The 525,827-nt window shown below is 45.8% G+C and overlaps 53 protein-coding genes, 2 long non-coding RNA genes, 1 other non-coding gene and 1 pseudogene across 72 annotated transcripts; 27 read left to right on the plus strand and 30 right to left on the minus strand.

The window, feature by feature from the left end:
- The first annotated feature begins 13,493 nt into the window (after nucleotides 1–13,493).
- Nucleotides 13,494–19,150, plus strand: LOC6595481 (serine/threonine-protein kinase kin-29). Its single transcript, XM_026988094.1, has 7 exons — nucleotides 13,494–13,994; nucleotides 17,265–17,364; nucleotides 17,426–17,543; nucleotides 17,602–17,758; nucleotides 17,824–17,932; nucleotides 17,998–18,240; nucleotides 18,300–19,150. The coding sequence occupies exons 3-7, from the start codon at nucleotides 17,488–17,490 to the stop codon at nucleotides 19,115–19,117; spliced, it is 1,383 nt and encodes a 460-aa protein (XP_026843895.1). The 5' UTR covers nucleotides 13,494–13,994; nucleotides 17,265–17,364; nucleotides 17,426–17,487; the 3' UTR covers nucleotides 19,118–19,150.
- An 811-nt stretch (nucleotides 19,151–19,961) lies between these two features.
- LOC6595480 (cysteine protease ATG4B) lies at nucleotides 19,962–22,369 on the minus strand. Its single transcript, XM_002020616.2, has 5 exons — nucleotides 21,870–22,369; nucleotides 21,466–21,808; nucleotides 21,316–21,395; nucleotides 20,707–21,252; nucleotides 19,962–20,508 (listed from the first exon to the last, which is right to left on the minus strand). Exons 1-5 carry the CDS (start codon nucleotides 22,051–22,053, stop codon nucleotides 20,432–20,434), a joined length of 1,230 nt encoding a protein of 409 aa, XP_002020652.1. The 5' UTR covers nucleotides 22,054–22,369; the 3' UTR covers nucleotides 19,962–20,431.
- A 437-nt stretch (nucleotides 22,370–22,806) lies between these two features.
- LOC6595479 (protein asteroid) lies at nucleotides 22,807–25,530 on the minus strand. The gene is made up of 2 exons (XM_026988417.1): nucleotides 24,528–25,530; nucleotides 22,807–24,471 (listed from the first exon to the last, which is right to left on the minus strand). The coding sequence occupies exons 1-2, from the start codon at nucleotides 25,494–25,496 to the stop codon at nucleotides 22,864–22,866; spliced, it is 2,577 nt and encodes an 858-aa protein (XP_026844218.1). The 5' UTR covers nucleotides 25,497–25,530; the 3' UTR covers nucleotides 22,807–22,863.
- Nucleotides 25,531–27,102: 1,572 nt separating this feature from the next.
- On the plus strand, nucleotides 27,103–59,551 carry LOC6595478 (protein Star). The gene is made up of 5 exons (XM_002020614.2): nucleotides 27,103–27,452; nucleotides 46,090–47,203; nucleotides 58,199–58,710; nucleotides 58,773–58,937; nucleotides 59,006–59,551. The coding sequence occupies exons 2-5, from the start codon at nucleotides 46,174–46,176 to the stop codon at nucleotides 59,231–59,233; spliced, it is 1,935 nt and encodes a 644-aa protein (XP_002020650.1). The 5' UTR covers nucleotides 27,103–27,452; nucleotides 46,090–46,173; the 3' UTR covers nucleotides 59,234–59,551.
- A 5,879-nt stretch (nucleotides 59,552–65,430) lies between these two features.
- LOC6595474 lies at nucleotides 65,431–107,806 on the plus strand. 2 transcript variants are annotated; one of them, XM_026988962.1, is made up of 11 exons: nucleotides 65,431–65,492; nucleotides 82,854–83,351; nucleotides 98,932–98,985; nucleotides 100,639–100,696; nucleotides 100,764–102,344; nucleotides 102,408–102,491; nucleotides 102,545–103,172; nucleotides 103,243–103,464; nucleotides 103,527–103,724; nucleotides 103,789–103,955; nucleotides 104,034–107,806. In XM_026988962.1, the coding sequence occupies exons 2-11, from the start codon at nucleotides 82,868–82,870 to the stop codon at nucleotides 104,530–104,532; spliced, it is 3,975 nt and encodes a 1,324-aa protein (XP_026844763.1). In that variant the 5' UTR covers nucleotides 65,431–65,492; nucleotides 82,854–82,867; the 3' UTR covers nucleotides 104,533–107,806. The 2 variants fall into 2 exon arrangements, with proteins under 2 accessions (XP_026844763.1, XP_026844762.1); XM_026988961.1 differs by lacking the exon at nucleotides 65,431–65,492 and adding an exon at nucleotides 71,054–71,275.
- Nucleotides 65,446–66,938, plus strand: LOC6595477 (annotated as a pseudogene).
- Nucleotides 76,664–77,788, minus strand: LOC6595476 (nascent polypeptide-associated complex subunit alpha). Its single transcript, XM_002020612.2, has 2 exons — nucleotides 77,668–77,788; nucleotides 76,664–77,607 (listed from the first exon to the last, which is right to left on the minus strand). Exon 2 carries the CDS (start codon nucleotides 77,589–77,591, stop codon nucleotides 76,746–76,748), a length of 846 nt encoding a protein of 281 aa, XP_002020648.1. The 5' UTR covers nucleotides 77,592–77,607; nucleotides 77,668–77,788; the 3' UTR covers nucleotides 76,664–76,745.
- On the plus strand, nucleotides 78,502–79,278 carry LOC6595475. The gene is made up of 2 exons (XM_002020611.2): nucleotides 78,502–78,637; nucleotides 78,700–79,278. The coding sequence occupies exons 1-2, from the start codon at nucleotides 78,551–78,553 to the stop codon at nucleotides 78,838–78,840; spliced, it is 228 nt and encodes a 75-aa protein (XP_002020647.1). The 5' UTR covers nucleotides 78,502–78,550; the 3' UTR covers nucleotides 78,841–79,278.
- A 14,104-nt stretch (nucleotides 107,807–121,910) lies between the features above and the next one.
- LOC6595473 (cytochrome b5 domain-containing protein 1) lies at nucleotides 121,911–122,762 on the plus strand. Its single transcript, XM_002020609.2, has 3 exons — nucleotides 121,911–122,058; nucleotides 122,126–122,491; nucleotides 122,547–122,762. The coding sequence occupies exons 1-3, from the start codon at nucleotides 121,912–121,914 to the stop codon at nucleotides 122,679–122,681; spliced, it is 648 nt and encodes a 215-aa protein (XP_002020645.1). The 5' UTR covers nucleotide 121,911; the 3' UTR covers nucleotides 122,682–122,762.
- A 19,670-nt stretch (nucleotides 122,763–142,432) lies between these two features.
- LOC6595471 (TNF receptor-associated factor 4) lies at nucleotides 142,433–151,786 on the plus strand. The gene is made up of 2 exons (XM_026988610.1): nucleotides 142,433–143,006; nucleotides 149,864–151,786. Exons 1-2 carry the CDS (start codon nucleotides 142,722–142,724, stop codon nucleotides 151,055–151,057), a joined length of 1,479 nt encoding a protein of 492 aa, XP_026844411.1. The 5' UTR covers nucleotides 142,433–142,721; the 3' UTR covers nucleotides 151,058–151,786.
- A 5-nt stretch (nucleotides 151,787–151,791) lies between these two features.
- On the minus strand, nucleotides 151,792–154,960 carry LOC6595555 (vacuolar protein sorting-associated protein 53 homolog). The gene is made up of 4 exons (XM_026988611.1): nucleotides 154,819–154,960; nucleotides 154,249–154,755; nucleotides 153,012–154,186; nucleotides 151,792–152,944 (listed from the first exon to the last, which is right to left on the minus strand). The coding sequence occupies exons 1-4, from the start codon at nucleotides 154,921–154,923 to the stop codon at nucleotides 152,038–152,040; spliced, it is 2,694 nt and encodes an 897-aa protein (XP_026844412.1). The 5' UTR covers nucleotides 154,924–154,960; the 3' UTR covers nucleotides 151,792–152,037.
- Nucleotides 154,961–163,070: 8,110 nt separating this feature from the next.
- LOC6595554 (probable DNA replication complex GINS protein PSF2) lies at nucleotides 163,071–163,835 on the minus strand. The gene is made up of 2 exons (XM_002020605.2): nucleotides 163,579–163,835; nucleotides 163,071–163,521 (listed from the first exon to the last, which is right to left on the minus strand). Exons 1-2 carry the CDS (start codon nucleotides 163,821–163,823, stop codon nucleotides 163,155–163,157), a joined length of 612 nt encoding a protein of 203 aa, XP_002020641.1. The 5' UTR covers nucleotides 163,824–163,835; the 3' UTR covers nucleotides 163,071–163,154.
- A 1,583-nt stretch (nucleotides 163,836–165,418) lies between these two features.
- LOC6595553 (alpha,alpha-trehalose-phosphate synthase [UDP-forming]) lies at nucleotides 165,419–169,873 on the plus strand. Of its 2 annotated transcripts, XM_026988967.1 has the most exons (6): nucleotides 165,424–165,504; nucleotides 165,874–166,043; nucleotides 167,264–167,804; nucleotides 167,874–168,766; nucleotides 168,827–169,448; nucleotides 169,527–169,873. In XM_026988967.1, the coding sequence occupies exons 2-6, from the start codon at nucleotides 165,910–165,912 to the stop codon at nucleotides 169,764–169,766; spliced, it is 2,430 nt and encodes an 809-aa protein (XP_026844768.1). In that variant the 5' UTR covers nucleotides 165,424–165,504; nucleotides 165,874–165,909; the 3' UTR covers nucleotides 169,767–169,873. The 2 variants fall into 2 exon arrangements, with proteins under 2 accessions (XP_002020640.1, XP_026844768.1); XM_002020604.2 differs by having other exon boundaries at nucleotides 165,419–166,043.
- LOC6595552 (protein YIPF6) lies at nucleotides 169,874–170,977 on the minus strand. Its single transcript, XM_002020603.2, has 5 exons — nucleotides 170,915–170,977; nucleotides 170,638–170,857; nucleotides 170,388–170,559; nucleotides 170,159–170,316; nucleotides 169,874–170,095 (listed from the first exon to the last, which is right to left on the minus strand). The coding sequence occupies exons 1-5, from the start codon at nucleotides 170,930–170,932 to the stop codon at nucleotides 169,983–169,985; spliced, it is 681 nt and encodes a 226-aa protein (XP_002020639.1). The 5' UTR covers nucleotides 170,933–170,977; the 3' UTR covers nucleotides 169,874–169,982.
- Nucleotides 170,978–171,804: 827 nt separating this feature from the next.
- LOC6595551 (E3 ubiquitin-protein ligase RNF8) lies at nucleotides 171,805–172,638 on the plus strand. Its single transcript, XM_002020602.2, has one exon. It carries the CDS (start codon nucleotides 171,805–171,807, stop codon nucleotides 172,582–172,584), a length of 780 nt encoding a protein of 259 aa, XP_002020638.1. The 3' UTR covers nucleotides 172,585–172,638.
- Nucleotides 172,639–173,429: 791 nt separating this feature from the next.
- On the plus strand, nucleotides 173,430–173,966 carry LOC6595550 (E3 ubiquitin-protein ligase rnf8-B). Its single transcript, XM_002020601.1, has one exon. It carries the CDS (start codon nucleotides 173,430–173,432, stop codon nucleotides 173,964–173,966), a length of 537 nt encoding a protein of 178 aa, XP_002020637.1.
- A 213-nt stretch (nucleotides 173,967–174,179) lies between these two features.
- On the plus strand, nucleotides 174,180–180,249 carry LOC6595549 (transmembrane protein 94). 2 transcript variants are annotated; one of them, XM_026988323.1, is made up of 9 exons: nucleotides 174,180–174,456; nucleotides 174,517–175,150; nucleotides 175,220–175,934; nucleotides 176,000–176,162; nucleotides 176,810–176,906; nucleotides 176,975–179,179; nucleotides 179,242–179,401; nucleotides 179,463–179,712; nucleotides 179,777–180,249. In XM_026988323.1, exons 1-9 carry the CDS (start codon nucleotides 174,293–174,295, stop codon nucleotides 179,847–179,849), a joined length of 4,461 nt encoding a protein of 1,486 aa, XP_026844124.1. In that variant the 5' UTR covers nucleotides 174,180–174,292; the 3' UTR covers nucleotides 179,850–180,249. The 2 variants fall into 2 exon arrangements, with proteins under 2 accessions (XP_026844124.1, XP_026844125.1); XM_026988324.1 differs by having other exon boundaries at nucleotides 176,000–176,117.
- A 269-nt stretch (nucleotides 180,250–180,518) lies between these two features.
- LOC6595548 (histone-lysine N-methyltransferase SETD1A) lies at nucleotides 180,519–183,234 on the plus strand. The gene is made up of 3 exons (XM_002020599.2): nucleotides 180,519–181,432; nucleotides 181,502–181,917; nucleotides 181,994–183,234. The coding sequence occupies exons 1-3, from the start codon at nucleotides 181,278–181,280 to the stop codon at nucleotides 183,211–183,213; spliced, it is 1,791 nt and encodes a 596-aa protein (XP_002020635.1). The 5' UTR covers nucleotides 180,519–181,277; the 3' UTR covers nucleotides 183,214–183,234.
- A 57-nt stretch (nucleotides 183,235–183,291) lies between these two features.
- Nucleotides 183,292–184,656, minus strand: LOC6595547. 3 transcript variants are annotated; one of them, XR_003408773.1, is made up of 4 exons: nucleotides 184,520–184,656; nucleotides 184,108–184,462; nucleotides 183,677–184,040; nucleotides 183,292–183,587 (listed from the first exon to the last, which is right to left on the minus strand). It is a non-coding gene; the product is annotated as an uncharacterized LOC6595547 (long non-coding RNA). The 3 variants fall into 3 exon arrangements; XR_003408772.1 differs by having other exon boundaries at nucleotides 183,292–183,600; XR_003408774.1 differs by having other exon boundaries at nucleotides 183,637–184,040.
- A 235-nt stretch (nucleotides 184,657–184,891) lies between these two features.
- Nucleotides 184,892–185,516, plus strand: LOC6595546 (thioredoxin-like protein 4A). Its single transcript, XM_002020597.2, has 2 exons — nucleotides 184,892–184,989; nucleotides 185,050–185,516. Exons 1-2 carry the CDS (start codon nucleotides 184,912–184,914, stop codon nucleotides 185,398–185,400), a joined length of 429 nt encoding a protein of 142 aa, XP_002020633.1. The 5' UTR covers nucleotides 184,892–184,911; the 3' UTR covers nucleotides 185,401–185,516.
- Nucleotides 185,517–187,258: 1,742 nt separating this feature from the next.
- On the minus strand, nucleotides 187,259–227,686 carry LOC6595545. The gene is made up of 4 exons (XM_026988924.1): nucleotides 227,671–227,686; nucleotides 190,647–191,408; nucleotides 190,264–190,586; nucleotides 187,259–190,197 (listed from the first exon to the last, which is right to left on the minus strand). Exons 2-4 carry the CDS (start codon nucleotides 191,389–191,391, stop codon nucleotides 188,131–188,133), a joined length of 3,135 nt encoding a protein of 1,044 aa, XP_026844725.1. The 5' UTR covers nucleotides 191,392–191,408; nucleotides 227,671–227,686; the 3' UTR covers nucleotides 187,259–188,130.
- On the minus strand, nucleotides 201,754–201,825 carry Trnaw-cca. Its single transcript has one exon. It is a non-coding gene; the product is annotated as a tRNA-Trp (tRNA).
- Nucleotides 222,147–222,808, plus strand: LOC113565787. Its single transcript, XM_026988925.1, has 3 exons — nucleotides 222,147–222,357; nucleotides 222,418–222,547; nucleotides 222,621–222,808. The coding sequence occupies exons 1-3, from the start codon at nucleotides 222,258–222,260 to the stop codon at nucleotides 222,736–222,738; spliced, it is 348 nt and encodes a 115-aa protein (XP_026844726.1). The 5' UTR covers nucleotides 222,147–222,257; the 3' UTR covers nucleotides 222,739–222,808.
- On the plus strand, nucleotides 222,994–224,076 carry LOC113565788. 2 transcript variants are annotated; one of them, XM_026988927.1, is made up of 5 exons: nucleotides 222,994–223,097; nucleotides 223,156–223,279; nucleotides 223,336–223,635; nucleotides 223,704–223,836; nucleotides 223,896–224,076. In XM_026988927.1, exons 1-3 carry the CDS (start codon nucleotides 222,998–223,000, stop codon nucleotides 223,436–223,438), a joined length of 327 nt encoding a protein of 108 aa, XP_026844728.1. In that variant the 5' UTR covers nucleotides 222,994–222,997; the 3' UTR covers nucleotides 223,439–223,635; nucleotides 223,704–223,836; nucleotides 223,896–224,076. The 2 variants fall into 2 exon arrangements, with proteins under 2 accessions (XP_026844728.1, XP_026844727.1); XM_026988926.1 differs by lacking the exons at nucleotides 222,994–223,097; nucleotides 223,156–223,279 and having other exon boundaries at nucleotides 223,441–223,635.
- On the plus strand, nucleotides 224,204–224,757 carry LOC6595542. The gene is made up of 3 exons (XM_026988928.1): nucleotides 224,204–224,317; nucleotides 224,386–224,518; nucleotides 224,579–224,757. The coding sequence occupies exons 1-3, from the start codon at nucleotides 224,215–224,217 to the stop codon at nucleotides 224,679–224,681; spliced, it is 339 nt and encodes a 112-aa protein (XP_026844729.1). The 5' UTR covers nucleotides 224,204–224,214; the 3' UTR covers nucleotides 224,682–224,757.
- Nucleotides 227,687–232,347: 4,661 nt separating the features above from the next.
- On the minus strand, nucleotides 232,348–232,958 carry LOC6595541. Its single transcript, XM_002020593.2, has 2 exons — nucleotides 232,726–232,958; nucleotides 232,348–232,663 (listed from the first exon to the last, which is right to left on the minus strand). The coding sequence occupies exons 1-2, from the start codon at nucleotides 232,941–232,943 to the stop codon at nucleotides 232,561–232,563; spliced, it is 321 nt and encodes a 106-aa protein (XP_002020629.1). The 5' UTR covers nucleotides 232,944–232,958; the 3' UTR covers nucleotides 232,348–232,560.
- Nucleotides 232,959–233,195: 237 nt separating this feature from the next.
- LOC113565730 lies at nucleotides 233,196–233,974 on the minus strand. The gene is made up of 3 exons (XR_003408749.1): nucleotides 233,909–233,974; nucleotides 233,402–233,843; nucleotides 233,196–233,344 (listed from the first exon to the last, which is right to left on the minus strand). It is a non-coding gene; the product is annotated as an uncharacterized LOC113565730 (long non-coding RNA).
- Nucleotides 233,975–234,332: 358 nt separating this feature from the next.
- Nucleotides 234,333–234,755, plus strand: LOC6595540 (protein FAM32A-like). The gene has a single exon (XM_002020592.2). The coding sequence runs from the start codon at nucleotides 234,352–234,354 to the stop codon at nucleotides 234,715–234,717; it is 366 nt and encodes a 121-aa protein (XP_002020628.1). The 5' UTR covers nucleotides 234,333–234,351; the 3' UTR covers nucleotides 234,718–234,755.
- Nucleotides 234,747–236,573, minus strand: LOC6595522. Its single transcript, XM_002020591.2, has 2 exons — nucleotides 236,399–236,573; nucleotides 234,747–236,333 (listed from the first exon to the last, which is right to left on the minus strand). Exons 1-2 carry the CDS (start codon nucleotides 236,540–236,542, stop codon nucleotides 235,011–235,013), a joined length of 1,467 nt encoding a protein of 488 aa, XP_002020627.1. The 5' UTR covers nucleotides 236,543–236,573; the 3' UTR covers nucleotides 234,747–235,010.
- Nucleotides 236,574–237,092: 519 nt separating this feature from the next.
- On the plus strand, nucleotides 237,093–239,117 carry LOC6595521 (probable elongator complex protein 3). The gene is made up of 4 exons (XM_002020590.2): nucleotides 237,093–237,166; nucleotides 237,230–237,471; nucleotides 237,532–238,397; nucleotides 238,453–239,117. The coding sequence occupies exons 1-4, from the start codon at nucleotides 237,145–237,147 to the stop codon at nucleotides 238,973–238,975; spliced, it is 1,653 nt and encodes a 550-aa protein (XP_002020626.1). The 5' UTR covers nucleotides 237,093–237,144; the 3' UTR covers nucleotides 238,976–239,117.
- LOC6595520 (solute carrier family 17 member 9) lies at nucleotides 238,987–240,928 on the minus strand. The gene is made up of 3 exons (XM_002020589.2): nucleotides 240,511–240,928; nucleotides 240,054–240,441; nucleotides 238,987–239,996 (listed from the first exon to the last, which is right to left on the minus strand). The coding sequence occupies exons 1-3, from the start codon at nucleotides 240,576–240,578 to the stop codon at nucleotides 239,136–239,138; spliced, it is 1,317 nt and encodes a 438-aa protein (XP_002020625.1). The 5' UTR covers nucleotides 240,579–240,928; the 3' UTR covers nucleotides 238,987–239,135.
- A 391-nt stretch (nucleotides 240,929–241,319) lies between these two features.
- On the plus strand, nucleotides 241,320–243,169 carry LOC6595519. The gene is made up of 2 exons (XM_002020588.2): nucleotides 241,320–241,857; nucleotides 241,913–243,169. The coding sequence occupies exons 1-2, from the start codon at nucleotides 241,383–241,385 to the stop codon at nucleotides 242,941–242,943; spliced, it is 1,506 nt and encodes a 501-aa protein (XP_002020624.1). The 5' UTR covers nucleotides 241,320–241,382; the 3' UTR covers nucleotides 242,944–243,169.
- A 61-nt stretch (nucleotides 243,170–243,230) lies between these two features.
- Nucleotides 243,231–246,479, minus strand: LOC6595517 (PHD finger protein 14). Its single transcript, XM_002020586.2, has 2 exons — nucleotides 244,229–246,479; nucleotides 243,231–244,166 (listed from the first exon to the last, which is right to left on the minus strand). Exons 1-2 carry the CDS (start codon nucleotides 246,429–246,431, stop codon nucleotides 243,352–243,354), a joined length of 3,018 nt encoding a protein of 1,005 aa, XP_002020622.2. The 5' UTR covers nucleotides 246,432–246,479; the 3' UTR covers nucleotides 243,231–243,351.
- A 1,040-nt stretch (nucleotides 246,480–247,519) lies between these two features.
- Nucleotides 247,520–248,807, minus strand: LOC6595514 (tRNA selenocysteine 1-associated protein 1). The gene is made up of 2 exons (XM_002020583.2): nucleotides 248,741–248,807; nucleotides 247,520–248,682 (listed from the first exon to the last, which is right to left on the minus strand). The coding sequence occupies exons 1-2, from the start codon at nucleotides 248,774–248,776 to the stop codon at nucleotides 247,699–247,701; spliced, it is 1,020 nt and encodes a 339-aa protein (XP_002020619.1). The 5' UTR covers nucleotides 248,777–248,807; the 3' UTR covers nucleotides 247,520–247,698.
- A 404-nt stretch (nucleotides 248,808–249,211) lies between these two features.
- Nucleotides 249,212–249,760, plus strand: LOC6595513 (NADH dehydrogenase [ubiquinone] 1 alpha subcomplex subunit 2). Its single transcript, XM_002020582.2, has 3 exons — nucleotides 249,212–249,353; nucleotides 249,417–249,523; nucleotides 249,584–249,760. Exons 1-3 carry the CDS (start codon nucleotides 249,256–249,258, stop codon nucleotides 249,664–249,666), a joined length of 288 nt encoding a protein of 95 aa, XP_002020618.1. The 5' UTR covers nucleotides 249,212–249,255; the 3' UTR covers nucleotides 249,667–249,760.
- Nucleotides 249,743–251,295, minus strand: LOC6595512 (probable pseudouridine-5'-phosphatase). 3 transcript variants are annotated; one of them, XM_026988179.1, is made up of 4 exons: nucleotides 251,237–251,295; nucleotides 250,923–251,053; nucleotides 250,647–250,865; nucleotides 249,743–250,260 (listed from the first exon to the last, which is right to left on the minus strand). In XM_026988179.1, exons 2-4 carry the CDS (start codon nucleotides 250,984–250,986, stop codon nucleotides 249,848–249,850), a joined length of 696 nt encoding a protein of 231 aa, XP_026843980.1. In that variant the 5' UTR covers nucleotides 250,987–251,053; nucleotides 251,237–251,295; the 3' UTR covers nucleotides 249,743–249,847. The 3 variants fall into 3 exon arrangements, with proteins under 3 accessions (XP_026843980.1, XP_026843979.1, XP_026843978.1); XM_026988178.1 differs by lacking the exon at nucleotides 250,647–250,865 and adding an exon at nucleotides 250,394–250,612 and having other exon boundaries at nucleotides 251,170–251,237; XM_026988177.1 differs by having other exon boundaries at nucleotides 251,170–251,237.
- A 237-nt stretch (nucleotides 251,296–251,532) lies between these two features.
- On the plus strand, nucleotides 251,533–251,879 carry LOC6595719 (splicing factor 3B subunit 5). The gene has a single exon (XM_002020580.2). It carries the CDS (start codon nucleotides 251,573–251,575, stop codon nucleotides 251,828–251,830), a length of 258 nt encoding a protein of 85 aa, XP_002020616.1. The 5' UTR covers nucleotides 251,533–251,572; the 3' UTR covers nucleotides 251,831–251,879.
- A 698-nt stretch (nucleotides 251,880–252,577) lies between these two features.
- On the minus strand, nucleotides 252,578–253,773 carry LOC6595510 (60S ribosomal protein L27a). Its single transcript, XM_002020579.2, has 4 exons — nucleotides 253,708–253,773; nucleotides 253,134–253,451; nucleotides 252,776–252,910; nucleotides 252,578–252,663 (listed from the first exon to the last, which is right to left on the minus strand). The coding sequence occupies exons 1-3, from the start codon at nucleotides 253,771–253,773 to the stop codon at nucleotides 252,782–252,784; spliced, it is 513 nt and encodes a 170-aa protein (XP_002020615.2). The 3' UTR covers nucleotides 252,578–252,663; nucleotides 252,776–252,781.
- Nucleotides 253,774–254,628: 855 nt separating this feature from the next.
- LOC6595509 (50S ribosomal protein L27) lies at nucleotides 254,629–255,220 on the minus strand. The gene is made up of 3 exons (XM_002020578.2): nucleotides 255,135–255,220; nucleotides 254,914–255,077; nucleotides 254,629–254,860 (listed from the first exon to the last, which is right to left on the minus strand). The coding sequence occupies exons 1-3, from the start codon at nucleotides 255,196–255,198 to the stop codon at nucleotides 254,657–254,659; spliced, it is 432 nt and encodes a 143-aa protein (XP_002020614.2). The 5' UTR covers nucleotides 255,199–255,220; the 3' UTR covers nucleotides 254,629–254,656.
- A 539-nt stretch (nucleotides 255,221–255,759) lies between these two features.
- On the plus strand, nucleotides 255,760–257,876 carry LOC6595508. Its single transcript, XM_002020577.2, has 2 exons — nucleotides 255,760–255,963; nucleotides 256,023–257,876. Exons 1-2 carry the CDS (start codon nucleotides 255,808–255,810, stop codon nucleotides 257,595–257,597), a joined length of 1,731 nt encoding a protein of 576 aa, XP_002020613.1. The 5' UTR covers nucleotides 255,760–255,807; the 3' UTR covers nucleotides 257,598–257,876.
- On the minus strand, nucleotides 257,866–259,042 carry LOC6595507. The gene is made up of 2 exons (XM_002020576.2): nucleotides 258,712–259,042; nucleotides 257,866–258,647 (listed from the first exon to the last, which is right to left on the minus strand). Exons 1-2 carry the CDS (start codon nucleotides 259,037–259,039, stop codon nucleotides 257,881–257,883), a joined length of 1,095 nt encoding a protein of 364 aa, XP_002020612.1. The 5' UTR covers nucleotides 259,040–259,042; the 3' UTR covers nucleotides 257,866–257,880.
- A 3,508-nt stretch (nucleotides 259,043–262,550) lies between these two features.
- LOC6595506 (trichohyalin) lies at nucleotides 262,551–265,141 on the minus strand. The gene is made up of 2 exons (XM_002020575.2): nucleotides 265,074–265,141; nucleotides 262,551–264,602 (listed from the first exon to the last, which is right to left on the minus strand). Exons 1-2 carry the CDS (start codon nucleotides 265,080–265,082, stop codon nucleotides 263,001–263,003), a joined length of 1,611 nt encoding a protein of 536 aa, XP_002020611.1. The 5' UTR covers nucleotides 265,083–265,141; the 3' UTR covers nucleotides 262,551–263,000.
- A 5,558-nt stretch (nucleotides 265,142–270,699) lies between these two features.
- LOC6595505 (odorant receptor 33c) lies at nucleotides 270,700–271,922 on the minus strand. Its single transcript, XM_002020574.1, has 2 exons — nucleotides 271,177–271,922; nucleotides 270,700–271,123 (listed from the first exon to the last, which is right to left on the minus strand). The coding sequence occupies exons 1-2, from the start codon at nucleotides 271,920–271,922 to the stop codon at nucleotides 270,700–270,702; spliced, it is 1,170 nt and encodes a 389-aa protein (XP_002020610.1).
- A 212-nt stretch (nucleotides 271,923–272,134) lies between these two features.
- On the minus strand, nucleotides 272,135–273,325 carry LOC6595504 (odorant receptor 33b). Its single transcript, XM_002020573.1, has 2 exons — nucleotides 272,598–273,325; nucleotides 272,135–272,549 (listed from the first exon to the last, which is right to left on the minus strand). The coding sequence occupies exons 1-2, from the start codon at nucleotides 273,323–273,325 to the stop codon at nucleotides 272,135–272,137; spliced, it is 1,143 nt and encodes a 380-aa protein (XP_002020609.1).
- A 2,675-nt stretch (nucleotides 273,326–276,000) lies between these two features.
- On the minus strand, nucleotides 276,001–277,192 carry LOC6595503 (odorant receptor 33a). Its single transcript, XM_002020572.1, has 2 exons — nucleotides 276,465–277,192; nucleotides 276,001–276,412 (listed from the first exon to the last, which is right to left on the minus strand). Exons 1-2 carry the CDS (start codon nucleotides 277,190–277,192, stop codon nucleotides 276,001–276,003), a joined length of 1,140 nt encoding a protein of 379 aa, XP_002020608.1.
- A 332-nt stretch (nucleotides 277,193–277,524) lies between these two features.
- On the minus strand, nucleotides 277,525–278,732 carry LOC6595502 (odorant receptor 33b). Its single transcript, XM_002020571.1, has 2 exons — nucleotides 278,005–278,732; nucleotides 277,525–277,939 (listed from the first exon to the last, which is right to left on the minus strand). The coding sequence occupies exons 1-2, from the start codon at nucleotides 278,730–278,732 to the stop codon at nucleotides 277,525–277,527; spliced, it is 1,143 nt and encodes a 380-aa protein (XP_002020607.1).
- An 8,826-nt stretch (nucleotides 278,733–287,558) lies between these two features.
- Nucleotides 287,559–402,888, plus strand: LOC6595489 (calcium/calmodulin-dependent 3',5'-cyclic nucleotide phosphodiesterase 1). 9 transcript variants are annotated; one of them, XM_026989020.1, is made up of 9 exons: nucleotides 287,559–287,572; nucleotides 305,046–305,084; nucleotides 381,790–382,041; nucleotides 384,136–384,688; nucleotides 384,767–384,880; nucleotides 387,253–387,888; nucleotides 400,026–400,275; nucleotides 400,437–401,538; nucleotides 402,117–402,888. In XM_026989020.1, exons 4-9 carry the CDS (start codon nucleotides 384,399–384,401, stop codon nucleotides 402,272–402,274), a joined length of 2,550 nt encoding a protein of 849 aa, XP_026844821.1. In that variant the 5' UTR covers nucleotides 287,559–287,572; nucleotides 305,046–305,084; nucleotides 381,790–382,041; nucleotides 384,136–384,398; the 3' UTR covers nucleotides 402,275–402,888. The 9 variants fall into 9 exon arrangements, with proteins under 9 accessions (XP_026844821.1, XP_026844822.1, XP_026844816.1 ...); XM_026989021.1 differs by lacking the exons at nucleotides 287,559–287,572; nucleotides 305,046–305,084 and adding exons at nucleotides 317,181–317,568; nucleotides 385,341–385,403 and having other exon boundaries at nucleotides 387,268–387,888; XM_026989014.1 differs by lacking the exons at nucleotides 287,559–287,572; nucleotides 305,046–305,084 and adding exons at nucleotides 341,121–341,215; nucleotides 358,273–358,946.
- LOC6595501 lies at nucleotides 297,808–298,347 on the plus strand. Its single transcript, XM_002020570.1, has one exon. The coding sequence runs from the start codon at nucleotides 297,808–297,810 to the stop codon at nucleotides 298,345–298,347; it is 540 nt and encodes a 179-aa protein (XP_002020606.1).
- On the minus strand, nucleotides 364,041–364,930 carry LOC113565814. The gene is made up of 2 exons (XM_026989023.1): nucleotides 364,636–364,930; nucleotides 364,041–364,569 (listed from the first exon to the last, which is right to left on the minus strand). The coding sequence occupies exons 1-2, from the start codon at nucleotides 364,638–364,640 to the stop codon at nucleotides 364,443–364,445; spliced, it is 132 nt and encodes a 43-aa protein (XP_026844824.1). The 5' UTR covers nucleotides 364,641–364,930; the 3' UTR covers nucleotides 364,041–364,442.
- On the minus strand, nucleotides 365,739–368,004 carry LOC6595497 (maltase 2). Its single transcript, XM_002020566.2, has 5 exons — nucleotides 366,655–368,004; nucleotides 366,443–366,593; nucleotides 366,188–366,383; nucleotides 365,997–366,137; nucleotides 365,739–365,919 (listed from the first exon to the last, which is right to left on the minus strand). Exons 1-5 carry the CDS (start codon nucleotides 367,870–367,872, stop codon nucleotides 365,853–365,855), a joined length of 1,773 nt encoding a protein of 590 aa, XP_002020602.2. The 5' UTR covers nucleotides 367,873–368,004; the 3' UTR covers nucleotides 365,739–365,852.
- Nucleotides 369,365–371,327, minus strand: LOC6595496 (maltase 1). Its single transcript, XM_002020565.2, has 3 exons — nucleotides 370,101–371,327; nucleotides 369,695–370,041; nucleotides 369,365–369,640 (listed from the first exon to the last, which is right to left on the minus strand). The coding sequence occupies exons 1-3, from the start codon at nucleotides 371,304–371,306 to the stop codon at nucleotides 369,424–369,426; spliced, it is 1,770 nt and encodes a 589-aa protein (XP_002020601.1). The 5' UTR covers nucleotides 371,307–371,327; the 3' UTR covers nucleotides 369,365–369,423.
- On the minus strand, nucleotides 375,632–376,144 carry LOC6595495. The gene has a single exon (XM_002020564.2). The coding sequence runs from the start codon at nucleotides 376,063–376,065 to the stop codon at nucleotides 375,841–375,843; it is 225 nt and encodes a 74-aa protein (XP_002020600.1). The 5' UTR covers nucleotides 376,066–376,144; the 3' UTR covers nucleotides 375,632–375,840.
- LOC6604575 (serine protease inhibitor Kazal-type 1) lies at nucleotides 378,991–379,380 on the plus strand. The gene has a single exon (XM_002029423.2). It carries the CDS (start codon nucleotides 379,046–379,048, stop codon nucleotides 379,301–379,303), a length of 258 nt encoding a protein of 85 aa, XP_002029459.1. The 5' UTR covers nucleotides 378,991–379,045; the 3' UTR covers nucleotides 379,304–379,380.
- Nucleotides 380,136–380,477, minus strand: LOC6595493 (turripeptide OL11-like). The gene has a single exon (XM_002020562.2). It carries the CDS (start codon nucleotides 380,430–380,432, stop codon nucleotides 380,217–380,219), a length of 216 nt encoding a protein of 71 aa, XP_002020598.1. The 5' UTR covers nucleotides 380,433–380,477; the 3' UTR covers nucleotides 380,136–380,216.
- LOC6595490 (polycomb protein esc) lies at nucleotides 388,622–390,257 on the plus strand. The gene is made up of 4 exons (XM_002020559.2): nucleotides 388,622–388,794; nucleotides 388,889–389,022; nucleotides 389,093–389,264; nucleotides 389,346–390,257. Exons 1-4 carry the CDS (start codon nucleotides 388,738–388,740, stop codon nucleotides 390,255–390,257), a joined length of 1,275 nt encoding a protein of 424 aa, XP_002020595.2. The 5' UTR covers nucleotides 388,622–388,737.
- Nucleotides 402,889–408,890: 6,002 nt separating the features above from the next.
- Nucleotides 408,891–412,009, plus strand: LOC6595488 (cyclin-Y-like protein 1). The gene is made up of 3 exons (XM_002020557.2): nucleotides 408,891–408,937; nucleotides 409,564–410,623; nucleotides 410,694–412,009. The coding sequence occupies exons 2-3, from the start codon at nucleotides 409,819–409,821 to the stop codon at nucleotides 411,074–411,076; spliced, it is 1,188 nt and encodes a 395-aa protein (XP_002020593.1). The 5' UTR covers nucleotides 408,891–408,937; nucleotides 409,564–409,818; the 3' UTR covers nucleotides 411,077–412,009.
- Nucleotides 412,010–455,663: 43,654 nt separating this feature from the next.
- On the minus strand, nucleotides 455,664–522,264 carry LOC6595453 (protein dachsous). Its single transcript, XM_002020553.2, has 10 exons — nucleotides 520,372–522,264; nucleotides 474,793–475,465; nucleotides 473,280–473,866; nucleotides 472,491–472,953; nucleotides 471,385–471,887; nucleotides 467,641–468,787; nucleotides 467,164–467,580; nucleotides 466,725–467,097; nucleotides 462,968–464,238; nucleotides 455,664–459,512 (listed from the first exon to the last, which is right to left on the minus strand). Exons 1-10 carry the CDS (start codon nucleotides 522,262–522,264, stop codon nucleotides 456,079–456,081), a joined length of 10,761 nt encoding a protein of 3,586 aa, XP_002020589.2. The 3' UTR covers nucleotides 455,664–456,078.
- Nucleotides 522,265–525,827: the final 3,563 nt, after the last annotated feature.

Raw genomic sequence — 525,827 nt, forward strand, 5'->3', positions numbered from 1 at the left:
ATATTCAATATTTGGCACGCACTCGAATCCTTGTAAGAGAAAGCCTGATCCTTGTGATTGAGATTCAGGCAATACCGACATGCTCACACGCACATATTCGTTATCTTATTGGACTCGTTCGTTAATCGTTAATCTTAAAAATTAATTACAGACTCCAACCTAAAGTAGATTAACAGCTCAAGTGTCTGGTTGGAACTTGGGACTGCTCTAGTCCTAAGCCTTATTTAATTGTGATCGAATATGCAAATTCTTTTAGTCTTTCAAAGTTTCACTAACTATTTCTCACTCCGTTGACAACCTTTAGTGTCCTTGACAAGTTCAGAGGAAACTTTCCGCCATTTGATAAGTAATTCAATAGAGTCCAACAAAGTTCGCTCACTAAAGGAGAGAGGGAGGGAGATAGGGCAGTTTCCCCCTCTATATGTATGTATTTACATCCTTCTACCTGTTACATTCACACAGACTTGATGTCGACCTTGTGCTCTCTGTTGGGTAAGCAATTTTTGTTATCAGTTTATTTTGAATTTTGTTTTTTGTTATTTTGTTGTGTTCAGGTTTCTTTCCATTCATGTCTATTCATTTGTTCACAGTATATACCATAAGTATATAAACTGGTATAAGTATATGTGTGTACTTTTCTTTTCTATTGGGAAACCATTTACATTCCTTCACAGAGCAATCAATTTTCCATGCTATCCTCTCCTTCATTTATCTATTCAATCAGAAAGTCGACCTCAGTCATTCAGTTTCTCGTCTCACCTCTCCCCCTTTCCTTCGTCCTCTCTTCTCTGAGAACTGAGAACATTTTAAGCTTGTGGAAGCTCCTTTACCTTGTATGCCCATGACCATGCCCAGGCCCAAGCCCAGCCGTGTCGTACCCCCAAAAAAAACTTGTTCAAAAATTCATTTTTCTCGATTGCAGAGCACTAGGGCTTTACTCTGTGTGTGTGTGTCTCTATAAGGGTGGTGTTACGTTTTGACTAGCAACTAAGAAACTCTTTATACCCTTTGATAATTGTATGGAATTGGAAATATATATTCTTGATTAGCAAAGAAAGTCGGTCTACGTATACTTATTCTTATATCTACCATGGAACAATCGGTAATGCACATCTTCCTCCAACTCCGATCCCTACATCATACAAAATCCTCTCAAGAATGATAGATCTTCCAGGGTATCAACAGTTTCTGCACCAAAATCTCGGCTTTCTATCATTCTAGTCATTTTTTGGTGCTTCCTCTTCTCCCATGCACCGTTTGCATTCCGTACCACGCTTTGCATGGCATTTCTTGTTGCTCTCCACCCCAGCCCCCCTCTTTTTCCCACTCCCACTAACCCTCTCTCCATTCCCAACGCTCTAGGTACTCCCACACTTACATCCACCGTTCGCTTGCTATTTTATTTGCTGATTTAATCGCGTCTTGAAGCTTCCTTCCTGTGACTGTTGCTGCTGACGTTGGCGGAGAGCTAAGACGCTGCCGCTCTCTGGGGGAGGGGGAGGGGCAGTGGCAGAGGCAGAGACACGAGCACATAGACCCATAATCAAATGTAATGTTCCGTGGGGCAAATCCCCATAGCCACAGGCCACGGGCCGTGCAACAGCTTGCCCCCAAGGAGGAAATGCTAGAAAGACAGATGGAAAGAGAGGGCGACTAGGGGTAAGAGATTGAGAGATTGAGCAGCAGCAGAAGAAGAAGAACAAAATGATTACGAAACTCAAGTGGCGAAAAAGTGGCCAAACGAGACTTGAGTCTCGAGTTTTGAGTCTTTGGGCCATAAAAACATTATATTTCTGTTATCGGCCACTCGGATTTGACGATTTTCTGCGAATTCGTCACTCTGTTTTTTTTTAAAAGAAATTTGTGCTGTATTATTTGAAGTACCCCCAGAACACATGTATAATATTCGTGTACCTTAAAAAGGTATGAGAAAATCTAGAGACAGGCAATCTTAACATCTAAAATTATGGTAATCCAGTCTGAAACAGTCCAAAGGCATTAGAGCCCGAATGGAGATTCCTCAGACACCACAAGATGTTTTCATTCAGACTTGATTCAATCAATGAAACTCAAAGAAGTACACTTATTTTATGCGAAAGAATCGAATCTGCTTCAGTTCGAGCCTCTCCTTCAATCAATCACTGAAAGTCTGAAAGAAATTCAGTTGTCAAATTAATAATTCAATTATTTAAATAAAGAAACAAATCGGAATACCTTTTACTCCAATTTGTAATCCAATCAGTTGCCAAACAATTTTTAAGAGCAATTATCGTTTTACTCATCAAATAATGACATTTATCGCAACAGTTTGTTATTTGTGTTTGTTTCTGGCATTTAGCCTTTTGCTTGAGCAAAAATACATTCATTAATCCAATTAAACAGATCAATAGTCGAACGCCGAACAGTTGCAGCAGCAGAAAGTGAACCATTGACCTTCCTTTGACTGCTTCGAATAGTAACAATATACAGAGATGGAATAATGCCAAAGTAAGAACATCTTAATCTTACCACCGACCCCTCGACCCACGGCTCGAATCGAGTTCTCTGCAAATTGAGTGAATTCGAGGCTGGTCAATGCCTGGTCCGACCCGGACCGGACCCGGGCCCAGCAACAACGGACAGTAGAAGTCTTTGCTCTTTCCCTTCCCTTTTCATTCTGTTTATTTATTTTCACTTTTCATGATTTCCACTTTTCTATTTGCCTGTCTGTCCCGAAAGACGGACAGACAGACAGAGAGGCGGACTATTGCTAGAGTGTATTACGTGTGCACAGACATATGGATGTAACTGTGTGTTCTCTCCGCGTGTCGTCAATGCGGGTGGCCACGGGGCGTATGCTTGATGTGGATGTGGATGGGGATGGGGATGTGGCTGTGGATGGAAATGTCGATGTAGATGGATAGATGCAGGGGTTTCCATGTGCCACGCGACATTCGACGACAAGTCAAGCGAATGTGTCAAACAGTAATAATCAGCTTCAAGGCAAAAGCATTGACAATGCCTCACTAACAGACAGAAGCAATAAACACAATACAGTGGGCCCTCTCAGAAGGGAAAAGGATCACCTTCTAACCTTCGTGTTGTTCCATCGAGGGCTTCCTCACTGTATACTCGTTCCACGTGTCGTATACGTTTCGTTTGTACCAGCTTTCACAGCCTTTGGCATTTGTGAGCATTAAACTCACATTATACTCTCTTATTGTATATGACGCTCTCGAATGCATCGAATTTTCCGACTGCCAAACTGCCGACTGCTGACAAGGGTTACCGGGTTCGACATAAGCCCACGGATTGCCCACAGATTGTCTCCGGGGCCAGTCGCCGCATTAACATCTGTACGTCAGCCTCGTCTGACGCTGTCGCTCTGACGCTGTCGACGTCGTCGTCGTCTCGGTGTCTCAGCGTCTCTTATCAAGCGAATTGAGCTTTCCATTCGCACGCAGCGAATAAATTTACGAAAAAACAGAAAAATAACAAGGCCTACGGCTGGGGATAAGCCGCAGCGGAAAATACTCTTCTTGGATTTATATATGGCTAGAATTTGAGAGTAATGAATTCTTTATTACTCCATTAGCAATGCTTATTGATGGACAAAGGCACAGAGACACGGCCAGATATTTACGGACGGACTGAATCACGGGGTGGATAGATTGACGTACATAAAAATGGAAAGGTTAATGGACAGATACGAGACAAATATTTACCTACATGAACAAAAACACTGATTGAATCCATATGTTGAAGGTAATTTCTAGGAGGGAAAACTTAGGGACAACACTCAGAGACATTCTGGCTAAAAAGACAGCAAGAACGGACAGATAGAGGGACATTAATAGGGATTAGACATAAGGACACACATATATATGATAAAATCTAAGCCTTCTAAGCCTGGCAAACCTCTTACTTGAGCTTTAGTACTCTTATTAAGTGTAGGGACGGCAAAGGCAAATATTTATATGCCTACATACTGGTAGAGTAGGTACATACTCGTATGTAGTGCACAGTATGGCTAGAGGGGCTCTAGAGGTTAGAGGGCGGGCCTATACTATGGGTGAGGGGAGGGGTAGCCAGAGGTATCGTCGACGATGTCGCGCGTTTGACTGCACTTAATGAAGTCTGTCCCGGACTGACTAAATTGACTTTATTGTTGTGCAAATAGGCAGGAGGCGAAGAGGGAGAGGGCTCCTCCACTACCATCCTCCTCCTTGTTAAGTATGTATTATAATAATACGAGTATATTTACATACTTAAGAGGGGGGTGGAGGAGTGGAGGAGCCTATGTGGAGGGCGGAGGCCTATGCAAACACTCATTGCCAGTGCGTGCCAGTGCGTCTGTCTGCTCTTTGTAGTTAAATGTTATAAATAAATAAAACATGGGCACTACCTCGCTACCATGCCCACCTCCCACCTCCCATCGCCCATCCAACACCCACTTTGCACGCTGTAAATGCGCTATAAATATTTCATGGCAACGCGCAACGCGCAACGCACACCGAGCCGTCATTTAAATAAATAATTTTCAATAAGGTTTAAATAAATTAAGTGCAAATTGAATTAAATGTGTGTTGGCTGCACTCGTGTGCTGTGCCGTTGTCGTGTGGCTTTTGTCGCTTTTGTCGCTGCAGCACGCAAGCAAAAACTGAGTTATTTCATGCCTTTTCATGTTTTTCCATTTACCGTTTTCCATTTTCCTCTTTTTTTTCCCCCATTTTCCATTTTGCCACTGCCACTCTATGCACTCTATGAAAATTCCATAGAAGAGGAGCCTGTGGGTGGGGGACTGTGTTAAGGCTTCAATTTGAAGTTTCAGCGTTTCAGGAAATTTCGTTTGTTTATTTTGGCTGGTTATTGAAATTTTCAATAAAAATATGAAAACTATTTTAATAAAAATGAAATGTTTATGCCTGGGAAGCCAAGCAAATATTTCAATATTTGTGAAGCGAGCATAAAACGTCGATTGAAATGTAGGACAATGTAAATATTTTAAATTTCATTGTGCATATGAAAGGTTCCTATAAATACGTGTATGTCAGGAGGAGCTTTACAATAAATTCTGGTTTAAATGTTTGTGCAACCAAGCAAATATTTGACTTGTCAAATTATTCAATTGAGAGAATGCACAGAATGGCGGAATACACATAACTTAAATACATTTTACTTGTTTGCGGTTTACATTTTTTATAAAACATGGAAATAGGGAAAACAATAATTATGTTTAATTTTTGTAGCCAATAAAAACAAACAACTAGAAAAGCCGCATAGCAGAATTAAATATAGGTCTATTATTCAGTGATAATTATTATTTTTATTAATTATAATTAATTATGGATAATTATGCAAAAAAACAAAATTAAACTACAAAATAATGGTTATTTTACGGCTTTTATTTGTATTCTAACTAATTGTGCAGTCTATGATTTTTTTAGCCAATAAAATCATCCACTTGGATTAGCCGCACAGCAGACATTTTTAATTTCTAACATTTTCCCTAAAAACCAAAATTTGGGGTTTTGTATAATATAAAATAAATATAATTAAAATAGGAAAAATAGTTTCTGGTCATTAACAATTTTTGGATTTAGTAAAGGGACCTTTCAGACAAATTTAAGAAAACTACATATGATTTGTTTTATCTTCATGAAAGCTTGATTTAAAATGGTATAGTTAACAGTGAGTCATTTCCTTCTGTTCTCATCAACTTTTATACACTAAAATGTTAAAAAAAAACCAATATTAGTAAGCAAATTTGTTTACCCTCCCCCGAGGGCTGTCACTTCGCTTCAGATCTGACTGTTCAGGTTTTATGTTGGAGCCCCCTAATCCCCAAGCATTTGATATTAACGTATTTTGGGCGACCATATCAGCTATCCGGCAATAACCCAACAATGTCAACGCACATCAGATAAGACCTCCTACCATTTGGATACATATATTTGTACACTCTTATCTGGGAGTAATAAATTACACGTATGGAAACGCCTTTTATGAATGAAATACATTCAGGGGACAAAAATAAATATATACTGTTATTATTCTGGTCTCATTGGTGGGGAAATGATAACCATTCATTGATCTGGAAGTTGTCAATGTAAATAAACATTCGGTAATTTTATTTATAAATAAATAAATATTATTACCTGAAACAGAACTCAGTAGGCACTCAATGTTCTGAGCATATTCCTTGATTATTCCAAAATCACTCTAAAGTGCAAGTCCCTGGTGCGGAACACATACATATGTATTTCAATTCCCACACTACAGAGTATTTTCTTCCTCAGAAATGTTTTAAACGCAGATGTTGTGTGGGTGATGTTCCGTGCAAATCCATCAATAAACGTTATAGAAATATATCATATCACATTTTGCACCATAAAACATTCTACCAATCCCCAAATACAGGACTTTGTGTGTAAACAAGCAGACAATTTGAAATGTTTGATTTAATAGCGACACATAAATTTTCCCTTTTTTGCGAGGATTATGATGAATCCTGACAGGGGGATATGGATACCACAAAAGGGTCTGCTGCCCCACGCATTTGTGGCAGGCGCAGTCATTAATCTTGAGCATTTCAAATGAATTTTCACACATTTACGGCCAGACAGACGTAGAGCCAGAGCCAGACGTAGGCCTCCGGAGCCCTTATCAGGAATCATAATCTATAATCCACAGTAACCCGTTACCTAAACACGTCACAGCACGGACACAGTCGGCCTGCTGTCCCGCTCTAACTTTTTACAGTAACGTCATTCACGCGTCAAGCGTGAGGAAAAAAGTTTGCCGAAATTGAAACACTTTTCGGGTGATGGCGAGCTGTGAGCGAGCTTTTAATTAATATTAATTTGTATTCCCTGACACTGACACTGTGACGTAATATGGGCGCTCGCCTCAGTGCGAAGGGAGGAGAGGGACAGCTGTTGACCCAACGAATCCATTTGAAAAGGTGACGGAGGTGAAACAACAAAATGATCAATGGACCCAATAACTCTCGTCAAAGCACCGCGTCACGGCAGCAGTGCGTGTAACTGTACACGAGCTTAGCTCTCTCAAAGTGACTTTGATTGAGGCTTTGGCCTCACTCCACTTGGAAGCTCTCATCTATGCTCTCTGTCGGCTCTCTGTCTGCATATGCTCTTTTTATGCACATTACACTGAACGTCCCAAGGGGTATATAAGCACTGCACATGGAGGGAAAGGTGGTTCGATGATTTGATGCAGGTCCAGTGGCAAATATCCAACTGGTTATCCTAGTACTTGCTGGCTTCCATCTTGGGGTACATTTCATGATCGTAGTGCTTGTTTTTCTTCTGAGAGCCCTGTCACACTCTTGCTAAAGGGTATCTGATAGTCTTGTAGCCGCAATTGTTTGCCTGTGGGCTTTTGGGTTGTTTTTTTTGATTGCTTTAAATTGCTTGAGCTGGCTTGACAATCGGCGCCGTTCGCCAGCCGCGTGTGTGTGGGTGTTGGTATGCGCCTTTTAATCGCCACAATAGATTTGACATTCAGTTAACAGAACCGTTGCCGTAACGTAGTAGAGCCCAGAGTGGAACCGAGTAATTTTCATTTGACTCATTGTCTGGGGATGCCACTTGACGGCGCTTAGTGGTGCGTGGCTCATAATTTACCTTTTTCAGCGGAAATTCCCACAAGGTGGTCTCCGTACCATTGCCATTCCCTTTGAGTTTCCCCCCTTTTTCGGAGAGTCCAAAAAGAACCGCACAAATTACATACACGTGTTGGAGGAAGACAGCAACAGAAGCAATTTACAAATTTACGACATTCCACACTCATTACACCTTACGGCTTTTTTTTGTGGTTCGGTTCTGTGGCCACGCCTCTAGTCCGGGCAGGGCAGGGCAGCGTACGTCCACGTACGCCCATGCGAAATTTCGCATACAACTTCCGCGCGACTTTTTGGGTTTTTATATGCAAATTTTCATTTCTTATTCTTACGTTTCTTACGTTTTCTTTTTTTGTACGTTTTCCATTCTGCCTTTTCTTGTATTGTTTTTGCTGGGAATTTTTCGACGTTGTCGTCGTTTATTCTTGACTTGGACTTGGGTTTCGGTTTGGAGCTGTCCGCAACGAAAAGCATAAAAAACAATGGACGAAAAGGTAGAAGCAGAAGAAATTTACTTTTCTTATCGGTTGCGTTGCCCGAGTAGAAGGTATGCACCTCTCCCTACCTGCACCCCTTGTGGACGTTCTTCGAAGTCCGAGTATTTGCATTATTGCTTTTGCCCCCCTCCACCCCACAGCTCCCCCCGAGCTCTGACTTTGGGGAATTACCTATAATGACGGGCACTTGCGGCTGGTGGATACGGATGGTAACAGTCTCTCCCGCTTATGGAGTGCTTCCTCTAAGCAGTAATTTCAAGATCATTAAACAGCTGAGCCCTGCCCAAATGGGAGAATCAAATCACATGGTACTATCTGCGTTGGTTGTGGGAGAGGTAGAGGAAGATGGCATAGATTGAGATACATTTACTGGGCAGTGGTACATCTCTGCAATTATTTAATCAAAAACTTTACATTGAACAACATTTAACTTTAATTCAATTTGTATGCCTTTGCGAATCAGAATAATTTTGCATTCTTTTAGTCTCATTATTTGCTCTCTCAGTCGAAACTTTTTCTCTTTTCAAGGAAAGAGAAGGAAAAAGTGCAGATTCAGTTTTCTCGCTCTCTTCTTTGGCAAACATTGTCTGTCCTCTCAACTTAACTTTCCACTCAGCCTCGGGACACTCTTCCTCCAACCAGCGCTACCCACTCCATGCACTCCTTTATTCCCACTTATTCTTATGACTCTTGTTCCCATTGTTGTGGGTCTGGTCGTTACCATACCCTAGCAGGAGGTACAACGATTAGGAGTACTCGTAGATGTTTGCCAGGCAGATCCGATCATATAAAGCCGATAGAACTGCGATTGAGGTACAAAGGATAGTTCTTAATGACCTTTAGTGATTCCCAAATAGTCCCTTTGGGGTATAGCGTCCATTGGCAGCATGGATTTGGTAGGGTATCAACAGTTTAGCGTTCCTTTGTCCTGTGTTCTCATTGTTGGTCTTGTAAGTAGCTCGAATTGAGGAAATGGTTGGGAAAATATGGCTAGAATGGAGGGAACGGGAATGGAGGGGGGTTCAAGTTGAAGGACATGACTAAATTTTGGGTGGTTGTTGTTGTTGCTGTTGCCTCTACTGTCGCTTTTGCTTTATGAAATTCAAATTGGAAATGAGAAAATGGTGGAAATGGGAATGTCTGAGGCAAACGAAGGAACGAACGGCAAGAATCCGTAATGACTTCTCCGGAGTCCAACTTTATGGAGCGTAAAAACTAATTAATTACACGTGCAAATTGTGATAAATTCCATTTTCTGTGTCACCACAACCCCCCCCTTTACCACACCCCCATTCAACCTAATTATTCCAAGTTTTTAGTGCAGTTCTGTGTGTTTCATAATTTCATTTACATACAAGTTTCAGTCTTTTTCACTTTTCCATGCAGATTTCCATCGATTTCTTCTTGTGGCACTCAGGGGTGGAGGGGGGTCGTAGGAGGAGGGGGGAATGTTGACCACAACAAGTGTCCTTGGGCCACTTTGCTGGTATCCACACAGCACTGCAGCACATCTCATTTTGGAGAATTTTCTATTTATATGCACTGGCCTCTAGCGGTCACAGCTGGTCATCTCCCTCTTTAGTGCCCCTCCCATATGCATGTCCCGCCCCCAGAGACCCCCCAGAGATTCCTCTACCAGATTAAAAATTCGGCATTTGTTGCGCTGTTTTTGTTGTTATTTTTAATCAGACGACATCCACGCATCTAATTCTGTTCTTAGTGATTCACGGGCGCCACGCTCACTTGGCTCTCTCTCACGGGGGCCTGCACTTTTCGAATTCGTTTTGAGCGCCAAGAGTGCCAAGTCCTTATAATTAATGTTTGCAATTGAACTTGACCCAAAAATGTGTGAATAATTCACAGTCGAGAGCAGATGCCAACGACTACTGGGGGCAAGCCCAGATACTATCCTAGTGGGAGGCAGGCGGCAGGAGGCAGGAGTCGGAGGCTGCCTGGGAGATTTCAAGTGAAATTGCTTTGGACTTGGGGCCAAGTCCTATGTTACGAAACTCGACACCATCTGTAGTGTCTGTAGTAATTTATACGAGGAACAAGAACAAGCCTGTAAATGGGTCAATGGGAATGCGTTGTAAATACTACGAGAATTTATGCGCTAACGGAATGAACAGCAGAAATGTGTTTTTTGCTTTTGCTGCAGGGAAGGGGTTTCTTGGGAAAAGTGTTTACTTTTAGAAAATCATGAGACGATTTATTGGTTTCTAGAAATGGTTTCAAAAATTAGCTAGGTGAAGGAAGGATGAGACAGAATAATTTCTACTATAAATATTTACATATTTATTAATATTTATTAAAGCCAACGACCGTATACAATTTTTAAATATTTTATACTATCTTTATGAATATTTGTATTAATTTAATTATGTGACAGAAAAGACAGTTTATTTATAGAGTAGATGTTTGGACTTTTGTTTAAACTGCTGTCACGTTTCAATTAACATACTAATGCCAATGCAAACGATTTTCTGTTAATTTATTCATAACATAGTCTGTCATGGAGCCGTGTTCCCTCTTCCATATCTGATTGATTTTTTGTTACATTTTGCTATTGACCACAAACTTAGTTCTGCCGTGGCATAATAATGTTATTCCCTTCCAATGAATTTTATCTGATTAACGAGTATTCCTCTGCTGTTTTGCCACTTAATCTCTCAAATTGCGTGTTTATTTAGTTAAAAATAGAGCTGATTTTCTTTGTTTTTATTATTGTTTGGCTTTCTTTTGTTACTTGGGAATTGTGATTTTGAATTTGCGCGTAAAAAGAATTGTTTTCTGTTTGACCAGGTTCTCTGGAAAATAATATAAATACAATGCAAATAAATTTTAAAGGATATATATATTTAATTTGCTAAAGAGACTGCCAATTCGCACTTCTGTTAGAATTCCCCGCTCAAGTCAACAGCCTGCTTTAAGACCCACAATTATCGCCCAACAATTGTTCAACTTTTGTTTGAAACTTTTCCTAGAAACATTTCGCGCACTCATTTTCCATAATACCCCTTTTTCTGCTCTTTATGCAAACATTTTTGACCTAGTTATGGGATTCCTTTCACTTTTTTTGCTGTCGAGCAAATGGATTCATCTTTGCAGAAAAATAAACTTGAAACGCTTTCGAGTGTGGAACTATCCCACTCCCGTTCCACTCTACCCTACGGCACTATATCTTCTCCCATTCCCTTTTCAGCCCTATACTCCGTCTTGTCCTTTCAGCCCTATACTCCGTCTCGTCTTTTCAGCACTATATCTTTCCTCGCCCCTCCAGCACTATATCCTCCTCATCCTCGTCTTGCCTCACTCTGGTATTCTGTTTCTGGTGCCATCACTCTCTCAAATTGCCAACTGCACAAAGTCGTCGCTTCTGTTCTCGTTTGATATCAGATGCATTCATGTTTAGTTTTGTAATTAAAACTGTAATTCTACTACAGTACGCACCCGCAGAGTGATGGAAGGGGGGGTGGAGTCATTAGCATGCAAATGTATGCCTGACTGAAAGGGGAACCAACTAAGGTAACCCCCAACTCGCACAGAAACAAGCAGCGAGCGAGAGCGAGCCTGTTTTTGTGAGATAAGTGAGAAAAAGTGTTGAAGAAAACCGTCATTGGGGATAGTTCCGCCAAAGAATACCCCTTACATGTACCAATCAAACACCATTATGCCAACGAAGATAGTAAATAACTTTTTGATGGAAACAGTGTCATGATTCGTCTCATTCTGCCTATAAAATTTATCTTATCACAAGGTGATATTCAGTAGATAATTGCTGTATGTCTTTCGAGAGATTGCTACCACCATTTCTGTATTTGAGGAGAATGACGGCGGAGGAACAAGCAAATAAGAAGATCTTTGCGGTATCTGGCAGTAGAAAACTCTTTTTAACAGCTGTAACCAACCCACCCGCAACTCCATCATGCTCTTCGACCTCACATGTATGGCGTATACAAATTTCATTGCATACTTTTCAGCGCCCGAACGAAATTGCGGCTGCCGCCTGCGGGGCACATCTGTGACAGCTGGCCCTGGCATGTGAATGTAAATGTGAATTTAATTGTGCTACCCACTCACGCACACACACACTCACACACACATGGACACGCAACCCACTCTAAGCCACAGCCGCAGCCGCACGAGGGAAAGGAGTGTTGCAGCTGTCAGTCAATCAGAAAGATGGCGTCGCCTGTCGCCGACTTGCCCTGAAAGTTGTGCCAAGCCAAGCTCCAAGAGGGGGACGGAGGGCTTTTATAATAATTTCAAATGTTTATAGTGCGAAATATACACACACATACACATACATACTCGTATATTTGATATGCACATGTATACTATATTTATATGCTGGCATAGAACTGGCATATCTCTATAACGCCTTGTCGCCTGCCCGTTGGCTGGGTTCAGGCTTAGTCGCTTTTGCCTTTTGCTTGCTTCCTTCCTGGGCAACTTCCTGTCACGCTTGAGGGCGGGCTGGCACAACCGATTGCTATATAAACATTGCCCCTATGCCAGCCAGCTACCTCTTTCTGCCGCTCTCTTCCCTGCCGTCGTCTTCTGCTATGTTTGCCATTTCAGTGTTTTATTGAAGACGACGTGCAGGAAATTTGAGCAACGCAGAACCCGAGCAGCCAGCAACCAAAAAAAAAATGGGAAAGAAAATCCATTTACGTAATTACTTGAACCTAAAGGATCCGCCAAAGGATGCGCGCAACGAGACCTTTTCCTTATTAAATTATTGAGGAATTGCTTAGTCGCTTATTGGAATCTGTTCTGCAACTAAGTCCCATCGATTATCCTGAAAGTTTTCTCATTTTCCCAGCCCTCCAGAGCCGTTAATTATATTTTACTTGGAATACATATTTTTGCACAAGGGATTGCCTCGCTCCTCGGGGCAGCAAAGTGAGTCGAACTTTGTTAAAATTAGCATAATTTATGGTCTTAGTCCTCTGGCATCTGCCAGCCCTTCGGGGGGTTATTAAGACCCGAAATTTATGATTTCTGGCCAGAGGAAAGGATCTTAAATCATTTTCCTTGTAATTTGTGATGCATCAATGAAGATTTCACACAAGTTTTCTTCTTTACAAAACAAACACACGGAAGGGACCACTAAACGAATCAATCCCCCACAATTGCTTAACTTTTGTTTAAACTTTTGCCAGAAACATTTCCGAGCAAGTAACACAATCCTCTTAGACGAGTATATCTGTTCAATTTGTATTTGTATCGCCTTCGGAAGGGCACCCACCAGCAATAATAGAAATCAACTTCGTGGAACTTTCTTCTCTTACCAAAGTTTTGTTTGCCATTGCAGGCGTGGCCCTTTGTGGAAAGCATTTAATAATGTAAGGCGATTCCGGCCCTAAGACTAGGACTGGCCATTCTGTAATTACACACGAGTTCAGCGAGCAACAGGAAGAGGGACAGACAGAGCTGGATTGGACGGCCAGGATATACCAGGAAAGGACTCAAGAGAAGCCCAGCCAGCGAAACGGCGTCCAACAAGTTGTCTCCAGGCTCAACAAGAACCCTCAAACGAACTTGGACTCAAACTCAAGCACAAACTCAAACACAGCTCGCTGTCCAGGGCGCTCTCTGACTGCCACCCGCCACCCAGAAGGGACCACACCCCCAACACCCCAACACCCCCACACAGAGGAGAAGCAAGCAGCAAAACGGCAGCCGTGGATACCAAAGCGCTGCGCAGTTCAGCCGCCACTGTGAAAGCGACATCGACGCCGTCGCTGGCACCGGCACCGGCACCGGCACCGTCGCAGGCACCGTCGCTGGCAATCTGTCAGCCGCCCCCACCCACACCGCCCTATCAGCGGCTAACCAAAGCGCTGCAATGCGATCCCCGCTGCGGACACGAGGTGAGTGCAATCTGAGGTGGGTGGGCGTGAGGCGGGAGTTAGTGGGCAGGGGCCAAGAGGGCACTAACAGGCGATTCTCTAGCAGCAAATTTGAGGTAAAGTAAACAACGTGTATCTGTATCTGTATCTGATAATTACCCACATACAACCTGTAACTTTTTTAACTAAGTGTGAAATGGGGGCAAATACTTGTACATTTCTAAGTGATTTTCAAAGAGCGATGGGGCTAAAAGGAAAAAGCTGCTTTTTTTCCCCTTTCTAAGGCGACAAAATTGGCTAAATTTCAGGAATTTTTTTAAAACAAAATAAACTATTCTGTACAAATTTGTTGGTGTTTTAATTTTAATTAAAAGAGGTGTTTTATTGAATTTTTTTTATTTGAAAAAATATTATGACGCCGCTCTCGGCAGGCGCGTTACCTTCCAATGCCTCCACGTGTGATCTGATATTAAATATTTATTAAAGATATAAATGATAATCAATTATATTTATTCATGCTTTGCGCAGCCAGGGCAGGGTCCCCAAAATTTCATTTGCTTTAATTTGAATAAATAAGTACAGTATTTGTTGTACAAATAGAGCCGTTTGCATTATACCCATATTTAATATTTGCGAAATGCAATCATAAAGATAAATATAAATACCCATAATTTGTAGGGGTTAAACAAATTTCGAAAATGGATAAATGTAGCACAAAATTCACAAAGTTTGACAAACAACATTATCATTCTACAAATCTTATAATTTCCGTTTAGTTCTAAAAGGAAGCCAAATTTGTGTAGTTCTCGGTTAAAGTTTATTTAGCAAAAAAATGTCTTTGGGACAATAAACATAATCGAAGTAGTATTTTCCTTAGAAAGATTACGGTTAATAATATAGCTACCCCTTGAAAGGATTTCTTCCTTAAGTAATGGTAAAATAGTCATTAATTTAAATGAAATCTAACTGCTGAAATCTCATATTCTTAAGTCCTATATCAACGCCCTCTCCTATTACGTCTCACCTTACCTTAAGGATCCTTAATCTCCCATTGTATGTGCATAGTAAACCATTTGACGCTCAACAACCCGCCATGAATTTATTCCGCATTTCTAAGCTTCCGCTGAACAAACAAATTTCCACTTGGCCCAGTTTCTGGTGTCAAAAGCATCTAAATTGGTAGGACACAAATTTCATCTTCACAAAGTGTCATGCCAGGCCACGGAACTTATTGTGCCAGATTAGCGTGTCCTTGCGGATGATGAATGGTCTGCTTGTTCATGCTACGAGTATAGGTAGGACACCATGCAACCTGTACAATGTACGATGTATGTGGCATGCGGCATGCGGCGACGGCGGCGGCACAAAAAGAGTTCACCTCTGACATGCTGACGTCACGGCAGCTCAGCTCCAGTGTAGGCCAGACCCGGTCCAGGTCCAGTTCCAGGCCATTGTCGCCTCTTGTGTGTGTTAGCTAATACACAAACCCTCTGCAGCAGCGCTGCAATTATGCGGAGGTTCAAGGCTAATTTGCTTGTGCCCCAATGGCTTTGAAAGGGGGGAGCGCGAGAGCCCGAGAAGAGAAGACTGTCTGTATGTGTGTGTGTGTGTGTGTGGGCTCATGCACCGTGGAATTAAGCTCTGTGGGGGGGGAGAGAGGGGGTGCGCGTTTGTATGTATGTGCTTTGTATGTGCGCGTGTGACCGAATGCAAGGCAGCCGCATTACGTATACGCCGCGTTTCGTTGCGTTTCGCCTTAATTAACGCCCACACACACACAAACCCCTCTCGATGGCTCAAAAGGTGGATTAAGCCAACCAGCCAAGAGCAGAAATAAAACAAGAAAAGCCTAAGCCTTAGATGCAGAGGCGTTTAATACTCTTAGAGAAAAATAGGTTCTAGGGAAACCACAAGGAGATTTGCATAAAATATCTCTTTTGAAAGTGAGATTTGTATGATTTTTTCGAGATATCTTTGAAAACAAGCCAAGCCCTGTTTTCCTTATGATATATACAGAAGGACCTTATATTTTCGACTCTGAAAGAGTATAATATGCCTGCAATAAGCAACAAGCAGCGGCAAGTGGAAGCCACGATAAGTGCAGCCACAGTTCAAATTACATTAACAAAAAAAAAAATTGTGCCCCCTTGACCTTGACTAATTGTGAGTCCAGCAACAAGGGCGAGGGCGAGTGCGAGGGCGAGGGCGAGGGCACAGGCACTTTTCGAAGACCACATTCAACGCACACTATAAATGGGGGCAGCACTCGTATAAGAATAAATTAGCGGCCAACAAGTTTCGGCCCGGAATATGGAGGCAGTCAATGTTAATTGTTACAACATGTGTACCCACCGCAAATAATCGCTGCATTCAATGGCCCAAGCTCAAGGCGGTCTTTAGTGGACTTTTGTCCCTGGTGGAAATCAAACAAGGAAATTGCTCATACTTTGAGTGCCTTTTGCACATGCAAATACTTGAAATTTAAGTTAAATGAATGCCAAAATGTATTCCAACAAAATACCAATTTATTATCCTTGCGGAAGTCTTAGGATCTCTTTGCTTTGTATGGTTTCAGCCCCTAGTGTTTGGGGTTAATGTGGGGTCAAAACAAAGCCAAAGACGAAACCAAAGACTCAAATGGAGTGTGGGAAAGACAAATTGTTTAACAATTGAATGGAAAACATATATTCACGTATATGAAAAGGCCAAGCCAACAATTCAACTTTGGTTTACTTTTGTGGTGGCAATGGGAAGCAGTATAAATTTGATTTAATTATATCCAAGCCAAGCCAAATGCAAGAACAAAATATGTGCGCTTGCTGTTAAGTAAAGATACTGAATATGGAATAATATATTGCTAGTTGTTTGCCCATAAGAGAATCTTGTATCTCTCGCATCCGTAAGTCTACGCACGGTCATCGGATCGTTCTGTATCTCAAATAGAAGAAGCGCAAGCCTGCAGATACTGTTCTGGAAAGCTTTGCTTTATTCGAATGAATGATGAATGGGCTCTATTCCGTGCTGTGGAGATTCAGAATCATAGAACCTGAGTGAAAAAAGTATTAAAAGCGTCAAACCCCAGCAGCCTAACCAGGTTGATTAATATAAAATGTATAAGAAACAAAAGTACTCAGATGTCTAGAGTATGTAGCAGAAATCAATGGAGACCTATTGTCCTGTTTAATATCATATAAGGACTAAAATAGGATTTTATGTGAAAATAGCAGATATAAATTTAAATATTTCTACCTTCCTAATTTTTGATTTTTGCCACTTGGTCTTCTCTTCCAGGTGACCATTGGCCGTCGCATTGGTCTGTACAGATTCTGTGGCGACATCGGTCGCGGCAATTTCTCAAAAGTCAAACTGGCCGTCCATCAGCTAACGCGTGGTAGGTTTCTATATTGGATTTCCATTGGTTTTATATTGACATCCTCCTATTCGATTGCCAGACAAGGTGGCCATTAAGGTGGTGGACCTGGATCGGGCTGGACTCGATGCCAAGGCGCTGCGGATGCTGTCCAGCGAGATAGCCACTCTCGAGTGTGTTCATCATCCGAACATCTTAAGGTGAGATCAAAAGCGTACCCTGTGTAATGGCAGTCCTTTAACCTTCCGTCTCTTGTAGGCTTTTCGAGGTGGTAGAGACTTTGGGACGTGTCTATCTGGTCACCGAGTGGATCCGCGGCGGAGAGCTCTACAACCACATCACCCAAGGCGGTCCCCTGAGGGAGATTCATGCGGCGCCTCTGTTCAAACAGCTCCTGCTGGCCGTCAAGCATATGGTAAGATCTAAAACCGAACCCCATCGAGATCCTTCGATAACTCTAGCCCTGAAATGCACTTACAGCACAGCCTTGGCTATGTGCATCGCGATATCAAGGCGGAGAATGTGCTGCTCCTGTCAGAGGATCGCCTGAAGCTGGCCGACTTTGGTTTCAGCACACAACTCATAAATGGTAAGCCATTGCCATTGCCATTGTTTTACCTGTTCTAAAATATCACCAATCGATCCCTCGTATAGGTGCCAATCAGAAGCTCGACACATTTTGCGGCTCACCGCCATATGCCGCCCCAGAGCTCTTCTCCGATGATCATTACATAGGCGCCCCCGTAGATGTCTGGGCCCTGGGCATTCTGTTGTACTTTATGGTCGTGGGGAATATGCCTTTTCGGGCCCCCACCATACCGGGCCTCAAGGCAGCCATTCTTAAGGGGGACTATCTGCTGCCGGGACAGCTCAGTTTGCCCTGCATAAGATTAATACGTAAGTGAGAGATTCTTGAGTGAAATGGAGAGTCCTCTATCTTTTGTACTCCCTTGCAGAGCGCGTTCTTATCCACATACCCGCCCAGCGGCCCACCATCGATGATATGCTGAACAGCCAGTTTGTGACTTGCCCCAAGCTGAGCGCCGACCTCATGCAGTACGAGATTAATCTGCACAGCAAGCCCGTCAAGCGATCCATCTTCTGGGTGCGCACCAAGTCGCACCGCCTGAGAAAGTCCGCCTCGCTGAGGGACCGATATGCGGAGGTGGTCAAGAAGCCGGCTATTAGCATGAACACGCGCCAGCAGGACGAGATGTTTGTGCAGAACTTTCTGCAGCCCATTGAGCTCGGGCACGAGCTGCTCCTGCAGGTGCCGAGCCAAGTCAAGGAGGCAACGGCCGAGCCGGCCAAGCGTCCTGGCAGGCGGTATCTACTCTGCGGAACGCTCAAGAAGAAGGTCACGCCCATGGAGACGGAGCCCGAGAAGCAGCTGTCCTGTTCGAATGGCAGCCAATGCCCCTCTGCCAAGATAAATCCCTGGAACGTCGAGGTGGCCGAGGACTGTCCCCTGTTCAAGAACTACGATGCAGAGACGGGCAGCTGCGTGATGCTGCCCACCGCCACCGAAGATCTCAGCCAGCTGGGGGCTCTAGAGTTCGAGGCGCGCCAGCTGCTGGCCGAGCTGGGTGTCTCCTCGGAGATGCTGCTCAATGCCCGCCAGAGTGGGCCCCGCTCGGACATCATTGGGGCCTATCGGATTGTGGTCAACCGGCTGCAGAAGCAATCGTGGCTGGCCCGCAAACACGTCGAGATGGCCCTGCACATTGAGCCCAAGGTGGAGAAGCGAATCGAGCGCTCTTGCTGTATACTCTAAGCAGGGTCATAAAACTGTTGAATGTTTATATTACTCACCTGGTTCTGGTCGATCTTGGGGTTCCGTTCCCCCAAAGAAAGGTAAACTTAGTTGTCCATAGCATACTTAGTGGGGCTACAGCAGATGATTGTCTAGGATTGATTGTTTTTTATATAAAAGAATGCTCAAAATGTCTCAGAGAGATGGCTGCTATCAGTCGAAAGCCTTGGGATCGGGAAGTTAGAGCTTTGTCACTTTTAAGACCAAATTTTACGATGCCAAAAGTTGAAATCGGAGTGTAGTGCCTCGTTGGAGTACCAGTTTCAGACAGCAATCATCTCTGACTCCTTCGCACATGTATCTTAGATCCGATCCCAATGGTCCTGCACTTGCCCAAAGAAGACACCCCTTAAGGCCAGCCACAATTACCCCTAGAGATGTATGCTATGGGTAAGCCTTTCTTTGGGTTGGGTTTCAGCCACAGGACCTGCCACAGGCCATGCCCAATTAGTGTCAATTTTGCCAGCTGCAAGAGTCGGTAGAAGTTTGTTGTTAATGTAGTCTCGTTTTTCCTTTGGTTCCCTCCTCATTAACCCAGCAGCATAGCGAGAAAGTTCCTTATTTCGAGTAGTTTGTGTTGTTTCAAACTGTTACAGCCGGAGGCGAATAGTGAAATTGATATATAAAAATATATATATATATATATACCTACATATAGTTATACCATACATATAGTCCAAGTATTATGTATTTAGTTGTTGGTCCATTTTTGAGCATACATATACAGGCGAATATACGAACATGAATATGAATATGAATACATCTATAAATATGAATATTGCGATCTTTGAAAACCCTCTCAATGTACAACGTTGCATAAAAATGTTTAATTGATCATCAAAAAGCATGAACAGTGTGTTTTTTGTGTATTGTCTCCCGTGGAGTCAATCTCGTACTCGTACAATAAAGCAGCATTATGAAAGAATCGTAATCGTACAAATCGGAAACATATTATAAACTAAGTCTCATCCAATCGCCAAGGTATATTCACACATACTATATATAATGTGAGGCTCTACCGCTCTCCTCAGCCATCAAACGTTTTAGGAGCAATCTCATTGGGCATTGGGCCTTGCCCCTTTATGAATACACCTTGCACTCTCTATCTAGCCTTATTTTATTGCATTTGCAGCATCCGCCGGGCTCTGCTCTCTGCCGCTCGCTATCGCTGTCGCTGCCTCTGTCGCTCCACTTTTGCTTATTGTTGTTGCTTTTGTTCTTTTTGGCGCAGGCGTCGCGTGGCAGAGCGAGAGAGCCAACTAACTGGGGCTTCTCTCAAACGACGGCTCTCTCACTGGGTTTGCTGCCGCTGCTGCTGGTGCCGGCAGCGTCGCCGTCTCTTACGCTCTCTTCTGTGGAGTGGAATGGAATTGATAAGACGTTGGTTTTGAGTGGAAATCGAGTGAGAATTTTATAGTAAGATGGAACAGATGGAACTCTTTCGAATTAAGAAAGAAATATTGTGTGCAGCAATCTCAGACGGACGCGACTGTTAAACCTAATCAAGATCTCGCCTCTCCATATTACCGATTACAACAACAAATACTCACCCACTATGGCAAACGAGTCCGAGTCTGAGGTGCCGGCCGGCCAGTCAATATCCGGCATGGTCGGCCATTCAATATCCTCCGCCGTGTCCCAGTCAACGGCGCGCGTCTGGCTAATCTCGAAGAGCGCCGGCGAGCACATGCCCAGCACCTCCTGGCGCAGTTTATCCAGTAGCTGCTGAAAGCTGTCACTGGTCTTGCACAGGAAGCAGACGGCCAGCGAGGGATCCATGGCGGAGAAGCTCAGGCGTGCCGCATGCTTCTGATGGTAGGTCTCGTCGTGTTCCTGTTCGCCTGAGGAGGTCTTCTGGCCGACCACGCCCGTCTTTTGCGTGGTGTGAGGATCCAGGTACAACACTTCGTCTTCGACGTATCCAAGGAAGTACAGAGCCTGATTTGGACGGCCGCCGATCATGCCACAGCTGCTGTCCAGCTCGAGACAGCGTTTCAAAGCTGGGATGTAGATGGGATTGATGTCGCTGATGCCCAGCCGCAGGGGGATGATAAGTAGAAGTGGCTTCCAGGCATCTCCTTCCAGGCAGAGTGAATCTACAAAGGAATAAGCGAGGAATAAGCATGGACTCCTTGGATTCCAGTTCAGCCATCACTCACAGACATCATCGAGGACCACAGTGCTGTCCATAGCCACATGGACCACCAGCGAACACCAGTCATCGAATAGCACCAGTTTTCTGAAAGTATCAGAGTAATCTCAGATTACAATCCCTCCTATATACGGATGGATATCTCTGCTCCACTTACTTGAGGATCTGTGCCACTGTATTGGGTCCCAGCCACTCGCCCACCGCCTTGTTCTGGGATTCACCCATAAGGGCGATCTGGTGTATGGAGTAGTAGCTCTTGCGGACATCTTCAAAGCGATTTACAATCTTGAGGTAGGTGGCATCCTGGCACTCGGGTGTCCAGAACCAATCGCGTCCCAAATGCAGGTCAATAAGGGCCTGAGCGAGGACCATCTGGCCGCAGCGCAGCATGCAGCCCCATCCCCTATCCGTGGTGAGCTGCACCTCACCTAAGGGCATGAAACCGTGGCGATAGGTACACCACAGTCGGGACTGTATATCCCTTCGGATGACTTCTAGTTCTGTGGAAAGGAATACACGATGATTGATGATTTGCCTCTAGTGTTGGCGTCCACCACTCACCCTGTATGGCATTGTATCGTCTGCCCAGCACCCAGACGTCAGTGTTCCGTTTGGGTATATCCTCTGGCTCGCCGCTGCCCACCGCCTGGCCTACGGCACTGGCCAGGACGCTGTCCGGACCCAGATAGGCCTCGAAGACGCTCTCCATGATTCGCGTTAGCTGATCGGCGAGGATAACCAGCATGGATGGAGGCGGAGTCCTAGATTCCCACCTTCGTCGCGGGCGTCGCCTTCCGTTTCGTTTCCGTTAATTGCCTGCCAATGACGTTTCGGTTTGTCTCTGGCTCTGCCTCTGCTCGGGCTCTGTTTCTGCCTCTGCCAGCTGCCTTTGTTTTGGCCTTTTATTGTCGCCTCCGCTGCGCCCTGCTCCAACACCCTGGGGGGGTCACAGCAAATGCATTTGTTGTTGGCAGTGTCTGGTGCTGATTACACCTTAAATTCGTATTTTCTGCTTCCACTATGTATTTTTTTTTAGAACTCGAATTGATTACAACGATAACAACAGCGGCGTCGCTGCGCTGCCACGACGAATGTGTTGACGTCGTACCGCGAAGTATTGGAAAACGTCATAAGGTTAACTAACAGTGCGCCTAACAGCACCAGCTGTGCTGTTCTTGAGTTCAAGGTATATTAGCCGAAAGGGGTGGGTTTGGCTTGCATGCGTTGCATTTTCTGGACCGTGTTGATGTTGTCCATACCCTCTTTTTTCCTCAGCAAGTTTGTAGCGGGCGGATTTGAATGTCGAGCAGGAAGCAACGCCACCTGAATAGCAGTAATATGATGGAGAATTATCTCAGTCCCAGTGATTCCTAAAAAGAGAAACCAGTGCAACAAACAATGGAGGTTCAGCAGAAGACAAAGCTCCGCCTGAATGGGGAACGATACTCCTCCATAGAAGAGTGCTGGAAAAGCGAGGCAACAGAAAATGACACAAGAATTCCTAAACAATTTAACGTTGATTTAATTAGCAAAAAAATGTACGTGCGCTCCTCAGTTAAGCAACTTTAAGCGCACAGAATTTGTTATTTAAATCGAAAAAATCATCCTCGGGCTCGGGATCCTCTACCGGCGCTCGTAGCATATCCGCATTGGGATCTGCTGTCTCTGTGGAGGCACTCGCTGCGGCTGCCTTTCTCGCCGCCTGACGCTCCTTTTTGAAGCGCTTCTTTTGCTGGACTTTGAGGGCGGCCTGATCCACCTCCGTCTGCTTCCAGGAGGGAATGAAATCCGCACACCAGTCAAAAAGATAGCAATAGAAGTCGAACATCAACTGGGAGTCGGAGAGCAGGTAGTGCTCCACGTGGTAACGCACATCCGGGCGATTCCTCAGAAGATCGTAGAGATTGTAGAGAAAAGCTCCGCAGTAGAGCTGGTTCATTCGAGGACTCGGCAGTGGGTGATCCAGAAGGGAATTCAGGCCGTTTAGTTGGTAGACCACCGCCTGGAACTCTGCGAAAGCATGGAGCACCGTTGTGGAGTATAGATCGAACTTCTTCTTGAAGATCTCCTGCATGTGAAAGTGGGGCAGGAGACGCTCCTGCACAAGGTAACAATCCGATTTGGGCACATGCGCCATCCTCTCAGGCACGGGCAGATCCAAGAGGGAGGGTTTCACACCCCTCTTGATGCCCTCGGCTGCTTCTTTGTCCCGCACGGCCCTCTCTTGCTTGAGGATCTTGCCGAAACGTCGATGAAAGGACTTGACCTCCCTCTCGGCGGGAATGGTCACATCTATGGTTCGCAGGACAACCAGACAGAGCAGCAAGGCATGGAGATGCAGCAGGTCGCAGTGCTCCGAGCGATGCAACCAGTAGACAATGGCCAGAAAGTACAGCCGCAGATCCTCCGGCAGTCTTTCCAGCTGCGCAAACAGTTGCTCCGTCTTGGCATGAGGCACTTTTGATTCGAACACCGCTCTCAGGTGCCGGGCATCCGGTGCGGAAGGCACAAAAGTATAGGCAAGCGGCTTCTCGATGGGCATCTTATGGTATCGCACATTGGTCACCCTCACAGCCCGCGTGAGGTATGTGTACTCAATGGGCAGGACGACACCCTCGCCATTCACGCGTGGCTCTGTCTTGGAGCCCTCCACATTATGGAGCAACGCAAACACATAGTTGAGAATGGGAAGAGCCAACTCGTTGGAGTCGTGGTGGGGAAAGTGCTCGATCTGTGGGTTATTGATGTACTTTCGCAGGTGCAGTAGGTCCACAAAGAAGCGGGATAGATGCCCCGGGTAGAGTTTGTCCAGGAACCATTGCGGGAACAGCAGGGTTTTATCTTCCACTTCTAGTTCGGGGCCGCCTTCCGGTTCCTCTTCATCTTCCTCGCTGTTTGATTTTGCTTCGTTTTCACCAGGAGCTGGCTTGTTTTCGTTCTCTTCCTGCTGCTCCCCCTCTTCCTCTGCTCCGTCTGCGTCGGAAGAGTCATCATCCAAGCCCAGAGGGTCTTCTTCGTCACTCTGTTCCTCCTCACTGACTGGCTCGAAGTAGGGGAAGGCATTCTCATAGTGATCCTCAAAGAAGTCGTACGCGTGGCACAACTCATTTGAGTACCCCTCAATGGCGGCGTTCACCTGTGCCACCAGCGAATCCCTTTGCGACTGCAGAAAATCAAAGATTATTAGAGAAATCTGAGGGATCAAGAGGAAAAACCAACCTTTTTCAGCCTGGAAAGGACCTTGGCCAAGGCGGACTCTGCTGTCTCCCCGCGCAGCCATTGGAGGGTTACCCGAATGCGTCGCTGCTGCTGCTTCAACTTCTTGCTGCGTCCCGCCTTGCCCATTCCTGCAGAAAAGAAGTTCCTAAAGGCAGAACGGGCTATATAATCGTTGCCCAAAAGGGCGGCGAACAGCGGCAGCTTTTCCGCACTGAGGGTGCCACGACCGCACAGATGCTCCACGCGATAGATGCAACAATCCAGATATTTGTAGGTCTTTCCAGGCTTCGCAGGAACCGTAGCCGGAGCAGGGGTCTGTATGCCGCCCAAAATTTTGTTGGCTTTTGTCCGCTTTTCCATGTGTTTCGCCTGGGCGCGACGCAAGTCCTGTGTATCCTTCGGCTTGGAGTGCTGCTTCACCTGCTTGGTCAGCACCTTGACGGTGAGCGTGATCAGGGGTATGTACTTGACGTTGTGGATGTAGAAGTCCGAGTCGTACGAGAGCACGGGGCAGTTGAGCTTCCTGGCCAAGGCCGCCAGTTCGTCATCCGCCTCGAATACGCAGCGCATGATGGGAACTCCACAGTCTTTAACGGCATCCACAAATACCTCCTTCAGGTGCAGCGGGAACAGGGTAATGGAGGCATTTGGATTGATCTTCTTGATGACGGAGATTTTGCCCCTCAGTCGCTTACCAACGGTTTGCAATTTGCGCTCCTCGTAGCCACCATCCATGAGCACATAGGGACGGATGCTGCACTCGTCCAGGACCTGAAAGAACTGCAACACAGCGCGATAGAAGTCATCGTAGTCCCCGCCAAAGGCCGAGTAGCAGCCGGTGACATCTTTGTACAGATTGCAGGCCAAATTATCCCCATCGATCACCAGGGCTGTGGAGTGCAGCTCGTACGGCTTCAGATAGATCTCAGCGCGCTGCGCTATATAGCTAGTAAGGCCGCGAACTCCCATAATTACCCCCTGCACTTGTTGTTTATTTTGTGTTTTTTTTTCTCCGCGTGTTTCACGGCAGTGCGACCGTTTCGTGGGTGATAAGAATTAAAGCCAAAAGGTGGCAAAAAATACCCAAAAATACCAGCTACCCACTATTTTATGAATATTTAAAAAAAAAACAGACCATTTAACCCATTAACCGCGAATATATCTTTAAATGAAGAAGTTTAGCACCGAACTTGTAAAAGATATCGCAACAAAACTTTTTTTAATCTACAAGTGTCGTAGGCTCCAAGCTGGGTATCGGGATCGAGACATTTATACAGAATATAAATCAGATGCATGGATAGACATGTTAATCTATAAGACATGTTAATCTGAGAAGAAGTTGTTAGTAATGTTTAAGATCAGCTTGGAAACAGAACTTTCATATTAATTGCAGAAAATAGGGTATACAAACGTCCATACCATCGGTTAAATGCAACAAGTGTTCAAAACCTAACCTCATGCTCACTTATATTTTATGCTTAGACCTTTCTCGTTTAAACCTTAATTTAGATGAAATCCACCAAAAGAGAGTACTTCAAGTTAGCATATCCTGTAGAAAATTGATTCATTAATCGGACAAAATAGTGGGTTCAAGCATGCGTGCCTTATTTAGCTAGTAATTTTCAACCGAATATCAAAATCGAAGAATATGATTTCTGACTTAACCCATTGTCGACCAGTGGGTATTATCATACTCCTTAAGAAAATAATTTAACTTGAAGTATTTTGCCGCAGTTAATGGGAAAGATATGGTGGATGAATCTACAGCAAGAATGTACAATCAGTATTATTTTCCACGAATTTATTCAATCTGCCGACTGTTTAAAAAGAGGGGGCACAAGTGGGTTAAGTTCCTGTGTCCATCGGTATATTTGCGGTATATTTGGAAAATTTGACGGTATATTTCAGACGGTACGTGGCGGGCACACTGCCGCACCAAATGTTCCGCAACGCGCAACATAACGAAAAAAATTTCATCGAGACTGCGCTGCCGACGAGTAAAAAATCATCAGCAATTTAAATACCAAATTAAAGATTGTGCCCTGTTTGAGCTTACTACGAAAACACACACACGAAAAATACCCGAAAAATATATTCAATGAAAGTGTGATTTGGAAACGCCGTTTAAAATTGTCGAGCGCGTGCATATATACGGGTTCCGTTGGTTGGTTTTTTCTGCTGCCTGTGCTACCACTTTACCTTTGCGTTTACCTTAACGCAGCAGCAGCAATACACTCATTTTGTTCGTGTTAATAACTTTTTGTGCGTCTTTGCTTTGTGGTCGCCATTCATTTCATATAGTATTATTTTTCTCTTGGATTTTTCTTCTTTCGGCCGAAACAACTACAACAACAACAGCAACAGAAGCAGCAGCAGCAGCAGTAGCAGAGAAACAGCAACAAGCAGACAACATGGATGAAAGAGCGAGCGCGAAGATCATCATATACTTACCGTAATCGTATCGTGAATGAATATCTTGTCTATGTGTGAGAGGCGTGCTCTACGTGTGCGTATGCGTATACGTGTGTGTTCGTGTGTGTGTGGGAAACCGACCCCCCAAAGCATTAAATAAATAATCGTGTGTGCAAATAAATGTTCCAAAAAATAAAAGAAATTGGCCAAAACGTAGCAAAGAAAAGTGTGAAAATTTATACCCGACTTGGATCAATCGACAATCGCCATTAAGTGCACAATCGTATGGAAAAGCTCTCTCACTGTAGGTCCGGTCCCTCTCTCTCAGTCACTCGGGAGTGTGTTCGTTCTCAGCGATCCGTTTACTGTTTCCCGTGAGTGCGCCTGTGTTCGTGTGCGTGTCTGTCCCGAAATTTGGAGCTGCCTCAACCTCGTCATTTGTTGGATACGGATCAGACTTACAGCTTCCATCAGGATCAGCATCAGCATCAGGATCAGGATCTTTTGCAAAAGGTACGTTATAGTGTAATAGAAATTGCATTCCCATTGGCCTGTTACCCAAGGCCATTTATTCCAGGAATGCCACACAGGGTTCGAGGCTTCTCTCTCACGTTTCCTGTCTTCCGCACATTTTCACACGTTTCGGTTTCTGCTTCTCTTCCTGCAATTGCAATTTTTCGTCGCTTTTCTTTTTTGATGATTCCCACGCCTTCCGGGGCCTGCCTTGGGCGCAGGTTTTCAGGTAGTCAAACCAAAAAAACCCCGAAAAACTCTCATTTCGTTGAAAGATTCCACTCTGTTGAATGCCACCGTAGGTGGCCCTAGCGATGGAGAAATCCAAAGAGAAAAGAATTGAAATGTTTTCTGGGACAGGAGGAGTAAATTAGACACACAGCAGCGAAAATTGAGTAAAATTAGCCACCCGCTGATTCCCGGGCCAAATCGCTGGAAAAATATGAAAATTGTATTCCGCACAAACTCACTGGATATGTGTACTTATGGATAAATCATCGTTATTATAATCTGAAACTGCAGCAGCGGCAATTTGGCATCAATTTGGATTAACCGCCAGGCGGTCGATGCTGATTTTGTAGGATATTATTGCTCCCATTTTTCCGAAACCCCATTATGTAATTTTCCCCAAGTGCTGTTGTGCTGCGAAATCAGGTTGATTGCAACACAGATAGGGTCGTGAAGAAGGAGGGGGGGAAAGTGCGACGACGACGATCTGGCGACCGCCGACAGTTGCCAGCAATTTCCGGCGCTTTTTTGGCAACTCGAAAAATTGGGCACAAAAGTTCATCCCAGGAGTTGAAATGGAAAAATGGGTTCACGGAAAGGGAGCAGGATAGGCGTCGCCGCAGAGTTCTATTCCGTCTATTCATATACCATTGTCCCCTTTTCCCCATTTCCCAAAGTGGTTTATAGTTTTCCTACAGCTGCTTTTGGCTGCGATTTTTATGGTTTTTAGTGCTAACCCTTGAAGAGAAGTCAGTGCAGAAGGTCGACGCATTGATACCTAAGGAAAGAAAATATCTTCAAACGCACTGTTGTAAAATATTCAGCCATCTTTAGTAAATGGAAAACTTGACTCCATTTAGCTTAAAATATAGAATATCATTTAGGAAAACCAGTTAATATATAGAAATGTCTGTCTGTTGCATACTAATTCGAAATGAATTGACACCCTTGATACCCTCTGATTGCTGGGTACCATAAAAAGAGTTTGAATTTCAAATAAAATCCACACACATCGGCGTGGAGGAGCAGCTGCTGCTGCCTTGCTGCATTTGTATGCGAGTGTGTGTGCGTGCGTGTGTGTGTTTATGTCTCAAATGACACTTGCGCCAACGTCGCTGCTGCTGCACAATATTTCTGTAGAATTTCATAGTAGGAAGTGCAGAACCACCAGCAGCAGCACCAGCAGCAATAACAACAACAACAACAACAACGCACTTGACGATTGTCCGGAGAGTGGTGGTGGTATTGTTGTCCCACTCTCACCTGCCCGCCAAGCGCAAGCAAATAGAGAGTTAGACAAAGAGAAATGTACTCGTGGTAGATGGATGCTCGCCAGCCCTAAGCCGTGTAGGTGTCCTACCTTGTAATACTCTCGTCGAGGGAGGGTATTATCGGTTCGATCGGTTGTTTGTAATGCCGAGAAGGAAGTCTTCTATCTACGAGGCTATCAAATGTCTCGCCTGTTTGCGATTTCCTTGGTTCTTACTTCAGTTATTTGGCTCAATTGTCCAGCAGTTGGCAATTATTCAATTGTCTTTGATTAAATGTGCAAATTTGTCTAATGTTCTCTCGCTCGCTCTTTCTTCTCTCTCTATGGAGTAGCGGATGTGGTCGCTTAAAGCTGCAACTAATTGCGATTATAATTTGTCACTGATCTCACTTTCTCAATTGTGATTTGTCTACAGTTGGACAGAGAGAGAGAGAGGGAGAGAGCGGGAGAGAGCAATTATGCGTCATTAAACATTACACACATGTGTATTTACCGTTGAATGGTACGTATCTAACGCCTGTCTGTAATAAAAAACCATTGCAACACTCGCCAACAAGAACCGAGAATAAGAAGGAACCTTTGGTTCTGCTTCTTGACCTACAAGCCAGCAGCGACTACGCGGGCAGCTCCCAGCATTTCCTGCCCATTTATATTTACTGTTAATTATTGTTTATTTTATATACATATCCATGCATATATGGTGTGAGAGAGAGGGTGGTGGTGCGGGGCACATTGGGCATTAGCTAATAAAAGCTTGCAAACAATATTCCAAATTTCCAAATTGTTTGAAATGCAGGCCCCAACTGGCAACAGACACCCACACACACACACACACACGCATACTTGAAAAACCAACAAATAAAGTAATTATTTCCTTTTCACAAGCTCCGAAATCGGAAAAACATAAAGAAACAGAGGGAAAACCGAAGAAGCCTCAAACCAAAAATAACATCCAAATACCCCCATACGCCACTGTGTCGGCGTCCACTTTTGTAGTTGTGTGCCGTTGTTGTTGTTGTTGCTGTTGCTGCGCTGCCTCTGGTCTCTGCTGCAGCGGATCCAACACGTGCAGGCGCAGGCAAAATATAGTGAGCGAGTGCAAGAGAGTAAAAGCAAGAGAGGAGTGGAAAGCGCGAGCGGAGGGAAGTAGACAAACGGTTTTGCATTAATCTCTTAATGCACACGACAGAGAGAGAACGAAGTTTTGCGAACCGAAGCTTGCAATACCCTTGCACAAGCAATATATGTACATATGTGTGTATATGATCTTATATTATACTTTGTTGACAGCAAAACCAACATACTCTCCGAAAGAGTAATATACAAACGGAACTCGATGTGATTGACAAGTTTCGTTTGCGCGAGTGTGCGTGTGTGTGAATGGAGTAAGTGGAGTGAGTAAATGAGTGAATGAGTGGAGTAGAATGCATTGTGAATGAACCGCACACCACCGCACTGCTTACGTATGTATTTCTATGATTGATTCATGCAAAATAGCTTTATTTATAGACCAATGAGATGACTAAATTGGCTGAAGGCACCTTTTCCATATCCGTTATGACCGGCCGTTGCTGCCACTCCTTTTATCTATATTTGGCCGCGGCCACGGCCTTGCCTACGCTCTACTTCGGCTATTCTTTACGTTATCGTGTGTCTGGACAGGCATTGATCATGTACCCTCGTTACCTTACCGATTGACAAACCGGAACCCTCTCCAGCAATATCATTCGCGTATATGTATCGGCGCTAGCGTTAGCTCTCCCTCCTCCTTGGCTCTCTCCTGTGTATCCGTCTGTGGTTGTGGGTGTGGGTGTGGGGGGCGACGGCATCGGCATCGGCTTGAGTTGTAATTTCGCGAGTCGTATATGTCTGTCTGCCTGTCTGTCCCTGTCTGCTGCCCATAAATCATGCGTTTTGCAGTCAAGTTTCTTTTATTTTTTCGCCTCTTTTTGCCTATTTATGCGACGCAGCGGCTACCGTGAGCGATGGCGCTTACGTCATGGGGGCAGGCTACCGTACATATTTGGCCATGTTTTACTGTTGTCAATTGGCCAAATGAGAGCCAGCATCAATGCAAAATATTGAAAGTAGGTAAAGAGTGTGGCACTGGCAGCAGCCGATTCCGATTGAGTCATCGTCCCCATATTTTCCACAGTTGTGAAATCGCACTCGCGTATCCATCAGATATGTACTACAAGATGCTCCACACATTTTTGTAATTAATAATCGGGGATAAACAGCTGGAGAGTAGAAATATCTATCTCAATCTCTCTGTCATCCGTTGCCCATTTGTTCCATTTCCTTCGGCTCCTGCGATTTTCATTGGAAATGCAATCTTTTTTTGGCCAACATTTTTCCATAATTCAATAAATTTATGTACAAACAGCCTTGTTAAACGGAAAATTATAACAACTCTTTCGTTCGCATCGATCGTCTCTTTATAAATCTCCTTTATATAGACATTCGACATTTGTTTTGATTTGCCTACGTTCTGAATAGCATATAAATCGTGCAGCATTCATGAATGGAATAATGAATGGGATGGGAAATGGGTAATTGGTTATTTTTTTGCATCTGCTTTTTTTCGTTCTTTCTTCCTTCGCTTTTTTTTCTGCGGTCTGCGGTCTGTGACGTCAGGGCGATTATAGAGTACTTTGTAGGCCTTTAATTTAAATAGTTTTTGTAATTCTTTGATGGGTTGAACGATGGAAACAGTAAGATGTAAGGAACGGAGAGCATTCCATGCGTTCCATTTGCAAATTTATCCTTTCGCTTATGGGAAATTTACAGAGCAAGCTTGTACGTCATTCGACGAATTTCCCCCATTGCAATAGGGATATAACGCTTATTCATCGACACAGATATTACAGACTTAGTGACTCAACTCTTGGGCCTCGTAACAAACAACCTCCCAAGTTCTTCCGAATGAATGCCCCATAAAGCCACTAGGTATGATTAACCGAAAATATCCATCCATTCTGCCGAAAAGCGAAACCCACTCATCATAGCAGCCAAACAGCTGACTAACCCACACTCTTGATCGATCCGTACAGTGCGATCGGGTACAGTGGGTGGTGCATACGGAGTAGATTACGAGTAGATCCAATATTTACACTACATTGATGGACATATATGTACCTCATACGAGTATCTACAATATGTTTACCTAGTTTTGTGTTTTGTGTTTTGTGTGCTTTGTGGGGAGAGGCGGCCTGGACTGAACCGAATGTTCTCTCTATAGGATCTTGCAGCTTATTTATTTATTTATTTATGTGTATAGATATTTTGTTGCTATTTATAACTGGCATACTAATTTGTAATTTGTTTAATGATTCACTTAACGCTCACTTTATGAAGTGTGGGAATTTGAAGACTCTAGAGGAGGCCCCTCTAGGCCCTGTCTACGCGTTTTGTATCGGGAATCCGTTGAGGAAAGAGCTTCACAGAGTGTTGACCCAACTAGTTATGGCTGATAAGATTATTTCCAAGAAGGCCATAAAGAATATTCCCCGAGGTACTAGCAGGATGGATCCGGAGTGGGAGTGGGAGGAGTCTCCCCCTCTGTCTCTGCCTCTGCCTCTGGTGCTGCCTCAATCAATCAGCATTACCTGCCGCTGGGCTTCCCATCTATTTCCGAATGTAAACAATGTCTCTGGGATCTCGAGGATCGCTCCCCCTCGCTCTCGGCCGCTGCTTCTGGAACATAAACAACTCATTTCAATGGACCATCAAACATTTATTCGCAATTACTGGATCCCAGTTTTATTTTGGCAGACCTTTTTCACGTTCCCAGACTCGGGATTTCTTATCAACGGATTACATCAAAATGTTTTGGGATGTGTCTCCCTCTCTCTCTCTCTCTGGCCAGCAGAACCAGTTTTCTTGAGGTTTCCTTTGCCACAAACCGAGTGAAAACCACAATAATAATTCCCATAATTATAACAATGCCCCACAACAAGAGATACAGATACAGAAATCCAACCAACGAAAAAAAAAGAAGATATCCAAGTGTCGCCGGCCCCAAAAAAAAACACAACCAAAAACCACAACAAAGCGAAAGACACGAAAAAAGAGAAGACCAAGAGAAGACGCGAGTAGAATCACAGTGCGGTTTGGACTTTGAAATACAAACTTTTGTGGTTACAAGACATTTTTCTAGACCACAGAGAACTGTCTCTGGCTCTGTCTCTGTCCCTGTCTCTGTCTGTCGCTCTGTATTTGTGTCTCTGTTATTTCTTTCGTTTTTCATGGGCAAAGCCAAAGAAGTTGTCAAAGCCAAAAGCGAGAAAAAACAGAAGGAAACAGGGCTGGGTAGGCTTTGGGGCAAGCAGCTTTAGATACCCTTTAGGGGGAGGGCCAAAGTTCTTTGGAAGTAATAAAATTCAAGCCTCAGAAGATTTGTATTTCATCCGATTGATCTTTGAGCTTTGGAAGTGTCTAGCGACCCAATCGACACCAAACCAAACCAAGAGCAGATCGCAGACAGATGCACTAACCGACCGAGGGGCACTGCTGCATGACACGCTACACGGTACTTGTATAACCCAGTCGGTCTCAAGAAGAATCTGTGGAAGGTTTTCAGATATGTAAAGATTTTTGGGTAAGCTTCTCCCAAATCAAGTGCTTGATCAGAACTAGAATACCCTCTAAAACGAGGGTACCCTTACCCCAATGAAAGAAAGACAAAGATACAGCGAAGAAGAAAGATACATGAGGAAGAAAAAGAAGGTGTGTTGTGTGTAGGAAATGATATGGATACAAAGCGACGCAAAGTCGGAAGAAGAAGTATTCCCCAACAACAAAAAAGAAGTTGACGAAGAAGTGTCGAGCGAGAGAGAGAGAGAGAGAGAGCGAGGAGGAAGAGGAGAAAGAGTCGCAGAAGCAGAGCAAAGTTTTCTTAGTTTTTGTTTTTGTTGTTGTTCGGTTTGCGGTGGTAAAACTTTAACAACTTCTTGAGAGAGTTTCAGAAGGGCGGAGGGAGGCGGGAGAGGGCGGCGGAAAATCAAGTTTCAGCCCAGAGATAAACAACAGAATGGAACAATCATACAATCATGCACATAAGTATGACAATGACAAAGCAGAATGGAAAGCATTACAAAAAAAAAATGTTGAACAAAGTTTTATGAAGGGAAATGTGCCGTTAGTAGAGTTTAAGCTCAATTAAAGTTCCATTCCAGCAGTCAGCAGGCAGCAGGCAGCACCACCATTCGCATGTCGCAGATGCGACAACGTTTACGCGTGACTGGCAAAAAAAAAACGCACAACAGTTGATTGAATCGCCGAAAAAACAGCTGATTTTGTATTTTCAGAACATGAATATATTTTTGTAGGAAAAATATCCAAAAACATCCCGTAAAAATTCACGAGTACCCCTTCGCTTATGGGAACATTGTAAAGCGAATCCCCACGAATCATTCGAATGTGGAACAGGGGGTTTGGTTTTAAACTACAATTAAAACACGTCGCCGTGGTCGTCGTTGTCGACCATTTTGGCTTTAACTTCCATTTCAATTACTGCCAACAAAAGAATGGTCTTGCCACTTGATGGCACTTGTCGGAGAAGGGGGGGAGGGGCGGGAGACGAGACGCTGCAGTTTCGTTTCGTTTCGCTCCAGAAAAAAAGGCCCCGTAAAAATGTGTCATGGCTGGCAGTTGAACTAAATTACTTTTTGGCTCGAAGCTTGCCGCCGACTCCGTCGCCGACTCTGCTCTCGACTCTCAATCATTGGACGTCGTCGTCGCACCTGATGAGTGTTGTGCTGTGCTGTGCTGTGCTGTGTGGCCCGTAATTTGTTGGCTTCCTGCTTCTGCAACAAGCCGCTGCACATGCACCGCTTGGCTACACTTTATTTTAGCCCTGCCCCGCCCCTCCCTCTCTCCCTCTCTCTCTATTCCTCTCTGCCGTTTGGGTTCAATGCGCCCCAGGTGCTTGGAGGCAGGCTCCTGCTGCCGCCTGCCACACGCAAAAATTGATAAAGCAAATCCATCATGTCCTTCGTTTTTATCCGTATTTTTCGGCAAATTAAGGTACCACCCGGTGTCTGACACGGCCCGAGGCAGGGTGGCGGCAGTCATGCCACTAATTACGCCCACCCACATCATCATCTTGACCAAAGTTGAATGCCTCCGATGACGACGCACGTGCCCTCACATGTTTCCCAAAGCAAAAAGGTTAGGAAAAACCTAAATGAGTGCAAAGACAGTGGAGAAAAAAGGGTTAGGATAGGGGCTTCGAATGAGGCAATACCCTGGGACTTTGTGTGATTTGTATATGGTTTTATGTGGGTAACATACTGGCCGTAACAAAGCCAAGATTCAAATGTGACATGGAAATCATCCAGAAGGTATCATTTATGATCCACTCAAACATCGATGGGAAGTCCTTTATCGAGACTCTGGTCGAGAACCAATATACCGATTTATGCACACGCAATGTATGTTGTTTTTCCAATTCTCGGACATTCTCGAGTCGAGCATCAATGTGCCGCATCATGGGAGAGCTGAGGGAGCAGTTGGCAAGAAGGACGTGTCCTGCTTTAGTCATAACCATGACTCTTTCCATTAGTCGTCCATTACACGGTATTTAAACGAAGTTTTGTTAGAGCATTTTTCCTCTCTGGCTTTCGGAGTTTTGTTTTCTTGCCTCTGCCTCCTCTGTGGCTGTGGCTGGGCTGCTCTGTCACTCTTTTGTAATCCGCACGTAAACCGTTTTACTTTTCCCAGCGAGACTTTTATGCGAATTTCATAGTTGTTTTAACCCTTTTCCTTAATGTTTCGCACACGTCAACCTACAAAAACACAAAAAACGCAGAAGAAAGGGGAAAAAATAATAAAAAGGCGCAGAAGAGGTTACAACCGAAGAGGTTACAAAAGCGTCAGAAAAGGTCACACACCTTGATTTCTTGTTGGTGGCTTGTTCCATTCCCGAAACGTTTCCCCCACTGCGAGGATTCCGGAATCGGAATCGGAATCCTGATTTGCCCAAAGGAGAGGATGAAAAACCAGTCCAGGACGACACCCTGTGCGCAGGTGCACCTCATCGTTTAACCCTTCTGCGTGCAGTGCGGCAGCGGCAGCGGCGGCGGTCCGCTTCAATTTCAATTTTGTAAATTGAGTTTATATTTCGATTTATTGACACGACAACCAGTCCTGACTCCTGACTCCCGACTCCCGACTCCTGACTTCAATTACGACTGTCCTGTCCTCTGTCCTCTGCCCTCTGCTCTCGCTCTTCTGCTCTCCCTCTCTCTTCTGTGCTTTGCACTTTGACTGACATTTATTACCATTTGTGCGCTGCTCTGGGTTTCCTGGCGCTTTTGCGATTTATGCAATGCGCAGAGCAATCGATGAACAACAATGGCGTCCCCCCAAGGTACAGTACAGCCAAGGGGCACAGGGTCTGCGTGTGAGTGTGTAAAGGGAAAGGATGAGTGGGAATTGTTTGGGTTTTGAGTGGAAATTGGTGTACTCTCTGTGAAGGGGAGAAGCTTTTTGAAGATTGAAGACTGATTTTTTGGTCAGAATATCATTCCAAATTAAAACCTACTTTTCAGAGAACAGTTCTTTGCACATAGATCCCTGAACACAAAGAAAGATTGATCATGAAACCCACTTCCTTCGTCCTGCTCATTTGAATTTTCCTCGGCTAAAAGCATTTCCTGGTAAATCCCTGGCATTATCTTTGAGCAATTCCTTTATTTGAAAAATCAAAAGAAAAATCTGAAATGTCATGCTGCACTCGTATTCAGGCAACAACGTGGCATGCCGCACCAGCAGCAGCGGCACCAGCGAACGTGTTGCAAACAAAAAGCAAAAGAAGTGCACATGCAAACACTGGCCTGGCCCCGGCCCAAAAACCATTCGGATCGCATCGCATCGGATCTTTTCATTTCCATTTGAGGGGAATTTTCCACTTGAGTTTTTCCTGTGTGGACCCATTCATGCATACCAAAGTCCCTCTTCCGTTTTTCGGTCCAAAAGAAAAAAAAGAGCGACATGTGTTTGAGATGTTGTGGAATGGAAGTGACTGGAAGGTGGAGGAGTAGGAGGAATGTGAAGAGTAAGGGGAGATTTCTGTTAAACATAATCTCAATTTTCATTTTTCACCTGCCGCCTGCCCGCATCCACTTACCGCTTCTCCCTCTTCCTCTCCCTCTCTCGCTGTCTGCCTGCCTGCTTGCTGCTTATCAGCGGCAAAACGGGCAACAATTTGTCTATTATCGGGTCTGGGCCAATTTTCGGTTTTCTTTCCATTATTCTCTGTCTTTCTCCTCGTTCTCTTGTTTCTCTTTTGCCGCTTGCCGGGGCTGCTGCTGCTGTGATAAATGTCCAGAGTCGGTAAATCCGCTCAAGCCTGATTAAGTGAATTATTATGCCAGCCTCGGCTCGGTTCCTCTCTCGGGATCTCTCTCTCTATCTCTCTGGAAGGCTACTCTCTTTGCCATTCGTCATGCATGTGCAGGCACACGAACAGCAGCAGCGCTGCAGCAGAAGCCACGCATCAACATCAACAGGAAAATGCAATGGCATCTATCGAGGCTTGGGATACCCTTGAATATGGATTGCCATAGAAAACATATATAACAGGAATTCCTCAAGCTTTGTTGAAATGTATTGAGATATGTCCCCTGGCATAAATATTCGCTTTTGATCAAGATTAGAATTCACTTTAAAGAATTGCAAGCGATTCCTTCAATCATTTCATAGAAAACAACATACCCTCCGCAGCAAGCATAACCAGAAGCAACGGCACTCATCAAATATTGTTTATGTTTCACACACGCACACACATTCGACTGGCGAGAGAGCGATGCGTTGCGATGCGATGCGATCCGAGCCTCTCCCGACACGCACATTGCACTCTTTCTAATCAGCCGAGCCATGAGCCGAGCGAGGGAGCGCTTGTTGCATTTGTACCTGCTTGACCTGCTGTTCCTTCGTGCTGCCTCTCCCTATCCCTCTCTCGCACTGTTGCTCTTGATCCATTTTCATTTCTATGCATTTTGTGCGTGATGCTCATTACGCATCTCTCTCACTCTTTTGCTTTTGGATTGTTTTTGTTTGCCGTCTCTGCCGCTGCTTCATTGAGCTTTGGTTGGCTGCAGTCACGTCAGCTGAAACAGAAGCGGCAGCTGCTGCCGCTGCTGGAGGAGGAGGAGGAACACCCTGGAAGTGTCTTGGAAGCAACGTGGAAGTGGGGAAGACGTGGAAGGGGGGGTACAAATTAATATAACGTTCTCTGATTCCATGGAAATGCGAGTACGCGCTAGCAATTGACGGTAGAGTAGAGATCATGTGAAGTAGATTATGGTCTTGAGTTTAATGGCGAAATTATCCAGAGAAATTGCATAATTATCAAGAGCCAGCATCTTGGCATCTGATTTAATTTGCAGTTAACTTGGAAAGAAAAACACATATGTAGCTCCCAGGTCCCTGGTGGGGGGCGGGTTTTGTGGAAATATGGAAAATGTTTATTGCTAGTTTCAGGAATATTTACGAAGGCCTTTTTCCCGGGAATATCTGAAAGTCCCCCCGGAAAGAAGAGTGCTTTGAATATCACTGAATCATCATAGATTGACGAAGGAATAATAATTCGGGAGGTATTCTTACCCAAAAATATCAATCATTCCTTGACCGGGTTCTTCTTCAGTTTATCAAAAAATTCACATCTGAAAAAGTTCTCATACTTTTCTGTACCTAAAAATAACCTCGAAAACAGTTTTTCTGTTTCCAATAAATTAGAATTTTAATTGGAAATGCATTTGAAATTTCTTCTCTAAACAAAATGTCATTGTGGGGATCTTGGACCAAAAACAAAAACAGAAGCAACTTGAACGAAATTAAGTTCTCAACAAAGTCATAACGAATGGAAGTCTATTGATGAACGAAAGGAATCAACGGATAGCAATCGATTGGTATCAGACCCCAGCAAATGGCGGCACAGCGCACACACAGAGAAAGTAAACAATCACGAGGCTGAGGCTGGGGCCGAGACTGTAATGCCGCGTAATTGGCCAACTAACTCCCACAATTTTATTGCCTTATTCTATGGATGGCCATAATGGCCATAAATTTGTGGGCTATCTGCGCCACTAGCAGTGGAACTTTAGCTGCATCCTGCCTCAACTTCTCGGAGATTGTGTGGCATGCAACCCCAGACACGTCAACTTCTCGTTAAGATAAGGCACAGCCCAAGGAGCCAGAGGTTCCTGCTTCGGGATGGAAATCAAAGTGGAAATTGTCGCATGCAATGCACTGTTTCGGGGTACGTTGACGTCTGGAGTCCTCGGCCTGTGGGATCCATGCCTGGGAGTCCTGCGCGCTTTTGGCACACGCCATCTGTCGTCCCTCGGGGGAACCCAACCAACTGCCAAATGCAGTGAAGCCTATCCTCTTGAGGCCTCCTGCTGCTACTTCTCTTCTTTTCCTCTTTTTTTGGTAATAAATTACCAACATGCAAAAGGCGAAATGCAGCAATAAAATAGCAGCAGTAGACACATTTGCCACGTTCTCCCCCGCCCCACAACTTTACCCTAGATTCGCGTCCCTGCTGCCGCTCTTTATTTGGCAACTTTCCAGCCCCAGCCCCGCATTTCCCCATTTTTGTTTTTGTTTTATGTGCTAATTTACTAGAACGACTTGCTGAAATAACTGTTGGTGGTTACAGGACGAAGGGCGGTGCCTCTGTGGCCGAAACTCCTACGAACCGACCGTCGCGACGGACGCCTTCGGCACAAACAATTAAAACGCCGGCGACGAGCGGACCGACCGATGGACGGACGTTTCTCCGATAAACAAGCCAAGATAAGGCGGCGACGACGACGACGACGACCACACAGGTCCCACCACACACCGAACCGAACCGACCCGACCCGAACCGAGGCGAAGCGACGAACCCATTCGCAGGTCTCTCAAGACTGCAGCAGCATATGCTACACATTTGGTCAACAGTTTTTTGTTGTTGCTTTTTTGTGTTACCAATAAATTTCCGAAATACTTACCTTCTTAGCGTTAACGTTAACGTTAACGGTTACCTGTGTGGCCGACACGAGAGGGCGAGGGGCGAGAGCGAGTGCATGGCAATTTTTTCATTAGCGCTTTCAGCAAAAGAGCTCTTCGGGGTAGCTGCCGGTCCTCTAAGTAGCCCTCCAGGAAGGTGTGTTCCCGTTGAAGGATGAAGGTCTTTGGTCTTTCGACTTTTCGGTGGCAAGCAATTGCTGCAATTCCTGCAATTGGGAAAATTTCAACAACTTTTTAGTGGTCTCTGCCACACAGTCACACAAGAGAGAGGGCAGGGGGAAGAGTTCCATAAGAACAATAATGGAAAATGGAAAATAATAATGAAATGGCGGGGGATTTAAACTGAATCTAAATTGAATATCTTTCAATTCTTTGGAGTATAAATAGAGTAGTAGAAATGTAGTAGGATAAGTAATCTTTTTTAAAGAAAATTCCATAGTAGAACCATAAATAGCCACCTAATTGGAGCTTTCACTGTGCTAAAGATCATTAAAATTAATAAGAAAGTAATCAGAAATGATTATTAATTAAATTATTAATTATAGTTATCACAGATCTCTAGATCTATTGATAAATGATCATTCAAGACCCCAAAAATAGATACGAAATGGAAAAATGGCCAAAAATAAAAACTGTTTCGCCATTTGGGATACATTATAATGGCTATAGCCTCTCTTTCTGGATATCTCTGGCAACCCTCGCTTTTTGGCAGTAATATCCCCAGCAACCCATCCAAAACCCATTTCGTAATCAACATCATCGCCTCTTCTTGGATCGCTCTTCATTCCAGAGTCCAAGACTCGAAGAGAATGTGGCAGCCGCAGAAGAAAAAAAAACGTAGAAGAATTCCTCCGTGCAACGTGCAACGTTCGTTGGGCTGTTGTTGTTGTTCGCTGGTTTTTTTAGAATTGCATTTTTATTGTCTGCCACTTTGTTGTTACCAATGTTGGTCGCCGCCTGCCGCCTGCCTCTGCCTCTGCCTCTGCTGCTGCCTGATGCCTTTTTGTATAAATAAACCATATGGTTAAAAGCGTAGCAGAATAATTCTACGAGCGCCTGGCCTGCCTCTTTTTTTTTGTGTTTTTGTTTGTGTTTTTGTTTTTGTTCTTCTTACTCGACTGCCCATCGTCTCATAGGCATCGTCTCTTGTCTCCCGTTGGCCATCATCGTCGTCCACATCGTGGTTCTGTTTCTCTGCTGCTCCTAACTTCTTTTTCTACTCTGGCTCTGTGGCTCTGTAGTTCTGTTGTAGCCGTGTGCTGGTTCGAGATGGGATGATGGAGTTATGCTTCAGTGCGTTTGTAAATGTTTTATCAAAATGTCTTGTGCCGTTCGCCGTTCCTTGCTATGCCCCATGCCACTCTTACAGAGGGTAGATGCAGGTATTTTGGTATTTCTGTACCATAAACTATATGAATTCCAACTGAATTTCATTATAAACCATGTCCTTGGGAATGATATGAGAACTTGGAGAGTTTGCGAGCCGTAAAAATGAACAAGAAAAGATCAGAAAAGGATCGCCTAGTCCTTGGAGGCCTCGTTGGGGAATAAAGATTCTCGGAATCAATATAAAACCATAAATTTGGACTCAGGACGCAGTCCGTACTAGGTCCATAGTTATGAAAAACATCGCCACTTTTCTGCTGTCTACATAGAAAAATCCCTTACCCTAGATTGTTGTTTTCTTTTCCTTTCATTAAGAGAGTATTTCCTTAAATAAGTCTCATCTGTGGGTCCTCCCATTCGATCAGTTTTCGTAGCTTAACAGGGTATCCCCATAGTCGCATCACTCTTGCCCGCATCATTCGTTAGAGCTTCCCTCTCTTTTTGTATTTGTTTTTGTTTTTCTGTTGTGTTGTTGTTACTTTTTGTTACATTTTCTACGTCCATCGCATTTTACGATCATTAACCGCAAAACATTATTGTGGCATGTTCTCGCTCGCTGCGCTGGTTCCTCCACTGCTGCCACACCACTTCTGCCACTCTGCCACTTTGCCACTTTGGCACTCGGTTTGCCTGCTGTCTTGGTTTGTGCCACCTCTGAGCTGTGCTCACCTTTCCTTTTGATTTTCCTGGAAATTGGCCTGCGCCACACAAATGTGCTGAAAATTGGCGGGGCCTGCACCTCCTCCTCCTCCTCCGTCGCCGCCCCAGCCCACGAGAAGACGCTGCCCATCCTCCAAAAATTGTGTTTGGTGACCTCTGAAGAGATGGCGCCGCCCTGGAGGTTCCTCTGCTGCTACCGATGATGATGATGGGGGATTAGGGATGGGGGGGATGCTGTTGCCAAGTGAACAATTTCCCAGACAGCAAGCAGACACAACAAAAAAAAAAGGGGGGAAGCAAAGGGGGCAGCAGCATCAATGAAAGCGCACACACAAGATATAGATACAGTGCCAGAAACAGATACATCCACATCTACATCTGCAGATATATAGATGCAAAGATACACATCCGTGCGGCTGTCGGCTTCCTCTGATTTTATATATATTTCTTTTTCTCTTTCTCTTTTTTTATAATCGATCGATTTCATGCGCTGTGCGACAAGCCGTAAATCACACGCCAGACACAGACGCATCCACAAGATACTTTATCTATAGCAGACCTCCTCCTCCCCACCATCTCCTCTGTCCGTGTCTTGTATTTCGATTTCATGGCGCTTTAGCGCGTACAGCGCACCACAAATCAAATGCCATCTCCAGCTAATTACTGAATCAAAATCACATTAAACTCTTCCCCAAACTTGGCCCCCGGTCGGGGGCTGGGGTCTCCTCTGCCGTCTTCTGTTGTCTTCTGCTGGAAATGCATCTTAATTGTTCCGAATGGTCTCCGACGGCGGCTTACAATTGTTGGCCATCATCAAATTTATTTGCCAGAAAGTGTAGAGAATGCGATTCAAAGTTTGAGCCACGTGGGAAACTTTTTTTGTTTTTGGGGGGAAGAAGGCTAGGGGAAGTGACCAGAATTGATATTCCAAGCAGAATATTTCCCATAAGCGAACGGATACATCCAGTGCTAATGCTAATGGAACTATGGAATGGAACAGCATTTAAAATAAAGCTTAGGAACTGTAATACACCTTTCCATTACTGCAGATTCGTAAAATGTACGAATATCCCCATAGAAATATTGCTGTAAAAATGTTCCATAAGCGAACGGATACATATACTGCCAGGGGAACTGTGGAATGGAACAGAAGATAGCCAAAATCTCTTCGGAATATGAAAAATGAATGTAAAATTGAAAGGAAAGCCATGGATGTGTAATACTGTGGTACTTCCGTGGAATATCTGTGCAAATGTTTCCATAAGCGAATGGATACTCTGTCAAATGGAGCTGCGTAATGGTTTAATTGGTTCTGAAGACTTTTTGCCTGAACTGAGAAATCTGTAAACCAAATTTAGATTTCATGTTTTTGTGTCAAAAAAAAAACATCTCCTAATTGGTTAATAGCTACCCTGGCATCAAAATGGATATCGATTAAATGGGATACAGCCCTGAGAAGGCAAGGCTTTGGCTGGCAACCCACATGCCTGCCACAAGTTGCAATTGCAACAAGAAGCAGCAGCAGCAGCAGCCGGCCTGAGTTATCTTTAAGAAGGGGTTCCATTTAGATGCCTCCTCCTTGCCTGGATGATCACATTCCAAGAACCATATCGTTTAAAGAACGCACTCGAAACGGGGTGGGGGAGGGGCACGAAGTATCATTAAAGCAACAGCAGCCGGGCATTTAATCACAGGTTCGTTCTCTCTGCTGCCTCAGCAGTCGCGGCTTTGCTGGGGATATGTTTCAATAAATTCCAAGCAAATCAAAACATACAAAACACATCCCAGCTCCAGTGGAAAGAGGGAGAGGGAGAGAGCGGGAGTGTTGCGGGGAATCGGAGAATCTGAGAACTGGGCGCACGCGTAATGGCTAATGAATGCGCGAATGCCTTGCGGCATCTCCCCACATAAGTCAATGTGCAACCCAGAGAAACACAGAGACGGAGACGGAGAGGGAGACGGAGTGGACTCCTCTCTCGTTGATGGTCAGCGATCTGTTGCTGCAGCCTTGCCCTTAGCGCAAAAGGAGCCCTGCCCAAGAGGCAGCAGCAGCAGCAGCGATATGGATGATATGGATGATGATATGCTGGAGTAGAAGGAGGGTAAGCCAGAAGACGTTATGGTTCATAAAGCAAAAACTACAGAAGGCAAAAAATTGCAAGGGAAATTGGATTTAGGCTCAAATGAAAGTGGGAATACTCTTTTCGGAATATGGAGTTGTATTTGGAAAAGTGAACTTTTGAACGATGAATAATGTCATTCTAGGGTTAATAGTTTAAGAATTCTTTCAGAATTCGAAATCTAAGTTCTAAATCCAAGTTTTTTTTTGAGCTAAATTTATAATTATTTTGTGTCCTTAGCATATTCGGATCGGATACTCATTTGGAGGATTTATTGTGAAAATTAGATTTAGATTCAAATCTTTAAAAAGTATAGCATTTTGGGTACCGCTTCCTTCAATATTTTAACGGTTTTTTTGGGCATGGAATAATACCATAAATGGAAATTTCTAGGTTCTATAACCTGTACGAAAGTTGTAGGGCTAAAAGATTCCTAAACGTTTTCCTAATTTATCCTTTATTCCGATCCTTTGTTGTACAAATTATAGTCTGCCGATCAGACATTCGACTACTTGTCGAATCTTTTCTATCTGTGCCTTTTGCTCTCTTTTCTCCACCGCAAATCTCTTGTTAATTTGTCAATGCCCTTTACGCAGGGGAAGGGCATGCCTTAAGACTGCGAGAGAGAGAGAGAGAGAGAGAGGGGACGAGACAGGCGGCAACAGCCGCCAAACATTGGGAGAAACATCTGCTGCGCTCTGCCGCTGTCGCTGCCGCTGCCGCTGCCAGGGTCTCTGCTGCCAGTTGATGAACTCGATTCCACTTGCTTGCCGTCTCGCTTGCACTTTTCAAAGCATGGCTTCTCTTCCCCCTCCCCTTCTACTACTTCTGCTTCGTTCGTCTGTTGCGCAGGCGCACAAGTACACACACACACACACACACGCTCGCACATGAAACGGCTGGCACTCACTCCCCCCTCCCTCCCGTGCTCTTCACTCAACGATCGGCTTGTTCCCTCTCTGGGATCTTCGCTCTCTTTCGTTCTTTGTGCATCGTCTACAATGTCTTTGATACCCTTCGCAGAGAGAGCGAGTGAGAGAGAGAGGGGAAGAACCGAAACCACTGTGAAACAATCAATCAAAAAACTGTCTTTTTGAAAGCAGTTTTCTTTGAACGTAAAATATTTGAATATTCCTCCACAATTCGAATCGAAAATCTATCAACTATTCGGTGTATCGTAGACCTCAAAGGGTATCAAATGGTTCGGTACGTTTGTGGTAATCCATTTATAATTCTCATGCCTCGCTGCAATGCATTTTTCACCCCGCTTTGGGCCCTGGCTCTACTCCACCTCACTCACTCCTTCCTCGTTCCGCGCTCCCTCTCTTTCGCTCTTGTGTTGTGTCTTTTTTAATTTGGTTCACAAAATACCTCGCGTTGTTGTTGAAATTCTTTAGCAATCATTCCGTCTTCTTCTCCTGCACTTCTGCCTCTCCGGAGAGTCTTATGTGTGTGTGTCTCCCTCTCTCTCGCTCTCTCTCTCTCTCTCTCTCTCTCTCTCTCTTTCTTTTGTCTGGCAGCAGTCTCTCGATTTTTGACAGGTGGTGGAGTTTTGTATTCAATTTCTTTTTGGAGCGACTTTTGCTCTTGGGTTCGTTTTTGGGTTCTGTTCTTCGGTTCTTCATCTTTTTCTTCTTCTTCTTTTTTTTTGCCTATTCATAAAAATGAAAATGTGTGGCAGGCAGACAGCACAAGGAGCAGAAGGTGGAGAAGGAGCGACAAGGGTGGGCAAGGGGGTTGGAGGGGGGTCTGAAAGAAGGACCAAAACGCAGACAAAAGATTGCCCCAGACAGCAGACATATGGAGCGAAGAGCAGAGCACCACAGATGAAGGATGCTGTGGGTCTTCCATGCTCGATTTTCGATTCTCGATTCTCATTCCTTAGTTCAATGCACTCTTTGAAATTAGTTTTTTGTTTCGAGACTAATTGGATTCTCTTTTCTCTCTCTTTCAGTTGAAACCCTGGCCAGGATGCGGCTCTAAGCGAGAAGGAGAAAATTCCCCCCGTCCCCCCCCCGAAGAGTAGAAACCAAAAGCGATGTCCAAGCAAGTGTTCTCGGCGCATCCAGCGCTGGCCGTGGAGCAGCTGCAGCAGGCAGAGCAGGAGGAGATCAGCAGCTGTAATCCTCACCAGCAGCAGCAGCACCAGCAGCGATCATCCACGGCGCCGCAGAGCAGGCGGCATGGCAAGGCCACGCCCAAAAAGTACACCATGAGCAGGAGCTGTGCAGGCGGAGGCGCCTCTAGCGCCCCTAGCACCACTGTCCATCAGCCTAAAACAACAACGATACCCGCCATCAGTAGTCCCCCGGAAGCGATCAGCAGAAAGACGCTGCCGGTTCGAACGAATTACGCGGCCGTCGATGACGACGACGACATCGAGTGCGAGGACGTGGACGAAGTGAACTTTGGGCAGCCCCGCGATCAGACCGAGACGGAGACGGAGACTAGACAACAAAACACCAAAGACTGCGGCACGGATGAGACGGATCACGTCCAGCAGCGGCACAAGCGGCATCCACACAGCAGCAGCAGCAACAGCAACAGTCGGCAACACCATCCGCAGCTGGAAGACGTTGGACGCGGAGCAGCAGCACCAGATGAGAGCGATCTGAGTAGCGTGATTAGCTCCCCGTCGGTCAGTACCGTGTCCTCGCCCCTGTCGACGCCCACGCGGCTGCCACAGGCACTGCAGCAGCAGCTCCATTGCTGCCAAAAGGTGTCCGGATCGGGGGCATGCATAGCCGGAGGAGCCACGCCAGCGGCAGCAGCTGGTGGCGAGTCCCGAGCGCGGACGCAACACCAGGGCCAGCACTCACACCGTCACCATCACAGTCAGCAGCACCACCATCACCACCACCATCATCATGCCAACGCCGCAGCGGGTTGTGCGGGCGGAGGAGGAGGTGGAGGAGGAGCTGCAGCAGCCAGTGGATCCTGCAACAAGAACAAGAAGCTCGATCCCCGGCTGAGTCCGTCGCCCTATCGCCAGCTATTGCCCATTGCACTGTGCCTGCTCTCGTTTGCGACAGTCTTTGCCACATTGATTGTCTACATGGACACGACAGGTGAGTGGCTCCACATCCATCCTCTAGGCAGATCTCCCCCTCCCCAGTACCCTCCCCCCTCCATCCATCCGCAAACCAGAGAACCTTCGCCCTAACTGTGTTTATATTTAAATTTGATATCTTTTGGCATATGCCTCTGGTGTGTTTTTTCTTTCTTTCTCTCGTTTTTTTTCCTATACCGGATGTAGGCTGTGTTTGTTCTGTCGATCCTTGGGATCCTTTGGGTTCCTTTCCCGGTAATGGGCACACTTTTGAGATTAGTTTACGCATCATCAACACTGTTCACTGTCCAATGTCCCTCTTCCCTTCCGATGATGCCATCTTTTGTCATAGATCGCTGCCAATCTCCTCTCTCCTCTCTCTTCCCGTTTGTTTTTTGTCGTGGGCGTGTGTTTAGTGGCAGCATTGTCTTGTGGCGCTGTGGCGCTTCCTGTCTGCAAAATCACTTGGCAACAGGCGCAGCTGTCGCTGTCCCCAAAACGTTGCCCCTGCCCTTCCAGAGACACGTGCTGCCTGCCACAAAGACAGCCGCCTCCACGTCGAAGGAATATCTAATTGCCATTCGATAGAGTGTGTGCTTTCAATGCTGGAAGGTCTGAAGTCTAGAGTGGAGTTGTAGAAACAGAACGCTTCCATATTATCACCCTAAGCAAAAAAGAATTCCACAAATGCGTGAAGGCAGATACAAACTGTATCTAAAGCTTCGATAAGACAAAAGCAGAAGATTATACGATTATGGGGGTGATATTTGTCTAGTATTTCCAGCAAAAGCCTTCCCTTGAATAAAGCGACAGAGAGACAACCTTGTCACTTATAGATCTGTAGATCTCTAGATCTCTAGATCTGTAAGTAAAAGATGACTCATCTCAGAGTCGTATCTGTCGTATCTTTTTAGTTAGCTAGATGGCCATCTATCCACATTACGAGTATTTCCAGATCACAGACAAAAACACACAATCTGTCGGATGAGGCAATTTCTTTTAATTCGCTAAAATACAGACGACAGTCGGCGGTCGTCCGTCGGTGCCAATGCCATGCGAGATACGAGATACGAGATACATCCCAAGCGGATCGAGTAGTACGAAAAAGTATGTACAAAATAAATTTGCTTAATGAAAGCGGAAAGCATTTTTACAAGCGAAAATTAGTAGTTGATTTTTTTTTTTTTGCATATGAAATGTGCTCTCTCAATGGATGGACCGTCGTGTGACTCATGCAGCCAAAAAACGAGTGACTAAGGGCCCAAAGAGGCCTAAGATACCCCGAAAGGCAGAGAAAATCAATGTCAGACCATTGATTGTTGTTGCAGCTGTTCAAAGTTCTTCGACTCCTCCTGCCCGGACTAGAGACATTTTAAAATTCCACTCAAGTGTTGGCAATTTTCTCTGTACTTCCTTCGGCAGGCCTGTCGCCTGCCTCCGGCTTCTTCCGTAGCGCCAACATTTCTTCGTTTTGTTTTGTTTTCTTTTCTTTTGTGTGGAATATTTTTGTCGGCACTGTCTGGAGAACTGGAGAATATGCAAATGCCATTCAAAGAATGGCAATTTTACAGTGCCATTTGTCAGCTGTGCCGCTCAGCTGATGGAAATGGAGGAGCTGGACGGCCGGAGTGTCGGGCAGTCTGTGGGCAAGTGCAACGGGGGAGGGTCTTCTCTTTACAAGGGTTCCATTTTCAAGTATTCTCCATCCAAAAGCAACTTTTCTTAATCTCAATTGTTCCATTCAAAGAGTTCAATTCTTAAAGTGTCTTTTATCAGTTTATATCGCTATAATCGTTCCATTTTCTTGATAAGATAAAATAAGATAAGATTGATAAACTCTAAGAATTGCTATAATTTAGATGCAAGAAAATACTTGGAATTCCACAAATTGAATGAGAGAAAACATTGACTCTTTTGAGTCCGAATTTCACTTTGTTCCAAACTTGAAAGTAGTATTCCATTGAAGGCCCGCCCTGTAATGGCCTATCTCTGGGACTTGCTTACCCGTATCGGTTATTACATGAGTTTGCCAGCACTCCATAGACCCTTGGAATGGTGAAATCTTAAGTCTTTGTTTGTCACCAGCGTTAACTCAATCAGTTGTGTGATGATTAACCGAGTGTTAACGAACCAAATGAGTGTCCCCCACATGCATTTGTTGCTCATTCGATAGGTATGCGTGACTACAGTTATTTGTTGCTTAAAGTAGAAATATTAAGAGTTTGTCCATGCCAATCGGTTCTTAAAAATTGCAGTCCACAAATTAGTTTTCCAGGCAAACGAACGATGTAGTTTGCAGGCATGTCGATGAGCCAACTGTTTTATGGTTCTGGTTCTGTTTCAATTTCTGGTAGTTGCATTTTTTCTGATGTGCAGCTCATTTCAAGTGACTCTTGTTTGAATTTCAGCAGACTGCAATAACGACATTCTTTGTCGATAGCACCAATCAGCACTTTCGGATGAGCGGCACATTCAGTATCTGGCTCGTACTCGAATGCGAGACGAAGGAATAACGAAAATAATACTTTGAAGAATCCCTCTCGATGACTTCTTCATAAATATATTCTTTATGTCTTTTTCATTCAGTTCCCCATGAAATTCGATATTAAAATGACCATTCCCAATGATTTCTTGTCATAAACGTAGACAGAAATGCAAAAATGTGGCTGGCTATTTTTCTGTTTTATTTTTTTGGTGAGGCATCATCAGATTGATATAAAACTGGTGCTACCCCGTGATGATGATTGCTGTGCTATAAATATGTCGTTTCATTTGCCGAAAGGGGTTATATATCATCCTCTTATTGGTCGATAATATACCATTCGTACTCCTCTTTTGTTTCCCATCAAAGTCGTCGCCACATCGACTAGACACACGACTGGGGGGGGGGAGAGCTGCCACTGGATCTGGACTTGGAGTTGGACTTGGAGTTGAAGTTGGGCGTGTCACATGTCCCAGACCCAGACCCAGACTCATTTTTATGGCTCATTGATGGCTCTATTAGGTTTATACGAGCGAACGGATTCATAAACAAAAATAATCGTAAATTAGCCAGGCATTCCTCCTCCTCCTTCAGCTGCTGGCTGCTTCTGGTGCTGCGGAACAAAAGCGACTGCTTATAAATTTAACACGTTCCAAGATTGGAGGGGACAAAGGTTGAGGGCGGCGAGCGGAGCTTTGTGGCAGGCCCAAAAATATTTCCCCAAATCATGCACTTGACACAGACGGAAACCCGAAAGAAAAATGATCCCAAAACCCCAAACCAAAGTAAAACGAAAATCCGTATCAAAGTGAAACGAAAAAACCCCGCAGCAAAATGCGCTTATTAAAATGACAAATTTGTCGGTGGTTCTGGAATGTGTGTCGGCTTCCGATCTCCGACCAAAAGTATTCCCCATCTCAAACTCCAACTCCATTCCCATTCCCATTTCCATTTCCCAAGCTGCCAAAAACCTTTTGGGCCCATGGATGACTCTTGAAAATCCCAAAAATTCCAGATCTCACAATTGGTTTTTCTTCAGACTTTTTGTGTGTGTTTTTTTTGTGCTGGCCTATGCGGTGTCTTCTCTTCTGTTTTGTTACACATGCCCTCGGCCGCTTTTCTACTTATTTTTCTGCCACCAAACCATTCTTTCGTTCACTTCTTTACTTCTTCAGAAACTGATGATGATGATGGTTAGAAGGGCCCCCAAAAAAACTACAATCCCTAGATTTGTTGTAAGCGTCACGTTTTGTGGACGGCGGACTGTTGATTGTTGCCATGACCCAAGCACTTTTGATGGTCTCTCTTTCTATCTCTCTCTGGGGAAAGATTCGGAATCGGAAATTGCATTTGATGTTTTGGCGGCAACATTAAATGCGATTGTGTTGTGCGATCCTTGATGGATAGTCTTGAAAAAGGATGAGCCTTTGGCTACCAAGAAGTTATGGAAATTATGGGAATATTCTTACACAATAAATGGTTAAAAATAATTATAATTGAAATAGAAATTAGGGGAATTACAACCGGATGTGGTTTAGAAATTAAAGAAAGAAATTCTTGAGAAAATCATTAATTCAATTTACGTTAAAAACTTAGACAAGTGAGGCTTGAAATGTTAAGCAGGTAATTAAATACAGTCTAAGAGCGGAAAAACGGTCCACCTCCCATCGAACTAACCGAGAGGCGATGCTGGATGACGTGCGACACGTGTGATCCAGGAATATAGTAGATTTACTATGAAATATGTTGCAAAAAATAAGGATCTGTAGAGAAGGAACGCATGAAACGGACTGGCCGAGAGGCGCTGCTGCATGACGTGCGATTGGGAATGATGGAATGAAATAATTGGACCCTCAAGCCTCAAATCGTGTCGATATCTGAACATAATCGGAACAAGGCAATCATGAATTGATTCTCGTGGAACCCTGGTTGTCCACCTCTTCCGCCTCTCTTAGGCGGAATGTCTGTCCACTCACAGAAGCTTTCACTGTATTTACTCGGGGTATTTGTTGTTTACGTTTCACTTTTGTTTTTTCTGTTTTTCGATTACATCCCCAGTGTCAAAAGTGGAGGCTAATGACACTGCAGCACCTGCAACCTCCCACCCCCTGGACAAGCAGCCAAAAGAAAAGCACGAGCCAAACAAGTGAAAAGCGGCAACGTTGCGTGGCATGAATGAATGATGGCAACGGCAACAGACCAACAGCCAACACCAACATCAGTGGTGCAGACATGGCAGCGAGCGGTGAACGGTGAAAGCCGCCGCCGCCGCCGTCAGCTAATCGATGACTAAGTAATCGCATGGCGTCGATAAGTAGGCTATGTTTGGATTATGACACAAAATGGTGCAAGCAGCGAAGGGGAGGCAGCGGCGGAGTGGCACAACCAGAAATCAGAATTATGTGCGGGGCGGCACGACACGTATTTGGGGTAGGAAAAAGGTATTGGGGCTATGCCTTACCGCCGTACGAGTACACGTGTATTTGACAGTTAAGATAAATGGTAATAAATTGATGGAATTCATGGAATTCGAATTGGGTGTTTCAAAGGATACGCGTACATTATGGGACTATGGAAAGATTTATGTACATAAATCATAGGAATATCAAAGGCATATAATAGAAAATCGATTTAGATAGAAGACATTTGAGAACTAGTCTCTAGGATTCCATTGGAATGGATATTTGAAGATGCGCATGCAAGGATTTTACCCGAAAAGACAGAAAAATTCAGAAGAACCGAAACTAAAGCCGATAAACATGTTTGTCCAATTCGAATTTCTTATTTCAACGAGTTTGATTCTTCTTTCCCAAGCGTTCCCCAGTGGAATGCCGCGTGATGCAGCAGCGCCTCTCGGTCGGGGAATTGCGCGTAGCCAGAGCGTATTTCTTGAAGTGCGTGACACCTCTTAAGATATTTAATTTCCAGTGCAATTTCTAGTAAATGGAAAACAGCGTTGACAGAATGCTCTGTTCAACGCCCCCCTTCTAAAAGTGGGGGCGTGGCTGTCTGTCAGGGGGCATTAATCATGTTAAGAAGGCATTATCTTTGCACTTGAAGGCGATTACATGGATGTCACATTGTCTGTCTGTCTGTCTGTCTCTCGGTTGCGGTTCCGTTGGTGACAATTTGCAAATTGCAACTTTAATTGAAATTCACACAAACACACATACACAGACACACACATACCACCACCACCACTACTACTAATGACTTAATTCCCGTTAAGCACGCAGCGACAGCGACAGTTGAGGTCGCGGACAAGCCCCTCATTTGGACTGCTTCTAAGCAGTTTTTACAACAACAACAACTACTACTATTACTACAACTACTACTACCCTCCCTTTTGCGACCCATCCACCGGATGTCATTCAGCCGCCACCGACCACCACCTACTCCTACTCTTCGTCTGGCCATGTGATTCATAATTTCGTGTGCAACATTGTGTTGCATGGGCCCCCCCTTTCGGCACGCCACTCTGAACATCAGAGAAAATCCACCCCCGCAGCGTCATCGCGTCGTCGTCTGCTGTGTCATGGTTCCCTGGCAGCGACTCTCCCCCTCTCACCCGCTATCGCAGATGGAGAATGGAGAATGGAGATCGGAGGAGGCCCCCGCCGCCAAAGCGCAGCGAGTGCTCAATTTGAAAAGCAAAGCTCAAATGGCATTATCACAGCATGCGCCAAGAGAGTGTACGAGCCACCAGAGCATGCCACAGCCACAGCCACAGCCACAGCCTTCTTGCGGGTTGGGTATAGGTCTGTGCCACCCGCATTTGGGTCTCGGGTTTTGCAACCCTCCCTTGCAATTGCGCAATTTCTTTTGCGTCGTCGTCGTCGTGTGTGTTCCCCATCGATAAGGTTAACGGCAAGGAAAACTGATGGAAAACTGCCCTCGAGGGCGATTTCGTTTAGAGATATTTCAATCAGGGCCCTGATAAATGGGAAAGAAACGTTTAACGCATTGAAAGAGGCTCAGTCGAGGGTTTACTCGTTAGTCAACACTGTTTTTGTGGGAAGGTACTTTAACCGCTGTTCCACTGCTCCAAATTTCCTATTCCTTTCGTTTGTTTCTGGTATGAAACGTGAAAGTATCAAGAATGTACCGAATTTATCGGTAAGATACGGCTTCGCAGAGAGTTCAAAAGGTTTTCTTTAATCACTGTTCCACTGTTGTTCCAAATCTCTGAAAAAACACATTGAATGTTCCCTTCTTTCAGAGCCTAAAACGTTTTATACTCTCTGATTTTCCAACAATAGATAGAACACGTCACCGTCACTCCTTTAACCTTTTTCTTCCAACAACAGGAAGGCACTTTTCTTGCGTTCTTGATAAAGTTGTTTCTCGTCCCGCCCCCCTGCCCCTGCCCTGCATTCAAAAGTGCAGTTTCACACTTGATCACGTGATGCAAAAGTTTACCCTGCATTGCCCTTTTGTATTTCGCCACTCTTTAATGGCCGGGCCTTGTGCCAGGCGGTGATTAAGATCCGACCCACATAGATTAGGCCCCCACACACACACACAGAGAGAGGGAAAGAGAGAAAGAGAAAGAGGGGGAGGCGGGAACACACTTGTGCTAATAAATCAGCGTTGTCGCTGGTTCTGTTCTGTTCTATTTGTTGGAACACAGAACACATCACCATTTACCAATATATAATCGCACAGTCGTACATCTGAGAACGACACAGAATGGAAATGGCCCATTTAGAATAGCGCCAAACGGGCAATTACCCGATAGACCCAGAGCCAAAAGCACCAAAGCGTTGAACAAATCAATAACACAACCAGGCAATAGGCACAATTCTTATTATACAATACAATTTAGTGTAGAAGGAGGACATCCCCCGCCCCCCGAAAGCAGGCACGCAACTCCAGGACCCCATCCGTAACCATTTTAATTCTCATTTCTGGCTCGTTTTTGGGCACGGGCTCTGGGATATTATACAACATTCGACTACGACGTTGTCGTAGAGCCCTCAAACAACAAAACAAACTGGTAACACATTTAACAACATCCAAGTTTCGGGTACTTTTATGCATATATTTACACTCGAAAAATGCACAAAAAAAAAAGAAGAAAAAGAAAATTAAAGCAAATGAGACTCATGTAAAGAGGTAAAGAGCGATCAATACCAATGTTCAACCACGAGTAGTGCTCGAATGCTTCGCTGCACAAACTTCCCATAATCGAACGGACACATTCGTTTCCTTGGTTCCTAAGGGAATTGTGGTATAGAAACGTTTTGCATCGAATTGCCTTTCAACTTACTCATTTTCAAGTCACTCCCAAAACTGAAACCCCATTTTCCCCCAGGTGTATCGTTATTTTTTCTGCCAGTGTATAATTATTTGTTGTTTAACAACTTTTATTCGTAATTGAAAATGTATAAAAGTTGTGTGGGTTTTACTTTGGCCAGAGTTCTGCGTTCCTGTTTCTTTATTTGCCTTTCCTTTTGTTGAATTATTGAATAGGGCAGGGCGTGTTGTATGCACCGGCGCGGTGGCAGGGAGGGCAGGGCAGGGCAACGGGAACGCGACGACTGCGCTACCCCTGGAATAATCTGAATAAGTCAGCGCCTCAGGACGACGATGACGACGACGACGACGACGAGGTCTCGGTTCAACTTAAAGTTTTAATGCCGCCACCGCCGCTTAACCGCAATTAAACGTTGTGTGTGTTTGCTCTGTGCCCCAGTCGTTTGTCGAGCCGCCATTGAATATAATTTTCGGGGCCCTGTCATTTGTCTTGCCTGCCACCCTGATGGCCCTGACGACCGACCGACCGACGAGGACCGGCGACCCCTTGTGCAAATTAGAAATGTCAGCTTTTGACACCAAAATTGCGCTGCCCTGCCGCCCCGAGGGCAGATTTTTGGGTACCCCCCGAGTTTCTTCAATTTCTTTTATCGGATTTACATGTGCCCTCGCATTTAACCGTTTTAAGCGGTTTTTATTGCACAGAACAGCTGCCGTCGGATCGCGGGGTGGGGGGGGAGCATTATATAATGTTTTGTTCCATTCCCGTTTTCATGGCATACCATTTTCGGGGCTGGCTCTCGAATTCCATGCTGGTTGTGGCAGACAAATGATTCAATAATTCTCTTGACTTCTAATGGCACCATAATACGTCGGAACCTGAGACGCGGACGCAGACGCAGACCCGCTATCAGATTTCCACACAACCCGTGACTAATAGTGGTATATATTTTCCTCGTTTTCTTACGGTTTTAGGCACACTTTCCCTACCAGTCCATTACGAAGGTTCGACGGTTCGGGGGCTGCGACTGGGACTGGGACTGGGACTGGGGCGTTAATTAGTCAAAGTTTTCACTTGGAAATTACTGAAATGTCTACTCCGTTCAGCTAAATTGTGGCCTGTTCGGCCCGTTCGTTCCTACCACTCGCTTATATGTGTACCATCTGTAGCTGTATCTGTATCTGTATCTGTATATCTATTATAATAAACTTTATGGCCATTTTGTGACCGAAACATAAAAAAAGTTTTAGTCGCAAAAATTTGCATGGCACATTTGGGCGTTGAATAGACAGCGAAAAATAAAAAAAAAAAATAAAATATAAAAAATATATGTATGTAAAACGGCTACGGTTTTTGGGTGAGGCGCTCTGCATAATGATGGGAATTCGCTTTTGACGAGACCCGAGACTGAGGACTGAGGGAAATATACGAGAATTATGGGGTTATTAGAAGTAGCCGAAATGGAAGATCGATTTGAGTGGATGTGCAGCCCACGCGGACAACTTTTTCTTGAAATTTATTGCAATATACTTTTTAGATTGAAAATGTGTCCCGTTTTGGAAAAGAATTTTTGTTAGTCTCAAGCCGGATGAAAATCTTAGAAGTAGAAACTACAGAGTCTTGTCCTTGTCCATAGACATAGATATCCTGCCAGAGAAAGCCGTTTAAAGATTTCTTGTTTCATTTCCACAAGTTCCAAATATCAGATGGACGGTTAAACGAAAGTTAAACTATTCCCAAAGAAAAACTTTCAAACCTTTCTTCATATGTTTTCCATTTCATTCCTCGTTTTTTTTTTGCTCCATTCCCCTTCATTCCTAACCTCATACCCTCGACGCTTTAATTGTTGGATAATTCGGGCATTGCGCCCACTTAACTCCTCCCTTCTTTTTTGGCCGCCTTGGCTGACCAAAACACACTCGTCAGGTGACTGCCACAAATTGCTGCAAGTACATTTCGTATATATTTTAATTTCTTTTGGCCGGCTTTTACGATTGCGCTGTTTCTTCGGCCGGAGGGCAGGCAAAACGAAACAAAAAGTGGAAATTGGCACAAGGAAAGTGTGAAAAGCAAATGAAACATAGTTTTTTTTTCTGCACGTGGAGTGTGTGGCAACTGAAACAAAACTATGGCAAATCGTTGACTTTTTGTTGCTATGGTTTATGGACGGACAGGTTGGGCCACAGGCCCCCAGTCGCCCAGTCCCCCAGGCCCTGTCATGAGTCGTCAAGTGGTAGGATAGAAACGAGGCAGGCCCGGTCATGTGCTAAATATCAAAGGCCGTGGGCCCATTATATTTTATGGGGCGGCACAGCAGCAGTGGCCAAGCCGGCGGGTGGGGGGGGGTGGTAGGCTGGCTTCGTTTCAAGGTGAGGTCGTGGCTGCCAAGTCGGATGTTTCCTCTCGACCTTCGATGGGGGCCTCCCACCTGTCACGCCCCACGCTTCACACTTTCACCTTTCAAGAAGTGTCTTGGCATTTAAGCTAACAATTTGGCAAGGCGCTGGGCTTTAGATCTGATTGCTTATACTTTAAGACGTTCTACTATTAAAGTGAACATTTCTGCTTGACTTACACCTGAATTCCATTTTGATTCGTGCCTAACGTTGAATGTTTTATTACTGCATTCCACTCTGTTCCTAACCTCACATTTATCAACCTTCAAACGTTGGACGCGTCGAAGCGTGCAACCAAATTCCTTGAATTTCTTCTCCTCAACAGCTGTTTTCGTTTCTAACCTCTTTCTTAGTCGTTCCATTCTATTTTGCTCCTAACCATGAATATTACTATTTCTCTCAATCAGCATCCTTTATTTCCCTGTGTTCACTTTCATATATTTGGTCCATTCCACGCTGTTCCTAGCCACGCACTCCTTCTATTAGAACAATTCACTCTCTCCTATCTCAAAATATCATGACACTTGGCCATATTTCTGCCAAGTACTTCCCCCAAGCCCTTGGCTTTACATCTCTTTGTAGTTGCAAGAGCATGTTCCTCCGATTGAAGTGCCCTCAATTTGCCGAAATGCAAATGTGGTGGTCAATGCGCTCCAATTGGCAGCGAAGCGTGGCCAAGTTGGTGCACAGCACGCCATGCCTCCCACTCCTACTCCACCTCCTCCTCCCACTCCTACTCCTCCTCCAGTGGTGCAACAGATTTTAATTAAATCCAATTACCGACCAACGAAGAAACAATATCAGCTCCTCCGACATGAAGCCTGGCCCATAACTAATCTTTCAATATCTCGTTTCTATCTTTTCTCCTCCGCCACACAGAGATCCGCCATCAGCAGTTCCGCCTTAGCATGTCGCGCGACTACGAGCTGAATGGCGTTGCGCAAGACGATCCCAAACTCATTGCATTCCTGCGCCATTTCGAAATGGGCAAATATATGGGCAAGCCATCGGTCAAGGCAGCTGCGGCGGCGGCACAGCCCAACACGGGACTGGGCGTTGGAGTACCACCAGCAGCAGCAGCAGCAGCAGCAGCAGCAGCTGGAGGATCCCTCAGTTCCTATGGCAACAGCAGCGGCAGCACAGCCGATCAGTTGGCCCACTATGTGGCCGATCTGTTGGGCGGAAAGATGGACGGAGCTGTGATCCAGTCGCTGAGCGGTCCGCTGGCCCATCTGATCACAGCGCCCTGGCTGAACGAGCATCTCAATTGGATGGGAGTGCTGGTGGAGCCGGACCCTCGCTGGTACTTCACGTTGCGCAACCAGAATGCGCAACGGGCGCGCATGCAGGTGGTGCAGGCATGTGTCTCTCCCAACACCTATCCCAAAGAGGTAAGCCCACGAAACTCGAAAGATAATGAAGATTTGAAGCCAACTATTTCGTTTGCGTTCAGATTACCATACACAACGAGGATGTGCGCATCAACAGTCTGCACGACGAGGAGACCTCGTGGTTCAATTCGCGTGTCAAATGCTTTCCGCTCTACACAATCATGCTGGCATGTGAGCGCACCGAATACGATTTGCTCAGTCTGGGCGTGCAGGGGCATGAGCTGGAGGTAAGTGAACCCGAAATAATTGTAACACTTTCACTAAACATCTCCTCTTTCTTTTTTGGGCTGTACAGATCTTGCAGACGCTGCCCTTTGACAAGGTGAAAATCCAAGTGATATCGATCCATCTGCTGGAGGATCACGAGGATGTGCACGACTATGTGCTGGACATAACCAGGTTCCTGGCGAGCAAATCCTACAAGCTGCAGCGTCGAATGGGACGCAACTACTTCTATCAGCGTCTGAATGTCGGTGCCACGCGTACGCGCAAGAAAGACATCCTCCTGCTAAAGACGCCCTAGACGCTCCTCAAGAAACGATCATCGACATCGATCCATCAACCCACGAACAACGACTTAGGGCCCGAATTGTTAGAGAAATCCGTGTAGAAGAGAAGTCCCGGCTAAACTTTATGTTCTAATGATAATTATTACAATACCGTACGCTACACTATATATACTATATACTATATATATATATATATATATACAGATATATACATGTTGAATATGATTATGTACACGCTAAAAAACATACATATATATACTGTATACCGATTATGATATGTAGGATTCTTAGTTTTTGTAAAACTCAAATCTCTCTTTATTCTTTCCGATTTCTTGATGTTATTATTTCATTTATTATTTTGTCGAAATTTGTTTATTACTATAAATATATATATATACCTTATACTATATATATATATATATGCATATATAACGTATTATGATTTGCTATAAGCTATGCTAAATGAATGTTAGGCCTAAGCCGTCGTGTGTGGCAGCCAGCAGCATGCCCAGCCCCAGCCCCAGCCCACTTTCGATGTATAAATTATAAATTGCAAGGGGCCCTGGTTCTGCTATTAGTCGTAGTCCTCCCTATAACACTATCCATCTATCTATACCCTTACCTATACCTATATGCAAGTCTATATGTTATATCGAATGCTTTATCTAGTAATCCCTAAGTGAACTACTACTAAGCGCCCGAAACGACGACGATCGATGAATGATGAATGATGAATGAGAAAAGCGCAGACTACACAACACAACATTTAAATTATATTAAATTATTGAACCAAAACGAAGCACATCCATACACACACACACACACACACACCAACACAACCATTGTACACACCAACAGACACACACACACACCACACACCACACACCACACAAACATAAGCGCAAGCGAATAAATATATAGAAAAAACTCATTTGCAAAAATCTGCTTTCAAACTCATCTCATACTCATAGTTAAAACATAAGAGAACCCACAAACACATAAAAATATTAAATTAAAGAGAATCGAAACTATAGGCAGCATTCATACATACACACACACACACATACACTCATGCACATTTTATATGTACTAGAAAATAAATCAATAACTAAATAAATAAATGTAAATGTAGCAACGATGCAACGATGATTAAATGTAAAAACCAATTCGTATTTCAATTACATTTTAGTAATTATGATGTATTATTATTTTTTATACATGAATGCACACTGAAATATATACAGAGAGAGAGAGAGTCAAATATGCTACGGTGTGAACTCGTTACACCTCGCCTTAAACCCCCCACACACACACACACCTCCAAGAAAGAAAGAGAAACTCCCATAAACAGAGACACAGACACGCACCACACACAGAAAGATTGACGTAGAGAATCAGTGCCTTCGACTTAGACTTGAATAAAAGAAACCAAAATCTAAGCATACTCATAGAAACTCAATTGAAATTGTTGTACATATAGGAGAGCACCACATAAATACATAAATACATAAACACATACTCGCAGCAGCAGTCCCCAGAACAAAACACTAACTAGTTGCCGTCTTGTTAAACTTGCCTTACCCCTACCCTTACCCGAATGGGAGGGAGGAGAGGATCCAGAGGATGGACGATCCAGCCCGAGAAGTCTTTAACCAAAACCAAACTCAAATCCGTCACAAATCGATCGCTATGCGAGATACGAATTAACAATAGACAAATACAAAACACAAACACACATCACACACCACACCCTTAAATTTTAAGTACAGTGCTAATGTCTGTTTTGTTTTTAAGACTAATTCTACAAATTTAGTTGTATCTTGTGTAAATTAGCGTTTAAACCAAATTTTAAGTAGGCTATTATGATAACTCCTTTTGATTTGGTCCTGTCCACCCCCCATGCCACATTGCATCACCCCCTATACCCACACAAACACACACATACACAAGAAAAAGGCTAACTCATTGCTAAGCTCGAGATCATCTAGAAATTGTATTTAAAGCGAGCGATAAACGTAAGAGAACAAAAACAATTTATAGTTAAAATACAAAATAAAGAGTACACAAAAATTATGAAAAATTCATCGACTTTTGGTTTTGACACATCAATCAATCAATCAATCCCCTTCAATCACTTTCAGTTCACATTTCAATCCATACCCATACCGAAATACTATGATATATCTATGGAATATACCCCAAAACAATTGTTTATCTTATGAAATTGACTTGAAAAAACTGTTGGAATACACAGAGATACGAGTACATATTCTAAACTACTAGCCTAAAGGAAAAACCGATCAAAATCGATCAAAACTGATCAAAACTGATCAAAACTGATCAAAACCGATCGAAATTGAATGCGAATGGAAATTTTGACTGCATCTTTGCCAGTAAACCTTATTCTATATATAGTTAGATATTTGCTAACAAATTGATTGAAAAAGCCGGCAAACTACTATGAAAAACCAACTAAAGAATACCAAACAAAATTTACACAAATTCAATGAATGAAATAAAGATTTACATAAAATGTAAAAAATACAAAATCAAGATTGTTTGATGTGGAGTTGTGGGGGTACATTTAAAATAGGACCTAAAGAGTTTCAAAAATCACAGAATTATGGGAAGGGGCCTCTGAGATTAAACCTGTATTCAAACTTTTGAAAGATCTTTAAACTTACAATTAAAATATTCTTGTAATAGGATAAATAGGTGTAAAGTAGCGCTGCAGTACCTCCATTTAGGAATGCGGCAGGTGATTAAGTACATTTCACTCATAACTTCGTTATTATAACAAAAAGTCTTATACGTAGTCTGCCCTATAAGTCTGTAGCCTAATGATTTGATTGGTTTTCAAAATATTCTCCAACATGCATCCGCTGAAACCAATCTTTAAAGCAATTTTTGCACTTATCTTAAACGATTGTTGTGTGGCCAAATGTAAAATTATGCTGTATCTGTATTGAATGTATCTTGGTCCATTTAATGCCCAAAGATGCATCTATCTCATGGTATGGCATATGACATAGCCAATAGCCAGTGGCCAATCCAACACAGCGAACCAAGTTGAATCCACATAAACAATCATAAGACAACATTTCAAACATATTCGAAAAACTCGAGGCAATCTTATAAATAGAAGAGGCGATTTTAACCTAGCGATTTTAACAGATTTGATTTTGCGTCGATTTCGATTCTGTCAGCTGTTTCCAGACCACTCGACTTACGAAACTATTTCTGATTGGGACTTGCTTGCAGTCCACAGTGTTCTATTCTTTGATAGCGTTTTATTTGTGATTTCTAAGTTATTCAATCAACTCAATAACTTGATTTCCTGCATATTTTCCAGGCCAACATTCCTTGTGAATAGTTGCCTTAGAAAATGGCTTCCACAATGGCTGCAGTCTCAAAGGCCAGGCAGGCAGGCAGGCCCTATGCCAATGCCAATGGACAACCTGTTGCAACGCTACCAACCCCACCGGAGAAGTCAAAGTGCAAAGCTCAACTTTTATAGTGACTGAGCGCTTAGCCTCGTAGTCCGGGGCGTAATCCCTCACCATCCGGGCGGAAGCAGAACGGAACTCATTAAAACGGCATTAGCATGCAGGTCGCTTTTTATGTCGAGTGATCAAATTAATATGCCATGAGGAGTGGCGGAGCCGAGAGTAATGCCCACCCACCCAACTGCTACGCCTCGGCATGTGGCACGGTCATTGTCTAGGCCTGGGGGTGGTGTTGTTGTGCAACGGGTTTTAGGGGACGGACTGACACTGCATTGGCGCCACCAGAAAAAAGGGTACCTGGGGGGTTGGGCGTGTGGGGATAGAGGTTATACGCCTCCGTTTGCCGCCTACGTCGGCAACAGGCTGTTGTTGCTGCTGCTGCTGCTGTTGCTGGTGCTGGTGGAGGAGCTTTTCTGTCCGAAATCCCCAGCCCACACACAAAAGGAAGACCAGCGCAGGCGCCTCGCTGACACACTAACACAAATGCAAGGGACAGGCGCAGTGTGTGGCACTAAAACGCTGGACTGTGTGGCGGAGCAGGGATTCCGTTCGGTTCTGGGCACGAAAGTGAAAGCTGCGACTTTCAAACTGTTGCGTCGTCCAGGCAGGGATTCGGGACTTCGAGCAAAATCAATAGCAATCAAGTTTTGGGCCAACAACCAAACAGCTGTCAAGCCAACCTACGTCAAAGGGAGACATTGTTGTTGCTCTGGAGAAGCTTTTGGAACTGACTGCGGTACAGTTTTCAGAGTACATTGGTGGCCACAGCCAGTTGGGAGCATTAAAATTGATTGAGCTGGAGGCTTGATGGGATATTTCCAAGAGAAAAGTTTTATATTTCCTATGCGTTGTGTGGGCTTAAGAAGGTGTCCTCACTTTTTCGGACACGACTGTATGACAAATGACATTTAAACTTCACACACACGCGCCCACATGGGTAAAGCTTTCAAAGCTTTTGCTTTAATAAGTAATGCGTGTGGTGTGCTTGCCCTAACCTACAGCACTCACACACACACACTAACAGTTACGAAAGCGAGGGAGGGAGGCAGGGATGGGAGGCCCTAAGCGAAATGCGTAGGAATTTGAATGCTTTTTGTTGTATGAATTGACTCTCACATATGGGCGAGTGCGCGTGTGTGTGTGTGTGCTTGTAACTGAAACTCCGAAGACCGCGACCGAGACACCGACACCGACAGAGACAGCGACACAGGCGACCGAGACCCCAACAGCCAAAGCTGCCTCCAAACGAACGGCTTTTTCAGTAGGACAGGCAGTCCTTCGGCTGACGGTCAAACGCGAGCGACAAGCAAGACAGTGGGAGCAAAGATATAACAGCAGTGGCAGCAGCAGCAGCAGCAACGAAACAGAATCGAATCCAACAGTGGCAGTGGAGCAGAGCGGCGGAGCAGTGTGTGCAAGAAAATCAAAAAAATTAAAATGTAAAGACCGCCCCCTACCGCCCCAACACAAAATGGTGTTATATACCAAAAACAGTTAATAATATTTAATGGAAAAGCCAAAAAGCAAACCGAACAAATATGGCGACATTCGAAAGAAAGCTTTTTGATTCCGTGACAAATTCCATTCCCTCCAGCGAAAAGTGTGCGCTGTGTGTGTGTTTTTCTTTATTATTTGGTGAAAAAAACGAAAATTTGACACTGAACTTCATTAAAAAGACTCTTACATATATGTATATCCGTGTTGGCTTGTGTGTGTGTGTGTGTGTGTGTGTGCGGACAAAAGCAGTGCCACAGACAGGATGCTATTTAAAGTGACAGCCCAGAAGCATGCTACAGAAAAACACCATATGCTGGGGACACCAGCCACCGTGCGATGCGATGTTCGTTGTTTTCGTTGCTTTTGTTGTGGGCGTCGTTCTTGAGCTCCTTTAAGATGTGACGGGCACAGCAGCATGCAGCTGGAGACCCCCTCTCCGACTTTCCCTCTCTTTCTATTCCTATTTTAACCGAAACGGTCAACTTTTGGTGTGTGTTCCATGTGTGCGTGTGTGTGTGTGTGTGTTGGCTTATTGCGTCGTTAGCCTGGCCCCCTGGCTTCTCCCTTGCCAGGACCCTATCACTACCCTTGTTCAGACGTAGGCGTGGAATAAATTTCTTTTGTTATAAAGCATAAAAAAATAAAATTCAAACATGTTGGCCATATCAACAGCGAGGCGGCAATTAGACGCCACCACACACACACACACACACACAAACAGTGCCTACAAATCGTACGTCATCCGTGCGCCTGCGAACACCTGCACTGTAGACCGCCCACACACACACACACACACACCCAGAGACACAGGGACCAGAACACCCACACAATCAAATGTTACCGGCGCTCTCGCAAGCTCTTCGACTGGCTCTCTTTTACACTCTCTCTCTCTCTCCAGAGCCACACACACTCTAATTCATGCTCTCTCCTAACGTAGTTTTCTTTCGGCTTTCTGCTGTCGTCAGTTGCTGACGTTATTTGTGCGTCAAACAGAAGTTTCCGGCCTGGCTATAAGAATCTTTCTCGAGCACAAATTGATCACAAGTTATTTATTTTTGTCTCGTGTTACGACTCTTTCCAGTACGTGTCCATTCATAAGCCCAAACAACCACCAAAAAAAATACGAGAGAGACAATATAGGAGAGTCCCCCAGGCCCCCAGAAATCGAGAAAACCCTTAAACATCCATCAAGAATTTGCATGTCTTCGTTCGTTTGCGCTGAAAATGAAATAAACAACTACATGAGCCACGCCATAAATGTCAAACTGAGGTAAGTTACTGCAAATTGCATGCATATCTGCCACATATAGTGTATATATCGTATAAAAGAGCGCCCTTTGGGCGAGCTGGCTAAGTGTTTTGACCTTTGGTATGCGTACAATATATGGCAACAGGTGCCGACTCTCCTCCTGTCTCCTGACTCCTGACTCTACCCTCGTTCTGTCCTGCAAAGGAAAGCAATTAACGGCGCGTGTTTCTCGATTACGAAAGTTCTTGAACCGTGTAATTCTAGACATTCAATTAGGTTCTAAACAAGGGATTAAATAAGTTCTGCCTGGAGTATCTTTCTGGGTGTGGGTTTATGGGTTTTTCTGCATTCTACGCTACAGATTACAAAAGCTTACATTATATATTAACTTATCGCTTATCTGATTAATTATAAGTCGTAACTTATTGGGACTTTAATTTAAGGAATCTGCATTAAGTCTTAAGCACTCTGCCGAGTATCATCACCAGACAGATTCTCGGTAAGTTTTTGCGGCACAGCAGCAGTAGCAGTTAGCACTGACCATGCTCAAATTGCAGCAGCAACCGCGTTTTAAAGCCCCAACTGTTTTCATTCCGATATTGGGCAAATTTTCAAGAGAAAAATGTCGAACGAGACAGCCACCACAAGCATACAGTCCAAGCATACCGTCTCCAAGGTCCAGGAGTACAAAGATACTCTGATCCAGATGACAGAGCTACTGGTGACCAGGCGCTTCCCGGAGATAATCGTGCAGCTGAACGAGCTGCTCACAACCCCCATGTTCAAGGAGCGCAATGTCGAAGAGATACATCAGGATGTTAACATACCGGTCCTGCCGCCAGATCTTGTACATAATCATAGCGATAGCAGTGATAGCGATAACGATGGCCATGGCGATGACCAACCGGAGAAGAAGCGTGCTCGCAACGATATTGTGGTGGGATGCCCAGTACTGGCGCTGCCAAGCGGCTCCGTGTCTTGCAACCAGTCGATCTGCGAGATAATCGACGTGGTCAAGCCCAAGATCCGCGCTCTGATAGAGCATGCCAATGTCTTGAAAATGTGGATATCGTTCATGATACCGAAAATCGAGGACGGCAACAACTTTGGCGTCTCCGTCCAGGAGGACACTCTCACCGAAATTCGAGCCGTCGAATCGGATGCGGCCACCTGGTTCATCCAGATCTCGGCCTACTTCCGCTCGCGTGCCAAGATCGTGTCGAGTCTGGCCAAACATCCGTACATCGAGGACTACCGACAAGCCGTCACCGAGCTGGACGAGCAGGAGTACCTCAATCTGTGGCTCGTGGTGTCCGAGGTTCGCAACCACTACTCCTCGCTTCACGATTTAGTCATCAAGAACTTGGAGAAGCTTAAGAGGCCACGCAACGCGAACACCGAGAGCTTGTACTAGATATATCGGGGATGTAACAACTAAAACTATAAGAGATCCTTCCAAAACATCCTTCCAATAACAATACAATTTAAAGTAAAGTTAAAAGTTAAAATTAATCCATTAATAATAATAATAATGTACGTCACGTGTCTATAATGTCTTGTGGCTAAATGTCTGCTTTTTTTTGTTATTAGATCGCTGCTAGAGCGAATTGAATGGCTGCAAAGAACTTAATCTGCAATGACAAGATACATCAATGTTTTTTTAAAGTTGTAAGATGTTTTAACGTAGACAAAACAAAACCGAATTCAACTATATTAAGAGGATTTTGGTTTGGAATAATATGATATTAAATTATTAATACAATTAATGATAAGTACTACTCCCAGTTGCTGGATATTTATCTATTCCATTTCAAATTTAAGTTTCCAAGACATTTGGTTGGAAAACTCGTAATTTTAATGACACATGATACAATTTTTTAATGAATCAAATGATATTGATTTCCTCAGAATAAGAATAATGACAGCACAGAAATTGATTTCCATGAAAACATTCATAAAGAATGTTGAAAGAAACCTTTTGTTGTGGAAGTTGTTTTTCCTAGAAATTGTTTCTTTATGATTCTCTCCCGAGACTGTTCGGTTCTAAAAAGTGGTTGAAATCCAAATTAAATGTTCTATAATTTCAAATACGAGTAGGGGTTCTTTATCTTTGTAATTTCTATCTGTTTTAGTGGATATGTATAAATGGATATGTATAAGTATATCTTGATGAAGTCCTCTACAGAAAGACGAAGCAGAAATTTGCTCTTCCTTTTCTGCCATAAAGCCATTGAAGATTATGGGTATATGGCCGTCCCAGTTCCCACAGAATTGTATCTGTGTACTTATTAAACTCAAAAATGGTGCATGTTTCCATGGTTGGCAATGGCTCGCCTCCACAAATACTCGTATCATGTCCTATAAATATTTTTGGCTGATAACGAATTTGTTTACATAAAAGTTTTGTATGATATATGTGTGTGTGGTATTGATAAGTTATCTTCACAGCGTTGTAAAAATATGATAAGAAGGATACACAATATATGAATCGACGAAAGCCGGAACCAGATTGTTTTCCCTGCTCTGAGCACCGCGGCATCCCTTTACGACTTTGTTTGTGGCAGGACACTGATGGCGTACCAGGGCGGACACGTCAGTTGTTGTCTGCAGGTGGCAGGACATGTAACTTGGACATAATTTGAGTCTGAATATCGTTGCCATTGACGTTGGCGATGACGATGATGGCGGGACGGAACGGGACGGTGCTGTGCGGCAGCCATGGCATGCCTGGAGCAGCATTCATTCATCAATCGGAGGCCTGCTGGGCGTGGGCTTTGTGTCAGCTCCATTGCGTTTGATTGAATGCTATTGACATTGCTGTGATGGGCCGTATGCAGCAGACAGCAGTCCGGGAGCAGCAGCAGCCGCGGCAGTAGGCACAGCAGCCACAAGTGCGTTAAATATAGCCTGGCCCGATCCGGGCCAGAGCAGGACCACTTCTCTGGCTATAAATGTCACACAAAAGCCCGCTGTTTGATTAAGAGCTGCGTAAACAACCGGAAGCGGTGTCAGCACAGAGGCGGATGGTGCTGGATGATGGGCGTGCAGGCGTGGACAATGGGCGGAGCCGCAGGAGGCGGTTCTGGTCTGATGGACAGCTACTAAAAATGAAACGAAAATATTTTCGCGTAAACATAAACAAGTCGCCATATAAAACTGAAATTCATAAGCGGACCAATACTCGTATAAAAGCGCGCTCCGGATCCCATCCTAAAAGCAGAACTTACGACGCCACTTTGGTGTAATATTAAGCAAACACAGATACACACAAACACTCACACACACGCTGAAACACTCAAACAGTGGGGCAGCTATGAATGCATGAATATAACATTATGTTTTGATGGCCTGTAAAAACAAAGTCTAGCGAATGCACAAATATTTCTATACTGTCCGGTCGATAGCCAAATACCCAAACAAGTTTCCGTTTTTGGGGGGCATACAAACAGCCAATGAATCCGGTCTTGTCTGGGAAATGGAGGCGAAAGTAGGCTAAAACTTAAGTGGATTTCATCCACCTAAACTTTAAGAAGAAAATGTTTAAGATGGTTTATGGAGGCTCAACGGATTCTCGTTTAACTTTAGCTGAAAATTGCATCAAATATTCTGCCCATCAGAAATTTAAGGTTTAAGTTTTTTAAGGTTTTCCTCTTAAATTTGTAAGGGACTAATATGAGTTTGCCTGTATATACATATAACTAATTGCCAACCTTTTTTCATTGTATAGGACGAGGGTTCTATATCAATCTTTGCTTCGATATTTTTCCTGTCCCTTTCCCTGTCTGCTACTGTCTTGATTTCGGGAGCAAGGAAATTCCTAAGGAAGGAAATAACTATGTTAATTTCTCGACAAAAATGTTTCTTTGCAACACAGAAAAAAGGAACGGCTATTCCGAGAACGTAAAAATTCCTATAAATTCACAAGAATATTCCATCAATGAAGGCTCTTGTCAAGACTTTTCTGTCTCTCTTGCTCTTTATGTTAATAATTATGATAATCATAATCATGGATATACATGGATAGTGCAATCATCATTTGGCATTCATTTATATAACTTTTAATTGCAAATAAGAGCTCTGTCCTTTCACGGAGCGCAGATTCCCGACTGCAAATCCACCTGAAACACGAATTAATTACCAGCTTAAGCCCTGTTTTCCCGGAAAGTCAATTCAACCCCATTCGACTGCTGTGGATGGGTGTTAAGGTGGGGTGTTGGACTAGGATCAGGGTACGGACAGCTACTGAATGCAATTAATTTGAAACTACACAAATATTAATCATAATTCCCATTGGCTGGAGGAATCCCCGTGCGATATCAGGCACGTAGGACCTAGCTCAACAAATACCCCCCACCCACAACACACGCCCATGAGGACACACACGCCTCGGAGCAAACACACACACATAATGACATCAGAGTAGGGTCCTGGTCCTGTAATGCCGTCATATGGACAAATGTCTGTATTACAAAAACCTCGACTACGACGAACGACGACCGACGACGACGACAATCCATTTACTTAATGAGATTGCAAGCGTTTTGGTGACATTGAAAACGCGTTTATTAGGGTTGCCCCCATTCCATGCAGACCCTTCTGCCAGCCTGAAGGGGTGTGCCAGGCGGCAGCAGCAGCAGCAGGGTGCAACATCCCCCAACCCAAGACGGGGGCATAACAAATGCTTATGTGAGCCAAGTTCATTCATAAAAGGAGCTGCGTCAGGCGTCAGGCCCACAACAGGAGGAGAAAGGCGGGCGAGGAGACAAGTGAACAAAAACAGGGAGAAAAGCACTGGGTACACCCAGAAAATGCTATAAATAGCCCAGGGAAGGCACACCAAGCGAGTGCGGGGGTATATCAAGTTATAAATTTTCGGAAAAATGAAGAAATCAGTGAAGTGGGAGAAAGTAGGGGGCAGGCAAGCAGCAGGGAGTATAGAAAGCTGGGAAGAGGGCGGGTGGGTGGCAGGACCCATTGTGGTTGGTCGTTTAAGCTTAGCTCAACAACTGACTTGGCACTTTCTAAAGAAGACAGCAAGTAGCCGTGCCGTAAAACGGAAAATGAAAGGAAATTTAGGCAAATACAATGTGCCTAGGAGGATGGTGGGATTGGGAGAAAGTTTGCGCTGTTGCTATTTTTGGACCCCAAGCCAGGGAGGGCTAAGGAGGGGAAAAGCCCAAGCAAGACAGAGACGGAGAAGTTTCGCAAATGCTCCACTCTACTCGCACAAGCACCGCCTCCACAGAAAGCTTCAGGTCGAAAGCTTTTTCGTGGGCGTCGCGTCGCCGCCGCTGTCGCTGCCAACGCAACAGGAGCGCTAGGCAACAGCAGCTGCTGGCGAAGCAACAGTGAAAGCTTTGAGCTTTTACCACTTCCCCAGGCCAGGCGCACTTTCCAAGCTGGAAAGCTGGAAAAGTCTTCGACTCGTCGTCGGTTCGCCGAAGCTCGTGCGTGGGCTTCGGAGCCTCGGGACCGCTGCCGCTGCTGCTGCGTGCTCTGCTCTGTCCGTTGCTACCTGATGCTCGGATGCGACTCGACTTTCGGTTCAGTTCAACCTGGGGAGCGCAGCGGAGTGAACGCTGGGCCGAGTGTTGAGCGGTTAAATAAGAAAAGTGCCTGAAAATCCCAGCTAGTGTTCTGCGCCAGCTACTTCATTGCCAGCGGACCAGAGAGTCTGCCCCGACGACTCTCTAGTGTGCCTGTGCCCGTCCTGTTCCTGCTCTAGTCCTGATAAGCAGCCCTTCGACCGTGTAAGCCTAACATATGGCAGCCAGCATCGATGCCAGCCCTCGGCTTTTCATATGGTGAGTGGAAATGGAAAAAGGAAAAGTAACAAGAAAAGTAAAGGGGGAAATATTAAATGCAAAACTTCTGCATCTGCAACTTTGTGACTGTATAATTTTTGGGGCATAAGAGCAGGGCCAAGAGTGGCCCTGAAAGTGTGCACATACTTTTTCAATTAAGTGTTTTTTAAACACAAATCCGACAGGCAGGGTTGCAGCGATGTAACGGTGATCAGCGTTGACAGCTGCGCCGCAAAGTAGGCAACTGTACTTACGATGCACTCAGGCAGAAGCGAAGCTGCCAACTCGATTCGATTCGGTTCCACAAACTCAATTATAAAATGTAAATGAATCTCATCTGGCCGTCCGGTCCCGTCTTGTGCCGTCCTCCATAGTTCATTAATTCTCTCGACTCGATGACAATTGGCATGTGTTGCACGATTTTAACAAATTATTATGAAATTGCGCAGCCAAATGAATACTAATTTGATTTGCAGCACTGTCGAAAACAACAATATAGCGCAGAAAGGCCAGTCCAGTTAGTGAAGAGAGAATATTATTTGTGACAAGCTGAAAATGAATTATCAATTTCCAGATAGATAGATAGATAGCCGCGACCGATAGATACAGATAGAAAATTGTGGGGAGTAGGCAGGGAGTAGATACAGATAGAACACAAATTTATCTACACGCACAAAAGCCGTTGGTGGGAGGGAGCATAAAGCCAAAGTGCAGCGCAACAGTATCGGGTATCCAGTACACCTCCGACCTGTAATTTTCATGGGATTTTCCTGGCGGCGAAACTGCGCAATTTGTTTTTCAAAGAATTCGAAAATTGATTCCACTTCCACCCTCCAGTCCCTCGCACCCGCACACGCCCACTGGGATGCACAATCAGGAGTCCGCATTAACAACATTATCAGTCGTGGCCTTCGCTGGAAAAACCCTCTGCTTCATTATCCTTGGGTCCGGGCTCCTGGCTCCTGCCTCCTACATCCTCATACACGACAGCTGCATTTATTAAGGGCCAACAGAATAAAAAATATGGCACATAAATGCCAGCAAACGGAAATGCTTATGGGCGGAGCAGAGTGAATACCCGAGCATGCAGCGGGGGCAATTTGTTGCAAACTCAAAGGGTTCGCTGGAAGTAAGCACGTAAGCAGCTTTGCAGCAGCTCCACAAAGGGGTCCAGGGTCCAGGGTCCACTGCAGTCTGTACCTTGCAAAATTCCTTGAGTACTCACATTTCCTGGGATGCTTATAATTGGTGGGCAAAATCACTGGGAAATGGTGTAAATGGCCAAAAGGAAAATCAATTTTCTACAAGTTTGCTCTAAGAAAATAATTCTTTCAAATAAGAGTTTATAGACCAGTATCTGGTTTCTGCATAACAATCGCAAGAGGCTCTTGGTAATTAAGAAAATAAATTTGATTTGCATTTCGGTGTAAAGAGATTTCAAGGAATTGTTCTCTTTTGAGCCTCAAATGTAATTCCATTGAAATCGATTCACAGAGGGTTAAATAAACTCAATTATAAAATGTAAATCAATCTCTTTCGACTGTTTTTTCATGCGAAATGGGAAATGCATTGCAATTATAATATACTGATGGGGATTTATAGAAAAAAATCATCAAATTCCGTTGTATGAAAAAGGGAATAATATACGTTCAAATGCACATGCAGAATACAAATTGTTTGTATGTATTATGAAGTAAGAGTAAGAGTAAGAAACTTATGGAATACTTTAAGAACACAAATACCGATTGTATTTATTACAATATCAAAGAAAATCTACTTGTTGCATACTGTCGTATTATATAAAACGAGTTGGTAAAGGTCCGCACCACCGCATGCTCTCTCGCTTTAATTGTGCACTCTCTGTTCAGAAAAGGTCCAGATATAATGGTTAGGAACGGGGCAGGAGACATGGACAAAGCAGACCGCGCACCTCCATCAATTTTTATTTCATTTGTCATGATGGGGGAAGAGACAGCGAGAGAGCATGCGGTGGTGCGGACCTTTACCAACTCGTTTTACATAATACGTAAGTTGACATGGCTATGTACTTGGCAATCGATGCTAATCAATAATAATCCACTAACACAAATTAATGAATATATAGTATATATTTTAAAGTTATAGTTATATTTGCTTTATATACGAGTATATCTATATACTTGAAACGAGAGTTCACTCTGAAATAATAATATATGTATTAATTCGATTAATTTCCGCTCATTTCTTGGCCACCCTGAAGTTTAGGCAACTGTTGATTAGGGAAAAACCATCCGAAATCAAATAATTTCCATTAGAATTTCGACTGAAATTACTAAAATACTTATAAGCGTTATTCCAAAATCTCTCTCATTGAATTCAGACCACTTAGGAGAATAATTATAAGCTGATCCTCCTAACTCGGCCAAATTGTGGAATTACCCGAGGCTGCCACTTTTGATAATTGTCCTGCCACACACAGCTGGAGCACCACTCCCGACCCCCTCCCGGACCCCCGCCCGCCCACACCCGAACCACTCCGACCCACTCCCCGCCCACTCCCGGACCACTCCCAACCCACTTTCAATTGCCGAATCCAGCTGGCAAGTTATCTAATTGCTTTTCACATTGTGTGTGTGTGTGTGTGTTCGAGAGAGTGTATGTGTGTGTGTGAGAGTCGGCGGAAATCCCCTTTCATGCTGTGTGGGCCCTAAAAAAAGCGAATTATGAATTGTGTATTTGCAGTCGTAGATGGGTTGAATGGTGCACATTGTGTAGGACGGAAACGGAGTCAGGATAAAAGCGATTTGTTATCCTTTAAGCGGGACCAAGCATGTCCCCCTGCCCCTGTGCCTCAATTACACAAAAGGATCTGAGGAAACTTGAGCCTGTCGAGGCCTTAAATCAACTGTGCCACCTGCCACTCCCACTCCGACCCCACTCCGACTCCCACTCCCACTTCGAGTAGACACACCTCCACTCAGGACCTTCGTTTTACGCGCTTTTGTATCAGTCCCGCTCTGTTTGCCACCGCTCGAGCTCGATATTCACAATAATGGAACCCTAAAGAGCTCTAAAGTGCAGGCAAACACCTGCCAGGGCCCTCTCGAATCCCTCTCGAGCCTGATCCAGAACCTAAGCCCAGAACCCATTCCAGCCGCACCAAAGGGCAAACACGCATCAAATCAAATGGCAAAAAGCTTGCAAACACTTCACTTCACTTCGGGCCAAAATATATCGGCGAATACCCAGAGGCAGTGGCAGAAAACCCACATTTAACCCGACAGATGGAAATGGATATGGAAAAGTCAGAAAGAAGAGGCAGTGGCACAGCCAGTGGGAACATGAAGCAAATACAGACTGCCACATCATCGGCGTCATGATTAGCTCAGCAGTCTATATACACAGGGAGCCCCAAAAACCTTATGTGATGAACTGTGCCAGAGGGGAAGAGCCACCGAAGCAGAAGAAAATCCAGAAGCCAAGAAGGAGACCCTAAGCCAAACAGCAAGCAGGTTTTCATACTCGGGCGCACAGCGGACCGACAGATGGCACGGGGCTGACGGGAGCGGACAGGCGTAAGGACAATGGTAAATCTTGCAGATTTTGGTCAAGAAAATACCCAACGAAATGTGAAACCCAAATCAACTTGAAAGTGAATAAAAACCACCAAAAAGGAATAACTTTGTAAGTAGTACAAGCACTAGGCAAGCCACCTCCACCGCCACAGCCGCCAGGAGGCTGCAAAGCGAATGAAAACTTTTTAAATGTTGCGCCTGGACACACCTTCACCGGAAGGAAAGGAAAAGGAGGCTGTGGCCCTCAAATAATCTCAGAAAAAATTGGACTAGCGACTGATGTATCTACGAATCCTAGATTTGTGGCAGGTCATTGGAAATCCCAATAAGGCAGAGCGGGAGTAGTAAGAGGAGAACGAAGCCCTGGCTGGGACAACAGCTTGAGACATTCTTGCAACAACTTCTGTGTTCCAGCTCCTGGTCAGTGCTCCAAGAGGCAAGCACTTTGGATTGGCCTCTAAATTGAACGGAGTGGCTGTTGGGGTTGGTAGTAAATTATATTGCCCCCCGCTGCCTTCTGCTTACTGTCAACTGATTTGTATTTCAGCGGTGTTTTCAATTCCGCTGATTAAAGACGACCCGAGAGCCCGAGAGCGGCCAACTTAATCAATTTCCGGCAGAACTGTTCCGTTCTGTACTGTCCCCCCTCGTTCTTCTTGAAACTGTGTGGGTGCCCTCCCACGGAGTGGAAACTCTGCCCCTCTCCTCAGAGCCTCCTGCCGACACGCGCGAGCATTTTCCAGTCATCCACTATAAAGCCAAGAAGCCAAGAATACAAAGTTTCTACTTTTCCGCTGAAAATTTTTGCGCAAATAGCAGAAAGAAAGAACGAAGCAGCAAAGGAGCGAAGAAGCGGAGCAGCACCACCCGTGCACGTGCCCAACCAACCCAGCTACTATACGGTCTGGTGAATCCCCACAATGCAAAACTAAAGCCTTTTTTACGGCTGCTGACGACAGCTGCAAATTAAATAAAATTAAGCCGAAAGTTAGAGCCAGCTATTTATTAAGTGGCTTTGCGTATTGTCTCTGCCAGGCTCTAACGGAGGCCCAGCAGAGCGACGGGAGTCCCCCCCCCCATTTTAATTGAACGAGTACCTACCGAGCATAGCTTATAGGGCCCCGGCCGTCACCAGCAGCACCAGTGTACCACTTGCCACATGCCACCTGGCAGCAGGAGCATCGTTCCTTTTGGAACGGTGAGTGCCCGCAAAGTAAAAATGCAATCATCGTCAAAAATGTGTCACAAAAACCCTTAAAGGAAGGATAAAGCTGCACAGAATGAACCTCCGGACCAGCATAGACTATGGCAAACAGCTGCAGCTAAGTGAAGAGTAAACTGAAATGCAGCGTCAGCGGTACAAAAGAATAAACTAAGCGATTACCTTTCCCCACAAAAAAATATGTAAAAATAGAAGGAAAATGCCAGACAACGATAGTAACTGCAGGCAGGTGAAAATTGGCAACAGTGCGGCCACGAACATGCATATGAGCGATGAAGTAATATTCTATGGTAAATGGATCATATGATGCAACAATATTTGACGACGAAGAAAAACGTACACATACAGGCACGCAGATCTAGAATGCCTGCGAATACGTGTGCACACATATGTACAATCAAATCTCAGTCGTCCGATGTCTCACGAGTGATGTCACAGACGCGCACTTCCCCGAAGCAAACGCGCATCGATGTAGAGCAAGATGCTGCTGCTTGTTCTGCACCCCAGTAAGGGTATGTGCAGGCGCGTGACAGCTTGCGGACGAAGCCGTGGACCCAAAGCAGATTCTCCAGGCCTGAAAAATGTGTAACCGAAACCAGAAAGAAGCACATGTACAAGATCATGAGATCATTTTTATTGTTGAATCAATCGTGAACTGTTAAATGAAATGATTAGTGGTTAAATGATTCGGCGCTTAGTTGCTGGCCAGGGTGAGGGCCATGATGGCGTTCACCACATCGTTCTCGTTATCCAGCAGGGCTTTGATGGCCTTGGTGCGCGAGCAGGTGGCCTGCATCTGGACCAGATCGATGTCCTTGTCGTCCAGTTCCATGAGAAGTTCCTCGTCGAACTCCGGCTCCTCCTGGTCGTTTTCCATAGCTTTAGCCCAGGCAAGGGCCTCCCGCTCGCTCTGATCGGCTGCGGTGGCGTTTTCGCGAAAGCGCTCGGCAGCCTGAGCGGTGGCCATCTGGGTGATGTCCTCGACTTTCACATCGCCGAAGCAAAGGTAAGAGTCGCCGACCTTGAAGACATCGGGCTGATCGATATAGAGCAAGATGTTCTTGTTCTTGCGCATCGTCACGCGGCTGACGTTCTCCACGGGCTTCAAGTCTAGCTTCGAGAGCAAACGGCGGGCCTTCTTCTCGCCACGCGACTGCCTATGTGCGCCGAGGGACATGGCCCCAGCTTGCGGGTCCAAACTGCCCACAGCATCAGTCACATCGTCATCAGAGTCCACCTCGTCATCAGACAAAGCCGTGCAAGCATGGTCCCCCAGCTGGGGGTATTTCTTGGTCATCTCCATCAGTTGCTGCATTGCTTCGTTGTAGTCCGGGTTTTTGCTCTTCTTTGAAGTGGAAGGGGCTTCTTCGTCCCGGCCAAAGGTAAGCGCTTTGTCCAGCCACATATCTTTTGTGGCAGCTTTAAAGGCAGCTTCACCGACATTGATAGCGGCCGTGGCAGCGGCGGTGGCAGAGGCCGTGGCTGCGGCGGTGGCAGCGGCGGTGGCAGCGGCCTTCTGATTCTTTTGCTTTTTTCCCATCTCGTCTTTCAATTTTCTGCAAAATTGAGAACTAAATCGAGACTTGTACGTGAACAGACCCACAAAATATACGCACTAGTTTTTTGGATTTTTTTTTGTGATGCCGTGACGACCAGTTGTTGTAGAAGAAAAAAGAATATGTGCTTCCGGAAGTTTGACAGCGTTGTCAGGGTTGTCAGGGCTGTCGAGTGTTTCGACACTGAACTGTAACTGAGAGAAAACTCCGCTGAACCGCAGCTGGAATGTTCTAGAAAACAAATAATGCAATGAGTGGGTAGATCTATAGAAATATATTCCGTTTAGCAGCTGAATATTTTGACAAATTATATTCCTGAAACCGGTTTTTGCTCAGGATTTCGCTCAAACCAGGGCTGCAGTGGTACTGCGCAAAGTGCTCAAAAGCGCAAACGCGGCCACACCAGCTGGTTGTTTACATTTTGTGATTTCCAACATGGCGATCGTCAACGTTTTTTTTTTGTTTATTTTTCGTTGTAGACATTTCTTTGTAAAAAAATCTGCGTCTTTCGCAATGAAGGATGAAGCAGGCCAATAAAAGTGGTAAAGATCAATATCGATTTAAAAATCAACTCTGTACAACACTAGTGTTGTGGTACGCTCATTCCTATTTTTTATTTCGCTCGTGCTTCTCTTTCTGTTGAGCCGCAAAGCTGATTTGAAAGCAATTATTGGATGAATGGCTGGTATCTCGAATAGTATTCAACAATAGCATTGTCTCAAGACCTTATAAATTAACTTAGAATCAAATACAGGCATCAGAAAAGCATAAACTCGGGAATCTTAGTAGGCCTTCTTTCAACTTTATTCTAGCCAAATTTCGTGTAGGTTTTGGGCAGTCAGGTCTCATAACGTTTTGGCTGTTCATTCCGTTCACATCAAATGTTTCCGACAACATTTATTTTGGTTCTGTAAAACAAAATTCTGAAACCAAACCATTCGAGATGCCTCTGAAGTGCATAGTCCAGTGCGTCCACAAGATAGCACACAACCTAATCGCAGCCCGGCCCGCAGTGACGATTACAAGCGGAGTAAGTCCTGATGTGAGGTCTGATTTGATCGAGTCCTCATGATCTGTGATCTGTCTTTGCAGGGCTGCCAGGTGCCCGCTAAGAATGGCCCTATAGCCAATATGATCTTCTTCGCGGCAATCGCCTGGCCGCTGTACGTGTGCCTCATGCAGGACGTAATCATCATGCTAAAGGAAATGACCAAGAAGATGACGCGCAAATAGTTGGAGCGTCGTTTATAGGGTGATCAAACACACGTCCATACAACACACGGGTCATTCCATTAACCAACTAATACTCAAGATTTTTCGTGCTCATATCGTGCACCGCCTGCTCCTGTTATGATGCCACCAGTTACCCAATTCCAGCATCTTTCACATTTTTAGGCCATTGCTGTTGCTCTGCTGCCCTGGCCGTTCCTTTGGGCTACAAAAAACTACACTGATCAAGTTAAGTTCTATAAGCGTTACTATAATCAAGCTCCTCTCCATAGAACCGAGGGTTGAGCGGTGGCAGAAGATCTTCAAAACCTTCTGCCACATACAGATACAAGAGTTCTTTTAACATTTTACAAAAACTTCGACCATTAAAAACTTACATAATACTGCTGCAAATGTAACCCGAAACCACAATTACTAAAATAAACTGTTGGTATTGCGTGATTTGTATTCTTGTTCTAATTCCCCACCTCGAGGCCATAAAAGACTGTCTTATCGAGGGATACAACTGGTTTGAAGATTATATTAGTACCTTTGATCTGCTCTTCTTTGCAAAAAATGTGCTGCAAGGCGCAAAAATAATCGAAAATCGTTCGAAAAGAACGGAAGTTTTTGCCACCACTAGGCCCCTATGCGCATCCCTAACGAATGTGGTGTGATGCAAATTAAAAACCAATCGGGTCGTCGCTTTAAAATCATTTTAGATAGAAGTTTAATACCTTAATAATTTGTGAACACAAGTTTGAATTTAATATGCATGAATGTGTTATGCGTTATTTAGCAAATGGAATGTTCAGTTGGCGAAAAACTTTCATCTGCAACCGACGGAAGAAACCGCACAGCAGCGCAATTTGTATTGCAGCATGGTAATAAAAGTTTTGCGTTAACAAATTTGCAATTGAAATTGAAATTGATGATTGAAAATCCGTAGTGCAGACGTGCCACGTGCCAGCTACGAAATTTCGGGCCTGACAAGGCCAATGGATGGAACTGGCGACGGAGTGTTAGCGGAAAAAGCGAAAGTGCAGCTGTCCCCGCGGCACGCCAGATCCTATCCGATCCCGGCGGGGTCTGAATTTGTATTTGGTTGGGAAAACACGTAGCTTGTCGCCGCGGGTGGCAAAAGCCAAACGGAAAACAGAGTGAAAATGAAAATGGAAATGGCATTGCCAAAGGAAGAGGAAAAGGAAAAGAAGCTGTGGTTTAATGTCCGGGGTCAAGCGGTGAGGCGGGGATGGGGTGCCGAGTGACCGTGCAACAAATGTACGTTTGAAGCCATTTTCATCCATTTTAATTGCAGCTGTGGCAGCAGGATTGTCTGCGGTTCTGGCCACCGAAAGTGCCGCACAAACAAGGAGCTCAGAGCCGTGCGGCGGCGCCCGTGGTCGCTGCCTGCTGCGGTTTTCGGAGGCACATTGCCAGCGGCAGGCCAGAGTCGTGTATGTGTGTGGAGAGTGGATCCCTAAAAGCCTGCCTGCCAGTTAACTATATTTAAGATAAAAGTGCCACACCCTATTAGCGGACCCATTCCGCACTTGTTGCAAGGTCCAGGGCCAGCAATCCGTTGCACATTGCATTCATATCCGATTCATATGTCTTTCCCCGAGATCTGGATGTCTCTGGCGCGGCTTAACCCTCGCTGATGCGTTTTTAATTGCTCGGTTCTTTTAATTAAAGTGTGAGGCGAAAAAGTCAGGCGCAACCCACCAACGACCAACGACCACTGGCCTTGCCCCTTCTCCTTCTCCTTCTCCTTTGGCAATAATTAAACTTTATCTTCGGGTCAGCTCCTAATTGAGTTGCATAAATTATGTAATGGGGAAGAGGGGAAAACAACTGGCAACTGGCGGATGATGCAACCGCCGCCCCTCCCCACTTGGCTAAGTGGCTTCCACCTTAATTGAATTCAAGAGGAGAGGCCATCTAATCAGATATTCGCTATTGCCAGTCATAAATTCATATCAGCCAGCCCACAGTATTGCCAGGAGTCCAAGGCAGGCCGAAGTCGGCTTTTAACTTTTCGGTCGATTCGATTCGATGTGGAAAACTTTTTGTCTTGGCTGGCACGTTCGTCCCATGATTAATTATCCCGCCCCATATGCTGCAGTGAGTGTCATCTGGGGCTCCGCCCCCCCTCTGTCCACTTTAGTCGAGGCTTAGTTTAGCTTTGTAGTTTGGTTTTCCTTTTTGTTTTTCCTGAGACGCGGCGCGACGGCCTGCGCATGAAAAATGAACCCAAGCCCACAGGCAGACAGGCTGGCAGGCTGGCAGGCAGGCATCAGCCAGTCCAAGGAGCAGAAGGCACCAAGGAGACATCAACACTGGGTCTGGGTCTTGGCCCGGAGACGGCGGGTCTGTCAAGGCAATAAAGTCCATTAGAGAAGCCGCTGGGTGCTGGCTGCTGGGTGCTGGCTGCTGGGAGCCAAGAATCTGTAACGCATTAATCATGCAAGTTTCAAGAAATGATTGAAATCATATTACAATATGATGGCCCCTGTTCCAGCCATGTTTCGACGGCGGCTGTTTGCCCATACATATATAAAAAGATGTTTCTGTAATTGAGATGTTAGCCAAGACATTTATATTGTACTTCGGAAACGATATACATATGTACACACGAGTATCTATCCTTCTTGTCTTGCCTGGCTTCTGTTGATGTTTAAGTTTCTGTTGAACTAAGAGCTAAAGTTCAAGGAAAGTAAAACAGAAAACTAGTAAAGATTCTTCACTAGCTGCTGCTTAAAGTGCATGAAAGAACTTACAGTAAAAGAACTTACAGAAACCATCTCTTAATCAAATTGTGACTAAATTTATCGCTTTTCCCTTAGTTTTTCCACAAGTTGTCTATTAAATTAGGAAAGTATCTTTTAGTATGGACTTAGTAGGGTGTATCCCTTAGTCACATGTCTTTTTCCTCCTTCTTGACAGGTTATTTCATTTGGTTTTCGTGTTGATATTGCTTTTGTCTTGGTCCATAATTTGACGGTTCTTTTTCGGGTTGGGGCTTAATCTGCCACATCGCTGCGGTCGAGCTGTTGATGAGCTGGAATCCCATTTTGGGGGGCGGTTTTTGCGGTTTGGAGCGAAATGAATGTCGGACCCCCATCTGAAATATGTCAACCTTGAGCATGGGGCTGAAGCGCTTATCGCCAAATGACCCCAGACGACGTCGACGACAGCCGAGCCTTGTCCTGAGCCACCCAACCGCATCCGAATCCGCACCGAACCACCTGCCCCACCGCAAACCTGAAGCCAGTGAAACGGCAAAGAAAATCAATTTCCTTTGCCTCCGGCTTCTGGAGGGGGGAAGAGGAGTCTGGGCCGAGCTGAAGTCTGACATTTATTACCATATAAGGAGCCAGGGACTATTCGGAGTATCCGCGGGCCAGGACCCATACAAAAGACGAACAACTAAAAAGCAGCAAACAGGAAACTGCAGCGCGACAAATGGCGCACACCCACACCAACAACAATAAGGAATCGCTCCACCCACTACCACCGCCACTCCCACTCCCGCTCCCACTCCCCCAAGCATTTTCCTTCCCTTTTAAGGTGCTCCGGCATTGTGTGCATATTGTGTGAAAATATGAAATATGGAAATGCCGGAAAGCGAAAAGTTGTCCCTGGCACAATAAAATGCAATTTCCCTCAAGAGGCAAACGGGGCGTGGCCATGCTGCGAATATACATTGCTAATTTCCGTTAACAACAAGGAGGAGCATTCTGTGTGTGTGTGTGTGTGCGGATTCCGCCCAGATCATATTCCACACCCCTCCAGAGCCAAGCGGGAGAGCAAGGCTATTAGCAGAAAATGTTTGCATACATTTTTGAAATTTTGTAAAGAAATATAAGGAGTTATGGGACAGAAAACAAGCGGTTTTTTCACTCAAAGAAAATAATTAGTTCTGATAGAAATTATAGATAGAAACCACGGTGTTTCCATCATGGGACTATTTTTTAGATATAAATTAACCCCTTATCTGGAGCCACAGATACTGATTTTCTCTATGGTTTTTCCAGGTGTGCCGATTATCATGGCAAGCAATGTAAAACAACAACAGCAAGATCAATGCACAACCAGTGAAGAGCCGACGCTACAGAGAGTACGATCAGTAGTCGAGGGTCGACCGTCTGGACCCGGAGGATGCCAAGATTGGCCTAAACAGCGATCCCAGCAGCAGCAGCAGCAATACCACCACCGCCAACAACAACAGCATCAGGGGCAGCATCAACGGCAGCCGCGCCAACACGAGCTACTGCATCATCCGCGTAAGCCGCTCCCGGCACTGACCGCCCGTGGCCGCCTGCTAGTCAGTGAGGGGGCTCGACGGCGGGAAGTGCGGGGCTGTGGCCGAGCTGGTGCCGAGGGTGGAGTCGGAGTTGGCGGCGGCGGTGGCCTGTTGTGCTGCAGCCTGGACGCACTGAAGCGGCCGGCCAAGCTGCTGCAGTTCGGCTTCCTGCTACTGATCCTACTCCTTGCCAGCCATGGAGATCTTGTCCAAGCGGAGGGCAATGTTGGTAAGTGCTCTCCAAAGTTAACCCATGACCTATCTCCATCGGAATATATTCCCCCATGGCCCTGCCACACATAAAGTGTTGTGTTAACTTTTTGCCCGCTTCTCCCATTGTGTGTTGCGGCAAAAACATTTACAAGTTTAATTAAAACTTTGACGCACAAAACAAGCACGCAACACAGCCTCCGTGCTCCGTGCTCCGTGCACCACCTCTGTGCAGCTTCCTGTGCCACCAGATTGTCCATATCCACGTGCCCCTCCATCTGTCCACATGTGCTCTGCAAATATATTTTTAACTCGTTTATCCAGCCCATGCATAATCCAATTGGTATCGCCAGGGACCAGTGACCAGGGACCAGGGAATGCGGCCCACACTCGGCCTTTGTCCATTTGCATGTGCATCTGCATGTGTGTGTGTGTGTTTGGGCGGCCAGGAAATGGCCTCTACGGCCGGAACTGGACCAAAAGCCAGCTAAACGAGTTACAGTTGCCAAACGAAATTATGAATGTGCAACAGGCCCGAGTCACTCTCCTCTTAGGCAATTATGTGTGGGTCAGGGGACTGGGGGGTATGATTTGGGTCCAGCTAGTGGTCTGTGAATAGTAGGTGGCCGATTAGTACTGTCAACCAATTGATTAGGACATCAATTTGTCTGATTTTTGAAGATTAAATTGAGTTTCCAGGGTTATAGGATTAGAAGGAGATTAGGTAGTGGATTTTCCATTGCCCTTGTTGATTGATAGATGATGAAAAGCAATATCCAAGTACACCTTGTAGGGACTGCTTGTATGACGAATTGAAATCTGAAGTCTTTGATTTGATTAAGAGTGTATTTTATCCAAATGATTTGCTTTTAGACACAAGTATTCAAGTTCTGCATGAATAGGTAACCGAATAGATTCGGTGGAATCGATTCTCTACATATCAGTACATCGAATCGCTCGCATAAAGCGGATTGAACGAAGCAGGCATCTTCCCCGCAACGGTTCAGATCCGAAAATTTCGGGTTTTTTTCTCGCTCACTCTCTATTTGGCTGTTATGTAGAAAGAATGAGCAAGGCAGTGCTTTGCGCTGCTATTCCAGTCACACTTCTATAAATCGTTCTATAAATACGAGAATCACAATATTGGTCTGCCACGGAGAGTTTTTCTTCTAATTTCATTGCTTTTTGTACTTAATTTTAATACATTTTAAGCGACATCGTTTTGGTTTCTGTTTCGCCCTTTTTCCTATTTGTTAGAGCTGCTCTCCTTTAATTTGAGAATCAGAAACTTTGATGAAAGACCACTGCTTTATCAATAAACAAACCCCCTCTTCCGAGCTTCGTTTGCTCTTTTAAGCCTCAAATTGTTCACCTTTTAAAAACGTTTTTGTCACCTGCCGAATGCACCGACCCGTACGAATAAAAACCAACCGAGCGTTAAAACCAATTGCATATTCGACTGCTCATGAATAAGATGAAATACTCATGCTAGTATATAAATGAATAAATACAATAATTTCATTGATTGCAAAATTGAATTTCCATATAAATACGGATATATGCATATCTGTTTTTTCCACATACCCGTAGTTTCCATATACACACGTTATCCCGCTGGCGTAATCGGATTGGGTGTGCTCTTTGGTTTCCATTTAAGTAATTTCCATATATTCAATTTTCGTAATTATTTCATCCACGCATAAATTATATTCCACCGCAAAATGTAAGATTTTGCCATCATGCCTCAAGTCGTGCTTTGGTTGAGCACTCGCCAGCTTATCATATTCATCTTTGCAACTTCCTTACGTATTCATGGCAGCAACTGGCGGTAACTGGTTTAAGCCCCACAAGGAGTGGGTGGTGCGAGCTGCCACAGGACTCACAGTTCGTATCCTGGTCAGGGTACAGCTGCACACCGATTCACTGCTCGTATCCTGGCCTGGAACAGCTTCGCAGCTTGTATCCTGGTCAGGCAGGGTACAGTCGCGCAGCTCGTATCCTGGCTTGAAAAACCCTCACAGCTCGTAACCAGGCCTCGTTGCACCCTCTCCCAGCTCGTTTCCGGATCCCGGGCAAGGTACAGCTTCCCGCTGCCATGACAACAACTAGTTGCTGCTGTGGCAACGCTGCCACTCCCACCAGCCACCAGCCACCAGGGGGCTGGTGCCCATGCAAATTTGCAGCTTTCGCTTCATGCACGTCAGCAATCATCCCACAGCCCACAGCCCACATGCAAAGTTAGGCACGGGGGTAGGCGGCTGGGTAGGGGGAGCTCTGCTCTGCACATCCATTTATGCACAGCCTTGCGCAAATATCAACAGGAGCTAGGTCCTGGGATTTATTGATTGCAACTGGTGCTGCTACGCCCACACGTCCTGAGTCCTGCGTCCTGCCTCCTGCCTCCTGCGTCCTGTGTCCTGCAGGGGCTCTCACTCATCCTGCAGGTGTCTGCAGCACAGACGAGCACAAGTATACACAAACTGGCAAACAGATAAATGTTCCGGCAGTGCAGATGACTGCTCCTGACAATGGGCGACATTGTTGTTGGCCGTGTCATGTATGTATAAATTAGCTGACGGGCGGGAGGCGCCACCAGCACAAGCAACATCATCATTAGCAGCAGCTGATGCTCCTCTCCGCTCCGCTCTAGTCCGCTCCGATGGTTGGCTGCTCCACACCGAACCATGGGTCCTGCTTGGGTCCCGGTCCTGGCCTGTTGTGCAACTTTTGATGGCAGCACAATAAAATTTAATTAACAGCTGCAGCACGAGGAGGAGCTGTCGCTGTCGCTGGAGTCCCTTGTGAGTGCGGTGGGCTCCCTGTTGCATGCAACAGTCTCACACATTGACCTTTGCCCGCCAGCGAGGCATGACAGGATCACAGAATGGCAAAAACAACTTCATTAAACTGACGTTCCAGGACAGGGCCACACCCATCGTAATGGTGGAAAGGAACTTTATCTGCCCGCCTCTGCTGCTGCTGTTGCCGTTGCCGTTGCTGTGTGCTGCATATCTATTAATTTCATTTGTAAAACAAATATTTGCACTCACCGACAGGCCAGCCCGAGGAAGAGAGGAGGAGGGAGAGACAGTAGAATTCTCATATTTTGCGCAGTATTTTCTGCATTTTCTGCAAATGAAAATCCCAATCTCGGTCATATGCAAAGCCTGAGGCAGAACCAGAGCCCGAACCCGCTTTGCCTTGCTTTTGCAGCGAATTGGTTTTTACATTTTCGCGCATTTTCACATTTTCAAATCAGACCCGAATGCATTATTAATTAGTTGGCTGTCGGACTGCTGAAAGGCCCCGGACATTGAAAACTTTTTAAATATATGCAGTGCGACGTGGACGCGGCCGAGTCCACGGCTAATGCAATTCCCATGTAGAGCCCCAGCCCCAGCCACGTTGCGTATACGCCATGGAGTTTTTCGACGCAGCTTTGGAATACATCATCGAAGCCACAATTGTGCATAGGTACTACCACCGAGTGTCTATGTAAATGTACAAAGGGTTAGGTTTAGGTTTAGGCTTAGGGGTGCTCTATACAATGGTGGAATGTTGGTTGTGGCTGCGATCCTAATACCCGCCAGAAAGGTCTAACCAATTCCGATTGCATTACTCGTAAGTGCATTTGCGGTGTGCAGCTTTCAGCGGGAATTATACCCATTCAACATGATAGATGCTGGCTCTTGAAATCCCCAAAAACCTAACGCCTTAAATTCAAAGTTCTGTGTACCTATCAACTGGTTTCTGGTTTTTCTGCTAGAAAAAACTTCCGATTCCTCAGAGAATGTGTCTCGAACAAAAAACAGACCGGAGGACTCAAATTTTTGTTTGTTTTTTTTTAATAATTCTTTTGGGACTTTGAACTTTGAAGCCCGAAAAATCTCTTCTACTCAAAAAATCTCTTTCTCTCTCTACACATCCTTGTTTTTTGCCACTTCCAATCCCTGAGATATATGCTGTTGATCTCCGGGCATCAAATCTAAACTGGCACAAGGCTCTTGCCATCCTAGTTGCAACTTCCAACTGTGTGTTTTTTTTTCTCTGCTTGCAACAAATAAGTTTTGCACAAGGCCCAAAGCATAATGGATGGATGACTGCGTTGAGTGGCGCAAATGATAGTTGGTTTTGGATGAAAGTTGGCATCCCCCCAGTCCACCCCCGGCGCCAGTCTCCAGTTGGGGAGAACTCTTATCGCGAATGTGAGCCGGAAAAATAATTGCTGTTCAGCAATTTGAGGCGCTTCTGCTTCAGGGTTTCCCTTTGATTCCAGCTCCTGCTTTTGGCTTTAATACGATGTCGGTACTGGCTGCTACTGCTTTCCCGACGGCAATTTAATTTATCAAATGGTGCGGGGCCCAGGCCATGCCCCCGCCCGTGCCCCTGCCCCTGCCCGGCAAACAACTTGCAACTAATGAAAATGCACTTAATTTGCGCCACGCTCAAGTCATTTGGAACAAATTGCTGTCTGTTTATAGGGCGGAGTGAGGGCTGCCAGTGGGGGGGTGTGGCACGACCTCCTCCCTGCATTGTTAACGTAAACATATTGCCGACATAATCGAAGAACAGCGAAAGGAGGACTCCTTCCTTGCACTCGAGTGCTTCCAAAAGTTTAGCAAGGGCGCTCGGCTGGGTGCCCTATTACTTTTCGGCTTGTCAACTGATTGCGCGCTCAATTCTCGAGCAAAATGTAACGAATGTACAGAGAAAACAGCAGAAAATACCGACTACCTCTGTAGCAGAATTCGAAACTTTTCTGCCATTCTGAAAGCGTTTTAAGCGCCGCAATTACAGCCAGAAAGAAGGCTCTAAGCGCATTCTGTGTCTATGTACCTTTAGGGCTCAAAACGCACTATGTATCCAAGTTTTTGTGTAGCTTAGGACGCACTCTGTATCTCTGTTCTCTCTCTCCCTCTCCCTCTGCCTTTCTCTCTGTGTGGCAGCTACTGTTGCATGTTGGTGCGTTTCCGTCCCCGTGCCATTAGGACGGGGAAAAAGATTTATGCCAGTTTTCAGTTTAAGTTTCTCTTGAGTGGATTTGACCAGGAAAAGTGGAAAAGCTTGCACTGTTGGATGGCAATTTGTTGCTTAATTTGTGGCAAATATTTCCCAGGAAATGTCTACTTGAAAAGAAGCAAATTTCTCAAATATCTGGAATAAATAAGAGAAAAATTTGTGGGCCACAAAGGAAAGCTTAAATTTGTATTTGCACAAATTCTTTGAGCTCTCACAAAGGTTCCAAGAATGGTTTTTGATCCTAAAAATAAATATAAAATTCTTTCATCTGCTTTGAACATTCGGATAATTTTAGTACCTATAAAATTTACACAAAATAAATGGGAAGTTCAATAGATATTGGAAACATGCAGCTGCCTCTTAAAATATAGTATTTTGTGTGCTGCTATAGATTTATGTCGGCTCTCTAATCCAGTCATGGCTACAATTTGTGGCCCCGTCTCTGTCGGATGTGGTGGCCATCGTGGAAATTCAATTATACAGCTATTGGAGCGCATGATGGCCAGGCAGCCAGTGGCTGCTGTCTTCCATCAATACTTGAGGCAAGTTAATTAAACTTTCCGTTCTGAAAGGCCTTCAATGGCTAGATGAAGATGTAATTAAGAGATAAAACTCAGACAATGGGGCACACACATCATCTCGTATGAGTACAGTATTCGAGATGTGTGCGGTTACGCCCACCTGTGCTGTCCCTGTCCCCACCCCTGCGCCTGCAATTCTCTGGAGCCGAAGGAGCAAGGTCCTCGGTCCATCCTTGCCAGCCAACTGTATCCCATTTAAAGATAAGCAATAGAGCAGAAATAAAGATATTGAATGGGCAATGAACCATTTCCAGACACGCCCACCACCCAACACCCACCAGCCCCTACCAAGGACCCGCCCGAGTGGCAGCAAAAATTGCAGATAATGACGAGAGCGAGAGAGAAAAGAGCAGCTGGGCGAATGACAAAAGCCTGGCTAATGAATAATAACCGTAATCATCGTTAAGATTCAGGCACATCAAAATATACAATAACCAAATAAATAATAGCAATAAAAGAGACAGACATAACGAATGGCCTCGACGAGGTGGTACCGAGCACAAATGGGGGAAATAATAATAAATTGAAGGGGGTTCCCAAATAAATGGTACATAATTGTGGCTACACAAATTAAGCAATGGAAATATTGATTATAAAAGAACAAATTGATTCCCATCTATTTGACTGAGAGTGGCAAATCTCAGAGGTTGAAATATTTGTGTTATTACGAATTAAATTGATTTTTACATAATCGTTTTACTTTGCTTTTAAGAAGGACCTTTTCCGTCTTATTACACAAGTCCTTACATTCCCCTCTCAATTTTTACATATTTGTCGGCTATTTTCTGTAATTTGTAATACAAAATATCATTAATTTGAACTATAATCCCCTATATTGCTACTTAAAATTCATGGGGATTCTCGTAAGCCTATTCTACGACACTTTTTAAACAAGTTTAATGGATATATTAGCCCTCCACCTCTGCCTCTTCCCGACCTCGAAACAGTCAGTCCCCGGATGCCCCGTGTGGGTAATGGGCATCGGAATCGCTGTCTGGCGGCGGGCATCGACATCTGAAGAGGCGACCGAATTGGCAGCGAGAGAGTGTCATAAAAATTAACGTGGCATCGTAAATATTTCGACATCGGGCTCAACAGAGTACCTACATACATGGCAAATGTTATATTTGAGTGAAAATATGCGTAAAATTGTTCGAAAGAACTCACACACACTCGAAAATGCAAAAAAAGAAAAACCTATAAAAGAAAAAGAGGAAAATGGAGAGGCAACTGGTTGCTATCCCCAACGCCACTCCTGCCCTCTGCCTGTTTTTTCCGGATTATTATTTCCTCATATGGAAAATGGGTGTGGCCCCCACCGCGTCGGCAGCCGCAAGGCAAATCCCAGCAATTACTTTGTTGGCACTTTGTTTTCGGGTCGGGTCTGGTCTGGTCTGGTCTGCCTTTTGAAGTTACAATGCCATTTTTGTGGCTTTTTATTCGGTCGCCATTGGCCGTGGCTTCCATTAGACCATTTTAAATGGAACAGAAACTAGCGGAAGCCATTCATATGTTGCGTAATGTATGTAAATGTATTTATTTGACACAGAAATGGGGGCAGGAGGGCGGCGAAACCTTTGCCAAAAGCAAATAAATGTTAATTTAATGTTAATATTGTTTACTTGGCCTGCAAGGTGTAACAAAGGCTGCTCCAAGGGCTCCAAGGAGGTTCGGTCTTCGGTGTTCGGTGTAGGGGTGTAGGCAAATAGGAAACCAAATGTCAGGCACGGGTGTGTGTGTGTGGGCGAGTGTGTATCTGTGAGAGTGCTTTGCTTGCGGCAAGTGTAAAAAACACAGATGCTTGGGCCAGGGCCCGGGCTGGGGCCAACAACAACAAAAAACATGTAAAATTCATTGAGCAAATGCCAGGAAACCAGCCCCCGAACAGAGCACAGAGCGTGGGCGGGGCAGCAGCTGCTCTGGGCGGGATAGGAGGGGGCTGGTGGGATGTGTGCTTACCCTCTCCAGGAATCGTAAGTCTCCAGAATGCCAGGACACCATGCCCCAGGACACCAGGGCCTAGGACATGTGTAGGCGTGCGGAAATTTAATAAGGACTGGATTTTTATGTGTTACGCATACGCAAATAAATAAGTTCCCCCATGCAGCCAGGCAGGAACACAAAATGTGTATTTATGTGTTTGGTATACAAGTATTTTGCCTGCTATAATCATGCTCCATTGGGCCTCCCCTAATTTGTTCTTAATACACACACACACACACACACACACATAGAACGGGCCATGTTGAGTGACCTTTTGAGCTAATGATTTGATTTATCGGCCCAGGCCAGGCCAGCGACAGAAAGGCACAAATTAATTTTCTCCACCTGCGTTGCATACTTTGCGGCCTGGGCTCGTAATTGATTCGAGCCTGGTCGAAAACAAATTAAGCTCGAAAATAAAACAATTAGAGCCGCTTAATGGCCAAACAACTGCGGACATTGTGCCTGCTCATATGGATTATTTAGATTAATATACTCCATTAAAAAAGGATGACATGTAACATTAAAATTGTGCATAAATTTAATGAATTTAAAAAGGGCGAGAGAATGGACGGTGGAGTATTTTAATTGTTTTTAAATGCTGTTTGAAATAAATTTGGCCATTCAATCCATCCCCAACTCAAATGAGGCTTGAAATAAAGAATGTGAATTTATAAAACATTTAAAAATGGTCCAAATCTGAGTTACTAAATGATTTCTACCTCATTTGCATTTGGTCATATTTTCAGCCACTAAAATTAGTCAAAAGCTAGATTTGGCGATACATAAATTAATGGATAAATAATGGGCTAATAAAAAAAGCACCTGCCACAATAGAAGCTCATACCCTCAACAATTAAAGCCTTTAAATATGAATGCATTTTTGTTATATTTTGTAACATCTTTAAATCCCCACAGGAGAGAGTTTTGATGGTTAAAAAAAGTTCTCTACGAGTATATCTAATGTTTTTATGGCAAATTAAACTTGATCCTAAAGAACAAAGTTCCAGCTTACTCAATTTATTCATGCTTAAATTTCCCCTCATATTCCTCGAGGTATAAGAACCTTCTGTAACACTTTGTTAGACATTTAGCCAAATGCCTGAACAACATTAAAAGGTCTCTCGGGGGAGCTTTGAAAAAAGGTACAAACTAAAACACACTGAAAAACTTTAAATGGTTTTCGGTTTCTGTTTGAACAAGGTGGAAGCACTCGAAAGTAGAGCGTCAAATGTTTGGCCAAAAGTATTCCGGCAGTTCAATGATAACACTTGGCCGGTTCCATCCGATTCTATCGGACACCCCCGGCCCACACCCAGTGTTTGAGCAAAAGTTTTCGAGCACTTTGCAGTTGTTTTCCTTCCTTGTGGACTCGACTTCGGTACGACAACGGCCATAATTTATGCAAAAAATCTAATGAATTTTTCATGCCCTGGGACACAACAAAATAGCACAAACAACAAGAGCACAAATTAATGAAAATTCATGAACGGTGGTGATGGGCAGCGCCTTTCCTTTCCTTGGGCCGGGGGCCCTGCCCTGCCCTCCATTAATGAGCGCAAATTAAAAGCTGCCTAAACATTCATGAAAATCAAGGCAGAAACGAAGGGCAGGGTGGTGCGAAAATGGTGAAAAATGTGTGCCCAAAATAATAAGCAATCAGGATCTGTGCGTATTCCTTTATGGTAGATTGGAAAAGTAATTGCACATTAAAGCCATCGAAGCGCGAAGTGACGACAACAAATGGGAAACTTATTTGCATTTAATTAAATCAATTTGGGCGCATCGTAAATTCGTTGGATCCCAGCCTTCTCAGACGCCCACAGCCATTGCCGCAGCCACGGCCTACGGCCGAAACCACTCCCACACCGATGATTGTGGGCGTTCAACAATTTATTTTATTTTCCCTGTCTGAATTTCGTATAAAGCCAATTGCTGGGGGGATTTGCATAGAGGGGGGCCCCGATTGATCCTGCTTATGCAAGGGATACCTATGCCTGCTATAAATGCAAGGTGGGTGCAGCAGTGGCGGAAGGGTATTAGCAGAGCCCTGCTTTGGGTTTGTTTGCTGACTGGCATCGACTGGCAAAATGCAATGTAAGCCTCAGGGGGTCTGGTCGGGTCTCCTCTTCGGAGGCAACCTCTGGCATTAGTACTACGCCCAGGGCACCTGCAATCAGGCATCATATTTGAAATTTTTTATTGCGATTTCGATTCAACTGCGTTTTCGATTGCGCAGCATCCGCCTTCGCCTCCGCCTCCGGATGCGTTTCCTACTGCAGCTTTTGCTTATCCCACGTTTCAATTTCAGTTTTGGGGCAGATTCGTTTGCAGAGGAAGTCCTTGCTGCAGGTCCATTCCAGGTCACTTTCGAAACGGAATTTCTAATAAATCGCACATAAAGAGCCAACCAAAGAGGGAGAGAGAGGGGGGGCAGGTGGTACTCTGTGAATGAATTCAAAATTGATGTGCAATGCGGACACCCGGATCCCGGACTCCGACTCCGACTCGGCTTTGGACTGGGGTTGGGGCTCAATTTGTTCCACAAAGGAGATGGAAAAATCTTTGCAGCTGCAGAGACATGGTAATTAGACGGGCGAAATTCGTTTGGAATTTCTGTTGGCCATGACGACAGGACATGCAGAGACAGTGGCTAATGAATGAATGAACGAATGAATGAGTGAATGAAGTGAGGTGAGGTGTAAGGGGGGTATGAACATAATAGAGAGCTGCCACTCTTCATTCTCTGTTTTTCCATTGGGATTTTCATATTGGATTTTCAGAGCTTTCAGAATTTTGTTTGTTAATTTTTCTGCTTAAGAAGAAAGAAGGAAAAATTAATTATGAATCTCTTCACTTATCCTCCTCTTATCCTTGCATTGTTCCTAGCTTTCTTTATACCTCCTCTTGGATTGTAGCCTTTTGAAAAGTACAGATTTGTTTCGGAGGCCACTTGACATTTATCCGAACAATGCTGACATCCAGCAGTTTGTTGTTTGATGAACCATCCCAGCAAATAAACAGCTTCGTTTGACTATAGTTGTGGAGCGACCACATGAGTCGGTCATATGTCCAGGACTCGCACTCATTTCTCTCCTTGTAGCTGCCGGTCTGCGCTTTTGTCAGGCTCTTTATCTTCCTCGTGCTGGCCCTAGCCCTGGCCAGAACTGGCACTCAATTTATTAGTGCTCTTTGGGAAGGAGCAAGCAGAAGGAAGAGACTCAAAGTGGCTGCCATAAAAAGTTTATATTTATGCTGGACGTTCATTTGGTGTCGAGAAAAGAGCGAGAAAGAGAGAGAGAGAGAGGGAGACAGAGAGATACCAGGGCCTCCTAATTGCGTGCCAAATTTGTGTGGGTCTCGGTGGGCGGGGAACGGGGATGGAGCTGGCAGTGGGCGGCGGGTCAGAGTGCGGGGGCCAAAAATATTTGTTTAGAAATGTGGCTAGATAAATCAACGAACCCGCACAGTGGGACAGACGAGGGAGACCACCTCCCGACTCCCGACCCCCATGAACGACGTCAAACGTGTTTAAAATTTATGAATAAAATGAGTTGGCATAAATCAAGGGGCCGGCGGCGGCACAGATACAGATACAGATAAAGATACAGCAACCCAAATGGAAAAAAACAAAAAAAAAACCTGCCCAGCAACATGTTGGAAAAGGAAGCTAGGATGTCCTGTGCTGTGCTGGCTGGGATGTCGCCAAAAGTAGGTGGAAGCTAGTTCCATTCCGAGTGGGGTGGAGGAGGCGGGGGAGGACGTGGAATGCTCCACTCAAAAGGAATGTGGCTGGTAAAAAGTTGGCGGCCCAGCAGCTCCTCAGTTGCTGTGAAATGCCGCCGCTTATTTACACTTAATAAAGCTGCCAAGCCAGCGACAACTTTTTGCAGCAGCTGCAACTAAGCTGCCATTGAAACACACACAGTTGCATGGGGCACACATTCTCCCGTCGTGGAGGCACTGCATCCACTAGAAGCCTTCTCCCTGGTGTTGTTTTGTTTGCTTTGAGCGACATAACGCGGCAGGTCACGGCGGGGCGCGGTGCGGTGCGGGGCATGTGTGGCAGAGCATTAAACGCTTTGCAAGTCAAGTAGGCGAAAGCGGCGGCAGGAGCAGGACTTTAATGCATAAACAGGCACCAAGGCTGCCTGGCACGGCCCTGCTTGCCGGGATATGGGAGAGACATGCCCGTCTCTGTCTCTGTCTCTGGCTCTGCCTTTTGTGTACTTGTTGTGCTGCCCTTTAACGAGAGCTGTGTGGAAGGAACACTTGCATCGTGTGGGCTTTGCCACAGGCCCTGTCTCCTTTCCCTTTCCTTGTCTTTGTCGTGATTAATGTCCTTTGTTATTATTTATTTTCTTTGTGCCTCCCGCCGCCTCTTTCTGACAGTTGTTTGCCCCAGAATTGACACGTACTGTCAACGCGTTCCATTGAATATTTGTGGCCCGAGGGGCGTCTGTAATGCGAGTGCTACAATGTCTTTCCTTTCATCCTTTAACGTATCCATTTTTTTAAATTTTAATAACTTTTTAAAAGATCCAAGATCAAAAGTTGAAACGAAATACGAGAATGTAATTTCTTAAATTTGTTGCTTCGTTTCCTAAAGAAACTTTGAACTTTTCAAAGATCAAGGGCTCTTCTGTGACCCAATTTTTGTTGTGACTTTGTTAAGCTTTAAATATAGCATTAAATCCTTGTAAATTTTCTTTTGGGAAAAGTTTTGTTTCTGTAGTACAAAAGCAATAAATAATATAATATTCTCGTACGAGTACGTTTGAACAGCTTCCATTTTTCCAATTAGAGCAGATTTTATCGCCATCCCAAGAGTGTATCTCATTCTCATACATTTAATATGTACGGGTATTCATTCATTTTATAGACTGCCAAACAAGCCACGCCACGAGCACAAGTATCTGGAGAATACCACTCGCATCGCACCACTCACCAAAACTGTCCCATAAAATGATTGTTTGCATGCTTTTCCGGGAAGGGATGTTGCTGTTGTTCCACCAGCTCCAGTGTGCACACACCACACACACACACGTAATCGTAATCGGAGTGTGGACATTCGTTACTGTCATTAAAGATGTCGGCGGGCCTTCGACGCCCGTTCGCCGAGCATTACACATACCACACGTTGTACACATAGAGACACGTGCCGTGTCGTGGCCGGCAGAACAACAACAAAATATGTTGTTATGAAATGAAAATCTGGGTTTCTTTAAAGAAAAAATGAAAACGAAAAAAGAATGCCTTGACCCAAAAGCAAACAGAAGCTGGACACCGCCTGGGATACCGTGCCGAGGCGAGGCGACATTCTCAGAATAAACAGCCGAGGAAAGATTCCATTCCAGAAGGTTCTCTCCTGCTTTTGCGGAGGAGCAGCAGCAGCTTCCTTTTAACTATGTGAAGCTGTGGACATCAATCAAAATACAGGGGCAACCACACAGGACTGGAGCAGGAGCAGGAGTGGCTGTGCGGTGCGTTTGGAATTTTCAATTTCGCTTGGAGGCGGAAAATTTATTAAATTGTTGCGTCGCTCTCTCCCCCTCTTCTCTGTCCCTCTCTGTTTGCCTCCTCAGCCTGTGGCATAATTTATGCTTAGAAAATGAAATACGATTTCCCGCACCGCACCGCACCGCCCCCACTGCCACCACTCTCTAGAGCCAAGGATTCAACCGCAAAACTTATCAATCAATCCAGACCACAATAGAACGATTGCCTCGACTGACATCAGAGATTTTGATTTGTTGACTGGCCAGACCGGCTCGATGAATGCATTTCCAGTTTGCAATTTCTTTTGCGGATCTCCCAGGTCCTCGCAAATCGAACGCTTCACCCGCATGATGTGCGGGGCAAATCGAATACTTCACTCTTGATGTGTGAGGGGGAAATGGCAGCCTCCATAAATAATAGGAGAGGAGAGAGCAGAGAGTAAAAAGAAATAGCCAGACAGACAGGCAGGCAGGCAGTCAGGCAGTCTGATAGTTGAACCGACAAGGATACTGTTGCCATAAAAGCTTTTAGCCTCGATTCGCATGTTTCAGCTGCTATTTTCATTGCACCTGGACCTGGACCTGAAACTGAAACTGGCCTGTGAGGGCGTCAAAATGGCCCACGAATGTGGCATGAATTGCGGATATTGCGCATACGACGTGCGGCCTTATCATCAGCCAGCCGTTGAGGCACAGGGAGAAACCGAAGAAGGCAACCAGAAAAAACAGGAAAACAATGCCCGTACTAGACCCTCGACATCGGCCATGAGGCCGCATATTTATGAGAATGGTCTAGGGAGACCCTTTCAGGCCCTGGATCCCAGGCCCTGATTGGTCTCTTAAAGCGTCATTGTTGACAGGATGTGGGGGGCTCACCTCACCTTTGCTGCACTCGCAATTAGACCGCGCACTTGCCACAAAATTGCCCTTGCCACTGGACTGGACTGGAGCACTCATTTAATTAGTTTCTATTTGCCGTTCCTCTTCTGGCAGGCAGGTCACGTCCCGAGCGGGTCTGGCCTATTGATAAATAGACAGATGGATGTTTTCCCCACATTTATTGACGGCTTTTCTAGAGTGCCCCAAGAGGGACACAAATGGAAGTTTATAGTACTTGCCCCGGACATGGAGTGCACTTCAATCTGTCGACTCGACAATGCTGAAAGGAGGAGAAGAATTCTATAGAATGCTCAACACTGTGTCACATGGCCAAACAATGTAGACACTTGACTGCTGACTGTTCCCCTGTGTTGGCCAAGAAATGTCTATGTATCCACTTGAGCGGCTCTTTTTCTCGCTTTCTGATGAATTCATTAGAATATTTACCACTCCCCTCGCTCATTGTTTGCCAGTTACCTAATTTTTGGGGCATTCAAAAAGGGTCCAGGTCCAGGTCCAGTTTCCAGCCATGTCCCATCGCACGTTGGGATTAATTTTCGCTGCTTTTTTTGTTGTTTTTTATTTTTAGTCGTGACTGCAATTATTCAGCAATTAAAAGGAAAACAGCGGTGGGAACGTGACCGTGGGTGGAAAATGAGAGGCGAAAGAGAGGGGGCGGGACGCTTTGTGGGTGGTGGCCAGCCAGCCTGGCCGAAATGAAATTACTTTGGCTTAATTAATGGCCAACGAATGTCGAAAATGCTGTCGCTGTCGCTGTCGTCAGCCCCAAAGTAAAAGCCAGGCAAAGACCACGAAAACTGTTGACAACAAAGTTCCAAAGTGACGCCATTGGGGCGTGGAGTGGAGTGGAGACGGAGTGGGGTGGGCTGGAATGGAGGAGTCTAAAGAGGCGGACGTGCGTTACACATGAGGAGGCCACTGGAGGAGGCAAATTTTTCAGTGGCAAATTCCTGGGAATCTGCTGCGATGCGGGTGTTGACGTCACACACAACGAGACAGCAGCAGCGAAGCAGCAGGACGACAGGCATTTGAGTAACGGCGAAGGATATTTTTCGGGGCATCCTTATAGCCTGCCTGGATGGCAGCTCCTGCTGCTGCCTCCCCTCCATGCCTCGGGGCTACGGAATTTGTAGTTGTCTTCGGAGGGAATGGCAGTTGTTGTAGATGTTGCTGCTGGTGCTGGTGCTCTGACGCGGCTAGGGCGTTGTGTTAGACATGTGCGACAAGCTCATAAAAAGCGTTTATTTAGCCAAGAGTCAAGCAAGCGGCACATGACACCAAGCAACGACAAAATGCCGAAGATGAGGAGGGGGCATTCAAGCCGAAGCTGAGGTGGAATGGGGCATGAGTGCCACGGTCTGGGGCGGATGGGGCATGAATGTTGGCACTGAATCGGACAAGACCTGTGCCTGGGGCTGGGTTTTTTGGTTTTTTTTTGGTCTGGGTCTGCTTAGCGTCGTAATGCTGATTTGGCTCTTACCACATCATTATGTCTCAACTGAAAGTCCCTTCTACCCACTGCCTCGACGCCTTTCTTTCACCATTTCACCCACACACCACCAAAGAACAACTCTTTCATGTGCTTTCTTTTCTCTCTTTTTTGTGCCTTTCTTTGCAGGCTGCCAGTTTGTTAGGACGCTATGCATACCGCGCTCCGAGGTCTGCTATGATGGTAAGTAAGCGATAAGACCAACACCAACACCCAGTTAAGATGGACTTAAGCCCCAGATTGTGGCTATCAGTGGGCATGTACAATGGCCTCAGCCTCAACTTCGTGGAAATTGAATTTCCCCCAACTAAAAGCGGATTAACAGGATAGTTTTCGGGGGCGGGCCGAATGGGAATGAACCTTTATACAGATACCAGAACATGCACTAAATACAGTTGGCATTAAGGATGTTAAATGAGGGCTAACGTTTCAGGTTGGGGTTTTTATGCGAGTGAATAAAAGTTATTCGCGGTACACGGGTTTTGTTAAACTAAAACTTTTTTGAATGAGCGAATAATAATACAAAAGTTATTACGCATATAAGAATTAAAAACATTTTAATTGAGAGTGAGGTACATGAGGCTATGAAATACAAGAGAAAAAAGCCCTGAGCCCTTCCCACAAATTAAATATTTAATTTAATTTATATTTCGTTCGAAGTGTATTCTATTTAATTTCACTAATTTTGTGTGGTGTTTCTTTTTACTATTCCACTTTTCCTTTCTTTCAGTGCAGTGGGTCAAATGTCTGAAATTCAAGGAACTTTATATTCCATATAAAGTCGCATAGAAACACACAGGGTTAGGGCTAGGGCTAGGGCTCTGGCCTCAATTGCTTTAAGTGCTGGAAACCCAAATACTTACAATGTCAGTTTTCACTGTCGATTTCCGCTGCCATTCGCAATCTCTTTGCACTGCCACTCCCATTACACTCCTGACTGGATGGCTGGATGGCTGTTGCCGAAATGCATCTCGAGACTCTAGCCATTTTGTGGGTCAATGTGCAAGGAGTGGGGAGTCCGATTCGAGCTAAATTTTAGCCCCGTGCATATTATTCGTATTTGCAGAGCTCTTCAATGCTCTGATGCCACAAAACGACACCAAGACAAAGTGTAAAAGTGTAAAAGGGTAGAATATCAGAGATGGGGGACTGCCAGCTGCGACGGCGAGTGTGTTGACTGCCAGTGCATTATCGAGAACACACTCAATTACTTATGTAAGCCGGATGTTTGGTGGGGAGGGCGGCAGCCCGAGAACAATTGGAAAAGCAGCTGCAGCAGGAAAACCCTGCGAAAAATGGCGAAAATTGCAGAGAAATGGTTGACCTGAATAGGGGGGATGGATAGGGTTAGGGGACGCGGACGTCCCACACATACGAGTACTCGCATGTGTGCGGACTGCAGTCACAGTCGCAGTCACAATCGCTGCAGTCACGGTTCCGCTCCGTCCCGTTTCGTCCGCAGGAGAAGCATTTACATTATGCAAATTACGCTCGAGACAAGCAAGCCACAAGGATACAGGGATACAAGGATATGCATTTAAATGGTCGTAAATCACAATGAAAACAAAAGGTGCTGATGGAGGGCGCTGCGGCAAAGGAAAACCGCCTGCAGCCTGCATCGTGCACCCTGCAGAGGGGTTCCATATCTCCATTGTTTTACCAGCGGAATTAATGCAGTTACACGCCCTATTAATATCGAGAATAAAGATGACAATCGCGTACTTCGGAATGTACAACATTTCCAATTGGTTTCCCATGGAGCTGCCATGTAGGAATGTAGGAAAACCCAGTGCAACAAATGATTTGAATGATCTTTCTTTGTTCTCGTTTTTCAAGACAATATCTTTGGCAAGTGCATCCCTACCACCGGCGTCGATGTTGAGGACATTGAGAAGTAAGCAACCGGTCTCCAGGCTTTCCAGTTAGCCAATTAACATCTTTTTGAACCCCCTGATTTATAGGACACCCCTCACTGAGGAACAGTCTCGTCTGCTGGCCACCATGCTGGAGGAGCTCCAGGGCGCCGGCTTAGGCTGGGACCATCCGTACGTGCAGTGCCGCATCCAGGGAGCGCTCTTCTCGCTGCAGCGCCAACAGCAGCTGCCTCCCAATCTGTGCGCGAACCTGGCGCCGGTCCCCCCGGAGTTTGGGGATCCGGCCAGCGCCATGGCCTATGTGCGGTTCACACCACCCGAGCCGGAGGCCGATGTCGAGTACTACGATCAGCCGAGTCCGAGTCAAGCGCAGTTCTATCCGAGGCTGCGAAAGAAGCAGGCTCCTAGCGCCGATGGGGATGATGGCTACCTGGACAGCATGCTGCAGCAGCAGCACCAGCGGCAGCTGCAGGACCGTCGGAGACTGCGTCACGATCCCCTGGAGCTCGAGCACTTTGGCAGCCCGGATGGACATGGGCATGGGCAGGGCGCTCAGCTGGAGACGCCGAGCATATTGGACGCCTTCTTGGACACCGAGCGGCAGCGCATGGAGCGCGAGCAGCAGTTGAGGCTGCAGGCCGAGCAGGATGCGGATCGGAAGGCGGAGCAACAGAACCGGCTGGAACTCTACCAGATACTGGCCGCGTCCGAGCCCGATCCGCAGCCCTATCAGCGCAAGCCTCAGCCCAATGCCATGGACCAGCTGGAGGCCATGGTCGAGCAGCAGCAGCAGAAGGAGAAGGAGCAGCGGGAACTGAAAGAGCAGCAGCAGGCCAAGGTCCCCGTCCCCGTCTACGTGCCCGAAGAGGTGAACGAGTCCAGCGAGCTCTACTTTCCGGATAACTTTACACCCTTCAAGCGGACCAGAGGGCGCGCACGACAATACGGCCCCGCAGTCCGCGCACCACTAGTGGGAGAGGAGGAACAGCCGAAGAGTTCCTTTTTCCGGGAGCTCGCCGAGGAGCAGGGCCTGGTCCAGGAGCCGCTGACTGTTCGGCATGGCGAGCTGGCAGCCGAAGCCGATCTCGCTCCCGAGCTGGCCAAGCGACGTCCGCCGGCCTTCAGTCAGCTGGATCCGAGCGACGTGAACTCCCAGGAGCAGGGCCTGGCTTTCGAGTCGAGTCTGCTGCGCAACTCCCTGACGCCGATCGAGGAGGAGGCTATGCTGGCTTCGAACAGCTACCCTCCGCGCGTCAACAACCAGCGGCTGTACACGGAGGGAGGACTCCTTCTCATGCCGCTGGCCGATGCAGGCATGGATCAAGATCCAGGCATGCAGTCTGACGATCCGCGGGCTCTGAAGAAAACGCTGCTGGCCAACATGCTGGGCTTTGCGCGGCACGAACGGCTGGACGTGAAAAAGCCGGGGCCTCAACTAGGCCCCCCGGCACCTGGCCCCGTGGATAACGTCGAAATGAGCAACCAACTGGAGACGGAGAAGGTGCACAAGGTGGATGGGAACAAGGAGGTGCTGCCCGCACACATCAAGGGCAGCGACGAGGACGAGGCATACAAGAAGAAGAAGGTCGTCATGGAGCAGCACTCAGCCGAGGATCATGCGCCGCACACCGTAGACACTGAATATGCTCATGTGTTCGTCAAGAACCCGTAAGTGGTGCTTGGTCCTTTACAATGGTGATCCTTTGATATAATCCTTTCTGTTTCTTGCAGGATCGACAGTTGGTACGATGGGCAGCGCATAATGAATGAGCTGGCGCAGATACTACACATGCAGGGATACTTTTCTTATTTAACGTGAGTTCCCTTGCTGCCCTTGAGTCCATATATTTCACTCCAATCTCCTTCAGCGTTCAACCACACGAAGTCAGCTTCCGGGTGAACTCAGACAATCCGGAGCGCAAGACGGCCGGCGATGTGGCACGCATCATCAACGAGAACCGGGGCGTCAAGAACAACATCCAGCGACGCGTCGGCTTCTACGTGCTGCATGCCGGGGTGGGTGACAAGGTCAAGGATCTGCAGGACCCGAGTGTTTCGGCCTCACGCATTGAACTGGACGAACAGGGTCCTGATGTCACCCACATCATGGCCTACATGTTCGCCGGAGCCGGGGCGGCTGCGGTGATCGTGATCTTTGTCACCCTGATCCTGATCAAGCGGCACGACCGAAAGCGCGACAAGCTGGGCGGCCTGCAGTCGGGCTTGGCCGGGGCGGAGACCTGCAGCAAGGACTACCAGGAGCTGTGCCGTGCCCGCATGGCTGGCAAGAGTGGCAGTGGCGGTGGCGGCGGTAGCTCAGTGGGTGGCGCAGCCGGAGGTGGTGGTAGCTCCACGGAACCCGCCCAGGGTGGACGCATCACATCGCTGAGCAAGGAGAACGAAGGCAGACCACCGTCCTCGCGCTCCAGCACCTCGTCCTGGAGCGAGGAGCCCGCCCTGACGAATATGGACATCTCTACTGGACACATGGTGCTGGTATGTTCTCGCCTGTCACCTGTCGCCTTTTGAAGAACTAAGACTTAAGCCGATTCTGTTCTGTCTGCAGTCTTACATGGAGGATCACTTGAGGAACAAGGGACGTCTGCAGCGTGAATGGGAGGCTTTGTGTCGATATGAGGCTGAGCCAAGTGCTCGAGAAGCTGCCTCCCAGTCGCAGTGCGTGGGTCTGAATCGGCCCGGAGCTCCCTTGCCGTACGATCACTCACGTGTTGTCCTCAATCATTTGGCCAATGCCGAGGGTCTAGACTATGTGAATGCATCGACGATTGTGAGTGATTCAGCCTCAACTTTTGCACATATATGTATGTCATATATTTATTCCGATTTCAGACCGATCATGATCCTCGGGCACCCGCTTATGTGGCTGCTCAGGGGCCACTACCATCGACCCTGGCACACTTCTGGCAAATGATCTGGGAACAGGGAGCCGTTGTGATTGTGGCTCTATGCCGACTGCAGGAGAACGGAGAGGTGGCATGTGCGCGCTACTGGCCGGAAGAAGGTGCCGAGGTCTATCACATCTATGAGGTGGGAGAAAACTGGAATCCTTAATCCCAATTACTAGTAATTGTTATTGCTATTGCTCCAATAGGTTCACCTAGTTAGCGAGCACATATGGTGTGACGATTACCTCGTACGTTCTTTCTACCTGAAGAATTTGCGCACAAGCGAGACCCGGACCGTCACCCAGTTCCACTTCCTTTCGTGGCCGCAAATGGGAGTTCCTGCTCAGGCCAAGGCACTGCTGGACTTTAGACGGTGGCTATTCCATTCCCATTCCCCCCTTTTCATCCATTTTCCACCGTTTTGAATCTTTTTCTTGAATTTATCTTTCAGCAAAGTGAACAAATCCTATCGAGGTCGTCGATCCTGTCCCATCGTGGTGCATGGCAGTGCCGGAGCTGGTCGAACCGGTGCCTACATCCTGCTGGACCTGGTGCTCGAACGAATGAACAAGGGTGCGCGTGAGATCGATATTGCCGCCACTCTGGAGCACTTGAGGGATCAGCGGGCCGGAGTGGTGGCCACGCGGCAGCAGTTTGAGTTCGTTCTGATGGCCGTCGCCGAGGAGGTGCACGCCATCCTCAAGGCCCTGCCGGCCAACACCTCGGGGGAGAAGCGAGAGCTGGACAAGGATCCTGTTGTGGGCACCGGCGCCGTGAACAACAGCAACGGCAGCCACACCAAGGAGCCGCTCAAGGAGGACAAGGCACAGGAGGCGGCCGAGGAGGAGGCGCCCACCAGTAGTGCGAAGGCCGCAGCAGCAGCCAAGGAGAAGGATAAGGAGAAGGAGCAACCCAAGGCGGCCGAGCAGAAGAAGCAGGCGAAGAAGTAGGTCAGCCGGATCCGGGATCGAGATCGGGATCAGGATCAGGATCAGGATCAGGATAGGATCGGGTTGGAAGGAACCTCAGGTTAAATGATTGTTGCAGCGTTTCGGGGGTCTTTTTTCGTTGTAGTTAGAACTTTGAACTTTGTGTTCCCTTAAGAGCGTATGATTTGGCGTGAGCATTTGGAAGGTTCGAAAAAGGCTAAACTTGGAGCGATAGGAGTTGGCCTTTTATTAAGCTGTTGTTTCTCAACGCACATCTATCGGTTATAGGTTCTAGATTATAGGTTATCTGTTATCCGTTACATGGTTCTTGAGTTAGCCACATTGCACCGCGTAAGCGCATGGAGCACGAGGGGGCGGTGCTTGCCCCCGCCGATACGCTGCTCCGGGGCGTGCACCAGCCCGTCACGACCGGGGTGCGTCCGGGGTGGGGAGAGAGCCGTTCGCTGGCCCCATGCGTGGTGCTAATCACTACCTAATTGCACCTATTAACATACATATATGTATATCTATATATAGATATATAAAGAAGAAGAAGAAATTATTTGATATATGCAAGAATATTTACAAGCATACATATACTTACGCATATTTGAATGTCTAGGTGTTAAGCATTGGATTCAATTACGGGGCATTTTACTTACAACTTTATTAACCACTTACTCTATTCGATATTTGATATTCGATGTGCTTGATCAAAAAACCCAGCTGAAAACAATCGAGCTAAATGGTATACATATGCCGCTAACAACAAGCCCCAAAACCATACACCCACACTGTACACTGTACACTGTACGTCACGGCAACACACAAAACACTTATCCCCCAAAAACACTGAACACTGACCCACAAACACGGAACACAACATACAGTCGAAACATACATACATATACCAGAAACATATATATACCTCCATATCCACGTGGATGTGGAGGAATGGAATGCAAAATTCGTACCTAACAAAGATCTATTTACAAAACAAACATGACGCAACAACATATTGATGTGTATGACAATTAATTATACAATGTTATATACTTACACTTACAAATATATATGTATACAATATATATTATATATTATTATTCATATACAATACGGTGAATGTCATTGTCTATCTAGCCAACTAATGAGTGTCTAATTGAATTGAATTACAAATTATAAATTAAATTGAATTGTATTGTATTGATTATTGTTTTACCACACCATGTGCAATGTATCAAGTACGTATATAAAGAGAATTATCAGTTTAAGAACGCTTCACTCTTTACCCCTCACACAGTTGAATGTACGTATCTATATATACAACACATATATATATATAATTATCCAACAGATATATGTACGATAATGTAACAAGTCGAGTAGGCACCGAGGAGCCCGGCGCCTCGTCTCCCGCTCCCACTCCCACTCCGTTTGGCGGACCAGTTTTCAATTCATGATATGATCTACTCTCATCAACTGGGGCAGCTAGAAGCTGGGCCGCAGATGGGGTGGTGTGGGGTGGCGACTCGCCGGGGCCTTGGGTGCGGTTAGGGAGTATGTGCCACATAACAAGCTTTTTGAAGACAGCAAGAAACCGTTAAGCCATTGGATTCCGCAACAAACTGATAAAAAAAAAAAAAAGAAAAAAACTAAAAAAAAAAATACAACAAAATTAAGAAACTTCTACTCGTATCATCACAAGAAACTCCCCACTCAGGCATGACCTTTGAACGATTCAAACGGACAAACAGTAAACGAACTAAGAGAATATATAACTGCTGCGACACACGGTATTATGCGGTCGATCAGCTGCATGACACGCTACACGAAACACCCCCAGGAATGGCCACAAAGATACAAGAAACCGGACCGATCAAATCAGACACAAATATCCGACTACGAGGCAAACGATCAGAAAAAAAATCACAAAAAAGACCAAAAAAATATACGAGTAAAACCAGCAGGAGATCCCGAAGAAGATACGCTGTTTAATGCAAATGCTGCGAATAAGCAACAGAAAAAATATTCAAAAAAATTATCGACTATCGATTAAATAAGAAAGTACCGTAATTAAAGAGTTTTATGTAGAAGTTGAACTAAAAAACTAAATGAAAAACGCGTTACAGTAGTTCCATGTACTAATTCAAGATAAGAAACAGAAACAAAACATTTCAACTAACTTTAAGCGAGAAGCAAAAGCAAAAACCAAAAATAACAGAGTTAAAGTTATAGTATATACAAGAATTATTATCTCGACGCAAACGTTTTTGTTGTTTACATATATCCTTTGTTTGAACTAAAACTAAAACTAGAACACAACTGACACTACACTACAAAATAAAAGCAAATGAGAAATCAATATTACAATAACTGTGGCAAGTCCGAACAACATCCAAGGGCTTGCAAAAGGCAAAATTATTAACGTGGTAGAAAAACAAAACAAAATATGACGAGATGTTGGGAGGAGAAATTATTACATTACAGATTACTGTTTTAGAGAAAAATATTTAGTAGTGAGTTTTTCGATTGATTTACGAGTACTTGAAGCAACGTTTTTTCAGAGTTAATTAAAATACGATACGACAATTTCAATTTAAAACGTCTTCGATGAATCAAATTAAATAAGTGTACTAAAACTTATCGTATTGTAGTCGAACACACGTAACGACAAAATTATTGATGTATATTTTAACATAACCATAAACATAACCATAATCTAAATATGTATTATCTTAAAGAAGGAAAACAGCAACCATGCGTAGAATATTGAACGGAACTTACACATAACACAAATAACAAATAACGTATAACATAATATAATTGAAAAAAAAACAACACTAATGTTTAAACGGATTTCTCCATTAACTATATACATATATGTATAACATTATATCGATGTGTAGTATCAATATGCCCAATATATAGGGCTTGTCTACACACAAACCCAAACCCAACAACAAACATTCCAAATCGAATCATTACCCAAAACTAGTTTCATTGATGGTGTAACATAGATATACAAAAACATTAACCAACTAACTCACTAACTATATTCGATAAGACGAAGGATGCGGACGAACGTATAGCTGAGACATCTATAGCAGATATCAGCCGAAATGATCTCCTCGTACAGAGGAGCACAAGTGTAGAAGCAAACAAACAAAAGAAACAAACAAAAGAAACAAACAATTAAGCCCCTGGAACTTGACCTTTTCTCGCCGCGGAGACAGAGTCGCTTTGTGGGCCACAGTAGAAAGATCTATAGGAAATGCGGGTGTTAGAGAATACAAACTTCAAACCAAACCAAACCATCGACCGACTGACCAGACGAACCCCAGAACGACAAACAGAAAATGGTTCGAGTTCCTAAACAAACGTAACCCAGACCCACAACAGCCGAACGGACGCCAGACCCAGGACCACGACAACGACAAGGACCAGGACCAGGACCAGGACAAGGACAAGGACCAGGACGGGCTGTAAATACGCACATCTTCGGACTCCGGACCGGCAGATACGGACGGACTACGACTACAACTCCGACTACGACTACGGTATAGATATACTGAAACGGAGCGCGACTCTTCGGACCGAATCGGACAGATCTTAGTCTTAGGCCTACACAATGAGATTCTACTCGTCAAACGGGATAGCTAATGGGGATTACGGGGTGAGTGGCAACAGCCCGGCCTGTTCTCCGCCGGAAGGAAAGATCAGGTAACGAACCAGGGGACTATTTGATAGCTTAGGCGGGAAGAGATACAGGACATTTAACATGACCGAAAGTACTTGCTAACTTGCCCACAAAAAAATGAGCGCAATTCTCTTAAAATCTCGATGTGCTTAATATATATATATATATATATTTACATATATTTTAAATCAGTTTGAGTTTGGTTAAAACGGAAGATAATATACAAATACAAATAAATACAAAATACAAAACACACAGAGGGCAACATTCGATCATAGCCGCCGATATCTCCAGCATATATATGGGATCATTGAGATCAGCATGCGTATAAGGCATGTTAAGCGATCCAACTAAATTAATTACCTACAAAAAAGACAAAAGAAGAGCAGGCTTTCATACATTTTTGGAAACACAACTAAACCAAAAGTGACAAAATATCTGATTAAGAGGGGCGATTAGCAGATAAGTGAAACATTTAACAATATCGATGTGTATACAATATGCTACAAACAAATATAGATATATATTCCGCAAAGTACATATATACTTAAAAATATATACCTACATATATTATCCATTTAGCCACTTGGCAATGATTGTGTTATTAAGCAAAACAAGAACAAAAGAAAAGCAAAGAAAGCAAAAAATACAATTGAGAAAATGCAACAAAAAAATGGTAAAATCCAGCAAAAAATTATGCTGGCTGAGGCCACTAAAATTAACATTAACTAAAACTGATGACATGATAAAATGATAAATTATATATACATACATATATATACTATAATACACACGAAAACGAAACAAAACACAACCCAAAAACATCCAAAACACACACAAGACAAGAGATCACACAATTCCATGACATGGAGCATACCTATTAAAGGTTTTTTGTGCAAAACTACATAATTAAACTATGCAATTTAAGTGTTTTAAACATAAACAAAAAACATATTATATGCAATTATTTATGAGAATTATATAACCGATATACATATATATATATATATGTATACATATATATATTTAAAGTACATATATTGATGCTATTAACCACTCTAAATTTATTGGGAGAACACACGGAACGATGACAAAACAAACAAAAAATGGTAAGAAGAAACCCCCAAAACAATACGAATGTATGTACATAGCGCCATTGTGTAATATGCGCTACAAATACAAATAAAAACTATGAACTAAAAGAAAAGAAAAGATGAATTTCGAATGTAAAACCATATATACAGATATATGAACCTATATAATGTGCTGCATGTGTAAATGATATAAATGTAAAGTAAACGATACCTACCCCACACAGAACAGAACAGAGCAAAACAACAGCAACGCTGAAGCTGATCTGTGGAAGGTACCGAGATGCAGAACAGACCCGGTAATAATTACGATTACTATTATAATAAAAAGCAAACAAAATAATAAAGAGACCCTCTTAAGAAACTACAAACAACAAACCCCGACAAGCCCGATGATCACAAAATCGAAGTCCATACAATGATATTTTGGTAACATTCCCCATTTCACTCACTGTGGAAGAAACCATAGTCTGTTTGTCTATTTAAGAGAACAATAAATTCGGGCGCTGCGGGCGCTCTAATTGAATATTTTTCCAAAACACACACAAAACGCACAGCAGCAGTAGCTGGCTCTAACAAATCACTGTAACAAAACACCACTTACCGCCTACACTACAGGGCCCCTGAAAAGGTATTGTAATACTTAATAATAATCTGTAGAGTTGAATAGCGCAATGCAATGCGAAATACTGATAATATCATACCCTGATAACCTGATAACCTGATAGCCTTTACCATAGTCCACCTAGAATACTTAGCACACTTGCACGCGCCCAAACTCGATTCCCACGATGTGCATGCTTACATAGAGACGTTTCTCAATTTTCTATTTTATTTGCCTACTAATTTTTACATTGTCCAATAGTCGCATGCATGCCTACACACCAACCACACTGAACTCTGGGCGACTCAAAAATCTCCCAAATCACACGTATCCACAAAATGAACACATCAGAACGGTATAGAAAATATGTGGCTTTGACCCCATATCCCCCACATATATAAGCTATACTACTCGTAATGATAATTGTAAATTGCAAAAAAAAAAAAGCAAAACTGCTCTGCAGGAAAAGCCAACACAAATCTTCGCAGGAAGGATCCAGATCTATAAAAGTGCTCAGCGCCTGATAGGCAAGTACGGCGACACTAATTTAATAAGATTATAATCACACACGCAGATGCTTTTGAGCTAATTAGCTCATGCAAAAACACATGCTAACTAACTATATACTAACCTAACATATATAGATAAATGCGAATGCAAAAAGCTACTTATGTTATTTGTTGGTTAGTTGCGAAAACAGCTCTTTTTCGGCCCACAAGTGGTGAAAATGACTCTATAGACAGGGTGCACGCGGTTATTGCAGAGAATCTTCTCTTGAGCGATCCACAGAAAGTGCACACGGTAAGCATATATTTTTCGATCTCATAGAGACGCAGAAAATATTAACCAGTACATACTCTTAAACAATACAATAACGTTAACCAATAGAATAGTGCACGCGGCTTATTTCAGTAGTTTCTTTTTATTAGCGATCCGATCCATAAAAGCGCATCAAATAATAGAGACAAACCATATGACCTTAACCAATCGAAATACATATAAAAAGGTAGAAGTAAATGTGCACGCGGTTTTTTCAGGCTAGAGAATTACGTGAAAGTGCACTAGTAAGCAGTTCGCTTCGGTCTGAGAACAGACTCTTAAAATATCCACAATATTTAAACATATAACCACAAGAATTTATTCAGAATCTAATCAATTTATTCAATATTATACATACTCAAATATATAATTAACATGTTTGCAAGCATTAACAAAAAAATCGTAAAAAAATTATAAAAGTAGAAAGAAAAAAACGTACAAAAAAATTATAAAAGTAGTGAGAAAAAAAACGTAAAAAAATGATTAAAGTAGAGAAAACTCAATTAACGAGAGTTTTATTTGATGCAAGAAAGAGAGGAGTGTTAACTGAAAATTTCCAATTAAATATAATGCACCTTTTTTGTTCAGTCAGTTTTCGGTCTACCGAACGAACCTACCCCAAGAACAACAAGACCCAGAGACCCACAGACCCAGAACCAGACCAACACCTTCGTAGAACTAGTATTAGTAGTAGCACCATTTTTTTCGCTTAGCTAAACTTCAACCCTCTTTGCGCCTGCCTTTTCCGCCTTTTCTTTTGCAGTATTTTTTGTCAACGCGCCACCCATTGCGGCGAGGTAGAAGAGTGGAGAGGGGAGGGAGGAACACCTAGAATAAAATCGGGGAACAGCCAATTTTATACGCCAGCTGCCGGCCGGCAGACCGGAGGTGGTTCGGTTTGGTGGTTCGGTGGCGTGTGTATACTGTGGGTACTGTGTGTGTGCCTCGCGTTTCGATTTCGATTTCATTCACTTTTTGGCACACACCACATCATCGTCGGTCTGGCTGTTTCTGTTCGCCTGGTAGAGATGTCGGAACATTTCTTTGAAATGCCGAAATGAAAGGCAAAAAGCCGCCGTGCAAACGCTTTGATGATTTTCCGCATGCCGACACTTCCACCACCACTCGGTGCCACTGCTGCTGCCACTTCCTCCATAGTCAGACAGCCAGGCCAGGCCAGCCAGCACAGCCAGCCAGCCAGCATTGACGATGACGACAAGGAACGGGAACGCTTTGATGACGCTCTTCTGACCGCTGGATGATGATGTTTGCTGGTGTTTGGCCATGGAAGGCATATCAATTTAGGGGAGTGGCATGCGTGACGCTTAACCGAACGAGATTATAGACTCGACGTCGACTCTTCTTCTCTGTTCCTGTTTTTGCCACTCAGGCGGCTGGGGCTGAGGCAGGGACTCTACTCTGGCAAAACCGCAGGCGCGGCACTCTCTTTGTTGTTCCAAGCGCTGGCTGATGGCTGCTGGCTGCTGGCTGGGCGTTGCCTAACAGTAACAGGAGCAGGAGCCGCAGCAGGAATAGCTTTCTGTTTTCTCTGTTGCATTCATATATCCATTAGAGGCATCAGCATCAGCACCGGCACCGGCACAGGCACCTCCTTGCGTAGCCTGGGGCATGCAGCATTCGGTAATTTGATTATAAATGTTGGCTACACATAACAGCATTGTGGGAGGCTTTACCATTGACTCCTCAATAAGCTGGGGAGTAGGACAAGTGCTTTTTAGGATTCATCAAAGCCTACCCAAAGGTGTGGTGGGGAAGAAATTGAAGAACTACAATATCGAAAATGTGCATAGTCGTCTGAATACGGTGATGGGGTGTTCAAAAATATAATTATATTTGTAGTGGTTTTTGGGTTAATATGATACATTTTGAATATGCAAAATAATTTGTGATTTTAATTATTAAAATCAGGAAAACCTCCCATTTTGAATATTTATTATTGTTCAAGTTTTGAAATGTTTTATCCTTGTTATCTTAGAATAAAGGTCTGTTAGCCTATTTGCTGATGTGTTAAGTTCATATTTACAAATATGATGTATGATACGCATTTAGGTATATGTATTTAGGTTCTCCCGTTTTCGCAAATGTTGTCCACCGATATGCTTCATTTTCTTATCGATTCTGACAAACAAAAACAGCTGTAAACAGCTTTGTAATGGTCAAGTTTTCAGATTTTTGAAGACATTTCGTATCGAAAAATACACTTTCAAAATGATTTTGGAGAAAGTTAAGCCCCATCTGCGTATTACCTCAACATTAGGCACATAGAGATCATAGCCATTGATGCCAGTCACCCCGGTTTCTGCCCGGACTCCTTCTTTTGGGAGCGATCCTCCGCTAGAGAATATCTGTCCTGGACCATCGATGGACTTCATTTGGCTGATTCGGGCTACACTCTAGATAGTTTTGTGCTGACTCCCTACAAATATAATAATAACTCCCTTAAATAATTGACAGCACTGAAAAAGTCGTACAAAATTGAACATCTCTTCTTCAAATCAAAAATGAACCGCCAAAACCAGTTTCATGGCGGCCAGCTCGTGTCAGACATCGGTATATCGATAGAAATTTACTCAGAGTTGTAGCATATTTTTGGGAGTAAATATAAAAATCAAGTAAAAAGCTTTGAAAAAGTCAGCGCGATTCGGCGTGCAGTGCTGGAAAACAAAAAGTAACAAGACAATTTCAAAACTTGCGCGCGTGAATCTGCCTGATCAAGACCAATTCCACTTTGACGAGCAGCTCCAGCGGTGTTGACCGCCTATGTCTTCAAGGCTCAGGAAATTTTCCATATATGTATGCACACAATTGTCCCCTCAGAATCCGTGTCGTGATAGGCGTCATATGAGTAGCCGAAAACTCGCGGGTGCTAAAAAATTAATTCTCAAAATTGAATAAATTACGCGAATTACGTAACAGGCGAACAGAAATGGCAGCAGAAACAGAAGCATTTTGTGGCAGCTGAGAAAACCGCTTAGGAAAACTCACTCGCTCGTTCTCACACACAGACACGTTCACCCCGGGAAATGCTTTTCCTCCAAAAAGTCAAAAGTATTAACAAGTACGTGAAAGAAGCAGCAAGCAGCAGCAGCAGCAGCCGGCGTGCCACTTGAGCAGATAAAGAGAGCAGAGCACTAGGGAAACACACAGGGAACAGGGTGAGAGAGGAGAGTGAGAGAGAGAGAGAGAGAGGTAGAGGTGGAGGGAAGGAGCTATAAAACATTTTTCATTGCCGCATAAGGCGAGGGGTGGCTTCTTGAGGGGGTTGCAAATGGATGTCGCACTATCGGGAAATGTTCAGACGGAGAACCAGAAAGAGAGAGAGAAAGAGCCGGAGCTAGAGCCAGAGCCAGAGCCAGAGCCAGTAAGGGGGATGTGATGCCTGCCAGGCGACGGCGATGACGACAGCGGTGCTGTGGCGTGTGTGGAGAATCATCAAAGGTTACCGCTGCGGCTTTTCCGCCTTTGTGGCAAATCCTCAAAGGAATTTTCCGATATTTGTAGCAGGCGACCAGCATGCAGCAGCAGGAAAACTTGACCAAAGAAAAACCAAACTCACACATACTGTCGACCCCGCCACATCGAATTTTCCGACGTTTTCTTTTTTTCGTGTGTTCGTTTTCGTTTTTGCGCTTGGGGAGAAAATTCGCTTTTCATATGTGGCTGCCACACACACACACACACAAGCAGACAGAGAGAGAGAGATAAACAGACACACACACACGTGAGTTATCGATGGGATGCTGTCGGAGCCGAGGCGGAGAGGCAGATGGAGACGGCGTGCCGTCTGACGTCGATCCATTTGGCGAGCGAGAGCTTTTTCCAGTGACGCCATGAGCCCACTGCCCCCAGATATCGGGAATGGATGGGGGTCTGGTCCCAGGTATTAGATTAGGCAGCATTTTTACGAGCCGGCAAAAGCCTTCGGGCTGCTACCAAATTTGGCAGCCCATAAAAAAATCTCATTAATGTGGCAAACAAAAAAGGCCTGACATAAACGCACAAATGCGCATAAACATTAAATTTGATGAAAAGAAAACATGCCAACACTAAATAATAAAAAACAGCGAGACCCAAAGACACTCAAAGACACACACAGAAACACTTGGACCCGCCATCCATCCGCATAAATTTAGCGAATCAATGAAATCGATTATCAGGCTTCATAATGATAGATTTTGAATTCGAATTGAAAGAGCTGTGTGAGTGGGTGAGGGAAGGCATCAATGGGAGAGGGAACCGGCCGATGAGTGTGCAATATTGAGTGTAATGTGTTTATTGTGGCGTGTGGCTGGGGATTAGGTATTCCCCACTGTGTTAAGGAGTTGCAAGTAATATGGGAGGGGGAATGTGGATAGGAGAGAGGGGGTCCGTTGGATATCATGCCTAATTGGTTGAAATGGCATCAATATCTATTGCTTAGTATATAGTAGATCCCACGATTCGATTACTGTCAAATCAGAAAATTCGGTTATTTTTCACGCTCACTCTTTGTTTGATTACTGAGGATTCTATGGACTCATGCAGGACTCTAATATACCATATTTTACAATTTCAATAGTTTCATATAGCATTAAAAGGTATTCCATATTTTTATATTTATCGAGTGTGTTCCTTCTCCATGTTTTTCTGCATATCGTATAGTTTCGCGAACCTCATAGAGTGTATATGAACTTCGTCACAGCTCACTGAGCATTCGCCTTTTATTGGTGTTGCTATTGGCACACTGTTGTGGCATTTAGTGTGAGTTTATGCCAGTGTCAGCAGCTGGGCCACAACCATAACCCCATCTCCCATAACACCAGGCTGGCTATATTTGGCCCATCACGGCTGCCCGACCCATGCCCGTGCCAGGGGTTAGGGGTGAGGGGTGAGAGGGTGAGGGTGAAGGAGAATCATCACAATCATTCCGCTCGCCGAACCATTTGGCGCGTGCTCAAACAGTGCCATCAAAACACTCACAGTTGGCCAAATTCCGCTTTGTTTAGTCTGCGATGTGCTCCCCTCTCTCCCTTTTTTGCATCAAAACAAATGTTCGATTGAAACTTTTTCTTTGTTTGCACCAAACTCCATAGAGCCGGATATGATATGTTGATGTTTTTTCCTTCTGGTCGCAGCAGACTGCGAGGCGTCGGAAATTTTCGCACGGAATGGCCCGGAAACGTGCTCAGAATCAGCCTTCAAATAATAAAAGTACTAGAAGTTGTATGGTAACATATGGATGGGAATGCATATCATATGGGTGTTGAGACGGGGTAGTCCATAATGAGATGACTTATTTTTGTAGATATGGTATTTTATGAGTGTAGAGTTTAGGAATAGGAAAAGGTTCTAAAAAATTTTAATTCATCTTAAATGAAGCTCTGAGTGCAAAAGACAGTATTCCCTTCGTTTAGAATGCTCATGCGACAAAGAAAATCATCATATCATATCTGTCCCAACATTCCTCTCCCACAGAACTCTACCATGGAGTACAGTACTCAGAAGAGGGCCAGACAAGTGGTGTGGTGCACAAATTGGCACTTGTTTTAAGCACCCAAGAACATGGAAGCGCGCATAAATTCAATAAATATCAATAAAAAATATTTCAACTGCACAAGCTCGAGCAACATCAAAAGCAGTTCGGCCGCCTCACAAAAGGGAGCCAGCCAGAACAGAAAAGACAACCAAATTCTGACTCCAACAGAGTCAGAGTCAGAACACGGCAACGGAGGCAGAGCCAGAGGGGCAGCAATAACGGTAATCATATTAACTAAGCGAGCGAAAAGTTTAATTGAATTGCCCAAATAAAGGGAGAGAGGGAGAACAACGGATGCGCTGAGATGATTATAAAATATGCCAACTGCTCGACGACAATGTGAAACGCCAAAAAGGAATTTTGCTTAATGGCAACAACAACCGCGAGAGCAACAGCGACAACAGCAACAATGCTGGCAATTAAGTGTCATGAATGGCAGGAAGTTTGGGGAGCTGGAGAGCTGCAACAGAGGCGACCTTGCAATGTCGCAACGCGAATGGAGAGACAGCAGAAGGAGGAGATGTGGAAGAAGTTGGGGCTGCCTGTTAACTTTGCCGCCATTTGTCTGCTGCCTGTTGTTCACTGGCAGCAGCTAACTGTTAACTGGGCCTGTGGCTGGGTCTGGGTCTGGGCTTGGCCGCCCCCAACAGCATTCCAACATGCCATGCGAAAGACCCGAGTCGTATCTAACTGCATGTTGCATGCCACTCCATGACAAAGTACCCCTCTATTGCCTCTGTGGCTGGGCTGTAAAATTATTGCTAATCATAATACAATTTGGAACCGTTTTTTGAGCCAGGCTAACACTGACATTTGCATTGGCCGCTGGAAGCGGTTGATTTTGTCTCCCTTTCCCTCTCCAAGGTGGCGTCCGCTAATTGCTTGGCTCAAAGAGTGCCCAAAGAGAATGTCGAGATACGGTTTGATTAGGGTAGGGAATGCTGCCTGCAGAACAATGTATTCAATTAAACAGGAACTCTCTGGAAAATAAAGAAGTACTGTGAACAAATGAGGTTTGATCGAGGAGAACTTAATTGGCGAGAACAAGTACATGGAGATGATGTTTTTTACAACACGACATTTTGTTAATTTGAATGCATTTCAAGAAGATTTTTCGTAAGCCAATAATATGAATTATTAGAAATTATAACAAGATCCATAGAAGTACTATAGAAGCATCGGAAAGATACTTAAAAATGAGGGAACCAACTGTTTTACGTTTATACGTTTTGAAATGAGATCTATGGGAACATTGCCACCTTTCTGATAACAGATGTTCAAATGTAACCCTCCCATCTTGCCCTTAACTAACGTTTTTAAGCTATGATCCGCAGAAACCAAATACCGCTTTGTCCCATATGTTGGCAAATTCAAGCGTATCATTTATTCAGATTTGCGCAGACGCATCGGTTGAAGCATATGTATAAGAATCACACAACAAAATGGGAACAGTTGTGTGTGATGAACCCTCCCCTTAGACAGAAACCAGAATCATGAACTCCCTCTAAAGCAACATGTACAGATCGTAGTCCTGTGCGCAGGCGCCGCCCTCTCCTGAGCTGGATAACAGTTGGCCAGACCTGATCAGGACCCCATTGTTGCTCTTGCAGATATTATCTGGCCTTCTAATGAATTACGGCACACTTTTCAATTAGATGCATGTTTATACAATAATTTTGATGATTCCAGGGAACGCATAGAGATGTGCCCCTACGACAGACAAAGGTCGTCACGTTCAATATGCCAGGAAAGACACAGGGGCGGGCGAGATCTGTCTGCGGGTGAGCGATGCCTGTGGACTCCGTCAGCTGTTGCCACTTCTGGTTTGGGCTGGGTGTTGACTATAATGCAGCCACCCTGTGGTCCCGGTAATTATTTTGTATATTCGTAGTGTGTTGTAGGCAAGGTGAAACGTTGTTGGAGGTATCCATAGAATGTGTCAGGCATACGGCATGATGAAAAGTCATTATGTGTTCAACAATACAGGGAATTACTTTTAGGTAACTATAATTGGATTGCCAAATGTAGTTAGATGATATTTTGGTACGATATATTACGGAGAACTCAGGAAATTCATATTATACATGCAACATACATACATGGAACTATATCAGTTTATAATATAAGCAAGGGACCTTTAAGTGAAGTTCCTTTTCCGAGTCCTTTCAGAAATGAATGATACTTTGGAATCCCTGTATTTGCTGTATGGATTAATTTGTTTCCTCAATTTTAATCCACTCATAATACGAAGTACTTAAGTCTTAATATCCCCAGAGAGTAAACTACATACTTGGGAATGTGTTCAGATAATCGCATAACTTGTATTAGTTGGCGCCTGACTTTGTCAATGTGTCAAGGCAATCTGACAGGCATCTCCGTTCGCGCTGTCCCACAATTGGACTTGGAATACCCGCACTAGTACTCGTACTCGTTTGCCTACGCACACGGCGACGGCGACTCGATTGAGATTGCAATTGCAATTGCCATTTGAATTAAGTATTGGAAAAGAGGGGAAAAAACAGAAACAGAAATTAAAAAAATACTCGTGTCTGCAGCTGCAGCAGTTTTTGTCGCACTTTTTCCGCTAAACTTGCAATTGCGAAAAAAAAGTAAGTATAGTATTTTGTGGTCTGAGTTTTTTATTGTTTGGTGCAATATAATTGCAGCCTCTCTGGGGGACAATGACGGCGACGGAGACGACGATGATGCTGGCCCTCAAGTGCACACTTCCTGTCATTTACATTAACAAAGTATTTTCTGCTAGTTTTTTTATTTTTATTTATTTTCATAACGCACTCAATGGGTTCTGAAAAGCCTGTGGCCATTGTTCGATTCGTAACGGGGCCTGGATCGGGGTCGGAGTCGGATACCCTGGGGTCGGGGTCCCTGGCTGTTGGCTGCGACTGCGCGTGACGCACGTGGTTCGTGGCTCATCAGAGTGGTGCAGTGCGTAGGGGTTGCGATTGGAATCGGTTCCCTATGGCCCTTGTGGGGACCCTTGGGGTTGGTTGCTCGAGCCCGCAGCATTTGCAGTTTCCATTTCGAGTTTTATGTGCCTCGCCTGCATTGTTCCAGAGCCTCGCTTGTGCCTGCCACACGCACTCGGCTGTGCCCTGCCTCCTTGACCCAAAACCCAAGACACATTAGACCCATTACCAGCAGCAGAGGCAGCCACAACAGCAGCTGCAGCTGCAGCTCCTTGGCCGGAGATCAAGACGGGGCAGGCGGACAGGACGGGCGTGTCAAATGAACAACCGGCTGTTGCCATTCCTCTAAATCAAAACTAGCCGGCGAGCAAACAAATTAAGAATGGGAAACTCAACCTCATTGTTGGACAGGAAAATGGGAAAACTCGTCCTCATTGTTCTGTGGTCTTTCTTCGCCCTTTCACATCGACATATGTGCAGCTTCACAGTTGACTTGGAGGCAATTAGCAGGACTCGCACTCGCACCCTTGCTGGCCACCGCTGCCACACCACTTTTCACTTTCTGGCCACCGCCCATGCAAATAGGCCTGAGTGGCTGTTGATCACAGTCCAACCCACACCAGCAGCACCACCGACTAGTGAGTGACTCCTTTCATCCACTGGTTCGCCACCACATTTGCAGCTGGCATTCGTGTTGTAGTCGTCGCCATTGTCGTTGTCCTTGTCATTGTCAGGGTCTAGCTGTTTTTACTTTTTTGTATCCTTTCTTTTGTGGATAACATTTGTCAACAATTTGCTTTTCGGCTTCGTACCTTTTTCAAGGGGTATGCCAGTATGTAACAGGGATATATTGCCGAATGTACAGTTTGTCATCAATTTAGAAGGAGTAGATAAAGATCCAGGGTATATCAGGACTATAAAAAGATCTTGTGCCCCTGCTGAACACTCTATATCCTTTTACAGGTAATCAAGCAATTCGGTGCTCTGTCTCTTTCTCATCTGGCACAATTTTGTCTGGTTTTCGGACTGTTGCGTGATTAATTGCCATATATTGTGGCATTTGAGGCCCTGCTGTTGCCACCGCTTTGTGTTTGGCATTGCCAAAAAGGATGCAGCTTTCCTTGGGGCAAGGCCAAGCTGCAAATGGGCCAGCCCATATAATTGCCGTCTGCGGCTATCCACCAACAGCTGCTGCAATCACGCAGCCTGCTCTCCCGACAGCCTGTGGCGATATTAAAATCCACTTAGAGAGGCGCGTGGCGCCGTCAGACAAACCAATTAAAGTAAACATTGAGTATCTGTAAATCCTTTTAGCACTAAATCTATATGCGCTATAATTGCAATATGAGATGCCACTCGAGCCTCCGCATGGCCACCCTTCCGCTTTCCACACAGTATCCTTTCCTAGGGTGCTACCCCTTCCTTGCCACCTATATATATTGTTTAGTCATGTTTTGTGTACACTCGCAGTTGCCATGGCAAATCCCTGGGCTCCTGTGTCTGCGCATGCGCAACGGAACGCGGCAGCTGTGTGCTGCTGACCTGCCCCCGCCGGGCCAGGGCCAGAGCCAGGCCAGGTCGCTGACTTTGTAATCCTGCGGAAGTTGATTTTATCACGTGGGTCCATTAGTTACCTTTGGTACCACAAGGCAGCGGCGCATAGTTCAAAGTTCAGTCTGGAAACTGAAACCATTCGATAGGATGGAAAGGGGCTATAAGTTTTTCCGGCTAAGAGCTGTGGTACAGAAAGTGGTCATCAAAAAGAGGTAGAGCCTTCTGTTAAGTACCTTAAAATTTTAATGTGGGAATTCAAAGCCATTCATAGCCAACAAACCATTTACCCCCACTCATTGTGAACTATTTGTGTTGCTCCGAAGGATGTCATTTGGAAGCATCAATTTAATGTGCGAATGTACTGCAGAAACAGTTTTGAATCTAGATCAGTGCCGATGAGCAAGACATTTAATGATTCGGGTGGTGTGTCAATTTCTGGTAGATGCACTTTTCCATTATTCGTCCATAGCACCAATCAACTTTCGGATGAGCGGAATATTCGATATCTGACTTGTACGAATGCGAGACAATGGTTTCTGGCTCCAGCAGGGCACATAGGTCTAAGACTTTTAGTCCATTGAATAGCTGAAGCTCCATGATCTTGGGAACAAGCTGGAGGGAAATATTTCAAAGTGCGGTGCACTTCCAATGGTCGCTGACAGAGCTCCCATCAATAAGAATGTCTGTGGAGTGGAGTGAGTGTCTGTAACCTCCGGAGGTTAGACCAAAAATGCCATCAGTCATTAATCTAATTTTTCTATTTATGGCGAGCGATTGATGGGCAACCACGGCAGAGGGCAAACGGGAACCGCCGGCCGGCGACGACTTGACAATTGGCGGCTAATTATGCAATGGCATCCCGAAAACCAGATGCCTCTCTAATGAAACGGAGAATTCTCGTACTTGGACCGCTGCAGCGGCTGCAGCTAAAATTAATTGGCCTGCCCGACAGCCCAACAGCCCAACAGCCGCCATGATGCATTCGAGGCGATAAGACCCGCTCCCGAGACCATTTTCCATTGGAAGCGATGCCATCTCTCCCCTCCCCAGTTGGCAACGTTAGAACACTCAGAATTAATGGGCCGAGTCAAGAGGCGACAGTTTTTTCAGTCAAATCAAATTACATTACATTCGCATTCGGCTTTGTTGCTACTCGTATGTAAATCTGTGAAATGGAACAACCAATTAATAAAATGCGATACTATCTGAAGGATGAGACTGTGCTGCATAACAAGAAGGACGACTGCTGGATCATTATACACAATAACGTCTATGATTTGACGCCCATGATACGGGATCGCTTGGATCACTGGAATACCGTAGGTCTTAACAGAAAAATCTCTTAATTCTTTGCTCTATCCCCATATTCTATCGAATCTTCTGCAGAACATGGATTACTTGGTAGCTCATGCGGGCAAGGATCTAACACATTTCTTCCATGAGAATGGGGAGCCCCGCACGGAGATCTCGGTTAGGACTGGCAGACCGCGTGTCCTCTTTCCACCTATCCTGGAGGTGGCTATCAGTGAGTTTGCCAAGACCAATGGCGCCATGTGGAGTCAGGATCCCTTCTATCACATTGGGAGACTCACACGACGTGCACGCCTTATTCGAATCATCAATGCCCTGACGGCCCAGACCCTGTTCATGACCGTGTGCGATGAAGACACTATCTACGACATCCAACAGAAGTACAAGCAGCACTACAATCACCATGCGGGCAGCTACGAGTGGCGCAAGTTCTCCAATGGAGTAAGTTGATCTCTGTTCTCCAGAGACACCCCTTCTTGAATGATCTCTCCCGCAGGGAAAGGCCTGCGGCCAGCTCGACCTGAACGGCACCTTGGACGAGAACGGTCTGATAGATGAGGAGGACTGCGATGTGGAGCTACCGCCCCCCTCCATTTGGCTCTACTACACAGATGATATAACCATTGCTTGAGTTCGAGTGGTGTCAAAAGTTTACAGGTTTTGGGTTCAGTTTATTGGAAATTCGTTGTGCTGCAGAGAAGTAAAGCTCATTTCAGGCTAGACTGCAGTTGGAGTTGGAGTTGGTCCAACCATTTATATAAAATTTAAACAAATTTCAACAAATGTCATGGTCGACAGAAGAGGGTAATAGGTCTAAAAGTGCAGCGGAGTTCCATAGGGTCGGGTCGGATCTATCTCTGGCTCTGAATATTTACGTGCATTATTGCTCCTGGGTGCTGCTCTTGGACTTGAATTGGCTCTTGGACCGGGTTCTGGTCTGGCTCTTGAACGGACTCTAAATTATGCGGGCTGGTGGAGCTGGAGCTGTGAACTCGTGTATGACGATCGGGGTGGTGTCTGTAGGTACAGCGCCTGCAGCTGCCCAGTTGGCACGCGTTGCAGCTACCACTGCCACTGCCACTGCCACTGCCCCGGCCAAAAGGGGGAGTGGAGTGTCGTGCTTACTGAACTGTGAACTGTTTTTCCAGTCCTATCCATATACCAGTACCAGTACCAGTACCAGTATACCGCATTAGCCGTGGCTAGAGTTATGGCTTATGGTTCTTGGAAGCTCTCCTCCTAGCCACTGGAGACGCCCACTTGTGTTGGATCTGTCTTGGGGCTTGTGGTTTGGGCTTGGGCTTGGGGTTCTTTGTTCTGCCTCCTTCTCTTGTGCTTATCTTGAGCGCATAAATAATTAATTTCAGACTCATTTTGCTTAATAATTTTTTTTGTTTAGTTGTTTAATTGCAAACCAGTTCTCTCGGCCTGGGTTGAGGTTGAAGTCGGGCCATAAATGGTCGTCAGTGCGGCTGTGTTCTTAATTTACATTGAGCAAGCGACGTGTGACAAAGAGGCCAAGATACTAGGCACTGGAGCAATCGAGGTATGTTGTGAATTATTTTAGCCGCGATGTGTGTAGGATTTTTGACAAGCCGCTGGGTTTGGCACTCGAAGGTTGCGGATATATCAATCCGCAGATCCGCAGATACTTTCCCATGCTACAAGTCAACAAAAACAGAGGCGCAGAGGCCAAAAGGAAACAGCCAAAGAGCAAAGGGAATCAATAGCCAAAGCCAAGCCAACCTGAGCCAAGACATGCACAATCTTGTGAAATACTGTTCTCTCATACCTGTTTCAGAATCTGTGGTACCTGGCACCACCTGACAGAGAGCGGGCACGATGACTCATCTGCGAACGAACACGTTTGTGCATGTCGAACCATGGGAACAGGAGCAACGCAAAGCAACTCCATCCAGTATCCAGTACCCAGTACACATATCGAACATTGGTAACCTGTCCTGCTGTCTGTCTGGGCATCAAGGTACGAGGGAGCATCATTGTTAATGGTGGGTGTGGCATAGGGGGGGCACTGCCCAGGGCTGCTCTATGGAACTGCGTTTGTCGTTTGGCCAAACCCGTTTTTGGCATGCCTCCGGGCCAGTTCGTTGCCTAAGTCTTTTGTTTGAAGCGCCACAGAGTTCAATGCGCCGCCTGCGCGTATAAGTAAGCGAAATGCATTTGCGTATTAAGTATTCATTTGTGGACAGTGGTAGCTGCCAAGATAGGGAGCAGGTGTTACCAGTAGGAAAAGAGTAAATGATGCTGTTATATTATGTCATTTGTTTGCAACTTACAGCTTAGTTGATGGAACTCGAATATCTGAACGTAAAATCTTCCTGCTGAATCGCATTTTCAAAGTTTGTCATGCCACGGCCCCGACCTGGCTTCCAAGTACATGCCACTGGCTGACAATTATTCTAAAAGAGTCCAACAACGGCGAGATCTGCCCTGACAATGGCACTGACACTGACAAAGACAAGATCCAGTGCGCTTTTCACGGCATTCCTTAGGATCAACCAACATCAGCGCGGATCGACAGCACCCACAACCACAGCAGACGTACGAATGTATGGAAGATGTAACCCACTTCAGATGTGACTGTGACCCATTCCCACAGTCCTCTACCTCCAACAAACAGCCATGCGTAGTCGTCAAGGCAGCTAAATCTGAATTCTATGCCGGTCGCATTCTTTCTTTCTTTCATTTGTTCCTCTTTCCCAAGGCATTTTCCAGGCGGAAGTGGAGGCTCTCTGGTATGCGAGCAATCTTCGTCGTTGGCGTTTTCGTCTAAGCTCCCGATCCCGCTCCCCCAGCGATTTCCCAGCTAAGCGAGCTAATTTAGTGCTTAGCTCGAAATAAACTGTTCGCTTGGCGGTTATTTTCTCAGGTTGTTCCTGCTCGTGTTGTTGATTGTGTGTGGCTGTGTTTGTGTCTGAATCCGCTTTGGGGGCAGAGGAATTTATGCAGATTAGCAGTAGAAATAGAAAGCCGAACGAGCGGAATAGTCGAAATGTTGTGTGCCATGAAGGTCAGCCACACCCAAAAGGAAGTACCACCATTCCAGCAGCCCCAAAATAGCCATCCTATACGTACTAGTAGATACATCCGTTATGGCAATCAGTGTCATTTTCAGTTTCTTTTACTGTTTTAATGTAGAGAACTCTACTGGGCCTCCGTCTCCGCCTCCTGCTCCGCACCTCTTCAAACGATTCTGTTGGGGCGTTGGTTCCGACTTCCCCCATCGGACCTTTGCATTTGGCATACAAAGCATTGACCGCTGCCGCTGCCGCTGCCTGCCTGCCTGCATTTGGCACTTGGAATTCCACACCAGCTACAACAAATTAAATAATAAATACGAAGGAAAAAAGAGTATGCGACAATAAATAGCGGAACCAAATTAGGAAGTGGCCACGCCACGCCACACCACACCACACTACACACCACAAAGTCCCCAACTCCATATTCGGGTGACCACCGTACAGGACAGCAGCAACCGCAGCAGCAGTCAAGTGGGTCTTTGTACGGTCGGCGAGCATAGACTGTCATTGGCATACTAAATATGATGGAACTGATTGATTCGGTGGCTTCTGGGCTGTGGCTCGTCTGTGGCAGTTTGGTTAGAATTGGAATTATACTATAGCATTGGCTAGCGGCTTTTTCGAGTTGCAAATAAATGATGAATAGCCACTTAGAACAAATAGTTACGCTTTATGCGATGTAGAGAAGATATATTCAAAGGGAATTTACTCCAGGAGTATATCCTGTAAAAATGATCCAATCAGTACTAGTCACAAAGAGATTTCACTACATATAGCCAAAATGACTTATAATATCTTTTTGCTGATTAGGTTCATCTTCTCCGAGGGTATTCCCTTTAATAAAATTCACATTCGAGAACCGAAACCAAAGAAAAAGTGTTAAAATTAAGTTCCTCCAATCTGGAACTTCCCTCAATATAAGTTTACATATACCCGAATGCCTCCTTCGAGTTCTTTCAAATTGATATGCAACTTTTGCACCTCTTGAGCTTGGTGAGTATTCATAAATTATTCAAAGCTTAACTGCTTCCGTTTTGGACGAGTGTCTGTCGGTCTGTCTGTGGCACTGTCATTTCTTCGATGTGGGTGTTGCCTGTGCCCCGCCCCTGTCTGGTACTCGTATTCTCTGGCAGATTGACAAGGTTCGACTTGGCCTGCGACTGAGAATGGGAGTGGGGATTGGGTCTTCGAGGGGGTCGGGGTCAGCGGGAGGACGCTGCACTTTCTTGTGGTTGGATCGGCTCGCAGCTGTTTGTATAAATATCCATTGGCAATAACAATTTCGAATGGCTGCCAACAACGAGTTTATTTTACATTTTATTGTATAATTTTCGGATGTGGTTTTCGAAGAGAAAGAAGCAAAGACAGAGGCAGAGGCAAAGACGTGGCATGGTCGCTGTTCTGTTCTGTTCAGTTCTGTAGAATAAATTAACGCGTGCAACTAAATAAAAATAAATATATTTTTATATACATTGGGGTATGTTCTCCGGGGCAGAGATCTGGTTCTGGCTGAGTGCCCTCAAGGTATGTCGCAAACGGAGCTGGACTTGGATGAAAATGGATGTGGGGGGAAAATAGAGGTGGAGACGGAGACAATGGGGCGGTTTTGGTTCGCAGCGTTTCGGAGGCCAACATTCTATGCAAATTTAATGACAGTCAAACCGTCACTCAGCAAAAGGGTTAAGGTTCGGCTGGGCCCGGGCTTCGCCTCAATTTATGGATATTAACACAATATTTGTTGTCGCCTGTCGCTTCTTGGTTAATTACCAGACGAGCCGGGCCCTTTACTGGGAATCCCTTTACCCCCGTGCAATCAAATGTTTCCCATGCAAATCGCCTGCCAGAAATCAATTAAAAGCACACGTGACATTCAAGTTCCCACATTTGTATCCTTCCATCCATTCCTGCCCCGATTGTCATTCGGCTTTTCCTCTGGTGTTCTGTTTTTTTAGTTGACCAAACACTTCCTGTGTCCCGTGTCCTGTGTCCTGTGCCCTGTGTCGAGGGAGTTTCCTCACCCGTTCGCTGGTCTTGTGCTTCCTGCAGAGCGTGGGAGCGGCTCTAGCGGCTGGCAATAATTTCCATAGACCTAAGTTCTATTGATTTATGCCCTCGCTTCTGCGGGTTTCAATTGATTTTTTAAGTGGCTCTGCGGATTATCAAATTGTGATCTGAATTTTGAGTCGATTTTTTGGTACAGAGGGAGGGTTTTGCTGTGGGTTTGCCAAATTGAATTGTTTACTTGGGCTTAGGGGAAGTGTACTCGTCCATTAAATGGGATTTGATTTATGCCAGACAAGTGTCTGGGTGGCTGGGAGAGGGGCTTACAGATTCTAACAATTTATGAGTGTGGAGAGGACCTGAGAAGGGTTAGAACTGTGTGAAATGAGGGTTGGTCTGTTGATCTGTCTTTCGATTCTTTCCCCTCCTCACTGACCACAGTTAAAGTCTTTAGCTCGAAATGGAAAGGAAACCATCATCATTCTCATCCATCCAGGTCTCAATCTGGTGTATACATTCACTTATTTGGATGGTAGACTCGTGTAACTCGTTTGGCCAACATAAACTGAAACAACAACGACAACTTCACTTTCTAACAATGATTAGTTGGCAATCTTCTCTTTTCTTTTCCTCAGTTTCTTCTATAGAGTTTTTCCCCACCGAGGAGTAATGAGCGCTTTTTCAAGTTGATAATTACGATGAAACAGCAGAAACAGAGCCAAAAGCAGACAAACTCAGACTGAGACTGAGACTGAAACCCATATGAAATAAGAAAACCGAAGCTAAATCAGAGGAGGAAACAAACAGAAGCTGAACAGGGAGGAGAACCACAAACAGAAGCTAAATCGGAGGGAGAATCATGGCCAAGACAACTACACCTCATTTGGTTAGCCCTAAAGGGTCCGGCATGGCCTGGCCAACATGATTTGTCTTTCTTAGGCCATTCCTTTGAGGGGAGGTGTGCAGAGGCTTAGGTAAAATATTTGTTTGTACATGAAAATACCAGTAGCCGATTTCATGTGCGTTTAATTCAATTATGTATAGACCTGGGTGGAGTGTGAGTGTGATATTCTGAGAGCAGCGTGGGAACAGCTGGGACTTATGTAACTCATTTGGGCTCCATTGTAAGGTGTCCATCAAATTCCCATAGACTTATTAAAAACAATGAGCTGGTTGTAATTTCTAAGCTGATTTCGAAGGCAAACCCTTTTGCAAATCAATCAAAGGCGCATCGCCCTGACAATCCAATTACGAATGCAAATGTTGGGAACAGTGTTCCCAGAACAATTCGCAGAACCCGAGCACCAGGCGCTGTTCTTCAGTGAATAGGGGAACCCTTGTAGATGTTCAGAAGAGAGAGAGAGAGAGGAGGATATACATTTAAACTCGAAGCTGTAACACTTTCCTTCAATTAAATAAAAACTTTCAAGCCTCACCCGCATGCAAATAAATTCAAATTTTAAAGAAATTTTGAATAAATCAAATGGAATTATAGACATTAAACCAAGCAATTAAATGATGTTACACTTTCATAATTAAGTGGAATTGCCTTTTAATTAGTAATTATTCTCGCATTTATGGGGGCACGCTTTTATGGTTTACGGACAGATTGACAGAGGATCAACCCCATTCATGACGGGAAAACTTAATCTTCCTGTGTGTTCCATGAGGATCAACATCAACCCCATGAGGGCACTTGGAACTCCAACTGCAGCATTAAGACCCGGTATGAGGCCCGCACTTGGTCGCACCACACCACACTCTTGCTTTCATGTCAACCAGCCATTATAATTATCGCGACGAGCCTGCTCTGCTCTCCATCGCTCTCTCTCCACCGCCACCTCTGTCTTTTGGAGCATTTTCCAGAGCTCTTTCCATTACATTTAATGCCACAAAGGAATTTGAAAAGCATAACAGCAACAAAGGAATACTCGAACGAGCACTGACGTCGCACTGGTCGGCCAAGTAGAACCCATGGATGGAATGGCTGGCAATGTGGCTGCTGCTGGTGCTGGTGCTGGCGTAGGGGGATGGTGCAGGGGGTTGGTGCCGGGGGATGGAGCTGTGGACGCGCTCGGTTGAGTTTCATGGATCAGTTGGGGCGGGCTCGGCCTCGGCTTTGGCTCCAGAGAGCAGCTCCAAAGTTGTGGCATGTTCTGTTTTTCTCGTTGCTGCTTTTGTTGTTGTTGTTGATGTTGTTATTGTTATTGTTGGAGTCATTACCGGCATGACAAGCACAAAAATGCGTTGTTCGTGCGCAGACGGAGCCACAGGCCGCAAAAAGAAAATAAAGTTGCATTTAACTAGTTGGGGAATAGGGCTAGGTCCAGTCTGCTAGTTGCTCTAACTATGCAAGCACACACTCGTCCATGCACATATCGATTAATAGACTGAACTCGGTTGAACCCAGTGCCGGACAACACGTGTCGCAGTCTGGAATGGGACCTGGACAGGCCGAGCTGATTTCCATATCTATCTCTATCTGTCGGATGCACTTGGCTGGCTCAAACTGAAGATACTCGTACTTGTGATAAAGAAGAATAAGTCTGCATTCAGCCAGGCGTGTCCCTATAAGACCAGAGATGTACAACCAAATGAGCTACTAATTTGAAACGACGAACAAAGTTCGGAGGAAGATACTCGTACTAATGGATGCAGCCAACAGATTCTAATTTTAATTTTACCCAAATTATAACTTCTAGAAACAGATTGAGGTGGCTGAATTCTGGTAATTTCTCTCTTCTGAAAATTCGAGTATATCCACATAATTTGCCTAGAAAATAAACATCTTTCCAGGTCATCTGAATCGGCATGAAAGTAAATTCTTAAAGCTTATGATTCTCTTCAATCTTCAAGGCAGCTATGGTTATGGCCCGACAATAACCTGAAATCTAAGCCCAACTATATTTGGCAATAGCCAACATCAGCTCAGCGGCCGCACCTCGTCCCAGTTGAGTAGTCAGGTTTCCACTGCCGAAATCGAAATCGAAATCTCCAGCGATTGTTGCCGGGCGAGTGAGCAGCTCCAATCTCCTCCAATCTCTATCGAGTGGCACACGAGTATAAAGTTTAATATTTTGGAATCTGGCTGGATAGCTTTTATGATTATGATACGAGTAGCAGTGGATCAGACGTACCTTAAGGAATTTATGAAAAAATGCACAAAATGTTTCAGACTTCCGTTTGGGTAAGTCATCCTGGGGACTGGATCGTGTTTCAGGGCATCCAGTTTTCGGAGGCAGTCCCATTCTGAGGCTGGACAACCGCAAAGTGGAAACGGAAGTGTCGCGTCGCCGTGTAGACACTGGATACTGGACATAATGGAGCCGACAGGTACTCGCATAAGATAAGATGCCTTCTATTCGCAATGACCTTTAGGACTCGCTTGGCACAGAAACAGAAACCAAAGCAATGCGGCACTAGCCCCAACTTCAGCCACAGAATGCAGTGCAGCCACTGCAACCTGTTCCAGTGCCACTTTTTGTGACCACTTTGAAGCTAAGTTGGATCTAGTCAACTCCAAGCGGGCATGGTGATCATTTAGCAGCAAAAAGGTAGCTATGAATGGTAAATGGCAGTCCAGTCGGTGCGGGCCGCTGAAATTACATGTCCAGCAGCATGAAAACGCCGCCAGCTGCCAGTTGTGCCACTCGATGGGGCGAGTGGGCAGTGCGCAGTGAGCAGTGGGGAGAGGAGAGAGAGTCTGCAGAAGCCCTCGTCACGTATTGGGAGGTAACATACATGGGCATACTTAAGGGGCAGTAATGTGGTTTATCATCAGCAGTCACTGAGTACCGGACCAGCACGATACGGTCATGTTATGACAAGGATGAGAAACCGAGAAGGCTCGAGCCCAACTGGTTGAATAACCCCCCACACACATGGATCTCCAGTGATGCGCAATTGGTCGGGCGGAGTCGACGGAGAAATGGTTTTTGAATGGCGCTTGCCGAATATCTATAAGTTTTGTGATATTTCAAAGCAATAAGCCTACTGTAATGTGGTTCGAATTTATAGATGAGAAACGAAGTTAAGCGTCTTCAAACGACTATAATCCTGTAATCAAAAATGGTTCAGATTTTGTAAGACCCTTTTCTCCAACTCAATGTCAAGCACATCCTCGACATGTGGCTATCTTGAGCATATCTTGAACTCCAATACCGCCAGATCTCTACGCATCTTTTCTCAGCTCTTTTCTGCAGTTCAGTTCAGTTCAGTTCAGGGCAGATCATTAAGACGCCAGACCAAAGAGAGAGGGAGAGAGCACATCCGTAGAAGGACATCTGATCGCTTTTTGTCGTGGCATTACACAACCGCAACAGAAACAGAAACAGATCCGGGGAGGAGTGGCAAGTGGCAAGTGGCAAGGGGCAGAGCAAAAGATGAAAGTGCAGAAGAGACGATGGTTGGGTCCCCAAGCCGAAAGTTGTTGCCATTTCTGGTTGATGGTTGCTGGTTGCTGGTTGCGTTGCTCGTTGCCTCTTCTTGTGGCTTCCTGCAGCTTACGACGTGTGACGACATGTAGAACTAATTGTCGTCCACTCTTCGTTGGCAAGCTGTTGGGTAGGGGGACTCAGGCTTTGGGGGGACAGGGTACTGAAACCGGGACCGAGTCTGGCTCTGGCCGTGGCTCTGGCTCCGTCGCTGTCTCTGGCAGCAATTGGCTGCACTGTTCGCCTTGTGACAGGCATAAATCAGTTTTGTTTTAGTAATCGGCGCAGCAAGAAGTCACTCAAAGTCGCCGCATGCAGCCCAACACCTGCCGCCACGCCACGCCACGCCACAGATATTGGTATCGGCGGTATCCGTATAGCTAATGTACGGATTCTGAGTTCTGATCTTGAAATTTTCGCGTGTGTTGCGTCATAATTGAAAACGATCGTCGCGACACCTTAAATGGTCTCCCTAGTGACAATCCCCATCATTTTTTTGGCGGGGACGAGTTGGAAACGAGTTAATTAGTCGTGTGCTCCGGGGACTACTTGATTTTGTTTGATTTATGTTAGAGTGCTGGCCTGTCTGCCATTCTCTGGCCAAAAAAGGCGCAGCAGCAGAAGCAAGAGCAGGCTTGGACCGAAAAAATTAGCAACATTTAGTTAATGCACATAAATAAGATACGATACCGAGACGTGAACCAAGATTCGGTATTCGGTATTCGAATTGTGTGTGCGAGCTGCGAGACACCAAATTGGGCAAGTCGTTCGTGTGCCGTGGCGCTCTCCGTGTGGGCAGATTTCCAACAAAAGGAAAATAAATGACGAGTTTAAATAACACTAACAATCGGCATCGGTAGAGTGTCCCCAGAGCCCCCGAGAGTCTCGCGGCTTTGTTGGTTAATGACTGGTGCGCCATATTTGGCCAGATCGAAGCGGTAGGCCGCTCCCTCGCCCCCTGCAAGATGCCCGCCCCGGCCGCTATAAAGCCAGCCTCTGGTCACACGACCAAGCTCAACAATGGCAAATCTAACACCAGCCACAATACAAATAATAATACGAATACGAATATTAACAACAGCCACAACACATTATGCAATTCGATCGCCCATCTAAGCGACTCAAGGACCAATCTCACTGTCAACACGCCCACCACCTGCCAACGCTTAAGGTAAGGCATTTTTACAGCTCTTCTTGGTCTATGCGCCAGCTATTCGAAACAAGTTTATCTACTATAATTCCTAAAGTGTTCTTCCCTTCGCGGTGCGATTGCTGGATTAATAAATTATGCTTTAGAGTGGGTCTGTCTTTTGAATGTGCAAACATGTGTAATATCCAGGCTCTCCTGACTTTATAGCTGCCTTTTCAAAGACATTTTATGCGTAGATTATCATCAACAGCATTTCATTAGATATTCCTATAAAATGTTGAATTTTCTTGTATTCCACAGCGAAATGTTTCGACGTTCGATAGCCAGCAGCACCCAATCGAGTTCCAGGGAGAATACCTACGAAGAGGTAAGCTGATCCATAGATAAGCCATGCCAATTGTAATTGTAATTATGTAGATCGGGATCGCGATCGAAAAGAAATATTAATGAAGTATTGTATGGGAAAACATTTCATATTTCAACCCTAGAAAAATAGATCATTCTTGCGAGTACCTGCGTTGGGAATCCTTGCTTGAATGCACATCAGAATTCGACTAATTAATCAAACAGAATGCCATTTCGAAGACCAGGGATAACAAATTGGTGTGAAGGGCGACGGCAAAGGGGGGCAGGGAAAATAATGAAGAATGCAGTTTCGAAGTTTCCTTTACCCCTGCGGAAAACTGGAAAACTGGCTCAAATTTCCAGGCGGTCCAAGTTGATTTTCTTTTCATAATAATAAAAATCTTTTAGCAAGCCCCTTCACACACATCAAAGGAACATAATTTACAAACAACTCAAAGACGGAGACTGCCTACCGTGTATCTGTATCTGTATCTGTAGCTATGGCTATGCATATCTATGTATCTATAAGTGCGTGGCGTGTAATCCGAGCCAGTGGCCTAAGATTCAGGGAGCAGACGCGCCCAGAAGCAGAAGCAGCCGACGACGCGTTCAATTTATAAACAGGCCGAGCGCTCAAGTGTGCCAGCTGCCAGCCGATGTATCTTCGAGATACCTTTCCTATGCCTTTTCCTATTGCTAAGATGCTGCGGCAGGACCAACGCACCGCGCCGCATCCAATGGCATGGCATCCTTCGAGGCGGCAGGCAATGACCTGCTTTGGAATGTCAGACAAAAACATCTGTCGCCCTGTCTCTGTTTCTGTACAAAAGGGATCGCCTTGGGGTATATTCATGGATCCGTCCGGGTGTCCGGGTGTCCTGGTGTCCTTTCCCTTGTTGTTACAGGCATCGGCCTCCTCGATTTGGCGCGCAGTTCGACAGCCCGACTAGGATGCATTCGATTCTGGTTCATGGAGCCGCTGCCCTCCGCACAGGTTTCTGCCTGTCTTCTGACTCTTCTCTGCCTCGCTCTCTCTCTCTCTCTCCTGGAGCACAAAACATCTGCCTGGGCTGGGCGAGTAGTCCTTTTGATAGCTCCGGGGCATTAATTGAAAGTAATTTTCTTCTTGGACTCTGAAGATGGCGGCACGGTGATAAGCCAGTCATTGGCATCAGGGGCAAGGATTGTTGCTGTTCCTTGTGCCTTGACAGTTTCCGGTTACAGGAGATGACAACCCCCAGTTTAAGATCAAGATCATATCCTACCTAAGATCTCCAGTTAACTTAAGATCTGCATTGTACTGCTCATTCCAATGAGTTATTTCAAGCTCATGCGTATCTCATTTGCTGGCTAAGTTCCATTCTCCACTCCATTATGATCTGGATTATATCCACATAAATGAATAGTGATTAGCTTATCGAAGAACCATTGGGACCACTTATGGCACATCTGTTTCTTCACTCGACATTACACAACAACCAATGTGTCCGACTTCAGAGTATTTTCGATGCCAGACGACCGCAAAAGTCTTGGCTTGCGATCTACATAAGGCAAGCCTCATGGGCACTGCAGTTCTTCCACTGCCTGCCAATGTATCTGGCAGATATGCTTGCCATAGATATAGATATAGATGTGTGTAAAACGCATAAAATGGCAGATTACCACGCTCGAATGCCTTTCTTATGTGAGCTTTGAATCGATTTCATTTGGAGCTGCAACCGCAGCTTCGGGCGAAGAAGCAATTCGAGCTGGGCATTGAGATGCAGATGGAGGGGATCGCATCTCAAGTTGAGCGTGTGGCAGGCAGACGACGTTTTGCTTTTCTCCGAGCTGATTCTGATCATCAGCATCAGTAGCGTCATTGACAGTTGGTTTCATGTTGCAATTAGTTGCGGCAACTGATAGATAGCAGTTAGTGAACCCTAGCCCAAGTTCAGCTCGGTTTCTCCTGCTAATCTAATGTGGAAAGTGCAAGTGAGTGCACTCAACTCAAACATTTCTCTCCGCTAAGTCTTCTTTGCCCTCAGTACTCGCTCGCTCGTATATTTGTTTGCGTTTTATTGCAGCGGCCTAATCAGAAATCAAATATTTTTCTACGCCTCTTGGGTTTTATGGCTGCCGTTGCGGTTCATTCGCCTGCATCGCCTCTGAATCGGAATGGGGATCTTGGATTGATTGGTTGCACTCAAATATTTGACAAGACTCCTCCATAGATTCAAACTACTGTGTGAGACTCGAGTCGGGAATGGAACTGGAAACCGGGAGCCCGCTTACTTTCGGGGGAGCCGATAGATAGATAGCCCCTAATCGGAACACTTGTTTGTCCCCAAAAATGGGCCCATAAATTACATTTACTTTGCATTCTCAAGGGGTGATGAACCTGCTCGAGCAGTTTTTAATTTTGTGCTTAATTGTTTGATTTACGAGGCTGAGAAACAATTTTCATATTTTCAAATGGAAATATATTCTATCTATGAGAACCTATTGATAAATTCCTATTCCATCTAACAACTTTCGGATCCTTTTAAGTTGTGCTATATTATTTGACACAATTTCCACCCTTTTAAAACTTTTCCCACTTATAAGTAATATAATAAATGTCACCTTCTATAAAATTGTCTGTTTTTCAATAGACATGCGATGGCAGCCCGGACTCCAGTCATGTCTAGGGCCTGAAATCGCGTCTTGGGTTAGCCCTCGCGACCTCATTAAAATGCAAACAGTTACAAACAGTATAGGGTGTATGCCCCTCTACCTCGATCTGATGATCTGTTCATGTTATTATTAAAAACACCTAAATGGGTCGCTTCGAAGGGGATTGGGTGGGGTTCTAGGCACTGGGTACTGGAGACTATGGATGGGTCGTGTGTTTGTGTGCTTTGTAGTGCAGCACGTACAATAAATTAGTGACATTATACAAAAATTAAAAACGTGAGCTCCTCTAGCGGGGAATATTTTGACAATAATAAGCAGCTTTGTGTGTTGGCTTGTCTCCACAGCGAGACCCCAGCCCCAAGAGCCGCCAATTCACAACTCAAATAACGTGACATGGAATGACCAAACCCCAAGCCCCAGGTCCAGAGGAGAAGATTGGGAACTGGAAAGAAGTTCGGGTACGAGTGTGGCGTATGGAGATGGAGTGTGGAGTAGCAGCTGGCTTTGTGAATTTGTTGTGTTTGGCTTTTGCTTTATGCGTTTTTATGTTTTATAGTGTAGGCCTCACAGGCCCGACTCGGCCCCGCTCTCATTAGCATGCCGAGCACGAGAAGTTTATACTTTTCAACTCTTCTTCTTTTTGTTGGTAGCGGACGGACAGGCACAATTGTCAATAAAATTACTAGCCCGGCTTACAGCACGCACTCCACTCAGTCCGGGTCGGGTCTCACTTTGAGACATTTACAATCCGTACCTCCAGCTCCAAACAATTAACGAAATGAAAAGGCCGTTCGGCCTGATCCCACGCTTTTTCAGCTGATCGCGAGTGAATCTCACAGTTTACAAAAACCAGGGGAAATGTGCGGCATTTAAATAATTTTTCGATGCCAGCCCACACAGCCGCCACAAGCTGATGATTTGTATAAATTTTATTGTTGAATTTATATGCGAAAAATGCATTCCAAATGAGTCTCAACAAGATTGTTGAACAAACTTTTGTTGGCGTGAACTTTTGCGCATCTGTATCTGTACGAGTATCTCTGTATCTGTATCTCCCTCCATGTGTGTATCTGTATCTGCTTCTCTGCTTGTTTATTATAATCGTATACAGCGGAAATAAAGAAGACACAAAATGTTAGATACAAACCCATCGAATTCTACCTGAATCTCATCCAAGAATTCTTTTCCCGCAAACTGGTGAATGAACTGAGGAATTATATCTTTCTCTGTTTCTCTCCTGCCTATCTGGGGTTTTCTCTAGTCCAACAAATCTCTTGGCCATTACCAGCTTTTTAGCTGGAAATTAGTATGTCGTCGCACTTGACTTTATCTACGCACAGCGGGTTGGGTTTGGCAGGGAAAGTCCTGGGACAGGATCGGACCCGATGTTTTGCACACATTGCCCTTTGGGCAAATCCTGTGTGTGGCATGTGGCAAGTGGCATTTGGTAGCACGGCAGGAGGTCCGCGAGTGCATTCAAATGAAGCGTGCAGTAGTCAGGGGATTCTTCTGGCCCAAAAATAAATGTATTATCATTGATGGAATGATTTTTGGGCCAGCTAATCTGTAAAGCAGAATATCTCTCTTTTTGGCATTCGATGTACTTGCTGACTTCTTCCACAAGTACCTATATAAAACAACTTTCTATTATGGCTTTTCACTATTTTAACCCCAAAAGAGACAACAAAATTCACAGCATTTCCTCATTAGTTTTTTGTTAGGTGGGGGCACAATGGTAGACCGTTGATGGCTGCTGCTGCTGCTGCTGATGATAATTAAATCAACGTTGCATGACACAACTTAATCAAAACTGAGCCAAGCCGAGCCCAAGCTCAAAACTGAAAGTGAATTCAACTGGCAAAAATAAAATATACCACGACAGATACGAAGAAACCACAAATGAGGTCAACGAACACGGTCCAAGCCCAGGGCGAAGTTTGGAGGGGAGTGGAGAGTCGTCAACTTCCACGGTGGGCAGAACCTCTTCCCAGTGGCTCTCAGCTCTAACATTAATGATATTTCTGGAGATTTGAATAGTCTCCCAAAAACAAAGACAAAGCTCTCGGGGGTGACTCGGGGACTGATGTCATTGTCTGGTGTTTATCAGCCCATTTACGTGCCAAATCAGCAGGTGAAAGTGTTGCAAAATGAGAGGCGCACAAGCAAAGCAAAACAGCGAGACGACTTTGAAGTGAAAATTGTTTTTCCCCGCTCCAAAAAGGAAGGAAAATTCGCAACGAAAAGTGCACTCCGCCAGGCAATGGAAATTTTCCCACACTCTGGAGTTGGACGTGTCTGAACTTTGATTAAACCGAATTGGATTCCATTCCGGCGCGGCGCGGCGCGGCGCGGATCCCAGGTCCCAGTCCCCAGGTCCCAGGCTGTTTCTCGGGTAATAAATGTGTAACATTCTGTAATAGCTATCGTGCCACATGGAACCCCATCCTCCACTCCACGCCTCCTCCATGTCTCTGAGTCATGGGTGATTAGTCAGCTGCGTGTTGCCAGAACGGAGCAAGAATTTCTGGACAAGTGAACGGCCTTTGAACAGCCCCACTGTCGGTCCAAAAGTTTTCCTTGCACCCAGCCTTTTCCCGCGAGTTCCCCGCGTTTAACGAAGCGAGTGTCACTCGCACCAATCGCTGCCATACCAGTCGCTGCACCTGTTTCCGTTGCATAATTTTCCAGAGCAAACACCACAAATATGTGTGTTCCTTTATGAGTCTTTCTTCGGACTTCCATAATATTTACATGCACCTCCAAGTAAACGAGCCCAAGCGAGGCATTCCGGGCGAGGCGATGGTTCTAATGAAGTTGTGAGGGAGTGTGGCAGGTGTCCGCCGTTTCTGGGGCAACCTAAGATCCCTGTATGCGCCACGCTTACCTTCTAATAAGGGATCAGAGAATAGTTCTCAAATTAGTTTATATTTATTGTTCAATTTGGGTGAAAGGTGCAGGAGAAGGTCGCAAATCATTAGGAAATATGAGTAGTTCTATAACTATCTAAAAGATTCGTTGGATAAGAGTAAGTTGCAGAACAGCTTTCCAAAGTTATAATGCATAAACCAAGTATGAGTAAGTGAGATATAGGAAGATATCGTTGGATCTATTTCTATTTTACACTTTGAATCTGAATCACACCTCCAGCATTTACGTCTCATCTTTGTTGCCACAGTTTGTAGTTATTATTTTCTATTATCTCTAGGGCTGTTTATAGCTGTCAATCAATACCCCGATCTGCATTTACAGCCTTGGCAAATATAATTACAATTGTTTGCCTCTCTTTCCATAAATCTTGCTACTTTATCAGCCGAACCTCTCGGGCCTATTCTGAGAAGTACATCGCAGACTATACCTCGTGATTCTTTTTTGCACTGCTAACCATCCGCAACTAATGCAGGAGTAGAGCAAGAGCACCAGCAACCGAAAGGAGAAGAGACCTGAAAACGAGAACGAGGACTTCGACTGGATCGGGAGGAGAGCGGCGTGTGCGGTTGCCCAGGCCGTTTATTGTTCAGAGCCTTGGTCCAACTGTGGAAATCATAAAAGATCATAAATAAATAGCACAGAAGATTTACATTTGCCCGGGTATGTGCCGACTGCAGGGAGCAGCAGAGTCTGAGGGTCGGTCACACTTTAATTACTGGAGATAAAGCGAGTCTAAGCGGATCTCGGGCTGGGAAACGCACACAGAGGAGACCAGACCAGACCAGAGACAGAGACAGAGACAGAGACAGAGTCCGGCCAGTCGAGTGATTCATGCTGATCTGTCGCTCGGTCTCTTTCTGTGTATATCATGCTCCGTGTCCGTCTCCCTCCGGGTAATTGATACCCGAGGTGTTGATTTGGAAAACAAAAAAAACTGTTTGCTTATAAACAAAAGGCCCTGCTATGTGCTGAAGCAGCAGCAGCAAGCAGCAACAACTGAATTTTCGGGAATTTAGATAAGAAGAGCCAACACTTTTGTGTTTTCATCTGAAACCGGGGACCCAGATAAGGAAGCCATCGGAATCCAGCTTCGGTCACACCCATCGGAATAAGTAAAAGATCTCTGAACCCCACCTAAATGCAAATCAATGAACCATTAGAAACTCTTTTCTTTACGGTAGGTCCCCCACATCTCACTCCCTGACAGACTGACTTTCCTGACAGCCTGATTGTGGGTCTTCAGCCTCAACATCAACTTTAACAGCCTCCTGATAAGCCAAACGGTGGGGACTTATCAGTGGATGGCCACAAATATTTGATCTCCAGCTTGTTATGATTTCTTGAACAAATGTTGAATGTTGAATGTTTATGCAAGATTAATGGTCAGGCGCACGCCTTCCGACTCCTCCTTCTCGGAGGGCCACCGAAACTTAATTTCATATACAAATTACATCACCGCCGACTTTTCTCTGATCTTGAACTATTAATTAGGCAAATTTCTGTTTGATTGGTGGCTGCGCCAGACAACGGATGTGAATGTTAATGGGGATTCAAGTTTGAAAATTGATCTGGGAACGTTTTTGGATAGGAAACAGTTCAGTTTTGTACGGGAATATTTAACTTTTATTCAACTAAGAAGTTGAATGTTGCATAATCGCACCTATACGTGCATTTCGACAGAACATTGGGTAAGTGAGTCGGAAAAGAACAAATTTTATATCAGAAAAGATCTTATTTAAGCAAAAATTTAAATATTTCAAGCGTTTAATCCTTAAACCGAAATAGAAAATCAAACAAAAAATATTTGCGTATTTAGGAAAATTCAATATGTTCTCAACAAAAAACTGTAGATAAAAGAATCAAATGAACTCCGGAAATCTGCACACAGCATCTGACATATTTTCAAACACAAGAACCCATGGCAGAATAGGATCCTTTTGGTATGAGACCGATCGGATCCTCTTTTGTGCGACACCTTTGGAAATACTGTCAATAAGCGCATTGTTCGATGCCAGCCAAATGCAGCTGCTGCGTATCATTTGCTAGGCCAGAGAACAATAGAAGAGAGCTGAACAGGACCGAACAGGAATGCACAGGATCTGGCAGAAACATGTTCCAGGCAAAGGACGACTTATTGGCCAGGGAAAACGAGAGAGGCACAGACCCAGAGCATCTGCATCTGTCATGGCCGACATGTGCCAGCAAGATGCTAACGAATATTTGGCGGTAAAAGCAAAATGGAATTAACACGAACCAAAATAATAACAGTTATACTGGGGGCAGGAGGCGGAGGGAGACGCACCAATTAATCACGAGCTCTGGAAAATCTGGTCAGTCTGGAGAAACTTTCGGCTCAAAGCTGAGGCTGAATGAACTCATTCCATTCGGAATGATGGCTCTGAGCTTCTAAGCGGCTTTCGGGCCATTAACAGAGAGTGATGGAGAGAGAGAGAGCCAGAGCCAGCTCTCTCTCTGGCTGTTGCTGCCACTCTCCCGATGCTCTTACTTGGCCAAAAGAAGCAGCAACTACTTTTCTTGGTTTTATGACTCTTTTTTTCGGCAACGGCAACATGCTCAGTCAACCTTGGCAAGGCCGTTGTTGCCGGTTTTTTATGCTGCCTGTATGGGTCTGGTCTGTGTCTGTGTGTGTATCTGTGGGCTGGTCCATGCCTGTGTATTGGTTTGCGTGGGTCTCTCTGGTATGCGGCCAACGGAAGTGCGTTCGGTCTGTAATTGCCCGGCCAAACGACATCCCTCTAGCCCCTCTCGACCGACTCCTGGCCAGCAGATGGTGCGGCCCTTTGGTTAATTGCACCGCCAATGCATAGCTGGCATCATTAGACCTCCGTTTGGGTGTTCGACTATTGGGTAAATATAGCAATTACTGCATCCGTAATATGTCCTGTTGCCAAATTGAGTGGAAACCGTTGCCAGTCCCCCACTAACAGGATGAGATAAATTGGAAATGGTCAAAGCACATGTAAAAGAGGAAGTAATCGCTTAAAAATGTATAGTACCTTTAGGAAAATGGCTTGGAAAACGCTTTAAGATTGAGGAATTTCAAATCGGTTGGAAAATTTGATATATGTAATAAGAGCCGAAATAGAGGAACATGTGGTACAAACATTTCAAATGTTCACTTGAAACTGGCTCAAAATGAAGAGTCATATTTTATTTGCATCTTGAACTCTGAAAAATATAGCTATTGTTAATTTAAAACTGCTTGCTTTCCTTCTATTGTTTTATAAAATCTCTTAAAAACACTCAAAATTAAGCCTTTAGTTTCTCTATAAATAAATACAATAAATAATGTTTCATTAACAAAAACCACAATTCAAAGAATCGAAAGATACCCACCAAAGGTGGTCTATAAATTTCAGCAAATGGAAACATTGAATTACTATTTATTTGAATTGCTAGATTTGATGTACTGCAAAAAGTATCCGCTTTCGTATGAACAGTATATTATTATTGTCCGATTTCAACCACCAGTCCAGTCTCTCTCATTCATCTTTGTTTCTCTGGCATTCTCTCTCTCACTCTGTCTCTCTCTGTCTCCAAAACAACTCTCCCCCGCTGTAGGCATGCAATATTCGCTCTCTCGCTCGAAAGTGCAATGCCAGAGCTGATCAACGACTGTTGTCCCGCTTGCACAACCCCCGAAGATACAGATACTATATACTGTAAACCATGATTGTGTGAGTGAGCGAAGTATCTGTGTGTGTGTGTGTGTGTGGAGTCGCTACCAGGCCCGCCGCTGCTTGCCACTGCCTGCCGCGACTGCGTCATTTCAGTTGCTTTCAAGCAGGCAACGCAAACGGTTCGTTTTTCGGTCTCACGGAAAGAAGTATCTGAAGATAGAGTATCTGTAGCTGAAGCTGCAAACGATACGCGTGCGCCGTGCGAATTTCGCCAAGTTTTGAAATAGTTGAAATCAGTGATATCAGAAAACCAGACAACAATCAAACTAAAGTTATCATGTCACAGTGCCTATAAGCAGTGAAACAATCAATAACAACAAACTAAAGAAAAAGCAAAGACTTGCCAATTGAAACACTTTTGGATTAGTTTCAAGCTACCAAGTGAAGCTACCAACGAGCTACCGGAGATCTACCAAAATGGTACGCAGCCTGGCCCAGTGGACCAAGACGCTGAGCTTTCCCTCGCGCCTGTCGCCCAACCGCAACTCCAAGGATTGCTCCACATTGGCCAGCCCCGTGCCGCCGCCGACGCCGCCACGCAACAAGACGCACAACCATTGTGCCACCTCGAGGTCCTCCTCATCGACAGTGTCCTCGTCGCACTCCTCTTCGGCCAATTCTCACAGTTCACCGACGCCAGGAAGCAATGGCACCAACAACAACAACAACAACAATATGCCCATAACGGAACTGGAACAGATTGTAAGTTATCCAAAAAAAATGCAGATAGTACGAGGAGTATTTTCTCCCCCTTGGGGCACTTCCTGTTTTGGCAATCCCCAGCTGAGCAAACAGCAAAGACAACATGAAAGCTATGCAAAGCTATGCCATGCATTCCCTATCATCGGTGCATTCCATGCTGATAAAGCTCATTGACCCAGTTGAATGGGCCATATGGCCGGACAGGCAGGGCTTAGCCGCCACTTACCACCATTATCAATCAATCAGTTTCATCAGTTTCGTAAAACAAATACCCGTAGTCGTACCCGTATGTAGACCAACTGGGAAAGCAAACCAAACTGATAGCGCGGGGCATACGGATTTCCACACCAGATAAGCGGGTTTTTTTGATTTCAACTATCGAATATTCGTGCCCACTCCACCACATCGATCTGATCGATCTGATCGATCTGAGGCTATGCAATTACAAAGAGTCCCCACTGTTTCATGGCCAAGTTGAGAGCAATTTGCACAATTTGCTGTTTGCTGTTTGACAAAATGCCGCTCACTCAGAGAGAGAGCCCGAACAGAGGCCCGGGCCCGGGCCCGCCCAGAGAGAAACCCCTGCCTGACAAACATATGGCCGGGAAAATAGACATAAAACAACGCGTCGGACGGAGAAGAAATTGAAATAAAAATCCGAAAAGCAAACAGGATGTAGACACGCTTGAACAGCCCTGAAGGGAATGCTATGGTATGGAGTATGATATGGGATGTGCAGCAGGGACAGCTCAGACAGAGACAGAGAGAGAGAGAGTCGGGTCGGTTGGGTACACATCATTGGGCGACACATGCACACATGTGCACAACGTGGCTGACAATTACGCGTACCCAGGGCTCCACATGGTATCGAAGGCCCCGACTCTGTGGGTAAAGGCTTACGAGTGAACTATGGAGGAGTATAAACCAGGGAATGGGCATGGGAATACCTAGAAACTATTTGTTCGTTTTGTGGAAGTTCTGATTGCATTGAAAACGTGGAAGATTCGGGGATTTTTTATTAAATTTACATCCGAGCTAAACTAAGATTCTCTTGGGATAGTATGCGATAGAATGCGGATCTTGTGCAGCAATCAGAACCCCCGTAGACCATGGTCAGACCTCGTTGGCATTCTTTTGCGAACCCCCTTTGGACATTCTCTATGGTCAATGGATTCTCCATAAAACGAGCTGCATTCATCGGAGGCCCAGCCGCACCCATAGAGCACGACAAAGTGGCGCTGAGCAACATGCCACACTTTTCATTCGTGGAGTGGAAATGGAAAATCGTGAGCAACAACAGTGGCGCCTGCGACGCATCCGCGGCAAATGGCAAAGTTGAAAAGCCCGTAGCCCGTAGCCCGTGCGCTTCGGCAGACCGTTAGACAAAAACAAAAGATACAAAAGATAAGTGGCAGAGTGGCACAGCAGCAGAGCTTATGTAAGTCAGAGTAGCGCATATTTGCCATTTGCGAAAAGCGAAACAAGTTTCTTGTTTTGGTTCGTACAAGTATTTGGCCTGCAGCGGCGTTTTAGACTAACGATGTGGATTGCGGATTGGGCCAGCATCTGGAAAAGTTGCCCAACGGCTTTTCAGCCACGGTGCAAAGTACAAACATCCTTGGCCAAAGTTAACCAGTTGCCCCAACTAAGCCACCACACCAGCCACATTACTGACGGGGGCGTCTGCCGCTGCCGCTGCGACTGCCCCATCTAGTTTCCCAGTTCATGCCACAATCCCAGTTGGAATTCGAAGTATTCCTCAATTATGGGCCGTTACCTCTTGTCTCTGGCTCGAGAGAAGCGAAGCACTTCCGTCAGTGGAGAACAGACAGATACAGATTCCCACAATCTGAACAGATCCTGTTGGTTTTCCCACACTTTCAACGGATGCCAATGCCAAGCCTGCCTAGAATGTGCTCTAGCAATGCCTTACATTTCGCTTTCGATTAGCATTCGATTAGCATGCCGTTGATAATGACACATTTCACTCTGAGACCCACCGAACCCGCCGAACCCGCCGCTGACTCAACAGATTTCTTTCTTTCGCCGGGGACCTTGTCAATGCGAAAGAATTGCGAGAATTATTGCTAATGCCGGCAAGAATTTCGACAAGAGTATGACGACCCCACTGGCTAACTGTCGTTTCCTGTCCCAGTCCAGACGGCCGGCAGCTGCTTATTCGGGCCAACAACAGCAGCGGAAAAAGGTCAGACCCGCATTTTACAGACACCAAAGAGCCAAGCAACCAAACAGCAGCTGCCAAAGGCAACAAAAACCAAAATAATGACAGCACTGCACAAAAATTCACCTGCCTGCAAAATACTAGTACTGAACGCTGCCTCTGAAGTCTGGCAACAATGCAATGGAAATCCAGAACATCAGGGGATCGTAGTCATAAACCTAGATATGAGAGCACTGTCAATGGAAAATACGATCGATTCACCATGATTAACAGGAAGAGTATAAGCAGCACAGGCTTCTCTATGATTACCAACAGTACAGCAATAATGTGTGTTATTAATCCCGATCCTGCTCGAGGACATGGCTGTTGATGCTGATCCAGAGCACATGCCTGTGCCTGTGCCTGTGACATCTGCTCAAAGTGATAGTACTCTTTGTGAGGGTATCAGATGCACACACACACACACACACACACACATCTTCGATGGCTGCTGTTTCCATGGGCAAAGGCAGGTGCAGAGAGGTACGGCGGGAGCAGCATTGTCTACTTGTTTGGAAATCAGCTGCTCTGAGCCTTCTCGCCCCCCGTCTCGGGCTCAGGTGAAACCAGTTTGTGGTATTGGCCATGTTATGTTTTCGTTTTTTTGCAGCTGTCTGGCTGTGGCTCTGGCTTTGGCTCAGCCATTGAATGATGTTGGTTGTACGAGTATTTACTGCTGTTGCTGCTGAAATTACATACAAGCCGAACCGAGACCGAGTTTTTTCTTTGTGAAATTCACAAAACTGCGCATCAGCTGTTTTGCTCGCTCGCTTCGCATGGAAATTCGCCAGCGCTGCACTTTTGCTGCATCGGGCATCGGAGGTATCGATGCATTTTATTGGGTCACTCGATAACATCATCAGCAGCAGGGAGCAGGGAGCAGGCAGGCAGACCACAAAACAGTTGGAAGCTCTGTCGTGGGAAGTTTTGGCCTTAGGCAAACAGCCAGAAGCGATCTAATTAGAGCTCCAGCTGCGGGTAAATAAAAGTATCAAAGACATTTAGCACAGTTTTCATAGAGCTTATGCTGTTGATACTGCTCGTACTAATGGCTTACCCCTCCCCCCCCCCCCCCACAAAGTGTCTTATGAATGTTGAGAATTTCTTGGGCAAACACCAACCAGAAACTCCAAATAAAAAAAAACTAATTCCAATGCTCACGTACCAAATAAAAAGCATGCCAGAGGCATCGTTGGGCCCATGCCAAGATTTCCCTCTCCAGTACATTGCCCTGTTGCTGGGGACACAAATGAATGTTGGTTAGGAAATTCTGTGTGTTAACAGACGCAACGGAAGTTGGCCCAGAGGGGGCCTTAGGTGCTAAGTCCCCACTCCACAGGCATCCCACTGATGTTGATTGCATTGATGATCTTTCTGTTAGCGACTGACAAATCGTGTTACCCTAAAAGAATAGATCATTATTCATGACCATTCATTATTAAACTGAATACAATCAGATGTAGCTCTAATTTGTTTCACAAAGCTTTACTTTGCAATAAAACATTTCCATTGGCAGTGCATATAGATCATTTATTGATGTACCTACAGATCAATTGATTACAGCTCATGTTATATCACTTCTAATCATATTTATGGCTAAGAAGACAATTACAATAAATCCCCAACTAATTTCAAGATAATTTAAATAAATCTACAAATAAATCAGTAATTCTTACCTCCCCCCAAAACGAGCCACCCTTCAAATGAAAGTGCCTTCCGAGATCAATTTGTCTATTAATAAAAACATGACCAAAAAATGTTCCCTTTGGGGCTTTCAACAGAAGCATAAACAACGCCTTGGCATGGGATGGGTTGCTGTTTGCTGGCTGATTGAAGGCAGTCCAGACCGAAACCGAACCGAAACCTCCCCGATCTGCTGGGTCTGAGGCTGAGGCTGGGGCTGGGGCCATAAAAGCCTTAAAAATAAAACAAACTTCTTCGTCTACGAGCGCCTTGAACTTTATGGGAACTTGTTCGGATCTACTCTGGAAGGAGAGGAGGTGGAAAGTAGACTAGACCCATGCCAAGAGAGATCGGGCAAACGGGCACATGTCTTACACGGAATCGAATTCATTCGATGTCTAAAATTATAAAATTGTTTTCCTGCTTATATCTAACTTAATTTTTATGATCTGCTGTGCCCCGCCGCAGTGCTGCAAAGTGCACCCAAGTGGAGTGGAGCATCGTCGGCTGCCACTCCAGGAGACTCCAGGGGTAGAGATGGTCCCGTCCCCCATAAAAATAAAACACAATCCGGCAACTGCTGCGGCTGCCGTTGTCCATAAATAATGATCTTCACTCTTTTTATTTCATCTCTTCTGTGTTTCCACTTTCATTTTGCTGAACATTGCTTTGATTTTGGTGTTGGTGTCTATCTGTCTCTCCGTCTTTCTTTTTTTTATTTTATATAGTTTTATAGTTTCTTTTTGTTGTACTCGTATTTCCTCTGCATGAAATTTGGCCACGCTTTCGTGTGGAATTTCAATTGGATTTGTTTAGAGCTTTACATAAGAACCAATCAAATGGAATGACGGTCTCTGGGCGGTTGAATAATGCTTCATAATTATAGGAAATACTCGCGGTTCTCTGCTACTTTTTGGCACTTTAAAGAAAAGCAAAAGTTGCCTAAAGTCATATAATTATATTATTATATTATATAATCAAGCAGCAAACGACCTCAGCCACTCCGCCGGAGAAGTGGAAGTCAAAGTAAATTAACCTCGACAAGGAAGAGGGCATGGGCTGGTAATTGCCTCTAAAGAAAACTTCATCTGCTTTATAATTGTTTGGTTTCCCTGTAAACAGTCGGTATTCGTTGACAAACCGTTGGAGGAGAAACCATCTTTTGATCTCTGACTCTGCTGCTCCGTTATGCTCCGGGTGCTGCGGCTCCATATCCATGTTCTTCATTAAAACATCGACATGAAACAGGCAACGAATATTTGTGTAAACATGAGCACAATTTGTTTATGGTATCTCCAGTTGAGGTTGAGTGGCAGCTACTTCCTCCATGCCCCAAGCTGTGGGTGGCTTCAAGCTTCATTCAAACTTCATTTCAAATGGATACGAGTAATTGGTCCATGGCCCTCTAGAGAGTTCAAATTCGATGCTACAGTTCAGCGCCTAATGGTCTCAAAGTTGACATAAAACAGAAACAAAACTCGTTTTCACGTTAAATGAAATTACCAGCAAAAGGCAGTTCCATAGAAATATGTGCTCGTATGTATTATATTTTACTTCTTCTCTGTTTTATACTCTATGCCCATTCGGACGCACATGGGATCCGATCTCAACTGAACCATACAGAGACTGTATCTCTCTCTGGCTCTCTGCTGCGGCCCCTGCCCCCTGCACCCTGCCCCATGCTCATGTGTTAATTGCTTATTATATCTTCGTTTTAATGTCGCGTCTACAAGTTGTCTCTTTCTCTGGGAGTTGGGTACCCACAGACTCATGCCCCGACCCATGCCCATGCTCATGCCGGGGGCAGATGCAGCGACATGTTCATTTATCAAAAGTCAAGCCACGCTCTGGCTGGGGCTGGGCGCCCCCCACTCCATGAACAAAACTGCAGATAAGGTCAATTAAAAGAGTCAACCGGAAATGTCGCGACGCTCGCTTAGGAGCTGCACGGAGCCGTTAGGGGGCGCCTACCATAAGAGTCTCTCGTGCTGGCATATTCCCCGAATTGGTTTGTCCTCTGCCCATCTGTATATATTACTCATATTAATGATTACCCAGATATTAGATGTCGAAAATCCATATGTATCCATGGTTCGGAGCCCAGAATGGGGGCGTTGTAATTAGATTAGGAATCCAGGCACTCAGCCAGCAACAGGCTGTGGCATGCAACTCATAAATATTTTCGCACAACAACGCAATGTATTATTTTAATCTGCCGGATGTGAAGTCGCACTCCTCGGTCCCATTCCCCAGCTGCAATTAAAAGGAAAATGAAGCAAAGAGAAATGCAGAATTGCAGTTGGAAAAAAAACGATATCTACTGGGGAGCCAGTGAAAAGCGGGTGCAGTTCTTATAGGCAAGAGGCAGTCAACCGATGAAGATGAAGTCCAAGTGTCCGGGAGAGTGCCCAAAATGATCGTTAGAAGCAACGTCGCAGTAGGACAGGGAGGACAGGACAGGAAGTGTCTGTCTAGGTGTGCCTAAGAACATGATCGCTCATGTGTAAAATAGTTGACGGGTTTTTTCCGTTGAGAACAACCGTGAACGAGAGGAACAAAGAGGAAAAACAAGGTGCAAAGCAGGTAGCCGGAAAATCAATATCATTCAGGTTGGGTTGATCGAGAGATAAGCAGGGGAAGCATCCTCGAGGGCTGCTTATCGGGTTTTGTAGGCGATTTCCAGTCACCTATAAATGGAGGGAGGAACCACTCAGATCACAACAGTTCCCGTCCAACTTCCGCACTTGAAAAGCCGGTTTTTCTTAGATGGGTTTTTGGCAACGATTTGGAAAATTTCAAAGCAAAGTAAAGCAAAGTTTTTTATACCAAACGAAAGTGTGAAAGTTTTCTATTCAATGTATAGATCGTGTCCATATATCAACCTGCATATATTCCAATATATCTCATCTTGAACGATGACTAATCTCCGAATTTCCCTTTCTTATATTTCCAGATCTATCCCGGTCCAGATCCCAAGCACATCATGGGCTCCCTGGTGTTCTGCATCCACCACAAACAGGGCTGCAAGTGGTCCGATGAGCTCCGCAAGCTAAAGGGCCATCTCAATGCCTGTAAGCACGATGCCACTCAATGCCCCAACAAGTGCGGCGCCCAGATCCCACGGATCATGATGACCGATCATCTGCAGTACACCTGCACAATGAGGCGCACGCGATGCGAGTTCTGTCAGAGCGAGTTCTCTGGCGCCGGGCTGGAGGAACACAACGGTAGCTGTGGCCAGGAGCCAGTCTACTGTGAAGCCAAGTGCGGACAGAGAGTTCTGCGCGGGCGGATGACCCTCCACAAGTCGAAGGACTGTGCGAAACGTCTCCGCCGCTGTGCCCATTGCCAGCGCGAGTTCTCGGCGGACACACTTCCGCTTCATGCGGCCCAGTGCCCAAGGGCTCCATTGGCCTGTCCGCAGCGCTGCGATGCGGGTCCGATTGCCCGCGGAGAGCTGGAGGCGCATCTGCGCGATGAGTGCCAGTCGCTGGCTGTGGCCTGTAGCTTCAAGGAGGCTGGATGCCGCTTCAAGGGCCCACGGCAGATGCTGGAGGCGCACCTGGAGAGCAATGCGGCGGCTCATCTGTCGCTGATGGTAGCGCTGAGCTCGCGCCAGGGCCAGCAGATCCAGATGCTGAAGTCGGCAGTGTCCAAGCTGTCCATCAACTACACGGGCACCCTGTTGTGGAAGATCACCGACTGGTCGGCCAAGATGACCGAGGCGCGGGGCAAGGACGGCCTCGAGTTGGTCTCGCCGCCCTTCTACACCTCCCAGTACGGCTACAAGCTGCAAGCCTCCATGTTCCTCAATGGCAACGGACCCGGCGAGAACACCCACGTCTCTGTGTACATTAAGGTGCTGCCCGGAGAGTACGATGCTCTTTTGAAGTGGCCCTTCTCGCACTCCATCACGTTCACGCTGTTCGAGCAGGGCGCCCAGAGCGGCCAAGGGGGCGTGGCCGAGTCCTTTGTACCCGATCCCACTTGGGAGAACTTCCAGCGACCCTCCAACGAGCCCGACCAGCTGGGCTTCGGTTTTCCCCGCTTCATCTCGCACGAACTGCTGCACAGTCGACCCTTCATCAAGGACAATACCGTCTTTCTGCGCGTGAAGGTGGATCCCAGCAAAATTGTGTCCGTCTAGGTACCAGAGACGAAGGACCCCGACCCCACCACTAGCCCTAGACATTTACTCGACTTCTGTAAATACTGTGTATTTAAATTTATGAGTAAATCCTACCGTAGCCCACTCCCTGTACAGCCACGGGCCCTCAGCGACAGCTTCGGGCGGCAGTTAGCCGGAAAGTGCTAACTGGCCTTGGAATGCTGTCCCAGACCGACCCCCGACTGCGTATTAGTCATATTCACTCGTATTCAGCATCAGCTTCAGATTCGTGGATTAGGTTCTTGCAGTGCTGGAATTAAACCAAAGCATACATACATACATACATCTATAGAATATAAAATAATAACTTAATGAAGATAGTACTACCGCCTTATGGGTACGCCTAAGTTTGTGTGTTAAGTCTTTTGTTTAGAGATTTGTATTTTTGCGCGCAATGCGAACACTTTCAAAAGATCTTCAAACTAGACCGTACGCTCAAAAATCAGTTTGTGGATAATAAGTTGCATGTACATAGAATAACCGAGATACCGCAATCGCAATCGTAATCGCGACCGCAACGGCAATCGCACCGCAGCCCTAGTTCTAGTTCTAGTTATAGCATCTAGCATCTAAACCAACGCATTAGTCATTAGTACCATGAACATGAACGTAAACCATGAGAATACAACTTTCAGCATAGTCAGAGATAAGTTTGTGTTTAAAAACTAAGAAGTCAAAACTACAATAAAATCAACTATTCGAAGAAAAGAATCTTTACATCTTTACAAACATATTTTAATATATAAAACGATAAGTTCAGGGCAGACCTAAGGAACTGCAAGTGGATTACAACATAAATTGGAATTGGTTTTGGTATGCTATCTTTCTTTCCAGTTAAATCTACATGCGATAACTACATATGTATATCGAAACTTTAAAGAACTTTGTCAAACTCAAAGGTGCTGCTAGAACTTAATGGAATGATGGGTCAGAAGGGATTACAAATACTCGTAGTTTGACTAGGGAAAGCGTTTCTTCAGCAAACTTTCCAGCTTCCGAATGCCCGTCTGGGAGCTGCCATCCGCATTCTTGTCCGCACTGCCCGTGAAACTGCCGACGCTGAAGATGAAGGCCCGCTTGGGTGTGGCGGATGAGGCGGTTGTCGTTGTGATCGTTGTAGAATCACCCGTGGCACTCGAGGCACCTGGCTCGGCATCATCAACAATGCCTCCCGGATGAGTGTGATCTGTGCTTTGGGTGTCCTCATCGCCGCTGGCGGCTGGCTCAATTAGACCACTAACCGCTGCCGCCGACGCCGTGTGCTTGAAGAGATCTATCAGCTGCAGTTGATCCACTCGCTTGACCGCTTTCATGTCAAGAATCTTCTGATACTCTGCAATGGTGATGTCTGGCAGCAGCTTCAGCACCTGCTGCGTAAAGTGTGCTGGCGGCTGGACTGGAGTCATGACCACCTTAATAATCATTTCGGCCCGCGTCATGTCCTTGACCACCACCTTGGTGTAACTGGTGGGCGCTTTGCGATTCACACTCGACCCGACCGAAGGCAGCTCCAGTAGCGCCGTCTTCAGCGAGTGCGTGTCCAAGAGAAGCTGTTCACAGCCCAAGACATTATTTGAGCCATCCGAAAGGGTGAGCTTGCATCTGTACAGCACATTGATGAACTTCGGAATGAAGGCGGCCACGAAGCGATGGCAGAACTGTGTAAAGTATTTACGTGAGCTGGCTAGCGTGTCCCGGATGGTGGGCACTGTCTGCTTAAAGTTGCTGCAGATGCTGTTGATGAATGCGCTCTGATCTCCCACGTTGTTGATGTGCTGCCATTGCACCTTCGCCATGGCCTGCAGCGAGGTCTCGCATCCAGCCTCCAGATCCTGAACCAGCAGTTGGATGCAGTTGGAAATTATTCTACGGAAAAAAATCATATAATATTAGCATTGCATTCTGTAACGTATAAAGAGAGAGGAGCACTTACCGATGGAACACATCCTTTTCCTCACTCATATCGATCTTGGCGACATAGCCAGCGGTGACTTTCTCCTTCAACTTGTCCTCCAGCTGCTGGACCGTCTCCAGGCAGTACTCGCCAGTTGTCAGGACGCAACAGATCCTCACGAGATCGTCGCGTGTAAATCGTTGCGTATCGCCCTCCTTGAGGAAGTTGTGGAACACCTGGCCAGCAGCCGAAGAGAGGTTTTGCATGTCGCGGGTGAGCAGAGAAACGCTCTTGCCAATGGAACTGCTGGTGGTAGTCGGAACGAGCTTTGGGGTGCTCCCCTCGAGCACCTTTGCGGCGTACTCTCGAAGGTATTTCTTGAAGACCAGAGCCAGGTCGTACATGGGTTGCTCGTTGCTCAGTTGATTGCACTGTACCATGCACTTCTTGTAGAACACGAACAGATCTCCAGAACTGGGGTACACGGTGGTCTTGGCCTCGGCGAACTTGTACGGCTCCCGGGACATCTCCACGAACTTGTCCATTAGCTCGGACAGATTCCGATCGATGCTGCGTATGTAGATATCCAAGTGGGATTTGAAGCACTGTCCGATCTGGTCATGGAACACAGAGATGGCGACAGGCGCATCTGCCCCAGAAGGCGGCACCAACACACGCGTCTGCTCCGCGGGCGTGGCTCCAAGAGTAACTCCCGTGAAGCGTTTTGATAGCAGTTGTTCGAAGGCCTGCGTCTTGTTGATGGCAAAGAGTAGCAAACGAACATCGATCTCATTGCTCCGCTTGGCCATTATCTGCGACAGCTGCTCGCGCGTCTGCCGACAGAACTCCACGGTTATGCGCTCTGAAACTTCCCAGTCCAGTGGAAAGACGGGTCCGTACTTGTCCTCAAAGTCTAGCAGGTGCCGCTTGAGCCATGCATATCGCTTGTCGATTTTGTCCAGCCAGGCTATGTCCTGGTTCTCATGGAATAGGTGCATGTACTCTTCCAGCTGCTGGGCAATGAACCATTTGAGCAACTCCTTCTTCACTTTTGGATCCAGCACGGACATAACCTTGCACGCATCCCCCAGTTGATTCAGTCCCAACCTATACTGCTTCTGGCCCGAAGGCTTCGAGGCAAACGCCTCCTTGAAGTCCTCGGTGATTTGCTGCGCCAAAGTCACCTGTATTTTGTCTACGCTCTGGGAGAGATTCTGCAAAAAGAGTATGTATGCATGGATGCATAAGGTTCAAAGAGAAATCCATAAGCACTCACCTTGATTTCCTCAATGTCGGAGAACTGCTGGAAATGCTGATTAACCTCTGTGATGGCCTGCAAGGGATTCAGAATCTCCCCGTATGACCGTCGCTCAATCAGCTGGTTAAGGCTCTCGATTCCTCCGACCAGCATATGGAGATGATTCAGCGTAGTAATGGCCGATGTGAGGTTCCGCTTGGCACAGTCCAGCTGCTTGATGTCGCGCGTAATTTCCTTGACCATCTCTTCCGTGCGCTCGGCACGCGTCTTAACGTCGATAATGTGACTGAACAGGGAACTAATCACCTTCTGCGCCTCGCACAAAGCCAGTTGTCCGTCCTGCCCCGTATTGGTCTGCCCGCGCACCACGGATCGAATGTTGTCATCTATCAGAGACACCTCGCACTGCATCTTCTGTATGGTCTCATCGATGCCCACCAGCGACTGCTCGTTGGGGAACAGCTGGTTGATGTAGTCCACGGTGTTGAAGTCGGGTGCATCCATAGGATCCTCCGTTTTTAGGACCTGAAAACCGACCCACAGCATTGCGCTAGTATAAGGTATTTTGCGGCGTTGGCGGTTTCTCACCTTGTCGATGACCTGTTTCACCTCCTTCGAGAAGTGTATCTTGTTGTTGGCCACCATTTTCTCGGTAGTAGCCTCCGTCTCCACAGCCACACCAGCCTCGCTCATTTTAATTCGTACGTTGAAATTTCTTAAATTATTTTTTTTTGTTATGGTTTTTTGTACGTTTCAATGTGACCGCGGATTTATTTATCAGTCTGGCCCTCAGAAATATACCAAAATAGACCAAAATATACCGTAAATATACTGACGAATTCAAGTTCTATATTCCGTGGAATATATTACCAGCAATATCATAAAATGTATATAAAATATATAATAAAAATATATTATAAAATATTACATTATACTACAAATTTAATATATATAAAATTAGCCATGCCCACATAATTTCCTAAAACAGAGCCCCTTCCCCTCAACGGCTGCACCTTAGCATTGGACTAAAGAAGCACCTACGCGTCCACGCCAGCGAGAAGACATTCAAGTGGTCAACTGGCACAGGTTCCTTTATCTTTTGCTCCTTTCTCTATTGCAGTTCCAATACAAAGTTGCGCTGGAAGTTACGAAGGCCACTGTCAGTGGAGTTATATTCCATAAAGTGGCCAGAAATGGTGACACTGCGCACGTGAGAACTGGACATCAGGACATTTACCTTGGCCCCTGGGGGATGGGCTTCCATCATTGGCAAGCGACCCAGGGCATGGACCACACACCAACCAGCAACTTTGTCGAGCGGGCAAAAGAAGATTGTGGGGGCTTACACATTCAGCGTGTGTTCGGGTAAGCCCTCAACCACGCGTATTCTGGTCGAGATTTTGAAGCCGTTCGACAGTTCGAGATTTTGATGCCGTTTGATTCTCTGGATCCTCACGATCCTGGGAGAGTTGGTCCTGCACCGATCTGGCCCTATTTACAGGAGATATAGCTTTCCGAAGAGTTGGATTTTGCATTTCATTATTATACTGGCTTTTCCGTAGGCTATATTTCTGCTTTCCGTCAGCCGATCGGAGTGCGGCATGTCTTTTCGTGATCGGGAGAGTCCTGACAATCGATTGCCATCGGAAAAAGGGACATCCATTTTTCCACGATTTTTGCAAAAAATCATGATGGTTACATCATTAAATTTGCCAAAAATCGGCCTCATTTTCATAGTCGAGATTTTGATGCCGTTTGATTCTCTGGATCCTCACGATCCTGGGAGAGTTGGTCCTGCACCGATCTGGCCCTATTTACCCGAGATATAGCTTTCCGAAGAGTTGGATTTTGCATTTCATTATTATACTGGCTTTTCCGTAGGCTATATTTCTGCTATCCGTCAGCCGATCGGAGTGCGGCATGTCTTTTCGTGATCGGGAGAGTCCTGACAATCGATTGCCATCGGAAAAAGGGACATCCATTTTTCCACGATTTTTGCAAAAAATCATGATGGTTACATCATTAAATTTGCCAAAAATCGGCCTCATTTTCATAGTCGAGATTTTGATGCCGTTTGATTCTCTGGATCCTCACGATCCTGGGAGAGTTGGTCCTGCACCGATCTGGCCCTATTTACCCGAGATATAGCTTTCCGAAGAGTTGGATTTTGCATTTCATTATTATACTGGCTTTTCCGTAGGCTATATTTCTGCTATCCGTCAGCCGATCGGAGTGCGGCATGTCTTTTCGTGATCGGGAGAGTCCTGACAATCGATTGCCATCGGAAAAAGGGACATCCATTTTTCCACGGTTTTTGCAAAAAATCATGATGGTTACATCATTAAATTTGCCAAAAATCGGCCTCATTTTCATAGTCGAGATTTTGATGCCGTTTGATTCTCTGGATCCTCACGATCCTGGGAGAGTTGGTCCTGCACCGATCTGGCGCTATTTACACGAGATATAGCTTTCCGAAGAGTTGGATTTTGCATTTCATTATTATACTGGCTTTTCCGTAGGCTATATTTCTGCTATCCGTCAGCCGATCGGAGTGCGGCATGTCTTTTCGTGATCGGGAGAGTCCTGACAATCGATTGCCATCGGAAAAAGGGACATCCATTTTTCCACGATTTTTGCAAAAAATCATGATGGTTACATCATTAAATTTGCCAAAAATCGGCCTCATTTTCATAGGCGAGATTTTGATGCCGTTCGGCAGTCTGGATCCTCACGATCCTGGGAGAGTTGGTCCTGCACCGATCTGGCCCTATTTACCCGAGATATAGCTTTCCGAAGAGTTGGATTTTGCATTTCATTATTATACTGGCTTTTCCGTAGGCTATATTTCTGCTATCCGTGATCGGGAGAGTCCTGACAATCGATTGCCATCGGAAAAAGGGACATCCATTTTTCAACGATTTTTGCAAAAAATCATGATGGTTACATCATTAAATTTGCCAAAAATCGGCCTCATTTTCATAGTCGAGATTTTGATGCCGTTTGATTCTCTGGATCCTCACGATCCTGGGAGAGTTGGTCCTGCACCGATCTGGCGCTATTTACCCGAGATATAGCTTTCCGAAGAGTTGGATTTTGCATTTCATTATTATACTGGCTTTTCCGTAGGCTATATTTCTGCTGTCCGTCAGCCGATCGGAGTGCGGCATGTCTTTTCGTGATCGGGAGAGTCCTGACAATCGATTGCCATCGGAAAAAGGGACATCCATTTTTCCACGATTTTTGCAAAAAATCATGATGGTTACATCATTAAATTTGCCAAAAATCGGCCTCATTTTCATAGTCGAGATTTTGATGCCGTTTGATTCTCTGGATCCTCACGATCCTGGGAGAGTTGGTCCTGCACCGATCTGGCCCTATTTACCCGAGATATAGCTTTCCGAAGAGTTGGATTTTGCATTTCATTATTATACTGGCTTTTCCGTAGGCTATATTTCTGCTATCCGTCAGCCGATCGGAGTGCGGCATGTCTTTTCGTGATCGGGAGAGTCCTGACAATCGATTGCCATCGGAAAAAGGGACATCCATTTTTCCACGATTTTTGCAAAAAATCATGATGGTTACATCATTAAATTTGCCAAAAATCGGCCTCATTTTCATAGTCGAGATTTTGATGCCGTTTGATTCTCTGGATCCTCACGATCCTGGGAGAGTTGGTCCTGCACCGATCTGGCCCTATTTACCCGAGATATAGCTTTCCGAAGAGTTGGATTTTGCATTTCATTATTATACTGGCTTTTCCGTAGGCTATATTTCTGCTATCCGTCAGCCGATCGGAGTGCGGCATGTCTTTTCGTGATCGGGAGAGTCCTGACAATCGATTGCCATCGGAAAAAGGGACATCCATTTTTCCACGATTTTTGCAAAAAATCATGATGGTTACATCATTAAATTTGCCAAAAATCGGCCTCATTTTCATAGGCGAGATTTTGATGCCGTTCGGCAGTCTGGATCCTCACGATCCTGGGAGAGTTGGTCCTGCACCGATCTGGCCCTATTTACCCGAGATATAGCTTTCCGAAGAGTTGGATTTTGCATTTCATTATTATACTGGCTTTTCCGTAGGCTATATTTCTGCTATCCGTCAGCCGATCGGAGTGCGGCATGTCTTTTCGTGATCGGGAGAGTCCTGACAATCGATTGCCATCGGAAAAAGGGACATCCATTTTTCCACGATTTTTGCAAAAAATCATGATGGTTACATCATTAAATTTGCCAAAAATCGGCCTCATTTTCATAGTCGAGATTTTGATGCCGTTTGATTCTCTGGATCCTCACGATCCTGGGAGAGTTGATCCTGCACCGATCTGGCCCTATTTACCTGAGATATAGCCTTCCGAAGATTTGCATATCATTAAAATACTATTACTTTATTTAGCTCTTCCTTTTATCTTGGCAGGTCGCAACCTCGGGTGGCTAGGAATGCTTCTTGCGTGTCGTGATCACCGATTAGCCCACCACTGTTTACCAGGGGTATCACCCTTTTGGCCTTCCGGTTCATATGACAATGACGGCTGTCCACTCCAGAAGCCTGACGCCGGACACTACGCCGTACGCCTCATGGGACATGATTCCTGACGAGCGAGGCTGTGTCCTTTGGCTCCAGCAGGACAGAAGCGCACCCCTTGCAAGACTCTAGCCAAACAAGCCATCGCCATCCTTCGACCTGTCCATCGAAAACAAGACTTTGACTATGCATCCAACGGATGGGCTATTCCGGCTACTAGAACCTAGAAAGATATCCTTATTGTTAGGTTTAAGGATATACGCGTCTATATATTTAGATAGTAGATACAAATGTTTTCCAATTGTTTATTTGTTTATACTAAGCTAAGTTATGATGAATAAAACCATTGAAAAATCATCCTTGCTGTATCCTGTTTCGGGGAAAATATGACGGGGAATATAGGGAACAAAAGAGCAGAAAATATTTAATATTTTTTGTTGGGGAACATGTCCTTGATCCTTGAGAAGGACTCCATTAAATCAGGGACATTTTTTAGAGCACAGGAAGCCGTCGCATGTCCTGATCGGGCAACAATTCTGGGAGAAAACCAGATATATGTATGTATCTGGCGAAAATATCCTTGGTCCTTGGTCCCTGATAAGGACTCCATCGAATCAGGGACATTTTTTCGATCTCAGGAAGCCGTCTCACGCCCAGATTAGGCAACCAATAACGGAGAAAACAACAAAAGTTTTTGTTGTCAATTGTTGTACAACAAATTTCTGTTGTTGTACAACTATAACTCTCAACATGCGATCGCTCAAGTGGCCACGAACGAGAATTTCAAAACTGGAATACCAGGCGAACAGAAATCAGCAGCAAGCAACTTTAGCGATTGAAAAAAATTCTGTGGCATACTTTTGGGGTTTGAAAAACATGTTAATAAAAATTAAATCAAAATTTTTTTTAAAAATAAGCTACCTTCTGTTGATTTCTGTTTGCCTGGTATCCCAGTTATCATATTCTCGATTTTGGACATTTGAGCGGCCGCAAGTTTAAATTTGTTGTTGTACAACAATTGTACAATTGACAACATTTGTTGTTTTTTCCAATATTTGTGGCCCGATCGGGACGTGCAACGGCTTCCTGTGTTCAGAATAGCTTCCTTGTCAAGGACGAAAGATCAAGGATACTTTCTACAGACAAATATACTTTCTTTTCTCTTTTTGTGCGGCCCGATCGGGATGGACCCTGCCATGGCTTCCTGTGCTCTAAAAAATGTCCCTGATTTAATGGAGTCCTTCTCAAGGATCAAGGACATGTTCCCCAATAAAAAATATTAAATATTTTCTGCTCTTTTGTTCCCTATATTCCCCGTCATATTTTCCCCGAAACAGGATACAGCAAGGATGATTTTTCAATGGTTTTATTCATCATAACTTAGCTTAGTATAAACAAATAAACAATTGGAAAACATTTGTATCTACTATCTAAATATATAGACGCGTATATCCTTAAACCTAACTATTAGGATATCTTTCTAGGTTCTAGTAGCCGGAATAGCCCATCCGTTGGATGCATAGTCAAAGTCTTGTTTTCGATGGACAGGTCGAAGGATGGCGATGGCTTGTTTGGCTAGAGTCTTGCAAGGGGTGCGCTTCTGTCCTGCTGGAGCCAAAGGACACAGCCTCGCTCGTCAGGAATCATGTCCCATGAGGCGTACGGCGTAGTGTCCGGCGTCAGGCTTCTGGAGTGGACAGCCGTCATTGTCATATGAACCGGAAGGCCAAAAGGGTGATACCCCTGGTAAACAGTGGTGGGCTAATCGGTGATCACGACACGCAAGAAGCATTCCTAGCCACCCGAGGTTGCGACCTGCCAAGATAAAAGGAAGAGCTAAATAAAGTAATAGTATTTTAATGATATGCAAATCTTCGGAAGGCTATATCTCAGGTAAATAGGGCCAGATCGGTGCAGGATCAACTCTCCCAGGATCGTGAGGATCCAGAGAATCAAACGGCATCAAAATCTCGACTATGAAAATGAGGCCGATTTTTGGCAAATTTAATGATGTAACCATCATGATTTTTTGCAAAAATCGTGGAAAAATGGATGTCCCTTTTTCCGATGGCAATCGATTGTCAGGACTCTCCCGATCACGAAAAGACATGCCGCACTCCGATCGGCTGACGGATAGCAGAAATATAGCCTACGGAAAAGCCAGTATAATAATGAAATGCAAAATCCAACTCTTCGGAAAGCTATATCTCGGGTAAATAGGGCCAGATCGGTGCAGGACCAACTCTCCCAGGATCGTGAGGATCCAGAGAATCAAACGGCATCAAAATCTCGACTATGAAAATGAGGCCGATTTTTGGCAAATTTAATGATGTAACCATCATGATTTTTTGCAAAAATCGTGGAAAAATGGATGTCCCTTTTTCCGATGGCAATCGATTGTCAGGACTCTCCCGATCACGAAAAGACATGCCGCACTCCGATCGGCTGACGGATAGCAGAAATATAGCCTACGGAAAAGCCAGTATAATAATGAAATGCAAAATCCAACTCTTCGGAAAGCTATATCTCGGGTAAATAGGGCCAGATCGGTGCAGGACCAACTCTCCCAGGATCGTGAGGATCCAGAGAATCAAACGGCATCAAAATCTTGACTATGAAAATGAGGCCGATTTTTGGCAAATTTAATGATGTAACCATCATGATTTTTTGCAAAAATCGTGGAAAAATGGATGTCCCTTTTTCCGATGGCAATCGATTGTCAGGACTCTCCCGATCACGAAAAGACATGCCGCACTCCGATCGGCTGACGGATAGCAGAAATATAGCCTACGGAAAAGCCAGTATAATAATGAAATGCAAAATCCAACTCTTCGGAAAGCTATATCTCGGGTAAATAGGGCCAGATCGGTGCAGGACCAACTCTCCCAGGATCGTGAGGATCCAGACTGCCGAACGGCATCAAAATCTCGCCTATGAAAATGAGGCCGATTTTTGGCAAATTTAATGATGTAACCATCATGATTTTTTGCAAAAATCGTGGAAAAATGGATGTCCCTTTTTCCGATGGCAATCGATTGTCAGGACTCTCCCGATCACGAAAAGACATGCCGCACTCCGATCGCCTGACGGAAAGCAGAAATATAGCCTACGGAAAAGCCAGTATAATAATGAAATGCAAAATCCAACTCTTCGGAAAGCTATATCTCGGGTAAATAGGGCCAGATCGGTGCAGGACCAACTCTCCCAGGATCGTGAGGATCCAGACTGCCGAACGGCATCAAAATCTCGCCTATGAAAATGAGGCCGATTTTTGGCAAATTTAATGATGTAACCATCATGATTTTTTGCAAAAATCGTGGAAAAATGGATGTCCCTTTTTCCGATGGCAATCGATTGTCAGGACTCTCCCGATCACGAAAAGACATGCCGCACTCCGATCGGCTGACGGATAGCAGAAATATAGCCTACGGAAAAGCCAGTATAATAATGAAATGCAAAATCCAACTCTTCGGAAAGCTATATCTCGGGTAAATAGCGCCAGATCGGTGCAGGACCAACTCTCCCAGGATCGTGAGGATCCAGAGAATCAAACGGCATCAAAATCTCGACTATGAAAATGAGGCCGATTTTTGGCAAATTTAATGATGTAACCATCATGATTTTTTGCAAAAATAGTGGAAAAATGGATGTCCCTTTTTCCGATGGCAATCGATTGTCAGGACTCTCCCGATCACGAAAAGACATGCCGCACTCCGATCGGCTGACGGATAGCAGAAATATAGCCTACGGAAAAGCCAGTATAATAATGAAATGCAAAATCCAACTCTTCGGAAAGCTATATCTCGGGTAAATAGGGCCAGATCGGTGCAGGACCAACTCTCCCAGGATCGTGAGGATCCAGACTGCCGAACGGCATCAAAATCTCGACTATGAAAATGAGGCCGATTTTTGGCAAATTTAATGATGTAACCATCATGATTTTTTGCAAAAATCGTGGAAAAATGGATGTCCCGTTTTCCGATGGCAGTCGATTGGCAGGACTCGCCCGATGGCGAAATGACAATTCCGCTGTCGATCACTGCTGCAGCGGACGGAACGCCACATTGTCAACTCAGCGACACATCAGCGGCATCATGGCTATGGTCCGCAGCAGGAAAGCCAATGGCTGCCACAGAATCATCCGCGGAGGGGGTACGGATGGCAAGCGGACTGGAAAAGCGGAGAAAACAGCGTGGGACTCAAGGAAGATGGCCATGGCAGTGTCCGGACCAGGTTGGTCCAATTACCGCTGATACAAAGTCCAGAGCTTGTAGCTAGCCACTTGTCCAGGTTGGCTGCAACACTGCTGGGTGGCTATTTAGCTCAATCTCTTTTTTAATTGACATCTACTTATGGTTGATTAGTTTAATTTATGAATATGAGTAAACCATGACTTCTATCACTGCGAAAAGAGCGAATTGCTTCCTGGTCCCGTACTCGAACCAGCCATCGAAGCGCTCAGCATAGAAGTATCACGCTGGGAGGCTGTGGCCGTTCGCTGGTAGCGCGCTATGTGATCGAGGGAGTAGGGCAGAATGGGACGCACGCTGTGTATTTCCAGGAGCGTCAGGTTATCCAGCTTGGCGTATGTGCCTTCGCCCTTGATGAAGGCATCGATGGAGGTGCGCAGCTTCGACTCGCGAATGTCAAATATATCCTTGATGACAGTGCGTAGCTCCTCACAGCGAGGCACATCATCCGGTGCGGTGCTCATGACCAATTGGGCCACAACCATGTAATGCTCGGACGGCATTTTGGTAAAGAATCTGTGTGGGGCCAGACTATAGAAAGAGCTTTCTGTACCGATATGAAATGTAACTTACTTGGAGCGTTTCTCTTCTTCTTTGATCTCCTCGAGTATGTCCATGTCCATCCATTCGGGCGGCACTATGCGGCACTTTTGTTGTTTTCTTAAATGCGTTGCCATCCACAGGGGTACGAACACAGGGAAGCCGGCTCGGAACGGGCCCACCGAGCCATAGATAAGGTGCAGCGGCTCGTTGGAGAAGTTGGGAATTATGCTTATCATGCACTTTTCCCCAATAAACTCAATAATGGCCGGATCCATGGCTGGTTGGCTCTTTTGTTGTGGATATAAACAATTCAATTTGATTGGTATGGGCACACTTTTGAAAATACGTTCACACTTAGAGAATGGAATTTCTGTCTATCGAAAAGATCGATATGAAAAGTGCTAGGAGAGCAGGTTTTCAGCCCTGGTAAATATTCGGCCGTTACAAGTTCCAAACAAGCGTTATACGCGCAGCGCACCTTTGCTTACATCACGAATATCAGGGCCCGACGTAGCTTTTGTCGCCTCAAACTATTGACGCATGTGGCAATTATGGCTACAACTATCAAAATGTGCAAGCGTAATGCATCGACCCTTGGCCAGAGGTTATCAGTTATGGACCGCCCGAAGCGCAGCTGCATCGAGCACACCTTACCTTACAAATCTGACTAATTTGTGCTCTTGATTTGAAGTGCAAATTTGTTATTGCAGATTCCGATTCTGATTCCAGCAACTATTGCCAGCCGCCAGCCACCAGCAACCAATCACGTAAAACGCAAGCGGAGCGTCGTGATAAGCGCATGAATACCAAACATGATCAAGTGATCAAGTTCAGCAGAGTTTTCCACTTAGTATAATCCAGCCAAAACAAATCCCCTTTGCATCACTCCGCCTGCAACCTGCAATTAACCAACTCAGAATAAGAATCTTGTAAAGTGCATTAGATAAACAGAATGCAGGCGCAGAGAGCGGACAATATCTTATCAGTGGGATAGCAAATAACAATCATCTCAACCAGGTGGGGAGGAAATGACGGTCAATACAAGGTTAGTTCTGTGGGATCGCCGAAATGATTTAAGATCCAGGTATCGCACGGCACTGTACTCTGTTTCTGCCTTCGCAGACTGCAGACTGAAGACCGCAGACTGCAGACTGCGGGGAACTACAAACATAAACGAAACCCGAAAATAGAAATAAATATAAATATTCTATGTACTTTTCGGATGTTCTTTAGAGAGCATCCAAACTAAAGCTTGTTTACGCTTCGATTTGTTGACTTATCGCTAGGAAAGGCAATATTGCCACCGCCATCGATCTCTGGGCAGATAGGGATGGGAAGGCGGCGGGCGGCTGCTGTTGCCGTGAAACATTCTCCACTTGATAATACCAGGCGCGGCCAGTTAATTCTAGAAAAACTAGCACGGATTTGCCTGCCGGCAAACTGCGGCTCCGAAACCCCAATATAACATATTAAAACCTCGATCGTAGACCCTTGAGGGATCCTGTCACAACCCAGGATGCAAGTGGGTCAAAAGAGAGACTTTGGATTGGTTCTTACTTGATTCTTTTCTCTGGCCATAGCCAGGCGAGCCAGCGAGTGGAATTAGCAGACTCTGGCACGTTTCACACACTCGTAATCAGTTGGCTATACTAATAGACTAGAACGCTGGACTATTTTCTGATAAGCCATAAGATGAGATGAGAGGAGAGGGCTGTGGGCTCTAGGTTCTGGTCTCTGAGTGGACGTGGACTGTGGAACCCAAGTGGGAGGTGGAGAGGTGGGGTGGGCTCGATGCGCATCAATTTTTAGCAGAAAAGTGCGACTTGAGCGAGTAGTTGGCTTAGTACTTGTCTATTTTTGGCAGGGTACGGAGCTGCTTCTGGCTCCCGCGAGAAAACTATATCTCAACGCTGCTAGGAAAACTGGAAACAGTTTTTCCAAAGTCTCCAACACAGAGTAGGTTCATCCGTAAGCGAATTGCACTGGACAGATAAGGCGAAAGCCCTCGGCAGTTGCTCTTCAATTTCAATCAGCATTCGAAAACGTTTTCGGCTCCTGGTCGTGCGCTCTTGTCTCGACCGTCTATATAAGTATAGGCGATAGAAGAGGCTCACTGATAGATCGTCAACGTCCCAGGTCCAGTCAGTGCAGTTCATAAGGTCCAACAGGCAGGTGTTTATTCTCCACATTCCCATACCATCCCCGGCTGTTATAAAAAGCGATCTCACAACCAATTTAGTCACAAATTATGTGCTAATTTTGGCCCTTTGCATCCTCGAGCAGTTTCTATCAACGTTCCACCAACACATTCTAAATCGATCGTAGAGCATCTCGAGCTGATTCTCAGCGGAACGGAACAAAATGCCCGACACGGAGATCATTGTGACCAACGCCGGCGAGCCCTCAACCAAGGCCAGCTTGATCGTTGTCTCGAATCGCCTCCCCTTTGTGCTGGTTCGTAATGCCAAAACTCAGGAGCTGGAACGTAGGGCCAGGTGAGTGATATCTGATATATCCTTGTAAATCAACGACTATTCAAGTGACTATAAGATGAGAGTATCTGAGTTAAAATTGTGTTAAATATTGTTAATTTCCTTTACGTAATCGGACAGAGGCTGAATATTCATTGTATGAGAATATCGACTAAACTGTTCAAAAAGTTTAGAAATTATTAACTAGCCCTAAAGGTGGACTTGCTCTGATCCAATCCAATCCAAGTCGATTTCACAATTTGAACGCTGCAATAAGGACAAGCAAATATTTAGTTCGGATTGCACCCATACAAAGAAAACCGATTAATTATATTCAATAGAAAATAATACGAATAATTCAAAAGTTCCATAGTTTTTATTGTCAATATTGAAGAGGTCGACTTTCAAAGTTTTGTCAAGGCAAACTTTCATGTTCGTCGCACTCCAAAAAGACTCCAAGTAACCCAATTCAGATCGCAGGCCTATAATTTGCATTGAAGATAAGCAACCTGGCCGCCACCCAATCCCAATCCCCGATAGGGAAATCAACCTAACTACCTATGCTTCAGTTCATCCACGAGTAGCAGTTGAGGTTGTTTCGACACGCATGCCTTATAGGTTGTCAACCTTATCAGCGGAGAACACGAACACACACAGGGATGGATGGAAGCGAAGGGAACTGAACTGAACTACAGCCAGACGGGACCAGAGCCCAGACCCATGGAAGCATATGAAATTAGAAAACAAATTCAATACGAATGGCGGGCGACGACGACGACTCGCCTTATCAGCGAGGTCTATTACGCGTTTTTGACCCTTCTAGAGTCTGTGAAAGGGGTCAATACTAGTCAGTCGGAGGGGCATTATATCAAACGGAACGGAAGGCGAGAATTGAACCTGACACTGAAAAAAGTTCGTCACGTGTATGGAATGGGGGCTGGAGAAGGCGAAGCAACAGCTCCCCGACCTATGCCAGGAACGAAGTTACAGCCGTAGTCGGTCTTGAGGTCTAAGCATTCGATTGTCTCGAGGGCAGTCCGGATCCAGAGACCCGTAGCTTGTTTACAATTGCCGTTTGAGGCGCTGATTTTATGAGCTGGCTCCTTATCAGCGATCTGGTGTCGTGCACTCTGCATAAAATGGGCGGGATATTTACAATCACATCGACGTAGGCGCGAGTCTGTATGCGAGTATGTGGCACACCTTATAACGTTCGCTTCTGTTCTGCTCTGTGCTTATTTCAGTGCCGGTGGCCTCGTCACTGCCGTCTGTCCCGTGGTTATCAAAGGCAAGGGTCTCTGGGTGGGCTGGTCCGGCATCCATCTTGAGGACCCCAACGAGGCTATACCCGAGTCGAATCCGAACGATCAGACCCCCACCGCCGGCCTCAAGTCTGACCAAGTCGTCTCGGTGAACATCGACGCGAAGATTTTCGACAGCTACTACAATGGATGCTGCAACAAGATGTTCTGGCCGTTGTTCCACTCGATGCCCGGGCGGGCGAACTTCGGAGGGGTGCACTGGGCTGACTATGTGACGGTGAACAAGCACTTTGCAGTGCGCACCATCGAGGCCCTGGAGAAGTGCCTGGCCAATAATCGGGGCAGCGAGAAGAGTCCGCCGATTGTGTGGATCCACGACTACCACCTGATGCTAGCCGCCAACTGGGTGCGCGAGCATGCCGAGGAGAAGAACCTGCCTTGTCGTCTGGCCTTCTTCCTGCACATCCCGTTCCCACCATGGGACATCTTCCGCCTGCTGCCCTGGTCCGATGAAATCCTACAGGTGCGCCTCCCTATCTTCCGCCCCATTCTTATCCATAAATCCGTCCTTTATCGTTTCTTCGTTTTTTAGGGTATGCTCGGCTGCGATTTGGTCGGGTTCCACATACAGGACTACTGTCTAAACTTTGTGGACTGCTGTCAGCGGAGTCTGGGTTGTCGCGTCGACCGGAATAACCTGCTGGTGGAGCACGGCGGGCGCACAGTACGCATCCGACCACTGCCCATTGGAATTCCGTACGAGCGGTTCGTGAACTTGGCGCAGAACGCACCCAAGGTGCTGAAGACCTCGAAGCAACAGATCATCCTGGGTGTGGATCGACTGGATTACACCAAAGGCCTGGTGCATCGTTTGATGGCTTTTGAGGCGCTGCTCCTGAAGTATCCGCAACACAAGGAGAAGGTGAGCCTGCTCCAGATCTCGGTTCCCTCGCGCACAGACGTCAAGGAGTATCGCGAGCTAAAGGAGGAGGTCGATCAGCTGGTCGGCCGCATCAACGGTCGCTTCACCACTGCCAACTGGGCACCCATCCGCTACATCTACGACTATGTGAGCCAGGACGAGCTAGCCGCCCTCTATCGGGATGCGGCCGTGTGCCTGGTGACACCTCTACGTGATGGCATGAATCTGGTGGCCAAAGAGTTCGTTGCCTGCCAGATCAATGATATTCCAGGAGTCCTCGTAATTTCGCCCTTCGCCGGTGCAGGGGAGATGATGCACGAGGCACTGCTCTGCAATCCGTACGAGGTAAACGAGGCCGCCGAGGTCATCCATCGTGCCCTCACCATGCCAGACGACGAGCGCGCCCTGCGCATGGCACGTCTGAGACGTCGCGAGGCGGAGTGTGATGTCAGCCACTGGATGCGTTGCTTCCTCAAGGCCGTAGGCGCTTTGGAGATGGATGATGTGGGAACCACCACCATGCAGCCTGTCTCTGTGGATGACTTCGACGACTACTTATTGAAGTGAGTCGAATGTGACAGGGTTAAAGAATCCTCTCTCCAACTAATCCGTTAATCAATTAGATACATCGGGTACAATCACAAGCTAGCACTGCTGCTGGACTACGACGGCACCTTGGCACCGATTGCTCCGCATCCGGATCTAGCCACGCTTTCGCCAGAGATCAAGAATGTCCTTTACAAGCTGTCCAACCACTCCGACGTCTATGTGGCCGTCATCTCAGGCCGCAATGTGGACAATGTAAAGAAAATGGTCGGCATCGAAGGCATCACATATGCCGGCAACCATGGTCTCGAAATTCTCCATCCAGACGGCAGCAAGTTTGTCCATCCCATGCCCATGGAGTATGAGAAGAAGGTCAGTGATCTTCTGAAGGCTCTCCAGGATTCGGTGTGCAAGGACGGCGCCTGGGTGGAGAACAAGGGGGCACTGCTCACATTCCACTACCGGGAGACGCCCAATCATTTGCGCGGGGACATGGTGGATAAGGCGCGCTCTCTCATGGAGAAGTACGGCTTTCGGGCAACGGAGGCGCATTGTGCCCTGGAGGCTCGTCCTCCCGTTCAGTGGAACAAGGGTCGCGCCTCCATTTACATTCTGCGCACATCCTTCGGTGTGGACTGGAACGAGCGTATTAAGATTATCTATGTGGGTGATGATCTTACCGATGAGGATGCCATGGTGGTACGTACAGAGAGCCAGCACAGCCCCACTCTGGGAAATCAGCTTAAAAAATAATCCAATCCTTTAATCCTATAATAGGCACTCAAAGGAATGGCGAGAACTTTCCGAATAACCTCGTCGGACATAGTCAAGACCGCAGCCGATCATCGCCTGCCCTCGACGGATTCCGTGTACACGCTCCTCAAATGGGTGGAGCGACACTTTATGGGTCGGAAGGCGCGGGCCAATTCGTTAACCTACAGGCCGACCAAGGGCGATGGCGTGCAGATGCAGATGTCGCTGGAGGTGGCTTCGACGGCGAACAATCTGGACGTGTAGTCTCATATATACTCGTGCATACTCGGATATACATATCTGTGCCCTCATAGCTCTGATAACTTGTAAGATTTTAAGAATAAACAAACAAAAATTGTAGCTTAAACAAATTTACAATTGATTAGGGGTTTCATTTTCTTTGTTTTTGTTACTCTATGGAACGTTCACTGTTTTTCTTTCCGGTTGATTTAAACACTAAGCGATGCATTAGAAATTGACCTAATTATGGGACAAGACTAGCCACGATATGATAAAGAAGAACAAGAATATTGGATAGACTGCGAGCGGTTTGCGATGCGGAGGCTGACTCTGGCCCAGGAATATAAACGAAGCTGCAATGGAAGTCAACGGCAGATTAGTCAGACAGTCCATAGAGTAGCTAGAGTTCAACTCACCGTACGTTGCCCAGGCAAAGCCCATGGTGGTGGTGACAAAGCGCAAAAAAAAGAGCAGCCGTGTCTGTGTGGAAAGCAGGATGATGCGGCAAACAATCAGGGAAATGGCCACGGGCGTCAGACAATAGCCCAAGACGCAAACGGACTGGAAGAATGAGCTGCATGTGCAAAAATATGTCAAATAATCATGTAAACATGTCTATGGAATTGTTGAGTAAATAATACACACATATTGCCACCTAGAAGCTTGGAGTTGAGTGTAACAATGGCAGCTCCTATCCACACAATGACAAAGACCTGTGCAAATTCGGGGCCATTATCGGACATGCTGTCGGCGGAAGAGGAGCCCTGCAGTATGGTGGCCATAAAGGTGCACAGCACCAACGGACCCCACAAATCCCCTGAAACGGCAACGAAAGGTTATGAGTAAACTGCTTACGACTACACTTCCTGGTAACGAGCACACTGCGATGACGTACAATCACGCAACAGACTTGACTTCTCCTTCGGGTAGAGAACATGGTAGAATTTTACGCCCACGGCTCGTATATCCCTGAGCACTGTCTCCTTGATGGGCTCATCCAATGTGTTGTAGTCCGGCACTCCATTCTGCGATGTTGTCGTTGTGGTTCGTTTGCCTGGTATGGACATGTCTCCCTCCAAAGAGGGCGACGGCGACGTGTTTACATCTTCGAACATCTGTGAAATCATCACAAATAAGTTAGGGTCCAATTTTGTGACACTGTCCGTACTCACATCCAACTTGGCATCCATTCCAATCGTATTATTTTTGATAAATTAAATTACGTTAATATTAATATATTGTAAACAGGGTGACCGCGGTTTTATCGCCAAAAAATACCGTCCGACACTCATAAATATACCGTTTCATTTTAAAAATATACCGTAAACATACTGACGAATTCAAGTTATATTTTACATATTCCTCTATTTTGATATTCCGTGGAATATTACCAGCTAGATATCACATTTAGCCATGCCCACGTAATTTTGTCAAATTGATGAATCAATTTTTTACCTAACTGACTTATTTAAAATACTTACTTTTATAGGAAATAAGTCAAACAAAAAAAACGAAACAGGATAGTCGTTCATATTGCTAAATTTTTATATTCCGTTTAATATTGCTGGCTAACTAGTACCGTCAGCGCTGCCCACATAGTTTTATACAATTAATTAATCAATTTTCTACTTGACTGGTTTATTTTAAACACTTGCATTTATTGCATTTTGCGTAAAAAAAGGTTTTCGTTGACAGGAATGATAAATGCGCCGGTGGTTCATTATATTAGGTATTGAGTTATCGATATACATTTTTTTTATAATATATTTAACAGTTTCCAACTGAATATTTATTATTATAAATATTATAAGAATAAACCTCTTTGACTACTTATAAGAATAAACCTCTTTGACTACTTGGCTTAAAGGTGGCGTGGAGTAATAATTTAAACAAAAAAATCGAGCACCAGTGTTACCCCAATTTGCACAAATTTAAACACAATCCTCTAATTTTTTTCTACTTTTTAGAATTGGGACTACACTTTTCGCAAAAGAACTCTGGGGACTACCACGAACAGGAGAAATTTAGTTTTCGAAGCATTGCAATCGACTAGTCCAAAGAAATGACTGAATATACTATTATTCCATTGGAAGATTCGTTCCTGGTGGAAGAATCCGAATGGTTGTTGCAGTGGACTAAGCTAAACTCTGAAAACTGCGACGATGGAGCAAATAAGAGCGACGCGAAGCACTCGAATTTGATGTTTCATTTAAAAGAAGTGAAGATCTACAGGGAACAAATAGACGAGCTGAACTCAGAACATGCCTTCTTGAACAAAGAAATGGAACTTGTTAGAGATTTGGAAAAACAAAAATGTGACCTGCAGCTTTATAACGCGCAGAAGGAGAATCTAACTATTGAACGTGATGGTCTGCTACTGCAGTTGGAAGTGGCGAAGGAAAAGTATGCAAGTATTCTACAAAAACTGGATGAGCAAAGCAAATCGATGGTGGAGATGAATAAAAATTTTCATCTGGAAATAGAGGAGTTTGAGCAACGGCAAATTGATATGCTCTATGCCATACAGCTCCAAGACGAAAAACACTTACTCCAAGTGGATATGCTTGAACGAAATCTTCAAAACAAATATTCGGAGGTCAACGTTGAACGAAATCTTCAAAACAAATATTCGGAGGTCAACGTTTGCGGCATTTGTGTCACCCCCTGGGACTCGGGTGGCGTGCATCGATTGGTTTCGTTGCCCTGCGGACATCTCTTTGGTGACAAGTGCATCCGGGAACACCTACGTCGAGTGTTACAATGCCCAATTTGTAAGGTGATGGCATCGGAAGAGCATCTTCGTTATATCTATGGTATTAACATCTTGCCTTATGAAATTTAAAATTAGCATTGGAAACTTTCATCTTAAATTGTCACTAAAAAATTTGACACTATATCTTGCAACAGTTGAAATATTGAGTTTAATATTTAATGAACACCTTATAAATTCATAATAAACGTATGCTGTATGACTACAAATTTAGTAAAATGTAAAAGATTTCAAGTCAGAAATTAAAACTGGTGAATGATTTCTATTCAGTATTCCTTTCCTTTTCCAGCCTTTTTGGTGATAGTTTTTCTTCTATAAATGCGGAAATATTTATCATAATTAATAATACAGAAAAAAAAACGAAATTTGTATACCCTTTCCGTCCTGTCAGCCAACGTTTGGCTGCTTTAATATTCATAAGTCAAGAATCTAGTCTTCTTGCTTCTTAATATAAGATTCCAGAGTCTAAAATTATAGTCTTTATAAGGTATAGGTGCGTCATAAAATGTATTACCATCATCATAATAGTAATACCCTACGCAAGGGAATAAAGGTGTATACCGAATTTATCCAAAGCAAAAGTAAAATCCAGAAACAGTGTCACCCCACCATTTTTATAATGTACTTTTTGGCAGTGCGGCTAGACTTTTCGCAAAAAGCATTCAGGGGACTACCACGAACAGGAGCTACATACATACATCTTTAGTTTTCAAGGCAGTGCAATCAACCACTTGTTCAGAGAAATGGCTGAAGAGATTTTTATGCCAATGCATAATCAATTGGAAGATTCGTTCCTGGCGAACCCTGAAAAGTACGACGGTGATGAAAATAAATGCGACGGGAAGCACTCGAATGTTTTGATACACTTAAAAGCTGTGAAGAAGGAGTGCGGTATCTTAAAGAAAAAAGTGACTAGAATGACTAGAGTAAATAATGACTTGAGGAACAAAATCCCGGAAAATCTTCGTGAAGATTTCGAGAAGCAGACATACAAGGTTCAGTTTGTTCAGCTGCAGAAGGATCAACTTACTACTGAACGCGATGGTCTGCTATTACATCTGGAGCACGAGATGGACAAGTATGCAAGTGTTCTACGAAAACTGGATGAGCAAAACAAAACAATGGAGGAGATAAAAAACGAGTTTCTGCGCGAAGTTTCTGAACGTAAAAAGCTGCGCGCAGAAGCTCTCAGTGCTCTAAAGGAGCAGGAAAAAAACCACTCTCTGGAAATGGATAAGCTAAACCAAACAATACTGGAGTATACTTGCTCCATTTGTCTCAGCCCCTGGGACACGTTTGGCGAACACCGATTGGCTTCTTTGGCCTGTGGACATCTTTTTGGCGACGACTGCATCAAGATCTGCTTAAGCCGTGCGGGAGAATGTCCAACTTGTAGAAGTTCGGCCCATACTGGTGATCTACGCTATATATGTGATCGTTACCATTTGCTATAATATATCGAAATGTACATAAAACATTAAATATTGTGCATGTAAGCGCATAATAAATGTATAAACTAAAGTTTGTTTTTAAAATTGTATTTTGTCACTAATTTCCTTAATGCGGGGAATTTTTCGTTTTCGAGAGATATGGCAGCACTGTTTTGGGAATATTTTCCGAGCTCGGCTAGGTCACACTGTGGCGAACAGCTGATCGGCAAAAAACAAAAACTCCAAATCGGAAACAAATGGAAAAACTGTAAAAACGATGGTATAGGCGGCAGCGATTACTTAAAGTGCATCCGAATGCGAAAAAACACTAGCAGTAGGTTACGGAAAAAATGCAACGGAAGCAGCCGATCGACCCGGCATGCAGCACCGCCTTCGAGTCGGCGGAACACCCGCACCCGCACCATGGTCTCAGCACAAAGATAGCGCTTCGGCGACTGTACGAGGAGATTGAAAAGGTGCTGTTAGAGCATGAGCAGCAATACGGCGCGGAAAGGTGAGGCAGTTATTAAGCCTGCAAATGACACCCAGTAAGATAACTCCTATTATTCTACAGCTCCTATCGGAAGTTGCGTGCTGCATTCGTGAAGCGTTATGACAGTCCTCTGGGCTGGCTGTCGATTGGGACCAGTTTGCTGACAAGCGGAGCGCTGCTTATCACTGGTATGTTGTGGCCCGCGATCTGTTTGCTGGCTATCTTATCGCTGGACTTCTTCGTGGTCATCAGAGAGAATAATTTGCGGCGCACGGAGATATTCCGAAAGACGCGCTACGCTCTGGCGGAGCTGCAATTGGCGGAGCAGCATTTCAGCGACGACTGGCAGCCAACCAACTATCCTCACCTGAGTAATCCCATGTCGCCCTGCGTATCCTTGCAATGGACCTATCGTGATGGCATACTTGTCAACCTCCCTTGGGCTCTATTGGTGCGCGGAGACTGCATTGTGTTGCGACCTGGGCACATATCACCCGGCCCTTGTCATGTGCTAGAAACAAACAAGTTCTTTGATGCCAATGAAATCTACGGTGCGGCGCCCATGGGAGATCCTCCTGTTAAGCCAATGGCGCGTCCCCCCTTGCCCAATCTCGTTTGCTGCTTGGAGAGAACTCCGTACCTGGAAAATTTAAGCATTTGCCTAAAGACCTCCCTAAAGCGACCGCCAACAATCTACAATCAGCAGCGCTATCTGGTATGAAAAGCTCAACAAAATACGTTTAAAATGCTGTGTCCCTAAAAATGTGAATATTTGTGATTTTAGCTGGTGACCAAGTACATTCAACAGTGGGGCTTCATCAGTGCCCTGATCATCACTCTCATATCGGGCTTGCTGCGCCTGCATGGCTATGGGCTGCCCACCGACGAGAAGCACAATTGGCGCTTTGTGCTCGTCGAGTCGCCTGCTGCTGCCATAATTCCCCTGCTGCCTCTAATCTTCCCGCTAATGTGGATATCGATGAATCTTTGGGGCATTGCCCGGCTGCAGAGCTTCCTAAAGACCCCGCAAGCTGCCATTGAAAAGAGTCCAACAAAGTCGTTTGAAGAGGACCTGGACACTCCCTCCTATGACTATGAAAACATATCGATGCTGCGTTCCAATGTGCTCCGCATCTGGATGCAACTGTGGAAAGGGGACAGCGAGCTGCTGCCCCGTTCGGCTAATTTGGTACAAGTACTGGGATCCATTTCGGCCCTCTGCTGTGTGGACAAAAAGGGTATACTATCGTGGCCCAATCCCACTGCCGAGAAGGTCTTCTTCCTGCACAACACCGACGAAGACACCAAAGATGACGGGGCGCGCAGCCAGGCTTCCACTCAAAGCGAAAGCGATGACATACCCATTGTAGATGAGGATCACAAGGAGCGGGGCATTGTGGCCGAGGTGTTGGACCTCACGCATGACCAGCACTGTCCCTTTCGACTGGAGTTCGACGATCATGAGTGGAAGGCGCACATCAAATCCCTGAAACCGTTGGGTGAGTCAGTCCTTGGAGGAACTCTCCAATATATTCCCCATTTTGACAATGAATACTGATTGCAGGTCTGGCCATACTGCTAAACACCTGCTCGCCGCTGACCCATGAGCACTATGCCCAGTTCTGCGGACATGTCACCGCTGTGGCGATGCTCGACAAAGATTTGGTGCCCGTGACAAACCGGTATGCGTATGCACTCATTGAATCCAGTAAAAGCTTTTTGCATGGGTACGTAGTTCCTTGCCATACTCATCGCTAGTTTTTGCCTAATCAAACAAGTCACAAAATACAATCGATTATTTTACCATATAATCGTCTATAGTCTAATGATTTTCTCCAAAACGGTATGCCACATACCACAAACGCCAGCCCGATTAGCCCAAAAATTAGTCTATGTTTTGGGTTCTTCGTTTTTTGATTTTTGACTCCAATTGGACGTATTTCCCTCCAAAATACAGTACAAGATACAAGCGATTGGTAAAGTTTTAAAAAATTACTCGTATTTTTGATTTTCAGTAACTCCAGCAGATGCTTACTAAAATATTAGCCGATTATCATTTACCCGCATTGCGCACTCGAACCTTGCACCTTGAAATAATAATACATCGAACCTTGAACTGATTCTGATTCTATTTTCATTTTCATTTATTTGTACTTGTAAATCGAGCCCGTCCACGCCCCATCTCTCCTTAGCCCCATTCCCATTTGGCATGCTATTTTAAGTAACAAACATTCTATTATTGTCGAGAACGCTTAAATATAGTCGCCCGTCTACCTACCCATCCATGCCTTTCCGATACGCTTGCTTGCATGCTCACGCGGCGACCTTGCATCTTGTACCAGTTCTAATCGGTTCTCTTCCCATTCGTTGTCAGACGCTGCCTGTGCGAGCTGGCCAAGCAGATTGGTTTCACCGATCATGCCACCGATCGCTTTGCACTGGAGGGACAGCTGGCCAGCTATCGGCATTTGGTAAGCAGCCGAATTCAAAAGCAGCCCAATTACGACTATCAACTAAAGGAATTTCTCATGTTCCACAGCAACCAGATGTGGTGCGTCGGGATATACGCTTTGCGCGACAGCTGCAGCTTTCGTCCAAGGTGAAAGTTCCATTTCCGCATTCCCTGTCCGTGGTGATGCGTGAGAATCCGGGGGGCTATCTGTCCCTCTTTACGCAGGGCACGGCGGATATTATTCTGGACTGTTGTGACGATTTCTGGGATGGCCAAGACTTGCACCCGTTGTCGCCGCAAGATCGCAAGCGAGCCCTGGACTTTTACCAGCGCAGCGCGCTGACCTCCTACTGCACAGCCTTCGCCTATCGACCGCTACGGCATGGAATCCACGGAGCCTTGAGCGGCCCGCAGCAAAGCGGCGGCGAGTGTTTGTACCTTGAGCTGCCACCGGAGTCAAAATTGCGCATGCAACACGTAGACAAGTTGCACTGCGACTTCCAGGGCGGGCATCATGTGAAGCTAAGCCACAGCATCAGCACGGACTCGCTGCTGTTCTCGGAGAACAAAGACGAGGATTGCAACGATGTGGAGGGCTGCTTCGAAATGCAGTGCCACCAGGTATTCATCGGCATGGTGACCATGCAGTACCAGGCCCAGAACGACATAGTGCGGCTGGTAGAGCGCCTGGAGCGGGCATGCATCCGCTTCGTCCACTTCAGCAAGGAGAACGAGCTCCGCTCTCGCGTCTTCTCCGAAAAGATGGGCCTCGAATCCGGCTGGAATTGCCATATTTCGCTGCTCAGCGAACCGGAGCCGGAGAGTGAGAAAGAGAAGACTACTGCTACTGCAGCAGTCACCTCCCGAGGCATTTCGCCCAAAAACGCTGGTAAAAATCAAGCCACCTCAGAACCTGCCACCACTGATACCACAGCTGATTGCGTGGGCGATGCCCATGCCCATAACACTCATCCTCAAAGTGCCAAAGTCATGTACATATCGCCTCCCGCACCCGCACCTGCTCCCACACCTGCATCCGAATCCGCACCCGCAGTTGAGGCAATAGCCTCGTCCATTGCTAAACCCACTGATATTGTAGGTGACCATGTGGACGCCGCTGCTGGTCCGGATATCAGCTATCTGCTCGGGCCGCCCAACAACTTGGAGTCCTCGAAAACGCTCAGCTCCTCAGCACCCGGGGCCATTTCCAATCCGGATGAGTGCCACCCATTGAATGCGGCTCTGAGGTCTGAAGACGCTAATGGAGGGGATGGAGTTGATGCCGGAAGTGGGGAGAACTCGGAGAGCTTGCAGCACATGGAGCCGGCAGGCGACGGGGAGCTGGAGACGGAGACAGATCCCAATAGGCTCAAGCAGCGACACTCGCTGGACTCTGCCATGGACGAGAACTGCCGCTCCTTGAGCACCCTCACCGAGAGTACCGATCAGAGCGCACCCATCAACTTTGACATGTCGAATCGAGCCAAGTTGCCGCGCGGCATTGAGAACATCCGGCCCCATCTGGAGCAGGTGGACAATGTACCGCTGCAGGTGTCGCTCTTTACGGACTGCTCTGCGGAGGCGACGCGCCAAATGCTCGACATCATGCAGTCCTACGGCGAAATTGTGGTCTGCTTGGGCAGCTCGGCTAGCAACGCAAATGCCGATATCTTCCTGCAGGCGGACTGCAGCATTGCTGTGGAGCCTCTATATCCGCAGGTCTGTCAAGACGTCGACGCCTACACGGAGGCTAATATCCAGCACAACAAGTGGCTCTGGCAGCGCCAGGCAGACAAGGGCAAGGCGTCGGCGTCCGACGATGAGCAGCTTCTGGAGTGCGGTCTGCACGGCGCCGGGGCACGTGCCATGCAGTCACCGGCTCACACCGTTTCCCCTCTGTATCTAAGCCGACTGCTCAACTCCCTTCCCTGCTCCATAGCCATCTGTCGCGACGACCCACTTTCGTTGGTGGCCATAATTGAGCTATCACGCCGCTTCTCACTGGGCCTGTGGAACTGCATACAGTACTGGGCCTGCTGTGCGGGCACCATATCCATTATGAATGTGCTGTGCGCGTGCCTCTCGCTGCCGCCGATTCTCACGCCCCTGCTGGCCATCTATCTAATGTCTGTGCCCGTGCCGTTGATTGCCATCTCGCTGGCCCATATCGATGTGGATCCCAAGATTATGAATCGGGCGACCAGCAAGAAGCAGACCGACTATGATTCTCGTGCTTTTGCATTTGTAATGTGGTGCTATGGCTGCAAATTCCTCGTTCCCATTATATCTCTGGTAAGTGGAGTTGTTTTTAAATTGATTTTCTCTGGACAGTGAATTTGTTTCTCTTCGTACAGCTCGTTACCTACTGGATGTGCATATCACAGTCTAGCCTCAGTCCCCTATTCAGTGCAGAAGAGCAGATTCAGGTTGGGAGCGAGTTCGATGATGAGAATTTCTATCAATTTCTCCACTTGGCCCGCAGCTGTGCCTTGCTGGCCATACTCCTACACTTTGGTAACCCCATTACCTTTGACTCTGTTAACTGTTTGCTTAAGGTTTTCTAATCAACTTTTAGCCTGCATATCCATTACATTTGTGCATCGGGATCATGCGATCTGGCAGCGAAATCCGTTTACCAATCGCATTTGGGCCATCACCTGTCTGGGGCTGGTCATGTTCCATTTTGGCATCCTAGCTATACAACTGGCCGTGGATGACTTCCTACAGAAACAACTGCCAAACCTCTGGATGACCATTCTGATCCTATATGGGAGTAGCCTGCTCAGCTGGATTGTCAGCGAGCTGGCCAAGTTCCAGGAGAACAAGTGGGTAGAACAAATAATTGATTTAATTGATATTTAATAAAAATATCTATTCTCCAATTTCCAGGGTCAATGCGCGCTATCAGCGCCGTGCGCGACTCGATTTCGGCACAAAATTGGGCATGAATTCGCCCTTCTAGGCAGTGGCGCCGGCGTTACGTATGTACCTAGGGCCAAGGCTGTATATACATAACCACCACATTGGACACGCTTTTCTTGATTACTTAATGCTACAAACTAACCTTTAGGATACTTCATTTCGTGTCTGTTGTGCAGCAGCAGCATTTGTTTGATTCGTTTTTAGCTGCGGCCTCGTACTTTTACCCATTTTTACCGAATAGCCTTCCACACGATTGTGTTTATTTTAGTTCTGTGACACCCCCCATCGAAACGCATTTTATGTTCTTGTTTCTAAAACGGTTTGTTTCGTGTTCCTCTCTGTACTAACATTTAAAAAGACTTGCAATTACTGTATGAAATATATATGTATATGTATGTATATCTCTTAAAAATGAAAACCCAATCTTTAAACAAGTAAAAGTAATGAGAATTTGAAAGGTCCGTCGGGAAAGTGGCAAGCATTCTGCGTTATACCGAGAACTGGTTCGCTTCGGATAGCATTAAATTGAGATGTGAACGAGCGGAGACAACAGTATATAGCACGCCCGACCAGGTGCTAATCGGGAGAGACACGTTGCACTAGCAATTGCCGGGGTTTCTGACCCACATCCAACGGATCAGACATCCCCATGCCAAGGGAGTTGACAAATATTTTTGTATTTAATTCAGACTAGAAATCTTTTAATTTGGGTTACTCACGTCTTCAGTTAGACGGACTAGTAACCGTAATTGAATTGGTATAATTAACCATAGTTGGTGTACCGATATTTAGGAGGATGTATTAATATTAAATTTTCATTATCATACGACATTCTTTTCTGCAGCGGGCCGCATACTCGTAGAGCAACAACTCATGGAGATGAAAAATGTTACTAATTAGGTGCAAGATTTGCTGGCACACGCCCCGGCCAGATAGCCAGTCTACTGACAAAAACAATATGGATGGACATGGCAGTTACATATCTCATAAGCACATGGAGAAGAGATTCGTTTGGTGGCAGAACCGTGCTGAGGAACTTATGTATAACGGAAGATGTGATCAGAAATGTGGAGTAACAATTGATTAGCACCTACGACGTCGACGAAATGAAAGTGCTGCTGCTGTTGCTGCCTCTGCTGTTGTGCACGGATAGATCAGCAGTATATAGATCACTTCTAGTAGCACCTTTTGCCCGGGAATCTGGGTCATGAAAAAACGAAATCACGAACTCGGGCTCCAGGGAGTCGAATAAAACCATTCCAACTGTAGTACATCGTGGTATTCGAGAACTTCGCGCGACGCGATAAGGTGCCATTTCGGAGCTCCTACCAGTGGATATGACGAGTGTATAGCCCTAATAACTACTTTTCATTAGAGGCTAAGTGTTGAAATTAATCATTTACTCGTATGATAGTGTCCTGAAGTGTGCGAAGAAATACAGATACAGACACAGATACCATATTTAAGTATGAGAGTCGAACGCGCTAGGTGGGTGCTGCTGGCGTGTGTTGTCCTTTTCTTTGGCTGTGAACAGGTTCGGGCATACTCTCAAGTGTTGATCACTGGCGATCAGGGACCACGGATATTCAAGGCCTTAAATACGGATCTGATATTCCCCAAAACGTAAGTAAATCCTGGACAAAAGGATGGCCGAAAGAGACTCTGACTGACTCCCATCCCGTCCGCACACAGCTTCAACTCCAGTGAGAATGTCTTCTCCACCACTGAGGCGCCAGTGGCGACTTCCTCCTCCACAACAACGATTCCGCCTATTCCCTACAACCATCAACCGGAGCCGGTCGCGGAGACAACCAGTTCACCCGTTTTTGTCACTCCCTTGGGAGCGACCGAAGAGAAGGAATCAAATGCTGCTAATGAGGAGCTCCATCCCGAGCCGAGTATCGAAGGTGCCTCCACAGGACGGGCCGTCGATTATCGGACAGCCTATCCCTTTGGTCAGCTAATAACCCCCTTGCTAAAGGCCCAGCAATACAGCTCCCGACCTGCACAGACTCGCATCTATCCACAGGAAAGTCCCTCCCGGTACTCGTCTTCCTCATCACGGAACCCGAGTCGCTATCCGGCTGCGAAGCCCTATTACAAGAAAGGTATGTGGGGAGAGTCTCCTTTGAATTCAGTCTACGCATAACTTTAAATTTTGTTAAACAACTTTGGACTTTACAGGAATCAGCGACCGCTTCACTCCCGGTGAGAGCACTGCCGCTGGTCTTTTCAAGGGGCAGCACAAACACAATCATTCCCATGGCCAGGATGGCAAGGTTGCCTCTGGTTCCAATTCGGTGCCTTCATATGTCCCGCCAGGAGATGCTTACTCCTTTCCGCCCCTGAACACAAAGTATCCGTCGCCCTCCCAGGACCCAAAGGCGGCCTTGCCATCGGATACCGTAACAAGCTACTTACCTCCCGCATCGGGTGGCCTGAGCAACGCTGGCTATGTCTATCCGGGACCTCCAATGCCGGCTTCCACTGGCTACAAGTACCCTGGGCCTCTGGTCGGAGGTAATGGGGATAAGGATGCAGCCGCGAGTTCTCCCAGCGCGACTCCGGTAGCAGATGATGATCAAGGAAGTGATGATGTGATTGGCGTATTGCCCGCCAGTGCCATGGATAATCTGCCAACAAAGGATCAGGATGGAAAGGATGCTGGGGATGCCGATGGAGGGGACGCTAACAGTGGAGGCGATATGGGTATGCCTAACACTGGAGATGATGGGGGAGATAACGGTGATAACGCACCTCTTCCTGCCCTCCATAATGACGGATCGCATGGAAACGATGATCACAAGTACGATCCCAGCATGGAGTACGCTACTCCCCCGCCTGGATGGCTTGAATCTCACCCTGAATCGGCGGCTCCCAAGCCGGAAGATCACAGTCACGATCATGACCACATTCCAGACCATGATTCCATACACGATCACCACCACGGTCATTACCCGGGACACTTTGATTATCCACTCGCCTCCTATCCAGACGACACCTATCCCGAAGTTCTCTACGATGATCACCCGCACCATCACCATCACGTTCACCACCCACCGCCACCTCCTCCTCCTCCACCACCCCCACCACCACCTCCTCCAACTGAGCCCCCACCACCACCACCGCCGCCAGAGCCACGTGTCAAGAAGTACAGTTACTTCTACATTGGCCGCAAGCTCTGGTACATCCCTCTGTACTTTACGGTGTGGTTCAGCTTCTACATTCTGTGGCTGATCATCAAGTCCATTGGACGGCACAAGGTCAACCTGCCAAACCACTACGTTTCGCGGCGCAGTGCGCCGGACTACTTCACCGAACAGGGCCGAGATGAATACATCAATAACATGACGGTTAAGGTGCTCGAACACATAGATAGCTTTAAGCAGAAATACTTGAACTGATAAGGGACTCTACGAATTATTTTTCGGCTAATAAAACATAATTTAATTTAAAAAGAAATTTTTAATATTCTTCGTCGTATTTGATTTTTATTTTGCCAGCGAAGGATATATGAACCCCATTCGGTACTGGCCGAGGGGCAGCGGATCTGTCGAATCGTGCCAAAGATTTTGAATCTTCTGCACTTGTACTTCGAAACTCTTATAAATTCCCATATGTGAAAGGACACATTGGCATTTCATTCCGTTTTGTTTCATTAACAGATGCTTATGGATTCCAAAAAATGTTCCCATAAGTAAAAGGACACCGTCGTTTCGAATTATCATATAGTTCCTCTGCTACTTGGGTGGTATTTTGTTTGCAGGGATTCATGCAGCTGGAAAAATAGTCTAGAAATTTTCTGAATATTGGATGTCTATACATACCACGATATGGTTTGTGCAGTTATCGTGTCTTTCCACTCACTTTGTTGATGGGACACTGAAAGTCTCTTGGCCGCTTGCAGTAGTCGGCCTCATCGTGGACATTGTCATAGTTGTCACAGGTGGTACCATCGCAGCGACAGAAGACGGATATACAGTCGTTGTTCATGTCACTACTCCCGGATAGCATCAGATGCTTGGGGCACGAGCAGAGCAGACGTCGTGAGGACTGCGTGTCACACCCCGCTGGCTAAGCAGTTGTGGAAACAATTGGGGCGACCGTGAAGACACGTGTGATTGCGCAGGACTTTCGCCGCAGGATGTCGGTGATCTGCGACAGACGCTGCAGGTCCGCGGAACGACGCTCTCCGATGACAGTTTTCGTCCAGCCATTACACCAATCCCACCTAGGCGGTAAGGACGCGAGCAGGGGATTACACATGTGTCCAGATTATCCCCATATTCGTTGCTTACTTGTTCTTTCCATCGATTAGCTTGCAATGGGATTAGTATTTCGGACTGTTGGTCCAGGCCGTGACTCCTTCCAGCTCCATACGCTCATTGCCTTCGACTCGGGCCCGAATGATGACCTGATGGCTCCCGACATCTGTCGAGAAGAGCAGACGCCTCGCCTTCATGGCATGCACGGCAATGTTGCGAGGCTTCTGCGAGTTCGCCCAGGAAGCTAAAAGAGGCAATCTGGGTGATTGGGCAGGGCAGCGCCGTCTCCACCGAAACCAGGCACCACATTGACTGACTTTAGGACGAAGGTATTGCCGGTAGCCAGTGCGTGTCCCAGTTTCCAGGCCAGTTTCAGCGATGGTCTGCTCTGTGGTCGGATTAATGGTTTGAAATGTTTTGCCCGATTTGCTCTTGTGCCACTTACTTGTTGATGAACACTCCGCGTAGAGCACATCCGGGGTGGTCTGGGGGCTGAGGCAGGGCAGAGTAGTGGGCCACAGCTGCGGCAAAGGGCGCCGCCGGTCTTTAAAACGGCCGTCCACGGGAAAATCTAATACAAAAATTACTTTGTTTTGTTCCGCAATTCAAATGGCAGTGTTTCGATAAGTCGCGACAGCACAATTCATATCGATTTAATTTTGACCTAAAAATACCGAAAAGTTTAAAGTACCGTAAACAGTCACCCTGATTGTAAATTTATATCGATATATTATATCATATCGACATAATACTATCAATAAATTTAAGTCCCATCTCTATACACTTTGTTTATGTTTTACCTTTTTCGCTGTAATTTGAAATAACAAACTCTCCAAGATGTCGTACATGCTCCCACATTTACACAATGGCTGGCAAGTGGACCAGGCCATACTCTCCGAAGAAGATCGTGTTGTGGTAAGCGATTCACAGGCAACTGTGCCTCCTCCGATGTCATCCACACTGTGCTCCCCGCAGGTTATACGCTTCGGCCACGATTGGGACCCGGCCTGTATGAAAATGGATGAAGTCATGTACAGCATTGCGGAGAAGGTGAAGAACTTTGCGGTCATCTATCTGGTGGACATAACCGAGGTGCCGGACTTCAACAAAATGTACGAATTATACGATCCGTGCACGGTGATGTTCTTCTTCCGGAACAAGCACATCATGATTGATTTGGGCACCGGCAACAACAACAAAATCAACTGGCCGCTGGAGGACAAGCAGGAGATGATTGACATTGTGGAGACCGTGTATCGAGGAGCGCGAAAGGGTCGTGGTCTGGTCGTATCGCCAAAGGACTACTCCACCAAGTACAGATACTAAGGTGGAGGGCGGCAGTAGGAGCTTAGATTAGTGTTCGAGTACCATCTTTAGGTCTAACAAATTGATCCCAAATACAAACGACTGTGGCACGAAACAAAGACTTTTGTGTATATGCATTTTCTTCTGGTTTATTTTACACTTGTCACAATTCTCATTGATATCGCTAACATTTACATCAATTTTCTTCTTTTATATATGTATAGGTATATATAACATTTAACTAAGTTTTGGTTTTTAAATAGCTCGTACTTTTTAAAAATTTTAATTCTTTCGTTAAAGTAATCTTTTGCATTAATGATTCTGTTTTGTAATAGTACTTATATTTGTTTTGTATCGATTTTCAATTGCTTTCATTTACCAATTTGATCAATTATTCTTCAAGTTTAACAGAGCTACGTACATATGTACATACACTCGTATGTACTCGTATAAATATGGAAATCATATATGCATGTAATATGGATATGGAAATCAGGCCGGGCTGTGGCTAAAGTCGGAAATGTTGGTGTTAGTACAAAAGTATAAAAGAAAACGTCGCAACGAAAATGAATCAAAGATATCTAGACTAGTAAATCTGTGTATATATATTCGAAATTCGCTAACTGAATGTTTGGAAACGACATCCAACATTTTGTCTTCATTATGCGCGTCTGCATTTCATTTCTTTTTTATTGTTCATGTAATACAACAGCTCAGTTTTTAAATACATATTCGTTATGCTTAGAATTAACAATTGGTTCTGCTACTCATTATCTTATACAAGTTAGGTTTGCTCATTGTTTTCATTAAATGTATTATATATGTATGTTTATGTATAATTAGCTACGTTATTAGTTTATATGTATATTTGCTCATTTGAAACAAATCAACGCTACAATTACAATATTTGCGAGCCATCATTTCCTCTTACTCTTACTTACCATCTTCAATCTTCAGCATATGTATAACCAACAATTAGATGATTTTTTTTTCTTCTATATATTTTTTTGATATACTCGTACCGCTTTAATTCCCAATTTCTAATACCATTTCCTAGGCGCCATTTGAGACGGATCTCATCGTACAAAATACTCACTAGTTTTTAAAAATATTCAAATAGGGCTCGATCTATACATAGTATTGGTTGTATATAAATATACATGCATATACATATGTATACTCGTACTTATGCATAGGAAAGGTACAAATTAGGCTCAGGCTGAGGCTCAGGCATGTGAGAGAAAGTCTCTAGAGTTTCGTTTCTAGCGGTTGCTTGGGTTTTGACGAAATTCAGTTCTATTATACAATAAATTGTTGTATTCAACAACAAACTGTGTATTTTGATTTGAATAATACCAGTTATTTGATTTGTATTCCACTTCACATTAATCTGCTTTAGCTTTCCTCACTTTCGGAGCAAATGCAGTTTCATAGAAAAATAGAGATGCGTAGGTGGGATGAGTTAGGAAGTTGTTTATATATGTATTTTCTTTATATTCTTTTGTAATAATTTTTAAATTTATATTCGTTTTCGTAACACTATTTTCTGACAACAACTCTATTATAATACCAACAATTTGTGTTCGAATAGGCAGGACGAAGGAGATGTGGAGATGTTCCTACAAATTCTGCACATAAGAGACATTTAGGCATTTTGAGTAGACCCTTCGAGGTCCTTAGGCTTGTTTCGGTCAGAGTACTTCAGTTGCAAGGATAGATTGATATTGATCGTTGAAAAGTTGTCCTTGTCGTGCAATCTATATTCTAATTTACAATACTTTAAGTATTTGGCTGCTGTTTAAGACACTAGAACAGTTTTCATTCCATTTCAGGGATAGAAATAGATTGAGATAGAGAGAGTGATATATTCTAGCTGCTGGCGATCGATATATCTATAGAAATATATATAAACTTTAACCTCCACTCCTTTTGTCTGCATACAAATATATATATTCGTACACATCTCATCTCTTTCTGTAGATATAGATAGTGTGAAAATAAATCCGAGTATCACTACTTAACTTACAGAATCCTATTAACAATAATAGACAACAGTCTCTAAGTACGAATACATTGTTGCTGCTCTTAACCTTCTTCCTAACCTCAAGAAATAGCTATACATATAGGTATAGTAGGCGTGTACTATAGCTACTGGTATCTGCATACACACTCATCGGTCAGTCAGTGCCGACTCGGAGTAACCCAAACTAACTTATACTGTGACTAAATGCGCTTAATCTAATCCTCCCAATATTAATATGCCTAAATACTCGTTTCATGATGGCTGTTTTGAGCAACCCAGGAAATTGGCTGCCAGACCATGCGCTTAGTGAAAACCTCTCCATCATCAAAGACATGATTACTTCAGGGACAAAAGATTGGATTTAGGAATTATAAAAAGGATTCTTCTAAATTATTCGGAAGAAAATATCATCAGCTAATGATCAACTTGTGCTAACGGATGGATATATTTACAGAATAAAAGATATTGAGTAGTAGTAACTTTGAGAATACTGAGAAAACTATTTAAAAGAAAAAATCGTTAGTTAGGGATCCCATTCTTGATCATTTAAGAGTCCGATTCTCGATATTATCACAGACAAAATGAATCAGTAGAATCAATCTTGACTTGGCGGTTTTCACTGCAGCCCATCAGCCCATCACCATGCATACAAAAGTCGGTTGCTAAGCTCTTAAATACTGGCCCGGCACACGGAACTGCATGCGTACTAGCAGCGGCAACAAACTGGGCTAGAAGAGTGTCTCCTTGGACCATTTTCTGGAAGTGCCGGGCAGGCTGGGATCGCGTTTGTCTTCGCCAGCCTCCACATTATCATCGTCCACATCCTCGTTGTCGTTCTCGTTTTCGTTCTCGTCGTCGTTTGGCAGCCTGATCAGGGGAAGCTCTAGCATGACGGCGGGCGTCGCAGTCGTTGTTGAAGTGGTGGTGGCTCTGGCTCCCACCTCATTGCTGGGCAGGCTTAGGTTCGTGGCGCTTTTGCTGATGCCCGCGGTAGCAGTGCCCTTTCGCAGTATCAGGTCCTTGAGGGAGGAGGGCACACAAATGCTCTGTGGGCGTGTAGCTATCACCGAGTCGGACTTGGAGGAGGGGCAGGGATCGTGATCGTGCACCAGTCTAGAGTTGAGTGGCAGTTGAGCTGGTTGCAGTGCCGGAGCCTCGCGGGCCTGGGAACACGCATAGTTATTGTCCATCCGGGGACTTGTGGTGGCGCTGGCGCTGGCACTGGGACTATGGCCGGGACTGGGAGTGGAGCGACCCACGCTGATCACCGTGTTCATACTGCTGTACTGTGTGTGGGTATTGGACTCTCCGCCACCGGTTCCTCCACCTCCGGCCACTGCGTCGAGGAGTCCCAGTTCCGTGTTGAGTGTGGAACAAGTGTCATCCTCCGTGGTGGTGGTCGTTGTGGTTGTCGTCGTCGTGGGCAAGCTCTGCGGATCACTGTACTGCTGCAGCAGCGGGCCCCGGCGCGGTGGACTGTGGCTTACAATGGCGCCAAAGTGTGTCTCGAGAGGCACCGCCTCGGCAGTCACTGGCAGAACATGGCCCTGGAACTGTTGCAGCGGCAAAGACTGCCCACTGTGTGGCCCAATAAGAGACACACGATCGCTGGAAGCGGTACTGATGGTGCGATGCCGTTGGAGCAGCGGTCGACGTGGCCGGGCGCCCGTTCCTCCCCCACCCGCCGTAGCCACGCCACTTAGGCTCATCCGCTTCAAAGCAATGACCTGGGGCAAGGGATTGGGCTTAAGGTCGCCACTGGCCTGCACCGATGTGCCCTGGCCCTGTGCCGCTGCTGATTTTGCTGCCGCTGCGGCAGCTGCTTCGATGACCGCCATGGCCACGGCCTGCTCCTCGCTGTCGCTGCTCAACTGCTGCATATCGTCGTCGGTGTCTGCGGGACTCTCCAGCCCGAACACAGAGTCCTCCTCGAGGGAGCGCAGCTCGGAGTCGGGGCACTCCAGCGAGGAAATCTTAAAGGAACTTAGTGAGGCGAGTGGCGCTCTTTTTTCGGGATTTCCATTGACATTCAGCGGCACCTTGGCCGAGACTGAAATGGTCCCAAGGCTGAGACTACCATTCAGGCGGTCCAAGCTCACGGGAGTACTGTCCACGCTGATGCTGCTGGAGGTGGCCACCGTACCCGTACCCGTACCCCCATCCCCACCCGTGCTCGCAGGTGCCGCTGCGTTGGCCGTATACGGGAAACTGTTGTTGTTGCTCTCGTTCCGCTGAAGCTCCACGAGAGTCAACTTTCGCCTCACTCCCAAACGGAGCTCTTCCGAGGGCGAGTCACAGAAGTGGAAGGCCTGATGTGCGCTGGTAGGCGGGGCCGATTGAATGGGCTTGGGCAGCGGCAGCCCCAGTTCCACAGTGTCCGCCAGCGCGGTCTGGTTGTAGGGATACACGTCCACGGTATCCGCACTTATCGAATGAATCTGCTGCTTACGTCCCGCCTGGGCACTGTCCGGATCGTAGGAGACAATGCTGTGCTTTCGCTTAACGCTGGGCGCACTCAGGCACGAGCTCCGCGGCGGCGTCGATGTCGAGGGATCGTGAATGCTGCGCTCCGACGGACACGGCGAAGCCTTCGGCGTGGGCTGTATCACCTGGATGTCCGGGTAGTAATAGTCCCAGTTCTCGATACTTGATGTGCGCGATGCCGTCGATAGCTTCCTCTGCAGCGTCGGCGGCAGATTGCTCATGCCCAGCGTATAGGCGGAGGTGCGACGCTCTAGGTAAGAGCTGTCCGTGCTGCAGCAGGTCATGGCACTGCTGCGACGTGAGTCGTGACCCTAAGGATGAGAACAAGAGAAGGATATTGGTTGGAGGCATTGTATTTCAATGGGTTGTTTACTCACCGCCATGGGTACGGACAGAAAACCCTGCTTGCTGCGCGTGGAATCTGTGCGCTGATGATGTGGGTGTTCCGGCTCGTCGCGAGCATCCCTCTGCATGTACTCCTCGTGCTCCAGCTCGTCCTCGGTCTCGACAAAGTAGTCGTCGGTGCCAAAACTGCCGCCCATGGGATAGTTGCTGAAGATGCGCGAGGATTCCGAGCCGCTCTTGCGACGTCCTATGGGACCGGGCGGACCGCCGCCGGCGGACATGGCCGAGTAGGAGAAGCGTCGCGGTGGCTCCAGGAGATAGCTATAGCCCATTGGGACACCAGCACCCACGCCACCTAAAAAAAAGCAGGAGGATTTAGATTCGTAGATTGTAAGAAATCCCTTGATGAACCTACCCACTGATCCGCAACGATAGCCTCGGTTCAGCAATGGCGGGGCACTCACATTGCCCAAGGAGAGCATCCGCTGGCGGCGGTACACCATGGCATCGTACTCATCCGGGTATATGGACATCCCCGTGGCTACAATGGCCTCCTGGATCTCGCGCTCCTCCTCCTCTTGCATGCACAAGGAGGCCACTGCCGCCATCTTGGGGTCCTTCAGCACTTTCAGGGTCTCGTTGCTGCTGCTCCGACTCTTCCACACGATGAGGAACACCATTAGGCCAAAGAAACCGCCCAGCGTGGCCGCGATCCTCACGCCGGTCATCACGTCGTAGGTGGCGAAGAACTCCTCCCGGATCCTTGCTCGCTCAGCGGCATTCTCGGCGTCGGTCAGATTTCGCTCGCCCGGAGGCAGCAGTGGCATGTAGGGCGTGGCCGTGTTGTGGGCGGGTGCAGGTGCAGCGGTGCTTTCATTTCGTGTGGCAGTGTTGTTGTTGCTGTTGGTGTGCGTCGGCGGTGTCGGTGATGGCGATGGAGTCTCTTGCAGGACATCGGCGCTGGTATCAATGAGTGCTGCCGCTCGGGGCCTGTTGTTGTTGTTGTTATGGTTGCTGGTGGCACGGCGGGTGATGCGTTGAGGCAAGCCTGTGGCATGACTAGGATGAGGAGGAGGTGGGGCTGTTGCAGTGTCTGTTGCTGTTTTTGCTGTTGATGGCGTTGCTGCAGACGACGAGGCACGTCGTGAAAGTTTTGCCATCTCTATTGAAACATTTTCTGCAATCGATAAAGAGTCAACAATAGAATTAGTATTCGTTTGTAATTTGATCAATTGTATTAAATCTAAATCACCAATACTACTATATTAAGAATACGTTTAAAGCAGCCAGGAAAACAAAACGTCGTCGTTGTCCGCAAGCTCTACTAAGGAAAAGATTATCGAAGACATCGTCCTCGGCTTCGGTGTGGGCGTCTATAGGGCGTGAACAAGCTCTACGTGGTGGAAGAGCAGCGGCTGCCGGCACACCGCCTATTATAGCGACCCGCAGTGAGTACTTCCGCGAATGCCCTACGGCGGTTTGGTATCGAACCTCGAGTATATTTACTCGGGGACGCAGCCTCAGTCCAAGCTGGACTTGGATGCAATCATCGGCGTGCTCAATTTGGCCCATCTTTACGGGTTGCAGAACGTCGATGCTGGCATAAAAAAATCTCTGCTGCACAAACTGGATCTCAGCAATGTGTGCATGATCCTGAATGGCGCACGCTCAACCAGCTGATTGAAGAATGCCTTAACTTTATAGACCGCAATGGGTCCGATCTACATAAGCATGAGGAAGTTTCACACTGTGTGCACATCAAGCGCTCATCTCGCTAGTACGTCTCCCACTTAAGACTGTCTATGATCTGGTGAAAATGACCACTGGAAAGAAAGCCCTACCGTGCACTCGTTTTGCCGGTGGTGAATGATGCAAACCCGAGATGATGATGTCTTCGATCTGAGCAGCGTTTATGTAATCGACTTTATTTTAGTGACTGGTTGTAATGGTGTGTACTTCGTGGTAGTTTCTTTCGAGAAGACTCACTGGGATCGTGTAGGATCAAGCAAAAATGCCACTTTTACTTCGGGGCGCAACCCGTGCGCTACATTCGTATCGTAAGAAGTGCTCAAACCTTGGAGGCATATAAACTGAGGTGAAAGGTCATTGTAATTAGTCGGTAGCCGTACCGAAGATTAAAAGATAATAGATTTCCAGAATGAAAGCAATTGATTTGAATGTATGATAAAGAGAAATCCAATAAAATCATATTTGAACGAACTTTATGGAGGAAACAATAATTTCTTTCAATCCCCAACACTTCGCACTTCGCCTCCTATTTTCCATGCCCTAATGACTTCCGTCCATCTTCCATCTTCCAGCCCTCATTCTTGTTTTTCGTCATGCACTCCCGCACTCCCGCCCTCCCCTTCACGCCCACAGCAATTAAAACGCCATAAACTCATCCACATTTCTTGGCGCATTCTTCGCCAGCGCCTCAAAGTTTTTAATTGTTTTCAGCTTTTCTCTCCACCCCATCCCATCCATTCCCCTTGTTTACCCAGTCGACGACTCCTCTTTTTCTGCACCTTTCCATTTTCCTCTTGCCCCACGCTCTATGTAGCATTCGCTTTGCGAAATAGCTTGGTAAATTTTTAACATTTCGCTAAAAATGAGTAAATTAAGGTATATACATATACATATATACACGAATATGCTATATAGGCGAGAGTTTAGGAGTGTACCATCCTCTCCTTTCACATTTTCAGCTTTCACTCCCAGTTTCCTTTCTTCTTTCATCATGTCATCTAACCTTCTTTTGGACAGTTTCTACCTAAATTTTTTAGATGCCGGTATTCTTTTGCCATTCGTACTATTCGCAAGGTTTTCCCAAGAGAATTCAGTCGGGTTAAGGTACAGCGATATCCTTGGATTTTTGAACAAGTTGGACGCTCAATAATTCAGAACGACTTTGTACCCACAGTTGCCTGTTGCCGTTTCATGTACATATGTACATACATACATTTGCCATTGTCATTGGCAGCTAGTTGGCCAGGACTCGCCTCCTTCCCCACTCTCCTCTTCGCACATAATTGTTCTTTTTGTATTGAAAGTCGCGCATTTGTGGAGCTTCGCTCTGCTGATTTTTCTATCTCAGTTGTTCTTTTCTCCCACACAATTCTATCCATCTCTTGGTCTCGTTCCACATTTTTGTTGTTTTATGTTTTACATAGTTATATGTATGTACATTTGGACCATGTTCGGGGAATGCTTGCTTGAATTTCTGCCAAGGACATGGCCAGTCAGTCAGAGCCGAAATGATTATTGTAAAAGTTTTGGTCGAACACTCGTTTTCCACCTCAAGCTCCTACCTTGGCTTATTCCGCTTTTCCATTTCTTTTCATACACTTTATTTTCCTATCTCTCTGTCTGTTGATACTTCTCTCTCTCTTTCTCTGTTCATCGTTGTCTGGCAAACAAAAAAGTTTTAATGGCTAGTATACATTGGCCATAATTCGTGTCCAACTTCCTTGCACATAATGAGAAAAAATGTAAAATAAAATTTGCAGTCGAAGCAGTTTGAAGTGATTTTTAATGGTCTCACAGTTGCCGCCGAAAACTTTTACCTGGCAATTATACATTTGAGTTCTCCTAATGGCTGACCATTTTGTTTGGTCTACTTTTGTTCTACTTAATTCAAGGTTTAAACAGCACCAGTCCATTTGATAAGACAAATTGAATTAGTATTTCAGAGGGTCAAACAATACTTATAATTTATTCTTAAATATTTCCATACATTTATAATAGATGTATTTCCATATTCCTTCCTTCGTTCGTTCAATATTTACTTTCATGTTCCTCCACACATTCAATTTATATCCAATCATCAAGAAAGAAATGAAATTACATTCAAAAATTGCAAAATGAACAAACGAAAACGAAAACGAAAGGAGAAAAGCTTTCCATCGCGAGGGAACAAAGTTATTGAATACTTCTAATAAGTTGCAGCTTTCGTTGAGCATTCACTGGCCTTCGATGTACGGAAAATTGAGGCAACAACTCGTATATGTACATGCCCCAAAAAAAAAGAAAGACAGAGTGTTGAAGCTACAGTTGAGCTGTATTGATGGATTAGCACATTTGGGGATTGGGGCTTAGCCAGGCACCAAACTGAACGGATAATTGCCTGAGGGTCGCCTTCGGTATACGAGTATACAATGCAGATAGATATGTATCTGACAAAAAAAAGAAATATATACATAGAGTACATTAACAAAGTCCGCGCGATGAGTGTGTGTGCGTTCTATCAACGCCATATCGATGGCGGAACAGGGAGACTTACCCGTACTGGGGAAAATGAGCGGAAAATGGGTAACCAAACTAACCAGACAACAACAATGGGTACAATGTGTTGCTTGTTGCTCGTTTCTCTGTTGCACGAATGATGAATGATGGTGGTTAGACAATGTACAACGGACAAACATGCTGACAGGCGGCCTCGACTCGGCTCGGCGTGGACTTGAATTCATGTATACGGTGCGTATGCGTAATGTGTATGAGATATGGAAGGATGGATGGATGGAGAGTATAATAATTCATCATGCCCACGGCATGTCTGCCCTATATATGTACATACTTGTACGAGAATCTGGCATTTGTTGTTACTGTCATATTTTTTGTGCCTTTGAGCGCATATTCACCAAACTTTGGCAAATGAAATTGACGGCAAATCAATTGAAATTGTATATAAATATACTTGTACGTGTATATCCGTACTTTTATATATAGATTATGTTTATATACACATACATGTAGTACTCCCCCGCACAACAATGTCTTTGTCTTGCTGTGTGTTGCACATTTTGCCCCCACATAAAATTGAGTTTTGCTTTGAGCTGCGGCTCTTTCCTTCCCTCTCTGCCTCAACAAAGGAAACCATTCGTGTGGATTGAGGCGTACAGAAATAAATACACAGCAGCTGATTTGAATAGAAACAAGAGCATTTGTATTGAAAGTTTCGTGTTTAATGGGATGTACTTATTTCAGCGCGGATTCAGCCTAAGGGATGCTCCTGTGGTTTTCGAATTAAAGAATAATTTTATAATAGTTTTTTATCATTGGTTTTCATTATTGTATTCCAAGAATACGACTACTTTCTGTCACAATCAAATAATATATTCACAGCTCATATTCCCTATTTAACTGGCCAGGATTGTCATCTCTCCCACACGCACCACCTCCTAAGCATCTCAAGTATGCCGCCCACACACCCAGACACAAAATACAGAAAGAGACACAGACACAGACACAGACACAGAGACATAACCACCTAAGCGGCTTATAGAAGCATTAGGCAAATGAAAATATTCAGCAGCAAAAATTTGTGGCCTTTTTTTGATTCGATTTACATTTTGTACTTATCTTTCAGCTTCTTCCCTGGCTTCGAGCTTCTTTTTAATTAGCTAAAATGTTGACTAAGCCGCAGAATTGAAGATTCTGACCTGCAATTTAAAGAGCCTCCAAAGAGAGGCTACCAGAAGCTTGCAAGCTGGATTTTAAGAGTCTGCCAGGCTTATTAGTGTCTGCTTTGTCTATGGTTTGAGGCAGGGACACAATGGCACAGAGCCAGCCAAATTATGAGCATTATGGCATGCCCCAGCCACACCTACAAGTGCCTACAATACCTACATACCATCTTGCCACAGAGCTTGGGCCCGTCCCGTGCGCCATTTAACAAACATTCCGTTAATCTGCTACACTTGGCAGCGCCATGGCCACGAGGCTGCTGCTGCCTGCCACATCCGCTCCAGTGTCTGTGTCTCCACTGTATGGGGCACTGCACGGCACGGCAATGGGTGTCCTCGTTGTTACTGCTTATTGTTGTGCTTTTATTGTTACGGCCATGTTTTTTTCTCCCTCTTCCCGCCCTTCCCTCCTCTTACTCCTAATCCTCCTCCGTCTGCTGAGCCTTCTGCTTCTCCTTTTTTTAATGCTCAATAAAAGGTATGAGGATTTTGACGGGATGTTTGCAGCTACGAGCCCTAACTTGCTGTTACTTTCAAATATAGATGTACAGATCGAGAATATATTTGCCGATCTATCAAAAATCAATTTTTTGTGGGAAAAACTGTTTTTTTTCCGAGGCCACAACAAGAGCGATCAATCTTTAAGGGTATCAAAAGGTTCGACTTCGCAGATAGTCTTCTTTTCTTGTTGTTTCATTTGGGGGCATTGTTGGCTGCCTCTTCCTTCAGCCTGCCCCCAATACCGCCTGTAGATATAAGAGCATATATATGTTCTTTTTGTCTTTAGGGCTAAGCGTTTTACGTTTATGATCCCAACTCAGACCCCAATACAGACCCAGGCACAGACATGAGCCTGAATCCATGTGAGCCCGCCCACGGGCCACGACACGCCTTCAACGTTTTTGTGTCGCTGGCGAATGTTTGTTGGAAACCGAAATGACTTTTGAATTGCATTTAGGTTATTGCCACTCACTGGAGCACAAATTATGCACTTAAAGTCAATTTTTTGACAACCAGCCACGCATCAGGAATTCCCAATCCAAATCCCTCCTGCCATGGCAGAAATTCGATTGCTTGCCCTTAAATGTGTCACGTTTTGAATTTGTTCTACTTTTAATATTTGCTCAAATATTTACCAGGACTACGTGCCTGGCCTCAGCAAAAATCGCCAAGGCCCTATGGATATAACGATAACTGACTGGAAGATGGCCTCGAGGGCCACGCTCCCGTCTCTAAGCTGCTGCTGGAGTGACTTCTGAACCATTTTCCTCCGACTTTGTGACTTTCTGACTCTCTGGATCTCTCTTTTTCCATTTTGTACGTTAATAATTTACTGTCAACTTGTATATTTATTGCTTAATCACTCGGAAGACCACAGATAATATTCGACGAATGTCTGTGCGGAGTTCTGTTTATGTGTACATATACCTATGCGTCTGTGTTTGTGGCCTGGCTATAAATCAAATGGGAAAGCATTCGGTTTGGCAAATGAAGTCAATTTGTAGTCAAAAGTCAAACAAAACCTGTGAGGCTTTGTGTGGATTCAATTGCTGAAGCACTGGGCTTAGGGGCAGATTAAAGACTGCCTGGACTGCCAGGATGTTGAGAAATAAAGCAACATGAAACGGATAAAAGGTGTAATAGAAAGTTAATCCCATACAGAATGATGATATATGGACTAAAGGTGATTAAAATTCCAGTAAACACAATTTAAGAAATTCCATAGGAATTCATTCCAAAGGGTTCTATTGGAGCTGAGGTAATTGAGCAATCATAGATTTATTAGATAACAGAATTTACTTGATGATTAATTTATATCCCGTTGTAGTTTTTGCACTCGATAAAAACCCATCATTAGTCTATCGACTTAAGTGCCCAAAGCATCCATAAAATAGCATTCACATTTAGTGGCTAATGATTATCCCAGTCTCGACCTAAACTTCCTCATGGCTCTATAAAAAAAACCATTAAGCTTTTGCTATTGCCATTCCGAATGCTGTGAAAAAGAACGCCGGTCGAGCAGCTGGCTCTGGCTCTGGCTCTGGCCACAGGGGCCTGCGAAGTAGTTAAATTAACAACTAATTTAAAACAATTTTTATGTGGCAGCCAGACAAATGGCTCGCCACCCAATTCTTTGCAGTTCCCGCACGAGCAAATAAGGAGCATGGCCGTGGACATGGACAATGCTCGTAATGTCTGTTCTGTCACTGGCTCAGGCTGTCCAGAAGTCCCGTTGATGTCCTCTGTCCTGGACTGGACAAAGAAGTCTAGACAAATTTATAACGACTCTGTTATCCTGTTTATGGGACATCGGCATCAGCAACAACAGCATTCCGGGCATTCCATTTTGGACATTTCATTTTGACACAAAGATTGACAAATGGTTATGTGGGGGGGTTTTTGGGGTCAGCTGTTGTTGTGACATGTGTGTGACGGGGAGTCGTGTCGTCGAGTGTTAATTAAATGGTGAAGTCGAGCAGCAGCTCGCTTCAGTTAATTTTGTTCAGTGGTGAAGTTTATTTCTAGTATAAAACATTAAAGAAGGGCTGGCTTTGGGAGTCGAATGCTGTGATACCCTTGCAGATGCAGCGTTTACATTTTTGGCTTAAGATATAGTTATTCTTTATAGCTGAGCTATGTACACATATATCTCAATCTGAAACAGAAGAGATTTTGCTGTTAAAGACTTTTTCTGTTCAAACTGATCAAGAAAACATATCCTTCTTCACTGCGTTGAAAAAATATTCTGAAAATCGTAATACCCACCTGCCGGGGTGTAATAAAGAATTGCAGACACACACATGGCGTATACGTAATTTACTTCAACGCCACAACAGATGACATTAAGTATCGCTCTCATACTCTTCTCTTCTTCATCTCTTTCTCTCGCTCTGTCTCACTTAACTCTCTCTTTACTGCTCTGGCGACACTTGACTTGTATTTTAGTATATAGTATATGCCCATCTGTATCCTTTACAGCGGCGTTAAAGTGCCAAGCAAAGAAGATATAATGAAAGCGCCACAAAGTATGCAATGGTTTTCCAAGCACCCACCCACATACACACACACACACACACACACACACACGACACACGGACAGAGGCAGACACGCAGGAAATAAACGTCGCTTGAGTTAACAATTACACTGACACCATTAAAGTTCCGTGCTGCCACGCCCCCGCCCAGCAGCAGTAGCACGTACCGCCCTCCGTGCACACCCATTGTTTAGCGAGGGCGGGCTGCATTCACAGTTTTTTCACTCCCATGGTCTTTCCCCATTGTTGCTCTTGCTCTTCCTCATGCAACTGCCGTTGACATGCCGCCTTGGGTCTGTATGCATGGAAGTGGCAGTGTGCTGGTGACATGTGCCTGTACCTGGCACACAGATTGCACATTGTCTGCATCTGCATCAGACACCTTACATTTTCTGTGGTCTTGCAACTTTTTTTGTCCTACGACAGCTGCTGGTCCCTGTCCTCCTGGCCCGCCTCCTCCGCCTGTGACACTGACAACTTGCAACTTACAACTTACGAGCATTTTATGCAAACGACTGCAAACTTTTGCCCACAATTGAGCAAATTGCTGTCCGGAAATGGAAATGTGCTTTGATTCAATAGCCAGAAGGGACCAGACCCTATTTTCCCATCTAAAACTTTAATTTGGTGGAACCAAAGAGCCCCCGACAAGTAATTTAAAAATCCATTCGCCCAAGCTGGAGTTGGAGCTGAGGCTGGAGCTGATGCTGGAGCTGAGGCTGGAGCTGATGCTGCTGCCCAAATGTGTATTTATCATAATGCCAATGGCTCTTGCCACCGAGCTTGCTGCTTGCAACAGTTGCAAGGGCAGCAGCTGCCTCCATTAACCCATTAAAAGCCCACAACAAGGACCGCAGCACGTAGATGCAGGAGCAGCATCCGAGCAGCCAGCAGGCATCCGGATCTTGAGAGCCGCAAACACAGCACGTAGCCACTTCTGTTCCGCCGGAGCGACAGACACAGCGAGCTATAGCCAAAGGGTTGCAGAGGGGCTGGGCTTCGGCTTGAATGGGATGGTAGATAGTGGAGAAGGATGGCACACCGAATGGAAGTTACGGCAGGACAGGTAACTATGGTCGAGCACACCGCTTCAGGTAGTTCGCTGCTGCAGCCACTCGCTGCAACATTGCCATTAAATCAGAGTTAACAACTGCCTCTTCCTGTCTGCACAGTGGGTGGCGAAGTCATATTTCTTCGGAACACATTTCCATACCCCTTCTTTCTTTGAAGCTAAGCGTTTCTACTACAACTACAGCCATGTCTAGTTAATATCTAAGTGCGGGTATCAAGGATATTGGCCTGCCAAGTATTGGATCTCTTCTTTGTTAGAGAGAACGCACGACCTTGGGATTTGTGTATTTGTTAGATTGCCAGTTTCTCCCATTGTAATCTATTCACGAGACCTGTTTGCTCATGGCACAGATGCTGTTGTGCTGCTTCTTCCGCAACTGCTGAAATCACGACGAAAAAAGTTTAAACTGCGGCAACAACTCGGGCTTTATTTGCAACAGAAAGGAATGAAAAAACGTGCACCGTGCTTCGCGGCTGACTCGCCGAAAAAACAATTATTTGTAGAGCAAGGCTGCGGGAGGCTGAGCGGAATGGTGGCTGGGTGGCGCACACTGTATATTTATTCTAAGGCCAGAAGGAGACACATCTATATATATATAGACAGAGAGAGGGAAAGGTATGAGAGGGAATACAAAAAGAGAGGCAAAATACATTGCAGGAGCAGAATACCAACAGACGCCAGCTAGCGGACGCTGACAGCCACTGGAACATATGCCTGGAACAGGGAACAGTGGGAGAGGAAGAGCGAAAGAACCGAAAGAGGGAGTGGAAAAGGTAGAGGTAGAGCAAGGAAGAGCGATAGTGCTGCCAGGGCCACCTGTTGTCAGCTGTTCGTACTGCACTTCTTATACCCTGGCAGAGGGTATGATGATTTTGATAAGCAAATGAGTCAAACGAGATGCCTCTGCATTTGTTTTCAAAACTCTTGAGTATTTGCTTTTCCAATGTTCACTTCCAGTGAATTTTCCCTTTCCGCAGAGTGAGGATCAGGGTATCAAAGTCTTCGATCCCCATATCAGTGTTTCCTTCTTGTTTCACGCTATTTCCGACCTCTGTCGTCGTTGTCGTCGTCGTCTGTCCCTGTCCTTGTCGTTGTTGTTTTTGTTGCTGGCGTCAGCTGGCACGGTGTTTTCTTTCTTTCTTTTTTGTCCCGCAATTTTATTTCATTTCATTTCACTTAGCCATTCGCTTTGTTGGTTTTTGTTGCTCCCGTTTTTCCATTTCCCATTCCATACACAGTTCTATTCTATCCGTCTCTTCTTTTTGCCTTGTTTTACATTTTGTAATTGAATACTTTAAGTGATTCTCGCTCTTTGGCTTTTTGCTAGTTAATTGACAAAATGACTCTAAGCAAGGGCCCATCCCCCCCTCCCCCACCACCCCATTCGGCCCTGTCCACAGCAAAAAGCGTCATTTAACTCTGATTTGAAAAGATTCAGAGTCACAAAACAAATTGAAAGGGTCCTCTTCATTCATACGAGTGGGTCTCACAGATGAGTCGGAAACGTAGAGCAGATAGGTCATGTGTAAATGGAATCTGTAATTAGAGTGATATTGATTTGATTTATATATGAATTAATTGATTTGAATGGGTTGGACATATGTACATACTATATGTATGTATTTCCATTTCAGGGACCCAAAAGAAGCTTCTTCAAGGAATATTCAAAGACTGCAATTACATACATTTGTTATTTTTCCTTGGAATACTTACAGTACAGCTACCAAAATATCCCAAAATTGATATGAATTCACAAGAACGTAATCGTAAAAGTTAACCCTACGTTTTCGTATGATTTCGTCAAGTATGCCATGAGAAAAGCAATGACCCCTATAAATTGGTAATTATGCTACCTCCCCGTAATTAATCCCACTTCAAAATAATAAAGATAAGCGCAAAAGAAAAACAAACAAAAGTAAAAGAAAAGCCAAAAAATAATGCTTCCAAAGTTGACCCCGACGTGATTTGAACACGCAACCTTCTGATCTGGAGTCAGACGCGCTACCGTTGCGCCACGGAGTCCACATAAGTCACGATGCCTGCCACACAAACCTAAAGCCCCAATCCAGTGCTCGATGAATGCTTGTTGTTGCTATTCGCGTGCCTAAAAATAATACCCCACTAAATAATGCGCTCGACGCTACGTCACTGCATTCCGTACTGTTCTCTCTCACTCTATCTTTCTCTCTCCCTCTCTTTCCAAAGTACTGTTCAGGTTATCTCTTTCAATTAGTATTTGTATTTGTTGCTTTTTGTACTGACATAAGGCGTTGTGGAAATCGCATTTGAAAGAGATTAGATGAATGTAGAAACCCGCTTCGTTGCTATTATTTAAGTGCAACATTGAAACGGGTTTGCAGAAAAGTGTAGTCACGAGTAGATCGCACCCAACACGTTATTGCAATAGAAAATCGAATGGTTCACTGAACAGGTCTTTGGATAACTTTAAATGCCAGTACAGTAAATTCGGACTATGTGGTACGAACGATTTAAGAATATTTTATAAGAATAATAATAATAGCTTGCTTGTAAGGAAATAAGTTCAGATTGGAACACAGTCAAGAATGGTTTTTCAGAAACCAATATCACATCGTAGATACATAAGTAGAAGCGATCGCTAGAGCATCAATTCATATAGCTAATGACAACTCATATTTGAAAATATGAAATATTATCCCTAAGGATGCCAAATGTGTCAATAAATGTTATTTTCCCATGCCAAAAGCTGACTGAAATTGATTCTGGCAGCCAGTCGTTTGTCATTTTTGCCATTAGTCGAAGAAGAGGAACCGAAACAAACAAAGCAAATACTATATTTAACTATATTAACAAAAACCGCATGGATGTCAGACAAATATTGTTGTTTGTACTCAGTATAATGTCTGTATTAAGCTAACCATTCCAAATTGTTGTCACAGAAGCAAATTAATTGAAGTTGCGATACTTCAGAAAGAGCACAAGTTGATGATTGAAATGTATATACGAGCAGTAAGTACTACAGTTACTGTTTAAGCATATATAATGGTGATTACTCTACTCTAGTCATGGTGAATGGTCCTTTGACAAAATCGTCATTTCATAGTATTCATTATCTCAACACACAACAAATGAATCTTTCATTATTCCGTTTCCATCCATTCAAAGATGAAACAGATGAAAACCATTCCCCTTCTGAATATTTAATTTGCTCGCCAATTTATGGAACACATAAAGCGGAAAATACATTGCCCTCTACTGATGGAGCGCAAGTACCATTTATATGATTCCATTTTATATCAGAAATAACAGAGAAAACACCTCAATGAATGATAACCAGGGAAATACTATTTATAGGTTCTTGATTAGTTTGGCCCCAAAACTTTTCATGGCGCACTTGAATACATTCGGCTATAATTGTATGCAAGCGTGAATCCCCCAGGGCGCCACACGAGTCGGAGATCCGCCACCAGATGGAACCCAGCTCACCACAATCCCCCTTCGCCCACACACACAGTGCTATTCAGGCTTATAGGGCGCACACTAATAAATACTCAACAGTTGCACATTTGAAAATTTCAGTGGAAAATGCGAGGCAAAAAGGAGGCTGGTCCTGGACTGAAACCAAATAAAAAGCGAGAGATTCGCTTTACCCTTGGCGCTTCTTATGACCTTTGCATGCAGAGGGCTTGGTGATTTCAATCAGTGGTTTGGAACAAGCAACATAGGCTTTGGCAATTTTCTGAAATTTCAGAAGTAGAGATTCAATAACAGTTTCATTCAAATCGGATTCTTGTAATGATTGCATTAAGATCCTGCATTTGATCGGTATACCATGATCTACATACATCAGAGAGCTCAATCTATCTGTTAGGGTATCAAAAGATTCGTCCTGCAAAGATTCGACCTTCCTTTCTGGTTTGTTTTTTTAATTTCAGCCGCAAAAAGTTTTTTCTCTCTCGTGTCGTCCTTTCCCTGGGCCTCTGTTTGTGCATGGTCGTGTGTCCTGTTCGTGTGCGTGCATGGCTCGGCTTCTGTGCGTTTGTGTTTGTGTATCCTGTGTGTGGCTGATGTTTGTATGTGGGAATCACACGAAATTGGCAGCCAGGCGCTCAGATAACTGCGTAGGCGTCGCAGCTCCACGTGGAGCATCAAATGGCGCAATGTGCAAATGTTGAGAGTACTCTTTGGAATGGGAAAAAGAAGTGGAAGTGAAAGTGAAAGTGGAAGTGGAAGTAAAATGTGCCTTTGTTTGCCTCTGTGTGAGTGTCTGGGCATGGTATGTGGGACTGTACTCATTAATAAGTGAGCAGGAGAGGCACAGGACCAAAGAGGGATAGGAGAACAGACTGGGAATCATCTTGGAACAGGAGCAGAAATCATGCAAAACTCACACAAAAAGCTCACATAAAATCCCCCAAGTTAATGGCTGCTTGCCAACTTTTTTGCTTTTTGCTTGGCAGCAGTTAAGTAGTTGCTGCTCGTACTGCTCGTGCTGCTGGGACCCAGCATAAGCTCTACTTAATTCGTTTAAGGAAAACGCAACACAAGTAGCTTTCCACATCCACAACGTTCGAGGTTGGGTTCGGTTCGGTTCGGTTCGGAGCGAGAGGCAGGACCCACAGAGCGTGACAACGAAATGCGGATGAGCGAGGACCCTAGGAAATATCCACAAAGCTCCTCTTTGCATGGGGAACTACGCAAATGAAGTTAAGAGCAAGCAGCTAGTTAGTTAGTTCCGGTTTGTCATTCCATATGTAAATATATGGGCTTAAACTTTAAAGCGGCTTCCAGGCTGCCAGGACCTTTGAAGTGCGAAAAGTTCAAGGATGTTGGCAAGTTCGAAATCATTTAAGGATGATAGAAACTAGTATGGATTATAGGCATGAGGGGAGTAATGCGATAATATGATTATCATTTAATTGTTTTATTTATTGTTTAAATAAACAATCAGAAACCTTAAATTTAACTTTAATAAACCTTAAATGGTTAAACTTATACATTTAACTGATGAAAATTGCAATTAATTGTGTTTGCCACAATTTCATATCATTAAAAAGAACAAATTTCTTGAATTAAATTCATACAAAATAATATTTTTCCACGTGGCAACTAAAGTGCGCTGCTTTTTTCACCCACACTTACTAGAGCACACAAAATCCACCCTAGTACCAGGAAAATTTTTATCGAATCGAAACGAACCGAACCGAGATTTATGGTAGGCTATTTATATACCACACTTAAGGAAACACACTCATAGTGATGGGAAGGTTTTATAGGGCTTTTGCTTGATTAACTGTGACAATAAATGTTGATTAACAGCTTGGCCAACGATTTGGAACCTAATCAAGGTTGCCATAACAACAGATAAGATATGATATGTAGTTTACACTTAAATGTATCCTGAGGATTGAATATGATTATATTTATGGATCCATCAATCAATTCCAGCTTTAGCCGCTCAAAGGACACACATTTTGGAGCTTGTTTAACACCCCAGGGTGTTTTCACAATTTTATCCTTCACTTACTTCCTTACACTCACACGTGCACTCAGTCGTGTAGGTATGTGCATGTGTGTGCAAGTGTCAACATTTATTTTTTTTAATTAACTCTGCAGCATCAACATCAGCAGCAAGGAGAACGGCAGTTGCACAAACTTATTTAATTAAAATTCGCCATTGAAGCAGCTAATTAGATTTTTTTAACCGCTTTCATTGTGCTTGTTGTTTCTGGCCATGATGATGATGTTGTTACCATTCTTGTTGCCGTTGCTTTTACTGTCGATTTGGCTTAGTTACTCCAATGCCCCACCCCCCCCAATGCCGCTTAACATAATTTTTGTCGAGCTGGCCATAAAATAGTTGAAATTATGTTTGCTTTTGTCGACTGCGGGACACGAGCCACAGGCCACGGGCTACGGGTCCCAATCCAGGGCCCTTTTTGTGCCCCCAGCCCCAAGGCCACAAGGCCGTGTCCAGCTCTAGCCAGCATAAATTTGCATACATTTTGTGGGTGCACAATGCCGGGGGCCACCACCTGATCCCAAACCCATAAAAGATTGGGCAACCCGAAAATCGATACCGAAACTTACCAGCGAATGGCAACAAATTAATATGATTAATTGGCACGTTGCTGGTGCGTGGTAATGGCAGCCACTAAAAAAGAATGCGAACCGACTTTTATTTAGGTACTCGACTATGGAAATACCTGAGTAATACCTTGATCTATACTAGAGTTGCACGCTGATTGTTCCTTTTCAGCTTTCACCCCTTACATATACACCAATACCCATCACACTCTAGCTTCCCTTCGCCCATAGGCTACTTCTTAATTCGGTTGCCCCATAGGCCCTTATGCCCAGCAAATACCCTGGCAGTTTGCGGTACACTTTTGCAGCTATTGGCAAAACCAGGCCCTGGCAACCGACCCCTGGGCAAAAGTTACCTCACAGCAAACAGAATCACTGCCCCAAACCTCGCTGACAGCAGGGCTTTCCAGGGCGGGAGAGACAAAGTGTGCGAAGCGAAAGTGGGGGGAAAGAGTGGGCGTGGGAGGAGAAATTGGAAGGCAAAAGTGGCTGTTGTAGGAGGCAGGGTCGATTGGCTTGACGTGTTTGTTTGAGGTTACGCGCGGACGCTAAACTGGATGGATGGAGATGGAGAGCACTGGACTGATTGACACTACGGGTGAAAATTGATGTCGCTGGTTACGGGGCAGGATTCTCTGGGTTCAGGGGTCAATCAGGGGTCGAGCCACTTTGATAGGGATTCACTTTGGTGGGGTAAACTATGTTCAATCGCTATTGAATCTCATAAAATCGAATGGCGACTATTCAAAATATCATCGGCAAATATTTAACAGTCGGTGTTGAAGCAGGTGTGAAAGCACTTGGCTGTACCCGTATCCATGGAGGTGTGCTTTGAATATATTGGGCATATCCATTAATCAGTCAATGGCGTGTTAATTGAAAACATATTCCTATGTGTATGTACATATATGACTTATTATATGAACGTAATACGTGTGTATACTCGGAAGTCTGTTCGAAACTTGGGCCTTGTCTTTGCGTTTGTTTATTTATTGATCGGCATAAAAAATCTTTCGAAGAATTTGCAGCTTTTGCTTATAAAGAAAGATTTTGTAGGTATATCAAAATATACCTGCAAAATTCTTTAGTTTTTTTTAGAACATGAATTCCTATCAAAATGTTCACTCTTTGAAGATTTTTCATAATGTATGTACATATATTTGACGGCATCTACCAAACGTGAGGCAGAATATAAAAGAATATGATTGAGGAACAACGCCACTATAATGATAGATGTTCATTTGTATAGTTTTTCCGATTTTGTATATTTTTTTAGGCAATATTTCACAAGTGATTCCGTCGATCAGCTGTTGGAAGCAATGTGGCTAATAAAGCGATCGGAAATAAGGCATGTCTGGGAATCACCGAAAGATCTGATTTGCGAAAATATCACAGCATGATTCATGGGCTTTTATATACATACGTGTACAAATGCTTGATGCACTTGCTTGAGCAGCAACAAAAAAATACCCTCAATAGATCGCGTTTTATCCACAGTTTGCAGGCAGAAACACATAATCTTTGCACACATATGCTTTCGAATAAAATATCTGGCAACGACCTAGAGTACAATAACAAGGAATACCCTTATGGAATAGGTCGATGGTAGGTTAAATCATCGATAGTCACCATCGATTAAGCACGAATCGAACAGGCCTTCTCTTGCAAAGTTTCTGCCATCTTTTGGCGCCGTCGGAATTGAATTCAACTAAAAAAACGTAAAAAGTAAGTGAAAAGTGCATTATTACATGCAAATATAACATAAAGTACAATAGATTAACATATGCCAAAGTCTGCAATTGAAGACTCTTCCACATACATACGTACGCACATATTTCTACCTTTTTTCAATCGGGCATATGCAGCACGTGTTTTTCTGTGCATGTGTCTGTGGGAGGCGAAAAATATGCATATGTGTGGCGCGTTTTTGTTGAATTTTGTGCTAATTGGCATTGCATTTTGAGTTTTTTTCAGAAAACTAATAACGAAATATGTCGACTATCGTAAAACTGCAATCTTCGGACGGAAAAATCTTCTGTACCGACATTAAAATCGCCAAGACCATGAAAACGGTTGGCCCTATGCTAAAGAATCTTGGCCCCGATGAGATTTGTCTGCTCCCCAAGGTGGATTCGACTATTCTGGAAATGGTGCTGACCTGGGCCGAGCACCACAAAGACGAGGATATGGAGAAAGTGGTGACTGCTAAGCCATTTACCATCCCAGAGTGGGATATGAACTTTTTGAAATTGAACCAAGAAACCCTGTCCAAATTAATGATAGGCAGCCATTATTTGAACATCGAGCCACTGTACAAAACATGTTGGATGAAAGTTGCTAATATGCTTAGGGCTAAAACTACTAAACAGATTCGCAGAATTTTAAACAAACCTAAAATGTGGGATAAAGCCGAGTAGGAAAAGCGCCCAATCGTAGTCACCTGTAATAAGCGAATAAACATGTATACACAACATTAACCGTTTTTCTTGAATAATTATCATCAAGCAACACATTTTGGAGTTTGCGTGGGCAAGAAGGGTCCGCCCTGAAAGAGGAATTGCGGGACTTGGCTAAGCTGATCATGTAATCTTATATGTATAAGTAAGTGAATTAAGGGAATGTGCAGCCACTAACTCGATAATAAAAATACAAGAGCATAAATACCTCCCGCTCACACAGCATGATTTTCCCATAAGATTTTTATATCTGGCCCGAATTGTAGTGGAACAACGCTATTGGAGTGTACATCTTACACTCGTTTATATCGGTAAATTCTCACTTTACTTTTAGTTTACATACTTTCGTCATTCCCAAATAAATTCACAAAATTACAATTTCATTTTGCTCAAGAACTGAATAGAAAGTACACTTTTTCTCGTTTTCCTGGCAGGAGTTTCCTTGCATTTGCTTGGAAATTCCGAGAGCTCGTCCCGTATTTTGCGACAACTAATGTCCGCTGGGTGTTTGAGCGAGGCGACCATTTACGTAGAATTGTAACAAAAAGTTTTCAACGGTTTGCAACAGAAAGAGAATTTTGCATAATATTAGACATTTTCAGAATTAATACGAAACTTAGCGATGGGATAGCGAACTCAATAATTGCGCTTGTTAAATATTTAGAGGCCCACTCGACTGCAAACAACTGAATAAGGGCCAAGACCAAGACCAGGAAAGGCTGCTATCCAGCTATACAGCAACAGGCAACAAGAGAAAATAGAAGAGGAATCCTGATTTTATATAAGCAAGGACAAGCACGCAGAAAATTTCAGACAGGCGTTGGGCGAAATGTCGAAGGCGAGGGCGAAACTATGAAATTCATTGAGAGCAAAGTTGAGCACAAACTAAAGCAACAAGTTGGGCTCTAAAAAGGGGAATATTTGTACGTACCATGGGGCACGCCCAGCAAGGATGTCGGGCCGTGTAAGCGTCACTTAAAATAAACCCGAAGACGTTGCTAAAATGTGCTCCGTGCATACTTGAAACAAGAACAGATTTAAGTGCACACACACACTCAGATACACGAGCTCACAGATACACTCCAGCTGGTGTACACGGCGTGGAAAATGTGAAGGCTGTTGCCGTTCATTGCGATATATTTTCGTCACTTAGCATTGAGCCAAGGCACTGAGTCCGAAACGAACCGAAACCAAGACCAAGACGCTTGCCACATTAAGACACGCAGCGACACAAACACTTGAGGACAGCCAGTCAGGCAGTCAGCAAACGTATACGTAATCTTCCTGTAGTAGCTTTGTGTGTGGCATGAAGCATGGTGTCGTGTGCGTGCGCGTGCCTTAATGAATGTGTGTGAGTGGCACACACAATCAAAGATAAGAAGTCGCCATCTCCATCCCACCATCACCTCTCTCCCACAGATAATGATGAGTATCATTAAGTTGAGCAGGGCACGCTGCTGTTGACATTAAGTTGTGCGCCTTTTGCCATTGTCCTGCCCGGCCCTCGAAGCTGTTGTTGTGCACTTTCAGGCGATTTGGCACACGGCCCAACCTTGATTTTCTCAATTTTCCGTTGTTCTATGTATACCCTGGAAGTGGTTCTCATGACACTGAGCAGAGTGTTGCAATTGAAAGAAAGAAGGAAGAAACTGCTTTCCCATTAGCCATGAACAGACGAGCCTCTCTCTGTTTCCATAAGAACTAGTCATTCACTTTAAAAGACAACTTTGCACAAAATCCAGATGACCGTATCATTTAAAAAATAAATTTGCAAGGGTATTAAAACCTTCGGCCCCCAAAACTGCCTTCCTTCCTTTTTTCTTGTTTTTTTGTTAGTTTTTTCCATTTGCCAGCCATTTGGTGACATTTCCCGTTTTGGATAAACGCATTTCCCGCGGCCTTCGACGAGTCAAAAAAGCAGAAAAAAATAGAGGAGGGAAAACCTTTGACACTTTGGCAATCAAGGCAGCGGACACCTGTGCCAGTGGGTGTGGGTTTGGGTAAAGGTGCGGGTGTGTCATTGTCGCAGGTGAGCGAAAAAAAAGAGGAAAAGCGCACTCAGACAGGCATTGGCGTGCATAAATGCATTATGGGGCGGGCATAACGGGGGCGTTTACACCCTTTTTCCACTGGACTGATTCTGCTGGGAAAACTTTGCTGAAAAGCGAACAAGCTACATAAATATTAAAAGTTTTTACACGATTTTACTTTCGCTTTGCGACTAACAGAATCCGTGTCCTTAGAGATTGTTTGCTCAAGCACATTTTTGGTCCACTCATGAAGAATAAAATTTCAAATTAAATTCCAAGACACTTTCTATATTTCTTTAAATTTGTATCTAGTGGATATAGCAACATCAGTATGTTTAGGCAAAGGTACTCGTAGTTGATGATCGGATGATGAACTAAGATGCAAAGAAGAAAAACTTTGAGCTTAGTTTTACTTAGTTTTTCACAAAAGGAATAATGATACAACTCATATGAAGTTTCACAAATAAAACTACAATTTTATTCCTGAAAAAACACCAGTTTTTCTTTTGTCTGGGTTAAAGCCAAATTCACCTTAATAATACAATTTATGTAAGATATGATTTTCTAAATAAATTGTTTATTTTTTAATTTTTGTGTAACGAAGAATAAATTTCATTTATCGAAAAAATTTACCATTTTTGATAAAAGCATATGAAAAAAAATGCTTTTCAAAGAAAATTATTTATGTGCAATTTCGAGAAAATTTAATATAAATATGATTAAAATAAAGAAAATCAGCATAAATTTCCATGATATTTTTGAGAAGTGGAAACAAGGCCTACGAATATATGTACCATAAACCGCATCTGGTGGATGGGGCCTTAACGCAGTTATATCGATTTGCGGATGTCAGCTATGCTACGATTATACACACATACTGACACACAGACTCACGAACACACAGGCAGAAGCCCACACACAGACACACAACTATGGCTGATTGCTTTGCAGCTTTCACTGGACTTTTTTAGCAGGTCGTTCTTTTTTGGGTCGCTTTATTTTTTGCTGCAATTTCTTTTCATGTTGCCATTCATTGATACATGTCTGTGTGCTTGTATGTGTGCTTGCGTCAGAGTATGTTTGAGTGTTTTTTCCGTGTCGGTGTGCCAAAAAATATCAAGGCAAAAGCATACGCCTCTCCTCCCCACTCTCATCCGCAAATGCTTGGCAGAGTTTACACGGTTATCTGATAACTTAATTTGATTTGCTGCTCACACAGTTATTCACCCACACACAAACGCACACATGTGCACCCTTAGCTACAGCCACTTTCACCCAAACAATGGCATAGCTTCTCATCGTCTATTATGTGGCTTTCTGCTCGATTGGCGCTGCCTTTGATTTCTGCGCTATAATTTTCGGTGCAATTTTTCATTGCATACTTTGGGGAGCATTCTCTTTATATAGTCATATGTATTTGTGGGGTTGCTTGGTGTTGTATTAGTATGTGTTCTTTTCCATATATACATAGATATAGATAAAATATCGCTGCACTTAAGGGGAATATTCTCCCAGGATAAACAAGACTCGGAAGTGCATTGAACGCTGTCGAATATTAAAGGTGATAAGTGCCTCTAAGTGGAACTATCAAGAGCTTACAGGAACAACCCTGTTGGACTTGTTAATTTGGGTTGTCAAAGGAAATTATTTACCTATTATTTCCAATCGAACCAAAGATATTATAGTTCTGTGTGAGACATTTATTATTCCATATTTAACAATAACAAAAAAGTGTCTTCAAAAAAGTACGAGTGGCTTTCTGCAGTCCTAATTTAATATGTATATATAAAGTCCCAGATCCCTTTGGCTTGCCATCAAAGTGCGTAAGCAAACAATGGGAAAAATGAGATTATGATTGGGTAAAAACAAAAAGGAGAAACAGCTTTAAATAATCCCCGAAGAGCTCTGAAAATTGTGTCAACAAAAAGGGAGTATTCTTTCTGTTAAACCATTTAAGACCATTGTATAAGGTACACTTTATTTATTTATTTATTTATTGAATTTTCTGCCTTGAATTAAACAATTCCTGAATTACCTGCTCTTACGTTCTGGCTGATTTTCTTGCCGTTCGGCGCGACTTAAGCTGCTTTCATATACAGAGCCGACGAGCATGCAAAGTTTTCACTTTTCAGTTTCCACATTAACATTTTTTAATTAAAAACGTCAGACGGAAGCGAGAGGAGCAGAGCAGACAGACATATGTACGTCTACGGCGTACGTTGCACGTGGCGGCTGAGTGATGTGAGTTGGAGCCTTATTTTTAATGTGGCCGTCCCTCACCTGGAGCATTTGGAGCTATTACTGACTGCTGCTGCCGCTGTTGTTACTGCTGTTCCCGCTGTTGCTTCTGCTCCTGGCAGTTTGTACATTTTTCTTGGCTATTAAGCATGCATAATAAATGACAGATGCTTTTCAAGCTCCTCGCACAGAAGGCCATTTAAATTTGTTCTTCGCTCTTCGTTCGGTTTTTTTTTCTTTTGCATAAATTATTGAAATTTTTTTTCCATTTGGCTACTGGTACCCGCTGGCACGTGTGTGCCCTTCCCCTTTACGAGTACGGGCCGATGCATGCATGCACACTTCCGGTCAATGAACGTGCCGTTCCAGTTCTTGGTCTTATTCTTGTTCTTGTGCTGATTTCCACTGCCATATTACGGAGATAATTTGCCGTAGTTTGCCATCGAAAGGGGTCCATTCCCTTGAGAAGCTGGCCAAAATGAGCTCGACCCACAAAAGAAGGCATAATGGAGAGCAGCAGAAGAACCAGCTGGGGAGCAGGCAGTGGAAAGCCCAAGAAGAACCAGAGTAATTACAAGTAAACAGCGGCAGAAGTCCCAGCCACACTCAGGTCGGGACACGGAGAGTAAGAATGAACAAGAAATACGGGTATATGCCGACAGAAGAAGAAATTCAGCTTCCATGCAAATGACCGGAATGGCACAGTGGGTAATAAAAGAGTGTCTGAAGAAAGGACGAATTTTAGAAAAAGTCCAAAAGTGGAAACCTGACCTGGGCCGAGCACTACAAAGACGAGGATATGGAGAAAGTGGCGACTGCTAAGCAATTTACCATCCCAGAGTGGGATAAGAACTTTTTGAAATTGAGCCAAGAAACCCTCTCCAAGTTATTGTCCGGATGCATTTATTTGAACATTTGAACAGCCTCTGATCATGATATAAGCTATGCGCAAGATGAGTATTTCACTTTTCGGAATTCCGGCGGATGTGAAGGCTAAAGAAGACAAGTAAGAAAAGCGAACCATCAGCTATAAACGTTATGCTGTGAATAAATAAAACAGAACGCATAAATTTCTGAAATTGTAGGTCCATCTGTCGGGATAAAGGGATGTGAGGAATCGCTGATCATTGCTGAATTGCTGATCAAATTCATGTACATATGTGGGGCAAACTACAAGCGGATGTAGTAAAAACATTACAAATGCAGTTCACGTTCCTTTTACCATTGCCGTGCGCATTTTTGGATGCATTGGATGCCACGCAGGGCTTTGTGCGTCTTCCAGTATTTGTCTGTCAGTGTTATCGCTTACCTGTCTACATATTTGGCTAACATACATACGCCCATTCATACACAAATGTGTAGAGCTAACAACACACAACAAGCTGAGGCCGTGGCCCCGCGGGCGCCAAAGTCAAAGTCGTTTGCGATAAAAGCCCCCTCACATGGACAAATTCTGTGGAAATTGAAAATTGAATACGAAATTGAACTTTTACCTTTCGGATGCCCCGGCATGCAGGGCAGCAGAATCGTGCAAAATTTCCGTACGGGAAATTTGCCATAATTGTATCGAATGTCGATGACATTGAGAACAGGAAACAGTTGCTCCCATTTCTGCAGCAACTATAACCCGAAATTAGTATGTGCAACATTATATTTCAATGGAATATTGTGTCCCCAAAACGGGAAAGGCTTTATAAGCATATACATATCCTCGGAAAAATATTAAATCTAAATCAGCCAGAAAATGCATTACAAATATTTTACAAGTGGTGCTCCTATTTATACATATTTTTTCACTGGAATACAATTAAATTCGGTGTTCCCCAGAATTTGACTTGTCACAATCAGCTAGAGCCGGGCAAAGCATCTTTGAGGCCTGGAGATATACCCAAAAATATTCGTTATCGTCGCGCCTCAGACACAATCAATATACACGACGTATACGCAACGTGCCGAGACGCAGCCGCAGGCCGCAAAGCCACCGCCAAGTCGCAGCACAATTCATAACTGCCACACCTCACCTGGCCAGGGTGAACAATTTTTTAAAAAATTGGATCAATATTCTCCAGCAGCAGGAGAAGCAGAAGAGCTACAACAGCAGCAGCACCACCACCAGCAACAGCAGAAGGAAGAGGAGAAGTGAGCCCTTGGCTAAGACGTTGACGTGGCAGCTGTATGTCCTTGCAAGGACAATTGTGTGTCGCCGGGCGGCCCCAACACTCCGTCCCCCCACCCAGTGCCACCACATGTCGCACCCCTGGCCCAGATTTCTTTCTGGAAAATGTGTGAGCTTTTTTTGTATGATTTATTTTGGACTAAATTCAACTCATTTCAACTCAACGCTCGCTCGACGCTCAGCACAGCTCTGACCTCAGGTCGGGCTTCATATTTGCACCTTCAAGTGCCAATTAGTGGTACTATGCCACGTGCCGCTGCCACGTCCCACAGCCGCAATGAAATTAACTTACAAATGCCCCAGACCAGTGTTTGCCTTGAACGCAGACCCGAAAACCAAACAAAAACTCACACACAAAAATCCAAATACCAAACAAAATATCGACATCCAGGGGCTCCAGGGGATCCAGGGGACCCAGGGGAGGGGCAGCAAAAACAACAAGCGAAACAATGTTAAAATAAGCCGGATTGTTTACGAAATTCGAAAAGTAATGGCGTTTAAATTACAAAATTTCGATTTATGTCCGAGGGGAGAAGCTGCACAGAACAGAAGCAACTCAGCAAGAAAATCTACACGGATGAGAAGGAAAAGGAAAATGGGATGGAAATTGGTGGGACGCATATCTCTGTAGATGCAACAAATTTGGTGCATAGTGATAGTGCGTATAAAGTGGAAGTGAAATCGCTCGAAGTCATTCCACAGAAGACTGGCCAATCAATGAAACCCCATTTGATTTCCTAAGATAAAACTCATTGGACCATCCCATTTGGGGTAGGGCATTCAAAGACACCGCAGCATTTTACAGACCGCAAATGTGAAATACGTTTGGCAAAAATTGGCTCGGCTTTGATTAATTAACTTAAAACAGCTATTGACATATGTGTGGCTGAACAAACACACAAACACACGGACACACACAGTAGAGAGCAGACCGGACAGATAGATAGATAGAGATACAAACGAACGCGTATAACCAGATGCAGTCACACAGATACGAGTACTCGTGGCTGCACCCATACTCGCACACGGACATTGGCATTGGCATAAATTTAATTGAATCGTGCGGCCAAGAAGGGGAGGGGTCTGTCGCTGCAGCTCTCCCTCGTCCATTAATGAACTGGGGCACACGGGCACGGAACACGGGGCACCCACAGAAAGCAACATGTGTGGCAGAGAGCGCGACAAGGGGTATTTCCTGAGACATGTCCAAATGGAAACCGAAATTGGCGTTAATTTATCGTATTTTTTGGTGGTTAATTTTCAACGAATTAATGATATGCTGGTTAAATGGTTCAATGATAGTTTTTGGGTTGGAAATATTTATAAAAACAATAATGGTATTCCTGAAAGTTATATAGATTTTCTTTTTATTTGTTAGGTATTTCTAGTGTTTGAATCAATTTCTTTACTATCAATAAAATTAAATGAATTCCAATTGATAACATTAGCTTTTCCAGCCGCCCTCCAACGTTGAAATGCTTGCTCAAAATATTTTGCAATCTCCCACTGAAATCGTTCAGATCGATTGAGTTTTCGAGTCCATTAGGCATTCGCACTGACAGTTCTTGAGAGCGAGCCATAGGCGCGTAATTGTTTTGTTTTGCTTAATTTGAACAGGCTTTTGTTTGTTGTACAAGCACCTAAAAATAACCCACAAATCTCACGAAAATGTAGCCTGTATAAATCTGTACATATGTATAATATCTGCAAGATGAGCAGGTATGTATACCCGTGCCACGAGTACGAGTACGTGTATAAGCAAAGCCAGAGGAGGAACGGGAAAAGCATTTAGCTGATGACTATAGACATAAAAGTGAAATTGACCAAAAGCAGAACGAAACGAGCCATCAAAATTGAATGGGAATCCTGTGACTGAGGTTCGGTTTCACTTGGGGCTCGTATTGCTCCTCTTGGGCGTTGATTGGCTTGGTCCCCGCCGGCCAGCTCCCTCCCCTGCTCATCCAACAGACAAAAGTCAATGGCAGACAAAGTTTTTCGGGCCATCTTGGGGCACTACTGCCTTTACCGACTTTGGTGTTGGCAATCATTCGCAGGATTTGAGCCAAAACAAACAATATAAAATATAAGAAAAATCCTCGTGGAACCGAACTCGAAGCCCCATTAACTGCGCTCGAGTGGATAACCTTTTTCGGGTGGTTTCGAGTGGAATTTTTAATTGCGAGAGAAAAGTGCGTATTTTTCTGGTCGGGATCGGGATCGGGAAGGGGGTCGGGTCGGGTTCGGCTCCGGGTCCGCTGGAAATGGGAGCAAATTCATTTCAAAGAAATCACTTCCTTCAAGACGAAATGTTTTGGGCCAAACTTATTACGTGCTCATTGTGGCCAATGGGGAGTGCTAGCAGGGCGCATCCTTCGTGTTTGTGTCCTTGCCCCGACTGGGGCTTCAGCCTTGTGCCGCCTTCACGGACAAGCAAACAAAGCCGAGTCGACCCACACTGAAGAAAAACGAAAGGGTTCCCTAAAGCGGCACGGAGTGGAGATGTTGGGAAAGAATTTATCCAGAAACGAACATATTAGGTATGTATAGGCCTTATTCACGCTTTTGAGTTCAGAAATGGAGATGAGAAACCCTCAAAATGTTTAATCTAAGATAAATATATTCTTCCAACCAGATAGAGTTTTCATTCTCATAAGTAAAAGATCCTTGAGATCTTGCTCCACCAATATTTTGGATTTAAGAATACCTGATAAATCGTAAATTAAGAAATAAGATTAAGAAATGATGCTCTATGGATTCTACCTTACTTGAAGATATATTTTCGAGTTTTCAAAACTCTTAAAACCAATTTGGGAAACTGCTGTCTATCTTGCTTTTTTCTCTCAGTGTAGACGATGGAAGAAGGACAGAGTTAAGGGGTTGAGGGTGTGGCAGAGTGCTGCTTTGCATTTAATTACGCTTAAAAATTAATTAATTTCTTTTTTGTGTAGCCGGGCGGGCCCTGTGGAGTGACTTGAGACATAATCAAGCTGCCGCTGCCGAAGAGGACTTCAGTGGCGTCGACGTCGTCGTCGGCACCCTAATGTATGCTACACTCCGGCCACTTTTATCTGCCTGGCCTGGCATTATCCTTGTACTTGATGCCCCACTGCCTTGCCGTTCAGGGCAGGCACAGATACAGGTACAGAGGTACAGTTGTATGGCCTGTCCTTTCAGTGGGTTCTGCGCACTTGTGTGTCTTGAATAATTCAAGAAGCGCAGTTTTCGCGGTTTCCAACCACAACAACAGCAACAAATGCCGGGCCAAGCATTGTTAAATGCCAAGGATAAATGGCCGTGTCTGGGTTAAGCTCTGCCCCACACCATTGACGGGATATACATACGTATGTAAATAGCCACAAGTCCATTATCCTTCGGATTACAACGTTCAGATATCGCTTTAATGTGAGATAATATATATTACCTTCAAATATCTAACAAAGCTTGTAGTCGCCTAAAGCTCTTGGAATGCCTTAAAGAGTTTGGAATCACTCAATGGGAAGAAACGGGTACAAATGTACAAATTAATTGTTAAGAAAATTAATAGAAAAGCATCAATTTAAGATCAAAGAGATGGATATACTGGTTCTGTATGTGCTCGAAACTTTAAAAAATGTTCTATAACTTGCCCACAAAGATTCGTATGAGATTGTCTTTTAACTTGACGACTCACCTGTAAATTCAGAGAAACAATTTCATATTAGCTCATATGTACAATTATTTTTCAATATATTTGATAGGTTAAATAAGTCATATCACATATATGTATACTGCCTGAGTAGCGGGAATAAAAGTAGAGCCTCGGCCCTTGCTGCGGGTCACAACGTTCCCGTTCTTTTACTAATGGACTCTGAGGTCTAAAACTTTTTTGTTCCAGTTTTTTCCCTCCCACCCCACTCGAACCACCTTTCGATCTCCCATTTCCATCTCCCTGTAATTGTTTACAATTGTTTCTAGACACGAAACAGAGATCCATTTTCGACAGTATTTCGTTTTTCGAAGTGAAACAAAGACTACTAAGCGGTTTACAGAATGCAATTGCAGAAAAACAAAATTTTTAATAACTCGCTTTGGCGCTGTCATAAACAATAGCGGCAGAGGCTGCAGCACCCACAGTAGCCACAGCAACAGTAAACCTCAAGCAGTGCCAGCCGCAACAACAATTCAGTCAATTTTGCATTTTCAAGGTCCCCTGGCAGTGGTTTTTGATACCCTTACCAAGGGTAAAACGATTATACGGTTTGCCTAGATGATTGCAATGCAAGAGAGGGCATGACAATGGACTATTTAAGTGATCCGCCCGGCTATCTTTTAATACGGAGTCCTCACAGATCAAAGCAATAGTTCCCCCACTTTCCATGAGATTGAAGTTGTCACATTTACAATCCACAAACCTTATATCATTCAAGTGTCTTATTAAAAAATACCAGTCTAATGATAGATCTTTTCGTTCCCTTGTAAATCTGTAAGCGTTCTTTAAGATAACACCTAGTAGATTTTTGTAAGCGTATCTGATGCTTCGACCTTTTATTTCTAGTTAATATTACTTTAGGTGCAGTCGAAAGCAACGGAAGAAGCACACGAACAGCACGGACAAACCTGGGGACGGACGAACGGCTTGATGGACTGAATGGGGATTTTGTGTGGGCCACAGCTGCTGATGCTGCTGCTTCGGCTCCTCGTTTCGCTTTCCTTTGTTGCTGGATGGCAGCAGCATAAAAGTCCCGAATAGAAAACTGTTTGTTTACTGCACTGTGTGTTGAAAATTTTTCGTTGTTTTCCAGCAGTTTATTTTGCGGTCATGCATTATTCAGTGAAGCGAAAACTCTGCTGAATATTTCATATTTTGAATGGCAAAATATATTATTATAACAGGGTGTAAGTCCAATAAATTAATGTTCAGCGAAATACATTGTAACTGTATAGATCTCTGAATTGGATATGGAAATACCCCGCGTATCCGTAATGTGAAATAAATTGCTTTCATTTGTTCATGAAAATTGATTGCTTGCAGTGGGTTTTTATTTTTAGAAATTTGTTCCTAGATGGTAAACAACACAATTAGGAGTATAGTGCATTAGAATGCCTTCCTTGGATAGGAACTCTAGGAATTGTATTTTCGTATACGTCATCTTTAATAGTGGTCTTTTATTTGGTTGCAGGAGCTTTTCTTGCACTACACTTTCATCATTCATCGCTTACACGTGACTGGCAAAATGCCAATCAGCTAAAATGTAAGCACACGCTGTAGTTTTTTTTATTAAATGGCAATTCTTTTCTTCATCGTTACTCATCGTATAAAAGCCACTACAGCCTAGTCCTAAAAGCATAAGCAGTGAGCCAACATCTTCATCGTTAGCTGTTGAAGCCTTTTAAACACATATATCATTGAAGGGCAGAACATTTTCCAGACTTTAAAATGCAAACCTCTCTTATTCTGCCCAAAAAAGAAAGTTTCTGTGCGAAAATTGCGAGCGACCTTGAGGTTACACATTCCCCAGCTTGACGCATACGAGTATCTGTTTCCTCCACTATAAATATCCGTCGAAAGCTATAATTACAAACATACAAATATGTGTACACACAGATACATACACACTTTATATGAATGACTTTGCTTAAAAGCATTTCTTCTATCGTATATACTACATACATATGTACGTTGAGTTGGTTTTTTGTTTCTTTCAAACGTAAATAAATGCCGAATAAAACACATGGCCGTTGGCCTTTTAACGCAGACGTCCCTCCCTTCCCCGCGGGGCGGAACAGGGACAGGAAGCAATTTTGTTTCGGGTATACATATACGGAAAGGTATATGTATTGATGTATGTGGTATGTATGGTATGTCTGCATCTGGTGGGCGGAGTAAAGCGGGCAGGCATTCCCCTAAAAATTAAAAGCGCTGAAAGTATAATGCAAAAGTAAAAGCCACACAAATGGCAATAAAAATAAAGCATTTCGCTTGTATCTCATTCACTTTGATATGGACTTTAATATCATTGAAATTATAATGATGTGTGTTTTTATGTACGACCATAAAAAAAAGAGAAAAGAAAGCGAGTCGGAGGCGCAATCTCTGGCCCCAAGCCTCGGGACACCCCGACGTAGGGGACCAATTTTCATCGCTTGGTCACCTGAAGCCACACAAACACACACACACACACATAAAGAGAGAGCATAGTGATGGCCCCTGACCGTTGGTTCAGTTTTTGACCCTTATTTAGACACCTTTCCGGCCCCCCAACCCCAAGTCCTCGTACAATTTGTTCACCTGGCCGATTTGTTATTTATGCTGCGTAGCCTCGTACGTGTTGATTCTTTATATATGCAAATTCCATATCCGTATGCGTATCTATGTGGTAGATAGCTCTATTGCTGTATCGATCGAAAGTTTATATTTATGCCAAAGCGAAAATTTGGTCTACATGAGAATTGTTAGAACGTTGTGGATAGAGGTATATATGCTCTAGAGGTGAAATCTACCCACTTTTTCTGATGAAAATTATCCAAATGAATATTCTTTCAATACATTTTCCGGTATTTAAAACCATTTAAATAAACTTGAACGGTGACTGTTTTGTTCTTACTTCTTGAACTTCTTAAGATTGCCTTTAAGTAATACCCACCTTTGCTTAGACATGCCATAGTTTCCAGGAAATCGAGAGACCTCTTGCAAGGAAATCACTTGCAAATGTTCGACTGCCTGGAAAAATTTGCCAACACATATACATACATACGTATCGCACTCAGATGAGTTGATGGAAATGTATATTTCAAGACCAGATCCATCTGAGGCCACTCTCAATTCAATTAATCTCGACCTGGGAACAACGGAGGGCCATTCGCTAATTAGGAGCACGGCCTGATTTAATCAAAACAAAACACCAGATACATAGATACGCAAACACACGGGGGAAACCTAACCCCATACTCGTATACCTCGAATATGTGTAGGTAAACCCAGTACGTGTACTCACAGATGCATCAATTATGTGGCCCCACTAATTTGTCTATATTTTGGGGGTGCCCGAATAATTACAGACAGCTTGGCTTTGGGGTGGGGATGGACTCTGGGGTGGACGTGAACAATCAAACCAATATTTGCACTGGCACCACAAAACCCCATGAAAACCCCAAACGGGGAAAGACAGCGTCACATAATCGAATTATGCAAGGCGACAGAGCAGCAAACGAATGACACAAGTCGATGGCATATAACTGGATTAACATATACGATAACTTCATCAGCATATATATCCTCCATCGTGGGCATATTTGTCTGTCTCTCTCTCTCACTCTCTCTCAGTTTTAATTTAAATGCGCATACCAAACAGGCAGGCCCTGCTCTTTACTGTCATCCGAGTATTACTTATTCCATAGCACAGCATAGCACACCCGACAGACAGCTCAGAAAATCGAATCTTTTAGTCAAATTTCCGGCAACACAAGCGATACAACAACTTGGAGCGAGAGAAGAAAACAACAAGAATTATGCCGCAGTCCACAGTTTGCACAGTCCTGGTTTTGATGCTGATGCTGCACTCAATTTGTTGCACTAGTTTGTTCAATTTCCAGATATTCACCGACACAGGTATGTAGCCATACGTTGTGTAATTGCAAACGGATATAATTGAAGGAATATCGCCCACAGCATATCCAGATAAATGTGTGGTTGATGGGGCAAACATTCGCTTGATTGTCGACAGTGGCAAAACGCAGAGACATCCTGATAGGTGTGCTTTGATCGAATGCCATCAAAATGGCTGGGCCCTGGTGTACGAGTAAGTATTTGATTAGTATTCGATGTACAGTACGCACTAAAACAGTGGTCCACCCCTATGTTTTCCGTTATAGATGCACAAGGAATGCACCACCGACCTACTGCAAGTATTCCGAATTTAAGAACCCCGACGCCGCATACCCCGAATGCTGTGAGATGGACATAACTTGCAACGATATTGCTTGGGAATGATCTGGAAGTGGCCTTACCTTACCGTCTAGATGTGTTTAAATTTTAAATTTTTGTTTGTTTTTGGAAAAGGAAAAAGTAAAAATAAATTATTTTTGTTGGGCACCTAAAAACCATGGTCATTCAATTGGCAATACTTCCTTTGCTCCTCCATAACTTATTGGTTTCGTTACCATATTTCAAACATTTTTCAAACGAGTTCTCTGCGAAACCTGTCAGTATACAATTTGCTTATAAATTAAACACAAAATTAAAGCTTACGATGGCCAAAGGATACTTTAACCTACTGGCACTAATGGTGCTGTCCAGCCTTCTAATCGGTAGCCAGACGGCCGAGTGGCAGATACGCTACCACAATCCCAGTGAGTACCCGACTTCCGCACTCCGCGTTTGCATATTCAGAAGCATGTGTTTCCACAGACTTCCCAGGCAAATGCACCATCTCACCCGGCCTGGTGCTCAACGGAGGAGTGAGTATCAAAGATCCGACGCACGAATGCCGTCAAATTGTTTGCGGATCGGATGGCATGACGTTGTTCCATAGGTAAGCAGGGGACTGGGGGAGACGGACTCTCGACTAATTGACACGACTCTCGACAGCTGCGGAGTGAGTGACCTGCCGAAGAGTTGTCGTTTTGGAAACTACACCCATCCGGAGCTGCCATATCCACAGTGCTGTAGTCGGCAACGGCTCTGCTTTTGAACAGAAGGCCGATTCGTAGATGTCATCACATATATAACGGATAGTATTCTTTGGTTTTCAGTCCGTAGTAATCTATAGAAACAAAATGTTCTCTCTGAAAGTTTTAATTTTTTTCGGTTTGCTTTTTGCCTCCAAAGCAACAAAATCTGAAAATTTCCTTAATTTTGATTTTTCCCTTAACAGCTATGTGCATCCAGGTAAATGTATTATCAATCAGAGTACTATAGCACATCTAATAAAAAAATATTCTATCGTTTCTTTTCAGCCTATCCCGGTCGGTGTGTCATCGATATGGAGCCTGCACTAATCACTCTTGAATTGGGGCAGTCGGTCAGTTTACCCAACCTGCCCTGTGTATCACTCCTTTGCGTTGGAGACGGCTATGGCGCGCTCTACAAGTAAATATTGTATTGGATAACAACGCTACATTTGAGTTACCCTAAGTATCTATCCACAGATGTAACCATTCCAGCCCGCCAGAATCATGCCGTTACGGAGAATTCCTGAATTTGAATGTTGATTTTCCGGAATGTTGTAAACGCAAAGTTGTATGCGATTAAAATTTGCCGTCAGTAAAATTTGTAGTCATTAATATTTGTTTCGAGTGGGGTAAATAAAATAACAGAATCACCACCATTCTTTTGCTGATATTATTTTTTGATTTTATGGCCCATCAAGGATGCTTAAGTATTGAAAAAGCAGGCCAGGCCTATCGTTAGCTGTCACATATCTTAATATCATTGTATAGGACATATCATATTCATACTCTCCACAGAATGTTGTTCGCTCTGAAATTGGCAATTATTTTCGGGCTCGTCCTGGCCGTTAGGATTGGGGCCATTTCTGCTGCAATGTCCATAAACAGCTACGAGAATCCAGGTGAGATCTTTCATATACGGGCAGTGGGAGTTCTATATCAGATCTAACGAGCTACGAGTTCTCATCAGGCTATCCCGGTCGGTGTGTTATTGATACACCGTCTTCCGTTGTTCTGCTCGAGTCGGGCCAGGCCTTTAAGCTGCCGAACATCGACTGTGCCACAATATTCTGCATTAGCAATGGCTGGGGCTCGCTCTTCACGTAAGTATTCTGGCAAGTAATAGTGCTAAAAAGGATTTAATATAGAGGCTATGCCCACAGCTGTGAGAACAAGGCACCGCCAGATGATTGCCGATTCTCAGATGCATTGGATCCGAATGCCCTCTATCCAGAGTGTTGCAAGCGTCGCGTTATATGTGATTAACGGTTGCAACCATCATTTTGTTACCAGTTAAATTTCAATCCAAATTTGCCTACCAGAATTAAATACCATAAAGAGAGTCACTGCGTTTTACTGCCTGAAGGACATGCATAATTTTGCTTACCATATACACTTGTGGGCCATGCCATAATTTTCTTTACTCTTTTTATTGGTTTTTACGAGCTTCTTGGCAGCTATTCCCGTGGCACATTTCGTCGGCCAAGGTTCTGTCCCTTCAGCTCTGTATATTTTTGCTATCCTTGCCGTTGGCCTTCAATGGATGGATGCTTTGGCATCCCAGGGGATGGAAAATATTTCCAAATCAGCCCGAGGGCCACAACAACTGCTGCAACTCGTATTGCCGGAAAGATAAAGGGCAGCGGAGCGGCGTGCAGAAATTGAAACCACAGCAACAACAACAACACTAATTGACATTTGAATGCGTTTGCGGGGGCATGAGGGCGAGGCGGATTAAGCTCCATTGCGGGTCAAACGTTTCAGCCTCGACCATCCGACCATCCGACCATTTGACCAGTCGGTCCCATGTCCCATTGGCCATCGCAATTTACGGCCAATTGCATTCTGACCTTATACGCTTTTCCACAAAAGGGTATAACAATTTTTCAGCATTTAAGGGATATTTCGGCTATATTTATGGAAAAACAATTGTAAAAGTCGGAGCGAATAAATAGTACGGGTATGCAGGGGAAAGTCTGATCCCAATTAAGGTATTGACCTAGAGTTCTACCCTCAGATGAATCAAGCGGAGATGCAGTGAGACATATTTCATATTTCAATTAATACGGTAAATCGATAGATATATAAGTCCATTTCCTGGTATTATTCTGCCATCGTCCCGCCCAAGTCAGGTATGTACTTGAGTTAATCCGCAACACAGGAATGGATTTGGCTACCGTGTTAAGTGCATTTAACGGAAACTAATTAAAGTCCCTGTCGTTGGAGATGATTGGTGCATGTTTGCAATCCCTACATCGAATAAATTAGCAGAGGATTTAACTGCATATTGAAGTACTTGGAGTACATGCAAGTTTGCATGAATTAAGACATATTGTCATTACACATTTGAGTATTTAAGGCTTTCATTTCAATGCCTTCAAATGCTAATCGGCGTCTGCAATTTCCCAATCGATTGTGACTCTCTTAAATCGAAATGCCTTGTTCTCCCAGGAAATTTCACGCCATAAATTGGATTCATTCCACGGGTAGTCCTGGGGTTTTTTGGCAAGTGAAAATCAAGGATATTCATTGTGGCTCCAACGAGGGCCTGGCCATGGGCTGGACCAAAGTTCTTGGAAAACCCCTGCAACCTATACAGTGACCGCAGTAAGTTTTCCGTCGCAAGCCAGAAAAACAGCAAGCCTCAGCATAAAACAAAAAGCAAACGAAAATTAATATTACAATTTTTTGTGCTGCACAAAACTTAAAGGCAGCATATGCCCGAGATTTTATGTGTGTGTGTGTGTGTGTGCCAACGTGTGCTTGTGTTTGTAAAAACACATGTACATACAACATTTATAAATTGGCTGCAAAGGGGGGCATAGGATTGAGACCTGCCCGCACCCACTCCAACTGTCGGAGAAAGATGTGTGTGTGTGTGTGTGTTGCGTGCGGGCCAAAGGTGAAGGTGATGTTGGCTGTTGGTTGTTGGCCAGGCTACAAATGTGTACATAAACGGAAACTGAAATAAAAGGACAAGAAAAAGAGGCAAAAACGAGAGAGCTCACTGAAGAGAAAGAGAGACGGCCGAAAAACTCACAGACGAGAAAGAATGCAAAAAAAAACACAGAAACAGAAACTGAAACTCAAACTCAAATTTACCCGCTGCATGGCATATAAAATGTAAAAGGTGCAAAGGAGCTGCTTAAAATATGCAAAACACACCGAATATCCCACCAACAGGCAGACAGACAGACAGACTCATGGTCGTAAGTATGTGCACAGGGAAAAATGAAATGGAAAGTACTCAGAGAAAAGAGCGACACGTACAAGTACTATCTCATCGAGAGGAAAAGTAATAGAATTTCTGCCAAAAAGAAAATTTGATTTGCCAGCAATATTTACTATTACCTTCATTTTGTCTGCAATCGTTTAATACTTTTGATTAATTGATTGATTTTGGATTCTATACACCACTAAGGGTTTTTTATACCCAATACTCGAAGAAGCACTTTATGTACATGAACGTAAAGTGTATCCATTATTTGTTTCAGTGTATTTACATTTACTATATACCTCCTTTCGTACGTAAATTTTTGGTGTAAAAATCGGCCAACTACTGCGAAAGTTTATTTATTCATTACCTTTCACGCGCTGTCTGTGCCCCGGTCGCACTCACCGCAATACGCAAATGGAACTTTAGTCGATTCTCCGACCAGGGGGATGCCCGCTCTATAAGGAAAAAATTGGTACTCGAAAATGCACGAACTATTCACAAGACTGTCCTTCAAGTAGAAGAGATGAAGGTTAAAATCTCAAATACTATAATGCGTAAACTGTGTCATCTTAATTTTCTTATTCTGGCTAAACAGTTTTGAACTGTTTCCTGGTTATAAATAGATCCAACAATAGCCACACGAAACTTCGATTTTCAATCATATAGTTGTCATAGTCTCACTCAATTTTAGGATAAACGACATCAATAAATATTTAACTATTTAGGCGATGGATTATATTGAAAGAACACAACCACAAAAGCGCACCATTACGTCTAGATACTCGTATTTACATATGTGTTTTTTTGCCAATAAATTAACAGTACCCGGAACTATGTATATGTCAATCAATTTTTGGCATAAAATGCCGGCATTTAATTTATTTTCATTTATTTATTACCAATCGCTATTTTGGCTGGAAAATCAACTAGTTTTGGACAAATAATTGACAATTCACGACGAAATCTGAACAGGTGATATACGAGCCAAATAAAAATATAGTTTGAGGAGAATTTTACCCTTTTTATTTGGATATTTACCCGTATTTCGTATCCGTATTGTTCCTTTACAAATTTGGACGGTGAGGGTGGGTCCTCTGAAATTGAATTTTATCCAACCAAATGTCTGTTTGCGTGTAGTGTATTGCTGGCTCCATTCCTTTTTTATGTGGACATAAATTATGGGACTGTTGCTCTTGTTTTACGAGCTGTTGCCAAAGATGGCTGCCATAAAAATGTCTGGGGCGGAACGGAGGAAGCACCCGCCTGATTTGTAGTAGTTGAAACATGAAGTTTTGCATGAATTATGAAAGAGACATCTTCCTCCAACCCATCTACTATTCCATTCTATTCTATTATTTATAGGCAACCAATTGGACGTATGAGTGGCATCAGTGGGGTGTATAAATATCATTGAGGGAGAATATTATTTGCACTTCGTTATGGGGAGCAAAAGTTAAAGGCTATAAATATGTTTTGTTGCTTTATATTCAGTCTCCCAAAGACGAAGATTAACTATAAATATAGTTGAATGCAATATATAATTTCTACACTGTATTCTAATCTCTAATATATCCCTTGAAGTTTTGTGAAATTCCAATGAAATGACCATCAGCCATCGAGCATTGAAAAGCAATTAGGAAACATTGCCATTATGCCGTAGTCCGCCCTGTTGTCCCACCTGTAGTTTGCTCAAAAGTAGGAAACACTAATGCCATTAGACACTAACCAGTTTCGGGCTAATGGCCACGGCCAGGCACTTGTTGGCCATTGGCCACTGGCCACTGGCCACTGGCACTGTTGGCTAATTTTAACAAACAGTTTCCATTACACGACCATTAGGACCAGACGGGGGTGTGATATGTCTAGGGATCTGAGCCACGTTAATGACCATTTCTGGACAACTTGCCACAAATCAAAGAGTTTATGGACATTTAACGCTGATTTTACGGGGCACATGCATGGCGTCATTCGTGACGAGGCATGACCCTGGTATGAAAATATTTGCTAAGAAAATATCCACAGAGGGCGATGGGGTTTATAGCAAACCAAAAAAACAAATTAAAATGAAATGAAATCACAAATTACAAAGGCACACAATGAAGTCAATCGGCGTAAACACGCAGAAAAAAACGAGCAAAATTTATGAACAACATGAGCAAACGATTGAATCAAATAATCAAACGAAAATAATTCTCGCCTTTCAGAGCAGTCTGTGGAACAATTTGGGGCAGGGGCACTGCCCCATGAATGGAATACGGCTATACCCTTACAATTTTAGAATATTTTCAAGACTTTCGACACCAATTCATCTGTTTCCTGTTGGTGGAACTTGTAATTTCATCGAAAAATCAATGAATATTAAGTACTTTATTAAAGAAGGACTCAGTGGATATTATATCTTTACTTCATTATGGGAGATTTCCTGCTTAATTGTGTAAATCTCGTATTTTCACAAAGCTCTCCCAAATCAGACAGCTGGTATGGGAAAATAAATACTTATACTGAGCAAACAAAATAAAAATATACGTAGAGTATGGTCGTATTTAATGTATGATTATTTCTGGTTAATTCATTGATGCGGTCGTTTTCATTTCAGATTTTAATTATGCGCGTAATTTTTCAAGCAAATGCGTATACTATCCGCGGATAAATTGTTTATCTGTCTGCTTTTTTATGAGGTTTTATGGCTAATTTAAGTCGGTGGCTGCTGCTGCAAGAGAATTCGGTTAGGGAATAATCGATTGAGCAAATGAATTTGATGGGTGGATGGAGTGAGGAATGGGCATTGAGGAATGGAAAGAAATGCTTGCACTCACCTTCAGAGTAGGCCACCGACTAGAAACTGCTGTGCTGCGCCCAAGGATTCACAAAAGATGGTTTTTCCAAAACGTGAGGCCGCACAAAAAACGACTGACGCTGAGGCTGAGGACGAGGACGATGAAAAAGCCAGAAACCAGAACGCGGATGGATGGGGTTTTGTCGGATGGGAGATGGAGATGGGGTGTCTATGCCGTTACGAGTTATTCTTGTCCAAGGTAAACACCACCACACGCGTGCTCCACGGTAAAACGGAAAACGAATCCGGGCCGTATAGCCTGCCACGAAATGTTGCCAATTCTCTGTTGTTGTTCAGCTAAATTCATGCATCACCACCTGGCCTTTGTTTCTCTGCCTGCTTTTCTCCGCACTCTCTGTCTCCGAAACACTTTTAATTAGGCTTAACTTTCACATGAATGGCCTGGAATTGTCTGGAATTATCTGCTGGAATCGGAATGATGATGATTACTCTTTGGCATTGTTCTCGAACAGAACACCTTTCGCCTCATAGATATCAATCCTCAATGCCAGATTGCGTATACGCCGCGTCTGCGCCGTGACCAGAATGAAAATTCAATGAAATTCGCTAATGGCATTTCAATAAAGGACCAAAAAAACCAACAAGCAAAAACAGAACAGCCTAACCACAATGAAGCCTTTGCATGAATAATGCATTTTATTTATTATACAACTCGAACACAGACATCCTCTGGGCCAGGCTGCACGGTCTGTACGGGTGTTGAATAATACAGAAGCTGTCGCTTAATAATGCACAGCCATGATGAGACTCAGGGCGGACCAGAAGATGAAAGAGGAGGAGCTGGTAGCTAGTAGTTGGTAGTTGGTATTAGTTGGCCAAAACCCTATTTTGCATTAAGGTCATCCAGCCATACGACAAACTTTAGCCCAGATGTGCAACAGTAATGAAAAAGTTTCAGACTTTGTTTAAATCTGCTCTCACCACCTCCCTGCCTTCCATTTTCTCTATTTAACTTTTGGACAGGCAAAAAAAGAGATTAAAACAAATCTACAACAGATTGGAAGAGTACCAGTAATACCAGCCCTAAATTATAAATAAAAAACTATACAAATTATACGAAAATAAAATTGTTATCAGTTATATTATGAGATATAAATATGTGGATAGAAAACCAACAAAAGTTTGACCTTCAGCTAAAAGTGTCCAGCGTGAACTCTTTAAAACTGCTAAGATACGGTTTTTGAAGATGGAATCATTTCATATGCAGCTCATAAAAGCCGTAGAGAAGGATGACCGATGACCTTCCAGCACCTTCTTAGATGACAAGATTTTAAACCCCTGCACCACCGATATTCCCTGTAGTAAGTCTTGGCCGACAAGAGACGATAATCAATCAGATCGATCAATCGATAAAAGCCTCTTGCTAGCAGTTAGAGTTGCATTGAGGAATTTAAATCAAAATTAACTTGATATTGTGCATCCTTCTAACGAGTACTTTTGTGCTGTCTTGCTGGTAGTCTCCTTTGCGGTTATTTTATTTAATACCAACTTAACATCATTTTATGGCATTGGAATAGCTCGTTGTTGCAACTCGTATTGCTGCTATTGACAGAACGTGTATTCCGTTACCGTTACAGAAGCTTACCTGCCACAGAACAGAGAGAAAGAGAGAGAGAGAGAGAGAGAGAGAGAGGAGAAAACGCAAGAGAGCGTAAGGGTACGACAGAGCGAGACAGGTGTCAATTGTGTTGAGTTACCTGTTACATGCCCTTGGCTAACACTACGAAAGTACTCGTATGTGTGTGTGTGTGTGGCAGAAAAGCCGCAGTTTCAGCTCAGATTCAGAACCCACAACGACAGTTGAGGCTAGTGAGACATGCTACTCGTACAGGAATCGTAAATTGCATGCAAATGCCCCACGTATTGGCATAAAAAAAGAAAGCGACAAGAAAGGACATTAAAGTTTGTGGCCTGGCAACTCCGTAATACAGAAAAACAGAACCCTAAGAGACACAAACACGAGCATAAAATTGTAATATTTTCGCGTCACCATCATGATGCTGCTGGCGATGATGATGATATTTTCTGATATTTTTCATTACATTGTTGTACTTTTACGACTGTTATCCTTGAGTGAAGAACTTGCCACAGGATGCTAACCCACACATACAAGCCAAATGGCTGAACACACACACAGTCACACACACGTAGACGCATGAGCGAGGTGAGCGAGCTTTTCTAAAACCGTTAGTTTTCCGCAGCAAGAGAGAGAAAAACTGGAGGCAGACAGGGAGAGAGAGAGAGAGAGCGGAGCGCGTGGGAGAGCAAGGCTGTGACTGGGAGAAAGAGTGTGGGCGGACTTTTCACCTTCGCACTTTGAATTTTTGTTATTTTTTTGAATTTGAATATATTTTAAATATTTTTTTTTTGGTTAGGATTAACAAAATATTTTTTTTTAACAGTAGCCACAAATAAAACCTTTGTTTTAACACTGGCCAGACTTGAAGCACGCACTAAAAATCACTTGGATGTTGGCATTCGCTGAATGTTTTTAGTTTAAACAATTTATGAATATATTTTTTAAATATTTACAGACGCGCCTCGACAAAATGCACAACACACGGGATGTTGTTCCGTCGCTCGTCGAATCACAACTGACCTACGGAAAATGGCTCGGCTCATCGAGTCCCGCTGTCTCGGAGCCGTATACGTATTCAAAGTTTCCGAATTCGGCGTAAATTTTACTCTGCACAATTTCCATTGAGCTTTCTTTGAATACGAGAGACGAGACTACTTTAGATGGACATCACTAGACTCTGCTAATCATGATCTATAATATATATACTATGCATATTTTATGTGCGTTAAAACCCAACCAATTTTATTAATAATAATATATCCTCTTGAAGGCACACACATACAGATACAAAAATATTATTCTGCTTTTAAATAAATTCCGTTACATGGCAACTACACAAAGGTGAGCTTACAAAAGAGACACCTGCCGACGAAGCAAGTTCAGAATATTTACCGGTAGGGCTGCGCCACTGTCCAAATATATTATTACAAGAGGAACAAATTATTTTCTGGGTCGCGTTTAATATTTATTTCATTTTTCGAAGATCGCTTAATTAGGCATCAAGAATTTCACGATTACAGCATTCGGGATAGTCAGCATTCGGTGCTGTGTACTTGCCAAACTTTTGTTTGGGCTGTAGGCCAACAACTCCACATCTAAATAAATAATTCATAATTACTTTCTCATGAAAATCGAATGTTTCAGTTCTAAAACTCACGTCTGTATCTGTCCCTCGCTATTCTTTCCGCACACCACACGGGCACACATATTGGGGTGACGAGCCGACTGCCCGTCGTTCAGAACAAGTCCATCGACGACACATTTTCCTGGATGAGCAGGGTCTTTAAAGATGCCCCGAGAGACGGCTGCCTCAGTCTGAGTGCCGACAAGCATAAGAGCGGCGATCACCAAAACGATTCCTGTAAGCAGCTGCATCTTCACCTCATCGATTCAGAACTTTGACTAACAAACTGAGTGTAATCTCAGACTTAATATGCTTCTATTTTGAAGAGGGCTGGTCGACCGGTTCAGCAAGCAAAAATAGATCTAGATGTGAGAGAGTACAGTGCTTATGGATCGACTAAATTATCGCTTGAATGCTAATGAAATTATCAATATTCTAGTATGGGATGTCATAGTTCAGGAAAGTACTTTTAGATTGTCTTTTTAAAACTAACAATGTGTGCATTTCTATTTTTCAATTTGCTTTTATTTAGAAAATTCCCTTCTTCTCAAGTTCTTCAATAATTTCACGACGACAGCATGCGGGATAGTCAGCTTTTGGGTCAGTGTATTCGCCAAACCTACTGCCGGGCGGTGGAGAAACCTTGCCACATCTAATTGAATGTTCAATTATCACATTATTATTGAATGTATGCCATATCAAAACTCACATGTGTATCCCGCCTATGCTGTTCCTCCCGCACCACAACAGAGCGCACATCTTGGGATGCCGTATCCATTGTCCGTCGCTCAAAATGAGGCCATCAATCACACATTTGCCAGGATGTTCTGGGTCCGAAAAGACCGCTTGCATTGAATCTGCCTCAGTGCCAGCCAGGAAAAGTGCGGACAGAACCAAAAGGATTCCCGCAAAATGCATATTTACTATAGTAGTTCAGAGCTTCGACTGACAAGCTCAGCGTAATCTTGAATTATAATTTAATCAGTTAAATGCTTATAAAATTTCAAACCAAATTTTCAAGAGTTGGGTGCCTCTTCTCTTCTCAGCGGCTGCTGCTGGTCCATGTTAATGTGCTAAATGATCCCGGGCTTAGCGCTTGGAGCTCCAGTCCTAGCAGGAGCTCTTTGGGTGTGTGAAGGGTCGCTGAATAACTGAAAGAAAGATCCACTAGATTATAGATCAAAATATGATCATAAAATAACGAACAAATAATTACTGGCATGATGTTCCAATTTAAGGTGAATTTTGTTCGAAAAGGTTGAACCAGGTTTGACTTCTCCGATGTATCTTGGACTTTTTATTTCTGTGTTAATTTGTTTAGTTAGCTCCAATAAAAGCAAGCATTTAAAATAAGCCAGTTAAGTAAAAAATTGATTCATCAATTGGATAAAATTATGTGGCCAGAGCTGAGAGATCTATCTAGCTAGTAATATTCGACGGAATATCAAAATTTACCAATATGTAAAATATAACTTTAATTTATCAGTATATTTTACGGTATATTTTAAAATGAGACGGTATATTTTTGTATATTTCTGAGGGTGGGTTGGTATATTTTAACGATAATCGCATATCGATAAAAACATTAATAATCGCAGATAAAACAAAACAAACAAAAATAAAATAAATAAATAAAAATAAAAATTGTTTAAACAAAAAATGTCCGACGAATATGCGTGTGTGTCCAAGGGCAAGCTTAAGCTTAAGAACGACACAGACCTGAAGAAGAAAAAGAAGAAGAATAAGGGAAAGGACAAGGAACGCGAGGCACTGCAAAAGTCATATGTGGAGCAGCAGATCGCTGAGACGAGTACATCTTCATCAGCAACAGCAGTCGGCAGTGGGTACGAGCGTAAGCTAACCAAGGCGGAGCTGGCCAGCAAGAAGCAGCAGGAGAAGATGCGCAACAAACGGATTATGGACAAGGCCCAGACCACGCACAAGGAGCGGGTGGAGAAGTTCAACGAGCACCTGGACTCTCTGACCGAACACTTTGACATACCAAAGGTTTCCTGGACGAAATAAACGCAGATACACTCCCAATGCTGTTATTGTAACTTAAATATTAGGTTTTATTATTAGGTTTACCAATAGAAGCGTTAAGTAATTTCGACTACAATGTGGGGGGTTCATATAAGAGTGGCCGAAATCGAAAAATCAGGATGGCACTACTAACCTAAATACACATTTTCATATGTAGTTTTGATAATCATATACAAATCAACTTAAAGAGGGTTTTATATAGTTTCCAACTTTCAGTCCAGTAAACCCATATGCTAGTGCTGGTGTCCCGCGTCTCCGTCTTCTTAAGAGGCTTCTTAGCGAGGCGATATCAATTCGAACATGGCATACTTCCAGGTCCATGAACGCACCAGCTGCTCAAACCGCTCACGTTCGTGCTCATAGATGTAGCCCACTTCTGGCTCCATGCACACCTCTGTGTACGGATCGGTGAGTAGGCTCTGTACCGACAACAAAACCTTGGCTACGTTTAACGCCAGAGACCAGTTTTGCTGCTGGAAAATGTCAATTCCCACATCGCCATGCCGCGAAACATTTGGATGTAGAATTTTGGTTAGAAAACGCACTGTGGGCGGTGCCATGGGATACCGGTCTGGGAAGTAGATGAACAAGAAGAATTTTCCGCCCTCGTAGGGACTGCCCGGTGGCCCCAGTATCGTAGCTTGCCAATAGTTGTTCTGTCGATCCAATGGGATGGCGGAAATGCCCTCCGACTCGTAGCTGTTCACCAGATTAGCCTCGCCGCGCAGAAAAATGTTTCGGATCGGATTGTCCTGCTCGTCGTCTTGCGGAGATTGCCCGCGTCCGCCCATTTCGATTAGGCAGGTGCGACAGAAGCATGACGACATCAATGCTCCGTACAGCTTGTGCCAGTCCGGCGAGTCCGAGAGACTCTCGAACAACGGCCAGCGCTGCTTAATGTATGCCTTCCACATGCTTTGCGCCGTGTTCTTGCCAATAATGTCGTGCCACTGCTTGCACACTTCGCTGCACATCCACAAGGACATGTCGTCCAGGTAGGCAAATATTTTCAGCAATATCTCAACAGGTATCCGGTTGATAATACTCTTATTGTCCGCTGCGTTACTACTGCCAGCACCATTGGCATTATACTCATGAGACCGCAACCTTCCATCGGCCAGCTCGTTCATGAAGTGCGGCAGACCCAATGGTGCCATAGGCCGTGGCCTCTTAACGGGTAACAAGAACGGATTTACGGCACGCTCGTTGTCAAAGTCCCGTTCAGGACTTTCACGTCGTGCCGGCGGTTGCAGGGCAACCAGATCTTGTGCCTGCTGTGGCAATTCCAGCTGTTGGACCACCGCATCCGCCTCATTATTCACTGGGAGCGGGGGCTGCGGTTGGTGTGGCTGTGCTGCGGGCTCTGCATCTTCCAGGTCTTCGAATCCCATTATGTCCACATCGTTTTCAGTTTCCTCATCCTCCTGCTTGTCCTTGAACGGTGGCTCATCATTGCCAGAATCCTCGTCATCAGACAGTTCCGTCAGCATCTCTTCGGCCAGTTGTGCGTTGTATAGAAAAGCATGGCAGGCCCCGCAAAGGGGCTCCCCAAAGTTGGGACCGTAATAGCCATTGCACACCCAGCAGGTGTGGCTATTCTGTGGACGGTTCAATTCCATTATTCACAAATTGATGACAAAACCCGGGTTCGTTGTATACACACCGAAAAAGAGAATGTGGGCTCTGTCAGTTGCTCTTTAGCCTTGTCTGCATCTTCTGCATCGTCCATTTCATCGTCGCTAGCGTTTAGCTCATCCAACAACTGCTCCTGATCTTTTTGCTGCTGCGCTGACACGCAGCTAGTCATTTTTTCGGGGCACAAAAATCTAATAAAAAAGAATTCGGAAATCAAGAGTATTAGGGATGTAAGATCGTCGATACATTAGGCCGCCAGATGACAGAAATGGCTAACACCGAAAATAAATAAGCTAAATTCTAGATCTAGATACATACACCCCAACAATAACATTTCTGTGGTTTCAATGTATTTATTTCAATTGGCGAGCGTCAACTTCAACATAAGCCCTGATTTGACCTTTCATAAGATCTTGATGATTTTACATGTACAATAAACAAAATTATATTGCTCTAGCCGCTTATCAAGACGGCCAGACAGACATAGCTATTGAAGCTTATTAAGAATACTATATGTACACAGTATACAATTCTGGGTGTAGCACAAATCCATTTGCACGTTTTGTCTCTCACTGTAAACCTTTTTTCGCAGAAAAGTTAGCAAAGTCTATTGTCAAAGGGCTATTTGAAATTCCACTTATAAAAATGCTAGATATAGATTGAAATATGCTAAAATCGCATCACTGGTGCGCATCGATATCGTTGTCCTCGATAAGCAAAACAAATCAGCTGCAACGCCACACGTGCAATATTTATGCGAAAATCTGCTAGGAAATGAAGCCGAAAAAGAAGTTGGGTAGGTTTGCAAATACACAATACATATGTACTGCTTCAAGTGAGCAACGTGTTTCCTTTTCAGGTGTTGGTCTCAGTCGTGAGGAGCGTCAGGTGCTTGTTGTCGGGGAAATAATTCAAGAGCTTCTGGCCGCACACGAAGCCAAGAAGGATGTGAATTTGAACCGCATGAAGTCGCTTATATCTTCCAAATATGGACTAGACAGCTCGCCACGATTGGTGGACATAATAGCCGCAGTGCCACAGGACGCCAAAAAGATCCTTCTACCCAAACTGCGCGCCAAGCCCATACGTACAGCGAGCGGTGTAAGTTGATAGAGACCTTTGGCAATGTTTCTATTCCACTTAAATCTTCGTTTTGTACAGATTGCCGTCGTTGCAGTTATGTGCAAGCCCCATCGTTGTCCTCACATCAATATGACCGGCAACATCTGCGTCTATTGTCCTGGCGGGCCTGACAGCGACTTTGAGTACTCGACGCAATCATATACCGGCTATGAGCCCACCTCCATGCGCGCTATACGAGCACGGTACGATCCCTTTGTGCAGACGCGCCATCGCGTCGAACAGCTCAAGCAGCTGGGTCACAGCGTGGACAAGGTGGAGTTTATTGTAATGGGCGGTACCTTCATGTGTCTGTCGGAGGAGTATCGCGACTATTTCATACGCAATCTGCACGACGCTCTCTCTGGTCACAGCAGTGCCAACGTGGCCGAGGCTGTACGTTACTCTGAGAAATCTCGCACCAAGTGCATTGGCATTACAATTGAGACACGTCCGGACTACTGCCTCAAGAGGCACCTCTCGGATATGCTCAACTACGGCTGCACCCGCCTGGAAATTGGCGTGCAATCCGTCTACGAAGATGTTGCCAGAGACACAAATCGTGGCCATACGGTGCGGGCTGTGTGCGAAAGTTTTCAGCTAGGCAAAGACGCCGGCTACAAGATTGTGGCCCATATGATGCCCGACTTACCCAATGTAGACTTTGAGCGTGACATTGAGCAGTTCATCGAATACTTTGAGAATCCTGCCTTTCGTTCGGATGGCCTGAAAATCTATCCCACTCTCGTCATTCGCGGTACCGGGCTTTATGAGCTGTGGAAGACCGGACGCTACAAGTCCTATCCACCCTCTATGCTGGTGGATCTGGTTGCCAAAATCCTGGCCCTAGTGCCACCCTGGACACGAGTCTATCGCGTGCAGCGCGACATTCCCATGCCGTTGGTCAGGTAAGCAAGTAGCCGATGAATTCTATGACAAGCTTAACATGAGTACCCTTTTCAGCTCTGGGGTAGAGCACGGTAATCTTCGAGAGCTTGCCCTGGCTCGCATGAAGGATCTGGGTACCACATGTCGTGATGTAAGGACACGCGAGGTCGGCATCCAGGAGATTCACAACAAAGTTCGACCCTATGACATAGAGCTAATCCGACGCGATTATGTGGCAAATGGAGGTTGGGAAACGTTCCTCTCGTATGAGGATCCCGAACAGGATATACTCGTTGGTCTACTGCGTCTGCGCAAATGTTCGCCAGATACCTTCCGGCCGGAGCTGAAGGGCGACTGTTCCATTGTGCGGGAATTGCACGTTTATGGCTCGGTAGTTCCGGTGAACGCTCGTGATCCCACCAAGTTCCAGCATCAGGGATTCGGTATACTGCTGATGGAAGAGGCGGAGCGAATTGCAGTCGAAGAGCATGGCAGCCGCAAGCTGGCGGTCATCTCGGGTGTCGGCACTAGGAACTATTACCGGAAGCTGGGCTACGCGCTGGACGGACCCTACATGTCGAAGATCCTATCAGAATGAGTTTCATGGCATTGAAATATACATATATATTTTATCACGCCAGGAGCCGTAGGATTTCGCTACTTAAGACTAATGGGCCTTATATATATATCATACAAATACATAAATAAACACGTTCTTTCCTGACCGGGAAAATGTCGAAGAGCATTCTCTTGCACAATTAAACAATGGCCTCCGCCGAGCCGAAGACCAGGAATATTATCCAACCCACTAGATTAATGCCTGCCGCTGCGCTGAAAACCATCGGCCAGCTCTGGGTCAGCTCCAGTATGTGACCCGCTAGATAGACGCCGAGAAAGCCGGGAATAGCTCCCACCGTGTTCATGAGGCCAAAGACACTGCCCGAGTGGAGCGGAGCCAGATCCTGCGGATTCACAGTTACAGCATTGTTGTGGAAGCCCGTGCCGCCAATGATGATGGTCATGCAAATCAAAGCCGTGTGGAAATCAGACGTACGGCTCATCACAAACAGGGCCAGATTCTGGGCGGCAAAACAACAACTCTGGATGAACTTTCTCACCGTAGTTGTGTGCCAGTCGCGAGCTAGCAGTCGCGTAGTCAAATATTTGGCGAACAATGTGCACGGCGGCAGGGCCAGCCAAGGTATCATGTTAACCACCCAACCCTTGGCGTGCGGGAAGCCATCGTGGAAGTAGGTGGGCAGCCACGAGAGCAGCACAAAGAAGCAATTCATCTCACAGGCATGCGTCAGAACACAGGCCCAAAAGGACAGGCGACTGAAGTAGCGCAGCCAGGGTACAGTAGTCTCCGCCGGCGTCCTATTTGCGGACAGACGCGAGGGTGTGGCAATGTTGATGATTCGATTCCGCTCTCCGGCCATGGCATAGTAGCGCAACACCAACGCCCAAGCAAATCCCATCAGGCCAATCACACGGAACACATACGACCAGCCAAAGTAATCGAGCAGAAAGGACCCCATAATGCCCGTGAGTAAGGTGCCCAGTGCAGAGCCGGCAGTCAGCAGGCCAAAGAAGCTGCTGCGCTCGTTCGGGCAGAGGTTCTGAAACATAATCCAGATTAGATCAGATTACATCAATGTAAAGACATTCCGACTCACCTGGCTGGTAAGGCTTATCATGCTGGGAAAGTGGACGCCCTGAAAGGCTCCGTTCAGTATGCGTATAGCCACAATAAAAGGAATGGCATAGCTCTTGATCGACCCCGCCGACCAGATGATCGTGGGCATCAGGAATGTGATGAGCGACCAGCCAATGGCTGCAATCAGTATAACCCTTTGGCCACCGAATCGATCGCTAAAGTAACCGCCCACCACCTGCGTCAGAGTGTAGCCCCAAAAGAACGAACTGAGGACGGTGCCCGAATCGGTTTTACTCCACTTTTGTGCGGCGGCCACCGCTGGCACCAGCAATGGCATAGTCGTCCGTGTCGAGTAAAGCATACATGTGCCTGTTATCAGTGTGATGAACCATACGCGTTTCTCGTGCCTAGAAAGAAGAAGGGACAATCAGAATTACTTGGATCGTCGTGCATACGTAAATCTTCCTGATTCTCACCTTGTCCATATGCTTTGCGTGTCCACCAGCTCACCACGCAGCAGCGAATACTTTAGTTTTTCATCCATGGTGTTTAATAAACGGTTTGTGCTGTGTGTTGTTCCTATTCCAAGTGCTCTTTCTGGCTTTTCACGTCACACATTTCACCTGCCAACTGCTGTGTCGCTTGGCGCTGTGGCATGTTCCGATATTGGGGCGCGCGCTCTGTTGTTTACATTCATTCAGTTTCGGGTAACACTTTTTATATTTTCGTAGAATGGGGCTGTGCGTAGCTGCGCTTTTACGTGGCTGTTTTTCACGCAGCAGCAAAGCAAGCGATAGAAATGGGAAATAGTTCTGGCAAAGTCTAGCCGACCAGTCAATGCACTACGCTTCTCCGTAGTTTCTAACTCCAGCCATATATTTAGTTTGCTGCAAATTAGGTGCTTAATTTATGTATTTTCGATTCAAACTCAACTTCAAGAACTAAAAGCGAACTGAAAGCGAATATTCCTCAAAGTAGGGTGCAAATAAAAAAGTGGCCATATTCTTCGAAACAGACAATAAAAACAGCTGCCTGTCAGTATTGCCACCCTGTTTGAAAATAAAATCCTCTCCAACGGTGCTCTGCAAGCCGCGAAATCGAATCCATATATCAAACGAACCGAGTAATAAATAAAAGGCCTGCACTTAGTTTAGTAGTTTATCTCGAGAAAAGCCTATTAGAGATTCCAAGCTAAACTGAATGAGACTTCCGTCACTCCTATGTTCACATGTCATTTGATTTGATTATAATTATAATTTGTTTTTTTGGGTTGTCAAACGAACTAAACTAAGTTCAGTGTATAAATCCGAGCATTTTACTGGTAGTCCGACAGCATCGAACACACGAAATGAAAGACAAAAAAACAACTGACTCGAGCTCGCAGCAGCAGGAAGAGAAGATATTGGTGCCCCAGTGGTTCTGGCGGGAGCGCATCGAGCAGCGTACTGTGCCACAGCACCAGATCGAGGCTTTGGTCCAGGAAAGTGGCTTCGAGCCGAACACACCGCTATCAACACAGTCAAAGCTAAGCCCTCCGGAGTCTGATCCATTCAACATGGGGCCGGAAGTCCCCTTAAGCGAAGCAGATCGAACTTTCTTCGGGATTTTCAATGCAGCGCGCCAGCACAGACTGGCTCAGACCCACAAGTTCTGGACTTTACCCTCTTCCATGAGTGCCAAAGGGGGGCAACGGCAAACAAAGACCCTGAAAGCGTCGGAAACACAAGAGCCACCGATACCCGTTCCTGACTATGAGGTCCTGTGGCGGTTTGAAAAGATTTCATACACCGAACTCCAGATGAAAAGCCCTCAGTGCCAGCTGGGTAAGTTTTCCACTTGTCTCGGGCGCCAAAAATCATTCCAATCCATTCCTTTCAGCTCCCGCTGATGTCATGCTGTCGGCGATCCGTAATTACTGGTTCGACGACCTGGAGATACTGGTCGAGTCACAGTTCCTTCACGTCGATCGGTTTCTGTTCACGTACTTTGCCAAGAACTTCAGGACCTGCAAAAGCTCCGTGTTGCAGATCCCCGTGTCGAAGGTTGACATGTGCATGCTCCGCCGGATCTACGACTGGATGCTCGGGAATGAGCAGGTCATTCAGATCAACAGAGAGCTGATACCCTTCTTTAAGGCAGCCAAGTTCCTGGGTATTGATGAGCTGGTCGACCACTACCGTTCCGCATTCAGTCGTAGCCCTAGCGGCGGCGTCTGGGAGCAGAATGCCCTCCGCACCTATCTGTCCGCCGGCAGTCAACGCTGCGAGGAAATGATGATCATGATGCTGTCTCGGGTCCGGAAGTGCTTCCTGCCTCTGGTTGCCGCGCAGGAGTTCCTTGAGCTAAACGCCCAGGAGATGGTATACCTCCTCCGTTTGAAAACGATCTGCGTGAATGGCGAGGAGGAAGTCTTCTTCGCCTGCCTCCGCTGGCTAGAGCACGCATGGGAGGAGCGGCAGCAGTACGTCTTCCAATTGATGTCCAACATGCATGTCAGCCTTCTCCCGGCCTGGCTGCTACGCTCTCTCGATACTCAGTGCGATAACCAGATGATCGCTGAGGTTTTCAGGTCGCCCGACTTCCAAGATTGGCTGTTCGAGAAGATCAAGGAGTCTCTAGCGATCTCCGCCAGCATGGAGTCGGCTCGGAACGCAAAGATAATCGAGATGCCAAATATCGAGGAACTCGAACGCTCGTGGGTCTACTGCGGTGTGCCCCACCACCATGACAGTCGATGCCCGAACTACCGACAGCTCAACTACCGGACATTTAAGCTCTTCCTGCAGCGCTTGCAGCAGCAGTCCGAGACCTATATGGAGAGCCTCCAGAGCATTCCAAACAGGGCCTGGAACAGCTTTCCCTGCTGCCCTGCTGTGCTGACCTCAAGGCGTCATAAAAAGCGCACCTAATTATAAAACGAAACGGCTTTTATTTCGTTTGTATTTTTTCTCGGTCTGTCCCCATTTTGGGCGCTTCCTCGCAGCTCGCTTTGTTCGCCAGGACATTCTCAAGAAGCAGGAAGTTGGTATTGTGTTGGCCGGTACAATACATGTGCATAGAACTATAATAGTTCACAGCCCATACGTGGGCTTTAACATGGAATTGTAAAACATCAGTCGCCGGGCTTTTGCCTGCAGCTTTGGAGACCGCCTGCAGCTAAGAATAAATTCTTGGAATAGTTTACAGCTGGAAAATGTGTAGTGTAATGGGAATTTCTTAATAAATTTAATCGCCGGTACATAATGGCAAAAATCGAATAAAATGATCTGTGAAGATGGTATCCATGGTACAATTATATTATAAGATAAATTCAGATTCTATTTTTTTGGCAGTGCATCTTCATCTGTGGGATCACAGTCGGCACAGTGCCAGGAATATCCGCGTATCTTTGGGGACTTCTTCAGCGGCGGATCCAGGCAGGCAAAGTGATAATGCTTGTGGCACTCGTCGCAGGTCACAACCTGGTTGGCTTTTCCGCTTTTGGTGCACACGCAACAGTTGATCTCCACTATGGGCTTAGGATTGGAGACACGCGGCCGTCCCACCCGCGGTGTCCGAGGAGTCGTCTTGCGCGGACTAACCTTGCGTTTAGGCGATGGGCTCTCGGGCAGGGGTGCCGCTGCCTCCTTGGGATCCTTCAACTTTTGCGGCGATACTGCCACGGCTGGCATCACAACGGGCACCAGTGTTTGCTCTGGCGGGACGATGTCCTCGACCGTTTCGACGGAGGTGGGGCGCGACGCTTCGTCCACCGAGCGAACTGCATTGGCGGGAACATAGAAATACTGAGATTCGGGGGCATCCTCTCCAGGCAGGCGCATAGTCTTTAAAATGATTTTAATGGTGTTGCGTGCGGAATTGGCCAGATTCTGATTCTGATTTTGAAGCAGTGACTCATTGAGATGAGCGCGCTTTTTCCGCTTTCGCTTGTGCTCCTTGGTGAAGGACTTCTCCGTATCCGAAGAGAGATTGTGCTTGTTTTTATGCTTGTCCTTGCGCTTGCCCTTACGCGATTGTTTACCACTCAATTCATCAATGGAGTCCTCGCAGCCAGACAGCATCGTGGTGCTAGCCGTGGGCGCGGCCAAGGCAGCTGCCACTACAACAGTGGCGGAAGTAGAAGCCACTGGAACTGTGCGAGTAGAAATCATGAAACGATGCCATTTTGTGAATATTTTATGCACTTAATCTTACCATTTATGGGGGTTTTGCGCGGCGACTGTTGTCTTGGTCGCTTGGGCGACATGGTCAAATCTACGAAGAGATCTGAGTTGCCAACAGCAACTGGGATGGATTTGTTGAGCGCTCGCTTGGCCGACGTATCCCTGGGAAAGGCGGAACCTGGAGCAGGTACATCGTCCAGCGAATACCGATCGACGTAGACCAGACTACCGTCCTTGTTGAAGCGAGTGCGAGATTTCCTGGGGCCAGGCGATATCTCCGTCACAGCATCGGATCCATCCGACTTGTCACAGCACTCGGAACACTGCCAGCCATACTGCTTGGACTTCTTCGGGGGCCGGGTCAGGGGAGGATTCAGACATCCCAGATGGTAGTGCAGATTGCAGGTGTCACACTTGACCAACAAATGCTGGTCGTTGTTCCTCTTGCAGATGCCGCAAGCCATCGCTGCAATGGCGGTCGGCGTCCCGGTGTCACACGGCGTCGCTATGGCCATCCTGCCCTGTTTTGCCTGTGTGCTGAGCATACGCGAGGAGTCCAGTTTGGTTCCCGGTGGCCCCAGGTGCGCCAGTGGAAAGCCAACGCCCATTTTAAGAGCCGCCGCCGTTGGCACCGATATGGGGCGCTGCGGCGGAGTGGGTGTGCTGGTTCTTTGCGGCGCCTCTGGCTGGGGACGGCCAATGAGGTCCACATTGGGGAGAGTGATCCCGGGTGCGATATGCGAGAGGTTGCCATGCAATGTTCTGATGGTGGCCAGTAGTGTGTCTCGCGTAGACTTGACTGCTTTGCGCTCCTCCAACGACAAATCGTACTGCGCCCGAAGATTGTCCTGGTCCTTGGACAAGATGGCATTGTGGCTGATCAGCTTCTGCTGCTGCTGCCGGAAGTCCTCCATCCGTACAATGCGATCCATATAGTAGGCGGTAAACTCAACGCTGAAGGCGGGTGTAATGTGCCACTTCTTCCGGATGTCGGTCAGGGCATTGATGTGGGCCTCACGCTGCTCCATATGCTGCACATCGACGGACATGATCTCGGCTTTGGCCAGGAGGCGACGGCAAGCAGAGGCCGAAGTAGTCAGCAATCGCGACATCTTCTGGGTGGGCACCCATGGAGTGGGCTTTAGTTCCTTGTGCTGGGCGTACTTGAGCTGGATCTTCGAGAGCTTACGCTGAATGCGCGCCTGGGCGGGATTCGTGTTCGGTTCGTCCACGGGCTGCTCGCTGGAGGCCAACTCTTTCTCCCTGGCCTTCTGCAACATGTTGAGGCGGAGGGTGTGATAGTTTCGTCTTCGCTTCTTGATCATCTCCTTCTCGGAGTGCACCTTGCAATGGGCGTAGAAAGGATCTGCCGCATCGTCCTCGTGGTGGGCCTCGATGAGGAAGCCCGCCACCTGGGCGCACGTGACATGGAAGTAGGTCTTGCACATGCCCGCATCGCAGCCAATGCAGACCCCAGTGCGAGCAAAGAGCGAGTTCTCGCACAGGGAGCACACCTTGGCCCCCCACTTGCTATACTGCATCTCGAAGAGCGTCACCGATGACAGCTGCTCCACCTCACCGAATGCCACACCGGGCACGTAGAGGGCACAAATGAGATGCACCCACTTTCCCACGTCCGTCTCCTTGTAGATGCCACCCTTATTCGGGCACAATTCGCAGTCCGGCTCGGAGACGCCGGCGCGGCAGGCCTCACAGAACCAGGGCTCCGTTGAGCAGGTGGAGTTGGTGCTGGAGATGCTCACATTGTCACTGACGCCGTAGCAGCCCTCGTGGACCGACACGCCGCAGGCATCGCACTCTACAATCTCGTTGACGTCGTCACTTCTCTCCCCGAGACAGACACAGCACATTCGCTTGGCGGGAGCACTGGAAAGTTGCACCGCACGTATAGCAATAGCCGCTCCCGGGACTGTCCCGTAATCATTGCCATTGATTCCATTTTGCAATGGTACCTGGCCCGTGCCCGTGCCCCCACTATCAGCCAGGAGCTGTTGCAGCTGGAGCGTGGAATCGTCACTTTCAGCCTCGGAATCCGCATTAGAGTCCGATTCACTGCTGCTGGCATCACTGCTATCCCCCTCGCCATCACTCTCGTCCTTGCAGCCATCAATGTCTGGACAAAAGTCACTATCCGATGAGCTCTCTCCCAGATCCAAGTCGAGCAGGGCCTGCGTCGATATCTTCGGCTGGCGCGCCCGCTTGAAAGATGCCATAATCCAATAGCAACAAAACAGTGGTTTTTTATATTTTCAAACTGTTTTGTTTTGTAAAACTTGAACTTTTTCTCGTTTTTTTCGCGGAGTGTGACCGTACTAAGGGGAGGAGGACTGGCCGAGACCGCCTTGTATAATTGCATCATGGGCCGAACAGCTGAGCGCTTATGCATGCAACGAAAAAATGAGTCGGGTGAAAAACTTTGAATGGGCTATAAAAATGGGTATAGACAACAGGCAAAAACAGCAGCAAAAAAATTGGGCATAACAAAAAAAAACGATACGTCTCGTACGATCCTCACCTCGCAAATTGTTTCTTCATGGTATATAATTCCAAAGAGGTGGGCTTTACCTTGCATGCGTTGCAATTTCTGAGCCGTGTTGCCTGTTGTCCATACCCCTCTTTTTCACAGCGACTTCAGCGGGCGGATTTGAAAGATCGGTTGCAATTTGAAATTACTATTAAGACGCAGGGTTTTTAATTCCCCAAGGCCCCAATTCGATTTTTTTGTTTGTCCGTGTTTGCTCGGATTATATGAAGAAGAGACAATATGAAGGCAAAAGGTAAACCCACGGTCGGCGGACTAAAGAAAAATCCTGCGCAGCGTGGAGTACCGTGGAACCGCTGGCCCCCACATGCATTTTGCAGACGGAGCTGTTCGACATGTACTGGAGAGGGTCGGACTCCATACGCTGCACTACTATGGACGCACCCGAGCTGAAAACTATCATAGCGGGAGACGAGACGCCTCTACTGGATGGCAAGCGTCAGATACTTGTTGGCGGCCAGGACTACGTGTACTGAAGAGCGATCTAAACACCGAATACCGGAAAACATTGTCCATTCGGGCATAAACTCGCTGTTGGTGCTCCAGATCGAAAGCAGAAGTCACAGCATCAAAGGTCAGCCTCTTGACCAACTATGGACAGCCGTTCGACATTGTTATAGCATAGTCATTGATATAGACAGCGGGGAGGGTGTGGCCCCAGTGACTGGGAATAGTGACATGAACAAGGACTGTATATCCGCCGGATCAAAAAATGTGACTTATTAATTATTAAGACGCTTCTAATGTAATCTAAAAAAATTGATGTTTTTCCAGCTATAATATGATATTTATATCTTATCGTATAGGGATTGTACTGTGACAGAAGTACATACATATACATTACATATACGCAATATGTATGCAAATATAATCTTCTGTCAAACTTAAAGTAGGTATTATGATAGGTCCATAAATTTAATGTATGTTATGACAATAGCCTAAAAGACCTCCAACTGCTCAATGGGCAGCCACTTGGAGCTCTCCAATGCATCGTATAGACGACGATCAGAATCGATAGCCTCGCGATTCATTTTATCAACGTCCAGGACGAATTTGTGTTCCACTAGGCCAAAATCAGGATCAGTTTCACCATTGGAGGCGGCACTTTGCTGCTGCTGCTGCTCGTACTGAGCGCTCCGCTGTGCGCTCCAAGCCTCCGCATGCTGGGCCAGCGTCTGAGGGTTCGAGTGGGACTGTGACATGGCCTGTTGGTAGTAGGCGGCCGCGTCTGTGATGGAGGGACCAGCCTGTTCGTAGTATCCCTGCCAGGCGTTGTAGCCCTGCCAATAGGTGCTGGTGGGATCATAGTACTGCGAGTAGTCCGCACCGGCGGCAGGAGATGATGTTCCTCCAGCGCCAGAGTAGCCGTAGTTGGTGCTGCCACTAACGCCAAGGGCAGCGCCAAGTTCCGATTTTGGCTTTGGCACAGCATTGCATATTTTGATCGGTTTGGTTCCCAGGCCGATGAACCCATTCATGTCATACAGCGCCGACTTCTGCTCATCTTCGATACCGAAGCGCACGAACCCGTATCCTTTGGAGAACCCCAGACTATCCAAAATCACTTTGGCAGTCTTGATAGACGTGAACTTGCTGGAGAAAATCTTGTACAGCTGATAGTCGTCCACGTCGGAGCTAAGGTCGCCAACCCAAACGCTAAACTCGCGCTCGTTGCCCGGCAGCTTGTACGAGTTGCTGGCGGAGTTAAGACGGAAACGCACGATGGGATTGGTGCCGGGAATTGGTTTGCCATTAAGCTTGTGCATGGCATCAAGAGCGTGATCGTCGGATATGAAGTTGACGAAACAGTAGCCGGCTGGCTCTCCCGTATATTTGTTACGCATCAAACGCACTGTGGTCGGATCCTCGCCCATTTTTCGGAAGGCAGCAATTATAAAATTCTCCGTCATGTAGGACTCCAGCTGCATTTAGTTTTGAATGTTAGCAAAGGTTTTTCAACGAATACTTTATGGTACTTACACTGCCCATCCATAGCTGACAATGTACGGATGTCATTTTGTAGTTTAAGATTAATTAATAAAAAAATTTTATTTTTCCGCGTTGTCGAGATAATAAAACCAATCAGTGTGACCTTTATCGACAAAATATACGGCCTAACCCCTAGAAATATACCTAAATATACCGTATCATTTTCAAAATATACCGTCAATATACTGACCAATTCAAGTGCTACAATTCCCCGTTTTTGATATTCCGTGGAATATTACTAGCTATATAGAACATTTAGCCATGCAGTCATAATTTTATACGATTGATGAAACAATTTTCTATTTAACTGGTGTAGTCTTAATACTTGCTTTTCTTCCTTTTTAGCGAAATAAGACTGGCGACTGACACTATTTTTGTGTTGTTTTTTGGTTTTCATTCAGCTTATCGATAGGTGCGATAGGTGGAATGAATTTTGACCACCCTTCCCGTCCCACTCTTTCGCAATCGATTTGGATCATTTAAATCAAAACAAAACATTTGGAAATATGCGTCTGACGTTGACCCGCCTTGCCGCGCTTACGCCAAAACTGAAGGAGCTGCGCATCGTATTGGATCCAACCGGCGATGCCTCCAAAGGAGCAAGGTTCGCCATGGAATGGTTGCTCTTAAAATTACATAATTTAACAAAATAAACCAATAATTTCAGGGAATTTGTGCAGAAATTCTATCCCAATCTGAAGAGAGACAACCCCAACCTGCCAATCATGGTGCGCGAATGCGCCGGAGCCCAGCCACGGCTGTGGGCACGCTATGGTAATTATATATACTGCACCCAGAACTCCAAATGGTCATCTGTAAATACATCCTCTCCAGGTAAAGGCAAGGAAATATCCGTGTCGCTGACTAACCGGGAGGCTCCAGACATTCAAAAACAGTTGGAAGCGGTGGGCAAGTAAACGGAGACGCTTAACTAAAGGGAAACGAAACCATTTCTAGGCGATATTAAAATTCAAAATAAAAACACCCATCTCATCCACTGTCGGCACAAATTGTACTACATCTTGTTATTTTAGTCTGAAAATCTTACATACATATGTAGAGATTCTCTGGGCTACATTAAGTAAACAGGTAACAAGCTCAATCGCTAAACGGCGGCAGACCAAACTGCTCCGGCTTGAAATCCTCCAGGGACCGCAGCACTTGTGTGGCATGGGAGCATCGCTCCTCGGACAAGCGTGGATCTGGTACCATAATCACCTGCATGCCAGCACTTTCACCAGCCGTCACGCCGTTGGGCGAATCCTCAAACACCAAGCACTTGGACGGATCTGGCGTGTCACCGAACCTTCCAGCGGCCACCAAAAATATATCGGGCGCTGGTTTGCCGTTCTTCACCTCGGCGTCGGTGGAGCCGCACACCTTGTGATTGAACAAATTGAATAGTTCCTTGTGGTGTGTGGACTTCAGCTCCACCATGTCGGCTCCGGAGCTGGTGGCCAGGGCGAAAGGCACCTTATTGGCATGCAAATGACGCAAAAGGCGTGCGGCACCTGAAAGATATTACGAAACAAAATTACGATTGGTGTAATTATCGGTTTCAGGTAACATTCGAATGGGAGGGCATGCTGAGAGCGCGCAATAGATGATGAACGGGAAGCCTTTTAGAGTACTGGCGGTGCTAACCTTCCAGAAGCGGAACGTTTCCAAGACGCTTGTGGCACATATCCGAATAGCGCTTGAGGAAGTCATTCAACGAAATGGGCAAATTGCATTCGCTGATGACTATTTCGGCCGATCGCTGTTCCGTGGTGCCCATAACCCGAAACCGCGTTGCCACCGGATATGGACGGCCATAGGAGGCGGCTATTTGCTTAGTGACCTCCTCGTATATTCTCTCAGTGTCTGGAATGTTAGATACCAAAACATAGATTAGTACCTGGCATCAATTGGGCATTCCCCATTAAGGTTAGCGCATTGTCGCGTTGTTGTTTGGCATACTCCTCCCAGGTGATCGGCAGTTCGTATGTATTGACCATAAACTCAGCCACCTGCTGTGTCTGCAGACCCATTAGCTGCTCCTTAACATCGAACGTGAACGTCTTGCCATACGGATCGAGTACTTTTTGCGCGGCCTCCGTGTATAGGCGCTCGGTGTCTGGTTTGTGTAAGAGACGCTAATTCAATCACAATCACAAACGCATGCGACACTTACCCAGCAACAGGCCGTCCATGTCGAAGATGCAGTGGGTCACATTTCTCAATACCTTTTTGGCCATTTTGTCTTCCTCCAGTACGGCTCTTATGTAATGCGGTGGTTGTCAGTTAGTAAATTTGTCCAAAGAGCTGCAATAAACACACGTTAGAACGTAACTTCACTTCGATACACGTTCACATAAGATGTTCTGCCAATCTCCGCCTCTCTCTTTCACCCTTGCCAAGGTCTTTCGTCTTCTTATTACATTTAATTCGATGGTGTCCTTGACCCAAGGACGTTCCACTGCCAAAATATGATAAGCCTTGACCTACACGTAACGTTTGCTTCGATTCCTTCGTGAACAGTGTTTACTGGGGCTTAGCCCACTTAAGCCCCCTGCATTTAAAAAGGATGCTAACTAGATAATTATTCTTGTGGATTCATCCAATCCTTCAGTCCATTTCACCTTTACTTAAAATAAGACCACGAACTGCGCGAAAAATCTTCAAGACCCATAATTTTCGTGAAGAATTCACACTGGTCGACAATGGGTTAATCCCTGTCCACTTCGGAGAAAAAAATAAGTGTGACCGTGTGGCAACGCTCGTCTGCAAAAAAAAAAAACAAACACAGACGCCAATTTTTACTTATTTTCAATTTTTTCCGAAATGGGTGAACGCTACAATATCCACAGCCAGCTGGAGCATCTCCAGAGCAAGTACATCGGCACCGGGCACGCGGATACGACCAAGTTCGAGTGGCTGACCAACCAGCACCGGGACTCGCTGGCCAGCTACATGGGGCACTACGATATACTCAATTACTTCGCCATTGCGGAGAACGAGTCGAAGGCCCGGGTCCGGTTTAATCTGATGGAGCGCATGCTGCAGCCTTGTGGACCACCCCCCGAGAAGCTGGATGACTAAGCAATCATATTATAATTCATGAAAATAAATGTACAAAAATTCCCTTCTATTTGGGCGTCTATTAATATAGCCCCCATAGACATAACGCCCCACGTTGTGGTTTCTACGGCGCACTTATCGGATCAGAAGTGCTCTTGCAATTGCATTCTGGCACAAGAACTCTCGGCTGGAGCAACTGATAGTCTCGAAACCCTATTGAGGACCTTTAAGCAGGAACGCTGTGTAGTGCTCTACAAAGGTTTCTACGAATAGCAGACGTCTGGGTCTGGATCGATTGTTAAGCTCCTGCAGGTGGCAGGGGGGATAATGAGAGTGGCGAAAAAAATGTATAGCCACAGTATTATTACCTTCCAGTCCAGCAAAATCGTGGACTGGATGCACAATCAAATGCCATTCATACTAGAAACAGAGCAGTAAATGAATGACTCGTAAAAATATTATTTCTAATTGAAATAATGTGCCGTCACCAGGACCGCCGGGTGAACGCCACAAGAGCCAAGAATGTAACAAGCCCATCGAGCTGGCAGCAAGACCACCCATGAACAAGACCATGATGGCTAGGCTAGCAGTTGCAAAAATCAAAGCTGAACAGAGGGAACCCAGTGATGACGGGGAAAAAGATGGTGAAATCCTCTCTGGATCGCTCTCCTTTTGGTAGTCTTGCCAAGCGGCCGCATTTCAGAGTTATAAAAAAGGCAGCCAAGAAACGTAGCTGTGTCACGTATACTAAATTTTCATAGAAAAAGATTGTTTTTCTTTTAAATTTATTAAAAAACAAATACATTTTTGATGTTCGAATGTAATCCGTTTGCTTTTTTCTGACGAAGAGGAATCTGAAAAGAAAATGATACATTATAATGGGGAATATATCCAAGGAACATAACATCTTTGAACTACAGTTCATTTACAGTAAATCCATTTTATATATTAAAGCACTAAACGCACCTTAACTTAGGCGCTCAGCAAGCACACACCACCGGCCTTCTTGATTTTGTCTTCAGCCTTCTTTGAGAAGTACTTGGCCTTCACAATGACGGGGCGGGCGGGCAGATGACCACGACCCAGCAGCTTGTAGTAGCCCTGCAGAAAGAAATTGAACTGATATTAAAAATTGTTCTTCATGCGAATCGGTAGAGACCCCATTTGCTTGTGGCTGTGTCTTTGATCTGTAAGGCTTTCTCTACATGGTGAGAGCAATTGTACGGTCGCATTCAGTCCGCCCATCGCCTTGGGGATATCTTCATGTTCAAAGACACAGCAAACAGCAGCAAAAAAAAGAAAAAGGGTCAAGGTTTCAACTTACAAATTTCACCAAATCGATGACGGGAGCCTTTGTGCTCTTCTCCTTCTCCAGCTCGGCGAATTTCTCGGGACCGACCAGGGACCAGAGTTTGTCCAGGTTGATTTCGGGCCTGAACTTGTGCTGGCGGCGCAAGTGGAAGTTCCTCATACCGACCTTGCCGAAGTAGCCAGGATGGTATTTGTCGAAGTTGATGCGGTGGTGGTGCATGCCACCAGCGTTACCGCGACCTCCGGGATGCTTGCGGTGCTTGCCGATACGACCATGACCATGGCTGACATGACCACGCAGCTTTCTGGTCTTCTTCCGCTTGATATTTGACTACAAGTAAAAAAGTAATTCGCTTTTAATTCATGTTTTCCTGCACGTGTGACAGCTGGCACGACTGCGGCCAATGGCACGTGTGGAGGTTATGTTGCCACGCCGAAGTCGCTTTGGCCGTTTTCCTCACTTTCACATTGCACACTTTTCTTTAAACTATGTGCGGCTAAACAGCAGCACACTTAATTAATCCCAGCCATACACAGGTGTGTTTATTTTCCCTTAAATCGAATTCAAAATAACACAACGTACTCACCATCTTCAGAGTTTGGAAAAGAAGGAAATACGTGAAGTTGGCTGCGTGTAAAAAACATCGATGCATCGATAACATCAGAAATATACCGAAATATACCGCATCATTTTCAAAATATACCGTCAATATACTGACGAATTCAAGTTTATTTTACATATTCCTCGTTTTCTTTCTTCCGTTGAATATTGCCAGCTATATAGAACATTTAGCCATGCCCACTCAATTTTATACGATTGATGAATCAATTTTCTACAAGATTGGATAGTTTTTAATCCTTGCTTTTATTGTATTTATTGTAAAAACAGGGTTAAACGAAAAAGTCCAACCAAAAAAGAGTCACTATGTTGCGTGTAACCGTAGTATAGACCTTTGTATACCCTATTTTGTTAATTTTATATGAAGATGAAACGTGATTTATAATGACCTTTTCTCAAATTGATATTCTTTAGACATATTCAAGTACATTATTAGTATCTTGTATATATTTATAGCGATCCTGATACCTACTGAGCCTTGGAAGACAAACGTATTCACAATTCTATAACATCCATTTCCCCCAGGGTATGTGTGCATGGAATTAGCAACATTTGTGTATGGAATGGGACTCATTGTTGTCAACCGGTTATTACTGATTCTACCCGATTCAAATAAATACCAAAATATACGGTCTCATTTGAAAAATATACCAAGTGGTGCGCGTCAAATCGAACTTTTTTGAATGTGAGCGACAAGGATTTAAATGTTGTCAACCGGGCCTTTATCTATGCCCACACAATTTTGTACGATTGATGAATCAATTCTATACATAATTGGCCTATTCGAAATACTTGCTTTTATTGGATTTCTATATAACAGTGAAAATTAAGTGCTGTTAGGCGCACACTACCTTCGAAATCAATTTTGAAATATTTAATAAAACAGCGCTTTTTCTGGCCAACAATTTAATAACATTTTAAACTTCATCCACTAAGCGAAAGCGCTGATGCTGCTTTTCTGGAATAACGTTGAAAAACTTCTTATAGATGGTTTGGTTCTGTCGTCCGGCGTAGTTTCTCTGAACCCAGGTGTGGTCCCAATTTGGCTCGATTGTCTCGCAGGTCACGTAAACTTTCCCGTGCTCCATGGCAAACAGAGTTCCATTGCGTCCAAAGCCCACCTGATGGATAAACATTGTTTAATTTACATCGATGCTGCTGTGGTTAACCTTACATTCAAGCCCGGATGGAATCGAGTTGTCAGCTGTGTGGCCAATATTGTGCCTTCAGAGACAATGTGTCCGTCCATCACTCGCCATCCACGGTGCTTTGGTCTGGGATGTCCTTTCTTATTCCGGGTACTGCCGCCGGTCTTCTTACTGGCATTACGTATGGTGGCTACGGAAGCACTTGCAATTAGATCGCGTCAGCAGGTTGGGACTATTCAATACGTACTTATCAGAGGCTGGTCTGCTTTGAGACACTGCAGCGACAGTTTTTGCATTATAGTAAACGACATTTCGGAGTTTTTAATTCAATAAATAGCGACAGGTTTTCTTTTGTTTATGCAATTCCAACTCAAGTGTTGCCACACATCACAAACGAAAAAAATATATAAAATCCCGAATTCCAATGGATGCAAAACTATACTAGCTACACTATGCTGCTTAAATTACACAAAAATCGAGCAATTTGTCTCTTTATTTGCATCAAAATACAGAAATATTTAAGCATTGCAATATAAGTATCTTGGAATGTGCTGTTAGACGCATACAGCCAGCTGTTCATGACAAGCTGTTGATCTGATTTTTACCCTAATCCATTAGAGCAACACTCGCCGACAAAGAAAATTGTTTTCTCCGGCGTTAGAATTAAGTCTTTTGTTTATGCAATTCCAACTTAAGTGTTGCCACACATCACAAACGAAAAAAATATATAAAATATATTTAAGCATTGCAATATAAGTATCTTGGACTGCAGTGGAAAATGTGCTGTTAGACGCATACAGCCAGCTGTTCAGTTCAAGCTGTTGATGTAATTTTTACCCTAATCCATTGGAGCAACACTCGCCGACAAAGAAAATTGTTTTTTCCGGCGTTAGAATTAAGTTTAAAGTTTAAAGTTTAAAATGATGCAGTGGGGCAACATTTGTCGCATCTGCAGCAGCCCCGCAGACTATGAGATTTTTGCCAAGATACCAACGTATTTGCATGGTACCACAAATGAGTTTCTCAATTGGCAGAAGCCGATAAACATATTGCTTGAGGAGACGACGGGTTTGAAAGTACGCCTCGAATATTCCAAAAAAGTTACGAAGTCTTTCAAGTGCTGTCTCTTTTCTAGAACTCTACAGACGATGGACTGCCACGCAACATATGCGCACCATGCATTTCGTATCTAAAGCACGCCGTCACATTCCGAGAGCAGTGCATTAAGAACGCACTCAGTCTTAAGCTGGCGGCGCTCTATCAACAAAAGTCGGTGAATATATCGGAGAACAGTCAACAAGATAAGGAGAGTGCCCTGTTCACGGCCGAGGATCTGCGGTATGTGGAGCAGCGGCCTGTGCACAACCTGTTGTTGAACAACGCCGTGAAGCTGGAGGGGACAAAAGACAAAGTTCACAAGCAACTGCTCAACCAGAACGTGCCACAGCTGAGCGTCAACTCCGAACAACGAACACAGTATTTAAATTTATTATACGACAAGAATCAGCACTGTAATGCCTTCCAGAGGCAGGCAAAGCACAGTAGAGACATGGAGCTGCCGACCACCAGCGGAAACGTCAACGGCAACGGCAATGGTGTTGTCGAGGACGAGGAAGACTATGTCGCTGTCAGCTCTAGCGATGAGAACGAGGAGGCTGCCCTGCTGCGAAAGCACAAGAATTGCTACAACTATAGCGAAACGAATTTCGAGGAAGACGATCCCATGGAGCAGGACCAGTTGCGCGACATTAAGGTCACTATTCCAGAGCCCATGTGGAAGGAGCGCAAATGCCCTGCATGCCTTAAGCGGTTCATGTTCGAGGACTCCCACCAGACGCATCTGGACAACTGCGTTGAGTATCAGTTCATCACATTTGTGACCGAGACGACTAAGTTGCTAGATATAAGAAAACAGAAGATGGTCTCGCCCCACGAGTTCATCAGGCGCATGATCTTTGCATTGCACAAAACCTGCACTTGGCTGCAGGAACATTCCATTGACACTCTGCTGGCCGAAAAACTGAACCAAGTGAAGGTCTCAAATGGTGAGAAAACGGCCGAAGCACCCACGGTAGAGTTAGAGGTGAAACTTGACGATATGTTCGTCTATGTTAGTGGTACGACAACGCCTATTACGGCGGAGAACAATGTCCTATATGCGATTGCCCGCTCGGAGAGTACGAATTCTCAGTGTAAGCCAAAAGCGATTGAGCGCACCGAGAGTACTAATTCTGCGATTACTGATTCCCCAAGAGCCTCGCTGGCAGGGGTGAAGAAACCCATTCCCATTCGCGTGAAACCCGCAAATAGTTCGATCGGAATGGGTCTTCGACCATCGCCGCAGCAGAGTCTGCGACCCTCGCCCCCGCAGCCCAATGGGAAAAAGCGCAGGGAGCCTCTCGGCTTGGGACTTCGGCCTCCAGCGCAGCAGCAGCCAGACGGCGACAAGCACATGGAAAGGGTGTCGTTTCTGGAAAAGCTGCAGCGTGCTGCAGTCACACCCGGTTCAGCCACTCCTCCTGCTCAGGCGGCCCCTCCATCATTCTCGGCTCGCTGCGGGCAGTGCAATTTACCCTTTGACTCTGTCTCCGACTTGGAGATTCACAATAGCAACTATCATAACAGCCAAAACGAGAATGAACCTACTATTAACTCAGACGACGATGCCCAGAGGCGTCGTATAATTGCCCTTTTCGAAGATGATATATAAGTTTTCCAAGTTTATATCGTGATATCCCCATAGTTTTGTTTTTTTCCAAAGATTTCATAAGTTTAAAGTGTTTATGTTCGAGATTCCAAACGTATTCTTAGCTTTAAGGTGTATTCATGTTGTTTTTAAATCCATCTGCAATATTTATATTTATTTCATAAGCCTATTTAGTTTTTTGTAACAAACTCTCATATAAAGTACGCAAGACCAGGGCTTGGAACTAATGGAAATTAATCTAATCCTCAGACCAATAAAGAGATACCCAAGACTTAACCGAAACTACTTATGCGTACACTTTTAATTGTTCCAACAATAAATTGCTGTCCACAATGTTTAGACTTAGGAAATTCTTAAGCAATCGCATCAAGTCATATCTAAGATTGGAATCTTGTAGAGCAAACAGCCGGTTTAGGGCATTGACAAAGTTCTCGGGCTCCGCCAAGCACCCGAGCAGCTTTGGGTCCCCCTTGGCCAACAGGTTGGCCATCACTCGGACACCATAGTAGATGCGCATGCTGCCGCCGGCGTATGAGTCCCAATCGGTTTTTAAATTGCCAACAAAGAAGTTGACCAGACTTTCAGCTTGCTGCACGGAAAGATCTTCTTCTGAGCAGACGATATTCAGTTGATATATAATATACATATAATAATCGCTGCCTGGATCTGTTGGGAGCTTCTCATGCAGGTGCTCGACAATGTACCTGCGATCGACGGCGCTCACAGTGCAGGCTGCGTGGGTGGCAATCAGGTACAAGCAAATGCCAGCGTCATCCTGGAATCTGTTCAAGTCATCGGTGGGCGCTGTGTAGAGTTTCCACAATTTGGGGACTATCTGCATTTGCAGCAGTGTTTTGGCTGCCTTCTCGCAAGTGGCCAACATGTTGGCCAGTGTCCAAAGACAGCTTCGTTTTAGCCGCTCCTCCTTTCCATCCAAATATGTTACCAAATAGCTGCCCGCCAACGCTGTGATCTTCTCCGACACGTGACCATCGCCCAGCGACAGGTTGCAGAAGCATTCGGCGGCATCGATTTGACGCTGCATGTTTGTACCTGAAACGCATAATCTATATAAACTCTGGGAATAGTTGGGTGGGGGGGATCGATTTATAAATACCACTTAGTTCCTTAACAAGCACCTGTATGGCTCCCTGGATCCCAGAGAATGTATTGATATTCTCGTTTCCCTGTAGGAAGGCATGGCTCAGCCGGTACATATCCTCCGATGTGGCATGCTTACGTCTCTTGATCCTTGCAGCCAGTCCACAGACATCCTTTGCACTCAGATTCTCCAGCTCGCTAATCTCTCTCTTGATCTGCCCCAAGCCGAAGCGTAAGGCATCCGTTGCATTCGTACGAAATATCTGGCGTTGCTCTTTGGCATAGCTGCGGATCTTAAGCCGAAGCACGGAATCCTCGTTTCGAATGGTTGTCTGCGAGTCCATTTTTTTGGTTTTTCTTTCTGTCTAAAATTTGAAATTCACAACAAAATTAAACAACAGCTGTTTCGATAAAATCCAGAAATATACAGACGGAATCCAAGTTCTATTATACATATTTCTCGTTTTTGATATTCCGTCGATTATTACTAGCTAGATTGGACCTTCCGGCCTGCCCACATAATTTTATACGATTAAAGAATAAATTCTCAACTTGACTGGCTTATTTTAAACACTTGCTTTTATTGGATTTTGCGTAAAAAGAGGTTTTAGCGAAATAAGTCAAACAAAAAACAAATAGCGAAATAGGTCAATCAAAACAAACGAAAAAGGAAATACGTTCATATTGCTCAATTTTGATATTCCATTGAATAATGCTGACTAACTAAATCTCTCAGCAATGCCCACATAGTTTTATCCCATTGATGAATACATTTTCTACAAGATTGGATGGTTTTTAATGCTTGCTTTTATTGTATTTATTGTAAAAAAAGGTTTAAACGAAAAAGTCCAACAAAAAAAGAGTCACTATGTTGCGTGTAGGCCTTTGTATACCCTATTTTGTTAATTTTATATGTAGATGAAACTTGATTTATAAAGACCTTTTCTCAAATTGATATTCTTTAGACATATTCAAGTACATTATTAGTATCTTGTATATATTTATAGCGATCCAGATACCTACTGAGCCTTGGAAGACAAACGTATTTACAATTCTATAACATCCATTTCCCCCAGGGTATGTGCATGGAATTAGCAACATTTGTGTATGGAATGGGACTCATTGTTGCAAAAGCGAACTGCGGCGTAGCAATTGCAACATCTGTGTCGCGCCTTACAGCACATTTTTCATACATGTGTGTTCGCACATAACAGCATAACATGGTAACAATTGGCGCCAAAGGCTCCTTTTCAGTTTCAAATTCAAACAATATATATATGTGGAGGCGATACATTCTCCATAAATTAACGCAGTTTTTGTAGTATAAAAATATAATTATGTAAGTTCAATTCATCATTCTCGACTAGACTAACCCACCAAGAGCTCTTGGTGGATTAGTCAACAATAAAGTTATACAAATATTCCACCAGATACGGTGGGCTGGTGTGACCCCCCCACGAAGGGTTAAACTCCTGCAGCCGATCAGCTGGTTGCAGTTCGGTTTTTTTTTTTTTCGTGAAATGTGTTGGTGTCGGTCAGTGCGCGGGATTTTTCGTTAAATTGCTTGAAATACTAATCAATAACAAACAATTCATGAAGGACAACACAAGGAACATAAGAAGGTTCGATTTGGACTATGGTTTTCGTGTTTTAAGTAAGTTTTCCGTAGAATAAAAGTCAGGGAAAGCGAAGCCCTAAGCTTATGTATGTGTGTGCCGGCTTCAACAGGTGTATATGTGTGTGTGCGTCTGTCGAGCGTTCAGTGGCTCTGGCGGCGTGTACGAAAAAAATTTAATTGTGGCACGCCCAGTGAAGCACTGCAACGATCGCACGGTTGGACTTGCATCGCCTTGGCATAAATGTTCGGCCTCTTGTCCACTGTATCACGTTGGGCGTAGCTTGACTCACAAACCCACACACACACACACTCATGAACGGACCCACGGACAAAATTTGCCTTGTCTCAAGAAAAAAGCAAAGCCTCTTCAGGAAATTCACTGGCCCGGGCTGGCTGTATTCCGGGCCTGGCTATGGGGAAAATGGACTGCGTTAAGCCCTATTTGAATGGACCGCCTCATTCCTGACACTAACATTTCAAATTTCGATCACTAACTCTCACAAACACTATGACATATTTAACTTAGTCGATTTCTTATTTTTTTTTTCACTTATATTTATCCTTATATCCCCAGTAATGGATCCTGGCTCCCCCTAATATCATCATGCACCATGGAGCATCTCTGGAATTCCCATGGATATCGTTCAGGTGGGACTGGAACACGTTATATATTTGATGGTAAGAGTTTTTACATGAAAAATATATTTTTTAAGCGACAAAACGCACTTCTCTGTAAACAATTCTGAATATGAACGAAGTGTTTAGTTTATTTCACACTTTACTGGGAACTTTCGCTAGATAAATATTTCTTAATTAACATAACCAACCTTTTGGGGTTCGAACTCACATAATTCCAACGCCTTCACGCGATGTTTGTAGCTCAATTCGTACTTTGTTTTGCACATCTCTTTCGCTGGAATCTGGAAATGTTCTTTCTGTCCAAGGAATAGTTAAATTTATTCAACATATACACGTGCTACCCTGATTTTTACACCCAAAAGCCCATAAGAAAGTGTTGTTCAAACATAAAAAAACTTTGTAAGTTAAGAGCACAATTCAATGTACTCTCCGAAAGAAATTTGTATATTTTATTAAACGTTCAGTCGTGTTCTTTATGTGGCGTATCAGGCACATGAGTCATACCGGATCAAAAGGGTAAGGAAGTCATCCGACCAATGTCCATCTGCTACACTTTCCACGATGAAATGATTTCAATGAACTTTCTACTAGAATACCAAAAAATACTCCAGATTCCGAACTTAACTATTTACTAAGATAAAATAACAGAACGAGTGAATGCCAGAGCGGTTTTCGCTTTCCGCCTTTTCACAGGAATTTCTCCGTAATCGATTCCGTTTCACCTGTCCGGTATTCCCTTTCGCCTCTGCCCAGTTTTCATTATCTTTTGCCGAGTTGTTATTGCCTTGGCATCTTAACAACCTTATCCCAACTCATCCACATACACATCCACCCTCCTGGAGCACTCAAGTGCAACTTTACTTTTAAGTGTACGAGCGACAAACTTTATGGAATGGAGAAGCAAAAACTTTCGTTCCCTCAGTATCCTCCTCGGCTTCTGCGGAGTGTTTATTATTAAAAAATTTGTTGCCATTTTCTGCCCTCAGGAAACTTTGGCTCCAGGGTTTATGACCAAATTGCGTGCACACGTGTACAACACCAGCAGCAGCGGCAGCGGCAGCCGGATGGCCAGTGAGGGCCAAAGGGTGTGTCCGGGTGGGTGTTTGGGTGTTTGGGGAGTGCAGCATCCGTGACCGAGAGAGTGTCGGAGTCCATGAAAGGCGATTAGGGTCAACTGGCTTTGGTTAGTTGGGCAGAAGGCAGAACCCGAAAAGAAAAACCCCTAGACCACCTGTTGGCTTATCGTTTTGATGGCTCTCTCTCAAAAGTTTTTGGCAATTAGTTTCATCGTTTTTTCTTTCAGTGTTACGGGGGTTACTGTACTTTAAGTTGAGGTACATCTTGTTCTGGATAAAGCGGTGGTAGCTCTCAGACATAACCTTTTCGGCTTGGAATATAAACGTTGGGACATCAGGGAATATCCCGCGTCATTCAGCAGTGCCCCTCGGTTGGTCTTGGACCACTTGAAGGTGCTGCTTTCCTAATATGTAAAAGGATATGGGAATTACTCTCTGTTCTGTGGAGACTATATGATTATGTGATAAAACACCTTTTATCATTTGCAAAGGGTATACATGGCTTCATATCTTTGAAGCACAGCATCCTTGTTTATTCTGATGTATTTTTTTTTGTTGCTTTTTCACATTAATGCAGTTTGACTAACTATAAAGTAACACAAAAACAATTAAGCTTAGTGCTAAAGTTAGACAGGAAGAAGCGTTGGCGCTTGACTGGGTTAAGTTCTTGGCATAGTTTTGCTGTATGCTTTAGCAGGGAGACGATAGAAAGCGGAAGAGTACGAAGGGCAGAGGGGTAGAGGGGCAAACGAGCAGAGTACTCAAAGCGTCACCGAAATCCCCATAAAAAGTAAGACTAATATAACACAAGAGTCGACCTAGAGCTAAGGCAGTGGTAAGGCTTAAATGCTAAACATAATCATTGTCCAAGTTTGAAGATCGTTGAGGTCGTTGGTCGTGGCCCGTTGGCTGCATTTTGAGTTCAGTTGAAGTGTGGTTGTTGTTTTTGTGGGTTGGTGTCCCCACCAGGTTCTACCAGGCATTGTGCCGGCTGTTGCTGCTGCTGAGGCGTTCGGCGCTGCCAGAGCGCAGTTCCTCGCTATCGCGACGTAGCAGCAGATCCTCCCGACGAGTGTCCTCGCGACGAGTCTCCTCTCGACGAGTCTCCTCTCGACGGATCTCCTCTCGGCGGTTCTCCTCTCGGCGGTTCTCTTCGCGACGATTCTCCTCCCGACGACTGTCCCTGTCCTCGCGACCATCCAGTCTCTCCAGCTGCCAGAGATCGTTGTTCAGGAGACGGCGACCATTGGACCAGCTCAAAGCCGCTCCAGCACGACCCCCGTTCCCGTTGAGGCGCGTGGATATCAATCCATTCAGATTCGAGTCCAGCAGCAGGGGCGAACCACTGATCAACTGAGCCTGGACAGAGGCACTGGCGGGTTGGGCGAGGATCAGCTGCGGCTGCGAGGTGCGTTCAATGGTGAGGCGGGCGCTGGGCAACTGCCGCCAGGCGTCCAGATCGCGTTCACGGGTCAGCAGAGTGGTGCGGGACGAAGAAGAGGATGAGGATGAGGATGGCAGGCGGGAGAGCAGTGTGGGTGGATGCGATACGACGGTGGCTTGGACGCTCTGGCCGAGCAGTTGGCTGGCGCTGGGCAGGCTCTGGGCCAGGAGCAGGGTCTGCTGGTCTCCGCTGAGACGCTCGAGGAGTCGCTGGCTCTGACGACGCTCCTGCTGCTGACGACGCTCCTGATCCCGCTCGCGCTGCTCCCGCTCCCTTAGCTCACGTTCCCTCAAGTCCCGATCCCTAAGCTCACGTTCTCTCAGTTCCCGTTCCCGCTGCTCCCTTTCGCGCTGCTCCTGCTCCCGCTGCTCGCGTTCTCGCTGCTCCTGGAGGCGCTGGATATCGCGGAGCTGTTGCTCCTGCTGCTGGCGCTGCTGTTCCTGCTGCTGGCGCTGCTGTTCCTGCTGCTGGCGGAGCTGTGCCGTCTGTTGGACCTGCTGCTGGAACTGCTCCATCAGCTGCTGGGCCTGGACTCGGGCCTGGTTCTCGGAATCGCGACGGCTCTGGGCCTCCAGCTGCAGTTGGCTGGCCTGCTGGGCCTCGGCCAGGCTCTGGGCCTCGGCAATCGCTTGGGCGGTCAGCCGCGACTGCAGCTCCTCGATGCTGCTGTACCGGGAGGAGGACGAGGAGGCGCTGCTGATCCTCTGCTGCTGGTGCTCATCCACACGCTGATTCGAAACGATGGCATTGAAGCCGCTGGCATCATCGGCCGTGTACTCCACAATGCGTCGCGTGCCGTCGGGCTCGATCAGGGAGTACTGCCCCTTGACCAGATCCCCATCCCGCTTCTCCTCCTGCCGCTTATCGTCGCCGGTCAAGGTGTCGCGCACATCGTAGGCAAAGCTGTACTGCGGACGACTGTCGTAGTCCTCGCTGGAGTTGGGCGTAATGGTGGTGGCATCGTCGTCGTCCTCGCTGTTCCCATCGTTGCCGTTGAGATCCCCGCGGAGCTGCTGCTGCAGGCTTGAGGAGGATTTGCTCAGCTGGCTCAGGGCCGATTCCAGGGGTCGCAGGTACGAAGCATGGGCCACATTGCAGGTCAGCAGGCTCAGGCAGAGCAACAAGTAGGTCTGAAATCAGATAAATGAACGTCCAATAAATCATTCGATGACAGCATCAATTGGCTATTGAATTTGCGGCTTGCCTTCCCTTTTATTTGGCCATAAATTTGACGTGTCTAAAAGCGTTTTACAACAAGATATCCCTTATTTTGTATGCGAATATTCGTTCTTCTAAACTTTGGGACCTGTTCTTGCAGAATTGTCCTAAAAGCTATCCCTAGTTGAAACGATATTTGGAAGGTTTTATTTCTATTTCGCAGATTTTCAAAGGGCATTTACACTTCTTTCTTTCTTTGTTGGCCCATTCTAAATTGGCCCAATACGCTTTTGGCTTTTATCGTTTTGTACTTTTGATTATCCTGATTTATGGGCTATGGGCCCTTGTGGCCAAAAGCTTTTAACATGACACCACAACACAAAACACGGAGCACAGAACACAGAATCCTGTCGGTGGAAATTTATGGGCGATGGAAAACTTACCCGTTTCATGGCTGCTGACTGGTTGGACGGTCGGTACTTGGCAATTTGTTTAGCTGGTGCTGCTTCGGTTTGGCCTGCTGGCTGGTCTGCTATACGACTGATGGCCGTCCATCAGCCATCGGTCGTTTTATATCATCTAAAAAAACTATAACCCGAAAACACTTGATATGCAGCAGCTTTCAAATTTGTTTAGTTAAGGTTACAAATGACCTTCCCCAGAAACAGATACGCGTACGCTCTTCGTACCTGGCATTCACTTTTCAAGCTGCACAAATTGTCACCCACTAGCCCCCAAAACAACAGTGAAAGAGAAAGATATATACACTGGAGGAGGAAGTGGCCAGGGAGTAGGAGAGCAGCTGATGAAAATGGCAGACGGAAATTGGAAATTGGTTTGGGCCTGGTCCAGTCTCTCATTGACCGAATCGCCCAGTTGTTGTTGGTCTAATGAATTTTGAAATTTTTCCGCAACTGCAGCTCCAATTGCAGCAAAACGGTCCGGTGCCATCCAGCATAGAGCATAGAGCATCGAGCATGGAGCATGGAGCATACAGCAGTCCATGGACAAAGGGGAAATACGATATCTGGCTGGTGGCAACAAGAGGCGGCCGGCCGGAACGGTAACTTTAATGGACTTCCACTGTAACCAGAGCACGCTTTATCGATTAGTCGGAGATTCATTATACGACAGGTTTTTCATCATTGTTACGGCCCGAGCCCCGACACATTTGTTTGTTGCACATCTCTCTGGAGATACTAGAAAGTGCAGGGCGGAAGCTGATTGCGGATTGTGGGGCTTACGGAAGATTGATTAAGCGAATGGATATTGTTTCTCAATCAGAAGGGGAACAATTTTGAGGCCCAGGCTTTTGATTGTAGGAATGCATTCGGGGGGAGGGGGGCTGGTATAAGTTTGAAGGAAAGTCTTTTGCTGTTGCAAAATTCTGGTTTATGCCAACTGGGAGAAGGACTCCTTCCCTCCTTCACAGAAGGATCTCCTTCTGCCAAAGATCTCTAGGGCAAGTTCTCGCCTGGACCTCCAGAAAACCTCTAAGAACAACATTTTTTACAAATTTAGAGACGATCGGGACAGCGGACAGAACTAAACCGGAAAATCCCCCCTCGCTTGTGCGAGATTTATTAATAGAGACCCAACGGGGTTTAAGGATGTGACACTGGCTAAAGCGAAGCGTACAAACTTTATCAGCTGTGAAAACAAAAGCCAACACATCCCAGCCAGTGGCAGAGGCAACGAAAACATCGGCCAACACCATTGTGTCGGTGCGTATACCCGTGAAAACAAGGAGAATTCATCTAAAGAGGGGCCCAAACAATGGGAAGAGCAAAAATAACAAGGGCTGAAGCGGAGGCGCAATGAAAAACAAAACAAACAGTGGGAAGGCGTTAGGCGTCGACTGGGATGTACCCTGTAATCGAATTTGGAAAAATACATTGAAAAAGAGAGGAGAACAGGCGGCACAGCAATACTACAGAAAAACAAAGAACCATGATGATTATACGAGTATAGGCATTTCCGCTAAATCTTCCATAATTTTCATAGATTTTTGTGAGGATTTCTTTTTCTAAATTTATTAAAAGGTAAAATGTAACCAATGGACATATAATTTCATTAATTTTGACGGGATAACCTATTAAAATATTTCTAAGCTTTTATTACCTCGGAATTCGTTAAGGAATGCCAGGAACGTCCTCTGCGGATTTATAAAAAAAACCGGAAAGGTTTTGGTATTTAATAACTTGCAAAATGGAAACTCAATATTTTCTTTATTTTTACGAAAGTATTGTGTACAGATAGTCCTTTCACAAGTCGCAGAATTTTGAAGTTTTTTACCCCAACCTTCAAATCCACTTCTGTTTTTTGTACCATAACATCGAGTCGTGTTTTAGCGTATATCTTTTAAACCTTGCGTTTGATTAGTGTCGTTTTTTGGGTAAATATAGGACTATCCAATTACTATTTAATAAGGAAATTAATTTTTGAAAATTTAACTTTTTTCTTTATTTTTTTTTTGTGATGCTAGAATGGAAATACCCATATTCTCTGTCACTTTACTCTAGCGGGGTATGGCAAGAAAACTGGCTGCAAAGGAAAAAATTGTCATGCATGACTGAAATACAAGAAGAGGCCGAAAGAAGAACATAAGCAAAAAACCACCCACCCCCACACACACACACGCACACACACACACACACCCAGAGGGGCCGAGCTTTTCTGTTATTCATGCCGTGAAGCATAGTTTTAGGCGCCGCGCGGCACCTCTCGTTCGGGTGTCCGTCCGCCCGAATACGGTAACATGTGTATCCTGCCCTGCCCCATACCATACCCCATTGCTGGACACTTTTTCCTGCCCCAATTCGCCGGCCGTGTGTTTGTCTTTGAAGCGCGTTTTCCGCTTGTTTTTGCCATGTTTGGCATTTGGGATCCGGGGATGAGCTGTGGGCAAAAAGCGGGGTAAATTGAATGGCCAGCAGTCGGCAGTCGGCATCAGTCCCTGTTGTAATTGAGTTGGCTGCACAGAATGGGAATATAGGAATATAGTTTGGCCAATTCTGTCATGCACTGCACTGCGGAATAGTACATGGAGAAAATCCCTCGCCCGGGACGTTTTCCGGGCTAATTAATCATTTCTCACTTTTGTTGCCGGGCCACATGTTTTTTGAACAATTTTCCACAATTTTCCAACTCACAAATAATCAATTTCAATTGCCCATTGCCCATTGCAAGTGCAATTAAGTTTCTTGTTTTCCCTAATGGAGTTTTTATTTGTATAATTATATAATAATTTACAAAATCTAAAATGAAGGGAGTGTGTGGGTTTCTATGAGGGTTTGTGCCTGTGGATCATAGGATTTATTTATTAATATTTTTTAAATTTTATTTTGGGCTTCAAACCAGAGAAAACGGCCCCTACCTTTTACCTTTTTGTATATATTTTATTATATATTATTATTCTTTTAAAAGAAAGAAAGATCAAGATCTATATAGATCTCAGCTATAGTGACTTTATGGAAGCAAAATTTCAGCACAAAGTACCCAAAATCTGGTATATATCTCATTTAGAAAGGGTATTTTACCTCTGCCATATTTTTTCCGGGCATTAATTTATTTGTTTTTGCTTGGGTTTTGTTTTAATTGCAATTACAAGCACACTTTTAAATAAATGATGACAATTAAAACGCAGCTGCAATTAACATTCATTGAAATGTAGAGCCTATCAAATCTATACAAATATTATGATGGGATATCTCTTTCCCAAATAAAATCCTAAGCACAACCTCTATTAAAATATTTAGGTTTCTGTTGATTTCTGTTGATTTTTGTGGAATTTGTTCCCTGCAACAAAACAGATTCCAAATGCAATGGAAATTGTGATTGCATGGCTGGGCTGCCTGCCGCTGGGCATTGCTGCAACCAGAATCCTGTTATGTTCTGGTCAAAAGTGGTGGCAATTCCATCTGCGGCGACCAGGCGGATGCCTCTCCATGTCACCAATGTCAGGAGTCGAAGTGGGGATCGCTTGGGGATTTTTGGACAGACCGAAAATAGAGCGCACTCTTGGCCTGGCTGAGAGTGTTTCAATTTATTTTTCATATTTTTGTTTAACCGCTTTTTGTTTTACTTTCCCATCGCTGCAGTGTGGGGGGGGAGGGGGGCTCAAATTCCCCCAGCACACACAGCAGAATGCCAAAAGTTAAAATAAACAGCAATAGACAGCAAAAACGCAGGAGGATAGAGCCAGGAGCCAGGACAACAGGCAGGAAGGCAGGAAACACTTGAAAAAAGTATGCCAACAATATTTCTGCCATCTCGCTGGCTCTCTCACTCTCACTCGCCCTCTCTCTCTTTCTATCTATCTATCGCTGTGTGCTTTTGTGCTATTGAAAAGGAAATGAATGGCAGGCAGAAAAAGTTAAATCACCTCCAGCAATTGGGCTCTGACTGTGGCTCTGTGGAATGGTGGAACGGGGGTTGGGGGGGGGGGGACTGGTGGCTGTGTGGCACACCAGCAGCCGCTGCTCTACGGCTCCCTCGGGTGGCGTATGCGCAATATTCGCGCATCGGCCCCTAAGCTGCGGCCTGAGCCCTGGAATTTGTCGCATTTTCTTGGCCTACACTTTCCTAGAGTATAACGACTTCGATCCCAACTTTGGAGAGCTTCGAAGGAACAAGTTTCAATATCTTTTTGATGGGAATCAATATGGAAACTTAGACCCTTCTTTTCCAAAGAAAGGGTAACAAATCCTTCGGTTATTGGGTTCCAGCTTTCCATTTCTTATGTTCTTGCTTGATTTTATTTGGTTTTTTGTTTTTTGTCTTGTCGATTTTCTATTTTCTATTTGCTGTGGGAAATTGCTTTCAATAATGACGGAAAAGTGTTGTGCTGGTGGGACACGGGCTTAATGGCTGCTGCGTCGCTCTGGAGATGTTCGCACTTATCCTTCAGTCGCTCCTTCATTCAGGCAATTGGAATGCACTCATCGTTGTGTTGGGCATCAATAAATTGCCACGTTGCGGTGCGAATCCTGGCGTGTCCTTGGCCACACACACACACGCACACAAACACACCTCATGTGCATGTCCGGCAGCGCCTTCCTGCCTTCCAGCCTTCCTGGCTACTTATGCAGTCCGTTGTGTCCGCGTGCAATGCCAACGGCAGGCTCATCGTCATTTGCATTTGTTCAGAGGACGGACAGAGGACGGCCAGAGAGGTCCTGGTGCCGGTGAGTGGAATATATTAATATATTTCGCATTTCCATGGCTGCAAACATCCTTAATGAAAAGGGATCCCACACACACACGTCCATATCGATTCGTTTAATCACGTTCACGCCTGCTTGCTTTTTTTAATTTATAATTTTGAGTGCTTCAAGTACGTAACTCGCCAATGCCATACGTTCTTTCAACTTTGAAGATAATCCATCAAGAGAGCATACATTTCGGAAGAGTTTCCACGGGGTTTTGCCCCAGGCCGATTGCCAATCATTGTATGGAATGCAGTGGAAACATATGATCCCCCTTTCGCGGGAATTTTAATTAAAAATCAGCAATAAAATACAAGTGTGTCGGAGCCCCTAAAAAGTTTCATACAAATTCGTCGATGCTCTTAAGCCCAATTCAATTCGAAAAGTTAAAGAACGGTTTAAGGCAGTGGAAAATGTGTTTGCAACACGTACGTCTTTCGGGTGCCCCAATAAAAGCCCAAGCCATAAGTCAATAAAATGTGAAAGGGAAAACTCCACTCGAAACGTTTCCCAATGATAGGGCCCAGAGCCCAAGGGCTATGAATTTCACATGAAGGAAGGACAGACAGCCCATGGATATCTAAATTTCCATCACCGAAAATGTTTGTTGAATTTCAGAACTGCAGAAGGGCTGCTGCGCAGGTCAAATCCCCTTTTGTTTGGGCTATAAAAGTGTGTATAGTATTTTTTATTTTAATTACACGAAACACGAAAAGCAGCCCAGATTTCATTCAGATTTATGGAGGGCTTACAATAACAAAAATCGAAATTAAATCTGGCGGAAAATCTGCGACTGTGGAAATTAATGAGAAATCTCATTCGAACGAGGAGAACAAAATCAATTACTGGCAGACTCTGGACTCTAGATATCTTTCACCTGAACGACGAGCGCGAAGGGGGAGTAGGCCGTCTTGAGGGTGACGAAGAAGACATTCAAATTGAGTTCAATGAGGCCCCCAGCCTTAATCACACGACTCCGGCCGACCAGCGTGAGCTGCGTGAAGATGAGCAGGTCACGGCGATGCTCCCGCGACTCCTCATACCATTTGCTGGAGAATATGGCATAGGGAAAACTTTGCATCTCTTCGGCGACCACGCTGGCGAAGTAGCAGGCGGGAAACAGCTGAACGCAGATCACGGCAATGAATATCATGTAGTAGAGCAGTGTGATGATGTCCCTGACGAAGAACAGCACATAGCACACAATGATGCAGAGACTGGCCCCAGAGCAACCCAATTGAACGAGCTGGGCGAGACTCACGGTGTGTCGCGTTAGACGATGGAGCCTGGAGCAGAGAAGGAACTAAAGTTCTGGCTGATTAAACGGATACTCTCCTACCTCATTAGTATTTTGTGCTGTTCTATGTAGTTCCAGAGCTGCTGATGATGATTAACACTAGGAGACTCCTCGTCCTCCTCTTCGTATCCCAGTTTTTGCATCCGCAGGCCCCACATATGGATGTGACCGCCCAAAAAGCATAGCGTCAGTGGACTAAAGGTGTCATTGGATACACCCTGAATGCCCTCCAGCACTAGGCAGATGCTCTGATATCCAAGGGCGATGGCATACAGATATCCATTCCCCTGCCAGTCGAATGGGAAATATGCGGGATACACCAGCATCCGATCCTCGGAGGCAATCAGAATCATCAGGTTGAGCAGAAACAAGACGTAGATGACCACAAAGCTGGCGTACAGACACCGCGTGAACCGTCGCGCCTGGCACTGCAAGTGATCCACGTAGTAGCGATGCTCCTCCTCGCTGTCCACGTATCCGTCCAATTCGATGAGCAGCTTCTGGATTTCCACAATCTCCTGCAGATGGTACAGATGGGCCACATGCTTGAGGCTGCAGGCCGCGCAAGTCATCGAAATGGAGAGGTTCTGGAAGAGCTCAGTGGAGGTGGGCTGCAGAGCCAGATTGACCAGCAGATGCACCGGAAACAGGAACGTCACGAGCAGATGCAGCAGCCCCACGTAGATCTGGACAGGACGCTGCGTGGCCCCGAAGAATGTGGGTGCCATCAAACGCATGCACCACCAGAAAGGCTGATAGACGCGAACACTATCGATGACGGCGGCCATCCTGCACCTAATGGAAGCGGCAGCCGCACGCTTGCCACCTTTTATGCGCAGCGTGTGGCATGAATATATACTGACGAAAATCAGTACAATTTTAATTTCTCAGTGTGGGCTAAATGACATTTAAACGGCGCCAATGCAATTTTCATAAAGCCTCCCGTTAATGGCCGTCCATTAAGCGGTAATTAAAATTAAATGAATATTCAAATTTCCACTTATTTTCGCAGCGACATGGCCAGCGTGAAGAAGGAGTAGGCCATTCGAATGGTGGCAAAGAACGCATTCAAACTAATGCCAATCATGCCGCCCGCCCTGATCTCCACCTTCGCCAGCGTGAGTTGCATGAATATCAGCAGAGTGCGACAGTACCCGCGGTCCATTCCCACCCAGTTGCTGGAGAAGATGGAGTCCGTCAGTCGATTGAGCTCCACGGATATCAGGGTCCCATAGTAGCAGCAGGGGAAGAGCTCCAGCAGCATCGCCACAAAGTACACGCCGTAGTAGGTCATCGCGAAATTGTTGTCCGCAAAGAACAGAATGTTGACGAGCGTCATGGAAATGTTGATGCCACTCGAGATGAATTGTCCGAGCTGCGAGAGGTGCATGGTGCTGCGCAGCAGTTGCACGATTCTGGAAGATATATCTTTAGAAGCCGGACAGATACGCGTATGCGCTTACTTCATTAGCTTTCTGTGATCCTCGATGTTGTCCACCAGCTCTCTGACGACTGTCTCCTTGGGTAATTCCCTTTTGTAACCCATCCGATTCAATCGCATGGATAGCAGCCTCACATGCCCTGCAATCACACAGAATGTCATGGGGGGATACGAATCGTTGGCTAGGTTCTGCAGAATTTGTAGACTGACGCCAGCAATTTGGTAGGACACACTGAGCCAGTAGATCTGTTCGGATGCCTGAACATTATAGGGAAACCAGGCAGGATACAGCAGCTTGTGTCCTTTGCCGAAAAGAACAGTGGCTATGGCCGCCGCATTCGACAGGCCGTAGGCGACAATGAAACTCTTCCACACAAAATTCGCCTCACGCTGGGTGTTTCGGTCAAAGAACGCCCGCTCCTCCTCGGTCAGAGCCCTCTGATCCAACTCCAGGAGCAGTCCCTCGATGCTCCTGATCTCCTCCAGTTTCCAGCGAAAGCAGACAAACTTGAAGCTGGCGAAAAAGCAGGCCGCTGTGATGGGCAAACCTTTGCACACATCTCCCAATGTTGTCTCGTAGAACAGTCCCACAATCAGATGAATCGGATACCAGAAGGTCACAAAGATGGTGATTAGTATATCGAGTACTTGCAGAATCAAGTGCTCGCCCCCCACACCCAGCAGACGCCAATAGAGCCAATAGGTTCTATAGATGTCTTCACTCCTGACAACCGGCGAGGATAAGTCCATTTTCTGAACAGTGGAGCAGCCACCATGACGGCTGCCGTTTTATAGAATCGGTTAAGGTGTTACACGCCTATCATTTGATGAAGGTCCACCCACTATTACTCGTGTGTGAAACCAATCATTATCATTATTAGTGTTAAACACTTAACACCTGCTTTGGACTTGCTCGAAGGTGCCCAAAGGCTTTGTGGGAACCTCCCGCTGGCAGGCACTTTCACGGAAAATTCTAGGTTTTTAAGCCTTTTACGAGTAGCCGATGAAGAGTACCAGTTGCAGAGTTATACCCTTTCAAAGGGTGTTTCAATTTTCTCTAAAGCGAAGCCTCTACGACCCCATCAAATATGTGCATGCATATGTGTGTTCTCAGTGTATTTTGGTCTGTTTGCTGTCCAAGAATTCACTACGAGATTGCTTGCAGTGTTATTTTCTGTTGCCTTCCTTACGATTTACCGTTTGTTAGTGTCCATTGTCTGTCCCATTGTTGTGCATGTTTATTCTTGTTCATCGCTTGTCCTATCACTGTGGAGGTGTTGAGAGAGTGAGAGAGTGCGCAGGCAGAGAGACGACTCGCTCAGAGATGATCGAAAGGGACAAAAAGAAGAGAGCGCGCGTTGACAGTGTTCCTCTGAGGCATTGTGTGTGGGTTAGACAGAGAAAGAGCGACACGGTAGGCCAGGATTGTCTTTGAAGGATGGTTTGGCAATGCTCTGAGATTAGTTGAGTCATTAGAGTCCCAGACAGTTGCCCCGCGGAGTATTTCGCTGTTTGACCTATGTACATATTTCAATGGCAACAGATCCGAATTCTATTAGAGACCCGAAATACATACTACATACAGTAACGAGGGGGAACGTTGTGAGTTGCTGCGGACACCGCAACTCTACGGTTATACCCGATACTAAGTCAGTATGGCTCTCCTCTGGCAGATGGCGCTAATATTTAACGACACGACAAAGAGTGCGTGCGAGAGAGACAGAAAATCAGTCTGAGCGTGACGTCGGGCGCTGCGTAGCCACTGCAAATTGATTTGTTCCTTTTGGCTATAAAAATGATCTGATCTGATCCAGATTCAGCAATCTAATAGATATGGTCATTATCTATGATTCTGCGTTTTTAGTTTTCTCAAATCTGCAATATTGTGGATGCAACAGATTTTCGTCCTTTGTGGGGGCGGATGGGGGTGGGGCGAAATTCTGAGATATACGTTTTATAGTGACATCTTAAAGGAGTGTGTGCACCAAATTTGGTTACTCTAGCCTTAATAGTCTCTGAGATTTGTGGTTGCCTCAGATTTTCGTCCTTTGCGGGGGCGGAAGGGGGTGTGGCGAAATTTGGACAGGAAACGGTCAAGGTCCGATATCACAGGAGTGTGGATACCAAATTTGGTTGCTCTGGCTTTTATAGGTTCTGAGATCCTTGAACTCATATTTTGCAATTGGCAAAACCGACCATGAAACCTGTGTGTTAGAGTGAGACAGAGCGAGAAAGAGTGAAATTGTTTTCGTGATTCTGGCTGTAATAATTATACGATCTGGTTCAGATTTTGCACTCTAGAAGATATAGTCATCTTCTACGATTCTGCGTTTTTAGTTTTCTCGTATCGTCGAAATTGTGGATGCCACAGATTTTCGCCCTTTGTGGGGGCGGAAGTGGGCGGGGCAAAGTTTTGAAATATTTTTGGAGCAGTGACATATCACAGAAGTCTGGATCCAAAACATCGTTGCTCTAGCTCTTATAGTCTTTGAGCATTAGGCGCTGAAGGGGACGGACAGACGGACAGACGGACGGACGGACAGACAGACAGGGCTCAATCGACTCGGCTATTGATGCTGATCAAGAATATATATACTTTATAGGGTCGGAAACGATTCCTTCTGGACGTTACACACATCCACTTTTACCACAAATCTAATATACCCCAATACTCATTTTGAGTATCGGGTATAATTATGGTTTTCTGTTTTTATACAAAGTAGCCTCTATCTTTTAAAATAGTCCCAATCAAATGTAGCACTTTTGTTAGTGTACGTGTAGATAAATACTAAAAAAATACCATATAAATACTAGGTATCATTGGGGAAAATAGAGAAAAGTATTTGATCTAAGAGACTTGAAGAGATAGAGAAACCTGCGCTAAATATTTTTTGGTATTTTCTGGTATAAAAATAATATTTCTTGGTATTTTCGGTATTTTCTGGTATTTTCTAGTATTTTCTGTTATTTCTGGTATTTCCTATTAATTTCAAGTATGTATTTTTCTCTTTGTATTGAGTAGAATAAATAAACTCCACGGGTCAGACGCTCTACCATTTGGCGGCCCCCAAGCAAAAGAGGAGAAAACAGGAACAACACAACGAGAATTTCCTCTTTTCTGCTCTACTAATGTTTTATGTAATTTATGATGGGCATAACTTTCCTCATGAATGCCTGATACTCAGTTTCCAGAATGCTTGGAGCTCACTGGACAAGTACACTGCGAAAAACCCAATAAACGTCGATGGGGAAATCATGTCACATTCTCAATTGAAATCTTTAATTTGTGAGTTTTTCTCAGTGTTGAATCTGGTCCGAATAAATGAAATTTAAGCGGCCACAATGCAATTTTCAGAAGGCCTCCATTAATATCCGCCATTAGGTGGTAATTAAAATTAAACGAATATGCCACGGAATGCCACTCATTAACGGAACGACATTGCCAGGGTGAAGAAGGAGTAGGCCATTCGAATGGTGGCAAAGAATGCGTTCATGCTGATGCCGACCATTCCGCCCGCCTTGATATCCACCTCCGTAAGCGTGAACTGCATCAGTACGAGCAGAGTGTGGCAGTATCGTCGGCCCATTCCAAGCCAGTTGCTGGAGAAGATGGCATATGGCAGCTTATGGAACTCCATGGACATCAAAGTGCCGTAGTAGCAGCTTGGAAAGAGCTCCAGTACCATGGCCATGAAGTAAACCACATAGTAGATAATCGCAAAGCCGTTCTCCGCAAAGAAAAGTATGTTGATGAGGACAATGGAAATGTTGATGCCACTGGAGATGAATTGTCCAAGCTGTGAGAGGTACAGTGTGCTGTGCATCAAGCGGACAATTCTGAAAGGAAAATAATTAGAAAAGAATGCCGGGCTAAAGAGACAGCTCTTACTGCATTAGCTTCCTGTGATCCTCGATATTTTCAATGAGTTTCTTTGCATTTCCATGCTTTGATGCCTCGTCGTGGTGTCCCATTCGTCTCAGGCGCATGGCCAAGAGTCTCACGTGTCCAGCAACCACACAGAATGTCATCGGGGGATACGAATCATTGGCCATGTTCTGCAGAATCGTAAGACTCGCTCCAGTGGCCTGATAGGCAAAACTAAGCCAATATCTATGGGCTGAGGCTTGGACATCGTAGGGAAACCACGCAGGATATATCAACTTTCGTCCGCTGCTGAACAAAACAGAGGCTGTTCCCGTCACTGTGGCCGATATTCCAGCTGCCACATAACTTTTCGATATAAATTCCGCCACACTTCGAGTATTCTGATGAAAGAATACACGCTCCTCTGGACTTACGGCTCTGTGATCCAACTCAATGAGCAATTGTTCAATTTTCTTGATCTCTGCCAGTCGCCAGCGAAAGCAGATGATTTTAAAGCTGCAGAAGAAACTTTCCGCTGTGAAGGGTAGATTCTTGCACACATGCCCAATGGTCCGCTCTTGGAACAAGCCAATGATTAGATGTGTGGGATACCAAATGGTCACAAAGAAATTGAGTATTACATCGAGTAGATATCGCAATGGATACTCGCCCTCGACACCCAGGAGACGCCAGTAGAGCCAGTAGGTTCTATAGATGTGTCCACTCCTGACATCCGGTGGGTCCGACGCCATGTTCACGACAGTCTAGGCTCCTCCCAGACGGTTGTGGCTCTTATAGTCGGGCCTAGGAATAATTAATTATGACACCTTTGTTGGGTGGGCGTAATTGTTGACCCCATAATTACACTTAATAAGTTTTTAACCTTTTCACACTTGTCTTTATATAACTAATTATTTAAAATGACTGTGGGTATTCCGACGTGCCTCTGGTGGTAGAGTTTCACGCAATTGCGACATGCTCACACGCACAATTTCGTTATCTTTGTTGGATTCGTTCGATTATTTATTCTGCTCTACCATTTCGCCACCATATTTTAAGTTAACAATTTCGTAACTAAATGAACTTATTTTCGCAGCGACATGGCCAGAGTGAAGAAGGAGTAGGCCATTCGAATGGTGGCAAAGAACGCATTCAAACTAATGCCAATCATGCCGCCCGCCTTGATCTCCACCTTCGCCAGAGTGAGTTGCATGAATATCAGCAGAGTGCGGCAGTACCCGCGGTCCATTCCCACCCAGTTGCTGGAGAAGATGGAGTCCGTCAGCCCATTGAGCTCCATGGATACCAGGGTACCATAGTAGCAGGATGGAAAGATCTCCATTAGCATCGCCACAAAGTACACGCCGTAGTAGGTCCTTGCGAAATTGTTGTCCGCAAAGAACAGAATGTTGACGAGCGTAATGGCAATGTTGATGCCACTCGAGATGAATTGTCCGAGCTGCGAGAGGTGCATGGTGCTGCGCAGCAGTTGCACGATTCTGGAAGATATATGTTTAGAAGTTAGACACAAAAAGATGACAGATAGTTCCAGATGTGCGCTTACTTCATTAGCTTTCTATAATCCTCAATGTTGTCTTTTAATTCTCTGACAATGAGCTCCTTCGGCTTTGTGAGATCATATCCCATTCGACTCAACCGCATGGATAGGAGTCGCACATGTCCAGCCAGCACACAAAAGGTCATCGGTGGATACGAATCATTCGCAAGATTCTGCAGAATCGCCAGACTATGCCCAGCTGCCTGATAAGAGAAACTAAGCCAAAAACGCTGATCCGATGAATAGACATCGTAGGGAAACCAACCGGGATATAGCAGCTTTCGTTCACGATGAAACAGGCCAAACGCTGTGCCCGTTATAATGGCCAAGACGGCGGCCACGAGAAGGCTTTTCCAAATGAATTCCGCCACACGGATCGTTTCCCTATAAAAGGACGAACGCTCCTCTGCAGTGGCTATTCGCTGATCCAACTCCACAAACAGCTGTTGGACTTTCTTGATCTCTGCCAATTTCCATCGGAAGCATATGATTTTGAAGCTCGAAAAAAAGCAGGAGGCCGTGATGGGGATCCCTCTGCAGACCTCGGCCAAGGTTCCGTCGCAAATGAGGCCAACGATTAGGTGTATGGGATACCAAATCGTCACAAAGAAGAACTGCATAATAAGCAGTAGATAACGTAGTGGATGTTCGCCCTCGACGCCCAAGAGACGCCAATAGAGCCAGTAGGTTCTATAGATATAATCACTCGCGATAACCGGCGAAGGCAACTCCATGCTTGAGACAATGGAAAGGCCATCGCAAAGTTTCTGCTCTTATATTTAGCTCTGGGGAATAATTAATTATGACATGTGTATGATTAAATAATTAATTAACCACAATTACACAGCGTTAAACACTTTTAAGCATGCAACGTCTGTTCTGTAATAATCAGAAATGGGCAAAGGATTAATTGAAAGAGTTATCGAGAGTGTGAGGCTAGACAGCTCGTCCTCCCAGACAGTGAAGTGCCTCTTGGGAGTAGGGGCCTTAAAATATTCTTTATAAAAGTTGCTCCTTTTCTTGTAATCTCTGTTTTATTAGCACGGAGCTCCGTTGCAACGGCAGCGGCACGGACAAAGTTGCCTTAATTCGACATTAATATCTTCCAGTTGCAGCTGCTGCTTCTACTGCCAAATGACGGGGCAAAGGGCTAGGACCAAGTTTTTTCTGCCGAGGTCATTTATGGTTTTAAGAAGAGCCACTGAGACAGAGACCGACGAGAAGCTGCATATTTTGCACTCGTTTTATGGCCTGTACTTTGATTGTCATTGCTTTATGACCGCCCCAACCATCGATGGCTCTTGCATGCAAATTTCCACAGAGCAAGACATGGTTTTAGCTGACATTGTCTTCAGCAGAGAGGCTCCTCCTAAGAGAAGGGAAAGCCTCCTCCCTCCTCTGAAAAGAGAGGCCATGTCAAGAGCATTTTACGCTTACTTATCTGTGTGGAGTGCACATCCTCTCATCCCCCTGTTCTGTGTGTGTGTGTGTGAATTTTCGACAAAAAGTTCACTTTTTTCGTTTGGTTTAACTCTGCGTATACGTAATCTCACGAAATGAGGAACCGTGACAATGACGTGAGAATACCGCAAAATAAAACGTGGAAACAAAAAAGTGGAGCAAAGTGGACGAAAGTCAGTGCTAACACCTTGAGATATCCTGTAATGAAAAAAAAACACTTAAGAGCTTCCCTTTCCTGTAGGAGGAATCAATACATATTTTATTTATTGCTTTCAATGTTTGAGTACATCGTTTCAAGATGTTTAACATATACCTAAAATGACGAGTAATGGAAGCAAGTAATAAAAGGAAGGATTTTGATGGATGGACTGAAGCCAATGAAGACTCCAGGAAGAATTTGTCTCGGTCGAGCAGAGTCTGCAGAATATACAGGTGGTTGAAAGCTGTGGGTCTCAGAAAAGCACTAAGAACTGTATAATTTTATAACAGCTGTATAATTCGGGGACAGATATTTCTTCACACTCCCATTTACATTTAAACTCCAAGAATCACATTCGAAGTCGGCTTAAATCTCGCTCTTATGATCCTCTCTCTGAGCGACTCCTGCAGTACTTACTTAGGCAAAGGACAAGAGTAACGGACAGAACATTTGAGATTTGAGTCCATTCATGCACTGAGAATAATCCTACGACCCGACCACACACAAAACCCATATACCCTTACGACCAATGGGCACAATAAAGGTGAGGGAAGGAAAGGGAAGGGACAGGAAGAGCAGTTAAAACTTTTTGCGGTTTCTCTCCGCCCACTCCACTCCACTCCACTCCAGGGGCAAAAATGTTGCAAAAGTTATTTGATTTGGAATTTTTGTTAAAGTTTGTTGCCTTTTCTATACGATTTTTCGACTGCTGCGAATGTGTTTTACTGTACAACTAAATTAATGAAAAATCACAACTGTGTGCAAAATGTAATTTAATCTGATATCTTATTTTTTTTTCTGTGCTGTGACGAGGCTCGAGGGCAAATGGGGCACGTGGCATTCGATAAACTTTCGCAGGAAAGCGTCTGACAGTTTTCAAACATTTATCAAATGGCAGAAGTGAGTCCCCCCACAAAAACTTCGAGCTTGTCGTATTGTTTGTACTGTAATTTAATTGATTTTTCCTCTTAGATATTTTTTTGTGCAAGTGTCTAGCTTTTATTAGCATTCCGCGCCACAAAAAGCAAACAAGAAGGAAACATCAAGTAAACAATTAAATGTTCATTGGGAAACTGCTGCAAAATGCATCATTTAATAGTTTAAAGCCCATAAAACAGATCCCTTTCATCTCTAGAGCCAGGAAAGAAAACTATATCTCTGTCCATTTTGTTTGGCAAAAGCCAATGTAAATTTTTTGCTGAATATATTTTGATAAATAAATTTAAATGTGTATAAAACAGAACTTTGCAGGGAATAGAATTTTCATCTGTTAAGTATCTTTAGTTTTATGTGCTTTCGGTTCTGAGAAATACTCTGTATGGCTGATTGATAGGTTAGATACTTGGGGTTTCATTATGGCCTCCAATTTCCCCTAGCCTTATTCCAAGTCTTTTGTTTATCTCCGTTTCGAGGGCATTGTGTCAAGTATTTATCGCTTTATCGCTTTATTGCTCGTTCCGTTATGCTTTGTTCAACTCATTTTAAACGATTTTTCACTGCGAAAATATATAGTACGTACTACGTATTCCCAGGAACAGCGCACAACAAAATTGTGTTTATGTTTTCGCTTGTGGTTTGATATTTTCTAATTTTTTAACCACCAGGTGGTCAGGGGGGGGGTAAAGTGGAGCCAAGAAATCGCCCAGCTGCGTTTGTTTACTTCGGTCTAGTCCCGGGGGGCGGGGTGTCTGTACGATTATCTGTGGGTGCTGCAGCCAGAGGTGTAGCGCCAAGGGGGGCTTCCAGAAAGAAGATAGAAACCCCCTTGGGTCGCCGCTCCTCTTGCCTTCCTCCTCGTTTTCTGTGTATCCGCAGTACTTGCGGCAAACTCTGCTAATCGTCTAATTTTATCATGTGGTTTTCCCCATTTAAGTGCCTCCAAGTGTTGAACGATTTGTAGTGTAGTTCTCTTATTTTCTCCAGACCACATGCCCAACGCCCCGCTCCCCGCTCCCCGCCCCTCGCAAGTGGCTTTCCCTTTGCTGGAATTCCTTTCGAGTGCATTTTGCTTCATTCTTTGCTTATCATTAGGGTAAGTGCTTGCTGCACATTTGACCTTGCCACGCCTACTCATTAGAGGGTGAATAAATGTATGAATGTGTGACCAGGCCCCCCCAGGCACCCAAAAAGGGGTTTTGTTCTGTATGAAAATTAATTTGAATGCCAGAAAAGTGGATGTCGAGCGAGAGCAATGCTGGTCACGCGCTTTTCATATTTGTTAGCTTCTCAAATTGCGCATACGCCCTGTCTGCCGGGCTGCTACGCTGGCAATCAATCAAAAATGCGCTAACATTACGGAGCCTGCCGCCCGAATCCGATTGCGGGCTGTCCTTCGTCCGTGGCTCATCTGCGGAATCCGTACAATGTTTCCGGCTACAATTTAGCACCGCGTGGCTGCCAAACAAAAGTTTCGCTTAGTCAGAGGCCGCTCCGCTTGCGACACAGAAGTTTTGGGTCGCCGTAAAGTTTGCCCCACGAGTGGAATGGAATGAATTTCGAATGATGGAAATAATTTCTATTCATACTGGAAGATGATGCTGAGATTTGGTAGAACTTTTGGAGACGGAAATGTGGCACCTTCAAGGGGTAGAATCCACAGAATCTATCGCCTGAAATCCAATCCCATTTGAGATGTAATAAATGACACCCTTTGGGCTATGTAATTCCCCTTCAATCACACCTTTCTCAATGGTTATCCCCATATGTCCAGATCAGCTGTTATATCTCTAACTGTCATACTAGAAACCTTATAATTGCTCTATTTCTATGTGGATGGAGGCGTTGTTCCATTTCCTTTCGACCAGCATATCGTTGTCGTAGCAGACGCCCACAAATGCAGACATTTCAATTGTTGTCAGTGCCAAATAATGTTTGGGGGTCAAGCCTCAACCGTTCGGGACATTATTTGGCACTCGAACGACTGGGTTCTGAGCCTCTGCTCTGCTCGTCTATCCTTCTCTGTAGTCGAGCCGCCTTCGAGAGCTGCCTGCCGCATGCTCCTTCGACACATCCGTGTCGACGTGGTCGTCATCGTATCCGTAGCACAAAGCCTATGAAATATGAAGCAATTGACGTGAAATTGATTGTTCTGCTCCAAGCAGTGCGTGCCCAGCTCTTTCCCTATCTTTCTCTTTCCCTCAGTTCTCTCTCTCGCTCTTTCTGCGATGGCATCTTGCGGTTTCCCGTTTGCGCTTTATTAACTACAACAACCATAAACTGCAGGGCATGCCACTACCCTCTCTGTACCACATGCCACGTCCTATCCCCCCACCTCTCCATCAGAGCCAGAGCCAGAGTCTGTACGAGTACGTCTGCCTCTTCACCGTGTGCCACACTCTGCCCCACAGAGCGGCTGCCTCTCGCTTATCGCTCATTTTACACGCTGCCAGCTATGCTAGGCGTTGCCGCAAAATTCCTTTCAGTTGGCATATTTTACGTGCCAGGACGACGGCCAGGAGACCTCCTGAGTGCTCCGCTGCCAGGAATTACGCTACTAAGTTCTCTATCGAACTATTTGTACTTGCAGGATTCTATGCCATTCCCTGGCGTTCGCTCCCTTAATTAATGTGATGACTTCGGGGTCAAACAAAAGGTCCAGAGCATCATCAATACATGGGGCACTGGGCGCTGGGCACTGAAGGGCAATCATTCATCACGAGATGAAAAGGGCACAGGGTTAGCATTGGTCGAGGAAGGTACAAACCATGTTCAAGTTTCAAGTTATTCCTAGAGGAAGGGTTGTGTTTCTAGAACTCTGGATTCCCATCGAAGGTTAGGAAGTGAAAGGAACTGTGCAGTTAGATGAGGAATTGTTTCGATAGTTTTTAAAAGTATTCCCCTTCCCTTAGTTACGAAACACATTTTGTGGCCACATCTTTGGACACTCGAATACGGCAGTTTTTCCTGAGTTTTTAAAGTCTCAAATTCAAAATTAGCTGCCATTCAGCCAGCGACCAAATCCTTCGGCTTTCACCATATGTCAGACATTCCTCAACCTGCTTAGGGCCTTAAGGACGACAACGGCAATGGTTGGTCATTTATTCCCAACCCAACGCCCAACGCTACTCGTACTTACCTTTACACACACGCTCCATTTCCATTTGTAGGCAATTTTTCAAACAGAGCGACAGAGACAGACAGAGCGCAAAGTCCGTGCGTTCCCCAGCGAACAGTGGGGCCTTGGGTCCTTGCAGCTGGCCAAAATGTAAGTTCTAAGCGAATAAAAGATTTCTTCATGAAAAAACTTCATTCAAACTGCATTCTTCCAAAATTGCAAGAGTACATGGTTCCAAGATGAGAAGAAAGCTTACAAAACATCAACTTCGTAGTCTTTAAATGGTAAATTTCAACATACCCAATGATACATGGGTTTTTATGTATTTTTAAACATAATTTGATTTTACAAAATATTCTATATTACATTTTTGTCCTTTAGCTAAAACAAAAGTCCAATTTTACATATTTTAGATTATCAAAATCACTCACTCTGAAAATTACCCACCCTTTTTCCAGTCAGGCCCCACTGTGCTCGAAGCACATGGCGCTAGTTAACAACATGTTTCCGCAACATGTATCAAGCCAAACGTTTCTCGTAACAGTTTTACAATGAGAAAAGTTTACAACTGCAGCAGCATTCAATAATGTTTCCGCAACATGTTTGCAGCTCAACGCAGAAATGAGTATTTTCACTCAAAATCCACTCAAATTTCTCGATCCAAGCAGCGCTGCTGCCGTCGCCGCCTGCCGCACGCGGGCAAAATGGTCTCACAAATTTTTCGGCCGCGTACAATGAAACAACAAAACAGTGTCGAATTTTGCTTCGAATTCTCGTATTAAGAATATCGCCTGGAATCTGCTCTAAGCCAAGTTACACGCATATTACATACATAGCTGTTTATGTGGAAATATAGAGACGAGTACGTGATCTGTGTTTTGTGTGCCGAAGAGCTCGGTTCTCCCCGTTCACTCTGCAGCTAACGGTACGCTTGCTCTCTCAATCCTTCTCTTTGATCAGCAATAAATAAACGTGCTGGAGAAAAACAACAACAGCATCTCTGTGGCCGTGCGTGTGTGCGAAAGTGTGACCAAAGCAAAGGAGGGAAAGAGCCGCAAGCTCAAAAGGAATGCAAAAACAAAAGTGCAGCAAGTGCGAGAAAAGGAAAAGATAAAGGAAAATAAAGAAAAATGTAAAACTTGGACATGTGTGGAAAACGCTGACTCTGATTTACTTTTGTTGTTGTTTTTCAACGGTTTTCAATGGCCGCAAAACAAATGCAAGACAAGATAATGCCACCTTTTGTTTGGCGCTTTGGCGCATTTCCTTTTGTATTTTCTTTTTGGCCTGCAGTCAACGCCACTTGTATGGCTTCAAAAATAACCATAATTTGTCCTTGGCCATCGAGCGGCTATTTTTAATGTTTCTGCTGTGTTTCCCCGCCAAAAGGTTTCGACCCAGCGACAGAAACATTATAAAAAGTGAATGAAAAATAATATATATTTAATTTAATTGAACAACAAATGCCAGAGCGCGGGGAGTGCGTCTCTCTGATTGACATACAGACATACAGAGGGTGCCCCAGGCGCCGCAAGTGTCCTGGACTCTGATGGATGGCCCCCCGTGTGATTTGTGTTTTCTCTTGACATTTTCCTTGCACTCATTTTTCCCCATTTTCCTATTGTTTTTCTTCAATATGTCACAACACAGTCCATAGAGGGGTGGGGGCAGGAGGGGGCTGAGCTAATTTCCAAGGGGGGGCAGAGGCATGTCACCAAAGCTGACGATCTGTTGACGGATTTCTTTTTCATTAGCGTTCCGGCACAGTCGTACAATTTACAATGGATTTTCCAACGCCCTCAATAATTGATGTGTGAACGGCATTTGGGAATTCGGAATTGTCGCTCCGAATGCCAGTAATTGTTCAATAATTTATTTATGACAAGAGGAATATTTTAGAATAGATAAGTGGAGGCCCGTTTTAAAGAAGAAACTACTTTAAATGTATCAAAATTGTTAGGAAAAACAATGAACTTTCAAGAGAATCCATTACCATTCTCAGATCTGATGGATTGTACTCTTTTTAGGGGTTAAAGATAGGCACTACAGTCCCTTGAAATGTACAACCTTCCGCTTAAATCCAAACATTTAATGTTTCTATTACCTTTCCGTGGCTTTACCCAAGTATTGAATGAACTGTAGCGAAATTTCCCAGAATTGCGAAATAAATTATTTCGGTTAGACAATCGATACCCAACTTTTTGGTTGATTTAACGACCTTTTTTCATTTTCGCTGCCGGAAAATGTGCATTACAAATGAGAGAGTGGGGAGGCCTCCTTGACACAAGGAAGTAATGCAAATTTATAGTCGCACCCACGCAGCCACACGGTGCCAGGCATTACGTACATGTACGCCCCCCCGCCCCAGGAGCCCCTCCCCCCCCAAGAATCCGAGCCTATGTCAGGGATCGCCTACACGGAGAGAGGACACGTTCTCAATAATTTGCACACGTAACCGGGAACCGACCCGGCCCGACCCAAGTCGACTGTAATTAATTTATGCAATAATTTTTCATTGCTGACATAACTTGGAGCATTTTTCCACAGGAGAATGTTTTAATTTTAGAACGAGTTTTGTTTTAGTTGCCTTAACCCTTGGGGTCTTCCACTAAATTTTGCTGTAAGCCAATTGAAACGTTACTCGTAGCAGGGGGAGGGGGGGAAGTCCCAAAAGTTTTGATAAATGACTAAAGACAAGGAACATAAAAGGTGGAATGGAGACAGAGTTTCGAGCCGTCACGAGAGGGACATGGCCATGAATGCCGGCCATTAGGTTAACTGTTCGTAAGGACAGGAAGTCGCACCGTTAGTCTCCCACTCCCACTTCCTACTCTATTAATTCTAATCCTCTTCACTTTCGTCATTGTGCTTGGCACTTTTTTTTTTGGACACTTCACTTTCGATGATTGGCGGCGCCACTTGGCAGCCCCCCCCACCCCCCGCAACAATAGTGTGGCATGAGAAATAGTAGCAACCAGCGACAGCTGCTCTTTTAGGGGTCGCACTTGACAATTGCCATCAAGGACAAGGAAATGCCACGTTCCCTTTGTATTTTTTGATGTCCGAACACGCAATGCGATTGAAGGGCCACACGGGGGAGTTCTCTACCAAAAATTATGGAGGACTGTTGTGGGACGGCCTGGGAATATCACAGAATCAAGCTCCTTTGGAAAATAATTACAAATTCAATATTTCTATTCTCTATTCATGATTTACCTTCATTTCCCAACGAATGCTGGCAGTTTTTGGGTGCCCCCTGCCACCACGGCCACTGTGGCCTACCCTCGATGTGCCTGTGCCCCCCCTTCGGTTGGGGACACTAAATGTCAAGTGCACGTGCTGCTACAAAGGCAGGCAGCCAGGCACCCCTTCCGCCTGGCCGTCTCTCCCTCTACCTTCGCTCCCCTTGGAAAACTGGCAGAGGAACGTGACGTATGACTGATACGTACAGATCTTAACTGCTTTTTTCCTGTGGAGGTAGGGCTGCGGGTGTGCCATCTGTCCCTATATTTGTGTGCGTGTGTGTGTGTGTCTGTGGTGAGTGCTTATTAAATATTGCGCATACGCCGCATGTGTCGAGTCGAAATTTTACGAGGCCCTGCAAATTGATTTCGCGATACGGCAGCTGCCAGAAAAAAACAGACAAAAAACCAATCAATCGGTATCTAAGCAAAAAAAAAAAACCGTGTTTTACACAGCCCTCAACCAGAAGCAAAACAAGTCGCAATAATTCACAAAAGCAAACTAGCTCTGCGACCGCACAAAAACGGAGAAAACTAAAAACCCGAAACGGACAAAAAACAAAAGCTAATTACGTTTTGAGGCACAATTGGAGTGGTGGAAGCCCGGAGAAAAGCTAAGTAAGTAAAACCCTGCCATGACCTTCCCCTACGCGTAGTTTCTCAATCCGAAATCTGACCCAAAAAAAAAGAAGAGAGAATGGAAACCCGAGAAACTGCATGCATAATGCAAATGCAAGTCAAGGATAGTTTTTGGCAGTGTTCTGGAGGAGGAGGGCCGTGGCGTCGGCCTGGCTCGTGCCTTGGCCCTGTTCTAATGCACTTACAATGGGGGGAGCGGAGCCAGCCCCCAGCCCCCAGCACCCAGCTGTTTGAGTTTCCAGCTCTTTTGTCTGCCCGAAAGTTTTATTTGGTTTCTGGCAACAAGAATCTTACATTTAATTATACAGAAGATTAGGTTACCAGTGGGGGCGTTACGTGGCTCCTGGAAAGTATTTAAAAATGTTCATTTTTCTAGGAGAATGAGTAGAGAACAGAGTAGAGAAATATCTGGTTGGAAAAATGTGTACAGGTAGAGAATATTCAATGATCAGCAGAAAATCTCACAAAAATATACAATATTCAGGGTAAATATTTTGTTTATAACAAACCAAAAGATTTATTTCTCTCCTTGGTTGTTTAAAGGCACTAAAAATCTAAGAAAATCTCTGAAATTTTATAATGTAATTAGCAATTTTTGAGGAAAAAAATAAACAAAATATGGCAAGATATTACGTACAATTTTGCCCAGAATTTTCGAAGGTAGCATTTATTTTTGTATTAAATATTTGTAAAAGTCAAAGACAGGTCTTGAGGCATCTTTTCATCTCCAGAAGTATCACATATGATTTATAGTTCTAGATGTTCCCCTTCCCCCTTGCAATATGCATGTTCCCCCCTCTAAGAGGTAGAGTATTGCCACTTCTCCTTGAAAGCTTCGCTGGTATTCTTTTTTGCGTTTGTAAGGCGTGTTTTAATTTTCTATTTGCCTTTTGATTTGCCTTTTGCGCAGTATGCAAAATAGCAAAAAACACAGAACTATGTATATTGCAGGAAAACAAATTCTTGCCTTGCACTACCCTACAAATAATGGGGTATATTTACTCAGATGCAGATGCACCCACAGCCACAACATTAAAGACTTCTCTTGAGGCATTTTCAGTCTCCCAAATTGAAGAGATCTACGCCTTTGGCTTGGAATGGGCTTTAGGGGTGGAAAACCGAAGAAATCCTGGGATATGACTTTTGAAAAGTACCCAAGAAATGTACCATATGATTTTCTGAGGGAGGGATCGAGAGATCGGCATGGTTCTGCCTGGAAATTCACTATATTTTCCTTATCCTTTGGCCTTTCTCTTCCACATTTGTACATGCCTTGTAGGGTACTCCTTAGTCTACTCCCCGCTCCAGCACTCCGTTTGTTTTTCTGCGGTTCAATGGCTCTTTCAGTTTATTTTTGCGCAATGCTCCAATTAGGAATTTTGCGCATCTTTGTAGCGAATGCTGCCCGCCTGCCCGACCCCCCTGACCCCTCTCTTGCATTCATTTCTCAATTCCAAAACTAATTAGCAAAAGACTGAATTTGAATCATTTTTCAAAATTAATGGATATTTTCTGGCACTGTTAATCACCTGCAACCAGAAGCCGAGGCAAAGATCCAACGACAGGAGGCAGGAGACAAAGGACGAGTCCTTTGGTGCTTCGTTGGGACCCTTTGAACTTTTGCACTCTTGAACAAAAGCGCTGAAAACTTTGTGGCAAAGTATTTTCCATTTTCTTCAACCATTTTCCATTATGCATGTGAGTGTGTGTGTGGGTGGGGTGTGTGGGGGTGGGGTGGGGTGTGGGGGCCTCCTTTTGATTTATTGTATGGCCTGTGCCACCGCCTGCTTCTGGCAGCGAAACTTTTGATATTTCATTGTGATTATTTGATGATAGTTTAAGCACTGACTTTCCCGAACCCATAACTTTTCCACAGCACACATTTTCTTTTTTTTTTTTTGTGGGCGAAAAACCCGTATCTACAATGGGGAAAATGCATTGAAATTTGTAAAGCTGTCAATGCAGGAATACACTCCAATATTCGTTCGATTTGAAATGAGAGAAGTGGTTTTTACAAATGTTTTCCTTCCCCCCAAACGAAACAGACAATATTTTCCATTGATAAATCGTTTCCGTTTACAATCGCAGCCCCCATTCCCCCATTCCGACGGAATATTATTTATCTGGAGCAGCAGAGCAGCAGCCAGAAATTCAGAATTCAATGAACTGCAGTTTGCCTTACATTTCGAGCTGTTTGGGCGGTGGAGAGGGGGGAGCATTCGAGTGTTTCCCCCATGCATATTACGTATACGCAAATTTTGTGCTGATGATAATGAGAGCACGTGGTCTCGGTCTCGGTCTCAGTCTCGGTCTCTGCCGCTTTCGTAATTACACATTTAAGCCATGTGTCATGCATATTGAGAGGCTCATTAAAATGTAGTGGCAACGGTGGGTCGGTGGCTGCTTGAGGAATATTTTTTATGAATCTATTTATACGGAAACTAATGGCTCGTTTTCTTGAACACATAACTTTCTTTCCTTTCTTGAGGACTTCCTGCTGGCTCTTCTCGTTCAGGTGATTAAATTGCCGCCTGGGGGACAGAGGGTAAGGGTTTTTGTGCCTAGGAGCCAGAACGAGATCCACACAACAATGGGACATGGGGCATGTGGCATGGGGCATAGCATACATTTCAGGGCATATTTCATGAGCTGTTAATTTCCTCCATGTGTGAATGCAGAAGACGGGGAAAGCGCTTTTAATTGAAAATTCACACGAGAAAAGCGTGGCAGCGGGGCAGGAAACGGCGGGGAATGTGCCGCTTAAACATTCTGTTTTCATTCTTTCTTCCGTTTTTGGTAAAACGGCCAACAATGGAGGTGCCGCTTAAGTGGGCGTAAGGACAGACAGCGGGGAAAGCCAAAGCGAGAGAAAGCGAGAGAAAGTCAGAGCTAGAGAGAGAGAGAGAGAGAGAGGGAGAGCGCACAAAAGGAGGTTAACAAGTTGAAGCTGTTTTGCTCTCACATCTAGAAAGTCGTCGTTTATTCTCTGGCTTCTCGCCTGGAAATTATGTGCGAGAAATATTTTTGCAGCACAGTGAAACGAAGGATTACAGGGTGCACCCTCCGCCCCACCCCCCTCGCCCATAACCCCCCCCATCAAGTAGGCCAAAGTGAGCTTAACACTCGGTCCCGCCACGCCACTAGAGGAGGCAACAAGGCAAGGCGAAATTAGATGACGCTGCCTCTCGCACACACGCGTACTTATAGATATGTGTGTGTGTGTACATCTGCCGAGTGGAAACAGTTTCCACATTCAGTGCGGCTCCACCTGCCTCATGCCACCACCTTGGGCTGCCCCATGCCGCAGGCTACTCACGTGAAAAGGCCTGCAGCCTAAATGGGCCACTTGCATTGCCGCTGCCACCAAAAGGCGCTCTTGGTGTGTGGAGGGGGCGGGTGGGAGCCTTGAAACTAACGGGAAGTTCCGACTCAAATGTCACATGGGTTTTCGTTATGTAAGTGGAAAGCTTTAAACAAATACAAGGAACCCATGCATTTCGGGGAGTTCTAATAGCATAAGAAAGTGCTCTTTATATCTGTTTATTGCATGTTCTTCTAACCCTCTGCCATTAATCTATCTATCATCCATTCATTGGCCAAACGCTAAGGAGGAATCTTTGAAGGAGTCATAGATTTCCTATACTACAAAAAGCAGAGCTAACAGATTTTATTTGAAGGATTTCCTGTGATATCATACTGAAAGATGTGTCCCCTTTCGCTTCCTCATATCGAAAAATCTTAGGGAAATTCTCTATTATAAAGATACGAGACATGAGACAATGATTTTATCTACCAGATTCCCAAAAATCATGGCAATGGGACATTATTATAATGAGAATAAAGAAAAGAGTTCCACATCCTTCGCTTCTCACTCCTTGCTCTCTCCCAGAGTGGCTTTTTTACGACTGAAAATATTGAAACATTGCCTGAAGCTTTGCAAATTTATTAATAGACTTATTTTATTTATCCCCGACCAAAATATACAGTGCAGGACTTAAGTGTAGGCACAGCAATAACTTCTCAGTTTACGGCTGTATTTAGAGCTCTTCCATCGCCATTTTTCAAATAAAAAGAGTTTTAAACAATAAATTCATAAATTTCCTATAAGTTTAGTTAATTTTTAATAAGCGTGAATTTATTGCATTATTTATTACAATTTTTTAAACGAAAAATGGTCTAAAATTTGTCTTAGAAAAGTATTGTATACAGAGCCCGAACCCTAGAAGCACTTTGCCTCTAGCCAAAACAATGTTTCTGTTTTGTGTTTTTGTTTTTTGAATTGATTTTGCACTTGTTTTTTAATTGCTTTTCGCACGAACGAAGCCAACGAGAAACAAACGGAAATTGAAGCAATTACCAACGAAAATGAAACAATTTGATTTCGAATTCAGTTTCGCATTTGATTTCAATTTATTTAATCAATTTTCTCACAGCTAATTCAATGAATTCTGAATTTATTTTGGATCAAATTTCAAGTATTTACTTAAGCCCGAGTATTTGCTATTTTTTGCTCAATTGTGGGACAATTTTGGCTTATAATTTGCAGCTAGAATTAATTGTAGTTTGAGTGGAAATTTTAGTGCTTTGCTGGGAATTTTGTGGCCACTTCTAGCCTCTGAAACGTCTGTTATTTATGTTGGCTTGGAGTTAAGACCAACTTTCGTGGAGCTCCATTATGTTTTTACACTTACCAAATGATTTATGTGAATCTAAAGATCCATACGTTCTGCAGAATGGCTTCACAGTTTCGACATTTCCTTCGGGTAGTCCTTCCTTGGCGTTAAATGTCAACGTTTTAGAGAGGACCTGCCTCCTGTGGCCCCAAAACACCTTGTCACTCAGCCATGGCCCCAGGCGAAGGTCGGCCAAGCGGGTCTTTGGTTTGGAAGTCTCATTAATTGCCTGGCCGTCGTTTGGGCCGTCAGGAGGGTATCTGTTGCCCAGCAACCGGACAGCCGCAACCCGTAACCGTAGCCGTAACCGTAACCGTATCTGTGGCGTCTCCAGGCCTGGTCGCTGGTTAAACAAATCAACGCTTTCATGGCCACTAATGCAATCAGGCCGCAATAATTTTAACGCTCAGCGTACTAGCAATTTGTCATTTTCTATTGCACTGCCGGCTGCTGTCGAGCAGGGGAGGGGGCGATGGGGGGCTGGGGGGAAAAGCTTTGGCATTTTCATTTCCATTTTTATGCGCTTGTCATCGTTGGGAGCTTCAATGGGGAGGGAGGGCATGGTAAAGGGATTGGCAAGGGGATTGGCAGGCATGGTAGGGGGGGATGGGGATGGAGATGGGGCTTAAGTGCTGCCATTTGCAGCTAGAAAGCGCCTTAGTTGCCTTAGTCTCATTTGAGATACTACGCACACAGAAGCGCACACACACACACACACACACACATGTTCACATGGATACAGACAATACATAAGTGTGTGTGTGTGTGTGTGTGTGGACACACGTTGAGATGCTTTTTAGTTGATGGGATTGCTTAAGTTTTCTCCTTTGCTTTGGCTCCTTCTTGGGTCTTCTGTCTTTTTCTTGTATACCCGGTAATTGGAGAGTATTAGAAGGGTATGTTGTGGTTGAGCAAACCCAAGGAGGCCATCCTTAAACGGTGTCTATAGAAAGAGAGAGCTTTTATCGCACTACTTTTGGGAAAATCACCAATCAAACGGCTAAAAGTTGTTGTGGAAACATCTTTCGATATCTGCCTGCTTGCCAGGGTATCCTGTAGTCCATCCTTTTGCCCCAGTTAGTTTCTCCTAGCTGTCGCAGCACTTAAATGTCCAGCAGGAGAATATATATGTCCTGTCAACACAGTAAATTTTAGACAAAAATACCGCCAGCCGCTGGCCAGCCGAAAGCCATTTGTGTGCCGTCCAGTGTCCCGATTGGATCGATTGGTTCTATTAGATTGATGCAAATGAATCACTTCCTCGAGAGTGTGTCTTGTGGCGGCCCAAGTCAATTGGAATACAATTATGTGTGTCCCCAGAGCAGAGGAAAAAACACAAAAAATCAATTTAATTTTCCCCCGAAAGCCACGCCAGAGAAAAGTCAAAGTTGTTCTCACTGTTCGAGCACTGGTTCTGTGGTTAGCCAAGCGTTCAATAGATAACACACGCACACAGATACCCCACACCACAACCACATCTATCACACACACACACACACACACTCACTTAACATCCATTAAACACTTCATAAAATGGTCATTTCTTGTTCTTGTTCTTTTCTTGGGGTTTCTTGATTATTCCCCCCTTTCACCACCCCCTTTCTCCACCCCTTTCTTTGTGTTTTTGTCATTTTATTGCGGCATACTTTCGGGCTTTTTTTTTTTTTTTTTGGGGGATGTCTGCCTGCCTTCACCCTTCTCTGCCGTCATTGCGTTGGAATTTTTTTTCGGCAGTCAATAAATCGATTTCTCTGCATTATTTATAATCACTCTGTCACGCAGGAGGCGGGGGGCGGGGGGCAGGCGGCAGTAGGCCTAGCAGCAGACAAAAGGCAAAAGTTAGTTACCGAAAAAACCCCTTTGGGAGCCTTTTCCCCCCACTCTTATTATCCTTCGCTCTCGCTTTTCATTTGTATCTGTCGATCTGAACAATCAGTGATTTTCCGCGGTGCTTTGTTTGTGGATTTTCGTTAATTGTTTTGGCTTGACTGATTACTTTTATTGATTCCGGCTGAAAGGCACAACAAATCACAAAAAGCGAACACGGGATTTTGTATTTTGTGACCTGTTTGGATTGCGTTCATCAAAGGGCTGTATAACTTAATGGACGATTGGCTATAAAGACATTTGAATGTCATGAACAAGTCTGGCATGAAAATGGAACTAAAATAGAGTCTTTTGTCTGTCCACAATCCTCAAACCGGAATTACGCAGAGCCACAACGTAACAATTTATGGCAAATCAAATAAACTACAGCTGTACACTGAGAGAAAAGTGGGATAGTAAGAAGAAATGCACCGAAATTTACAAAAATATTTGATTTATATATACAAAAATATTTAATTTAAGTAGAATTCACTTTGATTTATATAAGAAGGTATTGAAAAGTCTTGTAATTATTACATTTTGAGGGAAATATATGGGATATGGGCTTTTCCATGAAAAAGTCCACCACATTCCAGAGCGACAGAGGTTTAAATTAAATTTTAAAAATAACTGCAAATCATATTTTGGGTAAAATTATAGCCATTTTAAAGAAACAACAATGCCCAATATTTATCGGGAATTCATTTCAATATATAATCTCGACTTTCGCTGAAATCGAATTTGAATTAATCGCCGCGAAAACACGAAAAACATATTTTTGTTCCGTGGGAATGCATTGGATAAAATCTAGAAAACGAATAGTTGCCCAAAATCTACTCAAGCACCAATCTTAGGGCTAATCCAGATCTATTTAAAAAAAGAAAAATACTTTTGAAAATTCGTTTAATTTTGACCTTTTGACCACCTGCAATGCGTATCCTCCCGTTCGATCTCTGGGAAATGCTCATATATAAATGTACAAAAAATAAACAAATATTTTATTCAAATATGAAATATTTTTAGATCAAATATTATCAAAGATTTTATGTTTCCACTCTCTGGGAAGATTTAATGGCATTAATATTTATATTTAAGTGTTACACTCGGATCTCAGAGCGCTGTTTTCTCCTTTCTCCCGGTGTATGGAATTTCTGAAATTACTACATAAATCGAGTGGGTGCCTGGCGAAAATCACGTGGCAAACAGAGACATTGAACCGCAGAAAAGCAAACGAAAGTCGGAAAATGAGAGTCGATTAAGGGATACCCAGGGAAGCGATGAAGCTAAGGAAGGGAGTCTAAGTCGAAGAGCATACTGCTGATAAAAATGAGGAAAACTGCCAGTATCCATTTATCAATCCTTCCGTTAAGACGTCGCGCGTCATGCGGCAGCGCTTCTCGGTCGGTTGGGCGGAAGTTGCGCTGCGTTCTTGCCTGGGATCTGCGCGCAATGGCCTTCTGCTCGTGGGCCGCATGTAAATAATTGTTTCAATCTTAAGGCTATTCCAGAGAACATTCCAAAAGTCGAAAAATTATAAAAATGTTCTCAATCCCAATCCTTAATAATTCTTTGGATTACATTTGCCTCTGCCCAAGTCGGAATTCATTTGAATGCATATTCCCAATGAAGTTTCCCTCTTCGACCCGCCCCCTCCTCTCTGTATTTGTACCTTTCTGGCCAGAACATCTGCTGCTCGGCCAATTCTATTTTATCTAGAAACATTTTCCGGCCATAGCCCTCTTTGTTTTGCTAGCTTTCGAATCGTTTTAACTTGGCCAAGAACTCAATTAGAGTTTTGTTGTGATTCCATTTGGACAGCGGGCTACGTACAGAATTTTCATATAGAAAATTTCGGGCTGTTTCGGTCGTTGGGTCCTGCGTTTGGTTTGGGGTTTTTGGCTTTTCGATTTCAAGGCTCTTGACGCCGGCTTTGCGGGGGACTGGAGTGCTTTGGCAGTTTTCCTTGGTAATGGGAAAAGTTTCGCATTTCTCTTTTTGCCCCATAAGTTTTTTTTCCGGCCATACTAGTTTCGTTTTTGAGGCGTGCTAAATTTTGTAATTGGCCAAGAGGAGAACCTGTTGGCCAGAAGCAGGGTGGGCGTGAGCTCCTTCATCGGATCTGTGGGGGAACCGCAAAAGTGCGGCCCAATCATACATTATGTATGACATGATTGGCGTATTTGTGGCGGCATCGAATGGGATTATGGCCTTGAACTTTTTCCGCCCCCGTCCACCCATCCACCCAGCCACCCAGCGTGGGCCCTTGTAGGGCGCCTTCCAGTGGCTTTGTCATTGATTTATTGGCTTTCAGCTCTCTTTCTCCGTCCTCTAAATCATGTACAAGTGTCTGTGGTGGGTGGTGGGTGGTGGTGGGCGGGGGGGTGTGTGTCTGTGGCGAAAGAAATTTCATTTAAACTTGTTCTCGACATATATTACTTTTATCTAGCAGCCCCACGGGGAACATTGTTTTAAAAGCTCAGGAAACTTGTCGTTTTTCTTAGCCGAAACACCGCCTACTTTTGCATAATTAAAAGCCGCAAAGACAGGTGCGAATGAGAGCAAAGTTTTTGTGCCCCTGACACGGTTTTTGTAGGCTTCACTAAGCGCCTTTTGGTCCTGACAGCCAGTTCCGTGTCCCCACAAATCCCATATACGCTCTGCCACTTAATGCCCAACAAATTGCCAGCGATTGACATAATTTATGTCAAACACAAGTCGGGTTAGGTGTGTGTCCTTGTCTCTGGCTCCCGGGGGATCAATAAAGATGCCCCAAAAAGGGATGACAAACTCTCCGAGACCCTCGCCCACGCACAGGCATCCTTATTCGCTTTAACAGCAAAAAGAATACGAATTTTGTCCTGTGTCCAATCATCTATGTAAAGTTGGTGCATGGTCCAGAGATTAGACGACCTTTGTCCTTGTTTTTGCCACCAAAAGGGGTGGTACGAGGTGTGGGGTTCAAGGGCTGACAATCAATTTCTATACGATTTGAACAATTGATGCCAGTCGCTCCATCAATCGGCTTTGATTTGAAGAAAATCTCTGCCGCAGATTGATGGATGCATTGAGGACGAGCGCAGATTTTTAACCATTTTATTGGCGTTTGATTTGGAGTCTTAGAAACTGTGAAATGGGGAAGGCAAGAGGAGTCAATTCAGCCAAGAATTTGCGGCATTAAGTCCCTCCCACTAGAGGCTGGGATGGAGATACTCTCGAGGCAAGGCACTGCTTGTGTGCTGTCAGGATCGCCTGACCGTTTGGGACTATATGGTCATCGCAGGACTCGTGCCAAAAGCAGAGCAAGTGAGGGAAAGGGCCGAGCTATCCCCCAGGGATACCCACAATCCTCCCACGAGAGCTGCGAGGGGATCCCCCGGGCATGAGAGCAGACGAAGTGGGATTCCTCGACCAAAGGAGGGTAAACTCATAGGCTTACGCCAGATATCAAGCTGTGATGATGCTTCTGATCGTACCTGAGAAAAAACACTCTCGTTGGCAGTCAATACCTCAGCTCCTTCGACCTCTCTCTCGATAGAGAGTTCACATTGAAATAACTTTTGTATTCCCTGTACTCCCTTCATAAAAGTACGAATATCATGTGTATATTTCCAACAAGTAAGCGACCAGATATCCGTTCAATTTGATCATAAAATTCAAGTGAAATTCGTTGGAAAAATGCACCACCTTACACCGAAATGCAAATGGTGCGGCATCTTCGTAGTGTTGATGATCTCCGTTGCCGTTTACTACGACACTCAGATCAATGGCCAGGGGATATTTGCGGAGTCCGCCACAGGAAAAGCCCTGAAGGACGCCGGGGTACTGCCACTCCTGCAGAAGGGCTGCGATGTGGCCTTGGTGGCCGGCGCTCGGGGCTTCCAGTGCTATGAGAAATACGTGGATCCCTATGTCGTGATAGTGTCCCAAATGGTGGAGGATCTCGTGCGCCAGTCGATGAGCGATGCGGGGAACGTCTACGAGTGGGCAAAGGGATACTTCAACCAGAGTTGGACCCTGCAAGTGGATGTCGTGGATCAGTATGTCCCGAATTTGTCGAAAAAACTCAAGGCCTTTGCCTCGGGGGCCATGGAAAGCTACAATGAAACCGCCACGATATTGGACGATAACTTTCATCAAATGATCATCTTTGCCTGGAAATGCAACAGGGAGTTCCACGAGAAAGTCGATGAATATGCCAAGCGGCAGTTGTTCTAAGAACAGAACCTTATAGTCGTTAAAACTGAAGGTTCTTCTGCCAACAAAACACTATGACACAGAGAGAAGGTCACCGAAGACATACACCCACAAAAACATAACCCAAGGAGCAGATCTTAAAACTTAAATTTTGTGACGTTTTTCCCCAAATGAAAATCAATTATAATTCATTTTCCTTCAGCAATTTCCTTGTACATTCAATTATCTCTGAAACAAATTGTGTTTCCTGTGCAATTTGCTTGCTGGCCATCGTTTGAGATAAACAAAAATGTCTTTTAAATGTTGGCCATTAGGCAGAGTGTCCTTAAAACACACACCCAAAGGTATATGCCTGATAAGGACAATCCTTGGCAGGGGACAGGGGCGGTGGGGGACAGGAAGCAGGCACCGTTGAGCCGCCTCCGACGTCATCGTCCGTCACCCATCAGCAGCCATCAAATCCCGTCGCAGTCCCCCCGTGCCCCGTGCCCCTCCTCACTCCCCTCTCCTGCATGTGCTGTCCAGCATCCTGCAGCCGGGCCCGCCCCGTCGCTTAAAGCAATGAACTTTAAGTAATTTGCTTTTACTGCCTGACAAGTGACGAGTAAAACAAAATGTGGCGCTCACTTTTCTACTTTTTATTTCAGTTTCAGTCGAAGGACAGGGCCAGGGTATGATCTATTCCAGGGCTTGTATGTGACGGGGATTTTCGGATGATCTTGTGCCATTCTGAGGAGAGAAAAGGGGCCTGGGGCATCCACAATTGTAAAGATATAAAGCTATTTCCTACCAAAATCATCAGTATCTATGGATTGCCTAGAGGCAAGGGGGTATTCTTTAGTCGTAACGCCTAGCCCTCGCTTCATATTTGCTTTTCTCCCGTGGCAAGACTCTCTGGGAGCATGGTGGCCTGGTGGCATGTTATCAAAATCAATTTGCGGGGCGTCCGGGAGACAGCCGGCTGCCCAGCATCAAGCTCAGTTTGTCGCCTATTTTGGTGCTCTATTTTTGAGTTTGCAACTTGTTGTTGCCACTGCCGCTGCCGGTGCTGCCATTCTATTGTGCAATGTTCCGGAAGGCTGCTTTGTTTCAGCAAAATGCGCTATAAACAAGAGCCAGCGCATAAAAAGCGAGCACAAGTGTGTGTCTAACCATTTGCCAGATACGTATCTCAGCCGGCAGTCCGCCTCCCGCCAGTGGGAGTGTGTACTGCTACCAGTACAATGTTTGTCGGATGATTGAGTTGGTCGCAGCTGCAATTTATGCTCTGGCCTCGCAGCTGGGGCTCTGGTGCTGGTGCTGGCCCTGCCACTGATTGCCTGGTGGGTTATTTTTCCTACTTTTCAAGCTTTGTGGCTTGTAAGTGGGAGATTAGCCTGGGATCTGGTTGGGAAAAATTAAGGGATACAACGTTCCTGCCAAGTTTAAGCTCGTCTTTAGAGGTAGTTCCTCTGAAGTACAGATGTTGCCCAACGAGGCTTGAAATCCTTTGAATTCCATTAACGTAAGCTACCCATGAAATTGCCAATTTATTATATGTATAAATATGTATGAGTGTGTGTTTATGCCTATAAATATCGTGCATATATTAATAGCTTCCGCTCTAATGTATCTCCTTTCATTTCCGCCCCACTCCCCCATTCCCCCGCACTTTGTGTACAGCTGATTAAATGACCGCAAAAAATAAAAGCTCAACAAGAAAATACATACCTCATCACATTTCCCATTTCCCAGCGGAAAAACACCCGACCACAAAAGCATTATGTTCCTTTTCCCAGGAAGGCAGGAAGGAAGGAAGGAGAATGCGACTTTGTATCTTGGAGATTGGAGATTGTTTTTTTTGTAAGCTGCTTATTACAGCTCAAAAATTTCACCGGGCCCTGGCACTGGCCTGCAATCTTCGCAAAATTGTCAAATATTTTTAGGAAAAAACACAATGAAATAGAGTTCACTTTTGTGTCCTAGAATTCCGCAGAGGGGACAGAGGTCCTGCCAAAGGTGGACTGCTTGTAACATTGTTTTAAAAGGACAAACGTCTTGCCTTCTATTTGGGTCGCCAAGCACTCAGGCAGGGGGCAACAAGAGAGGGGGAGAGTGGTGGCGGTGGGGGGATGGGAATTCCACACATCCACACTGTGACATAGGTGTGGGTGTATCTATGTGTGTGTCTTAGCCAGGTGACAGACTAAGCGCCTTAAGCCGGTTGAGAGAGCACACCTAGACGACACCGAGCAGAAGAAAAAGAAGGAGGGACAGGGCACAGGGCACAGGGCACAGAGGTTCTGGGTTTCACTTTCACTGGAATTTCATTAGAATTCCGTCGTAGAAAGAAGTACTTGAATTCGAATGAGAACTCGCTTGAATTCGACTGCTTTTATGGGCTCCTGAAGGAGTCAATCGGAAACAAAGAGGCACGAGTGAATGAGCCCTCATTCGTTCCACAAAAACTTCTTCTTAAAGGATTTTTGTAGATTTCTGTGGTCCCCCGTTCACTCTTGACATCCTGGAACCCAGATTTAAAACTTTTCTATGCGTGGGGTTACAACTTTCCACTAAATTGAATTTTCTGCCAGCCAAGGAGGAGTTAAACTATCGCCAGGATCCCGGCAACCCGGCAGCCCAGCATCTGTAGTTAATTTCCACTTCCGAGGCAGATTGTCTAGCAAATAGAGTAATTTAAATAAAGCGTTGCACAAATGTGCCTGACAGTTTTCTTCCTGCTTGGCATTCGCTCCAAGCTGCTGCCATGAGTGCATGGTTATTCCCCGAGCAAAGTTACAGGCATGTCAACACACACACACGGACAGCGAGGAGTCGATGCTGTAACAGATAGAGATACACTGGCAGATACAGATACATTCCGTAGCATCTGCCCGTTGCACTTGTGCTGACGTTTGGTTATTTGATACAATTTGCCAGTGCCAGTGCCAGTGCCAGTGCCAGTGCCAGGGCCACTGCTCCCGGACGTTGCTCAATTTTTGAGGCAGTCAACTGTGCAACGTGTCGGTGGCAAGCCGCAGAGCGCAACACCGAAAGGGATGGCGATAGATGTGGGCCAACAAAGTGTCCTAGACCGCAGTATCTGCATCGGAAAGTCTGCTACGCGACCAGCAATAAATTTGCATATTTCCTGGCAGCTTCTCCCCCCGCCCCCCCCAAGCGGAATGCTGAGGCAGCACTCCAAGTGAAAAACAACGACAAAAACAAATTGTTTCAAAACGAAAATAGCTAAATAATAAAAAAGCGCCTGAAAGCGGTACAAGCACATTGGGGGCTCCTCCTCCTCCTGCTCCTCCTCCTCCTCCTCTGGCTTTGCTTTTCTTGTGCCACTCATCAAATTTTCATGTGTTGAGAAAATTGAGCCATTTTCCAGTCTCCATTCTGGCATTTTATTTTTGTTTATTGCCTGGCCGTGCCGTGTCCGTTTATGCGCATAATTTATGCATAAATTTCAATTACCTTGCGCCCCAAAGTATGCCCCGGCAAATTTACACACAGCTTGCGACTCGCTTTAATTCACTTACACTCGAGAGGGAAGGCAGGGAATGGGGCCGGGAATGGGACAGCAGCAGCATTATGTCATAGTCATGCTGGGGGCAGACCCTCTCCCCCCTCTAGTACTTTTGTTTGATTTATAATCGGAGGTGTTCATGGGGAATCGTAAATTGAGATCTTTCGACAGTCACGAAAGGTGTAACCGAGAGAGAGAGAGAGAGGGAGAAAGGCAGAGCAAAACCATTAAGATACAAATTTGATTTATAATCCAGAGGAAATAGGGAATGTGCTTCAGCGCAAAACATGGAAAGAATTTCACTTGGAATTGATACTTTGATACGCAGAAATAAACCATCATTTAAATGGTAACAGATATCGAGGAAAATTCCAGTACATAATATACAAAATAAATATAATGGATTTGCAATTTTTGAGGAATTTTAGGCGGTCAGAAATGATTAATTTTTAATTTTTTTTTGCCCAAACAAAATTTAAACATATTTAATCAAGTATGCCTCTAAATAATACATCAAAAACTGCACAGATTGTGGCTTTTGTTGCTTTTGACTCTGTTTATAAATCGGTGGATTTTCGGTTGATTATACAAGCCTTTTGGCCAAAATTTTGCATTGATTTAGGTGCCGCATTCAATTTGCTTTGTAATTAAAACGAAAATTGTTGTAACGCTGCTGGCAAGCCTTTTGGGCAGCGAATACTCGTAATACCCATGTTATTTTATCCGCACTAATGAATTTCACATTTTAATTCTTCATCAAAACGTGCCACACATTTCTACCAGTCAAATTCCAGGCCCTTTCCGCTGACCGTCCACGCCGTTTGAGTCCATATCGTTTTGCTTTTTGTTTTTGGCTGAAACCAACAGAAATGATGGGGAAAAATTGAATGAAATTTGAAATTCAAAGCACGTAAAATGTGCCACACAGATACGAGGACGAGTGCCAGGACGAGTACGGGAGTATGTCTGTAATTTATATGGGCAAATATTTGCGTGCCCCCCAGGGTGGGGGGTAGGGGGGAGGAGGTGTAGTAGGAGTCAGAGTGTGGCGGAACCCTTGACTCATTACAACTTCATTAAAATGTTGATGCCCTGCCCCTGCCCCTGCCCCTGCCCCTGCCTCCCGGGACACCAAATGTTGCACACTCGGCAGATTTCGTCCTCCAGGGAGAACCGGACCGGAGCCAACACGAGAACTTAATCGAATTGCAGGACCAACAGGACCATAGGATACGTGTGTGTGTGTGTGTGTGGGTGGATGGACGACAGCAGCTGCAGCTTAACGCAATCATTAAATTTTTATTGATGATCAGCCATGGAGCGTCCGCAGAATCCCAAAAATGGAACTTAATGGAAATCCAACCAAGAGGCGACCGGCAAAGAGGCGTGAAAAATATGCAAAGTGACAAAAGGGAAGGCCGGAATACGCCGCTAATTCTGATGGATAATTAATTTTGTCGGGCCCCGATGTCCTGTTCGCTCGTTGTTGCCTCTCACTTTGGCATTAATGAATTTTCACAGCCCCATAATTAGATTGCTCTAAGGGGCAAATGACCAAGAAAACAGCGAGAAAAATAAACGGCAAAAACTTGTGCTAAAAATAAAATGGGACTCACAAATAGATACGAAAAAGGGCATGAGATGTGGCAACGAAGATTGGATGCTCTGGCGGTGGAAGGAGAATAAAAACTTGGGATTACCTAACGGTTATAGTGGGGTGTACAGTGTTCCGCTTCGTAGGCCAAAAAGGCCTGAGGCTAAAGGAGTATAACTCATGGATACAGAAGGATCATGGCTATGAATATATACTATAGACCTGCCATTGGTATTCGCTTGTTTCGGTCGGTTAGAATCGGCGGCACAGCTCTCCTCCCATTCCATCAAAATGCTCGCTCAAAACTTTTCTGTGTCCGATCCGAAATTTTTATTATTTTTCTCGCTCACTCTTTACTTGATTTGTTGATTATTTTGCCTTTCTTGCTTTACACTAACAAAAAATGATTTTTAAATACAGTAACAGTATATTTTGCGCTAAATAAACGAAATATATTCGTTAAAAATTTCATTCAGGGCCAAAAAAACCGAAAGGCCCACGAAATCTGCTGTACTTCGTAGCACACTCGGTTTTTACTGAATCGGGGACTAAACGAAGGATTCGTACTAGCCGAAAGCTTTCAAGAGGCACGATTATAGCTGTGATCTTATGAAAACTGTGGATTCCTGCAGGGCTCTAGTCTACACCTCTTGGGGTGCATAACACACACGTCTCTGCCTGGCAAACTTCTTAAGAAACCCATTGTACCCTCTCCCACTTGAACTCCTTAGTGTAGAGGAACTTTGTCTGTTCGGGCATTATGCAAACGTTGCAAAGGCCAAGACGATTAGCAGGCGGCAAATGCGTAAACGAAAGGAACCAGGGGACGCAGGACTCTCCCTGCTCGGGCGGTACTTTGAGCTGCGTTAATGAGTGTCATTACCACGCTGGCCGGGCCTCAGCAGGGGGCCACCGCCCCCCAACCGCCTCATTAGCCGTCTCAGCGCTTGTTTGGGCCAAGTTGGGATCTCAGGCGAATGTTGCCCAAGACCCATTAAGAGCAGGAATCTAAGCGACAGATTCAAAGGCCAGGGCATATGTGTGGCTTCATAAATCCAAGCTGGCGGGCCCCAATCCATCAGTGGCCACTCGAGTCACACTTCCCCGATGCACGGGTACGGCTAGCATGCTAATGACTAATGGGCGACAATCAGAGCCAAGGGCCTGCGAGTCCTAAGCCGTATTGAGCCGTAACATAATATTTATAAGCTGGCATTTTTATGCCAAAATATGCACGCAGCAGACGACGACACTCGCAGTCAAGTGGGGCTCCAGATCCTGTCCAATGGGCAAGGAATCGGCTTAAGTAACCTCATATCCCATATCCTGTGTGTGTGTGTGTGTGTGTGTGTGTGTGTGTGTGTGTGTGTGTGTGTGTGTGTGTGTGTGTGTGGGTGTGTATAAGTATACAGGCTCATCACTTGAGCAGTTGCCACTCGAAAGAAATCCCTCTCTAAGCGGCAGACTCCGTCTTTCGTTTCTGTTTGTGTTTTTGTGGGGGCCTTCCATATTTTGATATTCATGCGTGGTGGGTCCTGTGTTTATGCTGCATTTAAATCTCTGCTCTGGTCACCTCCTAATCGACTGCCTCTCCCCCTTTTCCTCTCTTTGCAGGCGACGACGACAACAAAGCGACTAAAAGGAGCCAAAAAGGTAAGTCTTTTGGCCATTTGATGTCTATTGTAATCAGGCAAAGGTCCTGTTTTGGGGGTCAACAAATAATTTGCATATTTATCATCTCTTGGAAAAATGTTTCATTTCCACAAAAAAAAAATATTCACAGAATAAAACCATTTTTCACTGTCAATCTGAATTTGGCATATGGCCATGGAGCTCTCCCTCTCTCTCTCTCTCTCTCTGGCTGGGCCCCGAAAAATGGGGTTTTTAAGAGATATTTTAAAAGATTTTCGTTTGGCTTGAATGGCTTTTTGATGAGGCTAGAAAGAGTAGATACCTTGCTGGGAAATGCAACTAATCACAAATAATTATGTGGCTTCTTCATTAAAAGCTGGCGAATCGATGCTTAAATTTCGTTGGGGATTATTATTGTGATTTCATGGGGCCGCACCTGTCTCCACCGCGTATTTGTGTGTGTGTTTGCTTTTGATAATTGTATAAAAAATCCTTGCACACACCCATCAACAAGGCTACTGCTGCGTGCGTGATTAATTGCCTGCCGTGTCAATATTTATTAAGCCCCACCGCTTCGAGCCATCAATTATGATTTATGGCTCAATGGGAGGCAGCGCATAATTAACAAAGATTTGGCGCCTGATCAAACAAAAGTGCCACAATGGACCTGCAATGCAAAACAATGCTCTGGCGAGGACGAGTACGAGGACGAGTACGAGTACGAGTATTATTTGCACAATCATGTCCTGTTTCTGCCGGCTAAAGGGTTTTAAATAATTAGCTGCTTCCCCACTTCATTATCGCCTGTCATTATTGGCAGCTTTAATTCTGTGTGTGTGTGTGTGTGTGTGTGTGGGGGGTGTATCCTGGCAATGAATATCATTAATTATTATTACAAAACAATTAAGGAAGGATTTGTGGCGGCACTGAATACAGGACACTGCAATGGCCATGAATTTTTTATGAATTGTTTATCCTTCAGCCTCTAGTAGGAAAGGCAACCGAGGGGCTACTGAGGCTTTTTTGGCGCGGATCTGAGATCCTTTGATCTAACTTTAAAGCAAATTTAAGGATTGATAGAGAGAGCAGCCATTAAACTAGAGATTTGCCCTCCCCGCTCCCCCTCTCTCGCTTGGCCACAAATAATTAAAGCTGTCGCCATAAATGGAGTAATTATTTTTGCATTAAACTTCCACTGGGCTCCAGTGTGGGTTTAAGGACACAATTTTCAGATTTTAAAGCTGGCATTAAAAAAAAGGCAAAACCGGAAAGACGCAGGCAAAAGCCACTTTACGAAGAAGGCGTGGCCATAAAACGGCAGTCGCGAAGGGGGGGGGGGGGGGGGGGCCCGTTGAGTGTCGACTTCTGGTTTTCCCGGGGAGGACTCCCCGCCTCCTTGTGTTAATTTTGCGCGGCACCAGCGGAATCGCTAAGGCTAAATAAGTTATGTCATTTTGGGGCGCATTTCATTTTACTCGGTTGCCATAGAAATTTAATAAAGCAGCGTCGTGGAATTATTAGCATATTTAAGGCAGCCCCAAGTGCTCCGGACATAAACATGAAAGCCGGCATTAAAGCCGGCAAACCCAAGGAGTGGGGGGACGGGGGAGCAGCGCTCATGTGGGGCTCAAGAAGCAGTTAATAAAATGAGGCGACAGAGAATTGTCTTACATTATGCAGAACCCGCCACACGGGTACCTGCCTGAATGCCAAGGCTTTCCGACGGCTGACCATCGCACGGAAGGCTCCTGCATAGTGGAGCGGATTAGCAATGGAATTGTGCAGAATTTCAATTGATGAAAGGGAAAGTTATTTCATTTCATTTGATGACGTTTTTGCGTTGAGAAAAGCTAGAATTCCCTTTTGATTTTTGTATTATTTATGCCACAAAATGCAGCCATGAAGCCCATGGTTGGGCTCCTGCCTGCTGCGTCGTGGCTTCTGTCCTGCCGGTACAATAAATACAAATACAGTTTAATTGCATCAATTGCAAAGTGCTGGGGAAATCTCATTTCCTCAAGCAGGCCACCCACATCCTTTGCTTGACCAAGAGAAGGATGCGCAGGAGTCTCCAAGGAGATGGAGAGGGGGAGGGGCTTGGCTTGCCTTGGCATATTGACCAAATCCGAAATCCATTAGCCAAACCGATTATTTATGAGGGCTTTGGTTTAGAAACTAGGCTTTTCGTTTGTTTGCGGGGGGGGGGGGATGGTGGGATGGGGGGGGATGGAGATACAGATTGAGGCAAGCAGCGGTTTCGTACAGTAGATACGATAACGTACAACAGATGTTAATGCCTCACTAGGCAAAGTGCGTTTTGCTGTTGGCCTTTTGTGTTGACCACGTGGCCCCCCCTGCCCCTCCCCCTCCCCCTCCATTGTTATCTCGATGATGATGATGATGGTGTTGTTGGTCAGTCCCGCCTTGCCCCTCCCCAGTTTTTATGGGAATGTGCCGCTAAGGGCATTATATCGAATTATGTTATAAATATGAAATATATTTTCGGGCATTCCTGCAAATACGTGTGAGCATGTTTACTCACGCTCCATGCCCCAAGCCCCCTATCCCGCCCCACCCCCCCCTTGCCATGTCCCACGAAAACTGCTGTCAATGGCATTTGCCTGGGCTTTTATGGTATTTTATGTGAGGTTCGTGGCAGGCAAAGAGCGAATCCTTGTTGAATAATTAAGGCATTATCATTGTGCCCTATGTCATGTCCTGTCCAACGGCCAGGTCCAGGGACAACGGCCTGACACTCATTTAAGGACGAACATTCATGAATATTGAAAATTTTCAACTGAGAAATGAATGCTGCCGACAAACGACCTACGAACACTGAACTTCGCCACTATATGTCACGTTTTGCCACTATGTAAATCTAACTTATATTCGCGACACGCACTGTAGCAAAAAGCATGAAATACTGCCTCGTATCGCATGCTATTTCGATGCAAATTTCGGATTCTGTATTCCTGTGTTGCACTATGGAAATTCGCTCATGACATGTGTACTCTGCAGATTATTTAGAAGCTTTAAGAGTGAGGGAATTTTAGCATATCAGAAGGCACTCTTGGAGCATCTCTATATAACCAGGAAAGAGGACTGCATGATAGATAGTAACCTCCAAGAACCCATTGCCGAATATACTCTCAGGTGGACTCTTTCGGTCCCTTAGGTAACGCCCACAGAACCCACAGGCAAGAGTAAATATTTGTAAAATATAAATACAATAAATATAATAAAATATAAATATTTAAATATAAATATTTTTAAATGTTTTCCTGTAAATATTTATCAGTGGACAGATTTGTTGAGATTCGTTCAGAATTGGCGCCCCAGAAATCTCATTATTTCGAAACGCTCTTCCAAAACGGATTGAAAGACGCATTTATTCTCATTTTTACTCTCATTATTTCGTAAAGCCCCTTCAAAACGTACTACAAGACACCAGTGTTGCCCTTTTTTCTGTGTCAAATCCGCAAATTTCGGTTTTTTTTCCCGCTCACTCTCTAGAAACCCTCCCTAAGGGTTGGCATGTTTTCAGGGCTTGTTTGCAAACGAATTTAACGAACTTTGTAGTGGTTTTCTTCGGACTTGGGGATTTCCCCGAAGTTGTAGAGTCCCTGAATGGTAGATGAGTGATCTCTGCCCTGAGTATAGCTGTATTTTCTCGCGTACTCTGACCCGTATGTTCCCGAACTGGTCTCTTCTTTCGCTTGCTGTTTGTTGAAAATGTAATTCCCACCAAAAATGGGTTTTAATTGACTTTCAAAGAATTCCACAAAGATAAAACTTCCTTTGCCTAAAAATAAATCTAATAAAATATTCATTGTTCAGACCATTAACCCTTTTTGTTTTGTGTGCCTGTAAGCCTTGTGTTATCCCTTTATATGGGGGCCAAATCCTCTCAGGCATGCAAATTAGTTATCAGGAAAATTTTCAAATAAAACTGCCTCCAAGCCCAAACCTGCATAAAAACAAACTACTATCGGGGCACACCCATAATTGCGCGTAGCTCCCAGAAAATATTGTGCAATTTGCGGTAAAATTAACTGCAAACCGCAGAGAGGAGGGGCAGGGCGGGGCGGGTTCAAGGAATCCATAAAATTGCCTTTTGCCAATCGTTATACAACATTATCGTTGCATAATTTCCGCTAATTTGTGCACCCAATAGCCCCAAAAACAGGGACAAATGCAGTCACCAATGAATCCAGGATGTGGGGCGTGGCGTGTGGTTGGTGGCAAGCAGTCAGTGCCACCACCGGCTGTGCGGGTCATTTGTTGGTTATGCGGTCACCCTTCGGCCCGGTCTGGCCCTTTACATAATGAGGGCACAATAAGTGACTCATAAATGTTATATTAATTTTGTGTGGCACACAGACATGGCCCCTATATCCCCCCCTCCCTGCACTGGAGGGAATTGTCGCATTAATCGACTCGAAGAATCAATATTTGGCTTGCAATATACGAGTATTACATCAAAATCCCAGAATACCAATAACATTTTAGGAGAGGAGCGATGAAGGACATGAGCCTCGAGGTTGCTAGAAGAGGATACTCGAGAAACGAGGCTGTCGACCAGGAGGCCCCTATAGTCGCAGACTCGATGCTGAGGCCGCCCCAAAGTCTTGCAGCCTCGAGTAGATTTTGTGCCCGAGCATGCCGTGCCTTTAGTTTTATTGATTTATACCTTTCGCCTTGATTCAAATACTCAGTTTACAAGTGCCTGTCGCGGTCTATATTTTGTGGGTATTTCTGGGAAACTATTTTGATTGGGGGGAGGGGTGGGAAACGAAGGCATCCTATCCGCTCTTTTCGATGAATGGAAGTTCGGGGTCCTTTCTTCTTTTTATTCAACTGCAGCTCTCTTTGAATCACAATTTCATGGATTGTGGGCTTAAGAGATTCCCATTTTGGGATCACTATCGAAAGCCAAAGTAATTCCTTAATTGCTCCATTTCAAGGTGCCATAAAGGTGCCATAAAGGTGCCATAAATGTGCCTCACATCGATGAGGCTGATTCTCCTTTCATTCTCTGCCATTTTGTAGGTCGAAAGTCTTCCGTTTTGGCCGTCTTTGCATGTTGTGCCCCTATCCACAGATGCTTTGTTCTGTTGTGCCACTTGTTATGTTGCATGTTGTCTTTTCTTTTCTTTTTTCTCTTCTTTCATTTTTATTTTATTTTTGGGTTGGCTGAAGCTCTCCGGCAATTTGTCATGCAGCACACACATTTTTTGTTGTGTGTTTTTAGTTTTTCTTTTTGTTTTAAGTTTAGGTTTTTTTTGTGTTTTTTTTTTGGCTGTTTTTGTTTTGTTTTCCGAGAGCAGAGCTGGGCTCTAATTGCTGCGGCTGTCGCTGTTGGGGGCGCCGCCATTGTGGCACGAACAAATTATAAAAACACGAGAAGCAGGAACCTGCCACAGCCGCTGCCACTGCCACAGCCACTACTCGTAAAAGTGAGTAAAGGGCAGCAACAATTGTGTGTCGTCCTTGCCTGACCTTGCAACCAGAAAAAATGCTCATTATGCTGTGCTTTCGGGGGCACCGCCAACAGAGTCGTCGCCGGTGGACCGTGCGCCTGCATTTTAATGGTTGCAATCAAAATTTCAATGCATTGTTAAGGGGCAAAAGTCTCGCTGTAATAACAACAGGAAACCCCCTTGAGGGCCGAAAAGCCACAGAAAAATATGGAGCTCTGGCTCGGCCTATGCTGCGTATACTTAACGTTCTAATTGGAAAGTTTACCGAAAATTATTGCCTCCTAAAAACAGACACAAAAATTGTTGCAAGACTCTCGCTCTCTCTTTTATGGGAAGCAACAATGAGAAAGTTTCTCCTCAAGCTGTAATTAGACCACGCCCCAGTGCCCTTTAACCTCCTCCAGGCAGGGCGTGAGCCGTGGGGGGGTGGGAAAACGATGAGACAAATGAATGAGGGAATATAATAGTAAAGGCAAATAAAAGGAAAGCAAGTCAAGAGCAAGAGCTCGAGGACCAGGCAGGAGGCGGGGAGGAGCAATTGCTTTTGAGCCAAGGACCATCTCTAGCAGGGATCCCAGGACCAAAAGCAGTTTAATTTCATCAGAAGATGATGCTTCTTTTGTTGGCAAAAAAGATGGGGAGTTGTCCTCCAAGAGGGGGTGGAGGAGCAGGAGGCGGATGTGTAAGCACATCAGCAAAATGCCTGATGATAAAATAAAATGCCAAATGTGCTCGCATTATTCAAATGTCATGATAGTCTAGTGGAATACACTCACAAACAGAAGGAGACAAAAGACAGGAGCCAGAGGAGAGAGGAGAGCAGAGACAGTGCATTACCAGGAGACAGTTCCGAGCCGAGGGAGACGGACAGGACACACATCAACAGCACAGCACGCACCACACAGCTTGAGTCGGAGCGAAGTCCTGACTTGTGGCGGGGACACCCAGGATCTATGGCCAGACGAAACCACAAACACAGTGGTGAGGGGGTGGTTGGGGGTGCTATCCAGAAATTTGAACTATTGTTTAATTTACCGTGAAATTTGCAATTTAAACCGACTTGATGACTTGAGAGAAAATTGTTCTCGATGGGGCATAAAAACCTAATAAATGCCAGGATAAAGAAACATCATTTATAAACATGAAAGCCTAGTTTTGATTAAATTAGAAAAGCAGCCAAAGAGTAAGAGCCTTTGATTAAATTGTGTCGCAATATCCAGGGCGAAAAAAAGCCCCCAAATGTGCCGCAGGAAACCCCCGACTCCTGGTGTGGGCAACATGCCAAACATTTTTTTCCCTCAAAGCCTCAACACGTTGTTAAACAAGTGGTTGATTGTGCAGCCGCCAGGCGTATGTGGAGCATACACTTTGGGGGATATTTTTAGACCCGAAAATGCTGATAAATATGGGTTATATCGAACTCCATTCTGGGTCCATAAATACCTACCCAAAACCCAAGTTTGCCAAGTTTTCAACGCCACAATTACTGACTTTGTTAATTGCAATTTCATTTCATTTTCCCCCACTTATCCTTGACAATTTTCTTGTAATTTCCACAACTACTTTTCCTGCTGCAGGGATGATGATTCCGATCTAAATGCAAATGCAGACTGAAGAGTGAAGAGTGCATAAATATGCAAAGCCAAAGGATTTAATTAGGGCAACAAGTCTGTCTCCTCCTTCAAGTTTTTCAATTAGAGTTTGCTTGTTATTCAACGGCTCATCCCCAGCCACATCCATATATCACTTTGCGCCGGCAAGGATGCTTAAATCCTGCCCACAATAAATGTTTCACTCGAGCTTTTTCAGCATTTTCTTGGCAGCAGTTTAAACGCGAAAAATGTTGCCAGCAGGAGCAGAAGGAGGGGGATCATTGGGTCAAATCCTTTATGGCTGTGTGCCGTGCCTCATTCCCATCCTCATGATGTCTGCAAGCACTCAGCAGGATACGCGTACATTTGTTCCGTGCAGACTACGACGTGTGACAAGGCATAAATAACTAAACACCTGCAGAACGACACCCATTCCCACAGCCACTCCCACTCCCCTCTCTTTTTACCATGCCCCAGCCCCAGGCCCAGCCCCACTCTTTGGTGGCGTCATAAATTACACAGGACTCTGACGTTTGCCGTCAATACACGTATCCTTGGGGCTGCCTTGGGAGACAACAAACCCAAAACGTTGCGTTGATTTTTAACCGCCAAAAATGGCATGAAATTCCTTCGATTCCTGTTCGTTCTTGGCGCCCTCTGGCGTGCGGCGGCAGGAAACTCCCATAGCTTTGTGGTGAAAAGCTCTGGCGGTCCTTAAGAGAGCCGTAGAACCATAGAGAGTCCTGGCCATCAGCTGTCGGGCTGGGTAAATAATATCAGAAGGGAATACTAGGTAAATCAATAGGAAAAAACGCATCCTCAAGGTTAATTATTGTGATAAGAAAAAAGGAGAAAAAAATGATTATAAAAATTAAGGAAAAATGTAAAAAAATAGATTTTTTATATGCCTTTTTTAACATAATTTTTCTATAATTATAAACCTTCTTCTTCGAGTAAATTCTAGCCCTGCATTACTCCTCTCCCTCGCTACCTCTTCCTCTCTTCCAAGCCTCTCTCTTTGCTGTGAAAAAAAGCTTTTATCAGACGCTCTGATTGAGGCTCTTTGGGGGCCACGCATCAGAGCTTCCGCTCTTCGCTGGCCTGCCCTGCTCTTTGAAAGGACATGATTTGCTGGTCTCGTCAGTTGATTGGCAACACGTTTGCCGGAAGGTAATACCCCGTAGCAGCAACAGGAAGCCACCGCCGTGCCGTGTCCGTGCGACGACGCTCGTAGTTTCTCGGGAATCTCGGGGAATCTCGGTTCTCGCACCAACAATCGTGTGTATGCATAGTTCTCAGCCTCGCAGGGCGAAACAAGTTTCCGTGTTTCGAGTGGCAATATTAATTACTTAAAAATTCCCCAAAAAAATCACATGGAGAGATAAGAAAAGTTTGCTTTGGCGAGTGGAGTGATTGGAGTGGAGGACCTTGTCAACTTGTTGCTGGCAGAACCTGTTGCCCCGGTTGCCCCTTGTTGACCCTTTGGGTTGCATGAAGTGGACCCAACAAATCGCTGGCTTACTGCAAATATTTGCTTAACAATTTGTCTGTCTACCAGGCGGCATGTGCCATGCCCCATGCCCCATGCCTCCCCGTTTTGTAAATCAAGAGCTTAAGGCCCGAATGGACAACGGCTGGCACTAGGACGAAGCAATTAGGGGCTCAGAGGCAGAGGGACAACTAAATTTGCATTAAACACATTTTAAATTAACAATTATGTAACCCAGGAATATGAAATCCAAGGGTGGGGAGTGGGAGCGGGGGGGAGGGGGAGTGGCAGACACACCGCTTAACACCTGACCGTAAGGATGGATCCTTTCTTCCCGCTGGCAGGCTGTATGCCAAACAATAACAAAAGCGGATTAACACTTAACTCAACGGCGATGATACGACCCACCCAGAAACAGAGCTGCTCTCCTCCTCCCCCTCCCCCTCTCTCTTTCGGGCTTGGTCTTGACCCAACCCATGACCCTTTTGTTCAGTCAATCTAAAAGTGGGGCAGGGCGCTGGGAACCCTTTTCAGGTAGAGTTTTTCCAGGGTTTGTTGGCCCAAATAAAAATCTACAAAAATTACACTCAACTACAAAAAAAGGGCGAAAATTTAAAGCATTTTCCCCATTGGCCCCTCTTTGATTGTTTTTTGAGGGGACATTTTTCCGCATTAATTTTCATTATTTATTCAAAAGCTGGTAATTTTTGTGTGTTGCCCAGTGTTTTTGTTGTCTTTTGCCTTGTTTTTCGTGCATCAAGAAGTGAGCAGCCAATTGTTGTCCTTAAGCCGCAAAATATACCCAAAGTTTATGTTTGCTGGCCCTTTATTTTTATTTACGGCCTGAAATTTATTTCTGGACCCTGGACACCACCACCGAGCACGGAGCAGACAAGTGGCCGAAGAAGGATCAGAGTTTGCCAGCCCCAAAAACTCCGTTCCGTGGTCCATTGTCCTGGCTGGTGGTCCACTTTTACGGGTATCTACAATATGTATCTGCTGCTGTCGGTTTCGTTTGGTTTCGCTTCCAGTTTTGCAGCTCCAAATGTTTCCAACTGAGTTGATTACTCTCCATCTCGCGCGCGCTCAAATCAAAGGCAACAGCAGGCTGCCCCATGCCCCCCATGACCCCCGTGCCCCAAGTCCCCCCCCTGCTAACCGATGGGTATCCTTAAATTTTCAACATTCTCTTTGGATTTGGTTTTGGTTTGTGCTACACTTCTTTTTTATGGCGGGATACTGTGGGGACAAGGGGTATATGGGGCTTGGGAGGGGTTTGTGCAACAGTGGGAGGGAAGGAAAGAGAATCTTAATGATTCCAAGAGCTCTAAGCCACGACATGGGCTCCATTTCAACCTATTTCCATCGGATATCCTCCACTGAATATGTTCCTTCTTTTTCAATTAAATCCCTGCCAACATTGGGTATCCCTTAGTCGAGTAAGGACCTCCTTTTATGCTCCCCTTTGTTCGATATATGTTGGTATATCCCTGGCTGGTCTTTCATCTGTACCCTTATGGCGTGACCTTGCCGAGTGGGACGATGTGGGGACTCATGAGGGTTCTAGGATATTTGCGACCTAAATATTTCAGAATTAATTTACCAAATTAAAGCCGGTCTGTCGGTCGGTCGGTTGTCTGCTTATCCAAGCCACTGAGCATCGCAATTTATCTGCAAACATGGACGCACACTCCCACAGATACACACACAGACACACACACACCTAGGCAATGATGAGAAAACGCCCCAAAGGTATTAATTAGTATGGAACAGCGAACAGCTACAAAAAAAATACAAGCGAATGGAACTAGAACTTGTTATAATGCAATAAAGCATAAAACACACCCACAGATGGTCGGGGGGGAGGTCCATAATATCCTTCTCGAACAGCCAGAGTCTCAGATTTTGCACCATTTCGCGGAAGTCTATCTTTTGTGCCACTCGCATGGTTACAGTTCCACTCGGTAGGTGTTGACATGCCACACAAGACACACACAGCACAACAAAACAGAGAAAGAGGCAGAGACAGAGACAGACATAGACCGCATGAGCCATGAGGCATGAGGCATGATAATAAAGTGTGGGGGGCAAGACAACAGATAGTGGAGGAGGATGGTATGAGGAGCAAACCGCGGATAGTAGTGGGAGAAAATCAGCATAGAAAAGCAGGGAAATAGTAGATAGCAGAGGCGGAACAGCCCGAGAGTAGAGATGGAAAACAGCAGATACTCGTGGAAGCAGAGGGGAGGGGGGGAAAGAGCAGCAGCTATCATACAGTATTTCTCATATTTTTATTCGTAAATATTTTACCAAGAAAATGATTGAATGCAAACGCAAAAGGCAGAGCCCACAAGAGCGCTTTTGCGGCGATTGTGTGTGGATTACGATACGGTTCTTTGTGGCAAATAAAACCACAATTTGCGAATGGAAAGACCTTTTGAAATGCGTTTAATTGTACGAGGAAATACTAGGACATTTCGCACTTTGAAGGTCACGCCCCAGCCGCAAAGGGGAAAACCTTTATACCGATTTTTTATTGTTTGTCTCATTTGATGCGGCAATTTCCGACGCCTTCCCGCCGGGCGATAAGCGGGGAAAGCCGAAAAAGAAAAACCGAAACCTCTAATGTATACATTTGAATGCCATTATCACACAACCCCTGCCCCGCCCCGCCCCGTCCCGCCCTGCCCCAGATGGAGCTGGCGGCAATTTAGCCACAAAAAGCCAGCAGGCACTTGTCTGTATTGTCTGTGCGGTTATGCCCTGCGTATCTGTATCTGCAACAGTATCTGTATCTGTATCTGTATCTGTATCTGTGTGCTTTGTGGGCTGTATCTCTGTATCTCTGTGTCTGTGATTATTTCCAAGCAATTTACTTTCATTCGTCGTTCATTTTAGAGAGCTCCCAGAAATATGCCAGCACAACCCATAGGTCCTGCCTGCCTGCCACATTCTCGTTTAACCTGGGCTCGGCTCTTGGTAATTCCGTTTTTATTGACTGCAATCATCAGGGCACTCGGGTTTATTTCGGGCCAAACCAACACGTGTATTTGTGCAGTAATTCCCCCAGAAATTCTACCTCTTCCTCCCTCACTCTCACTCCCACTCCCTCTCTGTGTCGTTTTGTAATTGCAATTTTGTTAAATATTTTTGGTCGAATGTTAATTGAAACCACGCTTGAATTATAGCCAAAGAGGGTCGACAGATAAACTGCTGGCCAAAGGGATACATCCGCCCACACACAGCGGGTTTTGTGGTTGCACAAAAAACGCTTTCGGCATTTCAATTAACGTTGGTAAATGACATATCTGCTGGGGTTTTTATTGCTTAATTTGGTGCCTGGAAATTCCTTGTTCGGGGAGGAATTATTAAACTACATTTAATCAATGAAAATGGTTATAGATTAAGAGTTTAAGGGCCTTAACCCTTGCCCTTGCCTCGGCTTGGGGCCACTTCTAAAACTCTATTTCGGGTCAGCAGGTGTCAAAATGTTTGTTATCAAGTGACTGCGACTGCGATTCCAGCGAGTGCCAAATCTATAGAACCCTAGCTACGAGGCTCTTGTGTGTGCAAAATGTCAAATTTGAATCTGTCGAATGTGCCACGCCGCCTGGCCCCCGGCACGGCCACACCGGTGACCAGCAGCGGCAGTCGAGGGCCAGGCACAGCGGTGCTGACGGCACGCCTGACCTCGGCCAATACGGTGACCAGCAGTGTGGAGTCCTCCCTGGGGCACTGCGAGCAGGAGCAGGTGCCAGAGTCGAGCCAGATCCCCACCCAGGAGCACCATCATCGGCCCGTGATGGCGGCCACATCCTGTCCGGACTCGCCCATACGACGGGTGTCGTCGAGCTTGAAAAATTCCGCTTTAGATTTCGCCTCACGTTTCTTCAACAAATGCAAAGCGGCCACATTTACGGTGGATGGTGCCACCTATACAATCGGTGAGTGAAACGACAAAAACAAGGGGTATACGGATTAGGGGATCAAGGCCTTCGATCACTGAACGATCGAGCACTCGGGGGACACTGGGGAGTGCCCAGAATCATTGGATTTCCATCTGGAATCTGCCCTTAACTTCCCTCGAATCCAACATACCCTTTCGCCCACTCTGAATACCCTGTAAATGAAACATGAGGTCAACAAGTGTCTGTGGACACAGCGAAACAGCGAGAGAGAGGCGCAAAATAATGGCCCGAGAATGAAGCATTGAAAATTTGTTATTTTGGCATTTCCTCTTTTATTTTATCACCTCTCCCCCCCCTCCACAGCGCCCATGCTCGGCGGCATTGGTGGGCAAGGTCATCGATTGACATTGGCCAGGTGTTTGCTTTCCCTTTCCCTTTCATTTTCGATTTTTCGTTTTCGTTTTCGTTTCTTTATCGATTCGGTTGCAGCAGCAGTAAAATTTGTAATTCAATGTGGTTCCACGACGACATGTCAGAGAGAATGTGTCCTACGTCCCACGTCCTGTGCGCTGTGTCCTGTGTCGTGTGGCGTGTGCGGAGCTGATGGATGAAAGATTGATTGCAATTTAATAAGCTGTTTATGGAGGCTGGCCACAAAGACACAGACGCTCTGAAAGAAAGACAGGCAGCGTATTAAAGGAAGGCGAAATATATTTATTTTTAGACAATTTTCATGTGAAAATTGAACAGATGTTTCAATGCTAGTTCCCTATATTGATTTTAGGCGCTGGAATAATCGATTTGGGAACTAAAAATAAATAACGCAAGCCCCACCTAGACTTTCGCTTGATTAACCACAAATAAACAAGGAATTGGTTCCTGTATTGATGGAGCCACACACTGATTGAAGGAGACATTTTGGCCATTTCTTATTCAATTAAATTCGAGCCGTGAGCCGGGAGCCGAGGGACGAAGGACGAGGGACGTGTGTGTTGGCATAGCAATTGTCGCTGAAATTGGAAACTCACGTGCCAGGCAAAGGGCGTTAAGTGTATCTCAGGTGTCCCAAACAGAAGGCCTTGCCCCCCCCGCTCCCCTGCCAAAAAGGTGGCCTGGAAACCTGCCCCAAAATCCTGCCTTTTCCCACTCCCAGGAGGCGTATTCGTAAACAGATTTTGCTGCCTGTGCGTTTATCTGCCGAAATATCTGCGTGAAATCATCGGCAATATGTAAATTGTCTGCTGTCGAGGCTGAAATGTAGATTGAGAGCAGATGCAAATGCTTTTTTAATTGCTGACTGGCACTGGTTAATGATATATGTATCTGAATCGATAGGTCAATATATGTATCTGTAGCTGTAGCTGTATCTGTACTCCTCTTAACGTATTTTTAATGATGTCAATCGAAGTTTATTTATGGCCCTGCCGTTCCCCGAAGGAGACAAAGCAAAAGATGGAAAATTGCATAGAAGACATCCCTTTTCCCCAAGGAGTCTGTGTGTGTGTGGCATCAATTAAAACTTGTGGAGGCAACAGCAGGGCTCCCTCGTAATGCAATTAAAAGTGCCACCCAAAAGGAGAACCAAAGAAAATTCCAAGCAATTCCCAGGTCCAGTGACAGGCATGTGCGTGGCTCTCCTTCTATTAATAAGCCCCCAGTGCCGGCCTGGAGGCCCAACTTTAATCTTTAATTGTTGATTATGTATGCACGAGTGGCAGGCGGCGGAAGCTTCCACAGAACTGAGCAGCCATGCAACCAACAGGAAACACGGCCCAAGTGCAGTTGGCTGTGTCACCCGCCACTTTAACCACCCATCATCCTGTATCCTTCTCCTTATCCTTCTCCTTCTCTATTCTCTATGCGTTCTCCAGCCGTCGTCTTCGGGGTCTTGTGTACTTTGCTGTTGGCGGAAATTGCATTGTCAACGCTGGCAATGGCAGTACGAAACGTATCTGTAGACCAAGTAGGCACCGGGTCCCAGCTGGCCCTGCAGCACTCACACCTCCCACCTCCTGCCACCCACCTCCTGCCTGATGCACTGATGTCATAGAGCTGTAAATTAAAAATAATGACACAGCAGGTTGGCCAAGCCAACCACGACTTTTCCTGCACTCTTTAGGGACTAAAAGCTAGACCAAAAGCCAGGAAAACGGACCGAAGAGGTGCAGAGGCAGAGTCTAGGATACAGCGTAGAGTATCCCGCAATCAACGCCCTGCAAGTGGCAAATCGGAAACCTCGAGGACATCGTTGCACCTTGATTGCAGGGGCAACAAATCAGAAAAAGGAAAACGGAATAGGAATCCAATCCCGATCCCGATCCCAGGGCGCAATCCGCATTTCCCGAACCCGACATTAATCAAGGCATTAAACGATTGCAATGCCATTTGGCGCTGGCCATTACCAAGACAGAGTCCGTTGATTTAGCTGCCTGTTGCCACCAGTTCCAGTTGCAATCGTTCTACCTGTTGCAATCGAGAATTTATCGATTGGCCAACAGCCAGGAGGGCCAGCAGGGACAATGGGCAACAGGCAACAAGCAGCGACAGGTAGAACCCAATGGAAATCGATTTCACGCTCAAATTGATTTCGTTTTTATTGCTTGGGCATTTAATTTATGTCCTTCCAGCGACAGGACGCGTCGGGCACAAAAGCTGGCTGCCGATGCCAAGGGATAACAATGCCCCGGAGGACACTGCCAGGAGACACGAAATTCTTTGTTGCGATACGCTTTGACAATATTAGCGCTTATAAATTTAAATTGCTTGTACGGTCCGGAGCCCCAGCCCCCCCCCCCCCACGACATGTAAGGAAAACAAGGAAACAACTCCAGTCGGTGGGTGGGAAAACATTCCTTAGGCAGTGGCTGTGGCAGTGCCTGTGGAGGAGCTGACATGGCCCCGACAAGATGTCGTTGTTGCTGGATAACATTGATTTTCTGCTATGCCACCGAATGCCAGCAGCAGACGAAACCAAACCATATCATACCCAAACTCCTCCTCCCCCTCTTGGACTCCCTCCCTCCCCCACACACCCACACACACACACACAGAAATCCATTATTTTGCTGGGTGGGGCAAAAAGTGGATTTGCCACTAACTCGACCTGCCACCTACCACTCTCTATCCTGTTGAGGTTTGCGGGCATATTTTGGCAAAAATGTTTGTGTACCAAGTCAAAACCGGAGTCAGGCGGCCCCCAAGAGGGTATATATGACCTGTCGGCGGGAATGGCAAAGAGTGGAGCTGCCAGAGAGAGTTTATAAACGAAAATATAGCATCGGGAAATCACAGAAACTATCGCAGGTACTGGATATCGATCTACTTTTGCAGTGTGCACGTTTTAGGAGATTAATCGATAATTAATCGATAAAAATCCAGCAAAAAACCCAAATAAATGATCAATTTTATATAAATTTCTATCCAAAGCTGACTTTATCTGAAGACTAATGGATTATTTATCGATAAAATACTAAAAAACACACATAATTAAATTAAATCGATTATTAATCGATAATCTCAATCCACATAGACACATTATTAAACGATAATAGGCATTAAAATCACCCAAAGCTTACTCTATTTAAAGGATCACTTACTTTAATCGATAATTAATCGATAACTCAATTTACTTTCTCTCAACTTTCGCTGGAGAAAGCAGGTCAATTTCCTGCCTCAATTTTCCTACAACACTCCCTAAAAGGTCTCATTTGGGGTATCTTTAGGGTACTGCCCGCTTCCATCATTAGTGGCGCCTCCAAAGCCCTGCACCACGGACGGCAGACTTCCTGTCGGCATCCTTTACTTCCTGTCCTACCCGTCAGCCCTGCTGCTGGCTGGCTGGCTGGCTGGTTGGCTGCTGTTGTCGTTGTCATTTTCAACACCCTGCCACCGCCTTTTGCAATTTGTTTCGAATTTGGCATTAATTTTTCACACGGCACGGGACACAGGAAATTGAAATGTTGCCATAACGGTAGCTCGAAACGTTACGTTACATTACGTTACGTTACGATGATGATGATGCACCATCAAGACAATTTTAGAGGGACTTCTAGCTACCAGCGATGGCTCAGAAATTCAATTAAAAGTTTATTAGTCAAGCCCCCCTGTATGGAAGACGAAGATGAGGTTAACTCTGTGGCCAAAGCTGTGTTAATCGTGTTAAACTACTTAGGGGAAAAGTTTTCGGAGCTCAAACAATATCTGACAGGAGCTCCGCTTACCAGCAGCCCTTCAAGTGCTCTCATAAAGCTGTCAGTTTAGCCGAGGGATAAATGCCTGTTCCTCGCCCCAAAAATATTCTAACAACAAGTTTCCATCTCCGTCGTGTGCCTGCTTTAATGGCGTTTGGCATTCAATTTAATTGCCATCGTTTCCGCAGCTGATTGCTCTCAATTTCCGAGGACCAAGGGCTAGTCCTTGGCGGGTCCTTGGCCAGGTGTTTGGCAAGTCATTTGGTAACTTCAATCAACGGAAATTGAAACGCAAACGTTGAGCGAGGCCCACGCACCGAAGCTCCCCACCCTGTTCCCTCCACAGAGATACATTCTATCCATTCACATTCATGCGGTGGCAGTCTCATTGTTGCTTCTGTTGCCAATCCATCCATCCACCGGCTGCATATTTATTTTATTGCCCCCCCTTCCCTCGGTCCGACCCGGTCCGACCATCACCCACATGAATTTCCAAGTGAGGATAACGAAACGAAACTTTTATCCACCGGAAAAAAGTGAAAAATGTAATTTTAAAAACAACAACCAACTCGATTGGCGTGTGAATGGGTAGCCGAAAACCCATAAAAGAAGACTAAATAACAATAAAATTAAATTGTTGGCATTTCACTAGGGCCCAAAGCCAAAGCCTCAATGTCCACGGTCCACGGTCCAGCGTCCATCGTCCTGTTTTTTCGGTGACAACATTTTTTCGCCAGGGCTTAAAATACGGCAGCACTATTTTAAAAGGCAGACGGAGGGGATCTGTGTATAAAAAACCGACCTGGCACTGCTTTAATTCTGTCTGGATTTAATTAAGAGACAAAATATATTTTTGTATATTTTTTGTAGTCCTGTAAACCTCTTTGTTGAATCCCTTGGGTCTAGATTTGTGGATAAATGGTGTGAAAAAGCAACGAAAACATAAAAACACGAGGCCTTGATGGTTTTTTCACCTTTGCAGTGCCATTTAGAGGCCCTTCCTTGCCTTACAGAATTGTATTCCATATTCCCAGCGTCAATAAGTGAATAAAAATACCATTTATAGTGAAAGTTCATCTCTTCAGGCAGACAGGCAGGCAGGGACAGCCCTCCCACCTAATTGAAATTGTAGTCGCATCATCAATCATATCCACATAACGTATACGCAACGTATGCGCACTTCAGTGGGAGGCTCCTGCCTCGTATCCATGCCCCCCAACCGCAGCCTATGCCCCATATAAATTATTACGACAATCATCGGTGACTTTCATTCTGTCTGAAGGCAGCCCGAAGGAAACGAAAAGAAAATTGGGATGAAAATGTGCTGCCGAACTGAAAAACAATAACACAGCAGGTGATATTTTTTATGGCCATCGCTTCTGTTGCCTTTTTTTCTGTGCTACTTTTTATGGCTTTCTGAAGGAAACGTGCCAAAGATGTTGCCACTGTTCTGTGTTCTGGCCATTCATTAGGGCCCTGCCTTTGCCTTTGCCTCAGTTCCTTTTCCTGGATGTGGCTGCGTCAAATTTAATTTAAAGTAAAATCCCCGCCGGAAATGCACTGCTGCCGGAATGAGGAGCATGTCCTGCTTCCAGCACTTAGCGCGCCAGTGCTTATTGAATCTGCCACCTGGACCTTCCTGCGGGGCAACACAAGACATCACCACGAGTATCGGAGACTGAATAAACGAGCTTATCACTCTGCCACGCGACCTCCAGGTTCTTGCATAATTTGTAGCCGCAGGGCAGCCTCCGCCGCCCTCCCAGATGCCTCTCTTCCTATCAGGCCTTAGCTGTATAATGTCCCAAAGATAGTTTAGAACTTTCAGCTCGAGGAATATTCCTCTTTTCTTGTGGTTTCACCAACTTGTTGTGACCCGCGGACTGGGTTTTCCATGGGTGTGTCGTCCCCAGCGGAGAACGTCATTGCCATCGCACACGCTACAGGATTGGGTGGTTTTTTCTTTGCTTTTTTCAGGGGCGTGTCAGCCAAGTTAGTGTGAGTTTTTGGCCTGGGCTTTAGTTTGTTTATTGCCCAACCCGCAGTTTTGTTCTAGTTTTTTTGTTTGTTGTTTCTTGTGTCCCTGCTGCCTCGCTGTTCTTTCTTGTGTGGCAGATAAAAATCTACTAAACTTGGCGCCGCGTAATTGAAAGGGCGAATGGTTGCACGTTTTTTTTCGGGTGGGATTTGGGGAATGTCGGAAAATATTTACATTGAGCGAAACCATGTGATGAATGTACGAGTTTTCGAAGAGCAGAAGTCGTACATCACTTGAAGAGTATTTAAAAAGAGATCCTTTAGTTTATCGGATTAATTTACTCATAGAATCAGAGGAAACCAAAAAACTTGTACTTGCAAGCTTCATGTTTCTTCTAGCTAAAAGATACTCTTGTATCTGAGAGTTATGGCCTCTCCTCCACCTGCCAGCATCTCCACATAAATTACGGGAATTTCCTTCCCCACTTTCACCTAAAGTTCTTCTATTTTCTCTTAAATTTCTATACAAATTAATTACAAAACAGAAAATGCATAAAAAAGAACGAAAGAATAGCCATAAAAAGCTACAAAGACTGCCAAGACGTGGCTCAACTTTCGTTTTCTCCCTCTCTCTATCTTTGGCGCTGTTTTTGCTCTCGCCTTTATCGCCATCTTCATTTTGTTGTCACACACTGCGTATACGTGGCGTTTTTCCTGTTGTCTTTCATTTTTTATGGAGCACAAATCAAATTTATGCGCTGGTCAACAATTTTGATGGCCCCTCTCCCCATATCTCATCGCTACACCCCCCTGGACCCCCGCCTGCCACTGGCTACGTGTTTGGAAAATTGATTCGACTGCTCTGCTGTTATTATTACTTCTACTCGTATTTCTGCGTTATTTGTAGATACATTTGAATAGATATACGACCCAAAATGATTCCTATTCCTATTCCCATTTCCATTTCCGTTTGGCTGTGGCTCTGTTGCCGTAACTGCTGCCTGATGCACAAATTGAAATTGAATTGCAAACTTTAAAAAAAGTTTATGGCCCAAACGAGGCGGGGTCCTGCAGCGCACTTAACCGGGGCTAAAAGAGGAAAGACTCTCTGTGTGTGCGAGATTCCTGTTGAGCTACAAAGTTGTACTGTGCCCGGCCCTGCCCTGTCCTTCGTCCTCCGCCTCTCTCTGGGAAGTTTTATGTGGCCCTCCAGGACTCTTCCAGTTTTGGCTTTGGCCCATGTCTAACCTTTCGTATCTTTACCTCTTACACTCGCACTATAGCACTTACAACGTCTATATTTGTTTCTGTTTCCACACAAAATTTCATTTTTATTGTTGACTGCACACTCAATTACTTATTTATTTACTTTTTCTCTGCTCTATTTCTATTTCTATTCCTCTCTTAGTCCGCAACTAGACAAATGTCCAGCAAATGATTCTGATTCTGATTTGATTTGTTTTGTAAACCCAAAGAAAGGAGAGAAATGCAGAGGGCACGGCGATTGAGCTGCTCTAATGATATGTGGGTTATTAGGCAGTCGAAGAACTACAGACCAATGAAGCGATTAAGGGAAAACTTTCCCTCGAAAGGCCACAGCCTTTGAGCTTATACAGGGTGTTCCAGGGTTCCTCAAAGTACTCAACTTTATGGGGGGTCATCTACTCTCCCATCAATCACCCTGTACAACGGCAGTGCCTTAGCCCCAGCTTTTGGGCAGTAAATCATGCATGAACAGAGAGACTCACTCACTTTTTTCCCCAGCTGTCAGGCTAGTGGGCAAAGGCTTGCATGGAGCAAGGATACATGTTTATCCCCTTTCCGCAATCCTCTTTCCCTTTGTCAGTGACTCCTGCTGTGTGTGTGTGTGTGGACCAAAGTGCATGGGAATTCTGTTTACTTTTAAGCAGGAGACTTGACCCAGGGAATGCCTCAACGAATCCATGATTACATCTGGGCCTCTGCCCTGCCATCGATGAGCACACGCATAAATAATCAAGAAAAAAAAGAGATGCGTTGAATGCCGAAATGTTAAACAAATCAACGAACCATCTGCCATGCAAGCGAATTAAATCTCCTCTCAATAATTCAGCGGAAAAATGTATGAACTTTTTTGTTCGAAAATTAACTCAATCTTTCCATGTAAAAAAGGCATCTCTCTTCCATATTTCATATGCAGAAAATACTACATGGAAAGGCGAAATGAAATGTTGTCGCTTCCTGGTAAATATTTAATATCTTTTCCGTATAACGGAAGGGAGAACCGAACCCTGCGTTCTGCAGGATGGTTCCGGGGCAAGGCACTTGAGGCAAACTAATTAGAAGTAAAAATATACCAGAGTGCTCGGCCTGCCCTTCAGTTTGTAACTGAATGAAATGCTCTCCTGCATCCCTTTGGTTGCTTGGTCGGTTGGTCGCTTGGTCGCTCTTTAGAATTAAGTCCAATAAAGCTTAAAGGCCAGGTGGCATGTGGCATGTGGCATGTGTGGGGGCGACGGGACCTTTTGCTCGTCAGGTGAATTGCTGGCAAGTGTCTGGCAGCTCTTTAACACCCACTTTACATGGGTACCAGGTCCCAGGCCCCCTGCTCTAGCCCAGGACTTTTAAGTGCATTAATACATAAAGTTGCCCTGGTGCTCCTCCTCCTCCTCCTGCCCCTCCCTGGTGCTCTCTCGCCTCATAAAGTCAAGTGCGACAGAAGACTGAGATTTCAGAAAATGAGTGGGTGAGAACTCTGCATTCCTCACGTAGAAGCATCAACATCAGCTGTGAAAAAGCTGTCCCAGACTCTGAGCGTCCCTGGCATGGCACTCGGATTCAGATTGGATTGCAGCTGGCAGTTTTACAGGCCATGGTCCTTAATAAAACTTTTATATTGCATGCCAATTCAGCAACAGAGAAGTGAAAAAGAAAGGAAAAGGAAAGGAATGGCAAGGAACGGAAAGGAAAGGAAAGGAACAAAAGCAAAGTTCTGTGTAAGGAAAAATGTGATACTCTTTTGTTGAAAGTTGGAAGAAAACAACAATCCATCAAGGAATCTTTAAACTTTCGAAAGCATATTACAGGGTACTCCACATCCTGCCATAGCACATCCTTGTATGAGCAAGAGGCCTGTTGGCAGACCCCTTTTTTTTGACAGCCTTTAAAGTCTCGATAAAATTAATTCAAATTCTTTCCTGACAGCGAAATCGATGAAGGAGAGGAGCGGAGCGGAGCGGCAGGATACAGGCCTGCTCAGCATATCCTCTCGCAGTCAATTCAATTTAGACCATTTGCATGTTATAGCCACCAATGGGAGGAAGTGCAGCAAAGTGGCAAAGTGTCTGGCCAATTGCCTTTAAATGTTCCCCCAGCAAATATTGATTTATGCCACTGCTGCCTCCTGTATCTGTATCTGTATCTGTGCCTCGGCTCTACATTCTCTCTGTCTCTGCCTCTGCCTCGTGCTGTAGAAAATCGAAATATGAGATCCCAAATCCAGCTCTCTTGCTCACCTTTTTGTGCTGTGCCACTGACGCTGACGGCGCTTAAATCCTTTGGGGGTTGGGGCTTGGCTGGAGTGGAGTGGAGCCTCCACCCTGGTATGCTGCAACGGGATTAACATTTGTGATTGGAAAAAGGGGGAACAGGAAACAGTCACGCATCAGAGCAGTCTCAGGACTCCTCTGGCTCCTCTGGCTCCTCTGGCATTGTGTCCACAGCTGACAACGAAGCCGTACAATTGGCCAGCAATTGTTGCTGCTTAGATTGTCATTGTGGCAGCCATCGTTGTTGCTGTTGCTGCTGTTGCTGCTACCAATCGAAACGTGGGTGGACACGGACATGCGGTTTCCTGTGGCATTGGCAGGCGCTTGGCAAATGAGATTGCCACAAGGGGCACACTGGGCCAAAGAAGTTCCCATTGACTTGTGGCAGTGACAGTGACTGGTGACAGTTTTGCTCATTTCAACTTCACTTCGGTTTTGGGCAAATGGCTGCTTAATTGTTTGTCTCTCTGGCATATCGTTTGTTGACAACAGACTGTCCGAAATGTTGTGGTTACTTAGAAGAGTTCTGATGACATATATATGACTCGTATTGGTAGAGTAGAGTAGAGCAGAGTCGAGGAAATAGTCGTGATGTTCGTGGGGATAGTTGTATCTATTAGAGCCCTGGCTACTGGATGAGTAGTGGCATTGGGTAGTCCCTTTCTGCGATCAGTTGGGCACCGCCTCTCAGTTCTTGGATTGCTTCTATAATGAATTCTTTGCTCTTCAAGGAAAGCCACAAAACCTTCGCTGAAAACCTGCCTGTGAGAGACAGAGCTGATTGCCAGGTGCTTTTATATAGGGAATCTGAGAATGGAATTCATTATACGGAAAATTCGTAGTCTAGACTTCATTTTTGCAGAATTTAGCATTGCACTGTTCTGGAAATAAATTCGTTATATAGAACATTTCGTTGCTTGAAAGTTCGACTGTGCAGCCATACCAGAGATCGGCAAAACTCAAACTCAGCGTTGATTAAGCGCTACTTGCGGTGGATCATTTTTACTCAATCACTCACTCAAATCACCTCAAAATGCCTGTCGGGTCTTTCCACAATTTCCTTAAATAATGGCCAGTGGCGCAGAGTAACGTAAACCCACCAACATTGTTTTCTATTTGCTTTGCCCACTGTACCAAATCATTGCTTTACAGCATTTTCCCACGCGCGGCAGCAGCCGTTCACTCGCCTCTCTTTCCACCTTTTTCGTTCCTGCAGCTCTATCGCGCTTTATCATTCGTTTATTCTCGGCTAAGCTGCAGCCCGAGCTGCTCTAGCGCTCTCCTTTTGTGGCTTTTTTTCGCTCTCTCAATGTCGTTAGGGCACGGACGCTTCGGTTCGCTTGCTCTCGGTCCGCATCGAGCTGATCTTCGTTGCCATCAGAATCGCATTGTTGTTCATCACACACATACCAGCATACAAACATACATACTTTCGCTTTCGTCTGCCCATAAATAGCAATATACATACATATGTACATACGCGTACGTCAGACGTCGGTCTACATATAACAATAAATTGTGCCTCTTATTTAAGTCAAGCTTCAACTGCTGGAAGGGGGATTTCGGCTCTGGGAGTTCTCGCGCGCTGAGCCCACGAATAAAATCAAACGAGTGGACTTTGCTCTTTTCGTTTTTACTCCTATATACATATATAATCTATACGATCATTGTTGAGCCGAAGTGAAGTGGAAGCCGCAAGACAGACACTGTTGGAGAGATTTAAAAGCAACAGCGAACATTTGTACTCTTGCTAGTGGGCATCCGTGTGGGTTTTTGCATTCAACCAAGCTCTATACATGTGCACGCATACACAGACCCATGAAGACTTCTTCCTGGAACTAGGATGTTGAGGGTTTTCTTCGGAGAACTTCAAAATAATCTGCCTGATTTGTATCTTTCTCCGAACAAGTACTTCCAAGAAGAAAACAAACAAACTCTTGAGTGTTTCCCAAGAAATATATGAATCTGTATGTACGAGTAGCTACTCCAAGAGCTCTCCCCCCTAATTGTGGCTTGTACTTCTCCTTTCGTTACGCGTATCGCATGTCTGGCTGCACTATTTGTGCACTATTGTGGCTCGTTCGCATACCCCGCCTGATTTATGCCCTTGGATAAGCATGCAAATGACCCGACTTTCGGCATAAATTGTTGCTATATTTTTTAATTATTAAACAACGTCGCGGTCTGGCCAGTTATGAGCCGCCGCCGGCCAGGACGCGGGTCGCAGGACGCAGGACGTCAACGAACTTGCTCATTACGGCAGAGGGCCCGGCCCGGCCCGGCCTGGACTCGGGCCCGTCCGGAGAGTGAAAGCAATCAAAAGTTTTCTTCTATATTTTTGGGTAAAAAAGTTTCCCTCCCGTCAATTACATGACTTTTGGGTGTGGCTTAAGTTTTCCTGCTGTAAGTCCTGTTTCTGCTGCTTTATTTGTCAATGACTTTTACTCTTTAACTGTCGGCTGTAGAGCAATTCCCCGGGGGTGCCAGTGGGGCGCCCGGAGACATGTCCTTAATGTGGCACGCCTTAAGCTTTGGGATTGTCCTTGACATAATTTACAATTTCAATAACATTTCTTGTACGCAGACCGTGTGCGTGTCCCGGCAGCTAGGAGGATGTCGGGCAATTTATTTAAGCATTATCCTTTTGGCACAACTCCTTGGCAGCGACAGGGACCCCAACCCCAACCCCAACAACGACCCGTCGTAAGTCGCCATCATCATTGTGATGATGGTGTGATGGCAGAGAGCTGCAGATGGAGATGGAGATTGAGATGGAGATGGAGATGTGGCTCGGGCATTTGTCATCATTAAGACTGGTTTGCCAGGCTCAAAATTAGTCCTGCCAACGGTCCTGCCGGACACGATTTATGCGTGTGCAGTAGTTTTCTCCCCAAGAGTCACGCCCCGTCGTTTGTCCGCTCCTTATTCTGGCTGTTGTTGCTGCTGCTGCTGCTCCTCATTATGGCTTAAAAAATGTTGAGCACGTCGACGCTTGTTTGCATGGAAATCGTCCTCGTTCTTGCCGTCGTCCTCGCTCTCATTCTGGTCCTCGGACAGCACTTGAAACAGGTCGCTTAGGTCCAAGTCTAAGCCACCAGCCACCACCACCAAAGCCACTTGATAGTCAGGCGCTGACATCTCATTATGGTTGTCTACCCGTCAACAGTGCGTATGCGTGATGTCTTCTTTCCTTTGCCCGCCCCAAAATCCCCTCCCTTCGGGGTGGGTGGCGTTCATGTGTAAGCAAACTGTCTACAACGCGAATTATTCTTATGTGCCATTGAGGACCAATTTCTGTGTGTGCCACAAACACACACAGAAAACATTTACAGGATCTGGGGACAAATTTAAATCTCTATCAATTTTCGTCGCGCAGGAGGAGTGGCAGACATGGAAAGGGTTGTACTTTACTCTTAGATGTTTCCTTTTATGTGGAGTATTTATCAATGGTAGATATTTCCTTGGTCTCTCGTTGGAGAAAGTCCTTTTGAATTTATTTTGCTTGTACTTGATTCAATTGTTGGGGCAAACAATTGTCTGCCTGTGGAAGAGGCCAATAAATCCTATTTAAATGTTCATAAATTATCAAAAGGAAAATCAACTTCATTTCGATTGTGTTTAGAGAATAATCAAGAGAGACATATCCATCAGGATATTTTGAAATGTTGTTTATTGGTAAAAATATTATTCAGAAATCACAATCCGTAGCCGTAAATGAATATTTCAAGAGTTTCTTGTAGGTCTTACTGGTTTTCTTCTACTAAAATTACAATTTTAAGGTACAGATATGTAAAAACGATGTTTTTTCTGTATATCGTGCTTTGATATCCATGAATGAGAGCCTTCAGAGGCCTTCGAAAAACACCCCAAAGCGATTTCCTTATTCAGAGTCGAAAATTGTTCTTTTTCAAGATTGGATATCTCTCGATTCTTAAAGTTTTCTCCTTTGTCTTCAACGAGATTAAGATAATGAATGTTTGTTCTAGAGTTTTTTATGATTCAAAGTCCAATCTCCCAGCAGTGCTGTCTGCTCAGCCTCCCAGCATACATTCTCTTTCATTTGGCTCTGAGTGCAGTGAAGTCAATCATGGCCCACTTGACCACAAAGCACTAAATCACTTTGAATGAGCTTTGAGCCTCGATTCTGGCTATTGGCCAGGCTGGGCTGGGCTGGGCTGGTTCCGAGTCCACTTATCAGATGTTTATCTTGGCAGGGGAATACCAGAGAGGGAGTTCGGCTCTCTGTAATGTCCTGTCCTGTCCTGCACGCTGACAGCGACATTTACATAGCCGGCAGACGAAGGAGTCGTCCTGAAGAGGGGAGCGGGGCAAAATCAATTGCATTGTTACCCAGGGAGCAGTAGGAGCAGCAGCTGTAGAGGAGGCCATTGACAGCACATTAACCCACAGACACAGACAAGGACACGGACACGGACAGACAAAGTACACAAAGACGCATGCATTATTTATTAGCATTTTCCGCTCCAAAGACAAAGCGAGCGAAAAATGTGTTCAGAGAGACAGAGGAAAAGCCTCGACACAACAATGAATCCTAAGAGGCGCTGGAGCTGCCGAAAAAGTGCTCAATCAGCAGGTCGAATGAATCGCTGACTGACTTCGTTCCTACGCACGAATTGACACTTGAGATGGATTAGCATGACGCCTGAATGGGCTGCGGGGCTGAGACCCTGGAGAGACACAGAGACAGAGAGAGAGAGAGACACTGAGACCCCGAGATACTGATGGAAAGAGACAGCACTAATGCTGCCCTAAATCAAAAGTCACACTCGAGAGTAAGTGAAATATATTTCACATTTTCCAGGGGGTTGTTTAAAAGGAGAAGGGCCCCTTAAAATCTACTAAAAAGGGGCCCTATAAAATGTCGGAGGGAAGCAGAATCAGTCGTCCTTTCATTACTTATTCCCTTAAAGAAGTAGGTCCTTATAGGCTGTATGGTAGATGATAAAAATTATTCCAAAATCCCAATCTTCCTCCTTTCCTCTATAACCATTTGGCTTTATTTTGGTAGATGGAACATTTTCTGCTAAAGTTTTCAATAATTTAAATATAAATTATAAAAGTTTCCGCTCTTTCGCCTCTAATTACGACGGATTAACGACAATTTGTGCTGTCCAGGATGGCCAAGGATCCTTCTTCTCTGCCGCTAAACCTTTTGTTATCCCTCATGGCCCGACGAAACAGGACAGCAAACCAGAAACCATTATATCAAAGTGCTGCCACAATTCGTGTCTTGTGGCCGCAGTTCGGGCGTTAAATTAGAACAGCTGTTTTGCTCCGCGGAATGGCTGTGGCTCATTTAGTCGAGGGCTGCGGCCCTTGAAAACTAACCACTTTCCGCCTCCTTTTGCCTGCAACCCCCCCCGAAAAATCTTTTAGTACCTCCTCCATTCCGGGCGCTTTTCATTCGCCTTTCATTCCGGCTGGTTCCTGCTCCGCCGTCAAGCTATTTCCCGTTTCCGGCAGTTCCGCCTTTTGCCTTCTGATACCGCAGCGTCACAGCAAGAACAACAATTACGCAGCATTTTGGCCCATTATTCTGTAAATTATGAATTAGCTGGAAGAGTGCTACCTTTCAGAGTATCCTTTCAACTGCTGTCTGTCTTTGACTCGGAATCCCGGCTCCCCCGGCTCCCCCGCTCCCCCGTGGCCAATGCTTAATCCTAAGTGAGTTTTCCATTTTCCCAGCAATCCACTGTCGGCGTTGATTTAAAATTAACGAAAATCCAAACCATAAGTAGATGTACTCGTGTCCTTGTCACTCCACGGGTTCGTCCTGTGTGCTCTCTCTCTGTGTGTGTGTGGGACCATGTTAAATGCTCTGTCATACATCAAAATTATGTCGGCATTTATTAATGAACTGTAAATGTGATTGATGCCACGGGTCGCTGGTGCGTCTGCCGGAGGCTGCTGCTGCTTGTTCATCATTTTCATTTCGTACTCGTCTGCGGCTCTCGACATTAATATATAGAACACTTTAAATTGTATTGCATGCAATTTGTTTCATCTAGAATGAAGCAGAAAGCAAATGAACTCGAGGCACCCCTCCTCCGCCCCCCATTTGTCTGTCTGAGTGGCTGTCTGCAGAGCAGCTTTGCGTCTTGTTTTGGGAGTACAAGCGCCCAGGGAAGATAGAAATGATTGCAGGAGGACCTGGTATCCCTAATAAATTCCTTCGATCACTTAAGGACCGCATCTGACGCTGAATCGGCTATAAAAAGCCTGTAAAAAGAAGGTATTTCTTTGCCTTGACATGACAATTTTTTGAGTGCAAATTTCTCAAAAAAAAGTTCCACTAAATGACTGTTGATGGGCAGTAGAATTAGAAACTTGGCCTCCAGTGGTACAGAAGCATGCAACAACCTGCCACCCACCCGGACAAGCGAAAACCTTCGCCTTTTTTCTGACTTCTTTTGGACAAAAGGAACCCATCAATTGCAGGCTTGGCTGCAGAGCCTGTTCCTCTTTCAACTAATGAAAGACACTGCGTTGAACCAGCTCCTTCCATTAGAGGGACGTTTGCTGCAACGCTCCCTGGAGCGCTCTTTTTTCCGTACGCAGAACCCAATGAATATTGCAAAGCCATCTATACGGAGCTTGGACCTTCGCTTTCTCTTCTTTATATATTTTTCAGTGTTTGCTAGAGAGAAGATTTGAAGCTTGCACTGTCTTAATTAGTATACACCCAATTATTGATCTTAAGGTCGAATACCCACGAGCAGGCAGATCCCCTACTAATACCCCAAAGGTCAACAAGTCACGTGCATTGGCTTACAGTCTTATGATTAGAGCTGAGAACACAATTAGTCATTTGTGTAGTCAGTCTGCAATTATTTTGTACTTAGCCATGAGGTGTTCCCTTTTCGAGGAATTGCGCAAGAGACACAACAAGAAAAATGTATAATTAATGGCACTAGACATCCTGCTCGAGGATTATTAATAAAGATGATTACGACGCAAACATTTATTAAGTTATTCATTTAATACTTCCGCCTGTAGGCTCGAAGGTGAAACAGGACTCGTTCCCTGAGCTCTCTGTATCTACGCTCCCTTCCAGCCACTGTTCCGTTTCTTATTTCCCATTTGCATGCCAATGGAATATGCATGAATACACAGACCGAGGAGTGGATCCCAAAATCAACATAAAACCTGACACGAATCCCAATCTGTGGCCTGCAACAACTGCAGAACAATGTCATTGCCAATGCCCCGAACAATGCAGTTCATTTGGCTTAAAAACTTCCACTCCTTCGGTCTGTCTGGCACGGTCTGTAGGTTTTTGTATGGCAGTGTAATTAAAGCCAATTAGGCAAATCATTAGAGCGCAAACACAGGATGAACAGGAAAAACAACAATAAACAACAGACAAAAGGATGGTCGAGTCCTAGTGTTGTCTCCTGGCGGTAGATAGAATCTGGCCAGAGAACTTTCATCAACCAGCACCTGAGAGTACGTCGAGTCCCTGGCTGAGACAGGGGCTGGGGACTGGGGGCTGGGGCAAGGGATTTGGCTTGGATTTTGGGGGTGTGCAGCATTAAAAGTGCATTACAACAGCTGCCATGGAAGGTTGCTGGGGAAATGCAGAAGGAAAAGCTGGAAAAACAACAGACAACAAACTAAGTGGAACAGATTGCAGCTGAAGCAACTGAAGGACCCACTCAGCCACTCACCCTTTCACCCACCCATCCACCCTTCCACCCTCTTGGGACACACACAATTTAAATTAATTAAGTTGCCGCCTGGGAAAAATGGGCGTGGGAGATTACGGAGAAGAGAGGGAGACTGGGAGACAGGCGGACAGAGACATCTGCCAGAGACTTAAGACAGTCAGTTGTCCCCAGGGGCGACCTCCTGCTTTAAATGCAGTCAATGTATTCGTTAAGCATACGCACCGTGGGCCGACATTGTCTTCAGGCTGAGGGACGGGAGAGGCAACGATAATGGCTGCTTTAGCACCTGACATAATTAAACAATCAGCTGTAGCCCGTAGCTAGGACCATGGGGGGGGGGGGGGGAGAGAGAGTCTGAAAGGATTGGATGTCAGTTTCATAATGCGCGCCGCTTGACCTTCGCCGGTGGGGCGTGAAGTGAATCCAAGAATCCAGCAAGACGGATGTGTACACAGCGCCGAGCATTGTCGGCAAGGACTTGGGATATACAAACACTGGTGCAGGGCTACACTGAAAGGAATAGAAATGCAAGAAGGATCCTTGAGATAGTCCGAATAATAGAATTTTACAAGAAGGCGCCTCTCTAAAAATTGAAGCTTAAGACGAGTGAAGATGTATCGCCCTTCAAATCAACTCTTTCTCTCTCTTGCCGATCGTTTCTTGCAGTGCACACACACATACTCGTAATGACACACGTACTACACACATGTATGTGTTGGCGGAGGGCACTAAAATGCGCTTATGAGTTTTTGCGGCTGGCGCAACAACAGCAACACCAGCAACAACTTAAATATGCAAATATTTGCACAATGGCAATGCAAAGACGAGCTGGGAGGAACTACAACAAGGAGAGATAGTGAGAGGGGGTGGGGAGGAAAGGACCCTGTGATGATGACACACAACACCACAAACTCTCGTCGTCATGTGGCATGTGGCCGGGTCGGGACAGAACGCCACTTGGCCGCGTCAAAAGCTCGAATCCATCCAACCGTTTATGATTTACTATATACTTATTATCCCCAAGCCGCCATCACACATCCTTCCTGTCCATGGCTCAAACCCCCAGCTAGCCCTCACTATCCATGGCCCCGACACCTCCCCTGCCATGGCTGGGGGCTAGACCCCTCATTTTGTGGCTTCATTTCGGGCCAAAAGGGAAATGAAATTGAAACATTTTTATGAACATTAAAATATCAATTTGGATGGGGGAACACACACACATAATGGCGGCAATTAAGGCGGATTAGATGATGAGATTTGGCCCTATGATGGGTGGTGCGGTGGTTGACGGGGGGTGCTGATTCCTTATCTTATCTTGTTATCAGTGCCTGCCTCTTAAGAGAGTGGCCAAAAATGCAAAGAGAAACGAGAGCTTTCATTAGCATTCGATGGCTTCTCTGGCTGCTGCTCTCTCTCGCTCTGAGTGCAGCTTTTCACCACCTTTTATAAAAGCTCGCAGGAAGCTCTTTTTTTGTTTGCCTCAACGGCCAACAGCTGGCGCCACTTGAGTGGGTTGCAAATTGCGATAAAGTTTTAAGTTTTTCTTTGGGATGATAGTGGATGAAGGGGGAGAGGGGCTGAAACCCTTATAGTTTTATTTTATTCGAATACTAGAGGGAAAGTGCCCTGAGAACTTGCTCGAGCGCCAACCCCCGCTCGCGCCGGTGTTTTCTTTTATAAGTAGAAAGATGTTTTTCATCTGTCAATGAATAAGAAACATCTCTAGTGAAATTAAATAAGAGGTAGTAATATATTTGAGAAGAAGTAATTGCTGCCATATTTTAGCCATTTTATTCATTTAGGACCCATAAAGAATATTCCAAGTGTCACTTTTCAGTGTCACTTTGTCTAAGAACCCACACCAATCTCTACAATCTTTAAATGGTCTTCCAGCTCCTCTAGCCCAAAGCCAACTACTGGGTGCTTATAAAAGCCAGCCCGAAGCCACTCCCCCAGTTTTCAACCACATCCAAGAGGCGGCCGCGGCGGCGCACCTATTTGAACGGCTCTTAGCTCCCCGTTGACAATCGGAGCGATAACAAAAACCCGAATACCGTTAACCCCACTGTCAGACGTGCTGTCAGACGTTTAGGCGATGGCCAAAGAGCGATATGGCAACGCTGAGACGATGGCGATGGCGATGTCACCCCTGGGTGCTGTGCCGAGGCTCGCTCTCATTAGGCAAAACATTGAAAGTTGTTAGGCGGCGAACCCGATCGCCACAATTTGTATCGCCCGCTGATCGGTTGGCTTATTGAATTAAATTTAATTGGCGCCCTGGTAAACAGTCACTCAGTCGGTCGGTCGGCCAGTCCGTCCGTAAGGCTTCTCCCGATCCGCAAACACGCGTTACATTGCCTTATAGTTGCGCACTCCTCACGTGCCCCTCGCTCCTCGTGCCACCCCATGTCGATCTGCGCATGCGTGGCGCGCATATTTCATGGCAAGGCGATAATTAATGCAACCAAAAACCGAAATACAAAGTGTCTCTTGTTGTTGCTTGCTCGCTGTCCAAACTAGCGGCAAAAGCAAAAACAAAAAACAAAACACACACCGTTTTTATTAAATCTGTACGTTTATGGATACACTACATAAAATTGATTGATGTGGCATTTCAGCAATGTGGAGGCATTAAATTTGTAGAAAATTTTCAAAGTAATTTCCATTACAAAGAAATATTTCGGCAACAAAATAATGCAGCTTTTGGGTGTTTCTATTTTTGAATATTTTTATGGGGTACACAATGTGGTTTTTCATGAATAGGAGACCCCAAAACGTAGGTCTTTGAATTTTATTTACTTAACCATTAGCATACATATTTCTTCCATTAAAAAACTATTCTTTATGGTTCCCCTTTACCAATGAACTATCCAGAACTGTAGGGCAGTCCATGGATCAGGCAATTGCCACCAGAAATTGCTTTCATGTCCGTCAACAGGTTTTTCGGTTGACGTTTTGACTCTCTCGCGGGGACAGAGACCTGCGATCGGGGAGGAGGGGGGGGACTCCAACATCCATGCATGATGATTTATTGCCGGTGGCCCGCTTTTGGCATTTGACGCATTTGTGCAACATGCGTTTTGACATTTAAAGCTGATTTGTGTGAAATTTGTACAGAAAATCGAGGGAGCCACAACAACAGGAACAACACCTCGCATTTGTCGCCGTTTGGTGGCTTCTAATTTTAATTTTAATTGGAATTCGCTATTGATTTAGTTGTTGATTTATTAATAGCTTTGATTAAGTGCACAGGCTTAGACTTTGGCGCCTGCAGGTTATTTGCCTGACACGCAATGCCAGGCCAGACCGGGGCCCCAGATCCGCGAGATCCCAGAACCGAGCGCTGCGATCCAGTGTCCAGTTTTGGCTAGGCCTCAAACCAGCTCCGGCAGTCGACATGCAACACACGTTGCACGCAGCTGCAGAAGTCAAGCGTCGCTTAAGCTGAGCACAAGGCTTCGCATCGGGTCTCGCATCTAGCTAGAAATCTTAATAAAGTTGAACCAGAGCACGACAATCATAATTAATCAGGAAATCAGCTCAAAAAATATCAGATCAGAGTTCTTCGGTGTGTTGATAATCCGAATAATCGCAGGAATCTGTACAGCTTTATTAGGCATCAAATCGGTTCCAACTTTGTGTTCTTCTTCGGTGAGATATATAAGTGTTTAATTTATTCGAGAGATAAGTGCCCAACCAACCCTCGAATCCCCACAAAATCCCTTCCTCCTGCATCTTTGAAAGTGTGTTCATCAATTAAGCCAAGTGCAGGTTAAGTTAAGCAAACTTTGGCCTGCTTCTCGGGCGGGTTTCGGCGGTGTGGTTATCATCAGTTAAGGCTTCCTGCAAGCATAACTTTGGCTAATTTACCTTGTCTTGGCATTCGGCAATTAGCATTTGGATAATTGTGCCGAAACCTCCGCTGCAATGGGCAATGGCTGTGGCTAATTGACTGCAGACTGCTCTCCCTCTCCCTCTCCCCTCCCTTGGCATTTCATCCGCAATTTGCCAGTGCATTCCTCTCAGTCAACGTGGCGTATGGGCAATATTTACATTTCTGCAGCTGTAAATTGCATTTCTCTGTGCTCGGCATACGAGAAATTAAATCCTAAATGTAATTATCCCCGAAAGTAATAAACATCGTGTTAGCCGAGCAGCCAAAAAATATTTAATGGATGAAATCATGCACTTAAATTCAATTTTCGAATGCCATCGCACACTCGGACTCGCCGGGCGACTGCAAATCCAATTTATGGGCAAAGAAATTTGACAGCCTCTCTGGCTGATGTGTGCAATGCAATTTGTCAGGCAAATATGATGTCTCTGCCTGAAAATCTCATTCAAAAATGGCACAAAAAAAGAGAAAGGCTTTAGATATTTATACCTTAAAATTCTATTCATGCCAATCCATGGTATAGTTTACTTAAACTCAACTCAAGGCCATTTTTGTTATGCCAAATGCGAATCGTGGCCATTATTTTTTGCTGCTTGAAAAGGAGCGAGCAATTTGCTGCCTGCTGCCTGCTGCCAGTGCGTAGTCGCACACATAATTCACATAAAGTGTGGAAATAATTTGGCATACTATAAGAATTTTCGTTTGCATTTGCCGGCAACAACAAAGGCAAAATAAAACTCATAGATTTTCTGCGATTCGTGATGTAATTTGTAACCGCGAACGGCATGAGATTTGGCATATATGTATATCGACCATCTACCAAATATGGATTAAGAGCTCTTTTCTGAGAATTAATTCCACATTTATTTTGTAAAGCATATTGACATATTTCCGCTTTGATTAATGGTTTCAATGGCCACAAAGGCAGGACCCCGCACACGTTTCTCTATTGTTCGCTTTTGATATACTAGTGGAAGCTGTAATTATATGCTACAGCCCCTGCGCCCACCTGTTCTGTGTCTCACACAGTGGCCACCCAACCTCCCATCTCCAATTTTGGTTTGGTCCAATTACATCAGGCTCCGTTCCTGGCAGAGAGAGAGGGAGCTTTGTTTGACCCTAATGAGGGTGCTCCCTTGCAATCCTTGTAGGGGTATTCCATTACAACATCTCCACGTCCCTCCTATAATTATTACTTGTATTACTGTGCATTATAAATGTTTTGCTAACTGATTCTCTCTTGATTCCAGGTAAGTCCCTGCTGTGATACCTGCTACCTTTTGCTGCTTAAAATCTTCGACAAGCTCTGTGTTTATTTTCGGATGCCCCGGTAAGTCAGCCCTGGCAAGCAAATAATATGCTAAACAAAAGTGAAAAAGGGACAGAGAAGGAACAGGGAAGTTGGAGAAACACTTGTACAACTTAGGGAGAAACAAGAAATTCGGTGAATATTTTTATTCATTTTGGCTTCCGTGGGAGGGGCCCACGCTGGGCCAGGCGCTTTCCAAAAATCTTTTGTGTGTGTCTCTGGCCCTTGGGGTCGTCCTTTTGAAAATGCTTTTTATTTTGTTTTGGCTCCACCCCCACCACCAAACCACACTCGGCTGCGGCGAGGTGGCAACCTGTTGACGGCGCCCCAGCCAGAGAACACAGAGAACAAAAAAGGCGGCCAACAGCCCAAAATAAAGTGGCACTACGCTCCGAATGGGAAGCCCAGAAATGAGAGAGCAAAAGCCAAGGAGCACACAGAGGGTATGAGAACAATGGGAAATCTCATACCCGCATGATACTTACTTACTGAAAATTTCGAAAGAAATTTCACTTAACACTTGAAAACGGAAAATCTTGAATAAGACTCTTAAAGCTCAAAAACTATCCCAAAATTGTCACCTTCGTGCGTATATTGTCTGAAGTAAGTGTCATACTGCTTTCATTACCCGCTATTTGCGGAAGCTTTTGCCAAAGTTGTAGGCTTTAAAGCAAAGTTTTCCTACCAGAAAAAAGCTCTGCTTAAATAGCGGGAAATGTGCAGCAAAAGCTGCGGCTCCCATGCTCTCGTTTCACACAAATTTTCATGCGCAGATTTCTTTCGGGGAGTGGGTGTTCTGGCCACAAGCTTTTGGCCGAATGAATGCTGTTGTTGTTGCTGCTGCTGAGGACGGGTTAGACGTGTGTGTGTGTGTGTGTCTCTGTTTTGGATCTCTGTTGGTGTCTCTCTGGTCGGTGGCGGTGTCGGTGTCGGTGTCTCAGTGATTCTCGCTATCAACTCCGAAAAATCCAGTTAGTTTATCCCCAACGCGCAGCATGTGCGGACGTTATTGCTGCTTCTGCCGCCGCGGTTCTTCTCCTCGGTCTTGCTCTCCCATCACGCACACGTACGCGTACGCATCTCTGAGCATCTGAACCGTTAGTTTGGCCTATCGGCCGCTTATCGTTGATCGAAAATTGCGATATTCATAATCTGTTTTTAAGTGAAAACCAAAATAAAATCGAATCAATCAAGTGCATAACAGAACAAGTGTCTTTCTGAGCAAAAAACTTTTGTTAGAAATTGTGCATCACTTTTCGTTTATCGTTTCGTTTATGGATTCCCTGTGTGCTCCCCCCCACAGCATTTTGTTTATCATTATCAAAAGAGTCCACACCCAGTGCCTAAACATATGTACATATATATTGTTTATCTCTCAGTTTTTATAACGCCCCCACACCCATCGAATAGTAACCACAAAAATAGAATAATAAATCTATAAAAAGTATCTCCATATTTTTAACATATATTTTGTGTTACTTATGCGACATGCATTCACTAAATGCATCAATTTTTCAATAAAAATAATGGTCTTAATAATAAAAAAAATATATATATATATACTTTATATGAATCAACCTCCAAAATTAAGTGTGAAATATAACACAGCGAGAAAAAAATGTGCTGCTAATTTGATTTGATTTGAGGGGCCTCGAAATCTATGAGATTTTACGTCATTATATTTGCATAAATAAATACAACAAATTCATTTAATGTCCATTAAAAAATACTTAAAAAAATCAACATAAATTGATCCGAATGATTAACGCAAATCTCAATATGCTTTATGGTTTATGATATCATAAAAAAATCTTGTAAATCCAATAATACTCGCGTATATGATACGCACTTGAGGGCCTCCGCACGAATTTATGTTTTTTTTTATCGCATAATTTGTACGGGGCGGAACAGAATCGAACGGAAGTCTGACTTCCTTTCACGGGGCATTAAATACAAATCTGTGGCCAATAACAATATTGGTTTGCACGTATCGAAAAGTGAAATTCATAAAAAGAATGTAATAAAAATACTATAATTCATATTTTCACAGTGCGAATAGTCGAAAGAATTATTATTAGTGGAATAAATATGTATTTAGTATTATTGAATCAATCTGTGGGGTGCTTAAGGGGTTCTTAAATTGTTTTCGCGTATTGCGGCTGTAAGAGACATCTAATTAGGTGGATGGATGGATAGAGGGGTAGATAGATGGACTGATAGATGGACAGATAGATGGATAGATAGATGGACAAATAGATGGATAGATAGATAGATGGATTCTTTAAAATCCGCTTCTAAAAATATCTGTATCAATTCTAGTGTCTGGAAAGAATATCTGTTCATACTGACAGACGATCGGTGGCATATAATGCCATGTATCTGGAGCACTCATATATACTTCAAATGCTACCATTACACTCTTTTAATCCTGAAATTGGATTATGGTTCATTAATCCCTGAAATTGAACTACATTCCTTCTTTAACCACCTTTCACATTCGTCTAACGCAACTTCATTAGGAATAAACCCGCCATTTAGACAGCCCCGAGACAGATATCATCAAATTGAACCAAATCAAATCTAAATGTTGCAAAATGCGCAAATTGTTTACACAAATCTCGAAAACTGTGGCCACATCATGTTGCTGCTCCATGCCGAAGCAGTGCCGATTGTATCTATGTGTATTTGTATCTGTATCTGTGTTTACTTGAATGCAAACAAAGTTGAAAAACTTTTTGGCCAGCACTCGCCCCCGGACCACCCCCTCCCCACAACATGTTGATCAAAGCCAACTGCGCACCGGACGCACGCGTCGACGCTGACGTCGTCGTCGAATAGTTGGCCGAAAATTCACATCGTTTGCATTCAGAGAAACACACATCTAACGGATGCAGCAGCAGGCAGCATACAGCACACGCACGCGGCCATAAAGATACAAAGATACAAAAAGTATCTAGCACGTTTTTGGCGTTTTTTGCCTACGTCACGCTGCCCAAAACCAGACGAAATATTTAAATAAAATATATAAAAAATATACATATGTGTATGTGTCTGTGTATCTGTGTATCTATGCGTATTGTTAATTGCCCGTAGCAGTGGCAGCCAGCAATTGTCGCCTCCGAAAGCGGTGCGGCACAGTGGTCAAGCGAAGGCTATCGATTCCACTGTGCGACGGTGATCGAATCCATGATGTAATTGAAAGAGATACGCGAGACGATAACTGAGATACTCTAATGGAGGGGGTTTGCTTATGGAATATTTAAAGGCAATCCCGTGTTAAGACTAGATGGAAACATCTCTTAAGAAGAGTGCCAAAAGTCTGTCTCCTATTGAGTCTCTTTTTCTCCATTAGTCCATCTAGTTTCTCCAGCTTTCCTCTGCCCAAAAAGAGTATCCAAATGTGTGTTGCACAGCTGTGTTGCAAATGCAAAAATTTGCAATGAGACATCGGTCTCCAAATACTTAGATCTGTCATACTCGTTGCTTGGCCACTTGTTGTCGTTGTCTGATTTGGACTATTGTTAGACATGGCCAAGATGCCGGCCAGACCGCGTCAGACCGGGCCAGACTCTGGCTTTAAAGTTTTCAAAGCAGCAGTGCTGTGAAGTGCTGTGCTGCGTCGAGTGTTTGCCAGTTGACCAGCTAATTGAGCCCATGCCCAGGGGATCAATTAGAGAGCCACTACAAGGTACGACGACGACGACGACGACAACGGCGACGAGTGCCTAGTCTAGGCCTAGTTTGCCTCGAAAAAAGGCTGAGAAATACGTTGAATATTTTTGGAATTGGAATGCAATCCGAACAACGCGTGTACATTGCCCGATTTTGGTTACCCTTTTTAATCGGCGGCGCGACGGGGCGACAGGCACTCGAGAAATGCCAAAAATGTTTGACCTACATACAAAAAAAAAAAAATACAGCAAAAAATTATGATATCCAAAAAAAAAAGGCAAGCAAGACACAAAATCTCATTAAATTTCATGCAGAATTCGGCCGCAGATACAAAGATACAAAAGATACTTACAACAAAACGTTACAAGACAGCCAAAAAGATATTGAAGCGGCCCATCAATTTTCACTGCCCATCAGAGGCTCGAACTCGTTTTCGGGCTTACACGCAACGTTGCCAAAAAAACGTATTATTTGGGCAGGAGGCAGGGGGCAGGGAAGGGCGGGCTTCGGCCAGACACTGGCCACAGGCCGCAGGACAGCGGGAGAGGCAATTTAATTAAAGGCATTTATGTTTTTTACTGCCTTTAATTTCTGTTTTTATTTTGGAAGGAGCACAATCGCATGTGAGAGCAGGTCTCTGCTTAATATCCAACTTGTTAAAAGGAATATAAATTATTCCCGCCTCACACAACATCGACTCCCTAGAGACCATACATTTATTCGCTTACATTTATCATTAATCAATGTAGCAGTACTTTTTGGGGATTAAAGACTTGAGCAAGGGCTGGCTTTAATGTTTCTGAGAGCAAGATACATCTTACACCTTTAGATCCCACCTTGTTGGACCCAAATCAAAGGGTATTCCCCCATCGATTCGGCGGCCCTTGCCATATTCCAGCACCGCACCTCGTGCTCCAATTGCTTTTTGTCATCATATCTGCGTTGGCATCCCCACTTGGCAGCTTTACATTCCTCGAGATGAGGACAAGTGCAGTCGAAAAACTGGTTTCCATGAAGACGAAGGTATCGACGACCCCTCGCTGTGTGCGCCTTTTCTGGATCTGTCCTAAATGATGTTAACGATGCCCTTTGGGTGTTAATTACGATTGCGATTTAATCTGGTCAATCGAGTGACAATTAAGTGTAGCGCAAATGATCCCCAGATACGAGGCCGAGCATGTGCTAATTAAACCACCAGACCACAAAGAAATAAACGGAAATTTATGTTTAAACAAAAAGCATTTCGCATGAAGATGCGCACAAAATTACCCATTCATTCAATCAATTAGCCAGTCTGTCATAGTGTTTTCGCCTTTAGGCAAACAAACAATGTTGTATACGCATTGAAAACAGATTTCTATATAACGGAGGCAGTGTATGACGTATTCGTTGGAATACGGGGAATCGGAAGAACAAAGCTATCCTTGAAACAGAGATCACAGAAGATCATTAGGCATTAATCGGTGTAAAGCCAACGGATTTAAAGATTTAAAGAGGGATACAGGACAGATGGTGTACTAGGGATATTATTCTGTGATTTTCAGGAAGGGTTCAGGGTTTTGATGTGTGCGAAACTTGTCTGACAATCGATTTAATGCTTCGATTCCGTAGTTTTAATTCCAATATTCCATAGAGCTCCTGCTTACCATTCTTCTGTACAGAAATCTCAGACATTTTGTTGATTACAGGGCATACTTCCTTCGTTATATTGCCTATAAGTATCACACTTGTGCTTTCTTGTTTATAGATAAATTTAGATGTCAGCGAGCGACCTCACAGAAGTTCACACACACCGAAAGCCAAAGCCAACAAAAATATTTTCTACTTTTCATTTCAAGAGAACGGGGGATTTTCCGTCTTGTTTTTCCTCAACTCTCGCATCTTTTTTTAAAATTTTGTGTTTCGTGTTTTGCGTTTTGCTTGACGGCGTGGAAGTGCTGCCCCGCCGCCGCTTTTCTTTTCTTTTGTTATTGTTTTTCTCCCTTTTGTTTGGCATTGTTTTTTGTATGCTTTTCTTTTGTCGGTTTTCGTTTGTTTTCTGCCGAGAAGTGAGGCGGAAAACCGCCTGCAATAAAAATTAAACGCCATTTGGAGCGTTTTGATTGACTGACAGAAAGTTTGAAAATGTCGGGCAGGTGTCAGGCAACAAATCAGACATCAGGCAGGACATTTATGCGCCTTAAGCCGTGAGCCTTGCCCTGACATTAATCGAGTTTTATTATCGCGGTTTGTGGAAGGGAAATACGACATTTTGCTAACCGCAGTTTTGGGAGGAAGGTTTAAGGAGGATACTTAAAGTATTTACTTATTTTCTGGCTAAAAATATAATTAATTTTAATACGAATCTTCGCATTGCCGATAAAACTCTTCTGCATAGATAGATTCACGCAATTGCGACCTGCTCACACGCACAATTTCGTTATCTTGCGCTACTATACTCTGTACAGTCCCTATATCCCACATTACTTTGAAAATAACCAAAGGACAACCCGACAAAGCCTCACACATTCATTAGTCGATCTCTAATTATGCTCCCCCAACCATATTTATTGTATTTCCATAAATAATAGCACTCGTAATAAACATTATATTTTTCCCTCATTCTGCCAGCCCTTTTAACCCCTATTTGGCACCAGGATACCTCCCTGTTGTTCTTTTTCGCTTCATATTGGGGTTATTGGAGTAAATTCATTATGCCATTGAGTGCAAGCCGTCGGAAGTGGGAGAGTGGGTGAGTGGGAGGTACGGCACCGACATACTGTCTGATGTACCGAAAAATCGTTGCATATCGTTAGGCGCAGGCACGTGTCCGTCCGTGTGTGAGTGCCGTGCCCCGCCGACGCCATAACCATTAAGCCAACGCCTCGGTTGCGTGGACCCGGACCCGAACGGATCAAATTTCAGTGCAAGACAGCGCCAGGGTCCCGCAAAAGTATGCTACGGCGAAATAACTTCATCAATTCCGTCGATATCCCATTATCGTTGGTGCCACACGCAAAGTGTCAGTGTATGAGTATCTGTGCGTGTGCATATCTGTATCTGTGCGAGCACATGAGTGTTCCGATGTGTCCATGAGTGCCGCTGATGTGTGGGTACCTAAGTGACGATATGTGAGTGTTTTTTGGGTGTGGGTGTGTTGGGTCACTGCCTGCTTAAGTGTGGGTGTGTATCTGTGTGTTGATTTTATTAGGCCGCCGAGTGCCGCCGCCCAGCAATTGTTTGCTTAAAAGTTTTTCACACACCGAAAGTCAACGCTGTCTGCTCTTTGCCTTTGGCTTTTGATTTTCCTCCAGAGTTTTTCCTCTCAGTGCCAGAGCCAGAGGACGAGCACGTCCTTGCCCTGGCCCTGGCTTTGTCCCCAAAGATTTGGCACGTTTGCTATTTGGACATTTTCTTGCGATTATTGATTAGATAAAAACACACTGAAGAAAACGTACCCCAAAGAAACAAAAGAAGCGTAAGGCCGTCGCCAAAACGAAGCAAACTTTGACAGGCACTTAAGTCACTTAACATGGCCAATGGGAGAGACTTTGTTGCCGGCTTTTATCTACCCGACGACCGGGAATTAAACAATGTGCGAAAGGACGGAGAGACAGCGAGAGAGCGACTTAGTAAATCACTCTGATTAGCCGATAAGCTTTAAGAGAGTGAAAGACGGAGGAGGAGCAGTGCTTATTCAATCAATCCAAAAGAAATCATCATCAATATTAATTTGAAGTTTGTTATGTTCGAACATAAGGCCAGTGCTTTAGGGATTTTTCCGCTCTTTAAAAGGTGAACCAATGATGTGTAAGACCCAGCCACATTTCGATGGCCTAAGCCCACAAATAACTTAAGACCTCTGGCCCAGAAAACTTTCAAAGTAATTAAAATGAAATATTATTCTTTCATTAGTTGACACGCATCTCTGGGATCAACTTTGAACCCAATTCATCTCCAATTAACCATCAGGCGGACATGTGAAATTTGCATTTAGTAGATGACTTTTCCCGCCCATAAAACCGTAAACTTTTGTGCACTCTTTGGTTCGTTAGTTGCTTCCTTCTATAGAGATATCCAGGCTTTAAAATGCAAAACAAATGGCAGATGTGGATGTGGCTGGTGATTGGCTGATGCTTTCGGGATTTGAAAAGTTTTCACTGACAATTTGAAACATTCATTGCCTTTTGGCTGTGTTTGTGGGGGCACAGACGAATGGTTTCACATTTCAGCGCGCCTAGAACTAAGCCACAATCGTGTGTCAGGCACTGTGCGTGTGTGTGCGTGTGTATCTGTGTGAATTGGTTGCCTGCCAGCCACAGAACGGCAGCGAAACGAGGAAAAAGGAAGAGTAGATTAAGTTGTCAATGGGACTTTGGGACACACTTAAAAATGTATTCTCTCTGCTAGTAGGGATACATTCCTTATAAATAACTGATATACGATGAATATTTTGTACGATATACGATTGTACACATTTTCGGGTACTAATTTCTGTTCCTATATCTATCTATACGTCGAATCCAAGCTTCAAACCGATTTAGAAGCTGCTGGATATGTATCTCTCCATCGAAAAACACTGAATGTTTTCCCATAGATACAGCCGACTATCGCTTTATTGGGTCTTCTTTGGAGTCCCTATCAAACCTCTGATCAAAACCCTGTTACCCTCTCTTTAAGCGTAGGAAAACAGGGCCCCGGGACCCTTTTGCTTGTCGGGTAAATATATTTAAATTTTTGTTTGGTCTGATGGGCGCGACCCGTCCACACACCCACGCCTCTGCTCCCCTCTCTCCCTCTTCCTCTCTCCCTGGCCCTACCTCTGGCTTCTGTTTCCTGTTTCCATTGACAATTTTCTGACAGTTTTCGGCCAGCTTTTTTGTGTTTGTGATTTTCGGTTTGCGGTTTATTGTTGGGAAGCCACTTTAATTAGGAAAACTTTGGGAAAACAAACCAGGGTCCAGCTGTCGTCCTGGGAGCTCGCGCAGGTGAAAGCGAAGGACAAAGGAGAGGAGAAGGAGGAGAGGAAACGCATTTGAATTGCTAATCAAGTTGTTGATTCATGAAATGTGACGCAACCTACGAGTGAAAAAGAAATCAACAGTCTTAAGAAGTTTTTAATGATGCTGCAGTGAAAGTTTTTTGCAGCAAAACAAAAAACGAAATCAGGAAAAAACAGAAAAAAACAGAAAAAGAAAAAACCAAGTGTAATTTGCTTTTAATTAATGCTGACAAAGGAGTGCAGAGTAGAACTTGGCTGATGGCCAATTGGGCCATACGGTTCGAGCGGGCGATAAACATGCCAAAGCGTCAAAAGCCGGCCCTGGAAAACTAACTCAGGAAGTTAGCCATCGCAAGGAATGGCCCAGAAGTCCGGGAGGTACTGAACTGAAAGGGACTTCCCAGAGACAGGGCAGAGCTCCGTGCTCCGTGCTCCTGGCATTTCAATGGGAAAGTTTCAGGCTCACGGAAGCCAAAAAGCTCTGCGGAAAATGTTGCATATTTTCGCGGCCTTAGCTAAAAGTTTGTTGCACTATGCAAATAACAAGAATGTCGGAAAGTTTGCGGCAAAATCCACAGCCGGCAACTTTGTCCAAGATATACATAATCACAAAATGATTGTAATTTCTGGCAACAAAATCTGGGTGGTGCGGGGTGGGTAGGGGTTTAAGGAATGGTAATTGTTTTAGCTACAATTTTACGAGCATACACAAAACAACAGTTCTCCTCTTGAAACCCAGAGCACGTTCTCCAGAAACGAAATAAGGTTCTCAAGAAAAAGGTACCCTAAAAGGTGCCCTAAGAGGTGATATTTGTGGCTGAAAGAGCTCTCTCCTCCCACACATCTTCCAGTATTGCATCATCCTCCACTCTGTACACTAGACCACAAATTTACGGCGCCACTTGAGTGTGCATTTGATGATGTCACTAATGTGTTTTTTTTTAGGGGGGATACACGTACAACCTCATAAATCGCATTTAATTGCTCGAATACCTTAATAAATGAATAGGCATTCCCATTCCCGGTTTTGGGGGGTGCCCCCGCTAATAAACTTGATAAATGACAGTGGAGCCATGCAGCCATTTTGAATTTCACACCATTACAAGTGCGAACACAGGGGCTTGGGGGCCCCAAAAGATTTTGAGAAATTGCGCATCATTTCGCAGGAGCACAAAGGGGCCAAGTGGTGTCGAGTGGAGACTCTCCAAGTGATTTGCCAAATCATCAACACAGATGAGCAAAGGAGTGTGGGTGTGTGGGTGTCTGTGTGCGTGTAGGGTAGAGCATGGGCATGTTGATTCGCCCAAAAAGTCACAACTTTTGTTTGTTGAGCAAATACAAATACAAAATAAGCAAACATCAAAAAAGGAAAATATACGCATCCTTTGGAAGGGTTTGGGGGTGGGTTGTTGTTGATTTTCGCTGTATTTTCGGGGAATGGCCTTAATCCTGGGTCCCTATCCGAGGAGCACATGTATCGTATGCCTTTGTCAGGCACAAAATCGAAGTTGCATTTCCATTTCGAGGAAAATCCACTTCTTTTGGCAATTTTCCGCTTGAATGCAACAAAGTAAAAGCGCACTCAAAGAAAATGTTCGCCATGAATAGGGAATATTTATTCTTTAATCTGGTTTTTCTTGGGAAAGTTGGGAAAACACGTTTTCCTAGGAAAAAGTACTTTGAAGAGCAATCAAAAATCATTGAACACACGAGTACTGGCACATCCTTCAGCTATGAGGCACTATCTATAGGATTTATAGGCCCATCTTTTTCCGAGTGTACGTTTCTGGCCAAAAAACACAAAGAGCACAAGTTTTATGGCCAAAACAGCTAACTGACTTTGTTCGGTTGGCCAGGGCCCCCCAGGAATAGTTGGTTAGCCATTCGGCACTGTGTGGCACTGTGTGCCTGCCACTAATCGAAAGTTTCCTTCTTTTTGGATGGCCAAATGAAGTGTTTGCAGCCGGGTGTGGGTGTTGGTGAGTGGGGCAGGGGCTCTTATGCAAAACTGTTGCAAAAAGTTTTCGCACTTTGCGCCGAGAGAAAAGCCAGCGAGAACGTGCCACACAGAAACGGCAGCAGCAACAGCAACAGCAACAATGATGTCGTCGCCTTGATTTGTTTGCTTCCCCACTCGGATTCAATGAGTTGCACAAGAACCCCAACTTCCAAGCGAACTTCCTAGACAATCAACTGTGGAGCGTGGGGGCATGGGGCAGGGGGCACGGAGAGTTGGAACGTTGGACAGCTGCAACAGCTGCAAGTGCAAACAAAATGAGGTCAGTTCTGGTGTTGCATGTTGCCGGGGCATTAGGGTAAACTGTTGATAGACGTTGAACGACGGACGACTGACTAATCACCAACTGCATCGGAGAAGCGCCACCAGAGGGGGGCACCAAGGGAGATATGGGGAGTCGGGAAGGGCCATATGCAAATGAAGCCGCATTAATGTCTTTAAAAGCAGTGTCCGCAGGGATCTGCAGAATACTAACCATCTAGAAGGGTCTACTTTGTGCTCTACAAAAGAGATAGATACAGATAGACTCTATGAAACCTTCTGTGCAAGCATTATCAATCATTATAGCACTTATCGATTATGAATGCTTTTCCCATCTATCGATTATCCTTTTATCCCTTAGCGCCCCGAATGCTTGTGGGAAACATCGCCAGCTGCAGGACCCTGCACTTATTACAGCTTATCCTTCCGCTTAAACTCTTTCCCTGCGGACAACCGCAATCCTTGCGTCCAATCCCCCACTATTCTCCCCCCCTTTTTCCGCCCTTTATGCACTGCGTATGCCATGAATAATAAATTTATGAGAGTCCCTGCATTGTGTTTTGTGGTTCCTTCGGTGCAGGTCCTGCCCGGAGGGGTAACCGGTTCCACCAACCTTCCATTTAATTGACAATTGTCGGCAGCCGAAACAGAAATACTCGCTAAAACCCATAAAACATTGACAAAGTCAACAGTGTGCAAAAATAAACACGACGCGGGACGGGACAGCATCTTCAGGAAGGATGCCTCGAGAAATAAGTTCTCACAGAGGCATACCCTCCCTCCCCCGCTCCCTGCCCGACATTTCTATTTGTCGCCTGGCGCACAGGACACGGAGTACATAAAGCAGGGCCAAGAACCCTCCCCCTCACCCGTCCAGCCCGCTTTGTGCGCACACATATTTTTTGACAATTTATTTATGCGTTTAATAACGACATCATCAGCATGTAAGCGTGCACACAGACGAGCAGTACATATTCGCATTTACATATATGATGTACGTCCAAGGGGGGGAGTCCTGAGTGGGGAGCTTCGCTTCGCCAGCCGCCACCCACCCACGGGGTAGCAATAAAAATGTCGCTGATTTGACAATGTGCTTTATGTTCAGGGAAGTTCTTCCTAAAAAGCTTTCAGCATACAGTACCCCTCCCCACCCCCCACATCCCCCATCCGACAGCCTAGGGGGGGGGGGGGGAGGGTCTCAACTCATTATGCAGTAATTTTAAATGACTTAAAGCTGTTGGAAAAAACTTATGCAGCAAGGGTTAGGGTTTCTCCTGGGAAAATTCCTCGTGAAAAATGTGAAAGGTGGAGATTGGACCCCAGTCTAGGGTCTTTGAAGGGTAGTGAAAATGGTGGATATTTGCCATGGCCCCCACCGACTTTAAAGACCGGAGTATCCCCCCCCCATAAATATCCATAAATGCATATATTTCACCACTTAAAGCGGATGATTCCCAGTTCTATGGCCAGGGTCCTTTGCCTTGGCACAACTACAATTTATTCAGGGAATCAATTCGAAGTTTAAGTACTCTTCAGCACTGAATCCTGCCCCTTGGAAGGACAACTGTTGGACCTATGTATAGTTGATTGCCAATCTTGAGCAATTATTTTGCCTGAGAATCGTTTTCGCATTGTTTATGTTGGCTGAATGGGACAACGAGTAAACAAACATGGCCATAAATAAGCAGCTAATAAGGATAATTGCCTCCTTTACAAATTGTGGCTGGAACAAGTCAAATGCAGAGAGAGAGAGACGCAGCCTAAGTCCTGCGTGCACAGGAAACAGCATACAAAGCAGGCGCACACAGACACACACAGACACCCAGACGGGGACACACAGATACCAACATATCTACAAGTCAAAATAGTAATAAATTGCTAAAGAAAATTGCGTGGTGCTGCGTTGAGAGCAAAAACGAACGGGAACGGGAACCGGAGCCAAGTTGAGCCGCAAAAACAGAACATATGGACAAGGCTGTGTGGAGGAGGTCCTTTGAATTTTATATGTGTGCAAAAAGTGCGAAGGGTGTGGGGTGTGGGGGGCCATAGGGTCCGGTATGGGGCCAGAGTCCAAAGACAGACATCCTTATTTATGGTCGTGCGGTGCGGCAAATTAATAATGCGACTTTTCTCATTTGTTTGCTCCGTCGTCGTAGTCGTCGTCGTCGTCGTCGTCGTCCTTCTATGTAAATGGGTATTTGTGGTAGGAACTGCATTTAACCAGCACAGTTGGGTGTCCTGTACGCAAACGTACAAGGAAGTGAGCTGGAAGGAACTCTAGATACCTATGGGATACCAAATACTTGGATTTATTTCAAAGAGTGGAGAAAAGGCCAACAATTCCCAGAACCATGTGAAAAATACAGCAACCAAAATGGGGACTACTTCTTTCAGAACCGCCCTGAAAAATGGTAACTCGAAGCTGTGAAATTTAACTGATGATAGTGTGTATTCAAAGATACAAGTATTCCCTATAAAACCACCAAAATTCCGCTTCATATCGCTAAAACCTAGGACACCACAGCTTTTTCTTCGAAGAACCTCCCGAACCTTTTCTAATCTTTAAATCTACCTCTGGCTGTCCAGATATACCCTCAATGCCCCACCGCATAGTCTGTGCCAAACAAAATGTAGAAACAACAACAATTTGCAATTGAAATGCGAAGAAGCAGTCGAGTCGGGTTGGGAATGATGATGTGGTTCCCCATAGGCGATGATCATGATGGGAAGTCACAGGCTGGCTGACTGCAGGACTGGCTCTTGTTGCCTTTTTTTTTCACATGTCCTGATGTTTCCTTTGGCCCAAAATGCTAATGAGCCGAGTCATGGAATGCTCGCTCTCTCTCTCTCTCACTCTCTGCCTGAGGAGTGTCGCACTCGTCGGTGGCAGTGGCAGTGGCAGCGACAGTGGGCAAATTTATAGCACTTCCTGTTGGGAAGGACGAGGGTCTGGGAAGGACTCTTGGTTTCGTACAGTCCTCCTTTCAATTACATGCAATTTCTTCTGCTTTTTTATTGCATCCCATCGATCCGATGGGGAATGCAGTGTGTGATTAACGGGACACAACAAGTCCTTGACGCTGGTGTCGTGTATGCCACGTCCACGTCCTCTCCTGTCATGTCCTGTCCTGGCCTGTCCTGTCCCGTCCTGTTTGGGTGGGGGGGGTTGGGGCTGTCCTGCGCAACATTCTTCGCACAAACTATCGCACTTTAATTCATCTTTTATTTACACAAGAGACGAGACGACAAACCCGCAATGGCGTCACACTGGCGCCCATCAAACAACAACAAAAACAACGCGGAAATTACAGCAAAAACCCCACCAACATCCAGGGGGCAAGGGGCAAGAGGCAATAGGCAAGAGGCGCATGTCAAGAGGCGGTGGCGATGGCGGTGGCGGCAGGAACAGCAACAACCACGACAAAATTACAACAATTAAAATAAGGGGGTATACGAGGGAGCACTCGTAGTGCTGTAAGGGGGAAACCCTAGAGGAGGCTGACGAAGATATGTGGGTGTGGGTGTGGGCGTGGGTGTTGTGTCTGTGTGTAGGGAGGGAGGGAGGTCGCAAAATGCAGCTCTATTTAGGATACACTGTGCCAAATGGGGGGAAGAATGTAATGGTAAATGTGAAAAAGAGAGGAAACCCTTTCTATTTGGGGCATTCATACGTTTTTGGACCGTGTGGGATCCTGAAATATTGCTCATCAAAGCTTAAAAGTAACCAATTTTTGTATCGCTTGCATCTATCGATAAATATCGTTGCCTAAGCTTCCTCCCGATAGCTTTCGATTACTACTATATTAAACTTTATTACGCCAAATAGGGGACCTATTGGATGAAAATGGGAACAAGAGATAAAACCCTTTCTTTTTGGGATGTTCAGACGTTTTTTCATCGCTTGCATCTATCGATAAATATTATTGCCCAAGCTTGCTTCCGTTTGCTATCGATTAGGATTATATGCAAAGCCTTTTAGCATTAGAAACAGTTACTCTTTTTCTTATTTCTCATACATCTTTAAAGATCATTGAAAATTATCTAAAGGGATTTCCCTCACATAAGCTTTTGTGGCAAAATTGATTGGGGTTTTGCTTTCAGCCAGTATTTAAACCTTCTCTCCTGAAGAAATTTTCTAAAATTTCCTACAAATTAAAGCAGTTAAAGAAACTTTGTTTCTGCCGTTTAGTATTTTCAGGAAAAGAGTTCGAATTTCTCTGAAATATTCTAAGAATTTTCAATTCACTTTAATTGGTTTTGCGCTACGAATATCTCGATTTCATATCTCAAAATGTGCATGCAATTATTTGTATCTCAAGATGTAATTTAATACCACTATATCTACCCCTTGTGCAGGTACAGTGAGGCCTGCCTAACTAGCAGCTATATAGAGATGGGAGCTCCTTGAAATGATTGGTTCCCAGAGTTTCTCCCTTGCAAAAGAAATACAATATAACAAATTGCCTCCGTATTTGAAGTATTTCTGTGTGTGTGTTTTCCTGTGCGGGACATTTTCCTCATTCCGAGGGAAAACAAACGTCACTTGTGTGTATGCGCTTTTAATTATTGTCGTGTGATGTTTCTGTTTCGCTTTTATTATTCCACTGTTGTTTGGCAAAGGTCCCAGCTCTGTGCTCCTACTTCTGGGCTTAACACTCACATTAACAGCCGCATGGAGCAGAAGCTACCGACAGCTTTTAATTAAATAATTGACTTGTGTCTCTGTCTGTCCCTGTGCCTCTGAGTCTCTGCCATTTCTGTGCTTCATCCTGCTATCATCTGTCAATCCAATGAGACACAACCAGACACAAAACACAAGATACAAGACACAAGAGGCCGCCTGGAGTGGGAGATGCTGGATCAACAGTATCTAGATAGACAGGTTTAAGTACGATGCTGGCTAAATGTCTGTCAGGAATTGGGTTCATTGAAACTTTTCGCCTGCTGACTTTTATCCGAGCAGAAAACAAAACAACTACGAAAAAAACTATCATAAGCTGTATTATTTATGGGGGTTGGGTCGCCAAACTTTTGTATGGCAAAAATTTAAAAATATCTTCCATAAATGGAGTTCCCTGAACCGGCACTAAGGGTTGTCCACCCTGCCACATGGTGGGGGGGAGCTGCACAAAGATAACGTGTACTTTGTACGATTTATGATGCCGCAGCGGAGAAATATTCCTTTGTGTGTGTGTGTGTGTGTGGCACTGGCATTGATTCTCCATCGAATATCTTTGCGTTAATTGAGTCATAAAGGCGGCGGTTATTGATACCTCATTAGGCAAGCCGATAAACACGGCGTATGCGCAATATTGCCACCCAAAACGCAACTTTGAGCGAGCTCCGTGGGAAATGGCGGCTGCTACTGGCATTTTCCATTCGATTTTTAAAGCAGCAGCTCCATCAAGTGGACAAAACGAACCACACAAAAGGTTAAGGGGCACTCCAGGCCATGGGGGTTGATGCGGGCCTTGCCACAACAACAACAACAACAAAGACAAGAGTTATGTGTACAAAAAGAGTTAATTAAAATTTTGTGATTATCATTTGAAATTAATCTGGTTAGACATTCTTAGGAGGAGGCGGTGGAAAGCCAACAAAAGTCATTAATTTTTTTTTAACATATCATTTTATTAGCCTTCGCGGTTAATGTTTTAACTATAAGCCGATTATAGGCAGAAACGAGATTAACCTGGGGTTTTTTAATGATCCAAATTTGATTAAAGTTTGTAATTTAGTTTATAAATAAAATGGGAGGAAATTGGATGTAAATGGAAAGGGGCAATAGTTCATGGCCTTTCCAGGCAACAACCATAGAATATATAGAATGATGAATGCATATTTTGGGCATAGAAAAGAGAGAAATATATAAACTCTGAAGTAGAATTTCTCTTTTCAGAATCGTCCGTAAAGTATTTCAGAATTTTTGCCCTAAATATTCAACAGAAGCCCCGAATTTCTGCACTCAAAAATACCTTTGAGCTGCTCCTCTTCAACCGCAATAAAATATTCTTTGGAAAATATTATTCCCTTCGTCTGACTCGTCTCTGCTCTGGGCAATAAAGATTCTTATCGTATAATTGCTGCCAGACAAAATAATATAAATTTCACTAGTTTTCAACTTTCCGAATGAATTCCATAGCTTGAATATTTCACAGCTCTCACCTAATTAAGGCTCCCAGCTGTGCTGTTTGTTTGGCTCTTAATTAAGTGGCTAACGATGATTGAGGCGCCTCGCCTTTTCGCATTAAACTTATAATAGTTTTTGGGCAGAAAGACGCCTTGCACTATTCCCCAAAAGGCGAGCACGTAGTGCAACTGTCTTTTTAAACAAATTTCGGGTGAAAGTGAGGTCTCAAAGGCATGGAGAAAGTGAAATGCTTAAGGCCATTGTGCCCCAAAGAACGGGGGGCTGCCTCCACGAGACACGTGACGTCTTAAAAGTGTCGCCATTTTGCTTTATTTGAGGGACGTGACAGCCCCAAAGAAATTCGTTGCAAATGTTGCAACTTTTGTGGAGTTGAAGAGACCTTTAAAAAGGGGTCAACACACACCCACAGAGTGTGTGGCATTGTGGCATTGTGGCATTGATGGATTTGTGATAAATGGACTGACATTATGGCCAATATGCAAACGTCAGAACGAGAGGCGATAAAATCTGAATCAAATAAAGCCAAACAACGCCAGTCAAAACAAGTGAAACGGACAGCAGGGGGGACGATGGGTGGGGACGGTGCGACACAGCAGACAGGCGAAGCAAATAATTGACAACAGCATGGACAAAAAACTGCAATTAGAGACGGGGGAGGGGGAGGGGGGGCTGCGACAGGCACTACACTGTACAGCCAAGAAAAACAATATTTTCGCCTGTCAATCGAAAAAAGCCATTTATCCTTCATAAATACGAGTGTCTGTGCCAAAACAATCAGAGAGACACAGAAACCATATTTTTATTCACTAAAAAAATGCCATTTTCTGATGGAAACTGTCATCAGGGATGTACGGATATCGCGGTTAGGGGAGGAAGGGTGGTGGGGTGGTGTGAAAACTCCACTACAAAATTCGATTTATTTAACTCAATTTTTTTCAATCAATTTCTGTTGAAATATAAGGCATATATGGAGATGTATGCTGATGGATTTATCATTTTTTATGGCCTGCACAACGCTGCGTATGCGTAATATTTGCATTTACGAGTATTTATGTTCCGTTCCTTTTGCCAGAAAGACACCCATAAAAAATATAGAAGAAATTGTGATTTCAAGTGAATTTTAATTGTTAAATTGTTGAAAAGAAAAGTAATCAAATATAAATTCAAATCTACGAGTTTTTGGCGCACATCGACAAGGCACAAAGGTTTCCCCCACGGTTTACGGTCCAAGCAAAATGCATTTTCACATATAATTCGGAGAATCTATTCGGAGATCTATCAAAATGGGTGACACTATCGATGAGGCGCCCACGCCGACGCGTCGCGATAAACCGCAAAGTTTGAACATTAGCCAGGAGGAGGCATTGGCAGCGGCAGCGGCCACCTCCTCCTCCATCCCAATACCCGCATCACGCAGTCCGCGCAGCAAAATGCGACTTGCGGAACGCGACCAGAAACGCGAGCACTCGGCGGACGGACTGGGATCCGCGGTCGGTTGTCGGGAGGAATTCGTGGGCCTCGAGGCAGCGCCGCGTCGCGAGAGTCTCAACAGCTGCGAGGCGGGCAGTCCCGGCAGTGCGCTATCCACCAGTTTTGGCAAGTCTGCTGTTGGCCGTCTCAACTCCTCCAGGTACTCGTCCGGCGTCACGGGCAGCGTCAGTGGCAGCCTCTTGGGCAGCCTCGTCGGCGGCGGCACCACCACCCGCAAGTGCGTCCTGACGCTGGACGGGTACTCCTACGTAATAGGTAAGTGGGCAGGGGGGGGGGAGCACGTACAAAGAAAAGCCTTAACAAAGGAGATATCGAATGAAAGGATAGGATGCCAGGGAGTACAGTGGCTGTAGAAGTCACCTTGGCGCCAGCTGCCCTTTGTTCGAAACTCTGCCCCGAACAGAGCCCAGCGCTTGTCGAACAATAAGAAAAATGAAAGCCGAAGGAGTCTTAAGCTCAAGTTTTAATTTCATTTAACTTTTACCAGTAAATAATACGTACACTTATATATGCACATATGTCCGTCTATGACTTACGAGTATTTTTCTATCGTTTCATTGCAGGTAAGTCAACCGAAAGGAGACCAAGAATAAGAAACAGATTGAAGAGCAGTTCTGCTGCTGCTGCTGCTGCCCCTCTGTGGCAGGTAGGTGGCTGCCTGGCTCGTTGCAGCATTAAATTGAAAATGAAATTGAATTTCCAACGAGTTGGACTATCATAAAAGTTAGCTCTGCCGCGTAGCCCTGCCCCCATTTGGGGCTCGGGAAGATACAAATTTATGAGAAACTTTTTATGCTTCTTGCATATGCCACGCAGCAAGCAACAACAACAGTCGCTTAGGAATAATGGAAATGGAAACTCCTTTCAAATAAGCAAAAATGGGGGAAAAGTCTCTGGCCAGGTGGAAAAGCTGCTGGGGCTGCGGTTCGTTTTGAGTGGCAGCCTTTGTGACCCACGTCCGATAGCAGCCTTCTATCCCTGCCTATCCTTTCCTTTCCCTCATACGAGTGGTATATGGTGTACATAGGTATTTACCCTGTCCTGTTGTGTGTGTGTGCACGAGCTCTCTTTTGGCCGGTCAGTTGGCAGTCTGTTTTCTTGGCTAATAAACTGCCAGCAAGCCACAATGTAAGCACATTGTGTGCGTTGCAGGTCTGCTGGCCCGTGTGTCCATTCGAGATTAAAATTCATGAATTGAATTTTCGTAGGAAATGAATTTGCCAGCACTGATGAAATCCACTAGATATTAGGCCACAAAAACATGCAACTTTTGAAGCGAAGCGATTTTAAGTGGGTTTCGATGCCCATATATTTGGGAAATTCAAAACGATTGATTGCCTTAAATATTTATGGTGGTCATTTCCCAAGAACTGTCTCCTTTTGTTCGTATATTTTATTGATTTCTGTTTTAATCGCTTTATGTTTTATGCCCTTGAATACTGTGTAGATTTTTCTCTCATAAGTAAGCCGATCAAACAACAAAACGATTATGTTTTCCATGTGTAAATGCCTGCTGCCTTTAATTTCTTTATTGCTTGATTAAATCCCCCTTTCATTCGCAATCGTGTTACCTCTTTTCAACTTTTTCCAAGAATTCAATTCGATTTGGCCAATTCCTTTAAGCCAAGGTCATGGACTGTGCCCCCAGCCTGTGGTGGTGGTGGCTCGTTTACTCGGTCACGTAGCGGCCACAAATCGTGCGGCGATTTTGAGACAAAGCCAAGAGCCAAGTCCCTAAGCCACGCCCCTCGTTTGCTGCTTTTTTGGATACCCCATGGTCGACGGTTGGGCAGGGATGTCTCTGAATGAATGTCCCTTCGAGACTACATTTTTCCCCCTCTTTTTGAGAACTCTTTCCAGTTCTTTTTCCCAGATATATTGCACACCATTTACTGGCTTTGGTTCCCGAAAATTAAATCCGATTACCAGGTATCCCACAGTCGATATCTATGGCTAAAAATCCTTTTTTCTAGTGTCTTGTTTTGCCGAGGCTGTTGTCGTCGGGCCGACCCCGTCCTTTTGGCTTTCAATTTATGGGCGCTGCAATATTTTGCAAATATCCGTAGCATATCCTGCGGCGACAGCGCAGACAGCATTGCAATAAATAGTCAAGTGTTTGACTCGGCTTCGGGGGGTATCCTTTTGTGTGTGTGTGTTCTTGTGGTGTCTGTGTGGTGTCTGTGTGTGTGTCTCGATGGTGGAGTGTCCTTCAATTGACATATTACACTTGTTGTTGGCCCGCTGTTCGCGGCTGTTTTGTCTTTCGCCCTGTTACTGGTTATGGCCCTCGATTTGTCTTGTCCGTCACGGGGCCCCGGGATTGCCTGTTGGTGTACGGCTGAGAGATACACGGCTCTGCTCTTGTCTGGCCTCGAGCGCCGGAGCGCCGGAGCGCATGGCCGATCAAGCGTGGGACCGACAAGTTGAACGCATTGACAGGGACATGGACAGTGGCCCCCCACCCCCCCAATAGGCGGCTTAATTGATGTTCTGGCTGGCAGACAGCAGCTGGTGCTTCTTTCCCAAAAGCAAAAAGGGTTAAGTGGCTCATTTAGCTTGTGGTTCAATGGGTTTTTCGTTTCGGCATTTTGGCTAATTTGGTGAAACGATTTTTAACTAATTAGATTTTGAAATAATGGAAAGTCCTGAAAGGATTAAAAAGCATTAATCTAAGAATAATAATACGTACTTTTTAAAAGAAAAAAACAGAAATCGGTATTAAATATCAATAATTTAAAGCTAGAAAAATAAAAGTCATCGAAAAAACCGATACAAATCGATAAAAATAGATATATACTCAATTTCGATATTAATCGTTTCTTAAAAGTCGTTTGAAATCGATAACCAACTCTACCAGTGATCGGAATGCACACAATCACATGTCTAGAAGGCCTTTTGTGTGCGTAGACAGCAGGCAAAACAGACTGTTATACACTCAGCAACTGTTATACATGTATGCGTGAGCGACAGAGCAGCAGCAGCACACCTTTCCTATGCGCTAGAGGGACTTTTGAGAGAGGACCTTGCCCATACCTAGCTACACCCATTAGCCCCTTCGTTTCCAGGAGAAGAGCCAACGGAGATCTCATTCAACTCAAGTGAAATGAGAGACCCAGACATATATAATCCCCTAATCCGAAAACAACGAAAATAATTCCACATTCATTAATATTAAAGCTGAGACAGGAAGTGGGAAGCCCGGGCGAACAATCATAAATTACTGGAATCCATTGCATGCCCTCAGGCGCGGCTGCGACCGCATTACTCACATGCCTTGACCTTCCCGCGCTTTGTTCTTAGTGGCCAAAAGGCGACAAGGAAATTTCATCAAATTTGCATAAATTCCGCTCAGACACAGAAAACGCACAGACATTTTTCGAATGCTAAAACGACAAAAGCCAGAGACGCACACATCACACATAAAATTTTATTGGTGTTTTGAGAAGGGAAAAGTTGGCAGCTTCATTGAATTTTCCACCGACCAACAGAGCAGGACTTTGAGGGATAATATATGCAACTTTTTTTTCCCTCTCTCCCCCTCTCTCTTCGATCCTTTTATGGCAATGGCCTCTCAATTGGCTATCAATTTGGCTTAGTCTGTGCGGACCAACTTCTTCTTTCAAGTGTCAGCGACAGCCATAATAATAAAAAGGAGAGAACAAGAAGAAGAGAAAAAGGCTTAAAATCAATTTTCGTTAAACCCTTTTGAGGGCACACTCGCATGGACATAAAACTGATTACCAATGGCCCGAACGTTGGAAATTTTTTAATTAAAAACAGTTAAAACTGGCGCCATCCTTGCCACTGCCCCTGCCCCTGACACTGTCTGCGAAATTTATGTAGCCAGCAGCCCAGCAAAAGTGGAAGGAGCAGAAAAACAAAGCCAGAAAAGTTATACGACCAAGGGATACCCCTTGGATTTGTGGCCCCTTCTGCCCGTTGGCCCAACCAATATACCCCCTCGGCTCAGTGTTGGGGGGGTATTGAAAAATGGCGGCTGCCAGTAACAGAAACACACGCGCCGCACAGACCAAAGGCACAGACAGTGGCAGGCAGGCAGGCAGGCAGGTTAAAAGGCTGCCAAAAAGGATGCTGCTGCAGCCTCGAGCGGTGCGGCACTTCTGCCTATTCTGTCAGAGATTTTCCAACATGTTTGCTACAATTTGGTTAACTAGCACAGAGGCTTAAGCACACATTTGAGTCCTCCCACCTTCTTGCTGGCCTGCTCTCCGATGTCGGAGCGAACAGAAGCCAGACAGTGCGACGACGATGTGTCCTGCGTTGTCCTGGCAATGTCGAGAGGTGTTCTTGCCATAATTTGCAACTCAATTTCGCCCACTTTCAAGTGCAGCAACAAACTGGAAAGTTCGCCTAACGAAAATGTATTTCCCGCTGGACTCAAATGTAATCTAAACTTTTTAAGTATGTTCCACCAAAAAACATGATTTTCTTAATTTTTTGTTGGAAAACTTTGCTTCTATTTCAAAGATTTTGCAAGCAGCGCTAACAGAGTTTTTCCAGTGAATGTTGGGAAAGTGTAGGCCGGACCATTCGTTTGCTTCAGTGTAGCGAGAAGCCCTCTGCCTGTTGTCTTTGACTGTTTGCGCTCGGGTTAATTTTCAGGCACTCGGCTGTAATTTCCCTGCCATATCCGCTTGCTGCTGCTGCTGCTGCTGCTGCTGCTGCTGTCCCTGGCAGTGCCATCAACTGGCAATCATTGGCCCAACTAGGCAGACACCATCCACTCGCATTCAGGGCTGTCCTCCCTTGTGCCGAGGCATCAATGCGTTAAGTTTCCACCGACAGATGGCAGGCGGTCCTTGCAAAACGCGAAACTATTTGAATGCGGCAACAAATTGAATGAGAACGATTGTTGGCACTTTTTCCCCGTTTCGTAGTGAATGGGGAAAAGTGCCTTTCCCTCTACCTATGCGGGGCCCTCCCTGGCATCCGGGGCACTTCCAGTTCTCTGTCTCTAGTGGAGACAATTTATCAAGTTTGTTCACGTTCAAGTGCAGGACAGGGCTGTGCAGTCTGCAGTCTGCAAGTCGCTGACAAAGCGGGTCGGATCAAGCACGGATTTGTAAAGTGATACGGAGGCATGCGGATGCAGTCGTTGTCGCAGCGGGCGGGATGACACTTACATTTATCTGCCATAACAGAGTGTCGTAGGAGTCGGGCGACTGCTGTTTTTACACACTTTGAATAGTCGAACAGCATGTGGGGGTCCAAACGAATGAAAACTTGGAGGAGCAGGAGAGTGGGGGCTAGCTGAAAGATAGATTGATGATTGTCGATTAAAACTAATTTGTAAAACTTGTCCGAATCCCAGAAGATTCATTGTATCCGTACGGAGAGAGACTGCAAGAGAACTCCGATTATTTATTTGAAATCTTTTAATGCATTTATCTCCTTACACATTTATTAATAACAAAAGTCCAACAATGCCATTACAAAATCAAAGGGAAACCCCGCATTCCTTGCCTTGAAACGGGAAAACCCTTGACAAAGGCCATCCATCAGCGCCCCTCGACGTTTCCACTTGACAGATCTACTGGTGGAGGAAATTAAATTTCCAAATCCCAGCGGCCACATTCAACCGAAGCCGTCCTGGCCGCCAACTGTTAATGACATTTAATCTGATGTTCGTTTTATTAATTAATTAATCAATCAATCAATCAGCAAACAAGCAGCCATCCACCCAGCCACACAGCCAGACACTGGATCTGGAACTGGAGCTGGAGAAATCAGTCAAAAGCGATGCTGATTGATTTTCACTTTGGTCCATTTGTGACGCCACAAATTGTAGAATAGCAACGCCACTAGCACCACTTGGGCCGACTTGATGAGCTGCTTAACGAAAGTGCGTCGCTGTTCGCTGGAAGTATTGCCAAAAAGTGGTAACAAACACAAGGATAATGGTTAATGGAAAGCAGGCACTCACCTCATTACCGTCGAGCAGCGTTCGCTTAACACCAGACCTCCTCTCGGCGGCAGATTGAGCTCGAAGGCCACCGCCAGAAGGCTTTCGCTGAATTATTCAAATAGTTTATATTTAATACCAGAGACCAGCGAGCAGCGACCAGAGACATGAACGAGACACATTCAGTGAGTGAAACGCAGCGGGGCAGACAGAAATAAGTATATCTCTTAATCCGACGAAAGCCTCGGGCTCTGGCATCTCCTGTGCAACGTGGCGTATGGGCAATGATTAAATGTTTAAAGCCTTAAGCACTTTTCCATGTTCTGTGGAGCATTGTGGAAATTTTGATAGTGAAAAGTGCACAAAAAACTATTAAATTTCATTTAAAAGCTTACGAAATTCATTTTTATCCGTTTTTAATAATTTTTGCATTTTTTTGATAAATGAATTATTTAAGTACTTAAGAAGAAAACTATGTCGAGCAGAATTTTTTGTCCAGAACAGGAATATATTTAAATACTTTTGAATTTTTATAGAATATTTCAAAGGAGTGCTGAAACTTTTGGTGAATTTTTGATTGAATTTTACTCAAAAAGTCTAAAAATTCTCCCATCAAAAATCTGCATAAATTAAAGCAGCTCTCTAGCAAAGAAGAGCATCATCCACCATCAATTTTCCAACAATTTCAGACTATTAGACAGACTCTTATCTAAACAAGTTGTTCGGGAATTTTCTAGGAGGCAATCAAAACTTTGCAACAAGCTATTGAACACCCTGGAAAAAGTTTGCGGACGATAGTTGCAATTCACAAACATTTAATTCAGTTATTAAGCGACATTTGCAAGAACTTTTTGCATCCGAGAGAAATGGGAGAGAAATGTGCTACATAAATCTTGTTCCGGCTCCGGTCCGTCCTTCTCCACGTACTCGTGCATGAAAAATTACACTGGTCAAGCGAGCATCAGAATTGAATTGGCAAAGTCCTGGGCAAAGTGCCAGGCAAAATGCCGGCAACCGGCGACCGGCGACGATGTGGCCAGTAGTTCCGGCTGGGAACCCCCTGCCCTTCATTAGCTCCGAATTCAATTCTTGCTGGGCCCCCGAATGGAAAACACACACATCGCTGGCCGTAGAGTCATTAATTTTCCACCCATTTTGTATTCAATCGCGTGACATTTTGAACTGGAAATGCAATTAAAGAGGAAAGTTCTCCGTCAACAGCAAAGCGTCGGTAATTCCTAGACGAGTCGGCAGACGAGACCCTCGTGCGGAGCCAGGGACAGGGCGATTGCGGCCAGGAATTGACTGAAGAAGCAGGGAAATGGAAATGCATGAGGGGGGAAGGAGAGAGCGGAATCAATGTTCTTGTTCATTGAACTTACCCCGGCTGATACGCGGACTCCACGCCAGCCACTTCCACGACCAGTTTCTTGGGCTGATTGAGGAACTCTGAGAGATTGACCAACTGCTCCTTGTCGCTCACATTGATGACGGTAATTATCGAATCAAAGTTGGCAAACGATCTAAATAGAATCCATCTTTCATTTGGGTCTCGTATTGGCTGTTCACGTACCTCTTGAAGGCAAACACCCAGCGGGAGATGGGCTCGATGGTGAAACGTCCCAGCCGCATAATGGCCGATTTCCTCAGCTCGATGAGCGCCTTATAGACCTTGTAGTGGCTCTTGGGGGCTGCTTTCTGGGCCTCCAAATTGAGCTCCGGATAATTGGGATGCACTGGCAGCCAGGTCTTGGAGGCCTCGGAGAAGCCTGGAAAAAAGGAGGGGAAAAGTATAATTGAAATACAAAAGAACAATCCTTTTCTTTACCCGCATGGCTGGCATTGTTCCATTGGAATGGTGTACGCTCTGGATCCCTGGACACGTTCCTAAAGAGCTGCTCTCCCACATTGCGGGCAGGCGGATCCACTGTGTCCTCCCAGGGCATGTCACGATAGTCCTCCATGCCCAGCTCCTCGCCCTGAAATACGACCAGAAGATAGCCCCACGAGTGACCTTTGGAGAGCGTGGGCACAACTCACATTGTAGGTGACGGCAACGCCGGGGAGTGTCATCAGCAGCATGTTCATGGCATCCACGGCGGACGGACCGAAACGGGAGGCGACACGGGGATTGTCGTGGTTGCCCATGACCCAGTTGGCCGCGTGCCCACGGGGCATGTAGATCAGCCACTTCTCCACATTGTAGACAAAGTCACGCGCATCCGAGTCGCCATTCACATCCGTGATGAAGTGGAAGTTGAAGGGCAGCTGCGAGCCCCGGACGCCGTTCCGGTCCTCATAGTAGTCGGCCAGAGTCGTGAGTCCGGCATACGCCTCCGTCATCATGATGCGCGTGGGGCCCTCGGGATGTTTGGAGCTGAAGTCATCGAGCAGCTGGCGCCAGTGCTGGACCATCTCGAGCACCTCGGGCAGATCCTTGGTGTAGATGTGTGTGGTGTAGTCGTAGGACAGCGGGTCGTTGGTCTTTCCACTCAGCGGCTCGTCCTCCAGGGACTCCTTCTCGAACATATGATTCACCGCATCGATGCGGAAGCCGGCCACGCCCTTGTTCAACCAGAAGAGGATCACATCGTCCATGGCCTGGACCACGGCGGGATTGCGATAGTTGAGGTCCGGCTGCTCCTTGGTGAACTGATGCAGGTAGTACTGCTGCCGGCCCTCGTGCCACTCCCAGGCAGACCCATAGAACACCGATTGCCAATTGTTGGGCGGCTGCCGGTCCCCGTTCTCGTCGATCTTCGGATCCACCCAGACATAGTAGTCCTCGTAGCCGGGCTCCCTTGCCGCCGACTTCTTGAACCACTCGTGCTCATCCGAACTGTGATTGGGCACGAAATCCAGTATGACCTTGATGCCCAGCTCGTAGGCCTTGTCTATCAGCTGCTCAAAGTGCTCCATGGTTCCGTACTCGGGCTGTATCTGCCGGTAGTCGGATATATCGTAGCCAAAGTCCACCATGGGCGACTGGAAGATGGGGCTCAGCCAGGTGGCCGTGATGCCCGTCTCCGCGAGATACTGCAGCTTCGACGTGATGCCCGGTAGATCTCCAATGCCATCGCCGTTGCTGTCCTTGAAGGATCTCGGATAGATCTGGTAGAACACCGTGTGTTGCCACCAGTCTATGAAGTCCTCCGCATCGCTCTTCACCAGGCTGGACATGCTGGATCCCTGACACAGCAGCAACGCCAGCAGTAGACTAAAAAGAGGGATTCGTATTCGGATGAGTGGAGCGTACATTTCAGGCCGCGTTTCGTTTTGTTCTGTCGAGCGCAGCCGCCTTTTGGTTCACTTTTAAACCGATTTCTAAGCCAATAATTAAAATAATTTTCCCATTAGATTCCCGGTTTTTTGTTAAATTATAATTATAACTAAGCAAATTGTTTGCACTGGCTATAATCGGAGGGCGTCGCATTAATGGAGTGCCACCTCGCGCCAATCTGCTTATCATCCGAGGCTCAAACCAAAACAAATTGCGAAACAAATTAAATGAGTAAACAAATGTCACGATTCGCTGCACTTTAGCCAGTCAATGTATTCCACAGATTGGGATGAGCTTTGGCTTTTTATAGAAATCTTGATACAGAATCTCTTCTGTCTTTGCTCACCTCAAAAAAGCACAAATTGGAATAAAATTAAACACGTTCTTGCCTCGAGCAGCTGCCGGCTATTAACAGAAAGCTTTCAATAGATCATCAGATGTGATCTGCTCTGCTGCCAGCTGATCGCAAGCTTTCCGTCCACAACTAGAGCAGAAGGGCAGGGCATGGCATGGTGTCGGTGATGGGTGAGGTGGCGCAGCACTTGGAGGTTACTCTTCGGCCCAACGTTGGAGTGAATAATATTTGGAGGAAATTTTTTAATCAATTTAAGTTTCGAAAAAGGATAGGTAGGATAGATAGTATTTAATATATGGTAGAACTATCAATCTACTGTAAAATGATTATTTTCCAATTTCATAACATTACCTGTAAAGAAAAGTGAATTTTCCTTGATGTTTTTTTATAAACTAACTTTATGCATATCTTCATATATCTGAATAGATTCAACCAACTTACCGATTTATATGAAATATTTTTGTTTGCATAGATTTAAAGGCTATTTATTAATATTTTCAAAATATTACAAAAAATGCCTGTATTAAAATTACTTAATTTCTTATGAAAACTGTTAAATACAACATTCTGACGTCACTCAGTCGTTCTCAGCGCCGACGCTTCTTCGGACCACCTGCTGATCCTCCACCCTTCGCTGCAAACACCTGATTGAAAGCATACAATCCGCAAACAATTAACACGCCTATTGAAACAGTTGAAGAACCGCAAATATTATATTAAAACGAGGCCCAAGCGCCTTTGCGAGTGTTTCTGCAATCACGGAAAGGGGAATTTTAATTAAAATCAGCGACAATAATTCAGAAAACACACAGCAGGGGATGCCGGCGCCGCACCGCGCCGCAGCGTTGACATTTTTGAGTCTCTTTCGGTGAAAGTGCGACAAGAACGAACACGTACCGAAGGGCAGACAGCCCAGAAAAGTGGTCTTGCTCTGGCAATTGCTTTGCTCTCCCTCCCTCTCTCTCCCCCCTCTCTCTCTCTGCCTCGCTTTAACTCAATTTAAAATTGTTTCTAACGCGCAGAAATGCAAATGTAAATGTGTTTTTGCTGTCAAATGGAATGGAAACTCAAATTAGATTGGCCGCTCGAGATACATATTAACGAAAACGAAAATAGAAAAGCTGCATTACTCGTATAATTAATGAAATACAACAACATTATACAAGTATGTTAATTATTTTCGCTTGCTCAGCTGAATGACCAGACCCTCGTAGGGTGCCAGAGCGATGGCCTCGGGACTGAGACGCTCGCCCGCACGATGCTCGGAGTCGACACCAGCGACGAGGACATGCAGCCGATTGGGCAAATCGATAAAATCACTAATGTCCACCTGCTCCGTCTGGTTCTTGACGTTGATGATGGTCAGAAGAGTGTTTTGGCCCTTGATCTCACTGCAAATGAATGATTATGGCTAGAGAACTGTAAGGGACTCTGTCTTCGCTTACCGCTTGAAAGCAAACACCCTGCGATTCACCACCTCAGGTATGAAGGCACCGTTCTTCAGGGCCGACAGCTGTCTCAGTTTCAGGAGCGACTGGTAGACCTTGTAGTGACTGCGCTGGGCCTGCTGCTGGTTGCGGAGATTCAGCTCCTTGTAGTTGGGATGGACGGGCAGCCAAGTGGCGCTGGCATTGGAGAATCCGGCATTGGCCTCGTCGCTCCACTGCATGGGCGTGCGCTCAGGGTCGCGGGAGATCCACTTGTAGTTGTCGATGCCAGCCTCACAGGCGGGTTGGTCCACAGTTTCCTCCCAGCTAATGTCACGGTAGTCGATCATGCCCAATTCTTCGCCCTAGAGGTAGAGAGACACGCCTTTGAAAGAGATCTCCTTGGAGAGATAGACGCACTCACATTGTAGGTCACACCGATGCCAGGCAGCGTCATCATCAGCATATTCATGGCATCCACGGACTGGGCACCAAAACGCGAGGCCACACGGGGATTATCGTGATTGCCCATCACCCAATTGGCCACGTGTCCACGGGGCATGTAGATCAGCCATCGCTCGATGAAGAAGACAAAGTCCGCCGCCAAGGAGTTGGCATTCAGCTCGGTTATGAAGTCAAAGTTGAAGGGAAACTGTGGTCCCTGAACGCCCTGCGCATCCTCGTAGTAATCCATCAGCTTCGTCAGGGGGGCGTAGCCCTCGGTCATCATAATCCTCAGAGGACCCTCATTTAGGGCCGAGTAGTTGTCGAGGAGCTGTCGCCAGTGCTGCAGGAGGCCATAGCCCTCGTCTTGGTTCTTCGTGTAGATGTGATCGAGGTAGTCGTACGAATTGGGATCGCTGGTGGTGCCGCTCAGGGGCTCGTCCCGCTGCTGTATGTCCTCGTAGATGTAGATGATGGCATCGATGCGGAACCCAGCGACTCCTTTGTTCAGCCAAAACTGCAGAGTGTCGTCCATGGCCTGGACCACGGCCGGATTGCGGTAGTTCAGATCCGGCTGGGCGTAGGTGAACTGACGCAGGTAGTACTGTTCCCTCTCGTCGTTCCACTCCCAGGCAGAGCCGGAGAAGACAGATCGCCAGTTGTTGGGCGGCACGCGAGTGCCGTTCTCCAGGAGAGTACCGTTCTCCCAGACGTAGAAGTCCTCGTAGCCATCCTCCCTGGCGATCGACTTGGCGAACCAGGGATGCTTGTCGGAGCTGTGGTTGGGCACAAAGTCGAGGATGACCTTGATGCCCAGCTCGTTGGCCTTCGCTATCAGTGCATCGAAGTCGTCCAGGGTTCCGTACTCCGGGTGAATGTTCGTGTAGTTGGAAATGTCATAGCCAAAGTCCACCATGGGCGATTCGAAGATGGGACTCATCCAGATGGCCGTGATGCCCGTCTCCTTCAGATACTCCAGCCTTGAGGTGACGCCTGGCAGATCGCCAATGCCATCGCCATCGTTGTCCTGGAAGGATCTCGGATAGATCTGGTAGAACACCTCGTTCTTCCACCAATTGTTCTTCTCCTCCAACGCCTTTTGCTCCTTCTTCGACGGTCCGCCCTGCACGAAGCACACAACTAGACCCACACTCACCGCTAGGGCAATTATCTTCCCAAAACCCATCTTCAATTGCTGTAACTTCAGTTGACAACTGAGTTGTCTCTGGGCTTCCCGTTTCACAGCTCTTTTATACCTTTCGGCCGGCCACTCAATTCCGGTTCTGTTTATTCGGCTAGGCACGGCGATCGCCTCTCAAATATTGAGACAACTGTCGGGCATTGTCAGGTATTTGTACTGTTCGTGAAGGGAATATTACTCCATTTACTCTCCGCGTAACCATATAACATTTGAACTTGTTTGTTCATCGAAACTTCTCCACTTCCCCCTCCCACGGGAGAAAATGTGTCACCTTCAAAATGAAAATAAAGGGAGAGCAGATGGAGTGGGTGTAGTACAAGTATTGGAGGATGTTGAAGGATCATAGATGGTGATTGGAAGCTAATTATGGATTCATTTTGGGTTAGATATAAAACAGAAGCAAATAAAGAAATGGAAGAAGCTTTAGAAAGAATTAATAAAAATTTATTCAGTGTTCAAATTTGAGATACAAGTAGAGTGGCACCAAGCGGAAGCTTCTTTCGCGCTAAAACCATCCCTAACGAAGGGCGCTGCTGCATGACGCGCGACACGTTTGATATTTGGTTAGAAATAAGAATAGAAGTTGTACTGGAAGGTGGATTTATGGGGAAATATGAATCACACTGAAGTGAAATATATATTAAAATTCGTATAAATAATTACAACGAGTAAGAGATACTTTTGGCTATTTAGGAGGGCTAAGGATTTCAACATCTAACCATGAACAAATTTTAATTATGTTAATTAGAAAGAGTTCACTAAAAGCCTGCTCCGCCATGGCAACACACTGTAAATTGAGCCATAAGTTATTAGCTCCGCTCCCAATTTCAAAACCGCTTTTCAGAACAAATCCCAAAGCTTGTATTTCCGCCAAACCCAGACCCAAGCCCACCTCCAACCGTCAGCTCATTTATCACGCTGCAATTTCGCTTTCCAAACCGCGAACTTCCGTTGCGTGACCAGGATGTCCAAATGGAACCGTTCCGCATCTCCTATCCCCCCTCCAGTGTCCTAGCTCCCAGCCCTACCGCCATATTTCGAATGGAAGATGAAGGCTGCTGCTGCTGCTGCTGGCAGCTTAATTAAAACATGTTGCCAACATCAAAACAAACCAGTAAGCAAATGGCTGTGATGCCATTGTTAAGCAGCCACATCCACGTGCGGAAATGTTTGCCTCTAGATCCTGTGAGAGTGCTCCTCTGGCCGTAATATTGGCGGAAAATGGTGCACAAATATGTGCAGAAATCTTCACATGAACCGTGGAAAACTTGGCATAATTCAGCTACTTTCGCCGCTCGACATGAAAAGGGTTTGACGTGGGCGTGTCTCGAGTCTTTCCTATATACATATTGGGATTCCTTTGCCGGGGCCAAATCAAAGCCAAGAAAATTTGCTATAATTTCGAGGGCCCCACCCCCGCACCGTCGCTGGGGAAAACTTCAACGAAATTGGTGTTGTCCGGGGATTGGGGAGGAATACCTGACTAATCCTGCGCCTGTCGACCGTCTGTCTCGCAGAACTGTGCCAACTCACTCACCTGTCCCGGGTGGTATCCCCCACCGTTGCTGTCCCACTTTTTTGGGGGCACCTGTCTGTCCCTGTCTGCCTGTCTGTGGGCTTGTCGGTCGGGATGGTAGGACATCAGGGTTTACCTTTCATGTCGCGACTCTGATTGAATTGCTTTCGCTTTCGCGTCTCCTCCGCAATGGAGGAAGGAGCTTCAGCCTTTTGTGTCAGAATATTTTTTGGAATGGGCCGCAAATTCTTTTCGGAGCACTTTTCAATTTGACTTCTGACTCCCCGAGCACGAATAAATAAATACACACAGCCTACATTTTTTATTATGTAAATATTTAATCATATCAAAGTTTTTTCGGGGACACGGGAGGCACCCAGCCTGGCATATTAAAAATCAGTCTCCGTCTAATCCCCGGTAGCCCCAGATATTTACGAATTTAACACACGCGCCTAAACATATGCTACGGGTTTCGGAGTCCGTCCGCCCACCCCCATTTCTCCCACTTATTTTCTCCCATATTTTCCCACTTTTTCCAAGGGGCTTCTGTCCATTGACAACCCTTGAGCTTCAACAAATTTGAATTGGACGGCGTGTTCTCTCTTCTCTTTTTGGTTTTTTTGGGACTTGCTGTTTGATGTTGTCAATACGTTTACGCTTATCAAATACTTGTTATCACAAATCGATTGCAACAACAACAGCAGCAGCAGCATGCTGTCGTTTTTTATAAGTATGTAAATTTCCATATATCTCTAAGATAACAGTGCTCGTATTTTTATTCGTTTTTAGCCCCCTATTTCACCTTTACTATCGCTTTTATTTTTATGGTTTTTGGGGGCAGGTCCTAGAGGCAAAATTATCTGCTTTCAATCTGTTGGATAGGCCCCAAATTCGTGTTGCCTTCTGCGGTTTTCGGTTTATAATCAAATAAACAAACAAAGTATTCGAAACAACATTACGGCGATTATCTCCAGGAATACGCGACAGACATAGAGTGTCTCTTAGGCCTGGTCTATAATGATGTGCCAGCGAGTTATTTGGAGAGGTACCAGATTAAATATTTTGCAGAAGGCATCAAGAATGGGGATACGCGTTGTGCCAAGTAAAGATGATGCAAAGAGAAACATTCGATGAAGCTGTTGGCATGCTAAGACATTGGGATTATTTACCAAGAATTATTAACGATGGTATCGTAGTGGCATCAACGAAAAGGTACAGGGAAAGGCGACAGTACAGCATTGGAAATAATATGTGACATATTTCAAAATAGAATATTGGTGGACGAAATTTGATAGAGGTCGGATCAAATTGGTTGGTGATTGGCTAAAGCCCTTGGTACCAATTAAAACCGACTACAAATGCTTTTTGCGACAGAGATTTGGTTGTTCATCCTTTAAAATCCATACCACAAAACTACAGAAAAATTGGGACGTACCTAAAACCATTTTTTTTTTTTCAGATACAATCATTTTTATTAGAAATAATCACTTAAAAGATATCTCAATCTCTGTTTCTTATTCACTGATGCACACTTTTGATTTGGACTTAGATTTCTGATGGTGACTACGAGTTGTAGGAGGAGCAGCACAGCTCAGGAACTGCTTTGCTCTGCCTGGCAGAGATTATACGTGATTTTATGGAGCATATCCATATCCCGATTTCAGGGTTCCACATACCAGGGTCTGGGTATGCCCGTGCCCTGGAGCGTCTACTTGCTGGCCAGGGAACCTTATTCGGATGCACAATTAGGCGATCCAAGATATTGTTATTTCAATTGTTGCAAAAAAGAAAACAAAAAGTTAGTTAGCAAAAAGATATCCCTTTTCCTATAAACTCCAAGCTGTTCTTGCTCCTTGCCACTCTGTCGCTCTGTTTTCATTTGTCACTCTGTCATCAGTCTGTTTAAAACAATGCTCTGCACACACTTTAATTAGAAAGATGACACCTGTGCTGTGCTGGCTGACAAATCATGATAAAATCCCCATTTCAGCTAATTCGCTATGACTGCTGCTGTCTGCTGGCAGATAAGACCCCGTTCAACCCGCTCGGAGTTATCTTTTTAATAACATTCCGGCTAGCCGAATTCCGTACAGCTGACAGCAGCTTCCCGTCATAAAGCGAACGGTAGTTCTATGCTCCTGGGCCTCATAAAGGAATACTCTGTTATGGGTCTTGTGATTGTTCCTGTTTGCGGCTTCCTGTCTGTGGCAGTGGCATTGTTTGCACCCGATTTTGACGTTTTGCGGCGGCACCGCAATACGTGCGTATTGAAATTCAATTAGTCAAGCCGCTCCGCACAGAGTTAATAAATCACATCGCAGGCAATCAGAAAAGCAGAGGCAAATGGCTGCTGGCAAACGATTAATTATGCATAAATTTGATTGATGTGCGTGCGTCGAATGCTCAAAGCGCCAGAGCCCCCAGAGAGAGAGAGTGTTCCCCTCAGAGTCTCATTCAGAGAGTGCCAATGAAGTCGCACTGAGGTCATGTCGCCGATCCGTTTGATTGACTGAGAGGTGGTGACGCACACGTCAAAGTGGCTTTTAATTAGCATTGGATGGCGCTATTTGCATACTTATATAATACGTTTGGTTCCGATGCGACTCAATGATGAGAACTTGACTGGAATTCAACAAACACAAAAGAGAGCTTTCAAGTGCTTCATTTCGAATGGGGGATGCACTGTAAGAAATAGTTCGAAACTTGGGACATTTTTTAGGCATATATTTGTATGTGTTGTTGGCTTTAAATAGTTTCCAAATGCAACAGCATTATAAAGTATTCTCTGACAGAATATTTGAAAGATGATCAGCCCATTTCGTTTAATTCATATAAAAAACATTGAAATTGTGAAAGTGAAAGCAATCAAAACATATTTCAGTAAACATAGAACATATATTAATTATTTCCAGGGGTCCTTTATCTCACAGCACTTATTTAAATTGGGAAAATTGTCCTCAATGTCTGTCTCGCTCTAGAGAGAGCATCTCTTTGGATTCTCCACTAACAAGGCCCCTCCTTCCTGATATTCAAGTTGCGGCCCAGCTTCTTGTAGTCGCGTTGTGTGCACTCGAACTCGCAGCGATTCTTGTAGGTGACCCCGTTGGAGCCGCACACCTCCGTCTTCACCGTCTTGAGGTCGCACGGACAAAAGCTGGCCGCCGCCGGAGCCAGACACATGGAAGCCAGCACCAGGACGAGGATGGATATCAAAGCAAAGTACTTCATCTTGTGTGTTGGGTTCTGTTCTCTCCTTCCTGGCCAAATGTTGCTGAATTTCTGAGAAGCAGGTTGCCGTTTGCCGTATCGCGTCGAGCGTTCAACCAAGACTGACGCTCGGTTTTGGGTTTTGAGTGCAGGCTGTGTTGCCCGAGTGTATGCGTAAGTTTTTGCTAATTAGTCAAACAAGCTGCTGATTATTTTGCTCACACAAAGAGCCTCTTATCGCCCTGCCTCCCCCCCTTCCCACACACACTTGGGTTGAAAGAAAACAGCAGTACACACATTGTATGTGTACTCGCTCTGTGGCGTTGTGTCAAGGAAGAGCGATTTATGTGCGGGTCGGATGAGAGGTTGACTCTTAAACTTCAGCCACTTGTAGTGTATAAATGCTAGATATCTTAACAAATAGCATGCCCCATAAACGGAAGTTCTAATTGGAGGAAAAACACCTCATTTCACATGGCTTCGGTACTTGTTTACACCACAAACCATATATACGTAATTCTGAGGAAAACTTTTCACAGGAAACGCCAGACATAAATGTTTATTCGAATAAAATCGAGCATTCATGCATGTGCTGTATGTTTACTATTATTTACTAAATATTGCAATTGTTTAATTAACTTTTCAATCAATGGAAACATTTTATGTGCTCTACGTTCGTTTCTGTTTGTAGTCGAGTTTCTTTTCATTGGATATAGGAAACCAAGGTCCCATATGTCGTACCTGGAGGTACATATGTACGTCCCCCATCATCCTGCGCTGATCTCACTCGAAATGGCAGGTATTTTGGGTCCGGGTTCTCCTCCATGAGATTGCAGCTCCATGAAAGCCATCGATGGGGCTACAAAAGCCAAGTAATTCATCTCGAGTTTGTGTGAATTCCATGGGGAGGTGTTTTATTTCTTATCCCCTGGCTTGTGTCTGTGTTTCATTTGCATGGGTCTTACGAGCCTCCAACAATTTACAGGGCTGACAGTTCAGGGCGCCAGTCCCCAGGAAAAACCACAGCACGAGCAGCAGCAACAGACCCAGAGGTATACCTCTCATGGTGGCTCCAAATCGAGAACTATATGAACCTCCAGAGGAGCTCTTAGGGGAATTTCCCCAGGGGCATATATTTATCGCTCGGCTCGTTCTCTGGCTTGAAGCTAAATTAATTGAAATTGAAATTGGAATTAAATGGAAATGGAAATTGCAATTGAAAGGCACACATAAGCTTGACAATGCGAGTGCGGTGTGGTGCGGTGTGGAGCGGCGTGTAAATGGCCTGACAAAAAATTCAGGCTGTCCATTAATTAAATTAGGAGCTCAATAAAAAAGAAAAAAAAATATACGTACCACTGTGAATATTTTCAAATTACATTACATTTGCCACCCACAATTCAAGGGTTAAACTTTGATCGTTGATAAAAGAGCGAAAGATATATACAAAGAGAGGGAGAGAGAGGCAGAAACAGACAGAGAGAGAAAGAAAGAAAGAGAGTCGTATTAAGATAGTGGGAGGCAGAAAAAGAGAGCCAGCCAAAGAGAGACCCAAAGCTTCCAGCCCGGTAGCGTAAAAGCTTAAAGAGAGCAAGCGAAAGCTTTATGAAAGCTCTTTTCGACTTTAAACAAATGCGCCTTTAGTTCTCTGATAAAGCAAATAATTATATACAAAATAAACAAACCCGAACAAACCCATAAATTATTCAATTCATTTGAAGTGAATACATTAAAGACACAAAGTACTCGGAACGGTTTTGTTTTGTTTGCTCACAGATATTCCAGAACGAATCAGCTTTTCTGATTCTGCCTTATAGAGAGCCCAAACAGAACCGATAAGATAAGCATTCAATGCAAGTCGGTCCAGACCCAAATCAAAACCAAAACCAAAGCTCTCAATGAAAGCATTTTCGGCAGGCCAGGCACTATCGAAAGTGTCTACCAAGTGGATTAACCTGAACGAGAGGCAAGACGAACACAATAATATAATGAACCATCGTGAACGAGATATGGAAATCCTACGAACTGGTTCATGCAAAACCAAGAAAGAAAGCCCTTCTTAATATATAACAATGAATAAAAAGAGGGAGCCCGAACCCCAGACGAGGGATGGACTGGCGATATTTGCGAATCTGTAGATCCGAGGTTCAAGTTCTCTGATAAAGCCAATAATTATATACAAAATAAACAAACCCGAACAAACCCATAAACTATTGAATTCATTTGATGTGAATATATTAAAGACTCAAAGTACTCGGAACTGTTTTGTTTTGTTTGCTCACAGATATTCCAGAGCGAATCAGCTTTTCTGCCTTATGGAGAGCCCAAACAGAACCGATAAGATAAGCATTCAATGCAAGTCGATCCAGACCCAAATCAAAACCAAAGCCAAAGCTCTCAATGAAAGCATTTTCGGCAGTCCAGGCACTATCGAAAGTGTCTACCAAGTGGATTAACCTCAACGAGAGGCAAGACGAACACAATAATATAATGAATATACTGATCCGTCGTGGCCGAGATATGGAAATCCTACGAACTGGTTCATGCTAAACCAAGAAAGAAAGCCCTCCTTAATATATAACAATGAATAAAAAGAGGGAGCCCGAACCCCAGACGAGGGCTGGACTGGCGATATTTGCGAATCAGTAGATCCGAGGATCAAGTTCTCTAATAAAGCCAATAATTATATACAAATAAATATACAAAATAAACAAACCCGAACAAACCCATAAGCTATTGAATTAATTTGAAACGAATACATTAAAGACTCAAAGTACTCGGAACTGTTTTGTTTTGTTTGCTCACAGATATTCCAGAGCGAATCAGCTTTTCTGCCTTATAGGGAACCCAAACAGAACCGATAAGATAGGCATTCAATGAAACGCGATCCCAAAACTCTATGAAAGCTCTCTATGAACGCATTTTCAGCAGGCCAGGCAGTACCGAAAGAGAGTAGCAAGTGGACTAACCTCAACGAAAGTCGAAACAAAATTACATTATAATGAAATTCCTGAGCATTCTGGTGGCCCTGTGCCTCCTCCTGGCCCTGGCCATAGCACCCATTCAGGCGGACGATGACTTATCCGCAGAAAAGGACGGCCAGACACTGCGCAAGTTCTGTCCCTGTCCCAGGAACTACGATCCCGTGTGTGCCTCCAATATGGTGACATATCCCAATCGCTGCGAATACGATTGTGTGCGTCGTGAGGCGGAGCGTCGTGGACGCAATCTGGAATTCCTACGCTCTGGTCAATGCTAATCCAAGAAAGGAAACACTCCAGAGTGCAGCTTAATATATAACAATGAGAAATAAAGGATGTTCTGTTCATACGTGTACCAAGTGTTTTGTGTATTAATCATCAATGTGAAATATATATTACACACAGAAATATAGAAATCAGCTTATCAGCAAGAGCATTTGGCATTGCAATTGATAGCAGTCTCGCCTTATCGCACGAATGAATCGTAAATAACGGCACATAAATCAGGCGGAGCGGGAGCCCGAGGCGAGGGCTGGACTGGACTGGCGATATGTGCCAATCATTAGCTCCGAGGATCAAGTGGATCAACGTGGAAGATACCTGTAGATAGCTGCTTCCTCCTCAAGTCTAATCTATGAATGCCATGATTCACCTAAACAATTTGATTAAAATTAGATTGGTCTGGAATAAATGGGAACTGTCTGAGATAACGAAATTGCAGATATTTGCAAAGCTTGCAAAATAAACGTAATAAAAAGAATATACTATAAATGCTGTATTATCTTGGAATTTGAAACCGGGACAGGTACAATCTATACAGAGTGCAAGATCTCGATGGACTGTATCTTTAAGCCTCTGCGGCAGACTTTGCCAATTCTCTTTGTAGTTAGATCTGTAGCTCTCTTTATTTCTGAGACAAATGTTCACCCACTTTCAGTTTCGTTTCATCAGATCGCATGGTCTGCCATCCCTGGTCTAACTTTTTAGTTATCGTCTGGGACTTAGTTGTGCCAACATTTGTCCAAATAGCAGTTGAATCCAAGTCAACACCGCATCGCAGCTAACCAATTGGGTCAACAAGAGAGGCCACAATGGAAAAAACTCTCAAACTCATGTACAAACGTCACATTAGACACGTATTTATTTTTTGTTGTATCATAAATCGGTTATGGTTATGTCATTATTGAGTGCTCAGCATCTTCCCTCTTTGATGAGCGTGATGCTGCGGCCCTGACGGGAGGCCTTGGTGGCCTGGCACTCCAGGTCGCACTTGTTGCTGTAGGTCCTGGAGTCCGAGCCGCAGACGGGCTCAAAGTTGCGGGGACACGGGCAGAAGTCCGCCTCCTGGGCCACGGTGAGCGACAGCAGGGCGAACAGGCAGAGGGCGATCAGAGCAAAGAAACGCATGGCTGATTGTATGATTTGTGTTTTTTTTGTTGTTTAGTGTTTAGAACGCTTCGACTCGACTGGTTAGACAAGACTGGGGCTTTGCCCGCCCGATTGGCAGTCATTTATAGATAACCCGAGCCCCCGAGCAAACGTAACCCGCGCCACACAACTTCACAATACTGTGTTTTCCCCTGTCTCTCTCACAGAGAGAGAGATAGAGTGAGAGCTCGCTGCTCTGCGAGGTGTCAATAATTATTCAAGGCATTAAAACCTCAACCGAACTCTTTGTGTACTTGTTGAAGTTGTTTTTCTGTGGAAAACTGATTGAGCAAACTCTAGTTTTCTTTTTAAGCGGGGACTTTATTCCGCAGCACGTGGCGCGTGTCCATCATTACAAATAAAATATATTAATATGAAAATGTATTTGTTTTGCCTCTGGTTTGGTTGTAGCTCGCCAGCTGTTGGCCTTGGCAACTGGCAGGAAAAAAAACACTGCCCTAGCTTGTCCTAATAAAAGTCTTTCAACGCATAAAAAGCAATTTCAATCTAATCTTCCAGTGCGAGCGAGGGCAGAATTAGAGGAGAATCAAAGGAGAGGATAAAACGCGTACAGGATGAAGCATGAAAAGAGCCTTAAGGAGAAGAGAAAGTATTTTCATTTTCTAAGTTTGATAAGAGGTTTTGGGATGCTCTTTGTTTGGGGAAAATATGAAAAAAAATATTTTAGAATTTATATATTTTTAAAAAAAGTTATATTTATAAGAAGACAATGATTGCTTGTAGAAAATGAAATATAAATTCTTCTTCCTTTCATAAATGAAAAAAAAACCTTTTTCCCACTCAATTTAATTGCTATTTTGTAAAAAAGGCATACCCACAATTTTATTGAAATATTAATATACGAAGGGTGTATATTTCTACCCTTGGATCTATGTATGCTCATATGTAGCCTATAAATTATCCAAAACCACGTCTTTTTTTGATTTAAGAAATTGCAATGGAGGTTTATTCAATTCATGTACGGAAAAGGTTGTAGTTAAAGCGATTAAATATTCAGTAAACTGTTCCCATATTAAAGTCTTTTTCTCCTACACAAAGCCGCAACATGCCTTTGCTTACCCTTTTGGCCCGAAAAACAAAACACAAACACACACAAAAATACACTTTGGCTAAGCCCCACAGCCATAGAAAAGTAGGGATTTCCACAGCAGTGAGACACGACAAAGGGATTTGGGATTGGGACTCACATGGAGAGATACATATGTATAACTATATATATGTATTTCTGATTGCTATTCAGAGACCTGTTGTTGGAGCAGACAAGCCATCAACAAAATCCCCCGTACTAAAGTCGTTTTTGCATATCCCTTTTCAGTGGCCAGCACGCCGGAGAGTTTGCCCAGCAAGCGAGACGAGGCCAATAGTGCCACCGGCAGCAGCAACAGCAGCGGTGTTGGTGGTGGTGGTGCGGCGTCAGGAGGTGCCGTTTGTGGAGCAGCGAGCGGTGCAGCGAGTGGTGGAGCTGGTGCAGGAACAACAACGCCGGGCCACGAAGCCGCCGGCAGTCCCACAGTCTCCGAGCTCGGTGGCATCGGCCCGAATGCGACAATAAATGGTCAAGTGGCAAGTAAGTAGAGCTCATGGCATTTTCTATTTTTTTCGCATTTTGCATATTTCATCCGGTCGGGGACATCGGGAGGTCGCTTAGTCGCTTGGTCGCTTGGTCGCATTATAATTTCTACTTCATGCAGCTGACAGGAGACCGCATAATCCATCTTGCACCAGCTGTCGCGCTGTAGTTGGGGCTTGGACCATGAAAATCTCAGGATTTGAAGGGGAATTCATTTGGGTCGAGTGGAGAACAGGACTGGCTTAAATCTGATTATAGAAATTTGTAGAGAAAGAACAAATATTCTTAATTAGATACGGAATATCCTCATACATGTTTTTGGTACAGTGAAACACGGACGTTCAGGCAGCTGTAGCTAAATCGCCTAAGAATAGATTATTTCAAAAAGGAAACAAAACAGAAATTTCGGTGTCTTTAAAATTCAATATGTAATAAATTATTTACCGATAATTCTTGTTAGATCATAGATAGCTCGATAACTTATCGATGGATACCTGTTCAAATATGAACAAATATAACAGAAATAGTGTTATAGAAAAAATAGAATAATTATATCTCATTAGAGTCAGTAATTGCGTTGATTTACACCCAAAAATTTCATGGAGTTCACACAGCTTGTACAGACTGATGAATCGATAAATGATGATGAATCGATGACGCATGAAAAGATAGCAGATATAATCGTTTTAGTTTGATAACTCAATTCAGATACCGAATCATATCTATGTACATACATCATTTGATAATTTGCTAAACTTTGAGATAATACTTAAACCTCAATTGATATTTGACGTAATTCCATAAGCCATTTGATTCTCCAATTGAGATCAATCAATACGTAATGCCCTACAAAATAGTAGACCAAATTGGACACTTCCCAGTAGATAAGAAAACATAGATCATCTAGATTCGCAGCACTGTCTTAAAGACCCAAAAGACAAACACTTTTAAAATGAAAAATAACCACATTTAATGGTCCACAGTTTCCATTACGCCTCTCACCTGACTTAAACCACCTGGCGTGGCTTGTCGTGGCTTGCCGTGACGTGGCGTGTGTTGTGTTTTCTCGGGCTGAAAGGCGAAGCCCCAGTCATTTTCCTTCCAACTTTGTGCGGTAAAATGAAGCGTTGAACGCCATTAAAGCCGTGAAGAGTCGCCAGTAAAAGCAACATAAAACATTTCATCCCAAAACTTGAGTCGATAAAGAGCCAGCCAGTATCTAGCAGTTAAGGAAAAGGAATCTGGGGTGTAACATAAATTTAAGTGCAGCATAAAGCGGATTTTATGGCTGCCCCTTCACCCCGAGGACTGGAGCACCCGACCTGCACTGTCAAAATAAATGGAATGCAGTTAACGTACCCCAAGCCAAGGCAAGGCAAGCCAAGCCAAGACACTCGGTCCCTCGTTTAAGGCAGGGATTGGTGGATTGCTGGATTGCTGGATTGGAGGCGACTGGGGACCACACACACAGATAGATTGCCAGAGGAGCTGGCGAATCACTCGAGCGCCTTGTGTGTGTGCTCCTCGGTTCTTGACAAACACACACCCGGAGATAAATCCTTTGCCATTTTTCGACACACTCCTGGGCGCAAGGCCTTCCCCAACTTAAGGGAAAAGTAGGAGATGATGCCACTCAGGCATCCATGGAGAAGGAGAAGGAGAAGGCGTTTTGTTCGCTGCTCGTTAAGCATTTTTCCCTCACTTGGGATTAAAATAAATAAGCAACTGTATGCTACAATGCCCCTTAAATGATGGGAATAAATTATTGATTTCTTGTCGATTGCATGCGAAAGATTTTTCGAGCCCAAAAGCCAAAGGATTGAGAGCGGCTCGGCACAGTGGAAGCCAGAAGAGAATGAGAGAAACCCCTAGCACTTGCTAGGGATTTTCCGATGGTTGGGTCCTTCAACCACTGTGCCTCCGGGGCCTCCAGTGCCTTGAGTCGTCTGTTGTATGCTTCGTTAGATCCCAGTAGGAGCCGTCTGTGCCTTAATCAATGTGTCAATAGGGAGAACAAAAACATAACTAAATCAACGGCAGGCAACTAAATCAGTTTCTGAACAACTCTTTCTTTCTTTCGACTTTTTGCAGGACACGGCTCATTGACCATTATTCGACGCACGAACAGCCGAAATTTCTCGCAAATAGACGCTGCACAGCTCACCTCGCCCTCGACCTCGACGACGGCCTCCGGCAGCATCAGCTTCGCCCAGGCACCGCTCAGTGAACCACTTGCAGAGCGTCTCAGCTCCAGGCACCAGGCACAGTCCGGGGCCAACGGATCAGCCCGCTCCTCCTCCTCCAACGAGCAGGGGGGCAGCAGTCAATTGCCAGTCGCCGCAGCCACCAGCAAAATGCAGCCCTCGTCGCCGAACGCGTCAAACTATCTGCCCGAGAATGTGCAGGTCTCGTCGGCCAATCCGTCAACAACCGATATAAACGCCGGTCGCGACTCCTTGGAATATTTCACTAATCAATCGCTCAATCCCACCGCCCATACCTCGATGTCACGGGAGAATGACAATCCGCAGTCGCACCATTCGTACGAGAACGCTTCGAATCTATCGTTCGGGGCGATACAATGGGAAACCGAAAGCCTTCCGCCAGTCGATACGCCAGATGCCCTTAACAAAGCGGCTGGGAGGTGAGTTTTTTCGCTATTTAAAGTGTATATCCTCCTCTGCGAATCAACACTAACTCGATCTTTTCATCCCCAACACAGAATACGTAGTCTTCTCCGCCGCATGGATCACGAGACCGTTGCCTACGAGGACATGCAGCGCAATCTGCATTATGCGGCTCGTGTGCTCGAAGCGGTCTTCATAGACGAATCAAGGTAGGAAAGCCCACCCATGCACCCCTCTATGCACCCCATAAATTCCGAAAAATTTCTTTGGCGGGCATTTTGTCATCTGGATAATTGATCTACCGGACCTTTTTGCTTCAGCTTCCTACGGCTTCTTTGGGGCTCAACAAATTCGGTTTAGGCTTTGTAATGTATTTCGATTCGAGTAGGTTCTAGTTTCAAAATTAACGGAATTGCACTCAAGGCAAGCTTATCCTACCCCCCCAAATAACAACAACCATCCAATCCATCTATCATCTATTCATTTCTAACCCAAATGACCTCCGATGGCGTTTTCCCCCTTATGATTACTTTAGAATTACATAATTTGTTTCTATATGCATACATATATCTGAATACTTTTTCTTTTTATATCCGTTTCCGTTTCGATAACTGTTACTCTCTGTGTGTGTGTGTGTTGTACTACATATACTCCTCATATATTGAGCAGAAGCCCCACAACAGGTAAAACAAAGTTGGGGCAGATTGCGTCTTCATCCGTTGAGAACGAAGAGTAAGTTTTCCCATAGACACAATCTTGTCGCTTTGGTTTTTGTCGTTAACTTTGTTGATTTTTAACTCTAACATCTCTCTTCTACAACTCGTAATAAATAATAAATATACGTACCCAACGCGTGCCTCACATCAAACATCAAACCAGAACCAACCAGAACCCCAAATATCCACAATATCTACTACAACTATTCATACATACAAATCTTTCTTCCTAACTTTTTCAAACTCTATTAACTATTTTCTATCCTCATACTTTGTAGTGCTCTCTTCTGTTCATGTGTCTCGAGATGCCTTGCTCTGCCAGTATCAAAACAAAAGACTAGCCCATTATCATCTATCTATCTACATATATTCGATATTCTGTCTATCTATCTGTCATCCCACTATCATTCATTTACAGAGAAGCCCTAGCCTAGCCTTCTAGCCTAACGTAACCGTAAAAACTCTGTGTATTTATCTGGTACGAGTACGAGTATCCTCAGGATATTCCGATCACACAATCCCCTAATGAAACGCAGCACCGTATTATTGAAGAACTACTGTCTATAACCTCACATCCTCCTGTCTGCTCTCCGAATATTCTCTCGCTCTCCCTTTATCTCTCTCTCTCTCGATGTCCTCCTTTTCTCTCGGTGTATCTGCCACTTATTTATGGAAATTAAGATGGAATTCTGTGTGTTTTTGGATCGACTTCTTCTATTTCTGCTCTAACTTCGCTTTTCAAAAGCTTCATCTGCTCTGGGTGTTGGATATTTTTGAAGGGTTTTGATTTTTGACGGGAAAGGAACTGCAAAACGATTTGGGATCCCCCTGTATTATACCTATCCCATTATATTTTAACTCAGTTTCGAAACAAAGATTCCCAATAGCTTTGCATTCCCATTCCTATCTCTAGCCCCAACCGCAACATTCCCAGCTCCATCCATATACAATCAGTCCATTTTAATTATTTAACACACATTCAATTAAATCCCCCGAACCTCTACAGACCCCAAAATGTCATCTGCATATGTATGGAATACGCGAGGTATCCATTGTATCCGGTTGATGTTCTACGTGAATTATTTACATTTTGTTAACCCAAACCGCTACCACATGACACGATTCTTCGATTTATATAGCCAAGTGAGATGTGTTCGCCAGGGAGGACAGTTGTTCCGCCTTTGGTTTTCCCCCAACGGTTGCCCCATTTTTAAGTTGTTTTTTCATTTTTTTCGGCAGCTACTAGAGATGGACGTGGACTGGAAAAACACTGACAAACCAATCTGTTCTGTGAAAATTCTTTATGGTATTCCCGCACGGGTGTATGGATTTATTAAATCGTATCTTCTTTCCGAAACATTCGAGTTTCGAAATTCACGCTTGACGGTTTTTTCCATTTCCCAACACCCAGCCCACGCCCATCTCTAGTACGAGTAACTAAAGGCAAAGTTTCGACGAGTTGAAAAGTCTGACCAACTTTATCTGTTGTTATCAGCTTAGTGAGACCTGTGGCTTCTTCTTCAGCTTCTGTTTTGGGGAGTGGGACTAATCCAAATAATCCAAAAAAGAAAAATAAAACTAAAAGCTTTACCAAAAACTCTCAACTGATGTACTATTTATATTTTTTCTTTCTATTGCCAAACATATATAAAAAAATGAAAATCATAAAAACTAAATACAAATTCACACATACCCATAATCTATCTAAATACAAATGCAATTGCCAAATGCAACAACAACAACGTGTCTCGTTTCTAACATTATTGTCGCCTGTACCGGTTCGCTATTTACTCACTGCCAACTGCTGTGCGAAAAACACTCGACCGCCCTGCACTTGACTCGCTGTCACCCACTCGCTGAACCAGCAGCGAGTCGGCCAGGCAGCGTTGCAACGGAAACTGCAAGAACCTCAACTGCAGCCAACACAGCCACAGCCGTGACCAGGCGGACTCGACGGTATCCGGCGGGGAGCAGCAGCAGGATAACAACAATTCCAACAGCAGCTGCTGCCTGCAGAAGAGGTCAGAGGAAGAGGAGGCCCAGCCGGGAGGCACAAAAACTGTGGCAGCTGACAATCAGGCCAGCATAGAGAGTCGCACCAAAGGCGTGTCTATGGCCCCACAGACTCACAGCGGGCCCACGGGTCCGCCACCGACAGCGACTGTGACACCTGGCGGCGCCGAAGAGACGCTGACAAAAACAGTGCCAGCACTCGAAACCGTGACAGAATCTGCTCTGGAAGAGCACTCCATGGAAACGATGACAAAACCTGCAGCGATAGATACAAGTGCTCCACCCCCTCCGGCTGTTACCAGCACCACGACGGCGATGGCGACGTCGACGACGACGACGACGACGGCAACCAGTGGCAGCTCCACTGGGGAGGCGGTTGCGGCTGAAAGTGTTTCCAGCAGTAGCAGTTGCAGTAATAAAGCGACCGTGCACCGACAAAGACGCCTGCGTACACCGGTCTGGGCGAGATCTATGTCGACGAATAAAACGTACTTGAAAAATGGTTTCTTCTAATCTAACAACAAATTAGCCTTACCGTTAATTGTATGCTTTTTCCGTTTAACCCTTACGTTTCGTTGTCGATTTGTTCTATGATTTACCTTGCGTTAACCAACACTGCTCCAAAATGACTTATCCTCTCTCTATCTCTCTCCCTCTCTCTCTCTCTCAACTCTGTCACTATCTCTTTCTCTGTCTACTGACCTTTGTCGCGACTTTCTACTTTCTACAAATATCCCATATATAAATGCTGTAATCCACTGTCTAGCCTCTGTCCCTCCCAAATCTTTTGCTCGCTTCTACTCTGTAAATATGTTTATATTTTTAAACCCCCAAATCCACTTGTTTCTTACTCCCAAACCCTGGCTCTCTACGTATTTGTAAATGTATTGTCGCTGTGACTTTGTACAAAGTAAAGGCCTATAGATAATTATTCTATGTATGTACATAAATGTAAATGTTTTTTCCACACATGAATTCATGGCATGTTCTTGTCCAGTTTGTCCTCTTTGTTTTCGTTGTTTTCCCTTCTTAAAAATAGCTTGAGCATGTGTTTGTCATGTAAGCGTTTAAATTTTCAAATCCGCCCGCCACGCGCGCCGATCGATTTGTGTGTGGTCGACCGCCTATCGAAAAGTGTGACCACACGCCTAGATCGATAGCTGAGTATTTTCGCGATCTCCAGCTGCGGCCACATTGTTGCCGCCAAAAGTGCCCGAACAGATATTTTTTTTTGCATTTTTTAAAAACATTTTAAGTAGACTAAAATCAATTGTTAATTGCATTGGACGGCCTGCCCCGCACAACCGACAAGTGTGCGAACGTGTCGAGTATCGAAAATGAGCAGTGATAAAGTGAAAAACGGCAACGAGCATGACTCCGACGACTCATGTGGCGTAAGTACAAACCAAACACAGAAAAAGAAGAAGAAATGACAAACGATGGATCTTGCAAAAGTGAAAATGAAAATTAATAGCATGTGGCTGGCAGGATGAGTCGGCCAGTTTTACCACAAACAGCACCACATCGCAAAGCAAATCGCCGACGTCCAGCACGCGGAGCAAGCGCCGGGGGCGACGCTCCACCAAATCGAAGCCAAAAACCGTAGCCGCCTACAAATACGAGTAAGTGTGGAGCACACAAAAGGGGAACCAATACCAATACAGTAAGCTCCGCCACATTGTCTACTTCAAGCACACATGCGAAGGAGAACCATGGAGCCAGCATTTTCGGCGTGGCCTTCAACACCCTGCTGGGCAAAGACGAGCCCCAAATGTTTGCCACAGCGGGCAGCAATCGGTGTACAGTGTACGAGTGCCCCAGGAAGGGCGGATTGCAGCTAGTGCACTGCTATGCCGATCCAGACGTGAGTGGGCTGGACAGAGTCCTAGACAACAGATGTACAATTACTGATTACTGACCGAACTCTTGTTGCATTGTTTCGCAGCCCGATGAAGTATTCTACACCTGCGCCTGGTCATATGATCTGAAGAGCTCTGCTCCGCTCCTAGCTGCTGCCGGCTATCGGGGCGTCGTTCGCGTGATAGACATTGAGCAGAACGAGGCTGTTGGCAACTACGTTGGCCACGGCCAGGCCATCAACGAGCTCAAGTTCCATCCGCATAAGCTGCAACTGTTGCTCTCCGGCAGCAAGGATCACGCCATACGGCTGTGGAACATACAAACCCACGTCTGCATTGCCATCTTCGGCGGAGTCGAAGCCCATCGCGATGAAGTGCTCTCGATAGACTTCAACATGAAGGGCGATCGCATCGTTTCCAGTGGGATGGATCACTCCCTGAAGCTGTGGTGCCTCGACAGCCCGGACTTTCAGCACAAAGTCGAGCTATCGAACACATTCAGCCAGGAGAAGTCGACAATGCCGTTTCCCACAGTGACCAGGCATTTCCCCGACTTTTCCACGCGCGACATCCATCGAAACTATGTGGACTGCGTTCAGTGGTTCGGCAACTTTGTGCTGTCAAAATCCTGCGAGAACGCCATCATCTGCTGGAAGCCGGGACAGCTGCACCAATCCTTTGAGCAGGTCAAGCCCAACGACTCATCGTGCACCCTCATCGCCACGTTCAGCTACGACGAGTGTGAGATTTGGTTTGTGCGCTTCGGCTTCAATCCCTGGCACAAAGTCATCGCATTGGGCAACCAGCATGGCAAGGTTTACGTATGGGAACTGGATCCCAGCGATCCGGAAGGAGCACACATGACGACGCTGCACAACCAGCGGAGTGTGTCCACGGTGCGGCAGATAGCCTTCTCCCGAGACGCCAGCATCTTGGTCTATGTGTGCGATGATGCCACCGTGTGGCGCTGGAACCGACCTCAGGCGGCGGCCATTTGATTAGCCAAGCCGCATCATTGCCCAACAACCACAACCAAATCTCACGTGGCCAAAACTCACTTACATTTCCTCACTTGTCTAGTTCCTAGATTGTTACAATTAAATCAAATCGAATGAAAGGCCGCTGCATTTTCCCTGGAAATTCAAGCTCAAGCCGGCATTCTGTCGGCATCGTTAAGTTCCCTTCAAGTTGTGCGTCCCCAGTTGGCCATTTCTAATTGTGGCGCAAAGCAAAGCTCCGCATAACAAATGGCTTTCAATTTCTCCGTCATTTATATGCATTGCTGCACCAGGAGAGACTGCTGGCATGCCATTCCCTGCCGTGGTTGAAATAAATGCGACGAAATTGAAACTGCCAACGGGAGTGCGCGCGCCAACGTATCGCCAACATCGCCTCAGCCAGCAATCCCAGCAGCCTTAACAGCTCCCAGCAGACTGATTAAGAGAACAAAGTCCCGCAACGATTTGGTATACCCTTGCCGGATGGATATGGCACACTGACTTTTGCTTGCAGAATGATACAATGAAGATTATTGATATTCTTGGGCAACATTTTGGCAGATTTCATTGGTAGTTCATTGAGTGTCTGCCCAAGAGATGTTTTGTTTACAAATATAGAAGTACTTTTGATCCACGCCCATCTCTTTGGGACGCAAAGTATTGAGACCATCAACTCCTTTAATACACATAGATATCCATTCCAAGTAAAGTCGAATAGTACTCCACTCGTTGCAAGGGTATACCACATTTCGATTAGCCAAATGTTCCCCGATTTTTCGTAACATTGTTCTTGGCTGATTGGGTTCTGCATCTCCTTTGTTCGACGTTCGTTGACCGCACCGCACCGCACTCCCCCTGACAACTCCGCCTCCTTCCATTCCACTCCATTTGCCTGCTATGAGTAATTAGCTAAAGTTGGCTTGGGGCTTGGGGCTTGGGGCTTGCCAGCGGTATTAAGTTGTCAATAGGAGATTCCGAGAACTCCAGGCAACAACCAACCGTCTTGTATGGGGTTTTGGGTTCGGGGTTCGTTCAGCCTTGACACGCAAAGTCGAACGACTACTGTCACCGGGCGGCTCTTGGTCGGGCTAATCCAAAGCCGTTGTTTCTAGTTGGACGAGTGTTTTCCTTTGAGTTCTTCGGTTGCCATGCTGATGCTGGGTAACCAGCGGGCCATATCCTTGGCCATAAATCGCTGGCTGAAATTATAGCTGGCGGGTGTCCTGCCATTGTCTGAAGGAGTACCAGTGGCGGGGCCTCGTCTGCTGCTGTTACTGCTGCTGCATCATGTTTGTCGTTTGTTTGTTTGCTTGCATGTACGCGTACATCAGATGCCAGTCCGCCAATACCGCCACCACATCCTCGTCCTCGTCCACGTCCACGTCCACGGTCTGTCCCAGCTCCACGCATGTCCTCCGCTACGCCCGTCGTCACAGTCACATCCATGAGAACGACTACAGCGACTGCAATAAACGACGAATCATTCGCTTGCGGTTTGTCCTTACCATCTCCCTACGCATCCTAGTTGTCATGTTTCACGTTTCATGTTTGTGTGTTCCTCGGTGTCGTCTGTGTGATTCTGATTGCTTGTGGTGACCCATCATACCTGGTACTTCTAGGAGAAACACACAAGGGTATATTATTTTTGTGTTGTCTTAAAGTTCTTGCTCCTATCGTCCGTAATATCGTATAGAACATGCTAATGAGAATCCAAGTACCGGGTATCCTCTAGTCGGAATATCGTCTATACCGTTCGCACTTTTTTTGTGTATCTTGAAGCTTTGTTGTAGCTGTTCATTCCGTTGATGTTTCACTGTCAAAATACGCAATTACCCGCACTCGCAGGATACTTGTTTCACCCACTTGTGCACCACAAAACCCCCACACAGTACAGTACGAGTGTAGATGATGATTTGCGTCTTCCACTTGCGGTTCTAAAAATTAATCAAGCCAAACGCCTCTGGCAAACTGTGAGCCTCCTCCTCCTGGCTGTCACTCTAATTCGGTTGACACCGAAATTAGTTTAGCATGTCATTTCTGGCAGGGCTCAAAAGTCAGTTAGTCAGTGACAAGTCGAAAGGTCTCGGATGGTCGGATGCCGGCGACTAAAAGCCCCCTAATCAGGCTTCCGAAAATCCTTCGACTTCGCTCTAAGCTCTTAAAAGGTGGGCGTATGGCACGCCTACTTTCGATTTATGAAGACAAATCGTCAAACAGCAGGCCCCCAGTGCACACTACAGTAATCACAAATGAAAGAAAGTCTTGGGGCCACAAAAGTGGAAGCCGGAATGCCCCTTTATATGGAATGCCGTCTGGAAATATGTAATGCGTGGGCGGTAAATGACAATGGCTTCCGTTATAGTCATAGGGAGATTAGATATAAATTGTATTTTACTTTAAGAAATATTTATGATAATTTTAGATACATATACATACGTATATAGTGGAATACCAGATATAGGAACATTTGCTAAAATTTAATTAGGATAATATTTATTTTTTTGTAAATCTCTTCTCGACTAGAACATCCGTTTTGGATAATCTATCCAGAAATACAGAAATACTTTAAGGTTCTATTCACTTACACTAATATATTCTTCTTTGAAGAGCTCTCTTACGTATTAAGTATTATGTAAATGTATTCCAATTTACATATCGCACGTCATACACTCGCGTCCCATAAAATCGTCTGGCAATACTCGTACTCTAGGCTTTTCTTATCACTGAACCCATCGCTGACGCAATTTTGGCTTTGTTTAATTATGATAAAAAGCAAATAATAAAACTTCAAAAAAGACAGAAACGCATATTGAAGTCACAATTTCTGTAAAATTTGAGGTAGATATACGATATATTCCCCTGTATCTATAGGCATATGATATGACTGTGAGTGTGAGTGTCGTAATCATGGACGCAGATATCTTTAGTTGAAAATTCACAAATTAAATGCCATTTGCGGCTCCATTCATGCCGATAAGGTTGAAATAAATTTAATGTGTTTCGGTTTTCGGACCCGTCACACACTCGCGCGCGCTGATGATCGGCCACAAGAAAACCGTGCAGAAATAAAATACGAAAAAACAAATTACAAATTATTCAATAAATCACAATTACAAAAAAGGGAAACTCTGCAGTTATGATGCAGCCCCAGCGAGGGATAGGCAGAGGGACCGACAAGTAATTGGCGACCGTATCATTAATAGTCATTAACTCTGATTGAACAAGTGGTGTGGACTGTGTCTCAGTTCGCGTTAAGTGATGTATGTGCATTATAATTAATGGTATACCGGCCGGCTACTGGCCTGCATGCCAGTACACCTGCAGATCGAAAACCGTAAACCGAAAACCAATTAAAATTGGCAACTATGTACTATATTCAAATGAGTCAGACGTAAACCCCCATCGACTGACTCTCTACAGAAATTGGGTCAGCAGTCCTCCCCTGCCCCACTCCGGCCACAAGTTGAAGGTTATTCCATATACCTAGGGTTAACAGTGGCTAAGCGTCGGCGTGCACTCATCAATCATCTTTCCGCGAGCACAATGGGAGTGACCCAAAAAGAGAAAGAAAGTAAATAGCCTCGGCTAAGGACCACTCCACAGAATGACCCCAAGGAGACGTCGCAGCGAAGACGAAGACGGACAGCAGCTGATATTACCCAATGCGAAAATCAATAACAAATGATGTTAACGGCCAATTTTTGCCACATAGGCAACTGGGTCCGAGTGAGGGGCTACATTTCGGAAATGTATCCAAAATAGGCGCATCAAATGAAAGGACCTTCGGGCTGTTGTTCTGCTACTATTAGGTATTGTCCTGTCTTCCGCTTTGCTGCTAATACAAAAAGAGAATAAGCCCTTTAATCGCACAAAGTCGTGGGCGGTCACGGGCGAGGGTTGCTTGAAACATGGAAAGGTTTCAACAGAAGGAAAATAGGCGATGGCCTGCAACATTTGTTAGTAAATGAGATCTGTTTAAGGAGATCTTTGGTTTGTTGTTAGACGGAGATCATCCTTGGTTCGCCCTAGAATCGCTGATTCGAGCGGACCGAACCAAGGGATTACCGCATCCCACCGAATCTCTATCCTTTTCTACTTGTAGACCAGGCTTATCTGTTGATGAAGCATAACTTCTGTTTTCATGCTGGGATTATATGGAATTCTCTTTCTTGTGTGGAAATTCCATTTACTTTTCATTAGCCGCAATTACCACTGGCAGCCCTCGCTGTGGCATTCCCAGCATTCCCGCTTTTCTCTCGGCTTTTGTGTTATACTACACGCTTGTATCCTTGTGTCCTTGTGTCCTGGTGGCACAGTCACAACAGACCTTCCTTGCCACCGATTCCATAACTATGGGGTCATGGGGCGGGCAGGGGGCAGCGGGCAGCGGGTAGCGGGTAGCGGGTCGAGAGCTAATGGGACATGTGAGCCGATTTTGTGTGTGAGTTTTCAAAAAGCCGCCGACAACACAAAATCATTGGCACAAAACAAAGCTGTCAATTTGCCAGCAATTTCCCGTGTGTCGACAATGGCAGCGAAGAAGAAGGGGCAAAATTGAACAACGACGACAAAAACGCTTGGGGCACAAGCACAGGAAATTGCACGCATAACTATTAAGTGGCATGCGCCAAGGGGAAATGAACACACCAAGGAGGGGCGGGACGGGGCGGGGTGGCGTCCTGGGCAACAACGCATTATCATTGGCCCTTTTATGGGGCGATGGTGGCAACATTTCTGTCTTAGTCCTTGCCATTAAATGACCCTTAAAATCAACCAACACCCACCAAAAGATCAAGGAAAGCATATTTCATCAAAATTGCCAGACGAAAGTTTAAGGTTGTAGCATTTTGCAAAGGAAACTTGAAATCATTTTCATGAATTTTCAACGAAGTTGCTAAAAGTTTTTGACAGCAAATGTTTGACAAATGTAGGACTAAGTGGGCAAGAAGCTATTGACCTGGATATGGGGTTCAGAGGTTGAAATTTAGTTGGTGTTTAATAATTATTACAGATTTAGGAGGCTAAATGGTCCCCTAACAACGTTCAATGCTATTCCCATCATATACCTCAGAACCACTCTCTAATATTGTTCTTTTTACCTCTAATAAATACAAATATAATTGTCGTTGCACTTTTGTGTCTTTATCAGTTCAAATATTCTAACAATTTCAAAGCTGTTCGCTTAAACTGCAACCTGTTGCAGCCTTTTCAAACACTTCTTATCGAGATTAAAGCTCGCGTGATATCCGACTGCATATCATGGGGTAAGTGAGAGGAAAACTCCATGGAATTCTTATAGGAAAATCATGCAAATGTGCCAATAACTGATGCAATTTATTTAACAAACGCCACAACACGCAATTCGCCGCACGCTCGGCTCCGGCTCTGGCTCCGGCTCTGGCTCTGGAGAACTGAAATGAAAATTGAATCCAAGGAAAATAAGAGAAACCAAAGGAGAATGAAATAAAAGAAAAAAATGAAAAAGGGAACAGAGCACAGAGCACAATATAATGAAAATAAAAATGAAAAGGAGAAAAACAAGAGCTGAAATGAAATGCAATTCGTGGAGAAAATAAGGAATTGTGTTCTATTGGTGGAAGCTTCTCTGTTGGCTTTAGTTTTATGGTAACCACCAATCCACCTTAAACCCTTCCTGCCTTAAGATCCAGCGGAAAAGTTGCAGAGTCGCGGAGTCATTAAACAAAAGGCAAACGCCAAGGCCTCGAAAGGAAGTCGGTTACGGCTTATAGTCACTTGTGCCCGCCCGGGTATAGCCCGTTCTTTTAGCCAAATTCGTGACGTTCTCGTGTTTATCAGGCTCCAGCAATTCCCTGTTCTGTTCTGTTCTTTGTACGAGTGGCACGAGTATTATTACAGTTTGTGCTCTTCCTCTTCTTTTTTCCCTCTTTTTTCCAATGGCTGGTGATGCCTTTTAGCATTTTGTGTAATTGCTTTGTGGGAAATAGTAAAAATATATATGTTTTGCATGGCTGTATGTCTTTGTAGCTCCAGCTTGGGAATACACTGCAAGAAAATATCCTGGGGGTTGCTTAAAAGGGAAAAACAATGGAATCGAATATTTGAATATTTTAAATTCTAAAGCTTAATATTTCCCAGACCTTAAGATGAAGCTATAAAGTTTTCAGGTCTAATTTGTAGCTGCATTTATCAGCTTTTCAGAATGGGAAAGTTCATTACAATCAGATGCAAGATACTTAAGTTTGGAGAAAAAAAAGAACCACTTCCCAAATAAAAATCATAAAAAATACCTATTTTTTTAGGAAAAAAATCTATAGTTCATTGAAATGTTTCAAGCCCCAAATCTATCAGAAAAAATCGGGTTAATTCGTCGAGTAAAAAAGAGTTCGGTAATGATTGTCTAGTGCCATCAGAGAAACCCTATTAGAGTCCCTTCTTAGCCCATCAGGCCATGGATTTTTCTCTCAGTGCTGGGTCTTTTGGTACATAATAGTTCTGTGGGCTTGGCATGACTCGGCGATGTCTTAGTGCTGACATAATTGATATGGCCACCTAGCACAGTTTTCCATTCCCCCACCCCCCGAGTTTTCCATTCTGTTGTTTCATTTTTTTGCAGTTGGCGTGCGCCAGGCCATGTACACGCAATCGAGAGCTGTGTGCGGGAGTGGAGTGGGGGAGGGGACTCTCTCCGGGGGACCTGGGCACGCAAATGGAGGATTCCAGCTGAAATGTGGCTTCTTCTGGCAAAAGTTTTGCTAACCATTCGCTGGCGCTCTGGTGGATTCCCGAGCAATTCAGTTTAAATTTAACCCGCGACGGGCCAAGTACACAAAAAAGTCGAGCCACCAGCCAGCGCCGAGCCACTTGCCACGGGCAGGAAACAATAAAGAACGAAACAGAGCAAAACAGACACACAATTTTGGCTGAGAAAAGTGCTGCGCAAATATTGGTTGTTGTCTCATCATTAAAAGCGCATTTTGCCAGCTAATTACCGCGGAAAGGGTGTGGATCCCCCCACCAGCCTAAGCCAGCCGAGTGATGTATTAATTTCAAGTGAAAGTAATGTAAATCAACCGGGCACGACATTGCCGCAAAGTCAATTTCCGTTGGATTCCATGTTGAGGCCAGGCACTGGAAGGGGCGGCCAGCGGTGTAACGGTGTTCTAGCTGTATCTGAGGCAGGAATCGAAAGAGACGACCCATCAAAGAGTCGAATCACCAGGCGGCTAACCGTCATTACCATCGTGGTCGTCGTCGCCGTGCGCGCCATGAGTCGTCTGCGGCGTGAGAGTAGCCGACAAAGCGTCATCACCGTCGAGCTGATACAGTTCATAATTCAGTATCGTGCCCAGGAGACGCAGGACAAGAAGAAAAGGTTCGATCCAGCTTCAATCCTGACCTTCCTAAAATCAAAAGAAAAACAAAAACAAAAACCATACAAAGAACTTTTCATTATGTTGTCTGTCTCTGAAGCGGAGCATGCCATGCTCACGGAATGGTACTCGTTTTTAAATACAATATAATTCTACAAAACCAAAACCAAAACCCCTAAACCACAACCAACAAAAAGTACAATTAACCAACGGTCCCATGTAGTGTGTCGGTCCGAAGGCAAAACTCTAGCTCTAACTCTGTGAAATGTCAACCAACGATGTAAATATCCGTCCAAACCGCAAACCGTCCAGTCCTGGCACTTTGGTGGGAAATGCACACAAATAAATTCACTTGAAAAATGTTCTTGCGTGCGGTGCGGCGTGGTGTGTTATGCAAGAATGATGAGATGTGTGGAACATGGCTGCCAGATAGGGTTAATGGTGTTCAAAGAAGTTATCGGTACAGGAAGTGCCCAGTGCCAGGGGAAGTGCAAAAATGAAAGTGTAATAGAATGGAAAAATATATACTAGGTATATATTTCATGAACTTTGAAATGCTTTTAGTTGAATCATTCCTGTAAAAGGATACTCTCTAAATTGCATTGCTGTTAGCTATTACTTCCAGTTCCAGTTTTCGTGGATACCATCAAGACGAAGAACACCCAAAGTGATTTAAACTCTAAAGACCACACAATAGCGCTATGGCTACATTTGAAGCCACCTCAAATGCTGTGGTTCACCACCAGATTATTCACTGCGGCAGTGCGAGTACTCATATAATCTCGTGTCAGTGCAAAATGCTAATCCCAACGCCAAACAAGCTGCAGACCAGATCCTGCCAGAGCCCTGAAGTTTGTCTAATTAACCATAATTGAATATTTCGCTAATTTGCTTAAGTCGACTCGACTCTGCCTCGCACTCTGCCACAGTCTTGGTACTGTTTTTCAGTTTCTATAGAGCGCTTAAGTGCTTTGCAGCTCTTTGGATAGCATGTAATGAGAGGCAGATGTTTTTCCAAGAACAGTTCTCTTTGATACGCAAGCAAATTCAATGAAAACGTGTACGAATGAGTCAGATCTCGACTAGGAAATACCCTGGAATGAAATTATTATATATTTCCGGTTACAATTATCTTCTGATGTAATATTTATGGGTTAACGACCTTTGGAAAATGGGAAAGTATGAGGTCTACGATAGCTCTGGATATTCTACTATTTCATTCAAAGACATGGCATCACGCCTGCTAATGGATGATTGAAAGACCTTCATGACTTCTTTGCCAGAATAGTTGTTATCCTATAGTTCCGATACATTTACCCTTCCAAAGGCAGTTTTTCGCACAAGTGGAATTAAGCCTATTATACACATAACAGCCTCCCTTATTATCCCACACTCTTTTACAGGGTACAATATAATATTTTTTAAAGAAATTTTACACGGGTCTGAAACTTAATAAGGAGGGGAAAAAAATCTCCTCAAGGCGTTTCCATGGAAATGCATTGATTGGGTCTCTGGGAGCAGAAGGACACTGCACCTAATAGACCAATTAGTGAGGGATTTCACTATGCGAGTAGATGTGTGTGCGTACGGGTGTATACTTGTATGAGGGACTGTTGCCAACGCCAATTAGGATGGCTTGATGGAAAGTTCCTGGAATGGAGTCGACGACGTTGCTCCTGGCACGTTTCGTTCTCAGTGTTGTTCCTGTTACCGTGTTGAACGAGTAGATGTTGCACCTATCCGTATATCGTAGCATGTACATACTTGGCATGCAATTAAGAAAATCCGACAAGTCACCACGCCCATTGAACCACCCACATGCCACATGCCATATGCCACATGCCACTCGATGCATGCTGCACTCTGCCTGCCTTTGTTAGCTTTTTGCTAAGTAGCAAGTTTTTACTGTACCGCATTCCAACACCACACAATCCTCAATCCCCTCCCTCAATATTCTCCACCCACTCCCACTAGTTGAGATGTTAACTAACTGTAGTATCTGTAGTATCTAAAACTGTATCTGTTTCTTTAACCAACAAACCAAACTTTATTTTCCGCTTTACACAAAATAAAAACTAAAGTTCTGTTCTTCCCCGAATAAAACAAAGCAAAGATTTCCTTTTTCCCTACCAATTTTTAACCCACACAAAAAAAAGTTCGGTTTATATTATTTCTTTTAACTAATTTCTTATTATATTAAAACTTAGCTTTAAACTATTTTCAATTAAAGGAAGAAATTCAATAGAAATTTCTATTTTATTTTTGTACATTTCGTGAATATTGTTTCTGGTAATTTCGTTTAACAATTAATCTAGAGAAAGTATCTTTAAATGCAGCCAAACTAATAGATTGTTTTCTTTTCCCATCCGCCCATCCGCCCTGCCCCCTACCCAACCAATCCCCCAACCCCCTGCAGGCGCCTGGCCGACGAGGACGATGAATTATCGGAGGTGCAGCCGGATGCAGTGCCACCGGAGGTGCGCGAGTGGTTGGCCTCCACGTTCACGCGCCAGATGGCCACCAGCCGCCGCAAGAGCGACGAGAAGCCCAAGTTCCGTTCGGTGGCCCACGCCATACGGGCTGGCATCTTTGTGGACCGCATTTACAGGCGCGTATCCAGCTCCGCATTGATGCAATTTCCACCCGATGTGGTCAAGCTACTTAAGGTGAGTCGAGGTCTATTCTAATGGAACATTAAGTAGATGAGGCGGAGAGTTCCCAGGAATGAGAGAACCGTATACAATAGAGCTTAGTCTTAGGCTAGGAGGAGTATTATATCTTCTCTATATGTACATCTGGATATATTCAAACATTTGATTGCCAACAGAACCTGGATGACTGGACATTCGATGTTTTTGCTCTGACGGAGGCGGCCAGCGGACAGGTGGTCAAGTATGTGGCCTACGACCTGTTGAATCGCTACGGAGTGATACACAAATTTAAGATTGCACCCGGCGTGCTGGAGGCGTTCCTGCACCGCGTGGAGGAGGGCTACTGTCGGTACCGCAATCCGTACCACAACAATCTGCACGCGGTGGATGTGATGCAGACGATCCACTACTGTCTGTGCAACACGGGCCTGATGAACTGGCTGACGGACCTGGAGATATTCGCCTCGCTGCTGGCCGCCCTGCTGCACGATTACGAGCACACGGGCACCACCAACAACTTCCACGTGATGTCCGGCTCGGAGACGGCGCTGATGTACAACGACCGGGCGGTGCTGGAGAACCACCATGTGAGCGCCAGCTTCCGGCTGCTGCGGGAGGACGAGTACAACATATTGTCGCATTTGTCGCGCGAGGAGTACCGCGAGATGCGCACCTTGGTGATCGACATGGTGCTGGGCACCGACATGACCAATCACTTCCAGCAGATGAAGACAATGCGCAACCTGCTGACGCTGCAGGAGGCGACCATTGACAAGTCGAAGGTGCTGTCCCTGGTGCTGCACTGCTGTGATATCTCCCATCCGGCCAAACAGTGGGGCGTGCACCAGCGCTGGACCATGCTGCTGCTGGAGGAGTTCTTCCGCCAGGGCGACCTCGAGAAGGAGCTCGGACTGCCGTTCAGTCCGCTCTGCGATCGCAACAACACGCTCGTCGCCGAGTCGCAGATCTGTTTCATCGACTTCATCGTCGAGCCCAGCATGGGCGTCATGTCCGACATGCTCGAGTACATCCTGACCCCCATCGCCCCCGTACTAAAGACGAAGCCGTTGCCGCTGCTGGAGCAAGAAGGGGCCAGCCTGGTGGGCGGCTCCCGGCCCTCCGACCGTCGCACTGATGAGAAGTCCTCCGACTGCAGTGCCCCGCCCATGGCCCGCAAGAGCCTCACCGGCGGCACTACTACCAAGTTCGTAATACCCAAGCCCTGGCTTCTCTGTCTCGCCGAAAACAAAAAGATCTGGAAGGAGCAGGCCGTCAAAGGTGAGTTCCCCTGTCCCTGTCTTTGTCCCTCTCCCTGTCGCTGCTTCAGCCTAATTCTTTATTAATTATCATATTAATTGGCTGCCTTGTCGCCCATTGGACCATCGTCCCGCTTTCTGTAGTCTGTACTCGAGTATTAGGCTCGTTAATTGAGTTTGAATGGCCTTCGCTTTGATCTCGGCCAACCAGCCACCCACCCAGCCAGCCAGCCATTTGTTATTAATGCTAAAACCATCTTACGCAGAGCTCTTGGATCGGCGCCAAAAGAGCGGCCATCAAACCTAGCATCAGGACCAAGCCCCGAAGCGAAAACAAAAATCTCATTTGAAACTAAAGTAAGCTGTCCCCGACACAAGTAGGGATAAAGGCAAAAGAAGTGAAGACAGAATGAAAGAACAAAACAAAAAATCTAGAATGCAACATAGAAATCATTATGGACTGAAAAAAGGAGCTCATGCTGTCAGTACTCTTCTAAATGTATACCCAAATAAATGCTCTATCGTCTAAGTTTTTCTTTGAGTCTAGCCCGTAGAATATATTGAGAAATAACCACGATTAACATATATGTTATTCTTCAGATGCCGAGAGCCGTGCTTTGGCCACCGCTGCAGAGGAAGCCGCTGCCAACGCCGCGGAAGACGGAGACAAGCCTGCAGCGGAAACGGAAGCTGGCGGCGAGGAAACAGCAGCAGCAACAGAGGCGGAGGCGGCGGCAGATGGCGGTGCAGCCACCTAAACATACACATAGGAAAAAAATAAAACAACAAAAACTTGAACAAAAATTAAAAATGAATTAGCAAGCACACAAACAACCACAATTCCAAATGAACAAAAGAAAATGGTATAATGTTATATACGCTTAGGAGCAACATAGAAAATATGATTATAAAAACCGCTTCAGATGCGCTCTCTCTATGTGAATGTTGGTAGAATTAGAGATGCTTAGGATCTGTAGTTGGAACAGAGACAAGATACAAGATAAATACTAAAATATATATATATTATAATACATCAATTGTTGTTGCAAGAATTAAGAAATTATTAAGGACAGGCGGCACAAAGCATATGGATATGAATACGAATTAAAGTTCCAGTTCGCGTAGAATGTACAGAACGAGTACATATGTGTATAGGAGGATGGGATGGGAATTCGATGGTTCGTTTCGAGAAGCATTTATAGTTAGATTTGAGTTATAGGACACTCTAACCTTAACCATGACCTGTATTTGCATTAGTTTTTAGTGACATGTGGAATTTACGTACATATATAATTATATGATTTCTATAAGTTTGATTTATGGAATTTTGTTCCAATTAAAGTACATATATTTTTGTAACCATTTCCATTGATTTGTTCTGCGTTTCTCTTTTTTGTTTTTCTGGTTTTTTGGTTTTCTTTCTGTCTTTGCATTTAATAAGCATTGAAATTGCTCAACTTTAAGTGTTGTTTGCTCGATGGGACGACAGCCCAGAGTCAGATTCTAGCGCTGTTTAGATCTTAAGTACCTTAACTAAAAACTAACCGAAGAAATACCTGAGAACCTAGCTATACGACTTTGTATATATACTCTTCCTTAACCACTAACAGACTTAGACTTTCCTCCAAAGCAAAAAGGATTTCTAACCATTTTCCACTCTACAAATGCACATAGCTACCTATACGAAAGAATATACACTATACATATATGATTAAGGATATAATAGTCACGATTTCTACAAAAAAACATATTTATTTTTATACATGAGCGAGTGAGAGAGATATAGGGAGGGAGAGAGAGTGAGTGAGGGCGAGAAGTGAGAAGGATTTAAATCGCAACCGAGTTTTGATTTCCTTTCGTTTGGGTTTTTCTTTCCTTTAACCAACTTGAAATGTTTTCAAACGTTTTTCAAAATGTCTGATAGCGGGACCATTCTTTTAAGATTTACCACTGTTCTTTACTACCAGTGCAGCAGAGTGAAGCCGGGTGCAGCAGCAGAAAATGGGGGCCGAAAATGAAAAACAACCAGCCGTAAGCAACCGTTAGCGAAACCGGGCAGAAGGAGAGTCAAAGGGCAGTGGTAAATGTGCTTAGCAGTAAGGTACCAAATTATCAGCTGAAATTGGGATCATAGCTTTATTAAGGTAGTCAATAAATGTACGAACACGTGGCAAGCCATACATACCCGTACATGTATGTATGCAGGATGTGTATAGAGGAAGGAGAGCATGCCATATCTACTGGTAGCTACACAGCCACACACCACACAATAAAAGACAACACAACACAACACAACAGAATACACACAGCAAAATAATCTACTCCTAACCATTAAAGTACATATAGCAACAAGTATATCTATTACATATATAATAACAAAACCAAAAATATAAATACGAGCATGTATCTTAATGTATATCAAACTTGAACGCTCAAAGCGATACGCATATATACATACATATATATATCGGATATATTTAGAAACTCTCTCATAAATCTGTACAAAAATTCGTATATAACATAGAGTTAGTAGTAGAGGAAAATGTTGTGCAAACTTCAACCGAAAAATGTTGTTATTAATCTCAAACTACAGATAAATGTTTAACAAACTATTCGAACATGCATACATACGAGTATGTGGCGATATATGAGATTTATGATTCAATGTTATTAGCAAAATGTAGCTTAGTAGTAACATACGAGTAACACATAAATACATACATATGTACATTAATACGTATATGTATATGAAGACCCTACGTACATACATATGTACATACACGTATGTAATGCCAGACAATGCAAACCACTTTTCTGAGAAGTTTCCAAGCATCTTTCAAATCAATCCTAGCCATCCTTTTGACCTTTTCCTTTAGCTGGTGAAAGAATATAACATACATACAAGCATACTAAACACTAAACACACATATATAAAACTATATAAGTTGAAAGCAATCATTACATTTAAATATAATATATTATATACATATATACTATATGTTATATGTAACAACAACTAACAAGAGTACATTTTGTGTAAATAAAAGTGGCACAGGATGCAATATTTGATTTAGAGCATTAGCCGAGCACAGTAACTAAAAGAGCCACAAGAACCCCTCCTCCCCCAGTCATCGTATCCTATCCTATCCTACAGTTTCACATAATACTAATATACTGTAAATAACTTTGTTTAATCTTTTTTCATTTATTGGCCAGTTATTAATTATGTATCTTATAAGCTAACTAATGTGTACTTAAAAAGTTTTCGCAAAACCAACTAAAATCAAAAACCAGAAGAAAAGCCTACTAATGAAATGTTTTTAATTTTCCTACTACGTTAAACTCAACATTTAATTATGCATATTCAAATGTGTGTATTTATGGGCCTGGCTGGTAATGGTGAATAGCGGAAAACCCATTTGAGATAAAAGATAAAATGAATATGGCTGAGATGTATGCTTATTACAAAATACTTTCAAGTAAATTATAATAACACCATATGACTTTTAATATACTAATAAAATTCTTATTAAACCTAATCAAAATAACTTTAATTAGTGTTCGACCGAGGAAAATATATAATTTTATCCGAATAGCAGCAAATATTTTGACCACTTTTTGAACAAATTAACCTTTTTTTGATATATTTTTTTGAGTAACTCCAGCAAATTGCGAGTAGCTAAAGCCAAGCCAGCTTCCAAACAGTTTTTAACAGGTATTTAACTTAGGCGCGCAGCTCAACTATGCAGTCGATAATATCGAAAGCCGATTGTTGGGACTTGCCACTAACCATACAGTATATAGATGTGCCAGTTCATACAACGAAAGTGTCACACACCGGCTTGCGCTATCCGTACCCCAGAGTGACGTCATCATGAGAGAGAGAGCGCAGAGAGAACATCTTTGCATGTGTTAGTACACACGCAATATGTTTCGACAAAAATATGTGATTGTATGTTTTTTCAGATTTTTTTAACTCTCTCAGGTCTGATCTGTTTTGCCACCAGCATGTTTTAGTGTATGGGTGCACATGCATTCTCACGTACTTTGCGTGTGTGTGTTTACTATTGCTGGCCGCTAGAACTGAAATTTGAGTTTGGTTCTTGTTTCGGGTCTTTTGATGGACTGACCTACCGCCACAAAATAAATGAAGAATGGGCAGGGGGTGGGGGTATGGTACACTAGGGCGCGGGAAACAAAATAAAAGCTTATTTGTTATTTGTTTGATTTATACCACAAAATATAAAATATTACAATAATATAATTGCACATTTATTTCCTTATCTTAAGCAGGTTGATTATAAATTATACAAATTATGCAAAAGCCGTCGGTTCTCGACGTTTTTGTTTATTATAACTAAAACAATGATGTATCTAAATATACAATATAAGAAAATATATATATATACTTAAATAAATATGCATAAATATAAATGGAATTGGTTTTACATACAGTATGTCAAGAAACTCTTTACACACTGAAATTAAATTACACTTTTTGACTTTGGATAAGAAAATAATGGCCTTTGGTTCAAATTTATCAAATTTTTTTAATTCCTAACCATTCAGGGATTAATTATAAAGTAGTTAGTGAAAAAAGAATAACAAAACTATAAATAGGTAACTTACAAAACAACAAAAACAATGATTACTCATTTTTGACACTGTCAAGAAACTCTTTACACAAAATATTTTCATTTTTTAAATTCAAAATTCTTCGTAATTATTTAATATATTTAACTTATTTTAATATTTGGTATGTCCTCCCTTAGCATTGACTACATGCTGGAGCCGTTTTTTCATCGAATCCAAAGTCAAAAAATTTAATTTATTTTCAGTGTGTAAAGAGTTTCTTGACATACTGTATATTTCAAATCAATTGTCAATCGCGCGCTTTCCGACGGGAATCTGCAAAGTACAAATTTAGATGCCGGTCGCACCTTGAATACTCTCATGGACAATACCCATAAATTTTCTAATTCAATTATAAAATATCTTATGTACATACATATGCACATAAATATTAAAGTTTATTACATTCGTATATTGCATGAGGGTTTTCAAAATTACTGCTGCCCGGTCAGCGTCGAGTCGGTGTGTCTCGAGAGAAAGAATACAAAAACAAAATATGAATCGTCTGCGTGCTGAAACCGTAGGGCAGCGTGGTCGCTGATGTCTTTGGCGCGGCACAGTGGGACTCAGCCGAAATAGTAAAAAAATTGTATGAGTGCTTTAGATAAATTCTAATAGAGAATTTTCCAATCGAATTTTCCCACTGTGCCGCTCCAAAGACATCGGCGATCCGCGACCACCGCTTCGACGGTGCTGAGGCTCGAGAGTCCAGAATTGCCGAACAGAAGAAACCGATGGGCAGCGGGGTCGCGGTAGAGACGAAGTACAGGCGAAAAGGGAATTGAAACCCCGCGCGCTCCCTCGTGCCTTTTGGGTTCTAATGTTAGGACCCGCCATAGAACAGCTTTTTGGTCGCTCATGCAACATCTTGGTATTGTATAGTCTTTGGTATTGTATAGTCTTTGATATAAACAAAACGTCGAGAACCGACGGCGTTTGCATAATTTGTATAATTTATAATCAACCTGCTTAAGATAAGGAAATAAATGTGCAATTATATTATTATATATAGTCGAGAACCGACGGAAAGGAAATAAATGTGTAATTATATTATTGTAATATTTTATATTTTGTGGTATAAATCAAACAAATAACAAATAAGCTTTTATTTTGTTTCCCGCGCCCTAGTGTACCATACCCCCACCCCCTGCCCATTCTTCATTTATTTTGTGGCGGTAGGTCAGTCCATCAAAAGACCCGAAACAAGAACCAAACTCAAATTTCAGTTCTAGCGGCCAGCAATAGTAAACACACACACGCAAAGTACGTGAGAATGCATGTGCACCCATACACTAAAACATGCTGGTGGCAAAACAGATCAGACCTGAGAGAGTTAAAAAAATCTGAAAAAACATACAATCACATATTTTTGTCGAAACATATTGCGTGTGTACTAACACATGCAAAGATGTTCTCTCTGCGCTCTCTCTCTCATGATGACGTCACTCTGGGGTACGGATAGCGCAAGCCGGTGTGTGACACTTTCGTTGTATGAACTGGCACATCTATATACTGTATGGTTAGTGGACTTGCTCAATGAGCCCGTATATTTCGGTATTTATTTTGTATTTTTTTCCATGGCTCAACTCAAGCCGTTATCCTGTTTAATAAAAGGGGCTTAAGTGGGCTAAGGTCGTTTTTATAATCGGTCCGGTATATTTTGGAAATGAGGCCGTATATTTCGGTATTTATTTTGCTCTCGAAATCGGTTATAGGGTATCTTCGAGTTGTCTATGACGTAATATCTATATTCGAATCGGGTTTTGAATCGGTAGCAACAATTTCGTAGTACCCTAGGGAAAAGTATATAATAAAATAGAGAAAATATTTCTTATCTCAAGCTCCAATGAATCCCAAATCTGAGAGAGCAGTTTGGAAAACAGTTTTTCATATTAATTAATGAAATAGGGTATAAATACGCCTATACTCATAGAGGATACCTGTTGACCAGCAACAATGACGTAACATTCCAGGCACAGTTACGTTTCATTCTGTACACACATACGTTTTATGCTTTTACCTTTTTTGTTTAAACCATTTTTTAGACAAAATCAAATATAAGGGAGTACTTAAAATTAGCCAATCTTGTATGAAATTGATTCATCAATCGTATAAAATTACGTGGGCATGGCTAAATGTGCTATATAGCTGGGAATATACGACGGAAGATAAAAACGAGTATTTATTGGTGAATAACCGGTTGACAACAATGATTACCGGCAACACTAATTTTCATACCCTAGGGAAAAGGATGCTATAGAGTTGAGAAAATGTTTGTTATCCTATATACAAGATACTAATAAATAATGAATATGTCCAAAACACATCAATTTGTGAAAAGGTCTTAATAAATTACGTTTCATCTTCATATGAAATTATCGAAATAGGGTGTACAAAGGCCTATACACGTATCATATCTTGATGTTTTTTTTTGTTGAACTATTTTGTTTATGCCTTGCTTTAGCCAAAATACAATAAAAGCAAAGACTAAAGACTAGCCAGTTAAGTAGAAAATTGATTCGTTAATCGGATAAAATTATGTGGGCATGGATAAAAGTTCTATCTAGCTAGTAATATTCCACGGAAGATCGAAAACGAGCAATATGTAGAACTTGAATTCAGTATATGTCAGTCAGTATATTTACGGTATATTTCTTAAATGAGACGGTATATTTCTGATGGTCGGACGGTATATTTTATAGATAAATCCGCGGTCACACTACTGAAAACGAAAAACAATGAAAAAATGTGTGAAGAGTGTTTAATTAATTAAGTTAAGTGTCAATCAAGTAAGAATCACTTAATACAGGCAACCTGTATTCGCTGCCTGCCAAGTCTTTGGGGAGGAAGAAACGAGAGCCATAAGCGTGTCGTGGGTGTTTTTCCTCAGACTGCGCTGCCAGCGACACTTTGCCGACGATGAAGCTAGCCGTTCCATTCATTCATTTATTCATTCATTCATTTTTGGACCGTGATTAATGTAGAGCCCACCGTTTGACAGTGTGATATAGTAATCTAAATCTGGGCCATCAGTTTTTGGTGACAGTAACACATCACTCGCCTAACGAAGCAAAAGTCACAAGCCACCCAGCCCCGCCCCAATAAAAAAGCGAAAACCAAAAACTGAAGAAAAAGAGAGAAAAACCCACAAAGACCTCGCCAAATTAGGCAACCTGCAACCCACCTACTGTCGGGTGTCGCGCCCCGCCTGCTGTTGTCGTGCCTGGGGTTAATTAATTTTTGCACAATAATCCGGCTGGCCTTTAAGCTGGAGCGATATTCCGCTTTTGGGCAAACAAAACAGAATCTTATCTCCGAATACGAAAAACGTAACTAATAATGAGTGTAGAGACGCTAGATAAGAGTAAACCGAGCAAATGGAATCCCTTTTCTAATTGCCTATCTTCTTTTGCAGTGCATATTCTTCGGTTCGGGGTCAGCAGCGTTCAGTAGTAGTAGCGGCAGGTTATTGTGGAACGATACAAACGCCAGCGCCATGCTGATAGACAACCAATCGGTTCACCCAAGACGACCAAGTGCCAAAAACGACATCCGAGCGTGAACGAAACGACATCAGAACCAGAGCCAAAGCCAGGACTAAAGACAGAGAGACAGCAAATTGCATTTAAACTGCCAACCCACTCCAAACTACTCCAATCATCCATCAATCATGGGAAACAAGAACTCGTGCTGTGCGTACTCCAGTCCGCAGTCGGACCGCAAGTCCAAGGACATGCCGCCAGTGTTTGAGGAGCGCCACCAGCTGAATCATCCGCCACACACCTCGCAGCACCAGCTGGACGGACATCATCATCATGGCTCCACGGCGGCCGTGCACCATCATCATCATCACCACCAGCAGGGCAGCAGCGACAATTTCGAGAATCAACAGAATCTGCAGCACATCTCGGAGCGAGAAGCTTTGGAGGGTGGCGATGAGGATCCATCGGTGGATCCCTCGGCAGCCACCATGTTCCTCGAACGCTCGAAGGTGGAGAATGGCGGCATGACGCGGAAGCGCTCTCAGCAGCAGATTGCCCAACAGGCTGGCAGCATTGGAGGCGGTGGCAGCACACCCGGTGGCAACAGCTGCGGCGGTGTTGGCGGTGGCATGAAGAAGAGCTCTTCCTGCTCTACAATCTACCTGGACGACAGCACTGTTTCGCAGCCAAATCTCAAGAACACCGTCAAGTGCGTCTCGCTGGCGATTTACTATCACATCAAGAACCGTCAGTCGGATCGGCGGCTGGACATATTCGACGAGAAGATGCATCCGCTGACGCATGACCCAGTGCCCGAGAACTATGACACTCACAATCCCGAGCACCGCCAGATCTACAAGTTTGTGCGGACGCTCTTCAATGCCGCCCAACTGACGGCGGAGTGTGCAATCATCACGCTAGTCTACCTAGAGCGACTCCTCACCTACGCGGAGATGGATGTTGGGCCATCCAACTGGAAGCGCATGGTGTTGGGTGAGTACATCGCATGAAGCTGGAAGCAATCTACTCGAGATTCCATTTAATAATCCCTGCATCTCTCCAGGTGCCATACTGCTCGCCTCTAAGGTGTGGGACGATCAGGCTGTTTGGAATGTGGACTACTGCCAGATACTCAAAGACATTACGGTGGAGGACATGAACGAGCTGGAGCGACAGTTTCTGGAGCTGCTGCAGTTCAACATCAATGTGCCCTCCTCTGTGTATGCTAAATACTATTTCGATTTGCGGACACTGGCCGAGGCAAATGAGCTCAACTTTCCCACAGAGCCGCTGTCGAAGGAGCGCGCCCAGAAGCTGGAGGCCATGTCGCGGGTGATGCAGGACAAAGTCACAGCCGAGGCTCTCAAGAATGGCATCAAGAAGTGGTCCTCCATGGACAACATCAGTCAGGGCGGTCCGCGTCGCAGCGTGGCCATATTATCGTGATTTATATTAGCTTACTAAAAACAAGAAGAGATCTGTATTCTGTAGTCCGTAGTGTGTCCGATCGAGCAGAATTGCGAGTTTTTCTTTTTGTACTTGAGAACTTCAGTGATTCATTTTGTACTTCATTTCGTTTGAATAGCAATAGCACCCAGCAAGACACACAAAAAATACATAAAATATATATATATATATATATACATATATGTATATATACATACAAACGTTTTAGCCACACGTCTCGAATTAAGGACCACTTTTTATATATACATTCGAGCAGTGTATATTCTTGTAAGCGAAACTACCGATTGCAGTCAAGGATTTGGATGATTTTAACAGAATATAACCTACTAGAACTACAGCAAAACTTTGAGAAGCGAAGCGCGTAACCAATTGCCAAAACGAAACGAAAAGAAAAACAAAACGAAAACGAAAACCACAAGAAATAGAAAATTCTTTGTAAAAACAAAACAGCTTAAATATTGTAATTGATTCAGACAGCCCTATGGCATCTGGCAGCAAGTTAATCTCAAGACTAGATCTAGATCTAGACTAGATCGTGAAACTATATTTTTTTACATCACTTACATTATTTCCCTGTACATTTGTTACGAATTTAATTTGTTTCCCCGCATTTTCACTTGATATAGTTTTGTGTGATTTCTTATAGTTTACATTTAGATTTATACGATGCGAGATATATAGCTTCCCCCGATCAGGCTTAAGGCACAAATTGATAAATATGTTTTTTTATGGTTTATAGCATTAGAAAACAAAGAAAATTTGATAAGAAAGCACAGCGCAGCGCAATATTAATCCAAAAGATTTGTGAGTAAATTTATGTACTAGACTAGACATTTAAGGATACGTGCGTGTGTTTCCAGCAACATTTTATAAGTCAACCCAATTATTAAAATGGTTGATCTAACGATAAAATTAGTTTAACGTATTTTGTTTAAGTATTGGCTGGTGGCGGTCGACACGGATGGTACAGCTGTAGCTGCTGCTATGAGAGCCAATGGCGCTAATGGAGCGCCGCCGATCAAGTTGCCTGCTTCTGCGGGCGGTACGGGTAGATCTGGTTCTGATTCTGGTTGAGATACCGCTGCTGCTTCAGGAATCTAGGATGTTATGCGCGAACTTCTGTAGGCGTACCAACATTCTACACCAGCTCCTCCCTTCCCGAGGGTCTCCAGACTTACATCAAGAAAATTGCCAAAAATCGACCTCATTTTCGTAGTCGAGACGGCATCATTTTCATGCCGTTCGACAGTCTGGATCCTCGCGATCCTGAGAGAGGTGGTCCTTTGCCGATCGGCCCATAAGTAGCCGAGATATAGCCTCCCGAAGATTTGGATTTGCGTGTCATTAAAATACTGGGTTTTTCTGCAAGCTATATCTCTGCTAAACGGCACCCGATCGGGGCGTGGCATGTCATTTCGTGACCGGGAGAGTCCTGCCAACCGATTGGCATCAGAAAAAAGGACATCCATGTCCTCACGATTTTCGCAAATAATCATGATGGTTACATCATGAAATTTGTCAAAAATTGGCCTAATTTTCGTAGTCGAGATTTTGATGCCGTTCGACAGTCTGGATCCTCGCGATCCTGGGAGAGGTGGTCCTTTGCCGATCGGCCCATAAATAGCCGAGATATAGCCACCCGAAGATTTGGATTTGCGTGTCATTAAAATACTGGTTTTATATCTCTGCTAAACGGCACCCGATCGGGGCGTGGCAAGTCATTTCGGGACCGGGAGAGTCCTGCCAACCGATGGGCATCAGAAAAAAGAACATCCATGTCCTCACGATTTTCGCAAATAATCATGATGGTTACATCATGAAATTTGTCAAAAATTGGCCTAATTTTCGTAGTCGAGATTTTGATGCCGTTCGACAGTCTGGATCCTCGCGATCCTGGGAGAGGTGGTCCTTTGCCGATCGGCCCATAAATAGCCGAGATATAGCCACTTGAAGATTTGGATTTGCGTGTCATTAAAATACTGGTTTTTTCTGCAAGCTATATCTCTGCTAAACGGCACCCGATCGGGGCGTGGCAAGTCATTTCGGGACCGGGAGAGTCCTGCCAACCGATGGGCATCAGAAAAAAGAACATCCATGTCCTCACGATTTTCGCAAATAATCATGATGGTTACATCATGAAATTTGTCAAAAATTGGCCTAATTTTCGTAGTCGAGATTTTGATGCCGTTCGACAGTCTGGATCCTCGCGATCCTGGGAGAGGTGGTCCTTTGCCGATCGGCCCATAAATAGCCGAGATATAGCCTCCCGAAGATTTGGATTTGCGTGTCATTAAAATACTGGGTTTTTCTGCAAGCTATATCTCTGCTAAACGGCACCCGATCGGGGCGTGGCATGTCATTTCGTGACCGGGAGAGTCCTGCCAACCGATTGGCATCAGAGAAAAAGACATCCATGTCCTCACGATTTTCGCAAATAATCATGATGGTTACATCATGAAATTTGTCAAAAATTGGCCTCATTTTCGTAGTCGAGATTTTGATGCCGTTCGACAGTCTGGATCCTCGCGATCCTGGGAGAGGTGGTCCTTTGCCGATCGGCCCATAAATAGCCGAGATATAGCCTCCCGAAGATTTGGATTAGCGTATCATTAAAATACTGGTTTTTTCTGCAAGCTATATCTCTGCTAAACGGCACCCGATCGGGGCGTGGCATGTCATTTCGTGACCGGGAGAGTCCTGCCAACCGGTTGGCATCAGAAAAAAGGACAACCATGCCCTCACGATTTTCGCAAATAATCATGATGGTTACATCATGGAATTTTCAAAAAATCGACCTCATTTTCGAAGCCGAGATTTTGATGCCGTTCGACAGTCTGGATCCTCGCGATCCTGGGAGAGGTGGTCCTTTGCCGATCGGCCCATAAATAGCCGAGATATAGCGAGTCCTGCTAATCGTTTGTCATCGGAAAAATGGCATACATTTTTTCACGACCATCGTGAACTCTACATGAATCCTACATCGATTTAGCGACACGAATTAAATGCGCCATCTATATCAGTAATTATGAACCGCAACAGTAGTTATCTCTATTTGTCAATGAAATTTCTCCGTAGTTTGACCGGCGCCATCTGCTTGTGGTTTTCGGCTATTTTGCCAACTTGCAGCGCTTCAACCGTCAGCTATTTTTCTGAGGTCTGGCAACGCTGTGCATAAACAAACATAATCCAATACGATTTTAAAATTTCCAATACCGATTAATTTCGGAACCTACGGTGGGTCTGCCGGACTCCAATCCCGATTTCGTGCCGGCGTGTTCTCTGCCGATAGAGAGAGGCGTCCTGTGCTTCTCCCAGATTAAGGGCGCATTATAATATCCGGATATCATATCCTGCGTGGAATTCAATCACGATGGCGAGCTGCAGGTAGTGCCATTCAAGGGGGTGAGGAACATGAGCCGCTCAAGGAGCAGCCAGTTCGCTGCAGCGGAACCGACGCGGACGCAAGCCGAATCAGAAGCTGCGGCCAGACAAGCGGCTGCATCGATCATGGGAGGAGGCATTGACCAGGCAACGGCAAAAGCGGAGTTGTCAAGCACAGGAGGGCCTGGAGGCAGCGACCGCTGCGGCGACAGCCATCGACGAGGAATTCTTGCAGTTCCTGGCGGTGGCATCATCATTAACAGCATCAATATCCACACAGGACTCGACCTTTGATAAGGTTTAGGCTAAGACTTTGTGTATTTTTTAACCCCAGTACCAAAGAAAGCCGCCTCGGGATGTCTAACTTTTGCGTAGGCCGTCAGAGACAAAACTGTACTTTCTTCCAGGAACTCCTCCCTCTCTCGCTCTCACTCGCCTCGCTAATGAAGATGTTCCAGGTTTTCTTTTTTGGCCAAAGGGAGACGCACATTAACGTGGCCAAGACAAATGTGATGCCATTTATAATCCTGGCAAAGAAATGCCTCAAATTGGGGCATGACTAACAAAGAAGAGTGCCCCAGTGAAACATTTGTGGGTCAGCGAGTATGTGGGCGTGGTCTGAGCATTTTTTCGACACTTTTTTCAGGCGAAAACCTAATTAAGACGTCGCTGACGTCCGAGACGCTGCGAAGACAGTGCAAATGGGTTTCTGTTCTGTAATCCTCACCAGCAGCGGCAGCAGCAGCAATAGTCGCTGGAACGCGGATCGCCTCCTACTCTTTGGTCACGGCCATTGGATCACGACGGACGACAAGCGACGACAACTGCGAGCGAACGACCTTTCTAATGCCTTGCCACTGCATAAATCATGGCCCAAATGGCGGCCGGCCACCTGCAGCCGAAGCGAAGCAAAGCAAAGCGCGGCGGCGGCTAATAAGCCGCAGAGAGAGATGCAGTCAGAAGCTGTAGTGCAACGGGAACTGGAACGGGAATGGGAACAGTGGCATGGGGAAGGGGCATGGGCACATTCACATTCAGCGATAAAAGTTTAGTCAAATCGGAATTGAGATTTCACTAGAAAGAAAGAAAGTATTGCTCCACCCACAAACGAAAACACAAATAAGAAAAAAGAGATATCCCCAGGAAGAAGAGCGGGAACAGAAGCCCCAGTAAAGCAGCACAAAATGGCTGCCCTGTGGCATGCACCCCGCCGTCATCGAGAAGAGTGTGTGAAGCAGAAGCCTCTAATTAAATGGGTGGATCTGTTGAATGTGTGGCTAATAACCAGCAGACGGCTGCCACATCATGCGGCAACATCCCAGACAGACAGCCAGATGAGCAGCAGAAGCGCAAAAACAAACCGAGAGCCAAGAGAACTGACTGAAGGGTACATTAAAGGACAGGTAGGGCAGTAAGAGAGAGAGAAGATGCGTTTCCCTCTTCCGTGAGTGCGGGTATGCTGCAAAATACTCATAAATGTAAAGGCACACGTACCTCGACATCAATCATAGAATCCATATAAAAACGAGGGGGAACGTTGTGAGTTGCTGCGGACACCGCAACTCTACGGTTATACCCGATACTAAGTCAGTATGGCTCTCCTCCGGCCGACGCCGCTAATATTTAACGACACGACAAAGAGTGCGTGCGAGAGAGACAGAAAATCAGTCTGAGCGTGACGTCGGGCGCTGCGTAGCCACTGCAAATTGATTTGTTCCTTTTGGCTATAAAAATGATCTGATCTGATCCAGATTCAGCAATCTAATAGATATGGTCATTATCTATGACTCTGCGTTTTTAGTTTTCTCAAATCTGCAATATTGTGGATGCAACAGATTTTCGTCCTTTGTGGGGGCGGATGGGGGTGGGGCGAAATTCTGAGATATACGTTTTAGAGTGACATCTTAAAGGAGTGTGTGCACAAAATTTGGTTACTCTAGCCTTAATAGTCTCTGAGATTTGTGGTTGCCTCAGATTTTCGCCCTTTGTGGGGGCGGAAGTGGGCGGGGCAAAGTTTTGAAATATTTTTGGAGCAGTGACATATCACAGAAGTCTGGATCCAAAACATCGTTGCTCTAGCTTTTATAGTCTTTGAGCATTAGGCGCTGAAGGGGACGGACAGACGGACAGACGGACAGACGGACAGACGGACGGACGGACAGACAGACAGGGCTCAATCGACTCGGCTATTGATGCTGATCAAGAATATATATACTTTATAGGGTCGGAAACGATTCCTTCTGGACGTTACACACATCCACTTTTACCACAAATCTAATATACCCCAATACTCATTTTGAGTATCGGGTATAAAAAAAATACTGTGCTAACAGGTTTGTATTGCTGTGGATTCATGCAGTAGCCTTACCTTTTATTTCCCATATCTTGTGACTGACCAAAAGGGCCGCCTGCACACCTGTTGCAAGCTCCAACACTGTACGAGTATCTCTCTCTCTGTCTCTCTGTTTAGCCGCCATGTTTTTTTCAGAGAGATTTGCATGAGATTGTGGTGTGGAATACGATACAAGCGATCGTATGGTATGGAACGTATGCAAGTATGAGAACACCCCCAACAACATCTTGAGATATGAATATTTTATGAGGCATGTGAGGAAACCGGCTGCGCTTGGAGGCCACTCTGAAAAGCCTCTGAAGTGGCAGACAAATTGTTGCCAACAAATCAATTAAATTGCTAATCAACAGCGACAACAAACAAAACGGCAGCAACAGAACCAGCAACAACAAAAACAACAGCTGTGGTACAGCAACAACAACTGTGTTGCAGCAACAAATCGTGTATTAGGCTCCACAATTTAATGGAGCCACATTCCAGAGGCAAAAGGCTAGAAGCCATTGTTGGGCCGCCAAAGCGACCGCAAGAAATGCATAAACATATTGCAGATTGGGGACCAAGAAAACACCGCTGAAAAACACCGCGAAAAAGGGGCCAACACACAAGACAAAGCTCGTGGACTCGGACTCGGACTCGGACACCGGACAAGTGCACCGCACTTAGATCCCAACAGGATGGTAGAGGGGATCACCGTGAGGGCGGAGAAGGAATCGGAATTGGAGTCCAAGACCCAAAACAGAAACAGAAGCAACATGGAAACACCGCAGGCGGCATTTGACAAAAAAATAAATAAACTACGAGCCACAGACTCGTATTCGCACGATATGTGGCATATACTCGGTCGATAGATATACGAGTGCAGAGATATATCGCTTGGTAGGGGGAGACCTGTCACAGCATTCACAGAGAATGCTAGATAACAAGGAGATTCGATGGTAAATAGGTAGAGTGTGAAGTGATGTGATGCAGAAGTTTGAGCGATCTGATGAAGAAGAGAGGATATAGTAATTGTGTATTTTCGGGGATAATTTGTACTTGTGTGAGGCGATAATTTATTTATTAGGGCGAAAAAAAAGACCGTTGTCAAGAGCAGAAAGAACAAGAAAGAAAGTCTAATCAAATCTGGATGGAATGGATCCAATTTTGGCGGCTGCTTCCTTGCAGACCCAGAGGTCCTCTAAGGTATCATCCTCATATGTTCTCTAAAATGGTCTCCATTGGATCACCGAAAACGATCTTTTTCAGTTTTTTAGCTGTGCTCTTTGGGAAAACCCTATTAGCTGCTGTGTTATTACACTTTTCGGTAATCTGGTTGCTCAGCACCAGAGATTTCATACTTTTAATCAGCTATGCGTGTTAGTGTCTCATGCTGTCTTTCTTTCAGACAGAGAGACATGTCTCTCATACATGTCCATAGACAGACGACATGTACGAATAGAGATACTTTCAAATTTTCGCACTTTAAAGCTAGGAAATATTAATAATAACAATGTATGTTTTCAAAAGGAAAAAAATAAAATGGATCTTATGTGTTACCGCATATCTCATGGTTCTTGTCTGAAAAATTTGGGAAAAAACATATCGTTTTACGTTGTGCTGGCACCACCACCACCCACTGTTCTGGCGTTAGTGGTTGGTGCTGCAGTTTGCAGTTGTCACCACCATTAACAGGAGCAGCGTCGGGGCGGCAGCAACTTGCAACTTGGCCTGCTTAGGTGCTGGCTGAGTCGCTGTCGAAATTCATTCAATTCAAAGCGAACTAAGCCCGATCCAGTCCCAGGCTCAGCCTCGGATTCAGATTCAGGCGCGGACCTGGGGACTTGGGGAGTCGGTTCCAGTTTCAGGTTACACCACGCATGAGGCTTTTCCATGTCGTTCTCCATTTGTCGCCTGGCACTTTTCTAACTGAACGAGAAACGAGAGGGCTTAACATCGACGCGCTTGGTACCCTATAAACTAGGAGTGGAATATGGAACCTCAATATATATTTGATGGGAATTCGTGGGATAATTGACAGAAATGCAGGGATGAAATGGCTATGAATTGAAAAATATAAATAAAAGAATATTCTATAGCTCTGGAGATAGTTCCCATCGTTGGGTTTTCAAAATCATCATAGGCCTCTCCACACAGGGTACCAGAAAAAACGGCGCTTGCTCTATGAGGGAATGAGAGAGAGAGGTAGAACAGGGAGAGCGGAGGTGGGCAGAGATAGGAAGGAGTGGAGTGGTGGGATCGGGAGGGGAGGGCAGAGGATGAGAAGCGTGAGAGTCGACAACAAACTGCGCCTGCGCACGCGTTCAATTAGCTGCAAATTGCAAATCGTGCGGCGCATGCGCAACGTCCAACGTCCCCAATGCGATGTCGCCACAAACGGCGGCAACTTGTTGCTGGCTGCAACACCAGCACTGCAACAGGGAGGAGAGCCCCAGTGCCACAGCAACAGCCACAGTTGCTAATGTGTTGTCAACAAAACTCATGTTGACAGCAGAATCGAAAATATTTCATTTCAAATTTGCTGCCGCTTGTTGCAGGTGTGTTTGAGTGTGTGTGTGTGGGAAAGAGAAAGGCAATGATGTCGTGGCAAGGAGGTGTCGATGTCCACTCTTAATTGGGGGATTCGGGGGGGTGGGTGGGTAGTGGGTAGGCCTTGAAAGAGAGACACATCCTGTCTAAGCGGCAACCGCTACCATAACTCACCCGCAGAGCAGCAGGCAGCAGTAGGGGCAGGGGCAGACAGCTGCAGGGGCAGCGGTAGCCACAATTTGCATCGGGGCACTGGAATCGAAGGATGGGAATCGAATTTCGAGCAAGAGATTCGAATGTTTCTTTGTTGAATGTTGAGTGAATGATAACTGACAGTTAAAGCAGGTAACGGGAGGAGGGAGGTAGCCCCAGAAGCCGCAGCATGTTCCAGTGGTGTCTCTGTTTGCTACAGATGCTGTTTCCCCGAGAAACGGGGTATATCCAGTATTACTGCTGCTAGGAAGGAGTCATTCAAGAAAGTCTTTTATCCATAAGTAGATCTGTGGAGGATCTCTGAATGGAGTTTTCAAAACGTTAACATTTTCCTCGCCAAAATTAAAAGTCTAAGGGGGTTTGTACAACGGAACGATTCTTATATGCAAAACGAAAAAAATTGATGGCTTATTGATGCATTGGCATATCATTCACATCATTACCAGAGCCATTCAGCGTGTGCCTTCTTTATAAATAATTTTGTTTCAAGCCAACCTCAAAACCGGAGCCAGCCTGATTATATTCTCTTTCTTTGATTACACTCTTCTCTTCTCACATGGAGAGAGTCTGCTAATCATCACTAATCATCCGATTAGTGGGTATTCTGTAGTCGAAATGGCTCTGCACACAGAAGGGAAGCTGTGTGTTTTTGCTTTTTGCTTACTCTCGAGTCAAATGTCAATAAATATTGGTCAGTCGCATTCGCTGTCATTGTCATGGAGGCCAGAAGCCTACAGAAGCAACATCAGTAGATTGGAATGCTGCCTGCCTGCCCCTGGAATGATACTCTCGAAGATTCCGAATGCGCGCATAAATTCTATCAAACAAGCAAATGGAAATATTAAGGAAATTTAGCATCCGATCCAGCCGAAAGGGTAACGAAGGAGGAGTTGGAGTTGGAGTAGGAGGTGGCTGGGCTTTTGTTTATGCGCTCAAAAGCATTCGCCGCCGCCGACAATTTTCGAGGCGCGGCAGGCGCAGCATAGAGTCAAAGGCTAGACGCGATTGCCAGAACCAGAGCCTGCCGCAGAGTGGAATCTATACTCCATCCCGAGGAACCAACCGCAGAGCCACATACATCATTTTCACACCGAAACGCAATTGATGATGATGAGGATCGGATGAGAGGATGCATCGGAGGATGGGGGATCTCTGGGGCCTGCGGCTGTGCCTCTGTCTCTGTGGCAAACCTCAAGGCGAGAATTATGAGCGACAACACGGCAACAACAAATGACTTTGAGAGTGAATTTGCAGCTAATAATTTACACAAAAGCATTTTTAATCATCGAAAGCCAGTACCAGTGCCAGCCAAAGAGAAGCTGCTGCTGCGGCAGCGAGCGACGGCCAATAAATTGCAACGTGCCACAGCAACAAAGTAATCAATCAGCGCGGTCAATAGTCAATGATCCCGCAGAGAGGAGCAGGACGGAGCAGGGAGGAGCGATCGAGCATCCGATGGAGGTGGACAGAGGTGGCAGAGGTTGCATTTTGGACCACTGTGTGGACCACTGGACCACTGGCATTGTGTCAGTCACAACGTTGCAATGGGAATGCAGCAGAATGTTGCATGCCACAGAGCGGAGATGGAGATGGAGATGGCGATGGCGATGACGATGACGATGGCCAGATCATTGATAATGATCAGCAGCGAGCGAGCGGCTGCATCTGTGGCAAGAAAACATCTAGAGTGCAACCTCCTCCAAATGAGAAATGAGAAAATCAACTCCAAAGCTCAAAGTATGCGTAATGGCCCCAGGGAGCAGCGTTGAGACTCCGCGCTGCTCTGCTCTGCTCTGCTCCTCCAGTGGGGGCCGCCGCGGGCCAGATTCCGATTCCAATTCCGAGAGAGATTCAGCCAGTGCAGTGGCAGAGCCATAGCCATGTCGATAGATCGCCAGTGAATCTGCGATGAGAAAATGCGTCATAAATGCGTAAACCCGACGACAGCAGCTGCTGAAGACTGGAGAAAAGGGGGAAATCTAGCGATGGGAGAGATAATCTAAAGGAAATAAGAGCCTAATAAGTCGTTTATATCTTAAATAATGGTATCTAAGCATACTGTAGTACAGATCTTGGAGCATATATGGAGGATTAGTGAAAATTTGTATAATGATCTTTAAAATGTTAAAAGGTTTCGACAAATAGAGAGATATAAATCTAGAGAGATAAAATCCCTACCATCAAAGAATGATTACAGCGAGGAAGGTGATAATGAGTGACTGTCTGGAAAAGAATTCGGTAGAAATTCGGATCGGATAGAATAGATAAAGTGTGGTCTGAATCAGAGGTGTCTTTGCAGAAAGAGGTACAGTCACGTCTCGAGAATGCCACTCACGGTCACGTGACGCGTCCATCTCTATCCTCGGAACACTCCTCATGCATCGCATCTCATGGCATCGCACATCGCATTGCATTGCATTGCATCGCTTTGGCAGTCTTCATCATATTTAATGGTTGTGTGATAATATGCCACGTTTGCTGCCGGTTGCTGTGTGGATGCCACTGGCTGTTGCTACTGGCTACTGGGCTGCTGCTGCCGCTGCTGCCCCATGATGCGGCCATGGCATGGCCATAAAGAGTCCGAGTCGCCGAGTCCGAGGCAGTTGCAACGCAAAACTCAATTAAAGAACGCATTGCAGCAGTCCATGATACACCTCTCTCGCTGTTGTCTGTTGTCTATCTTTCGCGGCGGATGATGATGATGATCCCTCCTCGCAAAGATGATGATGAACAACTGACATTGAAGTGCCAGATCGACAACTGAACGAAAGAGCCATGCTCATAAATATGGTTGCAACTGCAACAGCAACAGCAACAGCCACAGCAGCTCCATGCAGCATTTCGCATCTCTCGTCGCATCTCTGGATCGACTGCATCCATCCATCCATCCATCCATCCATCCATTTGCTGTTGTTGTCTACAACTTGGTTATTAGTCGAACGGAATGCTGGCGATGCGCGTTAATTAACTCATCAATTTTTTCATGCCCCCCCTCTGCCATATGCTGCCACGCGGAGGATCTCTGCCTGCAACTATCTGATGGATGCATTTACTCCTACTTATGCATTGTCTCCTCTCTTCTGAGTGCACCCAAAAGGATCAGATCAGCGTAATCAGCGTCCGTCCTGTGACGATGACACAAAGCCGTGGCAATCCAATCAGCTCGTGTGAGGTGGCATGCCACATGTGGTGGTGGCCTCTTGTTTCGAGGCAAATTAAGTACCCTCTAGAATGTAGTTGAAAATGTCTTTAATAATGACAGCAACTATGTGTGGAACTTGAAGAGCGCGTAAGCATCCATGGGCATCGAGAGAGGGAGATGGAGATGGCGATGGCGATGGAGGGGTTGCAGTAGAGCTAGAGGGAGGTGGCACGTTCATGTGTCGTCTGCAACTCCTCTGTGGCACTGTGTGTGTGTTTGTGCAATAATCTGGAACGTCATTTTTATTGCTGCCACTCGACTGTGGCATTGGCACTGGTACCGGCACTGGCACTGGCACTGGCATTGGGGCATTCCTCTGCTCTGCTGAATCCTCTGTCTGCCTCTGCCTTTGAGAGGAGCAGGATTGTCTCTCAGCCTGCTCGTTGTCATCTTAAGCAATCATCTCATAATCGGCAGTGGCAGTAGCACACACTGTGCCAGAGGCAGTGGCAGTGGCCACTGGCAAACAGAAAATCCCCACCAGAGCCCACAGGCCAGAGCATCTACAGGGAGACAGACACCACACACAGATCTTCAAAGAAAGATCTACGCGCCCGGATCTGGAGCGCGCCTTTTTGATTGATTGCAGCGGACGGACGTTTTTGTCGCTGCTGCTTTTGGTGTTAATAATAATTATTATTGAACGAAGATGCTGCTGCTGCTGCTGCTGCTGCTGCTGCAGTTGCAACGTTCGTCGATCTTCAGCGATGCAACGAGAGCGGAAGCGACGATCTGTTCATGGGCGACAACGTGAGAATTCTCGATGGTGATGGTTTGTCTTTGTCTCTTTCAATGGGATTGCTCTGATTTGATGGGGAGCTCTATTCCTGCTGCATGTTGCACGTGTTGCACAGGAAGTGTTGCATTGCCGTACCTATGGAGTGTGGAATTGTAGAATTCTGGATTTTGTTTTCGAGATATTTTCCCCTCTTCTACCATTCTCCCTAGAACTATCTATACCTTCTCTTTCCTTGCAGTTTTTTTGTGCTATTTGTGGGTCGCCTCAAGGACACCGCTTCCCAATCCCTATTTCGAAATGGAAACAGCCACGTAGCCACTCAATCGATTGGAGCCAACGCGATCGCCATCGCGAGCCACAGCACTCCAGAGAGCCTCCAAAGAGGAGAAACAGCAACTGCAACAGAAAACAGAGTCTAAGCCCAAAAGCAGTGTGCCACATGCGGCGTTGTGGCTGGTCGGCCATCAATAAAAACTTGTAAAATTGATTACAACAATATTCCGTTTGCTGTTTTCTGCTGTTTTGCTGTTTCTCTGATTTCTGTTGACCAAAAAAAGTTGTCGCTATAGCGACAGTGCCCCTCCCCGTGACACTGGACTCTCGGCACTCGGCTCTCGATTCTCGGTTCCATATCAAAGTCGTGCGCTGTCAAATAATGAAGTTGCCAGATCAACAAAAACCAACAGAAAAACTGCAATTGGAGGGAGACCATGGAGCTGGGAGCCGGAGATCTGGTGATCTGGATGGGGGTCTACCTGTTGGCCCGATGCTGGGACTGGGACTGCGACTGCGACTGGGACTGTGGCTGCAAATCGTGCAGAAGATATCAGTGATCAACATGTTGCACCATGGCCATGGCCACCAGAGTCCGCATCCCTTTTGTTCAGCAGAAGAACATTCAACATTCAACAAAACAATTGCAATTGCTACCGATTTGAATACCCAGTACATAGAGTAGAGTATATTCGTGAATGGAGGATGGCAGATAGAAGGGCTTTCCTTACTCTAACATCGGGATCTCTAACCATCTTTTGGATATAGAAATCATCCGCATTGGATCACTTTTACATTGGAAACGAGGAAAACAAGTTCCCAGATTGAAGAAGGGCTATTTCCCAGTAGAAAAGGCTACAGATATTCGGATATTCCTCGACTTTATCGCAGGAAAACGAAGAGAAAAAGCTCCCAGTGCTTGCCGAATTCTAGCCCATACTTGCCTAATGGGTATCTCCTGGTCGAGGCAGTCCAGTGTGGCGTTCCTCTCTGGTTATTATTTGCAACAGAAATCGACTCCGGACTCTGCTGCATCGAGTGCTGAGAGTCAAAGTTGCTGACAAATGTTTGAGTTGCAGTTGTGCTACCGTGCTGCTGATGCTGCAAGTGCTCCAGCGTTCATTTGTTTCCCTCTCTCTCTGTCTCTTTCTCGCTGTGTGTTTTTTTTCGTGGCAGATACTCTTGGTATTTGCTCTGCCTCTAATTACAAGGAGGGAGACGCTGCGCGACGCGATATTCCGCTTTTGATTGCTGGCGACAGCCGAAAACGCGTTCCCAGCTAATTTAGACACCTCGCATGCCGCAGATGCCCCGATCTGTGGCTCATTAAACAGCCAGCAAGCCAGTAAGCCAGCGGCGGCAGCAATCAATTGCCTTTGCAACATGTCCTGCCCCGAGAAGGGGTTGCAGCAGGGAGCCGAAGAGAGAACAATTATGGCGACAGTGAGAGGAATTTGCAGCGCTTGTAAGCGGCTGCCCCAAAGGCTCCGTTGCCCCTGATACTTGCTACTTGCAACATCGACAATTGTTGCCGCCGCTGACCTTCGTGTTGGAAAGGAAATGAGGGGCAATGGCAACGGACACGGCAACAGCGACCGACCAGTGCTAGAAAGGCAATTATGTTCGCTGTTTTCTCAGGGGCACTTATTTAAATTGCAGCGCCGCCGCCACATTGTTGCAGCAGCAATGACAACCAGCAACATTGCCACACACGCAGCGCAAACGCTCTCTGAAGCCTCTTCTATCCCTAAGAATGATGCTGCAACAGCCATCCTGCAGCCACACTTTATGTATTCCATCATTGGATCATGAATTCAAAGGAAATCTTATACATTTTCTGTGGAAATCCCTTAAATTTCAGATCGTAACTCCATGAGATTTTTCCCAAACAGATCCCCTGGATAAAAACTATTTCTTCCGTGGTTCAATAATTTAGAAAAATAATGTAAGGTCTGTGTTTCTCATTCCATACATGGAAATCATTGCTGTAAGAGAAAATATTCTATGGGATACTGGTCTAAAATCAGAATTTCTTGGAGATATATTCATGATCATGTCATGACAATATACTCTCTAAGTTAAATTTCCTGTTTTATCTGAAATAATTGGATTGTAGCGCACTTAGGATTATCGTTTGGCAACTGATCTTCAAGCGATCTTCAAATTCCGAAGAAAAAAGGATCTACATATGATCTTCAAGGTAAGTTTTTCTCATGGAGAGAAGTTAAAAGTGATCTTTACTCGTGAATTGGTCCTTTCCTGTAATTAATCTAAATTCTCTAAAATTCTCTGAGCGATCCTTCGTTTTGGCTAAGGGAAAAGTCAACGATCTTCGGACTTCTGGCACATGGCAGTTTCCTTTTTCCCCTGCCCCTGCCCCAGACCCCCGACTACTTCCCTCTTGTTCCCCCTTCACTCTCTGTGTGCGGTCCTCGCTGGATGCTGCAGCGCTGGGGCAGCAAATGGACCAACTGACACCTAGACACATTTTTCTGTGGCACAAATCAAAAGGCAAACATTTTCACTTTCAATTACAGCAATTAAAGCGAGCAATGATAATAACTTATTTAAGAGGCGAACGTGGATGCGGCAGAGGATGCAGTCGCGGACCGTGCAACGTGCAACGTGGAGCGTGGAGCCATGGTCCGGCCACAGGCCAAAAGCGGAGGCACGAAGAGACAGAGACGCGTTGTAACGAGAGGATGGCAGAGAGTGGAAGGAGAATGGGGATAGGAGAAGGCGAAGGAGCAGGAGGAGGCGCAGGGACAGGGGCAGGGGCAGGGGCAGTAGATACTACATGGGGGCATGTGGATGTGGTTGATGAAAAACTAGTTCATGCCTTAAAACAGGCCTCTCGCCATCTCCCTTCCACTTGGTTTGTGGCATGCCGCATGCGCAAATTGAATTTTCGAGAACTATGCAACACTCATACGCCCCGTGGGTCTTCCCCCGCTTCCTGCGCCCCTGCTGCTGCTTCTGGCACTGCTGCTGCTGCTGCTGCTGCTGCAATTGCGGAATAAACGCTTTTTAATTGAATTCGAATTCTGGGTCTCCTCTGCTCCACAGCCCCTCCTGCTGCTCCTCCCGCTCCTCCTGCTGCTTTTGCTGTCCTCGGATCGATGTTGTCGTCGCTCGTTTTGAAGTCGTTGCCCAGTGGCTCACTTACAACTTGGGGCACCGCCAGAGTCATCCTTTTTGGATGTGGAGCCTGCTCTGCTCTGCTCTGCTCTTCTTGTTTGTGTCGCAATGCCCTTGACCCTCAGAGGAGTCCATCAGCCAATGGATCGAACATGAATAGAGAGCGCAAGAGTGATCCTTCTTTTGGAATAGAGACCTGCAGTCATCTTTCCCCTAAGACTGATAGATAGAAGGTATCCAAAGTAAGGTGGATTCTGTTCTTTGAAGATCTGAGTTTGTCTTGAATGGAAAGAGAAACTTGTCCCTCAGAGAGGGAAGAGCATTCCAGAGGATGCATAAGAGCATTCCACATTCGTTGCTCTTGCAGCTCGTTTTCGCACTCTTGTTTTTTCGTATCTATAAAGTTTTTCTTTATCTTTTTGTTTTATTTTTTATTGTTAATTTATAGAATTTTTTTTTGTGTTGCTTCGGTGGCTTCTGCTTTGGAAATGCCTTTGACTGCAACGGCGACGGCGACGGCAACAGCGACTGCGGTCTCTCGTTGTCATTAAAACGCGCGATGGGACATCGATTTGTTGTTGCTGCTGTTTCTGTTTTTGTTGCAGCGATCGAGGATCGTTGATCGTCCATCGTCCATCCAGCGATCCATCGCTCCTCCTTCGATCCTCTCTCCGATCCTCCAGCGATCCTTCTTTCCATTTCGCCTTGTTGTTGATTTTTGTCGTTTGCCTTTTAAATGAAAATAACGATAAATCAAAGGTCGGCGTTGAAGCGAATACCCGGAGAGGGAGAGACCCAAACAGAGATGATTTCTGTGAGATCTCTCTCTATCTCCCTCTCTCTCCCCCTGTCTCTCTCCCTTTTTTCGTTGTTTTCTTCGTAATTTGTTAAGCTTTTAATTGCCCCAAAAATAGGCACAAATGCAGGTGACTGCCACCCACAAGCAGGTGGCCTCGAACTCCCAGAGAGATGATGAATCTGCGATAGAGACCACGGGCTCTCTGGGGAGTGGGAACAATTCTGTGATCCTCCGTTCGATCAAGTGCTTTCGAATCCAAGCTAAATGGCGCGAAAGTGCACTCTCAGAAGCGTCTTTAAAGAGGGGTTTACTCCACCATTAGAGATTCCTTTTCTTGACTCTCAGAAGTACATTGATGTTAAAAGCACAACACTTCCCAAGGTGAGAAAATCTGTAGAGAGTAGAGCACTGTACTGGAGATATCCATCCCCCTTGAAGGACACCTCTGCCAATGGGAGCGCGAGTAGGTGGCCTGAGATTTTGTGATTTTGTGTCTGGGGGGAGCATGAGAACCTCGTGCAGAGGTTAGCAGATAGATGTTGCCATGGAATGGGGATGGATTGTGGGTTTAATTAATTATCCCCAGCAGTTGCTGCTTGCCGCTGGCTTTCTTTCTCTGATGGTTGTGGCAGGGGTTCGGGGGCTCCTTCCTGCGCTCTAATGTAGATATTCCATTTGCCATTAGAGGAGGCTGAGAAGCAGTCGTCGAGTCGCTCACTCTGACGACGTCATCAGGCCGCCTCCAAATGCGTTTTTTGACGAGGCAGCAAGCAGCCGGCAGTACCTCCTGGTACCTCCTCTGACTGCTGCACTTAATCTCGGTCGATCGTCAACGTTCCATCAGCATCAGCAACATCATTGGCATCAGCATCAGCATCAGCATGGGCATCGCATCCCCTCCTGCCCCAGAGTGGGGGGCAGGCTATGCTCCTCTCGCAAAAGATGGTATCTCATCAAAGGCGCACGTTTTCGAAATTACCGTACTAAGTGGGCGTCTAACTGTGCCACAGCCGAAGTTGCAAGGCGAAGGCTGCAAGTCGAAGCCTGAGTTCCAGATGTTAACCCCCCTCATCCTCCCCTCTACCTCTGCCTCTTGTGTTCCAAGTTTTTTGTGTGCGTTACCCTTCGACCTCCCTCTTTATGCGAGTGCTGCTCCGCTACTTCTCTCTTGCAGCTCCTCTGTTCTTCAGTCATATTTATGCTCAGACTCCTTTCCTATCCTCTTGACCTGCTCCTCTCTCCTCGCTTTTTCACATTTTCCACGCTTGCTTTATGCAATTTCTCTCCACTTGGGAGAATTTTTCATTAACACTCGCCTGCAGGGAATAGAACATTGACAGATCTACCCGAAACTTCCAGAACTATTCAGAAATAAAGAAGTCAACTAAGGTGAGGAGTTTTCTCTTCTGAAAAGCCTTTCCTCTTCATTGATGGATTTTACTAGTAAAAGATGTCTCTAGATTAAACAGCTGCCTCCTCTATATTCAAAGGAAAGTTACCTAAGATGGCAGATGACTGCGATCTGATCTTCTTAATGTATATACATATCTCGCGCGTCATGCAGCAGTGCCCCTCCGTCGGTGGTCTGCGTTTTTGCCTATGGCAGTCTCCTCTTGGACATTGTATCCTTTTTTTTAGTTTCTGCTGTTTCCGATAATTGTAGATTTTATAAAGAAAGATCGGCAATACATCGTATTTATGACTCTTTTCTACAGAAGTTTGTCCTATTCCTTTTTTTTATAGTTTCCTTAATAATATTTGGTTTTTCGAACCACGCACCATTTCCTTGTTGTTTAGTGTAATTTTCCCCATCAAGAAAAGCCAATTTTCCCCCGCACGAATCGTTCGTTCTCTCAGAATTTCGCTTGGAATCAAAGTCAAATATGTTTTATTAAAAATATTTTAATGCCATTAAGTATTAAACATCAGCCTCATCCAAGTGTATTAACCCCCAAATGGGGGATCCCGAAGGCATGCAGAGGGAGGGCGGGTGGAGGGAGAGACCACACCGAAGTGCATTGGTGCGATGGGGGTCTTCCACCTGGAGAGGCACAGAGGCCATTGGCGTTTCGCATTTCGCGCGGCTTTTGCCTTTGGGTCGGGTTCAATTTTTGGTGCGTTATCTCCCGCAGGCGAGAGCAGGGTGAGCGAGGCAGGCAGTGGCAGTGGCAAGTGTTGCATGTTCTGTTGCAACCCACTGAAGATGACCACCAGCTGCAGCAGCAGCAGCAGCAGCAGCAGCAGCAGCAGCAGCAGCAGCAGCAGCAGCAGCAGCAGCAACAGCAACAGCTCCCCACAGAGCCACGCAGACACAATTTCTGGCTAATTTCTGGCACAAATTCTGGCTGCAAGATCGAGTCCTGGAGATGCAGCTCTCTAGATGGTAGAGCGGAGCTTGTGGCATGCCCCACAAGATGAGGATAACCTTTTGGATGCCATTATTCAAAAGATATATAGGTTTTCCGTCCAAGTAGCATTGTTCTTGCATCCCAGAATCATGTTTTACTCACGCCTCATCATTCGTGCCACACGCTCTCCTCTCTAATGCAAATCGCTGCATCTAAATCTGTGGCACAAACAGCAAAGAGCACACAATGAGAGCGAGAGAGAGAGAGAGAGAGAGAGAAGCAATGGAGCTGTGGAGACCAGAAAAATGTCTGAAATGCTTAAATAAATAAAATGAAGAAATTGTAGAATCACGACCAAGGAGGAGGCACAGTCACAGCAGAAGCTGTTGCAACAACAGTTGCAAGTAGCCTGCCTCTGTGGCAACCACTACCTAGTGCAGTGGCTTCTCCTTTGCTATGATTTTCCCCTGATTTTCCCTGTGATTTCATTAAGGGGTTTATGCAAACAAAACAGAAACCTCCTGACAATCGTCGCTGATGAGGCGATTCTTTCTACTCCTCTTTCTCTCTCTCTCTCTCTCTCTAAATTTCCACCGTTTCCTGCATTTCCATTCCCTTCTGGTTGTTTCTGTTTTCCTGATGAATGAAAATTGTTGCCCATAATGTGCCGTTAGGCAGTGGTTCTTGGCCTAACGGCAACATTTGTACGCTGTCCAAAATGCTTGACCAACTCTTCATTCTCCTGTTGCTCTCTGGTTTCCATGTTTTCCCTGGAAATCTTTTCCAGAGGAGGTTTTCCAGAGAGTATGTTGTGCTTTTGGTGCTGAATGTTACAGTGCAGATCTGATATTGGAGGAATAAGAGAAGAGCGTTTCGTATATATTTTATTGTTCAGGAGTCGATCAAGATCGAGCTATCACAGAAGAAAGATCTCTGAGAGTATGAAAGAAAGCGTTCATATTCTTGTTATAGAATCCATCCTTTAGTTCCTAGAAAGCTAAAGGAGCAACAAACATCCATGAGTTTTATATGGAAATAAAAGACTATTTTCCACCTATTTACCGAATACCTTTCACATAAGAATTTCTGATATAATCCAAGCATTTTGGAGCCTGTGGTATCGATAGTACAATAGTAAATATGTAGGGCTTATTTTCGGTAGAATTATATATTGTAATACTCTCTATATAAATACCAAAAATCTTTACGTTTTGACACAATTTCTATGATATATGTTAGTCCCACAAATATCGTTGATACCGGGTTCCTGGGGTATTTTCGAAGTAATAAGTATATGTATATGAAAGAATATTAGAATCAGGCGGTATTCTGTCGTCGTTCTTTCAGCCGATGGCGCTCTCTGCTTTTTCCCCCGAAAATATTCTCAGAGGCGACAACAGTAACAGCCACAGAGGTAGCGGCTGCAACAACTCTTCTAAACTCTAAACTGGATGCCGGGAGTTGTTGCATTTGTTGCTTGTGTGATCTTATCGCTGCGTTTAGCATTTAATACCAAATTTGTTTTATGCAAATGAGCAGCAGCAGCCACACCATTGCGGCAGTGGCAGTGGCACCAACAGCACAACTTGCGAGTGTCTCTGTGGCAGCAGCACTTGGTGACAAACTGCAAATGAAATCAGCGTCGCGGAGAGGCATTCCAGAGCTCCCACAACTTGGTGCTGGCGGGGTGTTGGGGGGGCGGTTGGGGCTCAGCATTAGATCTGCGACAATCCACTGAGGCAAGACCAGATTTTAATTGATGCTTAACCTTGGAGGCACACCTCCTCCTTCCTCCGTTAGATGCACGCTCTCAGATTTCCCCCCGCAGTGCCATGTCCCCCGCCTTGCAACTGCCACCGAGATCCTCCGATCCCGATAAGAAAACCGATTCGAACCAGAGCCCCCCAAAAAAGTGCGATTTCATAAATCTTTTTATGAATTCAATTTATTTTTTGCGATTTTTCAAGCTGTGGGTCAGAGCGGCAGCAGAAGGGGGGCCCGCAGACTGTGTGTTGGGGCATGTTGCATGTTTCATATTTAATCAATTTTTTGTCTGTTTTGGCGGCTGTTGCAACAACTGCCTAACCGCTGGAGTCACACGCTTCGATTATCCGATTAGGCTTCAATTTCTCAATTTACGTAGTGATTGGTGGATTACTGGATTGGTGGCATGAGGCAAGGGGCAGGCATCTGGCTGGGATAATTTGTTGTTAACATTGAACTTTCATGTTGCCACAGTTTCCACAGTTTTCCAGTGGAGCGTTTCTCATGGTTTTTCAATGAAAATGGAAAATGGAAGCAATGAATGGTGTCCGTTCAGGTCGTGGCTTCCAGAAGCGGAAATCGGACAATGCTCATGACTTTTCCGCGAATTTTCCCTGCCCAAAGGGCTGGCCGGGGTGACAACGACAACACCTCGCCCCTGAAGGAAGCCTCAGGGCCTCTGAGATCTCTCAGACCCAGTCTCTTCCTGACTTCGTGATTCAAATGCCAGTGCCACAGAGTCGCAGTCAGAGTCGCATTCAAGGCCAGGAAAACAAAGGGGCAGTAGCAGCCACAGCCACAGCCACAATGGGAGTCTGAGGCAAGACGTAGGCCATAAATTAATCAAGCGTTTCTTTCGGTGGTTCTTTTTGGGCTGTGGCTGTGGCTGGGGCTGTGGCTGGGGCTGGGGCTATGGCTCTGGCTGTTGTCTTTTGCATTTCACGGGGCAGTGGCTGCCATCCTTTAAGCCACGACCCATCGATCCCCAATCCCTGAGACTCATTTCCCAGGCGCACTTTTGCTTTTGCTCTTCATCCGAGATTCATCCAAGAGATTCATCCGCTGACAGGCCTTTGCTCTGCCTCCGTTTCGTTTCGTTTCGTTTCGCTTTGTTTCGGTCGCTCGCCAATTGACAGGCAGGCAGCCAGGCTGGCAGACGGCGGCTCCTTCGACGATTGTCGGACATTCGAAGCTTCTGAAGATTTGTCCGCCGTGCGGACCCCGAAAGATAATTTATGTCCCCGATCCCCCGATTCTCTTTGCATATCGATCCCCAAACCACTCTCCCGAATTCTGATTTCCCTTTCCCCACCGAATGGCATGGGGATGCTGCTGGTAATCGCTGGCGCACTTATTTTACTTTTACTTTCCCGCACTGGAGATTGGAGGCTTCTTCAGTGGCTCCGGCATCGGCTTCGGCTTCTGTCCGGCTACTGTTGTGGCCCCGTGTTGCACTGTGTTGCACTGTGTTGCCTGTGTTGCACTGCTCTTTTGTGGCTGCCAGAAACGCCGACGTCTCTGCTCCAGTTGCACAGTGTCCAACAGGGTATGGTATTCATATTTCCTGGATCGCTGGCTAAATAATAATATTATTTCTTTAAGGACACTGTGCCAGAGACAGCGGCGAGTGCTGTGTCTGCCCCGTCCCCCTCCCCTTCCTGGAGATGTGCTCTGTGATCCCTTTCGTTTTTTGTTCTTTTGTGAAAAATATCCCCTTTGTCCTGTCACTCAGTGCGCGGATCTGCGCGACTTTGGAGTTGTGTGTTCGGCTTTCGGTTTCGGTTTAGGCTCTGGCTCTGGCTCTCGGTTTCCTCTGTTCCGATCCCCATTCAAGCACCCCATTCCTGTCCTGCCCCTCCTATTATCCGCCTGCTTTGCATACATAAATTCATCTGTGTGCCAAGTGCATCCTCTCTGAAGCCCAGACCCATCCTCATCCTCATCCTCTGAGACCCATCCCTAGCACAATCATCTGTTGCCCGTTCTGGTCGCATCTGTCGCTGTTAGGGTTAATGTCAATTGCTTTCCCAATGCCATAAATTCGTAGAAGGCAGAAGAGGGCAGAAGAACTTCCAGTAGAAGGAGATCCCCTCGAAGAGGAAAGCAGAAGCACAAACAGAAACAGAAGTTGCTCCAAACAAAGAGAAGAAGCTAATTTCGCCCTAAGGTGAGTCCCGGACAACAACATCCCGCCTTCCATTTAATTAGCAGAGAGAATCCCAGCGATTGTTGCGCTCTTTGGATTCGATTCGATTCGATTTGACTTGACTTTCTAGTCCGCAAAGTGTTGACCAAATAATCATTGTTGACAATCACGAAAAAGGCAGCAACAGCCACAGCAGCCCCAGGAGCAACAACAGCAACCCACAACAGAGAAACGGAGAGAAACAGCAAGCAACATTTCAATATCGTGAGCCACAAGAAACAATTTATACAAATCCGAGTGGAAAAGTAACAAAATGCCAATTAATTGCCAAATAGAATGTTTATCTATGGAATCGCCAAAGGCAACAGGCAGTAACAGTGAGAAAAGTGGGAAAACTTCAAGACCGCAGCATGAGATACACTTCGCAAGGTGTTGTTTCTATGGAAACCATCTTTTAAACTGCCATTCTGTGCAATTTTCTTTGAAATATCTAAAGAAAAAGCATCGTTTTTTTATGAAAAGACTTAATTTTTGGTTGATCATTTACATAGAAAGCTTTGGATTTGTTTTTGGTTTATTTGGTGAAGCCCAATTTGAGGTGTGATTAGAAATAAATTTATTGAAAATATTAAAAATTTTCAAATATATCAATATACACTTAAGGCATTAGAAAATATATTTACTTTTGTTTCAAGCTCATCAAAATTTGCGTTTAAGTGCTATGCGCCTTGTAGTTCCTTTCTTTCTTTATTCTTAGGGTTCTACATTTCTTGATTTTCACCATCATTTGCAACCGTCCTACTTCGTGCTTCTATGATCTTTCTCCAGATGGTTGATGGTATTAGAAACTTAATAAAACATACTTTTTCTGGGCAAGTTATTGTTTAATGTCTGGGAGAAGAGGAAGTTGAAAGCTGAGTGTGAGTAAGAATTATTTCCCTATCGCTGTACCCTCTGAAAGGGTATCACTGCGTGAAGGAGTTTCAGGCAGCAGCAACTGAAACAGCAATCACTGTTGACTATTAGTAAAAGTTAAGCATTTGTGACCGTAACACATTCAAAAGAGAGTCTCCTGCCAATGGGACTTCTTGCTGGTAAGATGAAGGAGGGGGAGGATAAGCTGCGGGAGGAAGAGTTGCCAATGGAAAAGCACCAGAAGAGAGACTCGACCATCTCGCTATGTCGACCATGGGATACCCGGTACTCACTGGAGGGTTTGTCAATCAAATAAAGAAAATATAACTATTTATGAGACAAAGAACTATATAGAAACCATAGGAGTGGTAAAATCAAGCTAAAGCTTGTTATCGTTACTTATCGATAACGTTCGATGAGTGCAAAATTACTCTCTACGATTACAGGGTACAAGCATTTTACTGGTCGGCTAAGCAAATGATGGTCAAAATGTTGCTGCTGCCGCAAGTTGCAAGTTGCAAGTTGTGCTGCTGCTGTTGTTGCAAGCAACATTGACTTCGGGTCAGGCAGACGCCAGGCAGCAATGGTGACGATCTAAACGAGCAGCAAGCGTGGATCGGCAGGCGGCATCTTAGATGCTAACACACAGATCCTCTTGGAGACACACACACACACACAGATACACATGTAGAGAGAGAGAGAGACAGAGATAGACAGATACAAGTGCAAATTACACGCTCTCTCATACATATGCAAAAATGCCTGCTAGAAAAAGTCGTGTCGCCTTCGTCTCCGTCGATGGCGATGCGGATCGCTGGCTTTTTGGCCATTGTTGTTCTTCTTTTGTGGTTGGCCCGAAAGAAATGGCCTCGTCTTGCGGTTAAACGAGAGGGAGACAGAGACAGACAGAGGGAGAGAGAAAGAGAGAGTTCAAGCGAGAGGGAGGCGCGACTTAACTGCAACTTAAATTTTAAATGCCACTTTAATAGCATCATTTGCACGCGGCGGCATGCTTGTTAGCCCCGTCGAACCGAAGCGAAAACTTTGAAGAGATCATTGATTCGGACTATCGTATCGAAGAAGCGGGGCAACAGATACATGGGATAGACAGACATATAGAGGGGGAGAGAGATAGAGAGGCGTTGGAGGCGTTGGCAGCTTGTGATCAGAAAAACCAACGGAACCATGTGTCGAGGCATTCATTGTCTAGCAGAAACAGAAGCGTGACTTGTGGGATACCTAGGCTACTCGAAAATATTTGGAAATGGAAGGAACATCTTGTGGCTATGCGGCCAAATGAGAATTTCAATCGTACCATAAGTATTCGAAGGCATGGCAGTGATCAGCAATGACTGAATAGTGTATTATGAGTTATCGATATTTATCGAAACAACTGTGAACATACCATCAGCTCTGAACAACTACCAGTGATAGGGAGGCAGAACACACAAACATCAGCTATCGATACTCATCGATATTTATCGATAATCATAACCATAAGCAGGCGATACTAGAGCTGATCTTGTTCCCAATCGGTAGTCCCGTATACCCATTCATACAGAGTCTACCGGGTATCATAACAGTTTCATGTGTGAAATTCCTGAGCCTTTGGGTATCCATAAGGGGGGAGGGGGATGGGTTTGGATTTCTCTATGTAATCCCGTTTCTGCAGCCACAAATAAATCAGACTCTTGGCAAATTGCTCAATTATAAATTGCCCAACCATTCAGTCGCGGATTCAGTCTTCAGCTTCAGCTTCAGTCTTAGCCTCAGTTTTAGCTTCATTTTCCGCGCGGGTTGCCCAATGGTGGAAATTAGCATTTGGGCAACAGGCAACAGGCAGCAGGCAACAGGCAATGGCAATCCGCAAGCCATAAGCCTTGGCAGCAAAAGCTGCCGTCATGTAAGCGACTAATTAACATGTCACTCAGCGCAGCAGCACAGCGGAGACTGCGACTGCAACATGCCACATGGCTGTGGCTATGGCTATGGCCACGGCAATGGCTGACCATTCACCAAGGAGTTACGCACTCAAAAGCTGAATGGAAAATAGAAGCAGTGTGTAGCAGCAGCAGCAGCTCCAGCTCCGACCTGCTGCATGTGTTGCCCCGCGGAGGGAGCCTCTCTCTCTCTAAACAAATCTCTCACGAGTTTCGAATTTGCCACAAAACGAGAATTGACGAAAATAAACGTTTAACATTTTTGAATTTATTAGCCACAAAAATTGTGGCCTGCCACAGAAAGGCAAGGCACAGCAAGCCAAGAGGCACAGAAACAGAAAGACCAGTCCGTCAGAGACCGAGAGACCCATCGTCTCGTCTCGTCTCGTCTCGTCTCTGGCTCGCTCTCTCTCTCTCTCTCTCTCTCTCTCTCTCTCTGTGGAGGCAATCTCTGGGCTGTCGTTTGCACGGCGCTAATTATCGCTGCTAATGATGCTTTAAAAGGCAGTCGTCGACGACAGGCGGTCCCAGCTATAGCTTCGTTTTTGGTTTTGGTTTCGGTCCCAGCCTCAACCTCAACTTTGGCTTCAGATTCAGCTGCAGATGGAGTAGGGGGAAATGGGGACTGGGGACTGGTCCTGCCGCTGCATGCCGCAATCTCCTTCCTCTCCTGCTTTTGTGTGGGGCTTCCTACCTGACTGCTGCGCGGCTGCTCCTTTCGCTCATCGCATGAGTAATTGACAATTTGCTGAAGTCAGCGTGTCTCCTGCGCCTCGTTCGTCCGTTCGTTCAGGGGTCCGCCTGTACCTGTGCCCCTGCCTGTACGTGACCGTCCACGAAGATGACTTCTCTCTCGGACTGCAGCCGCAGCAGCAGCAGCAGCCGCAGCCGCAGCCTCCTTCCCTTAACAGAGGGACATGCATGCGGCTCCTCCACGGCCAATATTTGTATATGTTAATTGTGTGACTAATGACAGCCAACTTGTCATATTTTTATCAACATGTGAAGTTAACATTTTTGTTTCGTTTCGTTTCGAACGTGCAGCGGCTACAGACAGGGCTTCAACATCATTTCAAGTGGAACTAGAACTGAAGCTGGCTCTATTTAGTGGTTCACTGGAGGAAGATTTGCAAATTCGAATGGAGATTCGCTTTAAAAGACAAAGATTTCGTGTTTCAAATATAGAACTGTTATGGAACTATGTTTTTCAGTACTTAAATGAACAGGGCAGCGGATACTCCCTGCGATAAGTGGTAGAATCTTTATTGGAAAAGTAATAAATGGAGTATTAAGAATATAAATACTATTGGAATTAATAAAGACAAAGAGAGATAGAGAGATCGAAAGAGAGATATAGATTGTGTATTCAAGACATCTTATATTGATATATTCGCATGATATGATCGTCCTTTTTGGCCCTTTTCGGAACTTCTCCAAACAGAATCTGTAAAACTGACAAAAGAGGATTAAAAAGAGATTCATTCATTCAAAAGAACGTTGTCCAAGTTGGAACTACACCAAAAGGAAGAATTGGAACAGAAAAAACATATTACTATCAAGTTTTTATGGGATAATACTACTTTGAATCAATGGGAACTGTTTTCAGAAACGGATAATGCTCCCATTTCTGAACTATTTCCATTTTGAGTATATTTTCATGCACCCAGTTCGGAACTAGTTCCCTTTTGGAGTTTCATTTTCCTCCAGCCCTCGCATTGAGACATTAATTTCGCTTCGCTTCGACTTTTGATCGCATATCTGGGGTTCAGTTGTGTGTCAAATTAACGCTCTTTAGGAGCCAATATGCAAAGATATCACGGATATGGGGGTCTGGTAGACACAAGAGACGCCCACACAGATGCAACGGCACCAACACTCTACTCCGAAGTGGAGGTTTCTCCAAGACAAAAGCAACAACAGCAAAATAAAGAAAAAAAAGAATTCGTTAGTTCAAAAAACTCAATCAAATGTCGAAACTTGAAAATCGTGATCATAGTCCTGGCTCTGCCTCCACTCCATCCACTGCACTCCTCTCCTCTCCTCTCCAGTCCATCCTTCCTTCCATCCGATCTATGGGCCTGGGCCTAATGGTTGTTGCCTCGAGGCGGTGGCAGTGGCAGTGGCAGGGGCAGCTACAGGGATAGGGGAAAAACCAAAGGAAAAACAACAAACGGTAGCTGCAAACAAGACAAAAGACAAACTTATCGTTTGAATTATCGGCATTCATTTGCATTTTGGGAACCCTGTAGCCCCACTGCCCCCGGCTTCCCTTCTTCTGCCCCTTGAGTACACTGAAAATGTGGGGAAAATAGTGGTAAAAAACGAGTGGAGCTTACAGCGGGGAAGCAGCGGGAGGAGATAGGAATACAAACAAAAAGCAAAAAAATCATTCGAAATCGAATGACAATTGTCTCGCAAAGAAAGAGAGGGAGACAGAGAGTGCGCGGAATGAGAGAGAAGGCAGTAAAAATATCACCCATAAGAAAAAACAACAAATGTGAATGGTGAAATCACCAAAGGAATGAATGCCATGGTTACCCTGTAATTTTTAATGGCGAAAAAAGGCGGTGTTAGGCGAAATCTAAAGTTTTTCTATAAGAAATTACGATAAATTCCCTGAACCACTTCATTCGATGGAACTCAAAATATTCCAATATCTTGCGATACAAAATAGAAAGGGTCCTTTCAAATGATTCTATAAAGAATATATGATTTATATTCAATACTTATATCTATCGTTCTTAATTATCTGCTTCTAAGTACCTATTAACCGATGGGGAAACGATTATTTCGATAAGTAGCAGTAGTTTTGATATTATTTAAAGATAACAGAAAGGATAAACACGTCAAAGCGAGATTCTTACTTCAGAAGGACTGTCCTTCTTCATATATTTCCATTCTATAAAATTTGTAAATAAATTATATAAAGTTTTTATCGCAAGATTATTTACTCCTGAGGTTCTTCCCCTTCTTCCCATGCCTAGACTCTTCCCACCACTTTACAGGGTATCACAATCACACATGTGCCTCTGCTGCTGCTGCTGCTGCTTCTGTTTGGGCTTTCATGCTTCATCGCTCACTTGCCACCGCTGCCACTGCCACCGTTGCGCCTTTTACAGTTAGCCATCGAGGGCCGCCTCCTGCTCCATCAGACCCTGGATCCAAGGAGTGGTCCAAGGGAGGAAGAGGGTATCCCAGCGAGAAATTAGCATGCGCGAAGCCTCTGCTACTGCTGTTGCTGCTGCTGCTGCTGCTGCTTCGGGGGAGGTGCAACAGTGGGAGGAGAGAGCCTTGGAATGTCAACGGCAGCTGAGATTTTTTCCAGCAGCTTCTTTTTTTTTCTCCCGCTTTTCTCTCCAGCGAAGCGCTTTTCCCGAAAGGATTTCCAGATTGCAGTTGTTTGCAGGAAAACGTGATCATTTTAACATTTTTGCTTGTTTCTTCTGCTGCCTGTGCTGCCTGTGGTGTGTCTCTGGGTCTCTGCGATGATTTTGAGTGGCTTTTAGCAATTCTAATGTTGTAGTTGTTGTTGCCACCGCAGCCACAACCGCAGCTGCAACTCTTTCTGTGGCTGCAGATGAAGACACGATAGAGGAGAGGTTCTCATATCGATAGATGCTCCAATACCGTACGACAAGCGGTTGCGTTTCACTTGATAGATTGTATGTGAATATCCATGCCATCTTTGAGGATCGCAAGAGCTCTCTTTTTAGTCCGGAAATGTCATCAGCTTTCGGGGGAAGGAATGCCTGAGGGAAAAACAATTGCCATGTCAAACAAGAACTGCCTCCAAAAGAACAATCCTCCTCATCATTTGGGCTTGTCGCCGCGTCTTTTCATTTATGCAACAACTACGGGAGATCCACTCCACTGCACTCTCCCCTCGAGAGCTGCGTCATATTCTCCACCCACACGGATCATCCACAGACAGACAGATAGACAGATAAACAGATAGATGTTGCAGCAGCACTGTGAGGCACGCAGAAGAGACATCATCTCGGGGAAAAGGTTCGTTCTCGTTCCTCTAATGTCTGTTGGCGGCACGGCAATTAAAAGGCACGCTCTCATTGTTGTTGCCGCAGATGAAACATTGGAATCAACGACAATGTCGACAACAGGCCATAGACCAGGCCTCAGACCAGAGCAGAGCCCATCCTCCCAGTCGGAGTCGGAGACGGAGTCGGAGACGGAGTCGGAGTCGGAGTCCCTCTAACAATCAACAAACGCGCACGATTGCGATTACCTGAAGAACTCTGGAGATCTGCAGGAGGAATAAAGCGTGTTCGGAGGAGAACCCTGGAGGACGGGTACCACTGGAGCGACTATCTAATGTCGCGATCTGTGTACTGTAAGTGATGTCGATGTCGGCAGCGCCACCTACATCTTCGGATAGAGACAACGACGACGACGACGACAAAGACAACTCTTCTGAAGCCTTCAAGGCAATCGCTGCAGAGCTGCTCGCTGTCCCTCAGCGGAAGTTGGGGCTGGAGCGGAGGGTTTTCTGGAGGATCATTGCTGTGCCGCATAATTGTGCATAATTTTAAACTATTCGGAGGAATAACAAGAAGAAGGAACCCTTGAGATTATGAAGAGCATCTGAACTCATTATTCTTGCAATACTAATGGTCACAGTCTACTAAATGTTGGTATTTAGGTATTTCGAAGGTATAAATATTTTGAATGCAAAGAATTTGGACATCTATGGAATCAACTTAGGAAATGTAGCTTATACATATATCTTCTATAGCTCTTTGTGGCATCGATATATCACGGAAAATTTATGATGTAAAAGCGTTAAGAATCGGTAATTCGATAAATACACGATTTTTCTCTGTAAACATTACTACGAGTTTCAATGTAGTTATGTAAGACCTCGATGCTTGTGTTTATCAGGAATTATTCCAAAAACAAGTCTCTTTGACTTTCATCTAAGAGGAATCCAGTCATGCTGTTATCGGTAGTTACTCGATTGTTATCGACAGACAACATGATTAATCGAAAATCACTTTGTTGCTTTCATCTTGCCGAAGCTGTAAAGCTCTCTGAAAAGGGTATAAGCGCTCTCTGATTAGCCTCCGTTGGAGGGTGGGGAGGCTTTGCTTTTTCTCGCTTTATAGATCTCTTTCTCTCGCTTGGGCGTGGGGCGTTGATTGGCAACTAAATTGTATTGAATGCTAATTTCTATGGCGAGAAATCAAAGCGCCGTTAGAGGCAGCGAGGAGGGGCATGGGGCATGGGGCATGTGGAAAGCATGATACAGACAATGGCGCTCCATTAATAACTGACAGGACAGACAGGACAGGAACTCAAAACTCTGGCTCAAAAGCCACCGACAGACAACAGAGCCGCGACACAAAACCGACCGACAGACGGACAGACAGACAGACAGTCGAGGAGTGGGCGCGCATTAGTTGGCTTTTGTTTTGGGGCAAACCCTTTTGCGCCTTTTCGCCTGGCTAGAGGCGACTCCTCCACAACAGCAGAGCCACACAATAAATAATAAAATGTTGACACGACAACGTCATAACCTTTGAACGTGAAATCCCCACCAGAGAGCCATAGAGCCATAGAGCTACAGAGAGGCCTCATCTCAAAGGGAAATGCGAAACAAAGCCACATCTCAGCGAAACGAAACGAACAGCGAAATGCGAGCCTTCCTTTTTGTGACTGGGCTGCGTGGGCTGAGGTCTTCATCTTCATCCTCGTGGGCTCCACTCTCCAATCTCCATTCCTCTCCTCTGCTCCGAATGGATTCAATTAGTCGTTGCCCCCCACTCCCACTCCCACTGCGGTCTCGACCTTCACGCCACATTTACCAGATTCGATTCAACTTGAGTTATGTCCAACTTGTTGACGTCGCGCCCGATAGTCATCTTTCCCACAGACAGTAGCGCAGGCCCTCGAGCACACAAGGGGGGTCGCCTAGTCCCACTGCAGATCGATAGTTGTTTTAGTTCGGGCTTAGTTCTTGGCCAAAACTGGTGTATTTTTAACTGGATTAATAGGTTGGAAAGGCATTAGAAAACCTATCGATTTTCGAATGAATAAGCGGTTCGAAAACATTCGAGGCACACGTCCCGCGACATTAAGATTCTCGGTACCTAGTATATTTATCTCTAGAAGAGAACTAGTGGTAGAGAGAGAAAGAGAGAAAGTAGGAGCCGCATTGGTGAAAAAGAAGATCCTATAACCCCTCTGGCTACATATTTCGGTGGGGGGATACTACGCACCTGTTGACTGTCGGATAATTGGGAGCAGGAGCTGCGAGACAATGGCGGAGCAGTAGATATCGCTGCAGGTGGCAGCCCCCACCTTCCACGTTCCACGTTCCACTTCCAGTTGCACTTCCAATTGGCAATCGAGTGCACGCCAGAACGACTACGAAGTGCAGGCGAAATGGCAAGACAGCGAGACGACAGCAAGAGGCAGTGCAAGAGTGCAACAGTGCGGCAGTGCGGCAGTGCGGCAGTACGGCAGTGTGGCAGCAATTTAGCAATTGAGGCAAGTGAACATGTCGTTTGCTCATTACAGCGGGTCTACAGGCTGCAGCCAAATATCGCAGAGCAGGCAGCACCGAATGCTGGTTTATGTTTTGGGGCTTAATCGCAAACGAAATCGAAAACTGAACAGCAAACATGAGCTGAAATGTGTGGTGGCATGAATGAGGAGTGGAGTCGGATCGGATCGAATCGGATCGGGTGTCGGGGGTACGGGTACGGGTACGGGTACGGGTTACGGGTAGTGCAGATTTGTTTCTCGACTTTTTTCGCTTCACATCAAATCAAATTAAAACGGCAGCCTGTCGATTTCTGGCTGTCTGTCGCGTCTGCGTCTCTGTTTCTGTCTGTGTCTCCGACTTTGATTTCAATTTCGATTTGCTGACAATTTTCGGTTTTCGGAGTTAAGTTTTTTTTAGTGTGTCTTAATTGGTTGCAAGATAAGATGTGTGTTCATGTGCTCATGTTGATGTGTGGTTGCCATTTAGCATCTGGATAGACCTTGGATGGGAGTCGCTCTGAATAGAGATACAGGCAATTAGCCTGCGAGTTGAGGGTGCAAAAAGAGACCCAATGAACGGGACTAAGGCTCTGACTCTGTCTCTGCCTCTGTTTGTGGCACGCAGCCCCGCCACGCAGTTCCACCATCGCACCCGTTCTATCTCTTTGCATAATTCTCTCATTAGTCAGCCTCCCCGTTCATTCGTTCACTCGTTCACTCGTTTCGTTCGCTGTTTTTCGAAAGTCGAAGTTCAAGTTTTTGGACTGCAGCCCGGGTCCCGGGAACCAGACAACGCAACACCACCCTCGTTCCGTCCTTCCGTCGTACCGTCGCTACGTCGCGCCGTGAGTGGACCCCGTTCGGACCAAATACGGTCGACAAAATAAATCAACCGCCGAAACACTAAACGATTTGGCTGCAGGGCAAATATGAAACATAAGCCAAATTAAGGAGTCGCCCGCCACAAATCGATCAGGCTTCAGACCAGATGCAGACCGGACCCCGATTCCAGATGGGGTTTCCGATCCAAAGCCACAGACAGAGCCTAGGCAATTATTCGAACCATGTGTGGGGAGGGGGGAAGGCTGTGAAAATGTGTCAACGCTTCATGGAACACGGCTTCCAATTGTAATTCCACAATTGAAACTAAAAGTGGAACTGGAGCCTGAAGCTGGGACTAAGACTCGCCTCTGGGCGACAAACTTTTCGCCTTTTGTTATGTAAATATTATTTTTTGGGTTACTTCGTTATTGTGGAAATTTATGAAGGGTATATGATATCAAGACAGAAACTGAAGCAGAACCTGGAAGCTCAGCAAACGGAGGCAAAGGGATAAAACAGAGAAGTTTCTGGGTAAGCAAAGGGAAAGTAGGAAGTTCCAAGGAACATCTGTATTTATCAGTATTTCTAAGAGCTGAAGAACAGAATCAGCAGAAGAGTGGATTGCTCCATTCAGTAGATCTTTTCCAGTGACTCCAGAATCTACCAGACTCCAAGAACTGAGGTATCAAAAAGAAACAATCTTGATCCTAAAGAAGAGGGCATCAGATATGGGTAGAAATTGCCAAATTTTTCTGTAGGTCTTGCAAATTAAGGATCTAATACTTTAAGACTGTAAAAGCTACCCTTTAACCCTCAACCAGAGATGGTTCTCCTTGCCTCCTTTAATTATATTTCAGACCATTTTTCCCCCTAAAGTCCCTCTATGTATCCGAGCACATCTGGGTCTAGTATCGGGGGTATCCATTAGTCGCAATATCTCCATGTTCTTAGTTACGTTTTCTGTATTGAATATTTTCCATACTTGATGCAAAATGCAAATTTTAAGCTCAGTGCCTCAAATATTTTGGCATTTTGCGCATTAATTTCCAGGTACCCGCCCCACCGCAATGATCTACTCCGATGCTATCCACCACACTCTGCTCCATTCGATCCATACGCGATGCATTCGATCCATTGAGAGTGGCCCAGAGTCTGGGGCTGACGCTGAGGTTGGTCGACCAACCGGTTGTCGGTCCGTGAGTCCCTCTGTCCCGCCGGTCGTCTCATAATTCTGAATGCAGTTTGTCGTCGTGGTGGCTTCGATGTTGTTTGGTTGCTGTTTTGCCTAATACGTGACTATCATGTCATAATAGCGAATTATTAGAATTTAATGCGGTCACAATGCTGCGCCGTGAACCCCGGGCTGAGGCTGAGGCTGAAGCCGAAGCCCAGACGCGAATGCTGATCTCCTCCTGTCTTCGGTCTACGGTCTATGCTCTGTCCCATATTTACTAACTGGGTCGACAGTTGGCCGACTCCTCTCGTTTGCGGCACTGCTGTGGGGGAGCATTACACAGTTTGGAGTAGGAATTTATCCGTAGCGATGAGAGAATATCGATTTGATATAGATAAAGTATCAGAAATGTGCAGAAAATATAGACACCTTCAATTTTTTGTAGGAGAGGAAATATTTATTTTAAAAAAATCGATAGCGAAAATGTATCGAGTTTTTATCGAAAAGGTATCGGTTTCAATAGGGAACAAAGATAATATTTGATCTTTGTTGTCCGACATATATTTGAAATCTTATTATTATCGACATAGTGATAAGTATCGATAACAGATGTAAGTATATATGGAACAGAAGAGGAATTTTATGAATAAAGAACTAAGGCTTGGCGATATTGTTATTCCGATACCATTCCTCGAGCTAATGATTGCGTAAAGGTGCCAAGTGTAGAGGACTGGGCCTGGAGGGCCCCATCATAAGCCGCTCAATCTCAGCGATTGTCGCTTTTAAACTCCCATTGGCTCGGACCCACCTTTGGCCACTGGGCGTTGCACGGATCGGATCGGATCGGATCGGACAGTGGCTTTCGCCAGTCGAAAGAGCCATAGATCGATCGAACGTCTAAACGGCCTAAAGCAGATTAAATGCGGCGGCTTAAATAATTTCCCATGGCTGCGATCTGCATCTATATTGGCATCTCCGTCTCCGTCTCCATCTCCATCTCGGAGTCCGAGTCGGAGTCGGAGTCTAATCATGGTGATCATTCGATTTGCGATTGAGCGTGCCACATTGGGAGATTAGCTCTGGGGGCATTCAACGATCGACGAACCAACGATCCATCGATCCATCGATCTCTGGCGATGATTTTATGTCTTGATTAAGTATACGCCGCGTGCTTATTGATTTAGTTTCACTTGAATTGCGTTTTTCACGCTTTTTCAAGCCAAAGCCAAAGACCAACGACCAAACCAAAGACCAAAGACAGTGGCATGCCGCACTGCAAAGTACTGCGCTGCACTGGGAACACCTGCACGATCTCTGTGTGCCTCTTGGAGTCGACTCCACTGACACTTACATGTTCACACTTGCTGAAATTTCTGTTTGTTCTGTCTCGCGGAGTCTGTACTTTTTCGGGGATTCGTGTGTTGCAATTCTTTAGGCATTTTTGACAACTCCAAAAGTCTGTGAAGTCGGAGTCAGAGCCAGAGCCAGAGCCAGAGTCGGGCCTTTTATGGTGGCAGCCCCCCCCCAATTGTGGATTGGGGGCGTCTCCCCTCGCTCATTTATAAAGAACGAGCTGGCGAGGCGTTAAGTTTCATGTAGGTATTGATTTCCATTTGATTTCACAGCCAAAAGCAGCAAAAGCAGCAAAGCCTCCCGCCTCTTGGCTCCAGCCAAAGCATTCGACAATATTTCACAACATTTCACCTCATTAATCAAACAAAACTGCAAGGGTCTCCGCTCTCAGACGCGACGCTCAGATGCGACTCCCAGGTCAGTTTCAGCGACTCCGACATATTTTCGGCAAGTGTCAGCGTTTTACAGTTAACATTCGAAATCTGCTTCGAAATCTCGAGGATCGTTGACTTTTTAATTGATTAAAATGAGAAATCGTTACGATTTGTGTGCGTTGATTGTGCGGGACTCCTCTCCTTCGAAAGGATCTGATTTCAGCAGGGCAGGAGGATCATCTGCAGCAGCATGAAAGCATGGAGAATGGAGCATGGACCATGGAGCATGGAGGATGCAGCAGATGGAGGATGACCTGGTGGCTATTGTTCGTAAAATCATAATGACAAGTGGAACGGCGGGGACACAGGAAATGAAATTCGATACTTTTTCCCGCACTTTTTCGCAGCATTGCTGTTCTGCGAAATACGAAATACGAAAATTCGCAATGCAATAATAAGCAATAAAAATTCTTTCAGATGTGGAATGGATTTTCTCGGCTTATTCTGTGGAAGATTTACGATCCACGGGGCGGCTTGACCACTTTGATGGCTAAACCGAATCCCCAAATATCTTTCGAATCCACGCCATCCTCTGGAGTCCACTCCTTAAGCCTAATTGTGCTTTTTGATGCAACTGTTTCGCATATTTGCTTTCTATTGAAAGAGAACAATCTCCTGCTCCTCCTGCCCCACTCTCCTGCTGCTGCTGTCCTGGTTAGCGACCTCTGGCCCCTTGAATGCGATCCACCGATCGCTGACAACTTTTGTACATTTCTCGCTAAATTAACTGAATTTCTGACCTCGTCGTCGCTCTGATGGCCAAAAGGGAGAACTGCCAAAAAACAACACAAGAGACAAAACCAGAACCACAAAGAACGAAAGAGAGAAGTGGAGACTCTTCCTCCCTGTGCAACAGCAACAACAAAAGCGAATCGTTAAGAGTCCAAGGATCGCATAACTCGCACTCTGTCCCTCTCTGGCTCTCTCTCTCGCGCTCTCTGTCTCTCTGGGACTGCAGAGTCAACTGTGAATTTCCGAAAAAACCCACAGAACCCAAAGCCCAAAGCTGCCCGAATGTTGCTGCCACTGCTGCATGCAGCTGCTCTGCTCCCCTTCCCCTCCCCTCCCCCAAAAGGCGGAATGGCAGTACGGCGGGGGGGAAATATGCGCAAACTGCTTGATGTCCACTTAAAAGTGTCAACGTGAAATTCTTGGCACAGCCACAGCCACAAAAAAATACAGCCTCAACAACTGTGAGTGTTGCCTGTTGTTGCCTCGTGAGCTTCCACTCATTGGGGCAGCCAGTGGGCAGGGGGGGGGGGGGGGGGGGGGGGGGGGGGACCAGGAGGGGCAGGCACGGGGATTGGGATAGTGAGGATTGGGACAAGTACCGCTTTTCTCTCTTCGTGTGTGTGTGTGTGTGTTTGCTTGTGCTGCAATTTCTACAGTTTTTTCCCTTTGCGGTCGACTTCTGTTTCTGCCTGGCGGGGGATTCGGGGAGGAGGAAGAGAGAGCTCTCAGCCAAAAAAGGGAGCTACTCTATCGAGAGAGAGAGATAGTAGGAATATTCGAAAAAATTATAAATTTTCATTAGAATAATCTGAAGAAATATTAACGATTTCGAAATATTGCCATAATTCAACAAGAAATGCTCCTGAAAACCTTTTTTGAAGGAAGTCATATACTTGTTAAATTTGTAAAACGTAGTCGCTACCATCCTGTATTCGACTAAAATCCATTATTTATATCCTCTAGCCATAATATCACAAAAAATTACATAGAAATGAAGCAGATTCTTATATACAAGATAACGAGCTCTGATTTTACAGAGGTTCAGATGTTGTATCTTAAGTAGAGCGATATCTGTTGCATTGGAATATCTTACAAATAGAGGTGTACTTGAAAAAACAGCAGATCAATCAATGATTTAGAGCTGTCCTCTTTGATTCTAAGGAATCTCTATTATATTTTAGAAAAGCAATTAATTCAGAGATTTTTTGATATATTTTCCAAATATTAAAAGCCTGCAACTTCTACTTTAAGAGCGTGAATGAAGAATGTACTGCCTATACCGATATTCAGATGTGCATCCAGTTCAGTGGAGCCATTTCGAATGGATTTCTGATGGATCAAATAGGATTTGCACTGCTCTGCTGGACCCAAAACGATGCTAGAAAGAACAATATAAGCAGCTAATTAATGCCAAGCGATGGTAAAAGAAGGTCACTCCAAGCCATAGAACTGAATGTGCCAGAGCTCTCTCACTCTAAGTCCGTGTGTGTCCGTCTTTGGCAGCTCTCTCTCTGGCTGTCCTTTTGCAGTGCAGGGCATTCTTCAGGTCGTTCCCACATGTCCCTCCGTTGCTCGATGCCTCGATTCCTTTGTGGCTTTTGTTATTTCTCCCGCTGCTGCCTCCCGATGTATATATACTATATATATCTGTACCTGTATATATATGAATGTGTGTTGGGTTTTTTTTTGGCAGTTGAATTGCGCCTTTCGCCAAACCAATTCCGTTCATTTATCTTGAACTTTTCCTTCGTTCATTTGGGCCTCTGTTTCTGTCGTTTCTGCTGTTTCTTCTGTATTTCTGTGGTGCATTTCTGCGGCTGTTTTGCTGCCGCTTCTTTCGGGGCAAAGTTGCAGCCAGCATTTCGGGAATTTGGGTTGCTCCTTCTCTCCACCATGGCTGTGTGTGTGTGTGTGTGCTTGTGCCTCGCTTTTTGGTGGGGCAACAAAAATATCACACGAGTATAATTGAGTTTGACACAATAAATTGCTCATCGCGGGACAAGAAGCTGCGGCTGGAGCTGCGGCCAATCCCCTTCTCGGAGCTGACCTTTAGAGCCGCCACTGCGCTGATTTATAAATTGATTTCTGCTTAAGTTTGTGGCAGCACAGCGGGGCTCCTTGTGGCTTGTGGCTACTTGCCACCACATTCGCTGGCCGTCCAGGGCCGGCTGACCGATCATTTGATTTTCAGCGCATTAACACATTCGAGTCGCTTAAACGAATCTTAATGATTAGCCTCCACAGTCCAGCATTCAACATCTGCAGTCCCACAATCCCACAATCGAGTCGCCACAATGAGATCCGTCGCCTGACACTGACGATGCAACGGCACGAATATTTCAATTAACTGACATTCGATGATGCCCCAAAATGAGGCGCATTGAGGAATCATCATGGATCATGGCAGCGCGGAGCAGGAGAGGCACTGCGGAGGCTGTCTGTCAGACGGATGGAGACGACATCCGATGGCTGGCAATCCGCGATAAAATGCAAATCTCTCTTGAAGCTTGAAGCTAAAAGGACACCACCACCAGAACCGCAAAAATCGAAGCCGAATCCGTATCGGAATCGGTATCCCGACAAAACAATGGATGGCCATTGCTTGTTGCAATGTTGCTGCTGCCGCTGCTGCTGCTGCTGTTGGTGGCACATCAATGTCGTCTCAGTGGCATCGACAGCAGCAGTGGCGGGGGCAGGAGGCAGGAGGCAGGAGGCAGCGGCTGCGGCTGCAGATGCGGACTCTAATCTTCATCAGCCGCCGTTTGTAGTCTTCGGCGACGGGCGCAAAGTGTAAGCCTCACACAGAAATCCCCAGGAGAGAGAGAGCGAGAGATGCGGATGGATGCGGCTTTATCTGCTCAATAGATGGACATTTGGATAGATTGTTCTTGTTTTGGCGTTTGACGTTGCTGCCTCCTGCTGCCTCCCTCGGCTTCGCATTATGAGATTCTATCATCGAAGAAGGAGAGGAAGATTCAGGCATCCAGGGATCCAGAGATCCAGGGAGAGAGTGTCTGTGTGTGTCATGTCCAAATTGTTTGGGGGGCCACCAGAAGCTGCAGCTCCTTTTGCTAGAAAGAAGAACAACTATTATTATATTTTAATGGTTACCTCTGTTGCAACATTGCTGGCGTATGGGGCATGGATAGAGGCTCGGATGGATGGACGGATGGATGGATGATTCTATTGCCATTATGGCCGAGGCCAGAGATTGAGCCCCTTGTTCCATTATGCGGCGTTTGCGCTTGTCAGTCCTCTAATGGATTCCTCGATTCCATTCCATTTCGCTTCCATCACCAAAGTTTCAGTGCCTCTGCTCTCCCTGTCTCTCTCTCTCTCTCTCTGTTGCAAGAAACACAAGATGGGGGGCACACACAGACTGTGTGCTGTGCTGTGCCTCATCTTTGGCCGCGTTCTTCTGCTTCTTCTTGTCTCTTTCTGCGGCGCCACAAACGTATCGAATTACATTTGGCGGCAGTCAGTCGGTTTCTGCAGTCGGCAGGCGAACCTTTGATGCAGCCACTCATCTGTGGCTCGTCTGTGGATCTTTGATCTCTGAAGATCTCTTCATTCAAAGAGGCGATCGGGATTGGATCCTTCTCTAACGGAAACGGAAATGGTCAATGCAGGGGGAGGGCGAAGGGGCAGGGGACTGTGGTGTGCCCCCAAGGTCTCGCTTTTCTGTGCTTTTTTTTGCATTCATAAAAATCTGTTTATTGTGATTGTGTTCCTCTTGGCCTCTGCCGTCTGTGGCTGGCCCAATCAAGCAGCCTGGTGGCAATTAGCTCTTGCCCCGCGCTGCTGCAGCAATCGTGGTATATTTCGTGGTAGCAATTATTTTCGCATTTGTTGGCCACTTGGCCCACGAAATGCTAATGCGAATGCGGGAATGCATGTATCTTTCGCTGAGAACGTACAGAACGAGGCTTATTAGTGCAATAACTTTGGACAATAAAACGCAGTCGTCGAGCAGTGAACTTCAAAGGATCTCAGAAGTGTTAAACTGACATGCGAAAGATGTGGCAGCAGCGGCACGAGAGAGAGACGTGGCAGTGGCAGTGGCAGTGGCAGACTCGAGTGGAGTGCAAGAGGCAGAGCCATAATTCCACAGCCGCAGTCTGCCGGTGATGACGGACCTTGCAGATCGAGGCAGTGCCTTCGCCAGTCAGTTTAGCGTCATTTCATTCTGCATCAAGCTGCCGCCCCGCCGCCTTGCCGCCCTGCTGCCAGGCTGCCCCTATGCCCCTCACCTCTTGCCACATGCGCCCCCATATCTGACACTTGCAATGAAGACATTAGCCGCTAATGGAATTGTTATTAAGCCGCAGAAGCGCGCCTCCATCAGGGAGGATCTGGGTCTGGGAAGCTTTAATTTCATTTTGAATTTCGCCAAGGATTTGGATGCACATCCCCAATCGCCATCCCTATCTCTGTGCAGTAATCACTTTATTGTGCGCTTGATGTATTGACAAATTATAAAAACATAAGGCCATGGCCATGGCTCTGTGGAGATCTACAACTGAATTGAGCCTTAACACGCATTCCCCAAATCACTTATTTTGCAATCAGAGAAGTGGCCCTGACAGGGGGGCAGGGCTCGCCCCCTCCCACTCCCACATTTGACAGGAGATGTGAAAAATGTGTAGAACAATGCTCTCTGGGATCTGGTGGGACGCTACGTGCGCCTACTTGTGGCTCAGAGGCCACTTAAATGGCTTTAAAAATAAACCCAAACCGATGCCCTGGACTATCCTTCGGTCCTTTCCCTCGTTCCACAAAATTAAGGCTTTTCACTTTCCGTCGTCGACGTATTCGACGTCTTCGACGTCTTCGAGGCCTGTTGTCTCGTGTGTACACACCCCAAAAAATGTGCGTAGCCCCCCAAATGAATGCCTAGGACATCATCGATGGAGCCCAGCGCCAAACAACCCATAATCATAATCATCATCATGATGATCGTCCGCTCGCTCGCTGGCTCGTTCGTTGGTGCCACAGTGCAACAGTGCAACAGTGCAACAGTCTGTTCTTTGGCCACAATCATGCCACATCTATAGCCACATCCACATCGACATCCAGGTGGCTTCTTCGTTGTTATTTGTATTCGCTGTAATGTGAATTGACTGCTACTAATAATAACCACGAGCGTTTACTCGTAGATGCCCTCCCTCCTTCCTTCCGTCCTTCCTTCCTTCCTTCGTCCAAGGATAGTGCGTCCACTGCAGTGTATATAGTCTGTACTGCGTCTGTCTCTCTGTCTGTATCTGTGAGGCGGTCCCTGCCGAGATGTGACCGAAAAAGGCAAAGACTAAAAGGGCACCAGAATGGCTGATCGAATAATGGAATGCCCTAGAAATTTCAACAAAATGATCCTAACGTAAATTTTAAAAGTACTGAAAAGTCCGCAACATTCTCTTAAATTTTATAGAATTAAAAATATTTAATCCTTAGGATCATAGATTGACAAAATGAACTTATTAGATTTGATTTATTTTCCCTTTCTGTTCAGAGCCAATTAAAGGAAAGTGCGGACCATATACAATATTACTTTCTTTAAAATATTGAATTTTGATCCTCAAGATCAGTGTTGCTTTTAGAAAAACTTCATACATATTCTTCAATAAGTAAATATCAGAGAAGTTAATAAAAAATACCAATTCCAAGGGTTGCAGTGAGTATATGATATATGATATAAGTATGTATATTCTTCTTATGAGAAGAAAAATTATTATATTGGCTCTTGAAAAGTTAGTTTAAAGAAATTCTAGAATAACTGTAAGGCATCTTAAGACTGATTAAACCTCTTTGGAGGGATATTCTTGACTCATTGGCAAACCATACCATCTATTACAATTCCTTAAGAATAAATCAAGTTTTAGGTTATTTTTTTCCTAGGAAAGTTGTAAGCTTCCAGCCAATCGGAGCACGTGCCTCAACATCACGAGACTTGGCTTCGTTATGGATATTTATTTATCTCCCTGAAAAAGTGACTCCCTCCGATACCAACCCATATACCCTTCTGCCACATAGGGTATGCAAAAAAGGCGAAAAACAAATTTCAGCAGCTCTCCTCTCCTCTGCCTGTTCCTCTTCCTCTACCTTTCCGCTTTGTTGATCTGTTGCAATTGATACGAGAGTCGAACCCGCGACTTGCGACTCGCGACTGGCAAATGGAAATAACTCAACTCTCGAGATCCGCCGCAGCGGACTCCGAGTCTGAGGCCGAGTCCGAGTCCGAGTCCGCGTCCGACTCTGTGGCACAGACGAAGCTGAAGCTGAAGCTGTGGCAGAGGCACATAATGATAATGACGACAGGCAAAGGGGCAGCAGCCGTGGCAAGGGCAGCCAGGCAACAGGCGGTGGAGGTGTGGTGCAGACCAGAAATCAGCAACAAATAAATGAGTTCATGCAACGTCTTTGAAATGAAGACAAAGTGGATGTCGGTTGTTGGATGTTGGGGTTTATGCCATTCCCATTGCCATTGGGATTGTTGCAGAGGATGCTGCTGGGGCACGGGACACGGGACATGGGGCAGAGTCTGCCGAGTGTCTAGAACAACAAGGAGGAGGCCACCGCCTATCGGATTGTGGCAGGAGTCAGGCTCTGGCTCTGGCTCTGGCATTGGCATTGGCACTGGGTGCGATGTGTGTTGTGGCAGTTCAAGAGTTCAGCCAAAACTTTGCCACCTACTACACGAGGGACCAAGGGCTTCCCTTCGATGCCTGCCTCCCTCCTCCACTCGACTCCTTGGGTGCCGTACATATGTATGTGGGCGTGTCTGGCACTTTTGCTTTCCCAAAAAACGATCCCCAGTCGTGGATCCATGTGGGGTCTTTCCAATGGCAATTAATCACAAATTCTGGGGCTATTTTTTATTTTTCCTTTAAATATTTATTCTCTTGATTTCGTTTCGCTATTACAAACTATGGTTCTTATGGATCGCACAGTTCTTGGCAGATCCTAACTATCGAAAACATTTTTACAGCATTAAGATTACACAATTAGCATCACGCACAAGTGAAGAACTATATAATATACGATCTATACACATACGTACTACACATAATAACTATCTTAAGCAAGCTTTAGGCTATACCTTCGTTTCCTCGTTTATTTGCTTGTGTTTATACAAGGGTCGTCGTTCTCCCTCTCTCAAACAATTACTAAACAAAACTTTATACAATTTTCCCCTCAACATTATATCACCCTCGTTATACGATATATATCCTACGAATGGGAAGTGGAAAACGCGAATGTTGTATGGGAGATTGTGCGGCCGTAAAACTAGTTTAGGTTTAAGGGTTCTATTGGGGTTCGTCTTCCGCTTGGAGCTTAATGTCTAGGCTCTAAATGCTTACAACTTATGGCTGTTCTACCTGCTTCATCTCTCTCCTGTCGCTGTCGTCCTCGTGTGTGCAAGCAGATGAGTCTCAGAGAGTCTTTGTTGGCTTTGTGGTTGTCGTTTACTACTCGTTAAAGTTAACTATTACGATAATACACTCGGAAAAACATATCAACTGAAGATTAGAAAGTACCCTTGGCTTCAGAAAGTCCCCTAAGTTTAAAAGTGTTTAAAAGTGACTTAAATTAAAAGTTTAGTATCAAAATAATATGTTTTTACTGGCTAGAATCTGAATGCTTTTCATCAGAGGAATATATATAATAGAACTTATAATATTCCTTGTGAGATTTTCAAACAAAATGTTTATAGTTTTGAAGCATATAAATATAAAACTTGTCGAATCAGGCAGAGAGTATTTTTTTTTAAATATTGAGAAGCTTTTTTAATTCCAGTATTTTTTCTGTCCAAGTTTTATGTAATATACCGAACGTATTTCTACGGTCTAAATAATTCGGACTTATCTCTTCTATTTTGGGCTTTTTCTTATACAATTCAGTCGTTCAATATGTCAGTATTTTATTCGTTGTAATTCGGTAGTATTTTTTCGAAATAGTTGCTTCTTTAAGATCCTACCAAAAATACCATAAAATCCCACTCTTTGGGAGACTTTCTTGAAAGTCAGCACAACTGTTTTCCGAGTGTAATTACATCTATGTGCCATAGGGGATATCATACCTATCTATCATATAGTATATATACAGCATTAATGTGTGTGTGTGCGTGTATGTGTGAGTGTTTTCGTGTGTGTGGCAAGGGTGTATGTATGTATGGGGTGCAAGTAATACTATGATGCATGTACAGCGCTCCTCAGGAATCCTCTCCTGTCCTATCACATCCTTGTACCCACATTACCCCGCTGCGTGGGCTGTGGCGGGGGGGCATGGCCGTGGCGCGGCAGCGACACATGTGGCAGGTGGGTGGGCGGACCGCCGCCCAGCGGTGAGATGGAGGGCGAGCGGGTGGCCAGCGGTGAGAGCGAAGGCGAGAACGAGGGCGACATGGCGGAGGAGGTGCTGAAGCTGCCACTGGCCTCGTGGCCGATGGGGGAGCGGGGCAGGCCCCCGGCCATGCTCAAGTGCGGGGGCAGGCGCATCGGCAGGTTGATGGCCCGCGGCGCGACATTAGTGAGCAGCGGCGGAGGAATGTGGGTGGGCGGTGGCGGAGGTTTCAGCACCACGCTGCCCGCCCCCGCGGACGAGTGGGAGGAGGAGTGCTTGCTCTTGGCCGACGAGGAGGCGCCACTGCCGCTGTGGCCGCTGTGCTCCGACATGGTGTCGTCCTTGAGGCGCGCTATCTCCGAGAAGACGTGTGCCAGGGGCTGGTACTGCGGCCCCCAGTCGAGCAGATAGTCCCAGTTGTAGCTCCCCGTCAGCTCCTCCTCGCTGTGGACAATGGAGCTGAGAGATCCGCCCACATTGCTGCCCCCCACCACGACGGGCACGGGCACGGGCACCTCTCCGTAGCTGCCCATCATCGCCGCCCCATGGCCGTGGCCCGTGATGGCCGTTCCGATGGTCCCAATGCTGCCCGCTGTCGTTGCGGCATCGTCCGCACTGCTGCCTCGCTCGGAGCCACCGCCATTGCCGCCGGCGACGTCGTTGAGCTTCGCGTAGATGAGATTCGTGATGTCGGAGCGGGCGGTGGCGGCATCCTCGTCGTGGAACATGTGCAGCGAGTCCACCATTGGCATCGTCATGGGCATGGTCATGGGCATCGGGATGGGGTGGCTGCTGCCGGCCATGCTGGAGGCGCCTCCCCCTCCCCCACTGCCGCTGGGATCGTGATCCACGATGCCGAGACGCGCCAGATACTCCTGTGTGTTCTGCACGGAGATGTCCGAGATGCGGCCATCGTCGCTGCCCCCTGCACCGCCTCCGCCGCGATGGTGCAGCGGTCCCTCGTTGATCATGCGGATCTCCTCGTCCTCGCCATCATCCTCGGCCGATCCCCGGCCACTGGAGCCGGACTGCTCGGAGCCGGACAGCTCTGAAGTGGTGGCTGCCCCGGAGCTACCAGCATGGGGACCAAAGGGCGGGATCTCGTCGTACTTCGGCGGCGCAAACTGCCCGGAGGCGCCTCCTGCCGCTCCACCCGAGATGCCACCCCGAATGGGGATCGTGTCGAAGGCACTGGGATCCACGTAGCTGTTGGAATTGCCCACGCCCACCGTCTCCGTGCTGAGATGTGGCTTGACCACATTCCGCGGCTTGCGGCTCCGCATGTGGATGAAGAGGAAGATGCCAGCGGCGGCACAGAGGACCAGCAGGAAGGCGATCAGCAGACCGATGGCCCAGTCGCCCATGGTTCCACCGCCGCCGTTGATGCCAGCGCTGGCGAGGTTCGTTCCGGGATGTGCCAGAGGATCCAGGGCGATCTCCACGACGGCCATCGCTGTGAGGGAGTTCTGCCGGCCCGAGGATGCGGAGATCACGAGGCTGATGTCCCGCCCATCGTGGGACCCCAGGCTGTCGTCGTCGAGCTTCAGTTTCCGTTTGATCAGCACCGCTCCGCTGCTGCGATTGACCTTGAAGTGGGTGTGGGGGGCACTCAATTGGTAGACCACGCGTCCATCGGGTCCACTGTCTGCGTCCGTGGCTGTGACCTGCCCCACGACGAAGCCTTGCGGCAGAGCGGCAGCTGCCGGCAGTACGAAGCGGTAGGTTCTCTCAGAGAACTGGGGAGCAAACTCATCCCGCGAGTCCACCTCCACGCGCACGGCCACGCGTGCCCCCTTGCCACCCATGTCGCTGGCCCGCAGCTCCATGTCGTAGCGCTGCCGCTGCTCGAAGTCGAAGACAGCCGCCGAAGACACCATCCCCGAGTGGGAGTCCACGCGGAAGAGCTTCCAGGAGCTGTCGTCCCCGGATGCGGGGGCAAGGCTGTAGTTGAGGGCCCCGAAGGGACCTCTGTCCAGGTCGCTGGCATGCGCCTGAAACACGCTGCTGCCCACCGGCTCGTTCTCCGCGATGAAGTGCACGTACTCGGAGAGCGGGAACTTTGGCTCATTGTCGTTCTCGTCGTGCAGCTCCAGGTGGAAGGGCTGCAGGCTGCAGAGCGGGCGCGGATGGTGGCTGTCGCATGCGCGAATGATCAGCTCGTAGCTGGTGGCCCCACTGTCGTAGTCCAGGCGATTGTTGACGAACAGCACGCCCGAGACGAGGTCGATGGTGAACATGTGCTCATCGTTGCCAGAGGTGATGTCGTAGACCACCTCCGAGTTCGGAGAGTTCTCCTGGTCCGCATCCAAGGCGACCAGCTGGGCAATGGAGTACCTCAAGGGAGCCAGCTCGCTGATCTCCGCCTCGTACTTGGCGCTGCGATCGAAGATCGGGAAGTTGTCATTGGCATCCAGGACGGTGATGACTACAGTGATGCCTGCACTCGAATTGGAGGGGGAGGATGCCGATCCAGATCCCCCTCTGTTGATCAGAAGACGCAGCTTGTACAGATCGTTCCTCTCCCGATCGAGGGGCTTCACCAGGACAATGGCCTTGGATTGGAGCAGCTCAAAGGCGGCCTCCTCGTTGCCGGCTGCAATGACGAACGGTTGATCCTGCACATCTTGCGAGAGCTGCAGCACCACCGATCCCAGAGGAGCCGCCTCGCTGATCTGGGCGCGATACTGCGTCTGCTGGAACTGTGACCGGGCGGATCCGCTGTCGCTGGCCTGCACTCTGAGAAGCGTGGCCCCGAAGAGCGAGTGCTTTCCCCCATCTCTGGCCAGAATCCTCACAAAGTAGTCCCCACTCGCGGATTCGGGGATCTGTAGACGACTCATGTTGACTGAAACCACACCACTGGACGCACCCACGGAGAAGCCTTCGACTGGAGGGTCTATGGAGTACCGGATCTTTGAGTTGCTTCCCTCGGCATCCGCATCCGTGGCATTCACTGAGAGGAGCTCCAAGTCCATCGAGAGACTGTCGGCCACCTCGGCCACAGCGGGAAGGATGGCAAAGTAGGCGGGCGGCTGCTGGGCCAGGAATACCGGGGCATTGTCGTTCTCATCGTTCACGCGCACAGTCAGAGTAGTCCTTGCCTCGTGGGCCGCATCGGAGGCAATCACCTCCAGCTGGTACTCCTGCTGCAGTTCGTAGTCCAGGCGCCGCTTCAGCACCAGCTTCCCGCTGTAGCGGTCCAAGGCGAACAGGGTGAGGCTCTCGTCGTCCACAGAGGATTCACTGACCAGGCGGTACGTCAGCGTGGGATAAGTGTCCACATCGTTGGCCGATATGGAAGCTATCACGGCTCCGAGTTCGGTTGCTAAAGGAGGGAAGAGAAGAGATATAGGAATGGGAAATGGTTAAGAGAGGAATGCAAAAGAGGATTATGAGTATACATATATTTATGGAGAGGTGTCTTTCAATACCCTTGAAACTTATTCAACCCTCTTTTACTGGAGAACATTGACATAATGTCCGACTTGAGCGAGAATTTGAGGGCGACCAACTCTGCAGAAATGTAGGTGTCCAGGCACATATCACGTATAAAAACCCAAATGCATATGCTCTAATAATAAATAGAAAGAAAATGGTATAAATAGGAAAGAAAAAGAGAATTCCTTCCTTTTTCTCTCTCACTCTTGCCTCACCATATCACGAGCACTCTTTCCTTTTTGGTTCTCTTCTTCACTGCATCCCTTTGCTACGTGGGAGTAGGAAAGGGACAAAGCTTGACGAATAGTCAAGCACGCACACACACACACATTGCTGGAACTCACGTGATCGAAAGGAAAAAAGCGAGACAAACGAAAAGATTAAACATTTTAGAAGTTTACACATGAAAGAAAAGTAATTATGCAAAAATTATATGTTTATTTACATATATATCAAACATTTTACATATCTATCACACATTGCCGCACTTTTCCTTCTTCGAGCTGCATTTTTGCCATTTTGCCGCTGTCTGCGCCACCGCCCTTGAGCAATAAAATAACCCCTTTGGTTATTTTCAATGCATCAGTACACTAAACTTCATTACACACCTGCTCGACATTTTACCCAATGGATTTTTCACCATTTTCCTCATTTTCACGGAATGAAAATCGGAGCTAACTTACGAACGCGTGCTTTGACCGGGTGAAAAAATTTGAGTGAGAGCGCCGCTAAGGCGTTCATTCTATGCTCTCCTGCTCCTCTTTCTATTTGCTCTTCCTCCCACGCTCTCTCGAGCATTTTTGCTTATGCTTAACTCCACTCCTCTTCTCATTCTCTGCTACTGCAAAGCGAGATCAATTAATTTAATTAAATTAAGTAATTTCACAAATAGAGATCAATATATTTAATAACATTAAGTAATTTCATGCGCTGCACCTACACCGCCCACTGCAACTCACTCTCCCACCAGTCTATCCATCTCATTTCCACTCCCACAAGATGACTTTTGAGTGACTTTTGCTCAAGATGAGATTATACCAGGTGGTCCGCTATGTTATGTTACACTCAGCATTGCTGAGCGATTGTTTGTTGAGAGAGAGAAGCAGGAGTGGGAGAAGTGATGGCAATTAGGAAGAGTAGCAGGAAAGGGCGTACCCTGGTGAAGGGGGGAGGGGAGATTCAACATGCTTAATAGTAGCAAAAAAATTTGTATTTAATTTTCACTGCACATTTAAAACAAATGTTTTTGCTTAATTGATTTGATTTTTCTAAAAAAAATGTAACATCATTATCAAACGCGTAACAACCTCGATCCCCCTTCGCGAAACGCTGGTTACGCCCTTGGTAGCAGAATGAGGATCAAAGAATACACGGCATTTGCGCCGCTCTCACTTAAATTTTTTCACCCGGTCAAGGCGTACGTGCGTATGTAAGCTCCGATTTTCAAGTCCGTGAAAAACTCGGAAAATGGTGAAAAATCCAACGGGTAAAATGTCGCGCAGGTGTGCGAAGTGAATTAAAGTGTGGTGATTCAGTGATTATATATAAAAATTTTGTTTTAGTGCAAGAAAATGTGTTTGCTCAATGGCGGGGGCGGAGAAAAAGGCAAATGGCAATAAAACGGCAGCTCGTCGAAGGAAAAGTTCGGCAATAAGTGTTATTTATCTGCAATGTTTCATATAATGTAGAAAAAGATATTATTTTTGCATAAATTCATTTTTTTTCATGTTCAACAATCTAAAATGTGTTGTTTTTTCGATTCGTTTTGGCAAATGTAGCTGAGTGCGAGAGAGAGCAATTAGGAAGAGGAGCAGGAGATCAAAGAATGAGCGCATTTGCAGCGCTCTCACTTTCGTTTTACCGCCGACCAAAGCGCGCGTTCGTAAGTCAGCTCCGCGCTTAAATTCGAGAAAATTCGGGAAATGGTGAAAACCCATCGGTTAAAATGTCGCGGAGGTGTGTGAAATGAAGTTAAGATATAAATGTGCAAAATAAATGTGTTTTACTGCAAGAAAAGTGTTTGTCAAAGGGCGGGGGCGCAGAAGGAGGAAAAATGGCGGCAAAAATGCAAATCTACAAAGGAAAAGTACAGCAAATTGTGATATATATTTTATATATGTAATTAAACATTTTTTTTTGCATTAATTATTTTTTTTCATGTGGAAAATCCAAAATATTTCGTTGTCGTCCGTTTTTTCGTTTCGTTTTTCGTTTTCGCAAAAGTACCGGAATAGTGCGTGGGAGAGAGAGCAAATAGGAAGAGGAGCAGGAGAGCATAGAATGAACGCCTCAGCGCCGCTCTCACTCATATTTTATCACCCGGTCAAAGCGCGCGTTCGTGAGTTAGCTCCGATTTTCAATCCGTGAAAATGCTGAAAATGGTGAAAAATCCAACGGGTAAAATGTCGCACAGGTGTCTAGTGAAGCTGCGTGCGCAGAAAAAAGTACTTCAGTGCAAGAAAATGTGTTTTAGGGCAACAAAAAAGTTGTTGATCAAGGGCAGAGGCTAAGAAAAAGGCATTGGCAATAAAAATGCATTTCGTCGAAGGAAAAGGAAAGGTCATCAATGTGTGATTTACGTGTTTGTGTAAAATATTATTTGGCATTAATCCTTTTTTTCATGTGTAAAAATCTAAAATGTGTTTTTTTTTCCGTTGTCTCGCTTTTTTTTCGTTGGATCACGTGAGTTCCAGCTTGACTATTCGTCAAGTTGTATCCCTTTCCCACTCCCACGCAGTAGTGGGATGCAGTGAAGAAGAGAACCGAAAAGGAAAGAGTGCTCTCGTTCCAAGTGAAGTTCGTGAAAGGGTGAGGCACTGCCAAAAGTGCAGATCTGACGCTCTCTTGTTTGGTGTTTCCACACGAACTTCCGCCCTCCAGTGCCTCACCTCAAATTAATATGCCTAAAATGTGTGCTCTTATTGGAAATCTACATTCCTGCAGCGTAGCAGCGACTCTCGACTACAGGTAATTGATTCTGTAGTTTTATATTTTTGCTATTTCGTTGTAAAATATTGGAATCAACCATTTCGAATGATATTTTCTTTTATTTTGTTGGCTACTTTGTTTGGAATTTTATCGTAGAAATAGTTAAATGCCGGCTCATTGTTTCTGTTTGCATCATTCGTATAAGACGGTGAGATCTGTCTGTTTCTCTAAATATTTCTCTCTTATTTCTGTCTTTCGTACAATTTCCATTAAATTTGCCAGAAATTCCTGGGACCCTCGGGAAATATAATTTCTATAACTTTGTAGATAAGTCTCCAAGGGTATTTAAAGTCTCCATTTTGCAGTATTTTTCCAGTTTTTAAAGCTATAGATTGCTGGGGGTGTTGCACTTACCTTCGCTGACGCTCACGAGATTGTTGGGCGGGAATGTTGGCTGGTTGTCGTTGACATCGACGATCTGCACCCGAACGGTGGACGTGCCCGTCATTTGGGGCACTCCCTCGTCCGTGGCGATGATCTTCAGGTTGTAGACGTCGCGGATCTCCCGATCGAGGACGATGTTCGTCTTGACGATGCCGCTGAAGGCGGGTTCGATGACGAAGGCGTTGTCGTGGTTTCCGTCGACGATGTGGTACCGCAGACGGGCGTTGGCGCCGGCGTCCGAGTCGAAGGCCTGGACCTGGGCGACGAAGGTGCCCTTGCTGTTGCCCTCGGAGACGGTGGCCACGAACTGCCGCTGCGAGAACTGCGGACTGTTGTCGTTCTCGTCCTGCAGCTCGACGACGAGCTCCGCGTAGCTGGAGAGGATGGGGCCGTCCGAGCTGCGGGCCACCAGCACGAGGCGCAGTTCATTCGGCTGCGTGCTGGCGAGGGCAAAGGACGTGGAGGACAAGGCGCGCTGGCTGCGCGTGCCGTTCCGATCCTCTTCGGCCACGGAGGGATCCTCTGTCACCTCCTCGTAGTGCATTGCCCGACCGCGACTCAGGGCCGCCAGCGTGGGCGTGGCAAACCGGTCGTAGTCGAGGAGCGAGGGATTGGCCACACGGATCTCCCCAGAGGATGGGTCCAGCGAGAAGATGCCCTCGTCGTTGCCTGCCCCAAAGGAGAACTGCACCTTCTGGCGGCGTCCGTCGCTGCGGACGGCCACCACCTGGAGGAGTCTCAGGCCCGCGGGCGAGTTCTCGCGGAGCTTCACTCTGTAGGTCTCGTTCTGGAAGCGGAGCACGGGGGCTCCCTGCGGCGCCTCGCCCACCAGCAGCTCGATGAGTCCGACGCTGCTCTGTGGGGGATTTCCCTTGTCCCTGGCGACCACCTCCAGCTGGAGGAGTCGTCCCGACTCGCTGGCCAGACTCTGGGTGGCACTCAACGCCCCCGTGTTGGGGTTGATGCGGAACTTGCCGGCGTCTCCCTTCAGGGAGTAGAGCAGCTCCCCGTTGAGCCCCTGATCCGCGTCGTGCGCCTGCACCTTGAGCAGCGTCTGCCCGGGCTGGATGAGGGCCGGCACCTGGCCGATGTACGGATACCTCTCGAACACGGGCCGGTTGTCGTTCACATCCAGGACATTGATCTGCACGGCCACTCGGGCGGACCGGACCTCGTAGCGTCCCCCATCGGTGGCCAGAACCATGAAGCTGTAGCTCGACTGAAGCTCGCGATCGAGTTTTCTGCGGTGGAAAGAGTAATGGGGAATGATTCAATTAGTGGGGGCATCGAGGGGACGGGGGAACGGGGGGGATGGCAGATGCCTCTGCGACACTAATTAGATCTCTTTTCTTATATTATATATAATCGTAATCCTAGCCATAATTAACCACACGAATGGATGTGCAATTGATCCACCAGGAATCCAGCAGAGTGGTGGGGAGGGAGAAGAGGGGAGGGGAGGGGACACTGACTGGTAATTAAGTCATTTGTTGGGGCAGTGCTGGTGGAGGCAGAGTGGAAGACGGTGCACACTCAATTCGCATTAGCATTCGGTGGAGTAATCCGTGGCAGCCACAGCCACAGCCCCCATTCTGCCTATCGCTATCATGCGGCAGGCCCCCACCCCCCGCTCTCCCCCCTGTTGAGGCATGGGGCACAACATGTTTGCTGCCACAAATAATAAACCAAAATGATTACAATCCTCTACTCTCCTTGGATTCCTTAGCCACAACTCCCCCCCTGCCGCCCTGCCGCCCTGCTGGCTCTCTGGCTCTGTGGCTCTGTTGCATGTTGGCCAATAAAACGAATTTAGCAAATTACAAGCTCATCCCGTGGCCAAGTCCAGGGTCTGGGCTCTGGGCTCTGGGCTCCATTTTATGAATTGAATCAGTCAAAGTGAGGGAAAGGCTACACAGATCCGAGATCCAGAGAAGTGCCTTGTCCATGTCCCCCGTTGCCCTTCCCTTACCCGTTGCGACTGGCTTTTGTGGCTTTGAAACAACAGCAGAAATGCTTTCAAGGGTCAGTCATCAGTCGCTGTTGTTGTCGTCTGCCTCCTCAGACGGCGGACAGACGGCGGACAGACGGCGGACAGACGGCGGGGAGCTACGAACAAGCAAGGAATGGGCCTGCGACTGGGCCGGCGACTGGGCCTAGGCTCTTGCCTGCCTGCTTGCTGCCTTGTCCATCGCCAGTCCGTCAGTCAGAGAGCTCTCTGGCTAGGCGGCCGCCAACAGCAACAACAACAAAAACGAAAGAAAGAAAGAAACTACGAGGAACAACCGCCGGACCGGACAAGCGGCAGGCGGCAGTCGGCAGGCGCATTTTTGTCTTTTACTGGGCATACCCTTACGCCTCAGAGAGGGTATATGGGTTTTCGAGAGTGGATTGGAACTTGAAGCCCTTCTTAAAGAGCCTGGCGTTCACCGGAAGGCTTGATCGTGGCATTTAGAGGCTTGTGTGGCTGCCAGCCAAGGAGCTCTTCTTATGGCCTTTCTACAGCCCAAAACTTGCGGATAAACGTTGAAGGATGTCCGCTATGGTCTGAAATACCTGCCTTTCTATATAGTCCTCCCAAAATACAGGCTTCCAGCCCCACCGTTAGGGTATTCACAGTCTCTGCCACGCATCTAGCATTCCTTTGGGTATTTTTTTTTTGCTCTTTGTCCGCGACCGCGAAAGTCCAAGTCCAATAGCAAATCCAAGTCCAAGACTAACAACAACGTCACGAATTGTCTGTCTGTCTGATTGTCTGCTCTACAATTCTGCTCTGTGTGCCATTACCTCTCCATGTGGCAGGCAGGCAGGCAGGCAGCAGGCAGGCAGGCTCTCTGTTCATGCCACTGCCACTGCCCCATCCTCCTCTGCTGCTGCTGCTGTTGCTGTTGTTGTGTTTTTTGTCTGTTCTTAAGTCCAGTGTCCCTCTTTCCCTCCCCCTCTGTCGCCGTCTCGCTGTTTTAGGTTTTTTGTGCATTTTGGTGGCGGGGTTTTCGTTTTTATTGTTTGCCGACAATCAGCGAAAGATAAAAATTGGTACATGACAGCGGATCGCGTTTGTATAAATGGCAACACTGACGCTACTGTCATTTCAAGTGCCCCCGCTGCCCAGTCCGTGCCCCCCTCCCCTCAGAACTCTGGCCCCTGGCCGGAACTGCACCAAAAAGAGCCATGTCCAGACGGAACAAGCAATTGTTGTCATCATTGATTGTCAATAAGCATAAATCTGCACCAGAGGGGGCCTGCCTCCAAGTAGCAGGAGAGCAGGAGAGCGGCGAGGGGACTCTGAATCCGCATCCAAGTCCAGTTCTCGAGGGCTCCATCCAGAGGCTATTTATAGGAATGCGTGCGCGTCGCTCGCTGTCTGACGGGGGGTGGGGGGCTGGAGGGGGGGGATGACAGGAGACGGATCCCCGCAACATTGTCGTCGAGTCGCAGACGCGTAGGATGCGCCCAGGGATTAGCCTTAGCCCCATTTCGCGTTCCGTTGAGGAAATTATGGCAATGTTCTGTGCGCGTCCTTGCAGGAGATCAAGGTTTCAGATAAGATCCGAAACGATACATTGACTTCTGCCAGACCAACTCCTACTCAGAGGAGCCACCGCTCCTCCACTCCTCCACTGCTTTGTGGCACCCTAACCCTCGGAGAACCCCTGCCTTTAGGCGTATTTAAGTAGGGAAAACCTTTCTCCTAAACATACAGAGGGATCTCATAGGGCTCAAGACTCACCCGACGGTCGTGATGAGGCCGCTCTTGCTGTCGATGGCAAACTGCCATTGCGTCTCATTGGCCAGCGAGTAGACGAGTCGCGCATTGACGCCCAGGTCCGCGTCGGTGGCCTTGATCCGCACCACGCTCGCCCCGAGGGGGGCGTCCTCCGCCACGCTGGCCACGTACTTGGGCAGGTCGAAGCGCGGCGCGTTGTCGTTCTGGTCCTCCACGAGGACGGTGATGTTGCAGTGCCCCTGGCGACTGGTGGGCTGGCCGCGGTCCGAGGCCTGCACCTGGAGCGTGTAGCGGGCGTGCTGCTCCCGGTCGAGCGGGCGGCAGCTCAGCTCCCCCGAGCGGGCGTCGATGCTGAACTTGTTGCCCAGATTGCCGCCTGAAAAGAGGGAGGGTTCAGGGGTTGGGTCTCGGGTCTCGGGGAGAGGGCCTGCCGAGGTCTCACCTGTGATGCTGTAGATGATGTCCGCATTGGGGCCCTCGTCCATGTCGCTGGCCACCACCGTGTGGATGACGCCCGCCTCGCTGTTCTCGGGCACCGAGAGACCGTAGCACGAGCCCGGACGGAACTCGGGGGCGTTGTCGTTGACGTCTCCGATGGTTATGATGACGGTGGCCACGTCGAAGTGCTGTCCGTTGTTGCTGTCCGCGGCGGCGTTCTCCGAGGACCTCTGCTTCCGCACAGCGGCGGCCGAGGAGGAGGCGGTGGCCAGGCGGTTGGCGTCCCGCACGTAGACGGGCAGGATGTAGCTGCCTTGGGTCTCCCGATCGAAGGCCCCGCGCGTGGTCACGATCCCCCTCTGCCAGTCCACGTGGAAGAGGTCTCCGGCGATGCCAGAGGGAATCTCGTAGCTCAGATTTGCTAGAAGGAGATTCAGGGGTAAGGGGGGTGGGGTCAAGGAACCAGAGATGCGATCCTCACCATTGTCGCCGCCGTGGAAGGACTTTGCCGTGACCTGCAGCACAAAGCTGCCGCTGGGGACGTTCTCCAGGATGGTGGCGCGGTAGACGGCCTGCAGGAAGCGGGGCGGGTTGTTGTGGCTCCCCTGGACGAGCAGCTGGAGGCTGAGAGTGCTCTTCCTGGGCTCCGGCAGCCCGTGATCGACGGCGCTGATCAGGAGGGTGAAGCGTCCGTTCTTGTCCGCGTCCTCGGAGGCCGGCGGCAGGGACTTGACCAGCTCTATCACGCCCGTGGCTGCGCTGATGCGGAAGCGTCCCTCGCCGTTGCCCCCCTCGATGTCGTAGGCGAGGCGCCCGTTGTCGCCGGCATCGCGGTCCAGGGCCACAACGTGGGCCACCGTCTCGCCGATGCGCGTGGCGTCGCTGAGGAAGACGGAGGCGGAGCCGCCCTTCGCGAGGGGCGACACGAACTCCGGGGCATTGTCGTTGGCGTCGAGGACGCGCAGCCGCACTGTGACGGAGGTCTGGAGGCGCTCGCTGGCGTTGGAGGACTGGTCGAGGGCCTGGACGATGAGCGTGTACTCCTGGACGGCCTCGAAGTCCAGCGGCGCCTGCAGGCTGAGGGACCCCGTGAGGGAGTCCACCGCGAAGACGGGCGTCGCCTGCTCCTGGGTCTCGTTCAGCAGCGGGAAGTACCGCAGCAGGCGGTACTGCAGCTCCCCGTTGGTGCCCGTGTCCGCGTCGGTGGCCGTGAAGTTGTGCACGACGGCGCCCACGGCCGTGGCCTCGCTCAGCCGCAGCTCGACGGGGTCCCGGGGCCAGTGGGGGGCGTTGTCGTTGACGTCCGCCACCTCGATCTTGACGGTGACGGCGCTGCTCTGCGGATTGTTGCTGGCCGTCGTGTCCAGGGCGCGTATCTCCAGCCGGAACTCGGACTGCACTTCGCGGTCCAGGAGGCGGGCCACCACGAGGCTCCCCGTGTGCCGGTCGATGTCGAAGGCGCCCTCGATGAGGTCCTTGCTCAGCGGATTCAGGGTGTACGTGACCCGCAGATCGTCCTCCGAGTCCGTGTCCGTGTCCTCCAGACTGTTGTTGGTGTCCAGCAGCAGCAGCCGCTCGCTGGGCGTGATGGAGCCCACCACATGCCCCACATGGGCGTCCTCCCGTACCTGTGCAAGGAGTGGGGGACAATTATAGATTATTTTTGTGGCTTATTAAGAAGGGGGAGGGGGAGAGCGGCAGAGGATGCTCCATTTGGGGCCTCTGGAGGCTGGAGTCTGGGGTCTGGGGTCTCGAGACTCTTGAACGCAATGTTGTCCGCGTATCTTAATCTCAACAACAGTGTTGAAAATCCAATCTTAAAGCAATAATTCATACTTCAAGATTACGAAGGCAGCAAACATTTAAAAATTTCCTCCTCCCTCCCGCCGCCTGCCACAGCAGCAGAAGAGGCAGCAGGCAGCAAAGGAAGCAGCCAAAGAAACAGAAAAAAGAGCACAGCAGAGCAGAGCAGAGCAGAGCAGAACCCCAAAGTCCAGTCTTGGGTCCCCATTCCAATCCACGGATACCCATTCTCCATTCGCCAGAGACAGAGACAGCGATGGAGAGACAGAGACAGAGAGACACAGAGAGAGCCGGAGCGCAGTTCATGGCAAATGGCATTAAAAAGAAATTATGCATTCCGACCGAACTTGGCGGCCCCGAAAATCACTGAAGAAAAATGTGTGGCAGGAGGCATGGGGCAAGGGGGCAAGGGGGGCAGAAGAAACTCTGCACAAGAATTTAATATGCAAAACCGCAAAAACCGTTCAGAGGTCTACCCAAAAAAAAAGAACAGAATACAGGAAATGGAACAGAACTTGAACGAAGTGGCAGATACCCTGGAAAAGGGCTGGGGCAGGGCCTCAAGGGACAGAGGGATGTGCAATAGAGGTTTGAAATATAGGGACCATGCCAGAAGCACTTTTGAGGTCCATTTAAGCCACTCTTTAGGCCATTTGTGGCGGTTTTTTGGAGAGGAATGAAGGAGAAACAGGACTCTCTGTCTCTAAGCAAACGGATCTGGGTGGGGGAGTGGCTGCGGCTCTATAGAGGCTTGGGGATGTGTCTAGAAGGCAATGAATGCCTTAGAAAAGGGATCCCAGCATTGACAATGAGGCTATAGGGCGTAAAGAGGTGGGATTTTCGGGAGATCTTTGAGCACATGAGGGACTAATTCAATCGGAATGAAGATGGATATATCGGAGGGAAAGAAGACGTTTAATCAAGGCTTCTTACACAGGGATTCCCAGGGAGAAGAAGAGCTTCAACCAACCGAGGAAAGCTGTTGCACGACGCGAGACACAATAAAGGAGATTCAGACGCCTCCTGGGATCGGCATTGCCTGCTTTTCTTAGGGTATTCCTCAAAAGGGTATAGGAAAAACATAAAAGGTTCTCTCTGTCTTCTGATGTCTTTTGGTTTTTTAAGGCCTCTCTCTGCGTGTGTGTGCGTGTGTGTGTGTGGTAGTATCTTTTTTCATAAAAAACCCAAAAAATCATTGCGAATATTCTGTATGTTGTTGCTGGTTGCTTGTTGGGTCGCCAAAATGGAGACACAAAAATGACAGTCACGAGATTTATGCCCCGCCAAGATTACGCAGTTGGCTGCCTGCTCCTCAAAGCAGGAGGGCAGGAGGGTGCTCTCTTTTTTTGGGTCCAAAGGATACCCAAAACTAGCGACTACTGGGGGCGGGGGAGGGGCGGAATTATGCACAAAAATGGCGCATGGAACCCCGAAACCCAATCTCTGGGCGGGGGAGCAGGGGGGTAGAAGGGGGGGGGGGGGGGGAATTGCTTAATTACATTGGATTTATTTGTGGCAATCCGTCGCTGAGTAATTGGCATCTGCCGGCTCTCGGGGCACCTCGCCACATCGCTCGCATCTCCATCAACATCTTTTCCTCTCCAGGTGGGGCACGGCGGTGCAACGCCAACGCAAAGAACAAAGGCGGACGGAATGGAATCAAAGGCAGCGCCGACAACGACGACGCAACGAAATGTGTCAATTTTAATTGTGGCCGAAGCGGATTTAAGGGAAGACGAGGTCCCGACCCGGACCGGCTCTCGAGAGGCAATTAAATGCATGTCAAAGCGTCCCAGCCATCACAGAGAGTGGGGAGAGGGGAGGGGGGAGACTTGGGAGTGGGCCTGGGGACTCGACTCGACGCTCCAGAGAGAGAGAGAGAGTGATGTGGCGCGGGGTATGCAAAACATGTGCGAATCGAACGTGATAAAAATGTTAAAGGGCCTCCTTCCCAGAGGTGGTGGAGGGGGAGGAGGAGGAGGAGTCTAAGCAGGCGAGGATCCGCTCTCTGTGGCATCTCGAATCGCACTTAATAGGCACGGCTCGGCCCGGTCGAGGACTTGTCACAGACCCAAGTGACAATTACGCGTGGAGGAGGAGGAGGAGGAGCAGAAGGAGGCTCTCCTTCTCTTGCCTGTTGCTTGAATGCAAATCGCGACACTTCCCACGTCTCTGACATCTGCTTCCGCGCCAGAAGAGTCGTGTTCTCGGCCATTGTCACGTGAGAGACTGCAGAAGCGACTGCGGCAGCGGCCACAAATCATCTGGTGGTGGTGACACAAAGGCAGGCGACAAACGCGCACCTCACGACCAGGAACCCCAGCCCAAAGGAGGCTTCGTGTAAAACTGGAAGCCTCGAATAGACAAAAGTTTTCCTGGAAAAGAGGCCGCAGAGACTGGGCATAAATCTGGGGGTACTCACCCTGAAGACGAGGCTGGAGCTGGTGAACGTCGGGCGATTGTCGTTGAGATCCAGCACCTCGACGCGCAGCATTCGGAGGGTCTCTTTGGGCGGCTGGCCGCCGTCGGTGGCCGCCACGCCCAGGCGGTAGATGCTGCGCTCCTCGTGGTCGAGGAGCACGCGAGTGCGGATCACGCCGGTGGCGGGATCAATGCTGAACAGGCCGTGGCCGTCCGAGTCGCGGCCCTTGACGATCGAGTAGGTGATGGAGGCGTTCTGGCCGTGGTCGCGGTCGGTGGCCCGGATGCGCACCACCTCCGTCCCGGGGGGCTGCTCCTCGCGCACGCTCACCACGTCCTCCTGGGGATCGGCGATCTCCGGCGCGTTGTCGTTGACGTCGCTCACGTGGACGCGCACCGGCACGCGGGCACTGCGCACGGGTGTGCCCTGGTCGCGGGCCTCCACCACCAGATCGTACAGCGCCCGCAGCTCCCGGTCCAGGGGCTCCCGCGTCGAGATCTCGCCTGTGGACAGAGGAGAGAGGAAAGAGGAGATGTGTGAGTTCTAACTGGGTCGCAGGCGGTAAACCAGTTGGAAGAGGCAACAAGGATTAGCTGCACGCGAGAGATTTCCATGTGCCCCAAAGGGGGAGGGGCAGGGGGAGACATCCCCAAGCGGACACGCAGTGGCTTGGCATGGGATGGGATGTCAACCCAATGATATTCCATTGACGGATGAGCTGACAGCGTTAAAACTGTTGTTGCTCAAACACTAATGGTCATGCGGTAAAGGCCGCATGCCCCATCTGGGGCTCCCATCTGTGGCTCCCATCTGCCATGCCACATCTCGAGCATATCGCAAAGAGATCGCATTTTATCGCTTGCCCCATCGTCGTTACGAGAACAGGTTTCCCCACCGAGGCGCGTTTGATCTATGATCGCCAGAGCGACATTCAAGAGAGTGGGGCATGCGGCATGGGGCATGCATGGGGAGCATGAGGAGCAGTAATGAATGACCGTGGGTCATGGCTGGTGGCTTGACAGTTGCCACCGTCGCAGGAGCACAGCGAACGTTGAGTGAGTCGTTCGTCTGATCCGTAATTTATGGCCAGAGGATGAGGCTCTCACCTGTGACGGGATGCACCTGGAAGCTGCTGTTGGCCGGCAGCAGGCTGTAGCGTATGGCGGCGTTCTCGCCGAGATCCAGATCCCTGGCCGCCACCGCACCCACCACGGAGCCGCGTCGCAGGTTCTCCTCGATCCGGAACTCGTACTGGGGCCTCAGGAAGCGCGGATCGTTGTCGTTGGCGTCGAGGACCCGCACCAGCACCCGCGTACGGGCATGAGCCGCCGGTGTACCGTTGTCCGTGGCGAGGATCACGAGCTGGTAGCGATCCCGCGTCTCCCGATCCAACGGGGCCCTCAGGTAGATCCAGCCCGAGTTCGGGAATATCCCAAAGTGCAGGGCCACATCGGAGGAGCCACCGGCAGCGGCTGGGGCCGTGGCATTGTCCGCACCGGCGTCCACAATGCGATAGGTAATCCGAGCATTGTTGCCAGTGTCCAGGTCTGTGGCATTCACCTGAACGATCTGCAAGGGGCAAGACAAAAGCCAGTTAGTGGATTCTTGGGGAGGGGCACCATCAATCACTCGCTCTCTGGAGCGGCATGGAATGGCATCCAAGCGAACGAGTTTCAGCGGCGATGCCAGAGATATGAAGTGATTTTATGATCAGAAACTAGTTCCAGGACAGGAGTCTCCAGCAGGTCTCCACCGTGGAGCACTCCCGCCTCTCCTGGGTGTCGAGAGATATTTTAAACAAGATATGACGGCCTGGCCGCCTGGCCAAAGCGTGACTTTTAGTGGCTGTTAATCAGATTTATGCCGAGCATTTGTTCCCCACTTCCCCCTCTTACCTGCGAGTTCACGGGCCGCGACTCGGAGACGTTCACGGCGTACTCGTCGCGCTCGAACACCGGCGGATTGTCGTTGACGTCCTGCACGTCCACCAGGATGGTCAGGTTGGTGGCCAGCGGCGGCACGCCCCCGTCGGTGGCCGTCACCACCAGCGTGTGGCGCTGCGAGGTCTCGTAGTCGAGGTGCTGCGAGAGCACCAGGTGCCCCGAGCGCGGGTCGATGGCGAAGAGCTGCCGCTCGCGGGCCAGGCTGTAGGTCACCTGGCCACTGCTGCCGGAGTCCTTGTCGTGGGCGTGGGCCGCGTACAGGGGGGCGCCCAGGTCGGCGTTCTCCGGGACGGAGATCCGCACCAGGCTCGCCTCGAACTCCGGCGCATTGTCGTTCACGTCCTCCACCTCGATGTTCACCTGCGTGTGCCCGTAGACGGGCGGCTCCCCCGCGGTGGCCTGGATGTTCAGCAGCACCTGGCCCTTGGCCTCGTGGTCCAGCGGCCGGGCGATCCGTATGTTGCCGGACCCTCCCTCGATGCCGAAGTATCCGTCGGGGTCGCCGGAGTAGATCGAGTACCGCACGGGGCTCCGATGGGCTGTGGAAGAGGGAATGTCTTTGCTCATTAAAAGCGATTCAATGGGCCCCGAACAAAGGCCTCGCCATGAGTTGCAGGAACAATAGAAGCAGGAAAGAGATTGACACATGCGGCCGGGGCAGGGGCAGGGGCAGGTAGGCTGGGGCAGGGGCACACAGCGCAGCGAAAGCGGCAGCAAATTAAACCGCAAAATCATTTTGCATAGCCAGCGATCGGCCCCAATGGAGGCCCCTTTGGGTTCGGGGCTCGATGACGAGTTCGAGTCCGTTGATGGGTGCAGATTTCTGCCGAAATTTGCGTTTGAAGTATTTTGCTTTGTTGCACAGAGAGGGGCAGGGGCAGGGACCCCAAAAGACCTCCACTTGGGTTGCATGTTGCCCAGTTTCTGCGAGTGGCAGTTTCTTTTTTGGGATACACTTCCTTGGCAGGGGTTTAGCTGATTAAAGAAGGTTTTGGAGGTCTCTTTTTTGGGTTCTGGGGGGAGTTTTTAGGTTGGAAACGGGACTAATACCATATAAGGTGCTTTTTCTTCAGATAAACCCTTGAAACTTTCCATAATGGAAATTATAAAGGTTTCTGTGAAGTTTGAACCCAATCGGACGAATATTTCATGGAATATATTGAAGATTTGCCCAAAATGTGCCTCGAAAAAGACGTTTTTCTGAAGATATATCAAGGCCAAGCAGTCGGAAGACCATGGATCCCTTAGAGCCCCCCTCGCTGTCTTCTTTTAGGGTATTTCCCTCTTCGGGGGGAGGGGGCGCTCTTTTTTGGGGCCCTTACAAATTTTATTTTAATTCTTGTGCCTGCCCCGTCCGTTGTCCGTCCGTCCGTCTGCGGGTCCGTCATATGCGCATATTTTGGTTTCCAGCTCACTGAACAAATGAATGCAAAGAACCGAGAGAAAGGGGGGGGGCAGCACTCACCGGTATCCCCGCTTGTGGCTATCACAGAGCCGACGACCGTGCCCTGCGGAATGTCCTCCTTGACGTAGTAGTTGTAGCGGGCCTTCTCGAAGATCGGGGGCCGCTGCAGGGCATCGATGATGCTGAGGAAGACGACGGCGTCGTGGCCGGTGCGCAGGCCGCCGCCGTCGGTGGCCGAGATGTTGAGCATGTGCGTCGGCTGGGTGCGGACGGAGAGCGAGTCCGGGCGCGTCACGAAGATCTCCCCCGACGAGCGATCGATGCGGAAGATGCCCGCCTCGTTGCCGGCCACGATGCGGTACGAGACCTGGCCGAAGCTCCCCGAATCGGGATCGGTGGCCACCACCGCCACCACGGGAATGCTGGCGGCCGGCGTCTGCGCCGGGGGCGACTCCTTCAGCGAGACGTTGTACTCCCGCGGGTAGAACACGGGCCGATTGTCGTTGACGTCCGTCAGCTGCATCTTGATCATCGCGGTGGTGCTCAGGCCCCCGCGATCCGTGGCCAGCACCGGGAACTCGTAGCTGCTGCGCCGCTCAAAGTCCAGCTCTCCGGCAATGCAGATCTCCCCGGAGGCGGAGCGCACCTCGAACTCCGTCAAGTGCTTGAAGCCCTCGCCCAGAGTGTAGTTTACCATGGCATTCACGCCGCAGTCCGGATCGCTGGCAGAGACCTGCAGAAAAGGGGAGGAAAGAGGTGGATATTGATTAGGAAAAGGGCTCCAAAAGGTACTTGAAGGAGGAGGAGCCTCTCCGGCTCTCCCTCGCTCTCCCTTTTACAAATGAAGTTGTCAGAAATCTTAATTTGATTTACAGCCAGCGCCTCCGCTTCTGGGTTTTGGGCTCCTCTTTTTCGGGGCTTAATTTGGCAATTTTTCATGCTCGGAATCCGTGGCCCCCTCCGGCCGGATCATCGGGCGTATCGGGCGATGTGTCAACTTAAGTTTGGGTCCCCTCTCCCCTCTCCCCCCTCCCCTCTCCCGAGGCGTCTCCCGCTACTGGAATGAATCACAGATTGGGCTTAAACGGGCCGGGAGCATTGACCCCTTTTAATGGCTGCCAATTAGTTGGCGTTTTGCATTCTGTAGGCTGTCTTCGAGGGGTGGGAGAGACAGTGAGGGGGAGCCCCCTAGAGCGGGGGCCATCGTTGGATTTTGACGCCAACGAACAACCAAACAGCAAATCAGCAATTAAAACTGTCATTATTTCACTTTAAATAGGAGAACAAGAGGAGGAGGAGGGGTGCTGATGAGGGGGGGGTGGTGCAACCGAGTGATTGCCTCAAAGCGTTCCCTTCGCTTGGGTTCGAGGGGGGTCTGGGGGGACACACACTGATATGCCTTTAAAGCGAAACGTGTACCCCGGCTACCCCCTTGGACTCTCTCTGTGGCACGTTGCACGTTGCATTTCCAGCGCTAATTACACTTTTTGTAAGCCAAAAGGCAGGACCGAACGGCCAACCGGGGCTGTCTGGAGATCTGCTTAGATTGTTGCGGGCTCCTGCGACTAAAGACTTTCATTAAGCTTAGAGCCGGCTGCCAGCCAGCCAGCCAGCCAGCCAGCCAGAAGTTTAAACCCGTTTAACCCGCGAGTGAAATTGTCGCCAGGCTGGAGCCCTGGACTGGAGCCCTGAGGATGTCGTCAGCCAAACAGATTGGCAATTTTATCTGTCAACAACATGGAAGTTCTGTAAAGAGCGCAAAGCAGGGCCTAAACGAATGCACGCCCACACGAAAGGGGCCCAAAAGGGGGGGAAGGAGGAGTCTTGGGGCCTGTCGTGGCTGCCAGTGAAAGGCAAATCAAATCGGGGCAAAAAAAAACCCCAGTGACATCTTCCAAAAGGGAGCCCGAAAAACAATTCGAAGTTCGTTGAAGAAGTCTCCACGGCCACAGCCAGGGCCACGGCCATCTCTCGAGTTATTCATCTTTGTCAGCACGCATTTCTCACACTCTCTGCGGCGGGGTCGCCAGAGCATTCAATGACCAATTATGGGGGCTAACAAGCTACCATCTCCCGCGTCTGGGGATACTTCTGTGCTGCCTCTTCGCCTGTTGATGTATGCAAATAAGCTGTCAAAAGTAATTTCATTCAATTACCTTATTTAACGTACAGAAAATAAACCCAAAAAAATGCCCAGGGAGTGGCGTGGAGTGCAGACAATGCCAAAGAGGATGAGGAAGATGATTGCCACAACGAGAGAGAGAGAGAACGTTCCATGCAGCAGCCATGGCCATGGCCATGCGGATGTTTGTGGTTAAAGTTTGATTAACACTTGTGCAGAGGAGCAGAGCAGGGCAGGGAAGGGGAGGGGAGGGGAGGGAGAGAGGGGTGCTGCCTGGCTAATAGAAGCTGGCCAAAATGTTGGTCGTGTCTCTGCTGCCAGGGATTATCGGCCAAGCGAGAGAATGAGAGACCGCAGCAAACACTCTGATAAGACGAGAGGAGAGGCCCAACGAGCGGCCGTGCAGTGTATTTTTATGCAATTTCCGGCAGATGTGGATGATTTAGACCTGGCTCTGGCCAGGGCTATGAGAAGCGGCTACGTGGCTACGTGCCGCCAGAGACGCTGAGGCTTACTCGATTTCGGACTCAATCCCCCATCAATCCCACATTCAATGCCAGATTGGGGCCGAAACGAAAGAAAGTGTTGCATGTACATACATGTGGGGGCGTCTCTGTGGCACGGTGCAGAAAGCGTGAAATTGTTGCGGTCTGCACTCCCCCCTCCCTCCGTCCCCTCCCTCCCTTTCATTGAGTATCGAATTAGTTATAAAGACATTTACGCTCTGGCATTCCCTTGGGGTTACGGAATGGGGAAGGGGGTAGGGGGGGGGGCACTCTGTGGCATTGCGGCGTGTGAAGATTTCACACTTTTGCGGCGTTGATTAGTCACGGGGTTCTGCTGCCTCCTCCTCATCCTCCTCCTCCTCGGAGGAACACCTGATTTATGTTGACGCCTTATCAGGGCCCCTCAATATTTATTGCAATTTTTATAAATTATTTTACAGAGCACACAAGATTTATAAGCCATAGGAGTAGATCAGCGGGGAGACAGAGGAGACGGGGGGCCACAGAGAAAGGTGGAGAAACGAGTCGCTGGACAATACTCTGCTTGAATGAAGATTCAGCCACGATTGGAAGCTGGGAATAGGTGGAAAATGGGGAAAAATGGCACTATTTAGGGGTTTTCCAATTGGTTTTTGGGAAGTACGAAGAATCAGCCACCTCTGGAAACGATTTGGAGCCATCCGTAGGATAGTTGGTAGAATTCTCGAAGTCTGTGCAAAATTTGAGGCCCAAAGCCTGCCACAAGGCAGAGACAGAGACAGAGACAGGGGTCTTAAAAGAGGTGAACGCTGGCGGAAAGATCTATTTCTGTTTGGTTTTCTTGGGCCTGCTGTTGCTGTTACACCAAAAAGCAATTCTAACAGTTGTTGCACGCCGCAACCGACCCACCGACCGGGCACCGACCATGCAACAGGCACCACCGACCGCTGTGCCGCTTGTCGTGTTATTAAGAATTTTTAATTTTCCGGTATAGATTTCTGACTTGTTCGGGTCTCTTCAGTGCTCTCTTCAGAGTTCTTTCTGCCACAGCCACAGCCACAGCCCCACTTGGAGGCTGGAGTCTGGAGCCTGGGACTGGGACTGGTGCCTCGGACTCCGACTGCATCATCAAAATGCATCTAACAAGGTTGTTAGGTGTTAAATAAGTGTGCTTAAAAATTTATCTTGTACATTTTCCTTCATTTGATTTATGTTTGCTTCTCCGCTTCGTCTGTGGCTCTGCGGCTCTTCGGCTCTGTGGCACTGCCTTTCGGCCTGCCACTTGTGGCGGCTTTTTTGCAGCTGTCTTCTTAGCCAATGCCCATTACCTGCCTTCCTCCCCGCCCCCCTCGCTTACGGTTACGTTTACGTTTACGGTTCAACTTTTGAGGCAATCGCTCGCACGCCTTTCCCTCAACTCGGATTCGCGGGGATCGTGGACTTTTGCTTTCGCCGCGCGCGCGAAAACTGAGGGACATGAGGTCCATGGCCATCTATTGATAAATCAAACAAAAAACAGAGAAAAAACATACCAATGCGTGAGCAGGGGGGGAGAGAGGGAGGGGTGTAGGGGTTGGGGCTGGGGAGAGATTTACATTTGGCCGATGGCCGATGGCCATGGACTTGGGCCTGCGACTGCGCCGAAAACATGCGAACAAACCACGAAAAAAGGCGGCCAACAGGGGGACGGGTGTCCTCCCTCTCTCTCCCCCCTCTCCCTGGACGAATGCGAATGCGTTTCTTGTGTTTCTGTTGCAGCTGCAGCACCACCCGCCATCACAGGCCCCTGCACAGCCTGCAACGGACTCTCGATGGAGCTACGATGATGGATCGTTGCATAAGACACAGAAAGTTGTTGGCTGGAATGTGCCCCTGCCACAAGAGTTCATGAACTCCAGCGTCTTGGAATCGGAATCGGAATCGAAATCTGAATCTGAATCTCGGTTTCTGAGTTCCTGTTTCCCTTCGTTGAAGGCAATCTCGGGCGCTAATCAATGGCTCGGCGACTCGCTTCCTCATTAAACTGCAGTTCCTACTCCCCCTCCTCGCCCTCCAACTAATTAAGTTGGATGCACGCTCCACTGATGCGAAGGCCTAACGAGTCGCCCACGCGGTGGACCTCGAATGAAATCAAGAGCGACAGGAAGTCAGGCCACAGAAAACTGTCCCCCCGACTGGCAATAAAACATTCTAATTGGCACTGAGATGCCACGGGACAGTAGCGGCCGAGACAGGGGATTTGGTCACACTTTGTGGCAGCCAAAAGATGCTTTGTCCAGGGAAAAGATGTGGCTATTCCGTACCAAAGTTTCACTGAAAACAGTCGCCACTTCCGCTGGAAAAAGGCGAATCGAAAGCTCGCTGCAAAACGGTGGGAAACTTTCCCCCCAAGTCGCCCCAAAGTCGGTGGCGATGCAGCAGCCATGCCACAAGTGGATCACAGCCAACTGGCGAGGGGCCACACACCAAGTGGCTGCCACAGAGTGATCGCATCTGGCCGGGCCTTTAGCTAAGAGCCTGGCGATAAGAATCCGAGGGCCCTAGACCCGCGACTTGACTCCATTTCGTACTCCCACCTCCCGATCCCCGATCGACGATCACCGATCGGTGGATCATCGAATTTGAATTCGATTTCGTCCGCCCACACGCCACAGATCCGTGGATCCGTTCTCTAGGCCAATAACAATCACCGTTTCTCTCTGCCGTGGCTCCTTGATCGGTTTTGTGGGATTTTGCATAAATTCTGAGGCGAAGTTGGAGTCTGGGAGCCGGAGGTGCCTTCCACAAATTGAAAATGTGAAGAAGAGCGCATAAATTTATCGCCAGATTGTGTAAATATTTGCACAGAAATTGAAATGTGGCCAAGGAGGAGATCCCGGAGCCGGAGAGAGCGCTCCCGGAAATCGTGGGGCAAGTGCCGCATGACAAAGTGCCACAAAAGCCCACATAAATACCACGGGTAGTATCCCCCCTCCCCCCCCATCCTAGCAACCCCCCGTGCCGTATTTTGGAGCTCTAATAAATTAGTCGGGATTTTTATTTGATTTTGTTTGTCGCCGACTTTCGATGGTTGGGGTTTTCGGTTTCACTTTTTCGGTTTTTTATTTTTGGGGTGCCTTGATAAATGCACACATGTGGCACGTAAAGTGCAACGACAACTCCCTAGACAAGTGGCACCGCAAACAGCGCCAGGCAACGGTACTTGCTCTGTGTCTCTGTGTGTGTGAGTGTGTGTGTGTGTGTGTGTCCAATAAGTTAATCAAAAGTTCAACATCCACATTGGATTGGTCTCCGAATGGTCTCCGTCGCCGTCTTTGTCTTTGTCTTTGTTTTCGGGGTCTCGCCTTTGCAATTTTCGAATTTGCGTAATTTAAAGCAATTCCCAAATCCAGTTACAGCCAGAGTCGCCACGACGCACCCACACACCCCACAGAGCAGCAGCCATGCCACACAGCAAAAACACTCTTCGGAGTCGCCGCGGAGTCCGAGAGGCCGCATAAATCAAATTGCAAAGTGGTTCCATTCCCAATTTCGGACTCGGACTCGGACTCGGACTCCGACTCGGACCTGGCTGGTGGAGCCTGTGTGTGTGTGGAACGCATGTGGATCGCAAGAGTCGGCGATTTATGCGATTTTAAATATCGATTTTGCTGATTTTTCGAGAGCGGAGAGCGGAGAGGGGAGAGCAGGTGCAGCTCCACTCGGAAGCAGGCCAGCGCGATAACCACCGAAATTAATTATGATTGTGGTGCATGTTGCACAGTCCGGGGCAGTCTGTGGGGCAGGCAGTGTGGCAAATTGAATTTCGCCCCGAAGTGTTTTTCAATGTTTGGCTTTGAGATATTTTGGTGGCATTAGGCAGAGTTTTTTCACTTAAATGGGAATTATGCAAGCTCCTTGCAATTAAGTTGCCACTGGAATCAGCCCCAGCCCCCCCAGCCCCCCCTAGCCACCATCTGCCGTCTCCTGATTTATGTTTATGCCACTCCTGTGGGGCAGTGGGCAGTGGGCGGTGGGCGGTGGGCGGCAGCTCTCCTTGGGGGCGTGTGTTAATTACGCGCTAACAATGACAAATCAGTCGCCACTCTCCACTCTCGAGGCCATGGACTTCGGTGGGGGTTCAATAGCCACTGTGGCAGCATTCCAGTGGCTGAAACCAGAGACCACAAGAACCGCAAATATCAATTTTATTGTCTCATGAGGTCTGATGCCTCCGACCGCAACACTCGGACGGAAACATAATCAAAATCATCATTCCCCTGCCTTGACCACAGAGAAGACAAATGGAAAATTGTCTGGCTAATGAAATTGTACGCCTAGAACTGTGTCCAAACCGCATCTACGAGGATCACTTTCACTGGAATGGGAATCCACAACCCAGCTCCATCCCAGCCCCATCCCAGCCCCATCCTCTTTTGGGGTGCCCACAATTGCAGCTGCTTCTCTCTGCTGTGGGGCATAAATTGGTTTGGGCTTTATATTAATGCAAATATCTCTGCGTTGGCGACGACTGGGAGACGTAGACGTAGACGCTGGCGGAGACCCCCTGCTGCAGCCAGCAGTTTGGGGCGATTCCAGTGCCGATTGTCTGTCTCTGACTGGGTTTCTGTGTTGTGGCAAACAATATTTATTTTTTTGGGGTCTCCGTTAGGCTACAAACGAGTTACAAACACCTGTCATTACCCTGCAACCAGCAGACTCCGCCACGGACCACGGACTCTGCAGAGAATTGCATAAGTTTTGACTCGCCGAGTGGCTCCCATTTGGCCCCAGACTTGTTTATGGAAAATGATAAGCAGACGCGAATTTATGGCCAACAAGCGCAGTGCACGGCTTTATAATTGGTATCGCTCTCTCAGGGCGTCGCTACCCTCCGACACCGCATTGTGTGTGTGGGTGTGGGTGTGGGAGCGGGGGCGATAGACAGAACCTCCATCATCGCCGGCTGGCACGTCCGACAAATTACGAATTGGGGGAAACAAAAGATGGAGCTGCAGTCGAAGCGATTCCCGAGCGGGCAGCCTCTTATGCAATGCCCCCCCAAAAAACTCTGGAGCTCTGAAGCTCTGAAGCTCCGAAACTCGTTGCGGGGCCTAATGACGGAAATATTATGCGTTAAGCCAGCGCCCCACTAAATCCCCCATTGCCCCCCCGATCAGGTGGCTTTATCGCATGCCATTTTAATAAACCATTTTTTCAATTAGGCCGCTCACAGCAGCAAAAAAAAAAGCCATACGAAAGAGTGGACAACGACCGTTGCGACGCACTCATAAAAACCAAGCAAAAGTCACCCAGGAATCGGAGTCACAGCCGCAACTGGGGCAAGTCTAATGGAGAGGCGAGCCGAGCTTGGAGACACCCAATAACCAGTCTGCGAGTGGACCCCAGAGTCCCACTCAGGAGCTATGGCAGATGCCACCAGTCACCAGCTGGAACTGGAGGGTCTTTCTCTCTCCTTAGGGTTGAATAAATTTCGTCGGGGTCACCAATTGCTTGATGGAGCTCCCAGCGCCCACCACAAATCAAAACTGGTCATAAAGTTGCCTAATGGACTTTAATTGCACTGATGAGAAAGTTGAAATAATCGGGAAATGGAAATGAAGGGGAAGCACTTAACGTTTCATTTGATTTGTGGTCAGGGGTGGCAGGAGGAGGGGATGGAGAGCTCAGGTGGATACGGAGAGGTTTCCCCACTGAATTATAAGTCTGGATCGGGGATTTTAGTCCATTTTAGGAGATAAATTGATTTGTCGGGGTCACCGAATGTTCGAATTTGCTCTTTATTGGGCTTGGGGTCACCAAAAGAGTTCCAGGTTCCTAGAAAGTCGGGCATTACTCAATATTGAGGAAGGAGGATTAGTTATCTAACAGAATATAGATGATTTAGACATTTCTTGGGGTCACCAAATGTGGGAATGTTATCTTAATTGGACTTTTGGTCATCAAAAACGTGCCAGATTCCGAGACAGGTGGACAGTACTCAATCTTGAAGAGGGAGAATTAGTTATCTAAGAGAACACAAATACTTTTTTCGGGGTCACCACGTATTGGATTTTGCTGTTTATTGGAATTGTGGGCACCGGAATTGTTCCAGATTCCTAGAAACTCAGAGAATAATCCATATTGAGGAGGGAGGAATAGGTATCTAAACGATTATGACTATTTAGAAATATGTCGGGGTCACCAAATGTCGCAAATTTCAGTTTTCTTTAATTTTTGGTGACCAAAAAGGAACCAAGACTCCACCAAGAGGCAATCCCGAGTCCAAGAAGATGTTTTCTTTTAAATATTGAATCAGATTCCAAGGGAATGAAATATGGGGGAGGGACACCCCCCCTCCATTAACGACTGTCTTTGCAAATTAATTGCATTCATGGGAAAGTTGAAACAATCGGGAAATGCAGTTGGAAATTGGAATTGGAAATGAAACTGGAATGAATGGAAAAACTTTGCGCTTCAATTGATTTGTGGACTCGTCGTTGTCGTTTTTGTTTGTTGCTGTTTTTGGGTTTGTTATTGGTTTTGTTGTTCGGTGGGAGGGTATTTCTTTCAGTTGGTCTCTCGGTTGACTTTCAATTAACAAAATGTACTTTCTATTTGCTGGCTTTTTGGAGTGCAATGCAAATGGCCTTTATTGCTCAACTTTCGGCCCAAAAAGAAAAGAGCGAACGAGTAGCGAAACGAAGCGAAACGAAACGAAACAAAACCCCAGTCGCAATCTCCTTTGAATGCTGCTGGGAGTCTCGAGGAGGAGGCCAATTTTGGTCAGCGATGCGTGACTCTTGGTCCATGTCGTGGATACATGGTAGAGGCAGTGGTGGGGGCAGTGGGGGTGGTGGGGGTGGTGGGGGTGGTGCGCTGTCAGGAGATGCCAAAATGCCAAAAGAGCCACAAAGTCTATAAACAAATTTGGTCAAGCCAAAATGGTAGCCTTATTCGAAGTGATTTATGCTAATTACGCGCAGCTTCAGCTTCAGCTTCAACTTCAGCCCCAAAGTCCCCAAAAGCGACATTCGGACAGGAAAGGGCGTTTAGCAAACAATTTTCCAAGGCAGCGAACCAAAGCCGTGGCTGCCACTGCAACTGCAACTGCTGTTGCAACAGATTGTGGCACATGTGGTGGGAAAAACTCTCGACTCCACGTCCACGTCCGCGTCCACTCTTTTCGTATAGAAAAGTAATTTATTTAGTGACACGCCCACTTCGATATAAAGGTTTTTCCACTGGCGACGGGGCGTGGGGGGGGGGGGGGGGACTGAGAGACTGGAGGGAGACTGGTCACAATATATAATTAAAATCAAAAAGGCCAGATGTTCCACCAGAGAGCGAAAGGAATGCCAGGCAGAAGGCAGAAAGATCGATAGAGAACCCTTGGAGAGCCTTTGGAGCAAACAAAGCAAAGATTTGATTCGATTTCAATCCATTTCCAGGGAGAGAGAAGATCCCTGAGCACCGAGGACTTTGTGGCAGTATTTGTAGAGCCTAAGTGCGTTCCCTCCTCCCCAGAAGGGGATCCAACCGAGCCCGAGTCCGAGTTACGTGGTAATGGGGGAAAATCCATTGGGGATGCACTTGCAGCCAAATTACTGTACTTGCCATTGATGGAGGCATGTGGCAGGAGGCGGGAGGCAGGAGGCATGTGGGCCTCCATAAAGATATCAATAAACGGAAAGAAAGTGTTTCGAGGGGCAGGTGCACACAGAAATTGAAATTCCAAAAGCCAGAAGAAGATCTACTACGATAATCTACTACGTACGAGCCCCCTCCGCACCCCCCCCGGCCATCGATCGCCTGGTAATTACCTCTTGGGCTATCGATCGATGGGGCAGCAACGTTTTCTAGATGAAACGGCTGAAGGGGCAACAGGGAGTGGCGGGTAGGTAGGTGGGTTCTCGCTCTCGTAGTCTCAAGTGTTTGATGGTACTTAAAAAACTACATTAAAAAATAATAACAGCAACCGATGCCGAAGTTTATTGAAGGCAGATAAGTGATCTTGTAATCATCGTTGGAGCTGGACGGAAGAGAGAACTCCACAGAGAGAGGAGAACCCAAAAACAATAAGAAATAAAAATCGAAAGACGAACGACGAAAGACGCAAGAAGGGCCCCCACGTCTCTGTGCGTGTGTGCCATTGCCATTGTCTGCAGATGGGGCAGGGGGGGCAGGGTATAAGGTGTGTATTTGCCATAATTTGCCATAGCGGACAGCGGCAACGTGCAACAAATGGAGAGAGAGAGAGAGAGACAGAGAGAGAATGAAAGCGAAGACGATTCAAGGCAGAGAAGCAGAAGCCATACAAAACATTACATTATATTTCGGGGTCTCTGAATAAATACGAGTACGAGTTGGAGTACGAGTTGGAGTTGGAGTATTGCTGCTCCCTGAGATAGCAATCACAACAGACAGAGGAGGGATGGACAGATGGAGGGATGGACAGCCTGCTCTTCCGAGACGTCGACTGACAGACGTCTCTTGGAATGTAGGAAGCTGTCGATGAGGAGGAGGAGGTGGAGGAGCAGCTCTGGCAGATGATGAGCCGCCGCTGCCTCGATGGAGACGTAGACGGCGCTCTCATGTGCGCTAAAATTGAAGAAAATCATCAGCCCAAGTGATCGACATGTGAGTCAAAGTTAATAACAAAAGCCAGAAAGCCATCAGAGAGGCAGAAAGCCAGAAAGCCAGAAAGCCAGAAAGGGACCCGAAGATGGACCTGGAAGCACCGCTGAAAACTTGAAAAATACGAAGAGCGAAATGATTTTTAATAAGCGATAAAGCAAAACTGCTTATTGGCTTCGTCTTGGCTTCGTCTTCGTCTTGGACCAGCTGGAGGAGCCGCAGCCCCCAGACAAAGGCAGGAAGGAAGGTCTCTCTCGCTCCTCGAAGATATTTATGCGCAGGCCGGAGGATGGGGGGGGGGGCGACGGCAAGGGGTTCCAAATTATATTGAAAGCAAATCGAAAAGCCAACAGCAGCAGCGGCGGCAGTGGAGGCACGAGGACGGGCGGACGGGCGGACAGAAGAACTGTTCGATCATACTCATCATTTTTGAAATTGCTTTCAACACCAGTTGTGGCAAGGTGTGCTGGAAGGTGCAACAGCCAACGGGAGCAGGGAGGGAGCAGAACAATGGTCTCTCGGCCTCGGCTTTGGCTTTGGCTTCGTTTCGCGTGGGGACGGCTGGCTGGTGCGTAAAATCATCAACAGAGACGCGTTGCAACAGAGGGTGGGTGGGGGGAGGGGGGTCTGAGCCAGTATGTGGGGTGTTACCCTCGCTGGGAGTACGCGCACTTCGTTAGGCCTGAAAGGAGGTGCCCCACCAGGCAGGCAGGCAGGCAGGCAGGCAGGCAGGCAGGACTTCTGTGATAAGCATTTCTTGCGTTAATTTGCGCGAATGTTGCGCTTAATGTGTGGTGCTACCTTCCAAGTATATGGGAAGACGGGGGCATGCCCCCAGTACCCAGTCCCCCCCCCCAGATGTTTTATCGTTAATTGGGGAAAGCGTTTCCCGCGCCAAAAGCAAATAACAATTAAGCAGCGAAAGAAGTCCCCTCTCGCTCTCTCTCTCTCTCGGTGGTGCCCCCAAAAAATTGATTGATCCACAAAGGATCTATGCCGCCACACACACAGGGACACACACACACAGACACACGGACCCAATCAAAGGTTATGCTAAAAATCTCCACCAAACCGAATGCTCATTCAACCCAGAGGAGGAGGAGGAGGAGGAGGCAGGGGGGGGCAAGACAATGCGTACAAATCGTTGACAAAAATTTATAGTAGCAAAAGGCTGAAAGGAAAAGAAAAGAGAACCAGAAACAGAAACAGAAACCGAACCACAAACCAGAGGCCGGGGACTAGTCGTTTGGCGTCTCGAAGTCCGTGGCCACAGCCCAGGCCTTGTCTCGGCGCATCCTTGCAGCTATTTTGCATACCAGACTGCCTGCCACATGCCCCCCCTGCCTGCCCCCGTCTGTGGCTGCCCTTAAACCCGCTTTAGGCCCGCCTGCCCCCCCCTGCCACAAAATCAGTCAGCCATGCGGCTTCCGAGCCGCCGAAGAGCCCCGAAGAACAGACCTCGAAGACGATGCTATCCCTACGATAAGAAATTAAATTAACGAGATATGTCAACGATGAATTCATTGCCAAGGCTTAAGCGCAAATGCCGCCATTCTTGAGTGGAGAACTCTTCGCGGAGAGACCCAGAGACGGGGCGAGTGGAGGGGTCTCTCCACCATCTCCATCTCCTTTGTCTCTTTCGGAGCAGCAGCAGTCGTCGTCGTCGTCGTCCCTTGGCTTTTGCATTCGCGTTCCTTTGGGCAGCGATTAGCCTCGCTTTTTGGCATTCGCATTGAGCTTAGACCCACATGGACATTCAGTCAGTGGCTACCTGTGGCAGGAGGCACGAGGGGGCACGAAGACCCCGACAAGGGTCCGCTCGGATTGGCCTGGCATCCCTTTTCTGTTTGCTCTGCTCTGTGCTCCTTTCAATGTCAATGTCTGCTGCCACAGTGCTCTGCTGCCATTCTTCAATATAATGACATCACAAAAGCTTCAACTTGAGGCACCAGTGGTTGGGGACAACTCCAGGGGATACTTGGGGGCCCGCTGGATGGCTGGATGCCCGGCCACGATTTTAATCACATTTCTTTTGAATTAGATTCGAATTTAGCTTCAACAGTTGTGTGGCTTGCACTGCCTTTTCATGAGTCAATCACTCGGTAGCAGACCCCCTCCCCCCTGCCCCCTGCCCCTCTCGCCTCTTTTGCATACGAGAATGTGCCCCCAAAGAGTTCTGAGAAGGCAACCGCTGCGGCAACAGCAGCTTCCCTCCAAAAATGTACATTTTATTTTCAATTCAATTTTCAACAATTTCGCTGCAACGTTGCAGCACCGGGACTCCGCATCGGATGCGACTCGGAATCGGAATCGAAGTCGGAATCGGAGTCTGTGGCCTTTCGCTTTTCTTGGGGCCACTCGAGGAGGACGAGTCGCGGCGACTCTCGGGGACTGTCAGCGCAGGTGAATTTATGTGCACGGCCACAGCTGGACACTAAATCATCGACTCGCCTTGCTCCTGTCTCCCGTGTGTCCGTGGGTTCCCAAAACCCAAGCCCAAACCCAAGCCCAAAGCCTCGCTGATTGTCTGGCACTCTGTTCGATTCTTGGTTATTCCTAGCTGCGGGTAGGGGATCCCCCCTATGCCCCCCTCTATGCCCCCTCCACCTCCTCTCATATTTAAAATGCAATGTTCGGGCAAATCAACTCTAACCCCGGCCCCGTTTCGCCATTCTACAGCCATACAGCCATCCTCCTGCCACATGAGGGGGCTTTGGGGCTCCCAGCTTATGAAACGACCGAAACGAAACGAAACGGAGCGACCGAGCAACGAGGTTAACATCATTATTTCACCTTCTAATCAAAATCAGCAACATTGTTGCACATACACAGAGTCATGCATATGTGTGGGTACAGTGGGGACTGCCTAAGAGCGAAAAGGGGTGCCTAAAGGGGAGGTAGATTTGGGGGGATAAAGGAAGGGTGTGACAGTAGATTCCCACTGTGGCCTTTGTATTTATGCTTCTCCGGCAGAGATATAACGAGGAAATCGGCTATAATCATACTAGTTTTCTATGAAACATCTTTCTACCACGAATCGGCTCTAATTTGAACCCCGAATAGGCTCTAAAAGTGCTCAAACCATCCTGGAGGTGCCAGAAACACCTCAAAAGTAGCTTCTGGAGGCATTGCCACCTCTCTTCCCATCAGTTTTTCCCCTTTAAAGTGTGGTTCTTCCCTTTTCCATCACTAATCTTCTCTAAAGACGGTTTCCACTTCGTTTTCTCTGACTTATTATCTCTCCATTGAGTGCCTAGTCCTATGCCCGTCTCCCATTCCCTTCAAAATCAGCAGATATCTAGTATTGTTTGGATTGTACCCTCTAGCGTGCATCCACTGTACTCGCGACAGCAATGGCGGCGCCTTTTGCCCGCTTAAATGTCAGAAATTGTTGGCCCTCTCACGCCTTGACTTCGGAGAGCTGCTGCCTCGCTGCCTCGCTGCCTCTGGAGGGGTGATAAGCTGCGATCACCTCGTGCCTGGTTATTGCCATTTAATGGAGGGAGAGGGTTGGAGAGGGGGGGTGTGGGGGATCGGAGCCTGTGGCAAAAAGTTGACCCAAAGCGGGCGAACTGTTCGAATTTTGTTTGGCAATTTGTGTCATATTGTTGCAAGATGATGAAGACATTACTGGAGACCAGAAGGAGGCCCCCTGCCCCTCACTTCATTAGCGAGCAATTTAATTTGCACACACACTCGACAGGGACACGGCCAGGGACAGGGAGAGACGGGGAGACGGTAAGACGGGGCGGGGGGTACACTCGAGAGATGCAACTGCGAATCGGACTCTCGAATGCGACTCCTATTGCGATACAGGAAGTTGTTGCCGCAGTCGGACTCCCCCACTACCTCCCCCGGCTGCTGCCACAAAGATTTATCAGCGGCAGCGGCAGAGGCAGAGGCAGCGGCAGCGGTGGGGCATAGGATGCCACAGCTGGAGTCGGGACTAAGAGTCGTCTTCGTCTGCGGCTATTTAGGCATGAGCATGGTCAACAATTGTACAGGTTTCCTGCTCCTCCGCCTCCTCCTCCTCCTCCATGCTGCCCCATGCCCCCACTGGGCTCTCTGCCTCCCTGCCACTCGGTTTGTTTGTCTGTTTGCTTTTGGTTATATTTACTAATTGAATCGACACCAAAAATGTAAATGCAACAATGCAAGAGGGGCATGCAGCAGCAGGGATGGAGCTGCGGCCACTTCCAGTTTTGCGGCAGGCAGATGCCTGTTGCTGTTGCTGCTGCAGTTGCAACCTCTGCCGCATCGATGCAAACAATGAGAAAATTTATGTTAGTCAAGTGCGTTCGTTTTTCAGCGGAAAATGAGAGAAGAAATAGTACTTGCCACAGCGAATACGAGGCGCGTAACGAGGCCCACGAGGTCTCGTTGGTGTGCCCCAAAGGGGGGCAGGCGGCAGACAGATGTCGCATTGGAACAAGCCGCGAGAGCATGATAATGCCAACGCTTGCGGATCGGTTCCGATTGGATCGACCAGAGTCGAAACCCGCATCCCCAGCCAGCCAGCCAGCCGCAGATCCACTTCTCTAACTGTACTTCAAGTCCAAGTCCAAGTCTTGGCCTTGCCACTCCACGAGAGGGAGAAGCTTGAGGCACGACACACGCAAAACAGGCATCAATCATGCGGCAAACTCTGCCGCTGACGTGGCCCCCAGAGGGAGAGGCGGCGGAGGAGGAGGAGGGGCATGGGGTTGGGGCGACACCTCTGGAACTGTTTCTGTTTTGAGGAACTGGTCTTCGAGATGGGACGGATGCCAGACGGATGGGAGTCTTGTCATAGGCAAATCATATCTCCATGCCACAGCAGCCCCTCTTCTGTGCCCCCTCTCCCTGTCCCCCCTCTCTCCTTGTCTCTTGATAAGGTTCGGGGCTGCCTAATGAGGCGGCGGCTAATTTTGTGGCACTCTCCAACGACGACGACGACGACTATGATGATGATGATGATGATGATGGTGGGAAGGAAGAGGCGACACTCTTGGCTCTGATTCTGATTCGCAACTGTCGCCGCCGCTGCCCACAGATCAGAGACAGGGAAATGGCAACCGGGACTTCGTCTTTGGATGGTGGATGGTGGGGATGTTGCTTGTTGGATGTGGAGTCACGCGAAATGCAAATGCAGGTTGACAGTTTGCCAGCGAAATTCCGTAGTTGGTTCTGCCCCAAGGAGGGGGAGGGGGAGCGGGAGGGGGAGCGGGAGCGGGAGGAGGATGCTTCTACGAGGCGTGTAAAATACTCGTAGCCCAAAGGCTCTCTCTCTCTCTCTTCCAGAGACCTTAAAAGGGTATGCTACGTGTACTCGCCACGAAATGCCGGCAGTAAAGAAAAATCTGCTAGAATTTGCCATTTTTGGGCTGCAAACAAAAACATTTAACCATTTGGGTGCTTTGTCTTGTAGTTGTCCAGGCTCCTCCAGTCGCCACTCTCCAGTCTCCAGTCTCCACTCTCCACTAGGGGGTAGTCTACAGTCTCCTCTCTCCACTTGGAGGTAGTCTCCACTCTCCAGCGTAGCTAGTCTCCACTGTAGGACGCTTTGCAGGCCACATATTGAGTGCAGAAGAGACTAAATCTAGCTTTTTTCTTGTATTTATTTGCAGATTGGTGGCTCCCAAGGAGAGAACAGTCTAAAGACTCAAATATGAGAGGAAAAAAGGATGAAAAATGGAAGGAAAGTCGACAGGTAATTATTTAACACATAGAAGTGCCTGTAAAAACACTCCAACTCGAAGATTATTTGCCATAAGTTTGTTTAAATGTAAATAAAAGCCAGAAGGAGTAGAAGGAGAAGAAGTAGGGGATATCTAGAGGTCGAGCCCCTTGGGAGTCGACAGAAAGGACCTTCTAAAGGTACTATAGAACGATAGATGGCTAGATGCTTAGATATTTAGATGTCTCAATGCACAATTTATTGTGGAGGCCCAATCCTAGAAGAGAATATACAATCCTCTTTGGATCCTGCTTTTCCTCCACTCTTCATTCGAGTGAATGAATGAATGACCGCCTGAATGCTTCAAGAACCCAATATACCCCTCTTTTGGCCACTTCGATGGACAGCAAAGGCCCCAAAGAAAAGCCAAGAACAATAATTGGAACAACAAGACAATTGTCAGCAAATTGCTGGACGGAGTTGGAGTTTAAGCCAGAAGAAATATTGGGGTCGAGTGGTTGAGTGGCTGAGTGGCTGGAGTTTTGTTTTGGTTTTTCTGTTTGTCTTTTGGCTACTTGTCGGGCACTCGGTAATACTTTTGAAGGCCTCACCCACCACAAACGACAATTGTGGAATGACTGACCGATTGACTGACTGATTGACTGACTGACTGACAGCAGGCACCATTTCGGAGGGTGAGAGACTTCGGGCTGGAGAGCCACTCAGTCACGTCATCAATGACCAACCCGAGCGGCCCAGGGGCGGTGCAAGAGAATCGAGCGAGAATGGTGGATGCCACAACGATGGCGGCAGGCAATCATCTGCGGCAAGGAAAGTAGCTCCGAGCCCCGACTCCTTTTCGTATTGTCTTTCCTGCATGACAGAATGTAAAGCAGCCACAAAAAACAGCCCATCAGACGAAGGAAAGGGAAAGAAAGACAGGCACAGGCCATCAGAGGGAGGGAGAAGGCAACAAAATGGCTTCCAATTTCAGAAAAGAAACAGAAACAGAGTCGAAAACAGATACCCGGGTACTTGCGGTAGCCAAGCGTCTTTTTTGGGGTCGCCTCTAACATCATCATCATCGCTGGCTCTCGCTTTGGCTTTGGCTTTGGCTTTGGCATTGGCATTGGCCCTCTCAGCTCTCACCTCATAAACACGGGATCTGGGCCAAGTGCCGGGCTGCTACGAGGGCGTGGCCTTGGTCTTTGGCCCTGCCTTTGCCTTTGCCTTGGGAAAAGGGCGAAGAATCGTTCTCCAAAGCATCCGAAAGTGACTCACGCTGTGGCAGGCACTAGTCTTACTTTTCCCTGCGAAGCCAAGTGAAACCAGAGGTGGTCTGCCGCTTAATTTATGTGAAAGTGGAAAATATTTGTGGCCTCTGCGCCACTGTGGAATGACAGATGCTGATCAAGCGTATAAAAGAAATGCTTTTAGAAATTAATTAAGGCCTGAAATTAACTGCCCAGATGCGGCTCATGGGGGTGATGGGGGGTGATGGGGGGGCTGCTACTGCCACGGCAGTCGGCGTTGACTTTCGGCTTTTACGAGTCTGGAGATGGCAGCGTGAGGCCTTCAACAGAAGTGTCACGCGTCATGCAGCAGCGCCACTTGGTGGAAATGTGCTCTAGAAAGGAAATAGCGTTCATAGAAGAGGCTTCCTGCCCAATACATCCGTGATAGCGGCTCTCTGATGCCCTAAGCTTCGAATCTTCTCCAACTCTGAATTTTTGTGAATTCACCCACGCCCCTGCCCCTGCCACTGCCCCTGCCATTGTCCCTGCCACTGCTCCTGCCAATGAATGGCCTATAATTAAGTCATTAATCTCTGGGCAGCGCCTAAGTCGTGAGTAGTCACGATGATATCATTTGTGGACTCACATATTCAATCGTAAATCAACAGTTTTCCCTCTTCGATGGGACTCGGACAAAGACAGCACTTCATCAAATGATGCACGCCCACAGGGACACACACTCCCAGAGATGGGAGAGAGAGAGAGCTGCCGCTGCTGCCATATTTGCCACAGATCGAATCTACGAAGCCCAAACCCAAACCCAAACCCAATCCCATAGAGCAATTACCGACAACTCATTTCACTAAACGACAAATGGTTCACCCACCTAGAGAGAGGCCATGGAGCGGCCATGGAGCACCAGAGAGCTGTCAAATTCGTTGACAGCAGAAGTTTGCCAAGAAAGCATTTCTCTTTGAGCTCCCCAACGACCGAATCGAACCGAACCGAACGAAGGGAGAGAGAGAGAGAGCCATTAAAGCCGCATTTCTGTGTGATTTAGTTAACCGAAAAACAACACACACACACGGAGAGAAAAAGAATGAAATAAAATCCGCCGCAGGCAGGAAAACGACCAAAAGACAAAGAGACATAAACGTCCACCCACTTGTTGCTGTTAAAGTGTCAGTTACAGTCGGAGTGCCAGTTACAGTCGCAATCGCAGCTCCAAAGCTCCAAAGCCCCAAAGTTCCATTCCCAGCTCCCAGTAGCTCCGCCAAGACAACGGCTGGGAATTGCTTCGGCTTCTGCTTCGGCTTCTGCCTCAACGGCTGCCGCTTTTGTGTGTGCTTGCCACTAAATATTTGGCATTTCGAGCTGCCGGGGAAATAGAGTCGTTGTGCATTGAGCCCCCCCCAGTAAAGGGTGAGAGGGAGAGCGGGGGAGAGCAGATCTTGTTGCAGGTTCGGCAGCTCAATCTACGCCCCCCCACTAGGCAGTGATTACTGTGACGGTGACTCGCTTTTAGATGTGAGTTTTCGGCTCAGAAATGGAACTTCCATGACGATGTATTTATTGAACACCCATAGGGTTGTCGTATGTTGGAGAGATCACTGGAGAGTGGACTCGAAATGTCACTGAGAAGCGAATTTGCTGCTTTGTAGCATTATACTGGAACAATATATCAGTATTTGGAGCTATTAATAATGTCACTACGAGTTTGTTTTGAACTGTCTGCAAAAATCACTTGTGTGGCCTTTTTTTTAAGATAAATAAGAATACTAAAAAAAAATACCAGAAAATACTAGAAAAATACCAGATAAATCAGAAAAATACTAGAAAACCACCAGAAAAATAGTATACAATATAATCCAAGATTGGAAGACAAAATACCAGAAAAAACTTAGCCAAATACTTAAAATATTGCAGTAAAAAATTACCAGGAAAATACTACAAAAACAGATCAACAAATTTGTAGGAATACTATACTTAGAATACTGGAAAAGTCTAGACAAAATCACTGAAAAATACTAGAAAAATACCAAAAAAATTTTAAAGTAACAGTGAAATATTGCAAGAACAAATATCAGAAAAAAACGTAGCTAAATACAAGAAATATTTCAGAAATTATACTAGAAAAATACTACAAAACTATATCAGGAGAAATGTTAGGATTTCTATACATATAATACTGGAAAAACACTAGAAAAAATTACTGAAAAATTCTAGAAAAAGACCAGAAATACTATAAAATACCAGACTACTATACACACGTTAGAATGGCTCTCTCTTCTCATATAAAAGTAAAATACCATTAAATTAATACAAAAATGTATGAAAATCCTTTGAATTGCTCCTTTCATCCGCTCCTCCCATCATCTCTAGTGGCTGCTAAGAAAATAGTGTGGCCTCCACTAGGCAGTGATCACTGTACTCCACCTAGAACGAGGGCTTCTAGAGGGAACTCCAATTCCCATCTCTAATGACTGCCGGGAAACGGAAAAGTTTCATCTGGTGGCTGCCGGGTCTTTGACTGCCAGTTGGATTGTAGGGTTACACCACGGCCCCCCTCCTGCCTCACTCCTGCCTTCCTCCCTCCTCGGTCCTCCTGCCTTTCTCTAACCCCCCTCCGCCGACTGACCGTTTACTTGGCTTTGTCTCTGGGACAGCCATCGGAGCAGCAACGCCTCCTCCTGCCGCATCCTCTGGCTCCACCATCTGACAGTTGGCCGAGAGATATTTTGTGGCTCTAATGTCTAACGGTGGCTCTGGTGGCTGTGGTGGCTGTGGTGCCTGTTCCCCTGCCTGACAGGCGACACTTTTATGTGTCACTGGGTTATATACGATCTCTGTTTCGAGAGAGAGACAGACAGAGACCCCCCCGGATATTATTATTATTATGTTTCGGGGCAATTAAAAGCTTAACCTTCTGCTCGATGGCGGATGGAGGATGGTGGATGGAGGACGACTCCTGCATCAAATTCCTTTTCTAATTACTCTTTCGATGCGATAGTTTGGGCCAGGCCAGGCCAGGCCGGGCAGCATTCTTCATTCACTCATTACACGCATATTAAAATTTATTGCAAAATTTCTATAGTCATTTCTCATTTCTCATAGAAGAAAAGAGAAGAGAAGACGAGTAGCCGCCGTCGCCGAGCAGCTGCTTCTCCGCTGATGATATGCCTCTCCTTGTGCTCCTCCAGCGGCGGCTCTGCTCCTCCATTGCTTGTGCAGTAATTAAAGCGATTCAATTTTCTGATTAGTTCGCCATGGCCATGAACACGTTGCTGCCCCCCCTGCCTCCTTGCCTCCTGTTTCATGGGTTGCCAGGTGAGTTTTCAGGGAGTTGCCCGATGGCCGATGGCCGATGCCGATGCCTGGACCGGGACTGGGACCGGGACTGGACCATAAAATGCAAAGAGGCAGCCATGGCCATGTCGATGTGGCAGCCACAGGCACAGCCACAGTGCGCGCGGGGCACTTGCTGTGAGAATCTGTTGCAGGGCTCTTCTAATTATGAAATTCTCTTGGATCTTGGCTCACGGATCTCGCATCTCGCATCTTGGGTATCATTCGATGAATGACATTTTTGTGCGATCGCCTCGTTGAATTTCAATTCATCTAAAATCGAAAATTGCTTCGAACGTGTCACCCAATACGGTGCTTTCGGGGTCTTATGCAACCCTGCCCGCAGCCAGAGTTGCCATTGCCTTTTCCGATGCGTTGCAGTTTCATTCACGAAAAAAAACTGTGAAAAACTCAATCAATGGACGGCATGCCGATGTCCAAGCCAAAGCCGAAGCCGAAGCCGAATTGGCATTGCCTTGGAGGGAGCCCGCAATGGAGCCCGCGATGGAGCCCCCGAAATTGAAATACCGATTCGATTCGATTCGAAAATTTCCAATCGAATTTCCAGTCGCGAACGAAGAACCCGTTTTCCAAATTTGTGTTCGAGGCGACCAATAAATTACGCACTGTTTCGCTATGGTTTCAGTTTTGGTTTCAGTTTTGGTTTTTGCTTTTTTTGGGGTCTCCGTCTCCGACTCCAAGACTAATGAGCACTTTGGCATTTGGCCTGGCCTATCGCCGGGGTCTTTAATAAGCATTTGGCCCCTGCCTCCAGCGCTGCCGCTTTGCCGCCCCTTTGAGAGATAGAATTTTGGGCGTCCCGAGCCGCAGAGCCGCAGAGCCGCCACTGTCGATCGACGGGCAGCCAGCCAGTCGGCTTTTCATAATTAATTGAAAATAATAAATTTATGACAGATTTTCGACTGGCGCTCAGCTCCCCCCACCCCCCTCCTCATATGTGAGCTGTAACGGTAAATGGTGTAACCCCCCTCCGCCCCCCTTCGTTGGGGAGCTACAAAATAGGCGAACACATTTTTAATTAAAGCATTTGTTCGATTTGGCAACCGGCAGCCGCCTCTCGCCTCTCGCCTCTCGCCGCAGTTCCCGCGATCTGGCAACCTGCTATTCGGTGCCCTCCCCTCCCCCCTTATTGTGGGTGTTCCTGCGATCGCAGAAGAGTGCCCACAATTTATGTCGGGGGGCTGGCCAAACGGTTTTCTTTGTACAAAACGGAAACATGGCAGCATTTTCCTAGACAATGGAGTGCTGGCACAGCCTCCGCATTCTGCCACTAAAGATCGGAATTTATGGCATTAAAACAAACTTTTTTCCTTTGACAGGGAACTATAATAATAATAATACTATGAATGGGAACGAAGGGGCTTAAAAAACAGCGATATACACCCAAATATCTGGAGGGAGGAGGAGGAGGGAGCTCTAGGGCTTCTAGGAGTCCAAAATGATCCCAAAATTATGCCTAAAAGTGCCATTAATTTATAAGGAATTACAGGACTGCCTTCCTGCGTTCCAAAAACTTTGTTTCGAATAAAATTTCTTGTGGTTTTCTGTAGTCTTCGTTTACCTTTACCCAAAATCCCATGTACTCCCAGTACTTTCCCATTCTTTAGGCCCTTTCTTTACTCTTTAGTTGTACCTTTCTCCTGGTTTTCACCATTTTGTTGGAAAATAAATTTTCTTAATTATGTACGGTCTCCAGGCCCCCAAAAATCTTGCCCCCAAAGCACTCACTCACTTTCTTTGTGGGCAAGTGGGACTCTCTTTAGCTCATTTGAATACCACTTTTCGACTTTGTTTCGGTTTATTATTCTTTGTCGTAATTTAAATTCGATTTTGTTTTATTAATCAATGAATGACAAACCCCAACGCTATCTCTGGCGAGACCCTAGACCCTGGCCCATCCAATAAGTACAGCGCTTGCCCCGGAGTCCAAATGTTTCTGTTTCTGTTTCGTATTTGGGGCCAATCAATTTTCTCTCTCGCGGAGCTCTATCTGGGCGCAATTAATAGCAGATTATGCAAATCAGTTGGAGATATATGATAATACGTTGGAGATGCGTACACGTTGCCGTTTGTCTCTCGGCTCTCTCGGGTCTCCCTTTCTCCCCCCTTCAGTGGTGACCCCAAAATACCAGTTGCTCATTAATTCCGATCCCTGTGATATCTGGGGGGTGGGGCAGGGGGTGCCCCCCCCCTATCCGTATCTTGGGATCTAGTGCAAAATTGAAAATCGTCAGGGGCCTTTGTCGATTAGGCGCGTAAATCGATAAGCGAAAAGCAATTTCCGATTGCGGCTGAGTTATGTGCCGCACGATTTATGTCTCGATAGCAGCGAGAGGAGGATCCCCTGTTGCAATTTGCAAAAATTCAAGGTGCTAGGAGATGATCAACGTGCGAGTAGGGGCGGAGGCGGATGCAGAGCCGGAGAGCAGCTGCTGTCGAAAACTGAGGCAGGGCGAATAATATAGAATTAATTAAAGATTGTAAAGATAATTGATTAGGCAGAGGCGATTAATTCAAGCCTCGTTACGAGTGGCTCAAAGCAGTAACGAGTGCGGCGGAGGAGTAACGAATGGCAAGAGCAGCGAGTGGCGTGCGGCGAGTGAGGAAGCGATTCAAGGCCTTCTATAAGATGCTTTTGCATTCAAAAGGTGTGTGCATAGAGGGTTTATCTTCTCCTCTAGCGAAAATCATCAGGATCCTAGTACAAGGAGTCCCTAGACCCAGAATGCGTTGAATAAAGCCCCGGAGATCTCTAAACCCTCCTTTCCGCTCTCTACTGCTCTTTTCTCTAATATACTTCCATCACTTCTCCTTCCTGCTCGGTATTATGAATGCCTTTCGCTGATGGCTCTCTGGGAATTCCTTTTAAATTCGAATAACATCATTGAGCAGCATTAAGCCCGCAATGAAAATATTTCCATCTTTTCGTTGGCTTTCTTATGGCTTTCTTTGTCGGCCATCTTGTGGCAGCATCGGCAACTGTTTAGCTAAGCAGCTTCTGCATGCCCCAGCCGCATGCCGCATGCCCCAACCACCTGTTCTCTCGCTGCTCGCGAGTGGCTCATAAAATTTTGCAAATTATTTGCCAGGTTTTTGTTCTGTTTTTAGCAATCGGCAAAGTCTTTGGGGTCCGCTCCGAGCCACCGAAGGCTCCAAAGTTATGGGACGACGCGACGGGCCGAGCATCTTGTGTGGCTCCCGGGGCACCGCTTCGAACGGAGGGTTTCCATTTTCATTTCCATTTCCATTGGCAATGTTGTTATCTTTTTTACTGCAAATTATTAGTTTTTTTTACCGCTGACAACAAAAAATGGACAGCCCAAGTGGGCCAGAGGGGGCGGCAGAGGGGGCAGTGGGGGCAGAGGGGAGTCCTGGGCTGGCAGAAGCAACTACAAAAGGAATGAAGACCCAAAGACGATAATTAAAACTCTAATTGTATGCGCTACTGCCGCCGACGACTCGCGAAAGTCGTAAACTCTGTGGAGGCAGGGGCGGGGGCAGGGGCTGGGGCGGGGGCAGGGGCAGGGGCATGCTGTGCGGCAGGGGAAAACATTGTCAGCATGTCAGGTGCAACAAAGTATTCAGACCCGAAAGTTCATCGATGGCCCTGGCCATTTGTGATTTGTTCTGTAGGTTTTTTGTGCTGCCAACCGCCGTGTACTGCCACACGACACCCAATCCCCTCTCCGGCTGCCAGCTGCCAGACTCCGCTTTGATCTTCTTCAACGGAGCGCGGAATCAATTGGTCTATTCCTCCACTCCCAAGGGCACTGCGGGGTGGAGCGGGGGCCGGCACTTGTGGCTCGTTTTGTTTTACATCAAAGCTCAGGTTGTGGACTCCATTTCCTTCATTCTGCGGTTAAATCTTGCGTTTGTGCACTTTTGGTTTCGTCTCTGAGGCTTTGTCTGGCCCCATTTCGGAATCGAGTTGGAAATTTGATGCCCAACAGACAGACAATCGGATGCCAGACAAGTGGAAACGCAAACAGAGAACGGAGAACGGAGACAGAGGTCTCCTCTAATTACCGCCCCAGAAATTGTCTTTGGGATCTAATTTTTGGTCAGAGAAAGACCGAAAGAGCGAAAGAGATTTGTACCCACACTTGGCCAAGACTGGAGCGTACCCTATCATTTCTCCTCCCTTTTTTCGTTCTACAGAAAGATTAAATAATAATTATAATGCTTTTCCCCCGCCCTGAGATCTGTTGGCTGTTCCCTGAAGCCCCCATTTGGGCGAGTGGAAGGTAATTTCAGTTTTATGGCCGTTGCCCCTCCCGGAGCGCCCTCCCTCCACTCTCCTCTCCCCGTTTGTTTACAGCATGATTATTGCGTTGATGAAGCTAATTATATAGTGCAAAGAGGAGAGAGACGCCACACAGCAGTCGTCGTCCCCAGAGAGCTGGGGGCTCCAGGCTCCACCACAGAGCTCCACCAGTACGGAGTTCCCCTCGAGTGGTTCTTCGGCGACTGGAGTTGTGGATGAGATGAAATGTGGCCGTCAAGCGATTTGAAATATGAGGCAGACGATTGCATAACCTCGCAGCGGGAGAACGGGATGTATGCCCCCCCACTTAATCCCCCCCATATCTGTGTCTCTTGTCCATTTCCATTTTCATATGCATCGATTGAATGGCGGCGATAAACAGAATGAACGGGCTGTGGCACAGCTCTATCGATAGCAATCGATGTCACATTTAATTCATTGTTATGGCCATCATAAATCTGTGGGGGCCGGAGAGGGGGGCGTGGGCTGGAGGGGCACTCTCTCTCCCGCTCTCTCTCTCTCTCTCTTCGGCGGTAATAAAAATGTCAACGCGGCCATAAACCGAGAACTCGAACCACAGTCGCCATTAGTGAGGGTCTCTCCCTCCCTCCCCCTCTCTGTTATCGCTGTGGATCTAATCTCCCTCTCTCCATCCCTCTCCCTTCTTCCCTCTCTCGTTGATCATTTTCATTAGGAGAATTTAAGGTGCACATAAAAGCTCACGCACGCAGATGCGGATGTGTTTCCACTCCATCGACAGAGCTGTGCAACCAGCTGTGCAGGGGATTGGGATTGGTATTGGGATCGGCAGTGGGTTCTGTGTTCCAGCCCCAGTCTCTGCCCCAGCCTTTGCTCTAGATAATGCACGAAATTCTGCTGAATCTCTGAAGAGCTAATCGTGTAGAGGGTGATTCCAGCTGGCAGTGGGGGGGGGCATTGATTTGGTGGAGATGGATGTACGCATCGATGCTAAGTAGATGTAGGCCTAATCTCTCTTGTCGCTTTGAGTAACGAGCAGTTGATGTTCTCTTCGCTGTGAAGCAGGGTCTGTGGGAACATTGAGGGGCATGTCCATGGCCATGTCTAGCTGGATTATCTCTATAAGAACCACAGACTTAAGGCATGGTATATTGTGGAACTTATAGGGAGAAATGGAAGTCAACGATGGACAGATTAAAGTTACAGAATTATTGATTATTAATGAATAATTTTTCGATAAATTTATATTGAGTTATCGATTAAAATAGATATCGACAGCTTTAGATTGAGTTATCAATTAATTTTATATAAGTTATCAATTAGTTCTCGATTGTTGTTCGTTCAAGTTATCTTCAAATCAAATCCTATACGATTAATTATCGATTTAGTATTGTTTAAGTTATCGGTTCAAGTTATCGATACAGTTTATATCATTTATTGATGAATTATCGATTAGATATCGTTCGAGTTATCGATTGTAGCTCGTTTTAGTTATCGATTACATCTCGTTACAGTTATCGATTAATTCTTTATCGTTATTTTTAGATTTATCGACGAATTATCGATTTTTTATCGTTTAAGTTGTCGATTGTAGCCCATATAAGCAATCGATTAGTTCTCGTTACATGTATTTATCGTTTAAGTTATCGATTATTTATCGATGACTGTTCTTCTGACGTTCTTTGTGCAATATTCGGAGTGTTTCTTATGAAATGGCAATAGAAACGAATGGATGATTGGATTGAATCGAGAGGGAAGTGGAGTTACAGATGGATGGATGGTTGGATGTATTGGAAATCCCTTGATCGAGCCCCCGTTTTGAGTGACGTGCAACACGGCGAGTGACAGAGTGAACATGGCACTAATATGGCTGCTGCATTTTGATGGGTGATCTGGGCGGAGGAGGGGCGTGGTCAGGGCAGAGCCCTGTTCTGATTTAGTTGCAGCTGCCTCTTCTCGTCGCTTCTCTCTCTCTCTCGCTTGGTTTATCACTCCCTCTTCTTCTGTTGGTTGTTCTTATGTTTCGTGTTGATGTGTCGGCGGCATCGTTAGCGCACATCATTTGTTTGACATGTTGCTTTTGTGTGTTGACAAACGTCTTGACAGGCGACAGGCAGCCAGCCACAAAACATGAACAAAGCAGAAGTGGCAGTGCCAGAAGTGGCAGAAGCACGAGGAGGAGAGGAGAGGAGGAGAGCCAGCGGAGTAGGTAATACGATAAAGCAGAAGAATGGTCACCCAATACTCACGCCTAGTTGAGCAATTTATACGGATTCCCCATCGAGTGGCTGTGGATGGCTTACCTGTAAAGATAGAGAAACGGCACGGAATGAAGTACAAAATACACGAGTAAATGGAAATAATCAAAAACCAATAAGGCAATTATCGATAGAGACAGCGAAGGAGCCTCAACGGCCTGAAAGTAATCGACGGCGACAGGGCAGAGCAGAACAGCCTGAAGGAAATCGATTAAGTAACATCAAAATCAGAATTCTTTCACAAGAGAGAGAGACAGGGAGAGAGAGGGACAGAGGGAGTGTGTATTTGAGGAAAAGAGACATCAAATGAGAACCAGTGGAGAGGTGTTTTTTCTGTGGACTCTGTGGACTTTGCTGTGCTGCAATTCGGACACTCGGACACTCTCGGTTGCTCTGATCTAGCAACAATGTTGCCAGGGCGTGCGCGCCACAAATCAAATGCTGTTCATGCAACGCCAATCGCGCGGCAAACGAACAACACGAACAACAACAATGTACAACATTTATGAGCAGCGCCACAGTCGCAGTCGCAGCCACAGAGCGCGGAAAAATTCACCTTTCTTTGCCCATACACCCGCCTCCCTCCATCCATCCCTCCAACGGTACACACACACATGCACAAAGGCGAAGAAGAACAGCAAAAGAGATAGAGAGAGAGAGAGGGAGAGCGAGAGAGAGAGAGGAGCTGCAAGCAAATGCGAGAAATGCAACAAAATTAACATCATCAGACAGAAATAATCTATAATGAACATAAATCTCCTTTCAGCAGATGGTGGAGCATTGCCAGGGGGGGCGAGGGGGCGAGGGGGCAGAAGCATGCTGCCTCCTTTGAGGAAGTACAAATTTACGTTTGGTGTTGAAATGAAATGCTAGAGAACTGCAATGCCATGGCTACACTGAGCAAAAAGACTGAGGGAGTTCTACAATTTTGGGGAGGAGGAGAGGGCAGGGCATGGAGCGTCGAAATATGATAGTTATAGAAGCATTTTGGTAAGTACTAACGATAATAGTCGATTTATCATAAATTATAGTAATTATCGAAATTTTTTGGATCGACAATTTGTACAATTTATCGATTATTTTCTAAAAGTAATTTCTATAGAGGACTTTGAAGGTATTATCCTTTATTTATGATGGAAATTCAATGGTTTTTCGATTAAATATCGATAATAATTTGAGGGATCTAAATAAATGATCGATTAGCGATTATAAAGATCTTTATTGAACGAAATGTTTGGATATGATCCACATTTTTGAAGCAATTACAACCCTTAAAGGTGATGAAAAGGTGTCATTGGGGATGCTTAGAGGTGGAATGAATAGATGACAAAAAACTAGACATTTTAGATGTAATTTAGAATCGTTTTCCAAACAAAAATCTATTCCCAACTTCAAAGAAGTTTCTTTCGGAATCTGCCACAAAAATACCAGAAAACACCCAACGTTTGGTAGTATTTTAGCTCCACCTAAAATATGGTCTATGCCTTAAGATTTGTACATAAATTGATCAATAATATATGGCCGCCCCAGAGAGAGGGAAAGAGAGAGGGAGAGAGAGAGAGATCTGTCCACCTTTCGATGCTTTTATTTCGTACATAAAATGTGGAATTATGATAATTTCGAGTAAACGTGAAATATGGATGGTTTTTTGGCAGGGAATCTCGGACTAATTTAGGCAAATCCCAAGATAATTTGCACTGAGAGAAATCTGAGAGAATTTATTGTCTCAGTGTATGGCTTGTTCGATCTCGATTCTCGACTTGTTGTTCAGCTACCTCTCTCGCTCTCTCTCTCCCTCTCTCTAGCTCTAACTCTTTCCCACTGTGCACGTGTGTTGCTGTTGCTGTTGCTGTGTTGCTGCCTCATCTGCCCCACCATCCGCTTCATGGGGCTCCCATCGTGTTGTTGTTCGCGCTTGTTCGTTGTCGAAGAACCAGCCCCAGCACCAGCCCCAGCCTCTGCCCCAAAGAAAAATATTTTAGAAATTTATGCGTTTCTGATAAATAGAGGAAATGTCTGAGGCACGGACAAGGCAGTCGGACGGACGGCTGGACAGAGCAAATTATTAGAAATATGCGAGTTTAATAACCAACCGAAGAGATCTCTCGCTGTCTCTCTATCTGTGAGCTCTCTCTCTGTGTTGCTCTGGCAGAAGCCTGCTCAAAATTTATTAAGTTGTCAACTGGCAAAAATGTTGGCAATTTCTGCTGCCCCTCTTGTGCCACCCTTCTGTGGCAGGTTCCCGCGAGTCGCAGACGCAAGTCGCAGACGCAATGATGGCCAATGAAGCGCCGCTGGTGGGCCTGGAGTGTGATTACTCCTCCCATTCCCATTCTCATTCTCATTCCCATTCTCATTCCCCATTCTTTAGCTCTATCTTTCTTCCATTCCCATTCTCTGTGTCTGCATTTGGCTTCTACGCATTCGAAAGATATGAATATCTGTCGGCGAGACTCCGATTTGTGTCGCGTTTAATGAACTTTAAGCAAAATGTCAAAAACTATGATTTCGATTGCCTCTGCGGCCGGGGATTAGTGGCTGCCTAATTTGCATATTTAATTTGCTTTTCTGTTCTGGCCAAAAACGGCAACGGGTGCCCCTAATGGAGGCTTTCCCCATGAAGGACTGGGGCCACCCACTAGGCCGTGGATAGGCGGCCAATATTTGCCCGATTTCAGGCTGATTGAAGGCAAACACTCGATGGAACGAAGGACAACGAACTCGCAATGCATTTGAGAATTAAATGTTTGCTAATTTGCCTGATTGCAGAGGAAGGGCCGCCACTGACAGGCCACATCGCTGGGCCGGGGATCGGGGATCGGGGATCTGTGGTCAACCGCAAAGGTTGCCAGGCAGCAGACAACAAAAAAAGAAGGAGAGCTATGGGAGCAAGTTGCAACTAGGGGATACCCAGTAGTCCATGGGAAGTCTATTCTGGCACGAAAACCCAGCATGCCCCCCCGCAAAACCCTCGCCCATTGAGGGGTATGTCAAAAGGCAACGAATAATCGACAAGTCGTCTCTGAGGCCCCTCGGACTTTGACTCTGAGCGAAGCTCTCCAGAGATTTCCCACTTTCGGTTTCAGGGCCTAAAAATAGCCGCACAGAGAGCCACAGAGCCACAGAGAGCCGCAGAGCCACAGAGCGGGGACTCTGAGCCACTTAGGAGTTTGTATGCGGAGCACCTTGACGGTCCCCCCCGTCCCCCCGCGATCACCGCCATCCCCCAGTGGGGCTCATCCCCAGACGACACCGAACATCGTCCATCGATTGCGTCTTGTGTTTCTTGTGGCGTTTTTTGTTTTTTGTTTTGTTTTAATTGTCGACAATGTTTTGTGGCAAGTTTTTAATGAAATTCGTTGGGGCTGCCGCTGCCGATGTTGCACTGATGTCGATGTCGTCGTCGTTGTTTCTGTTTCTGTTTCTGTTGTGTCTGCGGTTCTGCGATTCTGTGCTGTGACATTGCAGCGTGTCCTCCAAATAATTCATTAACACTCTGTCTTGTTAACTTTAATTTGGGAGATTGGTAGACGCCCTGCCCAGCCCCCCTGCCCCCCGTGCCCCCTGTCCCCCTTCCTCTTTCTCGCCGAAATGAAAGTAAGGCTGAAACCCCTTTTGTTGCAGTGGCAGGCCACTCTTTAGTGGCTGAAAATCTCTTAATCCCGCCAATCCCCGAGTGTATAAAATTTCAAACATGCCAAGAACGATACACTTTCCTGTCCATCAGCGAGGAACCAGAAACCCATCCTCCGGCCTCCAGCCTCCTCTCTTCCCTGTTGCCTTTGCCTCGTTCTTGGGAAGTATCTCAAGAGAAAGAGAGAGAGAGAGAGAGAGAGCCGAAAGGTAATTTGATATTTTTGTTCCCTTTTCAGCTTTTTTCTGCCTTTTTTTCTGCCTTTTTTTCTGCCTTTTTTTCTTCTCTCCTGTTAAATGAGACGAATGCACAGAAATTTATGATCTGGTAAGCAGGCGCAGTTTTGTTCAGCATTCAAATTGGAGGCACCCCCCACTGCCCCACACCAGGGGGGGGGGGGGTGCACATATTCTACAGTTCTACAGTTAGATTGATTGATTGATTGATTGATGGCAATTGACGGGACCGTGATCACAATTCGACTAACGAGCCCCGAAAACTACGGGGCAAACGTCATAAATTCCCTAATAAACAGGCCACAAGAGAGGGAGAGAGGGGGAGAGAGAAATAAATTTGTCTGCCACAAAGCGAGGGGAGACTCGAAGAAATCGCAGCTGTAAAGCAAACAGTGAGGTAGGAGGGGGGAGGGGAAGGAGAGGGGAGATATCTCCAGAGAAATGTGCATAAATAAGAGTTTAAATAAGAGACTTACGGGTCGCATCGACACCCCGAGTCGGACGGACACTCGGAAGATACACGACGATCCGGCCAGATACGAGATACATCTGGAGGCAAGGCAGGCTGCAATTTGCCAAAAGCGCGCAAGTCAAAGTCGAAAAGAATTTAACGCTCGACACGAGACTTTTGCAACTTCATGCCACATAAACCATAAGGAAAGCAGGCAAGACGGCCTCCTCGAGCGGCCCCCCTCCCCCTCCGTCCCCCCCCGTCTTTGCGGCCAAATTAAAATGTTCTTTCAACTACGAACTTTCGACAATAAATTGAATTCGAACAACAAAAGAGGCGCAAGACGAGAGACGAGCGAGTGGTAGAGTGGGGAAGGGGGCAGGGGGGGCAGAGGGGGCAAGGGGGCAGCACTCGCCCTCCGGCTTTTGGGTATTCTTTCGCTTCGTTTCGGTTCGCTTCGGTTGTGGAACATTTGTCATGTCATTTGCTGCAGGAAACGACATGTGCAGGGAGGAGGAGTGACCCTGCCCGAAAAAGGATGAGTTTATCGATATCCAGCGACGGGTGGGAGGGGGGAAGGGGGGAGGGCTGTCACCCCGCCTGAACTGAGAAATGAGAGTGTTGTTATTGGGGTCGCGAATCCCTGCGATGGTCCGAAGCGTTATCGCTTCACAAATTAACAATCAGCGGCAATAAAAGTTGAGGCGTTTGTTTATGGCGGAGCCTCCAATGGAGGCCAGCGAAGGTCCCTTATCCTTATCGCAGGGTCTCTCCTCTTTTTATTGTGTTTAACAAATTCAATTAAGCATTTTAATATCCAACGGTCGACGGTCGAGAGGCGAGAGTCGAGGCCGAGTAGGTGTTGCAGCCACAGACACTGAAATATTAACTTGATTTAATTTATGAATTGTGCTTCTTGCAGGAAGTCCGTCGATGCGATTATTTATGGCACCCTCCGCCCTCCGAAATGCGGAGCCACGAAGTGGGTCAAAGTTGGAGAAGCCCTGGAGAAGGGTATCGCCTCCATCGACTAGAAATGGAAGCCCCATACGGATCCCTGCCCCTGGGGCTGGCTCTGTCTCTGACTTTCCTCAAGGGCATTCACCGGGGTCTTTGGGGCGGGTTTTCTGCTTTTTTTTTTTGTGGCCTTTTTCCCTTTTAGCAAATTGCAACTGCAATTACCCGAATTTTCAAAGTTATTTCATTCGGTTATTCAGTTTTTGTTCTGTTCTGTTCGGTTCTGTTCTGAGGCATGTATTTGGGTTGCGTTTCGTTTCATTCTGTGGTTCGCCTTTCGACACGTTCTCTTGCTATCTGCAGGGGCATGGACTGTGGCAGGGGCATGGACTGTGGCTGTGGCATGGACTGTGGCTGTGTCTGTGGCAGGGAGTCTTTCAATCAGTAATTTCAGCTTTCGTTGCTTTGTTATGGCCCTTAATCAATAACTGTGTGCGGATATGGGGCATGCCCCTACCGTTGGGGATGCGAATGTGTCGTGGCAGCTCATCAACATGCAACATTGTTGCAGGTTTTATTGCGGCGGCTGCAACAAACGGTCCAAAGAGCAGCAGAGCACGAGATTATATGGCGGATGAAGGATCTCTGAGTAATGATGGTTTTTCTTTCATTTCGAAAAGGTTTTACGTTTCTTTTGCCAGGGATTTCGGGTTTTGTGGAAAAAGATCTGTAGAGATCTCGTAAGGAAGAATGTTTTATATTTCAGAACTGAGGAAATCTCTAACCAATGATAATATTTCCACATTCCATACATAAACTCCACTAGAATATATGGAAACGGATGAAATCTTTGATCTACGAAGGTATTTAAGCACTTTTGAAAAACTTTTACACAACAGAAGGGGTGATATCTCTGATTGATGGTGATATTTCCACATTTGATACATAATATGGAGCAAATCTTTCATCTACGATGCTATATTCCCACTTTTGTAGATGTTATATGAAACAATTCCTATTCTATGACCAGAAATGCCTCAAGATCTTTAAGGAATGATAGTTTTTTCCCACTTCTATAGATGCTATGCATTCCAGAAAAGGAAATCTCTAGCCGATGATGATGTATATTCATTCTTAAGGTGTTTTACATTTAAAAGCTTTGAAACGAGATCCAGAATTAAGGAAATCTCAGACCTTTGATGTTATTTTCCCACTTTTGGAGATTTATTACAGTCCCGAAGTGGTGATATCTCTCACTAATGATGATATATCCATATTCTGTGCATAAAATTCCACTAGAATTGGTAAAAATGGATGAAATCTATGATTAACAATGATATATTCCCACTTTTAAAGATGTTATACGTGCCAGAAAAGCAAAATCTCTAGCCGATTCACTTTAAAGGTGTTCTACATTCGGCAGCTATGAAAAGAGACCTACTAGGATGATATTTTAAAGATGTTATATAAAACAATTTCCAACAGAAATCACTCAAATTTTGATGACCTCCCTGTTTGATGATAATCTATGACCTCAAATGTTTCAAGAACTCTGAAGGATGATAATATTGCCCACTTTTTATAGATTTTGGACATTCCAGAGAAGAAAATCCCTTGCTAATGATGATACATATATATTCATTTTGAAGGTGCTTTACATTTGGCAACTATGAAAAGAGGCCCAGTACTAACCTATGACCCCCCTATCACCCCACTTTATAGATGTTATCTGATCCAACCCTAGCACAAATCTCAGTATTTGATGAACTCCCTGAGTGATGATGATGTATCTCCGCTTTGAAGTAATTCTGCCTGCCATTTGCACAACAATCGATGGGCCTATGACAAAAGATTCATCTGCGAGTATCGGCTGTTGATTTATTCCGGATTCGGTAGCTCCCCCGATAAACACTTCCACTGTGAGAAAAACATCGACTAATCGTAGTAGTTTTTTTTTGGCAAAGTCTGTTTTTTGCATAAGTCGACTAATAATCGGGCATAATTCATTATTTATGTGGCTGGGGCACCAAACATAGATATCTTGATAGATCTTTGAGATCTTTGTTGGCTCCGAGCCGCCGACAAAAGTGCCAACAAGACGACGGACTGGACGGAGAGGCGGACACGACGGACACCAGACGATTGGACGTCGGAGGTCGGACGTCGGAGGGGATGACGAGAGACAAAGCCCAAGTCCAATGACTGTTTAAAAATTCAGCCTCAAACGCCAGAAATGATCGTTTATATTTGTGAATTTTGTTTCGGATTTCGGCATTAAGTTCTCTTCACGCACACGTCGATCGGCAGCGTCGGATCGTGGGGCAGGTTATAAAAATGATTGACAATTTAATTTGCAGCTCGAAAAGCTCTTTTCGCCGGGGGATTTATCAAATACTTGGCTTTGTATTGGGGCTTGTTCTCCGTCGGAGGAAATATGCAAATCCATTCGTTTCCAGCCGCCCAACAATGGGAACAGATTCGATTATGAATATTGGGCAACCCACACGCTGTGGCCCCACTGAAGGCTGCTGATGTGGCCGTGGAATGTGTGTGTGTGTGTGTGTGTGTGTGGAGCTCTGGTCAAGAGAACGACGATCTATGGAATGGCAGCCAGGCAGCCCCTGGTGACGACAAATGAGACAGCAAACGGTAGACAGGAGACAGGAGACAGTAGTAGATAGGAGACCGCGACTGTGGACTGTGGACTGGTGCCTGGAGAATGGATTTTGGAGCCTGGAGAATGGCAGAATGGCAGAAGGGAGCCCTGCTGCTGCCGCTGCTGGAAGACTCTCGAGAGATGCACGTATGCAGATTGCCGGCCATTCCAAAACCTCAGCAGCCGCCGCAGCAGCAGCACCGCATAAAAAGAGACCCATAAAAAAAGGAGCAACAAAATGTTTCCTTGGGATCAAGCTCTGGGTCGGAGTTTGGAGCTTGGGGATTTCAGGGATTGGGAAAAGCTTTACTTTGCTGCGCTCCGCTTTTTTTTCTCTCTCTTTTATTTGTCTCTGAAATCTTGTTTGCTTAAAAGTAAAAATAATTAACTAATTAAAATTGTGAACCCGCTTGTTTGTGGTTGTTTGTGCCTCCTCACGCGGCGCTACCACCGCCACAGAGGATCCGCAAAGGAAGGGGGGAGGGGGAGAAGGAAAGGCAGTCCCGGCCCAAGCCCACATTAGGGCCAAATAAGCTGCCAGCTTTTGGGATGCAGAGAGAGAAAGAGATCAAGAGAGGGTATGCTGGGTTTGAGCAGGCAGAAAGGGGGGTCTTTTCGGGTCCATATGGAGCCCCCCATATAATATAGGAATATTCAGGAGGCATAGAAGTCCCAGAATCACCAAAGATCGTATCAAACGATGCGTTTCTAAAGATATTTCCACCAAAAGTGGGCCAAAGATACAATATTTATCGAGAGAAGATCCCAATCGATGGACTCACGCGTCTTACAGCAGCGCCCCTCGATCGGTGTCTCTAGGGCCCCTTGTTGGTGCCAAGCCACGGTATCAAACGCTTCGACACCCAAAATTAGCATCTCTTTCTGGTAGTTTTTTGTTGTTTTTTGGGTTTGTGGTAAATACTTTTACAGCCCAAGACTGCAGCCGAGGCCGAGGCTGGGGTTCGAGGAGCTGCGGCTGCGGCTGTGGCTGTGCCTGTGGAACAACGATATGCAAAAGCTATCAAAGGAGCATCTCGCGAGGCCCACAGACGACCCAAGCCAACTGTTTGCTCCTCCTTTCGGTGGTGGTGGCCGGGCCGGGGCTCGGGTCTTGTAAGCTGTTGATATGCTCATTTAGAATCGCACGTTTTTTCGCCAGAAGTTGTTAAGAGGGAACCAGGGAGCACAGGCAGTAGAAGAGGGGGCATGCAGCAGCGATTGCATTGATTGCCATTCGCATGCAGATGAGCCTCCAAACACGTGGCCTGACCCCAGACCAGTGCCTGGAGACGCAACTGAGGCTGAGGCTCATCTTTGGCTAAGACCTGGACTTTGACTTCCACTTTGGGCCATCAATCAACACACTTTCAGTTTTTTTTGTTCGTTCGTTCGTTCGGCCGAAAAAAACGCTCGTAAAGTGCTAGGCGGGCTGCAAAGAGCTGCGGAGAAGCAAAGAAGCATCTGCTGTATTGATTTTAGCCGACAAGTCATCATCGTCTTGGCCGCTTAATGGACAGCGAGACGAGTTAATTGTTTGAGCCGCGGCCACCACTTGACGCCCGTTTGCGTCCTCGGCCCCTGATGCAGAATCCTCCTCCTCCCCAAGAGAAAGAGAGAAGCTTTTTTGGGCTGGCGTAACTGAAATTGACGGGCCAGGCCACGAATCAGCTAAAAGGTTATGACGGGAGTAAGCGAAAGGGTCGACTAGAGGATGACCAGTGATTGATCGGGAGATCTAAAGGGAACAAAGGGGGAAGGGAGTAGATGAGGTGGTTCTACCATGTGAGAGGATCACTGATTGAGAAGATCTAGAAATAATCAAAGATACAATTGAAGAATCGATTAAATGGAGAACAATCGTCTGCTCATCAGTTTCTGGTAAAACCATGACCGTCATCTCTTCATATGCTTCACTGTACATATTACTAAATCAATGAAAACCAACGAAAATCGATAATTCCATCAAAAATCGATAATTCCATCAAAATCGATAAGTTAATGAATCGTTATCGTTTAATTTATATCGATAAATCGATCATTTAAGAGATTTCTACGCAATTTTAAGATTTCTTTGTCACTGAATCGATATGAACTCCTTTTATCGCTAGAAATCATCGATTGAAGCCCTATTGAATATTATAGAAATCCTATAGAAACCCAAAAAGAATACATCTGTGAACTCTATGTGCTCTTAATATCTTCCCAATGAGTTCTTCTCTTAGATACCTTAAATCTTAAGGCTTTGCCCGGGCAGATCTCTATAGAGCATACCCGGACAGAGCCCAGTGCTCGTTCGCATTCTCCTGCCAACGGAATGGGAATGGGTGTAACCTCTTTGAGAGGCTGCTGCAGCAAATACCTTGGCTTTCGCGAAACGTCAGCGTGACTGGAGCTCTGTCTGTGGATCTCTCTCTCTCTCTCGCGCTGCCTCGTGGCGCGGCGGCTGTGGCGGCTGTGGCGGCGGCTATGCAAATGCAGTAGCCAATGCCCTCGGGTTGTTGTGATGTGTGCGCGCGCGTTGAGCATTTCATATCCCTGCTATCCACCCATCTCTCTCTCTCGCTTTTACTCTCTCTCTGTCTCTCTCTCTTTGGCTGTGTGTGCGCTTTAATTGCACGTTTAAAGGCAGCCACAGAAGCGGTATTTACTAAATATGGCCACAGAGGAGGCATCGACTTGGAAGCGGACCTGGGCCTGGGCCTGGGCCTGGGCATGGCCTCCACAATGTTGCACGCGTGTCCGGCCTGTTGTCGCGTTGGGCCCGCAAATTGATGCGCATTTGATGCCCGAATGTCGGTATCTGGGGATCTGGATGGATCCTGCCACAGGTCCAGGCCCCGCATGCAAAACGAAAGCGGCTCTGCCCCGCAACGGGTCTCCACAGCCGGAGACCCGTCTCGCCTGCGCCTCCTCCTATCAGTTAAGGTTTATTGATGTTTTGATTGGAATCAGTGCTCTAGGGTATTTGGTTCGGGGTCGGGTCTGTCGGGTCTGTCTGGTCGTTCGCTTAGCGGTTTCCTTGTGGCCTCCAAGCCCGCCTCTCTTTGGGTGTTTGTTATGGCGATTATCTCTGCGAGTCCCCCGTCTCGGGCTGGGGGGGGGGATCTCAGGGATCGATCGATTTTCGTGCGCGGAAATTGTGTCAAAAATTATGTTGTCGTGTGACGCGGCGGCGGCTGCAACTTAATTAAAATATTAAGACAGTAACTAAACGGAAGGGTAGAGAGAGAGAGAGAGAGAGAGAGGGAGATGCTAGAGAGAGAGAGAGAGAGCGAGTTATAGAAGCAGAAGAAGAAGAAGCAGAAGAAATGGAATCGAAAAACCGGCTACGCCATGATTTTCCAACCATTTTGTCTTCTACATGAATTCGCCGCAGAGCGAGAGGGCCTGCGAGAGCGAGCGAGAGAGAGAGCGAGAGAGAGGCGAAACTATTTTCGCTTTGGCGGCGACTAAATTACTGAATGGCTCTGGGCTGCCAGCGGAATCCGCCTTGCGGCGAATTGGAGGTGAGTTTTGAGTCGCTCTCTTCGCCGTCTCTCCACTCGGTGCTCTCTCTCTCTCTCGCTCTCTGGCATTTATGGAATGTGAGCGCACAAAAATGCGTTAAAGGTGTTTATAAAATTAAAATTGTGCAAAACAAGTTGCGTACAACAAACGGCAGAGAGAGCAGGGAGAGAGAGAACCAGAGAGAGAGAGAGAGAGACTGAGAGAGAGAGAGAGGGAGAGCCCAGTGTCCAGTGTCCACAAAAGGGCATCATCCATGGCTCTGTGTTTAGAAAAAAGTGAATTTTATGGCAGAAAAAGAGACAAAGAAAAGAAAAAAGAAAAATTGGTGCACACTGAGCGCCGCATACGCGCAATCAGCGAAAAGGGGTAAGCAAAGGGGGGGGGGGGGGGGGGGGGGGGGGGGGGGGGGGGGAACCTGCCACTTGCACCCTCCAACTGAAACCAGTTCAATGTGTGTGTGTGTGTGTGTGTGTGCGTATGCGAGTGGCATTTGTGGCATTAGAGGAGCGGAGCGGACCACATAACTTTGCAGCCAAATGGCCAGATCGTGTTCCCCTGCCACCCCTCCCCCAGCGGTATATGGGGGCGGGGGGGGCACCTCTCCATCATCATTGTAATTGTGGGAGCACTGGCAGCCCGAAAAGTTTGCAGATTTACGTAGATTAAACCAAACAATGCGAAATTACAACACAACAGCCCAACAGCCGAGAGAACAACTAATTCCACTCCGAACAGCACTCCGAACGGCACTCCGAACAGCACTCCGAACAGCACTCCGAATGGAGTCCAAAAGTGGTGCTGCCAATCTGTTTGTCAGTCCAGTGGGTGGAGTGGCACTTGCACCATGGAGGAGCATCTGGCTGGGGCACTGGCTGGGGCTGGGGCTCTAGCGGCAGTTTCCCACACTTCCTCGCACTCTCTATGCTCTCTCTCTCTATGCTCTACCTGCCTTTGCCTCTCCCTCTTTCTCGATGTGATCTCCCTCATGTAATTGCCTGTAATTTAGTGTGTAACTGCAACAACAACAACAACAACAACAACCACAATTCGAGGCAGCAACAAATCTAAGATGACAACAACCACACGACGAGCAAATTATGTTGTCTGTTGCGCCGCCCTCCTTGCCACCCTGCCCCCAAATTGGTTGAAGAGAGAGGGGGAGAGGGGGAGAGAGGAAGGGTAGATCTGGAGACTAATTTTAGGGGCAGTTTTCGGGGACCATTTTGTTGTTTCTGTTTGTAATTTGCATAATGAGATTTTAATAATTCCCCAGAGAGCGAGGGGGAGAGGGAGAGAGACAGGGAGAGAGGTAATCCCCTTGTCTCTAGACGCAAGTTCGCTGCCCAAGTCTTTTGTTTCTTGGCCCGAATTAAAGTGTAATTTGGTTAGCCATTAGATGTTGGGTCCCCATTCCATGCCCATTCCATGCCCATTCCATGCCCATTCCATGCCCATTCCAAGACCCATCCGCAGTCCCAGTCCGTCGTCTTCGTCGTCGTCGCATGGCGGCATTTGATCGCCTCTAATTAAATAGCATTTCCGCTTTCCAGGCTAGAAAATGATACAGCGGCAAAAGCAGCCGCCCGAACCGAGAGAGAGAGAGAGAGAGAGAGAGAGAACTCTGGAGAACTAGGTGTGGCCTGGCAGAGGAGGAAGAGCCCACAGATCATTGTAACAAAATGTGGCCAAAATGTACAAAAAAAAAAAGGGGGCCCAGCAGAAGAAAGGGCTCCAGATACTCTGGGGGATTATGGGTACTTATGCTAAATGGAGGTCTGACCGGCCTGAATTTTTCGTATATGTAAAATCTTTTGTAACACAGTATTAGGCAGATTAATCAGTGAATTTATGGAGATTTTTCACATATATTTTGGGTAATAATAAACCCTTTTTTTTGAGTGCAAAAATATTAAATATTTTTGTTTGAGTTTTATGGAGTTTTTGAGCCCCAATTATAGATATAGAAACCTTTGGGATTTTATTTAGATTTAGTCATGAAAATACCTTACGAAAGATCAAGTTTTGTTGGTTTAGATTTGGCAAAGAACTGGAATATCTAACAAAGATTGAATGTAGAAAAGATCTTACTACAAAATATGTGACTTTTGCCTTTGAAAAGTGTTTTATCATCGATCTAATACTTCCGTTTTCTTTCTTCTGCGCTGCTAGCAGATCAAATTAAGGTCTTTAATGGATGTTAGACAAAAAACATGAAAAAACTCAGGACTACGAAACATAGAACCCTATGGATAGAGGCTGGTCTTTCAAGGCTTAAACAAAGAATCACCTTACAGTGTTTTGATGAAAACTAGCCTCTGAAAGAGTATCCTTATCCGAAACGCCAATCTCCCAATAATCTTAGACTCCTTTCAGCTGAAAAGGGAAACCTCTTCCAAAGAAACCTCTCTCTCTGTGTCTCTCTCTCCCTCTCTCGTGCTCTACCTTTGTCTCTTGCAATTATGCTCGATAATTGCAAATTCCTTTTGGCCGACGAGAACTTGGCCAAAACAATGACGAGCAGCTGGGGAAGTATTCGTGGTTCTCACTCCAAGCGACTGGCAAATATTCGGTCCCTCCAAAAAGGAGTTCAGGGCTGAGTCCTCTCCCCTCTCCCCCCTCCCCTACCTACCTTTTTGGGATAACTTTTTCGATTCCGTTCGACTATTTCGGACTTTTGTTTTTAGAATTATTGGTTCTGCCGTCCACTCCCCCCAGGACTCATATTCTCGGTCTCGTGTGTGATTCTGTGATTCCGTTTCTGGAAATCATTTTTTGGCCCCTTCCCCCCCCCCCCCCCCCCCCCCCCCCCCCCCCCGACTCTCGTTTTTAATTTGCTTTAGTTGCGAGCCCATAAAAAAAAATATTCCATGGCCCTTTGCCCAGGGAGCTTCTTGCTTTTTTCTTTCTTTCTTTTTTTTTTTTTTTAATACAAAATTCCGATACGATTTTGCGGGTTTCTTTTTTTTTCTTTTTTTTGGTTAGAGCTTGGGTTGGGTTTTTGGGTCTTTTATTGTCTTCACGACCACAGATTGGCTTCAATATGGGGCTGGGGGATCCCAGGCAAGGGGGGGGGGAATACGAATTTAGTTTTTAGGGTCTCGCAGTCCGAGTTTTATGATTATTGAGAGCCCCCAAAGAGAGGGAGGGAGAGGGGGAGGAGGAGACCCCTACTATGGATGGTTATCCATCCATCCAGCTGTCGTGCCGTCTCTTTCTCAATACACATCGCTCTCTCGCTCTCTCTCTCTCTAGAGGAACCTCTGTTTTTCGGGTCTCGAATCTCGCTTTCTGTTTCTCTCTGTTTCTCTCCGTTTCTCTGTTATTTCTGTGATTTTTGCGTGAGCCAATTATGCGTTTTGTTTCGTTTGTGGTTTATTCCGATTCCAAATCTGCTTTTCCTCCATTGTAATTAAGGAAACGTGACTTTTTGTCAGATTTCATCAAATCAAATCATCTCTTCGTTTGCCCAGAATTGGCGTTGTTATTCCAGCTTATTGTTCGCTCGCCCTCTCCCTCTCTATCTCTATCTCTGAATCTCTGTCTCTCAATCTCTGTCCCTTAATTTGATGTCTCTCACGTTGTTGTGCTTTTGATGAGATTTGATTTGATTTGATTTGGCTTTGATTTGCGGAAATCATCTACAAAGACAGGGGCCTAAGGCCTCTCAGGGCAGGGGTTGAGGGGGCCAGACAGGCAGGCCACAATTATCGTCGGAGAGTGCCATTAGATCGGACATTATTACCAGCAGGAAAGGAGTTAGCACTTCTTTCGATCCGAGTTGATTGATTAAGAATGAGTGCGCCAATGGAATGCTCAGAGGGGGATGGATCTTGCCTGGGCTACAATATGCTACGGAAGGAAATATGGAGGGTTCTTCTTATGGTGCCGCTTTCTGGTGTGAAAACTCTAAGGGAATGTTTCCGCTTTCGTTGGCCCTTCTTCGAAAGGTCTTTGAAGGCTAAAAACTGTACAAATTTCTGTTAGAATCAGTTTTGAATAGTTTTTCTTCTTTTAAATGGGGATATTTGGAAAAATCTAACATTTTGGTAGAATTCTTGTCCTGGAACTTCAGCAAGATCTGATATGTTGTTCCTTATAAGATCTGTAACCCCAAGGGCTCTGTAGCCTTGCAAAATTCTCGGCCTGTTCTTTCTATAGACCTTATAGAAATAAGGAATGTACTTATGTTTGTACCTATATTTAGTAGTTCCATTAATTTCTTCATAGTTCCTGGCAAGGTATCATGGTACTTGCCTCTCATCCTGGCCGGTCCGTCAATCTATCTATATATCATGCTATCTATCTATGTATCTATCTATATATGTATCTATCTATCTATACATCTTTCTATCTATATATCATGCTAGATAGATTATCAATCTATCCAAAGATCCTCTTGATTCCTCTTCCAACTATTCTACATCCCCAACCATTCCTTATTCCTTCTCATGGCTCATCTGTTGCGTATCTTTTTGTGCCTTGATTCCTTTTGATACTCCCATAATGTTGGCTAACTATGAGAATTCTAAGCAGAATTCTGTCCGTGATATTGTCTTCCCTAAGAGATCCCTTAGAAACATCTTCCAGAACAGATCTGCATACCGAATAGTCCCTGCCGATGTCTCATTCAAGGCGCATGGTGTTCCTTTCTTCGGTATGCCCTTCCCCCTCCCCCCCTTCGTTAAGTTCCGTTAAGTTTTTTATTGTAAACATTTCGTTGAGTTGAAACTCGTGTTGTTGTTTCTGTTGTTGTTGTTGTTAAATTGCTGGGAAGTTTGGAATCGCGTCTACATTTTCAGGCGCTTTTTTCATTTCAGTTTTTTTCAGTCTGTGTTTCGTTGTGTTGTTTTTTTCTCTTGAGAGACAAGAGAGGTCACATTTGATAGTCTGAACAAAAATCTTGTCGACGGCTGAAGTCTGTGTGTGTGTGTGTGTGTGTGTGTGTGATAGCAGAGACAGTGGAGGCAGAAGAAGCGGAGGTTGTGGCAGAGGCAGAGGCAGAGACAGAGACACAGCCACAGACAGAAAGCCGAACAAAATGCCTTCGTTAAGCGCTAGAAACGCGGTTTTAGGCCTCGTCTCTGGGTCTCTCGCGGTCTCTGCCGTCTCTCGCGTCTCTCCCGTCTCTGGACGTTGCATTTGTTGCTGTATTTTGTATCTATGTATCTTTTTTTTCGGGGTTTTTGGGGTTTGGGGGCTGCCTATTTTGTTTTTTGTGAGCGAAGAAAAATGTTATAAAAATGTAATTACCCGATGATGAATGGATTACACTACAAAAGAGGGAGAGGGGTGGAGAGAGGAGGAGGGGCGGAGCGCGGAGGAGGGGCAAAGCCTGCATTGCTCTCGGGGTGCGGATGAGGAACGTCAGAAACGGGAACTGCTTGGAATTTCGTGTGCTGTTCGTAGGCCCCCAAAAAGAAGTTAACAAGAAAAGGAAGGGAACTCTGGAGAGTTGCCCTCACCACGAAGGGGGGATGCTCTAGGCCCTAGAGTCGTTGCGGGCGATAAAGCGATCCCTAGACATAAAATAATGAATGAGGAATCAAAGAATCAACAGATATCCAGTGAATCTTCCATAGCCCCTCTATAACCGATCAAAATGATGGAAATTGTGGGAATTTTCCTTAAATACGAGCCATTTCCGTGAACAGAATCTATCCCAAGATAAGTTATAGATCGGATCATAAAGAAAACTCTTCCATACACTCAATGGAATCCACAGATCCCCTTTAGAAGCATTCCAATTATCACTTTGCTCCTCTAAGCTCCATGCCAAATGCCACATACCCTCGTTATAGAGTAGACCCAAACTCGTGGCATGCACCGCCTGACGGCCTGTGCCCCCGCTCCACTACACACGATTCCCTACGGATCTTAAAGCAATGCTGCTGCCGCTGCTTGATGGCTGCTGTCTGATGTCTAAAGGCCTGATGTCGATGTCTGACTGATCTGCGACTGTGGATGGATCTGGGGAGCGGGTAATTGATGCATGAGATTAGTTTGTGGAGCTTGGAGTTTGGGGAGTCGGGAGTTTCGAGTTTGAAGTACGTGGAAAATCCATAAGCGACGCTCGTTGCATAGATTCGAGGCAGTTGGTTGGCGAGACAAACGCTTTAATGACCCGCTGACGAAAGTGGGTCACAATTCAGAGGGGGACAGAGGGAAAACACGGATCTAGCGTCCGCTCAAGTCCGGACGGACTGGGCTAATGACTCACCTTCAGTATGCACCTGCCGACGGGCTCGTTCTCGGCCACGGAGACGTTGTAGAAGCTCTGATCGAAGATCGGCTCGTTGTCGTTGACATCGTGGATGGTCACGAGGACGGTGGCCGTCGAGGAGAGCGGCGGCTGGCCCCCGTCCCTGGCGATCACCGTCAGCTGGGGCACCGGCTCCGTCTCGCAGTCGATGTGCGATCGGGTGGTGATCAGGCCCGTCTGCGGGTCGATCTGGAACCACTGGGCGTGCGTCTCGGGGGTCTCGGCCAGGGCGTAGCTCAGCACGGAGTTGAGGCCCTCGTCGCGGTCGTGGGCGAGGACCTGGAGCACCGAGGTGCCCGGATCGGCCACCTCCATGACATTGGCGTGGTAGAGCTCCTGCTCGAACTCCGGCGGGTTGTCGTTGACGTCCGTGATGCGCAGGAAGATCGACTTGGAGGCGTGCAGCGGCGGCGTGCCCTTGTCGGTGGCCACCACACTGAGGGTGTAGTTGGAGGTCGACTCGCGGTCCAGCGGCAGGTTCACGATCACCAGGTAGATGCTGCTGTCGCGCGTCGTCAGGGCGAAGTGCCCCTCGCCGCCGTTCAGCGAGACGTTCACGTTCGCGTACTCCGTCTTCGAGTCCGGGTCGTGCACCGAGATGCGGGCCACAAACTCCCCGGGCTGGGCCGACTCCGAGATCTTGGGCGAGGCGTCGTCGCTGAGGAAGATCACGTTGATCGTCGGCTGGTTGTCGTTCACGTCCGTCACTCGGATGGACACGAAGGCCGTCGTCTCCAGCGGCTGTTCGCCGTGGTCCTTGGCCACCACGACGAGCTCGTGCAGCTCCTTGGTCTCAAAGTCCAGGGCCTTGTTGATGAAGATCGCCCCCGTCTGGGGGTCGATGCGGAACATCTGCTCCTTGTCGCTCTGCCGCCGGTTGATGGCGTACTCCACGAGGCCGTTCTCCTCGGCGTCCGTGTCGGAGGCGTACACCTGCAGGACACTCGTGCCCACCGTGGCGTTCTCCGGGACGGTGGCGAAGTATCGGCTCTGATTGAAGATCGGCTGGTTGTCGTTCACGTCCTGGATGGTGATGTTCACGGTCATGAGGCCCCGCAGGGGCGGCGTGCCTCCGTCCAGGGCCTCGATGAGGAGGCTGTAGCCCGGCGTGGTCTCCCGGTCGAGGAAGCCGCTGATCTGCAGGTCCAGGTAGAGCACCCCGTCCCGCTCCCTGTGCGAGGAGAGCCGGAAGGCGTCGTTCACGTTGCCGGACACAATGTTGTACCGCTGCGTGTTGTAGGGCTCCAGGTCGAGGTCCCTCGCGGGCAGCAGGGTCCGCTTCACCTCCCGCGGCGTGTTCTCCGGGAACTCGATGTGCATCGCGGGCTGCGGAAAGGTCGGGGCGTTGTCGTTCTCGTCCTTGACGGTGACCACCACGCGGACGTTGAGTCCGCTCAGGGGAATGGCCACCAGGCTGTAGGAGGCACGCGTCTCCCTGTCCAGCCTCACCTTCGTGCGGATCTCCCCCGTGGTCCGGTCTATGGCCAGGTCCGTCTCCACGCCCGCCTCCGCCACAATGATGTACGGCGGGCCGCTGTCGATGCCGTCGAAGTCCCCGATGTAGCCGATCTGATGGTCCACCGGCACGCCCTCAAAGACCTCCAGCTTGCGTTCCCGCTCCTTGTCGCTGGATGCCGCCTGTGCGGCTCCCACCAGGAGCAGGAGGAGCAGCAGGAGGGGGAGGTGTAGCGTGGAGAAGCGTCTCCGGCATCGGTGGAACATTGTGTAGTCCTTCGAGGGGGCGCTGACCCTCGCGTGGCGTTGCCCTGTGGCTTCTGTCGTTGTGGTTTGGTTTCTGGTCGCAGATCTCTGCTGCTGCATCGCTGTGGATGCCAAGGCTGCTGCCTTCATGGCGCTACTCGGATGCTGCCGCCTGGCTCTGGTTGCCTCGTTCCACCGTTTCCATTGAGAAAGCTGCAAAGAGAAGAGAGACACCAGTGAGAAAGGGGATTACGTTGACAAATACAAATCGAGGGCCGCCCACGAGGGCCCCCCGAAGGCCCCAAAGAACTAATAGACTGATAACTGGCTGTAAGTCGCGCCGCTTAGACCCCCCCCGCCCCCCCGCCGGATGGATGATGGAAGCTTACGCATTGTGGAGGCATTTCCACATCCATTTCCCTTGCCACATCCATTTGGCGATGACGCGCGATGGCCATTTGGATGCCATTTGAAATGCTAATAGACGGCGGCCCACAGATCGGACAAAGGAGAGGGGAAGTGGAACGAGACTCGAACGAGACTCGAACGAGAGTCGATTCTACCTGAGTGCGTGCGAAAGGTTCAAAGGCTAAAAGGGTCTCAGTTCTGGAGTTCTGGAGTTCTGGTTTTGTGAGATACACAGATACTCACACACAGGGAAATCGAACAAACAATTTCTGAAGAGGGAATGGCCTTTTGTTGACCAAAAACTTTGGGGCCTAATGCCATGCGATGCGATGCCAAGCCATCTGGCGGCAGAGCAATTCGTGGCCAACAATTTAGTTAACAAGACCATGACTAACACTTTTTCTGTGTATCTGTGTGTGTGTGTGTATCTGTGTGTGTGTGTGTTTCTACTGCAATTTTCGTTTTAGATTTTTCTCGCGCGATAAGCAAAAAAAAAAGAACAAAAAATAACAAAAAAGGGGAAAAGAAGGTCGTAAAATTATGAATTATTTTGGAAATTTCATTCGTGATGAGAGATAGAGATCTGCCTCTACCCCTCCCTCTCTCTCCCTCCCTTTGGGATGATCCTGAATGCTTGAAGCAATTAAAATTGAATTAATGAAGCGGGACATTCACTCATTCAATGATTGACAGAAATGCCAGCGACAGAGAGAGAGAGAGAGAGAGAGAGAGAGAGAGAGAGCAGAGCAGTCGCCTTTTGTGAGATGCCGCCTGCTGCCCCATTGGAGGCGCCTCTAATAACTTTATAATGATCGCCGGCCGAGGCAGAAGTCCCTTCCTCCCGTCCGGGATCGTAATTTAATAAACTGCACTGGAAGCGCTCCTCCGAAACGCTGGATCTGTACGCAAATTGCCCCCGAGAGGCGGGATGGATGGATCGTGTGAGCTCTGAGCCGCTGTTGCGGAAACGTCAGTTTGATTTGCAGTTGTCATAAGTTTAGATGAACTGCTAATACCCAAACACATTAGAAAGCAAAGCCCATGGTGTGGTGTGCCCCAAGAGGCGCCGCAGAGCTCTCTCTGGACGGATGGACGGTTGGACAGGTGGCAGAGTCCCGTCCGAGTCGGATTCTGAGTCTGATTCTGATTCTGATTTGAGTGCCAGCTGGCGGTCGCCTTGCGTGTGGCTGCACCTGAGATGTGAGATGGAAATGCCACTTGGAATGGGTTGCCCCTGCCCCTCCCCCTCTCTCTCCCCCCTCGCCCCTCGCGGTTGTGCACTCTGGCGGCATCTAATATCGAATGACAAAGTTGTAATTATATTTGTAGTTCCAGTTCGTTTGGCAGGCGCTCTACGCCGAATGCGATTCCCATATCCCAGGAACATTAAAAATTATGCTTTTCCCGAGAGAATATTTCGTTGGTTCGTTGTTTCGTTTGCGCTTTTACGAGCGCACAAAAGATCGTTAAACCAAAGCCACAAAAAAAAACACTGAAAAAACAGTGAAAAAAACAGAGCGGCATCAATAAAATCTAGTTAATAGCAAATAAAGGCCACAACAAATGCCCCAAAACCCCATTGGATGGGGTCTCCAATGGAGAGGCAGTCCCAGCGAGAGACAGAGAGAGAGAGGGCAGGAGGGGGAGGAGGGAATGGGAGAATGGTATGAAAACGTAGCAGAATCATAACAATAACAGCGTAAACTTAACAGCGCAACTAATTAGTATCTCTCGAGAGAATGTGAGAGACAGAGAGAGAGAGAGAGAGAGGGAGAGATGTAAGAGGCACTCGTGAGAGAAGCTTCAATGTCCGAAAGGACAGCGTGACACGATTGAAGGGGAGGATTTGCTCTGGAACGAGGGATTGCTCTTAGAAACCCAACATCGAGAGATCCTCACAGGGGATCCTGTGGATCAGAGGATCAGAATGATCAATGGGGGATCAATGAGGGATCAATGACAGCTTCCTGAGATTAATCGGATCAGTATATCAGCACCCAAGAGGCTCTGAAGAGCAGAGCAAAAGAACAATTGCTTCTAGAGGAGATCGACCTAAGAAGGACAACAGTTCTTCTTTCTTCGATGTAGAAGACCTTAAAGAGGAATGTATTGGGATTAGTTCTAGTTGTTGAACGAGCAGAAGAGTGGACTCTTCTGTGATGAGATCATTCATGGAACTGTGATCCCAAAGGAGCGACTGCGCATCACTCTCCATCTCGTGTCACGCTGTCATCTCTTCAGACATTCATCATTTCTCCCGCTGGCAGGCAAATACTCATACTTTATACCCATTTCGGGTTTATGCACCAATTTTGAGGCAAAAAGAAGAGGCACAGTGCGGCATGGAGCGACAGGAGGCAAAAGTAGAGCAAGAGTTTTCGCAGAGCCTGAGACAGAGCCTGAGACAGAGAGCCAGAGACAGAGCCAGTGAACATTCAGTGGCCAATAGCCGGAAGAAGTGTTTTGCCCAGCCTCATCGAAGGAGAGCGAGAGACAGGGAGAGGCAGGGAGAGACAGGGAGAGACAGGGAGAGACAAGGAGAGAGAGGGAGAGACAGGGAGAGACAAGGAGACTCTCATTAACATGCACATTACACATGTAGACGAGAGATATTCTACGAGTTGTTGAACAATTAAAAACGCGACGAAATCAACTCGTTTTCCACTGTTGTTGTTTTTGTTGTTGTTGTTGTTGTTGGCCGTGGCTCCCGCCTCGTGATTTAATTGCGAATTATGCAAAATTGTTGTCTAAAACCAGAGGCTAAGAGGCTAAGTAGGTGGTAAGTAGACGCTTTAGACGCTTTAGAGCGTGTTTAATTAAATGTTGAGTAATTTATGAAAACTGCAAGACAGCAACAACGGAGAGACGACTACTGCCAGATACAGATACAAATACAGTCGGTAATAAGTTACTTCTAATGACTTTCTAATTGTCCGACACATAAACAGCGAAACTTTAATTGTTTGCATATTAATCGGCAACCAATTTAGATGCAAATAAAGCCACCAGACGAGTGGCGGGGGGGGGGGGGGGGGGGGGGGGGGGGGGGGGAGGGGGGCACGGCATGCTTGGACGGGCGATCGGGAAAGCGTGAAGCCAGCACGAGAGATTTTTCCGCTAGGAAAAGTGCGAAAATGCAAGTGAAAAGCCGGACAGAGGTGTAAAAATAACGAAAAAGGTTTCCATTTCGAAATCGGTTTCCATTTCAATTGCATTTTGGAATTTTCAAAGCGGTTTTCACTTTCAAGGGCTGCCAGGGACACTCCCTAAATGGGGAGGGGGGCGGGGAGATGCCATATTCTGGC

The sequence above is a fragment of the Drosophila persimilis genome, unplaced genomic scaffold (assembly GCF_003286085.1).
Source record: "Drosophila persimilis strain 14011-0111.01,24,50 unplaced genomic scaffold, DperRS2 tig00000191-arrow-pilon, whole genome shotgun sequence".
NCBI classification, from domain to species: Eukaryota; Metazoa; Arthropoda; class Insecta; order Diptera; family Drosophilidae; genus Drosophila; species Drosophila persimilis.

What these genes read in the sequence shown, in the direction of transcription:
- LOC6595481 (XM_026988094.1), top strand. Translation starts at nt 17,488, where the DNA reads ATGCTGTCCAGCGAGATAGCCACTCTCGAGTGTGTTCATCATCCGAAC. An exon ending in CAGCACACAACTCATAAATG is followed by an intron (nt 17,933 to 17,997) that starts GTAAGCCATTGC and finishes TCCCTCGTATAG; the next exon opens with GTGCCAATCAGAAGCTCGAC. An exon ending in GCCCTGCATAAGATTAATAC is followed by an intron (nt 18,241 to 18,299) that starts GTAAGTGAGAGA and finishes ACTCCCTTGCAG; the next exon opens with AGCGCGTTCTTATCCACATA.
- LOC6595480 (XM_002020616.2), bottom strand. Translation starts at nt 22,053, where the DNA reads ATGCTGGTTATCCTCGCCGATCAGCTAACGCGAATCATGGAGAGCGTC. An exon ending in ACGATACAATGCCATACAGG is followed by an intron (nt 21,809 to 21,869) that starts GTGAGTGGTGGA and finishes TCCTTTCCACAG; the next exon opens with AACTAGAAGTCATCCGAAGG. An exon ending in TGTGGTCCTCGATGATGTCT is followed by an intron (nt 21,253 to 21,315) that starts GTGAGTGATGGC and finishes ATTCCTTTGTAG; the next exon opens with ATTCACTCTGCCTGGAAGGA.
- LOC6595479 (XM_026988417.1), bottom strand. Translation starts at nt 25,496, where the DNA reads ATGGGAGTTCGCGGCCTTACTAGCTATATAGCGCAGCGCGCTGAGATC. An exon ending in TCCTTTCCAGGCTGAAAAAG is followed by an intron (nt 24,472 to 24,527) that starts GTTGGTTTTTCC and finishes GATTTTCTGCAG; the next exon opens with TCGCAAAGGGATTCGCTGGT.
- LOC6595478 (XM_002020614.2), top strand. Translation starts at nt 46,174, where the DNA reads ATGTCCAAGCAAGTGTTCTCGGCGCATCCAGCGCTGGCCGTGGAGCAG. An exon ending in TGTCTACATGGACACGACAG is followed by an intron (nt 47,204 to 58,198) that starts GTGAGTGGCTCC and finishes TCCGCCACACAG; the next exon opens with AGATCCGCCATCAGCAGTTC. An exon ending in CCAACACCTATCCCAAAGAG is followed by an intron (nt 58,711 to 58,772) that starts GTAAGCCCACGA and finishes GTTTGCGTTCAG; the next exon opens with ATTACCATACACAACGAGGA.
- LOC6595474 (XM_026988961.1), top strand. Translation starts at nt 71,251, where the DNA reads ATGCCAGCCCTCGGCTTTTCATATG. An exon ending in CTCCGAGGTCTGCTATGATG is followed by an intron (nt 98,986 to 100,638) that starts GTAAGTAAGCGA and finishes TCGTTTTTCAAG; the next exon opens with ACAATATCTTTGGCAAGTGC. An exon ending in GATGTTGAGGACATTGAGAA is followed by an intron (nt 100,697 to 100,763) that starts GTAAGCAACCGG and finishes CCTGATTTATAG; the next exon opens with GACACCCCTCACTGAGGAAC.
- LOC6595476 (XM_002020612.2), bottom strand. Translation starts at nt 77,591, where the DNA reads ATGGGAAAAAAGCAAAAGAATCAGAAGGCCGCTGCCACCGCCGCTGCC.
- LOC6595475 (XM_002020611.2), top strand. Translation starts at nt 78,551, where the DNA reads ATGCCTCTGAAGTGCATAGTCCAGTGCGTCCACAAGATAGCACACAAC. An exon ending in CAGTGACGATTACAAGCGGA is followed by an intron (nt 78,638 to 78,699) that starts GTAAGTCCTGAT and finishes CTGTCTTTGCAG; the next exon opens with GGCTGCCAGGTGCCCGCTAA.
- LOC6595473 (XM_002020609.2), top strand. Translation starts at nt 121,912, where the DNA reads ATGGAACAACCAATTAATAAAATGCGATACTATCTGAAGGATGAGACT. An exon ending in GCTTGGATCACTGGAATACC is followed by an intron (nt 122,059 to 122,125) that starts GTAGGTCTTAAC and finishes AATCTTCTGCAG; the next exon opens with AACATGGATTACTTGGTAGC. An exon ending in GGCGCAAGTTCTCCAATGGA is followed by an intron (nt 122,492 to 122,546) that starts GTAAGTTGATCT and finishes TCTCTCCCGCAG; the next exon opens with GGAAAGGCCTGCGGCCAGCT.
- LOC6595471 (XM_026988610.1), top strand. Translation starts at nt 142,722, where the DNA reads ATGGTACGCAGCCTGGCCCAGTGGACCAAGACGCTGAGCTTTCCCTCG. An exon ending in TAACGGAACTGGAACAGATT is followed by an intron (nt 143,007 to 149,863) that starts GTAAGTTATCCA and finishes TTATATTTCCAG; the next exon opens with ATCTATCCCGGTCCAGATCC.
- LOC6595555 (XM_026988611.1), bottom strand. Translation starts at nt 154,923, where the DNA reads ATGAGCGAGGCTGGTGTGGCTGTGGAGACGGAGGCTACTACCGAGAAA. An exon ending in TGAAACAGGTCATCGACAAG is followed by an intron (nt 154,756 to 154,818) that starts GTGAGAAACCGC and finishes GTCGGTTTTCAG; the next exon opens with GTCCTAAAAACGGAGGATCC. An exon ending in CCGACATTGAGGAAATCAAG is followed by an intron (nt 154,187 to 154,248) that starts GTGAGTGCTTAT and finishes CTCTTTTTGCAG; the next exon opens with AATCTCTCCCAGAGCGTAGA.
- LOC6595554 (XM_002020605.2), bottom strand. Translation starts at nt 163,823, where the DNA reads ATGGATCCGGCCATTATTGAGTTTATTGGGGAAAAGTGCATGATAAGC. An exon ending in GAAGAAGAGAAACGCTCCAA is followed by an intron (nt 163,522 to 163,578) that starts GTAAGTTACATT and finishes GGCCCCACACAG; the next exon opens with ATTCTTTACCAAAATGCCGT.
- LOC6595553 (XM_002020604.2), top strand. Translation starts at nt 165,910, where the DNA reads ATGCCCGACACGGAGATCATTGTGACCAACGCCGGCGAGCCCTCAACC. An exon ending in TTCGACGACTACTTATTGAA is followed by an intron (nt 168,767 to 168,826) that starts GTGAGTCGAATG and finishes TTAATCAATTAG; the next exon opens with ATACATCGGGTACAATCACA. An exon ending in CCGATGAGGATGCCATGGTG is followed by an intron (nt 169,449 to 169,526) that starts GTACGTACAGAG and finishes ATCCTATAATAG; the next exon opens with GCACTCAAAGGAATGGCGAG.
- LOC6595552 (XM_002020603.2), bottom strand. An exon ending in AAGCTTCTAGGTGGCAATAT is followed by an intron (nt 170,317 to 170,387) that starts GTGTGTATTATT and finishes TTGCACATGCAG; the next exon opens with CTCATTCTTCCAGTCCGTTT. An exon ending in CTTTGCCTGGGCAACGTACG is followed by an intron (nt 170,096 to 170,158) that starts GTGAGTTGAACT and finishes CTTCCATTGCAG; the next exon opens with CTTCGTTTATATTCCTGGGC.
- LOC6595551 (XM_002020602.2), top strand. Translation starts at nt 171,805, where the DNA reads ATGACTGAATATACTATTATTCCATTGGAAGATTCGTTCCTGGTGGAA.
- LOC6595550 (XM_002020601.1), top strand. Translation starts at nt 173,430, where the DNA reads ATGACTAGAGTAAATAATGACTTGAGGAACAAAATCCCGGAAAATCTT.
- LOC6595549 (XM_026988323.1), top strand. Translation starts at nt 174,293, where the DNA reads ATGCAACGGAAGCAGCCGATCGACCCGGCATGCAGCACCGCCTTCGAG. An exon ending in ACAATCAGCAGCGCTATCTG is followed by an intron (nt 175,151 to 175,219) that starts GTATGAAAAGCT and finishes TTGTGATTTTAG; the next exon opens with CTGGTGACCAAGTACATTCA. An exon ending in AGTAAAAGCTTTTTGCATGG is followed by an intron (nt 176,163 to 176,809) that starts GTACGTAGTTCC and finishes ATTCGTTGTCAG; the next exon opens with ACGCTGCCTGTGCGAGCTGG.
- LOC6595548 (XM_002020599.2), top strand. Translation starts at nt 181,278, where the DNA reads ATGAGAGTCGAACGCGCTAGGTGGGTGCTGCTGGCGTGTGTTGTCCTT. An exon ending in GATCTGATATTCCCCAAAAC is followed by an intron (nt 181,433 to 181,501) that starts GTAAGTAAATCC and finishes GTCCGCACACAG; the next exon opens with CTTCAACTCCAGTGAGAATG. An exon ending in GAAGCCCTATTACAAGAAAG is followed by an intron (nt 181,918 to 181,993) that starts GTATGTGGGGAG and finishes TGGACTTTACAG; the next exon opens with GAATCAGCGACCGCTTCACT.
- LOC6595546 (XM_002020597.2), top strand. Translation starts at nt 184,912, where the DNA reads ATGTCGTACATGCTCCCACATTTACACAATGGCTGGCAAGTGGACCAG. An exon ending in CCGAAGAAGATCGTGTTGTG is followed by an intron (nt 184,990 to 185,049) that starts GTAAGCGATTCA and finishes TGCTCCCCGCAG; the next exon opens with GTTATACGCTTCGGCCACGA.
- LOC6595545 (XM_026988924.1), bottom strand. Translation starts at nt 191,391, where the DNA reads ATGGCAAAACTTTCACGACGTGCCTCGTCGTCTGCAGCAACGCCATCA. An exon ending in CTATCGTTGCGGATCAGTGG is followed by an intron (nt 190,587 to 190,646) that starts GTAGGTTCATCA and finishes GCTTTTTTTTAG; the next exon opens with GTGGCGTGGGTGCTGGTGTC. An exon ending in TTCTGTCCGTACCCATGGCG is followed by an intron (nt 190,198 to 190,263) that starts GTGAGTAAACAA and finishes TCTCATCCTTAG; the next exon opens with GGTCACGACTCACGTCGCAG.
- LOC113565787 (XM_026988925.1), top strand. Translation starts at nt 222,258, where the DNA reads ATGCCGCAGTCCACAGTTTGCACAGTCCTGGTTTTGATGCTGATGCTG. An exon ending in CCAGATATTCACCGACACAG is followed by an intron (nt 222,358 to 222,417) that starts GTATGTAGCCAT and finishes TATCGCCCACAG; the next exon opens with CATATCCAGATAAATGTGTG. An exon ending in GGCTGGGCCCTGGTGTACGA is followed by an intron (nt 222,548 to 222,620) that starts GTAAGTATTTGA and finishes TTTCCGTTATAG; the next exon opens with ATGCACAAGGAATGCACCAC.
- LOC113565788 (XM_026988926.1), top strand. Translation starts at nt 223,524, where the DNA reads ATGTTCTCTCTGAAAGTTTTAATTTTTTTCGGTTTGCTTTTTGCCTCC. An exon ending in TAACAGCTATGTGCATCCAG is followed by an intron (nt 223,636 to 223,703) that starts GTAAATGTATTA and finishes GTTTCTTTTCAG; the next exon opens with CCTATCCCGGTCGGTGTGTC. An exon ending in GGCTATGGCGCGCTCTACAA is followed by an intron (nt 223,837 to 223,895) that starts GTAAATATTGTA and finishes ATCTATCCACAG; the next exon opens with ATGTAACCATTCCAGCCCGC.
- LOC6595542 (XM_026988928.1), top strand. Translation starts at nt 224,215, where the DNA reads ATGTTGTTCGCTCTGAAATTGGCAATTATTTTCGGGCTCGTCCTGGCC. An exon ending in AAACAGCTACGAGAATCCAG is followed by an intron (nt 224,318 to 224,385) that starts GTGAGATCTTTC and finishes AGTTCTCATCAG; the next exon opens with GCTATCCCGGTCGGTGTGTT. An exon ending in GGCTGGGGCTCGCTCTTCAC is followed by an intron (nt 224,519 to 224,578) that starts GTAAGTATTCTG and finishes CTATGCCCACAG; the next exon opens with CTGTGAGAACAAGGCACCGC.
- LOC6595541 (XM_002020593.2), bottom strand. Translation starts at nt 232,943, where the DNA reads ATGCAGCTGCTTACAGGAATCGTTTTGGTGATCGCCGCTCTTATGCTT. An exon ending in AGCGAGGGACAGATACAGAC is followed by an intron (nt 232,664 to 232,725) that starts GTGAGTTTTAGA and finishes TTATTTATTTAG; the next exon opens with ATGTGGAGTTGTTGGCCTAC.
- LOC6595540 (XM_002020592.2), top strand. Translation starts at nt 234,352, where the DNA reads ATGTCCGACGAATATGCGTGTGTGTCCAAGGGCAAGCTTAAGCTTAAG.
- LOC6595522 (XM_002020591.2), bottom strand. Translation starts at nt 236,542, where the DNA reads ATGACTAGCTGCGTGTCAGCGCAGCAGCAAAAAGATCAGGAGCAGTTG. An exon ending in AGCCCACATTCTCTTTTTCG is followed by an intron (nt 236,334 to 236,398) that starts GTGTGTATACAA and finishes AACCGTCCACAG; the next exon opens with AATAGCCACACCTGCTGGGT.
- LOC6595521 (XM_002020590.2), top strand. Translation starts at nt 237,145, where the DNA reads ATGAAGCCGAAAAAGAAGTTGG. An exon ending in CCATACGTACAGCGAGCGGT is followed by an intron (nt 237,472 to 237,531) that starts GTAAGTTGATAG and finishes CGTTTTGTACAG; the next exon opens with ATTGCCGTCGTTGCAGTTAT. An exon ending in ATTCCCATGCCGTTGGTCAG is followed by an intron (nt 238,398 to 238,452) that starts GTAAGCAAGTAG and finishes TACCCTTTTCAG; the next exon opens with CTCTGGGGTAGAGCACGGTA.
- LOC6595520 (XM_002020589.2), bottom strand. Translation starts at nt 240,578, where the DNA reads ATGGATGAAAAACTAAAGTATTCGCTGCTGCGTGGTGAGCTGGTGGAC. An exon ending in ACGCAAAGCATATGGACAAG is followed by an intron (nt 240,442 to 240,510) that starts GTGAGAATCAGG and finishes TCTTCTTTCTAG; the next exon opens with GCACGAGAAACGCGTATGGT. An exon ending in TGATAAGCCTTACCAGCCAG is followed by an intron (nt 239,997 to 240,053) that starts GTGAGTCGGAAT and finishes ATTATGTTTCAG; the next exon opens with AACCTCTGCCCGAACGAGCG.
- LOC6595519 (XM_002020588.2), top strand. Translation starts at nt 241,383, where the DNA reads ATGAAAGACAAAAAAACAACTGACTCGAGCTCGCAGCAGCAGGAAGAG. An exon ending in AAGCCCTCAGTGCCAGCTGG is followed by an intron (nt 241,858 to 241,912) that starts GTAAGTTTTCCA and finishes CATTCCTTTCAG; the next exon opens with CTCCCGCTGATGTCATGCTG.
- LOC6595517 (XM_002020586.2), bottom strand. Translation starts at nt 246,431, where the DNA reads ATGGCATCTTTCAAGCGGGCGCGCCAGCCGAAGATATCGACGCAGGCC. An exon ending in GCGCAAAACCCCCATAAATG is followed by an intron (nt 244,167 to 244,228) that starts GTAAGATTAAGT and finishes CTACTCGCACAG; the next exon opens with TTCCAGTGGCTTCTACTTCC.
- LOC6595514 (XM_002020583.2), bottom strand. Translation starts at nt 248,776, where the DNA reads ATGACATCCGTACATTGTCAGCTATGGATGGGCAGT. An exon ending in GTCAGCTATGGATGGGCAGT is followed by an intron (nt 248,683 to 248,740) that starts GTAAGTACCATA and finishes AACTAAATGCAG; the next exon opens with CTGGAGTCCTACATGACGGA.
- LOC6595513 (XM_002020582.2), top strand. Translation starts at nt 249,256, where the DNA reads ATGCGTCTGACGTTGACCCGCCTTGCCGCGCTTACGCCAAAACTGAAG. An exon ending in GATGCCTCCAAAGGAGCAAG is followed by an intron (nt 249,354 to 249,416) that starts GTTCGCCATGGA and finishes CAATAATTTCAG; the next exon opens with GGAATTTGTGCAGAAATTCT. An exon ending in ACGGCTGTGGGCACGCTATG is followed by an intron (nt 249,524 to 249,583) that starts GTAATTATATAT and finishes CATCCTCTCCAG; the next exon opens with GTAAAGGCAAGGAAATATCC.
- LOC6595512 (XM_026988179.1), bottom strand. Translation starts at nt 250,986, where the DNA reads ATGGCCAAAAAGGTATTGAGAAATGTGACCCACTGCATCTTCGACATG. An exon ending in CATGGACGGCCTGTTGCTGG is followed by an intron (nt 250,866 to 250,922) that starts GTAAGTGTCGCA and finishes TACACAAACCAG; the next exon opens with ACACCGAGCGCCTATACACG. An exon ending in GAATGCCCAATTGATGCCAG is followed by an intron (nt 250,261 to 250,646) that starts GTACTAATCTAT and finishes AATATCTTTCAG; the next exon opens with GTGCCGCACGCCTTTTGCGT.
- LOC6595719 (XM_002020580.2), top strand. Translation starts at nt 251,573, where the DNA reads ATGGGTGAACGCTACAATATCCACAGCCAGCTGGAGCATCTCCAGAGC.
- LOC6595510 (XM_002020579.2), bottom strand. Translation starts at nt 253,773, where the DNA reads ATGCATCGATGTTTTTTACACGCAGCCAACTTCACGTATTTCCTTCTT. An exon ending in TTTTCCAAACTCTGAAGATG is followed by an intron (nt 253,452 to 253,707) that starts GTGAGTACGTTG and finishes TTTTACTTGTAG; the next exon opens with TCAAATATCAAGCGGAAGAA. An exon ending in TCATCGATTTGGTGAAATTT is followed by an intron (nt 252,911 to 253,133) that starts GTAAGTTGAAAC and finishes TTCTTTCTGCAG; the next exon opens with GGCTACTACAAGCTGCTGGG.
- LOC6595509 (XM_002020578.2), bottom strand. Translation starts at nt 255,198, where the DNA reads ATGTCGTTTACTATAATGCAAAAACTGTCGCTGCAGTGTCTCAAAGCA. An exon ending in AGCAGACCAGCCTCTGATAA is followed by an intron (nt 255,078 to 255,134) that starts GTACGTATTGAA and finishes GTGCTTCCGTAG; the next exon opens with CCACCATACGTAATGCCAGT. An exon ending in GATTCCATCCGGGCTTGAAT is followed by an intron (nt 254,861 to 254,913) that starts GTAAGGTTAACC and finishes TTTATCCATCAG; the next exon opens with GTGGGCTTTGGACGCAATGG.
- LOC6595508 (XM_002020577.2), top strand. Translation starts at nt 255,808, where the DNA reads ATGATGCAGTGGGGCAACATTTGTCGCATCTGCAGCAGCCCCGCAGAC. An exon ending in AGGAGACGACGGGTTTGAAA is followed by an intron (nt 255,964 to 256,022) that starts GTACGCCTCGAA and finishes TCTCTTTTCTAG; the next exon opens with AACTCTACAGACGATGGACT.
- LOC6595507 (XM_002020576.2), bottom strand. Translation starts at nt 259,039, where the DNA reads ATGGACTCGCAGACAACCATTCGAAACGAGGATTCCGTGCTTCGGCTT. An exon ending in GCTTGTTAAGGAACTAAGTG is followed by an intron (nt 258,648 to 258,711) that starts GTATTTATAAAT and finishes TATGCGTTTCAG; the next exon opens with GTACAAACATGCAGCGTCAA.
- LOC6595505 (XM_002020574.1), bottom strand. Translation starts at nt 271,922, where the DNA reads ATGGCCGCCGTCATCGATAGTGTTCGCGTCTATCAGCCTTTCTGGTGG. An exon ending in CAGCACAAAATACTAATGAG is followed by an intron (nt 271,124 to 271,176) that starts GTAGGAGAGTAT and finishes TCTCTGCTCCAG; the next exon opens with GCTCCATCGTCTAACGCGAC.
- LOC6595504 (XM_002020573.1), bottom strand. Translation starts at nt 273,325, where the DNA reads ATGGACTTATCCTCGCCGGTTGTCAGGAGTGAAGACATCTATAGAACC. An exon ending in GATCACAGAAAGCTAATGAA is followed by an intron (nt 272,550 to 272,597) that starts GTAAGCGCATAC and finishes TATATCTTCCAG; the next exon opens with AATCGTGCAACTGCTGCGCA.
- LOC6595503 (XM_002020572.1), bottom strand. Translation starts at nt 277,192, where the DNA reads ATGGCGTCGGACCCACCGGATGTCAGGAGTGGACACATCTATAGAACC. An exon ending in GATCACAGGAAGCTAATGCA is followed by an intron (nt 276,413 to 276,464) that starts GTAAGAGCTGTC and finishes TTTTCCTTTCAG; the next exon opens with AATTGTCCGCTTGATGCACA.
- LOC6595502 (XM_002020571.1), bottom strand. Translation starts at nt 278,732, where the DNA reads ATGGAGTTGCCTTCGCCGGTTATCGCGAGTGATTATATCTATAGAACC. An exon ending in GATTATAGAAAGCTAATGAA is followed by an intron (nt 277,940 to 278,004) that starts GTAAGCGCACAT and finishes TATATCTTCCAG; the next exon opens with AATCGTGCAACTGCTGCGCA.
- LOC6595501 (XM_002020570.1), top strand. Translation starts at nt 297,808, where the DNA reads ATGCACCACCTTACACCGAAATGCAAATGGTGCGGCATCTTCGTAGTG.
- LOC6595489 (XM_026989014.1), top strand. Translation starts at nt 358,484, where the DNA reads ATGGGTGACACTATCGATGAGGCGCCCACGCCGACGCGTCGCGATAAA. An exon ending in AATAAATGGTCAAGTGGCAA is followed by an intron (nt 382,042 to 384,135) that starts GTAAGTAGAGCT and finishes GACTTTTTGCAG; the next exon opens with GACACGGCTCATTGACCATT. An exon ending in ATGTGGTCAAGCTACTTAAG is followed by an intron (nt 400,276 to 400,436) that starts GTGAGTCGAGGT and finishes GATTGCCAACAG; the next exon opens with AACCTGGATGACTGGACATT.
- LOC6595497 (XM_002020566.2), bottom strand. Translation starts at nt 367,872, where the DNA reads ATGTACGCTCCACTCATCCGAATACGAATCCCTCTTTTTAGTCTACTG. An exon ending in TGGGTGTTTGCCTTCAAGAG is followed by an intron (nt 366,138 to 366,187) that starts GTACGTGAACAG and finishes GATTCTATTTAG; the next exon opens with ATCGTTTGCCAACTTTGATT. An exon ending in GAGTCCGCGTATCAGCCGGG is followed by an intron (nt 365,920 to 365,996) that starts GTAAGTTCAATG and finishes CTGCTTCTTCAG; the next exon opens with TCAATTCCTGGCCGCAATCG.
- LOC6595496 (XM_002020565.2), bottom strand. Translation starts at nt 371,306, where the DNA reads ATGGGTTTTGGGAAGATAATTGCCCTAGCGGTGAGTGTGGGTCTAGTT. An exon ending in GCATCGGTGTGACCTACAAT is followed by an intron (nt 370,042 to 370,100) that starts GTGAGTGCGTCT and finishes CTCTACCTCTAG; the next exon opens with GGCGAAGAATTGGGCATGAT. An exon ending in AGGGTGTTTGCTTTCAAGCG is followed by an intron (nt 369,641 to 369,694) that starts GTAAGCGAAGAC and finishes ATTCATTTGCAG; the next exon opens with TGAGATCAAGGGCCAAAACA.
- LOC6595495 (XM_002020564.2), bottom strand. Translation starts at nt 376,065, where the DNA reads ATGAAGTACTTTGCTTTGATATCCATCCTCGTCCTGGTGCTGGCTTCC.
- LOC6604575 (XM_002029423.2), top strand. Translation starts at nt 379,046, where the DNA reads ATGAAATTCCTGAGCATTCTGGTGGCCCTGTGCCTCCTCCTGGCCCTG.
- LOC6595493 (XM_002020562.2), bottom strand. Translation starts at nt 380,432, where the DNA reads ATGCGTTTCTTTGCTCTGATCGCCCTCTGCCTGTTCGCCCTGCTGTCG.
- LOC6595490 (XM_002020559.2), top strand. Translation starts at nt 388,738, where the DNA reads ATGAGCAGTGATAAAGTGAAAAACGGCAACGAGCATGACTCCGACGAC. An exon ending in ACTCCGACGACTCATGTGGC is followed by an intron (nt 388,795 to 388,888) that starts GTAAGTACAAAC and finishes TGTGGCTGGCAG; the next exon opens with GATGAGTCGGCCAGTTTTAC. An exon ending in ACTGCTATGCCGATCCAGAC is followed by an intron (nt 389,265 to 389,345) that starts GTGAGTGGGCTG and finishes ATTGTTTCGCAG; the next exon opens with CCCGATGAAGTATTCTACAC.
- LOC6595488 (XM_002020557.2), top strand. Translation starts at nt 409,819, where the DNA reads ATGGGAAACAAGAACTCGTGCTGTGCGTACTCCAGTCCGCAGTCGGAC. An exon ending in CTGGAAGCGCATGGTGTTGG is followed by an intron (nt 410,624 to 410,693) that starts GTGAGTACATCG and finishes GCATCTCTCCAG; the next exon opens with GTGCCATACTGCTCGCCTCT.
- LOC6595453 (XM_002020553.2), bottom strand. Translation starts at nt 522,264, where the DNA reads ATGAAGGCAGCAGCCTTGGCATCCACAGCGATGCAGCAGCAGAGATCT. An exon ending in CCAGGTGCATCCCGTCACAG is followed by an intron (nt 471,888 to 472,490) that starts GTGAGAGCCTCA and finishes CTCTGTCCACAG; the next exon opens with GCGAGATCTCGACGCGGGAG. An exon ending in GCTCCAGCCTCGTCTTCAGG is followed by an intron (nt 468,788 to 471,384) that starts GTGAGTACCCCC and finishes CTCCTTGCACAG; the next exon opens with GTACGGGAGGACGCCCATGT.